This window comes from Homo sapiens, chromosome 5, assembly GCF_000001405.40.
Source record: "Homo sapiens chromosome 5, GRCh38.p14 Primary Assembly".
NCBI lineage: Eukaryota > Metazoa > Chordata > Mammalia > Primates > Hominidae > Homo > Homo sapiens.
Window position 1 is genome coordinate 139,731,635 of NC_000005.10, and position 565,324 is coordinate 140,296,958.

A 565,324-nucleotide genomic window follows, 5' to 3' on the forward strand; every position below is an offset into this window, starting at 1 on the left:
AAAACGACTCTCTCTTTTTGGTTCATGGTGCCTGAGAATCTCAAGAGACCCTTTGCCTGGAGGGACATGGAGACCTGGGAGCAGCTGGGCCTTCAGGTGTCCCTGTGGGCCTGGTAGTCTCTCCTTTTCTGCCTCCCCAGCTTCCCATAGCCCCAGGTACCCAGGGACAGCAGAGGCCTTGCAGCAAGTGGCAGAGCAGATGGTGTGTGGTGTGGGGAGGGGAGAGAGCTCCTTAGGCCTTTCTGGGCACCCCCTATCCCCTCCCACCTTGAGTAGTGGGAGTCCAGCCATCCTTCTTATGTTTTTGGTTATTCGGTCAATAACCCATGAGCCAGGTGTTCTGCTAGAGGCTGTACTCCTGGGACCCAGAAAAAATATATCCCTATGGGAACCCTCAAGCAGGTCACCATCAGAAGAAGGGAGCCAAACCAGTGACACCTGATGGATTTAGGACTGGGGATGCTCACAACAAAGGCTCCTGATCTGGTTTGAGAGGCTGGGGAAGGCTGCCTGAAAGAAATGACTTGCTGGGTTCCAATGATAGCCCTGTGACCTTGGAAGAGTTATTTAACCTTGCTGTGCTTGACTTTCCTCATCTTTAAAATGGGCATAATAAGGCCAGATACAGTGGCTCACACCTCTAATCTCAGCATTTTGGGAAGGCGAGATAGGAGGATTGCTTGAGGCCAGGAGTTCAAGACTAGTCTGGGCAACATAGGGAGAGCTCCCTCTCTAAATTAAAATTAAAATTTATTTTATTTATTTATTTTTTTGAGACGGAGTCTCACTCTGTCACCCAGGCTGGAGTGCAGTGGCGCGATCTCGGCTCACCGCAACTTCCGCCTCCTGGGTTAAATCGATTCTCCTGCCTCAGCCTCTCGAGTAGCCGGGATTACAGGCATGGGCCACCACATCTGGCTAATTTTTGTATTTTTAGTAGAGGTGGGGTTTCTCCATGTTGGTCAGGCTGGTCTCTAACTCCTGATCTCAGGTGATCCACACACCTCGGCCTCCCAAAGTGCTGGGATTACAGGCGTGAGCCACCGCGCCCGGCTAAAAAAATTTTTTTTAAATAGGCATCATAATAGTACTATTTCAAAGGTTGTTGTGAGGATTCAGTGAGTTAATATGTACATGTAAATCCACTAGAACAGTGCCTGGCACATAGTAAATGCTCTGTAAGCGTTAAATAAAATATAAAAACAGCTACCGGCGAGGCACAGTGGCTCACACTTGTAATCCCAGCACTTTGGGAGGCCAAGGCAGGTGGATCACTTGAGGTCAGGAGTTCGAGACCAGCCTGGCCAACATGGTGAAACCCCGTCTCTACTAAAAATACAAAAATTAGCTGGCCGTGGTGGCGCATGCCTGTAATCTCAGCTACTCGGGAGGGTGAGGCAGGAGAATCACTTGAACCTGGGAGGTGGAGGTTGCAGTGAGCTGAGATTGCGCCACTGCACTCCAGTCTGGGTGACGGAGCGAGACTCTGTCTTAATAAATAAATAAATAAATAAAAACAGCTACCACTTGGATGAGTCGGACTTGGCAATGGGTGAGAAAGCAGGTCCGAGGCAAGGAGGACGGCCTGCATGTTTGATGGCAGGCTTCTCCAGGGAACTCCCCTGTGTCCTTCCGTGTCACTGGATGGGGTGGCTGGTGACTTTCCTGGTCTAAGACTTGGCCTGGTAACTCTGCCCCCTTCCCTCCGCTGCCTCAGCGTGGTCTTGGGGTTGCTCAGGCCTCAACCTGAGATGTGACTGTGTCCATGGCCCAGCCTTGCCCACTTACCCCTTCCTCTGATGGTGCTGCGGCTCCCTGTGAGCCCACCCCAGGCTGGGCAGGGCGGTGTGGTGCTGGGGACCTCCCTGTGAGCATCTGGAACTCCCTGTTTGGTGGGGCAGCACAGAGGAGCAACTGGCTCAGCCCAGGGATCAGGAGGGCTTCTTGGGGAAGGTGCTCTCTGAACAATGTCCTAAAGGAAAATGAAAAGTTCTCCAGAGAAGGGGAGGGGAGGGAGGTCCCAGGCAGAGGGAACAAGCTGTGCAAATATTGGGAGGGAGAGAGATCCTGACTCAGGAGAAATAAGACCCCGGTAGAGTTCAAACTCTGGGCTTGGGAGCCTTCTTCCGGCAGGTTTTATCCTGAGGCCTGAGTTTCTCCCCGCTTGCCCTCTGGCCCAAGCACTGGTAGTGGCCTAAGAGGTTTAAGTCCAGTCTTGCTCTGGGGCCAGCCCAGGAGCTGGGGGTAGGGGCGCCAGTTGCCCAGGTCCCTCCCTCCCACTTCAGAGCTGGGAGTGTTTGGCAAAGCAACAATGCCGCCTTTGTGTCCCTCTGTGGGTCCAGGCACGTCTAGCCCAGCCTAGGCGGCTGCTGGTTTCAGTGCCCTATGATCCCAGCCTGGCGGTGCAGGGCAGTGCAGGCAGGGTGCACTTCCTCAGGGCCCTGTGGCTGCCTCATGTCCCTTGCACCCCCATGGGGTTCCCCAGGTGGGAAAGCCTGTGCCACGGAGTACATGGGCATGTGTGGGGCTGGCGGTGTGGGCCCAGAGCGGGTAGTGGTGAGTGGGGGTTTGCACAGAGGCTGGAGGGGGACATCCAAAGGCTCCTGTGTGCCACAGCATGCACCCGAGGGGTATCCCGGGGTGAGTCCGTGAGTGTGCATTTGGGTGAGGACGTGATTCTGGGTGTGAGGGGTCTTGCTTGAGCGCTTGAGCACATGAGCAGCCCCTAGCCTGCTCAGAACAGAGCACTGCTGTCTCTGCTGCGCCAACAACGAGGCCTCTCTGTCTCAGCGCATAATGTCCCCTCTGTATTGTCTGCTGCATCGCTGTGGTGACGATAATTTTAAGGCCCAAATCCTTTTCGTGGGTGAGGGTGAGGGTTGGGTTGGGGGTAGGGCAGGGTGGAAGCCTTCTGGGGAGGGTGGGAGCTCGGGGGCTGGGTTTCAGCTCTACGTGTGTGGTGGTCTGTTGTGTGTTTGGGGCCTTCCCCTACATACAACCCCTACAGGGGCAGCAGAGAGAAGTCAGGGACTCCCAGAAGCCTCTGCCAGAACCCCTTGCCCTGAAGTCATGTGGTCCCTGCCCTGCTCCAAGTCCTTCTCCCTCACCCTTGCCCACCCCAGACTTCAAAGGCACTCTCTCTCTGGGAGCCCCTTTTGGTCCCTGCCTGCCTCTGCTGATCCAGGCTTTCTGCAGGCCTATCCCTGTCTTTCCCACCCTGGAACCACTAGACCAGCGGCTGTCAGCCTTTTTGTTCCTGGGACTCCTTTACATGCTTAATAATTACTAAGGATCCCAAAGAACTTTTGTTTACATGGGTTATATCCATCAAGATTTACCATATTAGAAATTCAGACTGGGAAAATTTAAAAAACAGATATTTATTTATTCATTCATTTTATTTATTTATTTATTTTGGGATGGAGTTTTGCTCTGTCACCCAGGCTGGAGTGCAATGGCATGATCTCAGCTCACTGCAATCTCCTTCTCCCTGGTTCAAGTGATTCTCCTGCCTCAGCCTCCCGAGTAGCTAGGACTATAGGCTCACATCACCATGCCCTGCTAATTTTTTTTCTTTTAAGACAGAGTCTCACTCTGTCGTTCAGGGTGGAGTGCAGTGGTGTGATCTTGGCTCACTGCAACCCTTGTCTCCCGGGTTCAAGCGATTCTCATGCCTTGGTCTCCTGGAATTACAGGCATGCACCACCACGCCTGGCTAATTTTTGTATTAGTAGAGACGAGGTTTCACCATGTTGGCCAGGGTGGTCTCAAACTCATGACCTCAAGTGATCCTCCTGCCTTGGCCTCCCAAAGTGCTGGGTTTACAGATGTGAGCCACTATGCTTGGCCAATAATAATTCATTTTAAAATAACAGTAATAATACCATTACCTGTTATCATAGATAATATATTTTTATGAAAAATAACAACCTTGGCTGGGCTCAGTGGCTCATGCCTGTAATCCCAGCACTTTGGGAGGCCGAGGTGGGCAGATCACTTGAAGTCAGGAGTTCGAGACCAGCCTGGCCAACATGGTGAAACCCCGTCTATACTAAAAATACAAAAATTAGCCGGGTGTGGTGGCATGCACCTGTAGTCCCAGCTACTCGGGAAACTGAGGCATGAGAATCGTTTGAGTCCAGGAGGCAGAGGTTGCAGTGAGCCGAAATTGCACCACTGCATTCCAGCCTGGGTGACAGAGTGAGACTCTGTCTCAATTAAAAAAAAAGAAAAAGAAAAACAACAACCTTATTTTCTAGAATAAAACAAAATGAGCAAGAAGAGTGGCATTGTTTTTACATTTTTGCAAATCTCATTAATATCTGGCTTAATAGAGCAAACAGGCCTCGTGGGGCTGGGCTGGATTCTCATATCTGCTTTTACTTTGAATCGGTGGTGATTATAGATAGGCACATAATTTTGTTGTTGTTGTGGTTAAAGTATATGAGGAAAACCTGGCCTCACACAGATTTATAGTTGGAAGAGTGAGTAGTGCTTTATTAGCCTTTTGGGATAATTTGATACTACACCAAAACTTGACAAGTGGTAGTTTCCTAAAGGTTAATATCATTTGGAGCCTGAAACCATATCAATGAGCTTTTCATATCTGTTACTATTAAAGTCCACTTGTCTAACTCACATTTTGAATGGATCTTTTATCCACACATGATTTTATAACAGCATGCATGTCATTTAAAATATTTTTCTGAAGGCCAGGCGCAGTGGCTCACGCTTGTAATCCCAGCACTTTGGGAGGCCGAGGCGAGCGGATCATGAGGTCAGGAGTTCGAGACCAGCCTGGCCAACATGGTGAAACCCCACCTCTATTAAAAATACAAAAAAAAAAAAAACAACTAGCTGGGTTTGGTGGCGGGTGCCTGTAATCCCAGCTACTCGGAAGGCTGAGGCAGGAGAATCGCTTGAACCTGGGAGGCAGAGGTTGCAGTGAGCCGAGATCGCGCCACTGCACTCCAGCCCGGGTGACAGTGCGAAACTCCATCTCAGAAAAAAAAAAAGAAAATTTTTCTGGGCACAATGCCTGGAATCCCAGCTACGTGGAAGGCTGAGGCAGGAGGATTTCTTGAGTCTAGGAGTTCGAAGCTAGTCTGGGCAACATAGCAAGACCCTGTCTCTAAAAAATGAACAATAAATAAATAATTTTTTAAAATAAAAAATATTTGTTCACTGAGTTATAAAGATCTCTCAATTATTAACACATTTCATTATGCCATATTAAAAAATCACATCCATGGATATCACCAACAGTTTCATTAGAAATGTACCAGGAAACTGTGAAGCTTATGGTGTTATGGTGTTGTATACCTGTCTTTCAAAATTTAAATTTCACTTAAAAATATAATTTTATACATAAGCAGAATATGCAAAATGAAAATAGAATTTTAGCTGGGCATAGCAGTGTGTACCTGTAGACCCAGCTACTCAGGAAGCTGAGGCGAGAAGATCCTTTGAGCCCAGGAGTTTGCATCCAGCCTGGGTAACATAGTGAGACCTGTCCCCAAACAACAACAACAACAAAACAAAACAAAAAGATTGTTATCATTGGCAACAAATACTGTGTGTTGTTTTCCTTGAAGTGACTGGCTTACTTCATTATTTGTGAGAGAATAACTGCCAAATATCCAAGACTGCCTGTCAGTCTTTCTGTCAAGTAAAAATGACGTGCCATAAAAAAACCAGCTAGTTCAGCTCGCAACTCAAACAATAGCATAAATGCTTTTCTTGAGGCAGCCAACACACTTTGATTGATATATATATATATATATATATATATATATATATAGTTTTTGAGACGGAGTCCTGCTCTGTTGCCCAGGCTGGAGTGCAGTGGTGGGATCTCGGCTCACCACAACCTCTGCCTCCCGGGTTCAAGCGATTCCCCTGCCTCAGCCTCCCAAGTAGCTGGGACTACAGGTGCGTGCCACCACACCCAGCTAATTTTTGTATTTTTAGTAGAGACGGGGTTTCACTATGTTGGCCAGGCTGGTCTCGAACTCCTGACCTCGTGATCCGCTTCGGCCTCCCAAAGTGCTGGGATTACAGGCATGAGCCACCACGTCTGGCCAACTCTGGTATGTTATAGAAGCGTTTTATGTGAATTCTGCATACATGTGCCGAATATGACTCCTAGTACAGTTTGATTTGTGCTAAGCCAGCAACAGTTTTACCTAGTATGGCTTAGACATAATAAAGAAGTCAAATAATGTCTTAGTATTATTAGTAAAATAATTTTGACCTCATCTACCCCTGAAAAGGTCTGGGAGACTCCCAGGGGTCTGTGAACCCTACTTTGGGATCACTGCACTTGTTGTTCTGTCTCTTCTGCTCTCAGTGGTGATGGGCCGTGTCTTTCATATTTTGCTGATTAGGACACTGGGGTCCAGCAGAGCCCCACATGGGTCCTCATCTCTCATTCCAGGACTGAAGTGAGAATTTTTTTCCTGGCAGTGACTGGGGAGGTTTCTTGTGGGGGGAGGGGTGGCATTGATTTTGATGGATGGAGAGGCCACCAAAAGTGGAGGCTGGGAATGCACCATTGGTGGAGGAAACAGCATTGGTGAAGGCCTGGAGAAAAAAGCTCTGAATGGGGTCAGATAACTAGGGCCCTTGAATGCCAGTGCCAGGGCAGTGGGCACCGCAGAGCAGTGACCAGAGATGGGAAGCAATGGATGAGATGTGCCAGGAACAGGGAGCGCCAGAGAGGAGGGCCTTTGTCCTTCACCAGGAGGCCTTCCCAAGCCGGCTGGCCTCAGGGCTGTGTTCTCAGGGCTGGGTTGATGTGTGGCCACTGAGATGAACTTACCCTTCCTGACTGACCATGATTGGCAGAGGGTGGTCTGCTGCCCAGAACTCCCTGCTGAAAAGTGTCTCCGCACCTGCACTGACTGACACTCAGCCTCTCTTTCCCTTTGTATTGGCTTTTATGGTGACAGTGAGTAGCCTCATCCAGTTTCTTATGCCATGCGTGAGTGTGAGGGTGACCTGGGCAGAGGTGGCTGCTGAGGGGAGAGATTGGTAGTGACATGTCAATGTGATTAGAGGTGAGGGTCCTGACCTTTTTACCACAAAAAAACCTGCTTGTTGCAGGCACTGATGCCTCGGCCAAGTCCTGTAAAAGTGGGGGTTGCAGAGCTGACCCCGACACACCCCCACCCTGGGCCCGGCCTGCCCTCTTCCTCTTCCGATGGCCCTGTGTCCCTACCCCAACCTGTCCCTGAGCTGCTGGTCTGGTATGGGGAGACAGACCTCAGCTTCGGTGCAAGACTGGCCTCATACCTCCTGCTGTGCACATCTGTGCTCCTGAGCTATGTACCTGGGCTGGGTTGTGCCACACACGTGTTAGCAGCCATGCTGTGTGACTATATGGATACACCCTGCGCTGGGTGCACATGGTGCGCTCTGCATCACAGACATTGTGAGCTTGTGTACCTTGCCGTGCACACTAAATTGCGTCTGTTTGTTTCTGTGCCTTCAGTTGGGTGGTGTATGTTTGTGTGTATATGCTTTGTATATCTTTACAGGGTGTGAGTGTCACTGTGGTGGGTGGTGTTTTTGTGTGCTGGTTTGTCAGTGTGTATCTTGGCCCAGCCCCAGAAGGCCAGCTGAGGTGTGGTGGGGGGTGGGGTGTCGGACTGTGCTGGGGTAGGGAGCCCACAGCCAGGAGGCCTGACTGGGAATAGACATGTCCTCACCTGCCCAGAAAGTGTCCCAAGCCCTCAAAGAGCCCTTGTCCAGCTTCACCACCCCTGGCCAGTCAGGGTGGGTGGCTGGAGAAGGGGGCATGAGGGAACCAAAACAACCTCAGCCCAACTCCCACACTTGGCTGGCACCCAGGCCTATTATGGGGTCCCCGTGCCCATGGCCCGCCCCCTAAGGCCCCAAGCACTTTGCATTGTGGGGCTTGGGGAGGGGCCTAGAGACAAGACTCTGTTTGGCTCTTGTGACCAACTTCAGCTCCTAGTGGGCCACCAAGGCAGAGCTGGCCCCAGGCCTTTTTGAGGGTGGGGCTGCTGGGAGGACTAGCTCCATGGAGCCAGGGCTGATGCTCATCTTATTACCTGTGTCATTCATTTAGCAAATACACATTGAGCACCCACTGTGTTCCAGGCCCTGCTTTAGGTGCTGGGAATATAGCAGTCACTCATTGAATTAGGGGTAAGGAGAGGTTATACTGCTGCTGTGCATTTACAGATGAAGAAACAGGTCCTGGGAGGTGAAGTGATTTGCCCAAAGTCATAACAAAGCTGGGATTTGAAACCAGGCCTGTCTCATGCAAGAGGTCTCCTCCTCCTGCATTTGTCCATCCTGACTTCGGTAGTCACAATTATAGCCGAATGCCCACTGAGCTAGGACCAGCTAGCTGGCTAGCCCCGTGCCCTGGGCTACAGGTTGATGCAGGAGAGTGGGCACAATGAAATAGCTCCTAGAAAGGCAAGTTGCCTGGAGTAGGCACAGGGGTGGTAAGGTGGAGGATTGAGGGGTGGGGAAGGAGCAGAGGGAGGCTGTGTCTGTCTCCAGGGTGCACTGGGACCCAAGGGAACGCCTTCTCTCCTGCTGTGTGATCTGGGATGGCCCCTGCTTCACTCTGAGCCTTAGCTTCCTCATCTGTAAAGTGGGCACAGTAACTGCCCTCTCCCAGTGGTACCATGCTCATGGCATGATGCCTGGCACACAGTAGGGCAGCTGGGAGGATGGGGCAGAGCTGCAAGTGGGCAGGGCCTCCCCAGGGCTCTGCTCAGCCTCAGGAAATGGGTAGGGGGTAGGGAGGAGGAGGCGCAGATGTGCGCTTGTCTCACACGAGCAGCCGCATTTAGCCACCGAGTCGGGACTGAAATATTCCTGAGGGAGAAGAACCCTGAGGCTTCAGGGCGGCAACGGCTCGTCAGTGGGGAGCGGGGAAGGGATGTTGTCACCATCTGCCTCGTGTCTGTCTGCGACTAAAATAATACTGGGGTGAGACTCGCCGCAGGCACGGGCCCAGCCGCAAGGTTCCCCAGAAGAGGGAGGGGCTGGGGGTGCTGGAAACCTTGTGGGGAGCAGTGGCAGAGAGAGGTCTGCTGGGGGCAGCTCTTGGCCAAGGCTGGGCCCTGGTCCTGCCCCCTTCCTGAGGGGCCACAAGAACCCATGGGGGTGGTGTGTGCATAGGCATGGATACCTTCCTGGGGGGATCAGCCCTGGGAGTGCAGGACTGGACACCCCCCAGACCCGGCTGGGGTCTGCTTCAGAGGGGAGACCAAGCGTGTGCTGAGATCCCTGCAAAGCAGGGGCAACAGCAGAAACAAAGCAAGAGACAGACAAATTGCCTGATTCAGCTTCCATGAGTTTATCCAGAATATTGAAACCAGAAAACGTAGCAAGAAGCTATTTTAATTTCAGCCGACGTATAAGTTTTGGGTCTATGGTTTACTGTGGTTTTTATTTTGAATCAAATATGGAGGATGTTCCATAATTCCCTCGGGGCTCTGGGCTCTGGGGACTGAGTGTCTGCCTTTCTCTACTGGGCACAGTAGTCACATGCCAGCTGCCTCTAGGAGTTGGCACCCCTGGGCCTGGGCAGGTGCCCCTTCAGGTCAGGGACATGGTTTGGAACCTCATGCTTTGCTTCTGGATGAAGCCATTACATTCTGATCTTTTGCTATGGTTCTCATCAGATATGGCTAGTGGGGTATTTTTGTTTTTGCAGAGAGAACAGACCCATGACCTCAGTGGTTTATTTTAACTGCAGATGCACCCAAAATGCTGGTTGCTTTGTGCTGACATGGTTACAGGGCTGTCAGTTTAGCAGGCAACATGCAAGCACCTACTATGTGCAGACCCTGAGCTGGGGCAGGCTGGGCCCGCCCTCAGCATACAAGGTAGAGAAGCCAGCAAGACCATAGGAGATCAGCCACCTGGGTGCCAAGGAGGGCGGTGGGGAGCAGCAAGGGGGTGTTGGATGTGGCAGGAGTCCACAGCTGTCATCCTGGAGAAAGTGGCAGAAGCACTCACCCTTGAAAAGCAGACAACAGCAAAGGACAGTAAGGAGTATGCCCTAGGCAGAGAGTACGTGTGTGTGCAGACCACCACTTTGTGGCTCTCTCTCTTTGTGGCAAGGGTATTCGCATCACAATTTAGGTGCAATGTGGAGCCCTTCTTACAGACCAGACCCAAGCTAACTGGCTTAGGTGTGTTTTCCCGGTTAGTCCTCACCAACATCCCATAAGGCCAGTACACTTAGTGCCCATCTTATAGATAAGGAAACTGAGGCTCAGAGAGGTTTAGCAACTTGGGTAAGAGGCAGAGGTATGGCCCCAGGCTACTCCGTGCTGCCTCTGCACAATGCCCTCATTTGGCAGGCAGCAACTGAGCACCTACTATGTGCAGGCCCTAAGCCAGGTGCTTCCTGGATTCAGGCCCTGGCATCACATTCCAGAGTGTCCTCAGATGGCTGGCATCTCTCATTGTCATCTGGGCACGATGATCAGAGGAAGCTCTCTCCAGGGTATATGTGGGTATGGGGGAGAGGAGTGTGGGTGGGAGCCTGGAGGCCCCTGCTTGATAGCTGTGAGTTCTCCCTCATGAAAGCCTCAGTTTCTTCACCTGTAAAACGGGGCCGTGATGCCTGCTGTGCAGGCCCATGTGACAACGTGCCTTGAAAGCGTGTGGGAAAAGTGCTTTGTGTGTTCAGTGAGCCCTCAAACTGGGCTGACTCTCCTCAAACCACCAGGAGCGAGCTTCCCGGAACAATCTAGCCACCAGCCTTTCCCTGCAGCTGACAGGCTGCGGTCACCACCGCCACCACCACCCTGAATTATTCAAGACCCTCCAGGCCTCAGTGGCAGCCCTTCCCCTCTCCCTGTGCAACCAGGCTGTCAACACCAGACTCTAGGCCTCTGCCAGTGATCTATGGACCTCAGGGCCCCCGAGCTTCAGCCTGCTCAGGTAGGGCCATGAGTGTGATAGGGCGAGGTGTGACTGAGCATGAGAGTGACAGTGAGCATGTGAGAGCAGGAGGGGGTGACAGTGTGAGTGCGTGTGTGAGTGTGGCTGTGAACGTGCATGAGGATGTGTGCAGGTGAGCATCTACATGAGTGCAGGTGTGAGTGTGCCACATTGTGTGTGAATGAGTGTGTGAGTGTATCTGGAGCCTGGGCTCTCCTTAGCTGCGGGGGAGCCGGGCTCAGGGAGGAGCTCCCTCTGGCTCAAGAGAATACAGTGATCTGAGAGCCAAATTCCAGCCTGGAGTGGGAGGGGGTCAGCTCACCTTTGCTTCTACAGTCCCTTAAGGGCTGGTTGGAGTGGGGAAAAAGCAGAGAAGCAGCAGTTTAGGAAAAAAGGTATGTAGTGGTTGGATCATGAAGAGGACTTGGAGTCTGTGGCCCTGTGGGGGCTCAGAACACTGTCAGATTATTTCGGTATGTGTCATTTCCCGGCAAGCTGAGACCCTCAGAAGAGAAGCAGTTGCCTCCCCTTGGTCCCTTTCCTCCTCCTGGGCCTAGGAGAGCTGCGAGCCCCTGTGGGCAAGAGGTGAGGACTGTTCTCTTGGATCTGTGGCCAGGTGGAAGCTCTCCAAAGTCTTGGGGGATGGGGAGGGTATGGAGGCTCACCAGCACCTTGCTGGAGGGCCCTCACCCATAGGCAGGAAGGACAGAGCAGACGTCTCTCTGGTACCCACTCCTACCAACGCACTGACCCTGGAGGGTTACTGCTTCGTGTGGGGTAAGATGGAGAACCTGGGAGGTTGGAAGCTGGTGAGATTTAGGAACTGGGAGCCTGCAGTGTGTGGAGGTTGTGGGGGTGGAATGTGTGTTTGGTGTGAGTGCTGGGGTCTGCGTGTTGGTGTGAGGAGGTGAGAGGCTGTCTGAGTTTGCCTTTGTATCTGTAAGATTGTATGTTTCAATCCCTGTAGGTGTGACTGTTTATGTCTTTTTGTGAGTGAGGACCTGTCTGTGTGATCACATGAGTGTGTACGATCTGTATTTGAGAGTGCATGTGTGTGGAAGCATGCTAATTGTGTGGGAGAGGTGAAAGATGATTGACAGGGAAGGGGCGGAGGGTGGGAGCCCACACTGAGTGCACAGTTTCATCCTTCCTCAGGCTCTGCTTGTCATGGCTGAAATCCCCTGGACTGCATTGGGACCATACTGCTGAGAGTCTGGTTGCTGGGCTTCAGCTGACAGAACATCAGAGCCCCAGGATGGGATAGCCACAAGTTGGGAAGGTGAGGCAGGGTGAGGGGCTTGATGATGGGGAGCAGGCAGAAAGAACAGGCTGCAGAGCTAGGGCTGCTGGAGCCTGATGTCTGGTCCAAGTTCCAGCTCCTCCACTCATGGGGTGAGCTGGGGCAAGTCACTTCACTCTCTGAGCCTCAGTTTCCTCATCAGAACAATGGGCCTGTACACTAAGCATTATCCACCCCAAATCCTAGAAGCCTGCCTTCTCCTCCTGGCTCTGGGAAGTTGACCATTGGAGGCCTGGGACACTGGCCTGTCTGGAGGCTGGGGAAGTATGAGACGACCCCTTCTTCCCTTCCCTGCGCCCAGAAGGCCTGACTTGTCCTACTGCACCCCTCCCATCACAGTGATCTGTGTGGGCTCATAACAACATAAGCTAGACGGTGATCCTGTATCACCTTCCTGCATTCTGGGAGGCTCGGCCTCCAACTCCCAGACCAGGGAATGGTCTCCACTCCTCCAATCCTTCCCAGGTTCAGAAGCAGGAATGGGGGAAGTCCTGCCTGTCCCCTCTCTGACTTTACTTTCCCTTTCTAGAGCAGGGGTATTCTGGGATGGGAGGACTGAGTGTCCCTGCTGCCTGGTCCTCAGAGTTGGCTAGCTCCCCCCATGCCCCTCATTCCCCCGCCTGCTCGCCTGTAGAGCTGTGGCCCGGGCAGCTGTCCGGCTGAGTGGGTTAGCAACACAAGACAGATGGCGAGGGATTATCTCAGCTTCTCAGAGCACGATGGTGGCAGCGGCGGGGGTGGGGGGAAGGCTCTCACACCCTCCCCATGTGTGTGTACACACACACACACAAATGCACACATGCAGCTCCCCGCTCCTGCCCCAGACCCAGCCCAGCCTCCTGCTATTTATGAGGCGGGCAGGAAGACAAGAGGAGAGATGAGATTATGAGAATTGGTGAGAACCGTGGGACTTGGCAATCTTGTCCCTGCCCCACTTGGCTCCCAGACCACAGGCTGAACCAGCTTCTCAGGCCCTTCTTGGACCCTGCCCCTGCTATTGTGATTTCTCTGCAGCTGCCACCACTGGGAATGGTACATTCAGGAGGGCATGGTTTTACAGAGAAGTTTGAGGCCCAGAGATGTGCGAGCTGCACTCAAAGTCACACAGCAAGTTTGGTTCATTAGCAGGGTAAGTTCTGGGGGGTGGCAGGTGGTGGAGTCTCTTAGCTGTCCTGGCACTGGCTGTGGGGTCCTTGGGTCTTCTGCAAACAAGGTGTTTGCCCTAGCACTTGATGCTGCAGCCCAAGGTCCCACAGGGGCATGTCACAAGGCCAGCTGCTGGCACGCAAGTACTCACAGGCACAGCCTCTTGTTCATATACACTGTCAGGCTCTGGGTGAAGGCTATGTAGAGTTGAGTGACAGAGCTGGGTCTCCAGGCTGTGTCACTGTGAAAGAATTGGGGCAGGGTTAGAACCCCACTAGAGTGAATTCTCCTACCTGTCCCTCAATTTGCCACAGGCAGATGGTGGAGGGACTTTCCAGCCTCGGCCACACACTCAGGCCCCCCTACCACCACATTTGCCCATTAACAGCCCCACTCCAAGTCCTGAGTCATCTATGCTGAGTCGCCTGGGGAGGAGTGTGGGCCAGGAGACTGGGCAGGATTTGCGAATGGCAACCCCAGGGGGCCCTTTTCCCAGCATGGGTGGGCGGGGCCGACGCAGTGGGGAAGGCAGGGTGGAGGCCTTCTGAGAGAACTTCTCTGCTCCTAGCTGCCAATGTCCTGACTTCGCCCCCGTCCCCAAGAGTGACTCAGTGTCTGCTGGATGCGGTAGTGCGGGTGCGGGGCAGTGCGGAGCTGCTGCGGGTTGCCCAGTGCCACTCCCTTCAGAGCAAACCCACTTCTTGAGGCCCCGAGGCCCCCGCCTGGGGGTCTCCTGTGTTCACGTGTGCCTGCCCAGGCTGTCAAGTGAAACATGACCTCAGGGTCAGCCTGGCCTGCCTCTGGGGCTGCATTATTTGCGGGGTTTCCAACATGATGGTACCACCCACACTGTCCGGTCACAAACAAGACCGACACCGCCAGGTTTACCTGCTCCTGCCCCCTCAAACCATTGAATCAGCCCCTCTCTTGCTATTGGATGAGAGGGGTTGCCAGGACCAAGCCCCTCCTCCCCACCGCCAAGGTGACCACACGTCTAGGTATCAGGGGTGGTGGGCCCACTGCAGAGCGCTAGGCCGAACTCATCTCCTGGATCCAGGCCAAGCTCCACCTCTCTGTCTCTCCAGACTCAAGTTGGTCATTTGTATCGTGAAAGCTGGACAAAACTATATCTAAGCTCCCCATCTTCCCTCAAAGCTTGGCCTGGGGAGCCCTACATGAAACCTTGGAGCTTCTGAGCCTTCCCCCACCCCCAGCGGGGGGCTTTTCGTTCTGTGAAGGTCTCAAAGTAACATTCTAAAGAGGCACCGTGAGAGCCAATCAGAGAGCCCATGTAAATAACGGCCCGCTGATTGGCTGTCTCCTTCACGCCCTGAACGAAACTTCAACTTCATCAACTCAGCGAAGATTTTTTCCTCTGGCCTCGCGCGCCCTGCAGAAGGCGGGGCTGGGGGGTCACCCGAGCCTTCTCCCTGCCGCAGGCTACCTGGGCCCGCCGAATGGGATCGCGCTGGGACAGGCGGGGGCGAGTGTGCCGCCCTGACCCTGGCCCCGGGGGTGTTATTCTGGTACAGAATCCCCCGCGGGGGAGGCCCGAGAAGTGAGGCACCCCCGCTTCTTTGTAGGACCGCCACAGAACGGGCTGCAGGCCGCGAGTATAGAGCTTGGCTGGGCGGGATCGATATCTGCCCGCTGGACTGATGCGCGAGGGAGGCTGCTAGACAGGCTGGCTTTGCGGCAGTGTGATGGCCGCGCAGCACCCCCTGACCCCCACGGCTCCCCAACCCCGCCATTCCCTTCATCTAGCGCTCCCGGGGAAGCCGAGGCGGGCAAGTGGCGTAGCGATGGAGGGCGCACCCAGGGGCAGCGACGCTCCCTCGCTCTGGCTCCCAGCCCTGGTGGTGGGTGCAGGAGTGAGGGTAGCCCAGGGTCGCACCCTGCTCCCAACCTCGGCTCGTCCCCACCCTCCACGGTCGTCCGCAGCTCGAGGCAGCCTGCATTTCTGCCAGTATCCTGTCCCCTCGCCCGGTCCTTCGCCCTCCTCCCACTTTCATTGTGTGTCTCCTCTCTGGCTCTGAGGTTCCTCCTCCCTCCCTTCTCTCTCTGGGTGTCTCCGTGTCTATCTCCACATCTCCATCTCCATTTCTTTCTCTGCCTGTCTCTGTCTCTAGCTGTCTCTGTCCCTCAGTCTCTGCTCAGGTCTCCGCTCGCCTCTTGCTCATTTTCGTTCCTCTCTTTGTCTGTCTGACTCTCTCTTGTCTCCCCCCCTTCAGTTACCCCCAACCCCCCGCACACACACACACCTCACAGCCCTGTTTACGACATCCCCTGGGCTGGCAGGTGGGCGGGGCTGCAGCAGAGCGGGGGTGAGAGAGGGAGACGCAGCCTCCCCCCCAGCTGTTAACCTTCACGCTTCAGGCCTCTGCGGATGGCAGAGGAGGGGGAAAGCCCAGCTGCCAGCTTGGCGGAGGTGACCGGGCGGGGGCTGGGGGCTGTCCCTCCCTCTGGGCTCGTCTCTGGGGAGATCTGGGGCCGGAAGGAATGTGGTGGAGGGCGCCTTCGGCTGAGGAAGGCTGTTGCCGGATGGGTGGCCTCCTGAAGGCTTGTGCTGGCGAGGCGGGTGCCCAAAGGGGGCTCTGAGCGGTGTCGGCCCTGCCCGCAGCCCGGCCGGACGTGGGGGCCGGCGTGAGAATCCCGCCCATCTGTGAGCCGGCCTCACGCCGTCAGACCCAATTTATCTCGCCGCCAAAGTTTCACAGCCATCTGCTCGAGTGGAACGGCTTCCAGCGCTGGCCCCACCGGGCCCCCCAGCCAGCGCGGGGATGTTTTCCAATACGACAGCATCGCCCCGCCAAAGCAAGGAGGGGGTGTAGGGGGAGGCGGCAGAGCGCGGTGCGCGGGGCTGGCAGGCAGCCCTCTCCCGCGAGCGAGCCGACCCTGAATTTTAAGCGATTGATCAGGAAGCTCAGGCCGTTCCCATCACTTTGAGCAGCCAAATGCGACGGCGCAGGGATTTCAAGGGGCCTTTGCGGAGGCGGTAATGAGGTCACCGTCACTGCGCCAGCCCGCGGGCGGGAGGGGGCGAAGGTCTGCGGACACGTGTGAACACAGCCTGTGAACCGAGCCACATCTGTATTCACGTGACCCCCGGGGCCCCAGCACTGACCCAGGAAAACTCGGCATTTGGATCTGAGCTGATTCACACTCCCCCGCCCCCACCCCACCTACCCAGCCAGACACGGTTCGAGAGGCTGAGCTAGAACCCAGCCCTGCCACATCCATGATTCCATGATCACCTCAGACAGCTTCAGCACAAGAGCCCCAACTCTCTTCTCCTCCCCGCTATGTGCCTAAAATACACATATTTGGGCACCTGCCCATTGCACTTCTGAACAAGCCTGTGGAGACAGATGTACCCTAGGCCCCCGGTAATCACACAGGTGCACACATTCCAATTACACACCTGACCGCAATGCTCGTGCATTAGTACACTCCCAACCACCACCACTACCACCCCCAAACATGCACACAGGTACTCCATCATTTTCAAGCCAGCACCCAGCAACACACGAGCCCCCAAACTCCCCTCCCCCGGGCGAACTCATGTGCACACTCATTCCCAAGACCCCGAGCTTGCTGCCATGTCCGCGCGGGTGGGCGCCTCCACTGCCCGCCAGGCAGCGCGGGTGCAGACCTCGAAGAGAACAAAGGCCGGGCAGGTGGGAGGGAGGGGCGCTGAGCCCCCGGCCCGTCCTCCTAGGCAATGCTCGTCTGTCTCGGCTCCGCGGCCACCGCATCGAGCGGCTCTGATTGCCGAGTAAATCACCGCGATGATCTGAATAATTATCGTCTCCTGAAAAGGGAAAAAACAGAGAATAAATAAAGAGAGAAGGGAGCAGTCACCTGATTTCTAGGAGCCCTGGGGTATGTTGGGGGGGGTGAATACATAGGGGTGGGTGTCAGTGGCCCCCTGCGGATCCTCGGGACTTCTGTTGGGATGGAGTGCAGGTGGGATGGGCCTCAGGGCAGACAGTCCTTCCTTAAAGGTGGCAGTTAGCATCCAGTCTCCCCCTTCGTCTCCCCAGGGTAAGTCAGGCCCCCTGGAGCACCCAACCGACCCCAGCTGGCTTCTCTGCTTCTTACACACTCAGGCCCACCTGACCTGTAGGGCACCCTCCTGTTCCAGGGCTTTGCTCAGTCGGTTCCCCCCTAGCATGCCCTCTACCCACCACTCTGGCTGGCTTCACTCTCCCATCTCTGAAGTTCAGCCCCAGGTTACTTCCTCTGAGAACTTCTTCCTGACTGCCCAGCCCTCCAGGATCCTTCTCTCCCAGAGTTCCAGTGTCTGATTGCATTTTCTCTGACTGATTTGGGTGTGTTGTCCTGATCTTCTCAGCTGGATGGCAGCTTTGGTGGAAGCAGCTATGTTTTAAACAAAGCAGTAATAGTAGCAACAGCAGCAGCCACTGCCCCATTCTGAGCAGCTAGGATGTGCTGGCCCTGTGCCAAAACATCATCTCACCATGGATCCTCCCCAGAATCCTGTGTGGAAAGTAATGTCTCCATTTAAATAATGGGGAAACTGAGGCGTACCAAGAGTGAAGCTTGGATTCCTTTCCTCAGGGATGAAGATGCTGGTCATCTACGGTATCCTTTCTGCAGTTGTCCCCTGATCCCACATATTGGAGGAGTTGCTTCTCTTCCAGTGCTGGGCACCAAGACACAATTACCTCAACTGGCTGGGCACAGTGGCTCATGCCTGTAATCCTAACACTTTGGGAGGCCGAGGTGGGCAGATTGCTTGAGCCTAGGAGTTTGAGACCAGCTTGGGCAACATGACAGAACACCATCTCTACAAAACAAACAAACAAACAAAAACAAACAAACAAATGAAAAACACCAAAAATTAGCTGGTATGGTGGTGTGAGCATATAGTTCCAGCAACTTGGGAGGCTGAAGAAGAAGGATGGTTTGAACCCAGGAGGTTGAGGCAGTGAGCCGTGATTGTGCCACTATACTCAAGCCTGGGCAACAGATCGAGACCGTCTTAAAAAAAAAAAAAAACCAGGCTGGGTGTGGTGGCTCATGCCTGTAATCCCAGCACTTTGGGAGGCCGAGGTGGGTGGATCACGAGGTCAGGAAATAGAGACCATCCTGGCTAACACGGTGAAACCCCGTCTCTACTAAAAATACAAAAAAATTAGCCAGGTGTAGTGGCAGGCGCCTGTAGTCCCAGCTACTCAGAGGCTGAGGCAGGAGAATGGGGTGAACCCAGGAGGCTGAGCTTGCAGTGAGCTGAGATCATGCCACTGCACTCCAGCCTGGGCGACAGAGCAAGACTCCATCTCAAAAACAAAAAAACAAAACAAAAAAAAACCCAAAATATGAATATCTCAACTCCAAACTGCCCAGCCTCCACCAGCCCTGCCCATTCCTGTTGCTCCCTCTCCTCCCTTTTCCTAGCCTCAGGAGGGCTGCCCTCCATGCATTGTAACCCCCAACCTTCCAAAGGGCATGACCCTTCCCCATAGCCACATCATCAAAGGAGGGGCAGCTCAGCCTTATGCTTCTGCCTGAAATGGTTCCAGATGTGGGGCCTGCAGAAAAGGCAGGGTGAAGGTTCAGCACAAAGCTAGGTTTCCTCCTGGAGGTTGCCCTAGGGGAGGCCCAAGCCCCTCCCACCCCTGGCACCTGGTCAGTAAATGAGAGCAGAACAAGGCCACTGATGGGATGATGGTTCAGGGAAAGAGTCTGTCAAGAGCCTGGGGAAGAGGAACCCTTGTGGGGCCTGGGTGTCTGGGGCAAGAGGGAGGCTGAAGCCCATTCTGGGTTTGCATTCCTCACTCTATCCAGCCTTGCTGGATCTGAGGCCTGGGGCAACTTCCAGGGTGGGGTTCTCCAGGCTGAGCAAGGAGGCCCAGGACTGAGCGATTTAGATCCCTCCTACTACTCCTCAAAGAAATGCCATTATAGATGGGGGAAACTAAGCCCAGGGCTCCAAATTGGCTCCTGACTAATGGTTCCTGTGCAGGCCTCTCCCATGGGGATCCTTATTCAGGGCCCCAAATGTTCCTGGGGGCATGGCAGGGTCTGGATATCACTGTGGCTTGGGTAGAGGAGGGACAGGTGAGACATGATGCTGGTCTAGAGATACATCCAGGTGGTTCAGCTCTGGGTATGAATGAAGATGAGGCAGAGCCCAGCCTAGCTCTGGGAAAATCTCAGCTCCTACTCCACAGTCTTCTGGGACTCAAGACAGCACCTCCTGCCTGAGAGGGGGGCGGAGGTGGCCAGTATCCTTGGGATGGTTCACAAACTCCTCTCCCCACCCCAAGCTCCCTTCTGCCAGCTACTCTTGGTTCCCTACTTAGATATTTCTTTGGCATCTACTGTGTGCTGGCCCTAGGGGCACAGCAGCCTGGGGTTCAGAGAGTGCCCAGGCAGATGGGGAGGCATACCCACCCACCTACACATACTCACACAGACTCTCCTCCCACCCCCTTCAAGTGTGACCAACTGGGAACCCTGGGGAAACAGTAATGAATGTGGCAAGACCTTTGCAATTAGACAAACCCAGGTTCAGACCCTGGCTCTACTTTACTTGTTGAGAGCAAGTCAATGAGCCTCAGTTTTGGTATCTACAAAGTGGAAATTGTAATAGTGCGTGTTTCACAGTGTGCCTGTGAGCGTTCTGTGAGATAATTGAGATGTCGATGCTCATCACCGCCCATCATCAGGGAAGGAGAGATGACCTCCAAGGTTGCTCTTTGGCCACTCTAGGACAGTGTTTCCATGGCATGGCTAGGGTCCAGCCTTTTTTTTTTTTTTTTTTTTTGAGACAGGGTCTCGTTCTGTCACCCAGGCTGGAGTGCTGTAGCATGATCTCTGCTCACTGCAGCCTCAACCTTCTAGACTCAGCAATCCTCCCACCTCAGCTTCCCAAGTAGCTGGGACTATAGGCATGTGTCACCATGCCCGGCTAATGTTAAATTTTTTTGTAGAGACTGGGTCTTCCTATGTTGTCCAGGCAGGTCTGGAACTCCCGACCTCAGGTAATCTTCTCACCTTAGCCTCCAAAAGTGCTGGGATTACAGGTGTGAGCCACTGCACCCAGCCAGTCCAGCCTCTTGACTCAGTGGTGGAGGTGGTTGTCCTTGGCAGATCCTCGACACTGCCAAGCCCCTCACACTCCTCAAAGCTTAGTTCTCCTACTGGTCACGTCTCTCTCTACTAGGTTCCTCTGGCTCTCACTCTCTCTCTGCCGGCCCATAATTCCATCCATCCATGTCTCTTTTTCTGTTTCTGCCTCTCCCTAAAAACATATAACTCTCCCCCTACCATAAGAACACCCTTCCACTCCCACCCACACATCCAGCCCAGCTCAACTCATCACCAGCATGCACTGTCACCTGGGTGCACACAGGCAAGGAGACATACAGAGGCAAAGCGATGGAGAGACACAATCACGCACACACTCACACTCAAGTGCACATGGGCACGAGGACAGCCACCCATCCAACACACACACAAGTGCACACACAGCACAAATAGGCATGAACAGGTGCATACAGATGCACCTGGTGACAAACACACAAGGACATTGGAGCATATTGCATATGCAAGAGTCCACAGGCATGTATACTCTCCCCCCACCACAGGCACACATAGGTCAGGCACAGACAGGTACACACAGGCACAGAAACACACACAAGGGCACACAAGCACATCTGCACAGTAAGACACAGGCACACACATACACACACGTAGGCACACACAAGCTCTCGCCCCCAGCCCCCCTCAGAGAGCTGGCTGCCCGCCAAGCGCGGAGCTTTCTGCTGGGTGTGCACAACCTTTCACAGGCTCTAATTGAGTCGAGGGTGATTTATAACACGGCAGCGCCCCTGCCCGCGTGGGCTGCCCCTCCTGCTACAACCCTGGCCAGTCTTTGACCAACCCCTCCGCCCCCTACCCCCCATAAAGCATCACATGCACAGGCCCCTTTGAGGGAGAAAGGGGCATTTTCTTCCTTGCCACCAGCTCCTGTCTTCATTCTTGCCTTTCTCCTGGGCTAGACACTGGATTCCAAGAAGTTATGACTCAACCCACCCATCCCACCACCATCAGCAAACTCAGTGTTACTCAGCCCAGCCATTGGGAGACCAATCTAACTAACCTGCCTGATTAGAGACAGCCAGGACCCTGACTGCAGATCCCACGTGCTTCCTGAGCTGCAGCGCGAGAAACGGGATTTGGACACGAGAAGGGACTTGCCCAGTGAGCTGGGGCTGCAGGATGGGTGCTGATTAGCAGGGTATAGGAAAGCCTCCATTCAGGGCCATGGGGGAGGAGAAGGCCACCAATAACCTTGTTTCATGCCCCTCCATGCTTTTGGGTAACTGAGCTGTGACCCTCCCTCCCAGCTGTCCCCATGGCCAGTGTGGCTGGGCCTGTGATTAACTGCATTAATTAGGCTCTGAGGTTTGGCTCATAAAGTCCCCTTATCCACCTAAGAAGGAATGACAGTGAGGACTTTTGTCCTAGTGGGAGGGGTGTATGCATCCTGACCCCTCACTTTTGACCCTAACATGGACCATCAGCTCTAGCCATGGCCCATGAACTCAGCCTAAGAGCTATTTCATCCTCCCAGAAGCATCTTGTGTTGGATGCTGATGCTGTTAACCCATTTGACAGTGAAGGCAACCAAGGCCCAGAGAGGCCAAGCCCTAGAGACTGATCCCACAGGAGTCCCATCCTGCTCTCAGGACGCCTGCTGCATGTGGAGCTGCTTTTTGGAGCAGGAAAGGCTCCTTGGAAAGGCTATACCTCCCTGTTCCCAGAGTTGTTTTTTTTTTTGTTTGTTTGTTTTGTTTTGTTTTTGAGATGGAGTTTCGCTCTTGTTGCCCAGGCTGGAGTGCAATGGTGCAATCTTGGCTCACCGCAAACTCCGCCTCCCAGGTTCAAGCGATTCTCCTGCCTCAGCCTCCCAAATAGCTGGGATGACAGGCATGCGCCACCACACCGTGCTAATTTTGTATTTTTAGTAGAGATGGGGTTTCACCATGTTGGCCAGTCTAGTCTCGAACTCCTGACCTCAGGTGATCCACCCGTCTTGGCCTCCCAAAGTGCTGGGATTACAGGCATGAGCCACTGCGCCGGACCAGAGTTGGGTTTAGATTACAGAATGAGGAATTCAGATTAGATTTAAGAGGGGTTGGGCATGATGGCTCATGCCTATAATCCCAATACTTTGGGAGGCCAGCCTGGGCAACATGGGGAAACCCCATCTCTACAAAAAATTTTAAAAATTTAGCTGGGTGTGGTGTTGCATGTCTGTACTCCCAGCTACTTGGGAGGCTTAGATGGTAGGATCACTTGAGCCCAGGAGTTCAAGACCAGCCTGGGCAACATGGTGAAACCCTACCTCTAAAATTAAAAAATTAGCTGGGTGTGGTGGCTCACACCTGTAATCTCAGCACTTTGGGAGGCTGGACAGATCGCTTGAGCTCAGGAGTTCGAGCTCCAGCCTGGGCAACATGGTGAGACCTTGTCTCTACTAAAAATACAAAAAAAATAGCTGGGGCGTGGTGGTGCGTGTCTGTGGTCCTAGCTACTTAGGAGGCTGAGGTGGGAGGATTGCTTGATCCCAGGAGGTGGAGGCTGCAGTGAGCTGAGATCACACCACTGCACTCCAGCATGGGTGATAGAGTGACACCCTGCCTCAAATTAAAAAAAATAAAATAAGTTAAAAAAAATTAGCCAGTATGGTGGCACCCACCTGTAATCCCAGCTACTTGGGAGGCTGAGGTGGGAGGATCACTTGAACCTGGGAAGTTGAAGCTGCAGTGAGCTGTGATTGCATCACTGCATTCCAGCTTGAGTGACCCTGTCTCAAAAAAAAACAAAAACAAAAACAAAAACAGAGGGACCTCCTTAGCAGTAGAGTTTGATTGGGAGCCAAGGTGTGTATGTGTTTTTGTGTGTGTGTGCAGTGGAGAGGGTCCGGGCTGCCCCCAAGGGAATCCACATGATAATGGCAGCCAACATTTAGTGCTTGCTTATTGAGTCGCAGACAGTCCCGTAGGGGAGGAGTTGAACCCCATTTTATAGACGAACAAAACTGAAATTCTGACAGTTTAAGCCATCTGCCCCAGCCTCATGGATTTGAGGCAGCGCCACCCACGCCCCTTCCCACTGTCAGGTCCTGGGTAGGTAGATGGATCCTCTGGGGTCTGTGTTCCAGCGACGCCACCTCATCTCTGCTGTGGGTCAACCCAGTCTTGGGCTCTCGCTCGAATACACTTGAACATGTGTGAGTGTGGGTGTGAAATGGGTGGCTGAGAGGGTATATAGGGTGTGTTCCAGAGACGCTAGTGGGGAGGGGATTTGTGCTTTGATGTGTGCGTGTCCCAGCATGCCTGGGTGTTTGTGTGCGTGGGTATCTTTGGGACATGTTATGGGGTGCTGGTCTCTATATTGTTGCATGTTTGTGTTTGTAGCTCTGCCTGCGTCATTCTGTGTCCCTCTCTGCACAGCTTGTGTGATGTGTGTATGTCCCTGGGAGCCTCCTCCCTATTTGTCTCTGTGTGTGTGTATCTTTGATATGTCTGTGTCTGTCCTGCTTCTGGGTGTGTTTCCGTGTGAGCATCTCTGCGGCCCTGCTGTGTGTGTGTGTGTGTGTGTGTGTGTGTGTGCGCGCGCATGAGGCTCCGTGCCTGTTTCCGAAGTGACTCTAGGTGCCACAGTGTGTGATGCTGTGACTGTGTCTCTGTGTGTGACTGTGTGTGAGACTGTAACTGTTCTGTGTGTATGCGACACACCGTGTGCGTGACTAAATGGTGCTGTCTGTGTGACTGTTTCAGGACCTGGACTAGCGTCGGCACAAAATTTAAGGGGGCTCCAACAAATCTCAGTAATTAGGAAAAATATTTTCGTATACTTAAAAAAAGCACAATGCAAAAAATGATGAAAATAGACTATTAAAGACAGGTTCAGTGTATGTGCCTATCCGTGTGGCTCTGTCTGTGCCTCCGCTAGTGTCCCCGCGGCTGCCGTCCGCCCTCCCGCGCCCCGCCAGGTGAGCGCAGCCCCCACCCCCAGTCACGCTGCTCTGGGCTGAGCCTCGGTAATTTCCGAGTCGGCGGCGGCTTTGTGTGCACCGGCCGCGGTCTGGGGGCGGGGAGGGAAGGGAGGGTTATTTCTCCCCCCTCTTCCTTTTTATTGGGTCATTAACAACGGCTCGGACTGCCGCTGCGCCCCCCCTTTCATGTCTGCCGCGCCTCCCGCCATTATCTGCCTCCGCCGCGCGGCGTAATTCGATGCCAATCAGGTTGGGGCGCAGAGGCAGCCGGATCAAAGCCGGGGCCGCGGCGCTGGAGGGAGTGGGGTTGGGGAGCAGGCTGCGCTCCCCCGGGGTCGGGGCACCCACCAGGGTTCCCGCTCAAGCATCTAGGGTCAGACTGGGAAGTCCTTGCCCAACCCGTGCAGGGTTCAGAAGGTTGCTTGGGGTGACCAGGTGGTCAGTGGCTGGGCTGCGCGGTTCAGCCAGGCACCAGGGTCCCTTGGGGGTAGTTTCGTGGAGGGAGCGGACTTTAGGTGGAGATTCTAGGCGGAGGGACCAGCTTGGGCACAGGCGAGGAGGCAGGACTCAGCAGAGCGCCCTAGGAATAGGGAAGAACCCAGCTGGTGGGATTCTTCTGGCTGGGCGACTGTGTTGTCTTACAAGGGTTAGGAGCAATGGAGGGGCTTGAGAGGGGGCGGGCAAAATCAAAGTTGGCCTTCAGGATCCTTTATCTGGCGATGTCCTCTGTCTGCTAGAGGCTATGCCCTGACTCAGTTTCCTCCGCTGGGAAATAGGGAAGCTATTAGCTTCCCGCACTCTTCCACAAGGGATAGTGAGGTGATGAAGGTGATAAAACAACCCAAAACAAGCACAACTCAAATTTCTTGAGCACTTCCTAATTGCAGGTCAGGCCCGAGTCTCCATTCATCCACACAACAGCTCTACAAGGTTGGAACTCATGTTTTTACAGATGAGGAAACAGAGGCACAGAGAGGGAAAGTGACCTGCTCAAGGTCCAGGGTAGTGAGGGGCATGGCTGGGATTGGAATCAGGCCCATAGATTGCATGAAGCGGATTCTCTCCTGGGAGGTCCCCTAGCCAAGCCATCTGCTGTTCTCCCACCCCTCCTGGGCTCTGGGATGGGGGCAAAGGGTTTGGAGCTGCCTGTGTGAGAAGCCAGTGGAGTCACAGAGTGGGCTGGGTGGGCAGTGGGATGAGAATCATCCTCCTCACACTCACAGCCATCTCCACTGCTTACAGCCCTTGGGCAAATCACCTGCCACCACCACCCCAACCCTGTCCTTCGCCTGCATCTGTGAAAGGGGGTTCACAAGCTTCTTCAGCTTTTCCCTTAAGAGTCAGTAAGTGAACGTAGCAAAGGGTGTTTTGAGCATCAGATGTAGTGTGGATGGGTGTTTTTATCACCATCAACCAAAGACTCAAGGGGGGTAGTGTCTGCCAGGCAGTCCCTGAAGGGAATGGAAAACCCCCTTCTTCCCCCAAAGAAAATGCTGGTGTTAGTCCCAATGATTTGGGAAAGAGTTGTTCCCCCGTCCCCACCCTTGAGAGGGAGAGAAAGAGATTTTTTCTTCCAAATAGTGCTGGGTCTTCACAACTCTAAATATCTCCAACCCTAGAATGTTCTGAGCAAACCAACGTATACATAATATATGCTTCTGTTCTTAACTAAAAGCAGGCCTCCAGACCTTGAGGACACCAGCCGGCAAGGACTTTCACCTCTGTCCTCTCCCCAGCATACCCTAGTTCTGGGGCCTGTCAAGTTGGGGTTGTGGACTGAGGAGAATGGAGGAGTACAGGTCCCTCAGCAGCCCCTGGTGTCTTACAAATGGTTTCTTGAGGCTGGGCACGGTGACTCATGCCTGTAGTCCCAGCGCTTTGGGAGGCCAAGGTGGGAGGATAGATTAAGCCCAGGAGGTAGAGGTTGCAGTGAGCTAGGATTGTGCCACTGCACTTGAGCCAGGGCAAGTGAGTGAGGACCCTATTTCAAAAACAAAACGAAACGAAACAAAAAAACCAAATGGTTTCTTAGTACCAACTTGGGTTGGGTTAGTCTGCCCTGCACTGGGGAGACAGGTGTAGGAGGCCACAGATAGATGTAGGGGTGCCTTGTCTGGTGGGAGAGGCCGGTGGAGCGTGCTTTCTGCATGGGGTGGTGATCTGTGCTCACAAGGGTGGGGTTTCTAGTGGGCCTGGGAGCACCCTTTCTTTCTGGAGAGACAAGTGAGCTGGATACAGCAGGATAAATAGAAGTTTGCTTGTTGAGGGCTGGGGACAGGAAGTACATTTCAGGAATGTTTGAAGCCCAGAGGCCTGAAAGAATAGTGCACAGTGAGTGTTTCTGGAGGTGGGGAGAAGGGCAGGGGGTTAGGCTGTAAAGTGCTGCGGACCGTGCGGGCAGAAAGGGCAGGGCCTCGAAGGATCTTGAAAGTAATCCTGAGGGTGCTGGAGAGCCAGGGCAGCTTCAGGGCAGGAAGTCACCTTGCTTCAGCCTCCTCCCCTGTGCAGTGTGGGCACAAACCATCCTCCCTGCAGGGCTGACTGGAAGGTAAATGAGAGACTGGAAGGGGACGCACTTATGCCTTTTACTACCCTGCTCCCTGCGTCCGGGAACTAGAGGTTGGGGAGTGAGGCCAGAGTGAGGAGGCAGGGTTTGGGGGCTTTGTATCCACTGTTCTCCACGCACAGGGAGACAGGCCAGGGATTCCATGCTTCCTCCAAGACCTGGCCTGGGCTGCTAGACAGAGGTGGCCATGATTAGCAGCTCCAGTTGACCTGGGCATGTGACTTGGGCAGTGTCTCCCATTGGGGAAATGGGATCTTGGTTCTGGCTCCACGGTCAGGAAAGCTGCCTTCGCCCAGGGTCCCCTTCTTGCCGCTGGGAGGTTCTGCTGGGCCCAGCCTCAGTCCTCACCATGTTCTTCTTGCTGGATTGGCAGGGGCCTTCTTAATGGATTCTCCTCCAGCTCACATTCCATGCTCCAGGTAGTACTGAAGGGGAGATCTAGGGGTGGTGCAGGCCACAGAGCTGGGGGCTGAAATCTCTGCCCTGGTCTGGTTCTACATTTCCTATCTTCCTGAAGGAGGCCCATGGCCTCCCCCATTCTCCGTCTCTCCTGGGGAGTTCCTGCCTGTCTGGAGCTGGGTGCCTGTGTGTGTTGGAAAGGCTGCACCGCACACCGCAGATCCCAGCTGCCTCTGGACGCTGAAAAATCCAATTTTCTTCCTAATTGCCACCGCCCGCGCGCGCTCTCTCTCCACTCACAGCCTACTTCTGCTTGGCGGCGCCTCGTTTCCCCCACATTCTCCCTGCTCCTGCCTCCTGCTGCCCACCCCATGGGCGGATGCTGCCCCCGATCGCGGTCACCCGTGTCGGGACGCACCGTATATCATGTCTGCAGCCGGGAGGGGCCTGGGAGCTGGCTGTCCCCCGCCCTGGGCTCCCTGACGAAATCGTCCTTTTCTGCGGCGGATGACAGGTTGTGGGAACAACAGCTTGAATTACGGAAAGAAGTTTCCCCACTGAGTTAATCTGCAGTGGCTGGAGGTGACCTTCTGGAGACGGCGATTAATCACGGGCCGTGGCGGGCGCCGCGCCACGCCGGGCCCTTTGGGGGAATACTAATTCCACTACAAGATAAATCATAATTTGACAATAATCATCTGCCCTAATCACTCCAATTCTTCCGTTTAATTATTTGTATACACTGTGTTTCTTCCACGAAGACCCTGTGTGCCCATGGGTGGGGAGAGGATGGCCGCCTGGGCACAGACCCCTCTCTGGCCCCTCAAGCCTGTCAGCCCTGCTGGCATGCCTGGGGAGGCCTGACTCAGAACTGATAGGGAGAGTGTTGGAGCTCAGAGTTTTGATAGGGTAACTGAGGAAACTGAGGCTCAGAGAAAGGCCAGGCCTTGCCCAAGGTCACATGGCAAGTTTGGGGTGAGCCAGGCTGAGGACAAAGGCCTTCGCTGTTCAGGCCCAGGTTGTAGCCCACTGTCCAGAATGCCTCACTTCTGCTCTACTCCCTGACCTTCGGTCCTCAATCTCCTGTGATGCCTGGTCCCACCCTCCATCTGCCAGTATGGACAGGGTTGCTGACTGCTTCCATTCCCCCTACCCCAGTCCTGGGCCTGGCTGTGCACTCAGGACATGAGGATCAGGGATTGCAGGCATCTGAGCAAGCATTGCCTGAAGCTTCTTACCAGGTGCTGTGTGACCTCTGGTAGTTGATGGAACCTCTCTGAGTCTGTAGCCTTTACCTATAATTGGATTGAGCTCTCTGTCTTCCAGGGTGGTGGAAACTTGACCTGGTGCCAGATCCACAGGTGTGCTCACGGGGGACCCACAGGTGTGCTCACAGATGCCTGCCATTGCCCCTTCCTGTTCTGTCAGGGTCCAGCCACTGGAGCCCTGCATTTCCTGTCTCCACTTCCCCTCCCAAACCTGGCTCCTGGTGCCACCATGCTCAGCCCCTGGGTTGTGCCGCCAGGAGAGTCCCAGGATTCCAGCTCTGCCCCTGATCCTCCCTTGGATGCGCTGGCTGGCTCTGCTGCTGATTCTGGCTCACTGAGCAGGAATCAGAATGACTCAGTGGCTTTCTTCTTCCAGGCAGGCTCCTGGCACCCTATGGAGGAGGGTAGTGGCAAATGGGGTATAATGAGAGCTGCTAGATCCAGGGTGCACCCCACATAGGGCTTGTGGTCTGCCTTTGTGGCAATGTGAGGGGGAATGGCTCTCCCAAACAAGAGCCACAAGCCTGCTGGGTGTGTGCTGATGGTGCTACAGCCAATAGAGAATGATGTACTGATGATAATGAAAATAATGATAACAACAATGAATGCTCTTTCCCAACAGCAGCCTGCCCCGGGGATCTCCTGGTCCCAAGGTCAATGTTAGGCTGATAGAGGAAACGTAGCCCTTCCCTGGTGGTCTAGTGGTTAGGATAATAAAAATAAATACACAAATAAATAAAAGGGAAATACAGTCCTTATCCCCAAGATGCCATAGTCTCAGGGAAGATGTGTGAGAGAAGAAAGACTCAGGGGCAAATACAAACCACAGCATTGCCCATCAACATCTCGGAGTCCCTGCTGCGTGCCAGGCCTGGTGCTCAGTTTTTTGCCTGATCCACTTCACTGAGTCCTCATGACCACTTGTGAGTAAGATGTGATGTCAGCCCATTTTACAGATGGGAAAATCAAGTCACAGAGAGGCGAAGTCACTTGCTCAATGTCACTATGCTTGTGAGCACAAGGTTGGGATTTGAACTCAGCCTTCTCCTCCATTCTTTCCTGTCTCCCAGAAATCATTTCATCAGTGTTGTAGAATTTCTGGCCAGAGGATCTGGGCAAAGCTGAGTCAGTCTGTTCACCTGTCAGGGTCTCCATGCTTCTGGCTGTAAAAGGGGCTTCGCACAGTTGTGAAGTGGGGATGTGAAAGAGCAGCCAGTCCCTGCCTCAGCCCTATAAGCCTGTAAGTCCCTCACAGGGTCTTCTTTCCGTCCTTTCTGCTGTAGTTCCCCTTCACTCCTCCTCCGTGGACACCAGTTTCCCTTATTTCCTGTTTCCCTTATTCCTTGGCTTAGATCAGCACCCCCTAACCTCTGCTTTCCATGACCCTTGCTTGGAGGAGGAGATGTGTGTGCGACAGGCAGTGTTAAATAGCCCACCGGCCTCCATCTGGTGCTGTTTCCTGACTGCTCAGGGAGATCATCCATGGCTTAGGACCAGTGGGGACACTGTTGACTTTGTGATATATGTTTTGGTCAGGAACCCCTGGCTGTCTGCAGCCCTCACCCTGCCTGCCTTTTAAGGTGAGTTCCCAATACCAGGCAGGGCTCTGGAAGGCAGCTGTCCAGGAGTACCTCATCCCAACCATGAGGACCTGAGGAGGGTCATTTAGCCTTTCTGAGCCTCCGTTTCCATAGCTGTAAATCAAGGATAATAATAATGCCTGACAGATAGTAAGCATTCAATAATTTTTATTTTTATTTATTTATCTTTTTTTTGAGACGGAGTCTTGCTCTGTTGCCAGGCTGGAGTGCAGTGGCGTAATCTCGGCTCACTGTAACCTCCGCCTCCTGGGTTCAAGCAAGTCTCCTGCCTCAACCTCCCAAGTAGCTAGGACTATAGGTGTGCACCACCATGCCTGGCTAATTTTTGTATTTTTAGTAAAGACAGGGTTTCACCATGTTGGTCAGGCTGGTCTTGAACTCCTAACCTCAGGTGATCCACCTGCCTTGGCCTCCCGAAGTGTTGGGATTACAGGCATGAACCACCACGCCCAGTCCTTCATTCGTTTTTTCTTAAGACAGGGTCTTGCTCTGTTGCCCAGGCTGGAGTGCAGTGGCGCAATCATAGCTCACTGCAGCCTCAAACTGGGGCTCAAACGATCCTCCCACCTCAGCCTCTTGACTAGCTAGGACTACAGGTGTGCACCACAATGCCTATCTAAGTAAAGAAATGTTATGTATAGACCCAGGTATCCCCTGTATTGCCCATGCTGAGCGCTCAATAATTGTTGCCTATTGTTAGTTGAAGTACCAGGTTGCTTGTTGAGGTCACAGAGGGGTCAACCAATTGTCACCCTCTTCTAGCTTGGCCCTAGATGGCCTTTTTTAGCGTGTCCAAGAGAGGAGGGTCATCTACCCTGCAGACAGTACTCCACTCAGAAAGGCTACAGACCCCTCCCGGCAGACCCCTCCCGGCAGAGCCAGCCCCCTTTCCTGCCAGGGGGATGGCAGGACAGGAGGCCTGGCTGGGGAGGTGGTGGGGCTGTGGCAGCAGAGAGGGGAGGCAAAGGTTGGCAGAGTGGGGAGAGATGGCCTGGGGGGAGAGCAGCGGAGTCGCTGGGGAGAGAGGGAGGCTGTTGCGCTATAAATACCTTCCAGGTAACAGGACCCATAAATGAAGGGAGGGAATTAGTCACATTCTGCAGCGCCTCAGAGAGAGGACAGGGAGCAATGACCTGAATCCACGGAAGGAAAAAAATTAGGCTAACCTTGTTGGGTGAGGGGGAGGTTAGGGGCCGGATGCTGTGCCTCCTCAGTGGGGTGCCTGAACAGGCTCTGCTGGGCGGGCCCAGGGAGGAATAACCCTGGCAGGAGGGGTCTGGAAGAAACATCTTGTCTATTCCCTCCAGATGTGTGAGGTGTGTGGGACTCTTCCTTTTCTTCTCAAGGATCTCCTGGCCTCTCTCTGAACCTCACACCCATTCCTCCTGGGAAGTCCTTCCAGGAGTCTAGCCCAGTTGTTCTTCACGTCACTCTGAAGCATGTTTTCATTCACTGCGCTCACTGTCTTTAAGCCCTGGCTCCCCCTGGGGTGCCCACCTTGTCAGGCATCTAGCTCTGGGGTCATTCCCTGGGTTCCCAATCAGGCAGAAGGATCTTTGCCGGGGAAGGCAAGAAGGCCGTGTCCTACTTCCACTCTGGACTCAAGCCGAGTGGGCCCACTTGTCCCTTGCTGGGATGATGACCATGGCCTGTGCTCTAGTCTCCTAGCTCCAGCTTCACCTGCCCTGGGCCAGCCCCTCACCCCCAGGGTTGCCAGAGCAATAGTCAGGCATGCCCTCCCTTGCTCACACCTTCCCTGCTCCTCTCGGAATGGAGGCCAGTCCCCTCGGCCTGGCACAGCGAGCCTCCAGGATTGGCCTCCAAGCAGCTTCCTAACCACATCTTCTGCCTTTGCTCTCACACCCAGCCTGCCAGTCTACATTCTCCAGGTCTTTGCACCAGCTGTTCTTTCAGCCTAGTGTTCCTGCCTCTTGCTATGCCTGGTCGACTTGCGTTTTCTCCCAAGACCCGAGCTTGAGTCTGAAATTCTCTCTGCTGCCTCCCCAGCTGAGTTGGGTCCTCCCTCATCTGTGCTTCGGAAATTCTCCAGCAAAGGTAGTCTGGGGAAGTCACCAAGATCCAATTGGGAAGTCCAGCTCTGCCTCACCCTGACTACATGGCCTCTGGTGAATAGATGAGCTCTCCTGTGCCTCAGTTTCCCCATCTGTGAAAAGGAGTTCTCACAGTGCTTCCCAAGGGTTTTACAGTTTAGGCAAGATCCTGCATGAGGAGGGCTGAGCACACAGTCAGCGGGTGGCTGTTGTTGGGGTCACAGTATTGATCACACTGTTTCTGTGTCTGCCTCCCCTGCGGGCTGCGAGATGGGGAGGGAGGGGGGCAGTGCAGCGTCCCCGTGTGACTTGTCGCCGCCACAACCGCAGTGGCCAGCTCGCGCCTGGCACTGAGACCGTAAGCAAATGTTTGCTGAATTAATGAGTGGGGGCTGCAGGGAGGGCTTGGGCTGCAGTTCCGCCTGGGCTGCTGCAGCTGGGGCGCGTACGTACATCCGTGTGCCCCTGGGAGTGTGAGTGAGGGGCGCCTGTGGGTGGGGGAGCCATATCCGTGTCCCGGGGGTCTGGCGGCGCCGTGGGCAGCCTGGCGCGCCCGCTCCCTGGGGTCCCCGCCGAGCGCCTGCCTGGCTGCGGGACCCCGTTGCCAGGAGCAGTCAGGATGCGGCAGCGTCTCCATGGCAACGCGGCATCTCGAGCCGCGCGCCGCCCTCCCCCGGCGCCCCGCAGTGGGCAGGAGGCCGAGCCTGGCAGCCCCTCCCGGCCCAGCAGCCAGCAAGCTGGGCCAGGAGGCCGAAACCTGATGGGAGGGGCTGAGCAGGGGGCTCCTTATTTTCTAGGGATAAGGGGCTGACCTGCCTTTACTTCCCACCTCATCTGGGGGAGGTAGATAATAGAGCCTGTCCTCTGTCTATGAGCAGCACCCTCCACACCCGCCAGGAAAGCAGGAATAGGTTCTGGTCAGGGCAGGATACCCTCACTGGCGAAGGGACATTTCTGATCTAAGTCCTGGCTGTGAAAGTGGCGCTGTTGTGAGGGGCACTGAGGCACAGCCAGGGAAGTGCCATACTGTTCCAGGGCTTCAGTGTGACCCCAGTGACTTCCATGACCCACCCGATGTCCACCCATGTCCCCACTTCTCATAGATAATGCCCAGTACCTGCCACGAACCCTTCCAACGCCCCCTCACCCTCTCAGTTGTGCCATATCCCCAGACCCACTCAGTACTTCCCACTGCGGGTTCCGTGACCCTCCCACCCCTGGTTCCCACTCAGTGCCCCTTCTGCTCGCTATCTTCACACTGCCTTCCAGTTCTTCCCAGCACACAATGTCTCCAGTTGTTATTCAGTACCCCCAGTGCCTACGCAGTGGTACTTCCAACATGCACTCAGGGCCCCCGTTACCACCAGGAAACCACCCAGCGCCCTCTTTCCAGTTTAGGCTTGGTACCACTTAAATAGCCCCCAGGGACCACCCACTGCCCCCAGTACCTGCCCGGTGGCCCCCAGTGCCCTCCTATTAATCGGCCCAGTACCCTGCACATCCACTGTAGTTCCCCACCTCTTCGTACTTCTGTTCACCTAGTGCTAACCACTACAATCTCGTTCTGCCCAGTATATTCCCACCATGCAGCCCCTTGCCACATTATTTCCAGATAAATCCCCATTCGCCCCCTTGCCCACCTCCCACCCTCCAAGCCCAAGCTCCGCCGGGCCGCAGTGCTCGCAGCGGCCAGGAGGGGGAGAGAGCGAGTAGTCAGCAGGAGACCGAAGCGCGGGGCGCGGCTGGGGAGAGGGTCGAGGGGCAGCATCCAAGGCCGTCTTCTTACAAGGGCTGAATCCGAGCCCAGGGTGCGGCTGCGTTCCGGGGGGGTTCCTCCCGGAGTGACCGCACCCCTGCCCCGCATCTTCTGCAAACCCCTCCGGGTCCGCCGCCACCGCCGCCGTCGTGGCTTTGGCTCTGAGAAGGGGCGCGCGCCCTCTGGTGGCTGCTGAGCAGTACAGCTTCCTAGGCCGATGAGAGGACGCCGCTCTGGCCCGGGGTGGTGCGTTCGTTCCCTCTCTCTTTCCCTGTCCTCCTTTTTTGGGCCTGTCCTCAAGCTGGCGGCGATGGGGTGACGGCAAGCCAGGCCCCTCTGTGGTGGCTGGGTAGAGAGCCTGGGGTCTGGATGAAGGGAGAACATTGGGTAGGGAGGTGTGGAACCAGGGCCTGGGGAGAGGGACCGCGGAGCAGAATGGTGGTGGGGGTGGATCGCTGAGTCCACAGATGAAGGACTAACAGATGGATCTGAACTCAGGAAGTCTACAATCTGAGCTGTGATTCGATGTGCTGTTTGTAGAAGGGGGCGATACAGGATTGGTGGCAGTAGGGTGAGGCCTCCCTTCCAGGCCTGGCAGTTCTATCTGGCCCTAAGCCTTTCATGGGATACTTGTTGATGGACCTACCCTTCGATGACTCTGTTTCTGCCTCTGCCCGTCTACCAGCGCCTAGCCTTCTTTTCACCTGCCTGGGCCTGTTTCTCAGTCTTCAGCAGTCCTGGAATGGTGGGGGGCACCCTCTCCCTGTCCCACAATATGGGGTTTTCTCTCCTCTGTGTATGGGGGAAATGGATGGAGCTAGAGCAGAAGGGACCCAGGTTAGACTCTTGCAGTCTGTCCTGAGTTTAGGTGACCTTGGCCTGTAGGACCCTCCATGGTTAGATCTGTGATTTTGTGCCCATTCCAGCAGCCCCACCTCGATGGATTAATAAGTTCCCTTAGACTTAAAGGTCCTTAGAGATGCCTCCTCCATCCTCGCCATTGCCTGGCTGGGGAAACTGAGACACCCAGCAGGTTAAGAATTGCTCTAGGGCGAATAGAGGGGTAGGCATCAGGATAGTAAGGTGATAAAGAGCACTGACTGGCCTGGGTTTGAGTCTGGGCAAGTCCCTTCCTTCTTTCTTTCTTTCTTTCTTTCTTTCTTTCTTTCTTTCTTTCTTTCTTTCTTTCTTTCCTTCTTTCCCTCTTTCCCTCCCTTCCTTCCTTCCTTCCTTCCCTTCTTTCTTTCTTTCTTTCTTTCTTTCTTTCTTTCTTTCTTTCTTTCTTTCTTTCTTTCTTTCTTTCCTTCTTTCTTTCTTTCTCAGAGTCTCGCTCTGTCACCCAGGCTGGAGTGCAGTGGCACAATCTCGGCTCACTGCAAGCTCTGCCTCCCAGGTTCACACCATTCTACTGCCTCAGCCTCCCGAGTAGCTGGGACTACAGGCACCCGCCACCTTGCCCAGCTAATTTTTTTTGTATTTTTAGTAGAGACAGATTTCACCGTGTTAGCCAGGATGGTCTCGATCTCCTGACCTCGTGATCCGCCTGCCTCGGCCTCCCAAAGTGCTGGGATTACAGGCGTGAGCCACCGCACCCAGCCACCATCTTTCTTTCTTTCTTCCTTTTATTTTTATTTTTTAAAGACAGAATCCCACTCTATTGCCCAGGCTGGAGTGCAATGTCACGATCTCAGATCACTGCAACCTCCACCTCCCGGATTCAAGGGATTCTTATGCCTCAGTCTCCCAAGTAGCTGGGATTACAGGCATGCACCACCATGCCCAGCTAATTTTTGTATTTTTAGTAGAGACGGGGTTTCCCCATGTTGGCCAGGCTGGTCTCGAACTCCTGATCTCAAGTGATCTGCCCACCTCGGCCTCCCAGAGTGCTGGGATTACAGATGTGAGACACGGCATCTGGCCCCTCCTGTCTTTGTAAGCATCAGTTTTCTTATTTATAAAATGAGGATCAAAACTCTACCTACTTCCCAGGAGAGCTGTAAAGATTCAGTCAGATGAGGATGATATTGGAGAGAATAATAACAATGATTGGAGCTGTTAATAATGTTAACTGAGCACTCACTTTGTGCCAGGTGCTGTGCAAAGTGATTCAGCACATGCAATCCAAGAGGTTATATACCAGCTTGACAGAGGTAAGGCTCTTGCTCAGAGGCTCTCAGTGATGACCAGCTCACAGGCAGAGTGACAAAGCCCCTACCAGGTCTAGTGCCTGACCCCAGGGCACCAGGATGAGTTCCAGAGTCCTCTGCCTCAGCTAGGGCTGGAGGCAGAGAGAGGGACAAGAAGACCTTGAGCTGTCCCCTGTGCAGTGCTCCCCTGTCCCCTGGGCCTGGCTCAGATATCTGGCCCCCCGCCAGGGAGGGCAAAGGGGCTGGTTGATGGAGGTAGCACGTGTCCCAGCCTGGGCAGCTGAACCTGGGGGCCTTGCCCCGGAACCTGGAACCTTTCCTGCAAAGGGAATATCCTACAGCAGGAAGGAAGGAAGTGGGGAGGGGGAGGAAGAGGAGGGAGAAAGGATAGGACAGGCCCCAGCTGGGAGAGAGTTCTCTCCCAGACAGGCCAAGAAAAGAGGACCTCTGGACTCCAGGCTGAGAGGCCAGTGGGCTGGTCACCCTGGCTGCGGTTTAGATGTGTGTAGTGGGGGAGAGGAGGGCATAAAAAGAGAATGTGACCCACTCACTGCCCTCTGTTTCCTCATTTGTGTAACAGGTATAAAAACACCTTCCTTGGCCAGGCATGGTGGCTCAAGTCTGTAATCCCAGCACTTTGGGAGGCCGAGGTGGGTGGATCGCCTGAGGAAGGGAGTTCGAGACTAGCCTGACCAACATGGAGAAACCCCCGTCTCTACTAAAAATACAAAATTAGCTGGGCTTGGTGGCGCATGCCTGTAATCCCAGCTATTTGGGAGGCTGAGGCAGGAGAATTGCTTGAACCTGGGAGGCAGAGGTTGCTGTGAGCCGAGATCAAGCCATTGCACTCCAGCCTGGGCAACAAGAGCAAAACTCCATCTAAAAAAAAAAAAAAAACAACACCTCCCTCCCTCCTGGGCTGGATGGGAGTAAAAAAGTGAGGTCAGGAATGTAAAGAGCCAATCGGGCCTGCAACATGGTGGGTGCATCATGCCTCTCAGTCCCTCCACCCTGGACTAACTGTCTGATCTGTAAGACAAGACAGTAGCTCATGCAGAGTCCAGACTCCCACAGCCTGTGAACTCATGCGTTCAGTCAACAACATTATTGAGCACCTACTACGTGTTGGGGTCTGGGGCTATTGCCCTGAACAGGAGCCAGTCCCTGCCCTCATGGAATTCTGTCATTGGTGGAGGGTAGGGGAAGATGAGTCACCAGGCAGTGATGTTGGAGAAGCACAGGGCCTGTGACCCAGCCTGGTGGGTTGGGGAAGACTTCCTGAAGGAGGTGATATTCATGCCAGGACCCAGAGGGAGTGTGCATAGTCTGAAGAAGGAGCATGGTGGGAAGAGGGCTCCAGGCAAAGGGAAGAACAGGCACAGAGCCTAAGACCCAGGGCAAGCAGGGCTACGGCTGCAGCAGAGCAGGTGGCGGCGGGGGTTGGGGGAGAGGAGGACGGGCCTCAGGCCTCAGGGATAGGGCTGTGGGTATTTTCCTGACAGCAAAAATCCAGAGAAGCTTCTAGACAGGGGTGGCATGGTCAGAGTGCGATAAGTCCCAATGGAGGGCACTCAGGGCCTCCATGTGACCTGCTACCTCTATGCCCTCATCTCTCCCAGCTCCTCTGTGGGGGGCAGCCAGGCTGTAGCACTTGTGGCTCCTCAGGCTTCCCACCTTCCTTCATTATAAAGACTTCTCCCCTGCCTGAACTGCCCTCCTGTACTGAACCTCACCTATGGGCAGGGGACTGTGGTGGCTTGAGTTCTCATCTGTCCAGCACTTGCCCAGCCCTTCAGGGACACACCTTTGTTCCCTAAAGGTGAAGTGAGTCATAGATGCCCCACCTTCACCTCCTACCTGGCCATGGGTGGCCTTGTGACCCAGGCTGGGTCAGTCATTGCACTTCGGACTCAAGACACTGATGGTGGCAGTGGGGGGCAGTGCCCTGAGTTGGGCCAGCCACAGTCCTCCTTGGAAGTTTCCATCTGGCTTGCGGTGAGGGTGGAGGTGGGGCAGCTTCATTGACGTGGGGTCACACAGGGCCCCATGCTCACCAGGGCCTGCTTACCTTAATGCTCTGCTGTAGCTGTCTTGAAATGTCTCATAATTTCATCTTTGAACTTGTGTTTTGTAAGTGGGGTCCAGTGGGACAGTGGAGCATGCGGTACACAGAGAGGTAGAACCTGGGTGTCATGCGGGCCGGCTGGGGCTCCTGTGTGCATGCAGTGCTGGTGATGCCCGTGAGCACAGGATTCTGATGACCCCACCACATGTGGGGGCTCAGCAAGACTCAAAGTGAGTGTAAGGTAAGCTTGTTATGTCTACAACTGAGTAAGAGGAACGCTGACAGCCCTGAGGGACCTCACCATCCATTTCAACCAGAACTTGCCAGATGCAAGAAGAAGGCAATTGTGTGCTAAGAAACATGAACAGGGCCTGTCTTGGTGACTCACGCCTGTAATCCCAGCACTTTGGGGAGCTGAGGCAGGTGGATCTCCTGAGGTCAGGAGCTCGAGACCAGCCTGGCCAACATGGTGAAACCCCATCTCTACTAAAATACAAAAATTAGCTGGTCGTGGTGGCAGGCGGACTATAATCCCAGCTGCTCAGGAGGCTGAGGCAGGAGAATTAGGAGAATTGCTTGAACTGGGGAGTCGGAGGTTGCAGAGAGCTGAGATCGCGGCACTACACTCCAGCCTGGGCAACAGAGCGAGACTCCGTGTCAAAAAAACAAACAAACAAACAAAAAAACATGAATGGCCCAGGAACCCTGCTATAGCCTTCTTCCTCATGTTATTTCGCTGGATAAGCCAACCGCTGACACTAATCATGATGAGCTAGGACAGGGACAGATCAGGCAACCTGTAGTTCCTTTCCTTTCAGCCCCTCCTCACACATCATAAGCTAAAAGCAGAGCATGTTGAGAGAATGTGCATAAGTCAAGAAAAGAAATGAAAACAGTTGAGTAAGTTTTGTGCCCTTTCCCACCATTTCAGGTAAGATGAAATACACATGTGTGCACAAGGTACTGAATACAAATTATACGATTTTGATGATTCTGCATATGAGTTAAACACCCTTATATTTGCATTTAAAACTGACATTGCACAATAGAAAGATGAATAGTAAAATTCATGCTAGTCATTTAGATTTTTCATTTTTCTTTACTTAAAATGATATTTAACAAATACAAACTCATGACAAATCTAGAGGCAGACCAACAGAAAAGAAGCGAAGCTTTATATATCTCTAGGTACAGATACATAGATACTTTTATATTTTAGCGCCTTTATTATTAGGCATTTCCCTCCTGCTTTTTGAACAAGAAGCTCCACATTTTCATTTTGTGCTGGGTCCCATGTTGTGACTGGCCCGGGTGGCGGAGTCTCTATTTTAGGGTGAGGAATTGCGGGCCTGGGGACCCGGGGCTGCCCCACCCCTGGGCACTCCCTCTGTGGTGGAGCCGCCGTGGTGGGTAAGGCCCTGAATAGCCTGAGCGCAGGAGTGCAGGCAGGAAGCAGGCCTGCTTTCTTTTCTTTTCTTTTCTTTTTTTTTGAGATGGAGTCTCACTCTGTCGCCCAGGCTGGAGTGCAGTGGCACAATCTCGGCTCACTGCAAGCTCCGCCTCCTGGGTTCACGCCATTCTCCTGCCTCAGCCTCCCGAGTAGCTGGGACTACAGGCGCCCGCCACCACGCCCGGCTAATTTTTTGTATTTTTAGTAGAGATGGGGTTTCACCGTGTTAACTAGGATGGTCTCGATTTCCTGACCTCGTGATCCGCCCACCTCGGCCTCCCAAAGTGCTGGGATTACAGTCTTGAGCCACCGCGCCCCGCAGCCTGCTTTCCTTTCTATAACATTCTTCCCAGCTGGTGCAAGGTCTGGCTGTCCCTGGAGTCTGGCTCTCTCCCTGGTGTGCCACAGGCTATTTAGGGTCTGGGGCAGTGTAGCGCATATGGGGAAGTAAGTTCTCTCAGACTTCAAGATGCTGTTGCCCCTGGCCTTGGGGGGCATCTTCACTGACCACTGGGCTGCCATCCAAGGACCACGGTCCAACCCCTTCCAAGGGCAGGGCCTGCAGAGGGGCCTCAGAAACGGTGTTGCGGGACTGGAGATGGGCTTCTGTCTCCTCGCTCCCAGCACCCTTCCCCAGCCAGGTGAGGGAGAGGTAGTGGGTTCTCTCCTTGGCTTGCTCTTAGGGGACAATGAGAGGAGGAACGGAAAGCCCTTGGCAGGGATCAGTTAGCAGCCAGGCCTCCTGTGCGAGGCCCTCTCCCTAGAGGCAGAGGGAGTGGGAGTGGGAGTGGAAGGGCAGCTGGGTGGGAGGAAAAAGCGTCCCCAGACTGGGTCCTTGAAGGCAGCACAGGGGGCATTAGATCCCTCCTCCCGCTCTATGACTTTGACTCTAGTCCCAGACCCAGCAGCTCAGCCAAGTTCTCTGAGCCTGTTTCCTTCTTTATATTGTGGCTAATGACTATACCTGCCCCAAGGACTGTTGAGAGCATTCTCCGAGCCGATCTGTAAAAAGCATTTGGTGCAGAGCTGGGCACTTAGAGGTCTCGGTTCATGGAGCCCCTCCTCCCCTGCTGTGAAGAGGAGGTTGGTGATCCAGTGAGGCCTCCCTGCTCTGCGACCAGGAACACCTTCTGTCCCCTCTCCTTCTCCCTGTCCCAGGGCCTCCTTCTTTCATCTCTCCTCCTCGTCCCCTCCTTTTCTCTCTGCTGTTCCTCTAGCATGCCACACTCATGCCCAGCACAGGGCCTTTGCACTTGCTGTTTCTTCTGTCTGCAGCTCAGGTCTCCTGGATGCTTGATGACTGACTCTTGATCATTCCTTGGGTCTTTGCACAAATGTCACCTCCTCTGGGATGGTATGCCTGACTGCTCCAGTTGAAACTCCTCCTCATGCAGCCACTCTGTTACATTTCACTTTTTAATTTTCTGCACAGCAGGTAATAGGTGATAATATTCTTGTTTATTTGTTTGTTCAGTATCTTTTTCCCCTCCCCGCAGGCTGTGAGCTCCAGGTGAGTGGGCACCTTGTCTGTCTTGGTCCCCAAGTCTTCAGTGACTAGCAACACACAGTAGGTGCACCAGGCAGATACAGGTACTGTTCTTATGGAGGTCACAGTTTAATGAATGAGGCAGGATTGAAAAAGCAAAGAAATGTTTTGATACATATTTTTTTATTTACGGTAAAATATACATAACAAAATTTATCATCTTAACCTTTTTTAAGTATACAGTTCAGTGACATTAAATACATTCACATTATTGTGCAACCGTCACCACCATCCATCTTTGGAAGTCATTCATCTCGCAAAACTGAAACTCTGAACTCATTAAAACAGTAACTCCCCCACCTCCTTTCCCAGCACCCTCCACCCCTGCAACCACCTACCTTCCTTTCTTCCTACCTTCCTTCCTTTCTTCCTTTTTTTAGATTGGGTCTCGCTTTTGTCACCCGGGCTGGAGTGCAGTGGCACAATCATAGCTCACTGCAGCCTTGAATTCCTGGGCTCAAGGAATCCTCCTGCCTCAGCCTCTTGATAGCTGGGACTACAGGCACACACCACCACACCCTGCTTTTTTTCATTTTTTTCTAGAGACAGAGTCTTGCTATGTTGCCCAGGCTGGTCTTGAACTCCTGACCTCAAGCAGTTCTCCCATCTTGGCCTCCCATTTTACTTTCTGTCTCTATGAATTTGACTACCCTAGGTACATCATATAAATGGAATCATACCATATTTGTCCTTCTGTGACTGGCTTATTTCATCAGCATAGTGCCTTTGAGGCTCACTCATATTGTCTATGTCATAATTCTTTCCTTTTTAAGGCTGAGTAGTACTCCACTGTGTGGATAGACCACCATTCACCTGCTGATGGGTTCTTGGGTGGCTGCCACCGCTTGGCTGTTGTGAATGATGCTGTTATGAATGTAGGGGTATAAGCATATCTTCGAGTTCTTGTTTCAATGCTTTTGGGAATATATCCAGATGGGGGAATTGGTGGATCATATAATTTTATTTTTAATTGTTTGAGGAACCACCATACTATTTTGCATACTGGCTGAACCCTTTTATATTCCTACCAACAGTGCACAAGGGACAAGGGTTTCAATGTCCCTTGATGTAATGTCCCAATGACATTGAGGGACATTGTCCCTCAATGTCCCAAGGGTTTACATCATAGCTCACTGCAGCCTTGAACTTCTAGACTCAGGTGATCCTCCCACCTCAGCCTCCTAAAGTGTGGGATTAGAGGCGTGAGCCGCAGCACTCGGTCTCGTTTTTTTTTTGATGTGCATTGTCCTAATGATTAGATTACACATTAGGCAGGAAGCATGTTTTTCAGGAATGGAGGGTGGGGAGCCTCTTAGCTTCAGTGGTCTCAAAGGACTCTTTGGGGAGGTGGTATTTGAACTGAAGCCTAAAAGAAGGGAAGAAAGCAGCCAGTGGTGGATCTGGGATAAGGAGTGGAGGTTCAGGGAGAGGGAACAGTAAGTGCACAGGACCTGAAGTGTGGAGTGAGCACTGCGTATTTTTGCTGGAAAATAGTGAATAATGGGCAGGGGGAATGGGGGAAGAGGTGGTTTAAGAGGTGGGCAGGGCTGGCCGATGCAGGGCTGTGGGCCCTGGAAAGGCTTTCTTGCTTTTCTTTTCTTTTCTGGAGATGGAGTCTTGCTCTGTCACCCAGGCTGGAGTGCAGTGGCACGATCTCGGCTCACTGCAACGTCTGCCTCCTGAGTTCAAGCGATTCTCCTGCCTTAACCTCCTGAGTAGCTGGGATTACAGGAGCCCACCACCACGCCCGGCTAATTTTTGTATTTTTTAGTAGAGACGGGGTTTCACCATGTTGGTCAGGCTGGTCTGGAACTCCTGACCTCGTGATCCGCCCACCTCGGCCTCCCAAAGTGCCAGGATTACAGGCGTGAGCCACTGCGCCCGGCCCCGGGAAAGGCTTTCTATTTGCAATTTAGAGTAAGCACCGCTTTCCTCGGGGTCCGCAGGGCACAGGGGAGGGACGGGGCCTGATTGGGTAGTGATGTTGCTGTGTCCACCATGGGAGTGTGGTGCTTGTGGATGTGTGCACATGGAGGCGTGGAGTGTGTTCCTGGACATCACCAGGAGCCCAGATCATGATTTGACCTCTATCGAGACCGTACTGTGCCGCCGCCCTCCTGCCTGCAGTGCCATTGGCCGCCCCAGCCAAGGTTGCTTCTGGCGCCCACCACCAGTCTGGGATCAGCAAGATGGATCTGGAACCCATACCCAGGAGGTGAGGCTAGACTCCAAGAAGAACAGCCAACACTTCGAAGGTTTGGAGACAAGGCCTTGAGGCACTGAGGTCAGATTACTCCACACCCTATCTTTGCAAGGCAGCAGGGGACGCAGGAGTGTTGGGGCACTGTCTCCGGGAGTGGCGGGGGCTGCTGCAGTACCTGGGAGGGCCGCGCGGGGGCGGGCGAGGACGCCGAGCTATGAGAGGAGGGAGGGCGCGCGAGGCCGAGTGGGGAGCTTGGAGCAGCGGGAAGGTCAGGGGCGCCCATCTGCGGCACTCTCGGTTTGGCTCAGTTTCTGCCTACAAGTGTCTGTGCGTGTGAGGAGAAAATAAAGTCATGAGCTCATCACCATCCCAGTGGCGTCTCATTTAATCGTCATACCAACATCCTCACAGGCCCAGAGACGTAGAGCCACTTACCCAAGATCACTCAGCAGGGGAATTCAGACCAGGCCCGCCTGACCCCCCAGCCTGTGCGCTACCCAGTGCCCCACCCTAAATGAACTCATCTGCAGGGGAGGGAGTTTCTTCGCCTGTCTTCTCCTTCTCCTTTCTTCTTCCTTTTTTTGTGAGAGAGAGCTCTTATCGCCCAGGCTGGAGTGCAATGGCACGATCTCAGCTCACTGCAACCTCCGTCTCCGAGGTTCAAGCGATTCTCCTGCCTCAGCCTCCCAAGTCGCTGGAATTATAGGCATGCGCCACCACGCCCTGCTAATTTTTGTATTTTTAGTAGAGACGGAGTTTCGCTATGTTGGTCAGGCTGGTCTCAAACTCCTGACTTCAGGTGATCCACCTGCCTCGATCTCCCAAAATGCTGGGATTACAGGCGTGAGCCACTGAGTCCAGCCTCTTCACCTGTCTTCTGACCTCAGTTTGCCCCCACCACACTCTGCCTCATCCCCCTCCAAGACGCCTCCCCAAGGTCCCTGAGGAGGGGTTCAGGGGCCCTGGGGAGAGCTCAGATATATACCCCATCACCATGGTAACGACACCGGCAGGATAACATCCAGTCTCCTTCCTGACCTCCTGCCGCTGAGGGCTGGGGAGGGGTATCCAGGGAGCCTGGCTGAGCCCCTGGCCTGCTTCTGGGACCCCTGCCACCTCTGCTGAATCTCCTCTGGGCATCGGGCCCAAGTCCCAAGGGCTGTAAGCTGGGATACAACCAGGGTCCCCCTAAAAAACCCAGCAGCCTCCCTCCCCCAAGTGCATGACTGGCAGTTTGGCCTGCCCTGGAGGAAAAATCATGGGTAATTTCAGCTGAGAACATTGAGCAGAAGGGCATCCTGAGGCCCAGAGAGGAGCAGGGAATTATCTAGGATCCTGCAGCAAGGCAGGGGCTGAGGCTTTGTTTGTTTTTGTCCAGAAACGGCTGGATGACCCCAGAAAAAGAGGTCAATAAGATATGTACCCAGAGGCTGGAGATTGAGGGGCCATAAAGTCAGTTTTCTGAACTCCTCCAGGAAGTCCTCCCTGACCATCCCCTCTATTCACCAATGTTAGACATGGTCGCAGAGCTCCCTTGACACTTTGCTCAGGTCATTCTGAGCTGCTTTTTTTTTTTTTTTCCAGATAGGGTCTTGTTCTGTCACCCAGGCTGGAGTGCAGTGGCATGATCAAGGCTCACTGTAGCCTCAACTTCCTGGGCTCAAGTGATCCTCCTTCCTCAGCCTCCTGAGTAGCTGGTGAGCTTCATTAAGGCACCTCAAAGAACCACAGTCCATTCTCCTGGCCAGCCTATAAATCCCCTCTCTAACCCTCCCGACAATGGGCTGCCCATCTTGCTTGCACACCTTATGTGATGGGGAGATAGCTGCCTTAAAAGGCATGTAGTTTCCACTGTAGGACAGTTTCTTCTAGTGAGACCAAGCTGGCCTTCTTGTGCTGTCCAGCTGTTGGAACTAGCTCACTCTGTGGAGCACAGAACAAGTGACTCCATCTGCTGCACACAGGCCCCAGATGGCTGCAGAGAGGTCTGTGTCCTCCCATCCCCATTCCAGCCTTTTCTCCAGCTTAAGTGGTGCCAGTTCCCTATAAACAACCTTTTCAGCCCTTCATCTCCTGGGCAACCCTCCACTGGGTATACCCTAATTGGCAATGGCCCCTTCTGTAGTGGCTTTTTCTCAATACACAAAAAAATATGTGTTTGTTATAGGGAAAGTAAAAAATATGCACAAGGGAAAAATATCCCCAATCCTACCACCCAGAGATGACCTCTTTTAGCTCCTTGGGGCCTCTTGTTGCAAACAGATGCCAATGTGTGCATTAAAGTGAGAGGCAAAAGCAAGACTATTTCAAAGCTGGTGGGAGGGAGGCCTTGTAGGGGAGAAAGGCAACGTCTGTCTAACTTAGTAGCTTGAAGGTCATTTGGTTGTAAGACAGGTTTGCTCAGGAAGACTGAGGATTGGGGCAAAGAGAATAAAATAATTTTGATGATAAAGAAAAATTTAGTTTCCAAAGGCCATGCTAGAAATGTGGGGAGCAGCCTGGGTGCTGTGGCTCATGCCCTTAATCCCAGCACTTTGGGAGGCCGACGTGGGTGGAGTGCTTGAGCTCTGGAGTTCGAGATGAGCCTGTGCAACATGGCCAGACCTCATCTCTACAAAAATACAAAAATTAGCTGCGTGTGGTGGCACACACCTGTGTTCCCAGCTACCTGGGAGGCTGAGGTGGGAGGATTGCTTGAGCTCAGGAGGTTGAGGCTACAGTGAGCCATGATAGCCCCACTGTATTCCAGCCTGGGTGACAGAGGGAGATCCTGTCTCAAAAACAGACAAATAAAAAAAGAAATGTAGGAGCATTTTGCTGAAGCATTGCCCTCCAGACAGGCTCCCAACAACCATTCCCTCTCAGTCTCCACCACCTTCCTCCTAGAGCCTGGGAACAAGGCAAACCCAGGCCCCCATGGGCAGGGCCTCTTTCAGAATGAAGAAGCGAGGGCTTCAGTGCTGGCCCCCTAGGAAAGTCCTACACAAGGTCCAGTTATGCCTTCACTGCAAATGTCAGTCAAAGTTGTATGCCCAATTAGTGGCACTCGAGGTGTGAAGGAATAAGTGTGGTTCCCAAGGGACAGTGCAGGGGGAAATGGGACAGTGCACACAAGATGTACAAGGCAGGTGGGAAGTGGAGAATGTCATGAAAATAGGAAGACAGCTAGTCACAATAAGGAGACATTAAGGCCCCCCAAGAACTGTAAGCCTTGGGACAGGCAGTGGTACACTGAGTAGCCCATGTCATGGGATGGGGTCTCTAGTCAAGAGAAGAGTGACTCCAGAGGCTCTGCTTCCTCCTTAACTGTATAGATAAAGAATATCTTTCCATTTCAGCAAATATTTGTGATGCATCATTTTAATGACATAATACTCCAGTGCATAAAGACACCACAATTTCTTTAACCAATACCCTATTTTAGGACATTTAAGTTATTTACAACTTTTTGCCATTATAATCAATATTGTAATGAACATCCTTGTAGCTATATCTTTGCCCACATCCATCTTTATTTTCTTAGGATAAATCCCTAGCAATGAGGGTCAGGCGTGGTGGCTTACGCCTGTAATACTAGCACTTTGGGAGGCCAAGGATCGCTTGAGCCCAGGAGGTTGAGATCAGCCTGGCAACTTGACAGAAACCCATCTCTCCAAAAAAAAAAGTGCAAAAAATTAGCTGGGTGTGGTGGCACGTGCCTATAGTCGCAGCTACTCAGGGGGCTGAGGTGGGAGGGTTGCTTGAACCCAGGATGTCGAGGCTGCAGTGAGCCATGATAGTGCCCTTGCACTCCAGCCTGGGTGACAGAGCGAGCCAATGTCTCAAAAAAAGAAAAAAAACAAAAAAAAAAAAAAAAAGAAAGAAAAAATTTGGTTAAAGGACAGAAACTTTTTTAAGGCTTTTGGTGCATGTTGACAAATTGCTTCCCAAAAGGTGCGCTGCATTTGCCTCCTAAATGCTGACAGCTGTGGGCCTGTGCTGATTTCCCCAGGACTTAGCCATCAGTTGTTTTTTAATTTATTTATTAATTTTTTTTATTTCCATAGGTTATTGGGGAACAAGTGGTGTTTGGTTACATGAGTCAGTTCTTTAGTGGTGATTGTGAGATTTTGGTGCAGCCATCACCTAAGCAGTATACACTGCACCCAATTTGTGGTCTTTTGGCTGTCTTCTTCTCCACATTTTATTGTTAAAATTTCAGACATACAAAAAAGTTGAACAAATTTTACAGTGAACACCTACGTAGCCACCCCCCGGGTTTTCTAATTTATTTTAGTGCCATCTTTGTCTTGTCATTATCTATGCATCCCTCCTTTACCCATCAAGTCATCTTTTTTGAGTGTATATTAGAGCAAATTACAGCTATCAGTACACTTTGACCCCCAAACACTTCAACATGTTTATCATGAACTAGAGGTCAATGCTTGTGTATGGTTCTTTGTTCTATGAAGGCAAAATTTTTTATACAATGAAATGCACAAATCTTAAGTATACCATTTATTGAGTTTTAACAAATGCATATATTTGTATAAGCCCAACTCTATCAAGATATGGAATATTTCCATCACTCCAAAAAGTTTCCTAGTTTCCCGGTTGCCCCCATTGTTCTGATTTCTTTCCACCATAGCTTAGTTTTGCTCATTCTAGAATGTCATAATCATCGAATCATGCAGTATCTACTCTTTTTACCTGGCTGGTTTCATTCAGCATAATGTTCTGGAGCTTCGTCCTGTTGTTGCATGTATCAGTAGTTTGTTCCTTTTTATTGTTGAGTAGGAATCCATTGTATGGATGTGTAATAGTTTGTTAATCCATTTGCTTCTTGACAGACACCTGGGCTGTTTCTAGTTTGGAACCATTGTAAACAAAACTGCTATGAAATTGTTGTACAATCTTTGTGTGAATATATGTTTTCATTTTTTCTTGGGGACTCGAGTGGAAATGCTGCATCATAGGGTGGGCATATGTTTAGTTGTCTAAGAAACTGCTTGACCTATTTACAAAGCAGTTCTACCATTTTATACTCCCACCAACATTTTACACTCTACCCTTGAGTTCTCAGCTCAGAACACAATGGGTTCTCAGCTCAGAACACAATGGGGTTGTCACCTCCTCAGTGTCAGATGCTGCACCTTGGTGGATACCAGTGAAGGTTACAATGACAGGGTTGGCTGCAGTTGACCTGGCAATCAGCTGTACACCCCAGGCTGTTTCTCATGGACAGATGAATGGATGGATGCTCAACCAGCTCTCCGTGACCCTGAACTTGTATAATTGCTTTGTTGGAACCTGAATGTTGTCTTTTTTCATTTGTCCTCATTAAATTTCTTTTTTTTGTTGTTGTTGTTCTTTTTTTGAGACATTGTCTCGCTCTATTGCCCAGGCTGGAGTGCAGTGGCGTGATCTTGGCTCACTGCAACCACTGCCTCCTGGGTTCAAGTGATTCTCCTGCCTCAGCCTCCCAAGTAGCTTGGATTACAGGCACGCAGCACCATGCCCGACTAATTTTTGTATTTTTAGTAAAGACGGGGTTTCACCATGTTGGCCAGACTGGTCTTGAACTCCTGGTCTCAAATGATCCACCAGCCTCGGCCTCCCAAAGCGCTGGGATTACAGGTGTGAGCCACCATGCCTGCTGTCCTCATTAAATTCCATCTTGTTGGTTTTGAATTCGGCCTCCAGCCAGTCCTGTTAATGATGAGAGTAGCAAACTCTCATACATGCGCCATGTCCAGACCCTTGGTTAACTCATTCAGACTTTGGGAGAATCCTGTGAGGGAGCTACCATTATCCCCATTTTAGAGATGAGGAAATTGAGGCACAAAGAAGAGGTTAAGTAACTTGCCCAAGTTGACTCAGTCATAAATGGTGAGATTAGAACCCAGGTAGTTCAGATTCAGATGTTGTGGTCTTAACTATTCACTCTGTTGCCTCTTTTCAGCTTCTGATGCCATCCCCTTTCATCTTCCAGTCTCCAAAAACACATTGAGCATGCCTCTAATTCTTCATTCAAATTATTGTTTAAAAAAACAAAACAAAACAAAAACCCTATGGACCAGAGAAGTCCAGGGCCAAGGGTGGAGCCTCTAGAGATCTCCTTTTGCACGGGCCTTATTCTATTTGTCCAGAATTCTTGACAGTGATTACTTGACCAGCTGCAAGGTTATAAAACTGGGATCCAGCTGTGGCTGTTCACCATAGTCTCAGGACAGCATTCATCACATATCTCTCTCTTTTTTTTTTTTTCTGAGACGGAGTCTTGCTCTGTTGCCCAGGCTGGAGTGCAGTGGTGCAATCTTGGCCCACTGCAAGCTCCACCTCCTGGGTTCACGCCATTCTCCTGCCTCAGCCTCCCGAGTAGCTGGGACTACAGGTGTCCGCCACCACGCCCGGCTAATTTTTTGTATTTTTAGTAGAGATGGGGTTTCACTGTGTTAGCCAGAGTGGTCTTGATCTTCTGACCTCGTGATCCACCTGTCTTGGCTTCCCAAAGTGCTGGGATTACAGGTGTGAGCCACGGCGCCTGGCCTTTTTTTTTTTTATTTTGAGATGGACTCTCACTCTGTTGCCCAGGCTGGAGTGCAATGGCGCAATCTCGGCTCACTGCAACCTCCGCCTCCTGGGTTCAAGCGATTCTCCTGCGTCAGCCTCCTGAGTAACTGGGATTACAGGCACATGCCACGACACCTGGCTAATTTTTGTATTTTTAGCAGAGATGGGGTTTCACCATGTTGGGCAGGCTGGTCTCGAACTCCTGACCTCAGGTGATCCGCCCACCTCGGCCTCCCAAAATGCTGGGATTACAAGTGTGAGCCATTGTGCCTGGCCTCATCACATATCTCTCTGAAATCGCACACACACACAGCATTTCATATCATAATTGCCTGCCTGGATTTACCTGCCCAGGGGCCCGAGAAAACAAAGGGATCAGAAGGTGGGGCGGGGGCAGTACTTATTTGAGCCCATGTGGGCTCCCAGTGGCCCTTCACAGGGCCTTTCATAGGCCCTAGGTTTCAGCCCAGTATCTGGCCTGTATTAGGTGCTCAATAAATGCTTGTTATCTAGTTTTTTTTGTTTGTTTATTTGTTTGTCTGTGAGACGGAGTTTCACTCTTGTTGCCCAGGCTGGAGTGCAGTGGCACAATCTCGGCTCACTATAACCTCCGCCTCCTGGGTTCAAGTGATTCTCCTGCCTCAGCCTCCCAAGTAGCTGGAATTACAGGTGCCCACTACCATGCCCAGCTAATTTTTGTATTTTTAGTAGAGATGACGTTTTGCCATGTTGGCCAGGCTGGTCTCAAACTCCTGACCTCAGGTGATCCGCCCATTTTGGCCTCCCAGAGTGCTGGGATTACAGATGTGAGCCACTGTGCTGGGCCTGACTAGTTTTTTTTTTTTTTTTTTTTGAGACACAGTCTCACTCCATAGCCCAGGCTGGAGTGCAGTGGCGTGATCTGCGCTCACTGCAACCTCTGCCTCCCGGGTTCAAGCAATTCTCCTGCCTCAGCCTCCCAAGTAGCTGGGACTACAGGCGCATGCCACTACGCCCGGCTCATTTTTTGTATTTTAGTATAGACAGGGTTTCACCGTGTTGCCCAGGCTGGTCTCGAACTCCTGAGCTCAGGCAATCCTCCCACCTCGGCCTCCCAAAGTGCTGGGATTACAGGCATGAGCCACTGTGCCCAGCCCTGACTAGTTTTTGAAGGTCACTTGGCTTTATTTTATTTTTTACTGTGGTAGAATAGCATAAGATTTACCACTTTAACCATTTTTAAGTGTGCAATTCAGTGATATTAGGTACCCTCAAAATGTCATATAATCATCACTAGTATGTAGTATATTTCCAGAACTTTTTCATCGTCACAAACAAAAACTCCATCCATTAGATGAGAACTCACCACTGCTCTCCCTCCAGCCTCTGGTCATGTCTATCCTACTTTCTGTCTTTATGATTTGCCTTGTCTAGATATTTCATATAAATTGGAATCACACAGCATTTGTCCTTTTGTGTCTGAGTTATTTCACTTAGCCTAACATTTTCAAGATTAATCTGGCTGGGCACGGTCACACCTGTAATCCCAGCACTTTGGGAGGCGGAGGTGGGAGGATCGCTTGAGCCCAGGAGTTCAAGGTCAGCTTGGTCAACATAGTAAGACCCTCGTCTCTACAAAAATAAAAATAAAAAAAATTAGCTGGGCAGGGTGGTGCGTACCTGTGGTCTCAGCCACTTGCGAGGCTGAGGCAGAAGGATCGCTTGAGCCCAGAAGTTGAAGGCTACAATGAGCTATGATTGCACCACTGGACTCCAGCCTGGATGACAGAACAAGACCCTGTCTCACAACAGATGCGTCCATATTGTAGCAGGTGTCAGTGCTTCCTGTCTTTTTAAGGCTGATGTTCCATTGTATGGATGTAGCACATATTGTTAATCCATTCACCTGTCGATGGACACCAGGTTGTTTCCACCTCTTGGCCGTCATGAGTAGTGCTGCTCTGAAGTTTATGAATTGTAGACAGGGTCTTGCTGTGTTGCCCAGGCTGCTTGTTAACTGTTATTTCATAACCCTGCTGTTGGGTTCTCCCCAGTCTTTTCCACGAAAACGGCTCTTGTCAAGGTCCCCAGTGGCCTCCATGCTGCTAAAGCCAAGGGAGATTTTCAGCTCTTGTTTCACTTGATTTCATCGGCAGCTTCTGACTCACTCAGTCTCATTTCTCCTCGATATTGTCTCTTTGTTTGGCTTACAGGATTTCTTTCTTTTCCTCTGCCTCTCTGCACAGATGCTTTTTCTCAGTCCCTCTTCTTGTTTCTCCCCTTTCCCCTTTCTCCTTCTGCTAGCTCTTTTTTTTTTTTTTTTTTTTAGACAGGGTCTTGTTCTGTCGCCCATGCTGGAGTGCAGTGGCATGATCTCGGCTCACTGCAGCAACCTCCTGGGTTCAAGTGATCCTCCCACCCTAGCCTCCCAAGTAGCTGGAACTACAGGCACGCACCACCACACTGGCTAATTTTTGTATTTTTTGCAGAGAGGGGTTTTGCCATGTTGCCCAGGCTGGTCTTGAACTCCTGACCTCAAGCGATCCACCCGCCTCTGCCTCCCAAAGTGGTGGGATTACAGGTGTGAGCCATTGCGCTGGCCTCCCCCAGCTCTTAATGTGGGAGGGCCTCAGGGGTCCATTCTTGGTCCTGTGACACGGCCCTCCCCGACTCCTGTGGTGACCTCACCCACTCATCCCCAATGTGTATCTCCACCCAGACTTTTCTGTCTGCCACTCTGACATCTCTGCTTAGATCACTAATTGACATCTCGATGGCCTCCTAACTGGGTTTGGCTCTGATGTCTCCAATCTATCTCTAACACAGCAGCCAGAGGGAGCCTTTAAAAATATAAGTCAGATCAAATCAATTCTCTGGCCCAAAACTTTGGTGGCTCCTGATGTCACTTAGAGTCAAAGCCAAAGTCCTCATCATGGCCTACAACGCCCTCCATCATCTGGCCCCTGCTGCCTCCCTGCTCTCACCTCCCACATCCTTCCCTGTTCCCTTTGCTCCTTGCTGGTCCATGAACATGCCCAGCATATTCCCACCCCAGGGCCTTTGCACTGGCTTTTCTTCCTTCCTGGAAATCTCTCCTGCCATATGTCTACATGACAAATTCCCCCCCTTTTTTTTTTGAGACGGAGTCTTGCTCTGTTGCCCAGGCTGCAGTGCAATGGCATGATCTGGCTCACTGCAACCTCCGCCTCCTGGGTTCAAATGATTTTCCTGTCTCAGCCTCCTGAGTAGCTGGGATAACAGGTGTGCACCACCACGCCTGGCTAATTTTTTTTTGTATTTTTAGTAGAGACAGGGTTTTAGCATGTTGGCCAGGCTGGTCTCAAACTCCTGACCTCAGGTGATCTGCTCACTTCAGTCTCCCAAAGTGCTGGGATTACAGGCGTGAGCCACCTCGCCCAGCCTACCTCTTTCTTGTCTTTTGTTCAACTTCATCCTTTCAAAGTGCCCACTGATAATACTCTATTTAAAGTTGGAACACCTCTCACTCTGTCTACCCTTCTCATCCCCTTTCTTTGTCTTCTCTTCTCCTCTCCTCTCCTCTCCTTTCCTCTTCTCCCTTCTTCCCTCCCTTCCTTCCTTTTTTTTTTTTCAGGGTCTGCTCTGTTGCCCAGGCTGGAGTGCAGTGGTGCTATCTCGGCTTACTGCAACCTCTGCCTCCTGGGTTTAAGCAATCCTCCTGCCTCAGCCTCCCTAGGAGCTGGGACTATAGGCATGCACCACCATGCCTGGCTAATTTTTGTATTTTTAATAGAGATGGGGTGTCACTATGTTGGCCAGGCTGGTCTTGAACTTCTGACCTCAGGCAATCTGCCTGCCTTGGCATCCCAAAGTGCTGGGATTACAGGTGTGGGCCACCGTGCCCGGCCCTCATTGCCTTCCTGATGGCCTGTTTTCCCTGTGATGCTCGTCACTGTCTATAATATTATATACTTCACTTACTTATTATGTTTGTTTCTTCTCTCCTCCCACCTCCATTGGAAGCATGATTCAGGAGGGCAAGGATTTTTGTGTTTTTTTGTTTACTGATATGGCTCACCTAGAATAGTGCTTGGTACATGTAGGGACTCAATATATATTTGTTGAATGAATCAGTGAAGGAAGGAAGTATGATAATGTGGGAAGGGGTCTCCAATCTAAAAATGGGTTAGATGCTGGGTGCAGTGGCTCGCGCCTATAATCCCAGCACTCTGGAAGGCTGAGGTGGGAAGATCGCTTGAGGTCAGAAGTTTGAGACCAGCCTGGGCAATGCAGGGAGACCTTGTCTCTACAAAAAATTTAAAAATTAGCCAGGAGTGGTGGCATACACCCGCGGTCCCAGCTACTTGAGAGGCTGAGGCAGGAGGATCCCTTGAACCCAGGAGTTTGAGGTTACAGTGAGCTGTGATCACACCACTGCACTGTAGCCTGGGTGACAGAGTGAGACCCTGTCTCAAAATAAATAAATAGCCTGGGCGCTGTGGCTCACACCTGTCGTCCCAGCTCTTTTGGAGGCTGAGGCAGGAGGATCTCTTGAGCCCAGGAGTTTGAGATCGGCCTGAGCAACATAGTGAAACCCTGTCTCTACAAAAAATTCAAAAATTAGCCAGGTGTGGTGGCGGGTGCCTGTAGTTCCAGCTACACAGGAGGCAGAGAGGTGGGGGGATCACCTGAGCCCAGGAGGTTGAGACCGGAGCGAACAAAGATCGCTGCCACTGCACTCCAGCCTGGGGGACAGAGCAAGACCCTGCTTCGCTTTATTAAAAATAAATAAATAGATAAATAAATACATTTTTAAAATGAGTTAGGGTCAAGAAAAGGTGGCTTTCTGGTATGCCCAGGTGTCATGGACATTAGAGCTGTTTGCTGTGCAGCAGCTGTCCCCATTCTCCTGAAACATTCCCCCATTTTCCTTTGGGACAAATCCCCACCCACCATCAGTCAGTCCATGTGGTGGATCACCTGCGGCTGACTCCAGGCTTCACTTCAAAGGGGCAGTGACTCTTGGTGACTCAGTGATTGGTTCAGGGCTGGGAGCATTTCACATTTCACCATGTTGCCCAGGCTGGGCCGATGAGACTGAGTCCTGAGACTTCTGCTTGTACTGCACTGTTGGAATGGGGACGGCTTCTTCCCTCAAAGCTGGACGTAAGCTCAGACCTGCCTTAGCCAACTTGACGCGTTTTTGGAAGAGCCTGCCTGGAAATGAAGGCAGTGCAGAAGAGCACTGGGCTACAGATGTGGAGAAAGATCACATTTGAAAGCCTCTTCTGTACTGCCTGACCTACTCCTAAACTTGACTTTCCATTTAGAGAAACCCCTTTTCACTGATCAGTTTGAGTTGGGATTCTGTCACTCGCACAACCACTTACAGTACACCTCCACGAGCATCCGAACCGGGGAGTGAGGAGGGACGGGTTGGGGCCTGGGGGGTGTGTGGGATGTGTGGCCCCAGTGGTCTTCCCAAGTGAGAGAGGCTGAGCACATGGAGGGCACTCACTTAGCAGTGCTAGATGGAGGTGGCATGAAAACAGATTGCCTTGGCCTTGTCCTAGAAGCGCTCTCAAGCTGTCAGCGGAGAAGGTCATGGGCATGAACGGGGCAAACAAGACCAAGGGCTCCTACCATGCCTGAGCTGCAGGCTAAGCTGAGATGGATTCTGCCCCTCCACTCCACCCCCACGCCCCAGTGCAACAGAAAGCCCAGTTCCAGCACAGACGAAGGGGGGCCTGGGCTCTGCCACTTACTAGGGGTGCTCTGGGGTAAGTCACTGAACTTTCTGAGCTCGTGTCCTCATAGGTAAAATGGCAATCATGTCCACTTCATAGGAGTGCTGTAAGGGTGAAATGAGGTCATGCGTGGCAAGAACTCAGCATGAGCCTGGCTCACAGAACACTCTCAGCAGCAGTCAGCTGCCACAACCAGCGTTTGTTGGTGTTCTCTCCCAGCTAAGGAGTCCGCCTGGTGCCGCGGGTGCAGTTTCCAAAAACACCAGCAGGTGGCGCCCCGACCCCAAAAGAGCCCCCGTCGCTGGCCTTCCCAGGGCCGGGAGGGGCTGGGCTGGGCGGCCTGTTGAATCTCGGCCAGTTAGACCCGCGATCTTTCCCGCTGCACGGGGACCCGTGCGTGAACTCCTCTCAATTCTCTGTGGTCTCTGGCACAAGGAAGAGGGGGTCTGGGTCACCATGGGATAGTTGGGGAGCCTGTTTTCCATCCGTGTTGTGTAACGGCACGGCCTTCGGAGACAGCCTGGGCAAAGTTGAGGAAATACCCGGGTTGGAGCGGATAGGAGACTTTGAGAACGGGCGGGATCCCGACGCGCAGGCTGATTTTTGAGTGCCTGCGGCTGAACTCGGGGCGCCGCTGGGCCTGGTGCTGCGGTAGGAGGATGACCCATATGACCTGTATTCGCTTCCTTTCAGAGTGCGGGCGAGCGGGGCTGCGCTTCGCGGAAGACTCCGCGCAGTGCTGGGCACTGGGACGCGGGGAGTCTGGAAATTCTGCGTCTGGCCAGCAGAGGGAGGCGGAGAGCCCGCCCCCCCCGCGCCCCCCCCCGAACCCGTGCCCAGGCCTGGCCCGGCTCCCCCAGCCCGAGCTCCCCCTGCGGGAACCTTCCCGGCTTGGCCGCTCCTCCCTGGGCAGGACTCGACATGTCCCGTGTCCCTTCATTTTGGAAAAAGTCTTGCCCTCCTCTCCCCGCCCAGCTTCTTGGAGGAGCGCGTGGGTTAAGGGGAGGGTCAGTTTCAACCCGAACTCAACCCTAACCGCGCCGCGCGCCCCGCTCCCTGGGCCTCAGTGCGGGTGATGGCACGGACTGGCCACTCTAATTCTAGCAGCTGCGAATTCCTGGGACAGGGTGGGGTGACCTCCACTAGGGTAGAGACTGGGGGGGGCACAAGGGGCTTCTCCCCCTAACCCCCATCAACCCAGGCCTGGACGGCCAGCTGGACCTCCGGAAGCGCGGGCTGCCCACCCCATACCACCCCGGCCAGTTCCCGGGACTCTCCTGGACAGGCTCCCGGAGGCCCACAAAGGCCCTTAGATGCCGTTCTGGGCCAGGCTCTGCCGGGGCCCTGGGCCGGCGGCCGGCTGCCGGCTGGCTCTCGGCACTGCAAGTCCCTGGCACTCCTGTGGGGCTTTGTCCACCAGCCCTGGCCCCATGCTGGCCGGGCCTCGTCGCTGGGGGAGGGATTGCACAGGCAGGTCGTAGAGCTTGGGCAGTCTCCCTTTCTCCAGCCCGTGGCCTTGCTCTCCTCCAGGTGACTGGCCCCTTACCTCAGCCTTGCTGGCCCCCACAGCCAGGGCTGTCCAGTGAGCAAAGAGTGTGAGTCCTCCCCACGCTCCCTCCTGGCTAACATGGGAGTGGTGGGTCACGTTGTCCTCGTTTGCAGACCAGACCGGGGGCTCCAGGGATCTTCCCCAGGCCTCCGTGGCTCCCTGCCCCGGCTCCTGACTGCACGGTTTCCCTACTGTGGGCCTGTCAGGGTTGCGGCCCAGGCATGCGTTTGTCCCTGGCCACTCACTCTTTCATTCATTCTTCGGTTCATCACTCTTTGGATACCAACTTCATCCAGGCCCTGGGCTCAGGGAGGAGCTGGGGACTGAGAGGGAGTGTGCAGGGTCCTTGCGCTCATGGAGTGTCCAGTCCAGACAGTCACGACACAGTATGACATGTGCTGTGATAGAGGCAGACCTGCCCGGCCTGGGGGCACCTCCTCAGAGAGGCCTTCGCTGAACACCTGACTGAAGTAGCCCTACCCACCAGCCAGCTGCAGTCACACACCAGGTTTTGTTTGTTTGTGTGTTTCGAAGCCCTTCTAATATTTACAGCTGACTTCTTCCTTTATTAAGGAAGGATCGCTAGAGCCTGGGAGGTCAAGGCTGTAGTGAGCCGAGATCATGCCCCTGCATTCCAGCCTGGGTATTCCTGTCTCTAAAAGAAAAACAAAAAACAAAACAAAACAAAAACAAAAAGAAACTCACTCAACAAACTAGGAATAGTGGGCACTCATTATATGAGTGCTTCAGTAAATGCCCACTGGGTGCCAGGCACTGTTCCAGCCCCCTGGGAATCTACAAGGGAGAGAGGAAAATTCTTACCCTCATGGAGCCTATGGCCTAGTGATGGCAGCGGTGGTGGGGACACAGACCATTCCCAGAAAGGACAAGCATATGGTATATACATATGTGTTATGGAGGAAAAGAAGGCGGGGAAATGGGAGATGTGGATGAAGGAGGGGGTAGAATTTTAGTAGAGTGGTCAGAAAAGGTGACATTGGAAGAGAGCGCTGAAGGAAGTGAGGGGTGGGCGGTGCGGATACCTGGGGGAGGAGTGTTTTAGGCAGAGAGCAGCACGGGGCCGGGCGGGCGCTGAGGTGGGAGTGTCCCTGGTGCTTTGGAGGAACAGGGAGGGGACCGGTGTGTCTGCAGGAGAATGAGGTCAGAGGAGTGGTGGGGGCCAGATCTTATGGGATTTTGTGGCCTGCGTAAAGACTTGGTTTGAGTCTGGGCACGGGAGCTCGCGCCTGTAATCCCAGCACTTTGGGAGGCTGTGGCAGGAGGATCACTTGAGCCCAGGAATTCGAGACCAGGCTGGCCTTGTGGTCGTGATGTTTACGGCAAAGAGGAAGAGGAGGTCAGTGTGGGTTGGGTTAAGATGGAACTGCTCTTTGGATATCCTAGTGGCAACTTCAGGTCAGCACTTGGGTGTTGGGGTCTGACCTCAGGTGGAAAGGTCCAGGTTGGAGAATCACACACCGAGAAGCTTCAGGGTTTAGCTGGGCTTTGAAGCTGGGCTGGGGTCATCATGGGAAAGAGTGAGATGGAGAAGACCGAGGACTGAGCCCTGGGAGCTCTGGCATTGGAGGTCAGAGAGGGGCGGAGAAACTAGCAAAGGAAGATGAGAAGGTGCAGCCAGAGAGGCAGGAGGAAAAACATGACAGTGAGGAGTCCTGGAAGTCAAGGGAAGAAAGTATGTCAAGGAGGAAGCGGGGATGAACGGTGTCAGATGCTGTCAGGAAGCTAAGACCAGGCCTGTGAATGGACTTTTGGATTTAGCATTGTGGCAGTCACTGAGGACTAGGCCACAGTCTAGCACCATGTACAAACTTTAGAAAATGGTGGCCATGGCCGGGTGCTGTGGTTCATGCTTGTAATCCCAGCTCTTTGGGAGGCTGAGGTGGGTGTCCTGAGGTCAGTTGTTCAAGACCAGCCTGGCCAACATGATGAAACCCTGTCTCTACTAAAAATACAAAAAATTAGCTGGGTGTGGTGGTTGGGTGGGGGGGAGCGCCTATAATCCCAGCTACTCGGGAGACCGAAGCAGGAAAATCGCTTGAACCCAGGAGGTGGGGGGTGCAGTGAACCGAGATTGCACCATTGCACTACAGCCTGGGCAACAAAAGTGAAACTTCATCTCAAAAAAATAAAAAAAGAAAAGAAAATGGTGGCCATTCCAGGTGGACCTGGCTACACAGGCAAACAGAAGGTGGATACCTTGCTGTAAAGAAAAAGGCACTCTGCACAGTGGCTCACACCTGTAATCCTAGCACTTTGGGAAGCCAAGGCAGGAGGATCACTTGAGCCCAGGAAGTCAAGACCAGCCTGGGCAACATGGCGAAACTCCATCTCTACAAAAAATATAAAAATTAGCTGGGTATAGTGGTGCATGCCTGTAGTCCTAGCTACTGGGGAGGCTGAGATGGGAGGATCGCTTGAGCCTGGGAAGTCAAGGCTGCACTGATCTGAGATCATGCCACTGCACTCCAGCCTGGGTATTCCTGTCTCTAAAAGAAAAACAAAAAACAAAACAAAACAAAACCAAAAACAAAAAGAAACCCACTCAACAAACTAGGAATAGAAGGGAATGAACTCAACATGATAAAGGGCATTTATGAAAAACCCACAGCTAACACTGTACTCAGGTTGCAGCGAGCCATGATTGTGCCACTGCACTATGCTGGCCTGAGACCCTCTCTCAGAAAACAAAAAACAAAAAACAAAAAAAAAAGAGAAAGAAAAAGGCATCTCTTCCCCTGACAGATACAACCTTGCATCAGGACACACAGCATGGTGAAAGGAGAACAGGTTGGGTTTTAGCTACCTCTCCATCCTTCATGTAACCCAGCACCCTTGTGCAGTGCCCAGCCTGCACATCTGTACTCAGCAACTGTGTTGGTGACTTTGATGAGTGGTGTCAGTGGACTGTACAGGGAGATAAGAGCTAGACTGGAGTTCCTTTGAGAGACAGGAATTAGAGACAGCCAGCATGGACAACTTTTTCAAGGAGCTTTGCTGTAATAGGTAAAGAGAAATGGGATGGTAGCTGGGGAGTGGAGAGGAATTAGCCAAATGAGAGTGCGTGAAGGGGAAGGCATCCCAGGCAGAGAGCCTGCCTAAGCAAAGGGAGGTCACTAGAAATGGTTGAGGGGGAATGAGTGTGGGAGGGGTCCTAGGACATCAAATTTGAGGTGGGAAGTGTCAGGAGAGGGGACATAGAATAGGTGAATTGGGGCCTTCATCTTGGGGTCGTGGGGGTGCTGGGGACAGGGGCAGGTTACAACAAAGCTGTGAACACAGTAGGTGCTTATTGAGCTCTCTGGGATTGGCCTGGGGAATCCCTACCCAGGCACCCCACCTGGGCCTCAGGCTTCCAGCTGGAAGATGGGAGAATTGGGTGTTTTAGGGGTCCTCTGAGTCAAGCCTCTTCTGGGTTGGACCCAAATGAGTCCTCCCAATTGGTGGGTCCCTCTGTCCCTGCCCAAGGTGCTGACCATGCCCAATGCAGCTGGCCCCCCCTCCCCCCATAACTTTCATGCTCTCCTGGGGACCAGTCAAGGGCCAGGCGGTAAACCATGGGAAAAGGCCCCTCCATGTGCAAGGGTCTTTGGTTCAGCCTTGGCACCTGCTTCTTATGAGACCCCCTCAGGTGAGGAGGCGGGGTGGGGGAGGAAAGGGAGGTCACTTGGAGGAACAGGGAGAAGCTGCGCATTCTTCTTTCCCTTGAGGAATGGGGGAAATATCGTCTATTCTGGCTCCTGGGTAGGGGGATGTTGACCCTGCTGTCTTTCTTTCTCTTTCTTTCTTTTCTTTTCTTTCTCTCTTTCTTTTTTCTTTCTTTCTTTCTCTTTCTCCCTTCCTTCCTTCCTCCCTCCCTCCCTCTCTTTCTCTCTCTCTTTTCCTTCCTTCCCTTCCTTCCTTCCTTTCTTTCTTTTTTTCTTTCTGTCTTTCCTTCCTTCCTTCCTTCCTTCCTTCCTTCCTTCCTTCCTTCCTTCCTTCTTTCTTTCTTTTTTCTTTCTTTCTTTCTGTCTTTCTTTCTTCTTTCCTTCTTCTTTTGACTGAGTCTTGCTCTGTTGCCCAGGCTGGAATGTAGTGGCACGATCTTGGCTCACTGCAACCTCTGCATCCTGGGTTCCAGTGATTCTCTTGCCTCCGGAGTAGCTGGGATTACAGGTGTGCATCACCACACCCGGCTAATTTTTGTATTTTTAGTAGAGAGGGGGGTTTCACTGTGTTGGCCAGGCTGGTCTCGAGCTCTTGACCTCAAGTGATCCAACCCACTTTGGCCTCCCAAAGTGTTGGGATTACAGGCGTGAGCCACCATTCCCAGCCTGACCCTGCTGTCTTTCAGGAGGCGAAGGTAGCCACAAGGAACAGTAACAATACTCCCCTCTCCAGTGTCCATGGCACCCAGAACACTCACACAGAGCTCACCTGTGGCCTCCAGGCAGCCCTCTGAGCCCTAGGGAGCTAGTTCCACTTGACGGAGGGGAAAGGAAGGTTCAGGAAAGGGTACAGCTGCCCATAGCCACACAGCTAGGAAGTGTGGGTTGGGGGGACTGGACTAGAACCCGGGTCTCCTTGCCCCTGCCACAGGCTCCCAGAGCTACAAAGGACAGGGGGCAGATCCAGGGGGCAGAGACTAGGTTCTGTGTGCCAGCCCAGCGCAAGTTAGCTGGAGAGACAGCTATGTCTACCTTTCCCCTTTCCCTGTTCTTTCCTTCCACATAATTTATTAAGCCATGCTGAGTGTTAGGTGCTGAGGATACACTGTGAACCCTTTCAAGGGGCTCAGAGTCCATCCAGTGGACAACAATTAAATAGTGCATTCCATGAGTAAGTAATCATTACAGCTGGAACAGCCATGGCCCATTGAGTGCATCTGTGTGCCAGGTCTTGAGCACATCAGCTCTTTCGGTCCCCATCCTAGCCTCACAAAGAGGGGGACTGCTACCATCCTCATTGGGCAGATGAGGAAGTAGGAGCCCAGAAAGGTGGTCCAGCTGTGACTTGAGGGCATGGGTGCCAAGGGTGGGGAATGTGGTATCTAAGCCCTGCCATGAGCACTTCCCTCCACAGCCCCTGCTGGTCGCCACCCTTCTCTGCCTACAGGTAGCAGAGGGCAGGGGGGTAGAATGCAGGACAGCAGGGAAGCCAAGCTCCCTCTGTGCCCTTTAAGATCCTGGGCACCTGCACAGAGAGTGGCTCCCTTGTTTCTGGGCTCTGCGGTAATGTCCTAGGGTTTGATGGGCAGTGAAGGATGTGGTCTGAGTGCCCTCTTAATTGACCAGCTGTGCTCACAGATTCAGATCTCCTGGGATCATGAGCAAGTGACTTATGCTCTCCAAGTCTCAGTTTTCTCATCTGTAAAACGGGTTGTAGGATTGTTTTGAGAATTAAATATGACACATGAAGAGCACTTGGTAGATGCTTGGTTGTCAGAGGTGTCACCATGGTTGATGAAGTCCCAGCTCCTGCTGTTGCCCAGCTTGAAGGGAGGGAGACTACGCACAGCTCAGATTCCACACCTCCAATTACTGCCACCCTAAGAGGTCAGCAAATCCTCTTCCTGCTCCCTAAGAAGAGTCCATGTTTGTGTGTTCATGGGTGGAAAGAAGGTCAGAGAAGACTTCATGAAGGAAGGGGCATTTAAGGAGGAATTTGAGGGTTCAGTAGGAGTTCACTGAGCACAGCAGGATCAAGGCCCCACCGGGCAGAGTGTGGATCATCTGCTGAGGTCTGGAGATGGAAGCAACTGGGTGTGGTGAACCCCCCAGGGGCTGGAGTAGGGGAGAGGGGTAGAAAGTGGCCTCCAGTGGCAGGGCCTGACTCTATCCTGATTTCCCTTCTCCCAGGCACTGGGCCTGCTCCCCACGCCCTCCTTAGATCCCTGTGGGTGGGGGCCCTTTAATGCCTCTCTGAGAGGCGGACTCTTACTCTGCAGGTGCCTCACAGCCAGGAAGTTCTTAATGTCTAGCCCAGGTACAGCCAGTCAACCCTCTTCTTCAGTTAGAGTCCTGGGCTGAGGGGGGCGGCTTCAGGGCCTTGACTTGCCCTTGGGGAGACACCGTGGGACAGGTGCCTTGGGAGATGGTTTCCTCTGCCCAGGGCACCCTCTGTCTCTCTCTGTCTCCTTATATCTGCCCAGGGAGGCTTCCCCTTGACCTGGCACAGGGATGTGGATTCTTGGTTGGACCCACCCCTCACCTCCCGCCTCCCTCAGGTTCTTTCTCCTTTGTCTCTTTCTCCTCTCTCCTGCCTCCTCCCATCCCACTCTGTCCCGAGGCTCCTTCTCACCCCACAGCCCAGGTCTCCGTCCCGTCCCGTGTGACTCTAGGTCTCAGGGGCTCAGTCTCCCTCTCTGAGATTCTTCACCTTGGCCCCCCGCACTCCCTGCTCCTCCCTTGGCGGCGTCTCCCGGGGGCTGGCGTGTGTGTCGGGGGGCTGGGGGCAGGGGTCACTCCCTGAACAGACCGCGGGAGGAGGGCCAGGACCCGCCCCCTCCTTCACCTCCAGGGCCTGGCGGGTCCCGAGAGCTCAGGTTCTAGACCGGTGGGTCCTGCCTGGAGGGCGGAGGTGGTTGGGTCTGCCCGAGGGTTCGAGGACGGCAGGGGCCCAGCGTGGCTAGGAGGGGGCAGAACCCCGGGCGCTCCCCTCCCCCCCTTTCTTAAAGGGCCCGCGCGGGGCAGAGGGGGACAAGGTGGGCCGCGCTCTCCCCGGCACGCTCGGGGTCCCGGGGCGAGCGCTGCGCTGCAAGCGGACAGGGCTGGGGGCCGCGCTTCCCTCCGGGCTCCGCGCCCGCCGCTCGCGCGCCCGCAGTGCCCCCGCCCTTCCCCGCCCTTCCCGCTCCTCCCTCCTCCTCCTCCTCCAGCTCACGGCTCCGCTCCCTCCCTCCTGCCGTCCGTCCCCCTCGCTCAGCCTCTCCACATCGCGGCTCCGGCACCTGAAGGGACGCGGGCGGGCGCGGGCAGCTCCGACCGGCGGCGGCGGGGCGGGACAGGCAGCCCGGCGGCCTCCGATGGCCCCGCCGTGAGAGGCCGGACCCGCGGCGGGGACCAGCAGCGGTGAGTGGGGCCGCGGGGCTCCGGGACCCGCCCCTCCCCGCTGGCGGCCAGGCCGGGGCGGGACGGGCCGGGGAGAGGGCCGCGTGCGGGTGGGGGGCGTCGCCCTCGCCCTCGGTGCCCACCCGGGTCCGCTAACAAAGCTACATTTCCAGATCAATTCCGCGGCGTCTGGAGCATCCGAAGGATACGGTTGTCATGGAGATGGGGCCGAGAGAGGAAGCCCGGGCTGGCCGGGTCTGGGCCGGGGAGAGGGGGCGCCGCGGGAAAGCCCGAGCCCAGCCTGAGGGACGGTGGGGGCTGCCGGGCCGATTGTCTCCCGGCTCCGCCACCCACTACCCTCTCCCCGCTTTTGTATAATCTGGGGGTACGCGTGTGCGTGGGGGGTGCCAGTGGCAGCCTGGTGGTCGGGGATCGGGGCATTGGGTACCGGGGCCTGCCGGCAGCCACCTTCACGAGGCTGCAGCTTTGAGGATTTATTTCTGTTTCCAGTTTCCCAACTTTGACAGCCCTGCTTGGCGGCCAGGCCTCCCCGGCTCTGCAGCTAGAGCGGGGGCTCGCACGGGGGCGTGGCAGTCAGGGCTGAGGAGGCACATAATGGCCGAGGCGGCAGCGGGAGGGAGGGGTCCCAGGAGCGGGCTGCTGGGGCTGGGTGCAGAGGGAGTCCAGACTGGGGACAACCCTGCCCAGCGGGCCCCCTCGGAGGAGGAGGTATTCAGCTGTTCCTAGAGGATGCAGGGACTCCCCGGAATGATCACTGGGGGCATTGTTTTTGCATAGGCCCAGGGGGCCACTGTCTCAAGCCCACCCCTTTGTCTTGGGGCCATCTTGGGGGGGCCAGGAAGAGAACAGGGAGCAGAAGCAGCAGTCACAATGGAAGAGGGCCTAAGACTCCTGGCAGCCTGGGGATAAGCCAGGCTGAATTTGATGGGGATCAGCGAGAGGGCTCAGGATTTGGCCAGGGCAGGTGGGCAGCCTGGGTTTGGACTTTCCTGGGTTCCCCAGTTCCTTTTTCTAGATCCTACAAACAAGAGCTGCTTAATAGTGGTTGGGGGTGGGGGGGTTCACTGGGCTGGGACTGCCTCCAAACCCAACCCGTGGCCCAGGGCAGTTGCAGTCGTTCTTTCATTCTTCCACCCTCTCCCCAGGACTTTAGGAACCTGTCTCCCAGGGAAGCTACAAGTTCTGGGGCCTGGGATCTCCGAATCAGTAAAATGTGCCTGCTGTCCTCCCAGCAGCCCCTTTCCCCAATATATGCGGGAAGCAGGGAACAGGGGCTTTTGAGTGGGGCTACTGCAAAGTTTGGTCCTGGTGGAAACATAGCAGGTCCCTAGGGTTTGGCCAGAGCCCCCAAAAGATTCCCACGCAGTGGGGTGAGTAGGTGGGTGTGGCCCAGCTAAAGGAGGATGACTGGGTTGTCCTTGGAAGGCCTCCCTCACTGGTGCCTCTTGCAAGGTTGAAGTCTCAATGCTTGGGTGAATTGCACCCTGCAGCCCAGGGATGCCCCCAGAGGCCTCCCCGCTGCAGCTTGTCCTGGTCTGACAACTATGGGGTGCACGCTCCACAAGCAGACCTGACAAATAGTGCCTCCCAGGGTCTTCCCTGAAGGGAGAGAGCAAAGATAGCTGGAAGGAATGACTTCCTGCTCTAGACAGGACTGAGAGAGAGAGTGTGGCTGGGGGGTATTACCTCACCTAGCTTCCACATATGGAGCATATGTGCTAAGTACCCTCATAACAGTCTTTAGAGGGAGGCACTACCCTTATTCCCATTTTGTGGTAGAGCTGTTTGTTCAAAGTCTCCTGGTTAGTAAGTGGCAGAGTGAGGATTTGCACTTGGCCAGAACTGTCTGATACTCAGACCTGTGTCCCCATCCTCTCCTCTTCTTCCCTGGAGACACAATTTAGGAGAGAGGTGGGAGGTGGGATAGAGTGTCTCTCCATCTGGGCAAGAGGGTGACCTTGGGAAAAACAAGCACTAAGCTGTAGTTTCCTAGGGAGGTGGGATCAAGGCATTCCCATTCCGGACGTTGGCTTGCAGGAGATCAACACTGCCTCTCACAACAGACGATGCTCTAGACCTCCTTTGCCAGATGGTCTTTTCCAGGAAAATCTGTTTTGAGCGGCATCTTATGTCTGAGGCTCCGTATTTAGACTGGCTCTCCAAACAGGAGGATACACTTAGGCTGTCGCCCCTTGAGGGGTGTTTGGGGGAGTTGGGTGGGCTTGGGGCCAGACCTGGCTCCTTGCCACAGCTCAATGGAGGGGGAGGGGCCCATGTTCCTGCCCTGGTCTCCCTGGGACCAGCTTGTTTTCCTTGTCCCTCTAAGCCGGCTTGCCCACAGGTGAGTCCGTTTCCTCAGGGTCTGGCCCCCTTTTCAGGTGGTAAGCCACTCCAGCGCTGTGCCTGCCTGGCCTGGGCTGGCCTGTGGGCTGGCCCACAGCTCTGCATGCTCAGGTTTGTGGACTGCCCTGGGGAAGGAATGTCCTCTCCTCTGACTCCTGCCCCAAAATTCCAACCCCTGAGCTCCCCTCTTTGGAACGTCTCCCTCCACTCCCTTCCTTCTCCCACCTTACTTTTTATCTTGTCAAAGCTGATAGTATAGTGAACACCCACCTACATACCCTTCACCTAGAGACCTAGATTTGCCAGTTGTTAACATTTTGCCACATTTGTTTCTCTCTCTCTCTCTTTCTCTCTCTCTCTCAATCTTTTGAAAGTAAGTTGCCAACATTATAACACTTCACCTCTAAATACTTCAGCATGAATTTCCTGAGACAGGGACATTTTTCTACAAAAATAATGCATTGTTATCATACCCAAGAAGTTTAGTAATCATCCAGTTTAACCTAACATGTAGTCCATATTTAAATTTCTCTAGTTGTCTCAGTAAAGTCCTTTATAGCTGTTTTTTTTAATTTGATCATGGAACATACATTGCATTTAGTTATTATGGCTCTTTAGTGTTTCAATCTGGATGAATCCCTGGCTTTTTTGAGATTTTTTTTAATGACATTGTCAATTTGGAAGGCTTGTGATACGTCTCACATCCTGGATTTGTCTTCTTGCTTGCTTGTGATTAGAGTCAAGTTAACCATTTTGGGGCAAGAATATCTCATAGATGATGTCATGTCCTTCTCAGTGCATGATATTGGCAGGCACCTGTTATTAGTTTGTCCTGTAGTAGGTGGTGGTAAGTTAGGTCACTTGGCTCAGGGGTCCCTGTATTTCAATTCTGTTCCTCCCCCTTCCCTACCTCCAGAAGCTTCATCTACCTGGTAATCTGCGCACCAGGTCAGCAAATCTGACTGAACCCCTACATCAGACCAGATGCTGGAGAATAGAGAAGCAGACAGAAACTTTCAGGGAGCTCAAAACTTCAGGGTTGGGAGTGGGGGAGCCACAACTCAGACAGGTGCTGTTGGTGGGGGAGAGGGGAAGCCCAGAGAAAGTAGTGAGAGGCACAGCAAGGGGAGAGGGCATGGGGGCCAGACAGGAAGGGAGGCCCAGGCCACAGCTAGCCTGGAATGTGGGCTGAGGGGTTGGCCTTTTCCCCAAGGGCACTTCAAAACCACTGAAGGGTTTTGAAGAGGGGATGATGAGGCAGTTTGGAGTGTTGGAAAGGCACTCTGAGGAGGATGGAGTGGGGCTGACTGGGCCAGCACATGGGAAAGAGACCAGCCAGGAGGCTGTGGCAGCACCCAGCACAAGACAGGGGGGACAGCATTGGGGCTGCTGCTTGTGGCATATAGAGAGAGTGGAGTTGTGTGGTTTGGGGGCCCTGCTGGGAGGGTGTTGCTGGGGGGTATCGGAGAAGGGGATGGAGCTGGGAGAGATTTAGGAAGCAGAACGGACAGGCCCTTGTGTCTGACTAGAGATAGGGAGAGTGGGAAGGATGAGCTTGTGCAATGGCTTGGGAAGGGAGATGGAGGTTTTGAGTGTATGAGGTCTGAGGTGTTTTCCAGGCCAGAGGAATGGTGTGTGGGAAGCTCATTTGGTGGCCCCAACTGTGGCCCCCTTGCAGAAGCTCATTTTGAGATGCAGGCAGAAAGAAGAGCCACACATAGCCCACTGCAGGGGATGGATGGTGGGCTTCAGGCACCAGCAGGGGAGGGCCCTGAGCAGGGCTAGGCCAGCTCAGATGGCAGCTGCCCCTGTGGAAGCCAGGATAATCCTGCCACTAACTTGCAGACCCCAATTCCCTTACCTCATTTTGCTTCTTCACACTTTCTTGGCAAAACCCCAACCCTGGTTAAATCCAATGCCTGGCCTACCCCACTCCTGCACATGCAGCTGAATGGGGCTGAGCAAAACAACTGCCCTGACTGTTCTCACTTTCAGTCCAAGCCCATGAACTCTGAACTTCAGGTGGGTCCTTAGTGCAGTCCACCAGGCACAGCACAGGTTCTGAAGTTGTCGCCTCTCCCACATGCTAGATGATTCTTTCACACTTGCTCTTTGTGTGTGTGTGTAGAGATGGGGTCTCACTATGTTGCCAGAGCTGGTCTTGAACTCCTGACCTCAAGTGATCCGCCCTCCTCGGCTGCCCTCCTTGGCTTCCCAAAGTGCTGGGATTATGGGCATAAGCCCCTGTGCCCGGCCCTCACTTGCTCTTCTACCCTCACCCTCCGGCCTCTCCCACCCTTCCTTTCAGCGGATAATCTTTGAGAAAATATAAGCAGTCAGAGCGTCCTGAGGCTCCCAGTGCCACACTCACTGTCTGCCAGCGTCTGCACTCACTGCTCTGCTTTCTTCTGTATCTGTGGGTGAAGTGTTCCTGCTCCTGGTTAAGGCCACCCCTCCACTTTTGCAGAGATCCTGGCCTCTTGTGTCTGCTTGAGAACATCACTCCAGCAGGGCCCCCGCCTGCATCATTGGGTCCCCCTCTCTGCTAGAGCATCCCATGAACAGATATCTTGCTGTTATTTCTTTTATCTTAAAAATGGTTCTGGCTGGGCACGGCGGCTCACACCTGAAATCCCATCACTTTGGGAGGCTGAGATAGGTGGATCACCTGAGGTCAGGAGTTCAAGACCAGCCTGGCCAACATGACGAAATTCCGTCTCTACTAAAAATACAAAAATTAACCAGGCATGGTGGTGGGCACTTGTACTCCCAGGTACTCGGGAGGCTGAGGCAGGAGAATTGCTTGAACCTAGGAGGCAGAGGTTGCAGTGAGCTGAGATTGCGCCACTGCACTCCAGCCTGGATGACAGAGAGAGACTCCATCTCAAAAAAAAAAAAAAAGATCTCTCCTTCCCTTAGCAGAGAAACTTCTGGAAGGGTTGTCTAGACTCATTGTCTCCACATCCTCTCCTCCTGCTCTCTCTTGACTCTACTCTTATGGGGCTCCACTCCGCTGACCTCTCCTCTCAAGGTCATCAGTAATGTTCCTGTCGCTGCACCCAGTGGTCAATTCTCAGTCTTATTGGCAGCATTTGACACATCCAGTCTTCCTCTTCCTTGAAATACCTTCCTTGGCTTCCAGGACACCCATTCTTCTGTTTTCCTCCTACCTTGTGGGTTGCTCCTTCTCAGCCTCCTTTGCTGGTTCCTCTTCTCCCCCTCCCACCTCTTGATATCAGGGTGCCCCAGCACTTGCCCTGCACAGGCTCTCTCCCCCATCTCCACTCCTCCATACAGATCCCATCCAGTCTTGTGGCTTTAAGTATCACCTATGTACTGCCAGCCCCCAAATTTAAATCCCAAGTCTCAACCTCTCACCCGACTCCAGTAGCCTACACAGCATCTCAACTTTCATCTCAACTTTCCTGTCTGTCAGACAACCCCCCTCAACTTGCCCTGATCTTCCTCCCCAAACCTGCTCCACCCAGTTTCTCTTCTTGAGCGGCAACTCCATCCTTCTAGTTGTTCAGGGCACAAATGTTGGCGTCACTCTTGGGTCCCCTCTCTCTCTCCTGCCCCATGTACAGCACATGGATGGGTGGGTGAGGCTTTAGAGTGCCTGACTTCCCTTCAGCGGGCCATGGGCAAGAGAGGAGGTGACAGTGAAATGGCCCAGCACAGCCCCTTTCACACCTGCTTACTTCGTACCACATGCTGTTGTATTTTCATCAAGGAGGCCACAACCTGCAGACCCTGAGCCGAAGTCCTAAAGAGGAGACAAGACTGGACAGGGAAGAGGAGGGAGAGGAAGGGAGGACTCGCCTGGGGAGAGATGAAGAGACGCTACATAACACAGAGATTGGGGAGGGGGTGGGGAGGAAGGCCACAGTTGGGGAGGCAGAGAAGGAGAGGAGTTGGGGGGCCTGGACAGAGAATGTGAGGACTTAGAGGGTTTGGGGTGTGTGAAAACTGGGCAGACAGAAGGGAGGAGGAAGCTTCTTGGTTTCTGTCTCTTGGCTGTTGAAGCAGACTGTGGGGAGCTACTCAGAGGTGGAGCTCTCTCAGGTCTGCCTCTGCCCAGGTGTTGTATCCGAGGCTGGGCTGGTTGGGAGGATTTGCACTTGGTCAGTCCATTGTAGCTCTCAGGATTCAACTCTCAACCCACAGGCTCATGTTAGCCTGTGGGCTCCATGAGCCTGTGGGTTGAAGCAGTGTGAGTCCAGTGCCCTCCGAAGTTGGAGGAAGGTGGCCCAGTGGTCAGTCTGGCTGTGAACTCTCTTGACCAAGACAGCTTAGTCCTTTGTGGTTCCTGATAACTGAGGGTTCACCCCGTAGGGAAGTCAGTTGGGCATAGAGTCACCAGCTGTAAACATGATTTGAAATTTGACAGCAGACTTTGTGGATTTCATTAGTGTTAAGGGCTCTTCAACCAGCATGCAGATGTACGCAAATGCTAAGCAAATGAGGGTGCCAATTGGCTGGGGGGTTGGGGAGAGAAGCAAGCTGGGAGATGTCTAGGAATGACCTTTGTGGAGCAAGCTCCAAGGGCCCCTGAGAATCCCAGCAGAGCACATGCAGGATAAGATGCAAATGTGCATGCAGCCCCGGGGACTTCTGCCTGCCTGACCATGAGAACATGAGCCCAAGGCAAGGGCTGGTTCCCTGATGGCCACACTGAGAGAAGGAAAGCAGGTGGGGGCTGGTTATCACTCCAAACAGGCATTACCTGAAAGGGATGGGCATCTTTAAAGAGGGCGTAGGTTCTTGGCCCTTGCCCTACACTTGTGTGCCCTGAGATGGAAAGATAGGAGTGAGCCTGGCCTTGGGTGAGGGTGTTGGGAGGGCAGGACAGTAGGGACCTCAGCTGCCTTGGGAAAGGGAGGGGATGCCCTCTCTGGCCCCCCTCCTGGCCCCACGGGAGTCTTTGATTTGCCTCTACCCTCTAGCTGGGCTTCTGAAGCCCCTGCCTCAGAACTTGCTCTGACAGCTGCCAAGGACGCATATCCAATGGGTGCTGGCTGAGTGGCCTGTGCTGTGTGCTGCTGTCCTGGGCATGGCACCCCTGGGGGTAGCCAGCTTGGTTCCTTGCAGCCCCCAGAAGGTTTTGGGAGGCAGCAGCCCTCCCTTGAGCACTGAACACATGCCATCTCCTTTAGTCCTCACAGGTGCCTTGAGAAGACAAATGCTCTTGGCACCCCCCATTTATGGAGGAGGACACCGAGCTCAGATAGACAGGCAGTTTTCCTGAAGTCACACAGCTTGTGGCTAGCAGAGCTTGGATTTGGAGCCAGGTCTTTCTGAGCACACAGGAAAGGGCACTGACCCACTCTCCCGGACTGTCCCAGTCTGAGGCCCTTGCAGCACAAGGCGGTCCAAGCTGGGAAGACCAAGTGGGTTAAGAGGGTTTAGGGTCACTTTGGGATGTGGAATCCGGGAAGTTCCCTAGGCTCCTGGGTGGGCGTCCCTTCCAAATTATCCTGGGCATCTCCCTGGGCAGTTGGGATGTGGAGGAGGCTGGCCTGGGCTTAGGGAGGGGGCCTGGAGCTCTTGGAGGTGGGAAGATCCTTAACTCCAGGCCCCTTGGTTGGCAGAGGCTACAAGGGAGCATGGTTAGGGGGGCCCAACTGAGGGCTTCCTGGCAGCACCCTACTGCCCATGCTGCCAGTGGCCTAGCAGGTCCTGTGGAGCCCTGGAGCACTCCAGGCCTGGCCATCCTAGGCCCCATTGCGGTGTGGGCATCGCTGTTCAGGGTCTGTTTTGACACTCCCTACATGCCACATGTTTGCATTGATCATCTCTTTTAAGTGTCTGTGTGTGTCTTGTGTGTTCATGTGTGTTCACATGTGTTTGTGTGTCTGAAGATCCTAGCCCATGTGCTAAAATCTGGGTGATCTAGGGAATCTTGGGTTGGGATTTTGGGGAAGAGTAGTGAACCAGTGGGGGTGTTCAGGGTGGGTTTCCAGGGGGCAGAGAATAGGTCCAAGAAAGATTTCTTTGCCAAGTAACCCTCATGGAGCTCTCTCCAAGTATCCAATGTTGGTTGGCAGGTCCTTGGAGACTGTCCAGATTAGGGTATGGAATCAAGGATGGATAGAGGGCTTTGAGCCTTTCCAGATATACTCTAAATGTTGCACACATTTGTGAGATTTCCAGGGCAGGATCTTCCATCAAGTGCACAAAGAGGTCCAGGACTTGGAACTGGTTAGGTATCAATGGTGCACGTGGGGACATGAGGTCAGAGAGGGGTTTTTTTGTGCCCAACTTCCCCTAGCCCACTGGAAGCAAAACGTGAGGGTCCTGGTGCTCCTAGATTTGCTTCCCTGGGTCAGCTGTGGTCTCAGCCTTGCCACCACACTGACATTCCAGAACAATTTTCTCTGATCCCAGTCCCTTCTGCATACCCAGGATGGTTTTGACCCTGGATGCCCGATGATGTAGATCTCGCTGCCCTTAACCTTGCCCATAGGCCTGCCAGTGCCTTGTCCACCTTACCAGGCAAATTAGGGGGATTGCCTCATGAGCGGCTGCCCAGTTCCCTCTGTGTGTGTGCGTGTGTGTGTGTCTGTGTGCATGTGTGTGTGCGTGCGTGTGTGCATGTCTGTGAACGTGTGTGTGCATGTGTCTGCACGTGTGCGTGTGTATGTGTGCGTGTGTGCGTGCGTGTGTGCATGTGTGTGTCTCTGTGTGTGTGTGAGTGTGTGCGTGTGTGTGTATTGTGCATGTGTGTGCGCATGTGTGTGTGCACGTGCGCGTGTGTCTGGGCATGTGTACATGTGTGCATGTGCCTACCCATACCTGTATTGTATGTCTGCTGTCAGGTCCTGCACCCATGCACTTGCCCCTGTGTCTTATAGAGCATGCTGGCCTCTGGAGCCCTCCCTGGTGGGCCCCACCTCCAGCCCTGCCCTTGGGTTTCCCACAGTCCCTGGCTTGGATCCCACCATAAAAGGGACCGTAAGATTATTTCTTTGACAATCTAGCATTCCATCAGAATCTCAGCCTTGCTGCTTTCCAGCTTTGTGACTCCGAGCAGTTCCTCAATCTCTCTTAGCCTCTGCCACAAATAGGCATGATGATAATCCCTGTTATTCATCTAACAAATACTTCTAAAGGCCTGCTGTGTGCCAAGCATTGCACTGGACTCTGGGGACACAGCCGTGAACATGACATAGTCCCCACCCTCACTGAACTTACATCCTAGTACAGAGATAGGCAGGGAATCAGTAAACACATAGAAAAGGGAGCTTCAGTTCTACTGAGTGCTATGGTGCTCCATCACTCCATGATGCAGTGCCAGGGGTCAGAGAGGGCCTTTCTCAGGAGGCAGTGTTGGAGTTGAGCCCTGAGTGGCAGAAGAAGCTCTTTTAAAGATCTAGGGAAAGAGCATTCTAGGCCACGGGTATAGCTGGTGCAAAGGCCCTGAGGTGGGAATGAACTCAGGGAGCGGAAAGAAGGCCACTGTGGCTGATGTGGGAGAGCATGGGGACATGGGGTAGAGGGCAGCAGAACCAGCTCCTGCAGGACCTTTTCAGGCCATGCTGGGGAGACTGGATTCTAATCTAGGGGAGATGGTTAGAGGATTATGAGGAGGGAGGAAGGATTGTGCTTTTGCAACTCCCTCCAGCTGCCACAGGGAGAGTGAGGAGGGGGACAGAGTTGCTCAGGAGAGCTGAGACCCAGGAAGTGCTTGACTCTGCACTCAGCCCTGGCAGTTGGCTGAGCCAGGGTTCCACTATCATTATAGGACCTACCTTAGCTGGTGTTGAAAAGAGGCTGCCGAGCCCAAGGTCATTCCAAGGGCTGAGGCTAGTGGGAGACCCTGCCTGGAGAGGGGCTTGGATCAGGCCAAGAGAGGCTGCAGGGGATCTTGGCCAATGCCAGCCTGTCATTTGCAGGCGTCTCCTTGGGATGGGTGCCCAGTGGCCCAGCTGCACCCGCTCCCCTGCTCTTGCCAGCAGGGCTGGAGGTGGGAAGGGCCACTGCTTTGGGCCAACTCTCTTGGTTGAGGGTTTGGGCCCTTGATCTCCTGGGAGAGTTTGGCAGGGGTCCTGGGAAACTGGGGGCTCATTCTGCGTCTCCAGCCCATCTAGCTGCAGAGGGAGGCTACTCCTGGGTTCTAGAGACAGCTACGCTGTGGGGCCTCAGGCAAAGCCTTTCTGGGTTCTGTGCCTCAGCCTTCCTCATTTGTCAAATATGGCGGTAGAAAGGGTGGAGCACAGCTGCCTTTCATCCTTAACCTTGCAGGGAGTTTGCCCTTCCTTGGACCTTAGCTCTCTCAGCTTTCATGACGTTTAGTTTCCCACTGGCCCTGGGGGAGAACAGAGGTGATGCTCCCACTCTGTAGATGGGCTCACAAAGGCAAGAGGGAGCAATGATGAGTCCCAGGACACATAGCAGTTCAGAGTGAGCATGTGGGGCATCGTTTTACACCTCTACCCTAAAGCCTCCCCTTTATGCAGCCCTTGCTTGGGCTCAGCAAGAGAGGGGGTTCTGGCTCAGCTACTTCTGGGCTCAGCTGGTCTGCAGCCCAGGCAGGGACTCTGGGCCCCCCGCCCAGAGTAGAACTCAATGCTGCCCCTTGTCTGCCCACCCCCAGAAACAAAGGATGTGGCCCAGTGCCTGGTGTTGGCAGGCTCCCGCTCCCAGCTAAAGGAGGACATAGCAGGGCAGGTAGGGCTGGAGCTAGCCTGAGGCAGCTGCTGGAACTTGGGGGTAGGGCGGAGGGGCTCCCAAGAGGTCCTCAATCTGTCCACAATTCTAGCTTTGGTGCTGGTGTAGGCTGAGCATCAAGTGAAGCTGCTGATACTCTTAAACCTCAGGTTTCATGAAGGCTTAGGCAGAGCCCTGACTCAAAATGGTGGGCTCAGCCCCTAGGTATGTGTAGGGGAGCTTGAGTCATCCTGGTGAAATCGGGTTGAAACCCTGTGCCCCAGAGCCAATGCTCATCCAGGCCCCTGGGCTAGAAAGCAGGTCAGAGGACTGGAACTCAGGCAGCAGGCCAAAAGCCCCCACTTCTTTTTCCTTTCTAAATGCCCCCCCTCCCCCCGCTCAGGAGTCTCAGTTGAGAAAGTGACTTCTTGTTTCTCCTCCTCTGAGTATACAACCAGAGGGAACCGATTGAAATAGCAACTACAGCAGCAGGGATTTAGGGCAGACCAGAAAGAATTCCTCACTCAGTGCTCAACCTCTAGAGGTCTCCGATGTCCTAGGATCAGGGCCCAGATATTTTAGAGCCTGGCTTTTGAGATGTTTAAGTCTGTGGGCTTTTTTTTTAAAGTAAAAGTCTCCCTTATGAAGTTATCAAAATTCTAGGAGGTGAGGGTCAGTGTAAACGGGCGGCGTCCCAGGTCTGCTGTTCTACTCTCCTCTTTTCCACTCCATGTTTGAAAACCCAGGTTAAATAATCTTAACTGGACAGTGGTGGTTGAGCTTCCCTCAAGGGCCCAGAATTCCTGAGAAGTGGACCCGCCTCCCTCCCCAGGCTCTTGTTCTCTAAGTGAGACTTTTCTTCTGGAGCCTACCCCAGTGTTCCCACACTTGCCTCGTTATAAGAATCACAGAGGAGCATACCCCTTCCCTGTAGCTTCTGGTTCGGGAGGTCTGGGGTAGGGCCTGGTAATCTGCATTGTACCAAGTCCCTCAGGTGGTGTTTATGACCAGGCAAGTATAGGAAGTTTGAGCCTCACTTATATCCCTGTTGTTGCCCCTGCAGCTCATTCTGCTGTAGCCTAGAAGGGCAGCCAGTGCCTCTCTTGAACCCCCAGCATCCCTCTCCAGAGCAGAGTGGTAGCCAAGGCCCAACAAGGGGAGGAAGGAAGTGGCCCAGCCAGAACTGGGAGAAATGGCCCAGATTCCTGTTTCTGTCCAGGGCATTTGGAGGGGCTGATCTGTGTCCCCACTGGCAGAGGCCACTTGCGGAGGGGGTTAGCCTAGCCTAGGTGGGGCCAGGGGCAGACAGGGGAGGAGGGGAGAGCCAGAACACAGCCTGTTACACATTACATCTGCCCTCTACATCTGGGATTAGGTTGGGCAGGAAGCCTCTGGGAAATGTGGGCTGGTCCCAACCCATTTGAAACAGTGGCGGTGAAGATGATGGGTAAATGGGTCTCCTCATTTTACAGAAGAGAAACAGACCCAGAGGGGAGTGGGGCTGGCCTGGGCAGGCCAGTGAGGAGGCCTGACCTGGACTCACACGAGGTCATGCAGGGAGTTGGGCAGAGCAGGGCCTGACTCCCCTTCCAGTGCTCTCCCCAGAGTGCCCCTTGGCGGCCTCCTCATGAGTCCCTCCTCGCAGCTGGGTGAGCTCTGATGGGGGCCCGGGAGTGGAGGGGAACCCCAGGCCTCCTCCTTCCTCCCAGACAGCTGGGGCTCTGGGCGCTGTGTGTGGTGGAGGCAGCCCGGGCTCTCTGAGAGGCTCCCGGGTGGCACCGCCCACCCAGCACCCTGGACAGCGCCCCACGCTGGGCTATCCCTGTCTGTCTCCAGGCTTCACTTTGGCTTCTGGGGTGGGCCCTGCTCCAATTAGGCTGCGTCTGTTGACTTCCTTGCCTCCTCTCTTAACTCCTCCTTGAAGATAGCCTCCCAGCCTAGTTATCTCCATTAATCACAAAGGTAAGTTTCGCTCATCTTTGGCTCCTGGAGCCAGGGTAAGAACACGGGAAGAGGCTAGGGGACCGGCTGCTGACAGCCTGTGGTTTGTCACCATCACTCACCAGCGGGAATGGGAGGGGGCCCTACTGGACCCTTCTCCACTTCCTCCCCACCTGGATCTTCCTCAGAGGGCTTTGGTGAACTCTGGCGGGCACAGCAGAGACACAAGAGGTAACACGAAGGGCAGGGACTGGGGCATAGTGGGCTGGCCAGGGTCAAGGGTGAGGTGAGGTGGCTGCTTGGGCAGGCAGTGAGGGCAGCATGGCCCGAACCCACACTCCAGCTGGAAGGGCCCCGAGGAGGTCATCTTGGCCATCTCCCACTCTCAGGCAGGCTGCTCTGCCACTGGTTCTGCTGGACTTTAGGTGCCCCCCAGCCCCAGTCCTGTCTGACCAGTTCTTCCTCTCTCCACCCACTGCCAGGTCTAGAGGAGTCCCAGGAGCAGCCAGGACAGGCGGAAGCAGTGGCTGCCATGGAGGAGGACAAGCTCTTATCTGCAGTGCCTGAGGAAGGCGATGCCACCCGTGACCCCGGTCCAGAGCCTGAAGAGGAGCCAGGGGTCCGGAATGGGATGGCCAGTGAGGGCCTGAACAGCAGCCTCTGCAGCCCAGGGCACGAGCGAAGGGGCACCCCAGCGGACACTGAGGAACCCACGAAGGACCCAGATGTGGCCTTCCATGGCCTCAGCCTTGGCCTCTCTCTCACCAATGGCCTAGCCCTGGGGCCAGACTTGAACATTCTGGAAGATTCAGCGGAGTCCAGGCCCTGGAGGGCTGGCGTGCTGGCAGAGGGGGACAATGCTTCCAGGAGCCTCTACCCAGATGCTGAGGACCCTCAGCTGGGGTGAGTGGATGTCTTGGGATGGGAGCTCACCACATTTGGCTGTTCTGTTGTTGTGTGGCCTGGGCTTAGCCACTTAGTTTCTCCGGTTCTTGTTTTTCTCACACATAAAATGGGGATTTCATATCCCTCTTTTGCCCAGATTCTGGGTGTTTTGAAAGGACAGAGCCTTGACGGAGAATTCAAAGGCCAGCAGATTGGGGGGCTGAAAGTTGTGCCATCGTGAGCTGCTTCTATGTGGATTGCAGGGGGTGGGGGGTGCTGCCCTCCCTCCATCCCAAGCTGGGCATTCGATTTCCAAGTCCTTTTAAAATGCCCAATGTGAAAATTCATGTGGTTCATTTCTCTGCTTCCTGGAAATGAGACTCTCCCAAATCCTTCAACTGACTCCAGGAAAGCCGGCTTTAGGCTTTAATCCCTCCTAGCTACTCTCACCTGCAGTAATCGTCAGGAAGTTCTACCAGGGATCTCACTTCAGTCCTGCTTACTGGAGTTACAGCCCAATTTCTGTTGTCCTCAGCAGGCAATGGAGAGACCTGGAGTTTTGGGGGTGTGTTGGACAAGCAGGGCAGGGAAGGGACAGAGAAATGTCTAGAAGGCACCAGGGTGGACTGAGAAAAGAAAGCATTTAGAAGTCTTAGTGTGCATAGCTGCAGGCTCTGGCCTGAAAGGGCAGTGTACGGGTAGTGTGTGAGTGTGCGTGGGGGCATGAGTGTGTGCCTGCCCTGCATGTCATGTGTACACACGGATGTGTGAACGTGTTGGTATGCATGGGGTTGGTGGCTGTGGGTGGGGGGTGTTGGTGCCCCTGGCCTGGGCATTTGTGGCTGCACATTTGGGCACATGTTCGTGTTATGTAGGGATAAGTGTCTCTAAGTCTCCATGGGCAGGAGTATGTGAGTATGTGTCTGTGGCACTGGGTGTGCCATGGCCCTAAGAGTGTTTCCATCCAGGCAGGGCCTAGGGCAGCCCCATAGCTGGCAGTGGGGAAGGGGCAGGGGACTGGGGCTTCTTAGAGCACACCGTATTGAGGTGGCATCTTTACTTGGGATGGCGAGGCTGGGGGCAGTTGGAGGCTTGCAGATTGGACTGATGGTCTTCAAGCTCCCATCAGGGCCACCCCTCAGCCTTGCTCAGTTGCATGAGGGGGTGGGAGATGGGGGGTCCATTGGTGGCTCTGACCCTGGGCTGAGAGCTCCCCACAAGCAGGGCTCTGTCTTGTTTGGATGTCTCTAGTGCCCAGCACAGGCCTGGCAGAGGTGTCTTTACTGGGCTGACTTTGGGTATTTGCCCTGGTGGCCAGGGCAACGAACCTTCTTTCCTCTCCTTTCCTTCCAGAGGTCAGTAGAGGAAACTTCCACCCCAGCCCCTGCCAGGCATTCTGTGCCTTTTAGATTTCTGTCCCCCTCCCCACTTTGTTCCTTGGCAAGAGAGAGCCTAATGAGGCTGCAGTCTCAGGTCCTGCTGGGGCTGGAGTGGGAGTGCCTTCTCCAGGAAGCACACTGGGACAGAATCTTAGGCACTGGGGGGCCAAGGAGATGTTCGAGGGGAAGGGGCACTTCCCAGTCCTCCAAATACAACTCAGTCTCTGCTAGGCAGCAGGGGCTGGGGGAACGTAGGGTGGGGCCAGAGCCTCAGGGGAGGCTGATGCAGAGGGAGGGGAGTGCTTCTTTGCACATCATGGGCCTCAGCTGATCTGAAATGGGCTGGGCTCAGCCTGCTGTGTTCTTTCCTTGTGTCTCTTCCTGTTGCTGGCTCTATCTTCCATCTCTATCCTTGTCTGTCTAGCTCTTTTTTTTTATTTGAGACGGAGTCTTACTCTGTTACCCAGGCTGGAGTGCTGTGGCACAATCTCAACTCACTGCAAGCTCCACCTCCCGGGTTCACGCTATTCTTCTGCCTCAGCCTCCCAAGTAGCTGGGACTACAGGTGCCCGCCACTACGCCCGGCTAATTTTTGTATTTTTAGTAGAGATGGGGTTTCATCGTGTTAGCCAGGATGGTCTAGATCTCCTGACCTCGTGATCCACCTGTCTCGGCCTCCCAAAGTGCTGGGATTACAGCCGTGAGCCACCGCGCCTGGCCGTCTGTCTAGCTCTTTCTTTCTCTCACTTTCTGTCTCTGTTGTCCTCTCGTATCCCTTTCCTCTGTCTCTTTCTTGTCCCCTTCTAGTGGTCTTACTCTCTCAGTCTCTCTCTCCTTCCTTCCCTGTGTACCTGCTCATGTCCCTGGTGGATAAGAATCTTCCCAGGCTCCTCAGGTCATCTATGTGCGATGCTCTCTTCCAGGTGCTGGAGATGAACAAAACATACAAACCCCTTGCTCTCATGGAGCTTACGGTCTAGTGGGGAGACCGACGATAAATATTAAAACAATAAATACTTATATAGTGTGTTGGAAGGAGATAAGTGCTTTGGGGAAGAAAAAGTAGGAAAAAAGGGGCTGGGGTGTTTGGAGGCAGGTCATGGTTTAGATCGGGAGGTCGGGGCAGTCCTCACTGAGAAGGGGATGTGGAAGGAGGGCTTTAGCTGGGGAAGAACACTTTGGGCAGAGGGAACAGCCAGTGCAAAGGCCTCTTTTGGGGGACAGCACAGGGTCCTGCAAGGGCTTGGGAAGCGTGGTTGGGGCCATGGGGCTGACAAGCATATGTTCATTCACCCAGCACATCATTCAGCCAGATGTTCCAAGCACCTACTATGTGCGGGGTGCTCCCTGGCTTTGCAAAGCTTTTGTTCTGGGGCTGGGGATCATACAGTAAACAGGGGAACAGACAGAATCTTACATGCCTGGAAGGTCTGAGGAGTAAATGAACAGATCCCGGAGCAGGAGGCCAGTGTGCTGTGGGCCTGCCTCCCCTGCTCTCTCTGAGGAGGTGGCAATGAGGCCAGACCTGACAGCTGAGGTGCGTTTGGCCGAGCTAAGAACCTCCCAGGTTGTGGGAAGAGCAAAATTATGACCCAGTGTGACACTGGTTGTGATAAGATGTTCACACTGCTTTGGGAGCCTGGAGGAAGCAGCCCTCTAGGCCGGGCTGGGGGACGAGGCCTTACATTCATTCATTTAGACACATATCTGATGCCCACTAGTTCTCCGTGGGCAGGAGTGTGAGTATGTGGGGTTAGGTGTCTGTGGCACTGGGTGTTCCATGGCCATAAGAGTGTTTCCATCCAAGCAGGGCCTAGGGCAGCCCCATAGCTGGCAGCGGGGCAGGGGCAGGGGACTGGGGCTTCTTAGAGCACACCATATTGAGGTGGCATCTTTACTTGAGATGGCGAGGCTGGGGGCCCCGGCCCCAGGTCTGCTCTTTTCCCTGCAGTATTCCCAGTACCCAGCCTGGTGTCTGGCACCTTGTGCTCAGTTAGTATTGGCTGAAGGGATAAGTGAATAGGATGGGGGAGTGGTGTGCCCCCAGGGGGCTCCCAGACACAGATGAGTGTAGTCACCAGCACCTGTATGGGGGACAGCTTGGCAGGATGGTGACTGGCTCCTTGCATCCCACAGGTTGGATGGTCCCGGGGAGCCAGATGTGCGGGATGGCTTCAGCGCCACGTTTGAGAAGATTCTGGAGTCAGAGCTGCTGCGGGGCACCCAGTACAGCAGCCTCGACTCCCTAGACGGGCTGAGCCTCACGGATGAGAGCGACAGCTGCGTCAGCTTCGAGGCCCCCCTCACACCCCTCATCCAGCAGCGGGCCCGTGACAGCCCTGAGCCAGGGGCTGGGTTGGGCATTGGGGACATGGCGTTTGAGGGGGACATGGGGGCAGCTGGTGGTGATGGGGAGCTGGGCAGCCCCCTGCGGCGCTCCATCTCCAGCAGCCGCTCTGAGAATGTCCTGAGCCGCCTGTCTCTCATGGCCATGCCCAATGGATTCCATGAAGATGGCCCTCAGGGCCCAGGGGGGGATGAGGATGATGATGAGGAGGACACGGACAAGTTGCTGAACTCAGCCAGGTGAGGCAGGGCCCAGGCTGGGAGAACCACCGAGCAGATGGGGAAACTGAGACCCAGAGGGGGCAAAGCAGGTTAGGGTGACTCAGTGTCCAGAGTCAGCATGCCCTCTTCAAGGTCACCTGGTCTACCCTCTGCATCCAGGCTTCCCACCCTGTGTCCTGAGGTTTCATTCTGCTCTTCCAGGCCTTCTCAGCCCCGGTAGAAGTCGGGGGAGTCAGGGAACTATGCTGTGAGTTCACTTGAGAGGTTCTTCTGAAAGTCTGATTTCATTCCCTCCGGCTGCAGTGGAGCTTCTTTCCCTGTTCTGGCCCCTACATGGTTTGCAGTGGCCTGGGGAAACCTCCCAGCCTCCTCTGGGGCCTTTGACCCTGGGCCTCTGACGCTACTCTTCCACCCACCTTCCATCTGCAGTGACCCCAGCCTGAAGGATGGCCTGTCAGACTCAGACTCTGAGCTCAGCAGCTCGGAGGGGTTGGAGCCTGGTAGTGCAGACCCTCTGGCCAACGGGTGCCAGGGGGTCAGTGAAGCTGCTCATCGGCTGGCACGCCGTCTCTACCACCTCGAGGGCTTCCAGCGCTGTGATGTGGCCCGGCAGCTGGGCAAGAAGTGAGTGTGAGCTCCCCTGCCCCCAACCCTGGGCAAACCTCGTGTCTTCCTCAACCTGAAGAGGGTGTGGGTGACCTTCTTCAGGGGTGCCAGGTGCTGGGGGGGCACTCCCAACAGTTCCCCAAGGACACCTCCTCCCGCCACTGTCCTCATTCCTGGCCTCGCCCTAAATCTGTTTCCTTTCTGGGCTGCTTGGGCGAAGCTGATGCTCTCGGGGAGGGGTGGTGGCGGGCAGCCCCTCAGGGCTGGGGGTGCGGGATGTGGGATGTGGTTATGGGGCCACGATGGATGTGAGGACAGAGAAGCCAGCAGGAGCTGGGCCCAGCTAATGGGGCCAGGGAGAAAGGAGAACCCGGGCCTCGGGGGACACCTCTGGGACCCAGAGCTCAGGAAAGGGCTCCTGGCCTTCATTAAGCCCTACTATCTATTGGGACAAGCTGAAGGGGCTGAAGCCCCCAAAGCACACACCCTGGCCTTCAGACCAGGTGCAAAGGGAACTGGCTAGATGAGGGCCCCAAAGGGGACCAGGGGACAGGCGGGATTGCAGGACCGAGGAAGTCTGCCGGCACATTCTGCTCACATCTGACCACCAGTGTGACCACCCACCACCTGCCCCTGGCCCTTTCATCCAGATTGCCTCCCAACGTCCGCATTAAGGCTCTGAGCTGTGCAGGAGCAGGCCTGGCCCTGCAGCACTGCTCACAGGGCTGGGAGACAGTCCAGACCCTTGTCCATGAGTGGGAGATGACATGCAGGCTAGGCCTCAGGATGCCCTGAGGGCGGCTCAGGTCCTGGATCCTCCTCTTCTCTCACTTCTTCTCCCTCCCTCCACTTCTCCCTCCACCCTCCTCAGTCTCCACGCTGCTCCTGCACCAGGTCCCCAACAACTGCGCCAGCCCAGAAATCACAACTCGGATGCCCTCACCTGTTCTGCTAGGCTGGACCCCCAAACCTAACGCCATCCTTTCAGGAGCCTTCTTTGTGGCCTGCCCCTGCCCTCTCCCATCTTTTCAACCACTCCCTCCAGCAGCTAATTGTCCTCAAGTCTCTCCCATCTGAAAAACAAAAAGTGTTTCTCAACCCCACTTCCTCCTCTAGCCAAAATTCTTGGATTTTCTGCCCAGGGTGGCCTCTATCCCCTTTCTTTCTCCACACTCAGCCCCTCCACACTGGTTTCCTCTCCCCACACCAACTTCAGAAACCTCTTGTGTCAAGGTCATTGGTGGCCTTGTGTCTTTGAATCTGGTGGTTGCTCCCCAGGCCTCACCTTAGCCCCTTCAGCAGCTTCCACGAGACTGGCCATTTCTTTCTTTTTCTTTAATTAAACTTTTTATTATGAAAATTTCAGGCCGGGCATAGTGGCTCATGCCTGTAATCCCAGCACTTTGGGAGGCCGAGGTGGGCGGATCACCTGAGGTCAGGAGTTTGAGACCAGCCTGGCCAATATGGGGAAACCCTGTCTCTAACAAAAATACAAAAATTAGCTGGGCGCTGTGGTGGTTGCCTGTAATCCCAGCTACTCGGGAGGCTGAGGCAGGAGAATCGCTTGATCCTGGGAGGCGGAGGTTGCAGTGAGCCAAGACCGTGCCACTGCACTCCAGCCTGGGCAACAGAGCAACACTCCATATATTAAAAAAAAAAAAAAAAAAAAAGAAAATTTCAAACAAACACGAAAGCAGAGGAAAAAAATATCAAACCTCTATATGCCCATTACTGAGTTTCAAAGTTACTATTTGCTTCATTCTCATTTCATCTATGACCCACAGCCTTTTTTTCATGTGCTGGAAGATTGTAACGCATATTTCAGACACTCTATCATTTGATTTATAAATACTTTAGTATGTATCTCCAACTGATAAGGATCTTTTTTTACATAATCATGATTCTATTATAATTTCTAACAAAATGAACAAAAAGTTCTTAATCTCTCCAACATTCAGTCTGTGTTTAATTTTCTCTGATTGTCTAAAAAATGTTGGTTTATTGAAATCAAGATTCAAACAGGGTCCACACATTGCACTTGGCCGATTGGTCTGTTAAGTCTCTTTTAACCAACAACAGTTCTGCAGTTTGGCGGTCCTCCTCCCTTCTTAAGTGCCGTGTATTTGTTGAAGAAACCAAGCCATTTGTCCTAAAGAATGTTCCACGGTTTGGATATGGTATCCTGATGGTGTTATTTAACATGTTTCTCTATTTCCCATGAGTCCTGCAAATGGGCAGCGAGCTCCAGGCTTAATTAGAATCAGGTGGAAATTTGTTCTAGTTTTTGACAAGAATTCCTCATGCCAGTCTTCTTGAAATACAGTCTTCGTTGGCCTGCAGGACAACACACCCCACCTCTGGCTGCTGCTTCTCAGCCTCCTTCGCTGGCTCGCTCCTGGGTTCCCACCCCGATTCGGGGCTCTGGGCCGGCCAGCTTGTCTGTGCCCTCTCCTGTTGCATGGGCTCAGCCCCACCCTGAGCTGTTACTGACCAGCTGTGAATTGATGACTCTCACACGGATGCCTCGTCCTGAAGTCTCACATCTCCCGCAGGGGACCACCTTCTTGGTCATGCCGCACGTCCATTCCATCTCCTTGTCTTGTGGATTCTGCCCCCTAAATTTCTCTTTTCCCCATCCCTTCTATCTCTATCTGGACAACTATGGCAGTCCCCCTGTGGGTCTCCACTCAGCAGGTAGCGCATTCCAAAATACAGACTGACCATCCCTGCTTTAACCTTTCTGAATCAAGTCCTGGTCCTTCCCCTGGTCCCGGCCTCATCACTTGCTGCCCCATTCTTGCTCTTTAGGTTCTGGCCACATGGCCCTGCTAGTAGCTTCTTGGACATGCCATGCAGTTTCCTCCCTGGGGACACTGCATCATCCCACCCCTACTCCCTTCGCCTGGTTAGCTCGTAATTCCCTGTGTTGACTGAGACATCACCTCCTCCAGAAAGCCTTCCTGACACCCCAAGACCAAGGTTGAATGTTATGGCCCAACTAGCCAGCAGCCTAGGGGTTGAGCAGGTCTAGGGGGTGGGTGGGTCCGGGTACCCTGGGCCCAAGTAATGCCTGTGATTCTGTCATCCTTGGGCTGGACCCTGCTTCTAACAGACATCCCATACTCTCCTGGCAGCAACGAGTTTAGCAGGCTGGTGGCCGGGGAGTACCTCAGTTTCTTCGACTTCTCGGGCTTGACTCTGGACGGAGCACTCAGGTCAGTGGGGCTGGGACAGGCAGTGCCCACAAGTGGTACAGGCTGCACTTCTGGATTCTCATGTCAACTCTACCATAAACTTGCTGTACAACCTTGGGCAAGTCTTTTGACCCCTGGTGAGGCTGTGGGGAAGGGGCCACAGGAGCAGCAGCGGCCCAACAGTTAGGCGAGTGCCCACTTTGTAGTAGCTGTTAGGATGTGAGGGTGGAAATGTAATTGTGACTCTAGGAGAGGAAGGGAGGCTCAGGACTTGCCTGTATTGAGCACTTCCTGCCTGCCAGATGCTCTAGGTCTTTACTCACCTTGCTTACTGCATCCTCTGTACCCAGTAAGGTAGGCACTATCATTCCTATTTTTCACATGAAGAAACTATGGGCCAGAGGGATAAAGAGACTTCCCCACAGTCATCGAAGGAGGAGATGGTAAAATGGGATTTTATCTCAACTCTATTGGTGTTTGGACCTAGGGAGTAGACCTCAGGAGGGCCAATTGCAGGTTCCCAGGAGCAGGAGGGTAGAATGGATGGGTGCAGCCCTGTAGTATCTAGCAGGCTCTGGTGGCAGGGGCCAGCTGGGCAGATACTGGCCAGGTCCTAGGAGAGATGGATGCATCTCAGAGCTAAGGGGTAGGGTGACTCATGCACGTTAGACATCTTGACTGTGTTCCACATGTCTCTTACACTTTAAAAAAATGTAATTTCTGGTCAGGCACAGTGGCTCATACCTGTAATCCCAGCACTTTGGGAGGCCGAGGCTGGAAGATTACCTGAGGCCAGGAGTTCCAGACCAGCCTGGGCAACATAGGGAGGCCCAGTCTCTACAAAAAAGTAGAAAAATTAGCCAGGTATGGTGGTGCAGGCCTGTAGTCCCAGTTCCTCAGGAGGCTTAGGTTGGAGGATCACCTGAGCCTGGGAGGTTGAGGCTACAGTAAGCCATGACTGCACCACTGCACTCCAGCCTGGGTGACAGAGTGAAACCCTATCTCAAAGAAACAAACAAACAAACAAAAACCACATACAAAAAAAGTAATTTCCATTCTTTTTTCTCTGCTTCTGTTGGGATATTTTCGGTTGACCTGTTTTCACTTCACTTCACTTACCCTTTTCTGTTTGTAATATGTCATTAACCCATTTATGCCTGAGGTTGCAATTTTCTGAATTGCAAAATCAGACCTTGGCGATCACCTTGAGCAGTAGGATATAAATAACTCCCACATGCTTAGCGTTCCAATAATGGAACCATAGGCATAAATGGGTTTTGAACTCATTTATTGAGTTTTGAATTTATGTTATATTTTCCATTTCTAGAATTTCCATTTTATTAAAAAATTTAAAAAATAGATTCTAATTCTCTGGGTGAATTATCCATCTTTTCCATTATTTTCTCCACCTTTCCCTCTCTTTTTTTGAACATATTAGTTGTAAAGCCCTTGCTGCTAACTCCAGTATCTATCATCTGAATCATCTGTATCTGTTTCTATTGTCTCTTTTTTCTCTTGGTTTTCCATCATATATCCTGTCTCTTTGCATGCTTAATAACTTAAAAAAATTGGATGCTGTATACTTTGTATAGAATTGTAGTGGTTCTAGATTATTCTGTGTTCCTCCAGAGAGGGTTTACGTTGTCCTTTGCTAGGCAGTTAGAAGGTTTGTGGGGATGCAGTGCTAATCCAATTAAGGTTGCACTGAAGTTTGGTATGGCTCAGGGTTTGCTCTGATAATAGGGTCCAGGCCCTCGGAGTTTTCTACTGGGAGCCTCATGTGTTCAGTTGGGCAAACCCCCTTGTTGGCTCAGAAGCCTAGTTTTGTCTTCTCAGTGCAGCAACACTGCCCCCTCTTCAACAAAATATCCCTCTACTTCTCAGAGGTTTTCTGCTTAGCCTTTTAGCCTCCTGCCTTTTACATCTTTTATATCTCTGAAATTCAGCAACTATCTCAAAGGGAAAAGTGGCCATGTGTTTACAGCCCCTGAAGTCTCCAGCCTCTTGAAGCCACCCAATGCCCTGCCTCTTGCCTGTGCCCATAATCAGCAATGCCCCCAGGGAAAAAGCAGCTGCAGAAGGTCAAACTACCTTCCCGCAGTTCTCTCCTCTCCAGAATCTTGGCCCTTTTTGTCTTTGTTGCCTCAGCAATTTTCCAATATCTTAAGAAAACCCATGGTTTTTATTGTTTTCAGTGGAAGTGTTGGTGTGCTGCAGGCTACTGTATCCTGAGCTGAGTTGTAAAGATTGCGCTAGAATGAGGAAGATTGGTCTGGCAAGGTGTTCAGCGGGGTCAGCTCATGATCAGAGGTGTGGGTGCTAGACTGAGTGCCTTGTATGCCAGCCCAATGCTGAGGCTCAACTGTGCAGGCACTGGAGAGCCGCAGAAGGTACTGGCTGCAAAGCAACATTTTGGAAGCAAATACTGGCCCCAATGTACTGGTGGCCTTTGATCTAGAGGCATGTAGCCTTCTGAAGAGGGTCAGGTGGGAGAGAACAAGCATGAGGTTGGGCAGAGGGGAAAGGTCGGTGTGAGAGGCTCCACAGAGGGAAGAGTAAAAGGGCTGCTGGTGCCAAGATGTGGGGAGGGTGGACAGTGGTGAGGCTACCCCTAGGGACAGCCCAAGAGTTTGGTGGTGGCGGCACGGGGTTGCGGCTTGGGGCAGAGTGTCCAGGGAAGGGGAGTTTGGGCTGGGGAGTAGGAGTTGGGATGGATGGCTCATAGGTAAGACAGGCTACGGTTTGAATGGGGGAGGTTTTGAGAAAGTCCTGGAGGAATGTGAGAAGAGGGAGGGGCCAGGCTGGGGGACAGATGGGAGAAGAGAACGGGAGCAAGAGAGACAGGGAGAGGAGGACAGCGAGCTGTCAGACAGGGCAGTGCTATTATGCAGCAGTTGGTTGCTTGGGATTGGATTTCGAGAGTACTCTGCAGTTTTGGATGCCTTGAGGCACCTCAGAGTGTAAGGGCTGGCCAAGTCATGGCTTGCAGGTCCCAGGGTGCCTTAGGAGGTGGCATGAGAGAGGGTAAAGCAAAGTGGGCATTGCAGCATTCTGGGCCAAAACGAAATGAACTATAGCAAAAATTAGGAAAAAACCATCTTCTGAACTCAAGACTGATGGAGACACCAATGGCCTCAGCCTGTAATCTCCCTTCCCAAGGGAATGACCTTTATATTGGGCCTTGAGGGAGATTCAGAGCTGCCCAGCAGAGGAAGGACGGGTGTCCTGAAGGCCTGGCCTGCTCTGAGGCACTGAATAGTGAAATGCCTGTTCTGTCCAAGGTGTAGCAGGCGGGTATGAGGTTGGAGGCAGAGGAGGGTAGTCTGGGCAGTGAACATGGCCATGATATGAGGAGCCTTGGTGCTATTCTGAGGGTGCCAAGGGGCCAGAGGTTGTTTTTTTTTTTTCTTGAGATGGAATCTTCTTCTGTCGCCCAGGCTGGAGTGCAATGGTGCGACCTTGGCTCACCGCAACCTCTGCCTCCTGGGTTCAAGTGATTCTCTTGCCTCAACCTCCTGAGTAGCTTGGATTACAGGCATGCGCCACCACACCTGGCTAATTTTTGTATTTTTAGTAGAGATGGGGTTTCACCATGTTGGCCAGGCTGGTCTTGAACTCCTGACCTTGGGTGATCTGCCCAACTCGGCCTCCCAAAATGCTGGGATTATAGGCGTGAGCCACCGCGCCTGGCCCAGTGATGGATTTTAAGCAGTGGTAAGTCCTGCCTATGTGTGTATTTAGAAAGACAACTTAGTGTCAGCAGGGAGGAGGATTGGGTGCAGGGGTGGCCCCGTTGTCCTGGGCACATGATGAAGGTGGTGGCAGCAGAGGAGGATTAAGGTTGAGGTTGAAGAACAAACCATCAGGATTTGGTGGCAACTCAAACTTGGGGTAGGGGAGGAGTTGAGGGGCCAGAGTTGGGCCTGGGGCTCAGCTGGTGGCACATGAAAGAGAGGGGATGACTGAGGAGGAGCATTCTGAAGGGCAGGCAGGGACAGGGTCCGGCTGTAGGGGAAGGAGCAAGGAGTGGGCATCCACCCTGAAGAAGAGCAGGTGCTGAGGTGCTCTTCTGTCTTTGTTCTTCACCATCTGTCCTCTGCCTAATTTCAGAAGGTCCCTGGAGGGCAATGAGGACTGAAACTCTAAAGCTTACCAGGTCCCCTGGCCTCAGCACTCCAGAGTGGCCATCCTGGGGGCCAGGGCCTCCTGGGCGTGGAGAGAGCATCCAGACCCAGAGAGTGGGGCACTGGAGCCCTGGCCCCCTAGAGTGGGTGTGTGCTGTGTGTGTGGGGGGTGGTCTTACCCTGGGTGAGGACTCAGACTGCCCTCAGCAGCTTTGAATTGCCTTCCAGAACATTCTTGAAGGCCTTCCCGCTGATGGGGGAGACACAAGAGCGTGAGCGGGTCCTCACACACTTCTCCCGCCGGTACTGCCAGTGCAACCCTGATGACAGCACTTCGGAAGGTATGGCCCCTTGCCCACTCTGCCTGACCCTCCCCACCCACTCAGCCAGGCCCTGGTCCCCTCCCATCCTGGTCCACCTGGCACTTCGGTCCTGTTGCCAGGCCCAGATGGTTTGTCCTCTCTGGCATGCAGTAGGTGCTCAATGAATGCTAATTGAATAAGCTATGGCACACGGTCTGCCTGCTGAGCAAGGCGCAGTCTTGCCTGTTCTCCTCCCCACTGCCTGGAAGTCCCTCCAGCCTCGGGATTCAGCTCTGGGGCTCTCCCTTCTCTGGGGTCCCTGTCATGGTGCTGGCTGTTGGTGTGGTGGGGGTCTAGGTCGGGGTCCTCTTAGGGACAGGACTTGCCCAATAGATGGGCCTAAGTCCCAGGAACTAGGGGACAAGGCCCATTATTGGGAGAGACACAGGTCAATGCAGGGGCAGGGCTGGGAGCTCAGAGCTATTTCTGGGTCTGAGGTTCAAGGTGAGTTTGGCCACAGGAGGCAGGAGTCTGGGCCAGAGTGGGTCCAGGGTGGTCAGGCTCCTGGGGCAGGCAAGTGACTTGGGTCCTGCAGTTGGGGCAGACCTGGAGCGTCACACAGGCCCTGTCCCCTGAGGTGAGTTTGGCAGGCGGCCGGCCTCCCTCTGTGTCCAAGGTCTCCTGACGGGTTCCGTCAGGAGACAGGGAGTGGGAAGAGGTTGGATCCTCGCACTGAGAGTGCCACCATCTCTGACTCAGATGGGATCCACACGCTCACCTGTGCCCTGATGCTGCTCAACACGGACCTGCACGGCCACGTGAGTTGGGGAGGTGACGGGGGGTGTCGCATGTCCTCTCAGGGACCCACCTTGTGTTGATCCCGGCCCCTTCCTGAGATCTCTTACTCAGTGGCCGGGCTTCTTTTTGAAGCGGTGGGGGTTGGGCAGCTTGGCTTCTAGATTTGGCCCCGCCCTAGTTTCATCCACCTGTGATCCACCTGAGTCCCCACCCCCAAGTATGCCAGTGAGAGCAGCTGGGCCACGGGAGTTTAAGATGAGCCACAAATGTGTGCCTCTCGTCCATGCTAAGAGATCATGTGCCCTTTGTGCCCCTGTCCTGCAAGTCTGAATGCAGCTGCATTGAAATACCGTGCTCGGGGCAGCCCCTCCCAAATCCCCGGCCCCTACCAGGCCAAGCAGTGAAGTGACTGGTGTGGGACGCCCAGGCTGTGAGGCTGTGTCTGGTCCAGGCCCCAGGCTGTCTCAGCACTTCTCATGGCTCAATAACTCCTTCTTCTTTCCTCTATCTGCTCCGGGACCCCTCTCTGGGCTCTCTTGCCCTCGCAGGTGGTAAGTGTAGCTAGTGGTGTGCATGCCCTGTGTGCCGAGGCCCCCATCACCATGTTGCCCTTCTGTGTCCCCCATCACCATCTGGCTCCACCCCATCTCTGCCCCATCATTGCTCACCCATGGTGGTTGGAGCCCCCTGCTAGGTAGGGAATATCTCAGTGACTCATGGGGACAACAGGCCAGCAAGTTAACCAGGAAATCCAGGGCATATGGGGGTGAAAGAAAGAGCTGGGATAGACCAAACTTCAGATTCTACTCTTGCCTCCACGTGGTAGCTGTGTGATCCCGGGCAAGCACTGGCCCTCTCTGGGCCTCAGGTTCCACATCTGTGAGGTGGGAATAATGATCTCCCTGCGGTGTCATGGGCAGGACTGAGAGAGGTAATATACATGGCACCAAGGGGCAGGGTCTGGCACCTAGTAAGGATTTCATTATGAAGAAAATTGTTACGTAAAAAGAACAATAGTATTCCTCATTACTGTGAAAATCGAACCAAGGGCAAGCTGGAAGACCCAGCCTGCAGGCCCCTGTAGGGCAAGATTGTGAAGGCCCAGTCTGCTGGCAGCCTGGGCTCATGGGTGCACTGGGGCACCTGGCCTGGGGAGGGCTAGAGCCTCAGTGCCTGCGTCAGGAAGAGCAAATATGCGACAGCTTTTGCCAAGTCCACCTGGGCATGCAACCTGAGTGTGGAACAAGAGAGAAGACGCATTCCATATGAATGTCACTCACCACCAAAGCCCATGAGCCTGCTGCTGTTCCCCTAGACTGTGCCCTCTGTTTATTGACAGACAGCAGTGTTGCTGGCCTGCTTTGAAAGGAGCACTCAACAGGCCCCTCACTCCCTGTCCCCACCCCTGGCTGGGCCTCCCTATGGCTAAGAACTGCTAAGGAGGGCGGCAGCCACTGTGTAGTGAACCCTGGGCCAAGAGCACCCCGCAGCTTGGTGGGCCTTAGCTGGCATGGTCTCACATTGATGCCACAGCTGAAGAGAAATGTCAGCACTTCATAGATTAGAAGTGGGTTGGGATGAGTGTTCATGTTTGCAGCAGACAGACACTGAGGCTTTCGTCTCTCTCTTGTTTTTTTTTTTTTTTTTTTTGAGACGGAGTCTCACTCTGTCGCCTAGGCTGGAGTGCAGTGGCGAGATCTCGGTTCACCACAAGCCTCGCCTCCCAGGTTCATGCCATTCTCCTGCCTCAGCCTCCCGAGTAGCTGGGACTACAGGCACCTGCCACCACGCCCGGCTAATTTTTTGTATTTTTAGTAGAGATGTCTCTCTCTTTACGTGGTACTGCTCAGAGATTAGGAGCGCAGGCTCTGAGGCTGTGTTCTCTGTTGCTCCACACGAAGGCTGTGTGGCCTGAGACAAGTTATTTACTTCACTATGCCTCAGTTTCCCCATGATAAAGTGCCAGTGTGTAAAGAATGTGAAGTAAAGCTCGTACCCAAGGCCTGGCGGTTGCAGTTACTGGGAGCTCTTCAGAGCACCTGATGCTTTGCACTTTTCCCCTTGCCTCCTCCCCTCCCACGTCACTCATCAAGCAGGGACTGAGGCCTGGTGGGTTGTGGGGATCTCGGGAACAGGGGCCCTGCGAGTCCCCACAAAAAGAGCTCTGTTCAGAGCAGGAGGCAGTAAGGGGCTATCGGGCTATAGGCATGCTCCTGAGATGGGTGCAGTCTGGTTGAGGAACTGGGGAGGATTTGTGTAGAAGAGGCGCTGGGACCCTTGAGGTTGGAGGCTCAACAACAACCCTGCTTTTGTGTTCCATGAACAAGACAAGAAAGGGAGCCCCACCAGTTACAAGAGGTGGACAACACAGAAGTGAACAAGCGATTACAAGTTGTGCAGCTCCATGAAGGGCACACACAGGAAGGTGTGATGGGTCCGGTCTAAGGGTCAGGGAAAGCCTGCAAGGTTTGGGCAGAGACCTGGATCAGCGGGAGCCGGCCATGGAAAGATCTAGGACCACGCATTTCAGGCAATGGGGCCAGCAGGGCTGGTTTTCACCTTGTGGCTGTTGGGAATAGCGCTGCTGTGAACATTCGTGCACAAGTTTTCGTTTGAACACCTGTTTTCAGTTATTTGGGGTTCCTACCTTGGAGTGGACTTGCTGGTTCATATATCTGGTTGTTCTGTGTTTAATTTTTTGAGGAGCTGCAGAACTGTTTCCATAGTGGTGTTTGTTTACATCCAGGTGGGAGATGATGGTAGCGTGGGTAGAAGGGACTGACAAGGGAGACCTTTCAGGACTGAGTCTAACAGGACTTGCTGATGGGGTTGGTCAGTGAAAGAGAGGAGCAAGGGTGGCTTTGGCATGTGGCTAGCTGGGGGTGCCATTTCCTGAGAGGGGGAAGAAACTTCTGTGTGGGGGTGGTGGTGAGTGGGAGAGGGGGACTTGAGTCCCGATTTTGACCTGTGTTTCTGATGCCTCTAGACATCAGTGCGGGGAGGCCAAGGAGGCAGTAACATGGATTAGTCTGGGCCCGGTGCAGACACTTGGGCTGAAGACAGAGATGGGGTGGGGTGGAATTCAAAGCTATGGGACTGGCTGATTGCCATGTCCCTGCAGAGAGAACACACTGATGGCCAAGTCCTGGGGCTCAGCGTTATGTAGAGGCCAGGCAGAGGAGTAGGAGAGACTGCAACGCATCCAGGGATGTCGGAGGAAACTCATGAGTGTGTGGCATCTCTGAAGCCCAGACAAGACAGCATTTCGAGGAGAAGGGAGTGAGTGGCCAACTGTATAAAAGGCTGCCATGAGGTCAAGTAAAGTGATGGCGCAAGAGTGACCACTGGGGTTGGAGTGGTCATGGGTGGGATGGTCAAGGTCATTGGAGACCTTTATAAGAGCACCTTAGGTGGAGTGGAGAGGACAGATGCCAGGTTGAAGTGGGTGAGATGAGCTCAAGAGGCGAGGGTGTGGTGGCCATAGACAGCTCTTAAGATGTTTGGCCTTGCCTGGGGGCCTGACAGGAGCCAGCGGTCAAGTCTGATGTTAAAACAGCCCAACCTTGTGCATGTGCCACCAGGATCAACCCAACAGACAAGATGCTGCCACTGCAGGAGAGAGAAGGGACAGTGGAAGCTTCCCTTGAGATGAGAAGCAGAGCACAGGTGGGAAGTGGCCTTTAGTGTGAGTGGGGAATGTTGACCCATCTCCCACGTTCATAAGAAAGTGAGGCAGAAAGTGGAGGTGCTGCAGTGGGCTTGGTAGCTCTGGCAATGAGAAGATGAGGGGCTTCTGATGGCTTCTACTTCTACCACGAAGATGAGATGAGGTCCTGAGCTGAGAGTGAAGATGGGAAGGGGACTGACCAGTCAGGATGGGTTTAGTTAAGGTCACAAAAAACGTAACACCCACTAGCTTTAAAAATGACAGCTACTTACTGTTTGAAAAGTGTAGAGTCAGGCAGGGTCCAGGGTGGATTTGAATCAGCCTTACCTCCAGTTAAGAGGTGATCTAATTTCTTGTCATTTTCTTCTGACAGTGATGTCAGCCTCATCCCAAGCCTGGCTTCCCCTACATGGGCCCGATAGATGCAGCAATTCCAGGCCTCACAGCCACACTTCACTGCTTGCTGGAGAGAGCTGGTACCCGAAGTGTCTTCTTAGGAGCTGGAGTCAGGAAGGCTTCTACCACAGAAGCTCCCAGAAAATGGCTTTCAAATACCGTTGGCCCCAGATGGGTCATATGCCATTTTCTGAACTGGTCTCTTTGGCCCAGAGAATACCATGGGACAGTTGGAAAAAGCCTAGGTTACCCGAATCAATCTCTGTGGCAAGAGGAATGAGGTGATCCAGGGCCTAGCCCTGGGCTAGAGGTGGGGTCATTCTTCCCCACCCACACCTCATTGCTGATACATAATGGGAAAAGGGTTTTGGAGAGAGAGAGCCACAGTGTCTACTACAGGGACTTTGAGGCTTAAGGGAAAGGAAAAGCCATGCCATGTTCATGGAGGATGAGAGCAAACACAGGAACTGTGGCAGTCAGGAGTCTCCATGCCCATGTGGCTGTGGTTATAGACATAAAATCGGACCAATTAGCACAGCTGTGTGTCCTACAAGTGTATTTGGTTGGACTTGGATACAGGTACAGTATAGGAAATCAGTTGGGTTTAGTCAGTGCTGGGCTTTTTCTAGGCACATATGACAGAAGCACAAAGGGGCAAGAGAGATGTCTGCAGGGAAGTGGTTACTGATGGGGCCTGGGATCTAAACTGGATAAAAAAGAAAGAGAGGACCTTTGAATCTTGTATTAGTCCATTTTCACATTGCTATAAAGAACTTCCCTGAGACTGGGTAATTTGTAAAGGAAAGAGGCTTCATTGACTCACAGTTCCACATGGCTTGGGAGGCCTCAGGAAACTTACAATCATGGCGGAAGGGGAAGCAGGCATCTTCTTCACGAGGTGGCAGGAGAGAGAAGAATGTAGGAGGAACTTCCAAACACTTATAAAACCATCAGATCTGCTGAGAACTCATTCACTATCATGAGAACAGCGTGGGGGAACCACCCCCATGATCCAATCACCTTCCTCCCTTGACATGTGGGGATTACAATTCGAGATGAGATTTGGGTGGGGACACAGGGCGAAACTGTATCAGATCTCAACAGAGGATCAAAGGGTTGTTGGAGTGAGGGTTCTAAAGAATGGGGGAGGTGGAAGAGCAGGAGATGGGGGTCAGGAGTTGTATTTGAAATGGGGGTTTTGGAGATGATGCCAATGCTGGTGATGATGGGTGATGACGGGTCAGCAAATGAGCCTGGGATGCACTGAGTGGGGGATGTCAGAGAACGGTGATTCGCAAGCTCCAGCCATGAGAAAATGGCAGTGTGGGTTAGAATTGGAGACGGAGACCAGGAGAGAAATTCCAGAGGTATTTTTGTTGCACAGCCTATGGCACTGGTCAATGGACTGAAGGCTGGGGTAAGCGGGGGAGAACCACCAGGGTTGAGGCAAACAGAGAAGGAGGGGTGGGTGGGAGAAGTCATTCCAGGAGAGCTCAAGCTGAAACAAAGATTAATTGTTTTTCAGGAACAGCTTAATTTCTCTCCAACCTTGTGTTGCCTGAAGGGTGGCAACAGCGGGAGTTTCTGGCGAAGCGCATTGGGGCTGGATGGTGGAGGGCTGGAGGGACAGGCCAGGGGTTTGGATGCTATCCTGAGGTCTGCAGAGGTCTGCCCATTCTCAGATGGTGACAGAGCCTCACACAATAACCTTAAGGGAATACCAAGTATAATTAAGGTTTAGCCTAGATTTGCAAATAGTGGCAAGGGTTTTTCTGCCATAGGACCTTTGATCAGCCCCTCCCCTCCTCCCGAAGGATGACGTCTGCTTGGCCTGCCTCATCCTGCTTCTGAAATGACCCTTAAAGACAGGCTAGCATTGTTCTGATCTCAGGGCTGTGCATGGAAATCAGACTTGTGGGAAAAGGCCTGGCTCCTGTGGGGCAAAGGCAGTGACACAGTTTTACTATGTGGATGATGGCCTGGGCATCACCCTGTACCCGTCTAGCCTCTACTCTGGGCAAGGAGATGAGTTTGAGGAGATGGTCACCCTGGCCCTAACGTGCCAGGGTCCAGGCCTTGGGATGGGGCAGTGGTTGGACCCGCTGTGACTTTCCTCTGCTCGGAGACAGAGGCTGTGGGAAGAAGTCCAAGGGCTCAGGAAAGACTGGGAGGCCCTGTAGATCCAAATGGGGTGGGAGGGAGGGGAGGAACTGGGAATTCAGAGGCCCCAAATCGTGGACCTCCCTTGGGCTTTGGGATGATCTGGGTGCATGTCTTTTTGCCTGGTTGTCATTATAAGTATTATATTTTAAAGCAGATAACTTACCCAGTATAATTTCACTTCTTTGCATGAGTCTTGCTTTTTCGCCCTGAGAAAGATCAATTCTAGTGAATGTTTCATGTGGACTTGAAAAGAATATATTCTGTGTGTTGGTTACAATGTTCTATATGTGCCAGTAAGGTGCCTATATGTGTTGTAAAAATCATGTATATTCTTAGTGATTTATTTTCTTGTTATGAAACTTACCATTTTAACTATTTTAAAGCTTACAATTTAGTGGCACTAAGTACATTCACAATGGTGTGCAATCGTTGCCACTGTCTAGTTTCTGAACATCTTCATCACAACAAAAGGAAACCCCATACCCATCAGCAGTCATACCCCATTTCCTCCTCCACCTGGCCCCTGGCTAATGCTATTTTGCTTTCTGTCTCTGTGAATTTGTCTACCGTAGATATTTCATGTGAGTGGGATCACACAATATGTGGCCTGTTGTGACTGGCGTCTTTCATTTAGCATGTTTTCAAGATTCATTCATGTTGTCGCATGTATTAGTAGTTCATTTTTTATGGCTGAATAATATTCCATTGTATGGATATGCCACATTTTATTTATCTGTTCATCTCTTGATGGATATTTGGGTCGTTTCCATCTTTTGGTGATTGTGAATAGCGCTGCTATGAGCATTCGTGTACAAGTTTTTGTCTGAATATCTGTTTTCATATTTTGGGGGTATATACCTAGGATTGACTTGCTGGGTCATAGGATAATTCTACATTTAACTTTTTGAGGAAGTGCCCAACTGTTTTCCATAGTGGCTGAACCATTTTACATTTCCACCACCAACATGCAAGGGTGTTCTAATTTCTTTACATCCTCACCAACCCTTTTCTTTTTTTTTGAAAAAAAAAAAAAAAGATAGCCATCCTAGTGTAGTGTGATCTGGTATGTGTGATCTGTAATGTGAAGTGGTATCTCATTGTGGTTTGGATTTGTGTTTCTCTAATGATTAGTGATGTTGAGCATTTTTTTCATGTACTTTTTGGCCATTTGTATATTTTCTTTGGAGAAATGTCTATTCAGGTCCTTCATTCATTTTAAAATTAGGTTGTTTGTCTTTTGTTGTTGTATTCTTAGAGTTCTTTATATATCCTTGATACTAGACCCTTAGTAGATACTTGATTTACAAATTTTTTTTCTCACTCTGTGGGTTGTTTTTCATCTCTTGATAGTGTTCTTTTTTTTTTTTTTTTTTTCCTTTTGAGACAGCGTCTCTCTGTTGCCCAGGCTGGAGTGTAGTGGTGTGATCCTGGCTCACTGCAGCCTCAACCGCCTGGGCTCAAGCAATCCTCTCACCTCAGTCTCCTGAGTAGCTGGAACCACAAGCATGTGCCATCATGCCCAGCTAATTTTCTTCCTTCCTTCCTTCCTTCCTTCCTTCCTTCCTTCCTTCCTTCCTTTCTTTCTTTCTTTCTTTCTTTCTTTTTCTTTCTTTCTTTCTCTTTCTTTCTTTCTTTCTCTTTCTTTCTTTCTTTCTTTCTTTCTTTCTCTTTCTTTCTTTATTTCTCTTTCTTTCTTTTCTTTTTTTTTTTTTAGAGACAAGGTCTCCCTATGTTGCCCAGACTGGCCTCAAACTCCTGTGCTCAAGTGATCCTTCCACCTTGGCTTCCCAAAGTGCTGGGATTACAGGTGTGAGCCACCACACCTGGACTTGCTTTTTTTTTTTTTTTTTTTTTTATTGATTCAATCTCTTTACTTGTTATAGGTCTATTCAGATTTTCTATTTCTTCTTGAGCCAGTTTTAGTAGCTTGTGTATTTCTAAGAATTTGTCCATTTCATCTGGGTTATCTAATTTTTTGGCATAGAATTCTTGCCAACTTTTTGTCTGCTTGTTCTTCCTGTTACTAAGAGAGCAGTGTTAAAATCTCCAGCCAAGATTGTGAATATGTCTTCTTTTGGTTTTGTCAATTTTTGTCTTGTATATTTTGAAGCTATGTTACTAGATGTATACAGATTTAGGATGATTATATCTTCTGGCAGATTGACCCTTTTATCACTATGAACATGTCCGTCTTTATGTCTAGTAATGCTTCTTGCCTTCGAATCTATTTTGTCAGACATTAGTGTAGCTATACTGGAGTTCTTTTGTTAGTGTTTATGTGGTATATCTTTTTCTGACTTTTTCTTTCAAAGATTTCTGTTCTTTTATATTTAAGGCATATATCTTGTATCATATACTTAAAAATAAAATTTGGTAATAATGTTAATTTGAACATTTAATGAATTATGATATATTTGAGTTTAAGTATATCAAGTGACTGTTTTCTCTTTGACTCCTCTGTTCTGTTTCTTTTTTTTTCTTCTTTTGCCTACTTTTGGATTAAGTATGTTTTAGAATTCAATTTCCCTGCTCTGTTAGCTTGTTTGTTGTGCATTCTTTCGGAATTCCTTCTATGGTTGGCAATTTGCATTCTTGACTTATAAAGTACTTGTACCACTTCCTGGGCAATGAAATACCTTGAAACACTTTAGTTCCATTTACTGCTCTCTTAACTTACATACTCCTGTTATCATGCTTTTAACTATTATATCTCTCTATATTTTATTCCCTGGGAAACTTTATTGTTGCTCTACATAGTCGATTTCCATTTAGAGTTACCAATTCTTTTTGTTATTTCATTCATTTCTGCTTCTCCACATTTCCATCTGGGATACTTTTTCTTCTTTTAGTATTTTCTTTCTTAATTTCAACTTTTATGTTGAAGTGTGACTGGGGTGTTTCCCAGGACCCTTGTCCTTGGTGGACCCTGAACTCCAATCTCTTTTCTCCAATCCTAAGAGGCCACTTAGCCGCTCAGCCCCTGGCCACTGCTGGGAAGGAGCAGGTGCTTCGGGGAGGAATGCTGCTCTTTCTGGGGTCACCTCTCCACACTCCCCTGCAGGATCCTCACCCTTGAAGCCTTCACTGCTTTTGTAAAGCCTCCAATGCTGCTGGGAAGGTTCACCCACAAGAAGATAGTCTGATATTGCTCAGATTAGAAATCTTGCCGTGTTATTTTTTGATTTTGTGCTCCTGACCGATGGCTGGGGAATGTTCAGTTTGTGTGGAACTCAAAGACAGTCTTACCAACATTGCCCTCATAATCCTGTATTGCAAATGTACACACACAGCTATATACTTATATATCTATACACACATATATATGTAAATCTACACAGAAAAATACAAAACACACTTGTATCAAGGCATACATAGGATCTTTTCTCCTGAACTAGTTGGAAAAGGCATAGAAAGTTCTTGCTTGTCAGCTACTTATAAAGCCTTGCATCATTGTTTTCTGAATGATTTCTGTGGTGTGTGAATGTCCCACATGATGCTAATAGAGTGTCTTTGCTAAAATAGTGCCAATGTCAGTAAACTTGGGAAATGACATGGAATCCTCTCCTTGGAGACACCAGCACAAATCAGCATGGTAAAGACTCTGAAACATGTAAATAAAGTTGTTCTATTATGAAATCTTTTTTTGAGAGAATACCTATTTCCATCTCCTGGAATACCAGAGTTCTGTAGGTAAACCTTGGAAAACACTGCTTTAGAGCAAACCCCAATCCACAAAATCCTTCAGTGATAAGTATCTGGTATTCAAGAGTCTTCATCCTCACAAAGATGAAGTGCTGTTCAATGTTTTCTCAAACGTGGGGACTCCAAGGAGAGTCTGGAAGTATGAATATTAGGTGTTGGGTTTGCAGGGTTTGAGCCCCTCTGCTACTCATTGGTTAAAACAAGAAGGCAGAACTTGGGGATTTAGTCATTTCCAGCTCTTTGCCTGTTTCTACCTCTGAGTGTGAAACCATCTGCTTGGGTTCTCTTTGTCCCAGCTCAGCTCAGCTTAGCATGGGGCACTTGTGTGTCCATGGCAATTGATTTTTGACTCCCATAAACTTTCCCTCACTTCACCTATGTCTTGGAAGGCTTGCTGCCCCTCTGTGCAGGTGAGAGGGCGAGACAGTTGTGGCAGAATATGCAGAGCTTCTGCTCAGAAGCCAAGAGGCCTGGGTTCAAGTCCTGGTGTTGAGTGACTTTGGGAGAGTTAACCGTGGAGTAGCGGTGAGAGCACGGGATTTGGTTTCAGACACACTTGGCCTTTTCACTTCCTTGCCTTGTGATCGTGGGCATGTCACTTCACCTTCCTGTATCTCAGTTTCCTTACCTGTCAAATGGGGATAATAAAAACAGGCACCTCACCTCCTCCTTGGGGTGAGAAAGAAATAAGATAATGCATGTCAAGCACAAGACCTGGAACATAGTAGGCACCTGGCAAATGTCAGCTCTTACAACTCTTCATCCAGCCCAACTCCTTCACCTGGGCTGCAGAAGAAGCCCAACCTCTCAAGATGCTTGAGAATCAAGTACAGTTCTGACTGTGAGAAAGAGTTTTGTAAACTCTTGGAGACAAAAGAAAATTCACGCAATTTAATTTTCATTATTGCCCTTAATGCTGCCTCATCCCTCTGGCTGGGCAGGGCAGGGTGTGTGGGGAACACACCAGCCTCCTTCCCTACTCTTAGGCAGAACCATTTCTCCATTACAGAACATTGGCAAAAAGATGTCCTGTCAGCAATTCATTGCCAACTTGGACCAGCTGAATGATGGCCAAGACTTTGCCAAAGACCTGCTGAAGGTACTGTCTGCTGAGTGTCCCCATCCCACTAGCTGTGCCCTGAATGGATAGAGAGGAGAGAGGTCTGTGCCTCGTGAAATCCTGGCATTCCAGGCCGTTAACACAGGGTGCAGGGCCATGATGACAAAGTTAGAAACCACTGAGCTCAACATTTGGCTGTTCTGTGTTCCCTGAGTTAGGCAGAGGGTAAGGCTTTGTGAGATTTGTTTTTAGTACTCCATTACCACCATTACTGTCACAGTAATAATCAACACTGCTATGAACTGTCACAGCTGCCACCCACCACAACCGCCACCACCACCTTCACCACAAACATCATTATCATCACCACAAGGAAAAGCCCCCCTCATTCCTTCAACATTACCAGGAATTAAGAGAATCCAGTTTTCTTTTGAGGCTGAAGTGAAGGGTGGAACTCTAGCCTTTCTAGTCTGGTCATTTCTCCACTGAGGAAAAGGAGCAGGTTTTTGGTGGCTCGGTGATGGGCTCATTTTTATTATTTTTATATTTTTGAGACAAGGTCTCATTCTGTCACCCACCCTGGAGTGCAGTGATGCAATCATGGCTCACTGCAGCCTGGAACTTTTGGCCTCAAAGGATCCTCCTGCCTCAGCCTCCCAAGTAGCTGGGACTATAGGTGCATGCCACTGTGCCTGGCGATTTTTATTTTTATGCTTTTTTTTTTTTTTATAGAGCTGGGGATCTCACTATGTTGCCCAGGCTGGTCACAAACTCCTGGGCTCAAGCAATCCTCACACCTCAGCCTCCCAAAATGCTGAAATTACAGGCGTAAGCCACCACACCCAGCCAGCTTCATTTTTAAATAGTGGGTTTGAAGAATCTGATGATACTACAGGCGTAGTTGAATAATGAGTTCGGAGGTCTCCATCCAAACCCCAATGTTCCATAGAACATTGTCTCCATCACTCTTCTTACTATATTATATTCTTCACCATTGAGAAGCGTTTGTTAAGAACATATTTGTGAGATCAAACAATCCCAGTCCCACTATCCACCTATCCATTTCTCCCAAACTACCCATTCACCTATCTAACCACTTCTGCACCCATCCACTCATCCTCCCATGCATCCACCCAGCCACTCAATCATTCACCTACCCATATACCCACCCATTCACCCATCACCCATATATATATATATCTCCCCAAACCCTCCCTTCCCACTCCTCGCATAGCAACCACTCACCCATTCACCCGTCACCCACACAGACACCCTGTACTCCTCAAACACTCCCCATCTACTCACCTCAACAAACTTCTCCACATCTACTCACCCATCCCCCATCACCCATTTCCCCACCCATTCACTTACCCGCCAACCCACCCACCCATTCATCCTCAAATCTATCAACCCAATCATTTACTCAATCATCCACCCAACACCCTGCCATTCATTTGCCCACCCATATCCTCATGCATACACCCCTAAATCTTCCTCATATACCCTCTGTCTACCCACCCATCTTCTATTCATTCACCCATCCACCTGCTTGTTTCCCCACCCATCCTTCCATCTTCCACCTGTCCACTTCCCCATCCATCCATTCACTCACCCATCCTCCCATTCATCCTCCCATCCATTCATTTACCCTGTCGAGCACTTGCTGTATGTCAAGTTCTGGATTATGCACTGGAAATTCAGTAGTGAACAAATGGACAGCCTCTGACCTTGTGAAGCTTACAGTCTCCTACGGGAGATTGACATTAAGTGATCACATAATTAAATACCACCCATCCGTACATCCACCCACCCACTCACTTACCCATCCAGCAAATAAGTATGAATCAAACACCCACTTTGCCCCATTGGCTGAAAAGGTGCTCCCTCACTGTACCCATGTTATTGGTGGTAGATGAGGGTTTCTTTGACCCTTCACCTGAATTCCCCCCTCTCTCTTTTCCCTCTCCCAGACCCTTTACAACTCCATCAAGAATGAAAAGCTGGAATGGGCCATGTGAGTAGTGACGATGGGCACAGGTATGGGGAGCATACATCCCTGGGTGGGGGAGTGTGGGGGTGCAGGTCCGACATTCTGACCACTCTCCATGGTGCTGATCCCTCCCAATCCAGGGCCTGATACCTGTGTCTAGCTGGCGCACACCTGGTGTTGAATTCCCCTTTGGATTCATTTTCTGTATTGAGAAAAAGAGTGCAATGTTTGCATTGTTACAGAATAGATTGAACTGTGACTTTAGTTCTATGATGTCCACAGCTGGTTTTCTATATGGGGATAGTGTTCCAATTCCCATTGATGACCGCTCCTTTCCCTTTGGGAAGTAGGCAGACAGGAGGCATGAGGCCTCTATAACCTGGAGAATATGACCACGTTTAGGTGGTGACTGTTATTGACAGTGGGAAGGGGAGAGTGCCCTCTAACTTCTTCCCCTGCAAAGGCAGTGAGACCTGTAGGTCTCATCAGGAAAGAGGGGTGTTGACCTTGCTGTTTGGGGAGACCGTGAAAGGCTCTGCTGTGTTCCCCAGGGCAGGCAGGTCCATGTAGAGGCCTCAGGCAGGGATTAGCAGGAACTCCAACCCCACAGGGAAGAGCTGGCACTCTTCTTCCAGGGCTCTCATGGGGGCCCAGGCTTCAGGGCCTTACCTGCTGGCCTCCCGCTGCCAGCATGTCGGTGGGGTTTGTGCAGCAGCTTCAGTCTGGCCACGGTTAGTGCTCCCTGGGATGGAGAGAGGAGAAGGAAGACTAGGAAGGAGACCTGGTGACAGTTAAGTCTCCACGTTTGTGATCAAGGGTGACAATTTGGGCTTGGAGGACAAAAATCAAAGATCAGAGGTCAGAGGTCAGAGGTCAGAAGTGGAGATGAGAGGAGGGGTCAGAGATCTGGATCTGTGGTCTGGAATTGGAATCTCTTCATCTCTGCCTCCTGGGGCTGCTCTTCCTCCATGACCCTGGCTCCTGGAGAGGAGGCTGGTGGGGAAAGGCCATGACGATGCGGGGCCGAGGCCTCCCTGGAGGTGGTGCTCAGGCCTAGTACTTCCCTAGTGATGAGGATGAGCTGAGGAAATCCCTGTCTGAGCTGGTGGATGACAAGTTCGGGACAGGCACGAAGAAGGTGACGCGAATCCTGGATGGTGGCAACCCCTTCCTGGATGTCCCACAGGCGCTCAGTGCCACCACCTACAAGCACGGCGTCCTGACCCGGAAGACTCACGCTGACATGGATGGCAAGAGGAGTGGGTGTCAGGCTGGGAGAGGGGCATGGGAGGGAGGCTGGCACAGAGGGGGGCGCCACGGGCCACTCTTTGGGGACGAACATACAGGTGGACACGTAGTGGGAGGTGGGGTTGGAGAGACTGCAGAGGGTGGCTGCAGCCACACTACCAGTGCCCTCCTCCCCAGCGCCCCGTGGGAGGCGTGGCTGGAAGAAATTCTACGCAGTGCTCAAAGGGACCATCCTGTACCTGCAGAAGGTGAGAGACTGCCCCAGAGACCTTACTCAGAAAGGGCCAGCTCAGTCCCATCCCGCCCTGGCCTTGTGGCACCCCGAAGCCCCAGGCAGGACCTGGGGCTCAGGCACATGCTGGGTCCTTCCCCAGACTTGGGCCCTCTCAGGGCTTTGGAGGTTTTTGGGAGAACTTGGTGCCCAGTGGCTCAGTGGACTCTCAGCATGAGGCCTGTTCAGGCCTCTGGGACAAACTGGGGTAAGGGGAGGAGTACCTGGATTCTTGTTGGGGTGGGTGAGGCAGCAGGAACAGAAAATTAAGGGAGCCGTAGGGTTAGACAGAGAGCAGTGAGGGGAGGGGAGAGTGGAAGGTGTGGGTCAGTGACCCTAGCTCGCCCATCCTGCCCCACCCAGGATGAGTACAGGCCTGACAAAGCTCTATCGGAGGGTGACCTGAAGAACGCCATTCGCGTGCATCACGCTCTGGCCACCAGGGCCTCTGACTACAGCAAGAAGTCCAACGTGCTGAAGCTTAAGACAGCCGACTGGAGGGTATTCCTCTTCCAGGCACCGTGAGTAGGAGCTGGAGCCCTTCACTCCCACCTGGGGCCCAGGGCCACAGTGACCCGGCACACAACCCCTCTCCTTCCCGTGAGTCAGCAACAGAGCATGTGTATCCACATGACACAGACCGACAGCTGGGTCCCTCCAAAGCAGTGGTTCCCAATGTGTGGTTCCCCTCAGCATCATTTGCAGTCTCTCTGGCCCCACCTTAGACCTACTGAACCCAAAACTCTGGGATGGCTCCAGCAACTGTGTTTAACAAGCCCTGCAGGGGCTGCTGAGTGCGCTGGAGTCTGCAATGTGGGGCAGGTGGCATCTTTACGAATCATCCTTCACTTTAAGTGTGGGAAAGATGCACCCTCCAGGTAACCTGTAAGGCTGTCCTACCACCTCTCGTCCTCCTGTGACTTGAGATTGGGGTGCACATGTCACATGAGCTTGCAAGGAGGCAGGCTAGTGGGTGAGGCCTCAGGATCACAGTGCCAGTGCTGGGCAGGCAGCGGGGGAGGGCAGGAGGGCTGTGGGGGTCACCCAGTTGCTATTGCCTCTGATGATCCCCAGTCCACAGTCACTCCCACCTATTCACTCCAGGGCCACTAGCTGTGGACCTGGGAAGTTTGATCTTCACATGAGAATTCGGGTGTGCCTGGAAGCTGGGACAGAAAGGGAGCTCCGTGCATAGCTCTGGCCAGGCCCATCCAGCCCCCATGTGTCCTCCCTCTCCCCTTTATCCACCCATCTAGAGGTACTGGTGCCTTCTCAGTGCCAGGCCCAGTGCTGGGTACGGGATGCTGAGTAGGGGACAGGGAGTCCTGTGTGAGAGGCCGGCACCCTCTCCCCCTCCTGTCCCCAGGAGCAAGGAAGAAATGCTGTCCTGGATCCTCAGGATCAACCTGGTGGCAGCCATCTTCTCTGCCCCGGCCTTCCCAGCCGCTGTCAGCTCCATGAAGAAGTTCTGTCGGCCCCTGCTGCCCTCCTGCACCACCCGCCTCTGCCAGGTACATGTTCCTGGGTCAACATTTTGCCTCCCCAGGCTGCCATCCTCAGCCCAGGCCCCCATCCAGCAGCCCCACCCCAGCTCTGTCTCTAGGCTGGGTGATCCTGGGCTGAAGGACACCAGAGAAGGACACCTGTTCCCTCCATCCCAAGCACCCCACCCCCACATCAACAGGGAGACCGAGGCATGGCACACAGGGGCCACAGCTGTGGCAGGTGGCATGGAGCTGCCTCTATGCCAGTGCATCCCTGTGGATGTGACCGAGAGTTGGTGGCCTTGTGTGCACCTGGGCACAAATGCAAGAGACCGTGTGTCACAGGGAGCTTGCACAGGTGACACCTGGCTGACGCTTCATCCAGTGCTCTTTTGCTGCTCTCACCTATTCTTAAATGTTTTATTTGTAATCCTAGAAAACCCAACACACCCATGCTGCAGGTTCTCAGGGCTTCTTTGGAGAGGACAGGAGAAATGGTGGCCCGGAGCTTGAGAGGTAGAGGGCAGCGGAAGCCCCACACTTCCTCTTTGCCAGCGGCCTTTCCCACTAGGCCTTGTCCCGGGTCACCCCACTGAGCTCCTGGGCTCCTGCTTCTGCCCAGAACCTTTGTGCAATGCACGTACACCATGTATGTGCACAAACCATACACATTCACATGTGTAAACACACAGGTGGTGACTCATACACACATGCATGCATGTGCACACAGCACCAGGGGGCCTGGCTGGCCTGTAGTGGGTGGGATGTGTGCGTTTGCCCATCAGCGACAGTGTCTCCGCCTGTCTTTGGGTGTGATCCTGGGTCTGCAACCATTACGTGTATCTGCGCATGAATGTAAGAGAACGCGTGTATCATATGGAGCAGGGGATAGCGGGGCCAGGCTGGCCTTGGTCCGGGGTGTTTGTGTGTGCACATGGGAGTGCATATGAGCTGGGTTTTGTGTGGGGGTCATTGTGTGTCTGTGTCAGGGACTGTCTATGTGCACATATAAGTGTGAGCATCTCTTGTCTCCCAAGCCTGCGGTGGGGTGGCTGGGGGGCATCGAGGAAAGCTGATGCTGATGGGACCTGGGGGAGGAGGAAGGGAGGTGGGAGGAAGAGCATGCCCTCAGGTCCAGAGTCTGGCTCTGTCCCCACATTTTGGTGATGCTGGCTAGGCCTTCATTTCCCTTTGGTGGAGCAGCTCCTGGTAGAACAGGATTTGAGCCACTCCGTGACATCCTGAGAGTAAGGCCTCACAGTCCAGGATTTGTCTTTGCAGGAGGAGCAACTGCGGTCTCATGAGAATAAGTTGAGGCAGCTGACTGCGGAGCTGGCCGAACACAGGTGTCACCCAGTCGAGAGGGGCATCAAGTCCAAGGAGGCCGAGGAGTACCGGTTGAAGGAGCACTATCTCACCTTCGAGGTGAGCCTTGGGGGACTGGATTGCAAAGCCCAGTGCCCTGCTCTTTCTCCTTCCTGCCTGGCCTGATGTGGGACTGGGGAGGTGAAGCCTAGTGATAAAGGGGCTCATTGATGTGGGAGCTGGGAGGGAACAGGGTCCCCTGACCTTTAGTCCCCAGTCCTTCCAGAGTGCCAGCCTTCCCTGACAGCAGTGAGGGGCAGAAGCTCAGATGAAGGCCCTCAGATGCTGCCAAACCTTCCTCTTAAATGTTTGTGCCAATTTCTAACCCCTTTAATAATTTGTGAATGTACTTATTTCTCCATGCCCTCACCAGCACTGGGCATTGCAAAACGTTTTAATCTTCACTAACCTGATAGGTTTAACAATTAGTATCTCATTACTATTTTTTTTTTTTTTTTGAGATGGAATCTCACTCTGTCGCCCAGGCTGGAGTACAGTGGCACGATCTTGGCTCACTATAATCTCTGCCTCCTGGGTTCAAGCAATTCTCCTGCCTCAGCCTCCCGAACAACTGGGATTACAGGCACATGCCACCATGCCTGGCTAATTTTTGTATTTTTAGTAGATATGGGGGTTTCACCATGTTGGCCAGGATGGTCTCGAACTCCTGACTTCAGGTGATCCACCTGCCTCGGCCTCCCAAAGTGCTGGGATTACAGGTGTGAGCCACCACGCCCGGCCTCATTACTATTTTAATTTGGATTTTAAAACATTTTAATTGCAGTAAGACATGTAATATAAAATTTACCATCTTCACCATTTTTAAGTGTATAGTTCAGTAGTGTTAAGTCTATTCACATTGTTGTGTAACCAATCTCCACAATTCTTTCCTCTTCCCAAACTGAAACTCTGTACACATTAAATAATAACTTCCCATTCTCCCCTCCCTCCAGCCCCTGACAATCACCATTCTACTCTCTGCCTCTATGATTTTGACTACTCTAAGTGGAATCCTACAGAATTCATCTTTTTGTGATTGAATTATTTTACTTAGCATAATGTCCTTAAGGTTCATCCATGTTGTAGCGTGTGTCAGAATTTCCTTTCTTTTTAACCCATTTATGTCAGAGTTTGCAAATTTTTTTTTGGTGAAAAATCAGACCTTGGAGATGACCTTGAGCAGTATGATATAAATAACTCCCATGAACTTAATGTCCCAATAATGGAACACTAGGCATAAATGGGATAAGGCTGAATAATATTCCATTGTATGTACACACCACATTTTGTTTATCCGTTTATCCATCAATGAACACTTGGCTTACTTCCATCTTTTGGCTATTATGAAAAATGCTGTTATGAAAATGGGTATACAAATATCCCTTCAAGACCCTGCTTTCAACTCTTTTGGGTTTATAGTTAGAAATGGTCTTGCTGGATCATGTGGTAATTTTATTTTTAACTTTTCGATAAACCACCAGCTTTCCATAACAGCTGCTCCATTTACATTCCCACCAGCAGGGCACAAGGGTTCTGTCTATTTCTCCATATCCTCACCAACATGTATTTTCTGCTCTTTCGATAGTAGTAAGAGTGTGAATTGATATCTCATTGTGACTTGCATTTCTCTAATGACTAATGATGTTGAGCATCTTTTCATGTGCTTGTTGGCCGTTTGTATGCTTTCTTTGGAGAAATGTAAATTCAAGTCGTTTGCCCATTTAAAAATTTTGGGTTGTCTTCTGTTGTTGCATTCTGAGAGTTCTTTATATATTCTGGATACAAGACCCTTATCAGATATATGACTTGCAAATATTTTTCTCCCATTCTGTAGGTTGCCTTTTCATTCTGTTGATTGTATCCTGTGATGTACAGAAGTTTTCAATTTTGATATAGTCCCATTTGTGTATTTTTACTTTTGTTGCCTGGGTTTTTGGTGTCATATACAAGAAATCATTGCCAATTATTTGGATTTTTCAAATTATGAATGAAGTTTATGTGCATGTCCCTTGTTTATTTTTTAATTGGACTGTTCATCTTCTTTTTAATGATTTGTGAAAGCTCTCTGCATATTAAGGAAATTAGTCTTTTGTCATATAAGGTGCACATACTTTTTTCCTATTTTGTTGTCTTTTGACCTTGTGTTTGGCCTTTCCCCAGAAAAGCCGTTATGAGACCTATATCCACCTCCTGGCTATGAAAATCAAAGTGGGCTCAGATGATCTGGAGCGGATTGAGGCCCGGCTGGCCACTCTGGAAGGGGATGACCCTTCTCTCCGGAAGACACATTCAAGCCCTGCCCTCAGCCAGGGCCATGTGACTGGCAGCAAAACCACAAAGGATGCCACTGGGCCTGATACTTAGCTGACATGGATTTGCAGACCCCAGGGTGGGCAGATGTCTCCAGTGGGGTCAGTGAGCACAATTCCAGCCAGGGGCCACTTGGACCAAGCTCCAGTCAGTTGATGGGCAGCTAGAGGGGTGCAGAAAGCCTGTGGGCCCAGGAGATGGAGATGCCGTTTGTGGCGTTGATCTCCTTGCGTCCTTGGGCATCTCCGGGCATCAGACCCTCTCCCTGGCCCTTGTTTTCCTCTCCACCATGGAGCCTCATTTTGTAGGCCAGTTGTGTGCATGCTCTAGACACCACCTCGCTGGAGAAGCTGGAAGGGCTGTTGTCTTCCCAGGTCTTTCTCTTCTCATCAAGCTCCTCTCCTCATCTTTTTTGTGTGTGAGGGCAGGTCTTGACTCTAGGTCTCAGCTGGAACCCCACCCTTTCTCCTCCTCCTTCCTCTGAGTTGACCAGCAGCAGGTCTGCCGACCACCAGCACCATCCTCTCCTCCCAGCAGCCTCCAGAACCATGCCCAGGTCTCCTGCCTCACATCACAATAATCTGGGACCCAGGCTTGTGCCCTTTCAGTGTAAAGCTGACTCCATCACATGTGCATCCACTTCTTTTCATCCATTGAGATCACACTGCCTCCTTTTTATACAGACACAAATATACATCTATAAGAATAATATATACATAAGGAACCCCTGAAAGATGGTTTTGGAACTGGAATCAGTTAGAGGATGAAATCAGATAAAGGAAAAGCCTATTTTGGAGCTTCCCCTGTTAGGAAGGATGGCTGCACCTGGCCCCCTGGCATTCCTGACGCTCTAGGAGGGAAGGGGGAGGCAGTGCTGGCCTCCCTTGCCCTGTTTTTCCCTCTTCCAGCTGACCTGTGACTTATACTGCTCTTACCGATGATACTTTTGGAAAAAATAGAGCGTGTATGCACCGCCCCGTTTGTCCCATGGATATCCTGGGGTGTGAGTCGGATGGGACCACGGCCCTGTTTATATTTGGGTCTTTATGTTGGTGCTGCCAGGTCTCTGAGCTCCAGAGGTGGCCTCTTGGACAGATCTACTGCTATAGGAATAAAAGACACTCTGTCTCGCAAATGGCTGCTTGTCAACAAGCCCAAAGATGCTTGTCGGAGGACGGTTATGGAAGCCCTTAATTCTTGGTTGTGGGAAAAGGTGGAATGACAAGTTATTGATTGTTTTTCTGTCGCTATTTCTTTCATTTGTCTAGTGAATCAGAAAGGCTTAGCCAAGGCCACATCTGGGAAGAGTGGAGAAATTTGCCACTTGACGATCACGGATTAGCTAGCACCTTTAAGCCCTGCATTTCTCCAACTGACAAGTGGGTGGGGGTGATGGCACATTCAGTGTGGCTATGAAGAGCGAATCCTCTCTATTGTTTAAATAGATTACTGTAGTTTGGCCAGGAATTTGGCGTCAGTGGTAACACACTTAGTTAATAAAATAAGCCAGGCTTGCAACTAAGTATCTAACTTTACAGGCCCACTCACATTTGAGGCAAGGGGCTATTGAGTATGTGGAGAGATGTAGTGATTTAAATTCAGATTATTTAAGTTGGATCAGCTGAAGTGTGTTTTAGACCCAAACCATCTGGCCCCTTCGTTTTGCTCAGAGGAAGTAAATGTTCACTTAAATGAAATTGAAAACGCCATGTGGCACCACAAAAGAGCTCTCTGTACTTTCCCCATGCTGCCTCAAAAGTTCTGTGAGTTTCGGGGTCAGTGTCCCACCCTTCACTTCCCGAGGGCGGGTGAGTGGAGAGCAGAGCCAGGAGCTCTGGCAGCTGTGGACAGATGTGCTTCCTGAGCATGGGTTGTGCCTCCCATCAGTAAAAAAATGTTTAGTTCACTTCCTTAATTGTATAATTATTTATTTGTAAATTATATACATGTACTACTGTACTAAAATATTATGTACATTATAAAACATACACAAAAATAGAAATTTAAAAAAGATGAGATGAAAATAAATCTAAGTCAAAGTTCTAATAGTTCTTCCTGCATTCGAATGGATCCTCACCACCCACAACTGCTGCCTCCAACATGCCCATTTTCTAGGACTGTTCAAATTCAGGACTGGTGACATGCAATAAGTGGTTTGCGCCACCTGGTGGTCCTGGGAAGTGGCCTCGGGCTCAGGGACTTCTGGGGGTTGCCCCTTGAGGACGGTGTCTCTTGCGCCTTCATCCTCTCATTCAATGAGGGCCAACTGTGTGCTGCACGCTGGGCGGGGTGATGGGGATACGGTGGTGGGAGGAAGTTTGGCTGCCTGTCCTCGTGGGGCTCACAGTTTCGTGAGGAGAAGAACAGGCAGTTACCATTACCACTTGGGCCTCTGGGAGGGGCTGGAAAGAGAAGCCAAAAAATGACCTGGAAGAGAAAAGAAAGAACTGGGAAAGTGGGGATGAAGCCTCTGACTTGCGAAGCTGCCTGAATGTCGTCCTACGTGTTCCAGCGACGGGGCGGTGGTAGGGAAGTAGCTTGACAGGACTGCGACTCTTCCTGAAAGGCCACTGGGAAGGCTTCCCCAGGCAGAGGTTTGAGAGGCAGAGTGGAGAAGGGGCCTCTCTGGCCACATGTGTTCCCGGGTCCTAATCATACCTGTGAAATGAATGGGTGGATGACAGGTGAGGAAAGAACTCTGTTAGGTTCTGGCCTTGGACTCTCCGCACATATGGCAGGTACTGTAGGATTCAAAGCATATAATGAAGGTACCCGATGCTCATGCAAAGATCGGTGAGTTCACCAAGAGGTCATTCAGAATCAACCGAGGGCCACATAGAGATTGGTGGGTTCATTGGGTGGCTTCTGACTCTAAAATTTAGAAAGCAACAGCAACCTAGAGCCCCCAGAAAGGTCACACGAGGACAATAAGCTGGACCACACAAAGGTCAATGGGTTCCCCAAGAGTTCATATGGAGTTAATTTGGGATCCTACAGAAGCCACAAGTCACAGAGAAGAATAACTGGCTCTCAGAGAATTTTAAAGTCAACTACGAAACCAGAGACAGCAGAGGGGCCTGGATGAGATCAACAGAAGGGGGCCGGGAGGGGCCAGTGAGTTGCAGGTTTATGCAGGATTGAGTTCATTATTTTCCTTTTTAAAATTTTTTGTAGCAGATACTTTTTCCCAGCACCCCCACAATAAATACAATAACTTTAATTTGTTCTTTATTTTTTTCCATCGACTCCCTCTCATCTAGTTTTTGTCACTCTGGCTGTGTGATACAAGGATGCAAGGCACAGGATATTGTCATCACCACCATCAAATCAGCCATGTAATAGGCATCTATCACGTGCCAGCATCAGCACTGGGTACTTTATAATCTCCACAGCAACCTTTTGGAATAGGTATTTACATCACCCATTTCCCAGCAAGGAAACTGTGGCCTAGAGACGTCACACAGCTAGGCGGCACAGAGCTGGAATTTGAACTTACGCCCTGTTGATGCCAAAGCCCTCTCAACCCGCAGCCTCTCTGTCCCTCCCACCTATAGGTCTCTGACTACACACATCCTAGTGGGATTCACACACACACACACACACACACACACACGTGTAGCCGAGTGTGCATGCCAACCACCTCAGCTGTTTGGGTGGAAGACGTCCGTGTGTCTGGCTGGAACCGAATAGTTCCGGGTGCTGGGCACTGGTTTACTAAATTAGTTGATGAGGGGAAAGGCTTTTGAACCTGGGCCTCCATCTGCCTTCTCCATACTGAAATCATGTACTCTCTCTCAGGTCTGCGGGTTTAGACAGGTCCTGGCTCTGAGGGGGTATAAAGTTGGGGAAAGAGCAACACCCTGTGGGCTTATGAACTGCAGCAGCTGTGGTCCTGGCAGCTGAGGGTACCACTGTTATGCCACTTTGCATGTTCAGACTTTGCCTGTGACGTGCCTCAGGGTCCAAGGGTCATCCTGCCTTGGCTGTGCTATTACCAACCCCACAACCCATCCCTCCTCAACCACCTAGGCCGGCAACTGTTGCCTCAGTCCGGCCCATAGATCCAGGGCAGGAACTGGGCCAGAGTTCCAACGCTGAGTTTGAAGCAGAGCAATTTGTGTCAGTCCCTTGGCCAGGTTCCCCAGCAGCCAGTGGGGACACCTTGTAAATATTCTTGGAAGCGGGAGGAGGGCTGGAGTCTGTCCTGTGAGCTGGGGCCGGAGAGACCGGAGACAGGGTCACTTCCTTCCAGGGACTGCCCTGGCCCCCTCCAACCTCCAGGCCAGCATCATCCACATCCACCATGGGACTTCGTGCTCTGAGTTCCCTCCTCATCTGAGGCTAGGCACACACAGTCAAACAGGAGTTATTTCTGATTTTATTTATAATATAAAAATGTTCAAGTGTCAACAGTCAGGTGTTCAGACATTTCAGGACAGGATTCCCATCTGTTTCTGTTTGGGATTTTTTTTTTTTTTAAACAATTACCTTTTTGACAAATTAGCAGTGGACCCAGTTTTTGGGGGTGGGAGGGCAGGACTGGAGACGAGTGGATGTCATAGGTGGGTTGGGGGCTAGGAGGCAGCCTGTGAGAAGGAAATGGTGTTACTTTATTGCTAAAAGGGGAATACACTGTCGAGTGGCTCTTCTCGGTCCCAGCGTGACCATGCATCCAATCTAAAGAATCTGAAATGCAAAGGACATGCAGGTGTAAAATAGAAAAGACGACCTGTAAACGAAGGTGCTGCAGAGGACGGAGGGGCGTCCTGGAGGCTGTGGGGGACAGGAGCCGCCAACATTGGGCCCCTGGCAGAGCTGCCACCTCCCTGGGCTCAGGCTCTTGGGGAAACGTTTCTCTGCCCCCCCTCCTTTAACAGCTGTGAGTAGCCAGGGCTTCCCCATTCGGGTAGCTGTGTCTTTATCTCCCCCTGGAAGTTACCCCAGCTCCAGCTCCAAGCCTAGGGTCCTGGCCCTCTCCTCCCAGGGGTCGGGAACTTCAGCTCTTGCCTGGGAGCAAAGCTACTTCCGTCCTCAGTTCTTCCTTAGGGCCAACCCCCCACCGCCCCCCACCCTCGCCCCCAACAGAACCCGCACCTCTTCTCTCCCAGCTGTCACTCTCAGCACCCCACAACCCAGACCTGTCCCCCGGAGCCCCAGATGAGCATACAGCAAAAGGCACCACAAAATAGGTTTCTATTAAAGAGTCAAAAAATTGGCCCATCTCTCTTTTTTTTTTGTTGTTTCTTTTTTTTTTCCGAAGCTGTAAATCAGGATGTTACATATAAATAGTTTCCCTATAAAAACGCCTTTGCCGTTAGCTAGTATTATAAGACAATTTTTGCTAAAATGAAAATAAAACATTTTGTTATACTTTTTTCCTTTTATAGAAAATAAAAATATTTTTATTTCTTTTTTCCTCCTTTCTCTCCAGTAGGCGGTCTCTGGTCTCCTTAAAGATAGTGGGGCGGGCGGGGCGGAGGGGCGCGCGGCGGGGCCCTAGAGTGGCGCCGAGTCCTGCTTGGCCCGCGGGGGCGGCCCGCGGCTGTGTCTGCTGCTGGCCCGCGTGCTGTGGCTGTCCAGTGAGTAGTAAGTCCTGCTGTCGGCCGCCGGGCACAGTGGCGGCGAGTCCGAGCGCAGCGCGTCGTGCGCCCCACGCAGGCCCAGGAAAGGTGTGCTCTCGGCCGCCAGCGCCCCGTCCGCGTCGTCCGCGTCGTCGTCCGACGCCGAGGCTGAGCCGCCGCCCGAGCCGCTGCTCAGCGACAGCGAGTCCCTCGCCGCCCGTGCGCGCTGCGCCGCCAGCCCGTTGAGGCGCGAGCGGCGCCAGCGCCGGGGCCCCGCCGACGTCCTGCGGGACGCACCGCGCGCGCGCGGCCGCGGCGGCGGCGGGGGCGCGCACTCCTGCGTGGTCTCGTACTCGTCGTCCTCGGGGATGCGGAAGGGGCTGGCAGGCAGGCTGCCCAGGCTGCCGCCGAGCGCGCAGGTCCCGCGCCGCGGTCCGGGCCCCGCCGCGGGGTAATAGTAGCTGTCATAGCTGCGCTGCATGTCTGCGCCGGGCCCGGGCCCGGGCCCGGGTCCGGGTCCCGGGCCGGGGGGCGCCGGGTGCCGCAGTAACGGCTGCTGCTCGGCCAGGCGGTAACTGATGGGCGCCGCCGGCGGCAGCGACACGGCGTGCGCCGAGTTGGGGGACGTGATCTCGAAAGTTGGCACCTGCGTGGCCAGCGAGTAGTGGAAGTCCACGGGCGAGAGGCGCGCGGGCGTGGTCAGGGCCGACACGTACCTGCGGGGAGAGGCAGAGGCATGGGCCAGGGCCAGGCCGGGCCGGCGCGGGGGAGGGGGGGTTGGGGGTGGGGTAGGGTGGGAGGGGCGGACCCAGACTTGCCTTAACCTTGCCCGAGACCCCGCCTGCAAGAATGACGGCAGCAACCCTCAGTGGCCTTATGCAATTTCCTAAACCTCTCCGAGCCTCGGTTTCCTTATCTGTTACGCGGGCATAACCATGGTGTTGATTCCATAGCTCTGTTGGGATGATTCCAGATTGTATCAGTGGGATGTGTTAGCCCTGTGCCTGACCCTGGTAAGCTTTCATGAATGGTCACTTGCTGTGGGAATGCTCACCGTCAGGGGGTCAGGCTCACGCTGGGGTACATGTTCCATCTGGTTTAATACCGCAGCTCTGTAAGACCCTTCCGCCAGTCCCATTCTACACGCAGGAAAGTAACACTCAGAACGTTTAATTCTACACGCAGGAAAGTAACACTCAGAACGTTTAAGTGACTTATTCAGGATTTACACAGCCAAGAAGTGGCAGAGCTGGGATGTGACTTGAGGCTAGTCAGGAACCAGGACTCATACTGCCCAATTCCAGAAGCCATTAGTCTCCATTCAGATACCCCTGTGACCTGGCCTCACTGCCCCACAGGGACAATTCCTCCCATGCCCTGATGGCTTCAGTGAGGGAAATATTCCTCCTTACAGTGAAGTCAAAACCTGCTTCAGGGGAGTACCAAGATCCCATGAGGTGTCTCTGCTTGTGGCTACAGACCCATCCCCACACCACCAGCTCCTTCAGAAGTCTGGCCTTGCTAATATCTCCCAGGCTGGATCCCGGGTACCTGTCCCCTTTTGTGCTCCACATCCCCCTTGTAAGCCCATCAGTCTTCTGCCCCACCGTTGTCACCTCAGGACAGGGGCCACCCACCTCCACGCTTCCCTTCCAAACTGCACAGCTGGGCATCTCACTGCTCTCTGGAACCAGCCTGGAGTCCCCATTATCATTTTTTCTGAATCGCCTGACTCCTCCCTCTTCCCTTTCCCACCGGCACATCTGATTAACCACCAAGTCCTACCCATTCCCTTCTCCGGAAGCACACTCTCCACCCCATCCTGGGCCCGACTGTTCACATGTGGTCATCTGGGTCCACCCCAGGGTCTCTCCTCCTTCACTCTATGCAGTTCCCAGAGCAATCTTGTAAAGTCACAGCTCTGCTGAAGCCGGTCTTCCTGTTTACCCACCCAGGGTCAGTCTGTCTGGCCTCAGCTTGCCTGTTCAGGCCCAGCTCCTCTGCTCCCTACAGCCCACTCTGTTCCAGGCACCTCACTCATCAGCCCTGTTCTTAAGTGCCTCTGTTGGAACAGCTCAAGTTGTTCCCCGTGCCTAGAATGCTTTTCTTCCTGCTCTCCTGCCTCTCCCCTTCCTACCACCCATTAAGGAGTCTCATTGCTGTGGTTACGATTCATAAATAGCTACACCTAGTGAGCATCAGCTCCATGCCAGGGATGAGACAAAGAGCTCTGTGCACATGATCTCAGGTGGCCTTCACTTGAACCATGCATAGTAGCTTTTGTTCTCCCTGTTCTACAGCTGAGGGAACAAGGTACAGAGGTGATCAGTCTGCCCCAAATCACACAGGTGGTGGAGCTGGGCTTAGAAAATCTGGCTACTTCCCAGAGCCTACAGTCAGACTGGGTCTCTCTGCCCTGGTGTGGTGTCATGTTTAGCACCTTCCATAGGCTGCTGTAAGCTTCCTTGGTTTGTTTCTGTGGCTAGGAGCTCCTCAGGAGCAGGAACCTGGCAGGCCACTTCTGGATTCCCAGCCAGGCCTGCCCAGCACAGGGCCTGGCATGGAGTAGGCTGAGTTGAGAGCAAGGGAATATCTGCTCCTCTCCCTGCTCCCTGGTGTGGAGTTTTTAGTACCACTCATCTTTCCCTGCTCACCTCCTACAGACCCCACTTGCTGAGGGCCACTCAGGGCTGAGCAAGGTGGCAGGGGTGCTGGCCCTTGACTTCTGGCTTGGAGTCAGGGAAGAAAGGGCGTTTCCTGGTTCTTACTACATCCACTGCTTAGGAAGCCAACAAGGCCTTGAACCCTGGGGTCTTGTTGCTGCTACTGCCAAGGCCTGCCATCATTCTTGGCTCACGTCCATCTTGTGCTGGTCAGTGTCCTCAAAGGCAACCTCCCCTCCCACTCTGCAGTTTACTCCTTCTTCGTGTCTCCTTCTGTTCCTGCTGGGACATGGAACTTCTAGCATGTATCCTGGTTTGTCCAGAACAGCCCCTGTTTGTTCTTTTTTTTTTTTTCTTTTTGTAAAGGGAGTCTTGCTCTGTTGCTGAGGTTGGAGTGCAGTGGCGCCATCTCAGCTCACTGCAACCTCCGCCTCCCAGGTGAAGGGATGCTCTTGCCTCAGCCTCCCAAGTAGCTGTGATTACAGGCATGTGCCACCATGCCTGGCTAATTTTTGTATTTTTAGTAAAGATGGGGGTTTCACCATGTTGGCCAGACTAGTCTCAAACTCCTGACCTCAGGTGATCCATCCGCCTTGGCCTCCCAAGTGCTGGGATTACAGGTGTGAGCCACCGCGCCCGGCTGCCTGTTTGTTCTTGATGTTCCAGTGTAACTATTAATAATGTCCTTTTTCTAGTGTGAAAAGTGTCCTGGGAGGACAATTAAATTAGATGGTCACTGTCCACCAGGGTCCACTGGCCCAACTCTAGTCCCAGTCTGTCATTAACATGCCGATGGCTCTGAGCAGGCCATTTCACCTTTTCTAGGACCTTGTTTTCCCATATGAAAAATGGAGATGAGGCTCTTTGGAGTGTTTCTGAGGGGCCCTAAGGGTCAGCCTTGGGCCAGTGGTGCCAGCCCTCTGGCTAAGCGGGGAATAGGTCAGGGGGTAGGAACTGACCTCTCGCTGTGTGGGGAGTCGCGAAGGGAGTCCACGGAATCGTGATAGGGTGGCGCGGTGGCCCTGCGCCGCTCCTCCAGGTTGTAGGCTGCTGCCCGCCTTGCCCGGGCCTCCACACATGCTGGGCTGTTGCATTTGCTGGTACCCACTGATGATAGCATGATCCCCGACTGGGAGTCAGAAGTCAGGCTCTCAGAACGTTCCAGGCTCCACGTGTGGCTCTCGTGTCTGGGAAGGCCAGATGGGGTGAGACGAGGGGTCAGGAAGGGGCAGGGCGGCCCAGCAGGTGTGGTCCCATGGACCTCCCTGGCTCTTCTTCCACCTCGAGCTCCCTTAGCTCAATGCCCTTCTCCACTCTGGGGTGATGTGTATTGTTGCAAATGCCCAACCCCAATATTGGAAGAAGGAGGGCTGGGGTCCCATAGATGGGTGAGCTGTAATGTGCAGAGACCCATTTCTTTCCTTCCTGCAACCAGCCTCCCCCCAGCCTTACCTTAGACCCCCTGTCTGGGACCTTTCCACCACCGTGGTCCTTAGCTACCTATCTCAGAAGCCCAGCCCCAGGGGCCAGTATGTGAGGGCCCTGACTATTTCCTGGTGCTCCCGAGGGAAGAAGGGAGCCAGCCATGTTATTTTTGAGTTGTCTGAGCCTTTGTGCTGTGTGGACTGGCCTCTGCAGTTCTGGAGAGGAGGCTAAGGTGTGCTGTGATTCCTGTGGCAAGCTCAGGGGAGGGTATTGAATAGCTCTGGATGTCGGAGTAAGTGGGCACTTTGCGCCAGATGAAGTATGTGAGTCTACAAGTTTCCATGGGCCTTGGTGGTGCCTACCTGTGGCTGGAGGTGGGTGTGGCTGTGGAGCAGTGGTGAGAAGGAGAACAGGAGTGGCTCCCAGAGAAGGTGGTCTCAGTTTCTCTCCTGATGACATGGTCTGTGGCTGGCACGTTCTTGGAAATATACTGGAACAGACAGAGTTGGGCGAGAGTTAGTGACTGGGGCCCAAATGAACTCTTTCTTGTTGGGGACAGGGAAGTGATGAGCACTGACTGAGCTCCTGGTTGGGGAGACCCACTGTGTGAGAGTGACTTGATGTTGGGGCAGCGATGGCTCCAGCAAATCAACCCCCACCCCTTCCTCATGGAAGTGAGCAAACCAAGGCCAGCCATCCTGGTGAGGCAGTGCCTAGCAGGCAAGGCTGGCCATGGGATAGGCTGGCTGCTGCCCTGGCCCATCCTTGCAGGGGGCATGAGAAGGCTGGCTGTCCACTGAGGGCTCAGAAGGGGGCCCCAGGAAAGCCACTCACATCTGCCATCTGGATCTCCTCTGGGTCCAGCCGGGGGTGGCTGGGCCCATTGGCCAAGCTCCGGTTCTGATGGGCCGGGCACATGTTCTGCCGGAGGTGGTTGTGCATCTGCTTCCGCTGTTTTCTGCACAAGGGAAGGGAAGGTGAGGCTGGCATTCCCCCCACTCGCCAACGATGAACTTCCCTAGCTATCTCTCTAGGGAAACAGCTTTTCCTCCTGCCCAGGGTGGCCATGGCTACTGCTCGTCCCTGTACTCAAGCTGCCCTACAGCATCACTACCACCTGAATCCAATAGGACCTGAGCGTCGTGGCAGTGAGCTCTGGCTCTGCCCAGAGAGTAGAACTTCACTGCTTTCTAGCTATGCAACCCCGGGCAAGTTACTTAAGCTCTTCACGTTTCACTTTCCTCATCTATAAGACAGGGTGATCATTTATCCATTCCAAAGACTATTGAGGATTAAAAGTATATGAAACATTCAAGCACAGTGCTGACTCCCTCTCTCTCTCCCTCATTCATTAATTTGGTATGTATTGAGTTATCACTATGTGCCAGACACTGTTTTGGAGCAGAGACAATAGATAGGTAGATAGGGAATCCACCCTCCTGAAGCCTGCAGGCCAGTAGAGGAAGCAGATGGTAAACACATAAACAAAGCAATGAACTAGATACTTTCAATAAAGTTCCATGAAGAAAATAAAACAGGTGCTGTGGCTAGGGAGTCAGGGCCTGTGGGACTACTTCAGATTGGCACATATTAAATGCTCGATTTATTTGATATTAAATCTAATCATGTCCCTCCCCTGTTTAAGACCCTTCATTGTGAACTCACGGAGATAGAGAGTAGAAGGATGGTTACCAGAGGCTGGGAAAGGAAGTGGGGGGTTGGGAGGGAGGTGGGGATGGTTCATGGGTACAAAAACTAGTTAGAAGGAAAAAGACCTAGTATTCAATAGCATATGGGGTGACTATAGTCAATAATAATTTAATTATACATTTAAAAGAGTATAACTGGATTGCTTGTAACACAAAGGTCCACGAGGACCCATCAGTTTGCTCAAGGTCACAAAGGATAAATGCCTGGGGGGATGAATAGAATACATGATATGATTATTATGCATTGCATGTCTGTATCAAAATATCTCATGTACCCCATAAATATATACACCTACTAAGTACCCGCAAAAATGAAAATAAAACCCCTTTATTGGGCCTTAGTGTCCTGTTTCTCTCCCAGCCCTGTCTCTCTCTGCCCACCCAGCACCCCAGCTAGCTGCCTCCATGGTGAGCTTGTTTCTGATCCCCCACTATGCCCAGCCCTCTCTGGCCTCCCGGCCTTTGCGCATGCCAGGCCATTCACCTGGAATACTTTCTCTCCTCTTCACCTGCTAACTCTTGTTCACCTCTCAGGCCCTGGCCTAAATGCTGCTTCCTCAGGGAAACCCTTCCTGCTCCTCAGCCAAGGTTAGGTGACTCTAAAAGGTGTCCCGTGACACTGGACCACTTGTTCAGAGCACCGGCCGTATGCCTGAGGCAGGACCTGGTGTCCAGCAGGCACTGAATGTTTGTTGAAGAAATGAGTAAATGCAGTGGGGGCAGGACAGGCGGCTTGCTTTTTCTCCAATTCTTGGACTTAGTTTTCCCTCTTGGGCCCAGTCTCCTCTGGGCTCACTGGGCCCCAACTCCCTCCTGACTCTCCTCCAGACTTTCTGGTCCTGGATTCATTCAAGACAAGGCCAGCAGGACTTCAGATGCCACAGATGGGGCAGCATGAGTCCAGACCAGGGGCTCAGTCCCCAGAATGGTGGCTCTGTCCAGTCCAGACCCTTGCTTTCCAGATAAGAACAGTTGTTACAAACCCGTCATCTTTCAGCACATCAGAAGGTCATAGGGCCTTGGATGCCGAGCTAGGGAGCCTGGGTTTATCCAACAAAGGCACATCTATAGCCTTCACTGGATAAACCCAAACTTGCTAGCTCGGCATCCAAGGCCCTATGGTACCATCTGGGTCCCAGCTATTCTTTTAGACTCATGCCCGCTTTTTTCCTGTCCCTGGCCCTTTGCTCCAGCTAGTCTGGGCTGCCCATGCTCCGGGAGTACAGTTGACCCTCATCTGTGCTGTCTTTTAGCTTAGACTGCCCGGCTCCCTCTCTGTTCACTTATTCTCCTTGCCCCAAGGTTCTGCCCCTACCTCTTCTCTGTCCAGAGGGGGACCAGCCCTGCCTTCTCTGTCCTTTTGTCTCAATTGCTCCCAAGGCGGGGTCAGGCAGTGCTTTGAGGCATCTGTCTTTCTTTGGGAATGAAGCTGTCCTCTCTGTGTTCCTCCCCAACACTACCTAGTACCTGCCCACTTGACGGGGCACCTGCTCCAGGAGCCTGTGGGGTCAGCTGCACGCTACTGCTCAGGTCCTCACAGTGTCCTTTGAGGTACATACCAGGATCATTCCCATGAGGAACCATCAATTTGCTCAAGGTTACATGGGAAATAGCAGAGCTGGATTTGAACCCAGATTCGTCTTCTTCCAAAGCCTGTGCTCACAACCATTCTTCGTCAGTGCCCTGGGGCCTGTCTCCCTGACCCTCTGCCTCTACTTCTTGGTCCAGATCTTTGGCTCGACACCCACCCAGCTACAGAGGCCCCCGAGGGGTAGTTGGGGCCTAGGAGGGTATAGAGGGCTCCAGTGGGGTGGGGGAGGAAAGTCTTCTTCACACACATTCTTGGAGGCCCATCCCTTGGCTTGGCCTGTCCCCAGCTTGAGTGACTGACACTCACTTGGTCTTGCAGTAGGCCACCACACAGACGATGCCCACGACCAGCAGAGCCACGCAGATGCCCGTGATGGTCAGGACCCTCTTCTGGTACAGCTCCTCGGCTTCTGCAGAGGTAGGGTAGATGTGAGGGGTGGGGCAGGAGGCAAACCCCATAGGGATAGTGGTGCAGAGACCCCTTTGCCCCCAAAGCCATAGGCTCTCCCCAGCTCAGGTCCTGCCCAGCTCCTTTCCATCCCTTTTCTCCAGCCAGTTCCTTCCCTCCTACATGCTCTGTTTTGCCTTCCACTTCCCTGCAGCTCCCACCCACCCATGGATCTGGTCACACACAACTCCTCCTGAGTTCCCCTCCCCAAGCCCCATGCCTGCCCAGAGCACATGAGTGGAAAATGCAGGGGAATGGGAAGGGATGGAGTGGAGGCAAAGCTCCCGAGGCTGTAGAGCAGGGGAGGACAGCTCAGTCTGGCCGGTGACCCTGCCCTGCTCCACAGTGGCCTGGTAGCTGCAAAGAACCTTGGTGGGCCAAGAGGAGTTGTTCTTCCTGGCAGTGATCATGGGAATGCCTTTGTTTACCCCTGCAGCCTGGTCAGGGAGTGGCCCTGGCCCCCTCCAGGCCTGCTATCTCTGCTTGTGAGAAGCCCGCCAGTGGCACCATGGACCCCTGGCATCTAGGAAAGTGCTGGTGTGCAAGGAACAGCCCCCACCGTTGCTGAGGAGCTGAGCTAGGCTGGGCCTCAAAGCCCTCCCAAAGGCCGACTGTCCTCTTTACCCTCTGCTGCTGCTGCTGGGGCAACCCCCATCCTTCTAAAACAGAGAAAGCCAGGAGGAAGAAAAAGTAAAAGGTGACAGCGCTAGCTGTAGTCAAGGCTACAGCCCGGAGACCCCACCCGTGCCCACCACACCTGCTGGCTGGCCCCTCCTCCCAGCTCAGGGTAAAGTGGAGGCTGGACCTCAATGCCTTGGCAGAGCCCTGGGAAATGTCCCTAACCTCTTGGGCTTGCAGCATATCCTGTGGCAAAGGTGTACACACCAGGAAACACCCAGGGCTACAAACCCTCCAGACACACAGAGATTTCTAACTATGCCTATCTGATTCACAGGCAGACCCCTTCATTCACGCACACACACCTGCACACACAACATATGCACACACACAGAGTTAACCACACACTCCAGCAACAGGTGCACACACACGCCCATGCCCACTGACACACAGTTGGATGGAGTTGTAAACAACCAGACCTCCACCCTAGGTCCCCATCTCTTGGCTCTGTGCCCACAGCCCTGGCTCCAGCTCTCACGCCCCCTTCACATGCCTCATCCAGTTCAGCCAGGCATGTGTCTCCATCACTCCTCTGAGACTACCCTGGTTACAGGCACCAACAACCTCCAGGCCGCCAAGTCCTGAGGTCACTTGCTTCCTTCCCAGCTGCTCTCCTCCTTCTGGGGCCCACTCCCCCTGGGCTTTGGAATGGTTCTTCTCTCTGTCCTACTTCATTGGCTGACCTGTCTCTGTCTTAGCCATGCTTTCTTCTTTTCTACCGACTGGGAAGATAGACGGGCCTGGGCTCAGGTTTCTTTCTTTCCTGCACCTGCCCTCTCTCCCTTAGTGATTTAACTCAGACTCAGACTTTGTATACCGTCTATTTGCAGACTCTCAAATTTTTATGTCCTGCCCTGACTGCTCCCTGAAGTATGATCGTGCCAGATGGCCCTCCATCGAGTCTGCACCTATTGGCAGCCTCTGTCCCATCAGACATGGATGAGAGGACTGGTTCCCCTCACTCCATGGTGTTATCAGACTTGTTGAGTTTACCAGTCCAGGGGGTGAACTGTGCTTGTCTCAGTGTCGTTTTTATTTCCATTTTACTCATGAGTGAGGTTGAGCATTTTTCCTATTGCAGTCATCTGTGATCCCTTTCTGCTTGCTATTCATGTCCTTTTCTCTGCAGGCATTTAATCAGTTGCATCCTACTTGGGCTGTGTTGGGCACCAGACTCATGCATCCAAGGGCCACGACCAAAGAGAATCCCTGCTTCCTTACCCTCTTTTCAAACTCCTACTCGACTCTTCCCAGCTCATGGATGCAGCACCACTTTTCCTGTTGCTCAGGCCCCATACCTTGGGCTCATTCTTGATTACTCCCTTTCTTCCCACCTACCCTAATGCCGGATCCAGCCGCAAGTCCTCGCAGCTCTGCTTCCCAAGTAGATCCTGGGTCTGATCTAGCCTTACCATTTCCATTGCTTCCAACTTAGTCCAGGATGGTGTCACCTCTCATCTGGAGATGGTCACCTTCTGACGGGTCTTTCTGCTTCCACTCCTCCCCACCCTGCCCCCAGCCCAGGCTGTTGTCCATCCAAAGCTACATTTATTTACAACCATAAAGCAGATCATTTTACTCCCCTGTTTAGAAACTCAAAATGGCTTCACACTGTGACTCAAATGCAACCCAAAGCCTTACCATGGCCTCTGAGGCCCCCGGCTGCTTGGTCCCAGCCTTCCTTTTGGATCTCATCTGTGGTCCTCTCCCTGCGTTCACTGTGCTTCAGAGATGCTGGAAGTCTCTCCATCCACTGAATAAGGCAAGCCCACTCCAACCACATGATCTCTATACCTGCTGTGCCGCCCTCTGCAGGACTCCCCCCTGGTTGTTTGCAGGGTTGGCCACTTTTCATCAGGTCTTAAAACAGATGTCACCTCCTCAGATAAATCTTCCCTGACCACTTCGCTACACTAGCACCCCACTCCAGCCAGGCACTATCCCATTACCTCATTTTATTTTCTGTGCAGCACTGAACACCACCTGATGTCTTTCCTGTTTGCTTGTTGTCACCTGTGAATGTGAGCCCAGGAGGGCAGGGACTGTGTGTCTGGTAAATTCTGTTCCATAGATGTTTGTTGCATTGGTGAGTGAGTGAATATACAGACCAGCCTTATAGACATTGACATATCTGCACACTCACACTCATCTCCACGCCCTCACAGTTCCACCTGCACAGTGCTCAAACCTTAACACAAAGGCATTCACAGCCCCTCCACCTGCTGACATCTTGCCCTGACAGACCTCACAAGGTGTATACTCTCAACAACACACACGTACCTGCAGATTCACGCCTGTGCACCCTGCCACCATCACAGACCCCACACGGACTCAATGCCTCTCCCACAACCCCATCACAGCCAGTAGCTATAGACAGATGCACTCTTACACACAAACTTTGCAATCTATCTTCTACTGAGAACAGCTGATAGAGGATAGGTGGTGGGGCTAGGAGGCCTCCCCAAATCAGCCACGAGAGCAGCCTTTCTGTAACTGTAGGCTCTGCACCATGTCTGAGATCCCACCCCACTGGAGCCCCCACCCTCTGAGCCCCTGCCTCTCTCCTCATGTCATATGCCTGGACACTTGAGCTATGGAGGAGCCTCCCGGTGCAAAGCCAGAGAGCCAGAAACACTAACCCCATAAAGTCCCTTCTAGCCCAAGGAGTCTTCCGGGGGCCAGAGGGTGGTAGTAGCAGGTGGCAGGAGGACATATGTAAGATTCTGAGCTGGGAGACAAGGGGCAGGTACTAGAGGCCAGCCCCACCCAGACCCTGGCTGGTCTTGCCAATGTGGGGTCAGATCATGGAGGGAGTGACAGCCTCAAGCAGATGGCAAAGCCAGGCAGACAGACACAGGGCAGGGACAGAGATAAATAGAGAGTTATCAGCTGCTGGCCTGGTGCAGGATGAAAAGCAATGAACATGGAAATGGGGAATGGAAAGAAGACTAAAGTCAAATGGAAAGGGATGCCTCTCTGCACAACTCTCCAAACCAGGCTTCTGTGGTTCCTGGACACCAGCCCTTCAAGGGGCCATGTTCACACATGGGGCCTATCTCTTGTCCAGCCAGCCTGCGGGTCTGCACTCAGCTCAGGAGGGGGCCCTCCCCTCTGAGCTCTCCTAGCAATAAATCTCCCCTATGTGAGGGATGCTACGGTACACTGAGGGCAACGGTCCGAACCCCTGAGTGCCCTTCTGTTCATGAGCTTCTTTCGTCTCCTGCTAAATCAACGTAGTTTATGATAGGACATCTCGATGGGGCCAGGAGAGATTTTTGGAATCATCCCTTTTCCATTTTTTGGAAAGGAAACCAAACATTCAGCACACATGGCATCGGAGGCTGTGGAGAGGGGCCACGCAGATGGTGCTGAGTGACACACAGAGGTTTCATACCCTTTAATTCAAATCCAAGGTGCTCTGGCAGTGCAGAAGAGCGAGGGTCACAAAGGGAGGGGTGGAGGGAGAGAGACAGGTGGGTGGGGACAGGGGGAGAGAGAGAGACAGAAACGTTGGTCAGGACTCCTCAGACACCGGGCAGCCATCCTGCGAGGTGAAAGCAGGTTAGTAGTGTCCCCTCCCAGCCTCCTGAGCTCCTTCCCTGACACCCAGTCCCCAAGAGCCCCAAGGAGGGTAGAGAGAGATGTTAGAAACAGCAGGCAGGGCAGGCTCTTTAGAGATGAGCTGTGGGGTTAGTACCTGGTGGCGAGGCAGAGGCGCAAGAGTCAGTTGGCAAATGTCCCTGGGAGGAAAGGTAAGTGGGGGTGGGGGTCTCAGGAGCCCCCCTGCTCCTCCCAGCATCAGTGCCAGGCCTTCAGCACTCTCAACTCTCAAGCCTTCCTGCAGACAGCTTGCCCAGCTCCCTCATTGGGGGCCCAATTTTTTTTTTTTTGTTCAGAGTGCAGGCATGAGGTCCCCAGACTGGCCCCATGTCCCTGCTGTGCCCCACAGGCCTAGCTGGCCTGTCCACGTACTGGGAGCCCGGGTGGGGAGCCTCAGAGTCTGTGGGAGGGAGTGGGAAGAGGAAGAGGATGAGGCTCCAGATAGCAGGTCACTTCTCTACTTGACACCGCAACACCCTAGAAGCCTACAGGGCTGGGCCATGGTGCCTGAGCCTGATTTCACTACCCAGAAGAGCAAACTGCAACTCACAGGAAGAGACAAGTGGGTTCACTTGTAGAATGTCTGAGCTCCTCAACTGGTGGACAAATTACAGTCTTGGAAGTGGGATCCTGTTTTGAATGTGTGATTTCAGGACCCTGTGACGGAGACCCCCACATCATTGAAGGGTTAGATAAAAGGACCCTGACTCAAGAGTCAGTTCTGCACTGACCTGCTGCTGTGCCACCCTGAGTGATTCCAATCTAGTTAAGTCTCAGGCTCTTCTCTGTTACGTGGGGATCAGCCTGGGGCATAGGATCCTAGGAGGTTTGCAAACCTGGCTGAGCTTCTGAATTGTCCAGACTGAGGAAATCTGGCTCTGAGGTGGGAGCCCAGAAATCTCAACAGTGTTTTTAAAAAGCTCACCTACCATTCTAATGTAGCAGCCAGCATCGGTCTACAAGCCTAGAGTCTCCGTTTCATCCCTAATTCACTATGTGGATGTGGGTAAGCCATAATCCCTGTTTCCTTGTCTGTCCAAAGTGCTTGCACACAGCTACAGGAAGATGTGAACAAGCCTGGACGGCATGAGCTCAGCATGCGTGCAGGGCCCCGCTCCTCCTAGCCTGGATTGGCTCACTCTCTGGCTTCCCCAGGTGTATAGTCAGCACCACTAGATCCAGGGAAGGTGTGACACTGTGTCTGATATTCTCATCTGCCTTGGAGGAAGGCGAGCACGTGGCAATCCGCAGGAAGTCCTGCGCATTATCCATCCCTGGACCTCTCATCTACTTCCTGATAGGGATTCCAGAAGGTTCTGCATTTGGAAAAGGGCGGGAGAGCAGCATGGCTCCGAGCCAGGGACTGTGATGGCTCTGACTAAAGAGGCTTGAGGAAGATCCTGGGGCTTCAACCCCCCAGTTCCATGCAGAGACCACACCAATGAAGCATTCATTACTCCCAGCTTTTCCAGACACAAGCCATTCTTGTACTGCTATTAAATCCCAGGTTGGGGAGTGACCTTGACGTTTTGGTTTCTTTGCATTCCCACTCTGACTGCTTGGAGGCAGGAAAAAGTTGCCGTAAGTACAGTTTGTCCACTCCTCTCCAGGGTGTCCCAGGGCTGGTCAGGCGTGCTGAGTAGACAGTACAAACTTGACAATTCTCAAAGAACCCTGGCGCACCTCTCACTGAGTAGTTAATGCTGTGGCCCAGGGACCCTTCAGGCAGCTGGAGAGCTCACATTGTTTGGCTATCCAGCCATGCTGCCCTGAGAGAACAGCCCAGCTTGACCACAACACCTGGGACGCAAAGAGGATTGGGTTCATAGAGCTGGTCTGGGCCCCACTTTCCGACGAGGTGGTTGTATTAGATGAGGCAGCTGGGGCCCAGTGATGCTAGGACACTTTCCCAAGGTCACACAGCAAATTAGGAGGCAGAAGGGAGACTGGAGGCCAGACCCTTTGGTCCCTTGGTGCTAAGCCATGGCTTTCCTGCCCACTGAGTTTCTGGGCAGGCCTGGCTGGGTATTCCTGAGGACAATGACCAGCTGGAGAAGTGAGCAGGGCTCCCAAAGCCCTTTAAGCGTTTTCTTCTGCATCACTCCTCTGGGAACCGAATAGTAGCAGCTGCAGCTTCTAGGGCTCCTAACTGGCCTCCTCTTTGAGTCAAAGGCCAGTACTGTTTAGAGTGGTGGCTGGCATGATTGGTGGGGTCACTGAGGGCCTGGCCAGTCACTGGGTAGGCAGCTTTCTCACTGGGAAGCATGGGTTGGAACATGAGGGGCCTATGGCTGTGTCCGCCCCAGCAAAGACAAGACCTTCCCACTCATTATGTTCATTGGCTGCCACTCAGCCAGGGTGGAGTGGCACCACTGAGTCACCGGAAGGTCCTATTAACCAGAAATTTGCATGTTGACCAGTAACCATGGCAACCTGATGCTGGACTCCCAACAGGGCTGTGCTTACCAGACAATATGCAAATTCTTCATCCTGGACATGTCCCATGCCATACAGTCATAGGCTGCCTGGACAAGGAGGCAGTGATGTGTACAGATGTGAGCATGAGCTCCTGTGTTTGCACTTGTGTGTGCAGGTGTGAGCACATGCTCATGGGTTTGCTCATGTGTGCAGGTATGTAAGAACATGATTGTGTGTTTGTGCATGTATGAGCCCATGCTCATGCGTTTGTGCTTGTGTGTACAAGTATGTGTGCTCTTTTACATGGGGACATAAAGATGGACAAGCTTTGACCCGTGGGGAATGGAGGGGCTGTTTGTGGAAGAAAGAAAAGCTTCAATGTGCTATTGCAGTCACAGGCTCTTTCTTTGATCTCTGCAAAAGATAACCTGGTCTAGATGCTATCTGGGCAGGTTGGACACTTTGCTCAGGATGTGCTGGGAGTCAGCCTCTAGGGGGCTGATGCTGCCCTGCCCCCGCATACCAGTTGTAGCTGGGAGAGGTACTAAATTGTGCTCCAATCACAATGGCAGGCTCTCTGCTAAGCCCTTCTTATGCAGCACTTCATTTCATCCTCACAGTAACCCCACAGGCATAAATGTCATCATCCCCATTTTACAGATGAGAAAACAAATTGAGAAGTTAAAGAGGCCCCAGAGCTAGTAAGCTCAGCAGCTGGCATTTTTACTGAGGTCTCTTTGAATCCGAAGCCTGAACACTTAAGCCAGCACTTTACACTACCTTTTCAGTAATTATCTGCTAGAGCAGTACATGAAGTGCTCTCTGGGAAAGTGCTTGAAGAGCATAAATCCTTTACGAAAAGGTAACAGTCAAGCTACTGAAGACACTAGGCAGAAGGGCCTGGACTGCCTTTGCAGGCTCTTTTCTGGGCTCCCGGGGCCCTGCTGACCTTCCTAGCAGATCTAGGCTGAAAGCTGAAGCAGCCCAGCTGGCAGAGAGGCCTTGGATAGCGGCCCGGTTCCGGAGGCTCTGCTGCTCTGATTCAGGACAGGCTGGGACTCGCCATCCAGGACAGTCTCACAAGCCCGGGAGGCTCTCTGCCGAGAGGAATATTGCCCCACTGTCTCTTGCCCCTGGCCCCCAGCTCTGCCTAGGCTCTGCCTTCTCTTGAGGTCCCTCCTGCTCTACAGTCCTGCACTCAGGGCTGGATATGACTCTGAAATGATTGCAGAGCCTGCGTTCTAGAGAATTCTGTTGGGCCACATGTCCTGCCCACAGGCTCTGCCCTTCCTCCTTGGCCTCCCACACTCTATTAAGATAGTTGACCATCTGGGCCAAGCAGCTCCCATCCCCCAGGGGTCTCTATGCCCCTGTGGGGTTGGGGTGGGGAGTAACTTGCTGGACTTTTGTGCTGTGGTCTGAGGAGTACTGGGAAGGATCATTTCTCCACCCTGAGACCTAAATCCCCAAACCCCTTTTCTCCAAGGCTACCTACATGGTCCCCTGGATCCCACCTTTAGCACCTCCCAGAGTTCTACCTCCCAGTATCCAGTGCCATGTGGACACTTGGTTCCACACTCCTCATGGGGCCCAGCTGTCCTCCCTGGAGAAGAGGAGGTCGGGGGGCACGCAGGGGCCTAGCCTGCTCTGCAGGATGGGATGGGTAACTGGGGACAGGCCTTGCAAGCCAGCGGACCCCTGGTCCTCAAGCAGAATCAATGGCCGGCCAGAGGCTTTTTGTTCTGCTCCACCTCCACCTGGTGGTGCTGGAAGGAACTGCTCTCAGGCCCCAAATAAAAGCACTCCATAATTATGGCTGGGTCCTTGGGCCTCGGGGCTCACTTTTCTTTCTTTCTTCTCCTTCTTCTTCTTCTTTTTTTTTTTTTTTTGCAAACTGTGCAAAAGGGAAAGCTCCAACCTCATAAGTTGAAGAAAGGAAGGGAATAAAATCCTAGATGGGAGGATTCAGACCACAGAGGTGCTGAGAGAGTCACCAGTTACCCCTCAATTCCTCATTTCCTCAACTTTTTAGCATCTCCAGCACCAACCCCCGCCCCCTCTCCCACCATCCTGTAGCCACATAAATATCTCTGGTATTCATGGAAATCATTGCCCTGGGTCCTGCTCTCCCTTAATTCCCCTTCCTTCCCTCTACCCCATTTCCAAACCCTCAAAACAAACAAACTCTGGCCAGACTGGAAAATGGGCTTTCTGAGAACTTTTTTTCTCTCTCAAACACGTCGGCACACACACACACACACACACACTCACTGCCAGACCCTTTGGTACCCTCAGGCAGCCTTCGGAGCAGGGGAGGGCTCTGCAAATGCTTCCTCCCATTCTGGCCAGGCTGCCCGACCCCAGAAGTTGGGAGGAGGCCTGGGTGTGGCCCTGGCTGCTGCAGAGAGAACTTGGCATTACTGTGCCCAGGAGGTACAGCCCACATGTGGAGGTGGGGGTGCCGGGGGTGTTTCCGTCTCCTCTAAGGAGCGCAGGACACCCTCTACATCTCCCCCTAGTCTTGCTAAGCAAGGCCCCATCCCTCCCCAGGGGGAGACTGTCAGTCACCAGGGAAGAGAAGAAATAGAAGAAAGAGACATACTGGAGAAGTTGACCATTGCGAACTGCTGACACCTGTCCCCGGTGTATCCCACAGGACACCTACCAAAAGAAAGAAAACCAGAAAGAGAGAGCCAGGATAGCAAGACACAGGCATTGCAACACCCCGGCACGGGCTCCTGCCAATGCCAGCTGGGTTCCTTGCCACCGTTACCATTTGTATTGGCCTTGCCACTCTGCCCCTTACCTGCAGCCCTGAACTTTAAACCCAAGGATTAGGCCAAAAATGAAAACAAAGCAAAACAAAACAAAACAAAAAGAACTAACAAACCAAAATACAAAAAAGAAAAGAGAAACAAAACAAAACAGCCAAAGATCAAAACAACCAACACCCCTGGCCCTATGCCCTACATTGGGGGGACTGCACCCAGAAGCTTTCTAAGGAGCAGGGACTTGTGTTTGTATCTTCAAACATACTTTGCTTAGGATCTGGCATGTACAATCGCAAAGGCAGTTTCTCCAAACATCTCTGTCCGAAGAATCCATTTGGACATCTGGAGAAGGAAAAGGGGAAAAATCACAGAACAAACTGGCATCATCCGCGAGGCTAAGGTTAGAAATCAAAGTGCACAGTGATGAATGAGAAAAACCAAGTCAGGCACTTGGGGTCATACTTGTAGCTGAAGGGACTGGAGTCAGGGCTGGGTGGAGGGCTCTGAAATCTCCTTAAAAATCTGTCTCATAGATGTGGCTCCATGGGTGGTGGGGAAGGTGGGGTGGGTCAGGGGGAGGATGATTTAGGTAAGTGGGGTGAGGGAAGATGGGAAATTGTCCTACTGGTCATTGAGACTTTCCTTCTTACCTGCCTGGTGCCCCATGAAGCAAGCACTGTGGCCTCTTGGTGCCAGGCAGTCAGTCAGCTGGCAGGGATCTGGGAGCCTTAAGGAATACCAAGTTCTTGGGAGCTACTCCTCCCAGGACCGACTGAAGGATTCTCTCCTGGGCCCTGGGCAGGTTTTCTCATCCAAGAAACAGCCCCCAGGAAACTCAGATAACTCGGGAATGCTGTTCCCAGACTGTGTATGTCTTTGACAAAAGTGACCTAAGAGATGTTTTATCTGTTCTTTCAAAGAGGGTTCTGTGGCCAAATCAATGTAGGAAATACATTCTCAGGGTGCCTTGTAGAGTTGCAGTGTACCTTCACCTATGAAAGACTATGAAAGTTTCATAGGAGGAAATAGCTGAACTTTCCATGTAAGTTCTCAAATTTATTTGTGTTTCAAATTTACTTCACCATGGATGTTGTTTTTTGAGGAACCCTTGTGGTAGAACATGGTTTGGAATAGGCTGCCCCAGTGTGATGTACATGGGAAAAGCTTAGTAGGGAAATGGGAAGTTGGAGAGGAGCTGGAATTATCAGCATCCCAAAGTGGGCCTTCCTGATACCAGGTGCAGGGAATCTGGCCTCAGGTAGCAAGGACCACAAAAGGGATTGGAGCAGGCTCGCTGGGGGACCCTGGAAGCCTGGTCCACATCAAGGTCCTAGTGGCAGCCAGCCTGCGAAACTCTTCCATTTCCCCATGACCTGTTTCTCCATCACTGCCTGGACCTGCCCTGGATCTCATTCTCTGATCTTGCCTTGCTTACAGCTCTAAAGCACCCCCCACTCAATCTCCCTGACCTTGTCTCTACCCACAGGGTACACGTTCTTCTGCTCTCTGGCTGCCAGCCCTCTCCTCAAGCGAATCTCAGATTTCTTGCAGAAGTCTTGCAAATTTCTGGAGGACATGCCCAGCCCTGTACTCTCTTCTGAACCCCGGCAAGGCTGGATACCTAAGGAGAAGCTTACAGGGAGGGCTAGACCCCTTCCCCACATCTCCCTACTCAGAGATGGGTCTATATTGCCTCTGCATCTTCTTCCTTAGGAAATTAGCTAAGTTCATCACCAGTGTCCCCCTCAATAATAGGCTACTGTTCAAAATTAATCAATGTAAACTTCCTCAAGAGGCAAGTGTACTCTATTTCTTAGCATTGCAGTATATAGCAACTGTCAGGAAGCCACTTAGGCTTACAGTAAGTGGCAGCCATTGGTTGTGACAGATACTCATGAACACCCTGTGACCTCAAATCTGGAGGAGTGGGGAATGGGAGTGGTAGTTGAGCAGAGGGCTAGAGTTTCTCTGGGCCTTGATGGCATCTCCCCCAGGGGAGGCAGGAGGTTTGTCCTGTAGTGGTAGGAGTGTGTGTGTGGGTATGCCTGGCTAATTGGGGGGTGGTGGAGGGCTGGGAAGTGTATCAGGGAAGTGGCATGGGTGGGAAGAGGGTACATGGTCGTCTTACTGAACAGGGTGGTTTGGAGGAGGAGACTGCCATCAGCCCCCTTGTCAACACATCCTTCTCTGATCCCTGGCCCTCGTCCCTATTCATCCCAGCTCAGGTAAATGGAGGTAGTGGCTAAGGCTTCCCAACCAGCTCAAGCTCTTCTTCCTTAGCTCTTGGAAACTGATGTCCACTTGTGATGGGGACTAGAGAGGGAGAAGTGATTTTCAAACATAAGTGCCTTTGGGAGTGGAGGATGAAGACCCAGGAAGTTGCCAAATGACTCTTGGATTCCACAAAGGAACAAGAAAGAGACAGATGTGTCTGTGTCCAATGTCTGAGATCAGCCCAGCTCTTGGAGGAAGGGAAACCTGTGTGTGTGTGTGTGTGTGTGTGTGTGTGTGTGTATGAGTGTGTGTGTGTGTGTGTGTGTGTGTGTGTGTGTGACAGAGAGAGAGAGAAAATGGGGGAGTACAGGGGCAGGAGGGGCAAGGGGAAATTTATTTCCATTGCTGACAAGCAGGGCTGCTGTCCCAAGACCCTTGGAGAACAATGATAACAATGATAACTCCATACATCCCTGTGGCCCTTATCTCACACCCAGCCTGGACTATCCTGACTACAGACTTACATCTTTCATGGCCGCTGAGTTGCACAACATTATGGTCCTAACCTTCCTTCCTTGAGAAAATGTGCTCCCCGCTGGCTGAACAAAACAAAAGGCACTGGGGAGGGGCACAGTGGGGGTGGTGGAAGGCTGACAGCTACTGCTGTTCTTTGGGGTGCTAGCTCCTTCAGGGACCTCCTGGACACTCCTATGTCTCTCCTTAGTCCTGTTTGCTGAGGATGAGTCACATTCAGGAGACTGGGGCTTCCCTAGAGAAGGCTTTGGGGGTGAGCTGGGCCTATAGCCTCTCTAACCTGCACCTAATACCAGGGTAAGAGAGTATGGGGTACATTAGCCTATCAACCAGGTTGGGAGTCTGAACTCAGCATTGGGGGCTGGGTGGTGGTTGGTGGTTTCCACTGAAACTGGGATTGACCCTCTGATTTTCAGGGGGCACAGAGGACAGATTAGAAGGAGCAGCGGGTAACAGCCTTCCCAGCCTTTCCCACCAGGTCATCAGTTATGACTCTGGGGAAGGTCTGTCCCCAGGGCTGGAGAAGAGCAGGGTGAGAGAGGGGCAGAGAGGAGAGCCCACGGGCTGCATCTGGGGTGACAGAGAGGTCAGGACCTCTGCCTTCCCCTTTTCCCACCCCACCTCCCGGGCCTCAGTTTCTCCTTTTGGTAGCCTGGGGATAATGCCATGTGTGCTGCCCTCACCCGGGGGAGGGGGTGGATGAAGGATGGCGGTGTGCCCCGGGCACTGGAGGGAGTGAAGGGCCTCTGAGTTCATGAGAGGGGTGAAGATGTGGCGAGGATGAGCAGGCAGATGGAGGTGGGATGGGGAATCACCTGGACATGGGTGGGGTAGGGGCAGAGGGATGAGGGGGATGAGCTGATGGGAAGGGGAGGCATGCCACTGGTATGTGCACAGGGCTGGAAAGAGTCTTGTTCTGTCATCATCCCCTGAACCAGTCCCCAAGAGTCACGCACCAACCGTGCTCTACAAACACACGGAGAGAAGAGGAGAAAGCAGCAAGAGGGAGTGCAGAGGCCCCTGTCTGGCCCAGACAGGGGACAGTCACCTTGATTTGGACTCCCATTTTCAAATCCCCCTACGTTGTCTTTTTTTAAAACAAAATTCAGTATCAGTGACACTGTTTCTTTTGGCACTGAATTCCAGAAAAACAGGAGGGACGGAGTGTGCCTGCTTTCCAACACTCCCTGCAGGGCTCTGAACCAATACACAACAACAAGTGTAAGAAAACCAGGAAGGAAAACTGATTTTTATAGAAACTGGAATGAAACTGACCAGTGTAGTTTCATTATCCAAGCTAAGCGGAAATGCAAAAAAATCAAAATAAAAAGTAAACAAACAGCACAAATGGTAAGACGTGAGTTCCGTTTCCTAAGTTCTTTCCTTTTTATTCCATTCAGGTGTCATCAGGAACCCCAAGAGGCCTGCCCACCTTCCCTCCCAGCTCGTCCACCCGCAGAATGGCCTCTGGGCTCTGCCCTGCCCCCCACCCCCCTGCCCTTCTCCAGCACAGCTCTGAGGACCTGGTGTTCTGACCGCATCTCCACCAGGGCTGCCCTCTCCCCCGAGGGCTGACAAAGGGTGTTGGGGAAGTTGGTTCCAGGAACCTTGGCTGGAACCAGGGGAGGCTGAGATGGGGAAGTGGTGGCTCTGGGTACCAAGTTCTAAGCAGTGCAGCCCAGGTGCCCTGGTGGGAAAGGGAACAGGGCACCATCTTCACAATGGCTCAGGCTCCTGCCTCTGCTCCTCTCAGATTTAGCTGGGCAGGACTCAGAGGTCCTAGGGGTGCAACCTTGCTGGCAGGGCCCTCCTGGAGCCCACATATCTCACCACTCCCTTGCCCACACCGAACTCTAGCACTGGAGCCCTGGCCCCCATGGCCCTCCTCAGCCCTGGCACCTGTCCTGAGGGGCCAGAACCTTCCCTGCCCGGACGAGGGCTGACTTCAGTGACAGTGCTGGATCCCTTCAAAGTCTGGGGTCCAAGGGGCTAGGGAAGAGGAGAGACCTACCTAGTGTGTATGTCACAGGGAGGAGGAGGGTGCAGGAGACAAGGAAATGGGGATGCAGGGCTGGGTCATCCCTGTGAGGTATTCCAGGACCCTGATGAATTTCTAGTAGATCTGTTCCAAAGAACTCTGAGCAAGTTTCACAGCTAGAATGTTCCCTAGGGTCTGTCATACTAACATGGCAGCCTCCTAGAGGCAGGAGGCGGGGAAGGATGAGGGGCTGAGTTTGGGTTGAGAACTTCCCTAGAGGGCCTGTTGTTGCTACTGGGACTCTCCTCTAAGGTTCAGGGAGGGGGAGAAGGAGGTGGCAGCAGGGGCAGGGTGGGGCCAGGGAGGAAGCCAGCTGAGGAGGCCAGCCGGGGCAAGAGCCCCTCGTTACCATGTTGTTAGGTGGAGGGGTCTTGAAAAGTCCTGGCCTTCTCAGACCAGGCTCACATTCCCGGGCAAGGGTGTGCCCAGGAAGGGGGCTGTGGATCTAGAGCGGGAGATCAGAGGCAGGGGAGCTGAGAAGTGTTGAGTCTGACCTTGCCTGGGGGAAGGTCAAACATCTCTCTCTGAATCCCCATCAATGTTTTGGTGGCCTTTGCCCAGATGCCATGGGAATGGGGCAGCTTTAGCAACTTGCCAGGGCTCTAGGCTTGGGCTGCTTTGAAACACTGAAGTTATTAACTAGGCCCCCCTCCCACTCCTCTCCTAGATCTGTCTGGAGCCTATGCTGCCCTCACCAAGCTCCCCTCCCCTCCTCACACACTCACCAGAGAATCTGTCCAGGGGGCACTGTAGGCCCAGCTGCCCAGAAGATCTGGCTGGGCCTGAACGAGCCCTCCCTGACAGCCTCTCTCCCACCTGCCTTGTTTGCTATGGGGAGTGGGTGGTTCTGAGCTCCTTGGAGTTCCTGCTGGGGCCACCCTGCCTGGCTGGTGAGCAGGCTCTGGCCCCTGGGGAGGCTGAGAGGCCCCAGCCTGAGCCTCTCCTCCACCCTGACCTCCCCCATTGGGCCATACCTAGAGTAGTGTCCTTGCTGGTATCCCCTCATCCCATGGAGTGGGGGCTAGGGGCTGAAGGGACACAGGCAGCACCCAGGGATGGCATCTTTGTACAATGGGGTCCTGTAGGGCAGAAGGGCAGCCAGATCCTGAGGTCAGTACTGGGTTCTGGGCAGACCCCTCTTCTCCCCTCAAGACTACAGGAGCAAAGGGCTCTGGAACCTGTGCTCTGCCTGGCCCTGCCAGGCTCCTCGCTATTGGGGAAGATGCAGCCTGGGAAATGTTCATTAAGAACAAAGTTTGGAGAGTTGCTGAGAGATGGGGAGGAAAAGAGGGGGGGAAAGAGAGACTGAGGGAGGCAGAGAGAGAGAGAAAGAGAAACCCAGTGCCCAGTGCCTAGGGCATAGACTAGCATCCCCATCTCCCTAAAGGGTGTTGGTGAAAGGGTAGACATCAGGAGATGGGGTGGGTAGGGGCCTGGGAAATGGGGACTGCACAAGCCCCTGTGCCCCTTAGAGCTTATATCTCCTTATATTCCAGGAAAGGGCTAGGAAGTAGGGCAAAGCTTCCTGTCTACACCCCTTGGGGACCTCTTGTCAGTGGCTTGGAACCCTCTTTTCCTAGAGCCCTCCACTTCTGACCCAGCATCTCCTACCCTGTTCTTGCTCCCATGCCCACCCCTACTGGTCACTTACTTGCAGGAGAGCTGGTTGATGCCCTCGATGTAGTAGCAGACGCCTCCATTGACGCAATAGGACTTGGCTGTCTCGTTGCACTTCCGGGCGTGCCCCGACCAGGATGACAGGGTGGTGCTCACTGAGGGTATGAGAGACATGTGCCAGTGACGCACTGAGACTATCCCTAGGCCCCAGGAATCATCTCCTTCATGCCCCACGTCAAAACTGGAAGATGACCAGAGGCTGCAGGAATGACTGGGGAGGGGAGGTCTGGTGGTCCCTTCTAGTCACAAATAAGGCAAAGGAGAGGCCACCATGAGCTCTGCCCGTTTACCCAGTGCAACCTTGCACCCAAGCTCTAGGCAAACTTCCAAAGGCCAGGAAGATTTTCATTCTTTTGTGGGGGGAGCAGGGTGAGAAGACAGCAGGAACTGCTTCCTCTGCTGAATAAGGGCCCACCTCTCCCCTTCCCTGCCTGGCTTTCCGGGGGCTCCCCTGCAAGTGGTTGAAATGCTGATGTCTCATGTGGGGAACAAACGCAGGAGGCGGTGCAGGAAAGAGACACCTACACCCGCCTGCATGGCTTGGGCTCTCATGGTGGACCAGGGAGTGGCTGGAAGGGAGCTGGGCCTTCAGGGGATGGCACCTTTAGGACACGGTCATTTTCTAAGATCTGGAGAGATGTTGGGGGTAGGAGGAACCCTAGCTTCTGCTCTCTTCCCCCATTCTCCAAGGTCTGGGCTAGCTCCAGGAATGCTTCAAAGGCTACTATGCCCCATCTCCATAAGCATCTGGGGTCTTCTCCATATCTCCCCACCCCAGACAGCCCCCTCCTCCCTGACCTTATCAGCTGTTGCCCCTAGAGGGAGCCTCCAGGTCTCGGACAGCCCCAGCCATAAATCACGGGTTTCAAGTTGTTGGGGAGGAGACAGGGCCAGGGAAAGGGAAGGGGGCAGCTGGGGTGCAAAACTGGGGGAGAGCAAGGCTGGGCCTTAAGGCTTCTAGCACAGACTGCACGTCCGATTGACTGGACTCATTTGAGAAATGAACATCACTGAAGCTCTGCTCCTCATCAGGGAATGGCATCCAGAAAGCTAGCTTCAAGTGAACATTCTCGCCCCAAACATCAGTTTTAGATAATGCCCCATCCAATCCGGACTGGACAGCCAGAAGCAGGTCCTGCTCCCCTCAGCTCCCAGGGCCTCTGAGGGCCTCTCGTTCCCACCCAGCCCAGCAGTGGCCTCCTGAATGAGGTGGCCCAAGCTACCCCAGCTGGCCCTGTCTCCTCAGGGGTACTGGGTCTCTCCACTCCCCTCAGTAATAGGGGTGGAAGTGAGAGGAGGAGGAGGAGGGCAGGCAGTCGGCACCCTCAGTGTTTAGACATGTGGGGAGACGGATGGAGCACAGGGGGCTGGGAGTGTATACACAGCTCTGCTTCTGTATATGTCTGAGGAGCATGCTGATAAAATCCAGCGGGCAGGGCCGGCTTCACCATCCCCTCCACATCATGCCTGCTGCTGAGCTGGCATCCCGGAGCCCCACCCCTGCTGAGGTCTCCCTCCTCGGCTCAACCCCAGACCCAGCTGGAACCCACGTGCTGGCTGGAACTAGAGACCTCCTGCTGATCTTTGCCCCACTTCTGGGTCAGTGAGACCCAGGGAACTAAGAAAGGGACAGAGAAGAGAAGCAGCTGAGGTACCACGCCTGCCACTTGTAAAATCCCCTTGCTGGGAGAACCCTCGAGGTTGTCCTGCCCTTCATTTACATCACACAGGAGAGTGGAGAGAGAGAAGGCAGCGAAGTGTCTGGCCAGAGTGCAGTGTGTGTTGCAACAGAGCCTCAGGGCTCCTAGCCCCTGGCTGTACATCCTCCCCATCAGCACCCAGGCTTGACAAAAGCAGACGAATGCAAGCGCAGTGAGGACTGCAGGCCTGGGCCCTCCTGTGGGTGTTGGCTAAGCCAGAGAAATCTCAGCCTGGATCTGCCAGGCCCAGCCTGGTGTCCTCTGCAGTTGCGGGTGGCACAGACTGCCCACTGCTGTGCCCATTGTTTCACCCCAGTCGAGTGAGCAGTGGACAGCAGGGAGGATGCTGGGTTGGCCGGGGCCACAGTTGCACACTTGGGCTTCTCACATATATGTCTGTGCTCATCGAGGCTTTGGGAGGCTAAGGACAACTCCTGAGGAAAGATGGGGCCTCCCCAGCCGAATGCATTGAGCCTGCGCTGCCAGTATCATGTTGTCATGGGGACGAGGCTGGGACCCCGGGAAGGTAAAAAGGGAAGACATTTGGGGAGCCAGTCACAGAGGGTGTGGGGAAAGAGTGACCACGGGTGTTTCCATCTCAGAAAGGCCACTCCTCTGTAATGGCAGGGCCTTCCCAAGATACTGCAGCCCAACTCTGCCAGTGGCAAAGCCATACTCCAGGGAGATTTCCACACGGAAGAGCTGCGCTCACGCTGTAGCGCAGTTACACTGTTCTAGCACGCGTGGGCTCCTGAGGCAACGTGTCTATACACCCCTGTCAGCGTATCCATATCTCTCACTATGGTTGCCCGTGTTTGGAGAAGTGAAGGTGACGTGGACTCTCCCTTTACACCTCCACGAGGATGGCTCACAGCACCCCAAACTCAACAAGTCCAAAACTGTGCTCTGCACCATCTGCCCTACCCACCTTCTTCCCCAGTCTTTCCTATCTCCGTGACCAAATGGCACAAACCAAAGTCCTAGAGGGCATCTTTGATTTCATCCTCCTTTATTCCCCTATAGCCATCTGTCACCAAGGGTTGCCATTTCCACTTCCTCAAGAGACTCCATCCATGTCTTGCTACCTCCTCCCCTAGTCCAGGCCACCATTGTCTCTTTCTTTGATGGCCACAATAGCTTCCTCTCTGGTCTTTCTGCCTTCACTCTTGCCTTCATCTCCTTTACTTTGCAGCAGCCACAGTGGTCTTTAAAATATGTAAATTGTATCAATCTTTTCTATTACCAAAGCTCTCCAGTGGCTTCCATTTGCACTCAGAATAAAGCCCCCAACTTCTTCCCAGGTCTTATCTGGGCTTCACCACCTCTCCCACTTCATCTCCCATCTTTCTCCTTCAGTATATTTCAGACTATGCTGGTCATAGTTCTGCTCCTTTAATAAGCCAAGTAGTCTCCTGCCCAGGATGTTCAAAATACAACAAGTGTCTCAGGGAGGCCTCACCTGACTTCTTAAGCTGGTCAGGCTCCTCCCTTATTCCCTCGCTTAGCTTCATATACTTCTACTTATAGCTATTCTAGCATAATTACATGACTAAGTGTGCAACTGTTTGCTTTCTTTTTTCCCCAAGACAGAGTCTTGCTCTGTTGCCCAGGCTGGAGTGCAATGGTAAGATCTCAGCTCACTGCAACCTCTGCCTCCCGGGTTCAAGCAATTCTCCTGCCTCAGCCTCCCAAGTAGCTGGGATTACAGGCATGTGCCACCATGCCCAGCTAATTTTTGTATTTTTTAGTAGAGATGGGGTTTCACCATGTTGGCCAGGATGGTCTCGATCTCCTGACCTCATGATCTGCCTGCCTCAGCCTCACAAAATGCTAGGATTACAGGCTTGTGCCACCGTGCCCAGCCAACTGTTTGCTGTTTAATGCTTAGTTTCTTCACTAGAATGTAAGCTCCATTAGGGCAGGAGCCATGTCTGACATGTTTACCCTGAACCCCAATGTCCAGCATGGTGCCTGGCACATAACAGGTGCTTAACAAATATTTACTGAATGAATGAATGAGAAAATAAATATCTTATTCTTTGGGGGAAAAAAGTGCCCTGTGCTACCATCCCAGGGACTAGTCTGGTATCCTTGGCTGATAATATCATCTTTTTGGTAGATTAAAGGACTGTCTCCTTTAAATGCAAACATTCCAAAAAGGTCATTAGGGGAATGAAAATCAAAGCCACAATGAGACCAAGCCAATGGCTGGCTCACCCCCGTAATCCTAGCACTTTTGGGAGACCAAGGCAGGAAGATCACTTGAGACCAGGAGTTCAAGACCAGCCTGGGCAATGTAGCAAGACCCCATCTCTATAAAACATACACATACGCACACACTCTGAGATACCACTTTCACTAGGATGGCCAGAATCAAAAAGAAGGATAATAACATGTGGTGGTGAGGATGTGGAGAAATTGGAAGCCGTATGCATTGCTGGTGGGAATGTAAAATAGTGTAGCTGCTTTGGAAAGCAGTCTGGGAGTTCCTTTAAAAATTAAATATGGTCATGATGTGCTCCAGAAATTCCACTCCTAGGTGTATCCCCAAGAGATTGAAAACCTATGCTCACACAAAAACTTGTGCCCAGATGTCCACAGCAGCATTATTAATAACAGCCAAAATGTGGAAACAATCCAAATGACCCAAGAATCCAAATGACCCAAGAATCCAAACTTATGAGTGGATAAATAAAATGTGGTATGTCTATACAGTGAAATAGTATTTAGCCATAAAAAGGAATGGAGTACTGATCCATGCTACAACACGGATGAACCTTGAAAACATTATGTTAAGTATAAGAAGACAGTCACAAAAGGCCACATATTGTATGATTCTATTTGTATGAAATGTCCAGAATTAGTGGTTGCCGGGGCTGGAGAGGGGGAGAAATGGGAGTGGCTGCTAAAGGGCATGGGGTTTCTTTTTGGGGTGACAAAAATGTCCTAAAATTAGTGGTGATAGTTATATAACCTTGTGAATATACTAAAAACCACTGAATTGTATACTTTAAAAGGGTGAATTTTATGGTATATAAATTATATCTCAAAAATTAATTTAAAAAAGCACCCGGGAGGAGTAAGCCCAGGAAGTTTTGATGAACCGTTAGTGTCTTGGTGTGAGTTTATCAGGGCCCCTGAAGAGTGACAGTGGCGGGGTGGGAGCCGCTGCTGTGGAGCTGCGTCCCCGACTGCCCACAAGTGCAGCTGCTTTTCACCTTTGCTCATGGAGAAAACTTCTGCTTGTCCTTCAAGACTCAGGTCGAGTGCTCCTTTATCCATCGAGGCCCCTTTCCCTTTGATAAATTGCCTACCTTCCTCTCAGTTTGTTAGAAAAGGCAGACCTTTTAGAGTTCGGGTTTTAGTTTCCTGCCATTTGAGGGACTTTCTTGGGGGCCAAGACTGCGACTTCCCAGAGCTCAGAGCAAGATCTTGTTGAATAAGCGCTTCTGAATGCGTGACTGACATGAATGTGCATCTGTGTGTGTGTGTGTGTGTGTGTGTGTGTGTGTGTGTGTTTAAACAGCCAGCTTTTGCAAGACTCCAGGTAAGAGACTGGCCCAGAGGCCTCTCCAGGGCTTCCATGGTCCTATGACACCCCAGGTCAAACCTGCCTGTCCTCTGGGGCAAAGCCTGACATCAGGGGCTGGTACAGCCACCTCAGGACATTCCCAAACTCCCTTTCACCTGGGATGAGACATCTGTTTCTCTAACTCAGAAGTGGGTTGGACCAAGCTATTGTGTTAGCACCGCAAACTTCCTGCCGACTCCTCCTGCCCGCCAGTTCAGGAAGGCAGGAGCCTCTTGTGAGCTGGCAGAGCTCTGACTATAAGGAAGGCCTACTCTAATTTGTGGAAGGAGCCCTGGGCTCCACCTGAACAGAGCAGTAGCCACTCAAGAGCCAAAGTGATGCCACCCGAGCAGCCTGCTGCTCCCCAATGACCTCCCTGTACCCTCTTCTAGCTGCCCTATCCCTGTAGCCCTGGTTTCCCTTCGGCCTGGGCGGGCCAAACCAACCCACCTTGGGATGAGTCAGAGGGGGCAGACCACAGGGTGTGGTTGCTGCAGGTCTCATGGGTTCTGTGGATAAACAAGGAGCCTGGGCATCTCTGCCTGGGAAAACATCCCCAGCAGGGGCCTCCTGGTCCCCAGCAGTGGCCCTGTTCACCTGTTCAAGGGTAGGCTCTTGCCTGCCATGGACTGCACATGGTAGCAGAAGTGGTGTGGTATGTGTTTGTGTGTGTGCGTACTGGTTAGGTGCACAGGATGTCAGCCTCAGCATCAAACTCAGAATCCCCGAATTTTAGAGGGAAGGGGGCTTAAAGATCATCTAGTTCAGCCCCACAACGGGAAAACCAAAGACTGGTGGGGTGAAGTGACTTACTCAGGGTTGCATGATGTAAAGCTTGGACGAGACCAAATCTCCAAACTCTTTCCCCTGCTCTGCCCTGCCGCTGCCCTGGAGGGTCAAGAGGCAAGAAGGCTGCAGGAAGCTGGGATTCCAGATATGCCCTCAGTGCCCTGCCCAAAGGTGCCACGGTCTGGTTCCTAAACTGATCACAGCATGGCCTACGGAGGGCTGACAGTAATCCGTGTGTGGGAGGGGACTGCAGCTTATCTGAGGGGTCTCACCACCTCTGGCCACAGGCCCCAAGCCCTGTGCAAGAGAGAGGGCACTCCTGTGGTTTTCTGCACAGCAGCCGCTCCCACTTTCTCTGCTAACAGCACCCCTTCGGGGAAGTGCTTTTCCATGGAGTTCTGACCAGGCCTTCACTCACAGTGCCCTGCCTCTCAGTAGCCCCTGTGCACACACAGACAGGCCAGGCAAAGATGGCCCCACCCTCCAAGCACAGTGACTGGTCAAGTGGGTCACATGACCTGGCAGGGTCATTCAGAATCCATCCTTGTGACTGTACTTATGGACACAGAGACAAAGCCATCTCTTTTCTCCGGGTGGTGGGCTGGGATGGGGTAGATCTGGACCTGTCTGAGACCATGGCCTCCTCTTCCCACCCCACTCCCCAAACATGAGAGAGGCCCATTTTACAGTAGGAAAGAATGAGGCCAACACATAGTGAGAGAAACTGTCTTGAGCCATCCTATGAGTTCTTGGACTCTTCCTCTGAGTTCTTAGATTCTGTCATGCCTGGGGCCAGTTCCACCTCTGAACTTACCAGTTTTATAAGCCAATAAATAAATCCCTTAAGATAGGCTTAAGTTAATTCTAGTCAAGAAAGTCTTGACTAATAAAATAGGAAGGCCCCAAATCCAAAGTGGATCTGAGAATGTCTGACCACTACAGCAGAGGTGGCAGGTGCTAGACCCCAGACACAGCCCACCTTCCCAAACTTGGGATAGGATGAGAGAAGTAGGAGCTCAGACACCCTCCCTGCTGTCATGCCCAGGCTGGGCCATAGAGGAGGCAGTAAAGACCTTGGAGCAGGTTATAAGTTCTCTTATATAATATTTACCAGGCACCCACTGTGAGCCAGGTGCTGTGCTAGACCCTGAGGCTAGGGTGGTAGACAGACTAGACATAGCCCCACAGAGCTCAAAGACTAAGTGTTTGCCAACTACTTTTACATCGTACAGCTCTATCATTAACTAGGTGTTTGACTTCAGGTGAAATATTTAATCTCCCTGAGCTTCTTATTGTTTATAAAATATATCCTGGCTTTGAGTATGGGTTCATGGGATAATGTGGAGCTTGGCTCAATAAATACTGGCTATGATTGTAACTTCCAGGAGAAAGCATCCTCCCTGTTCTCCCCTCTCCTGAGGCTCACAGATTCACTGGGATGGCCACGCCCACAGAGAAAGTTCAGCAATAGCATGAGAGTTGAAGGCTAATCAAAGGCTAGAATTCAAGAGATGCCATCAGAGCATGGTTGGCCAAGGAGTGGCCCAGGAGTGGAGCCCTAGCTGGGAGAGACGCTGCAGTGGGTTGGGATGGTCAAGGAGGAAGAGATGAAGCCATGGCCTCCTCTTCCCACCCCACTCTCCGAACATGGGAGAGGCCCATTTTACAGTAGGAAAGAATGAGGCCAACACATAGTGAGAGAAACTGTCTTGACCCATCCTATGAGTCAGGATGGCACAGGAGCAAGAGTAAGAATGGAATGGACAAGGGACTGATGGAAGTTAGGCTGGAAAGATCATTTAGGCCAGGGTGTTGAGAACAAAGTCCCTGTTCTGTAGTTCTATGGGGTGGGGAACATGACAGGATAAAAGCACCTTAGGAGGCTGCTGCTCTGGTTCAGGTGACTAGGGATGAAACCCAAGCCAGGGTTACCCTTGAGGTATAGTTAGAGCAGAAGAGGCAGGTGTGAGAAAGATCCAGAAAGAAGACTGGCAAGGACATGGAGACTCAGACTTATTAGACACAGTGGCAAGGGAGACCAAGGAGCACAAGGGGCTGGGAGGACGGGGTGTCCCTCACCAGGACAGGAAGACAGGGTCTGAACTAGGTTTTTGTCTGAGGGTCATAGGGCAGAGAGTGTTCCAAGTAGTCTTTTAGACCATGCTAGGTTTAGGGCATATTGGGAGGCTGTCTGGTGGAAATAGAGGCAGGTAATGACAGATACAGGATTATATTCTGTGATGAGCAGGACTGGAAGTGAACCCCAATAAATAGGTAGCCACATGCACACTCAGTCTGTGTGTGTTGGGGGGAGGAGAGTGATCTGTGGGATTTAAGGTACTCAAGCTAGAGTGGAGAGGGCACTGCCTGAGGACAGGTAGTTTTGGCGGAGAGGCAATCTCCCAGTCAAGGGAAAGAACCAGGGCCTGAGAGGGCAGTGCAGCAGGAAGGCAGCCTCTACCCTGAGGCTGGGTCTGCCACTGTAGAGACGAGAAGGTAAGAGGTGCCGTGAGGTCCTGACCTTGCAAGACTTCAAGGAGTGAGGATGGCCTGTCGGGGAGGAGTTTGCCCTCCCTGAACAGAGGCTGCCACCAGGGGCCCCAGGCATCCAAGCTGCCCACCCATGGCCCAGTGGAGATGGCTGCCTGTGCTCAGGTGCCCAGCAAAGCAACAGGCAATAGGCAGTCAGCTTGTACATGCCCCAGGCCTGCCTCTCCCTGCAGCCCCACTCCTGGCAGCCCAGCCTCCTATAATTGCCTTCTAAAAATATCCTTTCCCCACCCCCACCTCTTGATTTCAAAATATTTAGTTTTCAGGGTATTTAAAATGAGAGCTGGCGGCTCTTCCAGGCCCAGATAACAAAGCTAAACATTTATGCTTCGACTGCATTTCTCTGAATCGGCTGAGATCTAGGGCTTGATATGGCAGCAGCAGGAGGGAGGGGAGTTGAGTGCGAGATGGATCACATGCAGGCCCCAAGGGCTGGGGGGCCACTGGCCCGCCCTGCCAAACCCCTCTAGGACCCTTCCCTCTGTCTGGGCCCACCTACCGCTGTTGACGTAAAGCCGGCCCCGGACGGTGTCCTTCCCCAGGATGTTCTCGGCCTCGCAGACATACTCCCCAGCGTCCTCCACCTTCACCTTGTTGAACTGTAGTCGTGAGTTCTTTCTGGTTAGGGAGGGGATAAAAGGGGGAGAGGCGTGAGCCAGGGCCGGCTGTGGCTCCCCAGCAGTCACCCAGCGGTTGCCTCTCTCCACAGAGCCACAGTGGCCCTGCAGCTTAGATGGGAAGGAGATTCCCTCCCCCCAGCAATTTCTGGAGTCCAGGTGGGGCACGGAGTCCCTGCAGCTGCAGGGAGCCTTGGGCCCTTAGGACAACACAGGGCAGGACTAGTGGCTGCTCACATGTCCTAAATCTATGATCCCTCACATCCGCTCTTCTAGGGCTGGACCATTGTAACATTCTTCTGGGGGAGTAAAGCCAGGCCCTGTAGGAAGTCACATGGCCACCTCCCTCATTCCCAGCTGCCTCTGCCTCTCCTGGGAAGTGGCAACCTGTCATTCTGGGTATGCAAGACCTGTTCCCAGATACCCGGGAGGGCAGCTGTCCTGACGGATTCCCATGGTGATGGTGCCCAGACTCCTAGTCCAAACCTGGGGCTCTCCCTTGTTCTCAAAATCAGCGCTGCCACTAAGGGGCACTCTGTGGCTTCTCCAAGGGGTTTTTGTTTCATTCATTCATTCAACAAATGTTTACTGAGCACTTCCTGTGTGCCAGGAGCTTGTACACCTTGGGGAACAAAAAGATCCTGGACTTGATCCTCAGGGCCAAACTGGGTGTTCTCTGCTTACAGAAGGGAAAACTGAGTCCTAGAGGGACTTCCTGACTTGCCCAAGGGCACTCGGCAAGGCAAAGGCAGAGGTATGCCAGGAGCTGCAGTTCATGAGGACGTGGGCTATCTCTGAGAAAAGCTGGGGCTAGCCCTGAAGCTTTGCACCTAGTCCCTGCATGCTGAGAACTGTGTAGGGCACCTGGCCTTGGTCCCCCTCTTCTTTCTGAAGCCCCAGCCAAACCTCTCCTTCCTTCTCAGAGTTTCCCTGCACCTACCCCAGGGTGCTTAGGCTCTGCAAGGGCCTGTTCACAGCCCTCACCCCTTCCTCTGCCTCCAAGGGCCAGCATGAGCTCTGGATAAAGCCTGGGATCCCAGGCTGGCCCCCAGGAGGAAGCAAGAAGTAACACGGTAATTTCTGCACATGGTATGATCACCTCCTCTTTTTAGTGCTGAATTAAAAAGCCAGATTTCCAGCCTATGTGTAGTGGGCTGGAGAGATGGGGGAATACGAGGGAGGGCAGTAGAGCCATCATTGCCCTGAGCCTAGGGGATGTAAAACTGAGCTATGGAGCTGATGGGGTAAGGAGGCTGAGGAGAGGCAAGCAGATAGGCTGGGCCAGGGTCAAGGAGACGCAAACTGGCCCACAATCCCTACCTGGGCTGTCTCCACCTCTGATGGGGAGCCTCTTCCCAGGCATCCTGGCATCCTTACCCCAAGGTCCTCCCAACAAGGGTGCTACAAGATGGTCTTGTCTATAGACCCTATTGCTATGGTAATGTCCTTGCTGATGCTGTGGTGACAGCTGCTTAACTATACCATATTCTTCCTGGCTCAAGCTGGTCTCTGTCTCCTTGGCCTGGTGCCGGCCCACAACCCTCTTCTGTCAATTATAATTTGTTCCCTTCATTAAAGAGAGCCCTGGAGGCCCCTCTGACTAAGACAGCATCTCTTTCCCTGCTCCAGCCAAATTAGATGCCACAAACTCCAGCTTGCCCAGGGTATGGCTTCTCTCACTTCCCTGTGCACACACCAGATTAGCAGGGAAGGGGGATCGCCTGAGGGTCCGGGGGTGGGGGTGTTGATGCACAGGGGACTCAGAGCCAGATTCTCCTTGTCACCCCCCTGGAATTCAGAGGCGCTTCCCTTATACAGCATCATATGTAGCAGGACGTGGCAGAATGTTAAGGAAGGATTCCCCACATGCAGGCATGTGAGACCTGGAGAAGGCAGGCACAGGTCTCTAGGAGTGCCCCTTCCTTCTGAGGAACAAGAAAGAGGCAGGGGACAGAGATAATGACCCTGAGGCTTGCTGCAGATGTCCTAGGTTAGCAGCTGTCTGATGATTTCATAGAAGCCGGCCCCAGAGATGCACACGGGGCTCTGGGTCCTGGCTAAGGGGCAGGGCTCTGAGGGTTTCTCAGCCCCTGCAGGAACTGGAGTCACCACCTTCTCCCTCCTCACTCCCAGCTCCAGGTGGAAGCCTGAGGATCCAGGACTCTCCTGTCTCCCTGGCAGGCCGCGTGCTGTGCTCTGCTCCTGGTGTCCCATCACATGCTGACCCAAGTTTGCCCTGAGATGGTGACCACGCCCTCCCCCCTCCCCCCTACCTCCCCAGCTGGTTCTCTGCTGGCAGGGACAGGATCTGGGCAGCTGTGTCCTCCACATTTTCCTCAGCGCCTACCCCCGCCCCCCGCCCCCTGCCTGCTCAAGGGGCCTGTTCCAGCCTGCCCCTCATAAACAAGGGAACATGCGATTCTGCAGGGAAGGCCCCGTGCCCAGGATTTGGGGGGGCAGTTTGCTCCTGGCACAGGAAGGCTTGGGTGAGATGTTTCAGTGCAGTGGGCACAAAGACAGACAGCACCCTCTGAGGAGGGGTCTCTACAGGTCAACAGAGATGCCCAGACAGAGTGCGGCCCGGGCAGGGAGAGTGCTAGGAGGTAGGGGAGCCAGCTGTTGTGTGGGCAGACAAGACAGAGAACATTTTGCCAGAAAGCAGACTCCTGCCACTGCCCCTGGCCCCTCTACTAGGTGAGATGTGTAGTGTAGGATGGGTAGGTGTGCAGGTGGCCGTTCTCTCTAAGTCACTCCGAGGGCGCCTTGGTCGCAGGGAGTCAGAAGTTCTCTATGATGGCCCACTCCTCCACCACTGACAACTCACTGCTGAGAGCCCAGGGGCAGAACAGGGAGAACAGGGAAGTTTCCAGATGCAGCAAATGGGGCAGGGCCCTGAAAGGTAGGGAGCAGGGGGCACACTTTAGACTCTTAGGGGTCCATAATACCCAGGAGGAGAAGACCAGTCCCTGTTTCTGGATTCTTTAGATGAAACTGAGGCTTAACCAGGACAGTAACTGGTTCAGAAGGCTAGAACCATCCAAAAGGTCTCATGCCCAGTCTCAGTGGGACTCTACACCCAGGAGAGGAGGGCTAGTCCTGCAAGATTCTCGTCAGTTCAGCCCTCAGTGTAGAGCTCTCTGTCAGGTTCTATAGCGGAGAAGGGGGTATCTGGGTACAGGGATCCAGGCTTTGAGGCTCTCTCATGCTGGAAGGAGAGACAGATCCCTCTACAAAGCAATGAAGCCATGTCTAAGGCACCATGGGAGGAGACAATGAGAGCTGCCTAGAGGGCTTAGGAAGGTGTCCCAGAGAGAAGACAGTTAAGCTGGGCCTTGGAGAGCCTTGCCAGGGACAAGTGAGGGGAGGAGGGCTGCCAGCATAGGGAACAGCCTGGGCCCAAGTCCAGAGCCATGAAAGGAAAGACCAGCGGCCGAGAGTGTGGCAGTGTGAGGAAACTGCATGGCAGTGACTTGTAGGCCAGGAAGAGGAGTCGGAAGAGCCCCAAGGCTGTACCTGGCATGCAGTAGGCTCTCAAGCTCTGTCTTGAATGGATGATTGAATACATGTTCCTGTTAGAAAGATCATTTCCCGTCAGACACTCATGGGGGTCAGTGACTCTGTGGACCTCTAGAATTACAAACAAACTGGGTACATAAGCCACATTTTTTTTTCCTGAAGAAAAGGACAAGGTGTCTACCAGATTCTATAGTAGAAGCTAGACTAGAGACTCATGAAGGTAAGTTTTGTTTTGTTCACTGACATATCTTGAGCCTCTAGCAGAGTGCCTGGCACATAGTTGATACTCAATACAGATATTTTAGATTCAGAAATGAATTCTCAGAGGGGCCTGTGGTCCAGAAAAGGTGGGGAGTGGCCAAGAGTGGGACAGAGGAGGAAGGCTCGAGGCAGGGAGGCCAGATAAGAAATGTGCAGGAGGAGGGAAAGAGGCACGACCCCCTGGGCAGACGACAAAGGGTCAGGGGTTGAGCAGCAGAGAGTCTGGTTGAGCCACAGTTGAGAGGGGAACACATGAGGGAGAGAAAGGACTACAGCAGGCAGGGGAGAGGCCAGATTGGGCCTTCAGAATCAGAAATGTCTGTGAGGCATCTCAGGTGTGGTATCTAGTGTCTCTCTGGCAGCATGGGTCTGGAGCTCAGGTAAAAAAGCCATTGTGTCTGGATATGGAGACTTGGGGTCTCAGATTCTTAAAGCAACAGGAGAAGGTGAAATCACCCACAGGCGGAAAGGGAGGAAAGAAAATAGTGAGGCCCAAAGCTCAGGAAAGTTCCAGCATTGATGGCAACTAAGAGACAGTGTCCAGACTCACAGCAAGACTAGGAGGAGCACCACAGGGCCCGGGGAGCAGGTATTCCCAGGCCGAGGCCGCTGAGAGGCCTGGAGGCCTGAGCCAGGAAGTGCAAAGATAACTGCGGTTTCTCCAGGACCACAGCCATCGAGAGGTTGGGATGTAACTGAAGGGCAGATTCCAGCAGGTCAAAGAGTGAGTGGAGGACGAGAGTGCGCAGTCAGTGGGCATGAGGCTAGCTCCCTCAGTGACTTCATATGGTGGTGGAGGGCGGAAGTGAGATGGGGCAACCGCTGGAGGGCCAGGGGAGCAGCAGCGTGGAGGGACAGCATTTGAGAAAAAAAGTCACGGGCGTGGGTTTGTTGGTAGGGAGAGAAAGCTGAAGTTACCAGAGAAAGGAGTGAGTTGGTGGTACCAGGGCTCTGTGGGTGTGTGTGTGTGGTGGGGGGGAATGTGCGGGAGGGAGGGTGAGTATGAGTGTGTGGCACCAGGTAGGGTGGGATGATGATAGGCAGGTTGTAGACATGTTTGGGAGCCATGAGGAGGGAAAGGGGGGCTCTCCTGACTTTCGTCACTGCAGTGAAGTAGGGGAGAAACCATCTTCTAGAAAGAAAGGATAGGAGGGAGACGGGACCCAACTGCCCCAGCTCCAAGAAGCCTGCCCATTCTCTCCAGCTTGGAAGCAGCCTTGGTAGGGCAGTGAGAAGGGGTGGGGTGGTCTCGGAAGGTGGGCTGGGTGGGCAGCCAGAGCTTCTTGCCAATGCTGTAGACAAGGGACATATAGAACCCCCCACTCGCCACTGGCCATGGCAAGTTCCTTAGGAAGCGGCATTCTTTCAGCCACAAACCTTTGATCTAAGCCAAACTCTTCCTTAATTACATTCTGTTTTCTGCCAGGATCATTTTCTTGAGTGATCAGTTTTACTTCTGCTCCCCATTCTTGGAAGGAGAATCAGAGAACTGGAAGTAACTCCCAGTCCCCTGACTCCTTTAACCTCTTTTACAGGTTCCAGAGTCTGAGGGCCAGAGGCAGGGCATGGACATCCAGCCCCACATGGCAAACCCAAGCAGCCTGCCCAGCCCTGGCCTTCTACCACTTTTTGTTGTGGGCAGGCTGGTGTGCTCTAAAACCATCCTAATTTGCATTTTGTGTGTGTGGTGGGGCGGTGAGGAGGAAAATGACAGCCAGGAAAGGAGTGGTTGTAAGCTACTCTGGGAGGGAGGGTAGAAAAGGTTTGGGAGCTCCTCAGTCAGAGAGGGAAGGCCACTAGGTCCCCGGAGCCAACAGAGCAGACATCAGGTAGAATGCCTGTTTAGCTGGCAGGCAGGGGTTTTCCCCCTTGCTTCTCCTTGAGAGGCAGCAGAGAGGTGGTGGGCTGCCTTGGACTAGCGGCTTCTCTGGTGCCAGAAGCCCCCTGCCTGACCCAGCCAAGATGGAAGACAGGCCATCTCCCATAGCCTAGAGACTCAGGGAACTTCTCTGATTCACTTCCCTGGAGCACTGATTCAGGATTAAAGACAATTCTCAACTTTTAGGGGGAAACCGTCTGAGGAACAGAGTTCTCCAACACCAATCAAAGTGTTGCTCCCTTTTCCCTTACCTAGCTCTCTGACAACTGACAGCTTGCTAAGCTGAGAAACCAGCCCATCATGTGTGACCTCCCAGAGGCATTCTGGAGTCAGGGTCTTTCACCAAAGATTGCCAAATGTTGGGGCTTTCAGACGCTACAGCAGGTTTTTCAAGAAGTTTTAGAGATGAGCAGGGTCTTCCACTGATCAAGCTGACTGTGACAGTCAAATTGCCTTCAACTATCCAGAGAAGTTAAAGGCTTAATTCTTGTCTGTGGTCTGCAAGACCCTGGGCCACCATGACCAGAGGGTCCCCGAGCTGCAGGAAGAAGGCTGGGAGTGGCAAGGAAGGGGAGTATGGAGAGGGGCTGGGACTGGTTCCATGGGTGAGTCTGGGGGCACAGCCCTGGCCTCTGCCCAGTTCAGGCCACTCCTTCTCGAGAGGAGGGAGGGCAGCTGCTTGGATGGAGGACAGGCTGGATATTGCTTACCTGCCGTTGCCATATTTGATGCGAATGTCTCGGCTGCGGTTGAGCTCCTTGCCATCCTTGAACCAACGGTAGGAAGGCTGGGGATTACCGGCTGCTGCCTCACACTTCAGCGATTGCTTCTCACCCACCTGTCCCGTCTGGCTCTTCATCTTCTTCAACTTGGGCCGGGTGGCTGTGGGTTACAAGGCAGGTAGGTGAGCACGGTGGTGGTAGGGGCAGTGCCAAGCATGAGTAGTGGAGAGTAAGGGCCACTGTCTTTGGGCTGGAACTGGGGAAGGGAAGGGTGATCCTGAGAGCCACCCCTCCTAGTGTCATTTCCTAGTTCAATTCAATAAGCATTTATAATGAGTCTGTGATGACATCAATGTAGTTATAACTTATGGAGAGTTTCCTTCATGCCTTGAATGGTATGAAGCTTTACATTAGCTTATGAAACCTTCACAGTAACCCCATGAGCTCACAGCAATGGTTAAACCCACTTACAGATGGGGAAACAGAGGCTCGGAATGGTGAAGTCACTTCCCTAAGGGCAGATGATGGAACTGGGATTCAAACACAGATCTCCTTGACATCAGTGCTCAGGATCTAAAATCATGGGTAACAAGCCATGGGGCTGTACTGGTGGGCTCAGGCCCAATCACGGATGCAAAGCTGCAAATGCCAAGCTGAGAGGCTGTCCCCATTTTTCTTAAACGCCATTCTATTTCCGCATGCCCCAGTCTCCCATGCTTCACTTCCTTGCTCCTCTCCCCACCACCAAAATACAAAACAAAACAACACACACACACACACACACACACCCTGAAAGAGAAAGTACTCTCTTCTCAGGAAGATGAGGCTAAGCCAGTGCTCGTGCTGAGGTGTATAACAATTTCCAGTGGGATAGTCCCTTACAGGATACACAAAGCCTTCATGCAGGCTCTCGTTTGGTCCCTGACCTCTGTGAGGCAGTGTCATACTGACACTGATGGTGCAGATGAGACTCAGAGAGGTGAAGAAACTTGCCTGAAGCCACATAGCCAGGCAGCCACAGAGCTGGGACCAAAGCTCAGGTATCAAGATTTGCCACGTGTTAGGCTGGTAGCAGGATGGTGTCTGATTTTGTGGTCTTATTTCTCTCTGTGAGATGGTTAAAAGCCTTCCAGTAGCAGAAGGGAGGGTCTGTTGGAGCCAGGGAGTTGTCTGGGAACTGATTGGCCCTGTCTCGGCCATTGGTCCTTTCCCTAGCAACTCAGAGTGCTGACAATGGGCCAGAGCTGGCTCTGGAGAAAGGCAGGCAAGAGGGCCTGGCTAGAACAGGGGTCCCCTCATTGAACTTCACCCTGAGCTGCTGCATATACGCAGGGAGTAGATGAGAGGGGCACAGGGCACAGAGGAAGCACAGAAAGGAAGACTTTAAAAATGTATGACGTAGGCTTACACAATGATTCTCGTAAAATAATTTTGTTCATTTTAGAAAATGAAAAAATACAGAGGAGTGAAAAAAGAAGAAAACAAAACCTTCCTTTGTCTCCATACTCATAAATAACACCTCCCCCCATTTTTAAACAAAATGGAATCAATGCCATTTGTGGATAATAATAACAATAATAGCTAACCTTTGTTAAATGCTCTCTATGTGCCAGGCTCTATGTATTCTTTCATTTAATGAAACAGTGTAACCCTTTCGCCTGGGTGTTAAATATTAATAATAGCATTTCCCAAAGTGTATTCTATAAGCAGGAGTATCTGGAGAGATGAAAACAGATATTACTTGACAAGAGGGTTCCATGGGAAAATGGGTTTGGAGAGCATGTGGGTTAAGCATAGTTAAAGAAGTATCTATCAACTTCAGTATCGTTCTCTAAGTGGGGGCCTTGAAACCTTTTTTCTTGGAACTCTTGGTAGCATTTCAAGGAAATGAAAGTTATGTGGAACAAATTCTATGACTTATATGTGTATTTGTTTGTGTATATATATATTTCAACAATGATTCCATTGAATATATATATATAAACATATATTTTGACAGATATTAACATGATTCAAAATTCAAGAAGTGAAAAGAGGTATATGGATTAAAAAACAAGTCTCTCTCTAACTTCTGGCCACAACCACACAGTTGTCTTTCTAGGAGATAATCAATCTTATGGGTTCCTTTGACCTCCTTTCAGAAATATTTTATGCATATACAAATCCCGCACCCCCGAGTATTCACACACTCAGTTTTTCTTACAGCATCATTTTTCATGGTTGCATAATGTTCCTGTATGGGTGTATCATAACTTATGTAACTGATTCCTGTGTGGAACATTTAGCATGCCCCCTCCCCCTTCCCATTACAAACAACCCCAAAAGAACATCCTTGCAGCTTTATCTTTGCACACACCCCATGTATACTGCTGTATGGGGGAGGATGGCTCTAGACTCAGGCTGTCTGGCTTTCAATCCAGACTTTGCTACTTGTTAGATTTGTGTCCAAGAATTAACTTCATTCGTTTGCGCCTCAACTTCCACAGCTGTAAAATACAGGAGATAAATAATAGCTCTTACCTCTTGGGATGATGGCTGTGAGGATTATATGAGACAATGCATGTAGAGCCTGGCACATAGAGAGCATTTAACAAAGGTTAGCTATTATTATTATTATTCACAATTATTTCCTAAGGCGATCTTCCTAAAAGTGGAATTGCTGCGTCAGAAGGTATGCAATCTTTCTCAGCTTTGTACATTGCCAAATTGCCCTTTGGAAAGGTTGCACCAATTTGCGCTCCCCCCAGTGAATGACAGTGCCTGTTTTTTCCACACACTCACCAACACGAGGTATTATCATGTCTTTAATCTTTGCCAATTAGCTAGGCAAAAGATAACGTCTCTTTGTCATTTTAATTTGCATTTATTTGATTACTGATGAGGCTGAACATTTTTCATGAGTGTATTGGCCCATTGTATTTCTTCTTTTTGAATTGCCTGTTCATGCATGCAGTCTGTTTTCCTATCGAGTGCTCATCCTAGTGATTTGTAAGAACTTTTTATAAATATTAAGGCTATTAACCTTTTGCTACAAAGTTTTTTCCCCTCAGTTACCTGCTTTTTTTATATTGCTGGTTCTTCTTCTTCGTCTTTTTCTTTTCTTTTCTTTCTTTCTTTCTTTCTTTTTTTTTTTTTTTTTGGCACCCAGAGATTCTATGTGCATCAATCTAACAATCTGTTGGACTTTTTGGAACTTCATTATTCTAAGTGTGACTGAAATCCTGCTTTATCTTCCTTCCCTTACCCACCTCCCTCCCTCCTGCATCTGCTCTGGAGTCCCCAGTCATTGCTTATGTTAGGTCTTAACCCTGGATGCTAATCGGAATCACATGGGAAGCTTTACAAGTCAGGTACCTGGGACATATCCTAGGCATTCTGAAGCAGAAGCTGTGAGTGTGGGTTCGGGTTGTGGGTTCTAAAGGGCTCTTCAGGTGTGTTCCTTTATTTTTGGAAATGTAACATACATTCAGGAAAGTGCACATATTATAAGTGTATATAGCTCAATGACTGGTTACAAACTGAACACATATGCACAGGTGGCTTTGTGCTAAGATTGGGTTGACACCTGGTGATGATCTAACCTCTTGGTCAAGTGATGACCTCCAACTAGTCCCTTCTCCTTTCTTATGAACTGGGGACACAACACAGAGAGCTCTTATCAGGTGCTAAAGTTTCCCCTTACCTCACTTGGAGTGTGTTGACTTTTCTTGCAACTCAGAGACAAGGGAACTGCCTGTCTCCACCATCATGAGCCACTTCCCTCCCAACAAGATGGTGGGGGATGGCGGTGGCCGCTGGTGGGAGGAAGCAGGGGTTACTCTACCACCTTGGTTCCTGACATGAGTTCCAGTGCTGTATTATGCACTGAGCCTGTGGCCACTGCTTAGTGGTGATGGTGATGGGCTAGGGGGATGTGTTGCATAGAGACTGCTCCCAGAAACAGTAGGCATGGCCCTAATTCAGAGGGCCTGAGGAACTGAGAGCTCCAAAGTAATCGCCGGCCACCAATGGAAAACACAGGACCGCATTTCAGATCACAGGGAGCCCACTCCATCTAGTGAGAACCTTGTGTGACTCAGTAGCCATTTCTGGATAGTCCACTCACTTCAGAACAACCCTATCTAGTTCACCTGTTCCTTATTCATTTATTCAGTTCATTCCAAATGAATTCATTCATTCATTCAACCATACCAAGAAATAAGCATCCTACTGTTAGGGAGCCTGAATTTTAGTGAGGGGGACAATAAACAAAACATCAACAGGAAATATGAGACAGTTAAAAAAAAAAAGCAGCTGGATAAAGACCCTAAGGTGGGAATGAGCTTGATGAGTTCATGGGGCCAAAAGAGGCCTATATGGCTGGAAGATAGTAGAAGATGGGCAGGGTCTGAGGGGAGCCTGGAGAGGTAGGTAGGGCCCAGGTTGACATGGGGCTGTGCAAGCCAGGATGAGAAGTCTGGATTTATTTTGTACATTAAAAAAAAACTATTTATGTGCCTACTAGAAATTTTTAAATTACATATGTGGATTGCATTATATTTCTATTGGACAGCCCTGGTTTAAAGGATGACAAAATAAAAATAACCATACATTTGAATCATGCCACGTTCTTTACAGAGTTTTCTTTTATAGCTCTTAACGGTTCCTCGGAATCATCTGTGATGCTAAAAGCCATGCCTCCTGCTCTAGCAGCTGCAAGTCCTGGTCTTTGCTCACAGGCAATCCTAGTTTGCAGTGATTTGAAAGTTGAAAGCCAGGGTTGGGCAAACCTTGTAGGAAAGTTCCTTGGGGTCAGGGGGCAGTGGCAGCAGCTCAGGTGGCAGGAAAGAGAAGAATGTACACCAGATGGCCTCGGAACAATGTCCTCCACATCCGCACTCCTGGGCCTAGAGCCCTGCCAGGTTTTCTGTGGCAAAGATTGAGGTGACCTCCCCAAGATGGCCCTGGATTGGTTTTGTAGGTGTGCTGGGAAGGCATTAGAGGCTATAAGTTGGGGGATGACCTGATCTTACTTTCTGCATGTTAAGCTCATTCTTATCCTGAGCCACCATCCTTTCTCTATGCATCCTCTAGCCATTGGATCTAGTACCAGGCCCTGGGGTCATGTGGGATAAGGCTGAGGGGCTGTTCACATAGCAGACATTTATGCATCCAGAGACAGCTCTAACGGGACCTCAGACATGACTGGGCTAGATCGGCCCCTCACCTAGACACCCTCTCTGAGCTAGGTCTGGTATTGCCTGTTTCTCTTTTACAGCCCAGGGCCCACACTACAATGCTAGTGTATGGGTATAGAGATCATCGCACCATGTCTCAAGAATGTCTTGGGGCCAGAGCTGAACCAAGCAGAGGAACAGGCTTCCTGGGATGCATGGGATCTGTCAGGGAAAGAACTGAAGCAATGCAGTGGGCAGGCATTTATCCCCCATTCAGTCGACACTCTGATCCCTACCGCTGCTCCTTCCCCACAGATGGAGGGGTAGGCAGCAAGCTGATGGACTACTTGGGCCCTTGAGTATTGAGCACCTCTCCTTTCCCCTGTTTATTGAATGCCTGCTATGAGCCAGGTTCTGTGTTTGGCCCCAGACAGAAATGATCCGCTGTATATGGAGTAACCACCCCTACTCCGCAAAGAGTTTAGCTTGTCCCCTTCTGTTGTTGTTTTGTTACATAAGAAATTTTTGTTGTGAAAAAATTACACAAGTAAGGAAAAAGAAAAACACATTTAAATCAATTCAATTACCAACAGAGAGAAAGCCACTGTAGGCATTTTCAAATGTCTGCCAAAAGACTTTTCTCTCCAAAATGCTTTATATCCCATTTTTCTCAGTCAATATACATTCAAAACATTTTTCCAAGTCTAGAATCATTTCAGTAGCTGCATAATATTTCATTGTTCAGATGAGCATATTAGGTTGTCTCCAACGTTCTGCTAATAATAACAATATTGCAATGAATTTCTCCATAAATTCAGCTTTGTGGCTGAAGGGAGGAGCAGCAGTCCTGGGGGTTCATGCATATTTTCTCATGCAGAAAGGGGACCCTCAAAGGTCCAGCACACAGAAGAGTGGACAGATGAGAGGCATCTAGCAAAAGCAAGAGGAAGTTCTGTGTGCACAAGAAAGGGGAGAAAGTTCCCAGCACTCTGCACCCATGGCCATTACTGACACCCTGATCCCTGCAGCAGCTCCTTCCCCAGAGACGAAAGGGGCAGGTGGCAAGCTGATGGCCTACACAGGTTTTTGGGTATTGGGCAGCTCTTCCTTCCCCTAAGGTTTCCTCCTCAGACCAAGCACCCTCTGCTGAGCTCCCATACTCCTTGGGTTTTGGGGGAAGCCCAGAGGCTACTTCATCCATTCTCTTCCTCCTGGGACAAGGGTTCACTGGAGTTGAGGTGTGGGGATGTGGGGAGGTCTCCCTTGGCAGCTTTATAAGAACAAGAAGCTCTCTCAAGGATGGCCCAGGCCTCCACAAAAAGATTTTCCTCCAGGACGGGCTCCATAAAACTTTAGGACACCTCCCCATGGTTGCCATGAGTTGGGCCACAGGGTATCCGGTGGCTTCTGCTTCCTATCTCCTGGTGCCAAGCCAGGGCTTCTGGCCTGTATCTGTTTGACAGGCCATCCCCAGGAAGCTCCTCATTAAAGATAGCGACAACAGCAACAACAACCAGGACTGCTCTCTTCCCACATCCCAGCCCTGAGACCAGGGGGTGCCGCTGCTGCCAGCAGCTTAACCTCATTCCTCTCGGCAGTGGGCGGTGGGTGCGGAGCCTACTCAGATCTGAGAGCAAGACAGACGCTCAGGACATGGCTGGGCAACCCAGCCAGGGAGGACCTGGCTCTGCCTCCCTCCCGGCACCCAGCGGGCAGGGGCAGCAGGCTCTTAAAAGGGTTAATGATCCTCACCTCATGACTAAGGCTGAGCAGTTCCCTTTGCAGGGCAACACCTGGAGACAATGTGGCCAGCCTGCCTGGCATCAAAGTTTCCCACTGTCCTGCTGCTGGCCAGCTGCAGGCCAGCCCCCTTCCCACCCCTGTCCCACCCACAAAGTGACTGCAACCTATTGGAGGTTAATTACAGACTCCAAGTTCAAATGAGAAAGAAAAAAAAAAAACCCACTAAGCTAAAAACACAGCTGGTTTAAGTAGGCACAGACGGCCTAGGCAGCCAGGCATCCTACCCATGGCCTGCAGAAGAGCAATTTCACACTCACAGGACAGACTCCCAAAGGGAGTGTATGCCCAGCTGGGCTGCTTAGCTTTCCCTGAGCCACATTTCCTCAGTCACCTAAGCCCAGCCCAATGCCTGGGCTTGCTTTGCCCTCTTCTTACATCCATCCAACAAATACCCACATGCAACAGTCCCTATGATGTACGAGGCACTTACCAGTCACCAGGGATTTGGTGCCAAATAAGACATGGCCCTGGTGTCGGGTTGGTCTCTGCCTCCTGTTTAGGGCTCCCACAGAGGCTGATCCTCAAAGAGGACCACCTTCCCTGCACCAGTGAAAACCAGCCTAGACCTGATGGGCTTTCAGCTCAGCAGCCCAGGTGCCTGGCATCTCAGCTGCAAGGTAGAGAAGAGGGGCCAGGCCAGCTGGGATGAGAACTAAAGAGGGGAGGCAGAAGCTGCACCAGGAGGGCAGATAAAGAAGAAGGGGAAGGGAGGAGGAGGAGACAAAACTTGGCAGCATGAAGACCAACAGAAATGATTCCTGCCTTAAAGCTTCACCTGCCCATCCAGAAGCACCCATCCACTGACACCCAACTTGCAATGTGAGGGCAGGTATGCACAGGCCCAGGCCTGACCACCAGGGACAACACTATTCCCACCCACAGCCCCCTCTGCCAGGAGCCAAGCATCCTGAGAGAAACACTGGCCTCCTCAGGGCTCTGCAAGGCCAGGGAGAGATACCTCATCCCCAGAGTCACGCAGGTCCACGCCGCAGTGCTCCACCCAGCGCAGGGCTGGGATACAGGCACACGAGTAGCAGAGATGGGGGATGAGGAGGTTGTCACCTATGTCTGGGAGAGATGGCACAGGTTCACAGAGCAGGGCAGCAGTTGCTGGGGTAGGCATAGGGATACCCAGTACAGATGCCTCAGTCTCCCTGGGTTCTTAGCAGTGCTTGTGGCACAGGCTGTAGACACCTAGGGCTGGCACGGATGAGGCACAGAGGAAGCAGAGCAGGAACAGGGGAAAGAGAGGCAGCTGAAGACACAGCAATCCAGGTCTTTGTCCCAGTCTCCCAATTTCTCAACTGTCTGCCCTTAGATAAGTAGTTTAGCCTCTCTGGGCCTCAGTTGACTCATTTATAAACCACACTCTGTCTATTTTAGAGGAATAGAGCAAGAGAAAGCTCTCTATGGAGGGATGGAAGGCCTCTGACCACTATCATCTCTTCAGCTGCTGAGGGCAGAGGTCGGGGACAAAGCAGAGATGGCAGTTCTGGAAAACTGTTACCATTTACCCAAACTCTGTTTAATCTCCCTACTGGGGAAAGCTGGGCTCTGGGCCAAAGTCTTGGGCCCTGGCCCAGGAGAACCTTCTGTGGAAAGGGCCAGCTGTGGGTGGACTAGGCCGTCTCTTGCTCAGGGAATTCAGAAAGGGCCAAGAAGGGGATCCCAGAGCCCCATCCTCTTTGGGGTGGGCCTGTGCTTCCTGCCTCCTTGGCCTGGCTGGAGAAAGTTGTTTCTGAAGCTCTGAGTCTTGGGGAAATGTAGCAGGGGTTGGGGAAAGGGGGAGGCACCCTGTACATGCAGAAAAGACTGGCTTCTCAAACTGGGATACATGCAAAGCCATAGGATGATCTCAGGGCCTCTTTCTGAGGGTCTGCCAAGCTTATTAATAAGGAAAAGCAGCACCTTTGTATCAGAACAAACAGACATATGGTGGAGAAAAGTGTTAAGTTCATGTGGATTTTTAAGATAAAATAAAAGTATAAGGTTTTGAAAAAATGCTGGGTTTCAGGAGAAAGGTCTTAGCAGGCCTGATGCAGAGCAGGAACAGGCTCATGTGCTCACCATGGGTGCAGGGTGCCCAGGCTGCCAGAGGCCCTGTCTCCTTCCTTCAAATTCAACTGCAAGCATGAAAGTCCCAGCTTAGGCACCCTGGGAGCTTGGGAGGGCTGAAATGTGGTCCTTGTGGTCCTGGCTAGTGAGGGCAAGGGGACTGGAAAGAACTCACCCCAGAATGAACACCTTCCTCCCTGGGTATTTAGTCATTAGGTTAAATATAACATGCGGAAAACCAGTTTCTCCATCTTCTCTTCCAAGATTGCTCCTTCTCCTGGATTTCCTCTTTCAGTCACTTTATCTGTGACAACCCTGTGTCTCTCTTGACTTTCCCCAAAGGCTGAGTCCATTTGGCTTCTACCATGCCTCTTATCCTCATAACTCTCCATCATCTGCCAGGCCCTGGCTCAGGTCATACTGCTCCCCACCCCCCAGTACCATGACATGAACAGTGTACACTTGGCAGTTCCACCTCAATGTGCCTCACGGCCATTCAGAAACCTTCCTTGGCTCTGTGATGTCTGTAGAGAAAGGCCGCCCACCTTCCTTACCTGGCAGCCAGGGCCCTCAGGGGATGTTTGCTGGGTCAGTGAATGGGCTTCCTTCCCAAACTTGCCTCTCTACATTCCCCTACCACTTCCCTTCAGGAATCGTATATTCCAGGCAAACCAAATCACCGATTGCTCCCCAAACTTGCCCATGCCTATTCTGCCCTGCCTCCATGCCCTCTGCTCCTGCTTCCCCTAAATGCCATCCCTCACACAGGAAGCCGAGTTGAGAGGGTCAGACATGCAAGCTGTGGGGTCAGACGGATGCCACTGTGCATTCTGGCTCTGCCCAGCACTTGTATAACTAGGCAAGTTACTTAAACTCTCTGAGCCTTCATTCCTTGTCTGTGAAACAGGGACAGTCTCATCCACTTTTAAGATTGTGGAGAGAATTAAATGAGGGTAATGTATGTCAAGAAGTTTGCACAGTGCCTGAAACAGAGATAGCTTAATAACCGGCAGCTCTTATTAATCTAAATCCCTCAAGATCTCAGATGCCACCACCTTCACTAATCCACCCAGCTAGAAGCAGTCTCTGCCTCACAGACTTCCTGAGACTTTCACACGCTCTTCTCGGGGCTTCTCACCTTGGAGAAAATCAGGTTCTTATCTTTCTAGACTGTGAGGAGCTGGTGGGGGCATGTGCTGCAGAATCGCCGTGTTTCCTGGTGTCTGTCACTGGGTAGGTGTTCACTGATCACAGGCCAAGTAAATGAATTAATGCTGTAAGGCTGGACTGTGACTGATGGGTGCCTCAGAGCAGCCCAGATCAAGACTGCTGTGAGCACTCGCTGGAGGGTGGGATCCATTGACAGGTAATCCCAGAGCCCCTTCCCACCCAACACTCCTCCCCAACTCATCCCTCTCCCTCCCTGCCAGCCCAAACAGGCATCTGCCCTAGAATGGCAGAGCAGATAATGAAGTCGGGGCCCTGACTGAAAGATGACTCTTGATCAGCCTACCATTGCCCAACCATTAAGGGGCTCCAGCCTGGGCAGGAAGCTCAACTGGGGCAGCCTCCTTCCATGAGACTGACCCTCTTCAAACAGGAGTGGCCAGCTAGGTCTCCACATACAGGGGTGAAATAGCTTGAGAATGTCCTTATTCATGTGTTCGTTCAAGAATGGATTGAGCACTGAGCACATTTCGAGTGCTGAGGGTCAAGTTGATGTGGCCTTCGCCCTGGTGGAGATTCTGGCTGAGCAATGTGCTCCTCACCTTGGGGACCAGGGAGGCCCTGTGGAGGAAACAAAGCCTATGCTGGACCTGAAGGATGAGCAAGAGTTTGCTAAGAGAGAACATGTGCCAGGCAAAGTGAACAGCAGGTTCACAGGAACAAGGCCGGAAGGAACCACGAGGTACTCATGGAACTGAGAGGAATCCATCTGCACCGCAGGCATGAGAGGTGAGACCCATGCTGCAGTGGCTGGTTTAGGGGAGCAGGTTGCTGCCCTCATTCTTGCCCTATAGGGCCAAGTCCTTTGCCTTGGTGTGTGGACTTCCCTCTCTGGGCCTCAGTTTCTCCATCTTTACAGTGAAGGGAGTGAACTATGAGTTCAGATCCAGACCTCACCTGACTGCACCAGAAGTCACAGCCCGTTTGCCAGGTCCAAACCCCCAGAATCCTCCCAAAGTGTTTGCAGCTGGCGAGCTATCCCGAGGCAAAGCCTGTGACCTCCTCTACCCAGCCATCACCACATGCACATTCTGATGGTTCAGCTGGGGCTACTGCAGGAGCTCCTGACTGTGCCGTCCCTTTTCCCATCCTTTCACAAAGAGCTATGTGGCTATGATGCCTAAAGTGCAGCTTGGACTAGGTCACCCTCCTGCTCAGAACCCTTCATTCCCTGCTGACTCAGAAAAGTCCAAACTCAGTAGCCTGGCACTCAGAAAATCCACTGTTTGGCAGCATACCTTCTGGATTGTGCCTTATTTCCCCAAATATCCTGTTTCCAAGCCTCCACACCTCCTTAAGTGACTTCTTCAATCTGGGCACATAGCCCCTTTGCCAAAGTCCTTCTCATGCTCCAAAGTCTGCCTCAACCCCATCTCCTCCTCCACGAAGCCTCCTCAGATTCCTCTGGTTAGAGTTAGTCTCTTCTATCTGTTCTGGGCCATCTCTTGCCAGGGTCAGCCTTGTAATTGAAATTAGGTCTGTTCGTGTCTATCTCGTCCTGCCAGGTGACAGGATCTCAGCCAGCACTGCAGACCCCAAGCCTCATGCCTGACACTGAGGAGCTGGGTTAACACCTATGGAACTGACAGGCCCTCTACAGGGCTCTGCTCCAGGAGGCTGGGCCACCCAGCTCAATCAGTGATTCTTAAACATGAGCATGCATCATAATAAATGGTGGGTGGGAGGGGGGCTTGATAAAATGTACATTACTGGCCCCCATCCCCATAGTTACTGATTCAGTAGGTCAGGGGTAGGTCCCAAGAAATTGTACTTCTAACAAGTCCCCAGTTGGTGCTTTAAATCAGGTTCCCAATAATTTAAATGTCCATCTTTTTCACAAGGGGCTCCATAGGACCAGATATCTATTCATTCTGATGCTAGATCTAGCCGGACTCTAGACCTCTAGCTTGGTTTCTGGCTAGGCCATTTGACCATAACAAACCACTGTCTTCTCAGGAGCTCCTGCCTATTTGTGCAGGCTCAAGGCCTCAGTGCTACCCTCCTCTGTCAGTGTTCATGGCTCCTGTTCACACCTTACTGCCACAGTCACACTGCAAGCTCCTTGTGAGGGCAGGGACTCGACCCACTTATCTTTGTATCCTCTCAACTCCACCCAAGAGCCCAGGAAGTAGATATCTGACCAGTTGATCTGATGGGGAGGGCCTGCTCCAAGTGGACCAACAGAGATCCTCTGCCTCTCCCTGGTTTTTGTTGAGGGGCATGGAAGAGCCCAGAGCCAGGTGGACTGTGCATGACTGAGGCTGGGCAGGGGGCAGACTTGAACTTAAGATCTCATCCTGCCACTAATTCATGGTTAATCGTGGGACTTTCTCTGCCCCAGTTTTCTCATCTGTAAAGTGAGGATGATAAAATAATACCTATACTTTATAGTATCAGTACTGGCCTGTAGTGAGTCCTTAGTAAATGAGAGCTGTCTCCCTGTCTCCCATGCAAGTTGGTCATGGACATGTTTCTACTTCTAAGAAGTCCCTTTTCTTTCCCTGGTAAGTTCCTATTCACCATCCAGGCTCAGCTCCAATGTCATCTCCTCTGTGAAGTCCTCCCTACACCACCCTAGGAGAACAAATCATTCCTCTCCTCACCAGATGTTGCACATTTATCTCTGGTCTTACCCTCGGTTCTGATCATAGGTAGTTGTATAAGGATCTGTCTCTCTGAGCTTCCTGAAGACAGGGCCTGTTGTTTATTCACATAATAGAAGCTCAGTTAATGCCTGCAGAATTGAATACACAAAGATGAGTGAACGTACATGTAGTTTATGCAGTTTATGTAGTTACCATGTGGCCAGAGCCTGGAAGTCTTGATGAGAGGATGGCTAGGCTGGAGGAAGACTGGGAAAATGGGCTGCTACTTGCTTCCCACCAAGTTACAAAGGGTGTGCTACTGGCTCAGAAATGGTGGGAAAACACAATGAGAACATGGTTCCAATGGGGCCCAGGTCTCATGCTTTGGCAATGCTTTGCCAGAGGGTTTTTTTGTTTTGTTTTGTTTTTTCCTAAGCCCCTCTTCCATATAGTAACAGTCCCTCAGGCCAGCCTGGTGGGCTGGAGAACAGAGGAGGGCTAGTGGAGTAAGTGGGACTGACCAGGTATGGGTAGCAACTGGGAAACCAACCCCGAGGCCAGGGCTAGGGCCTGCCCAGGCTGGGCCAGCACCTTTTCCTCCATGTGTCTTCATTTTGGTGCTGCCCTAATGTCAGAGCTTTCCTGACTTGGCCCTGAAGCTCCCAGCACCAAGGGGAAGAAGGCAGCAACAGGCAGCACCTTGGGATTCCTGCAAAAATCTGACTCCAAGGGACTTTGCTTCCAAAAAGCTGCTGCTTCTTCCTCCAGCAACTCAATGAGCCCACACAGGCCAGAGGGCCTAGGTCTCCACCTAGGAGAAGGAATGGCCCAGCTCATACTCTTTTAAGGGGGACTATACCCTCTGTTTGCAACCTAAAGCCAGTAGTCCAATTTTACTTCTATCCCAGACCTACTGGCCATCCGATTCCCCCAACCCAGATGACTCACTGCCCTACCCCAGCTGTACCGCTGTGCCAATCTGGAAAGACTAGAGCTCTTGGTCCCCTCTTCACCCCTGCCAAATGCCTGGGACCTGGGATGAAGACTGATGAGTCCTGGTCTGTAAATTGCTTTGAGCTCTCAGGATGAAAGACTGTTGGGAAGTACAAAGTTACTCTGCTTGTTGTTATTGTTTGTAATGAACCTCGAGGTGCCAGGGAGCCAGAGCAGAGCATGAGGCATAGGCTGAGCTCCAGAGTGGCAGGAGGACAGCTCAAGGTGCCTGGCTCAGCAGGGTCAGCCAGGGGCCAAGACCAGAGGTGGAGGCTGCCAGAAGCAACCCCCAGATGTGGCTCCGATACATGCACATGAGCATATCCCACCTCTGACCTGGTCCTGGACAGCCTAAAGAAGGGAGTTTGTTTTAGAAGTCAGGGCAGCATCTTTATCAGAGGCAGGAGATAGCAAAGATGGGAAAGAAAGGCTTTGCAAAGATTTATCTGTGTCCAGGGAATTGAAATGAGATGTGTCCAGAGCCCTCAGCTAGTGATGCTAATCTGCCTTCACACTCCAGGACACTCTGGTGAAGACCAAAGTCTGCTCCATGTCTGCCTGTGGGCAGCTTCAGACTCTCAGTTCACAGGGACCTCCAGCAGAGGAGACTTTTTTTAAATGAAACCCTGACCAACTGGGGCACACAGAAAAGGCTGGTAACTTAGAATCCCCTTCCAAAGTCATTCTTTAAAACAACACAGCAACTACAGGGATTCTGATTTTCTTTAAGGCCAATTTTCCCCACTCCTCCAATCTCATGGCTCTCCTCTAGGGGTTCTCAGAGATGCTGGGTATGCAGGCTTACGCTCTGCCCTTCTCATATAGAAGGTGAGGGCTGAGCGTAGACTGCATATCCAGAGACCCACAGAAAGGGAGGACAGTGTCTGAGGTCACACAGAGGTCCAACAGGGATGAACCCCAGGTGCCTGGCTTCCAGCTGTGCCATTCCACTATACCATGAGTGGGCTTATTACCCAACACCCCCAGCACCGCTGCCAAGGCTGGCAAGACTATGAGCTGGGGAGAAGGGGAAATGGGGGATGGGGGAGACCCAGTTCCCGGTTAGGGATACCAAGCCTCAGACCCACAAACTCTCAGTGAGTCATGGAGCAGAGCTCACACCTGCAGTTCAGCCCCAGCCAGCACTCCTGCACTGAGGCAGAGGAAAAGCCCATTTCCCCACACTGGCCTGGGTTTGTGTGGAGAGAGGTACCTCTTCCTGCTATTTGCTAAGGAGTTGTTGGAGGGTGCTGAGTGTGTGGTCAAGGACCAGGGGGAGCCCATTAATTAGTGTCCCCTTCTCTCTCCCCTCCTTTCTCCCTCCCACTTTCCAGATTCCCACCCCACATCTAAGCTAAAGGTTTTAGTGAATTACTTGCTCATGCTTTCCATGTGCATTTCCCTGGCACTAGTGATTCCCACCAGCTGAAGCCCACCGAGTGCTTGCTACCAGCTCAGCTCCTGCCTCCTTGACATTGAGAGAGTGCTCTTACCTAGCTACCCTTCCAAAATGCCCAAGGTAGGATGTGTATGTAGGGGGAATGGGAGTGGGGTGGGTAATGGAGGTGGCTCACTGAACCAAATCCATAAATTTTCGATCATAAAAAGAGGCACCCTGCATTCTTTCAGATCTCAGTTTGGGAGCTCATCCCACACTGCAGGAGCCCAGCTTGAGCTGACCCACAGGCTCCTCATAGCAGACCACCTGTCCTTGGGAAGAGCTATAAGACACACTTGTCTGGCAGAAATGGGCAAAGAGCTTTTCTCTTAAAAAGAAGGAGAACACAGTTCTGGCCTTTAAGTTTCCTTAACTGCTTCTCTCTACCCTGCTGGAAATAGTGTTTGACGCCTAGGCTCTTCCCAATAGAGACCTCAGAGCCTTGCTACCCCTTCCCTATCATTACACAGAAATTCAGGAAAGGAAAGGGATTTGGCCAAATTCTCAAGCACCATCGAAGCCTCCCAGCTTCCCGTCAAACGCTCTTTTGAAGGCATTTTTATGTTGCTGATCTGGTGGGCACTCCAGTGAGGGGATAGAGACCCAGCAAGTCTCAGGACCTTTGTCCTGAGAATGCTACTTTGAAGCCCAGTCTTATCTCTGGAACGTACTTCGTTACTTTAACTTCAGTAAGCCTCTGTTACTCCCTCTGTAAAATGGAGATAGGACCACCTGCTCCCAGGATTGTTATGAGGATTAAATGGAGATAAAGCATTTGAACATGGCTTGCCTGTGACTCGTACAAAACACATAAAATTAGCACAAAATTAACAAAACGCTTGCCTGAAGAAAAGAACCGAGAATCCAGGGTTTCCCCAATTGGGCCCCAGTGCAAGCCTGGTTCTACGGAGAGGATGTGCATGCCCCGGGCCGCCTCTGAGAAGCCCGAGACCAGTGCACTCCTCTTTGACTCTGCAACCGCCCAGGGAGGGCACGAAAGTGGGTCGCAAATCATGGCTCTGCTCCTCCAGGCAGGGACAGAATCCAAGGGCCCAAGAGAGTCACTCCCGAAGACCAGAGAGAGACAACTGCCCAATGTCTAGTCCAGTTCCCAGGGAACTGTCACAGAAGCAGCGGCTCCCCTTCTCTCTGGGGTTCGCGAGCGGGGCAGGGCATCCCCTCCGAGTCTCCGGAGTTGGCGGGCGCTGTTGCCCACGCTCCAGTGGCCGAGCAGAACGGAGGGAGGTGTGGCACATGGGTAGGGGCAAGCCCGAGGGCTCCGATCTCTCCGAGGAAGGGAAGGCAGTGACAGCTCCCGGAGCGCTCGGCGGCCAGGCCGGGCCCAGCGTCTGATCAGCCGCCGCCTTTCTGTCGGTATCCGCGGCTCCATCCCCGCTCGCTCAGGGCTGCTCGCCTGCAGGCCGGTACCGGCGTGCAGCGCCTCTTGCCCGCCCCTGCGTGGGGACGCGGCCGCCCGGGGAGAGGCGCGCACAGCCACTGTCGGGCTCCTGGCACGCAGCCCCTTGCTCTCCCGGCCGCGACGACCCGCTCGCACGCAGGCACGCGCGCCCTCGGTGCCTGTCACCGCGGCGGCCGCTAGCGCAGCCTAGACTCACCCGCGCTGCGCTGGGGGCGGGTGAGCGGGCGGCAGGTTTCTCCCAGGGAAACCGGGTTTCTGGGCGCGCGGAGGTGCCCTACCTTTCTCCCCGGGATCGGGCTCCCTCTCCCGCTTCCTCCCCTCTGGGTGCTTCTTGCCGCGGCCGCGGCCCCTCCTCCTGGACTCCGACATTCTGCACGGGGTCCCAGGCGGTGGGACGGCCTCAGCTCTCCGCTGCCGCGCTGCGCCCCCGCCGCCTGCAGCCTCAGTGCCCGAGCGCGGCGCCTTTCTTATAGGCGGTCACACCCTCCGGGGGAGGGGAGCAGCGAGCCTTAACTCTTCCCCTCCCGCGCCCTCCACCCTCGCCCCCCCTCCACCGGCTCGGGCCGCGGGGGCGTGTGGGCGGCCGGTCTGGGCCCTAGGCCCCCTCCCTGGGCCCACCGAGGTAGGCAAGACCGGCGCCTAAACAGGGCGCCACAGACCTCCTCGCCGAAGAGGGGGCTTGAGCTGGGCTGGGGGCCTGAGCATGATTGGGGAGGGCGGAGTAGAGATCCCCCAGCGAGGGCCAGGCTAAGGACAGCATGGGGGTGGGGAGACAGCGAGGAAAGGGCCCAGGAAGGGACCAAAATGAAGCCCGCTAGCCAGCCCAGCGGGGTAGCGAGCACCCTTGGCTCTTGCGGTGGGTCTCCACAACCTCGAGGCACCCCCGGCCGTACAGGCGGGTTGCCTGTGCCTCTCATGCCTGCAGGTCTGGCCTCAGCCCCGTGGGATACCGCCATCTGGGGAACACCTTTAATGCAACCACCATTTGTGCCTGGCAGCAAGGGGTCTGTGGCCCAAAAGCCCCTCCCAGCCAGGGCGGGCTGCACTCTGCAGGGAACCTGGGTGCCCCAGGTGGCTTGTAGCCCCCCTCCCACACACTCTGGCTGCAACTCCGACAGCCCAGGCTGCCGGCACCAGCTGGCTCCTCTCTGCAAGGCCTGCGGAGGTGAACTCAGACACTGACTCCCCACCCCCGCCCCGGTCCCACAAACCATTGGGTAGGGGCTGCTGGAGAGGACAGAGTCCTCCCTCCTGCCTGGGTGTGGTGCTGAAAGGGTTACATAGCAAAGGCTCTCCCTCTTCTGGCTCCCAGAAAGCCTGAGCCTGCGGTTTGCCTGCCTAGCTCTGCCTGAGGTGTCCCCTTACAGCCATCCCAACCAGAATCCAAGTCAAAGATCATCTCACCCAGTCCTCTGTCTCCTCAGGAAGGGTCCGAAGGCCTCTCTGGACAGGATTCTCCTTAGGAGAGCCTGAAGCAGGCTTAGGACTCTGGGTCAAGGCCAGGGACTCGAGCTCCAGGGCTGTCTGGGGATGCGGCCAGAACTTGAGGCCAAACTTGTGGGGTGGGAACACAGAAAGGGGGAAGCTGGAGGTGATGGCCCCGCAAAGGGCTGATCTTGGGGCGCAAGTCTGTCTCATCAGGGGCCAGCTCTGGTGGGGGGGGGGCAGGTGTAAGAGACAACCCTTGTACCCCACCCCAACTGAGGGAGAGCGAGTACCCACCCCACTTCACACAGTATCACTTTCTGTGAGGTGGGCAGCAAGGGGCCCTGGGCAGAACCAGAGCCAGGGGCCAGGTCTCACTTCTGCTTCAACCCCTGCTCTTCAGTTTCCAAAATGGCATTCATATCCATCCCTCCTCAGCCTTTGGGGTACTGCCTTGGTTCATTCCCTCTTCCTATCCCATAGACAATGGTCTCCTTGCTTGAAGTCTTGCCTCTCAGTTCTGACCTCTCCAAGGCCATCAGAGTGAGCTTTCTTTCTTTCTTTCTTTTTTTGAGATGTAGTCTCACTCTGTCGCCCAGGCTGGAGTGCAGTGGCGCCATCTTGACTCACTGCAACCTCCTCCTCTCGGGTTCAAGCGATTCTCCTGCCTTAGCCTCCTGAGTAGCTGGGATTACAGGCCTGCACCACCATGCCCAGCTACTTTTTGTATTTTTAGTAGAGACGGTGTTTCACCATGTTGGTCAGGCTGGTCTCGAACTCCTGACCTCCTGATCCGCCTGCCTCAGCCTCTCAAAGTGTTGGGATTACAGGTGTGAGCCACCGCGCCCGGCCCAGACTGAGCTTTCTAAAACACAAACTAGATCACTTCACTCATTGTAACCCATGGGTTAAACCTAAACTCCTCATGGGTGTCCAAAGCCCTATTCTACCTGGCCCTAGCTCACAGCCTTCTAGCCCCCAAAGCCTATACCTCAGCCACTTTACTTACAAGTCACACACACTTACTCTATCTCCTCTCATACCTTTGCACATACTATACTAATCTCTCTGCCCAGGATCTCTCTCCCTTTTTGGCCTACCTGATCTCTGTATTCATTTGTTTGGTAAATAGGTAGTCAGGCTTACTGTGTTTCGGGCACAGTGCTAGGTGCTGGAGATACGGCAGTGAGCAAGACAGACATGGGCCCTCCTTACGTAAAGGCTGGTGGGGATGGAAAAATACCTAATTACACAAATAATGGATTGATTAAAATTTGTGTGAAATATTAAGGAGACATGCATTCAACAAACCTTTATATATGTTGACACACAGCTTGACAGAGGGAACAAACTGTAGTGAAGGAAGGCTTTCCCCAGGAAACACTTAAACTGGGATTTGAAGTATGAGTAGGAGTTGGCCATATTAAGAGGTACTGGGGGAAGAGTATTCCTGGCAGAAGTATCAGCACATCCAATATCCCTGAAGCAAGAAGGAGCTTTTTTACCTTTGAAAAAGAGTATGCTGAGGGCTGTGTGTGTGCGTGTGTGTGCATGTGCACATGTGTGTATGGGATGTGGGTATATGAGTGTGAGTGTGCACATGGGTGTGTATGTGCATGAGGTGTGTGTACATATGAGTGTATGCCTGTGTCTAAGGTGTGTGTGTGTACACGTGGGGTTTGTGGGAGGTCTGTGGACTGATGGTATAAATGTTGTAAAAGGAGCCTGGAGAGGAGGCAGGCAGTGGTCAGATCAAGCAGGACAGTTGTAGGTCCAATGAAGACATTGGGGTTTAATCTTAAGAGCAATGGTCTGCTATGGAAAGCTCTTCAGCAGGTATGTGAGGGGTGGGAGAGGGCAACGATGAGATCCTCTGCTTCCTGAATTCTTTTGATGTATCCCTCTAAGAACACTTGACTGTTGTTTTTCATTTCCACCTCCGTCTCTTCCACTACAGTAAAAGCCCCTTTGGGATTGTGACCCCAGTTTCTGGTACAAGGTAGGTAGTAGGTACCTCCTTGTGGGACAGATAAGTGACCCTCCTTCCACTAGTAAAGAATGGCCAAGGGTATCAGCAAGAAAAAAATGGCTCAAACTGGGGGATTGCAGCCAGATGAAGACAATTCTCCTGGGGGTAGCTCTCCCAGCAGTCCAGAGCAGCTCATGACTTGGTATCAAATGAATGATACGAGTCAGAAATGGCATGGAAATTCAAAGGGGGCACGAGCACTCTCCCTGGACTGGAGTATCCAGATCTAGTGCTGAGGGAGGTTGGGCTTGAAGAAGAGCTTGAAGGATGGGTAGGATTTTGATGGGGGTCAGGTGAGAGATTCCAGATGAGTGGGATACGACAAAGATCTAGGGGGAGCATTCCCTGGGCACCTGCCCAGGAGACAATGAGCAGACCAGGTTTATGTTAGGAAACTATGGGAGCTGCAAATACACACGGAAAACACTTACGGGACACGTACTATCTGCCTCAGCCTAGTGCTAAGCACTTTACACATTTTCTCTCTTGTTATCCTCACGACAATCCTGTGAGGGAGGTCAACTCTTATTCCCATTTTACAGATGAGGAAACAAAGGCTAGGAGTAACGAGTCTTCTCATTCACAGTCATGTACCCAGGAAGCTGCAATGCAAGGACTCCGGCCTTCGCCATTTTTCACTAGGACCCATGCTCTTTACTCTGAGACTAGACTGCTTGTGAGCAGGTGAGAGATACACTTGGACTGCCAGCTGAGGCTTTTGGGCCTTATTTAGTAAATAATGGGAAGTTGAGGATGGTTTTTTGAGGAAGGGAGTGACTTGTGTATTAGAGAAATTAATCTGACTGGAATGTGCAGGATGGATGGGAAGGAGAAGATAGTGGAGACGAGGGAGTCAGCAAAGCAGGTCAGCCATCAAATATTTCCTTAGAGCCCTTTATGCGCCAGGCTCTGAACATCTTGAGGGTCAGGTGAGGAGTACCTGAACCAGCAGTGAAGACAGTGAAAATGGTAGCAGGAAGAGTCACTAATATGATAGTATTAACTCACTTAATTCTTCACAACACCACTATGGAGTAGGTCTACTATTATTCCCATTTTGCAGTTGAAGAAACTGAAGTGCAGAGAGGTGAGGTAATTTTTGTCTAAGTCAATACCTAGTAAGTGGCAGAGCAAGGTTAGGAACCCTTGCAGTTGGGTATCCAGAGCTCACTCTTAAGCACAGCTCTATGGTGTTGCTCAAGAAGATAGGAGATGAGAGAGAGTAGAGAAAGCCCTCACCCCTCAAGCCTAACCACTGGTCGCAAGACCTGCACAGTCTCCACAGCCCTATGACTGATGCTTAGTTCCTGGGTCATGGGCAGGTGGAGAGAGTCACGAGGCACCCTGGGGCATGCCAGCTGGGCTCCCACTTCCCCAGCCTCCCAGTTTCCAGAGCAAAGGTTTCTCAGGGGAGGGAGGACAGCCAGGCATCTGGAGCACCTCTGGCCTGGACCAGGGCTCTTGCCAGGAGCTTGAAAATGACCCTGTGAGCCAGGCCTGTTGCCATGGGAACTCTTTCCTCTTACCACAGGTTGTGCAATGCCCTGTACAACCTCATGCAGAGTGAGCAGGGCTTGGGGATGGGCCCAGAGACCACATCACCCCAAAAAGACCCACCCTATTTTCACAATGGGACGCTAATAGTAACATAACAAGTTAATTCAATTCCTTTAAGAAGAAAAAACACAATATTTAACTGGCTTACAAACTTTTTTCCTTTTTAACATTTTCCCTTCCACTTTGAGGCTGTGCCATGGCAAACTTTGAAGTTTAGGAAAGTTTAGACTTGTTTGAGTCATGTGCAAAAATGCCTTTCAGTGAAAGGGGAAAAAACCCCATACTACCTCTTCCCCTACCTGAGACTTTGGGACTCCGAGTCTTACCTATACAATTCTCCTGCAAGGGGGTCTTGGGAACCATGCTGAAGTTTTCCCACTCCCCTTGGACTCACTATGTCATGGGAATTATTGGGGGAGAGCTTCAGTGGCCTCAGATTAGGGAGAGCCTTAAGCAGTTCCTTGAACCCACTCTCTCCATCCCAGTTGAAGACATCCCTGAGCCATCTCCAAGCCCACGGTATGTTTGCCCGTGAGTTAAAAGTCCTTGGAGGATATGAGGCTACTGCTACCCTTAGCCCTTCTCATTTTAGTGCCTGAAAGTCATGAGGCACACTCCTCACTCAGTGAGGCTGCCAGAGGAGGAAATAGATCAAAATGCCACTCCCTGCAGGACCAGAGAAATTCCCAGTTATCCAGAAGGATTATGCAAAGCCTGGAAGCCCATTCCCCACATGACTCTAGGATGCAGTGGGGGCCTGGATGCAGCCAGTCAGTTCCTGAGGAGTGCATGGGGGCCAGACCCAGTTGCCTAGGCCTGGAGAGCCCCCTAATGCATCAGAGCTGAGAGATAGGGCCTCTTGCCAAATCTGCATCATGGCCTGTAGCTTCAGCATCCCTGTAAGCCGCAATGGGTTTCTTCTCTTAAAAAAGTTTATTCGTGCCTCTGCCTCCCTCAGTCAGTGCAGAGAACTAGGTGGCCAGAAAGAAGGGGGCTGTATCGGCTGGATAAAAAGGGCAAGCTTGGATACTGGAACACTTTTGTTTGGGCCCAGTTTTGCTCCTGAGATTAGGTTAATCTGAAAAAGTCATTTTCCACACCAGGCACTCAGGCTATGAAACAGGGAGATACACTTCCAGATTCCTCTGTCAGCCAACCCGGAAAGCCTGTCTACCAAGAATCTGGATGGCTGAAGGAGTAAGGGCTACAGATTGCTGCAGAAAAGCTTTTGATTGCCAGGTGAGAATGCTTCTAGAGACATACACAGCCCTGTGAACCCTGGCTGTTCCCCTCAGAATTGTGCCTGGCTGCTCAACACATGCACACACACATTCCTCGTTAAGTGAATGAACTTCACTGATTCCTGGAACAGCTGAGAAATTGATATCCACCTACCCAGACTCCAAACCCTGTCCTCCACAGACTGTGACGTTCTGAGCAAGACTTAGTTTCCCCTTCAAAACAAAAACAAACAAACAAAAAATGGGCCCACAGGCCTTTCTCACGGGATTTCAGAGTGGATGAGGAAATTCATCTCTCATCTCCCTGAAATGAGGACGCTTGAAAAGGGCCCAGTCTTAGGCAGCTCCTTATGTTCGGAGGCCCTTTCCAATAGTGATTAGCCGCACCACCTTGCCATGCCCTTTTGACCCTGTCCCCTTTTCCTTTGCTCCTATGGGACACAAGTTCAGATGTTGCAGTGCCTGAGCTGGGACTCTGGTTGTAGGAGCTGCCATGGTGGGCACCTCTGTCCCCACTCCCACATTAGGAGGCTCTTCTTGCTTCAGCCCACCCAATCCCAAACCCAGAAGAGAATTCATCCTCCCTGCTTCATTTTCAGACCCTCTTTGGAGAGAGCAGAAGGTGGAAGGGAAGAGGCAGACCCATCCCAGGAGAAGCCTCAGGAGCAAACTGGGAGGGACCAGAAGAGAGAAGAAAGCATTGGCCGAAGAGAAGGTGGGGAGCCTCCCCTGGCTCCAGGGGCCGGGAGAAGAAAGCCAAGCAGCAATGGGAGAGCAAACGAGGGGAGAGGTGAGGCAACAGGCAGGCCTGGACAGGGCTGGGAGCAGGACGGGGAGAGGAAGTGAGAAGCTGGAGCAGCCCCAACAATGGGGTGGGGGGACAGCATGTGAACAAGAGGACAAAGGAGGACAGCAGAGCAGGCTCTAATTCCAGTGTCCCCGGGGCCTGCTGTGTGCCCTTGGGTAAGTACTTTTCTCTCTCTGGCCTGCCTCCCCATCTAGAAAATGTGAGGTTGGACTAAATGATGTTGAGAGATCCTCACACCTGAGGAACCTAAGGTTCTAAACCTCCCAGTGAGAGGGGAAGGACTGGGAGTAGAGGAGCGGATGACCCCCAGGCCCAAGAGGAAGAAGAGATGTTACTCTGTCCACCAGCTCTTCTCCCAGCCCCATGATCTCTCTCAGCCCCCACCTTCTGGGGCTTCTTGTCCTGGATGAAGCCCATGGTTGTTGTTTGCAAGCCCCTCTGTTAGGCTGGGAGAGGCAGTCAGGAGCTGGCAGAAAGCCTGCGGCATGGTACCAGGCCCTGCTGCAGGTGAGTAAGCTGCCTGGATTCCTGCTGCCAGCCTCTTCCAGGGCATGCCTTGGGGTAAATAGCCCCATCTGCAGGGAGACACCTGGGAGACTCCTGCACTTTATCTTGGGTGACCCTGAGCCACAGTTCTCACTGAGGTGAGAGGTGGGAGCCTGTCTACCTTCCCCAGGATGGGGGGTGATTCAACCCTTCTGCCTGCCCCCCTCATCAAGCTAACTACATAATTGCACAGCAATAATAACAACCGGCACTTACACACCAAGGCCTATGTAAGTACCTAATTTATTTATATAATGACATAATGACTTGTTTGCTGGCCTGGGGGCTCTGGGGACCATGAGCAAGGCCTTAGCTACTATCTATACCACCCTGGGGTACAGTGACTGCATGGATCAGCAACCCAAGGGAGCCGTGGTTCCCAGAAACAGTTGTCCCCCGCTGTGGCTCCCATCCTAGCCTAGCAGAGGTAATGAGTGGCCCACCCTCTTGGATGGAATTTGCTCACATCTCTCTATCCATTCTGGGAGGTCAGGCTGCAGGGGTCAGCATCCATTCTTATTCCCTTGAGGACTGAGGGGGATCCTCTAGAAGGATGCAATCTCTTTCCAGGCAGAGAGACAATTCAACCCAGGCTGGCAAATTTGGAGAGACTCCTGGTCACCGCCCAAGGAAACGAGAGGCCTTGCCCAATATAGCATTTATGAGCCCAGAGGCAAAAAATTCTCTTCTCTCTCTCAGCTCTGCCCAGCCTAGCCCAACCCAGCCCAGCCCTGCCCACCCCAGGCTTGGCTGCTCCTGGGACAACAGCCCAACTTCCCTGGCCTGGTCTGGGTACTGGTTCCCAAGCCAGACTTAGCCCTTCTGGGAATTTCCTCAATGGACGATGTCACAGACACTAACTTCACAGTGGTTATGGCAGGTCTCAGGGACCCTAGAGACCCAGCTCTGGCCCTGCCCTCCTTCCCACTGCCCCAAATCATCCATTCTTTCTCCTCAGAGCACCCATTTAGAGCTTATGAAAGTTCCAGCACTAACCACAAAGCAAAGAACCACTAGACCAAGACTGCTGGCTCTTGGGGTACACTGGAACTGCAAATACCATAATTTACCCAGGAGAAGGATATGCAAATTCCAAGCAGATATGATATGGAGATAGGGTCAGGAAACCTGAATTATCCTTTTAGCTCAATCAGTTTTCTTCTGGTGGTTCCTGGGGAAGTCATATTTTCCCTTTGCGCCTCAACGTGTACTTACCTGTGAACCAAGGGAAAACCGAAATGCTTTCCAGGGCCCTTTCTAGCAGTAAATCTTCAAAGAGGAGCCCTGAGTCTCCACATATGTTTCCAGCTCTAGGACCTTTGTTCCTTGCCATCAGCTGCTGCTCTACAGCTGGCCCTCTGCCAGCCTCCCTCCCACCTTTGAAGGTCAACTACTGGTTCTCTGGAAACCTCTACCCTTCCAAGCCCAGTCTGTGGATGTATGTGGGGCTGCTCATGGGAAGTGGCATGCACACACAGGACCTCAGGAGCTCTGAGCACCTGCGCCTGGTTACTGGATGCTTCAGAATTCCTTGCAGGCTTCTTAGGGCTGCAGGCAACAGCATTTAATCAGCACCCTGCTCATCATGCAACATGTTGACCTTAATGGCCTTGTGAATCTGCACTCACCCCTGTATCCGTTTCTTATACCCTGCCCCAGTCACTGAGGCTTCTGATGAGTCTGGTGGCCTCTCCACCCACTCTGAAGCAGTGGGTCCTGAAACTTATGGTCACTGAGGTGCCCACCACAAGCCTTTGTCTAATTGCTTGCATTGTTTTGGGTTTCCGACTGATGTCCAGTGGAGTACTTCCTTTACATGATTTTATCCACAATTTCCCCCTAAATTATTCTGTAGCTTCAACACTACTAACCCACCCTCTAGACTCAGGGGCTCCCCCGGCAGCCAGAGGATTCATAGCTGAATGGCCTGAGGGGTCCCTATGAGAGCCTTTGTGCCCTCTCCCCTGCTTTGCCCTCCCCTGCTCCTTGAGCTGTCAGGCTCAGTGCCAGACAATGCTTGCTCCACACCTGCTTAATGACAGGCACAGTGCTGGCCATTGCAGTATACAAAGACCCTGTCCTCAAGGAGCTTACAATCTAGAGGGAGGACAACACTTACACAGATGGATAAAAATCACAGCTTAAGACAGCAGCAGCAACTTATGGACAATTTCCTTTGAGAGATCAGAGTAAGTATCCTGGAACTTCCTTGGAGGGATAGTTAAATGTAACCTGGGGTCAGGTGCAGTGGCTCAAGGCCATAATCCCAGCACTTTGGGAGGCTGAGGAGGGTGAATCGTTTGAGCCCAGGAGTTTGAGATCAGCCTGGGCAGCATGGTGAAACTCTGTCTCTACAAAAAAATACAAAAATTAGCCAGGCATGGTGGCACACACCTGTAGTCCCAGCTACATGGGAGGCTGAGAGGTGGGAGAATTGCTTGAGCCCAGGAGGTTGAGGCTGCTGTGAACAACCAAGATCGCTACCACTGCACTCCAGCTTGGGTGACAGACCCTGTCTCAGAAAAAGAAATAATAATAAAAATGACCTGGGGTGGTCTGTCATGGTGGATTTCCTGTAAAAGGAAGGGGAAGATTCCAATTAGCAGAAAGGTCTGGAGGTGGGATGCGAGCAAGCTAGGAGTGGGAGTATGGCGGTCAGAAGGAGGTACACTAACTTATAAGGGAAACAGTGGTGCTCCAAACCCCACACCTGTGCCCTCAGGTCTTTCTCTGTCCCTACCACCTCAAGAATTAGGAGTGCACACATCTGGAGTGGCCTTAAGGCCACCCCAGGCGTGGAACTCAGCCTCGTTCAGAGCTACCTTCCTCTCGCTGCTTTCCAGGGTTCCCAGTATGTGTATATACACACATGCACACCCACCTCCAAGCAACAGCTTCATAAGCTCCTCTGCCAAATTCCCCAGGACACTCCCACTCCATTCTCAACCTCTCTCATTCACTCATGCCTGTATACATACCTCATAGCCTCATTCCTCCTATCATATACCACCTGCCCATTACATAACTCTGTTTGGGATTATTTTTGCCCAGAGGTATGAGCTGCATTTCTGCATATTTAAGCTGTCTTTGATTCATTCCTGCCCGTTTCTTAGTTCTGTTTGCCCAGGTGCCCGCCCCACCCACTAGCTCTGAGGCCCCTGAAAACATGCCCATGTTGGGCTCAGCTTGCCCTACAGCTCCCAGTTCCTTCACTCCAGGTCTAAAGAAGTGGACACACAGCACCACTGGCTCCACTTAGGTGGGGGCCATTGTAGGCCCCCCAGCTGGTTACAGGGGCCACCACAACCTTGTACCTTCCATTGCTCTCTATTCTTCCCTCCCAGTGAGCCTTGGCCTTTGTCACCTCATCTTTCCCATCCTCAAGGTTGCGATCCCTGCACTCCCATACATGGCCCCAGGGTGTGGCTCCAGTAATTCAAGGGGGAAGGGGCTGTGGGAGAAAAGACCAAATTATAATTAATGGTTTGTTTCCCATTAAGCTTCTTTCAGACAAACCGGCTTAATGTAATTACGGAAATGGTTGCAAGGGGGCTCTTGTTGTGCTGTAAAATCATTATCTGACAATCATAATTTTATTTTTAAGAGCTTATTACCAAATAGGCTGTAAATGGCTTTCCAGCCTTCTCTTTTCCTACTGAGATGGGGTGATTTCGTGGACACAGTACAGAGGACAATGGGATTGGGAGAGCATTTCTGCTTGGGGTCACCAGTTGAAATGAGGATTCAATTCAGCAGTTTCCAGCCTCTGTAAGGAAGTGGCGCCAGCTAAGCTGCCAAGACTTGACAGGTTGGGTGGTGGCCAGGGTCCCCCAGGTCCTGCTTACATTCCACTGGTGCCTGATGCAGGCCCCTGATCTCTGGATTACCAGGAAGGATGCTGAATTCCTCAGAGGAGATTGCTACCAGGATTTTATTCCCAGTACTGCACTCTGACCAGGTGTCAGGCTGCACTGCCTGATCTACAGGTGTTTTCTCCGTATATTGTCTGTATATTCAGACAACTCTGAATATTGTCATTCAATTTACAAGTAGCAGAACTGTATAGCTTAAAAGATTATGAAAGGCTGTGTGGTAAATTCTAGACGATCAGCTAGTTAAAATGAAAGGAAGGATCATGGTGACATTTGTATCGCAAAAGATGAGCTGAGAGTACAGGAGATGCTTTCCTGGAATATGGGACAGCCTGGCAATGACACTGAGTGGGAATCCACAAAACAGGTTCAGAGAATGATGAATATTACATTTTGACTGACATGTAGGAAGTCATGGAGATAAGGCTAAAAAGACTGGGTGGGAACCAGGCTGCCCAGAGCACCTGGAGCTCATGCTAAGGGAATGAAAGGATATTGAAGGGTTCTGAGCAGGAAGGTGACCCAACCCAAACTATACTCTTGGAGGCTCATCCAGCAGCGTCATGCAGGGCAGAATGGAGCAGAGTCTGGAGGCAGCAAGATTGATCAGCAAAATGTTTAACAATGGGGTGTAGCCTGCAGCCTCTGTGGGGTGCTTGCTACAAATGCAAGTACCGATCCCACGAAAAACATTCTGAATTACAGTCTCTGGGGTGCAGCCAGGACTTGGTATTTGTAACTATTGTGAGGCAGACGGTATATGAAGCACACTTCGAGAAAACTGGTCCCAGAGAATCCAGTCCTCACTGCTCAACTTGGCATTTAAAGCTTTCTGTAAAATATCCCCACCATCAATTTTCCCCTTATAACTGCATTTTTAAGGTTAATTGGGATATAATTCACATGCCATGCAAATGACCCATTTAAAGTATATAATTCACTTTTGTGGTCTATTCACAGAACTGTGCAGCCATCACTGCAATAAGTTTTGGAACATTTTCATCATCCCCAAAAGAAACCTCGTACTCTTTAGCACCCCCTCCCCCTGCCATCCCCTTCATCCCCTGGCAACCACTGATTGACTTTCTGTCACCACAGATTTGCCTGTTCTGGAAACTTCATATAAATGGAATCATACAATCTGTGGCCTTTCTTGACTGCCTTCTTTCACTAGGTATAATGTTTTCCAGGTTCATCCATGTTGTAGCATGGATCAGTATTCATACCTTTTTTGTGGCCGAATAGTATTCCATTATATGTATATATACCAGATATTATTTATATGTTCATCAGTTGATGGACATTTGGATTGTTTCTACTTTTCGGCTATTACAAATAATACTTCTATGAACATTTGTGTATAAGCTTTTGTGTGGACATGTGCTTTCATTTATCTTGGGTATATATATTATCTGAAATCCCACTTGGAAGTAAGATTGCTCAGTCATATTGTAACTCTACGTTTAATCATTTGAGGAACTGCCAGATCGTTTTCCAAAGCAGCTGCACCATTTTGCATTCCCACCAGCAGTGTATGAGGGTTCCAGTCTCTCCACATTCTCATCAACACCTGTTATTATCTGACTTTTTGATTCTAGCTATCCCAATGGATGTGAAATGGTATCTTGTGATTTTTTTAAAAGCAGCTTTATTGAGGTATAATTCACATACCATACAATTCACCCATTTAAAGTGTACAATTCAATGGTTTTTGGAAAGTACATTACTTTATTGTCATTTTGTTTCATTTTTTTTGTTTTTTTGAGACAAGGTCTCACTCTGTCACCCAGGCTGGAGCACAGTGGTGTGATCACGGTTCACTGCAGCCTTGACCTCCCGGGCTCAAACGATCCTTCCACCTCAGCCTCTTGAGTAGCTGGGACTACAGGCATGCACCGCTGTGCCTGGCTAATTTTTGTATTTTTTGTAGAGACAGGGTTTTGCCACATTGCTCAGGCTGGTCTAGAACTCCTGGGCTCTAGTAATCTGCCCACCTCAGCCTCCCAAAGTGCTGGGATTACAGGTGTAAGCCACTGTCCCCAGCCTTATTATTGTTTTGATCTGTATTTCCCTGATAACTAATGATGTTGAGCATCTTTTTTTGTACATATTGGCCATTTGTATGTCTTCTTTGGGGAAATGTTTATTCAGATCCTTGACTCATTTTTTCCCCAGTTTTATTGAGGTATAATTGACAAATAAATTGAATATGTTCATTTTTAGTTGGGTCATTTATCTTTTTATAATTGAATTGTAAGAGCTCTTTATATATTATGGATACAACTCTCTTATCTGATAAAATTTTTGCAAAATTTTTCTCCCAATCTGTGGGTCGTCTTTTCACTTTCTTGATGGTATCCTTTGAAATGCAACATTTTTTAAAATTTTGATTAACTCTACTTTAACTATTTTGCTGTTGTTGCTCATGCTTATGGTGTCATATCTTAGAAACTATTACCTAATTGAATGTCACAAAGATTTATGCCTATTTTTTCTTCTAAGAGTTTTGTGTTTTAAGTTCTTACTGTTAAGTCTTTGACCCATGTTGGGTTAATTTTTGTATACGGTATGAGGTATTCTTTTGCGCGTGGATATTCCATTGTCCCAGCACAATTGTGAAAGAGACTACAATTGCATTTTTTAAAAAATAAATTCCTCCTAGTAATTCTTATGTGGATGGATTGCAGTCTGGGAACCACTGAGTTAGAGGATATAACTAGGCTCGGATAGAACTAGTCTAGGCAATGGATGACAGAGTTTAAACTCTGGTGGTCATATCAAGAATTGAGATAAAAGGATGGATGAGAAGTACAGGGATAAAGGAAATGGTAACATAAGGTGATGGGGTGAATGTGTGGCTAAAGATGATAGTAGCTTTTAGCTTTTTTAGCTAAAAAAAACTAAAGATGACAGCACAATTATTACATCTCTTCTTTGTGTACCCTTTTACAGCTTAAAACATGCTTCCAGATAGCTTGTCTCGTTCAGTGCTCTTTAGTGAGATAGGGAGCGCATTACCATCTTCACATAGCAGATGAGGAAACTGAGGGTCCAAGATGTGGTTAGTAAACAGCCCAGACAAGCCCCAAGGTTCTTAACATCAGTCACTAGAACACTGAGAGAAGTTGGGAAAACAGGGGGAAAGAGCCGCGTGAGCTATTTAGACAGGTTGGATTTGGATTGCCAGCAGGAAATGCCTAGCAGACATCCGGAAATGTAGGCCTAGAGTTGGCTCAAGAGGTCAGGGTTGAAGATGGGGTTTGAGGAGTCACTGCTGAGGGATATCAATTTAGTCATCATGGCAAGCAAGACTGCTAGAGAGAAAGTGTAGACAGAGGAAGGCAGAAGCAGAGAGATTCATGGGGAGATGCTCACACGTAGAAGCCAGGAAGAAATCAGTGGTGGAGAGGCCAGGAGGGAGCAAAACAGTCGATGGGGAAAAGTAAGAGGAGAATTTTCTTAGAAGAATAGGGTGAGTCAACAAGTAGCAAACACTGAATAAAGAAGTAAAAAAGTTTTGCTTAAATCTAGCCATGCCTGACTGCAGAAGTGAGCACAATATGCTTCTGAAATGATTACCCTCCCAAAGGTAGAGGAGCCAGGCCAGGTTTCTGCAATCTCAGCACAGATTAAGCAGGCAACGCTGGGAGTTCTGAGCTTCCACTCAAAGTCAGGGAAATGGCAAGTATGGGATCGCTAACCCACTCCACCCCACGACTCCTGGGGCCCCATACAGCCTTGTATCACTAGAAGCAAGAAGCACTTGCCAGGGAACTGGTCCTTATGTTTAGCTTGTATGCATCAGCTGCTTGAGAAAATGATCTTCAAGGTTTCCTGAATCCTTGTAGCTAAATGATACTCTAGAGAGAGGAGGTGGCAAGATGAGAGAAGTGATGTTAGAGTGATCAAGCATTTGGAGAAAGTTACTGGATCCTCTCTGGTTACACATCTTAGCCCTCATGGGATTCGTTTTTATCAGGGTAGAGGTGGGTGTTAAGTAATGTGGCTAAATTCCTGGCGTTATGATAGTGTGAGTCAATTGAACAGGGTTCTCTGAGCATCTAGTACATGCAAGCTAAAGATAGTAGAGGATACAGCAATGTTGAAGACAGTCTCTGTCTTGAGGAGCTCACAATTGCCAGACTAATGACAAGAGATGGGTTTCTTGTATATACTTGGCATGCAAATAATTGAGAAAACAAAACTGAATTACAATATTAATACAGGACTCTAAAAGAGAAGCAATGAATGTACACCATGCAACACTAAGCAACCACTTCAATGACAAATATGTTGGCTATGTCAATGCACAAAGATTGTAAATAAAACACAGCAATTGGATTAGGCAGAGATCACACCAGAAACAGCTATGCAAGTCTCGCAACAAAAATCCAAAAGACTGTGGAGGGCAGTAAGAGTTGTCCTGTTTGGCATCCCATAAGTTTTGTTCCTGTAAACTTGCTTAGGTTCATAACAAAAATGAATGGTCCAGAAAATAAGTGCAATAGAAATGTGGAGGATGGAATGGTCATGGAGGAATGAGACCACAGGGAACATCTCAAACAGGGAGAATAGCATATGCAAGCATTCAGAGGTAAAGACGTATAGACTATATCAAGACATAGTGAGTAAACCAGCTTAGTTTGGAAATACAGCTTTAGATCCTGATGTGAAGGCATATAGGCCAATCTAAACTGTCTGGATTCAATTTTATAGGTTAAGGAGAGTTTCTGAGGGTTTTGGAGAGCAGTTCTCATTAATCTTCCTGTGAGAATTAAATGAGTTAAAAGTAAAAGTAAAGTTCTTAGAACAGAGATAAGTGTTTATTATTACTTTCACCTTTGCAGTATGTCGCCCAAATAAGCCATTAGTTTCTTGAGAGTAGGGATTACATCTTCCAGAGAAGAAAGGAAGTACTGGGGATCTGGTAACCCAGACTCATAGGGTCAGAGAAGACTTCCCAGTATAAACCAGAGAAGGCTTCCCAGTATAAATAATAAACCTTGTTTATTATTACTTTCACCTCTGTGTATTGTCTCCCAAATAAGCCATTAGTTTCTTGAGAGTAGGGATTACACCTTCCAGAGAAGAAATGAAGTAGGGGGGATCAGGTAACCCAGACTCATAGAGTCAGAGAAGGCTTCCCAGTATAAACCATGCTTCTCTGAGACCTCAAAGATTAATCAGGTTTAAAGAAGGGGGCATCTGGAGTGGAGACTGAGGGTAGGGAAGGCAGAATACTCCAGACAAAACAAAACAAAACAAAACAAAACAAATCACAGCATATAGGAAAGCCCAAAGTGGAGAAAAAGTGTGGGAACTAACAAAAGCTTAACTACCATCTTCTGAGGAGGTATCTGTTTCAAAATCAAACAACAAAGTGATTACAGCAAGGCTGTAGGATACAAGGTTAATAATACAAAAGTCAATCACTTTCCTATATATTAGCAATGAGTGAGTGAAATTTGAAATGTAAAACACATTATCATTTACATTAGCACTATCTAAAATGAAATATTTCAGTATAAATCTAAAAGAATATACAAGATCTATATTAGGAAAACTACAAAACTCTGATAAACAAAATCAAAGAACTAAGTAAATGGAGAGATATTCCATGTTCATAGACGCAAAGACTCCATGTTGTCAAGATGTCAGTTCTTCCCAACTTGATCTATCGATTCAATGCAATTCCAACTAAAATCCAGCAAGTTATTACTATTTTGTGGATATCAATAAACGTATTCTAAAGTTTATGTGGAGTAGCAAAAGATCAAGAATAGCCAACTCAATATTGAGGGAGAACAAAGAAGACTTACACTGCCTGACTTTGAGGCTTTCTGTAAAGGTACAGTAATCAGGACAGTGGGGTATTGGTGAAAGAAAAGAGCAATAGATCAGTAGAACAGAACGGAGAGCCCAGAAATAGACCCACATAAATATAGTCAACTGATCTTTGACAAAGGAGCAAAGGCAATACAATGGAGCAAAGATAATCTTTACACCCAGCGGTGCTGGAATACTACAGGTAACTTAACAGCTACCTGTAAAAAAAAAAAGAATCTAGACACAGGCATTTCACCACTCACAAATATCAACTCAAAATGGATCACAGACCTAAATATAAAATCCAAAACTATAACACTACTAGAAGATGACATAGGAGAAAATCTAGATGACCTTGGGTTTGGCAATGACTTTCTATACAACACCAATGGCATAATATATGAAAGAAATAATTGATAAGCTGAACTTCATTGAAATTAAAAACTTGGCCAGGCGTGGTGGCTCACACCTATAATTCCAGCACTTTGACAGGTCAAGGTCGGTGGATCACTTGAGCTCAGGAGTTTGAGACCAGCCTGGGCAACAGAGCGAAACACCAAAACACTCTACAAAAAATAAAAATAAAAAATTAGCCGGGCATGGTGGTGTGTGCCTGTAGTCCCAGCTACTCAGGAGACAGAGATGGGAGGAACATTTGAGCCCAGAAGGTTGAGGCTGCAGGGAGCAAAGATCATGCCACTGCACTCCAGCCTGGGTGACAGAGCGAGATTCTGTCTCAAAAAAAAAAAAAAAAAAAAATTAAAAACTTCTCCTCTACAAAAGATAATGTCAAGACACTAAGAAGACAAGCAATAAACAGATAAAATATTTGCAAAGGACACATCTAATAAATTTTTATCCAAAACATACACACCTAATGAATTTTTATCCAAAACATACAAAGAACTCTTAGAACTCAACAATGAAACAAAGACCCAGTTAAAAAATGATCAAAAGACCTAAAGAGGTGCCTTACCAAAGAAAATATACAGATGGCAAATAAGCATATGAGAAGATGCTCCACATCATATATCATCAGGAAATTGCAAATTAAAACAACAACAAGATACCATGATACACCTATTAGAATGCCCCGAATCCAAAACACTAACAGCACCAAATTCTGGTGAGGATGTGGAACAACAGGATCTCTCAATCATTGCTGGTGGTAATGTCAAACAATATAGTCACTTTGTAAGACAGTTTAGCCATTTCTTATAAAACTAAAAATACTCTTACCATATGATCCAGCAATTGTACTCCTTGGTATTTACCCAAATGAGCTGAAAACTTATATCCACAGAAAAACCTGCACAAGGATGTTTATAGCAGCTTCATACATCATTGCCCAAACTTGGAAGCTACCAAGATGTCCTTCAGTAGATGAATGAATAAATAAACTGTGGTACAACCTGACAATGGAATATTATTCAGCATTAAAAAAGAAATGAGCTATCAAGCCATGAAAAGACATGGAGGAAACTTAAATGTATATTACTAAGTGAAGGAAGCCAATCGGAAAAGGCTACATACTGTATGATTCCAACTATAAGACATTCTGGAAAAGGCAAAACTATGGAAACAGTAAAAAGATCAGTGATTGCCAGAGGTTGAGGGGAGGGAGGAATGAAGAGGTGAAGCACAGCGGATTTTTAGGGCAGTGAAAAATACTCTGTTTGATACTATAATGAATACATGTCCTTATACACTTGTCCAAACCCATAGAATGTACAACATCAAGAGTGAACTCTAGTGTAAACTATGGATTTTGGGTGATAATGATGTGTTAATCTAGGTTCGTCAATTGTAACAAACGTACCACCATGGCGGGGAATGTCGATAGTGGGTTTGATTGTGCGTGTGTGGGACAGGGAGGGTGTGGGATCTTTCTGTGCTTCTGCCTAGTTTTGCTGTGAACCTTAAAACTGCTCTAAAAAAAAGTACATCAATTAAAAAAAGCAATTGACAATTATGAAGCAGTGTTTGTGCCACATGCTCTTACCCTTATTAAAATGTATCTTGCGCTCTCTAGGAGTCTCCTAGGCACTCTGTTGGGGATAGCCCTGAAGTGCAGGGATAGAGCATGAGGGTCACAGGGCAGAAGTAGGTTACCAGGACTTGCTAAGAAACCCTGGTTCCTGTCCTGCTCAGCCACGAGTTAGCTCTGTAGCCTCAGATCTGTCTCAGACATTTCCTCTCTCACTCTGGAGCCTAGTTTCCTTCTCTCCAACAAAAGGTTTCGATGGACTATACCCTTAGCAAGGCCCCTTCCAGCTCTCATGTCCTATACCTGTGTTCAAGGGCCAAAGAACTTGGGGGCTCTGGCCCTCTGGTACGTTAACTTGAGAAATAGCCCTTAAGATCAACCTCCAAGGTCTCACCCAAACCCAGAGTCCTAATTTTAATTCATAAGGCCTGACAAATGAGAGATGAAGAAAATCCCAAGGGCTGATGGGACCCATTTGGCCTGCTCGGGACTGTCATACTTGGGACCTCTAGGCCTCCTGAAGGGAGCAGCAACTCAGCCAGCTATATGAGCACTACCCAAACAATACCAGGTGGGTTGATGCTGCAAACAGCAGTCTTGTTGGTCATCTCCCTTGTGCTAGATGCCAACAAAGCTAGGTAGAAAGACTGGCTCTGACAGCTCTAAGGAGCAGTACTATGCCAAGGAGTTTCCAGCTTCAGGATGGCAAGAGGAAGCAGTGGAGAAGATAGCAGGCAAACCTGGCCTGGTCCAGCCCTCCCCAGGATCACTAGGATGGATGAGTAAGGCCTGGTCCCATGTTCAGTTGCCACCTGCCACAATCCTGCAAGCTAGGCAATGGAGGAATCTTTGAGGGGCCCATGATCCTAGATGGGGGAGAGCCCCTGGCTGTCTGGGCTCAAGAATCTCCGGGGGGATTGCCATCTCTTTTGGTCAGAACTGAACTCTCTCACAAGAGTGCTAAATCAATTCAGCGTTGATAAGAATAAATCTTTTTGGTTTGTGAGACAATATCAAAAGTACAGAATTTCTGGTAAAGGAGAAAAAGCAAAATACCCTGAGTATTTTTCTTAAGGGCAATGAATTATGCCTTCCTTGTTGGGTTCTACAGATGGAATTACTCAACCGGCTTGTTCTGTTTTAATTAACCCAGCTAATAACTTCCCTGCTGGATTCCCTTGTTCATAACTTCTTGGTTTCACATAATAATGTGTTTGTTTCTTCCTTTGTGTTCTAATGAAATGATAATAACCTTCCCTGGCATTCATTTCATCCTTAATATCCGGAGATTTCATTAATATAAACCCTCTTTCCATCTGCTCTTGCTCCCTTTTAAAGGAAATATTTCTGTGTCCTCTTTACTTGTCTTTTTTGGGGAGGCTCAGCTAATCTCTTCTTTCCTCTAGAAAGAATCTTTCTGTAAGGCTTTCCTGGGCTGATGGGGCTTGGCACAGGCTCCCTCAGCCGCCTCCCTTTCCGGGGCCTCGCTGAGGTCTCTTCGCTGCTACTTCTGGGACAAAGACCACTGCTCACTTGGAGCCTGGATCTGAGGAACGCAAAGGCATTAAGTTGCTAATACATTTTTGGAATGGGGTCAAGGTAGAAGAGTGAAAATGACACAGGTGTGGGGATCTCGAGAAGAGATGGGGATTGCTGCCAAGGGCCGGCCCGAGTCTCAGGACAGTAGGACACACGAAGCCTGGGAGTAGCCTGCAGGGAGGGCATGGGGAGGAGGAACAGGAGGATAGCCCAGGACTCAAGGAAGATGTGAGGCTAATAAACATATTCAGATGAAGTAGGGGTGGTGGAGTGTGTCAGTTCATCCATAAGTTCTATTGTATGGTTTCCTTTTTGTTGTTTTCTTGGTCAGGAGCAAAATCCTGACTACCAGGGTAGAAAATTCCCTATGAAGCTAATGTCCTGTGTTCTGACTGAGGCTGCACTGTACAGCCATCTGCATCCCACAAATTCCGCACTCAGCTCTCTGCTGTCTTCCGCTGCTCCTCAGCTTCGTCAGTGTTTACTGGACACTCATGAGGCCTGAAAACGCGGTGCTGGGGGGACCTTCCTCTACATTCAAGGAACTTCCACACTGGTAAGAAACTGAGATGGTGATCCCTAAAGCACTAACAATCCCAGATCTCGAGGGCTGGTGCCCACTGTGTACCCTGAAAGGCTCAGAAGGGGAAGCTTGCAGCTAAGTGGCTGGGTTCAGTTCTTTCCTGGTAAATATTATCTTTGGTTTCTACTACAGTCTAGACTAAAAGCTCCCTCCAGAGGTCCTTCTATCTGTAGATAAGCTAGCCCCCAGGAGTAAAACAGTTCAGGCTCTTGAGCCAACTGAGAGAGGGGAAAAGCAGAGGCCCTGCAGCCGAACCAGGCCCTGGGATGTACAACCGTGCTGGCAGAGGCCACGGGCAGTAGCCTGCAGCGCAGGCTCCTGAGGTCTGGTAGAGGACCCCTGCAGGGATGGGGAGCTTGAAGGAAGATGTTGGCACTCTTTTGGTCCATCCTCCTTCACCTGCCTGGCCAGCACAGACCTCCAGGCCCCACCTCTCTACCCACTCCACAGGGTCTCCCAAGCAGCTCATCCATGGATGCACTGAGGCAGCTCCTGACAGCTGGCCAGCTCCACTCTGGCTGCCCAGGCAACTTTATCTTATTTCCTTCCAACTCAGCCCCCTGCCACATGCACCCAGTAGATGCAGCCAATGTGGCTGTTGCAGCCTCTGAGTCACCCCATTGCCCCTAACACAGCAACAGGGTGTGGAGAGAGCCTAGGGCCTTCCTCTGACACAGGAAGAGAGCAGAAGTACCTTTAACACCCACAAGATGAACACGCGAAGATTTGCTTCTTTGGGTCTCCAAGAGGTGATGTGTCATGCCACACATGCTGTGGCTGCTCTGCCAGGGTCAGCATGGCATGGGCATGAGCCTCTTTGCTCCCTGCACTTGATATTTGTCTCTGTACTTTCTGAGCTTGGTGTGGATGCTGACCAGGGAAGGATGGCCCCACAGAGGCAGCAGAGGAGGAAGTGCTGGTGTGTGAGCCCTCTGCAGGGAGCAGTGCACACACAGTACACATGGTCGTGCTCAGTGGCATCTGGTCATATAAGCCTGGCTCTCTGTGGTCTGCCAAGGTAGCCACCCCTTTCTGATTCGCCCTGCTTATCAGACCTCAGGCTGGCTTCCGTGAGTGATGATGCTATGCTTATGGCCTCAGTATGGCTTGCATCAAGTGTGCTGCTGAGTAAGAATGAGCAGGGCCCCTGTGCATAGACCTCTGGGCAGGAAAACAGTCTACCTCTGCTTTTTCTGCTTCCTTACATCCTTAGGCTAGAAGTGTTCAGCCTCCAACCTCCAGGCTCAGGCAAGGCTGCCTCTAACCCAAAGGTGATGCATGAATGTTCATCTATCAGTTCATCCATAACTTCCACTGTCTGGTTTTCTTCTTTCCTGTTGTCTTGTTTGGGTGCAAGTAAATCTGTCCAGCGATTGAACCCCTACTCCCTCCATGGATTGAATCTCCATTCGCCCTCCTTTGGGAAGTCTGATATTACTACTTACAACGTTCTTTCCATTCCAAAGTGGATGTGATGGGCCCCATCTGTGAAGTGTATCACCTGAGCTCACCTTCCAAGCACATTCCAACCAGACCTTCTGCCAGGCAGTTGAGCACAGCACCTTCTGTGACCATGGAAGGAAGAAAGGCTGCCTGGCTCCTACAGGGAAGGAGTCCAGGGCCTTGTGCCAGCCACCCACCCCCAGGACTCCACATTGGGCTGTCTCTAATTTACCTAACCTTAGTTTCTTGTGCAGTCAGGATTCTCATACAGTCCTGCTCTAAGAGGCCAAGAAGAACCTAATACAAGGATGTGGTACCTGGCAAGGGTCACAGCTGTCTCTCCAGGAGACCATACTGGGAGTGTGTGCAAGTGGGAGTAGCAGCCTTTCCTCCCTCCCTTCCCTGCTGTGCTTATTCTTGGCTCACTCTGGGCTCAGATGCCTCACACCTGCCCTATTGCCCTGTTGCATTTGAAACCCTCATTGCAGTGAGCTCCAGGCAACTCTTCTCTCCCTCCCTTCCCCCACTGCACTTAATCTTGCTCCTGGTCCCAAAGTCCTCTAGTTCCCTGTTCAGAAACTGTGGGATAGCTCCTTAAAGAATGAATCAGACCAGAGAAATAAAATTATAAAAAAGTAATCTGCTGAGGTGGGCGGATCACCTGAGGTTAGGAGTTTGAGACCAGCCTGACCAACATGGAGAAACCCCGTCTCTACTAAAAATACAAAAATTAGGTGGGCATGGTGGTGCATGCCTATAATCCCAGCTACTCAGGAGGCTGAGGCAGGAGAATCACTTGAACCCGGAAGGCGGAGGTTGCGGTGAGCCAAGATCGCACTGTTGCACTCCAGCCTGGGCGACAAGAGTGAAACCTTGTCTCAAAAAAAAAAAAAAAAAAAAAAGTAATCTGGTAAAGTCTACAGGACAAGTTTTGAGCACTCTCTGGTCCCCTCTACCCTTGTCTCACTTCCAAAAGGAAACTATCCCCAGGATTATTTCACTGGCTTTGGATGAGATGGCCACCAGTTCACAACTTTATCTACCTCCCCTCTGGGAGGTCAAGATGTGGTCTTTACAGAGATGGGTGCTAGGCCCTTACTCTGCCTCTTACTCTAGAAAAAGCCCCATTTGTCTTAGAAAGCATGAGCCATCCCAATCCTCACACAATCACCCCACAGCACACCCCACAGTCCCCAACCAACAGCCAAAGGCAAGATACAAAAAGGAGCTCCCTTACTATCAGTCAGCCCTTTCTGACCAGGACTCTTAGAATCAGAGCTGCCATTGTGACAACGAGAACAAGTGAGCATGAATGCCCAGGGCCTAAGTCCCATCACTGAGGCAAACTCTGTGTCTTGCCCCATAAGAGCAATGAGCCCAGGCATCCTGATAGCCTTCTCAGGAGGTCCATTTTTTTCTGCAGCAATGAATATAGTGTGTCACCTTCTTCCTGAAATTCCTGCCCTCCCTTGTCCTCTTCTCCCAGGGTTCTCTCCTGGCTTTTCCAGTTTTCTGAAGGTTGCTTCTCTTTCTTCTTCACTGATGCACACTCTACACGTAAGTGCTTCTCCAGATGTTGTCCTTGTCTCATTCTTCCACTAATTTATTCCTCTTTTCTAGAAGCATATGAACCCCGGACCTGGGCCAAGTGTTGGGCAGGCATTGGCCATCTATTTCCTACTCTCCACTCAAGGATTTCTACAACCCCCAGAGCAACAGCTACCACTTCCCCTAGAACAACCAAATTGTGTCTCTGATGCTGGTCTTTCCTGATGGTCAACTCTGTGCTCTTAACTCCAGCTGGAAACTTGCCCCTGGAAGATGAAGCTCAGCCACTACAAATGGAACTTACCATCTTCTCCCTGAGCCTGCTCCTCTGGCTCTTGACTTTCTGACATCTGTTACCTGCCTCAGCTTTTCCTCAGTCACTTGAGCTGAAAATCCAGAGTTGTCTCTGACTGACAGTGTGGCATCACATCCTGTCACTAGCTGTGCCTGGCTAATTCTGCCTGCCCAATGTTCGTCTAACACATTTGCCTCTTCCCCTCTACTCATTCTCATCATGGCCATCAAAAGCAAGCCTTCCAGCATCTCCCAACTTTCCCCCTTTATCCTGGTTCTCTATTCTAGCACCCCATGAAAGGTCCCAGACATAGTTGCTCTATTAGTCTTCCCCCAAAAGCTTTTATCTTGTCACTTCTCTGCTCAAAAGTCCTTCTGAGCTCTTGGTCAACTCTCAAAGAGTGTCCAGCCCCATGGCCTGCCACTCAAGGCACTCCGTCTTGTGTCCTTTGTCATTGTTCTGCCTCACACAGTCTGTCATCTGGCCACATGCTTCCCAAACATACCTTACTTCCCAACATTTCTTATTCTGGCTCCTAGGCACCTCATGCCATATCTGCTATTTCTAAACCTACCCATTCCTAAAGAACAGAATATGATGTTGCTTCCCTCCAATGACATTAAGCGTGTTATACCTTCTACTACAATGAATCCTGTGGCCTCAGTGCCCTGACAAGACCATAATCTTTGATGTATGGGACGTTTTCTCATTCCTTATTGTACTCTCAGCACTTAACAATGGCTGTTCATAGGGCTTATCAGATGAATGAAAATATAATTCCTGCTTCCTAGGGGATGCAAGAGAATAGAAGAGATCAGGTATAGGCTATGCATTCCTCAGAAGCCAGGTAGGAAGAGTGGTCACAGTTGTACAGAAATACCTGCCCAGAAGAGAAGCCACACTTCCATATGGGTGCCAAGAAACAGTATGCCCAAAAGGCTATCTGTAGGTCTCTTTTCTCAAATGTTTTTAACCACAGGATTGCTTCCCCCCTTGGTCAAAAGATTGGATGCCGTGACTTCTCGGCAGGCCCTCCAACAGTCTGACTCCTTCCTCTGGCTGGGGCTTGACGCTCCACAAATTCCTCACAGGTCAACCCTCCCATCGGCTGCTGTGTCACTTTGTCAGTGAGAAAGTGACTGATATTTCAATCGATTCTGACTTTACCTTGGAGAAAAAGCAAGAAAATCACCAAATAGGATAGCATCCCCCAAAGTGGGACAGTCACACCTCATTTGTCTGAATTCGTGATGTCACATAGGGTAAGCCATTGTGACAACATTCTTAACCCAAGACATTCATTTCAGCTTCAGAGGGGGCTTCTGTACCAAGATTTTAACATGATTGTTTGTGGGACAAACGAGGATTAGTGGTTTTCCATGGCACCCTTGCTTTTTCCTAAGTTTCTCCTACTCCAAGTGAGGACCAGGTTTATTGTCTTTCAGACCCAAGTAAACAACCAGCCTAATGCAGAACTTGTCTCTTTCAACAAATGTGCTGTTTCCTACTTTCCCTGGGGCAAGAAGGTGAGTGAGTTAAAAGAGAAGTCTTCTCTTCCAGTCTGCAGATGCTGGAGTAAACCAAAGGACTTGGCTAAGCAGCAAGGAGATGATCATGTCTATAAGGCACGGAAAACAAGATGTATCCTAAAGAATCCCTGCAAAGAGATGATTTACATTTTACCTGTTTTAGGCAGGTGTAAGGTATGCTTGGAAAAGGATTCAACAAAGAGGACCACACTCCTCCACGCCTCAGAGACAGAAAAGGAACAGAGTTCTGTTCAAACTTTCGGGAAGGTTCCCTTTGGTTTGTGTTTCCTCTGCTGGTAGGAGGTCTGCTTTCCATCTCTGCAGAACACACTTCTGCTTCTGACAATAAAGTGCATGCCTCATTGGCTTCTAGATACTTACCACCTGTTGCTATTCCAACTCATGGCTCCACTTGGCAAAAATGGCTGAGGAAAATCCACCAGCCACCAGGAGAAAACAAAGGCTATTTTGGGCTACCAAGCAGGGGTTCTGAGTGCAGCAGCCCATGGGTGGATCCTGATGAAGAGCACAGCCAGGGCTAAAGCAGACAGGCAGGCCATGGGATGCTGTCTGAAGTAACAAGACGCTGTGCAGGGAACATTGGGCCACCAGACCCCATTCAAAGAATCCACAGATTTATCTGGGTCTGTTTCACACGGTAACAGTCAGACTAGTGGCCAGAAAGAATAAGAGGTTACAAGTCCAACTAGAATAAAAAGCCATGGCCACATGAGCTTTGAGTGAGATAGATCTGAGTTTGAATGCTCGCCTAGTCATTCTCTCTCACTAACTTTGGCACTAACTTTGGCTTCATCATTTAACCTTTCTGGGTCTTAGTTTCCTCATATGGAAAATGAGGATAATGATACCTATCATACAAGGGTGTTCTGAAGACTAAATGAAAGGTAGTATAAAGTGCTCAGGCCAAGACCTGTCATACAGAGGGAACTCAATGTACTGATATTCTAGAGGAAAAGACATATTCCCAATCCTGAAAGAGTTTATAATCTAGTTAGGAATACAAAGTACATAAACATTAGCAAACAACAGGACATGGTCCAGCACTGGATTATGGGATATAAATTTAAACATAGTAGTTCAGAGAGTAACAAGATCTCTGAGGGTCCCAATCATCAGGGAAGTCAACATAGAGCAGGTGGGATGACAGTAGGTTCCTGAGAGTAGGGTAGGAAGAGATGAAACAGAAAGGAGGCCCTTCCCCTGGTCCGAGGCTACAAGGAAAATGCTGGGGCCAAGGTTAAAGAGTGAAGCCCAAAGGCCAAGTACAACCAAGTTAATTTTGAAGGAACTCCAACTGGATCCAGATATTGGATTTAGAAGATAAAGAATTCAAAGGATTTATTATAAATATGTTCAAATAATTATAGGAAAATATGCCATCAAGAAACAAACAAGTAGGGAATCTCAACAAGGAAATGGAAACACATTTTAAAATGGATTACAGAGCTAAGGTGTACAAATTAAATGTAAAATTAAAAAATCACTAGATGGGCTCAACTGAGGATTTAAGATGGCAGAAGAAATAATCAGTTAACTTGAAGACAAATGAAAAGAAACTGGCTTATTTAATGAACTACCAGGGAAATGCAAATTAAAACCACAACGAGCTATCACTTCACATTTGTATGGACAGCTATTATCAAAAAGACAAGAAATAACAAATGTTGACAAGGGTATGGAATGAAGGGAACCATTGTACAAAGCTAGTGGAAATGTAGATTGGTACGGCCATTATGGAAAACAATATGGAGATTCCTAAAATAATTTAAAATAGAACTACCATATGACCCAGAAATCCCCCTTTTCGGTATATCCCCAAAGAAGACAAAATCACCACTTCATAAAGATCTGCACTCCCATGTTCATGGAAGCATTAGTCACATTAGCCAAGATATGGAAACAATCTAAATGCCCATAGATGGATGAATGGATAAAGAAAATGTAGTGTGTGTGTGTGTGTGTGTGTGTGTGTGTGTGTGTGTGTATACACAGTGAACTATTTTTCAGGCTTTAAAAAGGAAATTCTGCCATTTGCCACATCATGATGGACCAGGAGGACAGGAAGATGTTATGCTAAGGGAAATAAGCCAGACACAGAAAGAAAAATATTGCATGATCTCACTTATTAGTAGATTTTTTTTTTTAAAAAAAGCTCAAATACATGAGACAGAGAATGAAGCATTAGTTACCATGAGAGTGGCAAGGTAGGAAATTGGGAGATGGAGGTCAAAGGATAAAAATAGCAGATATGTAGGATGAACAGATCTAGAGGCCTAAGGTACAACATGAGAACTACAGTTAATAGAATTGTATTTGGGATTTTGGTTCATTAAGTAGATTTTATCTGTCCTTATCACACAAAAAATACTGTGAAATAACAGATATGCTAATCTACTTTATTATAGTAAGTATTTTACTATCTATATGTATCCCATAATAGCATGTTGTAAAATCTCAAGTATACACAATAAAATTTATTCAGGAAAGAGGAAAGAGAAAGAGAATAGAGAAAGAAATCTCCTAGAAGTGTCAAGAAGAAAAAGAACTGAAGTAAACAGACATATTGGATGGTTAAACCATAAATGAAAAAGGCTCAAATAAACTAGTATTTATTTAAAAATTTTAAAAAATCATATTAATAATTATATTAAATGTAAGTGGTCTGACTCCAATTAAAAGGCAGAGATTGACAGACTATATTAAAAAGTGAGAACAGGCCGCACGCGGTGGCTCACGCCTGTAAGCCCAGCACTTTGGGAGGCCAAGGTGGGCGGATCACTTGAGGTCAGGAGTTTGAGACCAGCCTGGCCAACATGGTGAAACCCTGTCTCTACTAAAAATACAAAAAATAGCCGAGCATGGTGGCACCTGCCTGTAATCCCAGCTATTTAGGAGGCTGAGGCAGGAGAATGGCTTGAATCCAGGAGGTGGAGGTTGCAGTGAGCTGAGATCATACCATTGCACTCCAGCCTGGCTGACAGAGTGAGACTCCGTCTCAAAAAAAAAAAGCAAGAACAAATTATGTGCTTTCCTCAAAAGGGACACTTTAAATACTAAGATACAAATAGACTAGAAGTAAAATACTGTAAAACCATGCAAATAACAAAAGTAAAAACTAAAAGCAGAAGGCTGGAAATTACACAAACCTTAAAGGTAAGGAAACTGGAATAGCTCTCTTAATACAAGACAAAATAGGCTTCAAGAAAAGGAATATACTAGAATCAAAGAAATTTAATAATAGAAGAGTCAATTCATGAGAGATACAGAACAGTTTAAAATATATATGCCTCTAAAAAGAGATCTTCAAATTATATGAAGCAAAAAGTGACAGAACTAAGGAAAAAATAGAAAAACCCACAATCAAAGCTGGAAATCTTAATACTTTTCTATGAGTAATTGATAGGTTAGTTAGACAAAATCTCAATAAGGATATGAAAGAAATGAGTGAACTATTAACTACCTTACCTAATTTACATTTATAGCAAATTATACCCCCAAAATGCAAAATGCATATTCAAGAACACATAGAACGTTTAGCAAGATTAATAATATGCTTGGCCGTAAAAGCAAATCTCAGTAGATTTTAAGAGATACGTTTTTTGACCATGACAAAATTAAAGTTAAAAATGAATTAAGAGAGACTGGGTGTGGTGGCTCACGCCTGTAATCCCAGCACTTTGTGAGGCCAAGGTGGGCCAATTGCTTGAGCTCAGGAGTTTGAGATCAGCCTGGAAAACATGGAGAAACCTCGTCTCTTCAAAAAGTACAAAAATTAGCTGGGCATGGTGGCACATGCCTGTGGTCCCAGCTACTAGGGAGGCTGAGGTGGGAGGATTGCTTGAGTCCGGGAGGTTCAGGCTGCAGTGAGCTGTGATTGTGCCACTGCACTCCAGGCTGGGAGTGAGACTCTGTCTCAATAAAATAAAATAATTAAAAGAAAACATTTAGAAAATCCTCAAATATATTTTTTCTTATGTTTAAAATCTCTTTAAAAGATAATGATTTAAGGCAAAAATAACAATGTATTGTGGAGTTTATAACATACAGAAGTAAAATGTATGACAACAATAGCGAAAAGACTAAGCAATGGGAAATGGAAGTATATGGTTGTAGAGTTTTTATACTATACATAAAATGGTACCATGTTACTTGAAGATAGACTGGTAAGTTGAACATGTATGCCATAGGTCCTAAAGCAACCACTAAAAACAAATCAAAACAAAGCAAAAATGTAAAACTAACGAGCCAGTAAAAAGGTAAAATGAAATCACGAAAAAGAAAAAAACAAAGAACAGATGAGACAAATAGAAAACATAGTCAAATGGTAGATTGAAGCCCAACCACATCAGTAATCACATTAAATGCAAATGGTGTAAACATCCCAATTTTAAAGGAAGAGATTGTCAAATTGTATAAAAAAGAAAGACCAAACAATGTAGGTTAAAGTAAAAGCATGGAAAAAGATGTCAACGCTAGCCAAAAGAAGGCTTAAGTGACTGTACTAATACAAGACAAGGTATATGTCAGAGCAAATCTTACCAGGGATAAGGTGGGTCATTTTATAATGAAAAAGGGATTCATTCATTCATAAGAAATAACAATCCTGGCCGGGCGCGGTGGCTCATGCCTGTAATCCCAGCACTTTGGGAGGCTGAGCCTGGCAGATCACCTGAGGTCAGGAGTTCGAAACCAGCCTGGCCAAAATGGCGAAACCCCGTCTCTACTAAAAATACAAAACAATTAGCTGGGAGTGGTGGTGCGTGCCTGTAGTCCCAGCTACTCGAGAGGCTGAGGCATGAGAACTGCTTGAACCCAGGAGGCAGAAGTTGGCAGTGAGCCGAGATCATGCCACTGTACTCCAGCCTGGGCGACAGAGCGAGGCTTTGTCTCAGTTAAAAAAAAAGAAAAAAGAAATAATCCTAATATTTGGCACCTGATGATACAGCTTTAGAAATAGAGAAATTTAGAAATAGAGAAATAGACAAACTCACTACTATAACGAGATTTCAACACCTTCTCTGAATAGTTGATACAATAAGTGGACAAAATCAATAGGATATAGAAAACTTGAACAGTACTATTAACCAACTTGACCTAATTAACATTCATAGGATACTCCACTGAAAAACGATATATTTGTTTCAAGTGCATAGAGAACATTTACCAAATTAGACCACATTCTGGGCCATACTACAAATCTCAATAAATTCTAAAAGATTCAAATCATACAAACCATGCTCTCTAATCATAATAGAATTAAATTAGAAATCAATAACAAAAAGATATATGGAAAAGCACCCAAATACTTACATATTAAACAATAAATTTCTAAATAATATATGGGTCAAAGAAGAAATCACAACAGAAACTAGAATATATTTTGAATCAAATGAAAATAAAGGCTGGGTGTGGTGGTTCATGTCTGTAATCCCAGCACTTTGGGAGGCCGAGGTGGGTGGATCACTTGAGGCTGGCAGTTGGAGACCAGCCTGGCCAACATGGCAAAACCCCATCTCTAGTAAAAATACAAAAATTAGCCAGCGTGGTGGTGCACACCTGTAATCCCAGCTACTCTGGAGGCCGAGGCACAAGAATCGCTTGAACCTGGGAGGTGGAGATTGCAGTGAGCCAAGACTGCACCACTGCACTTCAGCCTGGGTGACAGAGCAAGACTCTGTCTTAAAAAAAAAAAAAAAAAGAAAGAAAAAGAAAAGAAAAACATGACAAATCAAAATTTGTGGCATGCAGCTTAAGCATCACTTAGAGGGAAATTTATAGAATTAAACTCTTATATGAGAAAAGAAGAAAGGTTTCAATCAGTGAAATAAGCTCCCACCTTAAGCAACTAGAAAAACAGAGCAAGTTAAACCCAAAGTAAATAGAAAAAAGAAATAATGAAATAAGCAAGAAAATAAATGAAATAGAGACACAAAAATAATAGAAAAAATCAATGAAGCTAAAAGCTGGTTCATAAAATTGCTAAACCTCTAGTAAGATAAATCAGGAAAAAATGAGAGAAGATATAAATTAGCAGTATCAACAATGAGAAAAGAGTCATCACTACCAACTCCACATACACTAAAAGGATGATAATGGCATCTCATGAGCAATGTTATGCTAATAATTATATTAAATTCTTTAAAAATTGTTGAAAGGAACTACTAATACTCACTCAAAAAGCAGTGGATAATCTAAATAGCCCTATATCTATTAAACCAATTGAGTTTGTAGTTAGAACCCTTCTCACAGTCAAAACTCCGGGCCCAGAAGGCTTCATGGTGAATTCTACTAAATATATTTAAGAAAGAAGGAATACCAAATTCTATGCAAACTACTGCAGAAAATAGAGGTCAAGGGAACACTTCTCAACTCATTCTATGAGGCTGGTATTGCTCTGATACCAAAACTGGACAAAGACATTATAAGAAAAGAAAACTATATTCCAATATTCCTCATGAATTCCTCATGAAAAAAATTGTAAATTAATTTCAGGAAATAAAGATTTTTAAAAATTTTTTAAATTTTCATTACTATTATTTTTTGAGATGGCATCTTGCTCTGTTGCCCAGGCTGGAGTGCAGTGATGTGATCTCAGCTCACTGTAACCTCCGCCTTCTAGGTTCATGTGATTCTCCTGTCTCAGCCTCCTGAGTAGCTGGGATTACAGGTGTGCACCACCACACCCGGCTAATTTTTGTATTTTTAGTAGAGACAGGGTTTCGCCATGTTGGCCAGGCTGGTCTCGAACTCCTGACCTCAGGTGATCCGCCTGCCTTGGCCTCCCAAACTGTTGGGATTGCAGGCGTGAGCCACCGTGCCTGGCCAGGAAATAAAGTTTAACAACATTTTGAAGGATAATACATTATGATCAGATGGAGTTTATCTCAGGACTGCAAGATTAATTTAACATTCAAAAATCAATGTAATTCACTCTATTAACAAACAAACAAAAAGAGATGATCTTCATAGGTGTAGAAATGCATTTGATAAAATCTAACATCTATTCATGACAAAACTCTCAAGAACAAAAGGGGATTCCCTCGATCTGATAAAAGGCATCTACAAAAGACCTACAGCTATATCATACTTAACGGCAAAAAATTAAATGCTTTTCCCTTAAGATCAGGAATAAGGCTAGGAATCAATTCTACTCAACATTGTACTGGAGGTATCAGCCTGTGCAAAAATGTAAGTGGAAAAAAAAAGACATACAGATTGGAAAAGAAGTAAAAGTGTCTTGATTCACAGATGACATGGTTGTCTATGCAGAAAATCCTAAGGAATCTACAAAAATGCTACTAGAACTAGTAAGTGAGTTTAGCAAGGTTGTAGGATATATGGTCATTATATAAAAATCAAATGTATTTCTGTATATTAACAGTGATTACCCAGGGCATAGGGGAACTTTTGGGAGTAATGGAAATATTCTATGACATAACTGAAATGTAAACCATATCATTTGCAATAGCATCAAAAATACAAAAAATCTAGAGAAAAAATTAACAAAAGATATATAAAACTACACACTGAAACTACACAATGAAAACTATGAACACATATATATATTCTGTGAACACACAGAATATATTTTTTAAAAACTCTTACACATACATTATTTTCAGTGTGAAACTACACACCGAAAACTATGAAACAACCCGGACAAGGTGGTGTGCACCTGTAATCCCAGCTACTCAGGGAGGATAAGGCAGGAGGATTGCTTGAGCCCAGGAGTTTGAGGCTACAGTGAGCTATGATTGTGCCTCTGCACTCCAGGCTAGAGGACAGAGTGACACCTTGTCTACGAAAAAATAATAATAACAAAACTATGAAATATTGGTGAGAAAAAGTAAGATCTAAATAAATGGAAATACGTGTTCATGGATGAGAAGACTCAATACTAAGCTGTAACTTTTCTCTAAATTCATCTGTGGGTTCAATGAAATCTAATCAAATCCCAGCAGGCTTTTTAGTAGAAATTGATAAGCTAATTATAAAATGTATGTGGAAATGCAATGGACCCAGAATAGCCAAAAGCAATTTTGTAAAAGAAAAAGTTGGAGACCTTACACTACCTGATTTCAATACTTTTTTTTTTTTGAGACAGGGTCTTGTTCTGTCTCCCAGGCTGGAGTGCAGTGGCTTGATCATAGCTCACTGCAGCCTTTATCTCCCGGGCTCAAACAGTCCTCCCACTTCAGCTTCCTGAGCAGCTAGGACTACAGACCCAGGCCACCATGCCCCGCTAATTTTTTTCTTTTTTAAATTTTTGGTAGAGATGAAGTCTCGCTGTGTTCCCAGGCTGGTCTTGAACTCCTGAGCCCAAGTGATTCTCTCACCTTGGCTGCCCAGAATTACAGGCTCAAGCCACCATGTACAGCCTCAAGATATATTATAAAGTTAAAATAATCAAGAATGTAGATCAATAGAACACAATAGACTATCCAGAAATATACCCACACAAATTGATTGTTGACAAAGGTTTTAAGGCAATTCAAGGGGATTCTTGGGGGGAAAAGGATAATCTTTTTAACAAACAGTGCTGAAACAATTGGACAGTCATATACAGAAAGGGAAGAGAGAGAGAGAGAGAGAGAGAGAGAGAGAAGGAAAGAAAGAAAGAAAGAAAGAAAAGAAAGAAAGAAAGAAAGAAAGAAAGAAAGAAAGAAAGAAAGAAAGAAAGAAAAAAGAAGGAAGGAAGGGAAGGAAGGAAAGGAAGGAAGCAAGGAAGGAAAGGAAGGAAGGAAGCAAGGAAAGAAGGAAGGAAGGAAGGGAAAGGAAGGAAGGAAGGGAGAACCTTGACCCTTAGATCACACCATACACAAAAATTAACTCAAAATGGATCACAGACCTAAATGTAAAAGCTAAAAAAGTCTGAGAAATAAACATAGCAGAAATTCTTAATGACCTTGGGTTTGGCAAAGATTTCTTTCCTTCCTTCCTTCCTTCCTTCCTTCCTTCCTTCCTTCCTTTCTTTCTTTCTTTCTTTTTCTTTCTTTCTTTCTTTCCTTTCTTTTTTTAAATGGAGTCTTGCTCTGTTGCCCAGGCTGGAGGGTAGTGCATGATCTCAGCTCACTGCAACCTCTGCCTCCTGGGTTCAAGCGATTCTCATGCCTCAGTCTCCTGCATAGCTGGGATTACAGGCATGAGCCACAGTGCTCAGCTAATTTTTGTATTTTCAGTAGAGACAGGGTTTCACCGTGTTGCCCAGGCTGGTCTTGAACTCCTGGCCTCAAGTGATCTGCCCGCCTTGGCCTCCCAAAGTGCTGGGATTACAGGTATGAGTCACCACATCTGGCCAGATTTCTTAAATAGGAGTCAAAATGTAGGAAACAAAAGAAAAATATAACTAGGACTTCAAAATTTAAAACTTCTGCTCTTCAAGTGACAGTTTTATGAAAATGAAAAGGCAAAGGAGAAATTGGAAAACAATCTGCAAAACGTATCTGACAAAGGAATTATGTCTAGAATATATGTTTTAAAAACTCTTACAACTAAGTAATATAAAAAGAAAAAAGTCCATTCAAAAAAATGGGCAAAAAATTGAACAGACACTTGACCAAAAAAAATATATAGCAATGGCAAAAAAAGTACATGGAAAGATACTTACCACACATCATCAGTGACATGCAAATCAAACCAGTGAGATACTACTATACACCCACTAGAATGGCCAACATTAGAACAAATGATAAATACAAAAGGTTGGGAAAGACATGGAGCAACTGGAACTCCTTAGTAACTGCTGCTGGGAAGGTCAAATGGTACAGTTTGGTAGTTTCTGAAAATATTAAACATAGATCTTCCTTCAACCCTGCCATGCTAGGTATTCATCCAAGAGAAATAAGAACATGTCCACACAAAGATTTGTCCACAAATGTTCATAGAAGTTTTAATTGCCCCAAACTGGAAACAATCCAAATGTCCAAGATGGGAATGGATAGACACATTGTGATATATAAAAACAATGGAATACTACTGAGCAATAAAGAGGAGGGAATTACTGATACATGCAACAGCATAGATAAATCTCAGAAACATTATTCTTGCCAAAAGGAACCAGACACAAAAGAATACATACTATGTGATTCCATTTTATCTGTACTGACAGAAAGCAAATCAATTATTGCTTGGGGCATGAGAAATTTTTTTGTGAGTAATGGAAACATCCTCTAACATGATTGTAGTGATGTTTACCTGACTGCATACATTTGCTAAAACTCATCAAGTTGTACTCTTAAAATTGGTGAAATTTATTGTCTTAATTCTGTCTCAATTTTTAAAAATGAGGCAGCTCTACAAGGTACATATGGAATAGACTCCAAAGTTCATAGTTAAGTGGAAAAAACTAGGTGCAGAAATATGTATACAGTATACTATCATTTGTGAGGGCAAAAAAGAAAACACATAGGTATGTGCCATGTAGGCAGAGAATATCTCTAGAAGGATACCCAAGAAAATATAACAGTGGTAGCCTCTAGGAATAAGAATTCAGTGTCTGGAGTCTGAGATATGTGGGAGACTTTATTTTCCATCATGCATTCTTGGATTTTTTGCCATGTACATTTAAAAAAAAAGATGCTGATACAGGGAAGTACAGGATGCTGTGGAAGTTCATCAGGAAGGGTATCTGTCTCACAGTGGTGGACAGCGTCAGTAAATACTTCTTTGAAGAAGTTATATTTAAGCTAAGACCTGAAGGACAGTAAGGAATTAGCCAACAGAAGTAGGGAAGGAAAAAAAGATCATTCTAGACAGAGAGAATAGCATATACAAAGATCACAAGGAAAGAAAGAAAATGTGAGATTGGGCAACTGCAGGGTAGCTCTGTGAAGCTGGAATATTGAAGGACAAATATGAGACTGATGGGGGCTGGGTTTTCATCTTGTGAGCTAAAGCTCAGCAGACTTTTTCTGTTAAGAGCCAGGTATTAAAGATTTTCGACTTCATGGGCCAAAAGGCAAAAAATCAAACATTTTTTGTGGGTATTTGCACAAGACAAACACAAAAATTTTATAATTTTGAATTGACAAAATTCAACATATAATCATTGAATACTTTTTTTGTAATACAGGCCTATTAATGAGAATAATAGAATTTTTGGGGGGTGGGGGATAACATTTCATTTAATTATGATGCAAATCTAGTGTGTCTTACTGTCAAAATTGATTGCATATATTCACCTGTTAATGCTGATCTGTAATGAGATCTGATGTATTTCATCTTTGAAAATGTCTTTTTCATACAGAAAAGTAATGCCAAATATTGATATCAATCCATAAGCATATGATTTTAATTGAGCATATTCATCACTTGGAAGGCATTTATAGAATTCTGATAGAGTCTTCTCTTGATATTTGCCTTTAGCTTGTCATTACATTGCAGGTTAATTACTTCCAGTTGAAGGTTAGGTGGAAGTCCCTCAATTGCAGAGTTAAGTGAATTTTGAAGTGTAGAAATTTCATTTGCACTTGCATCAACATTGGAATAAAACACTGCTGGAACTATAGTTTGAGCTCAGAAAATATGTCCATTGCAAACTTGTGTGGAACGGAGAGCTTGCTTCTTGTTTCAACTTCCCATAGCATGGGAAGAGTGTAAAGCAGCTTGACATGATTTGTGATTCAAACAACATTAGTTATAGTCAAAATTATTTTACCGCCATATAAATTTCACAAATAAGCATTGTTTTACCTTGTAATTTTAGGTTAAATTCATTAAGAAATACCAAATCCGTAGCAAAAGCTATTATCCAAAATCATTTAGTATTTGATAACACTGGTTAAGGGTAGTTTTTTCATCCAGAAAAATATCAATGTCAGCTCTGAGCTAAAAGAAAAATCACAACAAAATTTTACTACTGTTAAATCATCAAAATGTATGATAGGACAAGTTAACATCTTTAGCTCTTATTTCAGTCAAAAAATGCACAGAACTGTCAATGGTTAAGTTCCTAAGAGTGAATGGTGTTCACTGTTGACACCACTGGTTCAATAATACATGACAGATTAAAATATTTCCTTCAAAGTACCTGTAGATAAATAATACAATGAATGACCACAAGCTTTAAACATTTTATGTTTTCATAAGTTTTGTAAATTTCCCCAATTAAGCCTTTTTTCTGCTGCATACATATTTTTGTGATCATTAGTTATAACACATCTTAGCAGATTCCACTTCAGGTTGTACTGAGTTAGTGTTTTCCCAACTATTCTCATCCGTAGTTATTCTACACTATTCTTAGAGGCAAATTCTTCAGTGACTTCAAACTTGGCATCCATTCCTCAAATAAACAATAATAAATGGTCATTATTGTTAACATCTGTCAACTCATCCAGAGCCTAGGAAAACCACTCAAAATTGTTTGCCTTGTCTTTAACTTTACTATTTATGTTTCTCCCAATGTCCACAGCTCTTTGAACAACTATTTTTGCAGAAAGACTAATACTCTTTAGTGAATTTATTTTCTCTGTACACAGTTTAATTAACTCACCATTTGTAAACAACTTTCCTTGCTTTGCTAACAAATGAGCCACTTGGAAAATTAGTTTGATGTAGCCTGATTTCCACTATTTATTTATTTATTGAAACAGTCTCACTGTGTCATCCAGGCTAGAGTGCAGTGGTGGCATCTCGGCTTACTGCAACCTCCACCTTCTAGTTTCAAGCAATTCTCCCACCTCAGACTACTGAGTAGCTGAGACTACAGTTGCATGTCACCACGCCTGGCTAGTTTTTGTATTTTTAGTAGAGACGGGGCTTCACCATGTTGGCCAGGCTGGTCTTGAGCTCCTGACTTCAGATTATCCATCCGTCTCAGCCTCCCAAAGTGCTGCAATTATAGGTGCGAGCCACCGTGTCTGGCCTCACTTTTTATTTTTATTTCTTTTGAGACGGAGTCTTGCTCTGTCACCCAGGCTGGAGTGCAATGGCGCGATCTCGGCTCACTGCAACCTCTGCCTCCCAGGTTCAAGTGATTCTTCTGCCTCAGCCTCCCGAGTAGCTGAGATTACAGGCGCGTACCACCATGCCTGGCTAATTTTTTTTGTATTTTTAGTAGAGATGGGGTTTCACTGTATTAGCCAGGCTGGTCTCTATCTCCTGACCTCATGATCCACCTGCCTCAGCCTCCCACAGTGCTGGGATTACAGGCATGAGCCACCATGCCCGGCCCCACTTTTGATTTTTGTGAAGAAATTGTGCTGTAATGAGATCTTTGATTTTAAATTTTCTAATTTTTCTGACTGTTTCTTGTCTGTGAGCTGGGAATATTGTGATAAATGTTAAGTGTTTGGTAATATTGACATATATTATGCTCTTTTAGCATGTCTATAATGCCATTGTGTAATAAAGCTAATTATCATCTAATTTAATAACAAAATAATCTACAGTACATTGTGTTTCAAAAGCAAGACATTCAAAGTCCACTTTTCTTTTCTTGTTTTGACATAATGAGGATGCACCAGTAATAAAAATAAAATGAAATACCACAGTATAGTGATACACATGTCACTTATTAACATTGTTAGGTTATAACTATCACTGCAGCAGTGCAGTGAGGGGAGTGTCATATACAATTTTTATGGCAACTTCTCACTGGCAATGCAAACAAACAAACAAACCCATAAACAATATGCAAACAAATGGCATGGCTATGCATTCTAATAAAACTTTATTTATGGACACAGTTTTGAATTTCATACAATTTTCACATCACAAATATTATTCTTTGTACTGAATTAATGTTTTCTCAACTATACTCATTTGTAGTTATTTGATTTTTTTCAACCCCTAAAAAATATGTGGGCAAAAAAAATTAAATAAAAGGTGTCCAGATTGGAATGGAAGAAGCAAAAGTATCTCAATTCACTCTCAGATGATACGATCTTTAAAAAAAAAATGTTTCAACACATACAAGGTATGGTGATTAGATCAGGGCAATTAGCATATCCATCATCTCAAACATTTATCATTTCTTTGTGATAGGAACATTGGATATCCTCCTTCTAGGTTTTTGAAACTATATATTATTATTAACTATAGTCATCCTACTGGACTATAGAACACTAGAACTTATTCCTCCTATCTAGCTGTAATTTTGTATCCTTTTAAAAATCTCTGTCTATCCTTCCTTCCCTATACTCTTCCCAGCCTCTAGTATCCTCTGTTCTACTTTTTTACTTATTTGAGATCAACTTTTTTTTAGGTTCCACATATGAGTGAGAATGCGAACTGTTTAACTTTCTGTTCCTGGCTTATTTCATTTAACACAATGTCCTCCAGTTCCATTCATGTTGCCATGAATGACAGGATTTCATTCCGTTTTATGGCTGAATAGTATTCCATTGTGTGTATGTACCCCATTTTCTTTGTTCACTCATCTATTGCTCGACCCCTAGGTTGATTCCATGTCTTCACTATTGTGAACAGTGCTGTAATCAGCATAGGGATGCAAATGTCTCTCACATGTAATAATTTCCCTTTGGATAAACTCCCAGTAGTGATATTGCTGAATGATAGGGTAGTTCTATTTGTATTGTTCTGAGAGACCCCCATACTGTTTTCCATAGTGGCTGTACTAGTTTGCATTTCCACCAACAGCATATAAGAGTTCCCTTCTCTCTGCATCTTTACCAGCATTTATTTTTTGTCTTTTTGATTATAGCCATCCTAACTGGGGTGAGATGATACCTCATTGTGGTTTTGATTTGCATTTCCCTGATGATTAGTGATGCTGAGGATTTTTCATATATTGTGTGGCCTTTTGTATGTCTTCTTTTGAGAAATATCTGTTCAGACCATTTTTGCCCATTTTTTAATCGAACTGTATGTTTTCCTGCTGTTGAGGTGTTTGAGTTTCTCATATATTCTGGATAGTAATTCCCTATTAGATCAGTAGTTTGCAAATATTTTCTTCCATTCTATAGGTTTTCTTTTCACTCTATTGATTGTTTCCTTTGATATGCAGCAGCTTTTTTAGTTTGATATAATCCCATTTGTTTATTTTTGCTTTTGTCGCCTGTCTTATTCATAAAATATTTTCCCAGACCAATGTCCTGAAGCATTTCTCCTATATTTTCTTCTAGTAGTTTTATAATTTCTGGTCTTACATTTAGGTCTTTATTGAAAAGATGTCTTTTCCCCAAAGAATGTTCCTGGCACTTTTGTCAAATATCAGTTGGCTGTAAATATGTGGGTTTATTTCTGGTTCTCTGTTCTGTTCCATTGGTCTATGTGTCTGTTTTTATGGCAGTACCATGCTGTTTTGGTTACTACAGATTTGAGGAAAGAGAACAAAACTGGAGGTATTGCTTTGACTATTTGGGGTCTTTTGTGGTTCCATACAAATTTTAGGATTTTTTTTCCTGTTTCTGTGAAAAATGTCATTGGCATTTTGATAGGTAGATGAAATAATCTTATATATAGAAATACTCCTTAGTATTAAGGAGTCTACTAAAAAAAGCCATTAGAATGAATAAATGAATTCAACAAAGTTGCAGGATATAAGATCTACATAAATAAATTATATTCTTATACACTTGCAATGAACAATTTGCAAATGAAATTAAGAAAACAATTCCATTTATAATAGCATCAAAAAGAGTAATGTAACTAGGAATAAATCTAACAAATGAAGTGCAAAATGTAAACTCTGAAAACTACAAAATACACTGTTGAAAGAAATTAAAGAAGCTCTCAATAAATATAAAGGCATCATATGTTCATGAATCAGGAGATTCAATATTGTTAAGATGGCAATATTCCCCAGATCGATCTACAGATTCAGTGCCATCCCAATCAAATTCCTGGCTTGCTTTTTTTGCAAAAATTGACAAGCTGATCTTAAAATTCAAGCTGACAAGGTGCCCAAAATAGTCAAAGCAATTTTGAAAAAGAAGAACAAAGTTGCAAGACTCACACTTCCCACTTTCAAAACTTACTATAAGCCACAATAAATTAAGACAGTGCGGTATCAGAATAAGGACAGAAACAGATCAATAGAATAAAATTGAGAATCCGGAAATAAACTCTCACACTTATGGTTAATTGGTTTTCAACAAGGATATAAAAGTAATGTAATCAGGAAAGAATTACAAATTGTTAGTTTTTTCTAACAAATTGTTCTGAGACAACTAGATATCCACAGCAAAATAGTGAAGTTGGATACCTACCTCACACTGTATACAAAAACTAACTCAAAATGGATCAAAGACCTAAATGGAAGAGCTCAAACTATAAAATTCTCAAAAAACATAGATGTATTTCTTTGTGACACTGGATTGGGCAGTGATTTGTTGGATATGACACTTAAAGTATGAACAAGAAAAGAAAAAATAGATAAATTGGACTTCCTCAAAATTAGAAACTTCTGTATTTCAAAGGACATCATTAAGAAAGTGAAACGACAACCCACTGAATTGTAGGAAGTATCTGTAAATCATACATCTGATAAGGAACTTATATCTATAATATATACAGAATGCTTACAACTCAACAACAATAAAACAATCTGGTTAAAAATGGGTTTAATTTTTTCTTTGGAGAAATGTCTTTAATTTCTTCTTTGGAGAAATGTCTATTCAAAGGGTATGAATACATATTTCTCCAAAGAATATATACAAATGGTCAACAAGCATATGAAAAGATGCTTAACATCACTAATCGTTAGGGAAACACAAGTCAAGACTATAGTGAGATACCACCTCACACCTATTAGGATGGCTACTATTAAAAAAAAAAACAGAAGATAACAAGCGTTGGTGAGGATGTGGAGAAATTTGAACGCTTGTGCATTGCTGGCAAAACAGTTTTATTGAGGTATGTTCGCATACCATACAATTCACACATTTAAAGTGTGCAATTCAATGATTTTTAAATATATTCAAAGAGTGGTACAACCATGACTACAATCAATTTTAGAACATTTTATCAACCTGAGAAGTAAACCCATACTCTTTGGCCTCCTACAACTCCCCAGTTTGAAGAAACTGCTAATCAGCCTTCTGTATCTAAAGATCTGCCTATTCTGGACATTTCATATAAATCAAATTATACAATGTTTGGTCATTTGTGACTGGCTTCTTTCACTTAGAATAAAGTTTTCAAAGTTCATCCACATTGTAGCATGTTTCAGTACTTTTTTCCTTTCTGTTGCCAAATAATATTCTATTGTGGATATACCACATTTTATTAATCCAACCAACAGTTGATGGCCATTTAGGTGGTTTCTACTTTTTGTTTATTACGAATAATGCTTCTGTGAACATTTGTGTACAAGTTTTTGTAAAGACATACGTTTTCATTTCTCTTGGGTATATGTACACCTGGGAGTGCACTGCTGGTTCACCAGACTTTTCCAAACCAACTGCATGCACCATCTTATATTCCTATTAGTAGTGTATGAGGGTTCCCATTTCTCCACATCCTTGCCAACATTTATTATTATGCATCTTTTTTAGTCTGGCTATCCTAATAGGTGTGAAGTGGTATATCATTGTGGTTCTGATTTGCATTTCCCTAATGACTAATGATGTTGAACATACTTTCACATGCTTATTGGCCATTTGTATAGCTCCTCTGGAGAAGTGCCTGTTTAGATCCTTTACCAGTTCTTTCCAATTCTTTTTATTGTGGTAAAATGCACATAATGTAAAATTTACCATTCTAACCACTTTAAAGTGTATCAGTGGAACCAAGTACATGAACATTGTTGTGCAACCATCACCATTCTCCATCTCCAGAGCTTTTTTCATCTTTGAAAAGGAAACTGTATGCATAAACAATTACTCCCTATTTTCTCCTCCCCCACCCAACCCCTGGCAGCCACCATTCTACTTTCTGTCTCTATGAATCTGACTACTCTAGGCACCTCATATCAATAGAATTAATGTGGCATTTGTCTTTTTGTGACTAGATAATTTCATTTAGCATAATGTCAATGAACTATACCAAAAGAGGCAGAAGGCTTCTTTCCTGAGACGAATACTCTTCGTAGTCAGAACGGAACCAGTCTCATTGCACTTGACATCTGGTCATATCCAACCTCTTGGCTCCCACATACCAACCTTTCTAGTGGTGGGAAAGAAGTTCAGCTCTGGACTTCCCGAGAGACCTAACCTGAGCCACTCTTTCTCCCACACAGAGGTCCGCTTCACATATAATTGTTACCATCACTTTGATTATCACTGCCACCATTCCAGCCCATCACTCAGCCCTTCTCCTGACCGCCATCCTAGCTGCATCTCAACTACTAGCCCAGTCAATATCCTGGCCACTGCTGCCAATAACAGCTCCCATTTACTGAGCATCTGCAATGTTGTATCTAATCCTCATTGCAAAACTGAATACCAGGAGGTCTGGACTTTATCTTGAGTGCTATGGGAAGTTGTTGAATGGTTTTAAGCAGTATAATCATAAGATAATATCCATATATTAAAATATTTATTCTGACTGCAGCACACAAAATAGAAGTGACTGGAGTTAGCCCAGTTAGCAGGTTGTTGCAGGAGTTCTGGGTGAGACAAGGGTAGTGGTAGTGAGGATGAAGAGAACTGGTAGAATCTGAGAAGTGTTTAGGAGGTACAATGTATAGGACTTGATTTCAGATTGGACATGAGGGTAAGACAGAGGCTAGAGTCAAGATTCCCTCGGCATAGGCAAGCTCCGCAGCCACAGGCAGCCATGTTCAATTAACAAAGCCTCTGAGTCTCGGTGACCCTGAGGCTTCTAGGATTCTCAGTGACCCTGAGGCTTCAATTCCCTACCAATAGGCTTCTCCAAAAATCTGTAGTGTAGACACTTCAGTGAGGAATGAAACTGATAAGACTAATTTGACCACTATAAAAATAATCTCCTGTTTCCTCTCTCCCTTTAAGGGAGAAAGAAGCTGCATATTAAGGAGGTTTGAGGAGCCCCCATCTTTCCTCTCTCAAATTTTCATCATTTCCACCACTCCAACAGCCCTTAAAAAATCAATCAATACATTATTCCACAGACATATAATGGTCATGCTATGTACAAACTATGATATCACTATTTTAGGGTTAAGGATTCAGAGATGATCTCCCTCTCTCTAGCAAATCCTGCTCTTAGGAAAAGACCCAGAACTAATTTTTACTGAAGAACAGATGAGTAATGGAGTGTGACCTTCCTTTAAGGGAATTTTTAACTAATACTTTTTTTTTTCTTATTTCAAAAGTAATTCTCAATAAGTACAAGTAAGGCATAAAAGTCACTAGAACACCCACTACCTGAAGATAATAATTAGAAACATTTTGATGTACGTCTTGTCAGACTTCTGTACATATATATTTTTTTCCTTCTAGGCTTCTATTCTATTTTAGCTAAGGAACTTATATTTTACTTAAGAAGAATATCTTACTCTAAGGAATGACCCCAGCATAACTGCTATTTGGTGCAGAGAACTTTCCTTTAGTCTTCAAAAGTCACGTTTCTAAGGTTCACACATAAATGGTTACTTCTAAAGAAGGCTTTGCTGGGTGTCTGGCCATGGCTAGGTGTTCATATTTACCAGCTGCCCCTAGACAAGTCCTGCTCACCTTGGTTTTGGAGCATGAGAAAAGGGAAGTAATAGACACCCTCAAAGCTTGGCAGGGGGCCTGGTCATGGGAAGAGGCCTCCCAAAGGGCAACTAGTACTGCTACATTCTTTGCATGGCTCCTTCCTCTGTCTAAATAGCAAAAGGCTGCTGGGAATGGCATGTGTGTGACAAAGACACAAGGGAAAATTTGTTAAGAGCAGTGCCCCAGACTCTTCCTAGGGGGAAACCTGATTAAAAGGATTATTTCAAAGGATCATTAGTAGAAAGAGAATTGTAGGCTCCCTTGGGTAGAGCAGCCTTTGAACCAAGCTCTGTTTCAACATTTCTTCTTCGTTCCTCAGAAGGTCAGCTAGAGTGAGCCACACACCACAGACCAAACTCCCAATGCCAGGGACACAGACGATTAATGCTGGCCCCCTCCATGATTGGCGGTACCATCTCAACCTACTTCAGGGGAGAGCTGGAGGGTTTGCCTGTCCCTTGGGAGCTGGCATACAGTGCTGGAAATTCCAGTAGTTCCCTCACACCCAGGAGTATGATACACCTTCTGTAGAACATTTAGCTTCTTTCAAAGTAGAAAATTCCCTGATGTTAAGAGAGCTAAGGTCTCCCCTTTCACTGAAACCTAAAGAGCTTCCCATTTCCACTTCTTTAGGAAGGTTCTGGTCCCAAAGCTGGACTGTGACTTGCAGTTTCCTGGAGAACCAGAGTAGGAGGAGGGTAAAGGTGGCTTTGGACATCCCCAAGCTGACCATGCCTCCTGCAGGTGCTTTTGCAATCACAGCTGCCGCCTTTCCTGGGGCAAATACTTTCCACACGCCAGAATTAAACTAATCCCATTGCAACTGACATCTGGTCATATCCAACCACAAGGCTCCCACATATTGAGCCTTCTAGTGGTGGGAAAGAAATTCAGGTCTGAACTTCCTGAGGGACCTAACCTGAATGGACCACTCCTTTCCCACAAACAAAGATCCACTTCACATAATTGTTACCATCACTTTGATGATCACTGCCGCCATTTCAACCCACCACTCAGCCCCTCTCCCAGCCACCATCCTAGCTGCATCGTGACTACTAGCCCAGTCAGTATCCTGGCCACTGCTGCCAATAACAGCTCCCATATATTGATCATCTTCTATGTTGTCTCTAATCCTCAGTGCAAATCTGCAAGTTTAATGAAGAGGAAACTGGCTCCAAGTGTTGTCACACTGCAGAGAAGAGGCAGAACTGGGCTTTCAACCTAGGCCTAGATGACCCCAAGTCTGTGCTTTTTCCACTGCCCCATGCTACCTCCCTAATGTGGGCCAAGCCCTGGATGCAGACTGAGAAGGTACACATTTGCTGGATATGTGACCTTGCCAAGTCCCTCACTTTCTGTGCTTCAGTTTCATCTCTAAAATGACAGTTTTGTTTGAGGCAGAAAGATACAGAGCAGTGTTTGTGTGTGTGTCTTGGGTGTCTATGTCTCTCTTTGGCTACTTATCGAGAGGTAGGAGTGAGGCCTTTCATTGTTCCTGCTCTTCAAGCCCAGGGCAGTCAAATGCTGGTGCTGTCATGGGGACATAGTGGATCACAGCCAGGCTGGAGGGTGCCTGCTCACCCCCTGCTGCCTCTCTGGGGTGCCACATGCTGTAGTCAGGAAGAGGGGACCCTGGAAGGCCCTTGGAATATTCCATCTGCTGGGGGCCCTTTGGAAGTCTGATGGAACGATGAGCTAACAATAGCAGCCTGAGCTCCGTGGCTCCTCTAATGAGGTTTCTCTGTCCCACAGCCATGGAAAGCTCCCAAGTTCCCCAGAGATGCCTCCTTGGCCCATCCGCCTGCCTTTCATCCTACACCACCCAGCTTTCTCAACTCCTAATTGTGTTTCTGAGAGCTCAGTCCCCAGGCTCTTGACCAACCATGCAGAAAACCCAACTGGTTACAACACTGCAACCTAAGCCTTGCACCCTCCTATGGCACGCCCTCCCCCTGGCTCACCCAGGCAGCCTGGCCTGGCCTGGCAGGAAGGACAAGGCTCGCAGCCTCAGGGTCTTAGCCCTGGAAGATCCAGGTCATGCAGTGGCCAGCCAGGAGGACTTACAGATGGGTAGAGGCATTTACCAACTACATCGCCAGGAAGAAAGCATGGCATAAGGGCATTTAGTTTGTAGTGAAGCTTTGGAATTCTGGCTCTGCCTCTTCCTAGCCATGTGACCATGGGCAAGGGATTTAACCTTTCTGAGACATACTTTCCTTGTGTGTAAAATAAAGATAATAATATCTACTTTGCAGAATGGTTGCAGGGATTAACCAATATAATATATTTAAAGCATCTTGCTCAGTGCCTGACACATAGTTGGCACCCAATAAATGCAGTTTCCTTTTCCTACCCTGCTCCTCTGCCCAGCCTCTGCCAACACCAATGGGGAAACAAATTTGGCAGATCACGTCTCAATTATTTGAGGGTCCAGGGCCCAGCCTCTGTACCTTTTGTCCTTTAAACTACACAATCCATGAACTACTGAAGGTGGGAAGAGGAAAAGAGGAAAATGAGGCAAGGGTGGGAAACAGGTGGGTGGGCAGAAACAAGGTGCAGAGGGCGGCCTCAGCCTGAGACAGGAGAGCTTCCGTGGCTTAGACCCCCAGAGCACCCCAAAACCAGTGCACAAGGAATCTGCTAAGAGCAGCTGGCCCCTGGATGGGGTGGGAGAAGGCTCCAGATTCATAACCTGGTTTCAAGTGGGTCCTTCCCACTAGCCTGTCTGGGCTGGAAGCAGGGAACCTGATATTTACATACCTCCGCAGATGTGTCCCCACAGCCTGCTCGCCCTACCACGGTGGAGGAGGAATAATTGCACTAAGGCCGAGCTCTCCCCTCCTCCCCCTTGAAGAGTCAGATGACCTCAGTGCTTCAATGCTCCAAATGGAGTGGGGCGGTGCGTGTGTGTGTGCGTGTGTGTGCATGCGTGTATGTGCGCACGTGTGTATGTGTGCAGCTCCAGCCTCTAGCAGAGGAGGCTGCAGGCCTGGGTTCAGAGGGAGGCAACATCTGGCCAGCTGTGAGCCTGAGCCAGATGTGCGCCGGCCAGATGGAGGGCAAGCTCCCCTGGGTGGGGGTTGCACAGGAGGAAGTCATAACCTCATTGTGCGGCCTAATCCTGAACATATTACTCTGGAATATGTGCACTATCAACAACATTGCCATAAAAAAGAGGCCTCAATAAAGAGAGAAGAAGAAAGAGCAAGGCCTCAAGAATTGTCAGTGGGCCTCTGACACACTTTCTGGGATTGGGGGTGACGTGGGGAGGGAGTATGGACTAGCACTTAACCATGGGCTGTGGCCGCCCTTGTGCTTGTGAAGAGAGGGGGTTGAGCTGGGAGGTGGGTCTCCTGCCCTGCAGAGAGAGCTACTGAAAGCTCAAAGCCGTGGACATAGCCAAAAAGGGCCTTTGTGACTGGGGCTGAAGGGTTAACGGACCTGGGGAAGGGGGTCCTGAGTCTGGCAAGAGCTGGAAGAAACAGGTCAGCCAGAGAAACACTCTAGGCCCCTCTCCTCTGCCTTCATGAAGCCAGGCATTCTGGATGCTTCTGGCAGGGAAGGCACTAGAATATCTATCTACGCCTCTTGTCCCCACTCCTATCCTCACTGCACTCCATCCTCCAACCCCTTCCCACCGCTCTCATCCTGAGAGAACCAGCCAGATGACCCACAAAGACTCAACGCAAGGCTATCAGGGCTAGGTGGTCTGACTACCTGGGGCACTGCACTAGGGCCCAGCCAGCGTTTTCTGGAACACTGACAAGGTACAGTGGTCACAACAGGCTTCCTGGAGGCTATGGGGTCTCAAAAGATAAGAAGGATTTGACCAGATGATGATAAGAGGAAAGGACATATTCTGTTCATCGTAGGAGGGCCCCAGCCCGGGAGATGCTGAGAGGGAGAAGGAAAGACAGAGTAAGCAAGACTGAAAGCAAAAAACCACATGAGAACCAGAAGCACCTCAGAGCTCAGGTGATCCAAGCCCCCCATCTGACAATAGGGAGAAAATGTAGAAAGAGGTGAATACAGCAGGAGGAAGCAGTGAAGGGTCCCCCAACGCAGGATTTACAGGCCCTCATGAAACCCCTCCCCCATCCCTGGCAGTTTCTCTGCACTGGAAACCCGAAGAGAACCTGAAAAAGTGGGCCAGAGTTGAGGGCAGGTAGCCTGCTCACTGGGAGGCAAGGGGCAGGGTGTGGGGGTGGCTGGAAGCTGAAAAAAAGAGACCCAGGGAGGGGTGGGGGACACAGAGCAAGCATGAGGCCAGGCTGGCGGTTCTCTCCCCTTGCCTCCTGCACGATCGTGGCAAGACAACTGCTTCTCATTAGCAAAAGTGACCGTGGAGGAGAAATCCAGCCCAACCCAGGTCACGGTCACAGCCCTGAGCAGCCAGCAGCAGCCAAGCCAGAGAGGAGCAGCCTGGGGCCCCAGGAGACCTGCAGCGGCTGTCTAGCCCCAGGTCCCAAGGTCGCCCATGTCAGCACCTATAGTGGACAATGATGAAAAGGAAGAATGAAATGACTGGAGGGGCAGGAAGGGAGGGAAATTGTGCCAGCACTCTCCTGGCTGTCCTGCCTGTTTTCTCCCTTCCAATTCATCCATCACACCATGGCCAAATTCATCCCACCACCCACTCTCCTGCTGAGGAAGTGGCAATGGCTTCTCAACGCCTTAGTCAAGATAAATAAACTTCTAAGCCCCAACTTAAAGGTTCTCTGTGATTTAGCAACCCTGGACGTCATCAATCCTCACTCCCATGGCTCTCCAGGCCAAGCCCTCCACCCCAGCGACTCTCCGCAGAGGCCCCTGCGCGTATCCCGCCAAGTTCCTCTCTCTTTGCTCATGCACTTTTCTTAACCTAAAATGCCTTTTTGTCTCTATCAAATCATTGTTATTCCCCTTTTACATTCCACTCACCTGTGAAATTGGGAGAGTAATAATGCCTACATCGTAGGGTTTTTGTAAGGATAAATTAGAAAATGCTTGGAACAGAGCCTGGCACACAGTAAACATTAGCTATTGGTGTTGTTATTATTGTTCTATTCATGATCCTTCCAGTCTGACCCCAAGTTCTACCTTCTCTGTAGGGCACTGTGTCCCTGACCTGCCCACTCACGATTGTCATCACCCTTCTTCTTGCATTTGCCAACTCAATTCATGTATGTTTAAACAATATTTGTCAGGCATCCTCTGCTATGCTAGGTATCATGCTAGACAGCATGGAGAAAATGGAGAATGAGAGGGTTATCCCCGGCCCTTGAAGAGCTTACAGTCTTGAGAAAGTCAAACAGTAAAAGGCAGTTACAGGGTGTGCAAGTGCTGAGCTTAGGGTACGTACACTTCAACGCCATCAAGGAACAGGGGCAGGGTCAGTATTGAGGGACAGGAGGGCTTCTCAGAGGAGGTGACGGACAAGTGGGGACCTGAAAGCCAAATAGGAGTTAGCAGAGTGGAGGGAGGGAGAGGTGTTGCAGAGAGGAGGAGCAGCAGCGGCAGAGGCCCAGAGGGGAGAGGGAGGGTGATGCATATGGAAACTACAATGAGCTCAGGAAGGTTAAGAATGGACTGTGGGGAGGAATAGTGAAAGCTGAGGCTAGAGAGGTTTGGCAGCAGCCAGAAGGTGAAAGGCTACATAAACTGGGCTAGGACACTGGGGCCCAGTCCTGTAGGCAGTGGGTAATCATGGGAGGGGCTGTGGTGCTCACTCTGCCCTTAACATGTGCCTTGGACTGTTGTTAACTCTCTCATGGCTGCCAGACTTGTCTCCTCAGGAGATTAGAACCCAGTGTCTTCCCACGTCTCTTTTATCAGTGAGGTGGGATATCAGTAAGTAGATATCTATTGGGTGCTCTTTTGAGGGCAGACCATGGACTGCACAGAGCAGGACTTCCATGCAAGCCCAGTGAGTTGAGGGAGGAGGAGGAGAAACGTGACAAAGTGGGAGGGCCATGAAGTGTAACAGGAGCCTGGAGCATGCTCTGCACTCCAGGGGGAGTCCCAGGCCAGAATCAGCCCCATGGAGCCTGAGATAAGCCACTGAAACGTCCTCACCCTCAGCTTCTTCCTCTGTAAGGTGAGCATCGGGCCATCTGTCTACCTGCCTACCACACATGAGAATGTAGGTGAAAGCCCTGCAAAGGTGAGCTCTCTCCATAGGAGCAGGCAGATGCTGAGACAGGCAGAGGAAGGTGGGACCCCCTGTGGGGCAGGCTCTGGAGGCTGGTGAAGGAAGCTCAAACCAAGAAAGAAAATAAACAAATGTGTGCCTCAGGTCAGCAACTCCCCCACCCCATTCACATGTGCTCCCTCTGTCCATTTCTCCCTCCCTAGCTTGTAGGAATCACTGTCAACAATCCGTGGCATCCAGTCACCTTTCCCAACACACTGCACAATATGGGCACCTGGATAGTCAGGTCAGGAGGCTCCGAGCTGTCCCTGTCCTGACCAGCTAGCACCTCCCCCAGAAACCTTCCCTGACCCCCAACTCACAGTAATCTCCCCCCTCTCTGACTTTTGCAATTCCAGGCCCTACCTACATGAAGTACATGACTTTGACTTCTCTCTAAGGGCTCTCAGATGACCCTTCCTAGCCCCAAGACTCTAAGGTCCTTGAGGGAAGGATCAAGCTGTTGCCTCTCCAGCATCCTCCAGGGTCCCCAGCGCAGGCTTCTCGAAGGCTTGGGGTGGTTGGTTCTCATCCCTTCCTTTCTGAAGATGTGAAGAGGACATGATAGTCTGAATGGGCCAGAACTGGGACCCAGGGATGGAGACGGATTCACCAGGCAAAGGTCATAAGGTGGAAGCAATGGCCACGTAGCCATTAGATGGAAAGGCTAAATCAGCAGGGCAGCTAGTGTCCCAATGTCAACAGGCAGGATGTGGAAATTCCAGGAAGCCAACGGCTGCTCAGAAAGAAATGGAAAGGCACTGTAGGTTTCAGTGCCCGACAAAGGGTCTGAGGCCAGGCCTCACCCCAAGCAGCTGCCCTCAACCCCTCCCCAGCTTCGTGGTACAGTGGGTGTGCCCAAGGACACAAAGCTGAAAAATGGGCTACCATCTGGAGAAGATGACAGGGCCTGAAGGACAGTGTCACCAAATGGCTTTCCCCCTGAGGCAATCAGGGCAGGGCTCATCAGCACTTTGAAAGGAACATCTGGCTGATTCCAGATGTGGAACCAGATGTGAGAAAATGATATGCTGGCATGAGCTGGTAGGCAAGTTCAGAGTCCATCCTCAACTCTCCCAGCTGGCCAGGCCCTCTCAAGATCCTTCTGCCCATGCTCCTGCCTGCACACCTCTCTTGGTTACATAGCTTTGGGCTGCAAGACTCTCATGGTTGGCCAAGTAGCTTCTCATGTCCAGCTTTGGTCCACCCCAGAATCTATGCATTCTCTTCTTCAGTAGAGATGGGAACTAGCTGGTCACCATCCCCCCACTCAAGAATCTCTGTGTGTGTGTGTGTGTGTGTGTGTGTGTGTGTGTGTGTGTGTGTGCACATTCATATAAAGAATCCTGAGAACAAGAGGCCAAGTCAGATCCCTTGCCCTGAAAAGGGCCCCAGAGAGGATGTAGCCCCACCCACTTGCTATACAGGTAAGGCAGCTGGGAAGGAGAGAAGGAGAGGTCTGCAGAGGCTGGGAGGAAGTCAGCCATGGGTCTAGTAGACTAGATCTCAGGCACTGGGAGTCCAGTGTTCTTTCCACACTGCCACCTCTTCCCCACTCTGTTCCACCTGCCAACCCACCAGGTCCAATCTCTGCCTGATATGCAGAGTAGGGGGAGCCTCTTTCCTGGGGTGAGGCACTCACTGTCAAGAGCTGCAGGTGGTGACGTGCAGGTATCAGATCGAGGAAGAGCAATTGAAAGATGGCAATTTCTCTTCCATGTTAGCACTAGCATTCCTCCTGGAGTAAGCAAGATAAAAGTCTCCAAAAGAAGAAGCCAAGAGAGATTTGAGAGTGGGTAGATGGTGGAAGAGAAGCCCCAAGCACTGGTCTCTGAGGATGTGGTCTGATAAGGAGAAGGTTCCTTGCTCACCCAGAGGAGAGCCTTTCCACTTCCTATGGGCGCTTAAGCCATCATTGCTTCATTCTGCAAGGGCCAGCACTTCTGGATTCTCACTCTGGTGGGTCCTAGACTCCAGAACCAGTGACTTCCCTGGACACGTTGGCTAGGACTGGAAGGTACCTCCTGGAAGTTTCCTGGGACAAGGACCCCAAATATAAGCTTTCACAAGCCCATTCAATTCATCTTACAAAGCAATGCAAGGCCTGACTACAACTTTGCTCAGCCTCAGTCTTACAGCCTGTGAAATAGGCAAAGACCACTAGCGTAGGAAAGAAAACAACCAGTATCTTCAAGCAGAAGATGTGTTCACCTTGCTCTCAGTTCATTCTCACATGAGCTATAGCTTGAGACTCTGGGTTTCCTGGGAATGGGCTGCTGTGTGGGAGCTAGGGCCAGCAAACAGGAAAAAATGGCGAGCTTTTTCAAGCATCAATACTTTTTGATTTGAAATCTCTCTTTTCCAAACTTTGCAGAGCACATACTGTCCAGTCCCCTTTGTTAAGGATTAATTACCAGCCAAGTTTGAAGTCTTTGGAGTTGTTTGGGAGTTATTTGAGCTGAAAAGGAAAACATAACTATGTTGTTATTTCTTCTAAATGGAAAAAGGATATTTTTTGTGGGTGTTTGCAATGCTTACAAACAGCTGAAGGGGTTTTTTACTCTATCTTTCCAAAAATCACTGCTCTAGGCCATGACCAAATATGGAAAAAATGACCAAATAAAAAAAATCCCCAAACCATAAACTTTTCAGAAAGTCACAAATAGTTGAACTGGAAGCATGTAATAGAAATGGCCGGCGACCTTGCTTAGCACAATTTCCCACTATTTCCTGCCACCCCTGTCCACCACTCACGTCTGTGATTCACCCAGGCATCTCTCAAGAGACTTTACCTTCTAGACATCCAAGAACCAGGAGCCAAGTACAGAACAGAGTGTTTGGGGAGACCTCAGCACTGGATTAACTTCCTCATTCCACAGATGAGGAAACCGAGGGCCATTGGTGGCATGAGTGACTTGCCCCAGGCCCCACAGCAAGCTTTGGCACAATCAGATTCCCAGTGTGGCTTTTACCAGGCTATAACCTCCAACCCCAAAAATGCTGCAGGGCAGACTGGGGCAGGGCCTGTGGACCTCTCTGAGAAGCCAGAATAGGTAGCCATCTGTGGCTGTGCTTTGATATGGCCACCACTGAGAAGGTGAGCATTGTACAGGAGAGGGTGTTGGCCTTGAGACAGAGAATAAGACTTCCTTGTGTTTTGTTTGTTTGTTTGTTTGTTTTTGTTTTTCTTTGATACGGAGTCTTGCTCTGTCGCCCAGGCTGGAGTGCAATGGCACGATCTCAGCTCACTGCAACCTCCGCCTCCCAGTCTCAAGCGATTCTCCTGCCTCAGCCTCCCGAGTAGCTGGGACTACAGACATGTGCCACCACACCTGGCTAATTTTGTTTGTTTGTTTGTTTGTTTTTTGAGATGGAGTTTTATTCTTCCCGCCCAGGCTGGAGTGCAATGGCGTGATCTTGGCTCACCACAACCTCTGCCTCCTAGGTTCAAGCGATTCTCCTGCCTCAGCCTCCTGAGTAGCTGGGATTAAAGGCATGCGCCACCACGCCCAGCTAATTTTGTATTTTTAGTAGAAACTGGGTTTCACCACGTTGGTCAGGCTGGTCTCGAACTCCCGACCTCAGATCATCCACCCGCCTCGGCCTCCCAAAGTGCTGGGATTACAGGCATGGGCCACCGCGCCTGGCTTTTTTTTTTGGATTTTTAGTAGAGACAGGGTTTCGCCACATTGGCCAGGCTGGTCTCAAACACCTGACCTCAGATGATCTGCCCACCTCAGCCTCCTAAAGTGTTGGGATTACAGGCGTGAGCCACCGCGCCCAGCCGATTTCCCTGTCTTGGAAGATGAGTGTGGCAGCGTCCTGTCAAAGAGCATACTCACTGTGCTAGCCACTACCAAGTAGCCTGGGACACCCTTCTCTCCCCAGTTCTTAGACAACTGGCATTGAGGAAAAGGTGAGTAGGGGTTGGTGATGCTGCACCTCTATCCCTGGGTCCTGGGCTCTGATAGATCAGAAACTTTGTCAAATAGGAATCTCCTCCACAACATCCCTATAACCAAGATCCAGGGCAAGGTTCCTGGGAATTCATTCCACACATCAATTGCCACTAAATGAGGAAGAAAGGGAAGACTGGAGCCTTCCTCTCTTCAGAGCTGAGGTTGGGGTTCTGCTTTGACACAAGGAGTCTGATGTAGGTATGGTCCAGAATGGTAATATAATATTATGGTTAAAATTATGGCATCGGGCCAGGCCCAGTGGCTCATGCCTGTAATCCTAGCAGTTTGGGAGGTCGAGGCGGGCAGGTCACCTGAGGTCGGGAGTTCGAGACCAGCCCAGCCAACGTGGTGAAACCCAGTTTCTACTAAAAATATAAAAATTAGCTGGGCACAGTGGCACATGCCCGTAGTCCCAGCTACTCGGGAGGCTGAGGCAGGAGAATCGCTGAAACCCAGGAGGTGGAGGCTGCAGTGAGCCAAGGTTGCGCCACTGGACTCCAGCCTGGGCAACAGCGAGACTCCATCTCAAAAAACAAACAAACAAAAAAAATTATGGCATCAGACTTTTGGGCCTGAATCCTAACTCTATTACTTACTGGATATATGACCTGAAAGTTATTTAACTTATCTGTGATTCAGTTTCCTCATCTGTAAATGGAAGTAATATAGCACCTGCATCCTCTGGCTCACAGTAAACGCCATGTAAGTTGTAGCAATTATTAGTGTTGTTAATTGCTCAACATTGACAACTTAGGGAAGAAAGAATAAACAGGTAGATGCCTAAGAACTCAGAACCTACTTCCTATGTTGGACAGAACCTCCCAACATCAGTTCAAGGGGACAAGTTAACCCCACCACCTTCTAGCACATGTCAGCATAGTCACGGATGCAGGAGGAGAGGCCAAAAAGCCCAAGACCTGGAGACCTGCCCATTCCCAGCCTCCTGCCAGCTCCTCCATGAACTCTGAAGAAGCTGCCAGGCTCGTTGGGGCCTTCATTTCTCCACTAGTAATATGAAGATAATAGAACCCTTTGCTGTCTGTCAAGTTCTTTGAGAGGCTTGGATGAAAGGCATAGGCAGCCAGGTGAGATGCTGCTATTACAGCTAATGACAGAACCAACACGCTTGTACGCTGCCGCCCAGCTCTGACTCAGGCTGTTTACGGTTCTTGCCTTGGTAGTGGGGGTTTCGGGAGGGTTGATTGGGTCTGTGGTCTGAGGAGAAGGGGGAGCCCCAGCCGGTGCCCTTGCCTGCCCTGCTACTGCACATAAGTGCATCTGCCATGATCTAGGTTTCGGCAGGGCCTTCTCTCCCTGACTTGAGCCTCTACTGTCCTGTCTCTCTGAGAATTTCAGTGCCCCTCACCCCCATCCCTGCCCCCCTCCTCCCCTCCTGCCAGGACTCAGGCTCCAGCCCTGCATGTGACACATCACTCTAGAGGACAATCAAGCTTGTTTAGAAACATGTGGGAGCCATGGTCTTTGGCTGCTGCAGCCAGAAGAATAAAACATTCTTCAAGGCCAGGCCCTCCCTCTCCCACCATCCCAGCGACAGCAACCCCGTAGGGGCTGATCAGCATGGGGCTGGACTCCTTCTGTGACCTCCACATCTGGTCAGATGCTGCAGGTCCCTCCCTCCTCCTGGGGAACTTCTCATGGGAGGCTGACCAGAGAACAGGGCCATTCCCACTATGTGTCACCAGCTCAGTCTCTAGATTGTGGTTGGCCCCCTGCTCCCTGCTGAGAGCTGGAGGTGAAAGCAGGGCTGGCAAAGCAAAAGCAGCTGCTATCAGGCCATCCTCAGGCTCCTAAAGGAAGAGGTCTCTCCTTGGCAGCTCAATCCAGTTTCAGGAATCGTCTGCAATAGCCACTGTCCTGACTTGGCATTAGCTTGGGGACATGCAAACTCATCCAGCCTCAATCCCAGTATAATGTGGGGGCCGAGGCAGCCCCATGCAAATGCCCCCCAGCCTCCCAAGGTGTCTCCTCTCCACTGAGGCTCTTGCTTTCCTGACCAGCACAGAGAGCTGGTCATTGGGATTTAGATAGCCGGGTGGCAGGAGGCACACACAGTGGTCACCTGATTGCCTCTTCTACTCTATCTGTCTCCCTGGCCCCAGGAACTAGCCCTTGACTGCCCCAGCATATTTTCCCCTCTCCTCTTTCCCTCAAGCTCCCCCTGCTCATCAAGTTCAGCCCCTGACAGTCCTCCTTCTACCAATGCTGCAAAGCCCCTGGAGCAGATCACATGGCAGACACCGAGTGCCAGAACGGGGGATAGCTAAAGAGAGCATAGAAAGAGGGAGGCTGTGTTGGAGACAAACTATGGAGGATGAAGAGAGAAAGACAAACCTCCAGTGGGAGAAGGGTGATCAGAGCCAGCTTGGCTCAAAACTATCGGGACAGAACAAGATTTGCTTGGAGAAGACTGAGGAGAACATTCTAGGCAGGGGGAATAGTACAAGGCAGAAGTGGAAGAGGGAAATGGTTTGGCATCTCTAGGAGAATCAGGTCTGACAAGGTTTACAAGGCTGGGGTAAATGAAGAGTGGCCCCAGACTGCACTTTGGGAATCCTGTGCTCAGGGTAGGAGTGCAGGGGCAGCCAGGGCATTTGCTCAGACCGTCTTCACAGGAAGTCCTGTGAAGTTACACAGGGGGCTTCTTCATCCTTCCCAAGCCCCAGAAGGCAGGGAGGAACTGAAAGAAAACATTCTCATCACTATTTAACAGAGAGGAAAACTGAGGCTTATTAGTGCTTACTCATATGCTCAAGGTCCTGCAGTAAGTCAGCAACCAAGCCAGTGGAATATTCTAGATGCCTGGGCCTGGAGGGGTCCTCAAGAGGTTGCCTACTCTGCCTCTTGCCCCAGGCAGACCAGATACCAACAAATCAGGCCTCTGACTATGCCTAACCATGTTGCAGTTAAACATATAACTTCTCTGGTTCATAGGCAATATGGAGCCATATAAAAGCCCTCTCTAGACCTGAAGGTCATTTTTCAAGATTGACCTTCTCCAGGTTAGGTTTCTCTTCTCCAGGTTCAATCTCAACAGGTTTCTTCTCTACTAGCCTAAGCCTCCCATGATTGACATGGAACATATACTAGTGAATTAAAGGAATGAATAAATAGTGAATAAATGAACAAAGAGACAAATGGTTTCCAGACAAGCACAACACTTTGACCTCCATAAAGCAGATCTCAAATAGAAGTCCTCAACATCCCTAAATTCACTGAACAACCTGACATGATATATTTATAACCACCATCCACGGTGATCTGGAGATAACCTTAGGCCATATCCTTCCTTTAAAAGGATGAATATCTCCCCTCCTTATCTATCCTGACACACACTCACATACACATGTATTTGCACGTTCAAATAAAGTATAGGCATCAGGCCCTGGGGGAAAACCCGTCCCTATCTCAACCAGGTTGGCATCTGTGCTGGAGTCTTTTGATAAAGAGGGTTTCTTCTGCAGACAGCTAAGACATATCTCCCTGAGATTCCTCCCTCATCTTCACACCCATGATCCTCATATAAGGAAAGAACTGAGCCCTATACATATAGGTACCATTTATTCTTACCATGTGCCAGCCACCATGCCAAACACTTTATATGCATTTTCTTATTTGGTCTTCACAAGCACCCTGTAGGTTATAGAAGAGGAAACTGAGACTTGGAGAGGTGAAGTCTGGCCAGTAAAGAAAGAGGCAGGCTTAGACTCTCGTCTGCCTGACTCTAGAGTCCACCTTCCTGCCCACTCTTGCTGTCTTTCCTCTTTCTAGGCCTGGTGGCCTTGAATGTCCTCACTGCTCCCTGTCTAACCCCAAGCCCCACCCCAGCATGCAGAACCTCATCTAGGTAAGAATACTCAATCACAAGAGTTGGGGTTGTTCACATCCAGTAACTTGTCTTTGTTCAAACTGGTTCCTTTCTGGTTTTTTCCTTTTCTTCTAATCTCAGATTGAAGACCTATTATTTCCAAGCCAGGAAAAAAGAACAAGAGAAAAAAAAGGGGGCTCTGTTCCATGAACTGTAACATCTCTCTCTGTGCTGCCCAGTTCCTCAATTTCCTGACTCTTGGACAAGCCCAGCCATGCCTGGCCCCCAAATTTGGCAGGACCATTGGTCACAAAACCTTTTTAGGGTCTTCTCTTCCTTTAGAGCCAAGGCTGGGGTGAGAGAACAAAGAATTGATGGGAAGAAAAGCAGATCAAAGAAAGGTGCTGGAAAATGGTAATAACTCGAATTCCCAGCCTGGCCCTCCAATGTCTACCCTACTGTCTTGGGACTTTATGTATCTCCTTTCCGGCCTAAAGAACTAGCTCCAGAGAGAATGTATGGTTAGTCATACACAGAAATACAGATACACACACACACACACACACACACACACACACACGGATGCCCATTCTAGAATCACAGCCTGTCAATAACCACACATCCCAGGCCAGTCTTATTCTCAGAGGTACCCAAAACCTCAAGGGACCCAAAACCCCCTAAAGCTAAGAAGCTAATCATGAGCACATGCACCCAATCACATGTTCCCAAACATTGCCATAAACATGCCCTTTCTACTAGGCACAAACATTGTCACATGCATGCTTGGGGAGTGTGTCCCAGATCTCTGGACACAGGCATTTGCAGACAGGCTCAAAGAACAAAGGATTCTGGAGTTAGACTCCTCCGTCAGAGAGGTTCTCAAAGCTGACAGGGCCTCTACTTCTTGGCTTCTTGCTCCACCTAACCCCTGAAGTTACTGAATTGGTTGGGTCCTATCAAGTCCAGAGAGAGGGAGGGCCCTTCCCAACTTTCCCCATGACCCTCACTCAAACCATACCTATCTAGCCCTGAGCCATCAGTGGCCAAGCGATGCCAGGAGAGATGGTTTTTGTCTGACTGTCAGGAGATGCCACTGTGTCACCCTGGAGAGGAGAGTGGAGTTTTTGGCCTCAGGCCACTAAGAGCCTCTAACCTGGGGCTGGCTTTCACTCTCCCAGCTTAAGGGGAAACAAAGGTGTCTTGATGCACGGGCACTAGGATTTTTTGTTGGTGGCAGTAGACACATCAGCACTGCCCCAGGGCAAGAACCCTACCACCACCTTGTTAACCCCTCATGGTCAGGCTAGCTCTCCAGCTTCCCACCTGGCTCCACGACAGCAACCTCCTCCCACCCTAGGCACAGTTGTCACATGCTCTAAGACTTCTAAGAGCCTGCGTGAATGGTCCAGAGTGGAACTACGTGGGGGAGATGGGTGGAGCCAGACAGCTCACTATGTTCCAGGGTGGGTCAGGGGACAGTACCCCAGAGGGACACCCCGACTCTCTCAACTCCTCCCAAACCAAAGCCTCAGGTTTTCCAAGAAGGCAAACAGCTGCTCAGAGAAAGCAGCCCAAACCAGCACAATTGCCAACAGAGCTTGAGGCAAGGCATTCCCCAGCCCCAGACCAGGCCAAACAGCAGAGCGACGCAGTCCTCCTGAACAGGGATGGCAGCAGCAGCCCCAGCTGCCAGCAGGAGGCCGTGGCTTTCATGCCACCACACAGCAGTGCTGCTGATGCTCCAATGTATAACAGGGCCTGAATATTCACCCAATCAGGCCCCTGGACAGAGGGACTCTGACACTTCTGCTGATGAATCCTGGCCCTCCTGAAGGCCTTCCTATGAGCAGCAAAGCACAGGGCTATACTTTCTGCCAAGATATATCTCCTTCCCAGTCTGGTAGAGACCGTCACCCCAATTGCAGACAGTGCTAAAAGGAAGAGCTGTCAGGAGTGCTCACTAGTACAACTCTTGCCAAGGTCAGGATGTGACTGTGAGGTAAAGCCAGCAGAGGTATGGATGTGGGGCTCACAGCCTTTGCAGAGGGAGAGGTGTGCTAGCCAGGGGGAGAGGGGATTGTGGGCAAGGTCCCTCCTACCAGTCTCTCATATTGCCCTATATCAGCCTATTCATTTTCTTCCTAGGACTTTTCACAATTTCTAATTTTTTTTTTATATTTGCTTACTTATTATTTGTTTCCTCCACTAGGCTATAAGCCCCATGAGTTTAGGGACCATGTCTCGCTTATTTACTATGGTATCCCCAGTGTCAGTGTGGTGCCTGGCACATAGCAGGGACTCAGTAATATTTACTGAACCAATGAATGGTCTCTGTCCAGAGAACCTCGGTGCACTATGCTCCATTGCCAACGAAACACAGGAGTGATGCACCTAAACACCCAGAGAATCCAGATCAGAGATGGCAGGAAGTTCTTCAAGGAAGGCCCACCAGCTCTCCCACCCATGCATTCATACCACATTGTACAAGTCTAATCTGAGCACTTACGCGACAGGTACTGCACTGGAATGTGAGGATCCCTCCACGAAACAAATAAACAAAACCACTGGCCCCTTCCCTTACGGAGGTATGACTTTGGTAAGGAAGGGATATTAAGAAACAAATGACTACAATTCAGTCTGACAAGCACCATCAGAGGTAAGATCAGAGGACCCACCCTACTCTTGGGAGCTGGGAAGCTTTCCCAGAGGAGGGACATTCTAAGATGAGCTCTTAGGGGTGGTGTGAACTAGCAGCAAAGACTGGAGGAGGAAAGAGGGAAGAAAAGAAGATTTCACAAAAAGAGGTTAGTATATGCAAGAGTTTAGAAATGAGAGCATATGCGACTTAAAAAAGGAGAAAAGGGAAGTTTGGCATGGTCAGGGGTGATGAGGAGAGGCTGAGAGAGAGAGTTGGAAATGCAAGCAGGAGGACCTGGAGGGCCTGGGAAACTGTGTGGTGAGCTGCTGATGGGCTACAAACAGAAAGGTAAAAGAATCTAAGCTTGTGATTTAGAAGCTTCCCTAAGTGCACAGAAAAGCAAGCTCAGAGCATACCTGCTCATGCAGAAGGCTAGTGAGGCTTCTCCTATCTCTAATGGATGGGAAGGAGCTTACAGGAACTGCTCAAAAAAAGGCCTGGGAGGAAACAGGGGTCATGCAGGCCCCCAGCCTCCCCCAGTGGCTCCACATCAATAGAACTTATTTGCCCCTTGCTCCGAGATATAACACCCAGGGGATTGCAGGAGACCTGAGATGCCAGTCATGTGGGAATCACATGTGAGGAGTCTCCACACTGCATAGCCCACGGGGATAGGGTCAACGGGAGTGGCTGGAAAGGAAGAGGAGGCAATGGCCGGTGCTGGGGCCAGGGATCATGGGATTCAAGAAAGCTATTTAGAGTCAACCTCATGCCTAGATTATAAGGACCTTCACTCCAGGGACTATTACCTTGTATCCCACTCAGCCCTGGGTACAAGGTAGATGTCCAACAAGTACTCCTCTTGGGCAGAGGAATAGAAAACCCACTCAGACATTCTCAGGACACACATACCTCCTCCGCAACAGAGTCTCCGTACTGAAGGACAAGTGTCCTTTTCCTCTTTCCTCATCCTGCAGCCCAACAAAGGCCACAGGTGGCCAAATGTACCAGACAACAAAAGCTGATGAAGACGCTGCTGCCGTGCACAAGGTGGGCCCACGAGAGGGCAGTTGGTGGCCAGGTGGGAAGAAAAGCAGAGACACTTCTAAGGAGAGGCTGGTAACTGAAGATCCCTCAGATGCAAGGCCTCATCAGAGATGTAGAATGCCTGGGCTCTAGTCAGAGCCCTCAAGACTCCTTTAACCTTGGGTCTTGATTTTCTTACCTATGAAAGGAGAACAGGGCCGGGCACAATGGCTCTTGCCTGTAATCCTAGCACTCTGGGAGGCCGAGGCGGGTGGGAGATCGAGACCATTCTGGCCAACATGGTGAAACCCCATCTCTATTGAAAATACAAAAATTAGCCAGGCGTGGTGGCGGGCGCCTGTAGTCCCAGCTACTCAGGAGGCTGAGGCAGGAGAATCCCTTGAATCTGGGAGGCAGAGGTTGCAGTGAGCTGAGATCGCACCACTGCACTCCAGCCTGGGCAACAGAGCTAGACTCTGTCCCAAAAAATAAAACATAAAAATAAATAAATAAATAAATAAATAAATAAATAAATAAATGGAGAACAGGACTGCATGCTTACTCAAGCCCCTTCCAGAGTTTCATTCCAGGGGGAGGAGGCCATGCTGACCCCCAAGGCCTCTGAGGGAAACAGCTTCTGCTTTCCTAGCAGGCACTGGCAGCTCAAGTCAGGCCTTCCCACTCTCCGATAGTCCCGTCCCAATGAAATACCGAGGCTGGGCCCAGAATCACCATGCCTGCCCGCCCGGCTGAGAAGGGGTGAGAAGGGAAGATGTGGAAGTGACAAGCCGGAGGCAGCTGATGAGGCCGACCACAGAAAGAACGGGCCTCCGTGGTGGGCCCGGAGCTGAGAGGGCCTGCGTGAGGGTAGGGCGCAGAAGGCCAGAACCCGGAGCCTCAAGGGGGCCTAGTTTAGGAGCAGGGCAGGATTGGAACATCCTCCCTATAGAGAAGAGGCCTGTAGACCAGAATTTTTTCTGACTCTGCAAGCCTGGACTTCATCTTGTTTGTGTGAGGCGAGGAACCTGGTCGATCCTCGCCAAAGGGGATGGGTCAGAGAGACAGCAGCACCTTCCTCCACGCCTGCAGGGGACTGGAAGGAGGAAGGAGGGCTGGGAAGGGCAGAGGGGTAGCTCCTGAGCGGCAGCGCCAGCTGTCCACACTGGGAGCTCTCCGTTCGGCGGCCTTTCACTGAGGGCTGGCTCCCAACAGGCTGTGTTCTGGACACTACTCCAACAAGCAACGGCATATTATTGGACAGGCTGCCCAGGACTCAGCAAGCCCAGCAAGAACCCAGCTCCATCACCCGCACAGGGCAGCAGAGGCATCCGCTGGTCCTCACTGGGGAAGGCAGCAGACCTTTCCAAAGCCCCTACAGCTTTCCTCCCAGCCTCAGCCCAGGAGGAGAGGGCACTCCGAGGCCGGTGCAGGAGCTGAGACGCAGCCTGCCCTGCCACCTGGTGGAGAGATGAGGAAGGTGCGCGGGTCCGCGTTCAGGCAGGTAATGCCCCGCCACCTGGTGGAAAGCTGCCGGCAGAGGGTTCCGGCGCTTGCAATCAGCCCAGCCGCGTGGCAGCCCACAGTCCTAGCCTAGAACATGAAGGATATAGTGTTCTAGGGCTCAGAGGCCTTGCCATATTCTTCTGACCCAAGAAGCAGACTCTGGCCCTGAGCCAGTGCTAGGAAAGGGCCATTCTAATTTAACCCGCCAAGATTAAGGCCAACATATCTGGCTTTTAATAACTTGTTATGACTCTGACACAGTTTCCTGAAGCTTTTCTGAAGCAAGTTCTAGATTTGGCAAAAGGAAATAAGAAATAATAGCTATCTTGAAATATCTATAGGGCTGTTATCTGGAAGAAAGACTAAATTTATTTTGTGTAGCTCAGAGGGACAGACATAAGGCTAACAGGTAAAAGTCAAGGCAAAGCAGATTCTGCCTCCATGAAAGGAGCGTTTCTACCAATTAGAGCTGACCTCACTGGCAGCCTTCAAAAGGAGTGAGTTATCAGGCAACAGGTGCGTTCAAGCAAGGCAGGATCTCTAGTTTGGCAGACATGTTAGAGGGACAGTTTTTGTACAGGGATCTTAGTGTCTCCTGCAATGCTGAGATGCCACACCAGCTTATCCCTGTCTCCTTACCTTCCTTTACCAATGTTTATTGAATCAACTCTATGCTCAGCTCCAGAGATTTCAGAGACAAATAAGACACAACTCTTGCCCTCAAGTATTTTAGAGTTTAGTGGAGTAGTGAGCCCTCTAGCTTCTAGTTCCACCCCAAATAATAGATGATGACCTTTGGCTTACACTGCATTCACCTCTCAAACAGGAAGGGCAAGGGAAACACTATGTGCCTTTCCCGTCCTTACTGGAACAATTCCATGCCTCCCATTGACATATGAACTTAAATAATATTGCAAATGGAGTGTGCTATCATCGCCTAAGAATAATATAAATAAAGCAATAAAAACAATGAATGTCATTTTACTATGTGCCAGGCATTGTGCCCCTCACTTTACAAGTATTATTTTTACTTCATTGTGCTGGCAAAAGTTCAAAGACAAACCGAATAACCTTTAGAAGTCCCTAAAGGGCTATACAGAAAAAAGATGTCTGACTATTCTCCACATTCTCCAATTCATGCCACAGGATAATGGTTTTGTATTACAAGAAGGCCTAAGATAGCTATAAAATAGAACATTCTGGGAACAAGATGGTCCAAAACACTGGAGTAAAACATCAACCAAGATGGTGGTGTTTCCTTCTTTAGAGCACTTGAACAACAACCTGGATATTCATTTGGTTCTAAGGATAAAAGGAAAGGAGTAGAGAAAATGAACTGGTCTGGCCAATGGATAAGGTCTGGGTACAGGATCAGAGCTTTCAAGTCAGGTTGATAAAACCTCACATGATAAGGAGGTAGGCTTCATAGGACCACCAAGACTAGAGCAACATCCCCACCTCCACTGGAGGGGCCCTCAAGAGTGAGCCACTAGAAGATGCAGGCAAGGCTAATTTGGGCTGACTACTTGGCTTCTAAGTTCTACCCTGCACTCTGACCCTCTGTGTCCACCACTCCCACCAACATCCTTTATCCCTCCATGTTTCTCTCTAACTATTCCAGCCCTGCTATCCCCTGATGAGCTTATCTCCTTTTTCAGGGTACCTCTGGGACCATCTTCTCCTCTAGCATGCAACCTGTGCATGAAAGACCAGAGAGCAAAGAAGAGAAGAAGTGGCCTGTGGTAGGAAGCAGTGGGAAGGCAGGAAAGCTGAGAGAGTGCTCATGACTGGGATATAACCCCAAGTGCTAAAAATCAGACAGAAAAGGCAGTGCTAATCTTTACATTCCACCAAAGTAGAATGTGTAAAACCTGCTGGGAATCCTTAGTTAGCACTATCCATGAAACCTTTCCAAACATGCGTTTGCTTCAGACTTGAAAATGAGGCCAGTCTCCATAACCAGTTTTTCTTTTTTTTTTATTTTTTCCCCTTGAGCTTTGAAAGTTAATGAATCTCCATCCTTCTTAGAAGGGAACACAGTGACAACACCACCATCCTGGAGACTATCCTGTTTGCTCAACCTCAGTTTCCCCAACATGGGGAGAAAAGAAGCAGATCTAGCTCTGCCTCTGGGCCATAGTAAAGGACTACCTCAGTCAGATGCATTCAGCCAGCCCAGAGACCAAGCTGATGACACATGTAGGCCCTTAAAGTTTCCCTGAGAGCCCCCAGGGTTGGCATCAATTTCATTTTAACACCCTAGCTCCTCCACGATCACTCTGCCTGTGTCAGCTTTGATTCATGGGCCTATTTTCCACTAGACGGTAAGTCATCTTCCTGGCATCCAAACAGCTGGGGTTGGAGTAGGGAAAGAACTAGGTAGGCATTTGCTTTGCAACACATCTGTCCTTAGGGGGCAGCCAACAAGGAGTTGATTGTGCCCACCATTCTTCACCCAAACTCCTTTCACAATGGCAAGGAATTGCGGGGAGGAGCTGTGGCCCAGACCCAGAAGGAAATTAAATGGCCTCAAAATAGGTCAAACATGCCTTTGGCCCAAACCCACAAAAGGAAAAACCAGAAGACAGCATGCTTGCCTTCCAGTTACAAAACAAATGTAAAAAAAATCAAGCATTCTCAAGTGCATGAGCAATATGCAATTAGAAAATATAATGAAAATACCATCCCATTAGTAATATCAATAAAACATACAATGATAGGACTAAAGTTAGTAAGAAACGTGCAGGATCTATCAATAGAAAATTATGCTCTAGCTCTATTAAAGGAAACAAACAAACAAAAAGGAATAAATGAAAGTAAAAATGTAGTACTTTACAACATATCTCCCCAAGGTAACCTCTACATTTAACAGCATTCCAAACTAAAAAACCCAAGGGCATAATTGATTCTCAAATTTATCTAGAAGAATAAACGTAGAATAGCCAAGAAAAATACTGATAAAGAAGAACAAAAAAAGAGAACGTGCACTGCCAGATACGAAAATGTATTATAAAGCTACAATAATTTTAAAAATGATGTTCAGGTACCAGAATAGATCAATCAGTGGAACATAATATAAAGCCAAGAAACAATTGCAGGTGTTGAACAAAGGCTTTATTAACAGGACCAGTGCGTATATAAAATGTAATATTATAGATACATGTAGAATGTTAAGTGACATTTTGTATTAAAACAAAAAGAATGGACTGTCCAACAATGATACTGGAATAACAAGTTAACTAAAATTTTAAAACACTAGGCCTATAATACACAAAAATAAATTATAGATGGTTAAGAGACCTAAATGTTAAATAAAACACTAGGACATTTAGGTAGATGTTTATGTCACACAGGAGGAATAGAAGAGTCTTTCTAAGAATGAATCAAGAAGTAGACCAAAAAGAAATACTGATAATGTTTACCATATTAAAAAATATAAATCCTCTGTATTAAAGAATGTCATAAACTGGGCACGGTGGCTCACACCTGTAATCCCAGCACTTTGGGAGGCCGAGGTGGGCGGATCACTTGAGGTCAGGAGTCCAAGACCAGCCTGGCCAACATAGTGAAACCCCGTTTCTACTAAAAATACAAAAATTAGCTGGGTATGTGGCGTACGCCTGTAATCCCAGCTACTCGGGAGGCTGAGGCAGGAAAATCGCTCGAACCCAGGAGGCAGAGGTCACAGTGAGCCGAGATTGCACTACTGCACTTCAGCCTGGGTGACAGAGCGAGACTCTGTCTCCAAAAAAGAATGGCACAAAACTACTAAAGGCAAACAATAAGCTGAAAAACTCTATACAGCATTTATCAAAATAAAGATTAATACCCTAGATATATAAGGAACCTTGTAACAATATGAAAAAGATAAATACCTCAACAGAAAAATGGGCAAAGACATAAAAGAAACATAAGATGCTAATAAGCTTATTAAAATGTTAACCTAAATCATAATCAAAGTAAATTAAAATGAAATAACGTTTTGCATATCAGATATGTAAAAGTGAAAAGAACATTGGTGAGTGTGTGCAGAAATTAGTAGTCACATACTGGTAGTGAAGCATAAATTGACACAATCTTTCTGAACTTGGCAATAAGTATCAAAAGCCTTATAACATACATATCTTTAGTCTCTTTAGTTCCATCTGGGAATGCATCCTAAAGAAGTAAGAATATGCAAAAAAAAAAAAAAAAAAAAGCCCTTTATCTGGAAGTGCAACTGGCATAATAAAAAATTAAAAATAAACTAAATTTCTAATAATAAATAATTGATAAAATAAATTATGGTTGTATTTATATAATGAAATACCATGTGACCTTTAAAAATGATAGCATAAAAACACAGCTGTTATCACAGAAAGATGTTCCTTCCTTATATCCTCATATACTTTTTTTTTGAGACGAGGTCTCACTCCGTTGCCTGGGCTGGAGTACAGTGGCACGATCACAGCTCACTGCAGCTCAGCTGCACCTCTTGGGCTCAGGTGATCCTCCCACCTCAGCCTCCCAAGTAGCCGGGACTACAGGCATGTGCCTACACCCCTGGCTAATTTTTGTGTTTTTTGTAGAGATGGGGTTTCTCCATGTTGCCCACACTGGTCTCAAACTCCTGAGCTCAAACAATCCTCCTGCCTCTGCCTCCCAAAATGCTAGGATTACAGGTGTGAGCCACCGCGTCTTGCTAATGTTCCTCATATACTTGTATTTTATTTTGGCTTAAGCAGCAAGTATTTATTTATCACAATTCTGGAAGCCAAAAGTTCAAGATAAAGATTCTGACAGATTCAGTGTCTGGTGAGGGCCCATTTCCTGGTTCGTAGACAGCTGTCGTGATTGCCCTCACAACGCGGCCTCACATACTTTTAAATGAAACATGGGGCAGGTTATGAAAGAGTAGGTATAGTATGATCCCATTTTTAAAAGAGTTTTTCTACACAGTGACAGTTCTGGAAGAATTTACTCCAGAATCTTTAGTTTTGTTGCTGGGTAGTGAGATTATGAGTGTTCTTATTTTCTTCTTTTTGATTACCCATATCGTCTAACTGTTCAAAATTCAATAGTTCTTGTGTAATTTAAAAATGTTTTTTAAAAGCAAAACTAGGAGCCACTTACAATTCCTACATACCCAGTCCTCCCTGGCCCTTTTTGCTCTGGAGATAAAAATGTTTCATTCAGGTAAAATAATCCAATAGCTTAGAAATATATACTCCCCAACCCCAAATAGTTTCATTCCAATTCCTCACTAGGGTTTTCCTCCTCACCGAGAAAATGAAAAACTACCACAAAAGGCTATGATGTGACAAGGATCCAAGATTTCCCCCTTTTCCTCTTCCCCTCCCTCCATTCTCAAGGGGAGTACCTCTGTCCTTGGCAAAATGGGGAAGGGCTATGCCTTGGAGGCAGCAGGGTACCCCAAAAGGCACAAGCCACACCAGTCACTTTGAGCCAGGGGAAGGGGAGAAGGCTGTGGTCTGGCAAACAGGGGAGCTTGGGCTAAGTTGACAACACGTGATTGTGAGGATGATGAGCTGCCACCTAGACCATCGAACAGCAAGGTGTCAGGTAAGACATGAGGCAATCGCACACTCAACCAGTCATAATTTTTTAAAAAATATAATTTACCAATAGTTTTTTTTCTACCAGTGAGAGCCTACATCATTAAAAATGTAAGATTCCAGCCTCCTCTTCCTCCTTGGCTGTTACCAGCCCCTATTTCTCTTCTCCCCGTAGATCAGAGGCCTCAGAAATGGCCTGGTCCTCCACCCAGCCTCGGGACCAACTGTTCTCAGCACCAAGGTTGAGGACAGCAACTCTGCAACGTGGCACATGCCTATGGGGTGCTCCTACCTTTAGGGGGCCTCTGCTTCTGGTCCACAGCTTTAGACTACTTCCTTTCTAAACCCAGAGGGGGACAGGCCCACAGAATGGCTGCTTAGATGCAGTAAATGTTCTCTGGATGTGGAAAACCCATTTCCTGGTCTGTATGTAGGCCATGCGCCCCCTGTGTGGGCTAGCAGCCAATGTGCCTCTGGAGAAGAGGTTTCTTGAATGCTGATACACAAGCGCCTCATATGTGTGTCGTACATGTCTACTTGTCATGTGTACTACATGTGCACGAATGTGCAGGCCACCCCCAATAATATCGCGATGTCCCTGTACCTCTCCATTCTTACATATCTTGGAATCACTCAGCCAATTCTAATCGCAGTCAGCAAAGGACTTAGAATCAAAATCAAGTCCAGCTTCTCTGGTGCAGTGCTTTCTGGTGAAAAGGGAAAAAAAAGACTGGGTCTAAACACCTTTCCCAGCACTTCATGGTCAGACCCTTTTGCCTGTTCTGCATGCCCCAGGGCCTCCGAGGCACAGACAGCAGCCTCCTGCTACAGGAACCGGCCCCGCAGTGTGGCCAGTCTGACCTAGTCTGCCACCCTTACCCCAGTCCTACTTTCAAGGAAGGAGTAGCCTCAGTACCCCTCCCTGAGCTTGGTGTCCAGGACCCCAGCCTGACTGGTATGTGGAGAGCCAGAGAGGGCAGACACAAAGCCAGGTGCCAGGTCTGGGATGAGCCCTGCAGGAGTAACCCTATGGGCAGTCCTGCTCACTTCCTTAGACAAGAGAGGAGGCCCTCCAGAGCCCTAGGGCCATCTGGGGAATATCAGATAGCAGCAAGGCAGGCTGGCTGGGGCAGCTGGGCTGGGCTGAGACTGTCTTGCCAAGGCCACAGGCTTCCTTTGCAGATGGTAGTGAAGGAAATAGTTGGTGAAGCTCAATAGATCACCTCCCCTACCTCTGCCTCAGTCCACCAGAAGAAAACTGTCTGTATCCTGGGGCTGAACATGCTTTTCAGCAATTGGTGCTTTCTAGATACTTGGGACTCCAATAGGGTAATAGAATAAAAGAAAATATAACTTTTAGAGCTGGAATTAAAATTAAAAATAATACATTATTCCAACAAGTCCTAAAAATGCTAACATTTATTAAGCATTTATTGTGGGCTCAACTAAGCATTTTACCTAAATTATTACATTTAATCTAAGAACAACTCCATGAGGTAGCTAACCTTATACTTTCCTTATGTTATAGATGTTGAAAAGGTGACACAGAGAGGCTGAGAGACTTGTCCAAGGTCACCAACTTGTAAGAGGCAGGCTGGGTCTATGTGACTCTCAAGTCCACACCCTTCAGTACTCTGGGACACTCTCGACAATCCTGCTTTGGAATTCCTGACAAGTCAGGGTTGTCAGAGCCTCCCACCACTTTAAATGAGGAGACAAATTCTTTGTATAAGGCTTGTGCTCCTCAAAGAATGGGTTTCATTTGTGTTGCAGAAAAAAATATTGCTCACAATGCCTTCCCCAGAGGCTTTATTCCTGAAGTCTTTGAACCAGTTAAAGGTAATAACCTCAAATGCAGAGCCAACAGTCTTAGGGTCTTAACTTGATGGGCAGCCACATGATTCAATCCTATATAATGAGTGATCTATTGCAGTGATTTGCAAAAGAAGCCAGTGAGGCCAAACAGTGGGCTCATTCCCTGAGGTGCCAATGACTCACTGGGCTTGGGGGAAGCAGAACCCACCTCCTCCCCAATTTTCCCACTGGTAGCCCCTAAATCCTCTGGGACAGACTCACTGGGTTTCAGAAAGTCAGAGCCAGAAGAGACCCCAGGGTCATTAATATAATCCTATCAGTTCTCAGAGAGAAAGTTGAGGCTGAAGGAGAAGGTACTAAAACACCACCAGTTTCCTGACAGGTTCTTATCTTTTCCAAAAGCTTAGACCCTAGGGGTAGGACCAGCTGTTAGGTTATTACTTATGTACATAATTCCCTCCTTCTGAGCAGGAGTCAGAGGATGAGAGAGAGGAAGAAAAGCATAAATGGTTAAGAGCACTGCATGGGAGTGAGAGAGCCCATAGTTAAAGTGCTGACATTGCTTCTGCACAGCTCTGTGATCTGCCAAGTTACTTAATCTCTTTGTGTCTTACTTTCCTCTTCAGTAAAATATAGATAATAATGGTGCCAACTTGAAGGACTAGACTAGGAATTAATCAAATGAATGGATCGCCCAGTGCCTGCCTCAATTACAAAGGAATAGTGAGGAAATCTGAATAAAGTATAAACTTTAGTTCATAATACTACATTAATATTGGTTCATTAATTATAACAAAGGTACCACACTAATGTAAGATGTTAATACTATAGAACACTGGGTTGGGATATATGGAACTCTCTGGCTTATCTTCACAATTTTTCTGTAAACCTAAAAGTTCTAAAATAAAAAGTTTATTAAAAAATATAAAAAGAAGTATGGTAGGTAGAAGTTGTCCTTGCTATAGAGGGGAATGATTATGAACCATGTCCCTAAGAATCCAGAAACAGCCAGAAAGAATCAAGTGGCAAGTCAGCCAGCATCAAGCTCTTAATGTTCAATCAACTCAAGTCTGCTCCAAATTCTAACCAGAGGTATCAGTAGACAATGGGATTGGCAGGCGTCAAGGTATGGGTAGGAAGAATCAATATCGTGAAAATGGCCATACTGCCCAAGGTAATTTATAGATTCAATGCCATCCCCATCAAGCTACCAGTGACTTTCTTCACAGAATTGGAAAAAACTACTTTAAAGTTCATATGGAACCAAAAAAGAGCCTGCATTGCCAAGTCAATCCTAAGACAAAAGAACAAAGCTGGAGGCATCACACTACCTGACTTCAAATGATACTACAAGGCTACAGTAACCAAAACAGCATGGTACTGGTACCAAAACAGAGATATAGACCAACGGAACAGAACAGAGCCCTCAGAAATAATGCCGCGTATCTACAACTATCTGATCTTTGACAAACCTGACAAAAACAAGAAATGGGGAAAGGATTCCCTATTTAATAAATGGTGCTGGGAAAACTGGCTAGCCAAATGTAGAAAGCTGAAACTGGATCCCTTCCTTACACCTTACACAAAAATTAATTCAGGATGGATTAAAGACTTAAATGTCAGACCTAAAACCATAAAAACCCTAGAAGAAAACCTAGGCAATACCATTCAGGACATAGACATGGGCAAGGACTTCATGTCTAAAACACCAAAAGCAATGGCAACAAAAGCCAAAATTGACAAATAGGATCTAATTAAACTAAAGAGCTTCTGCACAGCAAAAGAAACTACCATCAGAGGGAACAGGCAACCTACAGAATGGGAGAAAATTTTTGCAATCTACTCATCTGACAAAGGGCTAATATCCAGCATCTACAATGAACTCCAACAAATTTACAAGAAAAAATCAAACAACCCCATCAAAAAGTGGGCAAAAGATATGAACAGACACTTCTCAAAAGAAGACATTTATGCAGCCAAAAGACACATGAAAAAATGCTCATAATCACTGGCCATCAGAGAAATGCAAATCAAAACCACAATGAGATACTATTTCACACCAGTTAGAATGGCGATCATTAAAAAGTCAGGAAACAACAGGTGCTGGAGAGGATGTGGAGAAATAGGAACACTTTTACACTGTTGGTGGGACTGTAAACTAGTTCAACCATTGTGGAAGTCAGTGTGGCGATTCCTCAGGGATCTAGAACTAGAAATACCATTTGACCCCGCCATCCCATTACTGGGTATATACCCAAAGGATTATAAAACATGCTGCTATAACATGCTTGTATATTATAAACATATAAAACATGCTGCTATATTATAAACATGCACATGTATGTTTATTGTGGCACTATTCACAATATTGTGAGACTCTTTTTATATTGCGGCACTATGTTTACTGTGGCACTATCGCAGCCACAATATTGCAGCACTATGTTTATTGCGGCACTATTCACAATAGCAAAGACTTGGAACCAACCCAAATGTCCATCAATGATAGACTGGATTAAGAAAATGTGGCACATATACACCATGGAATACTATGCAGCCATAAAAAATGATGAGTTCATGTCCTTTGTAGGGACATGGATGAAGCTGGAAACCATCATTCTCAGCAAACTATCACAAGGACAAAAAAACCAAACACCGCGTGTTCTCACTCATAGGTGGGAATTGAACAATGAGAATACAAGGACACAGGAAGGGAGCATCACACACCGGGGCCTGTTGTGGGGTGGGGGGAGGGGGGAGGGATAGTATTAGGAGATATACCTAATGTTAAATGAAGAGTTAATAGGTGCAGCACACCAACATGGCACATATACATATGTAACAAACCTGCACATTGTGCACATGTACCCTAAAACTTAAAGTATAATTTAAAAAAAAAGAGAAAGACTACTAAGTCTGAAGTCAGATGGACGCCTACGTTCAAATTCTAAATCTACCACTTCACAACTCTTTGATCACGAGTAGAGCCCCTCACCTCCCTAGAGCTCCTTTTCCTTTTCCTCCTTACCTGCAGACGATTTCTCCCTGGCTAGAGCACAGAGTTGCTATGAGGCCAAAATGAGAGACGTGGTCGGCAGCCTCTAGGTCAGCCTCCCGAAAATCTCCATCTCCTGGGATTCTCGTTCTTGTGTAATCTTCTCCCTTGAGTGTGGGTTGGACTTATTGATGTGCTGCTAACACATAGAATGTGGGGAATGATGGGATGTCATGTTGCAGATTAGGGCATAAAAAGACTGGCTTCCATTTTGGATTGCTTGTCCCTGGGAAGCTAGCTGTCATGTTATAAGGGAGCCCTGTGGAGAGCCTCATGTGAGTGTGCTTGGAAGCAGATCTTCCAAATCCTGCCAACGACACATGAGTGAGCTTCAAAGCTGATCCTGCAACGCTGGCTGAGCCTTAAGATGACCGCAGTCCTGGAGGACAGCTTGACTGCAATGGCATGAGAGACTTTGAACCAGAAGCACCCAGCTAAGTCATACCTGCATTCCTGATACACAGAAACTGTGAGATAACAAATGCTTGTTGCTGTAAGTCTAAATTTTGAAATGATTTTGTATGCAGTAATATATAACTAATATAAGAGGCCATGTGTGAAAATACTCTGTTGGAAACTAAGAAATTTGGTAACACCAGAAACAAAACAAAACAAAACAAAGCAAAACCCTCAGGCCCATCAGATCCCATGGAAGGTCCCTCCAGTTTGTCACATCCCATGCTATTTCTGCTTATCACTGCCTCTTTCTTCCTCTTACTCCCAGGACATCCGGAGGCAGATGGGTTTGGTGATGACAGCCCATGAAATTCTCTCCCCACACTGGAAACAGCTCAGCAGTCCTGGGGGCCAGGGACACACAGGTGAGGCAGCCCAGCTCTCTCCTGACTCTTGAAAACGGAGGGGCCCTGCTTCAGGTGAAGCCAAACATCCAGCCCCAGCTCTTTGGGAGATTTGTCTTTCTAATTCACAGGATGTTCACAGCATCACCAAAAAAAAAAAAAAATCTTCACTGTACCTGGTTTTGTTCCTTCCAAGGCTGTCCTCAGGATATAGAGAACCTCTTGAAGTCAGAGTCCAAGCCTTAGATCCATAGGAATGTGCAGATAAATAAGCTCTGCTCTTAGCCCAAGTCTGCTTTCAGCGTGTACCCTCCAAGACAGACACACCATCCTCATGCCCACCATTCCCCTGGCAGATATCCTTGAAGGCTGGGGGCAGGAAAATACCTTCCAAGAAGAGTCTAAAAGTCACCGACTGCCATTCAACACTTTCAACCCCAATGAGCTCTGTGGGGAAAGGATGGAGAGAATTGTCTGTTCAGACAGAATGGGCTCCACCTGAACACCAGCACTAATCTCTACAATCAGTTGGCTTCAATACAGAATTTTCCACCCAGTTTCCTTCCCTTCCCTGTCTCTTCTTCCTACCACTAATTCTCCCCACAATTTTTTCTGAGCTTGTCAGGCAACTCCCTTTCCCTGGGGAATCTCCCTCCTACTTTCCTGTCCCAAATGGTGAAATCTATGCATCTCTTGACTTGATTACCCCCTACTAGGAGCTTGGTTGTGCAGAGAAGTGGTTTCTGTAAATGTGTCTCAGGGGGCAGGCAGAAGGATGGAGACACTAAGCCTTAGCTCCTGGGGTGCAGCGTGGCTGTGAAGAGTTGGGAAAAGCATCAACAGTGGCAGCAGCTTCCTAAGAAGGACTCCCTGTGGTGTGACTGATACAGAGATGAGGACCCAGAATAGAGCCAGCAGCATCTATGCTGGGCTTGCTGTACACGCTCTGAGGTCAGGCAGACGAGAGCTGTTGCTGAGTGCAGAGCGATTGCTCACACCCAGCACCAGCCTGAGCAAGCTGCTCATTTGGGACTGGGTGCTGCTCCCCTACCACCTGTGCCCCTCCGACATCCCCTTCCTCCAGAGGTGGCTTGGAGCACTGTTCCCACTCCTAGGGTTGGAGTTCACAGGCAGGAAAATGTAGCCCACTCACCCCACATGGCCATGGTGGGAAGGGCCGGCCTCCCAGCAGCCATGGCCCTGGCCTGGGTCTCCCTCATATGGGACTCTTACGGATCCTTAACCCGCCATGCTGGCAGTGTTCAAGTCCTGCCTCTGGAAGGCATTCCCTGTGGCCGTTTCCCTTCTCTTAACACAGGGAAGCTAATCCAGAGAGAGTCCAAGTGGCTGTGCAGAGCCAGGCTGAGGCTCTGGTTCTATCCCAGGCACCAAAGCCCAGGGATTCCCTCAGGAATAGGGGAGTGATCAGGGGACAGGTCCCAGAACTCCTAGAACTCCATCTAGGGTTCCATGGTTCCAGGAGCACCATGAGGAAGACCCAGTTCAGCATTAGAGGCTCCAGGCTGCCAGCAAAAAAAGACTCTTGTCATGCTTTGCATGTCCATTTAGTCTGGCTCTACCAGGCTGTGGGCTTTGTAGACAGAGGCTGGATCCTGTTTAAGGCTGTGCCCCAGCACAGAGCAAGCTCCCAGTATCTGCCCTCCTCCCTGGAGCCTGCTAACCTAGAGGGGATGCTGGAGAGGAGGCATGGGAAGAAAAATGAAGAATGACAGTGGTCTCTAGGGGTGGCGCTGGAGAAAGAAGAGCTTGACAGCAATCTCCAAGGCTGTGCCAGCATAGAGCACGTTTGGAGCAGTACCATTTAGCTCTTAGAAGAGACCTTACATGGTTCAGGGGTTGAGGTGGCCTCACTGAGGGCAGAAAGAAATTAATTTGGTGGAAGTAAACAGCAAAGCATGGCTTCCCACACCTCCTCACTCTAGGGGTTCTTTCTACTCCCTGTTTTCTGTAAAGTGAAGCCTAAACTCCTCTGCCTAGAATTCAAAGCAATCTACAATCTGTCTTCCTCCCCCGATCTGCTCCTGCACTCCCAACCACTCATCCTACAGCTGCCCAGCATGATCCCGGGGCACTCCTGAGCCTCAGCACTGTCCAAGCACATTCCCCTCACTCCTAAAGCTGCTCCTTTCCACCTCCCTGCCCTCTTTACGGTGGATCCAAACCGCCAGGACTGTGTCCTGGCCCCCGTTCTCTGGGAAACCTGTTCTAATCACTTCAGCCCACACCAATCTCTGCCTTTTCTAAACTCCTACAGCACTCTTGGCCTGTACCACGTGACCTGGCACATTTCCAGCAGCTCACATTGTTCATTAGTTAGTTGCTTTTCTTCAAGTCGTAGTCAATTAGAAGGGAAGAGCTATAAGAAAGCCAGCAGAGCGCGTCAGTCCTAGACAGCGAGTTTCCGGTTCTTTGAGAGTTGGAACCATGTTGGAATTGTTCTTCTCTCTCTTCTGCCTCAGGGCAGCTCAGAAAATGCCAGGAATTATTTCTTTACAACTTTCGGGTGTTATCCTCTTCCCATTCCCCCGCAAGGCGCCTTGCTTTCCCCTGGTCCAGTGAGCAGGGGACAGATCTTTTGTGTCGTACTCTTAGCTGGCTGAGGAGTAGTCTTGCCCAGGGGCAGCAGAATGAATGGGGGAAATTTTATGACTTGCCTCCATCAGAAACTGCCTTCATGGGGGTCCATCCCACACTCCTGCAGTTCCTCTCCCCTTGCTGCTTCCCTTTATCAGGCTTTATCAGCCCAGCTCCCAACTCTGCCAGGCCAGGCCCTGATGTCTGGGGGATTAACCTCTCTGACAGCTCAGGACCACAGCTTCTGTTTATAACACTAGGTCTTTGGCTATGGGAGCCTGGGAAGTGTTGCACATTCCTGTGGACAGTGGGGAGTCATTCATAGGATTCTCCTTGATTCTCAGAGTCACTCCCCTGGAGGTGAGCAGATGGCTCAGAGGGACCCCCCTTCCCTTCCTCATTTCCACAGAGCAGGATCCAGCCTATCTGAAGATTTGGAGGAGAAGGTGGCTGTGAGTTTGATTAGCCACTAAAAACTGCCTCCAAGAGAGTGAGTCCCAAGGCACCCAGGGTCACATGAGAAAGGTCTCTGTTTCTGGGGAAGTTTCAGTGCCCTGCGTCTGAGAGTGGTCCTCAGGACACAGCTGGCCCAAGGCAAGGCCCAGCCTAAAGGGAAGGCGGGCCCATCTGGATCTGCTCCTCTTCCAGGGCTTTTCCAGGTCAGAGCTCTACCAAACTCCATGTGCTATTTCTTGGCCTTATTTCTCTTTCAGTCCCTCAGACGCTTCCCTCCATTGCCCCTGGTTCTCCATTGTTTCCTTCCACTCCCAGCAGCCCTCAATCTCGTGATAAAGAGAAGGCAAAAGAACCTTTGCTTATACTGTTATACTTTCACAGACACGCAATTTCATTAAATTTTCACAATATTCCTTTATGTCAGATGGGTTAAGGATTAGTCTCCCTATTTTAATAGGTGGGACTACAGAAGTCCGAGAAATAATGGGACTTGCTCATGCTATTAAGATATATAGGGTATTGACTGGAACTGAGAGTTTCAAACACTTTGACAAGAGCTTGTTTGTTGATCCTTTTAAAAGGATACCTTGCCAAAACTCCCTGCTCTCTCATACTGAAAGCTTTCTTACCATAAATGATTTGTTTTCCTGGCATAGCACAATTCCAAAAGAGAGAAATAGACACTAATTCAACTGCACTACCCTGCGCCAGGATCATAGAAACATTCACCTCCCATTCACAGAAATGTCTCAACTGCAATGGGCATGCAAGAATTTACATTAATAATGAATGAACAGGTATTTGCCATCAGTCTCATCAATGCCTTGTATTTTATATATATTAAAATATTTAATTATATCAGCTTTACATTCTGGCACAGTAATCTCAGTTCTAAGAATTTCTTTTAAGGCAAGAGAGACAAACATAAAGATTTATACACAAGGCTGTTCAACATAGCATTATTTATAATATATGAAATATTTGGAAGCAACTTATAAATGGCCTACACTTGGGAATTTGTTAAATAAATTTTGGTGCCTTCCAGTGATGGAACATCAGCCATTAAAAATGAGATTGCTGAAGAACGACTAATGATATAGATAAATGGTCACTATACAATAGTAGGTAAGAAAAGCAGTATATAAAATTACATGAACATTAAGATCAAGTAAGGAGAAAAAATATATGCATGGAAAAATGACTTGTAAGGAAAATTTCCGAGACTTTATTGTTCCAATTTTAGTATATGTGCTGCCAAAGCGAGCATAATTTCCAAGATTTTATAAGATGTACTTCAGAATGGAGAGGTTGCAAATAATTCTTCCTTTTTTCACATATTTCTGGGTTTTTCATATTCCTACAATGAGCATTTATTAACTTTTAAAATAAGAAAACATAACAAATGCTAATTTTTGTTAAATTCCTTTTTATTTCTCACAACAGCCACTGTCAGTATTTAGGTCAGGGGAAGTTAGCCCATTTTATAGATGGCACAATAAGCACAGAGAAGCTAAGTGACCGCTAAGGTCACAAAGTGATTTAGGATCAACGTAAGAATCAGGGCCCAAGTGTCCTCAGTCCCATTCTAACACCCCTTTTGCTTTGTGATATGGCCTCCACAGATGACTGCTTTTCTATTCCTTATTCATGGTTTACTTTCAGCCCAGATACTTGCATAGCATACCATACTCATGCATATGTTCTTCAACCTTGTCTTCCAGGGTGTGCCCATGCAGATACTGACCTCACTTAGGGCCAAACACCTGGGAAGAGCAGACTTCAGAGTAGGGGATGGGAGATGTAGATGAGTCAAAAAGTATTTCATTTCCTGTAATCCCAGCACTTTGGGAGGCTGAGGTAGATGGATCACTTGAAACCAGGAGTTTGAGACCAGCCTGGCCAACATTGTGAAACCCCGTCTCTACTATAAATATAAAAATTAGCCAGGTGTGGTGGCACACACCTGTAATCCCAGCTACTCGAGAGGCTGAGGCAGGAGAATCACTCGAATCCTGGAGGTGGAGGCTGCAGTGAGCCGAGACTGCACCACTGCACTCTAGCCTGGGTGACAGAGCAAGACTCGGTCTCAAAAAAAAAAAAAAAAAGTATTTCATTTCTATCTCAAGGGCCCAAAAGAGTGCCTGGCCTTTCTCCATGGGCTGTTCTAAGCACTGTACCTAGCACAGCTGGCTTCTGACTTCCTGGGGAAGCCCAACCTTTGCTGCCCCTCCCGAAACAGGAACAGCACCTCCTCTCCTCAGAACCCAAGTCAAACTTCCTAAGGCAGTGATTCAGAACCGTTTGGGGTTATTTAACTTCTGAGAATCTGATGAAAGCTATAGACCTTCCCCATAAAAATGCATGCAGGCTTACATCCACGTATCCCTGTTCATAATTCAAAGAGGTTTACGGACCTTTTGAAGCTAACCATAGGTCCCAGGCTTCCCAATCTCAGGGGACAGCTTGCCCAAGCAGTGTGAAAGCCAAGCCCCCTCTCCTCGAGCTCTATCCAGAGTTGCTTCTTCCCTTGCCCTTTCAGCTTACACCTTTCGCTTCATTGAGCCCTAATCAGCTCCTCTCTGAGAGGTGACTCAGGGCAATTATCCACACTCCCCCCAACTCCCAATGACCCACTGGGAGGAGAGGGGAAGTGACTTTCACAGAGTCATACAGTGAGTCAGTGTGCAAGCCAAGACTAGATAGAATGTGGCATGTGGGGCTCCCAGGGCTATATTTAGGCCACTGGGAAGAGCTGCTTCTCACAGCAGGGTCTGGACATAGGCAGGCTATAAACATAGTCACATGTTTACCCCAGCTCCAGGATTAGCAGAATGAACACAGAATCTGGAGCTTCGTCACTCCAAGCAATCCCTTCTTGCATCTCCAAAATGCTCAGGAGAAACTCCATCTTCATACTGCACAAGAAGAAACTGAGGTAATGGGAAGGAATGAAAAATTCTGAATTTCTGGCGTTAGCCTAACATTTGTCCTTAGGTCCACTGCAAACACAGGCAAAACTTCAGCCTGTCTATGTGTCAGGCGTGGCCCCTGGGATATCCTCCCACACCCCAGGACCTTGCACTAGAGGAAAGGGGCTTTGGCGTAGGTCAGTCAATGATATAAATTGGTGATCAGACTTCTCTTATAAAGCACACATACACACAGTCTTTAAGATATAACTGTGACACAACTGGAGACCCTTACTCAAGACCGGAGAGAAAGAAGCAAAAAGAACCTAGACATAAATGAGAACTATTTTTTAGATGAGCAGGGAGAAATCCGGCAAGTCATATTAATTGGTAACAATAACTCCTACCCACCCTTACTGACCATCTCAACTGCACACCTAAAAGGGCCCCTGGGAATATTTCTGGAGTAAACCAACCTCTGCAGTGATGTTCTGTAAAACATTCTGTATGATGGAAATGTTCCATATCTGGGTTGTCCAATATGGTAGCCACTAGCACATGTGGCTCTTGAGCACTTGAAATGTGATTAGTGGAACTGGAGAATGGAATTTTTCCATCTTATTTATTTTGACTAATTTAAATTCCAATTTAAATTGCTTCCTGTGGCTAGTGGCTACTGTATTGGACAGCACAGCTTTAGAGGCTCTGAGGGGACATAAACTTCGGTAATTAATTAATTCTTTTATATGCTTGCTTAACCTTTCCAAATTGACTCAGAAAAAAATCCCAGGTTTGTTAGAAATCCCCAAAGGCTCTTTAGGGGTTGGAGGCAGCCAGAGTCTGAGTGGAAGACTCTGGTAAGGAAAAAAGGGAAGAGATCTCTTTGATCCATATGCTAAGGAGCCTTTCCTAGGAAAAAGAATATTATGGGCTAGGCACGGTGGCTCACGCCCGTAATCCTAGCACTTTGGGAGGCCGAGGCGGGCAGATTGCCTGAGCTCAGGAGTTCAAGGCCAGCCTGGGCAACACAATGAAAGCCCATCTCTACTAAAATACAAAAAAAAAAAAAATTAGCCGAGCGTGGCGGTGAGCGCCTGTAGTCCCTGATGAGGCAGGAGAATCTCTTGAACCCGGGAGGCGGAAGTTGCAGTGAGCTGAGATCGCGCCACTGCGCTCCAGCCTGGGTGACAGAGCAAGACTCTGTCTCAAAAAAAAAAAAAAAAAAAAAAAAAGGATATTATGCCACCTCACATCCTGACTCATGCTCCAGGAAAGGACCCAAGGCAGGGGTCCAGTGCTCTAAGGATGCCCACTGCAGGAAGCAGGGAAGTAAATGCTCTAACTGGGACGATCCCAGCCAGAGACTGCTGAGTAACCACACATCTGTCCAGGAGAAATTCACTAGACAGATCTACCTATCTTCCACTGCCAATGAGACTGTCCCTGAATACAGAGCTTTGAATGTAGAAAAGGACAGGTGGATGTTGCCTCATACCAGTGGGAGCTAAAGTGGTGCCATCTTTCATTTCAGGAAGCTAACTTGGTAATATGTATCAAAAGCCTTATTAAATGCACATATCCTTTGATATAAGAATTTCATTTCTGCAGGTTGTTTTTTTTTTTTTTTTTTTGAGACGAGAGTCTCACTCTGTTGCCCAGGCTGGAGTGCAGTAGTGCGATCTCGGCTCACTGCAAGCTCCACCTCCCGGGTTCACGCCATCCTCCTGCCTCAGCCTCCCGAGTAGCTGGGACTATAGGCGCACACCGCCATGCCTGGCTAATTTTTTGTATTTTCAGTAGAGATGGGGTTTCACCGTGTTAGACAGGATGGTCTTGATCTCCTGACCTTGTGATCCGCCTGCCTCGGCCTCCCAAAGTGCTGGGATTACAGGCGTGAGCCACCACGCCCAGCCTCTGCAGGTTGATTTTCAGAAACTAATTCAAGATACATATCTATTAGAATGGCCAAAGTCCAGAACATGACAACACCAAATGCTGGTGAGGATGTGGAGCAACAGGAATTCTGGTTCATTGCTGGTGGGAATGCAAAAGGGCACAGCCACTTTGGAAGATAGTTTGACAGTTTCTTACAAAACTAAACATACTCTTACCATATAATCCAGCAATTGAGCTCTCTGGTATTTACCCAAAGGAGTTGAAAACTTACGTCCATACAAAAACATGCACACAGATGTTCATATCATCTTCTATAATTGCCAAAACTTGAAAGCAACCGAGTTGGCCTTCATTAGAGGAATGAATAAACTGTGGTAAACCAGTAAATGAAATATTCAGTGCTAAAAAGAAAAAAGCTATCAAGCCATGAAAAGATCTGGAGGAACCTTAAATCCATATTGCTAAAGGAAAGAAGCCAATTGAAAAGGTTACGTATTATATGATTCCAACTGTATCACATTCTGGAAAAGGCAAAACTATGGAGAGAGTAAAAGGATCAGTAGTTGCCAGAGGTTGGGGCAAGGGAAGGATGAATAGATGGAGCACAGAGGATTTTCAGGGCAGTGAAAATACTATATGATACTATAGCGAATGTATGTCCTTATACACATGTCCAAACCCATAGAATGTACACCACCAAGAGTGAACCCTAATGTAAGGTATAGACTTTGGGTGATAATGATGTGTCAATGTAGGTTTATCTGTTGTAATGTATGTACCACTCTCGTGGGGGATATTGTAATTGGGAGCCTGAACATGTATGAGGGCAGAGGCCATATGGGAAATCTCTGTACCTTCCTTTCAATTTGACTGTGAGCCTAACACTGCTCTAAAACAAACAGTCTTAAATATAATAAAATTGGCCCCGGTCTCACACCATAAAAAAGAAAGACATTAATTGAATTTGTTTGAAGATTAAGGTACAAGGATGTTCATTTTAGACCTTTACTGGAGCAAAAAATATTGTAAACAACTTAGATGTACCATAAGAGCAGACTGTTAAATTATGGAAGATTTGTACAATAGAATATTCCTTGCCTCCCACATCTAAGTCATCAGAGCAAGTTCTCCATTATCTCCGGAATAGATTCTGATTCTGTTCATTACTCTCCATCTCAATGGCCACCACTGGAGAACAATGCCTCACCCTCCTTCATCTGGATACTAAACATCTTCCTAACTGGTCATCCTGCTCCAGCTTCTACTCCTTTGATCCATTCTTCACATAGCAGTCAGAGCTGTCTACTTTGCTGCCTGGCTAGCTAGCTAACCATTTGTTTAAAGTATTAAAAGCACCCATAAACCTACCACATTTGGCCCCTACCCATGCCATGTCCTAACACCTCCCATGCCAGGCAGCCATCAACCTGAATCCTCACTCCCTTGCTTTCCTTTTTATATAGTGTTATTGCATCTATAAGAGTTCCTAAATACACATATTTTTAAAGTTTTTAATTTAATAAAAAATATCCCGTGGCACGCAATAATTTTTGCACTTAGTGGTATTTGTTAAGATTCACGCATGTTGTTGCATGTCACCACAGTTCATTCATTCAAACAGCTGTGTAATATTCCACTGTAGTTATGGATTTAGTTTATTCAGTCTCTTGTTGATGGGCATTGAAGATTTTTTGCTAGGTTTTTATTATTATTATTATTATTTATTTTATTTTATTTTTTTATTTTTTTTTGAGACAGAGTCTTGCCTTTTGCCCAGGCCGGACTGCAGTGGCGTGATCTCGGCTCACTGCAAGCTCCGCCTCCTGGGTTCATGCCATTCTCCTGCCTCAGCCTCCCGAGTAGCTGGGACTACAGGTGCCCACCACCACGCCCAGCTAATTTTTTGTATTTTTAGTAGAGACGGGGTTTCACCATGTTAGCCAGGATGGTCTTGATCTCCTGACCTTGTGATCCGCCCACCTCGGCCTCCCAAAGTGCTGGGATTACAGGCGTGAGCCACTGTGCCTGGCCTTATTATTATTATTTTATTATTATGAATGCTGTTATGAACATTGTGATCCATGTCTCTTATTGTGTATGTGCAAGAATTTCTGTTGGATATATATCTAGGCATGTAATTTCTGCATTTTGTGGTATGTAAATGTCAAACTTTAATTGTTTGCCAAACTGTTCACCAGTTTACATTCCCACTAGCAATATTTTATTTTATTTTATTTTATTTTATTTTATTTTATTTTATTTTGAGATGGAGTTTTGCTCTTATCATCCAGGCTGGAGGGCAGTGGCATGATCTTGGCTTACTACCACAACCTCCACCTCCTGGGCTCAGGTGATTCTCCCACCTCAGCCTCCCAAGTAGCTGGGACTATAGGTGCACACCACTACATCAAGCTAATTTTTGTATTTTTAGTAGAGATTGGGTTTCGCCATGTTGCCCAGGGTGGTCTCAAACTCCTGGGCTCAAGTGATCCACCTGACTTGGCCTCCCAAAGTGCTGGGATTACAGGCTTGAGCCATGGTGCCCAGCACCCACTAGCAATTTTGAAGAGATCCTATGATTCTAACTTCTTTTTCCAACACTGGCATTATCAAACTGTTAAAGTTTGCCAAGCAAATGGGTGCTAAAAGTTATTGAATTGTATTCTTAATTTGCATCTCCCTGATCACTAATGATGTTAAACATCTCTCCATGTTTTTATTGATCTTAAGTGTTTCCTATTCTATGAAATGCTTGTTATTTGCCCATTTTTTAAAAACTGGGTTGTTTGTGCTTTTCTTATTAATTTGTAAGAGTTGTTTTTTGCGTATCCTTAACACTAATCCTTTGCTGGTTTTGTGTGTTGCAAAGACCTTTTTCCAGTCTGTAAATTGTCTTTTCACTTTCTTTAAGCGGTCTTTTGGTATATAATAATTCTCAGCAGGGCGCGGTGGCTCATGCCTGTAATCCCAGCACTTTGAGAGGCCAAGGCAGGTGGATCACGAGGTCAGGAGTTCAAGACCAACCTGGCCAAGATGGTGAAACCCCATCTCTACTAGAAATACAAAAATTAACCTGGCATGGTGTGGGGGGGTGCCTGTAATCCCAGCTACTCAGGAGGCTGAGGCAGAGAATCGCTTGAATCCCGGAGGCAGAGGTTTCAGTGAGCCAAGATCGCACCACTGCACTCCAGCCTGGGCGACAGAACAAGACTCCATCTCAAAAAAAAACAAAATTCTCAATATTAATATGGTCAAATGTATCCGTTTTTCTTTTGCAGTCAATATTTTTGTGTCTTGTTTAAAAATATTTCCCTACTCAATTTATGAAAGACAATCACCTATATTTTCTACTAAGAATTTTTAAGTTATGGGGTGTTTTTTACATTTCATATTATTATTATTATTAATATAACTATTATCTGAGACAAAGTTTCACTCGGTCGCCCAGGCTGGAGTGCAGTGGCACCATCTCAGCTCACTGAGTGTGCACCACCCAGCCTGGCTGATTTTTGTATTTTTTAGTAGAGAAGAGGTTTCACCATTTTGGCCAGGCTAGTCTCAAACTCCTGACCTCTGGTGATCTGCCCACCTCAGCCTCCCAAAGTGCTGGGATTACAGGCGTGAGCCACTGGGCTGACCTACATTTCCATTCTTAAACCATCTGGAGTTGACTTTTTGTATAGGGTATGAGCAGGGTTCCAGTTTCGCTTTTTTGCATATGAATTTTTTTCCAGTTCCAAGTACTATATCATTCTTTATTTCCCTACTGATTTGACATTCTACTTCTATCATTTACAGAAGTTCCATATCTATGTGAGGCAGTTTCTGAGCTTTCTAATATATTTTATTGGTCAGTTTGTTTTTCCTTGTGCCAAAACCACATTGTCTCAATTACTATAAGTTCATAATAAGTCCTGATATTTGGTGAGGCAAATCTTCTCTCCCTACTTTTCTTTTTTCAGTATTTTAAATCCTTACCAGGTAACATAAAAAACGCTGTAGGTCAAATAGGGTAGAATTGGAGAATTGTCATCTTTATGATATTAAATTATCCTATCTATGAAAGTGTTATCTCCCTTAATTTATTAAGTACTCCCTTAATATCTCTTAATGAAATTGCACATTTTTAAAGTAGAAGGCATGTAACGTTTGTTAGATTTATTTTTAAGTATTTTATTTTCTCTGGTACTATTTTAAATGCGTCTGCTCTTTAATTATGTGTTTTAGTTTGCTGTTGGTATATAGAATGTAAATTACTTTTACATATTCATCTTATATCAAGCTAACTGACTAAATTCTCCTATTACTGCTAATAGTTTATCTATGTATTGTTTTGAGTTTTTTATGCAAATAATGACAAATAATGCCAAAATGACCATTTAATTTCCTCCCTTCTCATTCTTTTGTCTCTCATTTCTTTTTCTTGTCTTTTTGCACTGATGATAGGGGGACCTTTGTTTCATTCCTTGTTTTAAAGTGACTGCTTCTAACACTAACACGTCCTTATGTAGAAAGATGTTTGCTCTAGTGTTTTTATAGTTGGTTAGAAGTTCCCCTTCATTTCATTTATCATGAATAATTGTCGATTAGAAAAAACCTTTTTCATAGCTAAAATAACAAAAATAAAGAAAACAGCCTAAAAATAGAACTTAATTATTCTAAGCCAAACACCTTTGTACCACTACCCATGAAAGGAGACAAATCAACCATCCCAAAAGCCTCACGTGTGTCCCTTCCCAGCTATGAGCCCCTCCTTCCTTCTGCCCAAGAGTAACTGCTCTGTTGACTTTTTGGTAATCACCTCCTTACTGTTTTCTCATAGTTCGCTCACCCAGCCATGAATCTTAAACACCATGGTTTGGTTTTGCCTAATTTTTAGTATGTCTTTTGGGTCTCTTTCGATCTATATAGGTTGTTCCTCCATCTTTTTTTTTTTCTTCTTGCAATCCATTTGGTAAAGACACCAGATTATTTGTTGTGTGGTGTTTTCCTCTGTTGTGTGTTGATTTTTATCCAAGGTTTCTTTGAATATAATGTGATGATTGCATTTGTGTGTGGTGTGTGTGTGGTGGGGAGGGGGAGGTTCTCTCTTTTGTTAATAATGTAAATTACCTTTAGGGAGAACAGTCCTCCTCAAACAAATCAGATCATATCATTTCCCTCTAATGGCTTCTCATTGACATTAGGATAAAATCCAAAATTTTGACCATGGGCTATGAGGCCCACAAGAGCCCCACAAAAATTCTCATCTACATCTACCTCTCTGATTTAATACCCAATTTCCCTCTTCCTCACTGCGTTTTAGCCACAGTGGCTTTCTTATGATTTCTCAAACATGCCAAGTTCATTCTTAAGCTTTGGCCATTAGCTATTCTCTCTTCCTGGAATGCTTTTTCCTAATCTTTACATGGGAGCTCGCTAGTATCGTTAAAGCCTCAACTCAAAATTTCCTTCCTCAAAAGACCTTTATGGACCATCCAATCTAAAATAGTCTCACATCATTGTTTTAATAACCCTTATCAGTATCTGGAATTATCCTGTCCACTTATTTGTTTGATTTTCATCTTGCTCCAGCCCATAGTGTAAGCTTCATGCAAGTCTTGTTCATTGCTTTATTTGTAATCCCTAAATTAGTTCCTGGGACAGCATAGGTCCTCAATAAAGATTTGTTATATCAAAATTATATTACAGGAAATTATTTATGGACAGGCAAAGATATTCAAACTATGTTACGCTGATAAAGGAGTATGTATCAGTGATATGATTTTATTTTTGTTAAAAAATACACAAAATGTGTGTGTGTCTGAATCCATATAGTCAAATATATGAAAGGACGCAAGCCAAAGGTTCACAGCAGTCATCACTATTACTGGTATTTATGTTATTTTGCTTGTCTGTCTTTTCTGTCTTTTTACTTCTTTGACAGGCACATATTGTGTTTACTATATAAAAAAGTAATCTTATTATAATGAAAGAACAATTTCTTTCTTTTTTAAAAATGTATGATTTATTTGAGAGAACACAGACTCCCCAAATAGCCCAGGAACTCATTTACATTAGCATGTGTAATTATCAAACAACACATAGTAAGTATATGCCCATTTCTATCCTGGGTGTCATAAGAACGATACCTGCATTTATTTAGTCACTTTATTCTGCTTTGTTCCAAAAAAAAGAAATTGTTGTGGCTCATAAGAAGTTTGTTCTCATTTCATCTATTTAGGGACATGAGACACATGAATACAAGAGCAAACTCTTATTTGAGAACAATTGCAAACTCTTCACATTTGGTAGCTGTGTCTTATTCAGCTTTGTATTCCTCTAGAATCTACCAGTGGCTTACCTGGAACACTGGTGCTTAGTGAAGGCTAGTGGAATTAAACAGTTCAGCATATGTGATATCACAGCATGGTTCTGGATAAAATGCCAACTAAAGTGAAATAGGGAGTTGTTGTTTAACGGGTATAGAGTTTCAGTTTTACAAGATAAAAAAGTTCTGAAGATCTGTTACACAACAATATAAACACATAATACTACTGAATTGTATACTTAGAAATAGTTAAGATGGCAAATTTTGTGTTGTGTTCTTCACTATCACTTTTTTTAATGCCAAATGAAGTGGTATAGACTTGTATAGAAGATAGTGCTAAAAGAGTTGAGCTCAAGAGAAATCACTGTGCACTCAAGAGGTCTGGGTAGACTTCAAGAGGAAGGACTGAGCTGGCCTAGGAAAGAAGAGTAGAATTGGGTTCCACAAAAGGAAGGAGGGTGATTCAGAGAGGGGTATGCAGAAGCCAGCCTGTAAATGTATTTGGGGCCAATGAAAGGATGGATTGGCTCTGATGAACTACAAGGGTTTTAAGAAGATGAGGAGATGGAAGGAGGTTGTGAAGGGAGGTTGGGTCAAAATGTGAAAGGCCTTGGAGGCCAGGCTGAGGAGTCTGAACTTCAGCCTAGAGGCAATGAGGAGAGATAAAAGGTTTTAGATTTGGGAAATGTGTGATAAAAGGGGTACTTTTAAAACATACTAATTAGCATTCGAATTGTAATATAGTACTGCTGAAAGAGAAGGAAAAGGAAGCACCCAAACCTTCTAAAGTGACATTCAGATGACAGCTATTGCTGAGACAGACAGAGTCTAGACCAAATAGGTCATCTGAATAAGCTTTTCAGGGAACAGAGACCCTGCCCCCCATCACTAACGCAAGAAGATGAATTCTATCACTCTTGTCTCATAACCTTTTCCCAGAGAGGCTCAGAATGGCAAAAGCACCTTTTTCTTCCTGGCACTCTAATTAGATAGACAGTGGGCAGCAGTGATTTCCTGACTAAAATGCAAAGTATGAAGAAAGTGGATTTAAAAAAAAATAGAGCCGCCACAGACGCAGACGGGCAGTTCAGCCCCAGATGCTGCATGCCTGAGAAATATGCAGGTTCCCACAACTAGAAGGAAGAAGCACTTAGAGGCTTCCTCCCAGGCATTGCTCTTTAGACCAGGAGCGGGCAGGCTCCCCAGTACCTCCTGTCTCAAGCAAGCCAACTTGTCTTCAGAAACTGAGGACCAGAGTGAGCTGTGGGCAATATTCCCCACAAAATAAGGGACATGTGACTCCACTGGACCTGTCCACCTACAGGTATTATGGGGCATTCCAACTCTCTTATTGAAAAAAAGGAGGGCTGGGCATGGTGGCTTACACCTGTAAGCCCAGTGCTTCGGGAGGCTGAGGAGGGAGGATCTACAGAGGCCAAGAGTTCAAGACCAACCTGGGCAATAGAGCAAGACTCTATTTCTACAAAATAAAAATAAAAATTAGCCATGCATGGTGGCATGTGCTTGTAGTCCTAGGTACTCAGGAGGCTGAAATAGGAGAATGGCTTGAGCCGAGAAATTTGAGGCTACCATGAGCTATGATCACACAACTGCACTCCAGCCTGGGTGACAGAGAAAGACCCTGTCTCTAAAAAAAGAAAAAAGAAAGAAAAGAAGGGAAAACATCAGAAAGTTATTTATTTATTTCATCCTCAAATGAATAAGCACAGAAGGTTATTTTATTTACAAGTTAATGCACATGTAGCAAAAATCAGAAAATGAGTAAGCAAAAAGATTTTAAGAAGCCATGTTTTGTTTGTTACTGTTAACAAATATAAATGGACTCATACTGTACATAGTACTTTGGAACCTGATTTTTTTCAATGAACAACCTATTGTGAATATTCTTTGATGTCAATAAATAAACTTCTGCAAAAATGATGTATGATGGCTACAAAATATTCCACAACATGGGGAATACGGGAGACCACAGTCTAGTTAACCGATGCCTCATCACTGGATACTTAAGTTGTTTCCAATCTTTGGCTATTATGAACAATACTATAATGAACATCTAGGAACAAAATAACCTTGTCCCCAGGATCCTTAAATTGTTGTCATTGTTGAATGTGCAATAAAGTCTTACCACAAAGAGAGATACCCATAAACCTGTTGTAAAGAAAACACGTATCTTCAGGGACCTGACTGAAATCTCATTTCTTCCAAGAAGGCTTCTCTTAACCAGATCCATCCAAAGTGCTTTCTCTCTCTCTCCCAAGTACTCTGATGCCCTGCTTAGCAGGCCTGCCCTTCACACCTGTCTAGTGTGGTCTTTGCCACATATGCCGCTTGTCTCTCCAAGTATACCGTAAGACCCTTGAAGGCAGAGATCCCATCAATTACCTCTTTTAGTCCCAAAATGATGGCACATGTAATTAGCTCTCAAATATTTGTTAAATTATTTCATTTAAAAGATTGAGGGGGTGGCCAGACGTGGTGGCTCACGCCTATAATCCCAGCACTCTGGGAAGCCGATGGGGGTGGGGGGCAGATTGCTTGAGTCCAGGAGTTCAAGACCAGCCTGGGCAACACAGTGAAACCCTGTCTCTACTAAAAATACAAAAAATTAGCAGGGCATGGTGGCACATGCCTGTAGTCCCAGCTACTCAGGAGGCTGAGGTGGGGGGATCACCTGAGCTTGGGAGGTCGAGGCCGTGGTGAGCCAAGATCGCACCACTGCACACCAGCCTGGGCAACCAGAATGAGATCCTGTGTCACCACAAAATAAATAAATAAAAAATGGAAATAAAAATAAAAGAAAAGCTTGAGGGGAACATGGAGGAGAACTCCTCCAATTTTAATTAAGATTTATGGGTAGTCACTGGGAATGAGGAACTAGAAAAAAACCCACCCTTCCTTTACCCACCCAGAGGCACTACTAAAGCTCAGCACTCTGCCTTTGACCCAGACTCATCTCTTTGGCCCTAAACAATCAAAATTCTGACTATAACTCAAAGAGCAGCAGAAATAACTGGAATAATCTTACGAAGACCATTTGATACATGGACTGCCAGTGCTGGCTCTAAGGGGTTAACTAGTAAGCTGCCTTTATCTTCAAACAGTACTTTACATGCTCTTTAGTGAAAGAGGGAAGAGCAAAGGTCAACAATACAGGTCTGCCCCCAAAGGTTAAGGGAAGACACCACTGTCTAATCCTAGACTGAGGACAGACATGGCAGAGCTGACTCTGCTGTATGGGGCATCATCTGGCAAATAGCAGAAATAGATAGAAACCAGCCCCCAGGGCCAAGGGCTCAGGAGTCAGTGAGGACACCCTCACTCAGCCCTCAATGGGCCCTAGAATGAAGCAAATTCCTGAGAACAGCCAGCATGTGAATCCTGCTTATCAAGAAGGTAGAACTTCCAAGCCTGCTGCCTACAAGCTGAGGTCTATCACAGATGGACATGGTTCCCCTCTCCATGGAGCCTGGAACTAAGAGAGGGCCATGGGCCGGGTTTCCCGCTGGGGAGGAGCCAGCTGCCCTGAGGATTGCCCCTCTAGGTAAATTAGGAAGCTTTTGTTAAACACTTGCTCTGGCTAGACCTGGGCTCAGAGGAGTGGGGTACGTGGGGCCTGGGTCCTCCCTTCACAGAGTTATAATCTGGCTAGGAGTCCAAAGTGAGAGATAGAACAAGGAACAAAAATACCCTGTTTCTACATTGGTGGCAAGGGGTGGGAGTGGAGGTGTGGAGTCAAAAGTCAAAGACTCTAGATTGGAAGTCAGGAGGCCTTGGTTCTAGCTCTCTCTGTTACCAGTGAAAAATGACACCACCTTGGGTAAACCACTTAACTTCTTTGGGCCTCTAGTTTCTACTCTGGAAAGATGAAAGACCAATGCCAATACTCCCCACAGAAGAGCAGGTCAGAATATTGTTCTGAACAAAACCCCAGAGGGCTGGAAAAGTGCTTCTATTATGTTCAACATTTGTATATCCAGACCAACCCAAGGCCAAGAAAGTCCTGGAGGGCCGGCCACGTGACCATCTCAGGTATACTCAGGAAGCCTGTGTTCCCATCTACTGGCAATCAACCCCAGACCAAAGCCACACAAGATCTGCTCCAGTTCCAAACTGGGACCCAATCTAGCCATGGGACTGCAGGTGAAGATAGCCTGCCTCACGCCTTCTACTGTTCTCATTCCCTCAAATTCTCCAAGTTTGGTCTCTACTAGTGATGTGGAAAGAAGTACAGAACTCTAGTCACCAAAAGTAGAGAATCTCAATGCTCAAGAGGCCCAATGCTTGCTCCTGACGAGTCTGAAAAAATTATGAGCTTAGAATTATGAGTCAGAATGTTGTAATTGGCTAAAAACAAACAAACAAACACTATCTACCATCCAAGGGCAAAGAACCATACTGTTACTTGAAATATGGGTAAGACTAGAGAATTATAGGAATAGGGGAAGATAGGAAGAGGAGTTAAGACAAGAGAAAAAACTTGCTCAAATCAGTGAAACCAAGAAGCCTTCTAAATTTCCTAGATTATAGCAGAAGACTCTGAATCCTACATCACAAGCCCCTTGCCCCACCACCTCTTTCAGCACAGCTGTCCTATGCGAGTTCAGATCCACTTCCTGCTTGAAAGTCACACCTCAAACACACAACCCTCTAGGGACTTCACTGTCCTAAGGACGAGGCTCAGCCAGTGGGGGACAGAAGCTAGCTGGAGTTCCTCATCCTTCAAGCAGACAACTCCATGAGGCATTCTGTGTCGTTCTCCTGAAGTTCTGGTGGAATTAAGTCCCCACTGCACACAGTAGGAACCTTAATAATACACCCTAATAACAGTTTATCCTCTATTCCTGCCTCATTCCCCTTATGCCGTTTCCTCATTCCTGCTTCTTGCAATTACCTCTCAAACTATCTGCACCCAATTCTTGTATTAGATTCTGCTTTCTGGTGAATCTGACCCAAAATATCAGTAGAGAATCTGGTGTTTACAAACTGGTTGGAGGTTCTATGGTGACTTAGCATATTTTTTCAAGGGATGCCAAGTTGCTCTGAAAAGTTTTCTCTGTAATGCACCAGGCTCCTCAATAATCCACCAGGTCCAGTTATTCAACTCAGTGGCAAACCTGGCCTGCATTGCCCTATCCAGCAAGCCTCATGGAATGAGAGAAGGGACCAGACGTTCTCTGTTCGTACCTGGTAGCACTTTGGAATCATTGTTCAAGAAGAATGATTATAGTACAGCTTCAGTCTCATTTTCCCCACTGTGCAGTGTCCCATGCTGAGCTCCTCCAAACATCGGTCCCTCCTGGAAGAACAGTCTTTACAAGGAGCATCCTTTCACTTTTGAAAGAGGAGAATCACAGGAGAGAAATCCAAGGAGAATGACAGGAGGGAAATTATCCAGACTACATGGGAAATATACTCTGGGTGAGAACATTTCAGTGCTGAGGGTGGGTGCCCCAATCTATACCCACCCAGAGGGAACCTGGGGATATCTGACATGCATATGTGCCACACACAAACAGACACATGCCCAGGGGAAAACAAGCAGGAAGAAACATCAAACTATTAGCCAGAGCTCTCGCTAAGTGATGGGATGATGGGTTATTTTTATTCTTTTCTTTATACGCTCATGCATTTTCTACAATGAATGTGTAATACTCTTAGGTTTTTAATTATAAAAAAACAACATTTGTCTCTTCTACACTATGATATCCACAGAGCCCTAAAAATGACCTATAAACGCCCACAGATTCAGTTAATGAGGTAATCTGGGACAACAGCAGAATCTAGATCTTGAGTCTGGAGGTTCTCAGACAAGATATGTGGAAACACAAAATATTATTATCAGGCATTCTCTCCCTTATAATTTGGTCTTTCAGAGGAAGTGAAGCACAGAACTGCGAGTCAATTGCCTACACACCTCTGTGCTTGAACTCTGGCATTTAGCAGTACCACCCCTCCCTTCCTCGAGCTTTTGCACTACCCTTCCAGCTTCCCCTGCCGCAGAGGCATGGAGGACCAGGCTTAGCACTCTAGCCACTCCAAGGACTTAGGCATCCTGCCAAAGAGGGAGAGGACTGAAGGGCAGCAGTCGGTGAGCCAGGGAGCCCCTGAACCAAGCCAGTTGTTAAGTAGGCGTGAGAACCCATCAGCTGGAAACACCGAAGGCGGGCAGGCAGGCGGAATGATTCTGGGTGAAGGAACATTGTAAATGTTGTCACCCAAAATAGAGCTGAGCTGAACTTGGCTCTCAGGCATTGCATGCCTCCTTCCTGCACTCTGTCGGCTCTCTTCGGAGCTCTCGAAAATGTTCCCCAGGCACCACACCTCCTCCTGCTGCAGCCAGGATTGGCTTGGTCTGCACTATTGCTCTGGAAGCTGAAGGCAGTGGGCAGAGGAGCGGCCATAGATTCCTATAGGAACTTCCTAACTGCTCTCCCTAGCTTCAATCCATTCTAATCCATCTCTGTCAACGTCAGATGTGATGGTTTCAATCCCCTCTTCAAAAACGTCAGTGGCTTCTTACCACCTACAGAATGACATCAAACTGTAACATAGGACTCAACGTCCTTCTCGATCTCTCTGTGACCTACTTTGATAGCCTCGTCTTCTGCCTTTTCTCCACCCTCACGCCCCATGTTCTAGCTACATCAGACCTCTCAGAGTTCCCTGGATTTTCCAGACCCAGTTCAGAAGAGACCTGTGACACGAAGCCTGCTGCTGCAGGCCCTGCTACTGGACTCCTCTCCCTCTGATCTCCCATCGGTATCCATACCATTTATTAGCACTTGGCTCATCCAGTCGGGTAGAGCTTGTTTTCCTTTGTGTCCTCATAACTAGCCTAAAAAAGCTTGAAAGAAGAAATCGTGTATGGCATATTTGTTTGTCCCTAGTACCTACCACGGTGCCCCATACTTAAGCGTATTTAATACATACCTACAGCTTATGGTAGTGATACCATTAGTTTTTTCACACATGGTTATCTCATTACCCTAACCAAATTATAAGCAATTTGAAAATACAGATCATGTCTTAATTTATTTTTTATCCTCCAAAACATATAGCATTGTACCTTATATGCCTCAGGAAGCAATTGATAAATATATAGCCCAATTATAAAAGCAGATATAATTCATTCTACAAATAATTATTGAGTACCTGCTATTTGCCAAGCACTATTCTAAATACTAGAGATGTGAGCTGGGCTTGGTGGCTCATGTGTGTAATCCTAACACTTTGGCAGGGCAAGGTGGGAGGATCGCTTGAGGCCAGGAGTTCAAGACCAGCCTGGGAAAAATAGCAAGACCCTATCTCCACCAAAAAAAAAAAAAAATGGCCAGACATAGTGCCATGTACCTGCAGTCCTAGCTACTTGGGAGGCTGAGGCTGTAGGATCGTGTAAGCCCAAGAGTTTGAGGCTGCAATGAGCTATGATCCCACCACTGCACTCCAACCTTGGTGACAGAGTAAGACCCTGTCTCTAAAATAAGTAAATTTTAAAAATTAAAATAATTAAGGAGGCCAGGCATAGTGGCTCATGCCTGTAATCCCAGCACTTTGGAAGGCTAAGGTGGGAGGGTTCCTTGAGCCCACGAGTTTGAGACCAGCCTGGGCAACATAGGGAGACCCCTGTCTCTACAAAAAATAAAAATATTCGCCGGGCATGGTGGCATGAGCCTGTGGTCCCAGCTACTCAGGAGGCTGAGGCAGGAGGGTCACTTGAGCCTGGGAGGTCAAGGCTACAGTGAGCCATGATCATGCCACTGTACTCCAGCCTGGGTGGCAGAGAAAGAACCTGTCTCAAAAAATAATAAAGTAAATAAATAAATATTAGAGCTGTGACAGGGGAAAAAAAGACAAAATTTTTTGTCCTCTTGAAGTCTCCAATTCTAGTGGAAAGAGGTAAACATCATTTATAAGAAAAGTTGGTAAAATATGATGTCAGATAATGATAAGAGCTGAGGTGAAAAATAAAACAGAGTAGGGTTGGGAGGGTTATGGGGTTGCAATTTTAGATAGGATAGCTGGGAAATCCTCCTTGAAAAGGCAGAATTTGAAGGGGTGAAAGAAGTAAGGAAATGAGCCACACGGATTTTTAGGTTAAGCATATTCCAAGTAGAGTGAACAATAAATACCAAAAGCTGGAGACAGGAACATGTCTGACAGGTTCAGAAAATAACAGTAAGGGCCAAGTCGGAGAAAGCAGGAGAACTGAAGGGAGAACGTAGGAGCCGGAGTCAGAGAGGTCACAGACCAAAACATGCAAGTGAGCCTTCAGTCATCAACTCTGGGTGAGAAAGAAAGCTCTCTGAGGTTTACAGCAGGAGAATCACACGAGTTTTTTTTATTTGTCAGTCAGACTGCTGTGTTCAGAATAGACCGAAGAGGGGCAAGGGTGGAAGCAGAGAGACCAATTTGAAGGCTATTAAAACAACTAGGCAAGAGATAATGGTGTCTTGGACCAAGTGGATAATTGGGGAGGTGATGAGAACTAGTTGGATTCTGGATGTATTCTGAAGGTAGAATGTACAGGATTTGTAAAAGGATTAGATGTGGAGTGAAAGAAGAGGAGAATCCCAGATGGCTCCAAGATTTTTGACCTGAATAACTGGTCTTAACATTTTTTGAACTGGGGAAGATTACAAGAGACATCCAGGCAACTTTTTTTCCCATCAACTGACAAATTCTCCTTTTCAGCTACAGTGCCTGGCAACACAAGAGGTACTAAATGTGCTTCTTCATAAATTGACCAATATAGATCACTGATCAGAAAAACCATGCTCAAGACAAGCTGCTACTTCATCAGTGGGAGTCCTGACTAAAGAAATGCAAATAAAACAAGATGTAATTATACAGAGATAGAAAGAGATGAAGAGTGTGGTAGTCAGAACAGTGCCCCCCTCCCCCAATATGTTCATATCCTAATTTCTGGAACCTGTAAGTATTTTACCTAACAGGGCAAAAAGGAAATTGCAGATGTGATTAAATTAAGGATACTGGATTATGTGAGTGGCCCACTGTAATCACAAGTTTCCTTGTAAGAGGGAGGTAGGAGGATTAGAGTCAGAGAGACAGGGGTTGGAAGACACTACACTGCTGGTTTTGAAGGTGGAAAATGGAGCCAAGGAATGCAGGTGACCTCTAAGAGTTGGAAAAGGCAAGAAAACAAATTCTCCCATAGAGCCTCCAGAAGGAACACGGTCTTGCCAGCACCTTGATTTGAGCCCACTAAGACTGATTTTGGATTTCTGACCTCCAGAATTGTAAGATAATGAATCTGGGTTGCTTTAAGCCACTAAATTGTAGCCATTTGTTGTGGTAATTTTTTCAGCACTGTGGTTAAAAAGGGGAGTTTGTCACTAGAGTAAAAAATTCCCTGGATGCCATCTGTAGTCTTCTCCTAATTCAAAAAACAGCAAGACCAGTTGTTCAAGTCAAAAATCTTGAAACCATCCTGGATTCCTCCTTTCTTCTCTTACTCCACATCCAATTCTTTCACAAATCCTGTAAGTCCTACCTTCAACATACATCCAGAATCAACTTCACATCACCTCCCCAATTAGCTACTTGCCCAAGCCACCATTATCTCTTGCCTAGTTGTTTTAATGGCCTTTAAATAAACTAAGTAATTTTCTATGTTTGATAATTATACTGTGGTTCTGTAACATGTTAATATTAGGGAAAGTTGGGTGAGGAGTGTACAGGAACCTTCTGTATCATTTTTGCAAATTTTCTGTGAGTGCCAGTAGGAAACTAATACACACAAGTATGAAATAAACAGATCATATTTTAGAAAGAGCTATTGCTCTTGAGTAAAGACTTCATCAAGGAATGATATGTCTTATTAAGATTATTCTCTACTCTACCAATACAGTATTCTACAATTAATCAATGTAGAAGGTACTTGGGCAGAGGAAAACCACCGTCAGGCAAACACCACAAACAACTTTTGCAGATAAGACTTACCAATGGGTGCTAAAATTAGTGGCCAAAGTTGGAAGAGAAAAAGGATCTGCACAGTCTCAAAGTATGTCCTCCAAGATATTTTTTAAACTATAAAGGGTAAGATAGTAACTTTACAGTGGAGAAATTCAGCAGATCAACAAGGTTATTGTCACCAGTAAGATGCCCTCGGAAAGACACAGCATCATTTCTGAATTAATCTCACCAAAAAGGCATAAGTTCACTTCAATAATGAGAAAATATTAGACAAACTCAAGCTGAGGTACAGTACATTCTCCAAAATAACTAATCAACACTCTTCAAAAGTGTCAAGATCATGGAAGGCAGGGAAAGACTGAAAAATTATTACAAATTAGAAGAGACAAAGGAGGAATAATGACTATATGCAACGTGGGATCCTAGGTAGGCTCATGGAACAGAAAGGACACAAATAGAAAACTTGTGAAATTCAAATAAGGCTTATAGTTTAGTTAATAGTATTGTACCAGTGTTAATTCCTAGCTTTGATCATTGTACTATGGTTATGTAAGGTGATAATATTAGGGAAATTGGGTGAGGTTTGTACAGAAACTCTCTGTACTATTTTTTGCAACTTTTCTGTGAATCTAAAATTAATTCCAAAAAATGTTTAAAAAGAAAGATTAAGTCTTTAAATCTACCATTGATTAAACACCATTCTGTAACTTAACATCTTTCCCTTGGTTTTACCTGTAAAACAAAATGAACCTGACATCTTCTCAGGGGATGTAGAATTGGGTGGATTCCCCCACCTCCCCTAAAAAATGTCTATTAGGTCTTGAACTCCCTGGGGCCAAAAGCGAGGATTTGAAAGGGAAAGCCCCAAAGCTTGAAGTATCTGTCTTCCCATATATAAGAACTCCTCCTGTGAACATCAAAGGACCTGATAATAGGTCTGACATTGCCATTAATGACACCTATCAGTTCACCAGAGACCTCTACTCTCAGTTCCACTGCCAGAGAAAGGTGGTCACGGACTAGAAGCTGGTGCTTCCCCATACTCTCACGCCTCAGCAGCGTGGCAAAACCAACACTGATCCTCCTCCCCAGCACTATGAACATAGACTGGTCATGCTTCTACTCACAGCACTATGCTTCTGTCTGACAGTGTCTGCCTCCACAAGAAGGAAGCAAGCTTTTGGTCTCACAACCTGTCTCTCTAGCTGCATCACTGCCAGCCTCTGTATACTTTCCAATCCCCACAGTGAATATATTCTTGGACAGAGACAGCCATGGCAAGAGTGCTCGTGGTCGTCAAATTTTCTGCAGGGCCGTCAAAATCATGTCCAGAACTGCATGGAGCCAATACCTCAGCTACCACATGTCCACTTTGTTGCCCAGTCTAGCCCCAGCTCCTCAGGCATCTCAAGCTCATGTCTAAGCTCATGTCAAGATGAGAGATTACACTTTCAGCATGGCTCTTTTGCCAAGAGTGCCTAGAATGCATCCTGGAGCTTGGGGAAATGCATAGGAGGGGGTAGGGTTCAGGGGAGGGTGCAGGGAGGGATGCACTGGCACTAGCAATAGCTCCTTCTAGCTAACTCCACCTCACGTGTGATCCTCTAAGCCTTCTACAAAGGCCACTGGATTCCTACTCTAGAAAACTAGATACCAAAGACGTCTAGGTCAAAGGCTCTGAAAATCAGTGCTTCTGTCAGAAGACCAGTTAGAAAGGGGCCATTAGCACATGTTGCCCCATTCCTGGGGCAAAAGAAAGCATTAACTCATGGCTTGACCTGCTGAGGGTCTTCCAGTCTTGGGTCTCATTTCTGTCAATAATACTAAAATGTGCTGTCTGTCACTCACTGTGATCAGTACATGTTCTGCCCAGCTGTAACATGAAAGCAGACCACCACTGTGCTTTGTAGGGCTCTTGTGCAGTATTATAAACAAAATGGAGATTGTTCAGCTTCGGTAGAAGCCTGAGCTATCAAAGAAAGCTTTTAAGTACAGATTGCCCCAATTTGGCTCTCTCCTACACTGCTGATGTCAAATGGCGTAACCATTCTGGAGGGCAACTTGATAACATGTATCAAAAGCCTTAAAAATGTTCTTATCCTTTCACCCCAAAATTCCACTTCGAGGAATTAACCTAAGGATATCAGAGATGCACACAAAGATTAATGTACAAAGTTGTCATTCAGTATTATCTCTAGTAGTCTGAAAATTGGTTATAATAATGTTCTACAACTGGAAGTTATTAAATAAATATGGAGCATTCATAAGATTGTCTAATATGCATCCATTAAAAATCATATTTTCTAAGAACGGTTTGCCGTGTATTAAGATATGATCCTGATTTGGTGTGTGAGTATGGTGGAAGAGAAGAGAGACATGCCAGGAAAAGATGCAAGAAGAAAATACACCTTAAAACTTATTATCTCTAGGTGGTTGAGATGCCAACAGATCCTTTAAATTTTTCTTCTTTTATACTTCTCTGTTTCTTCTATATTTTCTCCAACAAACATGTTACTTTTCAAACAAGGAAAATTCATAGTCCCCATTATAGAGAGGCTCATTAACCTGCCCTAGGGTCTTCCGTGAGTCAGAAGTGAAATCAAAAATAAAGACCATGGTTCTCAAAAGCCTAGTTCATCACACAAGCTGCCTACATGTGTGCTGTGGTAACTCTAGAATAGTGGTCCTTAACTGGGGTGATTTTGCCCCACAGGGACGATTTCCATGTTTAGAGACATTTTTGTTTGTGGTAACGGGGGAAGGTGGATGCTACTGGCATCTAGTGGAGGGGCCAAGGATGCTACTAAATATCCTACAATGCCCAAGATAGTACCCCATAACAAAGAATCATTTGGCTCAAAATGCTAATAGTGCCATTGTTGAGTAACTCTGCTCTAGGAGAAGGAAACTGGACTTTGAAAAAGCTCAGGTGGCTCAAAGATACAGGAACCTCCAATCTGCTTCACATCCTGTGCGAGCTGTAGTGCCTTCTGCTTCAAACAGGCAGTTAACAGACCCCAGGGGATAAAGCATTGAGGACTTTATTACTTATATTAAGCAGCCTTCAGCTTCCAATTGGAGAAAAAGAAATTGCTCATTTCACTCCAGAGCCATAACAGACACAAGCAGAACACAGCTTAGGATCAAGAGCTCAGAAAGAGGAGATCAGCCAGGAGCTGGAGGTGGCAGGTGGGGAGTGTGTACCGACAGGCAACACCAGCTGGACTCAGGAGCCGGAGGCCTGTCTGTACATTCTCCTTCTGCATCTTCACCTCCAGCACCCTACTAGTCCTGGGTGACAATTTTAGACTTCACTTCCAAGTATCTTTAGGGTAGGAGAAAAAGGAAGAGCTCCACCCAACCCCTGAGAAAGATTCTTTCTGCTTTTGGAAACTCTCTTCCATCAAAGAGGGTCACTTGCTTGGACTTATCCAGGGGTTTCAAGGGAAGACAGATATTATGCCAGCATTTCATTTTCCCTGTGACCTTGGGCCCAATTTAGCAACTCATAGGACTCAAGTGCTGGAAAGAACCTTGGCCCAAACCTTGTCCCTTAACAGATCAGGAAACCAAGTCCCAGGGAAGCCAAGGATCAGGCCCAACTCACACAGCTATGGCGAAGCCGATACCTGAACCCGGATCTTCCATTCTCTCTATTCCTTACAGCATCTCAGTCACCAGGAAGTCTGATACTGTGAGACCCACAGCCGCCAGTCCTATAGTAGGAAGCTGTCACTCTCTAGTGTCATTTCACATGAGAACAGATGTGGGGAGCACCACACAGGAATGTGTTCCCATGGGCAGCCTGACATCTACATGTCCCATTTTGCTGCAGCCACTGAGGGTAAGTGCAGAGTCTATGCAGAAGATGCATGGGGAAATCAAAGATCTATTCCACAGCAGATGTGAAGCTCTAGTGTTGCTACTACCACATCCTTCGAGTAGCCTAGTAAACCTTATTTCAGCCAAACAAAAGGGCTCTTGTTCCACTAGGGCTATCGCTGGCCCCTTTTACTGGATAGCTGACCACACAACTGTTTGCTGCATTTATTCAACAAATATTTATTGAGCACCTATTATGTGCCAGAAACTGAACTAGGTAATGGTCATTTGGGTCTGACCTACTCTCTCTAAGGTCTAGTCCTATTATAGGCCCACTTCTGGGATTGCTTAGAGATCCCTTACTCCTTACTAAACCAAGTTTCCCTACAGTGAGCTCATCTTTACCTGAGCTAGCTTGGGAGATTCTAACTTTGGCTTGTGACCAAAAGAGAAAAACTAAAACCAAATGAAATGTATATACACTACAGTGAATTCCAGACGGGTCAGCATTAAATGCCAACTTAAAACCTAGAATATAAGAGAATGCTTATTTATCCCTCTCAGTCGGGGAGAAATAACTGACAAATGATATGACCAGAGACTCAACTGGTGAGTTCAAAAAAATAAATGCATGAAACAAGGAGGTATAGTACTATGGTTAGGATATAGGCTCAGAAATCAGACAGGCATGTCTCTGCTACTTACTGTGTGGTCTTGAGCAAGTTACTTAACCTCTCTGTGTCTCAGTTCCCCATATGAAAAATGGGATAATAGCAATAGAACCAACCTCCCAGGGTTGTTGCAAGGACTGAGTGAGAGACAAAACAATTACACAGCAAAACAATGACATAGCACTAGTGCATATTCAGTAACCATTATTTCTGGCACTTAGGAGTCATTTAGCACTCATCCTCCAATCTGATCCTATGCTTTCCCTAAAAGATCCTGGCAAAATGGCACCACAAACTTCCCTGAGCTGCATCATCAATAAAGTAGAAGCTCAGCATACTGTGAAGATTCATTGCTTTTCAAAGCCCCACAGAAGAAATCAGCAGCATCTCAGATTGTGGCTGCCTCTGCTGCTGCTGCAGAGCTGGACACATGGAATCTCTCACTGTCTTGCCTCCAGTTGAAAGAGGCCTCAGAGTCAGTGTCCTAAATCTAAGAACCAGATCTCTTCTTACCCAGAGCTAAGCAGACAGCTTTTCAAGAGTGGGCCTTTATACTCTATGTTACCCATAATATTCTAAATGGGATTCTACATACAGGAGGCACTTTAAAAAATGCTTTGACAATTATGAATAAAGCTTCTATAAACATCCTTCTGCAGGTTTTTATGTAAACATAAGTTTCCAACTCCTTTGGGAAAATACCAAAGAATGAAATTGCTCGATCTTACGGTAAGAGTAGTTTAATTTTGTAAGAAACTGCCAAACGCTCTTCCAAAGTGGCTGTACCATTTTGCATTCCCACCAACAATGAATGAGAGGATGTCCCACATCCTTGCCAGCTTTTGGTGTTGTCAGTGTTTATTCATACCTGCCAAAATTTGGAAGTAACCAAGATGTCCTTCAGTAGGTAAATGAATAAATAAACTGTGGTACATCCAGATAATGGAATATTATTCAGCACTAAAAATAAATGAGCTATCAACCCATGAAAAGACGTAGAGGAAACTTAAATGCATATTACTAAATGAAGGACGCCAATCGGAAAAGCTTACATATTACATCATTCCAACTATATGACATTCTGGAAAAGGCCAAACTATGAAAACTATAAAAAGATCAGTGGTTGCCAGGGGCTGAGGGGAGAGAGGAGTGAATGGGTGGAGCATAGAGGATTTTTAGAGCAGTCAAAAATTTCTGTATGAGGCCGGGCACAGTGGCTCACACCTGTAATCCCAACACTCTGAGAGGCCAAGGTGGGTGGATCATTTGAGGTGAGCAGTTCAAGACCAGTCTGGCCAACGTGGTGAAACCCTGTCTCTACTAAAAATACAAAAATTAGATGGGCATGGTGGCAGGTGCCTGTAATCCCAGCTACTTGGGAAACTGAGACATGAGAATTGCTTGAACCCAGGAGGTGGAGGTTGCAGTGAGCTGAGATTGTACCACTGCACTCCAGCCTGAGTGACACAGCGAGACTGTCTCAAAAAAAAAATAAATAAAATTCTGTATGATAGTATAATGAATACATGTTCTCATACACTTGTCCAAACCCATAGAATGTACAACACTGAGAGTGAAGCCTAATGTATAGACTTTGGGTGATAATGGCGTGTCAATGTAGGCTTATCAATTGTAACAACAGTAATTGTAACTTATCAATTGTAGGCTTATCAATTTTAACAACAACAATTGATAATTGGGACACTGTACATGTGGGGGGCAGGGAGTATATGGGATATCTCTGTGCTTCATCTCAATTTTGCTGTGAACCTAAAATTTCTGTTAGAAAAATAAAGTCTTAAAAAAAAAAACAGGACAGAAAATATGCTTTGAACTAAATACTTCTTTATTGTCCGTGAATAGAACTAGGAATGTGTACCTTAAGGTCACAGGTGAAGGTGACATATGCCAGGACTGAGTCCCCCTCCCATCCACAAGGGACAGTGTCTTCCTCATGCTGTATTGGGTACTTTAGTTATAGCCAGAACCCTCAGTGATCCAGGTGAAGAACTTGGAAAGCATCGGACACATCCGTGCTCCCCCACAGGCTCTCTAAGACTTGTTAACAGTTGTTTAAACATTCTTTGAATCTGGCCCCCCTTCATAAGGCCTACTGCCTTGCCTTGGTGCAGGCCCTGGTCATCTCTCCACTGGCAGTTTTTAGATTCCAGCTATAGAGGGTTCTCCTGGCTCCCTCCCACTACTGTTTGTCCTGCATACAGCTGTCAGAGACCAAAAACTAAACAGGTCGCTTTCTTATATAAGCCTTCAGGTGATCTTATCTTGTTACAAAGAGTAAAGACTAAACTTCTCAGCATAGCCTACAAGACTTTTAACAATCTGGCCACAGCCTATCTTATATCTTGCAATAGCATCTTTTGCCACTTTGGACACATAGTACATTTGGTGCCCTCAGGTTACTTCCTATGTTATAGCCTCTTCCTTAAAACTCTGTGTCAACTTTCTCTAAGTGGTTCCTCATCCCTGCCTGATAACTCCTTAATCTTCCTTCGGGATTATGGTAGGCAGCCTCTGAGATGGACTCCAGTGATCTTATCGCCTAGTACTCCTGCCCCTGTGCAATACTTTCCCTGAGTGTGGGCTGGACCTACTGACTCACTTAGAATAAATAGAATATGACAAAAGTGATGGGAGGTCAGTTCTGTGGTTGGGTTACTACAAATAGACTGTGACCTCCCTCCTCCCACCCTTTCTCTCTCTCTCTCCCTCACCTGCTCTGAGAGAAGTCAGCTGCCATATCATGAACTGCCCTACAGTGAGATCCATGTGGCAGGGAACTGATGCCTCTGGCCAACAGCCATCGAGGACCTGAAGCCTGCCAATGGCCACATGAATGAGTCTGAAAGACCACTGTTGAGCCTGAGATGACTGCATCCCTGGCTGACACCTTATTTGTAGCCTTGTGAAAGTCCCTAGACTGGAGGACTCACATCTGGATTTCTGACTGATAGAAACTATGAGAAAATAAATGTTTGTTGTTTTAACCCACTACATTTTGGGGTAATTTGTTGTGCAGCCACAAATAACTAATAAGAGGACCCAACTCAAAAATCATTAATCTATTAAACATTTCTTAATACTTTCTTCTCCCCTAGTCCATCTATACCTCTCCCATTGCACATGGGATGAATTCATACTACTTAATACAGCCCCCAAGGCCCTACATGATGATCCAATTCAGCTCACCTTCCCAAACTTCTCTTGCACCACTGCCCATGGCACCTGGGGCAATGAATCTCCTTTCAGTTACTTCAGTGTGCCCCAGTCTCATCTTTATCCCTTTGCACATACCGTTCCCCCTTTCTAAAGTACTTTTCCCTGTCTTTTTACCTCATTAACTTTGACTTGTTCTTCAAAATCCCAACTCAAATCTCTTTCCTCCAGAAAGATTCTTCAATCCCAAGGCGGGGTTTAGGTATCCTTCACTTGTGCTCCCCCTTACCTTGTACTTTTCCAATCACAGCAATTATGCCATCATGCCAAATGCTTCTGACTTGCTTATCTTCTGGGCTGGATTGTAAGCTCTTTGAGGGCAGGGCACACATCTGTCATTCACTATATACACAAAGTAATCCTGTCTTAACTTTCAGAAATTTCATTGTACTCATAAGTGGTCATTCCAATACCCTGGCTTCTCAGTTCCTTGAACTCTTCTTCTCTAGTCGTCTTGTGCTCCACCTCATTCTACCCACTGACTCTCATGCTCATTCATACTTGAGAGTCATCTCTACCCATCACCTTGTTATTACCAAGAAATGCAACCCTTCCATGATATCAAATGCATGCATCCTACTCTCCACCTACCAACTCCTACCTTCCAGCTTACACCCTCTACTGTTTGGACTCCAGCAATTCTTCTATCTTAACAGGATTTAAATTCATTGATACTACCACCTTTTTACTGATTCTCACAGTGAATATGATGTTCTTTCTTCCCTTCTCTTTCTTTCTTCCATTCATTCATGATCAATTTTTATAATAATTCTATTTCTTCATTTGGCAAAACCACAATTCTAGTCAAATCCAACCCAGTACCTGTGCCCATGCAATTGAATGTAGCTGGAGAAATGCACACAATCACCTAGACTGGTCTCACTTTAAATTCATATCCATGAGCCAAAGATGAGCCCTTAATGTGCCTGACAATCATACTGTACCTCCCTAGTTTATTCTATTCACCCACCTACTCTTCTAGATGACTACTTCACACCCTCTTTCTCCTCAAACTTCGAACATCTCCTCCCTCATACTCTCAGCTGTTGACCTTGTTTCCTACTTTACTGAGAAAATTGAAACGATCAGAAGAGAATTTCCACTGACTCCCACCACAACATATATGCATCTGTCGGCATCCATATACATAACTCTGCCTCTCTCCTGTTACTGTAGATGAATTATCCATGATCCCAGAGCCAATCCCTCTACTTGTGTGCCAGATCCCACTCTTCTACTCTAAGAAAGCATTTAGACAATCTCCTCTCACCTTCCCACACCATTAATTGCCTCCTCTCAACTGGCTCATTCCTACCAGCATATAAGCATGCGTTACTTCTATATTAAAAAATAATAACAGAGTTTCAGTTCAGAAAGACAAAAAAGTTCTGGAGATGAATGGTGGTGATGGTTGCATAACAATGTGAATGCACTTAATGCCACTGAACTGCACACTTAAAATGGTTAAAATGGTAAACTTTATATTATGTGTATTTTACCACAGTAAAAAATAATGAAATTAAAACCCCTCCAGATTCAATTTCCCCTAACAGCTACCACCCTACTCCTTTGTTCACCTTTGTAGCAAACTTGCAATAAATTCCTTCTCTTCTCTTCCATTCTCTGGTAAATCTACTTACATGAAGCTTTAACCCCCACTACTGCACTGAAACTGTTCTTGTCAAAATCCCCAATGGCATCCACATTGCCAAACCCATTGATAATGAGGTTAGTACTCATCTAACTTGACCCCTCAGCAGCACTGGAACCAGTCAACCTCTCCCTTCTAATTGGTGAACATTCTTCACTCATCTTCCAGGTCACCACATTCTCTTGGTTTTCTTCCTACCTCACTAGTCACTTTTTCTCAGTCGTCTTTTCTGGCTTCTTCTCTTCTCTCTAACCCTTTAATATTGTAGTGTCTAGGGCTCGAGTCCTTGCTCTTCTTTTCTGCTCTACCTATGTTCATTCCTTTGGTGATCTCAACTACTTTCATAGCTTTTAATACCACCTATATGCTGTTGATTTCCATATTTATACCTCCAGCCCCTATCTTACTCTCCACTTAACACATCCACACTATCCAAAACCAAACCCCTTAATTGTCCCCAAAATTTGATCCACTCAGACTCTTCCCATCTCAATGGCGATATCATGTCTCCAGTCGCTCAGGTAAAAAAGCTTGGATTTTTTTTTCCTTTTTTTCTGAGACAGAGTCTCGCTCTGTTGCCCAGGCTACAGTGTAGTGGTGAAATCTCGGTTCACAGCAACTTCTGCCTCCTGGGTTCAAGCATTTCTCGTGCCTCAGTCTCTCAAGTAGCTATAACTACAGGCATGCACCACCATGCCCAGATAATTTTTGTATGTTTTGTAGAGATGGGGTTTTGCCATGTTGCCCAGGCTGGTCTCAAACTCCTGAGCTCAAGCAATTCGCCCGTCTCAGCCTCCCAAAGTGCCGGGATTACAGGCATGAGCCACAGTGCCCCGCCTGGATTCATTTTTTTACTCCTCCTTTTCTGTCTCACTCTATATTTTATCTATCAGGAAGTCTTTTGGGCCTTATCTGTTAAAAATATCTACAATCCAGCCTCTTCTCATCCCCTCTTTCACAACTACAATACACCAAGCCACCACCATGTCTCACCAGATTTCTTCAGTGGCTACCTAACTGGTTTCCCTGCTTTCACTCTTGCTCCTAAATGTCTATTCTCAACATAGCACACTTTGTGATCCCTTTCAAATAAGTAAAATTATATTACTCCTCTGCTCAAACCCTCCAGCAGATCCTTTTTACACTGAAATAAAAGGCCAAGTCTTCACAAAGGCCCACAAGGCCCTATTTGATCTGGCACCACTGCTGCTCTAAACTCCGCTCATTCTACTGTAGCCATATGGGCCTTTTTGCTGTTCCCCAAACATGCCAGGCATGCTTCCACCTTAGGGAGAACTCCCTCTGCCTGAAATTCCTTTCACCATGATATCTACCTGCCTAGCTCCCTTACCTCCTTCCAGTTCTCTGCTCTAATGTCACGTTGTAATTTAGGTCTACCATAACCACTCTATTTAAAATTGCAATCCACCCCTCTGCACTCCCATTACCTCCCTCCATTTTTTTTTCTTATAATATTTATAACTTTCTAAATATTATCTAATTTGCTTATTTATTATGTATATTATTGGTCGCTTACTACCAGAAAGTAAATTCCATGAGGGCAGAGATTTCTGTCTTCTCAATATTCCAAGCACCTGGAAGAAGTTTTAATATATAGGAGGAACTCAAATATTACTCAATGAATGGATAAGCCCAATGTAATGCCTAGCACATGATAGATGCCTACAAAATATCTTATATATGAATGAATGGAGAAATAAATGGTCTATTTATCACTAGACTGTGAGTGTCCCATGGGCAGGGATGTGACATATTCATCTTTGTGTCCCCAGTACCCAAGACATTAACGGAGATTCCATAAGTGTTGGTTAATTAAAAGAAAAAAACCTGAAAATGAATGAGGTAGGACTGGATCTGTGCGGTACCAGCATTCTAGGGTCCACGTCTAAGTATCCTGTTTCCTGCATGGCCACTCCCAGCCTGGAGCTTTCCATTTCTGGATCTTTCAGGATATAATTCTCAATTACTAGAAAGAAGTGGTCCAGTAAACACAATGGAGGAAGGGATGCCTCACTCAGGGAGGGCTTCCCTGCAGGCTTTAACCAAGGCTTCAGCATCTGACTGCACAGGTAGAGTTTCCAGGTGGGCACACGGTGATCTCAAAAGTAACAGATGCAAAACAGGCTCCCAGATGCTTTAGCTGTTACGTCAGGTTTCCAGGCCCCAAATTCTAGTAACCCAGAAACTGGAAAATCAAGTTACTTCAACAAACACATCCCTTGTGTTTTTCTTTCAAGGCGCCACATCTCAATAGGTATGGCTGGCATTGGCTCAGACACCTTTGTAGCCCATCATTCATTCTACACTGGGGAGGAAGGGAGTAAAATGGCTCCTTATGCCGAAGTTATGGGATAGGCTGGCTCCTACTTGCCACGTCCTCAAGTTAGGGAGGAAGCAACAGGCCTTCCTGACTCCAGAGCCCTGCTTTCAACTGGAGAACATAGAGGTTGTCACTTGTAGGAGAGGCAGAAGGGGTGGTGGTGCAGGAGAGCTTGTGTGAATCTGGAAGTCAGGGAGAGGAGTTGTAACTCTGCTACTGTCCAATTCTATAACCTTGGGGCAAATGATTTCACTCTCAGGGCCTTAGTTTTCTCAATTTGAAACTAAAATTTTGGACCAGATAATTTAACTATACGATTCTAATAAAACTGAATTATTATTGACCTCTCTAAATCAATAGTTTGGGAACATAGCATTGTCTGCAATACACTTGCCTGAACATTCATCTTGACTCTCTCCTCAGTTCAGCTGTCATTCATTCATAAAATTAAACATATCCTAGTGTCAACTACGTGCCAGGCATTGTGCTAGGGCTGGTATACAGCACTGAATATGACAGAACAGTCTCTGCCCTCAGGAGCTTATAGGGAGACATCAAACGATTTTTTAGTTACTACCATAAATAAGAGTTTGAAAGACGTGGAAGTGATAGTGGCACTATGTGAACAGATGTAGCACATCTATGGCTTCGTCTGGGATTCTAGAAAAACCTCCTTAAGGAAGTAACATCTGAGCTGAGCTCGGAAGGGCAGAGAGCAGTGAACTAGGTGAGGAGGAGGAAGAGCATCTCGGAGAGAGGGGACAACACGTACAACTGGCCTGCAGCGTGGTCATCTCATGGCAAGGCTGCTGTGGCCAAGGGTGGAGTGTGGAGCAGGGGGCAGAGATGTTGCTGATGAAGTCAGCACAGGTGAGATCACACAGGGCCTTGGAGGCCACGTGAGGGTTTTGTTGTAATATATGCTAAAGAGATTGGAGCAGAGTAGGAGTGGCAGACTTAAATGTGATTGGTCTTGGGTTTTTAAAAGCTCACTATGTGGAGAATGAACTCCAAGAGCCACAAGTCAATATAAAAAGACCAGCTATGAAGCAAATACAGTAAAACAGATGAAAGATGATCAGTATTGACATGGGTGATGTTAGTAAAAAGCAGATAGACTCCAGAAAGATTTAGGAAGTAAAAGTGATAAGATGTGGGGAGTGGGTAAGAAAGAAGGGAACACAAAGTGCAACTTAAGTGGTTAGATGAGGGAACACTGTTAGAGGACCAAGTTTGGAAAGGGGGTGAGAGTTTCACTGGGGCATGTCCAGTTTGTGATATCTATGAGATATCAGGTAGAGAAGATGAGTTAGAAGGTGAATATATGAATCTGAAGTGAAAAGGTCTCCAACTACAGACCTCTCCAACAACTCCGTAGTTGGAGACCATATTTTAAAATTCTGTAGACAGGAAAGAGCTAAAAAACAGAGAATGGAAGAAAACCTCAGAGAGAAAGGAGGACAACTAAGGAGGTAACATAATGGAAGCCAAGGGAACAGTACATTTCAAAAAGTCAGGATTAGCCAACAGTGTCAAAATGCTGACAGGTGAAATAATATGGGCAATGAAACATGTACATTAGGGTCAGGAACTAGAAGTTCACTTAGAGCAGTTTCGATGGAGTCGGAGATGGTAGAGCAGACAAATGCATATGAGAAGAGAAGAGGTCATGATATAGAGACAAGAGGTACGGGCTGTTCTTTCAAGGAGATTGGTTGCGAAAGAGAAGAGAAAGATAGGTAGTAATTTAAGATGGGAGAGACGTGAGTATGATGAAAGATGAATAGAAAGGACTCAGTAGAGACGAAGAGACAGAACGTGCAGTAGAGAGAAGGAAAAGTCAGTGGTGTTAGGCTCCTGAGAAGGTGAGAAGGGATGGACCACAGGACATAGTGGGAGGACTGGCCTCAGACTAGGGACATCTGTTGCATCAGAGGGGAGGAAGAGAGGACCGATAAGTATAAAGGTCAGTTTGCATTCATCCCTCCAAACATGCAAAGTCATAAAGTTAGCTCTTCCAATTTTCCCAAGAAAAACCTCAAAATCTACAGGCCCATGTGTTCTTGGTGGGCAATGTAGATCCCAGGAAGCAAACAACCTCTACAGGCCCTATCTTGACCCCTGGTAGAAAACTACACTCCGTTCTCTGCAAAGCTCCTGAGTCAGAACAAGATAAAATGGGAGCTGCTGCAAGCTGAGCTATCCACAGGTCATGTGATAGGATCTCTGGGAGATGGCCCGGCATAACCAGGTCAAATGTGGGGACGTGATTGAAAACAGCAATGAAGTAGAAGAGAGGTCTCAAAGTGCCAGCCTGCAGACGAGGGATGGGTGTGTTAGCAGGGAAAAGCTGCCTCACCACTCCTTCGTATGGTAACTTTAGAAGAGGAAAACGGAGGCACAGCATCGCTGCCTGACACAACGGTATCTGATTTAATGCTGTAGTCCATAGTGAAATGCCACCCACATCATTGCCCAGCCACCTAACTGATAGCTTCCAAAGCCTGGAATCGAGGGCAGTTTCTCCAATTTACTATCTCATAGCCGTGGCACTTGACTCTAGGATGAGAATTCATCAGCATCTCTTAGCCCAACTGCAAAAACAGCACTAATACATAGAGATTTAAGAGGACAACAAGCGCATGCCAAGGTGCCAAGGACGCAGACGACCAACAGATGCTGCCAAATCATAGGTCAGCGCTTGACTCCTGCAGATCCAGACCAACACCACCATCCCCAATCCAGATCCTGCTCCTGAGCATGCTCTCTTTTCAAACCTTTGAGGCACTCCTTTCTCGGACCACAGAGGAAATACTCATTTACAGTGCCAGTGTTTCTAACAAAAGCTCATCCTCAAGGGAAAATCAGCAGAAAAGCTGAATTCTGAATGCAGAAGAAATGTAGAGGGACCCTACTTAGAATGCTGCCTCCTAGGTCCATATTATCCAAAGTTCCCAAAGCACAGGGTAAGACAGAAGGAGAAGAAAAGGCAGGGAATCACGGGGAGGTGATAACTAACACTTAGCAGGCTGCCTATAATAAGCAAATGACATAAGAAAAATAAACACAGCTCTGGGGAGAGGTGCTGCCAGTGCTGCCCTAGCAGGCCCAAGGACTCAAGGGAGTCATGCTGGGCTAGAAACCCGGTTATTTCTAGGGCACCAAGCAGCATTGACCTGAATCAGAAGCCACTGGAAGCAGGGGCCACAGAAGGGCCAATCAGAGCCTGAAAAACACAGCCCAGTTCCAACAAGGGGGCCTTGGTCACTCCATAACCCCAGAGTTGGGGACAGGGAAAGAAACCACAGAACCCTTCAAAGAACCAAGTTCAATCATCTCTTGAGCCTCCACATTAGACAGGAGGGAACAACTGGGTAATTCGTAAGAGCAAATAATCCCCTTATCAGTCCTGTTTGTTTTCAGACTGGCTCTTCCTAGAAAGCATGGGTTCAGGCTGCTCCGAGTGCAGTGGTGTTTACAACTAATGCATCACAACCAGTTACAGAATTCTTTATCCCTTCTCCATGCCACTGCTTTCCTTGGCCAGCCTTAAAAATAATTTTTTTTAAGAAAGTATAAGTTCAAATTAGCTCCATTATAACTCCTGTGACAAGCCTGGAACTCTCCTAATTGTTTTGAGCCTCAGGTTCTTAGATGCAAAATTGGAAAGGGAGGGCCCACCTCCCTAGGTTGTTGTGAGACTCAAATAAGTAATGTCTATAGAAGTACATGCTCAATAAATGTGAGTGTCTCTTTCTTACCCCTCTTTGGGGCACAATTTTGGCTCACTGCAACCTCAGCCTCCTGGATTAAAACAATTCTCCTGCCTCATCTCCCAAGTAGCTGGGATTACAGGCACCTACCTCCACGCCCGGCTAATTTTTGGCATTTTTTAGTAGAGACAGGGTTTCACCATGTTGGCCAGGCTGGTCTCAAACTCCTGATCTCAGATGTCCATCCGCCTCAGCCTCCCAAAGTGCTGGGATTACAGGCATGAGCCACCATGCCCAGCTGGGATTTATATTCTTAATTTTAAATTTTTCATCTGTATACTCTGAACGTACAGCAAGAGGACAGAGGATTAGTGGCTCAGAAGTCTCCTTGCTATTCAACTCAAAAGGTGGAAAGTCCACACCCAGAGAATCAATAAAAGACTGAAACAATAAGAATTGGTACTAAGTAAGCAGCTCTGGATTTGTAGTAGTCAAATCTGAAGCACGTTCAAAAAGTGAAAAGAAACAAGTACACACTTCTTTGGTTAATTCATCCTAAAGAAAAGCTTTGTGAATAGCTGATTTCTTGTCCTGCCACTTGGAGGGTTTATGTTATGGATTTCCAGGACAGAGGTATGAGACCCAGCTCCTCAACTTCTAACACCTCAAAGCCCAATGCAGTCAAACCCAGCATAACATAAACTGTTAACCAAAATGCATCTCACCTTCCACTTTTAAAAGGAAAAGGAATGATGCCAAAATGTCATTAGGGATTTTCTAATCAATAGAAAAGATATGTCCCAAGATCCGGACACATATGTTCAAGCTAACCTTTTGCTTCCAGAGATCTGTGCAATGAGAAAGAATGACCAGAACACACTGAATGATGCTTAAAGACAGACTGAGTCTTACACTTACTGAAGCAGCAAAAGCACCACTGCATTTTAGCAAGATCGTCTCCTAGCAAAGGTTGAGAAAGAAATAGCTTTTCATGTAGAAAAAAGAAGAAAAGAAAGTTTGCATACGTAGCCCACCTGCCTCAGAAAAGAGTTAGTTTATGTCATCACATCCTCTATGCCATCATTTATAAAGCACAGACAAATTTCAGAGATGTTCATGTGTGGGGGTGGAGAGTAGGGTGAGTACATCTCGGAGCCAATGAAGTAGGACATGCCTGCCAGAAGAAATACTCTATCCCGTGTCTCAAACTCCTACTCTGTGGCCTTGCCCTTTAAGTCCTTGGCAGAAAGACTGTGAGTAGGTTATGCAAAAGGCACTCTCAGAGCATTAATCTTTGAGTGAGCAAACTGGTTCACAGTTGTAATAATAACAACAGCATATTTTCATACAGCCCTTGGCAGTCTTAAAGCACTTCCACAGACATCATCTCCTCTGATCCTCACAATATCCCTGGTAGGTAAGAAAAGCAAATATCATTAGCTCTATTTTATTGTTAACAAAACAGGCTCAAAAAGGTCAGTTGTCCCAAGGTCACAGAGCCAGTAAGTGACAAATGGAGTTTAAACTGACATCTCTGTCTCTCTCTGCTAGGTCTGTGCTTTCTGTTTTATGAGACAAAGTCTGAGGTTAGGACTATTTCAGCAGGTCCAATGAAAAATTCCATAAGTAATGCCTGACCTCTGAATTTTGAAGTTCTGCTTCTACTCCCCACTGTTTTGCTAGGAATGGTCCTTTAAGGCCTAAGGTGGGTATGGAACACTGGAATGGACCATACTTTTCCTATGCCCTGGAAGTCACTGTCCATGACCTAAGAGAGAGCAATCTCAGCACGTTCATGTCATACTACACAAAGCACTCAGGATTCAATAAAATATCACCTCTGCAACAACAACATGAGCATGCCCTACTATTTTATTAATGCCTTCTTGAGTTCAGACAGAAGGGCCATGGGATTCCTGAATACACAGGCAACAAGGACAATGAGAACTTGATTCACCTCTGGTGGCAGGGAGACCTCTGAAGAGCAAAGGTAGAGAGTCAGAAATGGTCTCCCAGCCTCAGCGAGGAACACAACGCATGAAACAAGCTAATAAGCCTTTCTGTAGGGAATATTAAGTTCATCCTGAAGAATAGCTTAGATATCTGCATGCACAAAAGAAGGCTCCATCCCCAGCCCTCGGTTCTTTCCTTCCTACAGTCAGACCTCCAGGAGTCCTCTGCCCTTACAGAATCAACAATCCCTTCCTTATTTGTTTGCCTGGACTTCTAATTCTACATCTCCAGTCCAATCCTCTCACTTAGGCTCCTGCTTTCTCTCAAGGCAGTCCCAGCCTTCTCTCTTACTGCTTCTCCAACTCATACTTTATGCTGCAGCCTAACTAGAACCACCTGTCATCCTAGTTCAGGTTTGCAGAACTAGGTACTGAACTAGGCATTGTACAGTGTGCTGGTCCCAAAACATGTTTGAGCTTTCTTTCTTCGTGATTTTATTCAAGCTTTTATGTCTACCAAGAATGACCTGCCCCTACTACCCACTACCAAAATCCAACTTGACCCATCTTTCAGGGTCTAGCAATAATTCCATCTCCTCCTGGAAGTCTTTTCTGATATCCCTAAATACATATTTGTCCTCCCTCTCTCCTTCCTTATGTGCTACTGTTTCTTATAGTACATGATTTAGTACCCTTATGATTTCACCATTTGCCATTTCCTCATTAGCCCTTTACAAGCTTTTTAATGCTATGTCCATGTTGTACTCATCTTTACCTTTCATGCAAAGGGCTCTGCACAAAGAAAGCATCCAATAAACATTTGATCTACTATCTACCATATTTCTGCTCAGTCTTCTATCAACAAGAGGAAGTCTAGCATAGATGGCCTGGGTTCAGAATCCTGGCTCTCCTATTACAGCTTTGTGATCTTGGGAAAATTATTAACCTCTTTATACTTGAGTTTTCCCCTTTGTAATAAAGATGATACTAACAGTATTTATTTTTATATGATTATTATGGGAACTAAAATGAGTCAACATTTATAAAGTGTTTAGAACAGTGCCAAGTACGTATTAAGTGTCACATAAGTATTTGTTAAGTAAATAAAATAATTGACAAATGCATCATTTTCCTTCTTAAAATTGCTTTTCCTCATAATTTCTCCATTTTTGTTAATGGTGCTACTATTCTTCCCAGCTTTCCAAGATCAAAACCTTGACCCTTTTTTCTCCTTCATGCCTGCTACTCAGCTCATCACCAAGTCTCACAGATTCATGAAAGACACTGCCTAGTTTACCTGCCTCTTCCCCCAGTTTCCCTGGCTTCTAGGACTTTATAACCCCCTCATTGATCTCCAGAACATGCACCTCTACCCAACTCCAGTCCAGTATGAATTGTGTATACAAAGTATTTGCAAACATTCCTCTCTTTCTATCATATCCCTGCTCCAATACCTACAATGGCAACCTATCACCTCCAGAACCAAGTCCAAATTCCTTTGTCTGTCTCTACAGATCCTCTTTAATCTGGTCCTGCCCTCCTTTCCTAATCTTATCTCCCCTATATCTCTACCCCAACCATGCTAATCTCCTTGTGGTCCTGTAAAGACATCTGCTTGTTTCTACCTCTGCTGACATTGTCCTTTTGGCCTAGCACCCTATCCCCTATCTGCCTAAATCCTCCAAATCTATTCATTCAAGGCTAACCTCCAGTCCTAACTCTGTACTAGAAAATGTCCAGCCCTAATTAATCTTCTCGTTCTCTGAATCCTATAGTCTATTTTACCTTTTTGCAATTATTATATTTTGCTTTATGTCACTTGCTACTGATTCATGTGAGTTTAATATCCCCAAATGGACTGTAAACCTCTCAAGATCAAGATATATGATTACTAGACCTCCTTAGCATCCTTCAAAGAAAATAACCAATCAAGGAGCTTAAAAGAATCTCTTAACCAATATTTGATTTTGAACTTGCCTCTTACTTCCTTTTGGAGTCAGGAAGTGGAAAGAATGGGACTGCACACCCATCTAGCTGATCCTATATGCTGTGATCACAGATGGTGTGGAAACCCTACCTGGGGGATTTGCTATAGCCAAAAAGCCTGTTCTTTCTGTTGACAAACGCCAACAATCTCTGTAATCTAGGTTGCCATATGGTTCGCCCAGCCCTGTAGCAAAATTGGTTTCTCGGGAATATCAAAGAGACCAAGCAGGCCAAGTCTTCTATCTATGGAGTGCAGAGAGGTCACCTTGAGCTGACCCTACCAAAAACAGGAAGGCGCAGGACCTCCAAGGACAAGCCAAAGGTCAAACAGACGTAAAACTGACATCCCCTGAGAGACCTGTCAACTGAATGTACCCCTTCTCTGGAATCCAGAAACAGGCTCCCTCCCCCAAGACTCCTGAGACTACCCTAGAGGAACCCAGCTGGGCAGGGCAGAGGGACGAGGTTACCCTATCCTCACTGTATGGAGAGAGATGCCCAAAGTCATAGTTTTATTTTTGTTTTCATAGTATCTGGTCCTGAGGGTTACTAACAGAGTAAAACAATTTTTTTTTTTTTTTTGAGACGGAGTCTCGCTTTGTCGCCCAGGCTGGAGTGCAGTGGCGCGATCTCAGCTCACTACAAGCTCCGCCTCCCGGGTTCACGTCATTCTCCTGCCTCAGCCTCCAGAGTAGCTGGGACTACAGGCGCCCGCCACTAGACCCGGCTAAGTTTTTGTAATTTTTAGTAGAGACGGGGTTTCACTGTGTTAGCCAGGATGGTCTCGATCTCCTGACCTCGTGATCCGCCCGCCTCGGCCTCCCAGAGTGCTGGGATTACAGGCGTGAGCCACCGCCCCCGGCCAGAGTAAAGTGATTTTATCACCAAGCCAGTTGTCCTAATTTGGGAGGGACGATCCTCATTTTTTGATCAACTCTTCATCATTTCCCCACGCTCCCTCCTTTGTGGATTTCAAAGGCAGGAGGAGGTCAGTCCCCCATTATCTTCCTAAATTGCCCTAACCCCTCCCATCCAATTATCACAATCACAGACTTATGGAAGCGGCTCGGGTTTGAGACTCAGAAGGAAATACAGGGGAAGTCCAGCTTCAAGAAAGGAATTCAACATTTGAGACATCTAGATTGTCTCTCAACCCAGGATTTTGCTAAACTTTTCTAAGAAAAACTCTAAACCCATGCAGTCTCTATATTTTGAGGCTATTTTTATGCCACTTACCTAACAGGCTCAAACACTCTCTTCACAAGCTCTCACAGCTGAAGAAGAGACTACAATTTGCTGAAAACAAAAGCCCAGAATGTAAGTACAACCTGCTCAAGGCCATACAGAAAGCAGTGGACTGAGGCTGAACCCAGGGAGGCTGATTTCCAGGAAGGACTTTCATTATTTCAAAACGAAAAAAACCCCTGACAAGGCCTGATTAGTACCCTCTTCCTCAACTAAACACACATAGCCCAACACTCCTCTGGGCCACCTAAAAGCAGCTGCTGTCACTTCTGCTTGCTGGATTCAGACTGCAATTCTGCCATTCCTTTTCAACAGTCATGCTGTGCACATACCTGCCATCTCTGTAACACAGCAGAAGGCTCTAAGTATCAAGAGGGCCCTGGATAAATCACTTATGATAAATAAGCCTCGATTCTGAACCAGCTTTCCAGGCTATGTTCCTTGGGCATGGCACATGTAGGTACACTGCAGAGTCACACAGAAGAAACTGTTTCTTCACTCATTTTTCCCTCAGTTAATGTTTATTGAGCGCCTATTACGCACCAAGTACCATGAAGTTGATCGAGATACAGTAGTATAAAAAACAGCCATATTCTCCAATCTTGAATAATCTTTTCAAGGTGCTTCCCATAGAAGCTAATAAAGCACAGACTCAAATCCACATATCAGAGATTTGGCTTTTTTTCTAAAGTAACTGTCTCAATTTACTGCCTTCATATTTCTACCAATATATACATACCTAAGGTCAGTTTCCTTCCATGAGCCAGATGCTTATTCCCAATGGCCAGTTTTAATTCCAAGATAAAATCCTAAGGTCATTCTCTTCAAGTCACCCAGCAGTTGCTGGTTAACTTACATAAGGCACAAAAAGATAAAGAAGATACATCTTTTGCTGCAGCTCCATCTTGCACTCAGGAAGCTCACAGTCTGGAGGACCGCACACACACTTGCCCTCCTCCCCCATCCGACTATGCCAAGTGATAGACTAGGCCTTTATGTTTACAGAAGAGCAATGAACTGCTACAGAAACACAGGAGGCCATGATTCATTCCGACTGAGGGGATCAGAAAAAGCTTTGAGGAGAAGTGGAATCTCAGCTAAGCCCAGAAGGAAGAGGAGGCAAGAAACTGACTGAGAAGAGGAAATGGAAAGGCATACTAAGCCAAGGAAACAGAATGAGCAAAAGCACTAAAGGATACAAATGTAAAATTTGTTTGAAATTGTCAAGTAGATCATTTTAGCTATGGCAAAGAGTAAGTGTGAAAGAGTGGACTGAAGGATCACAGATAGGTAGGGGCCAAATTGTGGAAGGTCTTGCATGCCCTGTGAAGAAGTTGCTCTTTATGCCACAGGAAATAGGAAGCTATTGAAGATTTTGGGGTTGGGAAGAGATAATTACTCTGTTTTAGAAAGTGAATTCTAGCAATAGATAATAGAAGAGAACAGAGAGTCTGAAACTAGGGAATTCCATTTACAGCCGCTAAGGCAGGCTAGGTGAGATGTAAGTATCCAACTAGAAGCCAGGCACAGTGGCACATGACTGCAGGCCCAGCTACTTGGGAGGCTGAGGTGGGAGGATTGCTCAAGCCCACGAGGTCCAAGCTGTAGTATGCTATTATCACACCTGTGAACAGCCACCGTACTCCAGCCTAGGCAACACAGTAAGATCTCTTCTCCAGAAAAAAAAGAAAAGAAAAGAAAAGAAAGAAAGAAAATAAAAGTTCCAACTAGAGCATCATGAATGAAAAGAATTGGATTGGGGAGACTTTGCAGTAGTAAAAACTGTCATGACTCGTCAATGTCCTCTATACAGAGGATAAGAGTGAAAAAAGAGTCAAAGATGATTTTGACATTTCTAACAGCTTGGAAGACTAGATAAATGCTGTTATTTAGGATAGGAGTGTCCTAAACATAACAGGGTATGGCAAGAAGATATTGAGCTCAGTTTGAGAATTTTTGAATTATATCTTTTGTTAAGACCCCGGAAAGATCAAAGGCAATGCCTCGAAGAATGTTTGAGACAAACAAAAGTCCTTCCGTGGGTCTTTTTTGTTTTTGTTTTTGAGACAGGGTTTCACTCTGTCCCCCAGGCTAGAGTGCAGTGGTGCAATCACAGCTCACTGCAGCCTCAACCTCCCAGACTCAAGTGAGCCTCCTGCCTCAGCCTCTAGAGTAGCTGAGACCACAGGCATGCTCCACTATGCCTGGCTAATTTCAAAAAAAAAAATTGTAGAGATGAGGTCTCCATATGTTGCCCAAGCTGGTCTCAAACTCCTGGGTTCAAGCAATCCACCTGCCCTGGCCTCCCAAAGTACTGGGACTACAGGCATGAGCCACTGCACCAGGCCTCTCCATAGATCTTAAGAATGTGCCCCACAGATCCTTTCTATTAAATAATAGGAATTCTACAAATCTTAAAGAGCATTATCCCACTGCAGCTTCAGAGGGAACTCAAAGTAGAGAAGAGCTTATGTTAAGAAGATTCGTGGGCGTGGCTTTTGTCTAAGGCAGTAAACCCCAATAGGATTCACCGGAAAAACCATACACTTTTTAAAAGAAGTATATAGTAGTCCCCCCTTATCTATGGTTTCACTTTCCACGGTTTAATACAATAGGATATTTTGAGAGAGAGACCACATTCACATAACTTTTATTACAGTATATATTGTTATAATTGTTCTGTTATTATTATGTGTTGTTAATCTCTTACTGTGCCTAATTTATAAATTAAACTTTATCATATGTATGTATGTGTAGGAAAAACATAGTACATATAAGGCCTAGTACTATCTGTGGTTTCGCACATCCACTGGGGGTGGAACATATCCCGCATGGATTGGGGGGACTACTATACTAGCAGGAACATCACCAGCTTGGATGAAAAGGGACATCTACAAGTAGGAAGCAGGCTGAGAAAACTGCTTAGCTGCAAACACAGGCTACATGTTATGGGAAAAAAAGAGTAATTCAGAGGACAGAACCAGGAGCCACAGGGTAGAACAACAAACAGTGAAGAATCATTCCCAGGCAATAGGACTGAGCCCTACTCACATGCCAGGCTGGATTTCAAAACTGCTAGGGACTAGCGACTAATGTTGCCCTCCTTTCTAAATGGAATCATCTACTGTAGATAGAAAATTAAAGAGACATGACAACTAAATGTGATGTAGGATTCTAGATTGGGTCCTGGACCAGGAAAAGGCCATTAGTAAGACAACTGGCAAAATTTCAATAAGGTCTATAGATTAGCTAATAGTATTGCATCCGTACTATTAATGTCCTGGTTTTAATCATTTTACGTGTTGTGTCATTTGAGGAAGCTAGGCAAAGAGTATTTAGGAACTCTGTACTATTTTTGCAACTTTCTTGTATTATAATAAGTCTGAAATTATTTCAAAATCTGAAGAAAAAAATAAAAATAGTCATTTTAAAATGTAAGTGTTACCAATTTTTTAAAACAGGCATCTGTAGTAGTTATCCCAAATCTATCCCAGTGTTGTATTTGGTGTGGAGGACAGATAACTTGTCTCTTGAGTTCACAGTCTTCAGATCAAGAGGAGCAGTACTCGAGTTGCTATACCCACGGAACTGCATTGAGGAGTCTCAACTACACATAGACCTGATTGAGACGATGAGACCCTGGCTCCTGAACCTGAGCCTGATGCCATAATAGATGACACATTGGCCAGGGGGCCAGGGGGAGGTTTTGGGTGGAGATGAGTATATTTTTCATGTGTGAGGAATATAAATAATTTGTGCCAGAGGTCAAACTGTAATGTCCACAAATTCTTTGACCGTCCTTCCACCAAAAGGTGGTGTGTAATTCTCCTCCCCTTGAATCTGGTCAGGTCTTAGTAACTCTCTTCTAACAAGCAGAGTGTGGTGGATGTGATGCTATGTGACTTCTGAAGCTAGACCCTAAGAGACAATAGAGCTTTTATCTGGCCCTCTCTTGGGATGCTTATTCCTGGGCCTAGCCATGGTACTGTGAGGAAACCCAGGCAAGGTCCTTGGTCCTCAGACCCGGCTACACTCCCAGATGAAATTCCAGCCAGAATTATATGCTTGACATGTCAGAGAAGAAACTTTGAAATGACCTTGTCGCAACTAGTGTCTGACTGTTCAGCCACCATCTGACTAAAATACATGAAAGATACTAAACCTCCTAGCTGAGCCCCTCAATTCCCAGGACTGTGAGAGATTATAACAAATAACTGTTGCTGTGTTAAGCTATTCCATTTTGGGGTGTTTTGCCATACCACAATCGATAACTGCCATAGGCAGGTAGAAACTGGGACTCAAAAAAATTAAGGGACTTTTCCCAAGTTCACACAGCGAGTAAGAAACACAGTCAGGAACAGAGTCACATACCCATCCGAATCAAAAGCCATTCTCTTTCCACTAATGACAGACATGACAGTAATTGCAGCTAGCCTGCATTGAATGTTTTCTATAAGAAGGCACTGTTCTCTAAGCACTTCATGTGGAGTAACTCACCAAATGTTCATCACAATGCTATAAGGTAGGTATTACTGTGAGCCCCATAATATAGTTGGGAAACCTGAGGCACAAAGAGGTTCATTAATTTTCCCCAGGTTATCCAGCTAGTAAGTCACAGAGTAAGGACTCGCCTTTAAAAGTCAGCTCCAGGCTGAGGCAGGAGAATTGCTTGAATCTGGAAGGCGGAGGTTGCAGTGAGCTGAGATCGTACCACTGCACTCCAGCCTGGGTGACAGAGCAAGACTCTGTCTCAAAAAAAAAAAAAAAAGCTCCAGCGTGCAGCTGTAACCATTCTGCTATGAACAGATGAAATCTTCAAATCAGATTTCATAAATTGAGAGGAGAACCAAGGACAACCCCTAAGGGACTGTACCCTCTACAAAGTGGTCAAAAGAAGACATGGTGATTGAATGACCTGAGAAAGAAGGGAGAGGGGAAAGAGGTGTGTCAGAAAACCAAACACTATGACAGCATTCCTGGAGGAACCCATGGCAGGATCCACAAACCAGCTTCAAATTTTAAGGCTGACTGGGTCAACTGCAAGCCAACCATAAGGCTCCCCTCCCAAAGCCACATTGCTAGTAGCAAACTCCTCCACAGAAAGTAATCTTTGAACCCTAGAATGGAGAGTTATGTCATTGGATTACTCCCTGAGTCATGTGGACAGAGCAGCACTATTGATCGCCCTTTTCTCCCTCTTACAATGACAACACTCACTCCTACTCTGGAAGGATTAGGCTGTTATTTAACTTCAGACATGAGAAAAGTAAACTCTTATACTTATAAAAATATATATGGTTCATGACCTTGACCCAAGGAAGCCCATCAAACCCACTGGGACTCTTTACCAACTCAATGTTTTCTTTTAGACAGAGCTCCCTAGGATGCACTAGTTTTAGGTGATCCCTTTACAGAACTAATCAAAACCAATGCCTTTAACTTTTTTACCTCTGTACGACAAGCTCTGGATGTAAGGCAGACCATTCACCAGAGGCCCTGAGGCTGTAACACCACACAGGAGAAGCGCAAAGCCCACATTGTCTGTGGGCATAGGTGAAGCAGGGGCAAGCCTGGCAGAGGTGAAAACAGCACTTCCAAGGGAACCAGTCTCAGCTCCAGCTCCCGCTTGCCCTTTCAGTTGACTGAGTGTAAACCATACACAGTGGAAACCTACTCAGATAATTTACACAGTAAGAAACAAATACGGAAAGCTCACTTCCAATCTGGGAGCCACCCATGTGCCTCCCTTCAACTTACAAATTAGATTCTTTCCAGCAGAAAGACCTTTCTCCTTTCTCTCAGAGGTGGTGGTGTCTGGCTCTGCCCAGATGGTAATACTACTTGGCTCTACATGGTGGGATTTTCTTAGCATTGGCCTGAATCACCTGGGCTGAGCTCTGGAGGTGCCATCTGAAAGGAATCTCTGTCAGTACTTGGCCAAGACAACTTAATGTATATGTTACTAAGAGACCAGTGAATGTTACTAGCCTTTTTGGAGAAAGGATTCCTTTTGAAAATGAGACCTAGAATTATGGAAGATGACTTCTGGAAAAAAAAACTCCATGTTATGTCCAAAAGAATCCAACCTAAGGGAAACTCAGCCAGATTTACTGGATTTGGTCCCACCCTCATCCTATCCCAGGATTATGCCTACCTCCCCATTAGGCCTGTCAGACCTGAGGTCTAAGGAAGAGTTGGGAATTTTATACCAAAAATTTCTGGAAATTTTCCTGATTCTTGACAATGGGGGCTGAAGAACGGATGTTACATTCAGAGAAGAGCAATTCTATCAGCAGGCCTAAGCAGAAAGGAAGGAAGCCAGGTGGGATGAAGTGGGAGAGGTGAAGCCTCAGGTAAGAGAGGGTCAGAAGTAAAACCCATACAAACAGACTGTGAAAAAGAAACCAACCAACAGTAAGCAGTCTGACAGGCTGTCTTTGGAAGTCCCAGAGTCCTTTAAAAGAAACTCTTCACTTATGGGCCTTGGATTCAGCCTGTAACAACCGGATCCTGTAATGGTCTGAGACTCCTTTCTTTCTTTTAAAAAAATTTTTATTTTCACTATTTTTCCCCTAAAATCAAATCAACCAATAACAATGCTAGAAAAGTTGCCCTGGATGCAGCCTTGCTGTTTTCTCTCATCCAGAGACAGGGATTCAGACATGACAGATCATCTGCTTAATCACTACCTGTTCGATCCTGACTGGTAAATAAACCCTCCTCTCTAAAGCCATACAAAGTAACTCCAGAAAAGAGGCATCAGTGGGGCAGTGCTTAAGAAATCTATTGCTGGTCTAAGCAAGTGCGGCAAGGTGCTGTATTAAGATCATACCTATGGCCAAAGGCACCAGTGGAAGGGACTCAGACTTAAGGATGCTGAGTGCCAGAGCCTTCTGAAAGGTGGTGTCTAACAGTCCTTGGGAACTTGGAGCTGGAGGAGAAGCCCACACCCTACCCAATACTTCAGCCAAGCAGACATGGCAGAAAATGCCTCATTTCAAGGGAATGGTGTAAGAATGAACATGCCAAAGGAGAAACATTAGGAGAAAGGATTGAGCTCCCACCACCCCCTTTCAAAACAAAAACCAGTGATCAAAGGACCAGCACTGGCCTCCAGAAGCCCCCAAATTGTCTACTAGGCAAAAAGGTGCTACTCCTAATTCGTGATCTCAGCTTACTACAGAAAAGGAACCTGGTCATACCTCTTACCTCTGAAGGTATTCAGCCTGAAGCATGAACAGGCCAGATTAAGAGTGTAGCTAGGCATTCCAGTGAGAGACCAGAATAAGGAATATCCAAAAAGCTCAGGTGGCAAGTGAAACTGGTAAATTTTGCAGAATGCCAACTAACCAAAACACAGAAAAAGAACACAAGCCAAAATATTGACATACATGAGGAAAAGTACCTAGAAATCATTCTAAAACTCAATAAAAGAGGACAATTACTTGCAAGAAAATAAAGAAACTATGGACTATTGAGAGAAAAAAAAAATAGAACTGAAACATGACCAAGAAGCAAAATTCCGCCCTCATCAAAATGTCCAAAGGTACTTTCCATGGTTGTCCCTTAGCCTGGGCTGTCATTTGATGAATCTTGAAATGTGTCTAGGAAAAAAGTGGGCAGTAGAGAAAGCAAATGCTCCCACTGCTCCCTTTTTACTTGGCAATACCAGCAATCAAATATTAACTTCACCATATTTTAAATTACTGCCCCTAAAGATCTTACCACCAGGTAAACGAGATAAGATACTGGCCCATCAAAAGATAATTAGCAATGTGTGGCATTAAATGATAAGTGTTATATACATAATATAGGCCACAAATACTAGGACTTTAAGAATAAGAAAAAATAAACACTACTTCTTGAGGTCAGGGGATTGATGGCCAGCCAAGGACCTGAGGGGTAATAATAAACAACAAATATTTAAAGGAAGAACCCCCAAATATATTACTTTCTGTGTTTTCATTTTCTGTAAAACGAAGATAGTGATAGCACTTAATATAATTGTATGGGTATTAAATGAGATCATGCATGTAAAATAATTAGCAGTCTTTGTCCTACAAACACTTAAAGAGTAAGTTTCATACTTTCATCAGGTTTCACATATCAATTAATTATTTAAAATAAAAATAAAATCACACAAACTCAAAAAATGTCACCTGTTACATGATCACATCTCTATTCCTCTGACCTTGGGAAGCCACCAGATATATTACAACTCACTACAGAAACAAGAAAAGGATGAATGATTCAGTGTGAACCCACTCCCAACCCTGGAAACCCCCAAATCAAAGCAGGATGAGTCAAGGACCCTATCTGAAAATAAGGAAGCTTTCAGCCATTTTCCAGGGACTTTCAGCAACTTCTCCTGACAACAGTAAAAATGTAAGATAAGACCTACCGAAGTCAAAGAGCAATCCTGGCAGGACTCCAGAACTTGGTTCACCCCACCAGTATGATGGGAGTTTGAAAGAGACACTGTGAGTATGGGTCTTAGTCCTCCCATTTGTGAAACAGAGAAAAACAGTATCTATCTTCAGTCTTCTCGAAAAATTGACCAGCACGTACCCATGAGCACATCAAGATCTGTGGGCTACTTGGGATCTCCACAGAATGAGCATTCATATCCTGGGACTCACAAGGGTGTCTCCACAATGTGACCACACACATAACCCATTCTCTTCTCACCACCACCTCCACCAGATCCAGCCCAATAACTCTCAAGTTGAAACAAATGGGAATATCTGGGTGAAAAACATAGTTGTTCATAAAACTGTTTCCTCTTGCCTCCCCCTGGTCTGCTTCTGGAACTTAATATTTTCATTTACCTAGTCTTCCTGCTCACATTGGTTAATAATTAACATTTTTCAATCAAGTGATATGTTAATTATTTTACATGCATTATTACATTTAATACTCATAGCAATTCTATAAAGTGCCATCACTATCTTCATTTTACAGGAAACTAAGATGCAGAAAGTAACTTGCCCAATATCACCCAGCTGGAAAATGCAAAAGACGGTTTCCTTTTTTTTTTTTTTGACATGGAGTCTCGCTCTATCACCCAGGCTGCAGTGCAGTGGCGCGATCTTGGCTCACTGCAACCTCTGCCTCCCAAGTTCAAGTGATTCTCCTGCCTCAGCCTCCCCAGTAGCTGGGACTACAGGCCTGTGGCACACCACACCCAGCTAATTTTTTGTATTTTTAATACAGATAGGATTTAACCATGTTAGCCAGGATGGTCTCGATCTCCTGACCTCATGATCCACCTGCCTTGGCCTGCCCAAGTGCTGGGATTACAGGCGTGAGCCACCATGCCCGGCCACAAAAGATGGTTTCTAAACCCGGGTCCATCCAGAGCTCAAGCTCTTAGTCATTACACAGTTTTGGGTCGACTTTTTTTTTTTTTCTGAAGGAAGGGCAGCTATGAAAAACTTTTAGCTAAAATCATACTTAATCATGAAAGTCTGAATGTTTTTCTGCATGAATAGAAAAAGAATGTCTGCTCTTACCACTTCTATTCAACATTGCACTTTGGCAGTCCTAGCCAGTGTAATAAGGCAAGAAAAAGAAACAAATGAGAAACAGATTAGAAAGGAAAATATAAATGTCTTTTTTTCATTGACCACACAATTATGTACATAGAAAATCCCGATTAATATACAAAAAGAAAGTTAATAGAACAAATAAGTGAATGTATTCAGGTCACAACATACAAAGTCAATATATGAAACAAAACAAAACAATGATATTTCTACACACTACAATGAGTAACTGAAAAATGAAATTAAATGAATAATACCATTTATAATAACATGAATAGAATACCATAGCAAAAAAAACCACGAAACTTCCAGCTAAATTTAACGAAATATGTGCAAGACCCATTCACTGAACTACAAAATGTTACTGAGTTACTTTTAACCTAAGCCTTCAAATACTACTTACATAATTAAGAATAATTAATCAGTCTAGCATTCAAGACTGATTAAAATATCACCCTAGGCTGGACGCAGTGGCTCACACCTGTAATCCCAGGACTTTGGGAGGTCAAAGTGGGAAGATCACTTGAGCTCAGGAGTTCAAGACCAGCCTGAGCAACATGACGAAACCCTATCTCTGCAAAGAAAGGAAGACAATATCACCCTAATCTACCTCTCCAGGCTCCTCATTTTCATTCCCCTTTCATTTTGTTTTTTGTTTTTTATTATTCCATAAACATCCCCCCTCTGCTACTGAGAATGCTGCTCTTGCTGCATGAAATAATCAATTGATTCATCTCTATCCCCAAACTACTCTCACCTCAACTATCTCTGATTATTGGAAACCCTTCTCAAACTACTTCTCCAAGAAACTTTCTTTAATCTTCTAACCAGATATTATCTTTCTTTCCTTTTTGACTCTTCTCCTCCTCCCAAAAGCACTATGTTGGCATATTTTACAGTGTTTATCATATTCTAAGTTAAATTACTGTTATATGATTGTAAGCTCATCAATGATGGTGACTGTATCTGATGCAGCTCCTCTAAAGTAACTTGTTCTTTACACAGAATATATATTTAAATATTTGTTGAAGCAAACATTGAAAAGATTGAATTAAAAGAAAGTTATTTTTGTAATAAAACTTTTGGGATACCAAATTGCATCACTGTCACAATAGAATTCATGATGTCCTGACTTTTGCATGGGCTGGACCAGATGTTTAGCCATTTTGTGACCTTCCTCTCATTCAATTCTGAGGAATGTCAATTCAGCTTGGCTTCTGTTAGTTGGATCAATATCAAGATCAAGACCAAGTAAAACATCCCAGCATAAAGGACAAAGACAGATCCTCAGTCTTTATATAACAGATCAGGGAAAGAAGGTGTAAGGGAGCCAGTGTCCTCAGCACAGGGCAGGAAACTGTGAATGATAAACAGAACCACTGTGGATTCTGTTTCTGGGGAGAGAAAAAAAAAAGTAATCTGATCATCACATCTTGGAGGTCTGCGTTGCTTGCAGAATACAGAAACTTTCTACAGTACCTGTGCCTCTGCTGCTCTAGAAACATCTGCAAGGGTAAATGAAATGTTAACCACCAGTCCTGCCCCACACTCAGGAGGCTAGCAGCACAATCAGGTCCTGAACAGAGGCATAGAGCAGAGCTGACAGGCTCCGGAAGTGTCAGGCCTCTGTCCCAGAGAAGGTCCCTGGAGAGGCCATTTGGATCTTCCTGCATATACAAAGTGGGAAGGGAATGTTACTGTAGAATGGAGCTCATATGCCACACTCTCCCAACTAGCCAGAGAAGGAAGGCTCCTTAATTTAACTTCATTTCATAATTATCAAAAACATTATAGCTGATTAGCAGCAATTAATCACACTCCATAAGTGCAAATTTGTCTTTTGACCCCAGACTGGCAAAAGCTTCCTAGCTCTTTGCCTGGGTACAGAATGTCCTTTCATGTCATCCTAATACCTTTTAATCGTCCTCTATGTGTGCTTCAGTTCTTACAACCTGACATGGAGCTCTAGTTCAGCAAGATTCATCTGCGTGTATTACTGTTTTTAAAGAAGTCTACTTTAATTAAATATAAAAGTCATTGTTCAAACTTGTCATAATTTAGCACTTCTACCGATTAATTCATCTACTTTCCCTAGTTTCCTAAAGAGTTGCCTGTATCATCTCTTGAAATTCATAAACTGGACTTATTTCTATGTACAAATTCGAAAAAGTAAGTGGGAGGAGAGGGTTAATTTGCTAGCAACAAGTAAGACAGAAATCCCCACACCATATACACCCATCCATCCAAACACAAAATTTGGGGGAAATTTCTTTTACTTTTAGTGCAAATTATACTAACAGCACTTCAGATCTTGCAAAGAAAGATCTAAGAACAAGTTGTTGAAAACTGCACTGGGGAAACTTCAATGATACTGATATCACCATTCCTTTCACAAATTTTCAAAATTGCCAAATGCCACTAAGCAAACAGCGCTTAGAGGGTTAAGACTTCTGCTGCTTTGATATTTGCATATTTACTTTTTTCCTATGTATCCAAATGGCAATTCCCTGATCCTCTGAAATTTTAACACTATGTTCCAATCAGTTACTTTAAACGTACTTCAGAACAGTATTCAGGTAGCTAAATTCCCTGGGATTGTACCAGCTGTGCATGAATATGGTCAAAATCAAACTCTTCATTGACAACTGCGGTCTCTGTCTTCTGAATGAAAATCAAAGCAATCATGCACTGTGGAGTTTTCTCTTTTTGTCTGTGAAATCATGTGATCTCCCACATGGACTCTACTGTGAGATCACCAAGCGTGTGAAACAATAAGAATTGCTGTATGGGTTGAGATGCAGCCCTAAATCTCAGTGATAAACCTTTGGATCTCTCCTTTGAGCATCCCAGTTAAGACTTATACAATGTATTGTCAGGGAAAACTTAACGGCAAAGTATCTGAAAAATAAGTTGGTATTTTCATTCCTGAGTCCAGAATTATATTTGTGAGGTAAGGTATTGAGGAGAAAAGAGGATCCTTTAATAGATACTTGAGATAGAGGACTCAGAGATCACTGGAACTAGGTAGATAAGATCTTGGGCCAGGTTAAGAAAATATGTATTACCTGGGAAGAATTTACCACAAAATTGGCTTAATGGCAAAATTAACATTCTCCCTCTGTTGAAAGAAAATTTAAGACTACTTTGGGCCGGGCGCGGTGGCTCACGCCTGTAATCCAAGCACTTTGGGGGGCCAAGGCGGGTGGATCACGAGGTCAGGAGTTCGAGGCCAGCCAGGCCAAGATGGTGAAAACCCGTCTCTACTAAAAATACAAAAATTAATCGGGCGCGGTGGCGGGTGCCTGTAATCCCAGCTACTCAGGAGGCTGAGGCAGGAGAATTGCTTGAACCAGGGAGACGGAGGTTGCAGTGAGCTGAGAATGTGCCACTGCACTCTAGCCTGGGCGACAGAGCAAGACTCCATCTCAAAAAAAAAAAAAAAAAAAAGACTGCTTTGAAAAACATTGTGTTTTTAGAGAAACACACACTTCAAGAATAAATTATTCCTGAATATTTTACCACAGAGCCTTAAAGCGGGGTAGCTGAGAACAGGGATTAAGAAGGAAACTTTTCATCATATATTTTTATGTATTTTCTGAATTTTGAGCCATATAAATGTGCTACAGCTCCAAAAATATAAATATAATTTTATAAAGAAAAAACTAATTGATATTAGGAAATAAAATTAAAATGCCCTAGATAAAACAGGATAGTAAAGGGGAAGCACACTTGCTTTGATTAGGGGCCGAGAGGAAGTTAGTCACCTAGATTGTTAATATACCACCATCCCTAGCTCTCAAACTGTTTGTTAATTCAAACCGACGGTTGTTTTATTTTTGTTTAAATTTGGGGGTGGGCAAGTAGTAATCTACCTTCCAAAAGAAAAAAAAATAAGAGGGTCTTTTCCAGCAAGATCTTTATTCTCCAGTGCTCAAATCCCATTAACACTAATCAGCACAATGATTAAGCACATTGTGGTTAAGTACTCTAGTTGATAATGATTCTTTCGGAAGAAAGGTTCCCATAGCGACAGGTAAAGGCTATCATCAAACTCAGCTTTTCAGCACAGGACTTGATGTCACAGGTCAGAGAGTTAAGATTGTTTTAGTTTTAATCTGGAGGCTTTCTTTAACTTCACTTGACTTTATCCATTCAAATGACACTGATGGAGAGTCCTTCTATAAACCAGGCAAAGTACGAAACGCGGCAGGGCAGGAGAACTAGGAGAAAGAAGACCTCAAAGATAAGCTATTGTTCCTACCCCAAGAATGCAGTCTGCCGAGGAAAGCAGCCACTACAAGAAATAATGACATTAGGGTGGTAATTCAATCGTTAAATCTACAACCATGCCTTGTCCTCATCACTAGGACTGGTCAGTTTCTAATCTAGTTTCACTTTCCCATCTTCAAGCTGCAGCACAGCTGGGTTTCCAGCTGGCTGGGGAAGAAAAGATTCTTTAAATAAACAGCATTTAAAAAATATGTAGTCGCTTTTGCTATACTGAATTTTGTGAACCACCTTTCTCTAATATGTGAATCTGGGTGCCACATTAATTTAAAACTATCCTAAAGAATGTAAAAATCCTTAGGAATACACCTTTCCTTGTAGCAACAAAGTACACTATACACTGGAAAACTGCTAATCAGGAAATCCCAAAGAAAGAAATGATCTTCATTTTTTATGCTATTTACTGCATCTATTCAATAAGGAAACTGCTTAAAAACATGAATATAAGAAAACAACAAGATAGGGTGTAATTATACCAAAATATATGCAACCATCTTTTAAAATGCAGGACTATTTGCAGAACATGATGTTTTTATAACATTGTACAGAATTGCTAATCCCTGCAAGGCCTTTCTAACTCTTTTTCCTCGCCTTTCCACAGAAGGCACAGAAAACACCTCCCTCCATACAATGCAATCTTCTAAGAAATGCAAAGATTTTACTCAACTCTATCACCAGATGTACTCTTTCTGGATAAATGATACACATTAGATATGTAAAAATATCACTCTGGCAGGTCTTGCTCTTCCAGAAAGACCCCTGTCTACCTTTCCCCACCTTAGATCACAGACTTCAAGTCAACATTTCATGGTGGAAACGAGCCATTTATGAGGACTGATAAGAAGAGGTCCAGTGTGACCTCCTGCATTGATGCTCCTGAGGCCAATTTTTAAACACAATATTATCCCTCCATATTTTGCCCCCCTCCAAAAAAAAACCCACGGGCTTTCTAGGTGACTTCCCAGAGAACCACACCTCTCAGAACCTACACACACTCAGACCTGAAACTAGCTAAACAAAGCAACAATGCAACCTCAGTTGCTCAATGTAACGGCCATGACGACAGTTTCCAAGTGCCAGTTTCCCTATTTTGCAATGGGCAAATCTGCTCCAAGGAGAAAATGTTCCCAATGACCCTGTGGCCCAGAGGGCTTTCTTTAGAATAGAAAACAGAAAATGAATTTGTTAGTTATTTCCTGCTAAGCACAAGGACAGTGTTGTGGTTAGTTAGGATGATTTTGTTTCCTTATTTAATATAGCATTACCAGTACATGTTTTCTTTAACCACATAGTAGAAAACAAGAAAATGCAGTTTATGCTCTTCTGTTATATTATCACCAATTCCACAAGTCTCACAAATATGTCCTTTAATTTCTAATCCCCTTATATAAGGCTCCCCAAAATGGTACCTATTTATATACTTCCCTTTGAATATCAATTCAAAGCAATTTTTTTTTGCATTCTAAAATGTTTACTGCCATACACATTCCTGATCCTTGATAATTTGTGATATGTGAGGGCCCTTCCTTTACCAGTGATTGCAGTTCTAAATGTATCTTTTTAAGAACTATACTACACATGCTATTTTGATAATATGAGATGATCATAACCTAGAAACAGACCATATTTCTGCCCCTCAAATCTTTCATGATTTCTGCATTCAACTGTTAAGCTACTGAATACCCACTAGAACAAACAATGTGTAATTGATAAGGTGTATTGTGTTGGGGGAAGGAGAAAGTAGGAGGAGGGAGACAAGGGAGCAGAGAAGCCAGTTACTCTATGGGGTTATCTGACAAAGACCATCAAGTCCTCAGCGGCCCAGACTAGGGATTATGTGGAGATGTACACTGTGCAAATGCAGGAGCAACTCACCAACAACCAAACAGAAGCTGTCCTTGGACAAGATTCAATAAATATTTTTACTATCTATTTTCCACTGTACAATACTGTTTCACAGCTCCCCAAGGCATCTCAGAGTATTTTAATACTCCCCAAGTATCAAAATACTTAATAGAATAAAAAATTAGAAATTCTTAGCTGGTCTCTACTTGTCTTTATAAAACATTTCAGAACATAAAACCAATAATAAAAAGCAGTCAACAATATTCCTAAGGATAATGTCAGAGCGATAAACTGCTGTTATCCCCCAAAGTTTTCCCCTCCTTATTAAGACATTGCCAAGATTCTTCTCATTAAAGTGATCACAGTTTAACATAGTTAGTGTCTAGATATACTCCCATCACTAAACTCCTAAAATTTGCCTCCTGAAGGGGGTGGGGGAGGAAAGCTTCCAAAAATCATAGGTATCGATCTAGAAAGATGAAGGCAGCAAAACTTACTATAAGCTGTTACACATATTTTGCTACTCAAACAAAGCCTGTCTACACTACCCAGAATCAGTTGGTAAAACTGGTAAACATACCAACTTCTATGAGAGTACAGGACATCTATCATAATTCAGCGATTACACAGTCCAGCAAGTCATACCGCATGCCAACAAATTCAGCTTTAGTTGGGACAAAACGAAACCTCAATTTGAATAAGCACGAGACAGGCTTACACCAAATACTCCAGTGTGGGACAATTTGATTTGAAATATCTTACTAAGAAGTAAGTACTGGATTCAGGGACAAGAAGAAAAAGCTCTTAGACTGACATTTCTTTGACTTTTGACATGGGAGACTTCCATTCCCAGCTGCAGAGATCTACAGATTTCAGTGTTTTGTTTCTAATCACCTGCATTCCTGTGCAGCATCCAACATCATGAAGATGAGAGATGCAGTCAAATACATCCGGCGAGTAAGACGTTAGAGCTGAACTTAAAGCATTCAGCAGAAGTTACTCTCTTTCATCATCATCACAATCAACAGACCTTGTAATTCCCCCAGAAACAGCTAAAAAAAAAAAAAAAAAAAGGTGTCTGCTTGCTAGTCTTAAGAGAAGGATGTGCTACCTGCTTAGCAAAGACAGGCAATCACGATGAAGAAAAAAACTGGAGCCACATGGAGGACGGAAAACAGTAGCAGAAAAAGTCCAACTCTGCCTGCGCCAGCGGTGTGGATGAGCAGAGCAACGAGCCCAGGAGAGGAAGGAGGGGGCGGGGGCGACCATTCCCTAGGAGAACTTGTAAGCGGAGGCCTTCACAGCCTGGGAGTCTGCCCAGCTGCTCCCGCAGACCCTGCCAGCCTGGGCACGGCAGGCCCGCGGCAGCAGGGCAGGCAAGGCCTCCGAGGGTCACTCCTGACTCACTGAGCCTCAGGCCAGCACCGCCAGGACCTCTCCGTTTTTCCTTCCGCTACTGGGCTATGATGGCAGCTTTCCAGCCCCACATGCCATACATCAGCCGCAGATCCCCGCTGGCACAGGCCAGCGCCTCCCTCCGCCCCCCACCCCTGGCACACTTTGAGCCTGATCCTTCTTCTCTCCAACCCCAACCCCCTCACCCACCCGTGCCAGGCGCCCTGCCCAGGGGCGGCCCCACCCCCCCAGCGCCCGGACGCTGCCAGGCCCGGGCACCTGCAGCACCTCCCCGCCCCACCCCCATTCTCCACCACCTCGCCCCTCCCCCCTTTCTCCAGCAAAGGGAGGGGGCGACTCACCGCAGTCAGTGCACAGGATCTTGCCCACCTCTTTCTTGAGATTTTTGCCGTTGGTATCGAGGGGGGCAAAGGCCGTCTTAAAGACTAAGGGCTGTTCCGTGGGCTCCAGGAAAAAGATGTAGCGCTGGTTCCTTTCGAGCGGCACACAGGAGCCCACGCTGATCACCTGCTCGCGCTGCAGCCCCCCGCTCCGGAGCGGCCACTTGTCCAGCACCTTTACCAACGCCACCCGACCCGAGGCGGGCGGCTCTCGGGTGCTGTTGGAGCTGGAGCCGCCGGCTGGGACCAGCCCCTGTACCTTGCCCTCCACCACCACGGGTGCCTTGTACGCCTGGTCCTGCACTGACTTGAGGCTGGGCGAGTAGCAGGCGAGCGACACACCGAAGAGCAGCATGGAGAAGCCGGGGGCCGGGTCGCGCCTCATGCCGCCGGCGGCTGCGGCTCGCGAACGGGCGGCGGCTCTCCGGGCTGCGGGGCTGCGGGGCTGCGGCTGTTGCTGCGGCCGCGGCTCTGGGGGCGCAGCGGGACGAGAGATGCTGCTGTTGTTGCTGCTGCTCCTGCTGCTGCTGCCGCTCTCGCTGCTGCTGCTGCTGCTGCTGCTGCTCCTCTCGCTGCTGCTGCTGCTGCTGTCGCTGTAGCTGCTGCACCGACCCTTCTCCAGTGGCGGCGGCGGCAGCGCTGAGCAGCAAACCTGCCGCATCTGGCCAGGCCATTTGGGGGGCTCCGCCGCTCAGCCGCCGCCGCCTTGGGAGGGGAAACAGAGCCCGCTGGAAAACCGGAAACAGCGTAACGTTAGCGCCTCTTAGCCCTCCACCGGCAGCCCGGGGAGGTGGCCCAGCTAGGGCAGGGGGCAGGCGGCAAGCGGGCCGCGATGCGCAGCGCGGCGCAGCGCAGCGCTCCCACCCTGTGCGCCAGGACCTGGAGGAGGATGCGGAGGATGGGACGCCCGCCCACTTGCTCTCTCGCGCCCCCTCTGCCCCCGGACCGAGTAGGGAGCGCGGCTTCTGCAGGGGAAGCTTGGGACTGCACTGCTTTAGTGCCCGCCTTCAGCCCGCAGGGGCGCGGGAGGAATCGTGCCACCCTTTGCTCCCGGGATTTATCGGCATGACAGTGGGGGTGGTGCGTGAGGAGAAGGCGAAGAAGAGATAACGGGCTCCTGGCACCATCCTATGAACGTGGTAATGGGACGCAGGGCGTGCCCCCTGCCTTTGGCCAGCAGCTGTAGGAGCCAGAGAGGTTGCCATGGCCAGGGTGGCCGGCCAGCCTCTCGCCTCTTGGGCTGTCCTCTTTCCTAGGAGGACCCTGGAGCCCAGCCCCTAAATGATACCACGTGCTCGGTCCTGCCACCGCCTGGTGAACGCTGGATATTCGACTTGAGGTGGGGGAGAATCCCAGCCCCGTCATTTTGGAAAGAGTTGGGCCACAAGGTGTCTTGTCTTAGCATTGAGGACACCCAAGCAGAGGTGGTAGCTGAGAAAGGGCCCAGTCCCCAACACTCTGGGCTTTCTTCAGCGGCCACGTGGGGATCTGGCTGAGCACTGTACAACCTCATCTTTTAAAAATCTGATCTCTAAGAAAGGTGGGGGGCTTCTTGGGAGCCAACAGAGAGCCAGAGCCTGTCAGGGCCAGAGGCTGCTCCATAAAAAAGGTTTTTTTTGTTTTGTTTTGTTTTGTTTCCAAGGCTGATGCTTGCAAGAGGCAGAAGAGTTTGCTGCACTGGAGCCAGCATCTGATTTAAAACACACACACACACACACACACACACACACAGGTCCATAATCCATTAGCCTATCAATGAGGGTCCAGGGAGTTTTCAACACCCAGCTTTTAACCTTGAAGGATGTGGAGCTCAGGAATGCCAGTGAGCTCTTGGGGAATTTTATACCGCACTGGGCTCCACAGGAAACTGGTCCAAGGATGAGTGACTTAGGCTAGGACTGCTATTCTGGAAAGGAAGTAGAGAGAGCTACACCTTTCCTCCTAGCTAAGAGACATCTTAAACTCAATACATCCAAAGCCAACATCATTATTTCTTCCACTTCACTCCAAATCCCCTATAATTATTAATGCCACTGTTTTATTCTTTTAGACTACATCAATCCATTACAATAAGTCCCTTCATCTCATCTTTTATTCTTCCTCATCCAATTAATCACCAAGGCCTTTGGGTCTCTCTTTTAAAATAATCTCCAATTTATCTACTTCCACTCCAACTCTGCTGCAAATACCTTAAGTCCAAGCCCTCATCATCTCTCACCTGGACAACTTCTAAGCCTTCTAACTGGTCTCCACTCCTTTCACCTCATCACCTATCTCCAGTCCTACCAATGCCAGAGTGATCCTTCTAAAAATAAAATGTAAGTACAATTTGGCCATGCTACTGCTCTCAGAAGTTAAGTTCAAACTCCTCAGCAAGGCTCTTCATGGGCTCCCTTTGCCTAGCCAGCTTCATATCCTGAGAGCCAACCCCCCACTCTAGCAATCCTCAGCACTTCATGCTCTTTCTTGGTGTGCTTCTGCACATGATGTCTCTTGTGTCCAGAAAGCCTCACCTCCACCTTGACCACATGGAAAACTTATTTTCCCAAGGCCCAGCTCAGCATTATACCGCATCCCCCTTCCTACATATCCACCTCTACTCCCACCAACACATACATGATGGAATTAATCCCTTCCTCCTCTGTATTGCCATGAGCTTCACACATAGTATTACTGTTGGGATACTGGCCCATACCGTATTTCAAGCAGCCATTTAATGGGTCTGCATCTCCCATCAGGCCAGGCACGTTAATGTCAGGGACTATATATATCCTATTCATCTTTGGATTCCTATTACCTCCAACACAATGCCTGGCATAAAATAAGGATTAGCAAATCTCCAGTGAAAGAAGGAGAGAAGGAAGAAAATAACTGAAAATCGGCACGCTTAAAGGCATCAAGCCAATCTTCTTGGCTCCTTCAGTGTCCCCCATTTCATTTTCATAGATCACAGACCTCATAAATCACAAAACATCACCATAAGGAAGATAGCGACATCCACTCTTTCATTTTACAATGAAAGAAAAAGTCCCAGAGGGGATAGGGGACTTACTCAACATTTCACACAGCCAGGACTGAACTCAGTCTTCTGTTCCTGAGACCAGGGTCATAGTGAAGAGCTTGTGCTCTGGAGCCCAGCAGAGCTGGGTTTTAAAGCAACTCTGTGACTTACCAACTTTGGGATGAGTCTATTTCACTCTCTAGGCCTTAGTTTCCTTATCAGTATGAAGGAGAAAATAATAGGGTCTACTTCGTAAAGCTGTTTTTTGCTCAGTATGTACTTTCAATAAATATTCAATTGAATGGCTCCTCTGTGCCAAGCACTGAGGCACTGTATGTTACTGGATGTACTGTGGTGAACCAAACTGTTCAATAGTACATGTCTGTGCTCTCAAAGCTCATACTCTGACTGGGAAGACAACAGTAAATAAGTACACAAATGGGTAACTAATTACTTGTATTGCTGAGTGTCCTGAAGGAAATAAACAGGATGAAATGCTAGAGAATAATGGAAAGGGGAGAGGATAGGTCTACTTGGATAAGGGAAGGCTTCTCTGAGGAGATAACATTTAAGCTGAGACTAGAAGGATGATGAGGATGTGGATTATGTGAGATAATATGTAAAGTGCTTAGAACAATGTCTGGTGCACAGTAAGGGCCAAAATTAAAGTTGAAGATTACTAATATTTTACTTATACTGGTGGTTCCCAATCTAAGAGCTGAGAATCTCTAAGTGGTATTTATTTTCTGTATATTAAAAATATTCACTAGGATTTTCTGTATATTAAAAAATGCGGCTGGGTGCAGTGGCTCATGCCTGTAATCTTAGCACTTTGGTAGGCTGAGTGGGGTGGATCACTTGAGGTCAGGAGTTCAAGACTAACCTGGCCAACATGGTGAAACCCCATCTTTACTACTACCAAAAAAAAAATTAGCCAGGCGTGGTGGCGCTCCCCTATAATCCCAGCTACTTGGGAGGCTGACACAGGAGAAATGCTAGAACCCAGGAGGCAGAGGTTGCAGTGAGCCTCATGACACTACACTCCAGCCTGGGCAACAGAGCACTGTCTCAAAAAAAAAAAAAAAAAAAAGGCGATACAATTTTTCAACAGCACATGTCATGAAGAATAAAAATATTATTTTCCCCTCTCTCTCTTATTTTTTTTTTTTTGAGACAGAGTTTTGGTCTTGTTGCCCATGCTGGAGTGCAATGGTGTGATCTTGGCTCACTGCAACCTCCACCTCCCGGGTTCAAGTGATTATCCTGCCTCAGCCTCCCAAGTAGCTGGGATTACAGGTGCCTGCCACCACGCCTGGCTAATTTTTTGTATTTTTAGTAGAGACGGGGTTTCTCCATGTTGGTCAGGCTGGTCTTGAACTCCCGACCTCAGGTGATCTGCCTGCCTTGGCCTCCCAAAGTGCTGGGATTATAGGTGTGAGCCATTGAGCCCGGCCTCTTTTTTTTTTTTTTTTTTTTCTTTGAGACAGAGTCTCCGTCCCCTAGGCTGGAGTGCGGTGGTGTGATCTCAGCTCACTGCAACTTCTGCCTCCCAGGTTTAAGCAATTCTCCTGCCTCAGCCTCCCGAGTAGCTGGGACTACAGGCACGCACTACCACGCCTGGCTAATTTTTGTATTTTTAGTAGAGACTGGGTTTCGCCACGTTGGCCAGAGCAGCCTCGAACTCCTGACTTCAGGTGATCTGCCTGCCTCAGCCTCCCAAAGTGCCGGGATTACAGGCGTGAGCCACGACGCCCGGACTCTCTTTTTCTTTTGAGACACGATCTGGCTCTGTTGCCCAGGCTGGAGTGCAGTGGGGCCATCATGGCTCACTGCAGCCTCGACCTCCTGGGTTCAAGTGATCCTCCTAAGTAGCTGGGACTACGGGCACATGCCACCACACCCAGCTAGTTTTCTTTTCTTTTCTTTTCTTTTCTTTATTATTACTTTTTTTTTTTTTGGTAGAGATAGGGCCTTGCCCAGACTGGTCTCCAACTCCTGGGCTCAAGCAATCCTCCTGCCTTGGCCTCCCAAAGTGCTGGGATTACAGGTGTGAACCACCACACCTGCTCCCCACCTTTTTTTTTCAACATATCCATGTTAAAGTACAACAAAATATAACAAGATATTGCTAAGTGAAAAAAAGCAAGATGAAGAAGAGTGGTAAGATGCTACCATTTTGTCTTTTTTTAAGATGAAATATGTAAATGTTTGTAGTGCAAATTTACCTTTGAAAAGATACAGCAGAAGTTGAAACAATAGGAGGCTCTGGAGAAGGGCAGTGTGTGAATGAGGGATGGGGTGAAAGAAGGATATTTTCATGGTATTTCCTTTTGTACCTCGTGAATTTTATATCAAGTTCATGTACTAGCTATTCAAAAAAATTTTAAGAGGGGATCCTCTAATTTGTTAATGTTGCTGAATTTTTATCATGTGTTTTTCTCAAAGTCTACTTAAAGTAGAACTACTATTATATAGGATTCTATAAACAGAAAGAATATTCTATATAATGGGAACTACTATTATATGGGGTAAAACTCTTTTTACCTTAAAATGGGATTCTTATGCTAAAAAGCATAGGGAATTATTTTGCTATAATTATATCCTGTTCAGATAAACTTAGAATGCCGAGGTAAATTTTGAGACTCCAGCAGATTACCAGAATTCCTGCAGCCATAGAAAGTGGAGAGTTAGGCAGAGTTTTCTAAAGGGAAGAAAGGGCCAGGTGCAGTGGCTCATGCCTGTAATCCCAACTCTTAGGGAGACAGAGGTGGGAGGGTAGCTTGACCCCAGGAGTTCAAGACCTGCCTGGACAATATAGCGAGACCCCATTCTCCACAAAAAGGAAAAAAAAAAAAAGATAAAGGGGAGGAAGGTGCCTGTCCAGATTTCCTCAAGGTGTGATGTATGTGAGGATAAGCTTCCGAAATTGGCCTCAGCCATTTAGGGTATTTGGTTTCCTAGAAGGACAGCCCAATTTTATACTGGCTTTTTCCTGAAGTTCACAGTGAATTAGTATGTATGACTTAGAAAATAAGACCTAGTATTCCAAACCTGCTAACTCTGCACTGTAATTCAATAACTGACAATAAAAATAATAATAGGCATCATCTATTAATGGCTTGTTGTTGGAAGCTTTGTGTTTATTATTTCTGTGTCTTATCTACTTTGAATTTTTCAAATTGAAAATTCATAGTGGTTTAATAACTTGCCCAAATGACAGACACAGTTGAGACTGTAATCCAAGCTTGCTCATTGCCAAAGCACTTCCTCACGCACAGCACCGTCACAGCTCTCTGTAAGAGACAGTCTTCTCTTAGCATCACTTTCTTTCTTCCTTTTTTTTTTTTTAACAGAGTCTCACTTCTTCAGTCTCGGCTCACTGCAACCTCTGCTTCCCAGGTTCAAGCAATTCTGCCTCAGCCTCCCAAGTAGCTGGGACTACAGGGGCCCACCACCACTCCTAGCTAATTTTTGTATTTTTTGTAGAAACGGGGTTCCATCATGTTGGCCAGGCTGGTTTCGAACTCCCGACCTCAAGTGATCCACCCGCCTCGTCCTCCCAAAGTGCTGGAATTACAGGCGTGGGCCACCGCGCCCAGCCAGCATCACTTTCATTGTCATCTAAGAGGTCTCTAATTTCCTCAGACTACTTCCACATATACACTATTTGAAATTCATAACACCGAAGAGCACGTGGGATAAGCATTATTTTACAAAAACATGAGGAAAATCGACAGACGGAGAATTTAAGTGACTTTCCCAAGATCACAAAGCTATGGATATCTTTTTGCCAAGATTTATCACAAACTCAAGCTCACACTTTTGAATAGAACCACATAGAGAAATGGAAGCCAGACCTGTTCACTATACCGTGGCTTACCACAAGGTTGTGAAAAAAACTGGTTCATGGTAGCAGTGGGCTGTGTCACTATATAATAATCACTAAGAACAAAAACAGAAGTAGACAGAATGGTATAGACATTCTGAATTCAAGATAGAACACCCACATGAAAAGCTTGGCTTCTTTTCTCAGATCCCTCCCACACAGGATGGGCTTCTTCCAGCTTTAGCCAGGATAGCAGGCCAGAAAGAGCCACTGAACCAGGTTACATGGCTTACTGCAGCTAGGAGAACTGGCTAGTCAAGGAGATCTGTATGGCCTTTATCTGGTCACTGAGTCTCACAAATCAAGCCAAACACTTTGCAGGGCAGTCTCGCTTCCTAAATAAAGAAATTTTGAAAACTTATTTTTTCTCCTTTTGAGATCTGTTTTCTAAATTTGGCTTCCAGAGTCACTTTCAGGTTCTGTGGTTAATTTCTTTTCCTCCAAGGATTTTCAAACAAGGGACTAAACAGAAAACAGATATTGAGAGTCAGAATGTTAGCACTGGGAAAGGTTTTAGTATCAATGTAGCCTGATGTCCTTCTTTTACAGAGGAAGGCACAGAGACCATGGAGATTATTTGATTTGCTCAAGGTCACACAGCCTAGTTGGCGGCAGGAACAGCCCTCATTTCCTGACCCCTGGCCCAGTTCTCTTTTGTCTACTTTTCAAAAGCCTGACTCCACCTCTACTGGAACGTGAGCTTGGATAAGTTACTTCACTTTTTTGTTTGTTTGTTTGTTTGTTTTTTGAGACAGAGTCTCGCTCAGTCACCCAGGCTGGAGTGCAGTGGCGCGATCTCAGCTCAGTGCAACCTCTGCCTCCCAGGTACAACCGATTCTCCTGCCTCAGCCTCCTGAGTAGCTGGAATTACAGGCACGTGCCACCACGCCCGGCTAATTTTTGTGTTTTTAGTAGAGACAGGGTTTCACCATTTTGTTCGGGCTGGTCTTGAACTCCTGACCTCATGATCCCCCCACCTCAGCCTCCCAAAGTGCTGGGATTACAGGCGTGAGCCACCATGTCTGGCCACTTCACCTTTTTAAGTCTTTTCATTTCTGAGCCTTAACTACTTTGTATTTTACAAATGGAAAATGTATAGAGGTTTAATAACTTGTCCAAATGACAGACACAGCTGGGACTCTAATCCAAGCTTGTCCATTGCCAAAGCACGTCCTCATGCACAGCACCGTCACAGCTCTCTGGGTAAGAGGCAGTCTCTTAGTGTCACTTTCATTATCATCTAAGAGGTCTCTAATTTCTCTGATTTCCTTTATTGGGAGGGGCCCCCAATAAAATATCTACTTCTTAGAAGTTGTGTAAGGATTAAGTGAGATAATTCATGTGAAATGTTTCACACAGTACCTGGACACAGAGTAACTTGCTAAGAGTGAAGGCTCTGGAGTCAAACTACCTACGTCTGAATTCCAGCTCTGCCAGTTTGCTTGACTGACATTTTGGCCTAGCTACTTAAGTTCTCTGTCTCAGTTTCCTCAACTGTAAAATGAGTAAAATGATATATCTTCCTACATCATTAAAATTGTTATGAGTCTTAAATAAAATAATATATATAACCCACTTAGAATAATGTTCAGCACGTTAGCCATTATTAGTTTGACTGTAATAACCACTTTTCTTATTTTAAGCAGCCATACTTTGCCCAAAATTCATCCGTTTTAAAAGCATTCACTTTCATATGTTTTGAACACATGCTGAAATTCTTAAGATTGGAGCCTGATGTTCTGCTTTATTTAAAAAAAAAAGGCTTCTAATTGATAGTTCCAGTTCCCAATCAAGAGAGGCCAGGATTCAATAGTTTATAGCCTATGGCTGTGTTTGGAGTCGAGGGGCTTCCACTCCCCAATTTGCTGAAAAGGGCAGCAGCCCCTCTGTCTGAGTTGTTCCATCTGGGATAATAATAATTATTTCTTTGTAAAGTGCTTTGAGACCTTTGGATGAAGAGTGCTATGTGAACACAAATTATTATCTCTTTTCCAGATATCACTTTTAGATTAAAATCCAGAAGCTCCCTAAAATAGACCATAGCAGAAGTATAGTCTGGACACAGATATATCTGTCCAGTATTGTCACAACCAGATAATACATTCATGATCAACACCATCATTCATTTTCTTTTACGTGTCATAGCAGATCTAACTTGGATTGGGAAAAAATGAGATGTCCTCAAGATGGATGTTTTTGCTGTTTAACTTTCAAAGATTTCCCCCACTCTGTTTTCCTGATTTGTGTTTTTGGAATCCTCTCCTGAGGTCAACAGGAACTCCGAGGTTGATTCAACTCTGGGGGCGTGAAGCAGGACAAGAAAAAGGAATTATTTTCTTAGTCCCAAATCCTCATGCTAGTGTACCTTCGAGTGTTCAATTCATCTGTTTCTACTTTACAGTTTTTAGTTCATGTGCATTCTTTTTCATGTGGTTTCTAGACACTTCAATATCATCCGAGGTCAGTAATTTTAAGACTTTACTTTCCCTGAGTTTTTGTTATAATTCCTAAATGTATTTATTCATTCTACCAGAAACATTTATTGAAAAATCTGCTAGGCATAGCACTGCCCCAGATGCTAAAGAAATAATAGCCATGGTTCCTGCTAGAGCAAAATCTAGGCAAAATTGGAGTCAGGTGGGCTGTTATCTGTTGAGTGGGCACCCGTTCTTGATTCTTACACACACACACACACACACACACACACAAACACACACACACACACCTTCTCCTTTAATGTCATCCTTCCCCTTTGTATCTCAGAGGCTCAGTGCCCCACTGCTCTCTTGGCTTTCTCAATTCTAAGGGCAGAGACAGTGTGTTTTGCAAATGCTAGGCCCTCAATATTTGCTGATATGACAAACTCAGTCACACTAAAGGATTAACATCTGTTAAAGCATAATGCAAAACTCCTTATGCCTTCATTTCTAAGACATCCCATATTATTCATTTCAAAATGAACTTATTCATCCCAATAATATTTTTATTTCATTCTTTCTTTTAAAACATCCATTTGATTAATACTTATTTTAGAACTTATCATTCAAAAGTGTCTTTAGCGCCTACTCTGTTCCAAACTTTCTATCAGATGCTAAGAACGTAGAGGCAAATAAGACATATAAGGCCCCTGCCCTTGAACAGTTTACACTTGTAAAGGGAGACAGACACCAAAAGGAAAGAAAGAAACAAAAAAAAATTTCAGTGAGAGAAAGAAAAGATGGAGAAATAAAGAGCGAGGTGTATGAGTATGATTGGATTGAAAATGACCAGGACAGGACAGGTGCAGTGGCTCACACCTGTAATCCCAGCACTCTGGGAGGCCAATGTGGGCAGATCACCTAAGGTCAAGAGTTTGAGAACAGCCTGGCCAACATGGTAAAACCCCGTCTCTACCAAAAATACAAAAAAAGAAAAAAGCTGGGCGTGGTGGCTGGCACCTGTAGTCCCAGCTACTTGGAAGGCTGAGGCAGGAGAATTGCTTGAACCCAGGAGGCAGAGGTTGCAGTGAGCTGAGATGACGCCTCTGCACTCCAGCCTGGGTGACAGAGAGAGACTCCATGAAAAAAAAAAATGACCAGGACAGGACAGTGCTTACAGGCATGGTTTCTCTAAGAAGACAGAATGTGATCTGAGACATGAAGAATGAAGAGGAGTCAGCCACACAATACACTGGGAGAAGAGCATTTGAAGCAAAGGGAAGAATCCCACACAAAAGGCCTGAGGAAATAATAAGCTGGACACGATCAAAGTAGGGAAGGAAGGCCAGTGGGGTTAGAGATTGTTATAACAAGGAAGAAGAGTGGTATGGGATGAGGTCAGGGAGATAAGTAGTGATCAGACTCATGCTGGGCCTTGCAAACTAAAGTAAGTTTGGGTTATTTTCTAAGCACAATGGGAAGTCACTGGAGGGTTGAAGTAGACACCATGTGATTTATAATTAAAAGAGATCACTCTGAGGTATGGGGCAGAGACTGTCATGGTACAAGAGTGGAACCAGCGAGATCAGTTAGGAAGCTGGCAGTGTCCTGTCCTGGTCATTTTTTTTTTTTTTTTGCAGTAGACTAGGAGAGATGACAGTGGTTTCAACTTGTGTAGTAGCCATGGAGATAAAGAAAAATTGACAGAATTTAAGATATAATTTGAAGATGGAACCAACAAGACTTGCTAGATTGGATGAAGTGGGCAAGGAAAATAGAGTAATCACAGATGACTCAAGTTTTGGCTTGGACAGAGGATGGTACCATTGGTTGAGATGAGAAATTCAGTAGTTGAAAGAAATAGAAAATTCCATTTTTGTCATATTAATACCAAGATGCCTGTTAGACATGCAAATGGAAATTCAAGTACAAGTGGGTAGGTAAGTCTCGGCTTAAAATAAGAGGTTAGAGTTAAAGGTCTACATTTGGGAGTCAACATATAGTTGGTATTTAAAGCTGTAGAACTACATAAGATGATGAAATAAAAAGGGTGATAGGGAAGAGTTTCTAGAACAGCACTGTCCAGTAGAAATGTGTGAGCCACACATATGAGCTACGTGTGTAATTTTACATTTTCTAGTAGCCATATTAAAAAGTAAAAAGAAACAGATTAATTTTAATAACTTAATATATCTAAAATATTAGTATTTCAACATGTACCCATATAAAAAATTATTCATGAGACATTTTTTAAATACTGAGTCTTTGAAACCCAGAGTCAATGTTATGCTTTATGGCATATCTCATTTCTCACTAGCCACATTTCAAGTGCTCAGCAACGAAAGTTTAGAGGTTGAATAGAGGAGGAGGAATCAGGAAAAGAAAACTGTAAGAATGGTGCCATGGAAGCCAAGTGAAGAAAGTATCTTAAAAAGGGATTGGTCAGCTGTGTCCAGTGTTTATAAGAGGCTGAGTAAGATGAGAAGTGGCAATAGAATTCAGCAACATGGAGGTCACTAATGACCTTGACTAAAGCTGCTTCAGTGGAGTGATGGCTTCCTGGAAGGAAGCCAGAATGGAGTCAATGAAAGGTAAGGAAGTGGTGCCAGCCAGTATAAACAACTGTTTCAAAAACTTTGGCTGTGCAGAGGAACAGAGAAATGAGCACTAGTTGGAGGGGGATATGGAGTCAAGGAAGGGTTTTTACTAAAATAGGAGATGTCAGAGCATGCTCAAATGGCAATGGGAATGTTCTAAGAAGAAGAAAGAAACTGTTGTGGGAGAAAGTGGATAGTAAGTGAGGAATGGAAATCCTTGAGAAAACAAGAGAGATGAGCGTAAGAGCACAAAGAGAGGAGCTGGTCTTTGACAAGAAAAATTATTCTTTTATCAAAACAGGAAGGAAGACAGACCATGGGCACAGTATAGAAGAATGGATACAGATTAGTTTATAGAGCTGAGTAATGGAATCTTCATTTTAACACAGGGCTGAAGCCATAAGCGAAAACAAAAACCAAAAAGAGAGAGAAAAGAGGAATGCAAGCTGGAAAGGAAAAAGGTGGTATGCATGTGGAAGGGGAAGAAGGGACACTGTATTCTTCCTTTTTTTCTTTAAAGAAATCCATTTGACTAATATAAGAGAGGATTAAACTTTTCCACGATCTGAACTGTTGGTGTCCACCCTACAAGATACCCCTTTCTCTGGATCACAATACCTAGGAAACCAATTTAGTAATCACAAGATTGCTCGATGATCAGAGTTTCTGGGCAAAGGGAATGAATAATCTTGAGTTCATTTCATTCAAGGTGTTAAAAAAAAAAAAAGCCTGATGAGCTATCTCTGATACATGTAACAGGGTACACATGCTTGCTACATTCAGCTTATCTCTCCCCTGAACAATGTTGGAAACGAAGCGACACAATCTCAAAATCCAGTTTGTGGAACAATCTACCTGAGACCTATTTAATCTTATATCTATTTGGAAGTACATCTTCCAGCCATTAAGAAAATTGAAAACCACTAGAGGCAAAATGTATCAGGCAGAGTCCCAAGCAGGAAATACTATTCTATTCAAAACAGTTTACTGAAAATAACTTATTAAAGGGACTATCTACAAAGATGTGGGCCAAGTTAAGGGAAACAAGACTCAGTAGAGACACCCAGGGGCCTGCAAGAGTGGTAAAACATTCCCTTCCCTCGACATACAGGGGTGAGGTGAAGAAGAAGTGTCACCAGATCCCAGTAAGTACTGGAGCCACATCGAAGGGGCCGTCAGGCAGCTCCTGCAAGAATGTGGCACTAAAGTAGGGAGAAAGAAGGGGGAAGAAACAATCTAGTCTCTCCTTTCTGCTCTTCCTCCTACCCCCATGCCAAGCTTCTGCTGAATGAACCACAGTCAGAAGCCAGAGGATGAGGGAACCCACAGAGGTCAATGTACAGGGTTCCAGGCAGGACAGGGAAGGGCAAAGAGTGAATCTGATGGGTGGGAGTCTGGGGGCAAACAGTATAACTAGCGCAGGAAGATAAGCTATTCTTACATGAAACAAAGAAGCACCTAAATAGGAATGCCAACCTTGGACTATTTATGGAGCACTAAATTTATGATAGAGAGGAGGGAAGGGGAGAGGGAAAGCGAAGTAAAACTCTCATTCATACGAAGATAACAGTAACTCTTAGCTTTCATTCATCTCTCTTACTAGACCAGAGATTTGGAAAAGGGGGAGATATTATTTTGCATTTTGTTTTATTCAAGAGAAGCCTTTATTTTCCCCTTATTATTAGAAGGCAAAAAATCCTAGATATAAAAATATTTGTTTGACTCTTTGAGAAAAAAGAATCCAGTACAGATTTTCATATCCTATTATCCTTATACTACTATTCCCACCTCCCCTCCACGTGCACCACTGGAAAGAGGCTAAACCTCCAGGAGATACTGGCTTACCGAAGCTTAAATTTAGACAAAAGAACTGATGCAGACATTTGAGGTCACTAAGCTTCTGTCACCATATGGACATAATCAAACAGAAGGCAATACAGCATTGTGGTTAAGAAGGTAGGCTCTGAACCCAGACTGCCTGGGTTTAAATGCATGTTCTACTACTTACTAGCTGTGTGACCTCCAGCAAATTACTCCTGTCATCCTCCATATCATCTGTAAAATGGGGATAATAATAGTACGTATTCTACAGTGTTAGCTTATGAGGATTACATGAGATACTTCATGTAAAGTACTTAGGGTACAGTCTGCCATATAGTAAATGCTTAATAAGAGTCTTACTATTAATAAAGCCAATTTTCTGATTCTGAAGTATTATGCAATCAATTATATTTCTCTTTAATAACCTGGTCTTTGTCTCCTCTCCATATGTTTAGATTCTTCTCCAGAATCAATCTCTCTCTCATTCTGTCTCTCTCTCTCTCTCTCTCTCTCACACACACACACACACACACAGCAGATAGTGGAGTCCTCATTTCTCATTTATATCAAAGATGTTTGGATACTCTTTAATTCATTCATTTACTCATATCTTTATTGAGCACCTACTATGTTCCAGATACTGTACTAGGTGCCGGGCATAATATAAAAGTGAGGAAAAAGCAGACAAAGTCCTTACTCCTAAGAAGCCTGCGATCCAGTGAGGGATACAACATTAATCAAATTACTACAAATAAATATTATATGATATTTACTATCTTATAGTACACTACTAAGTACTATCATATAGTATTTATTTGTAGTAATTACATTAATGAAAAACCTGAGCTGCAATATCACAATACACTTACGGGCATTGTCCATCAGCTCAGGTTTTTCATCATCTAGAGAAAAAGAGGAGCAGAATTCCATGAGCTACAAGTGAGACACCAGGCTTTGCTGTCCAATGTGGTAGTCACCAACCACATGTGGCTATTTATATTTTAGTTGTAAGTAACTAAAATTAACTATAAAGTTTTAAATTATGTTTCTCATTTGCACTAGCCACTTTTCAAGCATTCAGTCATCATATGTAACTAATGGGTACTGTATTGAACAGTGAAAATACAGAAGATTTCTATCATTGTAGAAAGTTTATTGCACAGCCCTCAGATATGAAAGAACCCTTCAGTTGTGAAAGAACCTCATATATAAAAGAAATTTCCATGGTTTGGAAAGGGGAGGTGGTGACAAAAGTAGGGAAAATGCTGTAAGATACAGAAAACATGGCAAAGATAAGGTTTTTCAGCTTAACCATAATTTCAATTTCTAATAGACATGAGGGTCCAAGGGTGATACAAGGCTAAAATATTGCACGGACTAGTTCCCTTCCCTACCACTTCCTCACCAAAAATACATTTTTCTAATGGAATTTTATATTCAATTTCAGGTATTTTTTGTTTGCATTTTTTGTGATGTAACTTCAAGGGAAAACAAAATTCACTTTATAATGAATTATCATGTTTACGTTCCAACTTTTTTGCAATGAAAAGCTATAGGGGATATCTGTATGGGCCAAGTGGCTTTTCCCAGAAGCGACATGATTTCGGGATTTGTCAGTTAGCTCTCTTCCATATTCTGGACGCCACCATTTCTTACTCATGAACATGCCACTTTTTCAGATTTCCTTTTCTCATTATCTCGGGGACACAAAGCTTTAAGTATAGTTTCACATTGACTGTGTTTACATCCAGGGGGTCAGAAGCAAGGGTTCTTCGTTTTCCTGTGTGTGATCACGGAGCCAATGCTCCCTTTTCATTGGTACTTGACAGTGCCTCAGGAAAATGCTGTAACTAGTGTGTGTGTGGCGGGGGAAACGGGACTTTTAAATTTTGCACCCAGGATAAATCTGCCATGTGCACAGAAAAATAAGAGGAGTCCTGGTGACAGGTGGCAGTTTTCTACCTGGGAAAAGAAATTCAAGTCACCAAAGGGGAAAAGAAGCTTTACTTATTTTCTAGGTCTGAGAAAAATCACAGCTGTTGTTGTTAAGAATTCTTATCAGACAGTCTTAATTAGTAAGTCAAAATATGGATATTGTTTCTCAGTTATGGATTGTATGAGTAGATAAATTATAAAATGTGGTCCCCAAAGCTGAAACTAACCTAATACTGAATCCCTCCCAAACAATCCAGCTGACCAACATGTAGGAAGTCCTCCCCTGAGACTGCCATGGGGTGAGGAAACCCAACCACCTGTGTGAAAAGGCTCACATAGAGGAAAACCAAGGACTCTGGCTGGCAGCCCCGGCTGAGCTTCCAGCTGGCTGCCAACACAAACTGCCAGCCATGAGAGTGAGGCCATTCTGGACACTTCACCATTCTCAAGACCCCGGCCAACTCTTGTGAAGCAGAAGGACCACTTAGTCAATCTACCAAAAAGTGAGAAGTAATAAATTGTTGTTTTAAGCCACTAAGTTTGGAAGTATGGTTGACCCTTGAACAACACAGTGTTGAATTGCACGGGGCCACATATACACAGATTTTTTTCCAATAAAAGTTTCACAGAATGTGCTTGCCTCTCCTGCCTGCCTTTCCACCTCCTCCACCTCTTCCACCTCTGCCACCCCTGAGATAGCAAGACCCACCCTTCCTCTTCCTCCTTTTCCTCCTCCTCCTCAGCCTACCCAAAATGAAGACCATGCGAATGAAGACCTTTCTGATGACCCACTTCCACTCGGTGAATAGTAAATATATTTTTTCTTCCTTTTACTTTTCTTAATAACATTTCTTTTCTCTAGCTTACTTTATTTTAAGAATACAGTGTATAACACATATAACATACATATCTGTTAATTGACTGTTTATGTTATCGACGAGTCTTCCCAGTCAACAGTAGGCTACTAACTTGTTAAGTTTTGGGGGAGTCAAAAATTATACGTGGATTTTCAACTGCACATGCAGAGAGGATGTCCGTGTCCCTAACCCCATGTTGCTTAAGGATCAACTGTGGTTTGTTAGAGAGAAATGGATACTGAAACAATATCTTAGGTAAGACTATCTAGAGACTATCTAGCATACTTCCTTTGTACATAATGGTAGGCATATTATTTTGTTTTGATAAATTAAACTATGTCATGGAAGAAAGAAAAAATCAGACAGGCTTTCTCCCTTCTTCCTACTACCAAATATGCTAACCTTTCCATGCCTGTACTCACACTATCTACCTTTCTTTTGTTACATTGAAAGAACTGTCCCTGTTCCTGTCAAAAACCAGCACTTGCAGTTGTTTTCCAGATCCTATCTTTTCTTGCCTTTTCAAGGACTCCACTCAATTCTCTCTTCCTTCTGCTACATCATAAGTTTTTGTCTGTCTGTTGACTCATTCCCATCAGCAAATAAACCTGCCTTAACATCATTCATTAAAATAAAACATTGAATTCATATCACCTCCACCCATTGTCCCATTTTTCTTCTTCCATTCATAGCAAAAAATCCTGAATTAGGTGTCCATGTTCTCTGTCTCCACTTTCCCACCTACTGATTCCTCAACACATCCCAACTTGTCACCAAATTCAACAGTCATCTCCTTTCCTCATCTTCCTCCATCTCTCAGCAATGTTTGACACAATTCATCACTCCTTTCTTCAAACACTTTCTTCTTTTGGTTTCTGTTACATCTCACACTTCTGGTTTTTACTCTATCTCACTGGCTACTCTCTTAAAGTTGTTTCTGGATATTCCTCCTCCGATCAGCCTCAAATTGTTAGTAATCCCCCAGCATCAGTACAGGGACCTCCTTCTTTTCTCCATCTACCCTCATTCCATAGGTATAATTTCATCCACTTTCATGGCTTTAAATACATCTAAGAGCTGATGACTCCCCCCAAATTTGTGTTTTTCTTTTCTTTTTCTTTTCTTTTCTTTTCTTTTCTTTCTTTTTTTTTTTTTTTTTTTTTTTTTTTTTTTGAGACGGAGTTTCACTCTTGTTGCCCAGACTGGAGTGTAATGGCATGATCTCTGCTCACCACAACCTCCGCCTCCCAGGTTCTGCCTCAGCCTCCCAAGTAGCTGGGATTACAGGCATGTGCCACCACACCGAGCTAATTTTGTATTTTTAGTAGAGACAGAGTTTCTCCATTTTCGTCAGGCTGGTCTCAAACTCCCGACCTCAGGTGATCCGCCTGCCTCGGCCTCCCAAAGTGCTGGGATTACAGGCGTGAGCCACTGCTCTCAGCTACCACATTTGTATTTCTATACAAGTACTTCTTTCATGAAGTCCAGAACTACATATCCTCTTGCCATCTCTACTTAGAAGTCTAACAGGCAACTCAAATTTAACATTCTCAAAAAAGAACATGAATTTCCAATCCCATCTTCAAACTTATTCCTCCCTATTTTGGTAAATTGCATGACCCTCTACATAGATGTTTAAGTCAAAAATCCTACAAGACATTGAAACCTCTCTTTCCTTAACCAACCACATTTAATCCCAGTCTTGTCAACTCTACCTCCAAAATATATCACAAATCCTTTCATTTATTCCTATCTCCACTGCTACCAGCTACTACCATCACTTAGACAAGTCACCATCATTTCCACCCTGGACTACCATAATCACCTCCTAACTATGAATTTCCTACAAAGAGCTTTTTAAAATGTAAATTGGATATCATTCCTCTGCTCAAAATTCTCCAAAATTTGCCACTGTATTTAGAATAAAATTAAAATTCTTTACCCTAACCTAGAAGGTCTTACATTACCTGGCCTCTGCCTACTTTTCCAACCCTATGTCCTGTCACTTTCTTGTTAGTTTAGTGCAGTTCCAGCCACACACACCAACCTGCTGTTCCTTAAACACACCAACTGTGTACCAGCCCCAGGGCCTTTGCATTTGCTATTTTCTATGCCTAAAAATCTTTTCAGATCTTTGCAAGGCTGGCTCCCTCTTGTCATTCAGGTATCAGTTTGGATGTCGCTTCCTCAGAGGGATCTTAAATGATTGCCACCTAAGGAGTAGCCCCCAGTCAGTCTCTAGAACATGTCATTTTCATTATAGCAATTCTTACTTGCTGATAATAGTTTGCTTATTTGGTTTTTGTGTGTTTGTTTGCTGTCTGTTTTTCCCCACTAGAATATAAGCTCCATGTGAAAAGAGCCCATGTTGTTTTGTTCAATACTGTATTCCCAGAAGAGTGCCTGGCACTCAAAAGTGCCTACTGGCCGGGCACGGTGGCTCACTCCTGTAATCCCAGCACTTTGGGAGGCCGAGGCGGGTGGATCACGAGATCAGGAGATCGAGACCATCCGGGCCAACATGGTGAAACCCTGTCTCTACTAAAAATACAAAAAGAAATTAGCTGGGCGTGGTGGCAGGTGCCGGTAGTCCCAGCTACTCAGGAGGCTGAGGCAGGAGAATGGCGTGAACCCAGGAGGTGGAGGTTGCAGTGAGCCGAGATCATGCCACTGCACTCCAGCCTGGGTGACAGAGCGAGACTCCGTCTCAAAAAAAAAAAAAAAAAAGTGCCTGCTAGGTGCTTTTCACATGGAGCTTACATTCTAGGGGGGAAAAATAGACAACAAACAAACATACAAAACACAAATAAATAAGCAAACTATTATCAGCGAGTTAGAATTGCTATAATGAAAATGACATGTTCTAGAGACTAATTGGGGGCTACTCCTTAGCACCCAGTAGGCACTCAAAAGTGTATGTTAAATGAACAAATGCCAGGATAATAATTATAATTATGTCATTCCTCCAGCCTGGCAAACATGGTGAAACTCCATCTCTACTAAAAATACAAAAAAATTAGCCAGGTGTGGTGGCACACGCCTGTAATCCCAGTTACTTGGGAGGCTGAGGCAGGAGAATAGCTTGAACCAAGGAGGCGGAGGTTGCAGTGAGCCCAGATGGCACCACTGCACTCCAGCCTGGGTGACAGAGTGAGACTCCATCTCAAATGATAATAATAATAATTAATAATAATAATTATTATTATTATTATGTCATTCTTTAACCTTGGTTCAGTTCAAGAACTTTATATGGGTAGTAATATAAATATTTCCTATGCAACTCACATTCGTCTCTATGAATGATTTCTGTATAGTATGTATACTTGGTACTTTAGTTATGACTCCTCGATTACAACTTTTGTAAAGGCAGGGATTACACCTTACTCAATTTTGTATACTGACAGCCTATATAGTATCTGAACTATTATAGGCTCTAAAAATACTTTGTTGGCTTGAATAATATCAGTCAAGAATCTGAATACTTGCTTTGAGCTTAAGTGGTAAAGTTGATATAAAAATGCATTATGACAGTGATCCCTCTCTACAAGGCATTTAAAACCTAAAATCAGGAGGGGTTATTGCGTAAAATTAAAATACAGGAAACAATAAAACACTTTATAGAAGCAATCCAACATTTTAAGAATAAATACCTCCAGAAACAGGGAAAAATGAAAATAGCTGATGATTTGATAGTGACACTGTGGGTATGTTTTCTCATTTAAATTCTCTTAATTGTTGTTTATGTAAAAAATACAACTCGTGACCAGGCGCGGTGGCTCATGCCTGTAATCCCAACACTTTGGGAGGCTGAGGTAGGTGGATCCTGAGGTCAGGAGTTCGAGACCAGACTAGCCAAGATGGTGAAACCCCATCTCTACTAAAAATTCAAAAAATTATCTGGGCATGGTGGCGCACACCTGTAATCCCAGCTATTCGGGAGGCTGAGGCAGAGAATTGCTTGAACCCAGGAGGCGGAGGTTGCAGTGAGCCAAAATCGTGCCACTGCACTCCAGCCTGGGCGACAGAGCAAGATTCCATCTCAAAAAAATAAATAAATAAAAATAAAACTTGTAAGAAGAATTCTAGGTCCTACAAATATCAGTGCTTTCTCCCATTAGAACCTTCACAGAGTAGAAAGAAGATTTAAGAAATTCCTTTTCCCAGAGAGCCACAATAATGTTGTGCACCACCAACTCTCAACATTTTCCACCAGGCTGATGCCCCTGGACAGCCATTCATGTTACTCCTCTATCACTACCCAGTCAGTTAAGTAATCAAATACTGAGCACATGGCTCTACCCTCAAGAAGTTAACATACTGGTAGGGGAAACACCTGTAAACATAGAAATGCCCTGCAGTATGATAAATACAGCAAAAGAAGTATGTACAAGGCACAGATGCACTAACAAGGACTGCTTAATTCTGTCAAGAAACATATCACAAAGGAGGTGATGATGAAGTTAGGTTTCTAAAATTTAAGTTGGAATTCACCAGGAGGAAAAGGAGAAGAAAGGTATATAAGACAAAGACATAAACCATAAAGTGACATTCCTAAAGGGGTACAGATCCCTGGATAAATCACAGTGTGTCCGTCTCCCCAAAATATTTTATGGGTAATATCAACTTTGTAGAAATAGCAACAAAAGCCTTGGAGAAAAAGTATAAACAAAACCTAAACTTTAGGTTAGTCTGCAGAAGAACAAGAGACAGTCCACCTAATCTTGGTGATAGATTGTGTGTATGTGTTTGAGGTTTTATATATGAATACATGTATGCGATTTTTATTTATCATCATTCAGCCAGCATTGAAATCATGATAAAATTAACTAAAAATTACCTACAGAAACTTTTCTAGGATTCACTCTCACATAAAGCAAAGTGTAATAAATAAAATTTTTAATTTCTTTTACAATGAAATAGGGCTCAAAAATTTTAAAAACCGTTAAAACTGTTTCCTTCACTTTCTAAGTCTCTATGTTCTCATCTGTAAAGATATGTTAATTAATGTATAATCTCCCTTAAGACTGGGATATATATATATGTGTACTAAAAGTGTTTGGAGCCTAGACAAAGGAGATAAAGAAATAGAATTAAATCTACTACCACTTTCTCTGACCCAACCCGGAATACTTAAATTAACTAATATCAGTATTTTTCTGTTACTGTTAGATACACAATGAACTATTCAAGGGTATGTAAAAGTAGTTACAATATGTACTCAAGTAAAAATCAGAAAAAAAGTTGCCTATCATGTCTATGTGCACTTATGGGATATACATTCACAATCTAATTGAGAAGAAAATACATTTATGAAACAGTTAGAAATAATACGGGCAAGTGTAAATGAAGTCCTAAGCTACACAGTAAAGACTGTAGATGCTATCAGTTCTGAGGATGGAAGCAATATTAATGACACTCATGACCTCTAGAATGCGAATGTCCTTGTCATAGTTCTCTATCTCTTTTCGAAAATCTTTTCTCCCACGGGGGGAAAAAAAAAGTTCACTAAAGAAAGATTGGGGCCAGGCATGGTGGCTCACGTCTGTAATCCCTGCACTTTGGGAGGCAGACGTGGGAGGATCGCTTGAGCCCAGGAGTTTGAGACCAGCCTGGGCAATATGGTGAAACCTGTCTCTACAAAAAAATTAGCCAGGTATGTTGGCGTATGCCTAGAGTACCAGCTACTCAGGGGGCTAAGGCAGGAGGATCCTTCAGCCTGGGAGGTTGAGGCTGCAGTGAGCCCAGATTGCACCACCATACTCCAGCCTAGGCAAGAGTGAAAAAGAGCAAAAACTAAGTCAACTATAGTTCAAGAATCCAAAGCCAATTATTACTAGCAATTCAGAGAATTACCTTCTAGGCTTTAGAAAACATATTAGAGCTATTGGGTGGGGGGGAAGTTAGATTCACCCTTCATACCACACACAAGAATAAACTCAAAATGGATCAAGAGCTTTATTGGAAAAAAAAAAAAAACTATACAAGTTCTAGAAGAAAACTTGGGTGAATTCCTTTTTAACCTCTGTGTAGGGAAAGGCTTTGTAACTATAATTTGAAATACAGAGGCAAAACAAATAAAATATTGATAAATGTAACGATATAAAAATAAAAATGTTTTACATGACAAAACATAAGAAAAGGAAATGACAAACTGGGATACAATATTCACAATATGTATCACAGATAAAGAGCTGACGTCTTAAATTTATTTTTTCTTTCTTTCTTTCTTTCTTTCTTCCTTCTTCTTCTTTTTTTGTCTGAGACAGGGTCTCACTCTGTCACCCTAGGCTGGAGTGCAGTGGCACAATCATAGCTCACTGTAACTTTGAGCTCCTGGAATAAAATGATCCTCCTGCCTCAGCCTCCTGAGTAGCTGGGACTACAAGTGTGCACCACTATGCCTGGTTAATTTTTTATTTTTTAATTTTTTTGTAGAGACAGGGTCTCACTATGTTGCCAGGGCTGGTCTTGAACTCCTTGCCTCCAGTCATCCTCCTGCCTTGGCCTCCCAAAGTGCTGGGATTACAGACATGAGCCACCACACCCAGCCAAATTTACTTCTTAAAAACTATTTAAAATATAACAAAAATGACCACAAATTCTAGAGAAAAATAGGCAAAAATACATAAACAGACAATCCACTAAGAGCTATATAAACACAGTCTTAAACATATATAAAAAGATGTTCAACTTTATTCATAGTAAGATAAATGCAAATTATTAAAATGATGTTAAGATATCATTTCTCACTCATCAGATTGGCAAAAAAAAGTCAAAAGCAACCATCCTGGCTAACACAATGAAACCCCATCTCTACCAAAAATAAAAAAAATTAGCAGGGCATGGTGGCACGTGCCTGTAGTACCAGCTACTCAGGAGGCTGAGGCAGGAGAATCATTTGAACCCAGGAGGCGGAGGTTGCAATGAGCCGAGATCGTGCCACTGCACTCCAGCCTCAAAAAAAAAAAAAAAAAAAAAAAGGTCAAAAGCTTGATACAGTGGACCAAATGTTTATATCCCCCCCAAATTAATATCCTAACCCCAAAGGTGATGGTATTAGGAGGTGGGGCCTTTGGGAGGTGACTAGGTTATGAGGACAGAACCCTTAATGGGATTAGAAAGATCATTCTCTCCTTCTGCCATGTGAGGACACACTGAAAAGACCCTCTAAGGAGAAGTGGGCCCTCATTAGACACCAAATCTGCCAGTGCCTTGATCTTGAACTTCCAGGCCTCCAGAACTGTTAGAAATACATTTCTGTTGTTTATAAGCCAGTCATGCATCATTTTACAACAATGTTATGAGAAATGGGTCATTAGGCAATTTCCTTGTTGTGTGAACATCATAGAATGTACTTACACAAACCTAAATGGTACATCCTACTACACAGCTAGACCATATGGTATAGCCTATTTCTCCTAGGCTACAAACCTTTAGGACCCATTGCTATACCGAATACTGTAGGCAATTGTAACACAATGGTAAACATATGTAAACATGGAAAAGGTAATGTGTTGCACTACTATGTTATGATGGCTACAATCTCACTTAAGCCATAGCAATTTTTCAGTTCTATCAGAATATCATGGGACCGCCATCATATATGTGGTCCATTGTTGACTGAAGTGTCACTATGCAGCACATGACTGTATTTTGTTATAGCAGTCCAAAAGGACTCAGGACACCTGACAATACACTCTGTTGGTGAGGATGCAAGAAAACATCTCATCCTCAATATAAGATGCAATGTATGAGAGTACATTGAGAGGTATTCTCATACGTTGCTGATGGGAATATGGCAGTATATAACAAAACTACATACAAATTTACTCTTCAACACAGCAATCCCACTTGTAGAAATGTATCCTTAAGTTATACCCCCAATGATTCAAAAACACATATGTACAAAGTAATATATCCACTGTACCAAGCTTTTGACTTTTTTTTGCCAATCTGATGAGAAATGATATCTTAACATCATTTTATTAATTTGCATTTCTCTTACTATGAATAAAGTTGAATGTCTTTTTATATATGTTTAAGACTCTTTTTTTTTTTTTTTTTTTGACAGAGTCTTCCTCTGTCGCCCATGTTGGAGTGCAGTGGCGCAATCTCGGCTCACTGCAACCTCCGCCTCCCGGGTTCACGCCATTCTCCTGCCTCAGCCTCCCGAGTAGCTGGGACTACAGGTGCCCGCCACCATGCCCAGCTAAGTTTTTTTGTATTTTTAGTAGAGACAGGGTTTCACCGTGTTAGCCAGGATGGTCTCGATCTCCTGACCTTGTGATCCACCTGCCTCGGCCTCTCAAAATGCTGGGATTACAGGCGTGAGCCACCGTGCCCAGCCAAGACTATCTTTGTATAGCTCTTAGTGGATTGTCTGTTTATGTATTTTGCCTATTTTTCTCTAGAATTTTTGGTCATTTTTGTTATATTATAAATAGTTTTTTAAGAAGTAAATTTGGCCAAGTGTGGTGGCTCACGCCTGTAATCACAGCACTTTATTACTTTAATAATGCAATAATATATTGCATTAGTTGTAATATCAAAATATTAGAAACTACCTAATATCTAAGTGGGCAGGTTGATTGAATAAACTATAATACATCTGTACAATGGAGTATTATGCAGCAATAAAGAAGAACTAGAAAGATCTCTAGGAACGATACAGAATGATTTCCAGGAGATATTAAATTTTAAAAAGCAAAGCGCAAAAGACCATATAATATGTTATATTTTGTGGAAGAAAGAGGAGAAATAAGAAAATATACATTATCATTACAAAAAGAGACACAGGCAGGATAAACCAGAAAACCATGAAATTTGTTTTCTGCAAGGAGTAAGGGTGAGGGGATGAGTGGAAGGGACACAGGAGAGAATGGCTGTTCTCTGAGTATAACTCTTCGTATAGTTTTGACTTTTGAAAGCATGTTAATATCTTACATATTCAAAAGATAAATCAATTAAGAATGAGGAGGGGGAACCCATAAGCAAATGCCAATTGAATAAATAAGTGTAATGTATATCAAATGAATAACATGACCACAATGAATGGAAAAAAGTTTAAAAGAAAAAACTAATCCAAGAAATGTATGAAAACAGTGTGGCCTCAGTTTTGGAGGGGATGAGGAAAGAAAAGTGCAAACGAGTCATGAACTCTTTTTAGTAGGGTTGTTAATGGTAGCAGTATGGGCAAAGCAATTTCAAAATTATTTTAGATGTAATTAGGATTGAGCAAATGGGTAAATGTGTTGGTGTTATTGGGAGTCAGGGTTCTCACCGTGGAAAAAGGAATATGTAAGTATGAAATGGGGAAAGGCAAAAAAAGAATCTTGTGGAGATGCACTGGAATTGGAGAAACTGGTATGAAGTCATGATTTCTAAAATGTGAATATGTATATACATGTTTATGTATGTGCACATGTATATGTGTATGTGTATGTGTATGCACATTTGTGTATACATGGCTTTACTTCCCATCTCTGTTTGTTCAAAAGTCCAAGAAGCAAATAAAACCTGGTAGCAATGAGTATGCCTCGTGCCTAGATCTTGGTTTCTAGTACCATTCCCCTCTAAAAGGAATCTGTCCTCCTTCAAGAAATGGCTGATTCCAGGGCTGGGGCAGCATAGATACATTGGAGCCTAGGACACCCTGTTATGCCATCCTGTTAAGGAAGTGCTAAAAGAAAAAAAAAGTGACAGCATATTGCAAGGACATGAGGACTAGCTTGAAGGGGCCCCACTGGCCAAATCGGAGACAATTAAGCACCAAACTAGTACATATAATAATGAATTATAAACCATTGGTAAAACAGTGAGGGCCCAGAGCCAACTGATCCATTAGGCACAGTGTCTGAGACCCATGATACTTTCAAAGGCGCATGAAAATGTTTTAACTTCTTTTAAAAGAAATCAGAAGAAAAATAAATGCACTGGCAATAACATCCTGGATTATATTTATCTTCATAGCAACAAAGTCATCAAATATAATTTTTTAAAATCATATGGAGGAACAATAAAGACAAAAGTGCCGAGGGCCCAAGAAAGTCATAAGGCTGCCCTTCTAGGGACAACTGGCCAATGGGGACCATGTGCTAAACTGGAAAATTATCATTTTGCAACTTTCATAGTACAGATTAATTCAAGCAAGAATCATCAATAGAAGTTAAATCTAAAGGAAATTTTTGGTAAGGAATAAGATATTGGCACCATCTTAAAATGTGTCACCCACAGACTTATTAGTCGCAGGAAAGAAAGAACAAAAGATGATTATACAGTGGAAAACTAAGGCATCACTTTGATTGGATGATCAAAATTAATATTATCTTTGAGAGATAGATGGACATCGTGTGCCTCCAGATCCTGAGAAGGTCACAACATCACCTATGCAATATTCGTGCTGAGAGTGTATAAATGCAATCTAATCATGAGGAAACATCAGACAAACAAAACGAAGTGTTCTATTAAAAAAAAGAAAGGTGGGAGAGTTGTATTCTTCAAAAATGTCAATGTCAAAAAAGACAAAGACTGTGGAAATGTTCCAGATTTAAGGTGGCTAAAAAGACATGGCAATTAAATGCAATATTTGACCCTAAAATTGAAGCTGTACTGGAAGGGGAAAAAACCTGTGAAGGACATGATTAGATCAGCTAAAACTTTTGGAATGTGAACAGTAAATTAGATGATAGCATTCTATCAAGGTAAACTTATGAAGTCAGTAACTAGAGCAAACCCCTTTCCTTCAGAAATACATGCTGAGCTGAGCCCTATGACAAACTCCTGTGGTCCCAGCTACTGAAGGTTGAGGTAGGAGGATCACTTCAGGCCAGGAGTTCAAGGCTAGCCTGGGTAATATATTGAGACCCTATATCTCAATTAATCAATCAATCAATGCCGGATGATTTGAGGATAAAAAGCCATGAGCCATGATATATACAGCCTGGCATGGTGGCATACACCTGTGGTCCCAGCTACTTGGGGGCACTGAGGCATGAGGATCACTTGAACCCAGGAGGTTGAGCCAAGATCATGCCACTGAACTCCAGCCTAGGTGACAAAGTGAGACCTTGCCTTAAAAAAAAAAAGATATATGTAACCTACATCAAATGGTTTAAGGAAAAAATATGTGTGTGTGTGTGTGTGTGTGTGTGTCTGTGTAAACAGAAAGAGAATGTTAGCAATGGCTGAATCTTTGTAAAGGATATTCAAATGTTCCTTGTATGATTTTTACTTTTGCAACTCCTTATAAGTTTGATATTATTTTTAAATAAGTTTTTGAAAACTTAAGAAATAATAAATATATTAGAGTGTCACATACACTGTATGATGACATTGGCTGGAGTTTTCATGTTATAAACAGTTTCTCATCTTATCATATAATCTTTGAGTCTATTATTTTAAATGTCTACATAGCATTCTATCAAACTGATATGCTAGAGTTTGCTGAGCTATTGCTTTACTGTTAAAATTTTAAATTACCTTCAATTTTTTTTCTGTTTCAAACAGTGTTCACAGTTGTTAAGCTTCAGCACTCTAGAACCGTATTACCTATATTCAAAATCCCAGCTCTGTTATTTATTAGTTGTATGGCTTTGAGTAAATTATTTATCCTTCTATGCCTCACTTTCAAGTTAGGCATAAATAGTACTTATAGGGTTGTTGTGAGTATTAAATGAGATATTCATGTAAAGAACTGGCCGGGAGCAGTGGCTCACACCTATAATCATAGCACTTTGGGAGGCCAAGGCAGTAGGATTGCTTGAGCCCAGCAGTTCAAGACCAGCCTGGGCAACATGGCAAAACCGTCTCTACTAAAAATAGAAAAATTAGCTTGGTGTAGTGGTGCGCACCTGTATTCCCAGCTACTTGGGAGGTTGAGATGGGAGAATCACCTGAGCCCAGGAGGCAGAGGTTGTTGTAGTGAGCCAAAATGATGCCACTGCACTCCAGCCTGGGTATCAGAGTGAGACCCTGTCTCAAAACAAAATAAAATGAAATAAAAAAATTGCTAGTTGGAAAGTAAATTGATGAACAGTTTGGCAAACAATTAAAGTTTAACATTTATGTACCCTAAAATGCAAAAATTCCACTCCTAGATATATATCCAAAAGAAATTCTTGCACATATACAATAAGAGACATGGACCATGATGCTCATGACAGGATCATTCACAATAATAAAAACCTAGGAAAAAATCTTCAAAATGCCCATCAACAAGAGACTGAATAAACTAAATCCATAACCACAGTGGAATATTACACAGCTGTTTAAATGAACGAACTGTGGTGACATGCAACAACATGCATGAATCTTAACAAATACCACTAAGTGCAAAAATTATTGTGTGCCACATGATATTTTTTATTAAATTAAAAACATTTAAATATGCATATTTAGGAATGCTTATAAATACAATAACACTATATAAAAAGGAAAGCAAGGGAGTGGGGATTCAGGTTGATGGCTGCCTGGCATGGGAGGAGTTAGGGCATGGTACGGGTAGGGGCCTAATGTGGTAGGTTTATGGGTGCTTTTAATACTTTAAACAAATGGTTAGCTAGCTAGCCAGGCAGCAAAGTAGACAGCTCTGACTGCTATGTGAAGAATGGATCAAAGGAGTAGAAGCTGGAGCAGGATGACCAGTTAGGAAGATGTTTAGTATCCAGATGAAGGAGGGTGAGGCATTGTTCTCGAATGGTGGCCATTGAGATGGAGAGTATTGAACAGAATCAGAATCTATTCTGGAGGTAATGGAGAACTTGCTCTGATGACTTAGATGTGGGAGGCAAGGAATATTCTATTGTACAAATATTCCATAATTAAACTCTGCTCTTATGGTATATCTAAGTTGTTTACAATATTTTTTGCTCCAATAAAGGTCTAAAATGAACATCCTTGTACCTTAATCTTCATACAAATTCAATTAATGTCTTTCTTTTTTATGGTGTGTGATGTGATCCAATTTTATTATATTTAAGATTGTATTTTTTTTTTAGAGCAGTGTTAGGCACACAGCCAAATTGAAAGGAAGGTACAGAGATTTCCCTTATGGCCTCTGCCGTCATACATGTTCAGGCTCCCAATTACAATATCCCCCACCAGAGCGGTACATACATTACAACAGATAAACCTACATTGATACACCACTATCATCCAAAGTCTATACCTTACATTAGGGTTCACTCTTGGTGGTGTACATTCTATGGGTTTGGACATACATTCATTATAGTATCATATAGTATTTTCACTGCCCTGAAAATCCTCTGTGCTCCATCTATTCATCCTTCCCTCGCCCCATACTCTGGCAACTACTGATCCTTTTACTCTCTCCATAGTTTTGCCTTTTCCAGAATGTGATACAGTTTGGAATCATATAATACGTAACTTTTTCAATTGGCTTCTTTCACTTAGCAATATGGATTTAAGGTTCCTGCACGTCTTTTCATGGCTTGATAGCTTTTTTCTTTTTAGCAATGAATATTTCATTTACTGGGTATACCACAGTTTATTCATTCCTCTAATGAAGGCCAACTCAGTTGCTTTCAAGTTTTGGTAATTATAAAAGATGCTATAAACATCCATGTGCACGTCTTTGTATGGACATAAGTTTTCAACTCCTTTTGGTAAACACCAGAGAGTTCAAATGTTGGATTATATAGTAAGATGTATGTTTAGTTTTGTAAGAAGCTGTCAAACTATCTTCCAAAGTGGCTGTGCCCTTTTGCATTCCCACCAGCAATGAACCAGAGTTCCTGTTGCTCCACATCCTCACCAGCATTTGGTGTTGTCATGTTCTGGACTTTGGCCATTCTAATAGATATGTATCTTGAATTAATTTTTAAAAATCAACCTGCAGAAATAAAATTGCTATACCAAAGGATATGTGCATTAAATAAGGCTTTTGATACATATTACCAAGTTAGCTTCCTGAAGTGAAAGATTGTACCATTTTAGCTCCCACTAGCTTGGACAACATGACGAAATTTCATCTCTACAAAACATACAAAAATTCTCTGAGTGTGGTTGCCCGCGCCTAGTAGTCCCAGCTACTCCAGCGGCTGAGGCAGGAGAATCACTCGAGCTGGGGAAGTGGAGGTTGCAGTGAGCCAAGATCGCGCCGCTGCACTTCAGCCTGGACGACAGAAGGAGACACTGTCTTAAAGAAAAAAAAAAGAACAAGAAGAACTTACAGTACTGCCTGGAACATACTAAGCATACAACAAATATTAGCTATTTGAATAACTTTTGTACGTTAAGCTTTTTCCATTGGGGGGATCTAAACTTTTGCAATATTAATAGTTGAATATAAAGGCAATACTACTGATATTTTGGGATACATAAAATAATGTATAATGTAGAGATAGGAATGGCAATATTTCGAACAATGAAATAGATTATTTTATAATCTTTGCTTTCTTTAATTAAAAAAATAGGAATTCACCTAAAAAAGATATATCTGCTATTCTAAAATCTACCACTGAGTGGCAGCATAACCAATTAATATGGCAATATAACTCGTAATTTTCAAACTCAAATTTACAAAAATCTCAAAATAGAAAAAGGGTTCCTAGAAAAGAAGTGTGGTTATAGCAGACACATTAAATCTATTGGCTGATGAATTATTTGAGGTAAATCTATCCCAATACCTTGCTAGGTGTTGGTTGGCCAGACATCTCTAAACTGATTTATCTTTTCTGTGACCCCATTTCCACTCTCCCTTAAAATGGTTTTTCTTCCGTCTTTTCCATCTCAATAAATGACATACGTACCATCTACCTAATTGCTTAAGCCAGAAACTAAAAGTCACTCTATTGTGGGGTACAGGGCTTTTTATTGTTGATTCATAGTTGTATTATATTATGGTAAAAAAAAAATGTGGTCTGTATAATATCAACTTTCTCAGTATTACTTGAGACTGGCTTCGTAGTCAAATTTTCAAGTTTTTCACATTTACTTAGAGAACATGTACTTAGAAAACATGTACTCTCCACTACGTGAAGGATTCTGGCTGTATCCATTAAATCAAGCTTGTGAACCATGTTTTTCAGATCTTCTGTATCCTTATTAATATTATGTCAGCTTCTTCTGTTTCTGTAGGAAATATGGTAAAGAAAAATTTGCCACTGTAATTGTGGATTTGTTAATTTCTTGCAATTCTGTCAATGACATTTTTGCTTTACATGTACTGAAGAGGTATTGTAAATTACATATAGAGTCAGAATTGCTACATCTTTTTGGTACCAACATGGAGAAACCCCGTCTCTACTAAAAATACAAAGTTAGCCAGGCGTAGTGGCGCATGCCTGTAATCCCAGCTATGCGGAAGGCTGAAGCAGGAGAATCGCTTGAACCTGGGAGGTGGAGGTTGCGGTGAGCCGAGAATGCACCACTGCACTCCAGCCTGGGCAAAAAGAGCAAAGCTCCGTCTCAAAAAAAAAAAAATTCCTTTATCGTTTACTTAAAAAAATCTTAGGCCGGCCGGGCGCGGTGGCTCACGCCTGTAATTCCAGTATTTTGGGAGGCCGAGGCGGGTGGATCACCAGAAATCAGGAGTTCGAGACCAGCCTGATCAACACGGAGAAACCCCATCTTTATTAAAAATACAAAATTAGACAGGCGTGGTGGCGCATGACTGTAATCCCAGCTACTCGGGAGGCTGAGGCAGGAGGATGGCGTGAACCCGGGAGACGGAGCTTGCAGTGAGCTGAGATCGCGCCACTGCACTCCAGCCTGGGCGACAGAGCGAGACTCCGTCTCAGAAAAAAAAAAAAAAAAAAGGAAACAAAAATCCTTCAGTGGCTTCGTATGAGAAAGAATAATATCCAAACATTTTACCACAACACTTAGAATGACTTGGCCCATGCCTGCTTCGCCAATCTCCTCTCATAAACTTAAATACTTATGTTTAACTTTATAGGAAATTACCAAACTGTTCCCTGAAATGGTTGTACGATTTTGCATTCCCACCAGCAATGTATGAAAGTTCCAGTTATTCTGCAACCTCACTAGCACCTGACATTGTCTTTTTATTTAATTTAAACTATTTGAGCAGGCATGAGGTGGTGTCTCATTGTCGTTTTAATTTGTAAATGACTAATGAAGTTGAGAATCTTTTCGTGTACTAATTTGCCATCTGTATATCTTTTTTATAAAGTATCTGTTCAAATCTTTTGCCCTTTTCTTTACTGGGTTGTTAGCTTTCTTATTATTGAGGTTAGAGAGTCTTTTATATATTCAGGTTACAAATATTTTATTAGACATATGTTTTGCAAATGTTTCTTCCCAGTATGTGGCTTGTCTTCTCATTTTCTCTATCTTTCAAAGAGCAGAACTTTTTTGTTTCGTAAAATCCAGTTTATTAATTTTTCCTTTTCTACCCAGCCTTTTAATCCCATTTCTTCCCATCCTATTCTATCAGTCTTCTTTCTCTGTCTTCAGTCATGTATAATTCTCCCACTTTTTGCAAAAATCTTCACCTTTCCTCATTATCACTGTTCTTTTTCCCCTTTATTTCCCTGCCAAATATTTGAAATGAATGTCTACAAAAGCCTCCAATTCTTTACTATTTAGACATTCCTTAAAGTCCTAAAATTTTTGCTTTCATTTATACCACACTACCAAAACTAACCTCTTGATGTCACCAAAAAGCCTCTTACATGTCCACTCTAATAATATTTTCTAACCCTAATTATCCCCTATTTCCTTTTGGCATTGAAATAGCTGATGAATCCTTTCTTCTATTTTTTTTTTTTGTTTGTTTAGACAGAGTCATACCCAGGTTGGAGTGCCGTGGCGCCATCTCAGCTCACTGCAACCTCCACCACTCAGGTTCAAGTGATTCTTGTGCCTCAGCCTCCCGAGTAACTGGGACTACAGGTACATACCACCACACCTGGCTAATTTTTGTATTTTTACTACAGATGGGGTTTTGCCATGTTGGCCAAGCTGGTCTCGAACTCCTGGCCTCAAGATATCTGCCCGCTTTGGCCTCCCAAAGTACTGGGATTATAGGCGTGAGCCACCACACCCAGCCCTAAAAATTATTTTTTAACCTCTCATTTTTGACATTCCTCAAAAGCTGATCTAACCCCTATGATATTCCCTTGGGAATTAATTCAAATATTATTTAATATCATGTAAATAAGGGGTTTTGGTCTTTGGTTTATTTTACAGATCAGGGTCTCATTGTGTTGTCCAGGCTGGTCTTGAACTCCTGAGCTAGCTCATGATCCTCCTACCTCAACCTCCCCGGTAACTGAGTCTACAGGTGTGCACCACCAAGTCAGGCTTAAGGGTTTTTTTGGTGAATAAATTTAAGGTTTTGTGTTGTTCTGAAGTCAGACTGAAGTAGCAAATATGAAATAGGTGTTAAATTACTTACAGGAAATTAGTTCCCTTAAATGAGTTGAATATCATCATTTATTTTTTAAATGACATCATTGTTTTTTTTAAAACCTGAATTCCCAATGAGAGAAATTTCAGCAGAACACATAACTGATTTTTATTATAAACTCTAAATTACTGGAGTCCAAATGAACAAAATTTACTCATTTTTTTCATTAATTATAAAATATGTATTATATATTAGGAAGAAATACAATCCAGGAACAATTTCCTAGGAGAGGGAGTATAGTTATTAGGATCACAAAGGGTTTTTTCTAATATTTATTAGGTAGAGAAACTGAAATATAGTAAAATAGATTTTTCCCCTACCTAAAGTAAAATTATAAAAAAGACATTTCAGTTTTGATTTTGCCTCATTGGAACCATAATTAGCAGTGGTTTCATCCTTCTCAGGTACTCCCCCATCTACCATCCTTTCCTTCTCATTCACCTTCTCTTTCTTTTTCCCCTTTTTATTTCCTCTAATTAGTAAAATGACCAGAAATATGACTAAATTAAGTTATTGAGCTTCTCCCTATTCTAGGTCAAAGTAATTACTTCTCGTTATTCCAGCTGGTTCTTCTGCTGGCTTCCATTTATCTGCTGAAAAGTCTGTTTTCAGATGGACAGCTCCTGCTTTCTTCTTCTTGGGCAGAGCAAAAGAGAGCAATGGCTGAGATTTCCTGATTCATTAGTGTCACAAAGTCAGGCTAGGAAAATCTGTGCTCTGGAATCCTCCATGTCTCCATTGTGGGGATATCAGTGCATTCTGAGCACATTGAGAGGGAGCAGAATATAGGAGAAAGAGCTTTGGAGTTAAAAAGACCCGAGTTCAAATCAATCCTGACTACCACTTAATAGCCACATGACCAGAAAGGCAATACATTCTTCGAGCATGTCTCCTCATCTGTGAAAGAGAGATAGATGATAATGTCTATTTTAACAGGAACCATGAGTAAGGAATCTGACACTTAGTACATACTTAGTACGGTTTAGTCTCTTCCTCTACTCTCCCACAATAATTCCTTTAGTTGAGAATGGCTCTTTAAAATGTCATCCCTGGCTGGGCGTGGTGGCTCATGCCTGTAATCCCAGCACTTTGGGAGGCCAGGAGTTCAAGACCAGCCTGGCCAACATGGCAAAACTCCAACTCTACTAAAAATACAAAAATTAGCCGAGCATGGTGGCACACACCTGTAGTCCCAGCTACTCAGGAGGCTGAGGCCCGAGAATTACATGAACCCAGGCAGTGGAGGTTTCAGTGAGCCAAGATTGTGCCACTGCACTTCACCCTGGGCGATAGAACGAGACTCCATCTCAAAAAAAAAAAAAAGTCATCCCTTCTTGGTGTACTGACACAAAGCCAATCCCTTGGCACTTCCCATGGGATACACTGATGTGATAGTGAGATAAGGAGATATACTGTCCCTTGAATATATTTGTGTTTTTAAAAACTTTTGGGGTAGGAATTTTTGATATGGCAAGGAAAGTGCTAGTCGTGGTTTCTACATTGTGTTATGCAGACTCTAAAAGTTCTATGAAGCATCTCAAGAAGTTTCCAAAAGCATATAGTAATGGAAAACATATTTCATTTCTGCCTGCTTTATGACTTCCAGACCCCACTCTGACAATAGATATATTGGTCATCAACACTCAATTGTACTACTTTTTGTAGAAAGAGCATACAGGGTCCTATGAAGATCATACAGCAAGTGTTAAGTCTATAAACAAAATTCAAGGCACCTGGTTAATTATTTTCTTTTGTCCTGAAGTATTATAATATGTTATGTGAAATAAGTGGAACTTTAATTTAAATCTGAAACTCTTTTGTCAAAGTAAGAATACACATAATCTTGATTTGTTTTGCTTTGGGGTTTTTAATTTGTTTGTTTTTGAGAAGGGGTCTCCCATGTTGCCCAGGGCTCAAGTCATTGTCCCGAGTAGCTGAGACTACAGGTGCATACCACCAAACCCAGCATATACATAACCTCAACCCAGCAATTATAGTTCTGGGAATCTCTCCTAGAATATACTCACACATGCATACAAATATCTATCTACCTATATCTATTTATCTATCTATCTATGTAAAAGCATACTTATTGCAGCCTGTTTGCACTAACAGAAGACCAGAATAATTGGTTAAATATCATAGAATATGATTGGTTAAATATCATAGAATATCCTTCCCATATAACAAAATACTATAAACCAATTAAATAATAAATAATTATTAAATAAATAGCAATTATATGCCCAGAACCTTCTTAAGTGCTGAATAAGAATAAAAATAAGTATAAGCCATGGTTCTTGTCCTGAAGGAGTTTACACCCTGTTTAGGTAGAGTCAAAGATGCCCAGTATATATCTAGCTTTGAATCATATGTCTTCTATGTGAGTCAACTTCTTGATTGGTGTTCTTGTAAAAAGATCTCCTGGACCTGGGATCAGCAAACTACAGCCTGTGGGCCAAATCTAACTCCCCTTCTATTTTGTAAATAAATTTTTATTAGAATACAGCCACACCCTATTGTGTGGCTGTATCATTTACCTATTGTGTGGCTAATATCATTTACCTATTGTCTATAGCTACTTTCCTGATACAGAGTTGAGTACTTGCAACAGACACCATATGGCCCACAAAGCCAAATATACTTCCTAACTGGCCCTTTATAGAAAAATTTTTGCTGGGCGAGGTGGCTCAACCCTGTAATCCCAGCATTTTAGAAGGCCGAGGCAGGTGGATCATGTCAGCCCAGGAGTTCAAGACCAGCCTCTGAAACACAGTGAAACTCCATCTCTACTAAAAATACAAAAAATTACCCATGTATGGTGGTGCACAACTGTAGTCCCAGCTATTCGGGAGACTGAGATGGGAGAATCACCTGAGCCTGGGAAGTCGAGGCTGCAGTGAGCCGTGATTGTGTCATTACACTCCAGCCTGGGCAACAGAGTGAGACCCTGTCTCAAAAAACAGAAAATAAAAGAGAGTTTGCCAACCCTAAAAAACGAACGAACAAACAAACACTTAAGACTCATTTGGAATTAAGCACAGTAGTTTTAAAATACGTCCATATTAACTTGCTATTTTGACAACTGTTATGTGCCAGGCACTTTTCTTGACACTACATGATTTGGGGGAAGCTAATGGTTTGGGCTTCCTCATATGTTGGGTTTGAACTATCTGTAGATTTCCAGATAAAGATTAATTTGCTCTTTTAGCAAACATTGATTGAGAACCTAATATGAGCCAGGCACTATCATACACATTGGAGAAGCAGAGGTGAAAAAATATGTAGCGTACTATGAGAGACATATCGTGGCTATAGGATTAATAATAGCCATAAGGTCCACTCAAACATCTTGCAAGGTCCTATGCTATATAAGCTACACTACAAAAATAATAATAATGTCACTCTAATTACTCAGCCCTTACTCTAAGATAGACATTTTGTATAAATAAGCTCATTAAATACCATTAACAACTCTATAAGGTACACATTCATATCCCCAATTTACAGTTGGGGAAACTGAGGCTTATATAAGATAGGTGACTTGATAAAAATCTCACAACTAGTAACAAATAGTAACTTGCTTTGAACGTCCATAAATTATCTGATGCTCCTTCCTTTAAAAGGTGGAGCTTGGCTGGGCATCATGGTTCACACCTGTAATCCCAGCACTTTGGGAGGCCCAGGTGGGAGGATTGCTTGAGCCCAGGAGTTCAAAACCAGCCTGGGTAACATGGCAAAATCCTGTCTCTACAAAAAACACAAAAAATTAGTCAGGCATGGCCAGGCGCGGTGGCTCACGCCTGTAATCCCAGCACTTTGGAGGCCAAAGCGGGCGGATCACGAGGTCAGGAGATCGAGACCATCCTGGCTAACACGGTGAAACCCTGTCTCTACTAAAAATACAAAAAAAATTAGCCAGGCGTGGTGGCGGGCGCCTGTAGTCCCAGCTACTCAGGAGGCTGAGGCAGGAGAATGGCATGAACCTGGGAGATGGAGGTTGCAGTAAGCCAAGATTGCACCACTGCACTCCAATCTGGGCAACAGAGTGAGACTCTGTCTCAAAAAAAAATTAGTCAGGCATGGTGGTGCATGCCTATCGTCCCAGCTACTTGGTAGGCTGAGGCAGGAGAATTACCAGAGCCCAGGAGGTGGAGACTGTAGTGAGCTGTAATCACATCACTGCACTCCAGCATGGGCAACATGGGCAACAGAGTGAGATCCTGTCTCATTAAAAAAAAAAAAAAAAAAAAAAGATGGTGGAGCTTAATTTTCCTTTCTTTGAGTGTGTGCGGTACTTGGCAATTTTCTTCTAACAAAGTACAATGTAAACAAGTATGCCTTCTGATACTAGATCATAAAAGGTGGTAAAGTCTTCTCGTTGTTCTCTCTCAGATCACTTGTGCTAGGGAAAAACAACTGCTATGTGGTAAGAACATTCAGGTAGCCCTGTGGAGAGGTCCATGTGGCAAAGAACTGAGACCTCTTGCCCACTGCCAGCAAGGAACTAAGGCCTTCTACTAACAGCCATGTGAGTAAGCCTTCTTGGAAGTGGATCCTTCAACTCCAGTCAAGCCTTCATATAACTGGAGTCCTGGCCAACATCTTGACTGCAACTTTATGAGCGAGTGTGAGCCAGAACCGCCCAGCTAAACTACTGAATTCTTGACCCATACAAACATTTATTATCTCACATTATTATTTTGGGGTAATTTTTTTATTCAGCAATAGATAGCTAATACAAAGCTGAAAGATATACACATTCTAGAACAAGGGGTCCATAAACTTTTTCTTGAAGACCCAGATAGTAAATATTTTAAGCTTGTGGGCTATATGGTCTCTGTTGGAGCTACTCAACTCTGCCATTGTAGCAGGAAAGCAGCCATAGACAATAGGTAAGCAAATTGGCATGGCTGTGTTCCAATAAAACTTTATTTGCAAAAACAGGTGGCAGGCATGTGAATTGTTGTTTGCCAATCCCTGCTCTAGAGAAAACAATTATAATAATATTAAGCAATTATTAGAATGGAATAAAGGAAGCTGTGGGATTTCTCAGCTTAAGGCTGCAAAGGAAGCCCTTGATTAGGAAAGGGTATGTCCAGTTGGACATGGTAGCTCACGCCTTGAATCCCAACACTTTGTGAGGCCAAGGCGGGAGGATCACCTGAGGTCAGAAGGTTGAGACCAGTCTGGCCAATATGGTGAAACCCCATCTCTACTAAAAATACAAAAATTAGCCAGACATGGTGGCACATGCCTATGATCCCAGCTACTTGGGAAGCTGAGGCAGGAGAATTGCTTGAACCTGGAAGGTGGAGGTTGCCATGAGCTGAGATCACACCATTGCACTCCAGCCTGGGCAACAGAGCAAGACTCTGTCTCAAAAAAAAAAAAAAGTTGGGGGTATGTGCACAACATAGTCACAATTCTCTTTTTATCTTTTCCTGTAAGAAGAGAAATGAAATAATTCTTCTCAAGAAATCTGATGAAATGAGGACTGAGCACCAACCAGATAAGAGAATGAGCAAACTGCTTGTATGATCTTTTTTTTTTTGCCAAGCTGCTAAAATCTTTCAGCACCATTGCCAAAGCTGTGTTTTAAACAAGCAAAGCAATTTGGTTAAGGGCGGAAAGAAGATTATTTCCTATTAACACCTGGAAATACAACCAGGAACTAAAAAGCAGTTGATAACTGTAGTAGAAATTAAAAATTGACCCAAACTTTACTTAAGTCTATTTCTTAACATTATGGTCTAAGTGTGTCACATCTTCTTTGTGTTCAAATCTGCAAATTTACCAAACCATTATTATGGAAAAAACTCATAACAAACTGGAATTACATGCTACTAGATATCTGTTAGAAAGAAGCCTGACTGTTTGGACCTTACCATCATAGCCCAGGATCACTATTTGTAGTGGCAAGTTCTCAAACTGCAGATTTGCCATGCAGCAGGCAACCCCAGACCTAATATAATAACAGCTAATATTTATTGAATACTTACTAAACATGAGGCACTGGCTAAGTACATCACATGTATTATTTCACTTAATCTTCCCAATAATCCTATAAGGTCGGTGTTATTATTATCCCCATTTTACAGATGAGAAAAACTGGGGCTCAGTAAGTAATTTGTCCAGGGTCACTCAACTAATAAGTGGCCGAGTTAGAATTTGAACCCAGGCGGTCTACTCCTGAAGCCCATGGTCTTAACTGGTGCCCTCTGCAAGCCCTGAGAAGACAAGGTTAAGTATAACATTGTACGATCGCTATGACCTCACATTTTCCTTCACACAAGATCAATTTAGTTGGGTGAAGATAATTCAAATCCACTAAACAATTGAAAAACACTCTTAAAACACAATAGCAACAATCATACATTACTATACAGTGGAGTAGTATCTAACAGAGGGTTGTTTCCTAAATCAACATGAAAGGAAAAAAACTAAATATAGGCTAATTATCCCCAAAATTCCTTAAATTGCTCATAAAGTGCAGTTCTGTAGACTCAGATTTGTAAGGAAACAACAGATTCACATCTCCCTTCTTATGCTCACTCTAGGATATATCCTCATTTAGGGGGATGGATGAAGATTTATCTTCAAAATTTAAATTCTCCCTCCTCTCCTTTCCTCCCTCTTTCTCACTGAGTATATATAGTTGAATGTAAATAATTTTAAAATAGTACTTATGACGTTACTCTGCTGTAATACAAATCTAGAACAGAACATAAATGCTAAGGTGCCCCAAAGTAAAGAATATTAATAAATCCTCATAAATGCTAAGGTACCCCGAAGTAAAGAATATTAATAAATCATCATACATGCTAAGGTACCCCAAAGTAAAGAATATTAATAAATCCTCTATTATCAAATGCAGCACAGGAATAAGTACTTCAGGGGTATTTTGACACATCTTTGTCATGGCATATCCACAAAGTCCATTCTTTTAAGCAGGCCATCTTAGCCTACCCTGTGCATGAACCTTATCCAGGCAACAGAACCTGTGTCACAAGCAGAGCAAAGTTCTCTTTCCTCCTCATTGTCTACAATTGGTACAGCAGTTGATAGGGCTTTTTGAAATGACAGATAAAGCTGTCGGGTTCTGAACTCAAATAGCTGGGACCAAGAAGTTTAGAAGACACTGCTTGGAAAAAGAGAAGTGAGGCAACAAGAGGGCAGAAAAAGACAATTAAGGAGGATCTGCCAGGGAACTGGTTTCAGAGGAAGAAGGCAAAGAAAGGTGGAAAATGAGAAAAACCTCTCTGCAAAAACCGTATGTCCTACATATTCCCTCGTTATATTAAGCCAAGTTCAAGTGCTTGTTCATAAACAGAATCATCATAAGGTTAAAAAAGAAAAAAAGGAGGGGTCGAAACAAGGCCAGGACTAGAGGGAGGCAAGTGAGCACTCACTTGGGGCATTAAATTGAAGAGGGCTCCAAAATACTCAGTAATCAAGATAAATAATATTTTAATGCAACAGCTTATAAAATCAGATAGGCAAACTACAGCTAGATACCTGCTTTACCAATAAAGTTTTATTGGAACCAGGATCAGGGTTAAGGAGAGGCAACTGGAGAGAGGCTCTTACAAGTGCAGGATAGAATTCTGTCTTTATTTAAAATGTTGATATTTTGTTCATCATGGATTTTTTCACTAATTTTGATATTTTGTTTGTTTGCTTGTTTTTGTTTTTTGTTTTGAGACAGGGTCTCACTCTGTTGCCCAGGCTGGAGTGCAATGGCAAGATCATAGTTCACTGCAGCCTCAAATTCCTGGGCTCAGGAGATCCTCCTACCTCAGCCTCCCAAGTAGATGGGACCTCAGGCATGGGCCACCATGCCTGGCTAATTTTATTTTGTTCTTTTTTTTGTAGAGATGGGAGTCTCACTGTGTTGCCCAGGCTGCTCTCAAATTCCTGACCTCAAGTCATCCTCCTGCCTCAGCTTCCCAAAGTGCCTGGATTACAGGTATGAGCCACCAAGCCCAGCCTAATTTTGATTGTTTTAAAATTAAGGCACCAAAACATTATTTATCTCAACTACTGATAGTAGAAATTTAAAAGTTACTGATAGTAGAAATTAGGGGGAGTTTTTCACTCCCCTTAAATTTTGGGCTTCGCTCATGTCACCCTAGTCCTGGCCTGGATTGTAAAAGAGAGAGCGGGGAGGTAGGAAGACAATCGGCGATTTAAAGATTTATGCAGAGACTTGGGGTCAAGACCTAAAGCAGGAAAGTTGGAGATTCCATTTTATCCTGCTGTATTGCATTCTGTGCCCTGGGCGCCCTCATGCCAGTGAAGGCCGTGCTTTCATTGAGCTCCTTCACTTGCCTTGGCAGCTGCACTCACTTTTATATGCAGGTTCTGGAATGCTGGGAGCTGTATGGCAGCCAACATCTCTCCTCTCCGTTCTCAAACATGACGTTCTCTGCAATTCAGTTACAGACACCTCTTTCCTTAGCCTTCTCACCCAGGGAGGCTGATCAAGGAACCTAACTAAGAACTAAGCCTCATTTGCCTTCTCTGGATATGCAAGTGAATTTGCATATATCTTGTGTCCATTTGCATTCCCCTCACATGGGGCATTTAGAATAAAAACAACATTCATGAATCAAAATGAAGCTAGTTCCATTCTTTCTCTGTCAAAGTATAGAGTAAGTAAAAGGATACTGCAGTGTGAGAAAAGAACCGAAATTATATTTGCCAGGGTTATGTGTAGTTTTAAAAGCAATCCAATTTGGTGGCATTTACCACCATGAAATTGGCATTTAATATTTATAGGTTTAGCCTTGGAGAACATAATCACTCATGACTGAAACAGCCACCCCTTTCCTTACCATTCTTGTAGAAATTTGAGCCAAGAGCCCTTAAAAGCTGAAGCTGTCCTCTTTTCCTCCTCCAGGTTGCCACTTAAAGTGTGGAAAGCCTAAGGGTTCCTGATGACTGATTCCTCCATTTGAGACAAAGTGGCTGAGGAACAGATTAAAAAGTATGAAAAAAAAGGAGTATTGCTCCTCATGCCCCCTGAGCCCCTTTGGGAGCTGAAAGAATTAAGGAAAAGAAAAGAGTAGGCTGGTATGAATGCTGCACAGAATTTCCTCTAAAGAAACCAGCCAGTGGACAGTGGACTACTAGTCTCAAAAGGAGATGGAGCTCAATATGACAAAAACTGATATTGTAAATAACAAGGGCAAGTTCATTATAGAGTTGTTTTTTAAAAATAGAACTGATAGGTAAGACTATGTCAGTATGTTTCCAGTCCTGTTCAAGCAAAATGGTACCTGACCAGAGGGTATGAACATTGCAGTCTGTGTGACAGGGAGATAATACAGTGAAAGATGACTCAGCCGGGTATGGTGGCTAACGCCTGTAATCCCAGAACTTTGGGAGGCCGAGGTGGGCAGATCACCTGAGGTCAGGAGTTCAAGACCAGCCTGGCCAACATAGTGAAACCCCGTCTCTACTAAAAATACAAAAATTAGCTGGGTGCGGTGCCGGGCACCTGTAATCTCAGCTACTCGGGAGGCTTAGGCAGGAGAATCACTTGAGCCCAGGAGGTGGAGGTTGCAGTGAGCCTAGATCACGCCACTGCACTCCAGCCTGGGTGACAGAGACTCTGTCTCAAAAGAAAAAGAAAAAAGAAGGATGACTCAATCCTTCACACCTTGAAAAAAGTCCTTTCAGTGCATTTAACCTCCTTATTTAAAAATACCTGGTTATTAGATAACTTTCTGGTTACTGGTTAATTGGTAACCAAGAAAGCAGTGCACTGAACAGTGGATTTCCATTTTCAAATAAGCTTATACCTGCTACTGTAATTTAATGAAGTGGCATCCTGGTTTTTGATGAAGAGTTTTATAAATTTGATTCATATAAACTGATGCCCAATTCAACTCTTGATTGAATTGACAAAAATCAAGCCCCTGAGCATGTTACTGAGCCTCATCATCTCTTCCTTTAAAATGTTATATGCATCTAGAGAAATATTATGACAAGCATGCAGAGATATATGAACAGAGAGGTTGCTTAATCATTGTTCTAATAGTCAAAAAAGGAAAAAGTCTTGGAAGTTATTTAAATGTCCATTAGTAGGAGATGAACTAAATATATTATGGGAAACTTATACCATGTAAAACTCTAACACTATTAAAAATAATAATATAGATTTGTATTTGATAATACAGAAAAAATTTTGAAGATATATTATTAAATACATAATGTACATCAGAACAAATAGTATGATTCAACTTAGGTAAAACTAAATATATATTCATGTGTGTATGACATTTGTTTGTGATCAAAGTTTTGTGGAACAATAGCAGTATCAATATTAATAGTTGCCTGTTTAGAGTGGGATTGAAAAAGTATTAGGGGAACAGGGGACTTGTACTTTATAAAGTACTTCTGTAACACTTTAAATATTTACAATGGCCATGTGGTTCCTTTTATAATGAGTATTAACTTGCAGTAACTAACATATAATAATTGAAGTAATTAATATACTACATATTTATATGAATTTACTAGTTGATATGTATACATATATTATACACACACACACACACACAAAGTGAGTGCAAGAGTAAGCACTAATTGGACCAGGTGTGACGGCTCATGCCTGTAATCCCGGCACTTTGGGAGGCTGAGATGGGAGAATTGCTTGAGGCCAGGAGTTCAAGACCAGTCTGGGCAACTTAGCGAGACCCCACCTCTGTTTAAAAAAAAAGAGAGAGCACTAATGTATGTGAAAGAAAATATGCAGAAGACAGACTGTGAGAAGAAGAGAGGGAATAAGTCCCAGTGACACTATCCAGCCCCTAGCTCAAGGCATAACTAAGACAAATTACCCCTAGATTTTTCCATCATGTTAGTCAATAAGTTTCCATTGGTACTTAAGCTATTGTAAGTTAGATTTTCTGTCACATGCAACAAAAGAATCCTAAATGACTTGGGTCAGTTATTAAGGATTCCATGTGGCAAGGTTAGAAATTAGGGCTTTATCTTATGAGATGCCACTTGCTTAAAAGTTAACAATAAAGCAAAGTTTTAAAGCAGATATAAGGTATAATAAAAGTTATTTGGTGAATATCATACTTTTTGTTATCAAGGGAGGAAATTACCACCAAGAGTAATTTGTTTTGACGGGATAGCATAACAAGAGTAGAAATAAGATTAAGTCCCAAACTTGGCTGGGCTCTGGAACTAGAATACTTGCCCTCCATGTCATTCTATTGTAGCTAGATCTTAGTGCTTCTCAAATGTTCGATCCTATCTTTTACTTAGCCCAACTTTGATAGAGAAATTATTAGGCTTTGAGCAATTGAACTTCTTCTTCTTTTTTTTGTTTGAGAGGGAGTTTCACTCTTGTCACCCAGGCTGGAGTGCAATGGCACGATCTCAGTTCACTGCAACCTCTGCCTCCCAAGTACAAGTGATTCTCCTGCCTCAGCCTCCCAAGTAGCTGGGACTGAGTAGCTGCGGTGGTGCCCACCACCATGCCTGGCTAATTTTGTATTTTTACTAGAGACAGGGTTTCACCATGTTGGCCAGGCTAGTATCAGACTCCTGACCTCAGGTGTTCTGCCCGCTTTGGCCTCCCAAAGTGTTGTGATTACAGGTGTGAGCCACCACGCCCAGCCTGGGAGCAATTGAACTTCCTAGAGTATGGTTTATCTTCATAATATTTTCAAGATAATATAGGTTTTCAATGAATATGGTAGTGATAATGCTGCCTATTTTAACAGCCAATTAAATGTAACAGAAAATATAATGCCATATGAATGGTGCATCTAAAGCCACTGGATGTGAAATTCATATTTTCAATGTATAGTAATAATCATGTGATAGCAATAATTATTGATTTGTGAAAAAAGTTTAAAAGGAAAAATTAAGAAAGTTGGGTATTACTCATGGTTCTTTAATAGTTTTGTGTGATTGAGGATGGGCATGGTGACCCACGCCTATAATCCTAGCACTTTGAGAGGCCAAGGAGGAGGATCACCTGAGGTCAAGAGTTCGAGACCAGCCTGGCCAACATGGTGAAACCCCATCTCTACTAAAAATACAAAATTAGCCAGGCGTAGTGGTGCATGCCTGTAGTCCCAGCTACTCAGGAGGCTGAGGCAGGAGAATCGCTTGAACCTGGGAGGCAGAGGTTGCAGTGAGCCAAGATCATGCCATTGCACTCCAGCCTGGGCGACAAGAGTGAAACTCAGTCTCAAAAAAAAAAAAAGTTTTGTATGACTGAGTAAATCACTTTCCTTTTCTAACTCAATTTCCCTACTTAAAAAATCGGAAAATAGGCCAGGCACAGTGGCTCACACCTGTAATCCCAGCACTTTGGGAGGCCGAGGTGGGTGGATCACGAAGTCAGGAGATCGAGACCATCCTGGACAACACGGTGAAACCCCGTCTCTACTAAAAATACAAAAATTAGCCGGATGTGGTGGCACACGCCCGTAGTCCCAGCTACTCAGGAGGCTGAGGCAGGAGAATCGCTTGAACCGGGAGGTGGAGGTTGCAGTAAGCTGAGATCACACCACTGCACTCCAGCCTGGGTGACAGAGCAAGACTTGGTCTCAAAATAAAAAAAAATTAAAAAAAAAGGAAAATAATAATACTGCACTCATACTCCTGATACAAGGAGATTTAAACATGGCTTTGACCGTCTTCATCTATATTTATCAGGCACTTGAAGAACATCAGGGAAAGCTATTCTAGGAATAGAATAATAATAATGAAAGATAAAATGTATTGACTACCTACTATATTCTGGGTACTATTCCAAATGTTTTACATGTATTAAATCATGTATGCCCTACAACAACCCTATGAAATAAATCTAATTATCATCCCTATGTTACTGAGGCTCAGAAAATTTGTGATTCTTGCCCAAAAGCCAGAGCTAGCCATGATTTGAACCCAGGCATCTATAATGTCTCTGCACTTAGCTAATCATATGGTAAATAATCTAGAGTAAAATAATAAGCATGAAGAAACAACTCTGAGGAGTCAAAAGAGATGTCAAAAGTTTTTAAATGTTTTTTTGTTTTGCCATAAGGGATTCTCTTGGGCTAAAGAACTATTGACTTTTTATTTCAGGCACAATTTTAACAAGTTTGTCAATGTTTTTCAAATCCGTGGGAGAAGATAAGGACAAATAAAAATGCTGATTTCAAAGAGAAAAGAAGAAAGGGACAGCAAAATGAAAACACTGACAAAAATAACAAGATGCACAGTAAGTATGGGCCTCTTTAAGATAATGCAAACATACTTACCTACTACAACAGCCAATGAGGATATCACTGTGGTACAGCATAAATAACTGCCACTCCCAGTAACTACACTGAAGCCATCGATTAGAAGTTAAATGATGTATTTTAAAAGTCATCACTCTGTTTAAGAGAGGGTCAAGGTCCAGACAGAAGTCCCTCTCCCAGAGAAAGATTCCAATTAAAAGAAACCTGAGGATCCTAGAAACATCCTAGAAAGGATTCTAACCAAGCAAATGGGAAGTCCAGAACTCCCAAGGGAGATAAACATCTTCTCAGATAATTTTTTACTATCTTTGATGGACAAGATTAAGAGGACATGAGTTAAGAGGAACCTAGCCTCACACATTGTAGAAAAATAAGGACTGAAATAATCCTGGTCCTTTTTTTTTTTTTTGAGATGGGTTCTTGCTATGTTGCCCAGGCTTGTCTCAAACTCCTGGGCTCAAGCCATCCCCACAAAATGCTAGGATTGCAGGTATAAGCCACTGTGCCCAGCCAATCCTGGTTCTTTAAGTTAGAGCAAACTCCTCTCTTCTTCCAGGAAGATAATATTGGCTGCCTTGAGAAGAAAAACAAAAGATGCTTCTTTGCTTTAATCCAACATAGATGTAAGAACAAAATCTGATAAAGGTATCACAACTAAATAAATGCTACTGAGAAATCTTACTTAAGAATAATGATGGAAAATAGTAACTAAAATACTAGCAAACAAAATTCAGTGACATCTTAAGAGAATTAAACACCAGACCAAGTGAGATCATATCAGGAATGCAAGGATAGTTCAACATTAGGAAACTTATTGTGATAATCATATTAACAATCAAAAGAGAAAAGTATATTACCTTCTCTTTTGAGTGATTTATTGATTCATTCATCCCGACAATTATTTATTAAGCACCTACTATGTGCCAGGTGCTATACTAGATGCTTGGGATATGGCAGTGAGCCAAAATGGAAAAAATCTCTGCCCTCAAAAGCTTACATTTTCATCAAGGGAGATATACAACAAATGATTAAGCAAATAAATAATAACACCTGGTAGTGATAAGTGCTATGAAGAAAATAAAGCAGGCTAAAAGAGAATGATGGGAAGGATGCTATTTAATATAGGTGACTGGGGAAGGCCTCTCTGTTAAGATTATACTTGAGCAAGATCTAAAGGAGGTAAGAAAGCTAGCCAAGGGAATATCTGGGGGAAACTCATTCCAAGTAGAGAGAAAAGCAAATGCAAAGGCCCAGAACTGGGAGAGTGCTTAGCATTCTCCTAAGGTCACTGAAATGGCTGGACTAGAGTAAGCAAATTGGAGACTAGAAGAACACAAGATCAGAGAGGAGGAGGGCAGAGGAAACAAATCATATATGACCCGTAGGCCATAGTAAGGACATTGGCTTTTATTCTGATTGAGACCTATTATCACTAGAAGGTTTTGAATAGAAGCATGACATGATCTGGGCTCTGTAATAAAAAGACTGTTCTGACTGCTAGGTTGAGAACAGACTCCAGGGATAAAGGTAGAAGCAAGTGACGAGATAGGAGAATGCTGCAGCAGTACAAGTAAGAAATTATGGTGGCTGGTATTCAGGATGGCAGTAGTGAATGTGGTGAGAGGTGGTTACATTCTAAATATGTAACGAATTCTATTATACTATGAAGCTGCTGATGTACATGAAAATATTTAATCTGTATCAATTCAGTTTCTCCAGAGAAGGATCCTCTTATCTCCTCCCTAGGGATAGCAACAGTCTGGCTGCTAGCTTTCTGAAGCTGGGTCAGGAAAAATGCATAACATTCTGCTTTAGAGTTCAGTTTTATGTTTTTATACCATATCCTTGTTTTCATACCCATTCCTTAGAGCCTGATATACCCAAGTCCACATCCTTTCTAGTTCAATTTTTCCAAAGAAGATACCTTCTGTCTCCTGTATGGGGAAAGAGAGGAAAGTGTCTATTTGGGGTGGAAGTAGGAGTAAGGATCTGGGTCCTATCTGATCCTTATATAGACCTTCCAATAATCCAGCCCCTTTCAGCCCCTTCCCTCCTTGCACATATACTTCACCTGCTGTGGCTTTCTGAGGTTCCATAAGACAAATTAGTGTGCTTCTTGCTGGTGTTCTCTTCCTCTGCAGTACCTAGGTTTGAATTTCCTCTGCCTTGCTAAGTCATTTTTCATTTCTCCATCCACTTTTAGCCTTCATATACTATGCCTTCGGGTTAAAGATGTTTCCTAATGTCATTGAATATGGAGTCTGTGTTTTTATTTCTTGTCTTCCTCATACAAATATCTTTAAACATGTTAAAATATGCCTAATATCACTTAAATTAGAAAACAGCATGTTAAAACTTTAATAAGTTACTACTTTCCACCAACAGATTAGCAAACATCATTTACAAGGTTATTGGCAAGCTTCAGTTGCTTGCTGGCTGTTGGCTGGAAATCTCAGTCCTCTGCCATGAAAGCCTTTCCATAGGCAAGTTGCCTGAGTGTCCCCAAGACCAGGAGGCTGACTTCCCTCAGAACAAGTGAGAGAAGAGAGAGCTCAAGACAAAGGCTGCAGTGTTTTTTAAAATAGCTTTTTAAAGATATAATTCATATACCATACAATTCATTTATTTTCAGTGTACAATCCAATGGCTTTAGTATATTTAGTTTTGCATCCACCACCACAATCAATGTTAGAATATTTTCATTACTTCCAAAAGAAACCCCACACCCAGCCATCACCCCCAACCCTACCTTAACCCTAGAGCCCTAGGGAACTACCAATCTACTTTCTGTCTCTCTATATTTGTCTATTCTGGACATCGCACATAAATGGAATCATACAATATCTGGTCTTTTGTGACTGACTTATTTTACATAGTATGTTTTTAAGGTCTAACCATGTTGTAGCATGTGTATTTCATTTATTTTTATTAGGCGCTCTTTTCTTTTGCTGTCTTCTAGTGAAATTCCTTTTTATTTCTACTTATATATTCAGATTTTTTTTTTTGAGACGGAGTTTCACTCTTGTCGCCCAAGCTGGAGTGCAGTGGCACAATCTCGGCTCACTGCAACCTCTGCCTCCCGGGTTCAAGCGATTCTCCTGTCTCAGCCTCCCAAGTAGCTGGGATTACCGGCGCCCACCACCACGCCTGGCTAATTTTTTGTATTTTTAGTAGAGTCAGGGTTTCGCCATGTTGGGCAAGCTGGTCTCGAACTCCTGACCTCAGGTGATCCACCCGCCTTGGCCTCCCAAAGTGCTGGGATTACAGGCTGAGCCACCATGCCCGGCCCAGATATTTCTTTCTCTCACTTTTCTAGATCCAAGAAAGTCCTGGACCTTCTTGGCTCAGGCTCCAGGTTAATACTTCCTAGCTTCAGAAACAGTTCCCTTTGGAAATAACTGAGGTTCTAACTTGGTGTGTGATCCCTGGGTCCTTGCAGTCTTTTATAACCTGATCTTGCAAGTGACATACCACTACTACTGCCATGTTCTGTTGGTGATATAGGTGGGAGAGAACTACACGAGGGTGCATAGGAATCGTTGGGGGCCATGATGGAAGCTGCTACTGTAATGAGGATGTGGTCATGTTGCAATCCATGTTAGAAGTAAAGGCTTAAGCTCTAGCTTTGCCCCATCTTTTAGATCACCACTTACAGAATAACAAAAACAAAGCAAAACTCACAAACTCACACTGCTTGATATAAAAGAAGAGTCCCCACTTACAGGGAGCTCTGGCTGGAGTCAGTTTTTCAGCAGCACCTGATGTCCCTTAATGAATATACAAGTGAATATCCACCTTTATAGGAATGAGGAAATGGGGTTTAACACCTGCCTTTAAAAGAGAACATTGAAAGAAACCAATGGCTGATAGCAACTTGACTAATTACAGAGTTAGTTATATAAATAAAGTTGAAAAATACTCACCTGGCATAAACGTATTCACCTGGTGAATTATTACTTCCAAGAATAGTACCATACAGGAGAAAGTAACTACAACTTTCTTATGGTTTGTTCATGCATATTCACTCAGTATTTTTGTCAGTCAACAAATATTAATAGTTCAGAAGGGACTTTTGGACTCAATTAATAGTCTCCAAGTGCCCCTTTGGGATATGACACTATACTTAACAATATAATAAAGAAACAGAAACATAAAACCAACCCACAGTCACTTCCTTCAAAAATCTTTCATTCAAAGGCAGGAAAAAATAGACAAATTACAAAATGGTATTTGTTCATTTTTAAGGAAAATAAACACAAGTAGCCATAAAAGTTCATCTTAAAAATAAACATAGTGCCATTTGTCTTGAATCTCTTTTTCCATCTCCATGTGTTTTTATTGATAAAATTGTTTATATACAAAATGGCCTTTTCAAGTAAAAACACATATTTTAGGGTACAACGTAGCAGCACCATCTGTTTGGGCTTATTTTTCTTGTTAATGTGTGTGGGTCAGTTCAGCAGATAACAGTGATGAGTATTTGGGGTTTTGAAATTTCATTGACAGATTAATTGGTGTTGCATCATGTAACCATGTCAAAAGAGGGTAAGTTGAATCTCTTTGGTTCAATTAAAATATAGAGGAATGCAGGCCCAGGCACAGTGGCCCATGCCTGTAATCCTAGCACTTTGGGAGGTGAGGTAGGTGGATCACTTGGGGCCAGGAATTCAAGATCAGCCTGGCCAACATGGCGAAAACCCATCTCTACTAAAAATACAAAATTTAGCTGGGCATGGTGGCGCATGCCTGTAATCCCAGCTACCTGGGAGGTTGAAGCACGAGAATTGCTTGAACCTGGGAGGGGGAGGTTGCAGTGAGCCCTGATTGTGCCACTGCACTCCAGCCTAGCAGCCCTAGGAAACTACCAATCTACTTTCTGTCTCTATATATTTGCCATATATATATGAAAATACACAAAGATATCTTTACTAAACTTAGTTTAGTGGAAACATTCTAGATCATCAGATTGAAGGAAGCTTTATTTTAAAAAGTTTTGCAGATAGGTATATAAGCTCAAGACCAGATTAATTTGTGATAGTATAGGATAGTAAAGAATGTAATTTTACATATTTCCATTTTTGTAGACTATTAAGAAATTTTAGAGTGTGTATAATTTGGCGTTTATTTGCAAGATCAACTTAAAAGCAGCATTCAAACAACCCAGTTAGCAGCTTCCAGCCCATCTCAGTTTTTATGTCCCAGGCAGAAACTATCACACAAATAAATGGTTTTCACTCAAGGGAATTCCCAGGCACAGTAACGTCAAATCAAGCTGTAAGCTCTTAATATATAAAGGAAGAGGAAATTTACTTTAAGTAAGGATGACTCTTTCTTCCACTATATAAAAAAATAGACAAATACCATTTTACCCCACTAGATTAGCAAAAATTAAGAAGTATAACAATACCAAGCATTAAAGAGTACATAGAATTCTTATACACTGTGAGACAGAAAAAACTAGTTGGCATTAATTATCTCACAAGGTTGAATATTTGCATACTCTACAGTGCAGCAACTCTACTTCTAGGTGGAAACACTTGCATACATTACCATGAGGCCTGTATAAGACTATTTATAGCAGCAGTGTTTAGAATAATAATTTTCAAAAGCCTGGAAACAATCCCCCCAAGTATGTATCAACAGAACAATAAATTGCAGTATATTCACACAATAGAATGTTATATAGTGTTGAAAATGAAAGAACTATCATTGTATAGAATAACATGGATGAATCTTAGAAATGAATTCCAGAAAACTATACATTGGATGATAGCATTTTTATAAAGCTTAATAGCATGCAAATTAAACAACATGCTATTTTAACATTTTTGTGATGAAACTAAATTTTAAAAGGAAAACTGCAAAGAAATAATAAACATAAAATTTAGGATCCTAGTTTTCCATGACGGCAGAGGGGAAGAGATAGAGGAGAAACACAAAGGAGATACACGTTACTAGGAAATGTCCTAATTCTTGGTGTGGGTAGAGGTTCATGAGTATTCATTATGTTATTAAGTGTTATACTTAATATATGTGTTGCGTATATCTTTTGTATGTATTAAAAAGTAAATTTTTGGCTGGGCGCAGTGGCTCACGCCTGTAATCCCAGCACTTTGGGAGGCCGAGACAGGTGGATCACCTGGGGTCAGGAGTTCAAGACCAGCCCGGCCAACATGGTGAACCCCTGTGTCTACTAAAAATACAAAAAATTAGCCAGACATGATGGTGTGTGCCTGTAGTCCCAGCTACTCAGGGGGCTGAGGCAGGGGAATTCCTTGAACCTGGGAGGCAGAGGTTGCAATGAGTCGATATAGCACCATGTACTCCAGCCTGGGTGTTGCCGTGAGACTCAAAAAAAAAAAAAGCAAAATTTTAAGAGATTTAAGAGATTGGTCAAATTCATCCTCACCTCCTCCAAGTGAAAAATAAGAAAGCTGATTTTCACTCTGCATGTAAAGAAATTAAGGGTGGCATGGCCCTATCCTCAAATAGGAATGAAATAAAGAGTATTTTTTTAAATTATACTTTAAGTTCTAGGGTACATGTGCACAACGTGCAAGTTTGTTACATATGCAGAAATAAAGAGTATTTTTAAGGGACTAATCAGTCAGCTGGAGCCAAGAGAATGTAAGTGAAATTAAATCCACGTGAACTAAATGGGATTTTTTCCTCCCTAACATGCGAATGGAATGTGCAGTAAACTGAAACTCTTACCTGCCAGTAAGGAAATAAATTGAACTCCAGCCTGGATGACAGAGCGAGACTCCGTCTCAAAAAAAAAAAAAGAAAAAGGAAATAAATTGGGATGATGCAGAATGGAATCTCGGCATCACTAGGTGAAGTTAAGATTTACAGAGCTAAAAGGAGCAGGAGGGCCGGGGCGCAGTGGCTCACACCTGTAATCCCAGGACTTTAGGAAACCGAGGTGGGTGGATCACCTGAGGTCAGGAGTTCAAGACCGGCCTGGCCAACATGGTGAAACCTCATCTCTACTAAAAATACAAAAAATTAGCCGGGCATGGCGGTGGGCACTTGTAACCCCAGCTACTCAGGAGGCTGAGGCAAGAGAATTGCTTGAACCCAGGAGGCGGAGGTTGCAGTGAGCCGAAATCGAGCCACTGCACTCCAGCCTGGGCAACAAGAGTGAAACTCCGTCTCAAAAAAAAAAAAAAAAAAAAAACAATTTTAAAAAAGGAGCAGGAAAATTTCTAGAAAAACTGGAGTCCGAATAGAATACCTAGGAGAAAATGAAGGAAAACACACAAAGGCTAAATGAATTAATTCATTTATTCAACAAATCTTTTTTTTGCATAGACTCTGCGCCAGGGAGAGGGAAAGGGACTGGAGTCATCAAGATAATTAAGTCACAGTCCCCACACTCAAGGAACTCACACTCTAGTAATCAGGATGCCCAAGACTGAGAAAAGGGAAGAATACTTGGAGGTTTTCAAGAACAATGCAGTTGGTGAGGAAGAGAACAGTTTTAATCTTAGGCCAGAGGATAGTAATATATGGGAGCCTAGACACCACAGTCTCTTAGTGCTTTAACCTCTGTGAGCCTGCAATATAAGAAGGGGAGGGAGAGCTTGTGCTTGGCTTGGACCTGGAGAGAAGGGCAGAAATAAGTGATGCCACAGGCAGTGGGAGTCTACATTTATTGAGTTCTTACTATGTGTCAGATACTCTTCTAAATGCATCTTATGAATTAACTAATTTAATCCTCACAATATACCTATGTGCTAGTTACTATTATCATCCTTATTTGATAAGTGAGGAAACTGGGGCCTATAGAGGTTAAGTAATTTAATTTGCCCAAAGTTGCATAGGAATCTGAAAGCAGAGTTTTGAATCCAGGTGATTAGATTACACAGACCCATGTTCTCGACCACCACACCGAATAGAGGAGGGATGTTCTAAATAAAAGTTAGAAAAAACAGAAGATTTTCAAAAGTTGTTAATCTCACAAATTCATTAATGTGTGCTCTTATACAATCGAGGTATATTGTAACTATTAAATTTGCACACCCAAAACATAGTTACACCTTGTGAATATCACTGGGTGTGTCTCAAAAGTTTAGTACTGGACCCTATAGGAAGGTAGAATGTTGCAGAGGAACTAGTGGAGAACAGCTGTGTCTCTGGGTTGGTCCTATGAGAAAATCTCCTTTTTTTGATTCCTCATGAGATGGAGGCAGAAAGTTACCCAAGATAAGTCTTAGCAAAGCCTCCAATTTGTCATATAATAAATGGATATACTTTATAGCCAGTCTTAACACATGTACATATTTATTCAGTTTCTTTTTTTGGTTTCTCAGCAATTTAATAATGGACTTGTTGGCTAATTTCGTTCAGCATTGTGCTAATAAAGTAAAATTGATGGGTTGGGTTTAATTCCCTTTTAGCTCTGGTGGCCATGTATTGCACCCCAACCTTAGCAAACATGAGCTGTTGAGTGACCTCAGAGAAACTGTGTTTGGCTCAGAACAAGTCTATCAACGTTATACAAAAGGTAATGCTTTACATAAAGTGTGTCAGAACTTTTATCTTTGTATTCCGGGACAACACATTAATTTTCACAGAGAACAACACACGTGATTTGTTTAATGTCTACAATAGATCTTTGAGACAATCAGGAATAGATACTTGGAAACTTCAATATCCTATACTTATTCAAATTGACCCTACTATTTATATTACACAGGCATAGTAGTCTTTGACAAACCTCATGATCCAATATATACTCAATTCATCTTGCTTTTATATAGCCAGAAATAACTAAATTAAAAATAAAAATAGGCCAGGATCAGTGGCTCACGCCTGTAATCCTAGCACTTTGGGAGGCCGAGATGGGTGGATCACCTGAGGTCGGGAGTTCGAGACCAGCCTGACCAACATGGAGAAACACCATTTCTGCTAAAAATACAAAAATTAGCCAGGCGTGGTCGCACATGCCTGTAATCCCAGCTACTAGAGAGACTGAGGCAGGAGAATCTCTTGAACCTGGGAGGCAGAGGTTGCAGTGAGCCGAGATCACGCCATTGCACTCCAGCCTGGGCAATAACAGTGAAACTCCATCTCAAAAATACATACATACATACATACATACATACATACATACATACATACATACATAAGTAAATAAATAAAAATAAAAATAGGCCGGCTGTGGTGGCTCACACCTGTAATCCCAGCACTTTGGGAGGCCGAGGCAGGTGAATCACGAAGTCAGGAGATCAAGACCATCCTGGCCAACATGGCGAAACCCCATCTCTACTAAAAATACAAAAATTAGCTGGGTGTGGTGGCATGCACCTGTAGTCCCAGCTACTCAGGAGGCTGAGGTAGGACAATCACTTGAACCCGGGAGGCGGAGGTTGCAGTGAGCCGAGATCATGCCACTATACTCCAGCCTGGGCAACAGAGCGAGACTCTGTCTCAAAATAAACAAACAAACAAAAAATAATAGAATCTTTCATTTTTAAAATTTGTTTGTTTAGAGGCAGGGTCTTGCTCTGTCACCCGGGCTGGAATGCAGTGGTACTATCACAGCTAACCCTAACGTAGAACTCCTGGGCTCAAGCAATCCTCCTACCTAGCCTCCCAAGTAGCTAGGACAAAAGGCATGCACTACCACACCCAGCTAATTCTTTTAAAAAAAACTTTTTTTGCCAGGCGAGGTGCTCATACCTGTAATCCCAGAACTTTGGGAGGCCGAGGCGGGCAGATCACGAGATCAGGAGATTGAGACCATCCTGTCTAACACAGTGAAACCCCGTCTCTACTAAGAATACAAAAAATTAGCCAGGCATGGTGGTGGGCGCCTGTAGTCCCAGCTACTCGGGAGGCTGAGGCAGGAGAATGGTGTGAACCAGGGAGGTGGAGCTTGCAGTGAGCCGAGATTGCGCCACTGCACTCCAACTTGGGCGACAGAGCAGACTCCGTCTCAAAAAAAAACAAAAAAACAAAAAACCTTTTTTTAGGGATAGGGTCTCGCTAGCTTGCTCAAGTTGGTCTCAAACTCCTGGGCTCCAAATATCCTCCCACCGCAGCCTCCCAAAGTGTTGAGATTACAGGCGTGAGCCACCAAGTCCAGCTTACCTCAGTTTCTGATTGCTTATGGAAGAACCCTTACCTAAGGGCAAACTAATGAAAAAAAAAATCAATTCCAACTCAAAAACACATATTTAATATGCCTAAAACAAAGTGATCTGAAACAATGCAATTCATTAAGTGAGAGAAACCTACAGGGTTTCACTTAACAGGTGCTTCTGCTCAGCAAACTAGATCTAAATTTTTAAAATTTTATTTTTTAATTGACACATAATTTTATATATTTATAGGTATATAGTGATGTTTTGATGCAGACAAGGTATAATGATCAGATTAGGGTAATTAACATATTTATCATCTCAAACATTTGTCTTTTTTTCTGTTGGCAACATTCAATGTCCTCCTTCTAGCTATCTGAAACTATGTATTACTGTTAACTATAGTCACCCTACAGTGCTGTAGGACACTAGAAGTTATTCCTCCTATCTAGCTGTAATTTTGTATCCTTTAACAAATCTTTCCCTATTCTCCCTTTCCCCTACCCTTCCCAGCCTCTAGTATCCTCTGTTCTACTTTTTACTTCTGTGAGACGAACTTTTTTTAGCTTCCACATATGAGTGAGAACATGCAGTGTTTAACTTTCTGTTCCTGGCTTATTTCACTTAACATAATGTCCTCTACTTCCATCCATGTTGCTGCAAATGACAGGATATCATTCTTTTTTATGGCTGAATAGTATTCCATTGTGTATATATATATATATACATTACGTTTTCTTTATTCATTCACCTGTTGTTGGACTTGTGGGTTGATTCCATATTTTGGCTATTGTGAATAGTGCTGCAATAAATACGGGGATGCAGATGTCTCTTCGATATACTTTCTTTTGGATAAATGCCCAGTAGTGAGGTTGCTGGATCATATGGTAGTTCTATTTCTAGTTTTTTGAGAAACCTCCATACTGTTCTCCATGGTAGCTCTACTAGTTTACATTCCTGCCAGGATAGAAGAGTTCCCTTTTCTCTGCATCCTCATCAGCATTTGTTATTTTTTTGTCTCTTCATCCTAACTGGGGTGAGATGATACCTCATTGTGGTTTTGACTTGCATTTCCCTGATGCTTAGTGATGTTGAGCATTTTTTCATATATTTCTTGGCCATTTATATGTCTTCTTTTGAGAAATGTCTGTTCAGATAATTTGCCCATTTTTAAACTGGATTGTTTGCTGTTGAGATGTTTGAGTTCCTTGTACATCCTGGTAGATCCAAATTTCTGATGTGATCTGACATCTGACAAAGCCACAACAGTAAAGGAAATGCCTCATAATTATCCAAAGATATTCAGAGGAAAGGAAAAGGATGGTGAAAGTTAATGTTAGCGTGAAAACTTAACAGACCAAGAATGAGGATAAGTAAATCTCCAACTTCAACTGGAAACAGAAATGGCTGAAATTAGGGCAGGAACAAATACAATTTTTAAAAATATTGAGAGACACCAATTTGTAAAGAAAATGTAAAATGTTGATGTCTGGTATTTCAAAGTAGATGTAAAAATCATGCTCTTGGAAAGGGCTGATACTCAAAACTTCTTCAAAGTAAGTTAAATATAAATACTACAGGCATGGGGTGGGGGAAAGGAGAGGAGAAGGAAAAGGCAGAGTTAGTTTAAATTGTGCAAGCTATGGAGGAAGACTGAGTTCTAGCTCTGCTATTTAGTAACTGTGATTTGGGCAGGTGTCTTAATCTCTGCGTCTCAGTGTTCTCATCCATAAAATGGGAATAATAGAATTTACTCATAAAGTTGTTGTTAGCATTTTATTAGCTAATATATAGAGTGCTTATGCAATGCCAGTATATAATAAGGGCACTATATAGCATTATACTTCTAAAAACAATGTATCTAAAGATTAACAACAATGGTAACATTTAATCAGAAAATCAAGAAGAAATCTGACACAGATCTACAATCCCTTATCCAAAATTCTTGGGAACACGTGTTTCTGGATTTAATTTTTTTTATATTTTAGGGTACAATACATTGTATTATCTATATTTTACTTAATGTGTAGCAACCCTTCATCAAACACACTAATGTTTCTACAATGAAATGTATCAGTAGTCACACTAAATGGAATAAATACTTTTTTTTTTTTTGAGACAAGAGTTTCGCTCTGTCACCCAGGCTGGAGTGCAGTGGCAAGATCTCGGCAACCTCCACCTCCCAGGTTCAAGTGATTCTCGTGCCTCAGCCTCCCAAGTAGGTGGGACCACAAGCATGTGCCACCACACCCAGCTAATTTTTGTATTTTTAGGAGAAATGGGATTTCACCATGTTGGCCAGGCTGGTCTCAAACTCCTGGCCTCAAGTGATCCTCCTGCCTTGGCCTCCCAAAGTGCTGGGATTATAGGCGTAAGCCACTGCACCTGGCCCATAAAGGATAATTTTAAATAGATTCATGTCAGTTCAGATTTTGCCACTAAATGAATTAAGAAATTTTTTTGTATTTTGGAATTACAGATAAGGGATTGTGAAGCTGTATCTGTAGAGCCATAAATCTTATGTATTAAATAATAGAATAATCATTAAGGGAAATATACAGCAATAATGATATTAAATGAAAAACTTTTCTGAAAACCTAATGAGTACCCAGAAAACCTAATAAGTTTGTTTTTCACTTAAGAAAAAACAAAAAAATGTATATATAGTTATCATACAGGATGTTACTTGACTTAACACTTGGGTGACTTTTTTGTGACATAAATTGTCCACAATGCCTGCCTGGAACATCTCCCTAAATGTTCCCGTGACTGACTATTTCAGATCTCTGTTCAAATGTTACTTCTTCAGACAGGCTTCCTTGATCACTCTATTTAAAATACTGGGTGAGCGGCATGCATGGACACTTTCACATACAATCACACAGAAACTCTCTTTCCCCTTTCCTATTTTCTTCTTCTTTTTAGCACTTATCACTATCTAGCATTATATTATACATTTGTTTACTGTCTTACATAGACTGGAAACTCTATGACAGCAGACATTTCATTTTGTTCAAGCATCTGGAACAACGTCTGGTAAACAGACATTTGATAAATATTGTTCAAAACATGACCCAAGAAAATAAGGCTGACTGAAAAACAACAAAGAATTCCAAGAACTAGTCCTGACATAGCAGGCCATACCTACTTTCCAGAAATTCAAGGCCAGAAAAAAAAGAGCCATCTAAACACCAACTGTAATATGTTTATGTAAGGTGTCTATTTTTATAGTAATATAAAAAAACTCTTCATCATAAACATACTTAAGTAAATATTTATTTCCGATCTAGGAAATATAAGCTAATCATTACATTTACTTTATCTTAAATTTTATTTTTTATTGATACAAAATACTTGTACATATTTTGGGGATACATGTAATAATTTAATACATTCATATAATTTGTAAAGATCAAATCAGTGTAATTGGGATATCTATCATCTTAAATTTTTGTCTTACGTTATTTCAATTATTCTCTTTTAGCTATTTTGAACCATACAATAGGTTATTATAAACTATAGTCACCCTACTGATTTATCATTATCAAACTGTATATTTCTATCCATCAATCAACCTCTCTTCATCCCTCCTCTCCTCTCCCCTTCTCAACCTCTGGTAACCACCAATCTACTCTCTGTCTTCATGAGGTCAGTGCTGGGATTACTTGCATGAGCCACTGTGCCCCGCCAGGATTTCATTCTTTTTTATGGCTGAATAATATTCCATTGCATATCAATCACATTTTCTTTAACCATTCATCCACTGATGGGCACTTAGGTTGATTCCATATTTTGGCTATTTCAACAGGACTTCAATAAACATGAGAATGCAGCTATCTCTTTAATATGTTGATTTCCTTTCTTTTGAATATATACCCACTAGTGTAATTGCTGGATCACATGGTAGTTCTACTTTGTTTTCGGAGGCACTTCCATACAGTTTTCCATAGTGGCTGTACTAATTTACATTCTCATTGACAGTGTACGAGGGTTCCCCATTCTCCACATCCTTCCACCAGTATTCATTATTCCCTATCTTTTTGATAAAAGCCATTTTAACTGGGATGAGATGGTATCTCATTGTGCTTACATTTACATTTTATAATTAATTTTGAGTATTTAAGTAGACAAGAAAAAGTATGCTCAAAATATAAAAATGATTACTATAACACAAAATATTAAAGAAATAACTGACTTTATATTTTTCACTTGGAGTATTGTCTTGATTTCTTCCCCTGACACATTTTAATCACCACAGAAAGAAATCCCACCGATCTTCTTCATCTAATTGCAAAGTGCTACTGCATTAGGTTATAAAAATGGCCTGGATTAGCTTCAGAAGGCACTGGTGTCTGGTTGTATGTAAGCAAGCAGAGGAGTTTTAGAGCTACCACAAAATATGCAACAAAGTTCAATAGTGCTATCCAGTTCAGATAGATCCACTCTTTGGAAAAGCCCAGCTTTCTTCTCCATCTCTAAGTTCATCCACATGTTAGTTCTGACATCTGAATTACGTTTAAAAACAAGGAAAGAAAATAAAGGTGCAAATAAGAATTTAGGTCACACTCTTTGTAAAAGTATCAAGAATAACTACCATTTTCAAATTGTCATACTTGTAGCCTACAAATTTACATTTTGCTGATTATGGTAAATGTAAGACAACAGTATCATTTCAACATCTGTTACTTTTACTTTGGTATTTTATTCTTGCCATTACTCTTAAATGATAAAGAAAAATATGCTTCAATAGTACTTAATCAATGACTTTCAAACTGTTATCCCACATTCTATAAGGATTTTCTGTAAGAATTACTTGAAAAAAATAATGGAAATTGAGATTGTATACATTTTCTATTGGAAGAGGAACCCTTGGAATAAAACAAATTAGCACACACATCTGGCTCAGGTGCTGTTAACCAATGATTCCAGAATGGGAGGAGATGGGTTAAAAAGATGAAGCCAGACAACTGATACTAAAAAAGATCAGAGACTCATAGTTACATAAAATTTGACAAATGAGATCAAGTTTAAATAATTACTGGTCCCTTTGCTCTCAAGTTATTGTTTAGTGAGTTTCATCTGGATAAACACATTTTGGTGGTGGTGTAGTTAGGAGGATGAGGAATGATTTTCCCCAGCTTTATACCCTCAACAGAGAGGGTTCTGCTTACCTGCTTATGAAAACCAATTCGATACCATGTTAGCCTTTAAGGAGTAAACTAAAGGATTCACTTTAATAACTCCAGTATCAACAAAGAAAAAGCTGTCCTTGCTTAAACCAAAAATTCAAGATTGCTACTATATAGTATGTTTCAGTGCACATATCAAGTCTACAAGTCTCACACTTCTGACCCTTGTCTTCAAGTCCCTAAACTGGAATAAAACTAGATAAATGCCTGAGGAACCACTTCACACCCTAAACACGTGCAAACTTTGTTCAACAGAACATTTTACTGCCAAAATGGAGTTGGCAGAAGTTTGGAGCAAAGGCCCCCAGGCTGCATGATTTGTTGGCACCAGACAGCTTAAAAATCTTAACATAATACTGCAGAGTTTGAGTACTACCAATTTGCTTGAGACTCCTCCTCCAAGTTTGACTTGAGATAGATGGAAGACGCCATAAAGAAAGACTATTAACACTTCATCCTCTATCCAGAAATGCTTTTATTTCTCACTCCTGATTGTCATACCTCTATATTCCTTGGTGGTTGTATTTACACGGTAAATCAAATGGAGTCTATTTTGAAATGCATATAAATTCAATTGTATTGTGTTGCTTGGATAAAGGGACACAGGGAGAACTACTATAAATACATAAAATTAATTATGACAAAGTTCTACTTAGAAAACACTTGATCCAAATAACCCCCATATATCACAATTTTTTACCCTAAAAATGTGGGAGAAATTAAGATACAGAATTACCTGTAAATTGCTACCATTTTACATTTGGTTCAGCTTGTCTTCTCACTTCTGTAAGTCTGAATGACGGTAGTTTATCTTGTATGTGAACAATTTAGGAAAGCCAGGAAAGAAGCCAAGTAGAGTTCTCTTCAACAAGGGTCAACAATAAAGTCTTGGAAATCTTCATAAGCTTGATGCTGTTAATTAGGAAAAACTGCATCGGAATTTTTAAATTACAGTTGAGTACAAGCAACTATATAACTAGCAACTTCGAACCTGTAAATGCTTGATAAATATGCAGTACTGAGAAAGGATGGTTTGCTTTGGAAGGTTATCTTGTCCTATGTTTCAATAAAAGACAAGGTTTAAAGAGATGCTACTTGCTCCTCATACACCTAAAAAACTTTTTTCTTGAAACTTTCTAATGTTTTCCCTCCGTAGCTCCATGTATTTTATTAATGTGTCTGATAGCCTTTGTTTTTCCTCCTCTAGAACCTCCAAGTTTTCTAATTCTCAGCTATGATTTTAGATCATTAAATCACCAGTTTCTAATCTCCACAATACAGTTGGAAACATTTAGGACAGAATATCCTTTAGGATATTAAGATGCAGAAGACTGTACTTCGAAGGATATTTATATAGTAGTGCTGCCACCTAAAGATGAGGTGAATATAAAGAAGCAATTCAAAGGAAATGACCCATCACCCTTAAGCCAGTCTCATTTTCTCACCTCCAGCTAGGAATTAATAAGCGTGTTGCTGTTGTTGTTGTCATTAACAGGGAAGTTGAACTGTTTCGCAATCACTTATTTCTGAGCTTTAATCCTCTGTGCCAGATAATTTCAGACTCAAACCTTTTCTAGTCCTCTGCGATTCTTCTCAGCCATCAGGCACTGCCTACAATACGTAAGAGGCAGCAAAAGATACTTGGAAAAAAACAATTGAGAGATTTCTGGTTTAGTGAATAAAGCAGGCAATAATAGACCTTAGAGTTTTCCCTTTATCAGTGATAGACTCCTCACAATGCTGAACAACTGACTTACATTTTGATAACTAAATTTTCATCTGTAAAATGGGAGTAATTATACCTTAGTCCTACTTGCCTCGCAGGCTCAACTAGATATGCTTCTGGGAAAGATTCTCTAACAAGTGAGTTTAAAAGTCTACCACTGCCTAACAAAGAGGGATTTTGTGGTATATTTGCAAAGTAACTTCAAAACAAAATAGTTAAATAGGTTGAGGCAATGATTAAGTTTTCCTAAATCACAGTTTGACTTCTCGGAGGTCTATTTAAATAATGATAAAGATGATAAATGCAGTTTTTATTTTGCTGCAGTTATTAGCTGATCCACGTTCCATCTACGTATTCAGTGTTGCAGGATGGAGACGTGACAGCGTAGAAAGCGAGCAAAAGCGTTACCGTGCACCAAAAATCTTGTCAAACTTGATACGATTTCAAGAAGACTGTCTTAAAGGACATTTTATAATTTCACATTTAGCCCTTGCATAGCATTTTATGAAAATTAACTTTTACCCTTTCCCCCTCGGCCCAAGGAAGTCGCATTCCCTCAAAGGGGCCCGGCTTCAACATATTACACTGCGTGGGAGGCTGGGCAGCAACCCCACGCTTCCTGTCAAGGATTCCTGGGGCCAGAGCCTGAAAAGTGCTCTAGCCACTCTTCTCTATGCTAATTCTGTCCTTCCGACCCCTCTTGGCGGGTGTCTGAGGGCCAAGGTGAGACTTTCCCCGGAGATGAAAGGCCTATTGCCTCTTCAGAGACCCGGGCGGAGTTGGGGCGGGGGTGCCGCGTGATAGGGTGGTAGCAGAAGTCGCAACGACGCACAGGGCCCTAAGTTGGAGCTGGCGCAGGCCCTTCAGGGTTCTATCCCCGCCAGAGCCTGGCTTCGGCCTTCAGAAGCCAAACGAGTAATAGGTCCTTCTGGGGCGCTGTGGGCGGTGGGTGGAGGAAGTGTGGGCGGAGAGGCCACAGACATCCCCCTCCTCAGACGCGCCCCAAGGCCTGGCCCGCGGAATGTTGACGCGCCAGGAGCCGATAGGGCGCGCTCACGCGCGAGAAGGGGGCGGAAAGAGCGCGCTCGGCGGCCGCCGCGGCGGCAGCTAAAACGGAGGGACGCGAGAGCGAAGGGCGCGAGCCACGGAGTTGGGAGGAGGGGTGGGGAACGCGGAGCGCGCGCTGACGTCGCCTGGAGTCACGCACGGAGCGCCGGGTTACGCGCCGACGTCTGGCTGCCACGACTTGCCGTCTGCGGCGGCGGCGGCGGCGGCGAGCGGATCCCGCAGGGGAAGGAGGAGGAGGAGGGAGAGCCAAGGGGGCTGTGAGTGAGCGGGAGAAGCAGGGTGTGAGCCGGACTTGCCCATGGGAGGGAGAGCGAGCGAGAGCCGAGCCAGCCATCCGAGCCGCCTCCTCCTCCTCCCCTCGGCGTCCCGCCCCCGCCCGCCAGCCCGCCCTCCTTCCTCCTCAGCCCGCAGAGCCTAAGTGAGGCGCAGCTCGGCTAGCGCCGCTGTCCAGGACAGGTGTGCGCGCGCGCGCCCTCCTCCCCTCCCCCCTTCCTCGCGCCTGTCTCGCGCGCGCCCTCCCTCCCGCCAGCCTGCGCCCTCCCTCACCTGCGGCAGGACAGCGCCCGCCCGCCCGGGTAAGCCCCTCGCGACCTTCCCTGCTGCCACTGCCACAGCTCCAGGTGACGCTCGCCCCGTCCCCTTTACTTGCTCTCTCAGCCCAGGAATAATTATAGTACCATTGCAGACATCCCCGCACCCTCCCTCTTGGAGACCCAGGCGGTGCAGCAACGTTCTCTCCCACCCCCCGCAGCGAGAAACGAATGAACCCCCTCCTACTTTCAAAAGAGAACAAAATAACACGCCCCTTAAGAAAAGAGGCGATCCTACCTCCGCAGGCGCTGGAGACCACCAGTGATGCGTTTGCTTAGCAATCCCTGAGCCCCATTTCCCCTGGCCGCCTTCGCCCTGGGGCCTGGGACTGTGCGCTAGACGTGGCTGACACTCCCTGCACGGCAACCCTGGAAGGAGGGAGAGGAAGGAGAGTTCTATAACCCAGGCTTCACTGCCAACCCCTCCTCTGTTCGGTTCCCCCCACCCCACTACCACCAAATGCATACACCCGCCCAGGATGCGTTGTAAAAACAAAACAAAACCAGGAAAAAAAAAAAAAAAACCTTTGGTGCTGACATCGCAGATGAAGCCGGGCCCAAAGATGGGTGGCCCGAACAAGGCATTTTTACTGCCCCACAGCGCTGGGTCAGCTCCACAGCTCCTCTGCCTTTGTCCGAGGGCAAAAGGAACGGATGTGAAGCTGAGGGGTCTTCTCTGTGAGCGGCGGTGGGCCCCGGAGGCGGGCTGTGATGTTTGTAGGGGAAGGCACCCAACCAATATATCTGCCATAAACCTGAACTTGGGTTGGAGAGCCCCCAGAGACTGGCTGGGGTAACTGGTTCGTAGCTGTCTACCCCGGAATAAATGCCACCTTCTTTTCCGCGGTGTCTGCGGGACCCTCTGTTGGGGGTTCTAATTCGTTTTGGCCTGGGCTCCTTACATTTCTGTCCGGCCAGGCGCTTTTGGACAGCTTTTCGCAGCGGTGTCTAAGCTTGTGTTCGGTGTCCTTGGAAGGGAGGTCCCAGAGCTTTACAATAGGCTGGATTTGGTTTGACATCTTTTGGTGGACTGTCAAAGGGGAAAGGAAATTTTTGGATTACTTCAAGATCCCCCACCGCCCCCGCCCAACTGACGTTTGCGAATTGCGGCTTTGGAAATTGGAGTGTTGACTAGAGTGTGGAGAGAGAGTTGCTGATTTCATTGCTTTGAGTACTAGTAAAACCATTTAAGTATCAGCCGGAAGGGAGACAGCTATTGACATTTACATCGGTTCTGTTTGGACCTTTGGGGTACATAAAATGTCGGGTTCTCTGAATTTTTTATCGAATTTAGAATGTCTGCTACATTTATTTAACTTCTGCAAATGCTTAAAATGAAAACATTTTGGAAATGCGAGGATTTTTATCAAGTGGATTGTTCTCTTCATATATTAAATGTTTACTTCATATCTTTAATCCGAAACATTAAAATAGCATTGAAGAGGCATGATTTTCAAGATTAAGTGAGCTATGGAAAAGGAATACGCTTTTAAAGAACGATCTGGGAAATGCTGTTACTATTAGTCATTGTTGTTGTTAAATGTTAAGATTTATTTGAGAGTTTCTCAATTTTTTTGGTAGACAGTCATGAGAAGAAATGGCTAATTCCTCCACTTTGAACATTTACAGTACAACATCCCAGTTAGTTTTAATGATTTGGGTATTGAAGATAGTTGTCTGGTTTAAGACTGGTATTTAATCTAAGTATCACTTGAAAACACAAGCTCTAATGTTCTTTATTTTGGAAATTTGTGATTTTGTAAAATATTAATCAACATATTGTTTCTATTAGGAACTCTATAATCAGAAGGGTTTACTACCCAGAGGTAGACAACCTCTTTCCAAGTCTATTTTATAAATGTGTGTTGATTTTTACTTTATAAAACCAAAACTGAATTAGATTATTTCAGAATCACCTGTAGTCAGGCTGAAGAAAATTAAAGCTTTTTTCTTTTTTGTTCTGCCTAATGTGTATTTCTTTGCGCACAATTTTTTGTTGGTAAGAGTTTGTTAAATACATAGAGACAGTGGGATTAAAAATAAAGCAGTCTCTATTCTCTTTAAAATGTGTCTGTTGTATTAATAATAAAAGGGCTCAAGAAATCTAGAGACATTATGTCTTTGTAAGCATATTGTGAGGAGAAAGGAAATGTTTACTTTTTGATGTTTTTCATTAACATGGATTTTTGCTGCATATTAATTTGCTGTATATTTCGTTTTCCCTTTGTCTTTCCTACATTCTAATGAAATTATACATTTAGTTTTACAACTATTTGTTTTACATTAACAAATTCAAACAGCTGGATACTAGAACAGACTTCATTCACCAAGTTAGTATATTGTTTAGATTATTAACAAATGGTTAGAAGTCTTAAAATCCACTTATTTTCTAATGACTTTTCAGTGTTACAATGCAAATATAACTGTGAAGTTTTATTTAAAGTTTAAACTTTTTGTTTTAAGACTTCTGGAAGTTTATATTCATTTCTCCCAGATTGCCTTTTAAGGCTACTGTACACTATAGCCCAAAGAAAGCTGCCTTTCACCTCCTTAGTCTGAGAAAAAGCCCACACTTAAAGGCTTATTCTGAAATTAACTCTCGTTTCAGTAGTGAAAATATGCTAAAAATCCTATTTATCATTGAATTATTTTGGAAAGGCATTGTTAATCTTGTTTGCTTTTTAGATACACATATAAAGTAGAGAAGCTGGCAAATAAGGGCAAAAGTTTTATACATATATAATGAATAGCATAAAACAAGTACATATTTATGTGGAGAGATCTAGGTCCCAGTAATTTGCTGATTTGACCTTAAAATTCCCAGTTTAAGTGTACAAATGAGATTCAACTTGTGTTCTGTCTGGAAACTTCATCAGTTGCCTCTGCGCTGGGTAACTAAGAAGTCAGTTCTTGGTGGCAGTCACTTTTTCAGAAAAACAGGGCACTTCCAAACTCAAATCATTCGGAATCCCTGTATATAGACGTCTAGGACGGAGGGCAAGAAAATTTAGACTGCAAGTCGGGATAGGAAGGCGGGAAGTTGGGATACGAAGGCGGGAAGTTGGGATAGGAAGGCGGGGCAGTTTCGAGTCTTAGTCTTCTGTCCTGGGGGCAGCAATCAGCACGGAAGAAAGGCAGGGACTGGCAGGGGGGGTGGGTGGGGCCCTCATCGTATTCTCATTGGCCTTGTTGCTGCCTTGAGTTTTCATTAGGGAGCAGGGGCTTGGTTTGACGCAAGGTAAACTCTTGAGGAAGAGCAGCAGCCCTTCTAGATCGGATTGTACCAGATCTTAGCCTCAGTTTACAAGTGAAACATAATGTCCCACTCCATTCTCTGTGGAGAGCCTGCTACTGAGCCTTTTTGTCCCTGGAGGCGCTGGGGTCTATCCAGAGTCCTGATTGCTACTGTTCGAGCCTGGAGGAGTTACTGCTTCTTCACACGTGTATTTCTGTGCAGTTCAAAGTGCTTCAAAAGTTCCTGTGTCCCCTTCTCAATAGACTTTGGGACAGGGGAAGGAGTGCAGAAAAAATCAACACGGAAAGAGTACTACAGGGTACTAGAGGTTGCCTCCCAAATAAGGGGAAGTTCTTTATGGGGCCCAAAGTCTGGGTTTTTATCTCTTGGTGTGGAGCCTTCCCTTCAGAGAGCCATTTCAGGGACCACTGGACATAGGTGGGTGGTTCTGAGACGGGTGCACAGGACAGCGCCTGTTTGCTCCTTGGTGGCCAGGTGCTTCTTGTTTCTTTTCAGTAGGAAGTCGCAAACTTCAGCCCAGGGCTGAAGTAGCTAATGCTGAGTAGAATGGGGCTCTTTCTAAGAGAAAAAGGAAGCTGTGAATACCTAGCAGGCAAGTTTGTTCAGGAGGTGAAGAGATATGGTAAGGGGGGCTTTGAGGGTTCAGGAATCAGCAAGGCTTATTCCCTAGCCTGCTCTTGGTTTCTTGATCGTTAGTCCACTCTTTTCTAGGAAGCTGGGCAATCATATTCCCAGTTGTCCCTCGGGCTAAGAGTGAGGGAGGCAAGTCTCCTTACTTTTGGGGGAAGCGGGAGATGCTCAATGGGAATAGAACCCACAAATGGAATAGGTATACTTTTCTCAGGATAGAGGCAACGATCTGTGCTTGAGAAAGCCAGGGGCAGAGCTGTGTGATCTGTGTCTCTCAGCTGCCTGTAGAAGGTGATGGGGGAGAGAGTGGGCGCATTGGCAGGGGGGGGTCCCCTGGAGATAGGCCTTAGCTTTCCCCAGAGTGCCAGGGCTGCAGACTGCAGTGAGAGAGTACAAGCACTCAATACCTATCTGGAAATAAGCCCTAGGTTATACGTCAGGTCTAGTAAAAGAGAAATCAGGTATCTCTGAGCTCCTCTACTCCTGAGCCCCTAATACCAGAGAAGATCCTTTTTAGCTATCACCGTCCAAAGACTCACTGGTTAATTAATGGTCAGCAACTTAGCTGTCTGCATAAAAACCAGCGACCACTTAATATGTTACTTTTGGGAGTGGGATCTCTCCTTGACACAAGTTTCTGGGAAGAGTAAAAGGGGCAAGCGAACCTGCTTTAATGAATCCCGTAAGGAACTGCGTTTCCCAGGAAATTCCTGACATTTTTAGCTCATGAATTTCCGAAAGCCTGCTTGGTTTTCTCCTCCATTCTGGGTCCTTCCAGAAAGGAAGAAGAGTGGGCTAGGGTCTGAATGCTCACAGGGCCTGGTTCATCCGCAGAGCTGGCCAGCAACTCAGGCTGGGCTCAGCCCTGAGCAGGGTGCCCCCCTTCCCCAAATCTCAGAAGGAGGAGGGGGAGGCGGGCGGGCAGGCAGTCAGTCGTGGTCCCAAGGGGGACTGGCTGCAGGTTTTTGGGTGAGTGTGGAGTTTCTTTTTGATTGTTGCATGTGGGGAAGGGCAGAGTCGACGGGAACAGTCACTGCGGGCACCCTAGCCCTGGTGCGTCTACTGTCCTCTGCTCGGCTCCCCCCATCGGTGAGTGCGCCCGCCCGCCCGACTGTGCGGGGCTGCGGTTGGGGGGAGGGGGGAGCGGGATCATCTGAGGCCAGAGCCACTGCCGTGTGTGCGGGGAGGGGGAGCGGCGGGAGAGAGAGGGGAGGGACAGGCTAGGTGTCTGCTGCTCCACGCCACTGCTGCCGGCGCCCCGACCTCATCCCCAGCAGCCCCCTCTGCAGCTAAGGGTTACCACCGCACCACCTCTCTTCTTTGCCTGCCTCAGCGGCCAAGGCTCTGCGGTAGGAGACAACCCAGCCGGGTGGCGGGTGGGCCTGTCTAGGTTTGGGTTTGGGTCTTGCTGAGGCCCGCATGAGAGGGGGTGGCCGTGACTCGGTGTCCCCTCTTTGCAGGGGGCTCTGCTGCGCCGCGCAGGCCCCTCCTCCTACATCCTCTTTGGGGGGTCACTGGAAAGCAGAGCTTAGGCCCACTCTCTGTGCTTAGTATGGCAGACTCCTTCTCACCCCTAGTCCCCTAACTCCCCAGGCCGAGGCCGCCTAGGGTCTGCCCAACAGCGACAGCCACGGTGGTGGTGGTGGTGGTGGTGGTGGTAGCAGTGGTGGCGGCAGCAGCGGCAGCAGCAGCTGCGACGCTGCGCGTCCTGCTCCCTCTCCCCCACCCAGCCAGGGTTGTAGGGTGAGGGCCGGTGGGTGGGCGCCGCCTGGCGGGCGGGCGGACGGGGGGCTGGCAGCGGGGAGGGGGCGCAGGTCACGTGCCGGCGGGCGGGTGGGCGCGTACAGTAGGGCGCCCTGCTACTGTACTGGGGAGTCAGTGCCCTGTTACCGGGTCTCGTCTGTCTCGTCTCTCCCGCAGATCTCGCGAGAGTGGCTGACTGGCTGTGGGGGTTGCGGCGGCAGCAGGCGGAGCCGGGGAGGGAAAGCAGCGGCGGCTGAGGCGACTGAGGCGGCGGGCGGAGCGGCAGGCGGCGGCGGCGCGGCAGCGGAGCGCAGCATCATGGCGGACCGAGACAGCGGCAGCGAGCAGGGTGGTGCGGCGCTGGGTTCGGGCGGCTCCCTGGGGCACCCCGGCTCGGGCTCAGGCTCCGGCGGGGGCGGTGGTGGCGGCGGGGGCGGCGGCGGCAGTGGCGGCGGCGGCGGCGGGGCCCCAGGGGGGCTGCAGCACGAGACGCAGGAGCTGGCCTCCAAGCGGGTGGACATCCAGAACAAGCGCTTCTACCTGGACGTGAAGCAGAACGCCAAGGGCCGCTTCCTGAAGATCGCCGAGGTGGGCGCGGGCGGCAACAAGAGCCGCCTTACTCTCTCCATGTCAGTGGCCGTGGAGTTCCGCGACTACCTGGGCGACTTCATCGAGCACTACGCGCAGCTGGGCCCCAGCCAGCCGCCGGACCTGGCCCAGGCGCAGGACGAGCCGCGCCGGGCGCTCAAAAGCGAGTTCCTGGTGCGCGAGAACCGCAAGTACTACATGGATCTCAAGGAGAACCAGCGCGGCCGCTTCCTGCGCATCCGCCAGACGGTCAACCGGGGGCCTGGCCTGGGCTCCACGCAGGGCCAGACCATTGCGCTGCCCGCGCAGGGGCTCATCGAGTTCCGTGACGCTCTGGCCAAGCTCATCGACGACTACGGAGTGGAGGAGGAGCCGGCCGAGCTGCCCGAGGGCACCTCCTTGACTGTGGACAACAAGCGCTTCTTCTTCGATGTGGGCTCCAACAAGTACGGCGTGTTTATGCGAGTGAGCGAGGTGAAGCCCACCTATCGCAACTCCATCACCGTGCCCTACAAGGTGTGGGCCAAGTTCGGACACACCTTCTGCAAGTACTCGGAGGAGATGAAGAAGATTCAAGAGAAGCAGAGGGAGAAGCGGGCTGCCTGTGAGCAGCTTCACCAGCAGCAACAGCAGCAGCAGGAGGAGACCGCCGCTGCCACCCTGCTACTGCAGGGTGAGGAAGAAGGGGAAGAAGATTGATCAAACTGAATGAAACCCCCACACACACACACATGCATACACACACACACACAGCCACACACACAGAAAATATACTGTAAAGAAAGAGAGAAAATAAAAAGTTAAAAAGTTAAAAAAAAAAAAAAACCTGTTAACTCCAAGGGAGCACCACCCACAGAACCTCCACCAACTGACAGTTTCTCTTCTTGACTTGCCACCCATCGCTGGATGTTGTCCACTTTATCCACCATATAAAACAGTAAGCAGCTGCTAAAAACAAAAAAAATACAAAAAGTAATAACATTATATGAACTGTGTTTCCTACTTGATTAAAAAATATAAAGAACTGAGTGTTTATTTCCCTAATTAACCAAGAACTTTTGTACACGTTTAAGCTATTATTATTAAAAAGTGTTTGCAAAATGGTCAAGATTATAATATTGCTGAATTATATAAAAGTCCTTTTCATGTTGAGCTAACATTTGACTTTAGCACAAAAAAGAGATATTTTAGAACACGTAAAATAATATTTTTAGTTTTTCTCATTTTGTTACCAAATTTCAAACCTTACATGGAGGTTATTATAGTATATTTGACACCCTATATACCTGTGATTAGAGATGTGTATATATATGAGGGCTAGGCATGCTGTGTGTCTGAGCTTTGTCTAAATGTTATGCAGAAGTTTGTAGAGTTAAAGGTACGTAGGTTTAATTCATGCAAGGTAAACAATAAGTGCTCTCTTTTATACAATATGCATTGCATCTGGACCTTAAACTTATAAAAATGGTCAGTGAAACTTCTGTGAACATGAAGAAATTATTAAAAAAGGCATTTAAATGAAATTTGCTAAGTTGTGATTTTTATGGTTGGAACCAAAGTTATTCAAATAGTAAAAGGAAAAAGAAAGAAAAAGGAGATCTCCCATAATATTTTTCTGCATCTGTTTGCTTTGACTGAGTAGGCGTTTTGTCATTATTGTGTATATGAGATGTACTTGTATCGTTCATAATATATTTTTTTTATTATGTGTAGAAAGATTTTAAAAAACTAACGTGCAGCAATTTCCAGTGAACCTGTACTTGGACATCAGGTAGTGAGTCTATTTGTGGTCACTAGCACTGTCTCCTAAACTTGTAAGAGGTCTGAAGCTATTCTTTGATTTTTGCTAGTGCTATTAACTTATGTAGACCTGTTAAAAAGCAGAGCAACACAATTATAGTTATCCTACTGAGCCATGGATTCTGAGTTTTGTTTTAAAAGTGAAAGCCAAGTTGGTGTATGTAAAGGATTTCCATGTAGCTGTGGTGCTAGTTATTACTGGCTACATTATATGCTAAGTGTATTTGTGTTCCCCAAGTGTACAAGCCTTCTATCAAAAGTATGTTCTATAACTCATATATTCAAGGTGTAGGGTATGAAAATGCAAAGTTTAGGAGAGCACTTTACCAAGCTGGTGTCCTCCAAACTGAAATTGTTTGTAACGATAGTCTTTTACAGGTTTTCCTTTAAAGATGTTTGTGTGCTTTTAATTGACAACTAACTTCTTGCTGCTGTATAGTAAAATATTAATATATTTTTATCATTAAACTGCTGCATGACTATCATCTTTGAGTGAAGAGAAAATGTTATAAAAAAGATGCCTTAAACAGTACATTTTGGTTTGGAATTCTGTAGAAAGTATTTTGGTAAAAAAAAAAAAAAAAAAAAAGGGTCTTGTCTGACAGAGAGTTCTGGGGATGGAATTGTTTCTTGGCAAATCCAGCCATATAGATCTAACTGCTGTATGTATAAGACACCACCTGTAGGAGCGGGAAGGTATCAGTGCTTCTTATATTGTAAAGCATTGGCCTAGGAAGGCAAACAGTTGTCTTTTTGAAGGATTTTTTTCTGCTGGTCCTTTGGGTTTTGATTTGATATTTTTATGCTCCCTGGTTGAGTGTGTTGTCTTCGTTTTTGAGATCTACTGTATGTGTTGAATAACAAGCTATTTTCATTGTACTGTGCATTTTCCCATTAAATTGTTTGCTTTTAATATTCAATGTTAAATATGAGGTGACCGTACAGTAGTTAGGAGTTTCTTTACTTACAAAATCACTGGAAATGATTAAATTGCTTTTCCCCCTCCCCAGAGGTGCATTTTTCTTATTTCCATATAGTAAAGTTGAGCTTTTACAGTGCATAATGTGACATTTGGAATGCTTATCAACTGCATGTAAACATTAATAACCTGCACTTTTTTGTCTTAAGGTTTGTTGAGCTGTTTTGTTCACTGTACTTTAACTGTGATATGGAAAAGACTGCATTCTCTGTGCTGTTACTAATTAGGAAAGAGAATTGCTTTGATTTTGTCTCTTGTTTACTATAGCTTCTTAAAGTTAAGCCTTGTACTACAGGTTGTTGGAGTACTCCTAGATCACTGTTTCATAGTAGCCAGCAATAAGTAGTGCAAGTCAACAAAAACACAGCAAACTTAGGCAAAGTGTCCTTTCTTTGAGATGCGAGTTCTTTCATGAGGTTTTCTTTAGGGCCAGAGTTACCTAAAGTGAAGCCTTTCTTATCTATAGACTTCAGATTCTGCTTGGAATCCCACCGGCTCAAGAAGCACATGTATTGTGCAATTAATTGTCTTTACACTAAAACAGTTTAATACAATCTAACTACGATTTTGAAACCAGTGTCTGATTTATGGTCAGTGGGTTTAAAAAGAAATCCACATGCAGATCTTTTAAGACTTAAAAAGTGATCATAGAAAAGACTAAGTGACTGTAAAGATGCTCTTTTTTTAAGCATCTCACTTTACCTCCCCAAGCACCCTCCCAAACCTTGTCTTCCCTCTTCTGTTGCATCCTTTCCCTACCCTTCCCTCCCAGGTGCTCGGTACTTTACCTAGTTTCTATATATCAGTGTTTTATGTTGGAATTTTTCCTTGTTTTTATTTTACTAGTTGGTAAACCCTGTTTATGCTGAAACAAATAAGGAAATGGTATATTTGACCATATGTGTTATTCATAGAAGACAGTATGATCAAATGTGCCAAAAACAAGCAAACAAAACTTAATTCCTGAGAAGTATGCCTTATTTTTATTGATCTGCTTTGTCTTACAATTAAGGTCCAAGAGCTTGGTTAAACTGTATTATTTGCCTAAGTATAAAAGAAAACTTGAACTGCATTGCAATATTGACGTTCTTTAAAATGAGAGACACTGTCAAGTAATTTAATCCAGAGATCAGCCACCAGATTTGAAATGCTTATGTATGTGTGTGTGTTTGGAGTTGTTTTTTTCTTTTAAATCACCAAATTTTTTTTAAGCTACTTTTTATTTGTGCCTCCTATTTATCATGCTGATGTTAGAAGCAGCAGTCATCCAGCCACAGAGGGAGCTAAAGTTAACTAACCAGAACTGTAGAAATCATTATACATGCCTTTGACAACAAAGGAAGTTCATAAGAAAAGCCATGTCGGCTTTTCCTCTACTAGATACAGATTGGAGGTAGATGAATATTTGCCAAATGGAAAAAAAGACAATGCTAGTCAGAAAAGACAAACTGTTTTCCAGCTTCTCAAAAAGCCATGGAGAGTAGAAACCAAAACCAACAGGGAAATAAAAAACCTTGAAAGTCTCACTTTCTAGTTGTCCCATGCAGGGGTTGAAATTTGATTCCAAGCGGAAAGTATATTATGTTTTTTCAGGCCTTCACATCTAGAGAGATGGATAACTTCCAATTTGATTTTTCAGGTAATAGAGAAAGCTGCTAGTAATTTTAACCCCTGCCTAAAGAAGACATATACTTCATTTGGGAGCAAATACTTATTGCCTTGAAAAGTAGCACTGTAATAGCCTATGATAATTAGTTGTAGAATAACCTTTATCCCTTTCAAACTATGCAAATTATTAAATAAGTGTAAATTAGGATTCAATTAAAGATAGTTGATTATATTGCAATCAGATGGCATTCACAAACTTAACTGGAGCATATACAAATATATTAGTCTAAGTTTTGTATGCTAACAGAAAGATATAATTTAGCTACCTATTCTAAAAATGGTGAATATTATTAATATTGTATAATAGGAGTGGGAAGACTGCCTCCTTTTTTGAAGAGAGAGATTAAGGATTTTTATAATTGTTTTTCATCAAATTTTAATATTTTTGTCAAATTTTTAGGTATTTAATTTGTAAAACAGTTTGCTTTGTACTGGCATACAGAAAATAGGGTATTGATTTTAAACTTTTTGAAGCCAAGTGATCAAGTACATTTGTAATAAAAGTCAATGGATCTATATCAGTTGTACTCACTGTTTTCATTTCTTATTAATATAGGGATGCTGTACTTTTTCTTAAGGAAAACTGAATTAAATTTGGGTGGAAGGGAGGGGGAAAAGATAAATCCGTTGATAATGAGAATCTGGGTGGGTATCATGGCCCAAGCACTTTATATCATTTTTTAAGTCAGTTAAGATTTGATATATTTTAAAAGATACTATGTCAACTTTTTTCTTCCTATTTTCTTATGTAACTTGACGTTTGGGGGGATTATCTCATTCATTTTTGTTTGTGTGCTTTTAACATTTTGTGTTTTGGCCCTGTTCAAACTTTCTAAACACATTTTTCTTTTATGACATTTTGGGTTATCTGCTAGACCTGGTGACCCCACCATATGGGCATGATTATTTTTATCTTCCACACATGGTTCACCTTCTTGTCTACAATATTCCCACTCATTTTTTCAGGTTATATATACACACACATTTCCAGATAATTTTAGAATGGGGCTATCTGAAATTGATGGTCTAGTAGCTTTCATAGCTCCACAATTCATTTTATTTTACATGTGAACATAATTTTAAGATTTTCTTCACCATAAAAAGTGAGATACCAAGTCTAATGACTTTTTTCCCTTTTTAAAATCTTTTGAGTATCAGAATGAGACCTTGCTATCTATGTAAAAGGATGCTAAAACAAGGGCATCTGTAGCAACTTAGGTTTGGAATAGTTGGTGATGACTCTGAGTATAACATTTATAGTTTATTATCCCTAAATTTGAATATCTTCATAATTTGGAGAGAGATGTATACACACACATACACATATATATGTATATATACATTGTGTGTGTGTATATGTATATAGATACACACATCTCCTTGAGAGTGGAATAAGTAGGAGAGATAATTTATTGGAATTGCTTACATAGATAAATTCACCAAAGTTATTTGTGTAGATTTGTTAAAGTGTATCAATTTTTAAATCACAATATTTCTGTTTTCTTCATTGCATATTAACCAAATTTTGGCCATTCATAAGTATGCTATAAAACTAAAGTGATCACTGCTATTCACGAATTATTATAGAATCTTCTTTGCAGATTTTGTGATATATTAAGAAAAGCTGATTTTAATATTAATATTTAAGAAGTTATTTGATCCTGAAAACCTAAATTTAAGGTATAGGCCATTTGACACGTCCTTTTTGAACAGAAATTTCATTACAGGCTAAGTGAAAATAAGCCAGAATTAGCATGAGTCAGGTAGAATTTCATGATAAAAGAACAACCAGATGAAATAAGAAATAATGATTGGTTTCAAGCCAATGAATCTGCTAAGCTAACTACCAAGTTTTGATGTTGAATGGTCCAGGCAATTTATGTCTTTAGGAAAGCTGAGTGTGGCAAAGGTCACTTGTTAACATTTTTCTTAACAAGAATGTCATAACTACTCATTCATTTTTATTTTGTCCCCACGTTTGGTATTTGTTTTGTTTTGTGTTTTTCCTTCCTGATGTCCTTTGCTTTTGTGGAAGATTGTCCTGTTGATAGGCAGAAACATGGTGGTGATCCTCTATGTAAAATATAGTTGCTTCTTACACATCAGAAGTATTTCACTCATTTTGGAATCACAGGATTTTCATGTTTTCATAAATACACACATTGTTTTGATAATTATTAGCAATTAGCTTATTTTGTAGCATTAGATGGAAAAATGTTTAAGCTAAAGAGTTTAATTTTCTTGATTTTGGTTCCACTTTAATAATTCAAGAGGCCTCCAAGTTCAAGGACCAAGTCCTTCTATTTTAGAATTGTGAAAAACATGGAAATACTCTTGTTAGTGTGTGTTTTGGTCTAAGGTAGATTATTAACACAGAAGGATCCTAGGAGGATTTAAGAAAATATGTCCTTATCGTGAAGTGGCAGTTAAAGTTATGGGACAGGTGAATTACCTATTCATCTTGACTAGCTCAAACAATGATAGCCATCAGCTAATGACTTATCAGACACATGTTGAGTTTGGGTCAAACTCCCATTCAGCTGGAGTGGATTGGCAATTTTAAATGCAGGTAGTTGGTGGTGGTACTTGACCTACCTCCTTACCATGTACATCTGGCATCTTCTCTCTCCTATCCTTTTTCTTTGTTTCTCTCTCCACTTTTACTCTTGCTGTAGGCCTACCAGTGGCACTCAAGCTTACTTCTTCAGAGAGAAGTAAAGAAATTTCTGACTCCTGCCTTAGAACATAGCTAACTGATGATCCAGAACAATTTCAGTATTATGAGGTAACTGGGCAGTTTTTTTCTGATTGCTATTTTCCCCATAGTCTTAAGCTGGCAGTTTGAAGGTATCTAAATTAATGTTAAGAAACTTGTGAACTGAAGAGAGTAAGAAGTATGTGTATTTTAGGTAAGTTACTGGGAACTGAGACTTACTGGTTTGGAAATTGGAGAGTAGGACGAGGAGAGCTGTTTAATGTGTTTGTGGATGGGGGTTTGAGAGGTATATAGAGAATGGTTTGGAAATAAAGTGAGAGGAATTTTTACTAGAGGTAGGAAAAGGTACTATGATGGAGTCCGAATGAGAGTTATTTGCTAAGGAAATGAAGTTGATCTTCACTAAGGAAGTTTCAATAAAGCCAGAGAAAATGGGTCCCTCATTGATTATGAGAAAGCTGTTAGTTACTATAGCTAGAGTTATGATAATGATCATGCATTATACAAGTCTGTTTTCATGTATAGGATGTCTGCTTTTCTGGGACAAATTAGCACAATTGTGGAATGACAGCTTTTCTGGTCAAGGCAAGTGGATGCTGGGGAGTTATTATTTTGAGGAAAAGAAAATTTCAAGCTTTTCACCATTATTCTTTTTAAACTATCAGAAATATTTATCACACATACTATCTATTTTCTTGGGCTCTTGTTACAATGTAGTTTACCTTTACTTTTCAAATGGTCCTTAGATCAAATTATTTGATTTTGTACTCCACAAAGACACATATTATTCCTTGCTTTTATAGAATTTTGAGACTTTGGCCCACACAAATTTCTTAGAAGACAATAAACCAGGTAAAAACACTAACTTGCAATTTTAGGTGTCTTTTTTATTTCTTTTACATTTGCATCCGTAGCAACCATTTAACCTTGTAGACCTTATGAGGCCCTCAATAATACTGTATTTCTAAAATTAGACAACATACCCCCCAAACTCATGTTTCTGTTTCCCTACTTTCTCTCTTACTTTAAAATTGTAGTATTCCCAAGAGTTCAGTGGTGGCAAATGTTAATAAAATAAGTTAGTACATTTTGGAGGTTCTTATATCCTTTGTAGGGTAAGCTGATAGTGTTTAGATTTCTGTTCCCATTATTCCAGTAGTGTTTTAAATTATTTAAGATAAATAATTACTGTAATGTTTGTTTTTAAGTTACATAATTCAAGTATGTTTGGATTAACTCTTTGTTGTCAAATTTAGTATGGATTTATTCCTGGTGATTTGGACAGATTACTTTGAAGTTTCATTTTACTCACATCTCTATATATTAGTGATAAAAATCTCTTTTAAAAATAGCAAAAAAGTGGTTCTGATTTTGTACTTTGAAGGTAATTTTTCTTTTTTACGAATGTCAGGTTCATTAACAATAGCAGGATTATTTTTACTATAGCTTATTTTGTAGAGTTGGCACTTTAGTATAATTTTCACATTTTATTGTGTCAGATTTTAAATTATAATAGTTATATACTATAACTCATTTAAGTCAATGCAAAGCCTTCTTAAATAGCCCCTCCCTTAGAAATTTGTTTAAAAAGAAGTGAATTCCCAAACCTGTGTCAAGAACTTGTGATTTAAATGACTGTGAGACAAGTCCTTGAAAGGCTTAAGTCTAGTCAGTGGAGATAAATGATAGCCCATTTCCATGCTGCATATAGTTGTTAGGGTTTATAAAGTTGTCAATGTGTAAAAGTGCAAAAGCAGGAAAGACTAAAGTTGCCTGTAAAATTTCTAGTTTTCATTATTTGCACTATTTATCTTTGCACTTGATTTTTTGAAAGTTAAGGCTAGTCACTTTCACTTTTGTTTCTAGTCTTTTCTAATTTCTTGCAGAATTGTGTTTTCAATATTCCACCCAAAGCAAAAATTATATGCAATTAAAAATATTTTATAAGGCCAAGAAAATATTTCTTAATGTTAGCTGTATAAAACAAAAATTTGTTCTGATAAAATTTTTAATATGGGCCTTTATTTGCCAATAAAATCCTTTGTAAATGTGAGCTTTATTAAACTGTTTAAATAGACAAAGTTAAAGCTTAGGATAGGGAATATATATGTATGTGTATATGAAATGATGTCTTCGAGTTTTAACTTCCAGCCTGAGATGGCCTAGATTTGGTGTGTTAGTTTGTTTCACTGAAGTCAGTGAGATAGGAGTCTAGCTGGGTACATGCTTAAAAAGCTGGAAGTGAAGTGGGTGGCAAGTGGCAGCTCCCTCTTTCATGTAGTTTTCCATAATGTTCATATAGTTTCCTTATGGTCTAAGTGTTACAACTGGTTTTCAAGTTGTTATATTGAATATTCCTTTTTGGAATTCAGGGTTGAATCACTTTGAGGGGGAAGGGAAGCAAGGGCAAGAGACTTTATTTTAACCAGATGCGGTCTTATGACCTCAAAGATGTGCTCTAGAAAGAAAATAACAAAAAGTGTACCTGTGAACATATTTTTTGTCTTGGTGATATTATGCAACACAGTGTTCAGAATTGCAAAAAAATTTAAAAATTGATAGTTTTATCAATGGAACAGAGAGATGTGTTTTTGGCTAAAATTATTTTTTGTAAGTTATTTGGTTATTTCATTTTATATTCCCTTTCCCATAGCTTTGTACACACCTCATACTTAAAACCAAGTGAGAGGCCTCTTTTCAGATCTGGTTTATTTTTGGAATGCCTGAGTGTGTTTCCAGATTGGGGGGGGAGAGGTGGTGTTTTACTTTTTGACATGCTCTTAGCATGTTTTGCTAGTCATTCTGGATCTTATGTTTGCAAATTCTGTTGAACATTCAGTGATGTATTTGAAATGAGAAAGTCCTTTATAACATAGTGTGAATGTTTGTGGCCAATTCAATTGTGGAATCTTATGGCTTTGTTTTTACTTTGGGTAGAAGTTTAACTTCCATTGTTCAGATTTTAGGTTTATCTAGTGAAATTGTGCCAGGTAGTTGTCTAAATATGGACCAATTTTGGGAAATGAAGATTAATAAGTGTATATTTGATTCTAGATAATCCTTTACTCAAAATCATAAGTTAAAGATTCACATCATTAAGAGTTATCTAACTTTTATGTTGTCAAATCTTTAAATGTGGATGATATTCAGCATTCTATCTATGAATTTCCTTTAGGAAAAGAGAAAAATTCAGTCTCCAAACCTTTTCTTGGAGACAAAATTTACCACATATCGAAAATGAAAAAAATTTAGAAAGCGATTTGATTATTTTTTAATGGAGTTTAACCAGCTTAATTAATGATTTTTCCAGTTTGAAGCACTTATTTTCCCAATGTGAATAAAGGGAAAAGATCAGCAATTTGTCCCTGGCCTTTTTCGAGGCCATTTTTAGTTTTCTGCCCCCATTTCCCAGTCCTGGTATAAAATGAATTACGGGTATCCCTCTAAGTCCCTATAACCCTTTTTGGGGGTCACAGATATCTTTGATAATCTGATGACAGTGTGATGGATCCTCTACCCAAGAAAAAAAAAATGCCCATCCCTGGATAATTTTGCATACAACTTCAGGGGCATCACACATCTTCTGAAACCCAAGTTAAAGATCTCTGCTCTAAGTAAATTGTAGAGAATTTTAGTGCAAATCGTTGATAAAATTAGGAACCAACTATTGGCTTAAAACCTTTCATATTGGAATTATTGTTAGATGGTGGCCCCTACTAGCAAAATGTGACATTGCAACCAGCTTCGTTAGACATTATAACAACCAGAGAGAAGGGAAAAAAGCAAAGTTCTGAAAGCTATTTATAAGGAGTCAGGGCATCTCTAGACATGGGAGCCTTCCTGGTTCAAGGCAGGGGTCAGGGTGCCTGACAATTTCTAGCAGGGTAGAGTTTGATAAACCACAATGCTCAGGATGCCAAGGGGTTAGCCATTATCTTAACCCCTTCCTCACCAAAAGATTTTAGTTTTGTCTGTTGGGAAACAAGATGTCACTAGGGAAAAAAAGATTTGCCTTACAACTTTGCTGGAACACATCAGTTTGGTGACGTTGGGACACTAGTGTTATTTTTGAGAAGGCGCATAAAACCAAAGTAAATTATTCTCTATGTAGAACATTTATTTACTAGTAACATTTGTTTGCGTGTATTCGCTTTGACAATTTTTACCAGTAAATATTGGTTTTATTTAAAACTGGGAATCCAGTTGATATATAGGATAGTTGATACATCTGTTCTTTCCCCCATGTAAAGCATAGTTAAAAGATTTATGCATACTTTTTACTTTTCTCTCTTAATGCCATGGGGTGGGGAGGGTGGGTGGGGGAAAGATTTTTGAGTCTACAACTGACAAAATGTCTTCTTCAAATTAAAAAAAATTGAGAAGCAGCACTTTAAGTCTAACTCTACACCATTTTATTGCATGTATTAGTTTTATTAATGATTTTTGGTGCATGCCTTTGGGCTTATTCAAAAGTGTACAATAGGAAAGTATATTTCCTTTCTTAGAAAGGAGATGTTTTCTACTTTGCAACATGTGATTACAAAAATCTTCCTCTGTGGGAAGATTAACCATGTATTGAACTACTGAAAAGTATATATTTTTAGATATACAGAAGGAATCTACATGGAGCAGCATTCAGACCTATATAGAAGTCATAGCATTCTGTATAGGACCAAAAAGGAAATAACATTAAACACTTAAACAGACGTTGTTGGGTAGAAATACCTTTAGATCTTGCATTTACTTCCAAAAAGAAAAAATGCCACAGAAGTTTGCTGAAAACTTTTGTCGTTTGAATTTTCTCTGTCAGTGTATTTAGCCCAAATACAACAGCTTTGGGTTAGCACACACATAAGAATCAAAAAAACAAAGCTCACTAAATAAATCAGTCTGGTTTGCCAATCCAGCTTGACTGAAATAAGTAAACCAATCACTTGCAACATGAAAAACTGTCCAACTCCTCTAAGGTTCTGACAAAATAACCTTGGCTGATGTGGGAAGACTCCCACTTTGATTACTGACCTGACAGTGAAGATTCATGCTTGACATGATTTCAGACTTGACAATGTCTGTTTAAGGAGCTATGGTACAGTTTGCTAATTCAATCCCAGATACCTGTTGATTACCTGTGAGATCTAGAGTCCAAAGTAGCCAGCAGCCATATCCCTGAGTGCTCTGTGCCCATCAGATATCTTAAAGTAAGCAGGGTTGGGACAGGTCACAGCTTGGATGATTGACCTCAGGTGCCGTAGACAGCCCCAGATTCAAGAATTGTATCTGCTTTCTTGGCAGTCGTCACTGAACTAATGTCCCATACTGTGTTACTTACTGTAGATGCTCTCTTTTAGAGGAGGCCCAGAGCACACATCCTAATCGCTAGCGGTACTCAGAGAGGGGGTGCTAACTCTGATGCCCTGGCCAAATTCCAGTTTAGGGATGTGGGTCTTCTTCTTGTCATTCTAATTGGAAATGTGCATCACTTCCCATTTTTCTTACTGATCTCAGTGCAAACTACACTAGTCTGTTTCTTTGCCCTGGTCTCAAGTCTCTAAGACGCTGGTGTGTATTATGTGGGCTAAGTTCATGTGTTATCCTAAGGCACAAGAGTTGAGGAATGGGTGAGCTTGGTGTCAGAGCACTGTGTGGTTGGAGGGTGGACTCTTGTGATGCTGTGGGGATGAAATTGGCCCTCTTTTAGCATAAGTTGGGGAGTGTGCACTGGCTGGAGGCTTCCAGAGGCTTCCAGCCATGAGGTGTGAGCTGAAACCAATTTTTCCTCTTTCCTTATAGCATGTTGAGAAAATCTGTTGGGTTTTCAGCAGTCAGGGAAGGCCGGAGTTCTGCTTTAATCTGGGTAACTGAGGCTAATATGAGCAAGACTTTGGTTAATTAACTGGGTTCTCAGATGCCACAGACTCCGTGAGAAGTCACCATTATTTTCAATGGTTGTGATAGAATTTCCCCCAGTAGCCATTATTTTAAGATTATATTGCAGAGTTGCTTTATTTTGAGCTTTTTGTGTATACACAATCCCAAACTGGAAGAAATTTTAAAAAAAGGAATCCTGCTGTGAAAGGTATATATTACTCTAGATTTTTCTTACTGTAAATATTGTAAGATTGTAATACTGTCGATATTTTATTAACCAACAAATGTTAATCTATGTGAAATCAGACTTATTTTAAATGTGCTTCTTATTTACTGTGTGTGGTCCCTGTTGCTGACAGTATTAAGTTATATTCTGATGTAAGATTAACTTTATTAAAGAATGTAAACATTAATGTTTCCTTATGGGAAAACAAATAAAGTATAAAGAAGACAATTCTTTTCATTGAAATATACTGTGTATTTACACTTGCTAGACCCAGCACCACTTATAAATTTAGTACACTGTTCAGAATTTTAGTTAACACAGCTGACATGGTTGTGCTCTGTTTGAAAGTCTAAGAATAGGTATTGTTGGAATATACAGTTTGTATTTGTCTGCTGTGAATCATAATCTTGAAATTTCTAATCAAGTTTGTAAAATTTTTATAGTGAAACATTTTAATGACAATTTAAAAATTTATCTTCTCTAAAGAATGGTCAAAACAATATCCTTTCAGAAATAGAATTGTTCTTTAATATCTTTCCAAAATGACTTTGGTTAAATGGACCAGATGTATATTAGTTAAAATTTAGGACTAAGTTGTTGATATTCTTTGAGTTTACAAGTTAATCCTTATTGGAGATGTGCCAATATACAGTTAGAATATCATTAATTTGCACTGTTTGGGGACCCCATTTAAGAATGCTGAATTTTGCCAACTAAGAAGTAAGCAAATGCAATTTAAAAAGTAAATTTGAGCATTCTGTATTAAATATGTGCAGTTATTATCACATGAAGAAACGCAGTGTGTCGGGCTGTAATATTACCATATTTGCTGTCATGTTCTCCCATCTCAGTGCTGGGAAATCACCATGTGGAAACCAAGCAAACGTGTTGTGCATCAGCCGGCTTGAGTTTGTTCAATATCAAAGCTGAAAACTAGCGAGGTCTGCTGTACTGCTTATTGAAGTATTGTGATTATTTTAGGCATTGATTCTTACAAAATATATACTGTAACAGTATACTTTGTACAGATTTAAATTTTATTTGAAAAAATGAAATAAAGTAGGCAAAAAAATAAAGATGTTTATTTTTCATGTGACTGTATAATCAGATCAGTCTTTTGTTTCAGTGCTTTTTGGGGGAAGGGGTCTGGTTGCGATCTTGGATTTTTTTTTTTTTTGATAGGTGGAAACTTTTTAGGACTCAGTAGCAGGTATACTTATGCTTATGAATTGGCTGCAAGCATTAAGTGTGCTCTCATACTAGAGAACTCTATCTTCTATTTTATTTTAAGGTAGGTTTGCTTATTTTTAAAAATGTTATGTGAATGGCCTCCCTATCCTGGCATACTGGGTCATTTAAAAAATTCTCTGGTGGTATGACAGTGAACCTAGCCATCATGTTGAAGAGAAGGGAAACCTTTTCCCAAAGATCATGCTCCATTCTCATGGAAGGTTTTTTGTTTTCTGTCAGTTACAATAAAAAAAATGTAATTATCATGGATACATACTAGTTATACATACTTATGGGGTACATGTAACATTTTGAAACAAGCGTACAATGTACTGATTAAATCAGGATGATTGGGGTATCCATCACCTGAAGTATGTATAATTTCTTCGTTTTAGGAACATTCTAATTCCACTCTTAGTTATTTGAAATATATAATAAATTATTTTTAATAGTTGCCCTATTGTGCTGTTGAACACTTAGAAAATAGAGGTTGCGGTTTAAAATCTCTTTCAAAACTGTTTTTCTAGTGAGTGGAATGGCAGACAGTGAATGAAGCTACCAATAAAAACAAGACACAGGAGCCATCCCTCAGGATAGTTTCAATGGGGCCTTCTAGAAAAGTAGATTATCTGACCAACAAGAACCACCCATTTTGACCTCTAACTTAAAAACCAACAAAGGCCTCAGAAGCCTCAGGTATATATTTTCCTCAACCTTTTTAAGTAGAGTTTGAAGTTTTATTTGTAGCTTTCTCCTTTTATTTTATCTTTTTTTTATGTTTTCACTTACCTTCAGGCTGGATATGAGGAATGCCTGGAGCAAGTAGTTCTCCAAGATACCTGGCAAAAATCACACTATGAAAAATCTCTCAATTTACTTAAGTATATACGACAGCAGTTATATTCTAAAACTTGATGCATGTCCATAGGCCATCTCAAGTTCACATTACTGCAGTTCCAGGCTTCTCTGGGGGAATCCCAAGAGAGTTCATTATGAGTATTGTTTTGTTGTTTTCTTGCTAAAAAGGCCCTCCTTGGCTGGGCATGGTGGCTGAGACCTGTAATACCAGCACTTTGGGAGGCCTAGGTGGGCGGATCACTGGAGGTCAGGAGTTGACCAGCTTGGCCAACATGGTGAAACCCCGTCTCTACTAAAAAATACAAAAATTAGCTGGACGGTAGTGCACACCTCTAGTCCCAGCTACTTGGGAGGGTGAGGCATGAGAATTGCTTGAACCTGGGAGTTAGACATTGCAGTGAGCCGAGATTGCACCACTGCACTCCAGCCTGGGTGACAGAGCGAAACTCTGTCTCAAAAAAGAAAAAATAAGTAAATAAAATAAAAAGGCGCTACTTTGGAGTGAACAGAAGGATGAACTAGCTTCCACATATGACAACCACCAACTTCAATAAAAATAATGGAGAAACTTTGCTTTCTGAAAACTGAAAGCTGAGAGTGCCACTGTTGTAGAGAGGTAGGTGGGATGCCTAAGAAACTTCAGTTTCCCTAAGTTCTAGGGTGCCTCTGATTTGGGGGGTACACACAGAAGACAGGTGGCTACTTCCTGAAGAAGAGACCAGATTCTGCTCTCTTCTCTGCAGAGATCAGATAAATCCTTGGGTCCCTGTCCGAGAGAAGGACTCAAGCACAGGAGGTTGTGGTGGAAATTCCAGCCATGATTTACTCCCAGCAAGTATAAGGGAGTGAAAAGTCAGGAGTCAGGCCCTTCATCTTTTAAAGACTCCGAAAGGACCATGATTAAATATGCCCAATGGTCAGTTGGACAGCAAGAGGCCCCGAGGTGAGGTCCTACTGAAGGGCTACAGGAGGAGCATCCCAGACAGCCAGGTCGGAACTACACGGCAATGCTGGTAGGGCCATGGGGAGCCCCTCAAGAAAGGAACCCAGCATGCTCAAACAGAACTATTTGTCATTTTTCTTCAGTCTTTCTTTTCTAAGATGTAATTGGTGGTCTCTTCCTACATCCACCTCCAATGGATGTTAACTTTCATTTAACCATGTGGTATATCATTTATTTTGGTATTTTGCATGGCTTTTAGAAATCCTTTGTTCCTAGTCTCAGTAACAATTTATTTCTAAGCAGTCAGGACTGTTTTATCTTGGGTACTGAGTTTTGGAAGAGGTCCTGCTCTTTCAGGACGAGAGGAAAGAGAGTTCTCTTTTCAGTGTTTGCCTCCTAGGTCACCTCAGGGCCGGCACACACCTCCACTGTTCTCACTTCAGCAACCCCACCCCACCCCCGCCCTGCCTTCTAGAACTTCAGGAGGAGGAGCCACAGTTTTTCCCCTGAAACTGGGGATTCTACCTAAATATTGCAAATCTTCAGAGTGTTTCCAATGACATTGATACAATTTTCCTACCAATATTGATTTTCATTCACTTCGATTTCCTCACATCAGGCTATTTGGCACTTAGGTTGGCAGTGAGAAAATGTCACAAAACAGACTCACTGAATGTTGCAAGGCTTAAAAGAATAGGATATCATTACCTTACAGCCAGCAGGGGTGTCTAGTTAACCCCACCATCGTAGGCATCCTGGCTCTCCCTGCATGCTCATCTCACACCTCAGACCTCTGTCAGCCTTCTGTGGAGACTAGCAGTAGCTGTAACATAGCTCCACTTTCTGTTTCTGGCAGTGTCACTTAGAGTGGGTCTGTACTGCCACTATCCCAAATTTCTTCATGCTCACCACACTTTATTTTTTAAACATTGAGTGCTTAAATATTCAAGGCACCAAACTAAGCATTTTACCTGTGTTATTTTACTTCATTCTTACTATAACTCTATGAAATAGGCACTATTATTACCCTCAATTTATAGATGAGGATACTAAGGCACAGAACGATTAAATGACATGCATAGAACTCCACAGTCAGGATTCAGGTCCAGGTAGGATGATGGCAAAGCACATCCACAGTCTCAATCACTCTAATATGTTGCCTTCTCTATGAAGTTGCCTCCTCATCCCTTAATTTGTAGGGTCTCCCTGACTTTGACTTTGCCCCACCTAAGGATATATGTAGCTGAGTGTCAAAGCTAACGTTACGTGGAGCAAAGGAGGATTCTTCTGCATAGCTCAAAAGCCACACTTCCTGTTTCAGAGGTTGATTCATGAATGAATCCACATTTTCATTTCCCCCTCCCCTTTCATGGGGAATGACTTACTCAGAGCAGGTCTGAAGGAAGCTGGCAGATGGCCCTACCAGGCCTCTCTCCACTGCTCTTGCTTAAAGTAAGCACAGCCCTGAGTACTATTCCTGCCTCTTCCCGCCCTTACCACAATGACCTGATCAAAGGGTTCTGTGAATGAGGCTCTTGAATTCTGTCTAGTTGAGTTGATTTCCTTCCTATGCCCAGCTTCTATCCCTTAGCAGACACCCTTTCTTCCTTAGAGCAGGCCTCCTAACTGAGCCCATGTGGCTTCAGACACAAGTTCAACAAGTATCAGGAGATAGTCTCTAGGAGAGGATCTGGGTCTGCCCAGATTCTCAAAACCTCACTGTTCACCAACAATTGGTGCAGCAATTGGATCAGCCAGAGAAAGCCATGTAGTTTTCAGCTCAGTTTTGCTTGGGCTTTTAAGTTTCTGGAGGCATTTTCCTGCACCCTATAAAATGCTATTTCCCAGATGTTTCCTGACCTCAAGGAGAGGTCCAGAGTCTGTAATTCTCCAGGGGCTTCTTCCAAAAATAAAATCTCAAGTTCCTTGGGACTTAGGGGTAGTTTCAAGGGCTATGGCATCTGTTGGAACTCCTGTCTGAAAAGGAAAGATCATAATTTGAACTTGAACTCTTCGTGGTTTTTGGTATCCTCTAAAGCAGTGGTTCTCAAAGTGTAGCCCCTGGGCCAAGCATCCCCTTACATTCTTGGGTCCCACTCCAAACCTACTGAATTAGAACCTCTAGGGCTGGGCCTCAGCATCCATATTGTAACAAGCCCTCCACGTGATTCTGAAGCACACTAAAGTGTGAGCACCACTGCTCTCTAAAGCAAAGGTTCTTTATCTCTTTTGGAGTTTTAGGCTTGAGAATCTGATGAAAGCTTGAGGCTCTCTCAACTGCATCACAGATTCCCCAAAGGTCCAAGTTAAGAATCCTTGCTCTGGAACTTAGAGCTTGTCTATCCGTCTCTGGCTTCCACCTGCTCTAGCACCACTACAAGGAGGGGTGGCCACATACTCCCTGTTTCTCCTTTCATCTGTGCACTGTTGGATGTCACTGATGGTGTGCATTCCCTGCACCAGACAGCACAGGGATAAGGGCTTGCTACTCCCTCTATGTGCTGCAACTGTAGCCCATGTACTCTAAACAAAAACGAAATGCTCAGGCATGGGGTGCCAGGTTAGGAGTCCAGGACCAAATAGAAAAGTGATTTCTCCTGGACCTAGGAGCTGTGTGTTGGAGCACAACTGCTAAAACTGCTGAACTTCCTGTGACAGTCCTGGCTGGGTTATGTTCATGATAGCCAGAGCTTTGTCATCGGCAAGCTTTGGTCTCCAAGAGAACTCCCAAGACAAGTCCTAGATTTTTATTTTCTAGATAAAAGCATCTCAACTTGTACCTTCTTAAGCTGTTTTCACCCGAGTAGTCAGTTATTTGGCTCTGAGGGCAGTGCTCTACTTTTTCTCCACAGTCATTCTTGGGCCATAACTTGAAGTGGTACTCAGAGCAACTTCATTGGGAAAAGTTCCCTACTCTAAATTCAGGGACTCATAAGAAGGAGGTTGACTCTGAAAAGAGTGCCTAAAGCTGCAGAGCTTGGCTGCCCTCTGGCTGGTAGAATGCTTCCTTATTCTGAGAGGTGACCCAGGGAAGAAAGGCCTATGTCTTCACTCTCACTTTATACATCTGAAACAAAAGCTTAATCCCCTTACAAAACCCATCCTCTCCCCATCTTAGTCCTTCCCGTTGCAGTAAAGGGCACCACCATATACACATCGCTCAAACAAAAAACAAAGAGCTGGTTCCACATTCTAGTTTCTTTCACCCCTCATATTCAGACTATATCCTGTGTCTGGCCACACCTCATCACCTATACCACTGGCACTAGCTCAAGTGATTCTCAAACTTTAGCCTGCATCACCTAAAGGGATCGTTAAAACATATACCACTGGGCTCATCCCAAGTTGCTGATTCAAAGGTCTGGGGCAGGAGCCTGAGAATTTGCATTTCTAACAAGTTCTCAGGTGATGCTGATGCTATTGATCTAGGAACAACACCTTGAAAACTACTGCCCTAATCTATCATATCCAGAGTGTCCCTATGTCCCACTTTGCCAGAGACCATCTGGTTATGCCTGTTGTCCCTGCTTAATTATTTGTAGCACCCCTGTTTACCTGCACAACTATCTTGGTCTGGATGACAAATGATGTGGGCACCAATTTTCTCACCTAACAGCCTCCTCACTGGTCCCCCTATTGCCATGATTGCCCTATGTAATCCATTCACACAGTAGCTAGAGTGATCTTCTAAAAAGTACTAATTGGATGATGTCACTCCCTGCTTCCCATTACACTTAGAATAGAAGTCTGACTCTACTATGGTTACAAGGCCTCTATGATCTGGCCCTACTTAACTCTCCAGCTTTCTCTCCTTCCTCTCACCCACTTGTTCATTTCTCTCAAGCAATAGTGGTTGCCTTTCTGTTTTTTAAATGCACAGAGCCCACCGCCACCTAAGGGCCTTTGGCGTTGCTTTTCTTTCTTCCTTGAATGCACTTCCCCCAGATCTTCAGATGGCTAGCTAGCCCTTTTTCATAATCAAGCCTCAGATCTCATGTTCTTTCTTCAAAGAGGCTTCCCCTGACAACCAAACTGAAATGGTCCCTTCCAGTCACTCCCTTACCAGTCTGTTTCAGTTTTCTTCCTAGTGCTTATCACTGTCCAGATTGTCTTTCTCATGTATTGTTTTTTTCTGTTGATGGCCTAACACTGAGGGCAGGATTCACCATTGCATCTCCAATGCCCAGATGAGTCTGGCACATAGCAGACATTCTGCAAATATCTGATGACAAAATCATTGGACTCCAGTGAGTCCAGACCATTTTTGGGAGTCACCTGTGCCTCTGGGGCTGACTTCCTCATCCACTTTGAAGGTGGGTACTGTCGTTACTGCTTTATCTCTCCTCTGTCCTACAGGTGGTATAAAACAGAGATCCTAAAGATGAGATGATCTTCTCACCTGCAGTCAGTTAGCTTCCTGCATCTCCCACCTCTGTGTAGGCCCAACATCTCCTCTCCCTATTTAATCTCAGAGATGAGGCTCTGGGGCAAGGACAAGCAACCCTGGACTCAGCAGATAGCTTAATGCCCACTCTGCCCCCAACTGCCTCCCAAAACATGGTTGAGGCTCTAGCCATTCAGCAGGTACTTGGGGCCCCCTTGGCCACTGGGCATACAATGGGCAACATCCTTCTGTACCTTTCTCTTGGTTTGCTGGGCACTCACTCTCCCTGGAATCCACTAACTGAGGAAAGGGAGGAGACTAGCTATTTGAGAATTGATGTGCCCTGTTTCCAAATGCTGAGGGGTAGGAGGTGTCTAGAGAATCCTGGCCCCCATAAGGCACCAGCACCATTGGTGACACTTTACCAAACTTGGGCTACTCTACTCTCTGTTTCTCAGCACTCCACACACACACACACACCCCAAATATTTAAAATGGGACTGATGACAACTAATCCCCCACCAACAACGTTCCAGTGGTCAAATAGAAATGAGTCTTTCTCCTTGATTCCAAACCTGAAGGGAAATAAGGTTCCTGGGCTGAGCTGAGTTTAAAATAAATTTAGGCTCCCAGATAAATTTAGGGCTATAGAGTATGGATTCAAATAGCAAAGTCAGACAGAGATAGGAGAGAGAGTTTGAGAATTTCCAATCAACTCTCCATAAAGTGAGTCCCTTTTGAGAACCAGGCTGCCACATGGTGGGCAGCGGATGGGGAGGCAGAAGCAAGAACTAGAGCTCTCACTCTGGAGATTATCACTCTGGACGATTTCCTAGGCCTTTGTCTGAGTATTGGTCTTTTGGGGAGGAGCATGAGAGTGGAGGTTAAAAGTATTGGTTTGAAATCAGGCCTAAATGCAAATTCAGGCTCACTCTCTCACTAGTTCTGTGGCCTTAAGCAACTCTACTAAGCCTCTCCTAGTCTTATTTCTTGATCTTGTAAATGAGATAACAAGAGTGCTTTACTTCATTTGATTTTGGGGAAGATGAAATAATTTATGCCAAGAGCTTATAGCATAGTGCTTGGCACAGAGTACTGTTCAATACTGATGTTTAATCAATGCTGCTGCTATCATTATTATTTTTGGAAAAAAGGGAAACAAATATGGAACTTAAATAGTTCATAAGGGCATAGCCTCTAGCAGCCTCTACATTCCAGGTAGGGGGCAGTGAAAAAGAGCAGGTGGAGGTCAGGAGTTCAAGACCAGCCTGGCCAATATGGTGATACCCTGTCTCTACTAAAAATACAAAAATTAGTTGGGCGTGGTGGTGGGTGCCTATAATCCCAGCTACTTGGGAGGCTGAGACAGGAGAATCGCTTGAACCTGGGAGGAGGAGGTTCCAGTGAGCCCAGATCACGCCACTGCACTGTAGCCTGGGCGACAGAGACTCCATCTCAAAAAAAAAAAAAAAAAGGGCAGGTGCCTCTCTGGAACGATCAGCTAGTGTGCATTTAGCTAAAGGAGGACCCATCTGACTCTCCATTTCAGCTTTGGCCTGCCAGCCCAAGAAGAGCCCAGTCTATGGCTGTCTTCACAGATGTAGTTGTATACTGCACCAGATTTATTTCTGTCTTGTCACTTTGTGTCTGTGTTCCAGGCCTGGGGTGTCTGAGGTTTTCTGGTGGGGGTGGAGTAGAGTGCTCCTTTGAAAAACAAAATGTGGTCTCGGTCTAGGGGCTTTGCTTCCTTCTGGCTTCAGGCAACAGCAGAGACCCAGCCATCTGCCAATGGCATGGGATGACTAGAGTTCAGTGCTGAATATTCACTCACCTGTTGGACATCTAAGATGGTAGTTAATCAGCCCTGGAAAACAGCTCTTGAGTAAGAAAAGGAGTGATTTGTCTTCAGCAAGAATTCTTAAGCTGGGGCTTTTGGGGGTCTAAAGCTCCTGAAGTTTTACAGATTATATCCGTATGTGCAATGTACATTTTTCTGAGAAGAGGAGCCATAGTTTTCATAAAAACTCTCAAGAGGAGCCACAGCCCAAATAGGTTCAGAATCACTGGTCCTGATCTGAGAGTAAAGACAGCATCTTCCTCCATGGGGTCTCTAAAAGACTGTAGCCTTCAACCTGGCTGATCATCAGGACTGTTAGTGAAAAAGCGCCTGGAAGCGGTGTTGTTTAGGCATTGAGAGAGAAGACAGCTACTCTCCTTATTGGAACTGTGTTGGCTGATTGGAGCCTCCCATATCCATTTGGGAAGTTGGAGTTTTTGAGCTCACTAAATATCCCCTATTTTCCCTGAAATTTGGTTGCATGTTAGAAGGTATTCAAACTAACATATGTTGTGCCAAATGAATGGACTGGTCTGGTCTCATCTCAGAGATGGGGGCAGGGCTGGGTGACTTCACTAGGTGTGTGTTGCTGGTAGTAATGGTAGGAGGCACAGAGGTTGTTTTATGTTGCCCTCACTTGAATGCTTGGTATGTAGTTTGGTACTTAGCCATTGTTTGTGCATTTATATAAAGGAATTGTTTCCTTTCCTTTTAGAGACATTGAATCTAAGCTCCACAGTCCATTTTTTTAAAAAATTTCTCAGGGGTCAATGGTTTCTCGTCACCCCGTGGCATCCTTTCCTGAGGGGTCAGGTACCTTGATCTTATCCTCAGCTGTGCTTATTTATTCCTTAATCCTCACTCTCCAAATCCTGAATCATATCTCTGAAAGTCAAATTGGGGCCTGTGAGATTGTTTGATGCTTCTTGGAATGTGATTCCATCACTGAGGCTATGCTTCAATTCTGGCCAGTCCTGATACTGCCTCCTGCTTTTCTCAGTATCCATCATTCTTTGTTACATCCCCTTGCTCATATTAGAAAATGGCATCGACATCCCTTGCTGCAAAATTTTCCCTTTCTCTTAACCCCAGGTCCATGTGTTCAATGCAGTTTACCAAATGGCATCAGAATGCCACAGAGGTTTCATAAGACTTGAATGTGGCTGCCGTACTACCTGAATCAGGCAAACACCCTCTGAGCTCAGTCAGCTCACAAGTGGGAAGTATGAGCTGAGAGTAGCTGAGTACAGTAATTCCCTGGCTTCTCTAGGAAACAGCCTGATCCCCATAGGGTAAGCTGGCTGGTAAAGCCTCCACGGGACAACAGTTTCACTTTGCTTCGGGGGCCTTGTATCAGAGTGTTCTCCAGACATGAAACAGAGTCATGTCAGGCTGGGCACAGTGGCTCACACCTGTAATTCCAGCACTTTGGGAGGATGAGGTGGGTGGATTACAAGGTCAGGAGTTCAAGACCAGCCTGGCCAACATGGTGAAACCCCGTCTCTACTAAAAATACAAAAAATTAGCCAGGAGTGGTGGTGGGCGCCTGTAATCCCAGTTACTCGGGAGGCTGAGGCAGAGAACTGCTTGAACCCAGGAGACGGAGGTTTCAGTGAGCCGGGATCGCACCACTGCGCTCCAGCCTGGGCGACAGAGCAAGACTCTGTCTAAAAGAAAATAAAAAAGAAACAGTCCTGTCTCCAAGACATAAGCCTCTGACTTGGAGCTATCAGACCATGCAAGCCCACCCAAGAATATGGGCATATCTATCATCACTGCCACTGGGGGTCTGGGCAGAGGCCATTATTCCAAGACAGCCCTGATCCCCACAGAGCTCAGGGGGTCTCATGGAGATTATTAAAGCCCATACAGGGTGACATTTTCCCCATATGCTCTTCCCCAGAAGCTCCCTACTCAGGGAAAGTGAAGTCTTGGGAGCAGTTGCCTATACCACATCCACTCAGAAAGATGGGCCCAAGGACTGGAGACTGTGATTTCTGACAGAGGCAGCCCTTCCTCCTGCTCCTACCCTGAGGCCAGCAAAATTGTTTCTACTCCTTCCATCTCGCTTACTGTCTCTTGTACCCTGCTCCACTTATCAACTCATTTTGAGCTGGCTCTTGATAACTATGACTTATCTCTTGATTATAGGGCTCTATGGATGATGGACAATGGGGAATGGCCACCCTCTGGCATTTATTTGCTTCCTCTCAAACCGTGACTTCTTTTGAGGGAATTGTGAGGGAGCAGATAGGCCTCCAAGGCCATCTCATCTCACAGTCTGCTTCCTAGCAGAATGGGCCACCCCTCAGTCCAGGCCAACTCATTCTTTTAACCTTATTAATGGTGCCTTGGGTTATACAGAGGCTTTTTATTTTGGTGTAATCAAATGTATTACTCCTTTACTTTATGGCTTTGTATTTTATGGTTCTTAAAGAAGGCTTCCCTATCTCCAGATAATAAACATACTCTCCTATATTTTCTTTATACTCATTTTATAGTTGTGTTTCTATGTTAGTCCCATCTGGAATTTATTTTCATAAATGGTGTGAGTTAGGGATTTTTTTTTTTTTTTTTTCTGAGAGTCGCATGCTGCCCAGATTCTATAGGCCATCTTTTTCCCCAGTGTCTTGAAGTACTACTCTTCTTGTAATCAAAACTCCTATACATACATGAGGCTATTTCTGGATTCTCCGTTGCATTGAACTTTTTTATATTCTTCTACCAACCATGCTATTTTAATTTATGTAGCTTTTAGGTATGGTTTGATACCGTATGTTTTTCTCCTTTGTTTTTTTCCTCCCAAAATCATTTTGCTGTTCTCACATGTTTTTTCCTTCCAGATGTACTTTCCAATCAGCTTGTTAAGTTTCATTTAACAAGTCCTATTAGGACTGCAGTTGAGATTTTATTGATTACATAGGAAAGTTGGGGAAGAGTTGATAATCTTCACAATATCGAGTCTTCTCATCCAGAAACAGAATGTCTCGGCTATGTTCTTAAAGGCCCCCAGGGAAGATATCTTCTCTTTTCCTGACTCCTACAGTCCCTCAGTTTCCCTTGGCTGGTTCCCTGAGCCACCAGACCCTTGTATTGTAATGTCCTATGATCCTAGCTTACTCATTCTCTCCTCCCATTTAGAAATGGATTAAACAGCTGAGCATTTGCTTTTGCTCAGGAATTCTGAGCTTTATCTTTCTAAGACCTAAAAGAACTCCTGGGGGATTGTCCCATCTCTTTTCTCCCCTGCCTTCACATCCCATTCTCAGGATCTCCCTTCTCTTATTCCCCCAGGAATTCTAATATTTCTATTCTAGAATCATACAGCCTAATGTTTCCCTTTATCTAGACTCCCCTGATAACCTGGTTGACCTAAAACAAAACTCCTCATGCTGACCTTCTCTCTCCCTCACATTGTTTTATGTAATTTCTAAGCTTTGTCCAGACACAGTGATATCCTGGGAGAAGAGTCGAGAGGGGGGAAGAGGAATGGCAGTGTTGGTGATCTGCCATCTCCCAATCCTAAAGGCAAGCGCTTATCACCCCAGATTTGCCAACAGGCTGAACTCCACAGAGCATCTAGGAAGTCCTAGCCATTTTTGTTCCCTGATTTCTGTCATGTGTACCAGCCTCAAGAGGCAGGCTTCTAGGTTAGGCTGACTGCCAAAAGCCTAGGGGTGAAGCAAGAAGGCCCTAGCCTCTTCACTCAAATCCCTTTCAGGGACAGCAGTATCCGTTGTGTTATTGCCAGTGTGAAAGCCAAAAGGGTCAGAACTAAAGTTGTGTGGCTGTCAGACCAGGTGTCGCAGAAGCCAGAAAGTAGGAAACAGGAGCCCAACACAGGGTTGAAGTTCTCCCAAAGGGCTGAATGTGCTTTAAGGCCAGGTACAATAGCAAAGGAAAGACACAGGAAGTTTGCCCAAAACCTTTTGCATATACACCTCCGTACCCATAAAGGCCATAGAGTCCCTACACCCAGACACACTTTGCTCAGCCATGTTCCTCTCTCACTTCTGCATCTACTTGACTTTCTATGCATCACCTCCTCCTGCTTCCAGGCTCCTCTGAGGCCAGGTCAGCACACTTTACCATTAAAATATTCCGCCTAGCCTTGACTCTTCTTCATCTGCTACTTATCCAGGGGATAAGATACCAGGGTAAAGACTGTGGAATTTGATACAATGATTGAAAAGTTATTCTAACATAAGACTATCACAGAAAATAATTTCTAGACATTTGTGTTTCAAAAGACAAAATGAGCCACTCCCCAGCAGAGCGACCAACTTCCAGAGACAGAAAATCTGCCACAGTGGCTGAAAAGTTCTAGTAACACAAACAGAGCTACAGCATCTGATTCCTCAAGATCTCTCTTCTACACACAATGTGCTGCAAAGAATTTTCCCCAGTCCCCACCCCACCCACCAAGTTGCTTAAGACCTAGCCAGCCACCCAGTTTTACATGTCTAAATCTGAAATCAAAGTCCCAGGCAGGGAGAGGGATTGTCACAAGTAATTGCAACATCCCACAAGAATTTGTTTGGGAGTTAAAGGGAGCCAAACCTGGGCCTTCTCCAAAGCTTGCAAGTCTGAGCTTTTTGAGAACCACATTTGATCTGTTCCAATGTGTTGAATGTAAATGTTTGTCTTGTGCCTGCTTGCTAGCTCTTGGGAACTCTGCAGGACTTCTGCTGGTCCACAGTGGTGACAGGTGCATCTTTCCATAGGAGAGGACATAGTGGGGAACGGCCTACCGTGAGCTACAGGCCCCCAGAATTGGCCCTTACCCTAAGCCATGCTCCAAACATTAGCCCAGGGGAGGGGGAGGGATGGGGACTCTGAGAGGCATGGGATCCAGGTGGCTGCAGGGAGGGACATGGATGGGAGGGGAAGGGACACAGGCATCCTGATGTACCCTGTGTCCTTTCTCAGCAACTCACATTCTCACTCTCCCCTTGCCTTCACCCTTACCTTACTTATCTCATTTTATTTTTACATGTTACCTTCATAGACATTATTTTAAGGTAGTGTTCTCTCTTTTTACATATAGAAAAAGGCTACTTTCAAAGTGACAGCTTAGGGCTTAATCACAGTAGCTACTCCAGGTATGTCTCAAGACAGCCCAGCATTACTGGGAGGTATAGTTGGTTGTTATGAACCACATACAATCTTCATCATCATCGTAATCATAGAATAGCCACCACTGACTGAGCCCTTACTTTGTGCAAAGCAGTGGGCAGCAGTTTACATATTTTGTGACTCTTCTCTGCCCTCTTGTGAGGCTGACATTGCAATTTCTTTGTTTTACCAAGAAGGGACAAGGCCTGATCAGGTTAAGTGGCCTGCCCCAGGTCTCCCCGTTGGTCAGAGAGACAGCCTCACCTTCAGAAGACCTGGGACATTGCCATAGCTCATTTTCTTCAGGGAGGACCAGAAGGGAGGCAGAGCACGAGGAGGCATCTGCCAGCCCCAGCAGTTCAAAACTGCCAGGCATGGCTGGAAGGGACGTTCACACCATGTCTTTTCCGTGGGCCTCAGGCCTCCCCCAGCTGACTCAGGACCATCAGGACATGATGCCTCAGGGATGGGGATGGTGTGAGGGGAGAGAGGGAAGGCCAAGCAGTTCTGTCTTGGTTCCTTAGAGAACCCTTATGTCATCATGGGCCCGTGGTACCCAAGGGGCATCCAAACCCTGATTCCCTCCTCTCAGTTCTTCAGGGCTTCAGGAGCAAGGCTTTCTCTGAGATGCAAGGTTATTCCTCATTGATACTACTCTGGCCCTAGCTTCGGAGAACTTGAAGAGAGCCAGAGCAGGCCAAGGTAGATTTTCTACTTGGAGGTCAACAGTCTTACCCCTGAGAGCCCAATATCCATTCAGCACAGCCTAATGTCTCTCTATTCCCTCTGCTGATTTACATGCCAGGTTTATTTAATTAGCCAGAGGTGAGTCAAAGTGCAGCTTGTCCTCAGAGTTAATTAATATTAACTGAGCCACCACACAGTGAGTGACGCCAAGACTGAACTGTGTCCTCTGTATCAGCTTGGGGAACAAACTTCAACCCCTTGCTCCCGGCTGGGGTTGGGAACCGAAGCCAGCCAAGGAGTCAGGCTGATGGGCCTCTGAGCTATTGTGAGGAGTGAATGAGGTCATGCATCTGACATGCGTGAACACAGTGGTCATGTTTACCACCGTGTCTGACACGTAGCCGGGACTTAGAAATTGATAGCTGTGTTTATAAATTTTGAAAAGGAATGGCAGAGAAAGGTCCCTGGGAGACCATGTTTCCCTTTGGGGCCTTTTCCAAGGGAGAGAGGAGTGATGGTAGCAGAGGCCATGGGACACAGACCCTCAGGCTCCTGCACATGAGCATCATACTTGAGTAAGTGAGGCATGCTTCTCTCTATGTTAACCTAGGCCCCTTGTAGAAGAGGGAGAAGGTGGTAGTGGCTGACTCCAGAGGAATTCAAGCAAAGCACAAGTAAATGTAGTCTTTCCTTTAGCTGTAATTTAACTGCAAAGAAAAGGAAACCTGGCCTGGGCAAAGGAGTATGGGCCTATAGGGTCCCCTGCTAGGCCAGGACCCTCTTCTCCTCCTTCCCTCACCCCTGTTCCTGTGCACACCAGAACCCCACCTCAGACTTATCCCAGAAGAGTTTTGGCCCTGTCCTTCTTCCACATGGTGCTTCCTTGAGCCCCGAGGCAGTGCTAGCGCTGTCCTGTGAAGTGCCCAAAGCCGTCACTTTGTGGAGAAATTTGGTGACAGTGCTTTCCCTCTATCCTCTCCCTCCTCCAGGGCCACCATGCCTGATAAGCACCTCACAGCTTGTCCTGCTGGTGTGGTTGCAGGGGAGTCCCATTGCTCAAAGCCCTCTTTGTGGTTGCTGGCTCTAAACAGTCAGCCCCTAACTTTCTCAACTCATCATCTCAGCAGCCCCAGTCCTCCCTATGGAAGTGCCCACATAGCCAGTGCTTGAGTGGGCTTTTCAGTCTGTCTTCCAGGCTTGACCCTATCAAAGGTTGCCTCAGAGTCAGGTTGGGAGGTTACCATAAAGCAGCCCAGCCTCAGAAATGGACAAGCCTTTCTGGAAGCCAAGACCAAGTGGAGAGACATGCCACTGAGACAGGACCCAATGGTCTGTCACCAGCTGCCAGAAAGATGGCTCTCCTACATCAAACACTAGGGCAAGATAAACAGCATCCCTAAGACCTTCCCTGGACAGATTTGGGCTGGAGGGCACAATGAGGCCTGACAGTTTCATTCTGGGTTTGCCATGGGTTCTATACAAAGCCAGAAGCTGGGTGGGAAGGGAATCTCCCCAATTACCTGAGACGACTTTGGTAGGCAAAGTAAAATGGGAAATGGGGCAGAAATAGACAGCCAGACTGTCAGCTAAAGCCAGCTCTGGTGAGCCTGAAGTTCGGAGACCCCTGCGCCCCCTGCTGGTCCCTCAGACAGGCTGCTGCCTTTTGGGCTTCCTTCTCCTCAGGGGGCTTTCTGGTCCTTTCTATTTGCCTCTGTATCTGGAATGACTGCTTCACCTCTCCCCATCTCCCCTCACTCGTTTTAATCTTTTCAGTTTCGGACATAGCCTGGAGCTGCTCCCTCTACCCTGCCATGACCCGGCTTCTTCCTTTTTTTTTTTTTTCTTTTTTTGAGACAGTGTCTCACTCTGTCACCCAGGCTGGAGTGCAGTGGCGTGATCTGGGCTCACTGCAACCTCCACCTCCTGGGTTCAAGCAATTCTCCTGCCTCAGCCTCCCAAGTAGCTGGGACTACAGGTGCGCACCACCACGCCTGGCTAATTTTTGTATTTTTAGTTGAGATGAGGTTTTACTATGTTGGGCAGGCAGGTCTTGAACTCCTGACCTCAGGTGATCTGTCCGCCTTGGCCTCCCAGAGTGTTAGGATTACAGGCGTGAGCCACCGCACCTGGCCCCAGCTTCTTCCTTTCTAACAAAAACCTGAGTCTGACCAAATCTCTCTCTCTCTCTTTTTTTTTTTTTTTTTTTTTTTGGTAGTATATGAGCCATCCTCTTCAAGAAGCCTGGAAACCCTGCTTCCCCACCTACAGGCATGCCCCTCAGGACTGTGAAAGTGGCAGCTTTCCTCTCCCTGCCTCAGCCATCACTTCAGAGCAGGCTACTGCTGCTGCCTCCCAGAGGGGCTTGCAGCCTCCAGCTCTTGCTCCTCCCCTCTGTCTCTAGCGCTGCAGAAACAGATCTTTTATAGGGCCTTTGAGGTTGGCCCCACTAGCTTTCTCATGACAGCCCTCCACTATGCTCCAGATTGGTCCAGGAATACTCTCTTTCTCTTTCCAAATCCTGTCCACTTAGCACGTTCTGATAACTCCAGTGTTCACACTCCAGCCCATCTCCGCCATGCCCTCCCCTGAGGCTCCTGCTGCCAGGCCACTGCTATGCCATTGTCTCTTGAGTGTGTTTGTCTTCTGAGATTGGAAGCACCAGGAGGTCAACATCTTCCACCTCCCATAAGGCCAAGGGCAATGCCAGGCTCCCAATGTGCACTCAAAGGATCATTTTGAATGCTGCTCCTCTCCTAATGACCTCCTGGCCCCACCTCAGAGTTCTTTGGGGTGTGGCAGGGCCGGGATGTGGCTGGGTCTCCCAAGGCTGTCATTGTCAGGTCACTGCAGAAGGAGGAGAGATATGGGGACATTTTCTAGAAAGGGTGAGAACAAGAGGGAGATTGGGTGAGGGAGGGAAGACCACTCAGGGATGAGATCCCTGGGTGTTAGTCACCACACTAGTGGGGAAGCCCATGCGGGACTTGGAGGATGTGGATCCAGGGGAAGCCCCCAAATCTCATAGTTGCTTTGTTCTATCGTCTCTCCCCATGCCTTCAAAGGCGGCCTGCCTTCCCAGTTCCCAGCCTCCCGCCAGATTCTTGCGTGACCTCGGGCGGCACCCAGTGCTGCTGTGGACAGCTCATTCCGCCGCGGCGGCGGCTGCGGCTGCGGCGGCTACAACGGCTCCCGGCGTGTCCCCGGCGCCGCCAGGGGGCGAATGGGGTGCCCGCCGGCTCCTCGGACTCCGGGCGCGCCGGCACTGCGCTCCGGAGAGGCCCGGCCAGGGAAGAAGCAACTTCCCTCCGCCGCCGCAGACCAGCCGGGCAGAGACTTCCAGCCCCACCCTCAAGCCCTCTCGGTGGCTCTGTGCGCCCAGGCCTAGGGGTGGGGGGCCGTAGGTGCTGCGCGCCCGCACAGGTGGTCAGGCCGTCAGCATGCCTGGCTCGTCGCGCACAGAACACTGCCCAGGGGTTCACCCAGCTCCCCTCCCTCCCCTCCGCTGCCCTCCTGGCAGCTCCAGCTCTGCTCTCGCGGCTTTCCAGGTTTTGGGGTGGGTGATTGAGTAGGCCGCACCTGGGACACTGTGACTGGAGGACGCCGGAATTTAAGGAGGGGACGAGGGAGACGCAGCTCTGTTTCTCGCTGTACCCCCTCACCCCTCCGAAGCAGCCGCGGGCGGTGCGCAGGCCGTTCTCTGCGTCCTCGGGCTCTGGGTGAGGCTGGGTGCAGCGGGAGAGACCCGGGGCGAGCTGCTGGGGGCTGTGTGGCCGGCCCCAAGCTGGCCGCGCGCACACGCTGCGCACCTGTTGGAGCGGGCCTCTGCCTGTTCGGACCCGAGCCGGGCCTCCACGACACAGTCCCCTTGGGCGGCGAAACGGCCACATCTAGCTTTAGGTTTGAAAGGAAAACAAAATAGGGGGAAAAAAGTGGGTTTACAGTTGCATACATGGACTCTCTGGGTCAGCTCTTGATGAGGACCAAATATCAGTAGGTCTTTTGGGGCTGCAGCCAACAAGCTGGCAGCTGAGGACAGAGACCTGCTCCCTGGCCTTGGCACTGCTGGAGATCTTTCAGCTTGATGAGATGCAGTTTTCACAGAAAAATTCTGTTCCTTAGAACCCAAGTGAGTCTTTCTCAAAACTGCCAGAGTTGGTGATAAACCTGTGTTAAAAAAAAAAAAAAAAAATTCCCCTGTGTGTCCACATACTAGCCAGTATCCACTCCAGGTAAAAGTTTCTACCATTGAGTAAAAGGAAGTTATGTTTAGGAAGTTTTTGAAACAGCCCCTCTCTACTTGTCTGCTAGTTAATCACCCACATTTTGTTTTGGTTTGGTTTGGTTAGATTTGGTGGGGTTTTTTTTATTTGTTTTCGTTTTTTGCAACTTAAAGCAAGAATTAAAAGTTAATTCTGAAGCTTCACATATGCTTTGGCTTCAAATCCTAACATTCAGCACAGGTTTCCACATGGGGAGTGCCAGGTCTGACATCTGTGTCAGTCCTTATTTTGATTCAGGGTTGGTTAGATAGATGCTCAAATCATTGAGGGAGGGAAGTCCTGGATGAGGGCACTGCACTGCCCACCAGGGTGTCCATGAGACACTTTATAACCTAAGTGTCTTTCAGACTCTGAGGTGTGGGACTGGGTTGCAAACTCCAGACATTAACTTTCTTTAGCATCTGGAACCTGGGTCCTAGGAGACTATTTCCTCCTTACTTCATCCAGACATCAAAAATAGACCCAGCAATTGATCCCATGTTTAGAGGCCCTCAGTGACTCTGCATCCCCAAGGGGAGCCTCATCTCCCAGGACACAGCACTGACACTCTGCAGACAGTACAGGGGATCTACTCCAAGCCCAGGGCAAGACCCCACACCCACTCCCTCTGTCCTTCAGTTCCCGTATGTGTCTTAGACTCCCTGGCCCTGCAAAGGCAAGGAGTGACCTGAAGTCCAGAGCCTCACATGACCACAAGACCCTCAGGTCTAAAGAGTGGCACTTGTTGGAGCCCTGCTCCTGTCCCCACCCTTAGGAGGCTCTGGGAATGGGGTGGGGGAATAGCCTGTGTGGCCATGGCCTCTGGCTCTGGCTTAGACTACTACCTTGCTGCAGTATTGTGTCTTCCTCAAATTTTCTCATAGGTGAGTGCTTACCAGGAGTGGCTCCCACAGAGCTTCCCCATTCACCCAAACCTGTCTGGAAGAGCACCCCAGTTCAGCCACCCAAACCTCACCTCTCACCCTCTTCCAGTTAGCACTGCCTTTTCTCCTTATCCCTGCCAGGGACCCCTTTCTTCCCAGGAGAGATACCCAAATTGTGAGTATCCCACACAATTTAATGGGAACCTACTTTGTGCCAGGCACCAGGCCACGGGTTGTGGATGCAAAAACAAACAAGAAGCAATTACTGCCCTCCTAGAGCTCATGGTGGTTGATGGGGAAATTTATTCCTTTATTCATTCATTCACTAAAATGTACACTGAGCACCTACTGTGTGCTACGCCCTGGGGAGTGCTAAGTTCTTAGGTAGACAGCGATGAAGACAAGTATAGGATTCTGGGGATTCTGCCATCCTTAGAATGCCACCGTGTAGAGTCATGGTTTATAGGGGACACAGACATTAATCAAACCACTTGGCAAGCAGAGAATTATAAGCCATGATAAAGAGAATCACAGGATGCTTTGAGCACCTATAGAAAGGCCAGGAGACAGGAAGCCCGGCTGAATGGGAAGGACCATGGGAGGTGCAGGAGCCAGGCATATACCTGGTAGAACTTGGCTTGGTGCTTATCTTCCTCCTGAAACATGACCCTAGACCCTTGAGAACGTCCCTTCCTGTGCCCTATCCCTCATTCCCCACACCGAGAAAATCTGCCAGCCCCTCTGCATGGCCCCTCCCTCTCTGAGGATACCCGGGCATCTCTCCTTGCTTCCTGTTGATTGGTGGCAGGAGGTTCTAGTGCCCCGCATGGTCACTGACTGAAGTTTTCAGGCCAGCTAAGGGGTGGGGCTTCAGGCTTGTGCGGCCGCTGAGTCCCAGCCTTCTGTGTTCCATGGACCATGGGAGGAGGAGCTGGGATTGGGGCATTTAATGAAAGAACTCCTAGGAGAGGAGTGATGAGGTTTGGCACATTGACATTCACACACCCCACCCACCCCCAGCCTCCACTCCACTGGTTCTCTGGCCTTCTCATTTTTTTTTTTTTTTTGTTTTTTTTTTTTTTTTGGAGACAGAGTCTCTCTCCATCACCCAGGCTGGAGTGCAATGGCACAATCTCGGCTCACTGAAAGCTCTGCCTTCCGGGTTCATGCCATTCTCCTGCCTCAGCCTCCCGAGTAGCTGGGACTACAAGCGCCCACCAGCACACCCGGCTAATTTTTTGTATTTTTAGTAGAGACAGGGTTTCACCGCGTTAGCCAGTATGGTCTCGATCTCCTGACCTCGTGATCCGCCTGCCTCGGCCTCCTAAATTGCTGGGATTACAGGCTGGCCTTCTCATTTTTAAGGCCTGGCTAGGATAAGTTCCCCACCCCTGTCCCTCAGAAGAATGGCAGGGCCTGGGCAGCAGAGCCCTGGGCCTGGGACCCATCCAACAAAATGGCTATTCCAGACGCCTGGTCCTGCCTGGCTTTGACTTCTCATCCACTCTACACTGTGACATGGATCTGGGTGGGGCAGGCTGCTCTGCTTCCAGGTAAGGACTGTGCCACCCACGCAGCCAAAGACCACCTTGGGAATACCAGTACCTGGGCAAGAGATAGCCCCTGCAAGGCCCACCCACCATAGGCTGGCTCAGAGAAGGCTGAGGATCCCTGTGTTCTCCCTGAACAGGGGTACAGGGCCCCTCAGCAGGGCCAGCTCCTCACCAGGGTGCCAACCCATGGCTGGTGGCTGGGAGGAGGGTGCTATGCAATGCTGGGAGCTTGACCCAGGCCTCAGCCTTAAGGAGCAAATGTGTCCAGGGCCACCAACTGGCCTAAGTCCTTGGGCATAGCCTCTGTCTCATGCCTCTTGATCTCACCAGGGGGGATCTCCAGGGTGGCCCGCCTGGGAATGCCTGTCCCTCAGCTGGCACACAAGTACCCATGGCAGTGCCGCAGGTTATCCAGCAGCAGCCACAACAGATAAGGCAGCCTGCCACCTCAGGCAGCCGTGGTCTCTGTTTTGCTTCCTTTTCTCTTTAGGATGAGACTGATGAGGGTGGGGTGGGGATTAACCCTTGAGTTGCTATACGTAGTTTGGCCCAAGCCTAGGACTTTGGGAAGTGCTTTATATCACTGCTTTCTTCCTGTGGCCCTGGCCTTTGCAGATGTGGGTCTCTCGGCCTCCCCTTCTGCCAGAAGCCTTCCCTTCTGCCAGACACTCCATATTCAGGGTGGCCACAACACTGGTCTGGTTGGTGCTGAGACCCCAGCACAGAAAAAGGGGCCTCCTCTGCTCCTGGTGTCATTGCCCATGAGCCATTTCTGTGGAGAGAAAAGTTTGAGAATCCTCTTTGGAAAGCCTGAAGTGTGGCACCGAGCAAAGGTATGATCCTTGTTCTCACCTTCCTGGCCCTGCATTCATCCCATTCCATCCCTGCTCTCTAGTTACAGGAACACCCTATGGCCTCCAGGCCAGTGCATTTGGTCCCTGGTAGGCAGGGCTGCCTGCCTGCCTGAGTTTCCCACATGGGAAGATGCAGCAAGACCTCCCCAAGCTTTTGGAAGAGGCAAGGACAGCAGCTGGGCCATCTGGCACTCTGGGCAGGGGGTGGGGTCCAGAAAGGGGTGGCAGACCCTGCTCAGAACCCAGTGGCTACCTTTCTCGTCTCATTTGAGCTCACTGAGCTCCTCTCTAAGGTACTGTAAATGTTAAACAAATTCAGACTCTGTTAGGTTGGACAACATTAAAGTATCCTGGATAGATGCTTGAAACGCAGCAAGGGACAGATAATAAGAGTAATACTACCATTTACTGTTCACTGTGTACATGCATGAATTTTATTATATAATCCTTTAAAATTAATTCGTTATTTAATCCCATTTAATTGTTTAATCCTTACAACTCTCTAAAAGATATGTGCTGTTGTTATCCCCATTTTATAGCTTATGAAATGAGGCTCAGAAAAATGGAGTCACTTGCCCAAGGTCACACAATACAGCTAGTTAGGATTAAAATTGAGGCCGGTCTGCTTCTAGGGTTCATACCCTCCATCCCCGCTGCATACCACACTCCTAAGCCCCTGAGCTGGGAGAGGGAGGGGCATTGGAGGAAAAGGGTGGGTGCCATGCTGGTCTCTGCCCTCACCCAAATTCCTTCTGTCTTCACACAAATATCTGCCAGGCCTTGGGGATGATGACCTGAGGGTGGGGCAGTAAGGCCTCCAGATGTCAGGGCAAAGTGGTGGCCACTCTCCTGCTGTCAGGTTCCATGTTTCTGATGGCTAATAACCCCAGACACCTGGGTTATCGGTCTCTGCTCCCCACCTTGGGCCTAGGTAGTGATTCCAGGGATGTGGACCCCTGGAACCTGGCAGGCAGCCAGCATAAGACCAAGGACAGACCCATAAAACCAGAGGTGCCCTCTGAGTCCAAAACCAAACACAACCACGTGCACAGCCGCTCATTTGTTCCAGGAGTTTCCCCTACACACCACGGACATAAATCCCAGAGTACCCCATGGCTTCCGCATTGTGGAGAGGTGTGGCCCTAGGGAGGGAGTGGGGTGGGGACAAGGGATATGGAATGGTTGCAAATAGAAAGCCAAGCCAGACTCCAGAGCTGCCCTCCAGCCTCCGGAGGCAACCACAGACCTTCAGGAAAGAATAGAGCCCCTTGTTGAGTGTGGACAGGGGGAGGGAAGGGGCTTGTTATGTCCTTATAGCCACTCTAAGAAGGTGCTGTTATTGTCTGTTTTCCAGAAAAGGAAACTTGGGTCAAGGGTTCTTAGCTGGCAAGTGGCCCCACACTTAACTCATCTCCTGTACCACCTCCCTCAGCCCTCATCAGGTTATGACAAGGGGGGGTGAGCTTGGGTAGAAGGGGAAGGAGGCCTAAAATCCAGGACTTAGAGAGGAGAGAGGCAGTCTCAAGTGTGGGAAAAGCACTTGCTAACAGGAAGTCTCCCCACTCCACCCGCAGGTAAACAGTGTAACCACCACTCATTGGTCCATTCAATGTGAGCATCTGCCCCATGCAGGTCTTATGAATCAAGGCTCAGAGATGACACCATCCCTATCCATAGGCAGCTGAAGTGATGAGAGGGGACAGACACTTTGCAACACAAGTACTCTGGAGACAGCATAATGCGTGCCAGATCCAGGAGCACAGGGAACTTGGAGAGTGCAGCGGAGGGGCAGCCAATGCAGCTTGAGTCGTGGAGGGGTCAGCAAGGCTCCCTGGAGGGGTCTGAAAGACAGAATAGAAATAAGTGAGGCAAGAGGGATGACGGGTGTAGGGGAGGGCTTTCAGGCAGAGGGGACAAATGAGCAAGGCCCCGGGGGGCCTAAGGCATGTGAGGGCTGCTAAGAAAGGTGGGTGCGGTAGGCAGAGGCAAGAGGGGAGTCCTGTGGGTGGGCTGGCCAGAAATCACAGGCCCTTAAGGCAGGAGGAACCTGGCACAGCCAGACCCTCGGACAATCTCCCTAGGCCAGCACAACCACATCGCTGCGAACTGGACCGGGAACATTCCAACCTAATCGCAGCTCAGATCAGCGAGCTCCGGAGGCTCCACACATTGGGGCCGAACTCCACCCAGGGTGCCTGCCACTTTTGGGTAGGGGGGCGGGTGGGGGGCAGCCTGCTCTCTCACCAGGCCAGGCAGCAGCGGGGACTTCCAGATCCTCAAGGATTCTCCAGACCGTTGTCTGGAGACCCAGAGTTTTTTCCTCTCCAGCTTCTGGGGCAACTTGGTGGGGCAGAGGGGTGGCCCCACCTGTGGGAGGGACTGAAAAGATCCTGCCTCAGGACCAGGACTTTGGTGATCCCAGTTCTCAAGGACCCCCTGCTCAGGCTGCTATTATCCAAAAGGGCCGAGGGTCAGGATTTCAGCCCCAGCCCGGGCCCAAGCCTGCACTGTTGCCTCTACCAGGTCCAGCCCTGTCCTGCGCCCCACAGAGCGGAAGGACACAGGCCAGGATATGGGCACAACAGCCCCCAGTCCGGAAGTGAGTGGTCAGGTGGCCAATGGGACCGCAGACTCTGTTGTTGTGTAATAGTTTTTATTTATTAAGCTTCTTTTATTTAATAAAACTTTTATTAAAGCTTCTATTCTTCTATTACGCAAACAGAGAGCAGCTCTTTTCCTAAGGGAGTGGCAGGGCATGGGGACAGATGTCTTAAATATACTACCCAATGTCACCAATTTCAACTTGACAATGAAAAGACAGAGAGCGGAAGGAAGCCCCTTCCTCTTTATGCACTGGAGCGCTTCCTCCATCTCCTCACCCCTCCCCCAGCCCCCTCCCTCCTCCTCTCTCTCTCTCCTTGGCATAAGAAAGCAGGTCTCTGGCATTGGCAAAGAGAAAAGTTAAAGGCAGAGAAGCAGTGAGAGGAAGGGAGGAGAAATCAGGCAGCCTGTAGCTAAAGGGTCCCCATCCCACCTTGCAGGCTAGCCAGGACACCTTGCATTCTGGTAAGGTGGGGGTGGGGTGCCGGGGATGAGGTAGGAGATGGTGACTCTCCCTTGCAGGACATCTGATCTTCTTGCATCAGGCCCAAGGACCTGGTGTCATCATTAGTGGGACCAGGCAGGGAGGAAGGTTCCCCAGCGGACCTAGCTGACCGTCCCCTGGAGGCCAGCCAAAGTGTGCGTGGCCACGGCTCAGAATTTGCATCAGTAACAGCACCAGCAGCCCCTGCAGCGGCAAGGGAGATCATTTATCCAGTGCTTGCTATGTGTCCGGCCCTGTGCTTAAGTATTTTTCATTCATTATCTTTTTTAATCCAACCAAACCTCAGGAGAGTTTATTAATTCCATTTAACAAATGAGGCAACTGAGGCTCAGAGAATTTAAGAGGCCTCTAATTAGGGCAGTCCTTTTTGCACTCTGCAACCCATCTGACCTCTTCCTTCTCAAGCCCTGGTCTGCAGCCCATCCTTCCAGAGCTGGAGAGGAGGCAGGACAGGCTCAGGAAGGTTCTACTTTTTCCCTACTCTCACAGCCCCCTACTTCCACCTGTCCCATAGCTGTTTAATTCCATTGTCTCAAAAATGAGGGCTGCTTGGGTTTTCATGGGGAGGGAGCAGACAGCAGGGCCAGTGCACCCTGGCACGTGGGAAGGGGCCTGAGCCCAGCTTGGCATACTGACCTGGCACGGCCTGGCTAGCATCGTCGTCCCACACGTCAGAGTAGCCATGGTCGCTTTTGTTAGCTGGGATTACTGCATTCAGGAGGGAGGAGGAGAGAAAGGAGGGGTCCCAGGCTGAGGTGGGAAAGGGAGGGGGCGCCACAAACTCCTAGGGGTGAGAGTGAGCAGAGATTTGTGGCTCAGGCTGGCAAGAAAGACTTGCCAGGGCTCCGTTAGTGGCCTCAGCCCAACTCCAAGCCCCTGGGACTCAGTTACTCCCTGCCCCGAGTGGCTTTCTCTTCCTCCCCACTCCTGCTTGCTCTGCCTCCATCATGGCTGGGGCAACTGGGACCAGCGGGAGCCCTGCCTGACTCCCACATTTAGAAAAAGAGGATGTGTACTCCACCCTCAGCCCCAGAAAGATTTACACCCATCTGTTGAATCCATGAAAATATGACTGAACAGGAGCCCAGCTTCTTCCCAGGCAGCCACTGATCTCTTCCCTCCCTCACCTCCTAGGAGCACAGGCTTTGCAGTCAAAGAAACTTGGCTTCAAATCCCGACTCCTCTGCTTTTTAACTGTGGGACCCTAAGCAAGTTAGTTCACCTCTCTGGGTCTCAGGTTCCTTATCTCCAAACTGGCAGAATCCTGTGACAAAGGAGCTATAAAAGATAAAGGCCTATATAAAAGAATATATAGTCCGGGCACGGTAGCTCCCGCCTGTAATCCCAGCAGTTTGGGAGGCTGAGGCGGGTGGATAACCTGAGGTTGGGAGTTCGAGACCAGCCTGACCAACGTGGAGAAACCCCGTCTGTACTAAAAATACAAAATTAGCTGGGCGTGGTGGCACATGCCTGTAATTAGCTGGGCGTGGTGGCACATGCCTGTAATCCCAGCTACTCGAGAGGCTGAGGCAGGAGAATTGCTTGAACCCAGGAGGCGGTGGTTGCGGTGAGCCGAGATTGCACCACTGCACTTCAGCCTGGGCAACAAGAGCAAAACTTTGTCTCAAAAAAAGAAAGAATACATAATAACACTAATGTTTGTCAAGTGCCCATTATGTGCCAGGACGTTTCGTGTATTATCTCACTAAGTCCCCCAAAACACTCGATGAGGTTGGTGTTATTATTATTGCTCCCATTTTATAGGCAAGCAAACTGAGGCTTAGGTGAAGAAATTTGCCAAAGCTGCCAAGCCTTAGAGCTGCGATACGTGCCCAGGACCCAGATAACATAGCTTATGCTCTCAGCTCCCCTGACGTGCTGGTGGCTGGTGCGTCTGGTTGCCTGGAACCACGGGTTTGCACCCTATCCCACCCAGAATGCTGACCCCAGGGAGTCATCCCAGGATCCCTTCATCCCAGGCCTTTTTGAACCCATGGCAACTTCTCCTGGCCACCTCCCTAAGACTTTTCCTCTTCCCCCAGGGCTGGGGCCAGGGTTAGGGGCTGCGACTTGACATTGTGTGTATATGTGTCCAGGTAACGCTAGTGGGGGCAGTAGACCCCAGGAGGAGCCTGTGTACTTAGGGTGTGTTGGTTTTTAATCTTCTCCCATCTGACCATTTGACTGGGCCAGGAAGAGCCTGAGGACCGGTTGGGTCATCACAGCATTCCCCAGGGCTGGTTGCTTTAAGGGAGGGATTTTCTTGGATAGCTCCTCTTCCTCCTCCTTCAGCTCCCAGTCCAGAAGTCACTTCCTCAGGGAATGTCGTAGACCAGGCCCTGTCCCCTATCACAGTTAAAAAAAAATGCCCTTTTCCCCCATTTTGCTTTGATTAACATCTCCCCCTGTGCTCCAACCCCATGTGCTTCTTGTGAACAGGGAGAAGATGACTCTATTCACCACCATCCCCAGGACCTGGTAAAGCACCATGCCTGTTAAACAAAGGAATTAACTAATGGGCTTGCCTGGGCCCACAGTGTCCCAGGAAGGCTAAGAGGATGTCCCCCCAGCAGCGATTGCAGCAGAGACAGATCTGACCTCTGCCACCAGGAGAGAGGAACAGGCCCTACCAGCCTCAGCTTCCTGGACCAGTTGATAAGAGAAATCAAACCCAGAGAACTGCCAAGGGGCAGGTACCAATGGAATATCCTCTCAGCCCCAGACCCCTCACCTCAGCTGGTACCTGCCTGGAGCACTTGGGCTATACAGCCTCAGTGAAGGTTCTTTCTCCAACAGCAGCAGCAGCAGCAGTAGTAGTAGTAGCAGCAACAGCAGCAGCAATAATAGTAATAATAGTAATGACGAATATTCCCGGAGTGCTTACTGGGTCCCCAGCCCTGGGCTAAGCATCTTCCATGAATTCTCTCTCAGAACCCTCACAGTGGCCTTAGAAGATAAATGCCATGTTTGTCCCCATTTTGCAAATGAGGAGACAAGCTCGGAAAGGTTGATGCGTGCAAAGTCGCCCACCACATGAGGGGACAATGAGATCGTGAAGCCAGGTGGCTAGAGCCCAGACCAGATGTCTTAACCTCAAAGCTTTTCTGCCTCTGGGGCCTGCCTCTCTAATGTGATAGTTTGGGCCAGGTGCAGCCTGCTAAGTGGGCCTACCTGAATTCACACATGCTGAATTCTCAGGGACCAGAAGCCCACCTCCACCCGCATTGCTCAATTGGGCACTCCTTCATTTATTATGTTTATAATATTATCAGTATTAGGTATTACTGAATACCTACTATGTGCCAGATACTCTACTGTATTGTCCTTAGTGGACAAATTAATGCAACAAAACTAGACCCAGTCCCTGCTCTCGCAGAGTATATTCTAGTGGAAAATAATCAAACAAATGTGTCCAGTTACAAACGGATACATGCAAAGAAGGAAAACTAAAGCTGGCTCTGAGGGAGAACAGGGAAGGCATAATTTAGACTGGGGGACCAGGGAAGTCCTTTCAGACGTGACGTTTATACACTAACACAACCCATCAATCAGCCAATTGATTAATGCAGGCTAGAGAGGCAGTCAGGGTTCCACTTGCTGTGACTTCCGGAGTAAATAGGTTTCCCCTTGGTTTTCCACCCCCATTCAAGGAAAAAAAATAGGGCTGCAACCCACGGCCATTTTGCCGTTTGCTAAGGGAAGAGTCCCTAAGATTCCAGATTCCTGTGACCTCAGAGTAAAGGGTGAGGGAAAGTATAATCTGACTTGGTTTTTTGTTTCTCTTGGATAAAACAGGAAGGGCAGGGTTCCCCCACGCCCTGATCAGTGATTGAGCCGCCAGCCCCGGGCCTCCCTCCCTGCACTCAGAAATGTGGTGCTCTGTCGCCACCTGGTGGACCTAATAGACGATGCCGCAGCAGCCCAGCCTCCAGCGTCTGGGGTAGGATCCAGAAAGCGGCTTCCTTCAGGCAGAGTCTAATACGGAGGCAATAGGTTTGGGTGACTTCCTGACAGGGGGCGGGGGGTGGGGGTGGGAGAAAGAGTGAAGGGTGGATGGGGAACGGCTGCTTGAAAGTCAACTGACTGGAGAACGACAATGGCCCCATTGTGACCAGGGCCTTGACCTTGATTTCCTGCCACTCTCATCTCCGGAGTGGCATCACCCGGGTCTGATTGGACGGGAGTCCGCTCCGTGACAGTGGGCGGGCTCCGGGGCTGGACACTTGCCCAGCTCCGGGACTCCCGGCTGGCCCAATCCCCCAGGAGACCCAGGGAAGACGGATAGGGCAAGGGGCCGACGCCTCTGAGAAGTCGTTTCCTCCTTCCTCTCTACCATCCAAGTGTGGGGGCAGGCCGGGCGCGGGGGCTCACGCCTGTAATCCCAGCACTTTGGGAGGCCGAGGCGGGCGAATCACTTGAGGCCAGGAGTTGGAGACAGGACTGGCCAACATGGTGAAACCTCGTCTCTACTAAAAATACAAAAAAAAAAAAAAATTAGCCGGGCATAGTGGCGCGTGCCTGTAATCCCAGCTACTTGGGAGGCTGAGGCAAGAGAATCGCTTGAACCCGGGAGGCAGAGGTTGCAGTGAGCCTAGATCGCGCCACTGCACTCCAGCCTGGGCGACAGAGCAAGACTCCGTCTCAAAAAAAAAAAAAAAAAAAAAACTCGGGTGTGGTGGCGCATGCCTGTAATCCCAGCTACTCGGGAGGCTGAGGCAGGAGAATCGCTTGAACCCGGGAGGTGGAGGCTGCAGGGAGCTGGGATAGCGCCGCTGCACTCCAGCTTGGGCGACAGAGTGAGACTCCGTCTCAAAAAAAAAAAAAAGCCAGGCGCGGTGGCTCACGCCTGTAATCCCAGCACTTTGGGAGGCCGAGGCGGGCGGATCACGAGGTCAGGAGATCAAGATCATCCTGGCTAACACGGTGAAACCCTGTCTCTACTAAAAATACAAAAAATTAGCCAGGCGTGGTGGCGGGCGCCTGTAGTCCCAGCTACTCGGGAGGCTGAGGCAGGAGAATGGCGTGAACCCAGGAGGTGGAGCTTTCAGTGAGCCTATATCGCGCCACTGCACTCCAGCCTGGGCAACACTGCAAGACTCCGTCTCAAAAAAAAAAAAAAAAATGAGGCAGGCACGGGTCTCCCTTTGAAAGGCTGTGCAGCCTCGTGGTCAAGGCCTGGGATGTGCAGTGTGTGAGGTGTGGCCCCAAATTAGTTCTGGGATCCTTGGACACAGTCTTCAGCATCACCCACTTTTTAAAAGAAATGTCACAGGCATGGTTACACATTCCCACTGTAAAAAAAATCGCGCAATACAATGAAAAGCTGAAGCTCCCCCCTTGACCACACTCACCCTTCCTCAGGTACCTACTGTTGTTAGTTTGTGTTGTTGTGTAGTTAGTGTCAATGTGTACACTGACCTCATTCAATTGTATTTATATTCGAGTGTGTACATATGAAAATGTGTAAGCTCACGCCTATAATCCCAGCACTTTGGGAGGCTGAGGCCGGCAGATCACCTGAGGTCAGGAGTTCAAGACCAGCCTGACCAACATGGAGAAACCCCCCATCTCTACTAAAAATACAATATTAGCCGGGCGTGGTGGCGCATGCCTGTAATCCCAGCTACTCAGGAGGCTGAGGCAGGAGAATCACTTGAACCCGGGAGACGGAGGTTACGGAGAGCTGAGATTGCACCATTGCACTCCAGCCTGGGCAACAAGAGTGCAACTCTGTCTCAAAAAAAGGAAAAGAAAATGTATAATTTGGTATTACTTTGTGGGCCTCAGTTTTCTAATCTGAAAATTGGGATGACAAAGATAGTAAACTGTAGAGTTCCTGAGAAGGCTGCCTGAGATAATTAGTGTGCTGTGTTTAGCACTGCACTTGGCACACAGTGTCTGCTATTATTGTTGTCATCATTACCATCTTTATTGTCATTATCACTGGGCCCCAGACCTAATTCTGACATCTGAATAGACATCCTTCACAACCTCTACTCCCCCTTCTCCCTCCTTCCTCCTAACAGACTGATAAAAACCTGTGTTCCCTAATGCCTTTGTTTTTTGAAGAAGCTATAAAGAGCATCCGGTGTTTTCTGCATGTTCTCCCTCTTCCCTCCAGGTCCCTCACTCCATCCCCTTCTTTTCCCTCCCATATTTGACCTAGATGCAACCACTCACCCCACTGCAGAGACAGAGAACCTTCCCATTCTCAGCCAGAGAAAGACATCCATGGCCTGAATGGTGCTGCTGGACCCACAGTGACTCTACATAAAGGCTGTCCCTAGGTAGGGGTAGAGCTAGTGGCTGAAGGGGAGGAGGAGGACTCTGAAAGAGGCCTCCTGTGGAGCAGGTAAGCATCAGAGCACCCTAGGGTGCAGCCAAGGGCAAGTCATCCCACCTTTCTGAGCCTCAGCTTCCTCACTTGTACAATGGGGCTACTAAAAATAGCTACTGCATTCAATTGCTATAAGGATGGCATAGTGCCTGAAAAGGGACCTGGCGTTGAGAAAGCCCCTAATAAATAATAGTTATTATTATATTGTAAAACAAAGTGTCATGTTTATTTAGCATTTTAAGTTTGCAAAGGAAATTACCAACATCTTTCTTTTTTCAAAAAGAAACAAAAGGAGCTAGTCTTTCCACCATGGGGAAGAAAGTTTGGTTTTGATTTATAAGTCTCAGAAGAAAGGTAGATGACTTTACCTGGGCCTCTGTGGAAGCATCCAGATGCCACTTCCTGGAGCTGTTGCTGGTCCCTCTGTATTGCCTGTGTTTTGCCATATTTTAAAATTATGTATATACATAGGCATATATTTGCTGAACAATTTGCAGATAAGTTGTAGACACTTTGACACTTTACCTCTAAAACTTTAACATATACCACCTAAGAATGTATGGACATGTGATAAGCATATATTATCACACCTAAGAAAGTTGACAATAATTCCCAAATGTCATCTAATGCTCATCCATTTGCAAACTATCCCAGTTAAAAAAAAAAAGCCTTTTATAGTTTTTTTATCCATTAGTTGTATTTCTAAACTTTTGATTTTGAAATAATTATAGATTCATACGAAGTTGCAAAAATAATAGTCTCCTGTACCCTTCTTCCAGTGTCCCCCCGTGGTGACATCTTATTACTTAAAAGTAATTTTAGTTTTTGCCATTGAAGGTAGTGGTAAAAACCGCAATTACTTTTGCACCAACCTACTATCAACTAGGCTACAGACATTATTTCGTTTTCACCTGCATTCATTTACGTGTGTGTGTGTATCTGTGCTCTTTTATCCCATGTGTAGATTCATGTAACTACCACCACAACCAAGACAGATAGCTGTTACATCACCACAGAATAACTCACTAGTGACACTTCTTTGCATTCACATCCACTCCCACTTCATTCCTCCTTGTCTCTCTTTCTATCCCCTGGCAACCATGAATGTGTTCTCCATCTCTGTCGTTTTGTCATTTTGAGATCGTTATATACAGGAAATCACATAGTTATCTAACATTTTTTCTTTTTTCTTTTTTTTTTTTTTTTTTTTTGAGACGGAGTCTTGCTCTGTCTCCAGGCTGGAGTGCAGTGGTGCAATCTTGGCTCACTGCAACCCCCGCCTCCCGGGTTCAAGCAGTTCTCCTGCCTCAGCCTCCCAAGTAGCTGGGATTACAGGTGCGCACCACCACGCCCAGCTATTTTTTGTATTTGTAGTAGAGATGGGGTTTCACTGTGTTGGCCAGGATGGTCTCAATCTCTTGACCTTGTGATCCGCCTGCCTTGGTCTGTATCTAACATTTTTATATTGAATTTTTCCACCAAGAATAACACCCTCAAGGTCCCTTGAAGTTGTTGCACACATTACCAATAGTTCATTCCTTTTTATATGGCTGTACCACAGTTTATACAGTTTATACATTTACCAGTTGAAACACATTTGAATTGTTTCCAGTTGTTGGACAATTATAAAGTCACTATAAACATTTGTGTACAGGTTTTTGTGTGAACAGAAGTATCATTTCACTGTGGGAAAATACCTACAAGTGGGATTGCTGGGTTGTATGGTAAGGGCATATTTATGAGAAATAGCCAAACTCTTGCAAACTGACTATACAAATTTTGCATTCCCACCAGCAGTGTGAAAGCTGCAGTTTCTTTGGATCCCTGCCAGCACTGGATATTACCGCTTCTTTTGTTTTTGTGTTTAGGATTTTAGCCCTGCCCCACTATAGGTGTGTAATGGTACCCCACATAATTTTTTTCTTTTTGGCAGCGTTTCACTCTGTCGCACAGGCTGGAGTGCAGTGGCGCAATCTTGGCTCACTGCAACCTCCACCTCCTGGGTTCAAGCGATTTTCCTGCCTCAGCCTCTTAAATAGCTGGGACTACAGGTGTGTGCCACCATGCCTGGCTAATTTTTGTATTTTTAGTAGACTGGGTTTTACCATGTTGGCCAGGCCGGTCTCACCCACATGACTTTTAAAACATAAATAAGACCAGGTCATAACCCTCTTTTTTTTTTTTTTTTTTTTTTTTTTGAGACAGGGTTTTGCTCTGTTGCCCAGGCTGGAGTGCAGTGGTGTGATCATAGCTCACTGCAGCCTCAACCTCCTGGGCTCAAGTAATCCTCCCACCTCAGCCTCTCAGCCTCACAAGTAGCTGGGACTACAGGTGCACACTGCCACACCCAGCTAATTTTGGGGTTTTGGGGTTGTATTTTTTTAGAGATGGGGTTTCACCATGCTGCCCAGGTGTGTCTCAATCTCCTGAGCTCAAGCAATTTGCCCACCTCAGCCTCCCAAAGTGCTGGGACTACAGGCATGAGCCACTGTGCCCGGCCTATAACCTTTCTTAAATACTTCGAGTGGCTTCCCATCACACTCAGAATAAAATTCAAACTCAAAGGGCCTGCCAGGCTGCCTCTCCTGATCTCTTATGCCTCTTCCCCTCACTCTGCTCCAGCCACAGTGACTTCCTTGTTTCTCTAATGCCCTAAGCTTGTTCCTCCCTCAAGTCTTTCACCTGCGGTTCCCTCCACCTGGAATGTTCTTGCCCTGGGTATACACATGGCTCAGTTCCTCATTTGGTTCTGTCTAATGTCAGCTCCTCAGAGGCCTTCCCTGGTGGTCAAAATGAGCCCCATCCCTGCGCTCACCCTCGGTTCCCTTATCCTGTTTTATTTTCTTCATAGCACTTATTTCTCCTTGATATAATATTATATCAATTGTTGACTTGCGTCCTGTCTGTCTCCCTATAAGGACAGGGCTTGGCTTTTTGATGGCTATCTCCAGTGCTTAACACAGTGCTTGGCATATAGAAGGAAATAATATTTGTGGAATGAATGTGTATGGGAAACCTCTTGTAACCCTCCTGTCATCCTTTTGGCCCACGTTTTACTCAGCCATCACTGTGGCAACCAGCTTGGAGCAGGTAAACGCACCGAGGCTCAGCTGCTCCACACGGCTCTGCTCTTGCCTTCTGCTGGGGCTTCTCCCTGGACTCCAGTACTGCAAACTGGATGTCTGAGGATGTTAACCCCTTGGGAGTAACCCTGGGCCCTTGGCGGCTGGGGTTGGTGGCTATGTGCTTTCTTCTCTGACACTCAGTGGACAACTAGGAGGTGCACTCTACACTGCTCCTCATCACATCCCAGCTGGGTCAAGCCCCAGCTGCCCACAGTGGTGACCAGCTCTATAACACACCATGGCACTGGCTTTCCCTTGTTCCTACTTCATGAGTCTCCCCAGTCCCCTATTCCTGCTCCCTGGGATCATGTCCTGAATTAACTTGCAAGCATGCTCTTTCTCTGCTTTCTCTACCTGTAAGAAGGTAGCAGGGATAGAGAAGAGCCCAGGTTACATTAGAACAATATATGAAACTTATAGACTAGTAGGAGAGACCAATACAACAAAATTTAAATAACTACAGGTAAAGAGATGGACTTTTCAACAGATGGTGTTGGAATAACTGAATATCCATATGGAATGCAATGCATTTCAATCCTTACTTCATACCATACTCAAAATAAATCAAAGAACTATTAAAAAAAAAACTATAAAACTTCTGGAAGAAAGAAATTCTGCCAGGCACGGTGGCTCATGCCTGTAATCCCAGCACTTTGGGAAGCCGAGGTGGGTGGATCACGAGGTCAGCAGTTCGAGAACAGCCTGACCAACATGGTGAAACCCCGTCTCTACTAAAAATACAAAAACAATTAGCTGGGCATGGTGGCAGGCGCCTGTAATCCCAGTGACTTGGGAGGCTAAGGCAGGAGAATTGCTTGAAACCGGAAGGCAGAGGTTGCAGTGAGCCGAGATTGTGCCACTGCACTCTAGCCTGGGCAATAAGAGCAAAACTCCATCTCAAAAAAAAAAAAAAGAAAGAAAGAAAGAAGAAATTCTTCATGATGGTGGGGTAGGCAGAGATCATAGAAAGAACTTACTATAAAAGGAGGAAAAAGACAGCATTAAAAAGATAAATAGGTAAGTCATACACTAGGAGAAGGTTTTGTAATACATACTTTTGACAAAAGATTTCTATCTGGAACATATAAAGAAATCTAATAACTCAATAGTAAGACCCCAACCAAAATAAAATATGGGCAAAAAAAATTTAACAAATACCTCAAAAAGAAGATATACAAACATCCAATAAACACACATGAAAAGTTGTTCAACATTATTAGCCATTAGGGAAATGTAAATTAAAATCACAATGAGATAACATCACACACTCACTAGAATGGCTAAACTTTAGGAGAATCGGTAATAACGTGTTGGTGACGATGTGGAACAACTGGAACTCTTATATATTGCTGGCAGGAGTGTGAACTGGAACAGTCACTTGGAAAAAAGTTTGGTGGTGTCTTATAAAGTTAAACATATACTTACCAATGCCCAGCAATCTCCATTATAGGTATGGTTGGGATGTGATTTGTCTGTGTCAAAACTCATGTTGAAGTTTGCTTGCCAGTTCTGTCCACTGGGGAGGTAAGGCCTAGTGGGAGGTGCTTGGATCATAGGGGTGAATCCCTTATGAAAATAGGTTGGTGCTGTTGTCCTAGTAGAGTGTTTTCTTGTTGTTGTTGTTGTTCTCAAGAGACTGGATCAATTCTCAAGGAATGTATTAGTTCCTGAGCAAGGGGTTGTAATAAAGTGAAGTTTCTCCTCCTGTTTGATCTCTCTTTGCATACGTCTGCTTCCCCTTTAACCTTTTCTGCCATGTTTTGACCCAGGACAAAAGCCCTCACCAGAAGCCGAGTGGATGCCACTGCCACTTGAACTTCCCAGTCTGCAGAACTGTGAGCTACACCTTTTTATAAATGACCCATCTCAAGTATTCTGTTACAACACCACCAAATGGACTAAGACAAGTATTTATCCAAAGGAAATAAAAATGTATGTCTGCACAAAGATTAGTACATGAAAAATGTCAGAGCAGCTGTATTCATAATAACCAAAAACTGGAAATATCCCAAGTATCCATCAACAGGTGAACAGATAAATTGTGGTATATTCATACAATGGCTTACTACTCAGTAATAAAAAGGAACAAAGTAGTGGTAAGTGCTACAACATGAATACAACTCGAAAACTTTATACTGAAAGATGCCAGATAGAAGCATACATAGCATATTATTACATTTAAATGAAGTTCTAGAACAAACAAAACTATTTTGATTGGCTGGCCTTGAAAAGGTGACATTTGAGCAAGATCTGGATGTCAAGAGGGAGCCAGCTATGGCAAGATCGATGGGGAGCATTCCAGGCAAACAGCACTACAGGAACAGGATCAGGAAAGAGCTTGTTGAGCTTGGAAACAGTCAGCAGGCCACAGTGACTGCGTGAAGTAGGTGGGGCAGAGAATGGTGGGGGACAGGGTGGAGAGGTGGATGGGAGCCAGATCATGCCAAGCCTTATCAGCCCTGATAAAGTTGTGGAATTTGATATGAATAAAATGCAAATCCCTCATAGTTTTGTGGGGCGGAAACACATAAGCAAATAAAGGCAATTCAGGGTCATGGGTGATATATTTGGGGAGTGTACAGGGAAAGAGGAGTAGTAGGCATTAGGGACATCTGAGAAGGCTTCCCAGAGGAGGTGACATTTCGGCTGAGACTGGAAGAGTAGTAGAAGAGGGGAAAGGTCATTCTGGTGGAGGGTACTGTGCCTACAGAAGCTCAGAGACATGTAGCCTCAGGGAACATTCAGAGACCTCAGCATAATATAAGCCTAGTTGGAGTGTTCCCAACTAGGAGAGGGAGTGGCAGGAGATCTGAGGCTGAAGAGAGTGGCTTTGAATGCTTTGTCAGACTTGATCCTGCAGGGAATGGGAAACCCCTGCAGAATTTATAGTCAGGAAGTATCAGGGCCAGGTTGACACTTCAGATCAAGATCTCCAGATTGGCAGGCAGAGAGCAAGGCCACTGGTTCTAGTGTGAGATAATGGGGGACTGGGCCTGGGACTGAGCAGGGGTGGGCGGGGCAGGGAGTAGAGCCAAACTCTGCTAAGCAGTGACTAGGACTCTCCCGATTGAGGCAAAGCTCTCCAGATCTTGAGGCCCCAGAGGGCCATAAATACTTTCATGCGCATCTGTTCTCTTGGAGGGCTTGTCACACCTGAAGGCTCCTAGGCCCTGGCTCCCAGGGATTCAGAAGTGATAGGTCTAGGATGAAGCCCAGGAATCTGCATACATAAAAAGTGACACTCTCCACTCTGATGCGGGTGGACTCCATACCTTCCAGGCTGGGGAGGGGAGGGGGCAGGACAAGCACACTCTCATCTGGACTGTGGCTGAAGCAGCTCAGAGAATCGAAGGTAGCATCTAAAATAAGGACCTGGATGCACTGGGAACAAAGGTAGTGTGTGTCTCCACTGCTGCAGCTAAAGAATTGCAGTGGAGTGGCCCTGGTCATCATGCAGAAAAATGACTCCTGATCACCAGTCCAAGGAGCCACAGAAATAAGAGATGGGGCCATGATCGGACCATAGATCTGTCTTTTAACCTGTACCTTCTCCTAGGGTGCAGACAGGGAGGCAGGAAGGGGATTACTGGAGGCTGCAGTAAACTAGAGAACAAGCTCTGTGCAAAGGAAGCCTCTCTTACCATTCAGCATCTCAATGAATTAACCCTCACAACAGCTCTATGTGGTTGGTCCTATTATTATTCCCATTTCTTAGATGGGGAAACTGAGACTCAAAAAGGTGGAGTAAGTAGTGCTGGGTCCCAAGGTGAGGACATAGGGGAACCATGGCTGGAACACAGGCCTCTGGACACTCCGAATCATAGCATTGCCCTGTGTCCCCTTCAGTGGGAAAAGTCACTTCATCTCTTAATCTTAAATGATCTTCCAAGCAAGAGGAGGGGAGAGGAGGAGTATAAGCTTTCTTTGTCCCATCTTTTTCAGAAGGTATCTAAGTCCTTCCTGTGTGTGTCTTCCAAAGATACAGTACCAGGACCTAGAGAGGCTGAGATTTAGAGCCTCATGGTGCAAACTCAATTGTAGGGTCCTAGCCAGGACTACTTGCCTGTATCTTCTAAGAATCTCACAACAGTGCCACATGCCTCAGCTTTATCCAAGCAACAGAAGGAGGTGGTGGAGGTGGTGATGGCAGCAGCAGCAGCAGCAGCAGCAGTGGCAGCAAATCTGTCCCCAGTGCACTACAGTACTGTTTTGCTATGATGAAATACACATGGCATATGGCTACAAAGTTACTATCTTGAGAGTGGATAGAAATGGGATTTTTCATGTGCCAGATTTCACTTCCCTTTCTGAAACAATTCTTGTAGTAAACAGAGGTTTTCTGATCTTGCTAAGATCAAGAGGATGGGAATTCCTTTACACTTTTAAAGTAAGACCACTGTCTTGTAGAGTTTCAGTCTGTTGATGGTGCAAATGTTTTTTAAACATGGACGCTATTCTGTGTTCCTCCCTCTTTCCTTCCAAAGGCTACGACACAAAGAGGAGCTGCTAACACCAGATGACCAACTCCTTTCCAGTTACGGACCATCCCGGTGATGAGACCTCCATATGTTGTCTGATGGCCGCAGTTCCTTGGCAAGTGGGTGGGGAAAAGGAAAGTTGTGTTGAGTGTGGGAGGCCACAGGGTGGAGGAGGTTAGGAAGGACCAGAAAGCACATAGAATGTGACTTTAAGGAGGAGAATTTTTTTGAACCATGTCTTGTGTGCTGACAGCATAATGATCATTATTAGGGCCTCAGATGTAACATGAAGCCCACCCTGAAGTTAAATTTTCCTTTTCAGAGAAGCGTGGCCTGTCAGCCCAGCATCAGATGGTTCCATGCCAACCTCCTCCATGGCTAGGTGTTGGAGCGCCCCAGCTGCTGCCTCCCTGGTAGCTTTCATTAAAGGACTTTGCTTTTTTGGTAAATAAGGGCCCCATTTTTCTACCTTAGTCTTTGAAAATCAACCTGAGAAACACTTTGTGTAAGTACCACAGATGTATTTGCAGTTTTCTACACACATTTAGTTTCTGGGGTTTTTCGTTGTTTTTTGTTTGTTTGTTTTTTGAGATAGAGTTGCCCAGGCTGGAGTGCAGTGGCATGATCTTGGCTCACTGCAGCCTCCACCTCCCAGGTTCAAGTGATTCTCCTGCCTCAGCCTCCCGAGTAGCTGGCATTACAGTTGTGTACCACCACGTCCACCTAATTTTTTGTATTTTCAGTAGAGATGGTGTTTCACCATGTTGGCCAGGCTGGTCTTGAACTCCTGACCTCAAATGATCAACTGCCTTGGACTCCCAAAGTGCTGGGATTACAGGCATGAGCCACTGTGCCCGGCTGGCCAACTAGTTTCAAGGTTGCTATCTGGAATCCTACCTCCCCAGGCACCCTCCTGGTCACAGCATGACCTCTAACAGAGGGGCAGATCTGTAGCCTTAGTTGTACCCAGACAAATTTGGTTTGGCTTTCATGGTATTTTGAAATTGGTTTTCATGTCAAAATCCTGTTTGCTGGCTTCTCTTGAAAAATCAGAAAACTTGGCCACATTGAGTTATATTCCTGAATGTCAAGTGGCTGGATCTGAATGAGTAGTGCTCCCTTTGCACAGAGCATGTTATCTGATATGCCTCAGTCCCTACCACTTCCCACCATCCCCCGCAACCACACCCCAAGAGAAAATATGAGCTAAAAGGCAGATATAGATATAGGTGTTCTGGTCTTGACCCTACCACTCATTTCCTGTGGCTCCTTGAACAGGTGTCTACATCTCTTAGGAAGAAGAGAATAATGAGATGATGTATGCAGAGCACTGGCAGAAAGCCTAGCATAGAGGAATCTGAGGATTCGCCATGCATGCTTCCTGGTATATAGTACTAGTTCTTGTCAATGGCACAGAGACTTGAAGACTGTATATAAATGGACACACCTACTAGAATGTAAGCTTCATATGCACAAGGACTTTAAAAAATCTGTTTTGCTTATTTCTACATCCCCAGGGCCTAGAGCAGTCCCTGGCACATGGTAGGCCATAGGCCCTCAGTAAATGTGTTGAATGAATATGTGGATTTAATATTTCCCTGACTTATTTTCTTATGTCATGTGCTAAGTCATCGGTCCATTTTAAAAATATAAATGCAAATAGACTTATAAGCTGATTATTTCTAATTTATATGTGTTGAATTTATTTTCTTAATTACTGAAAAGATTAAAAAGCAGAAGGATGCTTCATAGTTGACGGAACTTCATTGCCATAGTCATTTGACTCACAGCCTGGGAGAAAAATGTATTCTTCTTCTAGGTTGATTTTCTAAGATCACTATCAGAAGGCCAGGCTACTTCAGGAATCAAGTCAAAATTAAAAACACATGCATTTATGTGATACCTCTTGAGAACGCAAGTTGCTGTACAAACACATTTAAAGCATTAAGTGCTCCCTGATGCCCTTTCCTCAGAAGTAGTACTTCCAGAAAGGAGAGTGCATTTAGGTAAAACCAATGGCAGGTTCTATGCAATGATATCAACATGGCTCAACCTCTGAGTGCCAGAATTTGCTTCTCATTAGATACAACTTTTCTGGAAATACAAGAGAAGGTAAGTTGATTTCCAAGTGAATTCAAGCCTATGAATTCACAGGTTCATAGCTGTATTACATTACAGAACCTTTCAATAGGAGGAGCTTTCAGGAAGCTTGTGGTTTCAGTATTGGTGGCCTGTAGGGGTCAGTTGTGTTTTTTGTTTGCTCAGCATCCATTCCTCCTACTTCTGGTAACTAAACTTGAATTTTCCTTGGGAAGCCATTCTTCCACACTTTCAACTGTGGGATTTGGGGGAGGCTGTGTTCACCCCCAGCTCCAGAAGAGAACATGGAACCAGCCAATGTGTTACATGCCCTGGCTACGGCCACACATTCAGGAGAAAAGCAAGTTACCCAACTAAGCTCCTGACAGGGCGCGGTAACTCATGCCTGTAATCCCACCACTTTGGGAGGCCGAGACAGGTGGATCACTTGAGGTCGGGAGTTCAAGTCTAGCCTGGCTAACATGGTGAAACCCTGTCTTTAATAAAAATACAAAAAAATTAGCTGGGCGTGGTGGGGTATACCTGTAATCCCAGCTACTCGGGAGGCTGAGGCAGGAGAATTGCTTGAACCCAGGAGGCAGAGGTTGCAGTGAGCCAATATCATGCCACTGCACTCCAGCCTCGGTTACAGAACGAGACTCTGCCTCAAATAAATAAACAAATAAATAAATAAATAAATAAATAAAAACTTAAAAAATAAAAACTAAGCTCCATTCTAGAGCTTTTCTTAGTATTATTAGGAAAGAGAAAGCCTTTTGTCTGCTGAGACTTTTCACTGTGAGAATGAAATTCTGATACCATCAGAAGGATTATCTGAGAATGAAGACATGCAAAGAAAAGAGCTGAGAAAGAGAAAGGGGAGAATCCTGGTGACAGTGTTTGAGTGCCTGGATCCAGCTATACCTGAAAATCAGACTCATCCCTGGATTTTTGGCTTCATGAGCCAATACATTATCTCTCCCTCTTTAAGCTGATTTGAATAGTGCTTCAGCACTTGCAGTGGAGAAATTCCTGACAAGCAAATTGGAATTTGAAAACATAGATCAGAAAAAGAGCCAGAAGGGCCGGGTGCAGTGGCTTATGCTTGTAATCCCAGCACTTTGAGAGGCTGAGGTGGGTAGATCACTTGAGCCCAGAGTTCAAGACCAGCCTGGGCAACATGGTGAAACCTGTCTCTACAAAAAAAACAAAACAAAACACACACACACACACACACACACACACACACACACACACACACACACACACACAAATTAGCTGGCTGCGGTGGTGTGCACCTGTAGTCCCAGCTACTCGGGGGAGAAATTGAAATGAACCAGAGGCCAAGTCTCAGTGAACTTCTCCAGTGCTTTAAACCTCTCTATACTTGACTGAGGGAGAATTCTGATAGTATTTGCGATTGAGCCTGGGAGCTCCACAATTATATTGTTCAATTGGTGCAGACTTTCATTCAGTAGAGTTACTGAGTGCCTGTGCATGCCATGTACCAGCAAGTGGACAGGCTTTCTCATTTTCAGGAGGGGTTGCTTCTAGTCCCTGGTCAGCCCTTCTTCACCCTTTGGGGCTACACCATTGCCTTCTGACCCAGCCTGAATACTTCTGCCAAGTGATTCTTCCCAAACACTGCATTCCATTCTCATTTCCCACTTCAAGGAACTTCAGTGGTTCCCTAAGTTTTCATATTGAATCTATTCTCATCTGCTCAGTCCTTAATAAAACTAATAATAAAAACTAAGTTTAAGGCACTTACAATGGGCCAGGCATCATGCTTACATTTCATAGGTTGCTCAGTTCATCTTCAAAGTGACACTATAAAGCAGATATCAATCTTATTCCTATATTTTTTGGACGAGGAAACCAATGCACAGAAAGATTAAGTAACTCACTCAAAGTCACATGGTCAATATGTGGTGATGGAGTCCAAATGCAATCCTGTCCCTCTGGATCCAGACTCCATGCTCCTCCCAGAAGATTCTACTGTCTCAAAAGCTCTCCCACAGTCTGCTCCATCTCTATCTTATTTCCCACAACTCCCCAGTTTCCACGGTTCAGTTAGGCTGGTCTTACAGCTATGCCCACCATTACCTAATTTCATTGTCTTTGCTTTTTTTGTTTAATCATGCATCCATTCATTCAACAAAGCGTGGCTGATCTTACACTATGCTGATAATTTCATTATTATCTTTGCTCATTCATTCATTCATCTAGCCAGTGAATATTTACTGAGCCCCTGCCCCGGCTGCTCAGATCACCGCCCTGACCCAGAATGTTCTCCTCACCTACCACCTCTCCAAATCCTATCTTTTTTTTGTTTTTGTCTTTGTTTTTTGTTTTGTTTTGTTTCTCTGTGATGGAGTCTCGCTCTGTTGCCCAGGCTGGAGCGCAGTGGCACAATCTTGGCTCATGGCAACCTCCACCTCCTAGGTTCAGGCGATTCTTCTGCCTCAGCCTCCTGAGCAGCTGGGATTACAGGCATGCGCCATGACGCCTGGCTACTTTTTGTACTTTTAATAGAGATGGGGTTTCACCATGTTGGCTAGGCTGGTCTTGAACTCCTGACCTCAAGTGATCCACCCACCTTGGCCTCCCAAAGTGCTGGGATTACAGGCGTGAGCCACTGTGCCTGGCCAATCCTATCTTTCAAGGCTCTGCTACAGACCCTTCCTTTCATGTATCCCACCTTAGCCAATGCAGCTGGCATGGCCCCTCTTTCCATGAACGCTGCGGGCATGGAAGGACATGACATAGTTTAGCATTCAATTTCACAGCAGCCTGGCAAGGTCTCACACTGTCTTATCTTCCCATCAGAAATTGGATGCCTGACCAAGCCAGGGCACATGCTCCTTCTGTATCCATCAGTCTTGAGTGTACATTAGGCATCCAAGAAACATTCTTTCATCCAGTTGTTCAGAGAACAAATGTGGTCCAATAAAAATACAATGGTTTAAAAAATGGCCCTTTAAAAAATATTACGAATCTGGGTTCTCTTTCTTTGCCCTGGAATTCACCTAAAGTTTATGATAGTCTTGTGAGGTAGGTATTATTATCTCTATTTTACAGATAAGGCAGAGACTCAAAGAAGGTGAGTAACTTGGCCAAGTTCACAAAATGGATAAATCTCAGAACACAGGCTCCCAACGACTGCACCATGTTGCCTCCACAGTCCTTGGACAGTTCTCCCGAATGAACAAATATTGAAAATTCATTGTTACTTCTGTGACTAATGGACTTTCACAGCAAATATGCTTGGCCAGGACCTTGTACCCTGACATTTTTCTTTTATTTCCAGGAATGGAAACCCACACTGCTGTTGTGAAGACACCTGATGAAACTCCAGCAACTTCTACATCTGGCCTGCTGCTTAGTCCTGGGACCTGAGGTCAAAATCTTAGAAAAGAGCCATGTGAGATGCATTCCCTGGCCTCATCTCTGTTCTTGGATGCTGTCAGCAACACTCCTTGAGTTTTTACCCACATAATAACACTTTCCTCAGCATGGATGTGGAGGTGGGGGTGAGGAATGTTCTATTTTTCCTTCGATGGTTACGCCCTCACCCTACCAACTCAGTAAAAGGGGAGTGGTCAGGGAGCGTACTGAGAATGTGTCCTAGCATCTTTTCTTCCCTAGCACAGCCTTCATATGACCCAGCTGCCATGAGAAGCTTGCCTCCCTTCTAAGGGAATTACCCCTGCCTTCCACTCCATCCTCACCTTGCCCTGCCCAGATTAGAGGCACGGAGGCATGTACCACAGGCCTGAAAAACTGTCCAGCCAAAAAGCCTGACTGCCTTGAGTACTATCAGGGTGTAGTTATGGACGTGCCTGTTTCTGCTCTTCCCTCTGCATTAGTGCTCTGCAAAGGGTGGCTCTTACCCTCAGATGGTCCAGAGGTAGTTTGGGGTGTGCATGGATCACCTTCACTCTTCAGAGGCAAACAGACAATGCTGCTCTTCTCCAACAGCCTCTGAAGGACACCACCTACTGACTGGTTCTGAGATGTTTGCTGCCCCAGAGTCTCCCACCTGCTTCTTCCTCCCCCTCAGTCCTTTTTTGTAGCCTCTCAGCCTCCCTTCTCTTAATGCTCTTAGCACCCTTTCCTGGGTCTCTATTTACCCTGCCCTCCCTTTCAGCAACTCCTTCCCAAACCACTGCATACTTCTCCTTTCTTTCCAATCCCTCCTCCCTTCCCAGCACTTTCGCCCTCCATTGAATCCCTCAAGCCTCATTCTGGCCCCACTCCTCCCCTCACCCTCTATCCCTGCCCTCCTCAGATCTGCCAAACACCTCAGGCCTGGCTGCCTCTGTCCTGTTCCTACCAACCTTCTGACCATGCCTCTGTGCTCCTTGGGACCTGGGCTCACATTTTCAATCTCTTCTCTCCTATTAGTACAGCTCTGTCTAGAGCCATGGTTCTTCTCTACCTTTCACAGCTGTCTTCTTTCCCACTTATATGAGTTTCTTTAAGTGTGAAAATTAAAAAGTGCCACTTAAATACAATGATTAAGTCATAATAAACAGTACAAGTTGTACTTATGTGAGACATACCACCCATACACGTTTGATCTTCGAGAACCACATCTCAATCTGCCCATGGCCCATTGCCTGACACTAAAAGATGCTCACAAGAAGTTGACTATAAACTAACTTCTTGGTCTAAGATCCTAAACTCTTGAGAGGGAAGGTTTCAATACATATGAAACCTTCTTGGCAGTGCAGGGATGAGGAGAGTAAAACTGAAATGAAAGTCAGCAAATAGTGAAGGTGTGAAATAGGCAGTGACTCTCACACTGAGACCTCCAGGGGATGTTAAATTTTCATTTCGAAGCTGATAGTCTTATCTGGGAAGCCTAGAGAGTAACAAAAGTTGTAGGCATATACTTATATTAGAGTGGTGCAAAAGTAATTGCTGTTTTTGCCATTTAAAAAAAAAATGCAAAAACCACAATTACTTTTGCACCAACCTAATAGCAAGCAAGGGGAGGAATATGGAGAGAAAATCAATTTCTAAAATGAAAAATAAAAAATTTTTTGCAAGTAGGACTTGCAAGCTCATTCTAGGCCTTGCTCTGGGAGCTTTTCGGTAACTTCTCTTCCTGTTGGAACAGAAGAAGGAAACCTTCAGGACAGAAGATTCTGTCCCCCTTCCCCCTCCTGATGTGAATGAAGTCTCATTACACTCTAAAGTACTGGCGGGACTACTTGTTGCAAGGTTTATGGGGAAAAGTAGCCAGAGAGCAATCCAGTTATCAGCCTCAGCCCCATTCCGCTCAGGTACAGCTCGGGAAGTAAGCCCCCAACCCTAGTTGGGTCTGGACCAACAAGACACGAGGAGGCAGCAGCCCACAGCCGACCCCTCATGCCACGCACTGAGCAGGGTTCCGCATGGACGCTGGTCTTGCCTCCCAGGCGCCTGAACTAGCGGAGTTGGGGTATCGGGTGGAGTCTCGGAGAACCAATCCAATCTGAGGGGGACGCCTGTGGGAGTCCTAAGTATCCAGCGCAGCTGGGAGGCCCACGTTGGGAAGTCGGAGACCGACCCCGCCTCCCGACTGCGCCGACTGCAAGAGAGCGCTTCCGGCGGCGCTTGGAGGCCGAGCAGTTGGGGGCGGGGCTCGTGCTGTGACGCAAGCCTCGCCTCGCCCCGCGCCGCGCGCGTTGCCAGGGTGATCAGGTGACTCCCGGTTCGCGGCGCTGGGAGCGGCCGTGACGTCAGGCGCCCGGCTGCTCCTCACTTGCTCTGAGACAGGTGCGGCAAGTCTACTGCGGGCTGGTCCGGGCTCCTCAGGTTCAGACCCGACCGTTATCCAGTCGGTTCGTGGAGAGGAGAGGTGAGGTGCAGCGGACCTGGCCCGACCCAGCTGGGACCAGGGCGGGGATCAGGCACGGACAGGGCGCGTCCCCGGGCTCCCTGGGGAGCGCCCTGAGAACTGGGGGGCACCCGGGCTGGCCTGGCTCAGGCAGGGGTTCGCGCAGCCCCTGGGGAGGGGCAGGGAGGCAGGGAAGCTGCTGCCGCCAGCTGGATCCCTCCCGGCGCCCCGCGGCTACTCTGGGGCTCCTGGTCGCCGCGCCGCGCGTCTCGGCGGTGGACTCACAGGGTCTCCGCGTCGCTGCGGTTCTCGTCTCACGAGGAGTCGGCGGGCTCGGAGCGGGGCTCGCCACACCCCGTCCCGGGGGACGTCCGCGGGAGGCTTCTGGATTTCTTCGCCTTGGGCTGCGATTTCTGAGGCGCTGCTCTGCCTATTCCGAGCTGGGCCAGCCGGGGGCAGGGGGCAGGTCGCGAGTCCCGCGGGTGGGAGCGGAGCGGAAGTAACTAGTGACTGGAAGTAACTAGGGAACGCAAAGCCGGCGCTCGGAGGCCGGGGTGTTCAGAGAAGGCGTTGCGGGGGAAAGGAATCCCGGCTGCTGTTGAGAGCCGTGGATTGGGATCTGAGCGGACCTGTTGGAGGAAGTGAAATCTGAGCGGGGTCCTGACGGGTGGGAACTAATCTCCCGGTAGCAGTGGAGGTTGCAGGGGGGAGAGAAGGAGGGGAGGACCCCTGGGGAAGGAGACCATGAGGAAAAACGATTTGGGGACTGACTGGACCGTCTGCTGGGCTGTTTTGGGGGAAAAAAAGTTTGGAGAATTAGGTTAGGGAGGATTAGGAAAGGACCCTTGAGTGCCCACCTGAGAGGCACTGTGTGCTGTGGGGAGCCATTGAAACGTTGGCTAGATTGGGGTAGGGGGAACACTGAGGAAGTTGGTGTGAGGGGAACACTGAGGAAGTTGGTGTGACATTCCGGCAAAAAGGTGACAACACTCTTCTCTGATGGGATTCCTCAAACCCTGCTTATGAAATACTTGTAACCGACAAGGGTAGGGGCTCAGGCAGCCAGGTGCCTTTTTCAGCCATTGTTGGCAAATTTTTAGAAATTAAACAAAAAATAATTGTACATATTTATAGATTTATACAATATGATACATGTAAACTTTGTGGAGTAACCATGTTAGCAGATTTTTAAAAATTCCTTTTTATGAAAGGACCCACCCAAGGGCAGCTCATTTTCGAGTATCTCATTTGACGGGATTTAATGACTGGTTGGGAGCTATGCCCCCCTCAGTATGCAGGGAGATTATAGCGTCCACAACACTTTGCCCTTCAGAGGTTTCAGAGTGACTTACAAACACCTTGTATCCCTAGGGTGAAACCCAAACCCCAAATGACTGGTAAGAGATTTAATAGGGGGAAGTTATTAAAGGAGAACCAGCATCCAAACATTCATGTGGGGCATTGGATTCGCTGAAAGGAGTCCCATACTATTTGTTGATTGTAGATCAAAGATCTCTAGACCTGGCCTGGTGCGGTGGCTCACACCTGTAATCCCAGCACTTTGGGAGGCCGAGGCGGACGGATCACGAGGTCAGGAGATCGAGACCATCCTGACTAACACGGTGAAACCCCGTCTCTACTAAAAATATAAAAAATAAGCCGGGCGTGGTGGCGGGCGCCTGTAATCCCAGCTACACGGGAGGCTGAGGCAGGAGAATGGCGTGAACCCGGGAGGTGGAGCTTGCAGTGAGCCGAGGCTGCGCCACTGCACTCCAGCCTGGGCGACAGAGCGAGACTCTGTCTCAAAAAAAAAAAAAAAAAAATCTCTAGTCCTTTCCTGCCAGCTTTGAGTTTCTCCGTGTAAGGCTGCGTAAGTGTTAGTTGGCTATTTTGTCTTAATTTCCTGAGCAACAGGAAAAATATATTTTGGTTATATGAAGAGGAATGCTTTGGTAATTTATGATTTTTCCCAGCCCTGAAATTTATTGGTGCTAGGACCAAAAATACACAGCTGTCTATTTTATTTTATTTATTTGTTTATTTTTGAGGCGGAGTCTTGCTCTGTCGCCCAGGCTGGAGTGCAGTGTCGAGATCTTGGCTCATTGCAACCTTTGCCTCCTGGGTTCAAGAGCTGTCTATTTTATATTGAAACTTACCAAAGTCTGTTTTCTGGGAGGTAGTGAAATTATTTTGTATTTCTTTGACTCCAGAAAACAGAATTGGACCTCCAGGGATCCTGTACAGTGAAAGGCAGGTTTGGGAATTGCGAAGGAAGGTGGCCGCAGCTGGTTTGTGCGTAAATATAGAAACCGGTGCAGCACTCAAAGGAGTGCAAATCCAGGGTGAGACCTGGGGAAACGGGACTTCCAGTCAGATCAGTGAAGTCATTCTCTGTAAAAGAAGCCCCGAAGTGTGTAAAAGGCCAGAGTAGTTTTTTCCCCGTGTGTTCCTGTTGAGTGGTAGAGATTATGATAGTGATTTTTAAGGGGCTTTGCAGGAGCTTGTTAATATTAAGAATCGCTGGAAATCAGATGTCTTGGCCTCATTAAAAAATTTAGAAAAGTAACTGTTTTCCAAATCTCTTTGATACTATTTGAAGTGGCCAACTAATTATGGTTCCTTTGGAAAGAAACAGTCCACCCCCTCCTTTCCCAAACAAAATAACTATGTGCTGTCAGGGCAGTTAAGTAGGCCAAAAGTTTTTGGAAATTTTCTGCTTTCATTCACCCAAGCCACCCCCACAAGTTTTCTCATTGGTAGAGAACTTAAGACTTTACTGTCAGGAAAAAAATGTTAGTGTGTTTCCCTAAATACAAACTATAATAAACAACAGGGCTGGCCTTTAATAGAAATGCTCTTTCTTAAGGGGGACTGGGCTGAGGTGAAAGGCAGGGCTGGGGTATGGGCTGGAGCATTTTGAGCTCACATTTGTCAACTAAGGCCTTGAGCAGGGCACTCCTTTCTTGGCATGGAAACTTTCTTTGACCTTGAATGCGGGTCAGTACCTCCTCACAGAGGTACCAAGGAGAATTAATGAGAGGCTTATATGAAATTTGAGCTCCTCCAAAGCAGAATATTTTAATTCTTGGATGAATGGTATATTTTGAGATGTGATAAAAGTTTTTTAAAAGAGTTTGAAGTTCTAAGTTTTTGGAAAAGCCCTATTCAAGTCCTTCCTTTTTTTTTTTTTTTTTTTTTTTTTCAGAAACAGGGCTTGCTATGTTGCCCAGGTTGGTCTCTAACTCCTGGGTTCAAGTGATCCTCCCACCTCAACCCTGTGAGTAGCTGGGACTACAGGCGACCATGCCTGGCTATCTAAGACCTTTTTGCTGATTTGGTTTTTTTAATTTTTTTGAGACAGGTTCTGGCTCTGTTGCCTGGGCTGGAGTGCAGTGGTGTAATCGCAGCTCACTGCAACCTCCACCTCCTGGGCTCAAGCCATCCTCCCGACTCAGTCTCCTGAGTAGCTGGGACTACAGGCCTGCACCACCACACCTAGCTAATTTTTTGTGTTTTTTGTGGAGATGGAGTTTTGACATGTTGCCCAGGCTCCCCTCAAACTCCTAGGCTCAAGCAATCTGCCTGCCTCAGCCTCCCAAAGTGCTGGGATTACAGGCATGAGCTACCATGCCTGGACTTTTTGCTGGTTTTTTGTTTTGTTTGGCTTTGTTTTTTCCTGGGGTTTTATGGGCTTGGTTACTAATCAGCCTGTAATCAAGATCTGAGGCCCGGTGCGGTAATCCTAGCACTTTGGGAGGCTGAGGCAAGAGGATCGCTTGAGCCCAGGAGTTCAAGACCAGCCTGAGCAACACAGGGAGACCCCATAGCTACAAAAAATTTTTAAAAATTAGCTGGGCATGTGGTATGTGCCTGTAATCCTAGCTACTCAGGAGGCTGAGGTGGGAGGATCGCTGGAGCCCAGGAGTTTGAGGCTGCAATGAACCATGATCACGCCACCGCACTCCAGCCTGGAAGACAGAATGACATCTTGTCGCTTAAAAAAAAAAAAAATGGCTGGGCACGGTGGCCCACACCTGTAATCTCAGCACTTTGGGAGGCCGAGGTGGGTGGATTGCTTGAGGCCAGGAGTTCGAGACCAGCCTGGCCAACATGGCGAAACCCTGTCTCTACTAAAATTACAAAAACTAGCTGAGCATGGTGGCATACGCCTGTAATCCCAGCTAAGTCGGGAGGCTGAGGCACAAGAATTGCTTGAACCCAGGAGGCGGAGGTTGCAATGAGCCAAGATTGTGCCACTGCACTCCAGCCTGGGAGACAGAGGAAGACTCTGTCTGAAAAATAAAAATAAAAATTTGGAAGCCTGAGGCTAACTAAATTCCTGTTTATATTTCATATATAAATAGTAAAGCTCAGATTGTTCACTCTCTTTTTTTTCTTTCTTTTCTTTTCTTTTGAGACAGAGTCTTGCTCTGTCTCCCAGGCCGGAGTGCAATGGCACGATCTCAGCTCACTGCAACCTCTGCCTCCCAGGTTCAAACGATTCTCCTGCCTCAGCCTCCCGAGTAGCTGGGACTACAGGCATGCACTACCATGCCTGGCTAATTTTTTGTATTTTTTAGTAGAGACGGGGTTTCACCACGTTGGCCAGGCTGGTCTCGAACTCCTGACCTCAGGTGATCCACCCGCCTCAGCCTCCCAAAGTGCTGGGATTACAGACGTGAGTCACCGCGCCCAGCCTCACTCTCTTTTTTCTTTTATTCTCTGTTAACCTGGTCTTGGCTTTTTTTGGAGTGCCTGGAGTAAACCAGTAACAGAAGGCTGTGGAACTGGCAGCCTATGACCCAGCATCTTTTTTAACAGCAAGAGTATTATCAGAAAGTGTCACAGCCCTCAAAGGAGTAAGTTATTAAGCTGGTCAGAGACAAAAGGGAGTAAGATTGTTCAGTAAATTGGATGAGGAGTGAAATAGTCATCTTTTAAAATTTCCCTCACCTGTGTCAGGCCACCAGTCCTGTCACTCAATCTAGTAGGATTCGAGTGCTTGCTGATGTGCCCAGGGACACTACGTACTGAACTACAACATCCATCTTTTAGACTTCTGACATTTGTTGGCCAGGTCAAGCTCTCTCTCATGAGGGAAATTCTGACAGAAAAGGCTTTCTGTTATCTGTAGGCTTAGCTGAGTGCCATGTTTCAGGCTTCCAAGCTCCTCACGCTTGGCCAAGGCTACTAATTGGCTTGGCTATAAAATGGGAGTCAGCAATTAAACAGCAGTAGTATAAAGCAAGGGAATTGAACATAAACTGACCCTCCCACTTTACAACCAAAAATGTTCACACCATTTTGGGCACTACACAAAGGAGTCTTCAAAAGGAAGTGAGCTTGGAATGATTCCTTTATAGCTTTTAGGAGATGTATGTGGAATATTATTATTGATTTAGGCCTCCAAGTCAGATCTTGGAAACTGGGTAGGTCCTCACATCTAAAGCAAAGGAGACAAATGGTTTGAATCCAGTCTCTGTGGGCAGCAAGCTTGTGGTATGACTTTGCCAAAACAACAGATGATTTATATTTTTCTAAACTCTTTTCATTAAATGGTTTAAGGGAGAATATTGATGGTCATGGTGGGAGGAGGGTTTGATCTACCTGAATTTACTCACTGAAGAGTAAATGCCTTATTCAGAGGTTCCTATCACTAGTTTCCTGATTATTTGTACTAAAGAATCATTAGCCAGTCTCAAGAGCATTGGCTCAGAAAACATCGTAACTGAAAACTATCTAGGCATGCTTCTTATTCAGAGAAAAGTAGGGATGGGAAACAGTTGAACTACAAAGACATTTGGGGAGAGGAAGACCTGGGAAATGGTGCTAGACTTCTGCCACGTTAAACGTTTAATGCTGCACGCAGTACTTTACTGGTCAGCTTTCAGTTTCAGAATCTTAGGCAGAGTCAGTTGGGGAGAAAGTGTGTGAAGAGGGGGACATTTGTAAGAATGTGGCTATTCTGTGAGCCCTTATTGTTAAGTCGAATACTTAGTGCTTTCCTGCTGCCACTAGCTTCCTGGACACTCCAGACTTTGCCCTTCTGCCTCTTCCCCACTAACAGCCTTTCCTCCCCAACACCACCCTCTCTAAAGCCAATCTAATCTTTGATCGCAGTTTCTGCACCCTTCTGGCTCTGCTAACTTTGTTGAACTAATTTTTGGTGGCCTTTAATGTCTGGTGGTGGCTGTGTGAGAAACTAATGAGGGATAATTGTATTTACTTACTGATTATTATTTTGCTTTAGGGACAATCTGCCAGACTGGAGTGCATGGCATGATCATAGCTCAGTGCAGGCTCAAACTCCTGGGCTCAAAAGATCTTCCCACCTCAGTCTCCTGAGTAGCTAGGACTACAGGCACATATCACTGTGCCTGGTTAATTTTTTATTTATATTTCATAGAGATGGGGGTCTCACTATGTTGCCCAGGCTGGTCTCAAACTCCTGAGCTCAGGCAATCCTGCTGCATGAGCCACTGCACCTGCAAGAGCCACGGGGGCCACTGCCACTGCAAGATAGCAGGACCCCCGTCTGTATTTTTTGCTATGTTGACTAGGTCTTGCTATGTTGACTAGGCCATTCTTAAAGTCCTAGCCTCAAGGGATCCTCCTGCCTCAGCTTCCCAAAGTGCTGGGATCACAGGCGTGTGACACCACCTTCGGCCGGGTAGTTGTATTTAAAGGGAGGGTCTTGAAAGTAAACCCTAGTGTTTTTCACACTTCATTTGTGTTCCCCTGCATGATTTTTGTCTTATCTTTATGTCATCTGTACTGTTGTTTAACATTCTTCTTAAAGTTGACCCATTTTTTAAAACCCTAAAATTTGTTTAAAAGGGAAACGATATCATTGCCTTAAACTGATAACTACTACATCACCTGTCACAAATAGAAGGTATAAATTATTGAAGTTGTTTGTCCATGTTCCCCAAGTTCCACATATCCCACCTGGGGCAATACAGCCTTTACCCAAAGATATGACTCACTAATAGTGAGTTTTTCAGGCAGCAGTAGATGGGTGGTAGGATGGTTTGGAGTAGGCAGGCCTTCAGAGAGGGCCCCTTCAATCCTATCTTTTCCTAAAACTTGTGTGGTTCTATGATACTAGGAAGGCCACAGAATGAAGAATCTAGGAGGTAACAAGAGGTAAATGCAATGTGAAACCACTTCTGTTTTGATCTGAAGTTTGCCAAAAAGAGGCCTGAGTGGTGGTGAGGCTGTATACTATATTAAATTCTAGGCCCTCTGCCAGGGGTGTGGCTTCATTGATGCTGTGTTACATTGTTCTTTCTGTGCCAGCGTGCTCTTAGAAAACTCAGATTCTCCTGGGAAACTCAGATCTTTCTTGGGGGGCAGGAGGGATGCTTTTTTTTTTTTTAACTCATCAATAACCCAAACTACTTTGAGTTCCTTTCACATATAGAGAACTGTTTGTGGATGTTGCTAATGATAGAAACTGAAGTTATCATCTAGAATTTTTTTCCCCCAATCTTCATTGTCCGTAAAGCCTATTCCTTTAAGAATCCTATGAAAACAGAAGAAAGGGGGAGGGTGAGCTGCCCTGGGTTGTATGGTCTCTTAGGGTGCAGCACATGATAGGCATGAGTGGTACTTCCTGGTTTGATGTGAAATTCACTGTTGTCCATTAAGAGCCACCCCGCAGTGCTGACTGAGCTGCTGCTCCCTCAGAGGGTCAGGAGAGCGTGCTTTCATGATGGAGCAAAGCCAGGCTGGCTTGGTATTCATCAGGAACCAGGAGCGCTTAGTTAAATTGCCAGCACGTTAAGCTGTAGGGGCCTCTTTCTAAATCATCAAGATTTCAACTTTCCCACAAAGCCTAATCTAATGCTCTGGGAGGAGGCAGGCAGAGCCTGTCTTTCAGGGGCTGGGCTGGCAGGGGACCTGGCCTGGGAAGTGGCCTTATCAGGCTTGTTGGGAGGGATGGACCTGTCCCTTTCTAGTGTGTCCTCTCAACTTGGCAGGGGGCAGAGTTCTTCCCTTTTCTCTCTCTCCATGCCCTAACCGCTCCTTTCAATTCCCCAACTCACTTTCTGTGTTCACAGCTTTCTTCCCTTTTCCTTTCCCTTCTGTTCAATACTGCCCTCTCTTTTGAGCCTCTCTCTTGCTGGGCCCCATTTTCTCTCCATTCTCACTTTGAGGGTTGACTATTTGAAGTTCCAATTATAATGCTGTCCTATATGTCCCAGTGACTAGATGTAATTCAGAGATCCCTACCCTATTTTTCTGAGGAGAAGCCAACCTTCATTTCTCTACTGGCTTTCAGATAGCAGTGTTGGTGGGGTACTGACCAGAGTCCCTGAACTGAGTGGTTGGGTGAGGCTGGATGTGCTCCTCCCCGATATGGGGGTCCCAGCAGTATGGGGAAGGTATTATAATCAGGGTTTGCTGACAATGCCAGGATCCATTAGACAAGGGGCTGAGGCTTACCTGTGGGGACCCTTCCATAAGCTGAATGCAGAGGGGAATACTGCATCCAGGCAGTCCTCTAGCTTTTGCAGAGGACCATACATGATGAATGAAGGCTGGAGAAGGAGCCCTTGGGTGAGGTTAGCCTGGAACCCACAGGACTATTTGCAGCTGTGGATCCTGCCCTGAAGCTAGGTTTTCCCAGGTAGCAACTGGACCAAATTGTCTTCCCATGTGGTTAGATGGATTGTTGGAAGCATCTAGGAGCATGGCTTTCCTGCTTAATGAGTTAAAAAATTGATTATTTTCTTGTAAAAGCCATGTGGCTACTTTACCTAAAGATGATTAGCAAGGGTTTTAACTTTCATTGTTAAATATAACATATGTATAAAAAAGTATGTATAATGTACAGTTTAATCAATAATTGTATTCATTAGTGTAACTGTGTGATCTATTCAGGTTTAGAAATAGAAGTTTATTTTTAAACCCAAATGGGGTAATAGAATGCACTGTGTTGCAATTTGTTTTTTTCCCACCATGTTGGTGCTTTTTCATATCAGCACAGGTAGTTCTAACTTATTCTTCTGAAGCGTCATATAGCAGCAGTTCCATGGATTGGAAATACCATGGTTTATTTAACCATTCTCATATTGATGAACATTATATTTAATATATATGCATGTGTATAAAGTTGGGTTTTTTTTTTTTGGCATACCGGCTGGCACTAGTATATATCTGTAAGATAAATTCCTAAAGGTAGAATTGCTCGTTCAAAGGATAGGGTGTTTTTATGTATTTATTTGGGGTTTTACTTAAAAATATGTCTTTATTGAAGAGTTTATAAGAAAAAAGGATAGACCCGCTATAAAAAGAAAGGCTGTCTGCTCTAAACATTAGGGAGGAATGGGACACCAATACCTGGTGGCTAAGGATAGGTCATTTTAGTTGTTGATATTTTCAGGTAGTAATGTCTTTTTTCCCAGGAATGTTTATAAATGTTATATCTTACAGAGCACCAAGCCCTGGATCCAACTAGAGGTTCTTTACAGAAAGCTTTATGGAGAAAGGTTTTAGCAGATGATATGTTATCCTCTGTTGAAGGGAACTTCTCTGAATTCCCTCAGAAAGTCTCTAAGTCTGGAAGAATGCTAAAATGTACCTACCAAGTTTAGTATTGGAGGGAGACAAGATTGACTGTAGTCACATTTTCAAATAATTCTGAACTATGGATAATTAATGTAGGTATGGTATGACTTTTCAGAATTTGCTGTTCCTAATCTATCAGGACAAGTTGAGAATACTTACATCTTTGTGTTATCTTAATGTTGGGGATAGCGGCTTAAAGCAATTATCTGAATGGCATTAGCAAACTATGTTACTAAATAGTTTGTAGATTTTTAGCTTCATATGAACTCAGTTATAAAAGCAGTGTGTGGTTTTTGTATCAGATATTTTTTGTGAGAAAGGAAAATAAGACAGTCTCTGAACCTCTTCATCACTCTGGGCCAGGGCCTTCAGAGGTAGATGATCCATTGTTAGTTTTTGCCTTCCATGTGCACTTTGATGCCCTTGTTCAGCGAAAGGTCCCATATCTGAGCTGTGTATCATTTTGTACTCCATAGAGGGGCTATTGTGAAGCCACAGCCAAAATGTTGATACAAAAGATACGTTCTAATACTTATTCATTCATTGACTATATGAGAATAGCTCAGGGCCTGGTAAAACTCTGGCAAACAAGAGATATTGAATGAAGTAGGGGATGGCTAATGATATTTGGGAGGTTGAGACCAGAATCAGTATTTGGACAATAATGGAGTAATACTGCAGGTTGTCTTCCTCCAGTCTGTCCCTAAAAGAAGAGCAATTTAGAAAATGGCAATACCCAGCAATGTGTTTAAAATGCTGAGCAAGTCGTAAAAAGAAATATCTTGTCCACGTTATGCTGACTATCAGAGGTCTCCTGGTGTTGCACTGTTACTGGGAGCACTGCTACCATCTTTAAAAATGTAAATCCCTGCTATTGCTATCCCCCTGGGGCTCCTGTGTTAAAGTGTCCATATCAGGAGCAAGTTCTTCCTAGGAGAAGGCCTACAGTTCTGGAATGCCTATTGTTGTGACTTTGGCCTTGGGTTTAAGATTTGAGACCATCATTTCTTACCTCTGCTCACTGTACATTCACAAGTATGGTATGACTCTTCCGATTGGGGAGTCATTTGGGCTTCTACTTATACTTCAGTTTTAGTAACTTGTGTAACACTTTGAGGTAACTGCCTTTTGGACCTCCCAAAGTAAGTTTTGTCTATTCTGTCAAACTACCTTCACCATATCCTTAAAATTTGGAAAACTTCCAGCATATTCCATCTGATGCAATAGCAGACAAATGGAAGTGATAATTTTATTTATATTAATAGCAATACTGAAGGGGAGGAGCAAGCCAGCTATATAGTTCTTTACCTCTTATCTCCAGCTCTAGGCCTGATATGTAGTAGGTACTTAATACATATGAAATAAGTGAATTATTAAGTTTGTCAATAGTATTCAACAAACAAACATAAAGTTACATGAATCCTTTTAAAAGAAATAAAGAATAACGATAGAAAAGGAAGATGCAGCAAACCTAGAAGTCTGCTCTTAGCAAGGCTGTTTATGAGCTGACCCTTTGGCCTCATCCCGTGAAGTGTGCTTCAGCCATTAGAACCTAGTCAGTTCCTCAAATGTGCTTTGCTTTTTCTCTGAAACATCTCACAGATTCTTGCCTCTGCAGAGTATGAAATTTGGAGTAATACGAATTTCTGTTTATGCTTAGTCATGTGATCATCACTTCTATTAGAATCTTTCTCTGACTTCCCTGAGTAATTAGTTATCTCTACTTTGAGCTTACAGTACGCTCTGCTTCCTCTATCTTCGCTTGGTTTTGTGATTGCTGGTGTTATTGTCTGTCTCTCTCATACCCTGAATAGGAACTGTCTCTTGCTTACCATTATCTCAGCAGCACCTGGAACCCAGTAGTACTGGGTTATAGTTGATGCTCCTATAAGTATTTATGGATGAACAAATGACTGTGTGAATGGAATAAACTAATATGTCAATGCCAAAATTTGATGAAAACTCTAAACCAGAGATGATATGGCAGTATAAAACTCAGTAATTCTAGGCCAGGTGTGGTGGGTTACACTGTAATCCCAGCACTTTGGGAGGCTGAGGCGGGCAGATTGCCTGAGGTCAGGAGCTCAAGACCAGCCTGGCCAACATGGTGAAACCCCATCTCTACTAAAAATACAAAAATTAGCCAGCCATGGTGGTGCACGCCTGTAATCCCAGCTGCCCTGGAGGCTGAGGCAGGAGAATCGCTTGAACCCGGAAGGCAGAGGTTGTAGTGAGCCGAGATCGCACCACTGCCCTCCAGCCTGGGCGACAAAGTGAAACTCTATCTCAAAAAACAAACAAACAAATAAACAAACACCTCAGTAATTCTAAAACTTTTTTTTTTTTTTACCTGAACAAACTGCACCCAAAATTATAGATGTGAGAGTCAAGACATATTGAGGGACTTAGAATGTAAAGTGGTCTATTTACAAAGGTTTTGTTAAAAAAACAGCTAATGGGGAGTTAAAAAAAAAAAAAAGACACCGAGGTCTCTAGGGTAAGATCTGCTCTCATAGTTTTTGTTTGTTTGTTTTGTTTTGTTTTTGAGATAAGGTCTTGCACGGTCTCCCAGGCTTGAGTGCCGTGGTGTGATCACGGCTCACCTCAGCCTCAATCTCCCAGGCTCAAGTGATTCTCCCACCTCAGTCTCCCCCAGGTAGCTGGGACTACAGATGTATGCCACCACACCCAGCTCAATTTTCCTATTTTTTATAGAGACAAGGTCTCACTATGTTGCCCACACTGGTCTCAAACTCCTAGGCTCAAACAATCCACCTGCCTTGGTCTCCCAAAGGGCCGGGATTACAGGTGTGAACCATGGTGCCTGGCCCTGCTCTTATGTTTTTAAACTTTAATTTTATAAGTTACCAAGAAAGATAAATTGAAGGACATAAGGATAAGCATGACTTTAGGCTTTGATAATAAGAAGGGTTCCAAGATAGAGAAGTCTGTATGTAACCAAAAGAATTTGGTTTTTTACCCCAAGTCTGGTACCCAACCAAGTGACTTTTTGGTTTGAAGCAGAAAGAAAACATTTGAAGACCTTAGAGAACCAAAGTGTCTTGTGAAAAAAAAAAATTGCAACTACAAAAATCACCTTAAAAAGCAGTGAAGAGCAGATTTTGACTAGATCATTAACAAGAGGAAAATAAGTAATGAGAAGGCAAATTGGTATATCAGAAGTGAATAGGAGGTTTAAAGTGGCATTTTAAAAAATATTTGTTAATTTTAACTTTTTTTTTTTTTTTTTTAGAGACAGGGTCTTTCTTGTTCTGTTGCCCAGACTAGAGTGTAGTGTCATGATCATAGCTCACTGCAGCTCAAACTCCTGGGCTGAAGTGATCCTCCCACCTCAGCCTCACAAGCAGCTAGGACTATGTATAACACCACAGCTTGCTAATTTTTTTGCGGGGGGAAGGGGGGAGGGTAGACACAAGGTTTCACTATGTTACCCTAACCAGGCTGGTCTTGAACTCCTGGCCTCAAGTGATTCCCCTGTCTCAGCCTCCCAAGTCACTGACATTATAAGCATGAGCCCTGAGCCCAGCTAAAGTGGCATTCTAGCTATTAAAAATGGCAGGCAGCATGGATATATATCTGAAAGCACTAGGAAAACTTAATCTTTTTCTGACTGTATAGGTTCTCTTGAAATTTTCAGAAATACAGACGAGTGGCTGGGCGCGGTGGCTCACGCCTGTAATCCCAGCACTTTGGGAGGCCGAGGCGGGCGGATCACGAGGTCAGGAGATCGAGACCACGGTGAAACCCCGTCTCTACTAAAAATACAAAACATTAGCTGGGCGCAGTGGCGGGCGCCTGTAGTCTCAGCTACTCGGGAGGCTGAATCAGGAGACTGGCGTGAACCCGGAAGGCGGAGCTTGCAGTGAGCCGAGATCACGCCACTGCAGTCCCACCTGGGTGGAAGAGCGAGACTCCGTCTCAAAAAAAAAAAAAAAAAAGAAATACAGATGAGTATAATAAAAATTGCCCACAATTCCAGCACCCAAGGAAAACCACAATAAATATATTTTTTCTAGCAAAATATCTGCTGTTACTGTACAATTTACAATAAAGTTTGAAAATCTTAATGTACAACTCAATACATTTATATGTATTCATGTAAACATGACTCAGCTCAAGATACAGAATGTTTCCATCATTCCTGAAGGTTCCCTTCTATCTTCCCCTCAGTATTCATAAATTTGTTTTGGTATCTTTCTTTTCAGTATCCACAGATTTGTTTTGGCTGTTCTTGTACCTCATATAAATGGAATCACAGAATGATATAGTTTGGATATTTGTCCTCTCCAGATCTCATCTTGGGATGTGATCCCCAATTATGGAGGTGGGTTGGTGGGAGGTGTTTGGGTCATAGGGGTGTATCCTTCATGAATGGCTTGGTGTCCTCTTTATGGTAATGAATGAGTTCTCACTCTATTAGTCAAGTGAGATCTGGTTGTTTAAAAGAGTCTGAGATCTCCCCCCACTCTCTTGCCCCCTCTCTCATCATGTGATGTGCCTGCTTCACCCTTTGTCTTCCACCATGATTGTAAGCTACCTGAGAGCTTCACCAGACACAGATGCCAGCACTATGCTTCTTGTACAGTCAGCAGAACCATGAGCCAAAATAAACCTCTTTTATTTATAAATTGCCCAGCCTCAGTTAGTCCTTTATAGCAACACAAAACAGACTAAGTAGAGTATTATTGAAGTCTGTTGAGTCTGCCTTCTTTTGCTCACACGTTGTGGCTGGGATTCATCCATGTTGTTTCACGTAATAATAGTTATTTTATTTATTGTTTTGGGGTCATTTTCTACTGTGAAAATATATAATAATTGTTCTGCTGTTGATGAACATTTGGATAGCTTTCAGTTTGGGACTATTATAAATAAAACTGCTTTGAACATTCTTGTAAAAGTCTTTTGGTGGACTTACACACTTGTTTCACTTCTATATATATATATCTAAGAGCTTCTGGGTCATAATGTAAATACTGCAAAAGTCATGAATATTTGGTATACTTTCTTCTAAAAGCTTGATTGGTTTAGCTTTTGCATAGGTCTGTGATATGTTGTGATTTTTTTTCTGTGATATATTGTGGATTTTTTTAATGTATGAGCATGGAGATCAAGGGTCATTTCTCCCAACACAAGGATAACCAATTAATCCAGTGCTATTTATTGGAAAGACTACCTTTTCTTTTGTGAATTACGTGGTGCCTGTCTGTTAAATTAGGAGACTGTACTGTATGGATGTGGTTTAGGACTCTTTATTCTGCTCTATTGATCTGTTTTTCAGTATTTATTTTAAAGAAAGTTGAGACATGCTGAATACAGAACTTTTAAATTTTTCTTACACAGTATTACATCATACCTCAAAAGCATAAATTTAAAACAACTGCAAAAAAAACCCTTATTTTTTTTCTTGGATATTTTCTTTCCTTGGATATTTAGGTTGTTTTTTTCCTTCCTCTGTTTTGTTTTGATCTGTTTTTTATGTTGGAGGCCTTCCTCCAATGTCTGATAATCTTTGTCCATTCATTTATGTATGAGGCAGTAAATAGTCCATTAGAAGTTCAGTGTGCATAGGCTTTACTGTGGAGTGACTGGGTGAGTCATTTCTTTGGTGTCTCCCCAATTATTAGTATCTGTCATTTTTTTTCCACTGGGACTGTTCAGTTTTCCAGAGGAAAATTTTCCACTTTACTGTCTGCAGAGTCAGTGCCAGTCCATCTAGCAGGTGTCTTGTAATTTAAAAAAAACAACATTGAAATATATTGCTTTTTTTCCTCCATCTCTACTTTGATGAGGTCTTATCTCCACTGACCACTTTCCCAAAGAATAGTTTCTGCCCTTCTCATTGTGTGGTTGAATGACTGCTAATCCCGTGACTCTGAGTATGTCTTGAATGAGATCGTGGGATAGCAGTGTTCAGTGCAGTCTATTAATGGATCTTGACTGCAGCACTATTTTAGCTGTCCCTTTTAGAGTTCTGATTTGTCTTTAATGCTACAATTTACACTGTTTGCATTTGATCTGTAGTAAAACACTTCACTAGAGTAGGGTTTATATTTTACCTGACCAAATTTATAAGGGAAAGCAGTCATGTTACAAAGTTCAGTATCATACCTTAAATTTAAAGCTCTTTTGAGTTTTGGTTATGTAAAGTGGTTTGTACTATACTGTGTCAGTGTTAGGTAATCTTTTTTGCTTTGCTTTTCTTCTTTACCAGCTTGGGAACAATGGATTCCCACTGGATGAAGTCCTGTTTTTCAAATGCCAGCTCTAGGATCTCTCATCCTGCACACGTGCTCTTTCTGTGACTTTTGCTGTTCTCTCACTGGGATTTTTTTCTTGTTTAGAGGAAACTGAAAATAGATCCAGATTTTTATTCCTCCAAGATAACTGTCTATATTGGGAACAAAGGGAAAGAGTGTATGTGTGGAAGGAGGTCATGGTAGCTGGAGCACCTTTGTAGTTTATGCTTTGTATAAATGCCTCTGTGAATAACTCATGGGATTTTTCCCTTCTAGACCTTACATGCTTTTTTCCTCAGGCAGTTGGAGAAAGATACATACCAAAAATGAGAGGGAAACATGATGAGGGGTAAGTGGGGAGGACGCATACACTTGGAAGAGAGCTTTGAGGTTCTCAGGGAGAGAACTGCACAGGATAATGAGGAATAAATGCAAACAAATGGATCAATAAAAGTCATGAAACATTGAGGTCTGAAGTTGTAGTTCAATACTCTGTTCTTTTTTCTCCTCACTGCCCATTGTTTTTAGATGAACAATGTCTTCAAAGAAATACAGGTCCAGACTTTGCTAGAGTGAGAATGATCTACGTGGTCTTGTTGAACTGATCAGGTTAAACTACAGTTTTAATGAAGTTAGGTTACACACACTGAATTTCAGGACAGAAATAGTTATGATAACTGTATTGTACTTCTGTGATTTAAAAATAAATAATGGAATGGCCATATGGGGATTAATGAGACTGATTTCTGTGTTAACCAGGGCTCACTAGGCTTTCTACAGCCTTCCTGGTAGGAGAGAGGAAATAAAATGCATTTGCTTTTGTCCAAATTCATATGATAATTGTAGTGTTAATCACCATGAGCCTTTGCATTAGGGTTCCTAGGTCAGGGTGTGTTGCCAGTTGCAGACCAGAGCGCAGAGAAGGGAAAGAACTCTACTTTTTTCCTGAGTCCCTTTCAGGCCCTGGAAAAATAAGATGGTGTCAAAAATGGGAGGCAATACAGATGTGGTTGAAATAGAGACCCTCAAGCCATTTGATCCCATAACATAGAGTTTCAATTTATAATCAACTCCTTCAAATGACACTCTCTTGATCAGCACCTCCTTCTACTAGGTTTAAGCGCCTACTCCTACCCAGCAGTCTGTTTACCACATTTTCTAAAAATCATTTTCCTTATGTTTGTTTCAGCCAGTTGCACAAGGGTAGGGTTTGAGGCATATTGATCTCTATACCCCACTACTTAGCCCAGTGTCAAGAAAGCACTTAATAAATGTATGTTTGTGAATGTCACCCAGAAGGGTTCATTACCTTACCTTACCATTGGTTTCCAGGACTGGAAATTCGATAGAGGTAGTTTAGGTTAGGCCAGGCTTTAGTCTTTGATTTAGGAGCTGTTATAAAGTCATCTGGAATCCCATTTCTTTCCTTTTTTCTGCTCTGCCTTTCTGAATGGCCCACTTAATCTTAAAACTGGCTCCTTCTCAGGGCTGCAGATTGGCTGTCAGCAATTTTGTAGGCCAATCTTTCCTAGACTTTGTGTATACCTTTGTACAGGGGAAGGGAAGGTTCGGTGGGAGTGTGTTAAGAGAGTCTGAGCTTTTTACTGATTGAACCACTTCAGAACCAGTCCCAGTGGCCAGGGAGTGCCATTTGCATCTGGGTAAAGTCCTGAATTCCTTGAATCAATCATGATAAAAAAGTGGAGAGAGTGACCCCGATTGGCTTAGATAGACTGGGTTCACCCTGGAGCTGGATGGGATGAGCTTTCCCTGAAGCACATGAACTACAGGAAGAATGAGCAGAGATCTACCTGGAAACCTGACTCCTGTTAGGAAGGGAGAATATGGATGTTGTGTGGGCAACCATCAAAGTCCACTGCTACTGTAATCCAGATTTTCTAGGGAACCTAGACTATTTATAACTATTCTGTCCTTTATATAATAAAGTCACTTAGGAATTTGTTGATTGCCTGTTATGGAAAAGAATTAATAGTGAAATTATTACATTTTGAATCTGAGACTCTTCCCTACTATTTGGTTGGGGATAGAAGACACTCAAATAGGTAAAAAGTTAACTATTGATGTAAGATATGGGTAACAGTACAAGGCAGCAGTATGACAGATGATATGTTAAGTGAGTCATCCTTAGAGTTTATACTTTGCATTCCCCAGTAATTGTTTGTTTGTTTGTTTGTTTGTTTGTTTTTGAGACGGAGTCTCACTTTGTTGCCCAGGCTGGAGTGCAGTGGCACGATCTCAGCTCATTGCAACCTCTACCTCCCAAGTTCAAGCGATTCTCCTGCCTCAGCCTCCTGAGTAGCGGGACTACAAGCACATGCCACCATGCCCGGCTAATTTTTTGTATTTTTAGTAGAGACGGGGTTTCACCATGTTAGCCAGGATGGTCTCAATCTCAACGTGATCCGCCCGCCTCGGCCTCCCAAAGTGCTGGGATTACAGGCATGAGCCACCACACCTGGCCATTTGTTTGTTTTTAATCTGAAAGTCACCGTGCCAGGCACTGTGGAACTTAAAGAGATAATAGAAACAAGACGCTGGCCCTGAAAACTTCAAGCCCAATCAAGAGAATGATTAACAGGCTTGGGGGCTGGGAAGCGTGGCTTCCCTCACAGAAGCAAACCATGGAGGACAGGGTCCTGTAAACACAAATAAATGTTCCTGGTGAGCCCTCCAGAGTCTCAGGGGCCTGGATGGGCAGAGGAGACGCTTGGCATTCTCTATAAACAGCGCTGTCCAACTGCTCAGAGCAGCGGGTCTGGGGAGAACAACCAGATCACCCCAATCCCCAGAGCAATGGTGATGGTTACAAACTTTGGTTGGTCATTGCTGCCAGTGCTGCTCGTTAGAAGGCCCCACTGTGGCCCAGCCCTGTTGATTGGAGGGTTTCTAGTAGTGGATCAGCGTCCACTGATGAGACTCATAGTGCTGTTAGAACACTTTCTTAAAGCTATCCAATCACATTTATGGACACTTCAGAGGAATTAAAAAACAAAATATCTTGCTATTCATTTAACACATTTATTTAGGGGACTGCCTTGTACCAGGCACTCTGCAGTGCTCTAGGGACATGGTGGTGATCCAAAACTTACTTGATATCTACTGTCACAGCCTACAGTCTAGTGGAGGAAATAGACAAAAGGCAAATAAATATATAAGATAATTGCCAATTATAGTGATGGTGAGAAGGAAACAAAATGGGCAGAGCTAGAGATTTGCACAAGGCTTGATACACCTTGAAGGTATTTTGTAAATGATCTTATGGGTTAGGATTTTATTCCTGATGATTTCCACAGTTAAATGCAAATAATTTTCATTCTTTTTGTCTCTTAGGTGCACTTTACAGGTCCCCGATGAACCAAGAGAACCCTCCACCATATCCAGGCCCTGGTCCAACGGCCCCATACCCACCTTATCCACCACAACCAATGGGTCCAGGACCTATGGGGGGACCCTACCCACCTCCTCAAGGGTACCCCTACCAAGGATACCCACAGTACGGCTGGCAGGGTGGACCTCAGGAGCCTCCTAAAACCACAGGTGTGTGTCTCTGAATATGTGGGTGTGCAGTCCCGTGTCACTAAAGGAAATGTTTGCATGTTTTCTTTGGCAGAGAAGAAATTCTTTCCAGCCTTTGCAACTTGTGCTTGATGTCCCCAAAGCTTGATGATGGCTTAGGGTGGATTCTCACTCCTGAGAAGAGGCCCAAGTCAGCTCTGCCTGCTACATTCACACCTCTTGTCCCCTCTGGGGCTGATGACTTCCTGGCCAACGTGTTTTCTGAGGGCTACCCTCTAGAGCACTTGGGGGTGGGGAAGGAATTAGCAGTTGAGTCTTTGCTCTGTAGCCAGCTTTGTATTTTAGGTTTAGTAATTAGCCTCTTGAGTTTATTTTATCTGTCAGCTTGTTGACCCTCAAGTCATCCTCTTGCCCCTGCTACTGGGGTTTTTCTTTTTTTTCTTACTAAATGTTTTCATAATTCTATTTAACCTGCCAGTTGAGTTTTCAGGAGGCTCTTGAGTCCTTCTTGTGTGCTATAGAACAGTGTTACTCAAAGTTCAGTCTGTAGACAAATGCCAGTCAATGAACAGTGAACAGTTATGGACTATATTATATGTACAGAAAGTGAGAGTAAACATTTAGAAACTTTTAGAGCAATTTGGTTTTGCTGTGACATCCAAGTATGTAATCTTGCATTTTACAGAAAGTATCAGTCTGAAAGATTAAAAGTAAAACATCTTGAGGAGCACTGTGCTAGATGTCTTGGTCACTATTTTGTAGCCCTTTGGTTGGCAGAATAGCTGCTCTCTTAATTAGCCCTTTCAGCTTTTTTTTTTTTTTTTTTTTGAGACGGAGTCTCACTCTGTTGCCCAGGCTGAAGTGCAGTGGCGCGATCTCGGCTCACTGCAAGCTCCGCCTCCTGGGTTCACGCCGTTCTCCTGCCTCAGCCTCCTGAGTAACTAGGACTACAGGCGCCTGCCACCACGCCCGGCTAATTTTTTGTATTTTTAGCAGAGACTGTGTTAGCCAGGATGGTCTCAATCTCCTGACCTCGTGATCCGCCCCCCTTGGCCTTCCAAAGTGCTGGGATTACAGGCGTGAGCCACTGTGCCTGGCCAAGATAGCTAATTCTTAAAAAGTGCTTATTATGGCCAGGCACAGTGGCTCATGCCTGTAATCCCAGCACTTTGGGAGGCCAAGGCGGGCAGATCACCTGAGGTCAGGAGTTCAAGACCAGCCTGGCCAACATGGTGAAACCCCGTCTCTACTAAAAATACAAAAACTAGCCAGGCGTGGTGGTACGCGTCTATAGTCCCAGCTACTCAGGAGGCTGAGGCAGGAGAATGGCTTGAACCTGGGAGGCAGAGGTTGCTGTGAGCCAAGGTCACACCATGCACTCTAGCCTGGCGACAGTGAGACTCCATCTCAAAAAAAAAAAAAGTGCTTATTGTGTGTCACATGGTCTCCTAAGTGCTTTATATACATTAACATTTAATCCTTGCAACAATCCTATGAAGTTATTCCCATTTTATAGTGATGTAATAGAGGTACAAAGTTAGAGTAATGACTTGCCCAAGGTCACCTAGCTAGAAGGGGCACTTTCTAGATTAGAATCCTGATAGCTTGGCCTCAAAATCTGTACCTATAATTTATTGCTGTACTGTTGTTCCTCTCCTGCCTTTTCTGAGCTGACTCACATTCATCTGAATTTAGTGACTTATGCTTCCTCTTAGAGATTTTCCTGTCATTTAGTTCTTTACTAATCAAAAGTAATAACAGAATTGATGGCTAATTTTATTCTAGGACTTGATGATTCTCTAGAATAAGAATTTTGCATTCATGGAAAAGATTATACTTTTATAGTGGCAAAGCTTATACTCTGTTAAGATTGAATAGAATATTTGAATACCTTTAAAGAATTTAATTTATCTGGAAGGAAGCTTTTGCAATCCAAGATTGTGTTCTGTTGTAACAGTTTTTATCATGCATGCTCGGAAGAGGGCAGGAAGTATAACCAGTATAATCGGAGTAGTTGGTATTCAGGCCTGTGACATCAGAGAAACATTTTCTGAAAATAAACCTCAGCTTCTGGGTTTTCTGCTTCAAAATAAGGTAACCCTGTGATGAATAAAAGAAAGCAGAAAAGACTACATATGGTATGATTCCATTTATGTGAAATTCAAAAACAGACAAAAACTATGTATGATGCCAGAGATCAAAATAATGGTTACTCCTGGCTGTGGAGTTGGGAAACTAGGGTGGGACTGGTTATTCATTGGGTTAGGAACAAAGGAACTTTCTGGGGTGTTAGGAATATTCTGTATCTTAATCTTGATATAAACATTCTTCAAGATAGATAGTTATGACTTGTGTACTTTGCTGTACGTTTTATGTCAGCAGAGAAAGATAGCCCAGCATTTGAGTTATCCGGTAGACTCAACCCAATGCCTGCCTGGTGTTAGGTCTTTCACCTATAGCCCTCATGGTCTTCCTGTCCATTTCTAGGCCAATATTGTTTATACTGACTCTCTAACTAGCATTTGATGAGTTTAGAACTTTATTGAGTTTGTTTAGAATAAGTGCTTCCTAGGTTCAGTGGACTTTGTCCACTGTTCATGCAGAAAATACAGATTTGGTCATCTTTCTTACCTTTCATGTAATTTAAGTATTGATGTCAGCCTTTTTGATGAAAAATAATTTCTTAATTCTTTTTAGGGTTAAAAGGCTCCTTAGTTCAGTGTTACCAATCACGATTGATTTCACAAATGCAGTTGAAAGCTGTTTAATATCCTTTCCTATGGATATACCCAGGAATTTATTTCTCTGTCATTAGCTTGTGAATTATTAACTGCCCAGATCCTTTCTGCACCCAAACATAGCAGGTAGTGCCAAATGGTCAAATTTTGTCACCTGGGGTCCATGTTCTGTGAATGGGACTCTTGGAAGAATGTAGCCTCACTGAGTGATGAACCCTTTAGGGACCCATTTTATTCCTTGCTTTGGTATTGCTTGTGGGATTCTCAGTCAGAATTATGTGTTCTCATGCTGTGTATCTGAGCTCTATATGGAAATTTAAGCTTTTTCTTTCCAGCTGAATGATTTTAGATTTATCTACTACTGTAGATACTCTCTCCACTCAAGTTCAAGTGTGTGGCATATTATGTTAATGGATACATAGGTAGAAATGGTTTCTTTTTCAAAGGAGGGAGGATCTCCTTTATCCTTAATTGGCGTCTGGTAATTAGTTAGGGCTTAATAAAGGTGTGATGAATGGATGAGCAGGGTCGGGTAGATGGCTAACCTAAGCAGAACCTTCCTTGGTCATCTGTTTATGTTTTAGAATTCATGTGTCAGAGATTGTAGCAAAAAAACCCACCTTTTGTTTTTTTAAGAAGCCAACCTTTTGGAAGCCATGTGATTGGAAGCAGCAAGTGCTTGTAGGAATAAGGTCTCCCAGAAGAGCATACCTGCAGATTATGTCAAGGATCTCCTGGGTGGTTTTTAAGAATAACAACTAGTATTTGTTGAGCACCATGCTTGGTGTTAGCTTTATGTAATCTTCACAACAACCCCATAGTATCAGTCCCATGTTATAGGAGTGGAATCTGAGACTCAGAAAGGTTGTTTCAGTTATCTGTTGTATAACATATCACCCCCAACTCACTGGCTTAAAACAACAATGATTTATTATTTCTCATGATTCTCTGAGTTGGCTGGGAGGCTCTTCTTGCTTCGTGTGATCTTTCGTGGGGTCACTCTTGTTACTTAATTCAGCTGTCAGCCTGTCTGGGTGTAGGCTATCCAAGATGACCTCACTGACATGAGTAGGGTCTTGGTTTGCCTCCACGAGGCCTCTCTCAGCACATAGTCTGTCATCATTAGGTGGTCTAGCTTAAGCTGCTTTACATGACAACTAGCTTCCAATAGAGTGAAAGTGGAAGCTGCCAGGATTTTGGGCTAGGCCCAGAACTGGCACAGCATCACTTACCCCTTATTCCAGTATTCAAAACAAGTCTCAAGGCCAGTCACTTTCAACAGGAGGGGGAACAGATATCACCTTCCTCCTCCCCCTCTTTTTTTGGTATATTCGACATACAATTCATGTACCATACAATTTACCCATTTAAAGTTGTACAATCCAATGGTTTTCAGTATATCAACAGAGTTTTTCAACCATCACCACTATCATAATTCCAGAACATTTTCTTTTATTATTATACTTTAAGTTCTAGGATACATGTGCAGAATGTGCAGGTTTGTTACATAGGTATGCATGTGCCATGGTGGTTTGCTGCACCCGTCATCTACATTGGGTATTTCTCCTAATGCTATCCCTCCCCTAGCCCCCCAACTCCCCGACAGGCCCCAGTGTGTGGTGTTCCCCTCCCTGTGTCCATGTGTTCTCTTTGTTCAGCTCCCACTTATGAGTAAGAACATGTGGTGTTTGGTTTTCTGTTCCTGTGTTGGTTTGTTGAGAATGATGGTTTCCAGCTTCATCCATGTCCCTGCAAAGGACATGAACTCATCCTTTTTTATGGCTGCATAGTATTCCATGGTGTATATGTGCCACATTTTCTTTATCCAGTCTATCATTGATGGGCATTTGGGTTGGTTCCAAGTTTTTGCTATTGTGAATAATGCTGCAATAAACATACCTGTGCATGTGTCTTTATAGTAGAATGACTTATAATCCTTTGGGTATATACCCAGTAATGGGATTGCTGGGTCAAATGGTATTTCTGGTTCTAGATCCTTGAGGAATTACCACACTGTCTTCCACAATGGTTAAACTAATTTACGCTCCCACCAGCAGTGTAAAAGTGTTCCTATTTCTCCACATCCTCTCCAGCATCTATTGTTTCCTGACTTTTTATTGTTTTTGTTTTGTGTTTTTTGAGATGGAGTCTCACACTGTCGCCCAGGCTGGAGTGCAGTGGCGCGATCTTGACTTACTGCAACCTCCACCTCCGGGGTTCAAGCGATTCTCCTGCCTCAGCCCCCTGAGTAGCTGGGATTACAGGCATGCGCCACCATGGCTGTAATTTTTGTATTTTTAGTAGAGATGAGGTTTCACCATATTGGTCAGGCTGGTGTTGAATTCCTGACCTAGTGTTCTGCCCACCTTGGCCTCCCAAAGTGCTGGGATTACATGCGTGAGCCACGGTGCCCAGCCGTTTCCTGACTTTTTAATGATCACCATTCTAACTGGCGTGAGATGGTATCTCATTGTGGTTTTGATTTGCATTTCTCTAATGACCAGTGATGATGAACTTTTTTTCATATGTTTTTGGACGCATAAATGTCTTCTTTTGAGAAGTGTCTGTTCATATTCTTTGCCCACTTTTTGATGGGGTTGTTTTTTTCTCATAAATTTGTTTAAGTTCCTTGTAGATTGTGGATATTGGCCCTTTGTCAGATGGATAGATTGCAAAAATTTTCTCCCATATTGTAGGTTGCCTACATATGGGATGATGATAGTTTCTTTTGCTGTGCAGAAGCTCTTTAGTTTAATTAGATCCCATTTGTCAGTGTTGGCTTTTGTTGCCATTGCTTTTGGTGTTTTAGCCATGAAGTCTTTGCCTATGCCTATGTCCTGAATGGTATTGCCTAGGTTTTCTTCTAGGGTTTTTATGGTTTTAGGTCTTACGTTTAAGTCTTTAATCCATATTGAGTTAATTTTTGTATAAGGTATAAGGAAGGGGTCCAGTTTCAGTTTTCTGCACATGGCTAGCTAGTTTTCCCAATACCATTTATTAAATAGGGAATCCTTTCCCCATTGCTTGTTTTCGTCAGGTTTGTCAAAGATCAAGTGGTTATAGATGTGTGGTGTTATTTCTGAGGCCTCTGTTCTGTTCCATTGGTCTATATACAGAACACTTTCATCACCCCAAAAAGAAACCCTTTAGCAATCTCTCCCCATTTCCTTCCACTCTTCCCCCCGGCCTTTTTTTTTTTTTTTTTTTTTGAGGCAGAGTCTCACTCTGTCGCCCAGGCTGGAGTGCAGTGGCACAATCTCGGCTCACTGCAAACTCTGCCTCCCGGGTTCACGCCATTCTCCTGCCTCAGCTTCCCGAGTAGCTGGGACTACAGATGCCTGCCACCATGCTCAGCTAATTTTTTTATTTTTAGTGGAGACGGGGTTTCACCGTGTTAGCCAGGATGGTCTTGATCTCCTGACCTGATGATCCGCCCACCTCAGCCTCTCAGAGTGCTGGGATTACAGGCGTGAGCCATCGCGCCCGGCCTCTTCCCCACCATTAATCTACTCTGTCTCTATAGATTTGTCTGTTCTGGACATTTTGTATAAATGGAACCATACAATATTTGGTCTTTTGTTACATGCTTCTTTCACTTAGCTTGATATTTCCAGGGTTCATCTATGTTGTAGCATGTATCAATACTTTATTCCTTCCTATTGCCAAATAATATTCCATTGTGGATATACCACGTTTTAGTTATCCTTTCATTGGTTGATGGGCATTTAGGTTGTTTCTACTTTATGGCTATTAGGAATAATGAATAATGGCTGTTATAAACATTTGTATAAAATAGACTCCATCCTGGAGGAATGGCATGTGAATACAGGGTGAGAGGAATTGGTGACCGTCTGTGCAAACAGTCCACCACATTCTGCCCTTTGCTCTCAACAATTTACATCCCCCTCATATGCAAAATATATCCACCCCCTTCCACCACCACTAGATGTCTCATCCAATAATTACATCAGCTTGAAATCCAGAATATTATCATCTAGGTAGTCTATATGTAGGTAAGGCCTCTAACCTGCCATACTGGTCCATATACCCTAACTTTGTTCATGCTGCTTCCTTTACTTCCCACCTCTCATTCCCACTCTGCCACAACCTACCCTACACATCTCTGGCGATCAAAAGAAAATATCTCTTCTTCCTTGAAGCTTTTGCTTACCTATACTATACCTCCAGTAGAATTTACCACTCCTATTTGCTTCAACTGCACCCTATACAGACTTCTTTCAGAGCCCTTCTTCTTGCTCCAGATTCAATAGTGTCTACCTTATGTACAGTCCATTTTAGCTTTTTTATGTCTGAATTCAATCAACCTTGCTCTTAGTGTTTAGGCTTTCACTGTTTGTTTTGGTCAAGACTCTTAAGGCTACAAGTGATAGAACCTTAGCCTTAGATATTAACCAGCAACGGAGGTTCACCAGACATCTGAGTAAAGAAAGCCTCCAAGATAAAAGATGATGATCCAAACAGAAAAAAGGGATTCTGAGGGAACAAACATTGCAGGGAGAAGAAAACCCTCCTACCAGAAAGTGGGGGAATCCTCTAATACTCTTTTTTTTTTTTTTTTTTTTTTTGACGGAGTCTTGCTCTGTCATCCAGGCTGGAGTGCAGTGGCGCAATCTCGGGTCACTGCAACCTCCGCCTCCCAGGTTCAAGTGATTCTCCTGTCTCAGCCTCCCGAGTAGCTGGGATTACAGGCATACGCCACCAAGCCCAGCTAATTTTTGTATTTTTAGTAGAAATGGGATTTCACTGTATTGGCCAGGCTGGTCTCAAACTCCTGACCTCAGGTGATTCACCCTCCTCGGCCTCCTAAAGTGCAGGGATTACAAGCATGAGTCACTGCGCCTGGCCTGCTAATATTCTTAAGTTATACTGAAGATAAATCTTATTGAAATAAGAGCAGTGGTACTGTATAAAATGAACTCTGGAAACAAAAGCACTTAGCAAAGAACAATGTGAAACTGATCTCACCCTAAGGATTAGATCCAAAAGGTCCATTTGGCAGCCAGATCTTGCCAGAGCAGAATTTAAGGCATTTGCCATAGGTGGAAGGTTGATGTATGTTTTGGTTATCTATTGTTACGTCACAAACCACCCCCAATCTTAGAGGTTCCATAATTTGGACAGGGCTTGAGCAGAAAGATTGATTCATCTCTGCTCCTTGTTGGCACCTACTGAGGCTGGAACGTAGATAATGATAAGCAATTTGCTGGGTTGGATTTGTACACTTTCTACCGTCCAATATGATCCATCAACTTTCTTCTTGGCTTTGTATTATGTCCAAAAGGGTACTCTTGGATTGACTTACACTTGCAATACAGAGAAAGAAGCCATTTGGTTTGGCCAGTGCTTTAGAAGGGAGAAAGGGGTGGGAGCATGATGTCCAACTGCTGGGAGGGGTCAGGAGGCACCTACATGCTAGTATTTCTGTGTGCATTCCAAACCAGTGTTGGGTTTCTCCACTTCTACTGGCTTTGTTTGATCTTATTGTCCTTGAAGATTTGATTAACTTCAACCCTATTCTGTCAGCTGTTTCAGTTCCAATGGAACCTTGTAATTCTGGCTCATTATAACAAGAAATTATCTCAAATCCAAAAAGAAAAAAAAATCACGTCTGGTATTTCAGCTGACATGATTGAAACAGCGTAGGGTTGGTTGTCTCTGTCCCTCTGCATGGTCTCTCAGTGCTGCTGTCACAGCATGAGAGTTTCAGAGTAGGTGGGTTTTTTCCATGTTACAATGCAAGAATGGAATCTGCCAGGCCTTCCTGCACATGTACCCCTGAACATAAAATAAAAGCCTTAAAAAAGAAATGAAACAAAAAACTTTCGATTTAACTTCTAATTTTGAAACAATTTCAGACTTAGAAAAACATTGCAAAGATAATACAAATGGTTCTGTATACCTTTCATCCCGATTTCCCCAAACCTTACATAGCCACAATACAATGATCCATCAGGCTTTTTCACCCCCTTGGCTCAGAAGTCACACAATGTCACATCCATCACACTCTTGGTCAAAGCAACATGAAGTCTATCTAGCCTAGTTTCAAGGGGAGGAAAATAGACTTCATTCCTTGTTGGGAGAGTGGTAAGTCACATTGCAAAAAGGCATATGGGATGGGAGATCTTTGGAAACATTACCACAAGTTTCAGTGGTGACAGGTGAATTCCTGTTGACTGAAACATTCTAAATAACAAAACTATTTCTAGATTCTAATAAATATGCCATAGTATCATAACTGTTTAAAGTGAAAAATTAAACACTATAACTAGGCTTATATCAGAATATAGGTGATCTGTCATTTTAAGGATACTCCTGTGAATTGGTTAGAAAGTCATGGAAGAAGGGGGTTTTTTATTTTATCACCAAATTGAAATGACTTCCACTCAGATACCTTGAATCATCAGAAGTAGAAGAGTCCTCACATGATCATCTGGGTTAGTTATTACCCTCTGACCTTATAGCAAACATCACTAGGCAATTACAGCTCCTTTCACTAAGCGTGAATACAGCTTCAGCATACCCCAGCATTCTAGACAGGAACCGTGAATAGATTTGAATTGTTAGGAGTAAGACGAACCCATTTACCATTCCTTGCTAGGTTAACCCCCTCTTTTTAGAGACATTTAAACTGAAGCCCAGAGAAGTTTAGTGACTTTCCAGGGTCAGTAAGTTTTAACTAGAATATAAGTTTCCTGCCAGGTGCAGGAAACTCATGCCTGTAGTCCCAGCACTTTGGGAGGCTGAGACAGGAGCATCGCTTGAGGCCAGGAGTTCGACACCAGCCTAGGCACCGTACTAAGACACCACACATCTCTACAAATAATAAAAGAAAATTATCCAGGTGTGGTAGTGCGTGCCTGTAGTCCGATCTGCTCAGGAGGCTGAGGCAGGAGGATCACCTGAGTCCAGGAGTTCCAGGCTACAGTGAACTAGGATTGAGCCACTGCACTCCAGCTTGTGCGACAGAGCAAGACCCTGTCTCTCAACAACAACAAAACGTCTCCTGATCCCAGGCTAAGTGCATTTCTTCATTATGCCCTGCTGCTGTGATACAGCACAGATTCCACAGAAATTCTCAAACACCACCAAAGGAAAATATTTCCAGCCTTTTCCCTTCCTTATCTGCACCCCCCCACCCCTAAAACATACAAAAACAAAACAAAAAACCACCAAAAAATTATAACAGAACACCAGTTTCCTGGTAGACAGAGGTAAAGTGGAGTGCAATAAAGCTGGATTCAAATCTCATTAACACTAGGACCTGAGCAAATTATTTTACCTCCCTGATCTTTGAGTGTGCCCTGCCTCCCCTTGTATGCTTCTCAAAGACGTTTTTTTCTTCTTTCACCTCTGCTTCCACTGCATCTTCAACAGTGCTGAGCGCGTGTGTGTGTGTATGTGTATGTGTATATGCTCAGTAAATACGTGTTAGATGAATGCAAGTATTACCATTTCAAAGGGTGGTTGTGAGTTCATGTTCAGTGTCTGGTGCCCTTGTCACTTTCCCTTAGAGACCCTTCCCTTGCTATTTTAACTCCCATAAGTCCAGATATTGGGGTTTTATTTATGTTCTTCTGGGGTAGGACTGTGATATCTGGCAACATACGGATTTAAAATGAAATAAGTTCTACTTTAGCACAGTCCATTGGGATGCCCCCATGGAGCTCAAAAGCCTCATGGGCCTTTGAACCAGATTTCTAAGCCTGTATGTTGGGAACTACCCAGTGACCCTGGTTCTTTGTGATTTGAAGACATGAAAAGGGAGTGCATCTTCAGGGGTACCCTTTTGGGCCCACCGGGCCATTGGCCAGCCAGCAGAATGTTATGGGAGGCCTCTATATTCCACGGTCAGAGATTGTGGGGGAGGTGATAGAATGGCATATTTCTCCTGCACACTCTTCTTGGTGTCTTATGCTGCTTTCATTAGTCAGTGTGAGGAAAGAAGAGGAAGGAAATTTAACGGTCTGGCATCTCTGACTAATTGGCTCTAAGTATGGAATTACTGCCTGGCTTGTTTGAGCCTTTTATACTTTCTTTCATCAGAAACTCCAATCAGGCATTTTCATTGCCCTGGAAAGCCTTTCCAGCATAGACCAGTCCAGTGCCTTCTTTCTTTGCCAGGTATCAGATGACAGAATGTCCCAACAAGGACACTGCTTAGTGCCACCAAGAGCCACATTGGCTTAGAATCTAGGTAGAGTTTTTCCAGTTCCCTGAGCTTCTGCCTTCTTGTCTGTAGAGCTGGGATTACGGGATTGTGATAAAGAATAAATAAAGTAATGCATCTTTACAGTTTATGGCACCTTGATGAGCAGTGAGGAAGTTAGTACCCTCCCCTGGCCCACACAAATTTTCTGAATTTTTGCTTAGGGATGGATAGGGGTGGGGAAGACAAAGCTCTCTGGAAAGCAGGGAAAGCCAGTTGCTGAGGGTCACTCCTGATCTATCCCCACTGGCCTGAGGAAACTGGGACAGCTCCAAAGTCATCTCTCATCTGCAATCATGGCCATATAATTGATCCCCTCCTCCTGCTCATGCCCTCTGCTGTCTTATTCTCAAGACCGCCTAATAGCTTTCCATTTCACTGGAGTGAAAGCTAGAATCCTTGCAGCAACTAGCAAGTCCCTTTGTGAGCGGGCTGCTGCCACCTCTCTGACTCCTGCCACTTTGCCCCTGCGCCCTCTGCTCCACCTTCCCTCCCTTCCTCACCAGGCACATTCCAACTCTAGGGCTTTTGCCCTTGCCATGCCTTTCCCTCAGACATCCACAGCTTACAGTCTCACTTTCTTTTGAGCCTTGTTCAGCTGCCACCTAGTCAGAAAGGCCTTCCAGTCACCTCCCCCTCCCCCACCCCATATAATTGTAGCGCCCCCACTGGCACTCTCTGTCCCTGTTCTTCTGCCTGTTTTCCTTGCCTGACATACTGTGTTTACTTGTTCATTGGCTGCCTTTCTCTTCCCACTGGAGTATAAGCTCCTTGAAGGCAGAGATTTTTGAATGTTATATTCACTACTGAATTTTAAATATTTCTTGAATAGTTGAATGTCCCCCTCTCCCAATCTCCTCGGGCTGCTCAGGGTATCCTGTGAGGTATTTCTCCTTCTGGCCTTACCTTGGGTTCCTTTTCCTCCTCCTCTCATCTGTACAGAATCCTGGGAGTATTGAGCTGCTGCTTCCTGAATTGCTGACATGTGTCAGGGCCTTGTGCTGAGCACTGTTGTTTGTTTGTTTGTTTGTTTGTTTGTTTGTTTCTTTTTTGAGACAGGATCTTGCTCTGTCACCCAGGCTGGAGTATAGTGGCATAAACAAGGTTCACTGCAGCCTTGACTTCCTGGGCTCAAGTGATTCTCCCATCTCAGCCTCCCAAGTAGCTGGGACCACAGGCATGTGCCATTGTACCTAGCTAATTTTTAAAAAATTTTTTGTAGAGAGGGGTCTCACCAAACACTGCCCCGGTTGGTCTTGAGCTCCTGGACTCAAGTGATCTGCCCGCCTCAGACTCCCCAAAGTGCTGGGATTACAGGCGTGTGCCACCAAGGCTGTCTCAGTTTATCTTCTAAACTGAGGATAATCCATTTAACTTTCCCCCTTCCTTTCACATCTCTGAGCACATATCCTGGGACATCCATTTGAATCTTCCAGTGCCCAAATGGTGTTTTCATGGAATGCCTCGGAAAAGTTTCACATAGACAGGGCCAGCATCTTTTAAGACTTTAGCTGGGTCTGTCAGAGGCTTGAGAAGCTTGTGGTTTCTGACCCAGCAAGTGGGTCTGGACACATATATACCTTTTGCTATGAGAAGAGAGAGAGAGAGCTCTGGTGGCCACAGAACCGTCTTCTCTGGCCCCTCAACTAGAAGACAGGCTGCTTATGGGGTCCTTCTGAAATTCCTGGCTCTTGAAAAGAGCTCAAACATCAGCTATCTCGAGGGCTTCCCTTTCCCCTACCCCAGAGAGGGCACTGGACTTACAACTTGCTGATCCTCAGCTTGGAGGGAAACTACCCCTCCTTACTTATTGCAGTGTTCTGTTGGCCTACATTTGGTGTAGACGATTTGCCACTGTACTAGGCTTTCCTGTGATAGGTCAAAGGTTTCAGATTACTTGAGGGTAAAGAGGTCCTAGTGGGAGTAATTGCCTCACCTGACCCTTGGATGTGCCAAAGTAGGAACTTAATGTACAACTCAAAGATTTAAATATTTTTTCTCCCTGCTTAATGATTTTCTGTTTTTCTTAAAGACCAGCATTCCAAAAAACTTAGGGGCCTTTCATGGTCTGGCCCTGCTACTAGGTTCAGTTTCAGTTTCTCAGCATCATCAGGCTCCCTCCTTCCACATGGCTTTTGCAAATGCCACTTCCTCTGTGTGGCTTGGGAAATTCTTTGCTCCTCTCTTGGCTTAGTATAGGTAACCCCTATTAATCATTCACATCTGAGTGGTACTCCTCACCTCCCAGTCTGGATCAGATTTCTGTCCTTCATAGTACTATCTTGATTTGTAATTTTATAGTCTTGACTCTACTTAAAGAATTAAGGTCTTCTCCAGGCAATAACAAATGCTGGAGAGGTTGTGAAGAAAAGGGAACCCTTGTACACTGTTGGGGGGAATGTAAATTAGTACAACTACTATAGGGAACAGTTTGGAGGTTCCTCAAAAAACTAAAAATAGAGGTACTCTATGATCCAGCAATCCCACTGCTGAGTATTTACCCAAAAGGAAGGAAATCAATATATCAAAGAGATACCTGCACTCTCATGTTTGTTGCAGCTTTGTTCACAATAGCTAAAATCTGGAAACAACCTACATGCCCATCAGCAGATGACTGGATTTTAAAAAAATGTGGTATTTATTCACAGTGGAGTACTATTCAGTCATAAAAAAGAATGAGATCATTTGCAACAACATGGATGGAACTGGAGGCCATTATGCTAAGTGAAATAAGCTAGGCACAAAGACAAACATTGTGTGTTCTCACTTATTTGTGGGATCTAAAAATCAGAACAATTGAACTCATGGAGATAGAGAGTAGGATGGTAACCAGAGGCTGGCAAGGGTAGTAGGGGGAGGTGGGAATAGTTAGTGGATACAAAAGAATAGTTAGAAAGAATGAATGAGTCTGGTATTTGCTAGCACAACAGAGTGACTATAGTCAGTAATAATTTTATTGTACATTTAAAAATAACTAAAAGAGTATAATTTGATTGTTTGTAACACAAAGGATAAATACTTGAGGGAAAGGATACCCCATTCTCTATGATGCATTACATGCCTGTATCAAAACATCTCATGTACCCCATAAATATATACACCTACTATGTACCCACAAAAATTAAAATAAAAAAATATTTTTAAAGAATTAAGGTCTTCTTGGCTGGGTGTGGTGGCTCACGCCTATAATCCCAGCACTTTGGGAGGCCGAGGCAGGCGGATCACGAGGTCAGGAGATTGAGACCATCCTGGCTAACATGGTGAAACCCTGTCTCTACTAAAAATACAAAAAATTAGCCAGGTGTGGTGGCAGGCGCCTGTAGTCCCAGCTACTCGGGAAGCTGAGGCAGGAGAATGATGTGAACCCAGGAGGCAGAGGTTGCAGTGAGCCGAGATCACGCCACTGCACTCCAGCCTGGGTGACAGAGCGAGACTCCATCTCAAAAAAAAAAAAAAAGAATTAAGGTCTTCTCTACTATCTGAAAGGTCCATGATGGGAAACCTTGCCTAATTTAACCATTCACCAGTAACTACTTGTCACGTGATTCAAGATGAAGAAGAGTTTAAAGATATGCAGGAGAGAGGACAGAAGGGGACTGGAATAAGCTTTTTTAAGTGGTTAAACTCTGGGCTTGATTTTGTAGAAAAGACTGCTCGTACTTTCTTTCTTTTCTTTTTTTTTTTTTTTGAGATGGAGTCTTGCTCTGTTGCCCAGGCTGGAGTGCAATGGTGTGATCTCAGCTCACTGCAACCTCCGCCTCCTGGGTTCAAGTGATTATCCTGCCTGAGCCTTCCGAGTAGCTGGGATTACAGGCACACAACACCATGCCTGGCTAATTTTTTTTTTTTTTGAGATGGAGTCTTGCTCTGTTGCCCAGGCTAGGGTGCAGTGGCGTGATCTCAGCTCACTGCAACCTCCGCCTCCCGGGTTCAAGCGATTCTCCTGCCTCAGCCTCCTGAATAGCTGGGACTACAGGTGCCTGCCACCATGCCCAGCTAATTTTTGTATTTTTAGTAAAGGCGGGGTTTCACCATATTGACCAGACTGGTCTCGAACTCCTGACCTTGTGATTCACCTGCCTTGCCCTCCCAAAGTGCTGGGATTACAGGCGTGAGCCACCGTGCCCAGTAATTTTGTATTTTTGTAGAGACAGGGTTTCACCATGTTGGCCAGGCTGGTCTCAAACTCCTGACCTCAGGTGATCTGCCCACCTCAGCCTCCCAAAGTACTGGGATTACAGGCGTGAGCCACCGCGCCTGGCTGTTTGCACTTTTTTTTTCCTTTCTCACCTTACTCATTTGTTGGGACCTGAGTAGAATATTCATTATGTAGCAGGGGGTTGGAGCACTGTTATAATACCAGCAGTCACAAATGTCTTAATAATCAGAATGGAGAGATGTAGTTTTGGGGCATTCTTGCCTCCACTGAGTTCTGGCCTTCACTCTTTTTCTGGTCCTTAAACATAGTAATAATGCTCATAAAAATTTTTTTAATTATCATAATTCACACACCCTACTTTCTCAAATCATTTTCATTGTCTTATTTCCTAGTCAGTTCTTGTTTATACGCACATGTCATTTATACCTGGCTACCACTATAATGTAGATACCATTGTGTATTTTGGTCCCCCACCCCACCCACTTTTGTCATACGCAACTTTTCTATAGGTTAAAATTTCTCAGCCTCAGTGCTATTGACACTTGGGCCAGATGATTTTTTGTTGTGGGGGCTGTCCTGTGTATTGTAGGATGCTCAGCAGCATCCCTAGCCTCTACCATTAAATACCAGTAGTAGCAATCACCTCAGTTATAACAACTGAAAATGTCTCTAGACATTACCAAATGTCCCCTAGGGGCCAACATCACCCCTCCTTTGAGAACCACTGCCATAGAGTCTTAATTTAAGAAAATTTATTTTTCTTCTTTTTTTTTTTTGAAATAGGGTCTTGCTCTGTTGCCCAGGTTGGAGTGCAGTGGTGCAACTTTGGCTCACTCCAACCTCTGCCTCCCAAGGCTCAAATAATCCCACCTTAGCCACCTGAGTAGCCAGGACCACAGGTATGCACCACGATGCCCAGCTAATTTTTGTATTTTTTGTAGAGACAGGGTCTCGCTCTGTTACACAGGCTGGTCTTGAGTTCCTGGGCTCAAACCATCTGCCCGCCTCGGCCTCCCAAAGTACTGGGATTACAGGTGTGAGCCACTGCACCTGGCCTTAATTAAAATTTTAAGTGAGCCATTGCTTTTGAACCCAGTGAAGGAAAAGGTCTTCCTAATAAGCTTCATGAGCAGCTGAAAAATACATGACTTTTTCTGATGGCCTGCTGAGGGAGAAGGTTTTGGAAATTTGGAACTATAAAGAACTCTCTCCTGACTGGACAGGCTGTGTTTCTGAGCCTCTCTGCAGTCTGGGGCTAGAGAATCTGGATGTTTGGTAACAATTTCTAGATTAAAACCACCAGAACCAGAAGAGTTTGGGGCCAGTGGTTTAAGTTTTTAAGTATTAATTATTAAATAATAAATACTAGCCAAATAATAGAACCAGTATTTGTCTAGTAGTTATTATGTGTCAAGCACTTTTGTATATTAGCTCATCTAGTCCTAAGAACAATCCTGCAAGGTAGGTCTTCTTATCTCCATCATATAGATGAAGAAACTGAAGCATGGAAAGGCTAACTTGTTCATGGTCACAGAGCTAAGAAGTGATGGAGCTGAGATTCAAACCTAGCAATCTGATTCCAGAGGCTATGCTTGTCAGCAACTACCACCATTTTCTGAGCACCTACTGAAATCCCTGATACTTGGCTGAGAGCATTGTAAACACGGCTTCCAAGTTTTACAACAGCTCTTCAGGGTAGTGGTATCTCAAATTTTACATCTGTGGAACCAGGGTCTTAGAGAAGCTATAATAACATCTTGTCTATGATCCCCCAGATCTCTGACCCAGAGCCTGACATACTTCCATGTATCATGTGGCCTTCCATGCATGAGTAAAAATTGTTTTATAACCTACTCTTCCCTTTTCCCCTGGAACCTCGTACAGCAAATACCTGTTAAATCCCTTCAGTGGCCAGGTGCAGTGGCTCACGCCTGTAATCCCAGCACTTTGGGAGGCCAAGGTGGGTGGATCACTTCAGGTCAGGAATTCAAGACCAGCCTGGCCAACATAGTGAAACCCTGTTTCTACCAAAAATACAAAAATTAGCCAGGCATGGTGGCGCACACCTGTAATCCCAGCTACTGGGGAGACTGAGGCAGGAGAATTGCTTAGACCTGGGAGGCAGAGGTTGCAGTGAGCCAAGATGTCGCCACTGCACTCCAGCCTGTGTGAGAGAGTGATACCCTGCCACACACACACACGCAAAAATAAGTCCCTTCAGTAATTCAGTGCCAGTCACTAAATAAATATTACCATTTCTAATTAGATTTTATTTAGGTGCTTTGTATACATTATCATATTGAATCCATATAGCAGTCCTAGTGATATCCCATTTTAGAGATGAGGAGACTGAGATTCAGAGGGATGACATAACTAAGCTCTGTTTAAATAGTAACTAGCTGAGCTATGAATTGAACCCAGGTCTGTCTAGTTTCAAATTTGTATTCTTAACTACAGTCATGCACCGCCGCATAAGGATGTCTTGGTCAACAACAGGCCACGTAAATGACGGTGATCCCATAAGATTATAATGGAGCTGGAAAATTTCTATCCCTAGTGATGTCTTGGCCATCATGATATCGTCATAAAGTGATGTGTTACTCACATGTTTGTGGTGATGCTGGTGTAAACGAACCTACTGCGCTGCCAGCTGTATAAAAGCATGGCACATACAATTATGTACGGTACATAATACTTGATAATAAATGACTGTGTTACTGGCTTATGTGGTTTGGCGTGCAGTGGCAGGATCACAGCTCACTGCAGCCCTGACTTCTCTGGGCTCAGGTGATCCTCCCACCTCAGCCTCCCAAGTAGCTAGGACTACAGGTGCATGCCACCACACTCAGCTAATTTTTGTGAGCCACCATGCCCGGTCAGGAGTACACTCCAAAATATCAATTTAAAGTATAGTAAATATATAAACTAAGGTCAGGCACAATGGCTCACACCTGTAATCCCAGCACTTTGGGAGGCCAGAGTGAGTGGACTGCTTGAGCCCAGGAGTTTGAGACCAGCCTGGGCAATATGGCCAAACTCCATCTCTACAAAAAAATAGAAAAACAACCAGGCGTGGTGATACACGCCTGTAATCCCAGCTACTAGAGAGGCTGAGGTGAGAGAATCACTTGAGCCCAGGGAGGTCAAGGCTGCAGTGAGCCATGATCATGCTAATGCACTCCAGCCTGGACAACAGAGTGAGACTCTGTCTCAAAAACAAAACAAAAGTATATATATATATATATATATATATATGAGAGAGAGAGACAGAGAGAGAGAGAACTCCTATTTTTTTTTTTTAAGTTAACCATAAAACAGCCTCAGGCAGGTCCTTCAGGAGACATTCCAGAAGAAGTCATTAGAGATGAGCTCCATGTATGTTATTACCCCTGAAGACCTCCAGTGGGACAAGATGTGGAAGTGGAAGACAGTAATGTTAATGATACTGACCTTCTGTAGACGTAGGCTAATGTGTGGGTTTGTGTCTCAGTTTTTAACAAAAATGTTTAAAAAGTAAAAAATAAATAAATTTTAAAAATAGAAAAAGCTTATAGAATAAGGGTATAAAGAAAAAACAGTTTTGTTTAGCTGTATAATATATTTATGTTTTAAGCAAAGTGTTGGTAAAGAGTCAAAAAGTTTAAAATTTTTTTCAAAGTTACAGTAAGCTAAGGTTAGTTATTGAAGAAAGAAATTTGTTTTATAAATTTAGTATAGCCTAAGTGTATGGCAGATAGTGTAAGTGTTCAGTATATATGAAGTCTGCAGTAGGGTATTGTAATGTCCTAGGCTTTCACATTCACTCACTTACTGACTCATCTAGAGCAACTTCCAGGCCTGTAGGCTCCATTCATGGTAAGTGCTCTATATATGTATACCAGTTTTTATCTTTTATACCACATTTTTACTGTACCTTTTCTATGTTTAGACACATAGATGCTTACCATTGTTTAAAATTGCCTACAGTATTCAATATAGCAACATGCTGTACGCATTTGTAGCCTAGGAGCAATAGGTGATAGTATATATCCTAGGTGTACAGTAGGCTATACCACCTAGGTTTGTGTAAGTACACTATGATGTTCACACAATGACAAAAATGCCTAACAATGCATTTCTCAGAACATATCTCCATCATTGAGAGATGCATGACTGTATTGTACTGTTTTGTATTTTGTCAGGGAATATCCTTAAAATACTTCAAACTTAACTATAGCACAATGTGTTAGCAGTGGTAAAGGAGGAGGAGTCTGCGGGTAAGATGGTTTTTCTCTGGTGGTACTCAATTGCAACTCTCTTCACAAAAGCAGATGAGAATGGTTTTTAGTGAGTGTACTGGGGACTCAGCACCATCTTAGGCTCTCATTCCTTCTGACTTAGGTCCTTAACTTGACAGACCTACTCAGTCAGGTCCAGCACTTCAATGATGGTCTCCCTAATGACTGCACCAGCAGTGGATCTGAGTGTCATGTGATGACAGTGTGGTCATGACACTAAGGGACTGTAGACTCAAAGATGCCCTTGGATTTTTCCATCTTCTTGGGGATAGAGACAATCTGTTTTGGTCAGGTACTTTATGTAGAACATTCTATTTTGCCTTTTTAAAAGCCTCGGTTTGCCTAGCACTCAGAGGTAATGGAGTGAGGAAAGACAACTGCTCTTTGCAGATCCAATTTATTCAGCTGGCTGATGGGATGTGATCTGTGCTTGAGGGCTGAGAGCAGGCTGGGTTGGCCAGACCTGGCTGGCCTGGGGAAACAAGGTATTTTGAAGTCTGCTGCTTCCAGACCAGATGGCCTTGCTTCATTGTTCTTAGGCCCCTTTCACCCAGGAGCAGCCTGGTTTTCTGCTTTGATACTACTTTTACCCAGTCTTAAAAAACATGACACACATATGCCTATTATCTCTTGCATAGCTTTCTTCAGTTAGCTTGTTATAAACAATGAGGACATTGGTTTTGTGGGCAAGGAAAAGAAGACTACTTTGGGTAGTAAGGGAAATTGGAAGGCACAGGTGGGATAGAGTAGGGCAGTCTTAGAAGGATTGGAGCTAACCAGGCATTGTCGGGACCTCCCTATGTCAGCTGCACTCTGCAGAGCAAGTCCAGTGCTGTAGGTCATTGGTGTGGGGACCATCCGAGGTGACACGGATCTTCCCCTAGGATATATTCTTCCCAGTAGTAATGAGCCATTCCTGTACAGAAAGGGCCCAGGCTCCAGGGCCTGTGCATAGGGTGGTATGTCTCTTACCACACCAGCTGCCTGTGTGGCACAGTGCCCGTAGGCACCTAGTGCAATCTTCCCAGTGGTCAGTGTGGTTAGCCACAGGGGAAACTTGAGAAGGAACGTCTTGAAAACTGACAGCTTTTTTTCATTCTCTAAAGATTCTCATAGATTTTCATGGAAGTCACTCTCAGGAGAACTGTCTATACTAGTAGAATTTGGTGCCTTTTAAAAAATCAATTATATTCTGCTTATATTGTGGCTCCTTGGAGCCACAGAGTTGAGATGCTCTAAAAATCAGGACATGACATAGAATTATTATAATTAAAATGCTGAAAATGAAGATAGCAAGGATTGGTATCTTTATCACTGGATGAGAACTTAGCACAGCAGACAGTAACACAAGTGTGAGGACCAAGTCCAGAGCGATCAGTGGTCCAGAAGAGCTGGTTTCTTCCAAACCCCTACTTAGTTCAGCCCTGATAATAGGCTGCAGTTCCTGTTCCTGGGTTATACCCTGGCTCTCACACAGAGAAACCTGGCCACTTTTTAGAAAATCACTTTTTAAATTACAGAAATACTTTTCCTTTGACAAAGTAAATAATATGCATAATTTATTTGCATATTATTTACTTTGCATTATTAATGCATAACTGCTGCCCAGAGATAGCAGTTAACATTTTGGTATAAATGTTGTGATATAGCCCTTTTTGAAATTCATCTTGTGTGTTAGTCTCTGTCCAGAGGATGTATTTGCAGCTAATATAATGCTACATAAAAGTGTTGTTAGTATGTTGGTGTAGGGTGGGAAATAAAAAAAATAGTGTTGTTGAGTGTGTTGTTTTGTGTGTGTATATTTTTAACTTTAAAAAGTCTGTATAGGCGGGGCACAATGACTCACACCTGTAATCCCAACACTTTGGGAGGTCAAGGTGGGTGGATCACTTGAGCCCAGGAGTTTGAGACTAGCCTGGGCAATGTAGGAAAACCCTGTCCCTACAAAAAATACAAAAAATTATCTGGGCATGGTGGCACGTGCCTGTAGTCCCAGATATTTGGGAGACTGAGGCCAGAGAATCACTTGAGCCCAGGAGGTCAAGGCTGCAGTGAGCTGAGATCACTCCACTGCACTCCAGCTTGGGTAACAAAATGAGACCCTGTCTCAAAAAAAAAAAGTTTGTGTAACTTTATATAGTCTGTATATCCTCAGCTGTATCTCAGTCTCTTAGAATATGCAAGTCTTAAGGAGTGATTATCAGCTTTCACCGATGTCTCCATTTCAAATGTTAGTATCACACAGTTGATGTCATGCTGGGTTTTTTACCCACAGAGAGGTTAAGGGACTTAAATTTTACATAAATTGATTAAGCCAGGTATGTTACGCATACTCTCTGAATCCAGTGAACCTGTATCTGTAAGAGCTAGACCTTTGGGGATACAGAGCTGAAGAGGACCCAGCTTCTCCCCTGTGAGCTGAACTGGCAGTTTGGCAGGGGATGGGGGTCCGTGGAGACAGACCCATTGAGCAGATCATCGCAGTGTTTGAGTAACCTGCCCTGGTTTTCTGCTGTTCCAGGCTTACCCTGGCTCTCTGAGGGAGTGGGTTCCTTCTCCAGGAAATATTTACTTTCCTATCAACTCCCTTGGAAAATCTTATCAGCTTGTACCAGGAAGCTTGCTGCCTGTATGCTATCAGGGCTGCAATGCTTTTGGTCTCGAGAGGCTAATACTGCTCCCTTCCTTTTCTCTCCCTGCTGGGCTCAGTGGCCTTTTCCTCATTTGATCAAGGGTGCCTTGTGTAGCCAGGCTGGGATCCTGATTGGAAAAGGTAGCATACTCCTAAGGTTGCCCTGACCCATCCTCAGGGCTTTCTGAAGTAAGGGGAGGAAGTAGAGCCCTCTCCCTCTATGACACACACACACACACAAAGAGCATACGCATTCTCGTTCTGGGGGTTGTACCTGAGCTTTCTCTTGAGGTTCTAGTCATCAGGCCCTTTCTCCAGGAACACACTTGCTTAAAGACTATAACTTGGGAACAGCTTAGAAAAGATTTTGATGATTTTCAATTGCATTTTCCTTAGGGAAAAAAAAATCTCCATTAGGCTTTTTTCTTTCTTTTTTAAGTAGCGCCTTGGTTTCCTCTGAGCTTTTCCATTTACCCTTGAAATGAGTCCATTTGCTAGCCTGGGATACCTTTTCAGCCTGGAGAATTTTAGAGACAGAGACAGCGCAAGATTATATTGTGAGTTCTTAATGGGTAAAAGTGACTTTTTGCTTTTGGAGAGAATGTATATCATGGGTAATTTGTTTGTGAAGGATTAATATTTCTCTCTCCTCCTCCTGAGCCTCCAAAAAAGCCCTTTCCAAGTACCTCAGGCAGCTAGTGGGTAACCATGAACTCCCCAGGGCTGTGGGCAAGATGTCCTGGGGCTGCAGATTTGAAGCCTCTGTGAAAAAGGTGTATCCTGTGGCTACTAGGCCCACTCTCCCTGGCCTAGCTGGACTCAGGACCCTAAGCTCCCTCTGCTTGCTTGATTCTCTTCCAAGATCTTCTCCAGGCAGATTATTCCCTTTGGAATAAAGTGATGGCCCTGATATCAAGGACTACCCTCAGCCCCTTTCTAGAAAATTCAGAGTACGCCAAGATCTCTTCTGAAGGGGTTGACCTGACAGAAGTGGAGTGACTCCCTTTCTTAAGAACTTGAGAGCAGTTGGGTCTCATATTTTTCCTTATCAGTGCTTTGCAGTTGCTTCAGAGTGTCACCAGCTAAGCCCATATCTGCAGTTTCTTAATAAGACAGGCTTTTCCAACTGAGGTAAGGAGTACAAGACAGGTTATTTGTCCATCCACTCATTCATTTAGTGTGCCAGGCCTACTGAGTGCCCTGTGGTAGGCTGTGAGCATACAGTGATAAGTGGCATTGCAGTCCTCAACATTTTCATCCAGATAAAATTAGGAGCTGAGGGTCCCCAGAGTTTATCTTGGAGGTCAAAAGGAATTGCTAAATAGGACCATTTCCATTTCCCTGTTCAATCATGGGAGAAAAGTGGTGACTGTGAGAGTTGGTAGAAAGGTTCTTGGTGATAGCCCGCTCCAGCTAGCCGATATGGTCGGTGTGGTAATAAGGATGGCTGTGGTTGTGAATATCATTAGGAGGCAGTACCCCTGGCCCTCCTGGATTATCACTTTAGAGCCTAGCATCCACAGGGAGTTGGACTAAGGCAGTACCTTAGATAAACAGACATCTCTTTTTTTTCCCATTTCCATGTCTCTTGTTCATTTTTCAAAAAGACTCCAGTTCATTGTGTAAAATGCAACTGTCTGTAGGGTGTACCAGTTCTATGCAATGCCCATGTTGCTTCCAGGTGTCTTAGCGATTGGGAAGCCCTGCCTTCTGTCCTTCAGGTCTCTGTCTTGGGAGCAATAGTAGCAGCTAGAGTATACAGAATACCCGCTGTATACTAGGCACTGGCCTATGTGGATTAACTCATCAAGTTCTTGAAGAACCCAATAAGGGAATAGGTACTAATCTCATCCCTATTTTACAGGTAAGGAAACTAAAGCTGGAAGAGGCTGTCACACCCTCAAAGTGGCACTGAGGTTGGACCCTAGGGTGTCCCAACTGTAGCACTGCCTTTCTTTGCTTTTGCCCTATGTTCCTTGGTGGGCTGCCAGGCCCAAGGGATTTGGTCTGCTTGTGCTGTGATATGGACAGATGATGACAGCAGCATTGCAAACATACTATCCAGGAGGGTGGTACCCTAAGTCAAGTGTGCTATATACGGGGCTTTTGGAGTTTGCTGAGAGTCCTTCTGCTCTATCTCTTAGTTCTCCAAATTGGTAGTGCTGTAAATAAAATCACCGCTTTGGCAGCTGAACTCTACCGGATGGGGTGAAATCAGATGCCCTCTGGCCCTCCCAGCATATTTTTGGAGGGTCCCTACATACCTGCTCCATCTACAAGGCCAACCTTACTTAGTTTTCCACCTTACAGTTTTCATGGCAAGAGGCTGGTCATGATTGTGGAGACTTTTTAAATCTGGCTTCAGTGACAAGCTGGCCAAGCCTGATAGAGTTCACCATGGAAGGGAGTTGTTTCCCTAAACTCTGGCCCTGTCTTCCAGGGCCAGAGTCCTAGTTACAGTCGTACAAGCCAGGCCACCACTTCTGTCTCCTTTTCTCTGCTGGTGAAGTCTCTAGCCTCACATTTGCCAAATAATCACATCTCAGTGGGTAAAGTGGGGATTTTCAGGACCATTTGCCCTTGATTCTAGGTGGATGTCAGCTTGTGTTACAAAACAGTGTTACGAAACAGCAGGAATTGCGGTGGATAATTTGGCATAGCCCAGGCACCCTGCACAGTTCTTTGCAAATCTACAAGGAATGGCCTTTGTTTCTCTGAAATCGTGGGCAGTGTGCTGCAGGTAGTAGAGGGGAGGGGTGGGAGACAGTCCTTACAAGTGAGGGTTGCCCCCGAATCACCTTCTCACCACATTCATTGAGAATGGTCATCCTGTCCCATCCCTGACCTTGGAACTCACTGTGTACCAGCCTCTAAACTGAGGTGCGTTCAGGAGAAAACACTACTGTTTTTACTGTCATAAAATTAAGCCTGGCAGTAGAAAAAGAAAACAACCTGCGGTGCTTTGCATAAATATATCTCCTGGAGCTGTTAATCAGTAACACAGGAATCTGGTACCTTTTGAAGCCAGTTATGGTCTGTATACCTAAGATAAAACACGTTTTATGTTCATTAAAAATGATATGGCAGTGTTTACCTTCTTAGAAAATGCAGCAAGTACTATTTGAATGAGACTCCTGGGCCAGCACTCAATGTGAATCAGGCTAACATTGACGATAACAGAGTAGTCTGTGCCTGCCTGTGCCTGGACACTAATTGGAAAAACCCAACAGCTACCTCCTTGGTGATCTCTGCCCATTTGGGCAAGTTCCAAAGAGCCAGCTCCACTCAAAGTAACTTCTCTCTTTTTTTTTTCTGTAACCCAGTGCCTGAAAACCAGGAGGAAATCATTTCCCTGATTTCTGTTTAGCCTTCTAAAATCATGGCAGTAGTTGTCTTATATTCAAGGGCCACTGACATTGGGGGTTTTTGGTTTCTAAGTCATTTCCTATCTCTGTTTCACTCTTACCTTTTCTCTCCTTGCTTTATTTCTATGCTTCCCTGGTTTCAAGCATCATTCTTGCTGCTCAGCAGGGTATGAAATAACAGTTCATGCATTAATCACCCTAACCACGGTTCCATCCTGAGGGCAAGGGACTGTCAGGCCATGGTGGCCCTATCAGTCAGAAGCCAGGGCTATTAGGGCTGGCTGTGGCAGCCAGGGCCCATCTAAGATGATGCCCATTTCTTGGTGAGCCACTCACTAGCCATCGTTTATTGAATTTTCTTCTAGCAGTGCAAGAAGAGAGAAATGAGGAGAGGGCGGTAATAAGATTAACATTCCTCTCACCTTAACTCATTGAAAGGATCTGTCATGATTTTGTTCCAATTGTGTTTATAATTGGTCTTGCCCAGTTTGGCATGTGGCTGTGAGCTTCCTGAGATGGGTCTTTGTCTTCTTTTCAAGTGGTCTGTGAGCTGCCTGAGTCAGGGATGATGTCTCTTGTTTCTGGACTCCTCTGCAGGGTTGGCTGTGTCAGGAAAATGCAAAGTGAGCATGTGAGGTGGGAAGGAGACTGAGCTAAGTGTCAGCAACAGCAGCTTCTTTCTCCTTCAGCACATTTGCTGGATGTGAGATATAGTTGGAGCAGTCTAGAAGAGTCTTCAAGCAGGAGGGCAGGTGGGCACACAGGCAGGCAGAGTGGACTTACTGTTTTGTGACCATGAGGTGTCTCTGGCTGGCTGGAGTCCAGGCTGGCTCCAGGGGCCTGCAGGATTGATTCATGCTACCAAACCAAAGAGAACTGAAGCTGCTGCTGGGACAGAACATCCTGAGCCACCAACGTACAGAGTTTTGCCTGCTGTGAAGCTCAGCTCTGGTGTCTTTTTCCCCAAGTGTTGAAGTGTCCTGGAATTCTCATGTATAAACAGAGGATTAAAGAATGCAAGTTTCTTAGCTATTTAGGAGGCTGAAGCAGAAGGATCACTTCAGTCTAGGAGTTCGAGGTTACCGTGAGCTATGATTGCACCACTGCACTCCAGACTGGGTGACACAGCAAGACCCTGTCTCTTGAGAAAAGAAAAAAATAATGCAGGTTTTTATGTATGTGATAAAATTCTCATAAAATTTGCCATTTTAACCATTTTTAATGTACAATTCATTGGCATTAAGTACATTCACATTGTTGTGAAACCGTCACCACCACTCATCTCCAAAACTCTTTTCATCTTCCCAAACTGAAACTGTGTCCCTGTTGAACAACAACTCACCATTTTCTCCTACCTCCAGCCCCTAGCAACCACCATTCTACTTTCCATGTCTATGAATTTGACTACACTGAGTACCTCATATAAGTGGAATCATATAGTATTTGTCCTTCTGGACTGGCTTATTTCACTTAGCACAATGTCCTCAAGATTCATCCATGCTGTAGCGTGTGTCAGGATTTCCTTCCTTTTTTAGACTGAATAATATTCATTGCATATTTATACCACATTTCGTTTATCCATTGACACTTGGGTTGCTTCCACCTTTTGACTATGTTTCTAAATACTGCTGCTGCAAACATGGGTGTACAAATATCTGTTCAAGTCCCTACTTTCAATTCATTTGGGTAAGGGTTTAAAGCACAAGGAGCAGGATGTCTTTGAAGATCAGTTTCTGATGAATCACCGTTCTCTGCTGAGCAAAAGTCAGCTTTACTCACCATCTAATTTTAGACTCCAGCATAACTATCACTGGACACTCATAATATCAGACTTCATTTTGATATTTGATAGGCTTTCACAACATTTTATAATTCCAGTTTGATATATCCCCGATATATCCCCTTTCATTGACCACATTTCAGCTGGCCACTTCCTTATGATTGTGGAGGCACCCTTGTCACTTATTGGTGGGCACTGGACTAGGCAGTGCGCCTTACTACCGCCAGCTTGCTCTAGTGGCGTGGGCTCTTAATGACTTTGACCCTTCTCTTTCCTGACCCTAGTTGAGCTGGGCTTTTGGCCTTGTCCCCAGACCTGGCTCTTAGGACTTGAAACCATGAGCCTGCTGATGACTAAGACTGTTGAAGCCACTTGTCTTCCCCTCATGGCAGCTTTGTGCAAGCATGGTATTATCCCCCATGTCTTCCAGTTTTTGTAATCTGCTTTTGTTTCATCCAATTCTTATACAACATTTAGAATTATTGGAATTACATATGTGTAACTTCCTAGGAAAGTATATTTCTGAAATGCCTTGGCACAGGACCGGTTTTTCCCCATACCAGCTAAGGACACACTTGGGTGATAATTGGCTTCCTTGAGCCAGTGTCCATCTGTATTTGCCAGGCCACTTAGGAAGTAGAGATGGCTGGTTGTGAAACTCTTGTCTTAATGGGCATGTGATTATTCTCTGTGTTAATTTCTTCCTAGCAATTCTCTAGATTCACAAATGAGCCAACTCAAACTACTGCATAACTAAAAATACTGAGATCAGTTCCAGTGTACTGGTAGACTTTGAACTCATGACGTGGTAAGGACCTAGACTGTGGGCCATGTGGCTCTTGTGAGTGAGGCAGGGACTGCCCACTGTAGCCATCTGCCCCTGCCTAGAAGGATGTTGGTGCTGCTCATAGTTCCCAGCCAGCCTTCCCTCCCTGTGTCTCAGGCCCTGTAGGGGCAGCATGTGGAGAAAGCCTGTACCCTGCACTTTAGGAACTTAGAGTCTAGTTAGGGAATATGGGAACACTGACAATAAGCCAGCCACTTCTGAGACAGTCCTATTTTCTTTGTTCTATTCTAATAGCAGAAGTAAAAAGGAAAACATCACGGGCATACAGAATAAAAGTCTCCTATTCTTACCCCCAAAACTCTGTTCTTCTGGACACTGTACATATCCTGGCCTGTAGTCTGCCTTTTTCATCTAGATACTCACCTTGAGCCCATCTCTGCCTCAGTGCTGTATTCTTAAGGACTGCTTGATATTTCTAAGGCTGTTTTTGAATGATTGCAATTACAGTGTGCTGGCAGGAATTCAGAGTCAGAAAGACCCTTAATGGGGTAGGTCAGGAAGATCTCTTGGAGGAACCACCTAGAGATCCCAGGTTCTGGGTAGGATCCAGTGAGATGTTGCAAAGGAGAAGGAGGAGGAGGAGGACATCCTCTGCTACTTTTCTCTTCTGCTCTTCTCAGGGCTGATGGTGCCTTCTCCTGCTCTGGCACATGGCCCCTGGGGCAGGGAGTGGGAAGGATCAAACAATATTTTGTTGTCAAGGCATTTTCATCTTTGGGACCTTACTGTAGACACCACTGTCAACCCTGCTTTTTACAGATGTTGATACTGAGGTTTGGAAAGGTGAAGGGGACAGCCCAAGTCATGGGCAAAACCAGGAAGAGGAGGGAATGTCAGCTGGGTCTGAGCTGGGATGAGCTGACAAAAAGGATCAGTACATGCTTAGTACTGCGGCTACCATTTCATTACCCTGATGGTTACCTTATTTTCCGGATGCTGGAGGACAAAGGCGGGAGTTTGCCAGACAGTAGATCAGATCCTTCCCAGAAGAACAGAGATCTATGTGGGGTGTGGAATAAGAGCTCTTCACACAGTAACCCAGCTTTCAGCTGGGTCCCTGGCCTACACCCTGGGAGGGGCCTGCTCATGAATCAGGCAGCTATTTCTGGAGCTGATATGAGGCAAGGGGGCACTTTGCTGCACTGGGGTAGGCAAGCCATTCCTCTGGCAGGGAGAGAAGATCAAAGAGGTTGTTCAAAGGGTATGCAGCCAGTTCCTGGAGGGTGGCTGGTGTCTATGCTCACAAGTTATTCCAGGGTGAGCCAGCTATATACAGATCGACCCCCAAAGGCTGAGGGAGCTGAGAGGCTGACACATCCAGTTTCTCAGAAAGAAACATTTAATAGGGACTTAAGAACAGAAGCAATGTCTCAGGTGGAGGCAGGGTGGATCCCTGTACGTACTCTCCAGAAAGTATTATTTAAATAGCAAGCTTTTAGGGTAAACACATGTATAGCTGGTCATGCCTCAGAGTTTATTTTTTTGTTTGTTTGTTTTTTTGAGACGGAGTTTCGTTCTTGTTGCCCAGGCTGGAGTGCAGTGGCGAAATCTCGGCTCACCGCAACCTCTGCCTCCCGGGTTCAAGCGATTCTCCTGCCTCAGCCTCTCGAGTAGCTGGGATTACAGGCATGCGCCACCACACCCAGCTAATTTTGTATTTTTAGTAGAGATGGGGTTTCTCCATGTTGGTCAGGCTGGTCTCGAACTCCTGACCTCAGGTGATCCGCCCGCCTCGGCCTCCCAAAGTGCTGGGATTACATACGTGAGCCACCATGCCCAGCTGCCGCAGACTTTCTTACAAAACTCTAGGAAGATTAGACAAATATCTTCACTAGAGGTTATTTATGCAATAGGCATTGTTTCTTTTTTTCTTTTATTTTTGGAGACAGGGTCTTTCTCTGTCACTTGGGCTGGAATGTGGTGGTGTGATCATGACTCACTGCAGCCTCAAACTCCTGGGCTCAAGCAATCCTCCTGCTTCAGCCTCCTGAATAGCTGGGACTACAGGCATGAGCCACCACACTCAGCTACTTAAAAATTTTTTTGTAGAGATGGAGTCTCACTTTATTGCCCAGGCCAGTCTTGAACTCGTTAATTCAAGGGATCCTCCCGCCTCAGCCTCCCAAAGCACTGGGATTACAGGTGTGAGCCATCATGCCCAGCCTGGCATTGTGTTTTTATAAGGAGTTGTCTATGCTATGGGAATACATCAGTCATCGTGGTTTCACTTCAAGATGGTGTCATACCAGGCACAGTGGCTCATGCCTGTAATCCCAGTACTTTGGGAAACCAAGCAGGAGGATGGCTTGAGGCCAGGAGTTGAAGACCAGCATGGACAACATAGCAAGACCCTGTCTCTACAAAAAATTTTAAAAATTAGCCAGGTGTGGTGACATGCACCTGTTGTCCTAGCTACTTGGGAAGCAGAGGTTAAAGGATTGCTTGAGCCCAGAAGTTTGACGCTGAGGTGAGTTATGATCATGCCACTGCACTTCAGCCTGGGTAATAGAGCAAGACCCTCTCTCTAAAAAATAAAAATAAAAAAGATGGTGTCATTCTTGCCATGCAACAAACTGTTTTCCTACATAGGTGTCACTGCCCATTCAGGATCAGTGGAACGCTAGGACTGGCAGGTGGTGTAGGCAGATACAGGTGAATCCCACTGTGGGGATTCCTGCTGGGGTGACCACAGTACCTGGGTTGTTTAGGCCTTCAATCAGTGGGAGGGAGTTGGGGAAGGGGTTGTTACCAGGCATGGGCCTGGGCCTGGCAGTCAGGATACAGGAGGTGTCTGTGGCCCCTGGACTCCAGCCTCTGGCTGCCATCCTGATTGTTCCCATGTCCCATATGTTTCTCTTCTGTCCCAGGCTCAGTATACAAACTCCACATCCTCTGACTTGGAAGCTGCCCAGCCCTGAGCTCTGCCTGGGCTTCCTAGTCATACTTCCCAAAGATGTGACCGGTTTCCCTGACTTTGAACCTTGGCTCTGATGTCATGTAGTTAGTTGAGGCCAAAGGAAAACTGATGGGGACTGTTCATGTCTGTGTGTGAGCTGGAGTGAAGGAAGGTGTGCCTAGGCAGGGCCTTCGGTTCCTGGCAGTCCCCTCCCCAGCATTCTTGTATTTTCCTGCCGTGAATCTACTGGAGATAGAGATCTGGCTCTGTTCTGCTCTTCCTCTTCTCTCTGAGTGGCTTTGGGCATATCCATCCCTTGCACTGGAACTCCGTTACCTCCTCTCTACAGCGAGGGGCTAACTGATCTTGCAGGCCCCTTGCTCCTAGAATAGCCTGTGACTCTGACTCCCAGCCTCCTGTTTATTTCTGAGGCTTCTTCCCAGAGTGGGTAAACACCTCCTCTTCTTTCTCCCTGTCTACAAGAGGCCTGCTTTTGGTCAGGGGAGGGGTCTGCCTGAAAGGTCATAGGCATTTGAATAATAGTAATAACATCAGTGAGCATTTACTGAATGCTTTCCAATGTGCGAAGCACTGTGCCCAGCATTTTACATGCATAATCTCTTCATTTTCCCAGCAACCCTATGATGGGGTATAGATTACTAATATTATTCCTGTTTTATAGCAGAAGAAACTGAGGGTTGGAGAGGTTATTACCTGTCCAAGGTTACATGGCCAGTGAGTAGATGACCCTATATTTAAATTCAGCTTGATATTTTATTAAAATTCCTATTCTGGGCTGGGCGCGGTGGCTCACATCTATAATCCCAGCACTTTGGGAGGCCAAGGTAGGCGGATCACTTGAGGTCAGGAGTTCGAGACCAGCCTGGCAAACATGGTGAAAACCCGTCTCTATAAAAAATATATATATATTTATATATATATAATATATATAAATATATATTAATAATATATAATATATTTATATATATTAATAATATAATATATAATATAAATATATATTATATACTAAATATTATATATATATATATATATATATATAAAAATTAGCCAGATGTGATGGCGCATGCCTGTAATCCCAGCTACTTGGGAGGCTGAGGCAGGATAATCACTTGAACCTGGGAGGCAGAGGTTGCAGTGAGCCGAGATCGCACCCTTGTACTCCAGCCTGGGCAACAAGAGTGATACTCTGTCTCAAAAAAAAAAAAAATGTGGAGGGGATATTTCCAGGACACAGGAAAGGATGAGCCCAGTGACAGTACTGCTGATGCTGAGAGAAGGCCAAGGGGTGGGGTGGGCACTACCAAGGGTCAGCTGAGTAGACGCTGAAGTTCCTGACAAGGGTCCTGGTGCTGCTGAGGTCGCTGACTGGCAGAGGTGGAGAGCAGCAGTGTGGGAGTCAAGAATGGAGGGGCTCTGCTGAGGAAGTGAGAGGAGAAAGCGGAGTATGATGGATGTTCACACTCACTGGGGTGAGGGGAGCCAGAGGGCTGGTTAGGGACCTGGAGGTGGCCCCTGGAGCATCATGGAATCCTCAAGGCTGTGCATAGGCAGAGACCAATGGCGCCTGCTCCCTTGATGCCGTCTTCCCCAGAACCTGGCTCAGGTGGGCTCCTGAGTACCTTCCCAAACCCCAAGAGAAGAGGCTGGGGTTGATTTGGTAAATTCTGAAGTACTGCCACCTGGTGTGAAGGGCCAGGGGTTGCAAAAGAAGCCTTAATGAGCTGTTTGGGATCTTGCATGGGCAGGGGGGAGAGGGTTAATAGGGGCTCAGCCCTAGGAATTGCAGCAGTATAGGGGTCCTCTCTGGTTTGAGCTCCTTGGAGGGAGAGTTGTGATTTGATAGCATCCCCTACTTGCCAGGTTTGCCCAGCAGAAGTCCTGGTGCTAGCCTAGAACTCAGAGGCTGCAGGGCCTGAGAGGAGACAGAATTGGATTTAAGGCATATTTGATAGGTGGAACTATGGGTTAGGAGGTGCCAGGTCAGGCTATAAGAGGAGCATGGTTGTGGGGAGTTGGACCATGTGAGGTGTCTAGGTAACAGTGACTTAGGGAGGCAGCCCAGGACTGAGGATGGGGCCACTGGGGCTAGGAGCCCAGATTGGTCAGTGCCCACTGCCCCTAAAGCCCCCGGAACTATCTTAGAGCAGTTGAAATAGACGCTTGAAGAGATCCAAGGCATTCTAAAACTAGCTAGGCCCCACCCTTCTGCCATGAGGACCCCCAGGAGCAGCTTTGAGTGTGGCATTGGAATCAGACGAGCCTGGATTTGAGAAAAATGTAAAAGCAAAGTGAAAACCTCCACCTCTCTCCACACCCTGACCTTTAAGTTCTTGTATATTTCAGAAATGTGTGTGTGTGTATTTGTGTGTATATCCTTCTTATTGTACAAATAAAATAGATGCACTGCTCCAGACCTTGCTTTCATCCCTTAAATTATTGGTCACGTGGAAGAACCACCTGGTTCTTTTAGTAGTAGTCTATTATGTGGTGTGCTTTAATTTACCCAACTGGACTCACCTGATAGACATTAAGGCTAGTTTGGGGTTATTTTGATGCAGCAACAACCATACTTTACATAGATCCCTGAACGCTGGGACAATTATTTCTGCAGGATAAATTCCAGATACAAATTTTCTGGGTTGCAGTTGTTGTCTCTCCCCTTCTCCCTAAATTCTCCTTCAAAGAGATTCTGTCCATTCCCACTCCTGCTAACAGTGTATGAGAGTTATAAAATGATGATAATAATACAGAGCTGTTGGGAGGATTAAATGAAATCATATGTAAAGATTTCCGCCGGTGCCTGCCATATCAGGGCAGGCTTCAGGGGTGGGGCTCAGGGCAAGGGTTGCATTGAGAATTGGATCACTTTGGACAAGCAACAAATAAAGTACTGGGTTGGGTTTCCTGGTCAGCTTGGAGGAGAGGTGGCAGGAACAGTGGTCTGATAGCTGCTGAGTACCTGATGTGTGCCAGACACTGAAACAGGGAAAGCGCAGTGAACCAGATCAGCTTGGCCCCTGCCCTGCCCTTGTGGAGCTAACAATCTAGACAGAACCAGTCTGCAGAGTGTGGTAAGTTCTACCAGCATGCTGCCACTCCAAGTCCCCTCTGACTGGGTCTCTCTCTCCTCTGCCCGCCCTGCACCCCCTTCAACAGTGTACGTGATAGAACGGGAAAGGAAGATGGACAGCGGGTGTCAGGCAGTCCTGGCTGCTTGCTGGGCTGCTCTCTGCTGCTGCTGCCTCCTGGACAACTTGAACTGAGCAGCTAAGATCCGAGTATTTCCCTACAGCCCTGCTACCTCCTGTTACAGGAATAAACAACTACTGTTGCACAATTTCCATTTTCTTCTTTCTTTGACAATAACTCACAGATTTTTAAATTTTAGCACCTTTCATAGGTGTGAAATGGTATCTCACTAATTTGCTTTCCCTGATTACTAGTGACCTTGAACATAAACATATAAGTTTTGGGCAGTTTGTACATATCTTGTGAATTGATTATACATATTCTTAGCCTGTCTTTTCTGTTGGTTTGTCTTACTGATTTGTAGAGAATTTCTATATATTCTATCCACTAATATTTGTCTGTTTTATAGGTGTGCAAATATCTTCTTCCTATCTGACTCTCTTTTTTTTTGGAATGGAGTCTTGCTCTGTTACCCAGGCTGGAGTGCAGTGGCGTGATCTCATCTCACTGCAACCTTTACCTCCTGGGTTCAAGCAATTCTTGTGCCTCAGCCTCCCAAGTAGCTGGGATTACAGGCACGCGCCACCATACCCTGCTAATTTTTGTATCTTTTTAATAGAGACAGGGTTTTGCCATGTTTTCCAGGCTGGTCTTGAACTCCTGAATTTAAGCGATCCACCTGAGATCCAAAGTGCTGGGATTGCAGGTGTGAGCCACCATACTTGGCCTCTCTTAATCTTTTTATGGTGTATTTTCTAGTATGAGAAATTTTAGAAGTCATGTTTATCATCTTTCCCTCGTGCTTTGTATGGTTTAGTCTTTGAAAACTCATTTTCTATTCCAAGCTCATAAAAATAAGTCTATATTTTCTTTTAAAAATGTTTAAGATATAGTCGTTAGTCCACCTGATTTATTTATTTATCTATTTATTTATGTATTTATTTATTTTTTTGAGACCTAGTTTTGCTCTTGTTGCCCAGGCTGGAGTGCAATGGCATGATCTTGGCTCACTGCAACCTCCGCCTCCCTGGTTCAAGCGATTCTCCTGCCTCAGCCTCCCAAGTAGCTGGGATTACAGGCATGTGCCACCACACCCAGCTAATTTTGCATTTTTATTTTATTTTTTGAAATGAGGTATTGCTCTGTCACCCAAGCTGGAGTGCAGTGTCACGATCTCGGCTCACTGCAGCCTCTGCCTCCTGGGTTCAAGGGATTCTCTTGCCTCAGCCTCCCAAGTAGCTGGAACTACAGGCATGCACCACCATGCCCAGCTAATTTTTGTATTTTTAGTAGAGACAGGGGTTTCACCATGTTGGTCAGTATGGTCTCGAACTCCTGACCTCAGGTGATCCATCCATCTCAGCCTCCCAAAGTGCTGGGATTACAGGCGTAAGCCACCGCGCACCTGGCCCTGAATTTATTTTTTATCATGGGTGTAGGATAAGATTCTAGTTTTCTTTTTCCATCTTGGTAGTTCCAGCTGCATGTATTAATTAGATCATCCTGTTACCAAGCAAAAGGGGCTCACTGCCTGATGTGCTAGAAGCCAATTCCATGACACTGGGTTTTTGAGAAAAGAAATGCTTTTATTATAAGTTAACAATTAGACAGGATTCCAGCTCAAATCTGTCTCCCTGTCCTGGCTTTAAGGCAGTAATTTTATTAGAAAAGGTTAGAGGGGTGGATTCCAGGATGAGAGATGGTTGATGGAAGGAAAGAAGAGGTTTGGAAAGTCCTGGGGCATGTACAATAATCTCTTCATGCTACCTCTTGGATCCCATGTGCAAATTCAGGGGAGGGGTTAGCATGAAACATGCAGTGAAAATTCAGGCTGTGACATCATCAGCAGGCTCATTCTGTCCAAACTCCAGCTGGCCATATTGGTTCTAACAGATTTCACTCAGTTCTTTTGCCTCATAAGCAGAGGCGTTTCAGTGTTTCAGCAAGTTGTTTCTTGACTGCCATCTTGTAAACTCTGTTAGGGATTGGTGTCTTTAATCTTTGGGGCACAGTTTCAGTCCTTTCCCTATTAATCTGAGATGAGATTTGTCATATACCACGTTCCCATATACGAATTAGAATATGAGCTAGAATCAGGAATCTGGTGTGATGTGTACCCTCCTTCCACCAGCACGTGCATAAACACATACCTCTTATTCTTTTTCGTAATTTTCTTGGCTTTCTCGGCCTTTTACTGTTTCATCTACATTTTAGAATGTGTGTTAGTTTCTACAGAAAACCATGTTTGGCTTTGATTGGAACAGCATGTAATTTATCAAGTAATTGGTGAAAGAGTTGACATATTTACAATATTGTCTTCCCACCATGAACAAGTAATCTCTCAATTTATTTTTGTCTTCTTTTTATGTCCTTTAAGTCTTAAAATTTTCTTCACATAGTTCTCACATATTTTTATTGGTTTTTAAAATTAGATTTTTCTCCAGGTATAATTTTAATGTTACTGTGAATAGATTACTTTTTTAAAATGTTACATTTATTACTTGGTGGAAATAATTTATTCATTCCATTGGGATCACACATTAGAAAATTTTAGCCCATCTTTGTCACACCATTCCCTTGGGGGCAGTTCAGCTGTGAGGGGAGCAGTTCTTCAGTCTGTCCTATGCATGCTCCAGGGAAACCACCAGGGTTCTACAGAGACAATCATGGATTCCGTAAACGTAGCTCCAGAGTGTCAGGTGACAGACCACACAGAACAAACCCCCAATCCCTGCTTTTGCAGGGCTTATACTCTAGGGAGGGAACCAGACATTAAATAAACCCACAGGTAATAATTGACATCATACTTCCCTGTGAAGAGAAGAGACATAATGCCATGAAAACCTACAAAAGGGGAACAATCTGGCACAGTCCAAGAAGGCTTCCCCAAGGCAGTGAAGTGAGCTAAGATCTGAAAGATGTATAGATGTCAGTAGGCAAAAGTGTAGGAACAGCAGGTGCCAAGGCCCAATGGCAGGAAAGATGGTGGCTCATTTGATAAAGTGGAAAAGGAAATTGGTGTCATAGGCCGCAAGGGGACATTAGGAGCAGTTGAGAAACAGGCAGGAACAAGATGGAGGCTCATAGCCCAAGTTAAGGATTTTGGTATTTGTCTTGTGAGTAATGGGAAGCTGTTGAAGGATATTAAGCAAAGGGATGATATCACATTTGCATTTTTAAGAAATCCCTTTGGCTTCTGTGTGGAGAGTGGTTTGGAAGGGGGCACAGGTACACATGGTGATTATGGAGAGAAATGAATGCATTTGAGATATTGGGAAGTAAAATCAACCAGACTTGGTGATGGATTGGATATGGACATTGAGGAAGAAGGTAAGAGTCAGGGATGACTTCTGGGTTTCTGACTGGAACTGGGTGCCTGGTGGTGGTGTTTACAGAGGTTGGGAACAAGAGAAAGGAATCATGATTGGTTGAGAGAGAGAACAAACTGAGTTAGTTTGAGGTTTCAAAGTATCTATGAGACATTCAAGTGGAGCTGTCAGGTAAGCAATTGTATATAAACCTGAAGCTTGGAGGAGAGGTTGGGCTAGAGATGTCAATGTGGAGAGCCTTGGCATGTTGATGATCATTGAAACTGTGGCCGTGAGTAAGATCAACTTGGATGGAAATATGGAGGGAAAAGGAAAGATGGCAGTGTAGGGCTGAGCTTTAAGGAATTCTGGATGGATCTGCAAAGGAGTCAGAGAGAGAAAGCTAGGAGAATGGGATGTCCTGAGAGCTGAGTGAAGATGTATTGGGAAGAGAGGATTGATTAGTAACATCAAATGTTGCTGAGAGATTAGGTAAAGTGAGAACGCAAAAGTGTCTACACTGTTTTCACTGAGGAGGTGGACTTTTCTCCAGTTCTTGTTCTGTGAAGGAAATCAACAGAAGGAAAGACAAGACTGCTTGGAACTAGAAGACAGGGCTCCTCAGGCCTGGAGAAAGGCAGACATGTGTGTAAGCATGGAACAGGCAAGCTCACAGGTGCAAAGAACTAGCTGAGGCAGGAAGGCTAGGAACCTCCACTAAACTGGACAGAAGCATGCTAACAAAACATTGAGTTCCAAAAAGGTTAGACATCAAGTAAGGGAGTCAGGCTAATGTCACTCAGCTTTGAGCCTGAACAGAGGAGACATTGTTCCTCAAGAAGACTATGTCCTCTGCGGTAGCTGCTGGAGGGTCCAGCACATAGATAACCAAACAGATGACCATCCATGCCCTGGGGAGGTCCTTCTGAACAGTAGCAACAGTCTAGATCTTTCATGACCACCATTACAGATTTTGCTAATATACATCTTTTGAAAGGAAACTCTACATGCAACTCCAGTCTGGAAAATAGATACTATAGAATTGCTGTGGTTGAGGCAAAGAGGAACCACCCCCTACTTTTTATGAAAGCTTAGGGGCCTGAGGAATACATTTGAAAGCCCCTGGTCTTTGGGATTTTGCAGTGCATTTGGCCACAGGAGATTTGGGATGGTAGGTTTTGCCCTGGAATGTCATTCCAGGATACTGCCTTGCGAGCACAATCATCAGTGTGTTAACTGCTGGTGTATTCTATGAGGATCTGTGGATACTTTATTGCTGAGAAGTATTCCATTGTATTAGAGGTACCCCAGTTATTCATTCACCTGTTGAAGGACCATTTGGGTTGTTTCTACCTCTGAGTGATTATGAATCCATCTGCTATAAACATTGACGTTCAGGTTTTTGTGTGAACCTAAGTTTTCATTTCTCTAAGCTGAATACCCAGGAGTGGAATTTCTGGATCATATGGTAGGCTTAAGAAACTGCTACTCTTTTCCAAAGTGGCTTTGGCATCGTGCGTTCCTATCAGTAATGAATGAGAGTTCCGGTGGCTCTGCATCTTTGCCAGTACTTGATATTGTCAGCAATTTTTATTTTAGCCATTCTGATTGTATGTAGTGGCATCTCATTGTGGTTTTAATTTGTGTTTTCCTAATAGTTAGTGATGAAGTCATGTGCATATTTGCTCTCCGTATATCCTCTTTGGTGAAGTGTTTTTTCAAGTCTTTTATCCACTTTCAAATTGGGTTGTTTTCTTACTGTGGACTTTTGAGAGTTGTTATATATTTTAGATACAAGTCCTCTGTTGGCTGTGATTTGCACATATTTTCTCTGCGTCTGTAGCCTATCTTTTCATCCCCTTAACCGTGTCTTCCATGGAGCAAAAGTTTTCATTGTGATTAAGTCCAGTTTATCAATTTTTTATTTTATCACGTTTTTGGTGTCAGTCTAAGGACTCTTTGTCTAACCCCAGGTCATGAAGATGCTTTTCCATGTTTTCTTTAAAATATTTTACAGTTTTATGTTTTTCATTGAGATCTATAATCCACTTGGGGTTAGTTTTTGTATAAAATGTGAGGTTTAAAATAGCTGAGGGGTTTTGTGAGGTGTTCTGCATGCCATACCAATATTTTTCAAAATGCTTTCTCCAATGAATTGCCTTTGCTTATGTGTCAAACCAGTTAGCCATGTTCATGTGGGTCTATTATTGTCTTCTTCATTCCATTCCTTTGATCTATGTGTCTGTTTGCCAATACCATTAACCGGTTATCTTGACTACTGTAGCTTTATGTTAAATCTTCATTTTAGTCATTTTAGTTCTCTTTCCTTTCCATAAATTTTAGAATTTGTTTATCTTTATCTATTAAAAACTCCTGTTGGGATTTTTATTGAAATTGCATTAAATCTATAGATCATCATGGGGCCTAATGGGTATTTAAGTGGGATTGGTTGCTCACCCTTACATGCCATAACCTTTAATGATGGCAGGCAGCCTGCCCATTCATTTGCTGGGTTGTAATTATTCCACAGTTAAAGCCCCTAGTGTATGATTACATTGGTGTCTTTGGAAGTTGGCAGTAAATGAGGTATACTATTCATTAAATTGGGTAGGAACAGCCATTACAAGATGGCCAGTATGTTGAGGGACTTGTGGGCCGGGTTATGCTCTGAGTCAGGTCAGCCACCATCATTCACAACCGTGGTCTTCCTGTGCCTCACTTCTGAGCAGGTCATGAGCAAGATCATACACTGTTTGCTGCCATTGGAAAATCCTCCCTCCCTCGAGGTCTTTACACCGTCATCACAGGGTCATAGAACTGTCATGTACTAGGCATGATTAGGTTTTTTCTCTAGATTTTCCTTAATTTCTTCTGCCTGGTATATCAGCCTCATTCATAATTTTTTTTTTTTTTTTTGAGATGGAGTCTCACCCTTGCCCAGGCAGGAGTTCAGTGGCGCGATCTCGGCTTACTGCAACCTCCACCTCCAGGGTTCAAGCGATTCTCCTGCCTCAGCCTCCTAAGTAGCTGGGATTACAGGCGCCCGCCACCACGCCTGGCTAATTTTTATACTTTTTAGTAGAGATGGGGTTTCGCCATGTTGGCCAGGCTGGTCTTGAACTCCTGACCTCAGGTTATCTGTCTGCCTCAGCCTCCCAAAGTGCTGGGATTACAGGTTTGAGCCACCAAGCCCAGCCAGCCTCATTCATAATTATTCCTCCAAAAGCTGCATTAGGGATATGTTCATGATATATGTCATGATATAATGAACTGCTTCCTCCTCCTACTGTAGTAATGTCACCCATGACATTGGGTCTTCAGCACCAGAAAAACTTTCCTTTTTTTTTTTTTTTGAGATGGAGTCTCGCTCTGTCGCCCAGGCTGGAGTGCAGTGGTGCGATCTTGGCTCACTGCAAGCTCTGCCTCCTGGATTCACGCCATTCTCCTGCCTCAGCCTCCTGAGTAGCTGGGACTACAGGCGCCCGCCACCATGTCTGGCTAATTTTTTGTATTTTCAGTAGAGACGAGGCTTCACGGTGTTAGCCAGGATGGTCTCGATCTTCTGACCTCATGATCCGCCCACCTCAGCCTCCCAAAGTGCTGGGATTACAGGCGTGAGCCACCGCACCCAGCCCAGAAAAACATTTTGTCCTCTTCTCAAGTGTATTTTGGGGCTTCTCATACTTGTCAGCCCCTTCCTACGCTTTGATCTTGACAGTGACATCTTCCCCAGCTCACACCGTGGTCCTTTGGTCTATCTGAGGCAGTGGCATTACAAGACTCTAGCAGAAGAGTGGGTGCTGAGGAACTGCTTATGCACTCATCCTGTCCCGAGTACTCTTCCCCATTACTGCCCTTCAGTCCCCCACCAAATCTGGCTGGTGTCAAGATCAAAGTAAAACTGCTGTCTACTCTAAGCCAAATACAAAACAGTTTGTTTCTAAGGCTTGTCTTCCCCTCAGGGTGTGGAAGATTGCTTGCTAAAGTCTTGTGTAACAGAAAAGAGGACATTGCCCCCATAAACTATTTGAGATTCCCTTTTTTATTTCCGTCTCTCACCACTATGAGAAGCTCTTGGTTTTCTCCTCAGGTTTACAAAAATAAAGTGAATTATTTAAGTCTGACTTAAATTATTATCTGTACGTCTTTCATCTTTTATAAACTCATCTGGATAGAACCCATCCTGTCCACAACAAGCTATTGAGCCCCACAGTTACCTTGTGGCATTTCTGTGGATGTGCGCGTCCCTGCAGTCTTGTGGCTTGGATTGCTCACTGTATGATGTTTTGCAAGACCAAGCTTTGTACATGCACCTGGACCAGCAAACAGGAATGTACACGCTGCACCAGCACGGCAGGCACCTCGGTTCTTTAGCAGTGCTGTAAACATAGACAATGGCCTAGAAAATTATGAAAAATAGCATTTGAAATGTACTATATGATCTCACTATTTAAGAAACGCCACGATGAAACTTTCCTCTCTGTAAATTGAGAGCTTGTATTTTTGACCTGTCTTAAATGATATTAACTTTGTTCTCATTACAACATTTTCCTGTGTTATCTAAGGCAGTAGCTGTACAACTCTGTCTTCCTTCCCATCCTGTAGGAGAGGAAGCAGAGGCTCAGAGAGGTCAAGTGTCTTACTTGAAATCATCCAGCTCTGGAAGAACAGAGCCAGGACCTCGGCTCAGGTCTGCCCAACTCCCAAGTTGGTGGCAGGGACATGGGGAAAGTGGGCCCTGGTTTTAACCTCTTCTTTTGTTGGTCATAGTTTTTTAAAAGCTCTCATTTTCTCTATTTTATTTAAATGGGGTGATAACCTTCTTGTAGAGTAACATGGTCTTTACTGGAAAATGCCAAGCACTTCTGGATCTCCAGCCACTTGCCCAGGAATTGTCAGCATCCAGCACTGGAGCTGAGTTACACACGAGGGAGGATGACATGCACCCAGGAGTTCCCTCACACATGCCTTGCTCAGGCTCCTCAGCAGCCACTCCTTCTCCCGCACCCTCATGTGGAAAGTGGAAGTGTGGCGGGTGGTGGCTGAGGGGCATTCACTCGGATGTTGTGACTGTGGACAGAGTTCACTCCATATCTCAATTGACTGTTGGACCAGGTCATTCTGAGGCGATGGGCCCTGACTCTCCTTGGGACACTCTGAACAAGGAGAAACCTAGATCTGGACCTAACACACAGATCTTGGATTTAGAAGGAGAACTGGGGCACAGAGAATAGGGAGGCCTTTCATTCCCTTGATGCATAGCCACATTTCAGGTCACATGCAGCCAAGATGCTGTCTGATTTGAGGCGAGCCTGATCTTGTGCAGTGAGCACTGGGCCAGAAGGCAGGAGGGTGTGGTGACAGGCCAGGACCTGCCTCTAATTCACTATGTGACCTCAGTCAACTTCTTTCCCTTCTTTGAACTCAGCATCCTCTTACCAAAAAAGGACTGGCCAAGGTGGTCCCCAAGGCAGTTCAGACTGTAGTCCTGGCATCTGGGAAGTTCTCAATTGTCTCTATCTACAGTCAACCCTGTCCTGGTAGCCTAGCAGGTCTTGCCCAAGGATGAGACCACAGGCAGTGCTGGTGGTGCAGCCTTGTCAGGCTGGTCCAGCATGTCCATATCTACTAGATAGATTTTGTTGTTTTTCCAAAAATTGTGTTATTGGGTCTACTGTTCACAGGACTGATTGGGGGTGAATGAGATGACTCATTCACCTGGGGTTCCCTGGGCTTCATCAGTTTCTCAGAAGGCTTGGTCTTGGCCCTGGGATAGCTGCTTGGTTTTGTCCAGGGGCAGCCTCCCTCCCAGGATGCCACTTCAGGATGGTGGCAAATGCACTTCTGAAGACCTACAAGCAAGGACCCATCCACAGCTCGGCAAGCCCTCACCCTTTCCAGACCAATCCATGTAAACGCCCGCACCTGTCTGGAGAGCAATGGCAACCTGAATGCTTGTTGGGTTGGGTTGCAGTCAGGTGAGACACAGGTTGGTGGGTGAGTTGGTTGGCCAGCTCCTGGTCTACTTCACCTTGGAGTGGGTATCTTGGGACTAAGCTTCACAGAAAAGCCAGGCCAGAGCTGAAGCTGCAGGAAAAGGAGGCAGGAGGAGTAGGGCAGGAAGAGAGGCTCGGGAGGCCCAGGGAAGGCTCTGAGCTTAGTAGGCAAAGGCAGCTGCTGTTGTGGAGCCTGGGCCAAGGCTGTGCTGATTCTGTCAGCTCCATATCCATCTCCCTGTATAAGAAGGGGAAAATGGAAGAGGTTCCTACCTTCTCCTATCTTACCCTTCAAACAGTCTGATGAAAACTACAGACCCTTGATTGCCTCTGCCCAGATATTCCCTGGAAGGACAGAAGCTGGGCTGGTCCCTCTGCTGTTCCTGGTCATCCTTCGCCCTATCACTCTCCCACTCAGCACACGGACCTGGTACTTACTCACTGGCCTTGAACAGAGGCACAGTGGCATTGCCTTTAGGACATTTTGTTCTCATCAGTGTAGCCCCTTTGCGCTGGGTAGTAAACGATGCCACTGCACTTGCACATCCAAGGAAAGCTGAACTGAAACCATAGCAAGTTGAGTCTTCTCTCTCTCTGCCCCTGCAGGAGCCGTCTCATGGCTGTCTTGACGTTTTTACTTATTGGGAAAATGCTTAAAGATTTTCCCTTCCCTTCCTACCTCTGCATCTGAGCAGTAAAGGGCTATTGTGGATCCTCTGAAACCTCCCGGAAGGCTGGTTGGCCTCCTTCTGTCGGTCTAGATGCCCAATGCGGGGCAAGGGCAGTTGAGCAGACTACAGGTCCTCCTGCCCCTGGCAAAGCCATCATCTCCCCTGGTGGCACTTTTTGGAAGGTGTGGTGATTGTAGTTGTCTTAGCAGTTGAGGGCCAGCCCTGGGTGCCCATCGCTGGTCTGGGTGATAAGGGGCCACGGTGCTGCTTCCTCACTCCTGGAGCAAGAAGGCTGCAGGCATCAGAACCCTCTGGGAGGCTCTGGTCTTTCTGTTTGCCTTTCCCGCCTAGCTCTCTTGGGTTGGGACTGGTACAGACACTTGCAAAAACAAGAAGGACCTAATAAGGCTCAATTACCACATCAAGGCACTCGATTCATCATTTACAAAGTCCCAGCCATGCAGATGAAGGTTTCAGATGCCAGAATGGGGCTGAGAATTGGAGCCTTCACCTGAGAAGGCCTATACTCACACTTCCTGCAGGTCATCCCTGCCCTGACCTCTATGGAAACTGGAGCCCCACTTGCCCATTGCCTACCCAGAACCAGGTTTCTGAGTAGCCCATGTGAATGTCATCTCTGGGAATGTACAATACAGTAGTCCTAGATCCTGGGACCAAGGGGACTACTGGTTGGTGTGTCTGGTGGCCAAAGTGGCAGTGGGCACTGGTGGCCCTGGAGAAGACCCCAGGGCTTGTTGGACAGGCCTGGCATCGTCCATCTATCTTTTCTGCTTCCAGCTTGAAGGCAAGAAGGTGGGAGGTGCCCCTGCCAGAAACTGCTCAGCTCTTCCCAAAGCTGCTGCGCACCTGAGACCCAGGGCTTCCTGGGCCTTTCTGACCTAGCCTGGGCTCCTGGGCCACATCTGTGTGCTCACGCACCTCTCCCTGCACGTTCCCCACCCCACACTTGTGTTTGCATCCATGTGGCAAAGCTCTGGGTGCCTGCCCCTCTGCAGGCCCCACATCAGACTGGGGCTGAGAATACTGAGGGTTGATTCAAAGGGCTGACTGCGGGCAAGAGAGGCAAGCCAGTGCAGGGTCCCCTGGACCTGACCCCCACTCCACCTGTAGTCCCCTAGGAATAGTCCCTTCTTCTCTGGGGCCGGTTGAATAGGGTGGTCTGAGACACTAGATAGCGAATGAGGGATGAGCCTTTTGGCGCTGATGCTTATGGAAGGAAACCAGTCCTTAAGACCCTGCCCGCGTCAGGAGCTGGAACCCAGCTCCGGTCCCTAGACTGGCCACAGGGGGGCACTTGATCTCCAAGAAGCAGCTCAATCTGAGCAGCCACAGCAGGCACCAGAACCTCTTCCCAGGTTGGGCACTGACTGCTACCAACGTGCCCAGAAAGGTGGTGCCTGTTACCATCCCAGCACCCCCCCACTGCTCTTTTAACCCCTCTCCCTTTTTTCCGTCTTTTTAAAAAGGTTTATATTTTTAAATAGCATTCCAATTACAGAAATTGAGAGAAGAGTTGCCGAGATGGTAGTTTCTGTAAACAGTTTAACATCTTATGTAACCATAGTTCTGCCTGCTTTTTGTCTTCTGCTTGGCTGTAGAGGAGGCAGTTGCCAGGATGGCCCATCTCTGGTTGTGGAACACCTGGGTTGGGGCCACCTCTGCCACAGCTCCTGCTGGGTGACTCGCACTGCCAGCTAAGCCTCAGTGCACAGAGGGCCCCGGGCTTCAAGTACTGAGTGGCCCAGGACCCAGGTAGCATGGGGTGCCAGCCAGGATAGTGCACGAGTTCTCAGGCAGAGTCCCCCATTGGGAAGTGGGGAGTGACGGGGATGGTAGCAGAGCAGAATGCCAGGAATGGTGAGGCCCTGGGGTGGGTGGGGATCCTGGGGCAGAGACTAGGCTGTGCAGCTCAGTGCACCCTCTGGAGATGCAGTACCCTGAACCCTGCACCTAGAAGATGCAGTTGTAAAATTTCTGGGCCCCACCGCAGGTGCTCTGAAGAACTGTGAGGGCTGCCTTGGGGGTTTCTCCTGCGCTAGTCATCCCTGCTTTGGGCGACTGAAGCAAGGAAAACGCAGGTCACTCCCACCTCCAGACCCACGCTACTCCCCATTGCCCATCCTCCCAACAGCCCAGGAGCAGAGATTCTGTCCTCAGCTAAAGGTGAAAAGGTCCTAAGGCTTTTGGGAAACTTGGTGCTCCAGGAAATAAGTGACTCGGGTTTCTAAGTTATGTGTGGGCACTCAACGCCCCTGTCATGGCTGTCACAGCCCTCTGGTTTGAAGTCCTCCATTTTGTAGCTGCTGTTTCTAACCTCTGTCAGCACTGCCTGGGAGTAATGAGTTCAAAGTCCCTAGTTCCCCACGTTTCCAAGTATGTTATGTGAAAGCCCTGGCAAGAACGAACCTGATTAAACTGGAGGAAAAAGGTGGAGCAAGCAAGACTAGGACGTTTTTGTTTCCCCAGTTAAGCTGCCTGAGGTTCAGGGGCTCTGACAGGTGAGAAAGGCATGGCCACCGCCTCAGCCCTGTCTCTGGAGGCTGGGGAGAAGGGGAAGCAGTGAGGAGACTGACTGATGTCCTGATGCCCATGCCCCACACGGCGGTCATGAAGACTGAGTGGCCCCATGTCCAGAAAGCCCTCAGCACAGGGCCTGGCACTTGTGAATACCTCAATAAATGGTAACTTAAGAGAGCCTGTGAGGCCCCTCCCACTGCAGCCAGCCTCCAGCTGAGTCTCTGGCCTGAAGCCCAGGGATGGCCTGCACATGAATCAAGCAGGCTATTTCCAGAGCTGGCAGGGGAGGGGCTTTCTGTCCCAGGGGCAGGCGAGCCAATCCTGTGACAGGGAGAGCACAGGGAAGGGGTTATTCAAGGGGATCTGCATGCCATTGTATTCTGGTTTCCCTGTCCAGAGCTGCCCATGCAGGATCCCGGGGTGGGCAGGCCATCCAGGCAGATGGAAGGGACACTCTGCCTGGGGCTTTCCTGCTGCAGTGACCCCAGGGCCTGGGGTGGCCAGGCTTCAGTGGGTAGGGTAGGCTCTGGCTGGATGTGAGAGATGACTTTGCTGTAGCCCCAGTCACCTCTGTTCTCTTTCTGATCCCTTTTCTATCCCAGTTGGGTATGAGCAAGCCTGGCTTGCCAGAGGCTTTAGAGCCATAAAGGCCTGGGTTCGGATTCTGCCCTTGCCTCTGCCTCGTCACATGTGCTTGAACGAGAGACTTGAGCTCTCTAAGCCTCGAATTCCTTGCCTGTGAAGTGGGAATGATGGTAGTATCTACCTCAGGGTTGCTGTGAAGACGAAATCAGGTACTTGACCTTAGGAGGCCTCAGAATAAATGAGCCATTCATCCTCTCCCTCTGAGCAGGCTTTCCTGGTGAAGGGCATCTAGACCCAGACCTGTGCTGCTGAGTGGAGCCAAATGCAAGTGGACTAGGATTAAACCTGTGCCATAGGAGAAGGAAAAGGAACATGTCCGTGCAGTAGAGGGCAGCTGATACAACGGGAGGACCTGGAAAATCTCCCTACTAACCCACTCAGCGTGCCCTGTAATAGCAATGACACCAGGCTCCAGAGAGAGGCGCTGCCGAGAGAGGTCTAAAAACAGATACAAAACACAAGAAAACTGAAAGAAAACCCCTAAAGGACTGGCTTAATTGATAACATTCATGCATTCATGAACTTTGGAAAAGTGAAATGCTTACTGCTTATGAGTTTGATGACAGTGGTTGTTTTGAGATTTTCAGTGGCCACAGATTGACTAGCAGCCATTTAAAATATGTCCTTATGGGAAGAGAAGCTAATGCCGCAAATCAGCTAACAAGTAGTGGGTAGTTGGGGTCCTTCTTGACCTATGGATTTGTTTAGCACTCAGATCTCTCGATAGAGCACTTGGCCATGACAGGGCTCAGGTTTCCAGCTCCATTTGGAGGAAAAGTGAGCATGCTAGGCTCAGGAAGACACCACACAGGCTCCAGCCGCCCCATCCCACTCAGCCAGGTTTTCATCCCTGCCTTCCTTCATCGTTTATGTCAAGGTATAGAGGTTGGGGGCACATTCTGAAATTGTGTATTGCCCAGGAATGAAAAACCAGGGCTCTTGATTATTCTTTAAGGGTTTAAAGCCCCCCTTTAAAAGGAGATTTTAATTCCCTTTCCTCTGTTATTCTTGGGTGATGGGTCAGCTGTATCCCAAGAAATGACCCCCAGTTCCCCTCCAGGGGGGAAGACATGCTACCTGGTTTACAAACCAAGTAGGGTTGGCCAACTCTGGTTGCCTTGGCATGGGGCCATTCTGCAAGTTCTCTAGTACTTGTCCCTGTGAGGGTGAGGGCGTCCTGAGTCTGGAGTGGCAGGAGGGAGAAAGCAGCTGAGCTGAGCCACCCTCCTTCCATTCAGCAGCAGCAATGGCAGGAACACGGTTTCACCAGTCTGCTCAATAGTTTTCCCCTGGTGTAGCCTTCCTGTGGTCCTGGGAGGCTAACTTTGCAGGGCCTGGGGTTTGCACCAGTCCATTCTCACCCTCTTCCCTCTTCTCCCTCCAGTGTATGTGGTAGAAGACCAAAGAAGAGATGAGCTAGGACCATCCACCTGCCTCACAGCCTGCTGGACGGCTCTCTGTTGCTGCTGTCTCTGGGACATGCTCACCTGACCAGACCAGCCCAGCCGTCCTGTCCTGCCAGCTCTGCTGCCACCTCTGACAGGTGTGCCTGCCCCCATCTCTTCTGATTGCTGTTAACAAATGACTAGCTTTGCACAGACACCTCTACCTTCAGCACTATGGGATTCTAGATTAATGGGGGTTGCTACTGTTTAATTCAGTGACTTGATCTTTTTAATGTCCAAAATCCATTTCTTATTGATCTTTAAAGATGTGCTAAATGACTTTTTTGGCCAAAGGCTTAGTTGTGAAAAATATAATTTTTAAATTATACATTCAAGGTAGTGGCCAAATGTAACACATCAATCATGGAATGATTTCTCTGCTAACAGCCGCCTGTATGTTTCAATAAATTTGTCCAAAGCTCAACTGTCTGTCTAAATGATTCCAGGCCTAAGCTAAGCTACCTGGAGTCTGTGCTTGTCTCCTGGACTGTTACCATGTCTAACTAACTACTCATCTGCTCACTGAGGCTTATAAAATGTGGGTATCTATCTCAGCTAGTGGCCACCATCCAATGTATGACCAGCAGCCAATCTACCTTTTTATTCTGGTGGTGATGCAAACAGTGAGGGTGCTACAAAGGCGGCCAGTTCTGAGGGCCAGGTGTTCTCCAGCTGGGTCATGGGCTCCCGGCCAAGCTACTCTCCCCGTAGTCCCACTCAGAGATAGGCTCAGGGAGGAGCATTTGCCACATCTTGCACCTGCCTTTACCCAGAGCCTAGGAAAGGGCCTTTTGGTAACCAGGGGCTGCCCCTGGAGTGGCTTCCAGGCCTGCTCCCTGGAAACCCAGGAACCTACAATTACATGGGGCCAGCCAAGAGGTTTTCCTTTTTTTTTTTTTTTTTTTTTTTTTTGAGATGATGGAGTTTCACTCTTGTTGCCCAGGCTGGAGGACAATGGCGTGATCTCGGCTCACCACAACCTCCCCCTCCTGGGTTCAAGCAATTCTCCTGCCTCAGCCTCCTGAGTAGCTGGGATTACAGGCATGTACCACCAGGCCGGGCTAATTTTGTATTTTTAGTAGAGACAGGGTTTCTCCATGTTGGTCAGTCTGGTTGCGAACTCCCAACCTCAGTTGATCTGCCCGCCTCGGCCTCCCAAAATGCTGGGATTACAGGCGTGAGCCACCGCTCCTGGCTGAAGTTTTCCCTTCTGGATGTCCCCTCACCCCTCACCCCAGCTCGTCAGCCGTGCCACTCATCTCATATTTGGCCACAGGGTGGCGCCAGGCTGCCATAGCAGCAAGTCCGATTTTCCTCCATCAGCTGGCCCGCCCAGCCCAGCCAGCCCGAGAAGCCGCAGCTGACAGCTAGCTCCCTGCCGACTCTGCCTTCCCTCCGAAGCAGTGGACGTGCTGATAAATGTTTACCGGTGCTCTCTTTAAAAAAAAAAAAAAAGCCATGTTTTGTTGCATGTCCTGTGTCTTATTTCTGATGTCCTGTGTCTTATTTCTGTGGTGTACGTGTTCTCACCATGCCATGGCTGATTTCAAGTTACCAATGTGATGTCACTGACTGGAGCTGGGAAGGGCAGCACAGGACCTGACATCATGTGGGATTTCTACCACCCAGACACAACAGAGCCAACCTCACAGATCACAGTCAGTGCACAGATAGAGCACAGATCGTGGTCAAATGTAGTAATTAGGGATGCATTTTGAATATTTATTGTCCTTGTTTTTAACATAATTTGCAAATTTACATAATTATAATGGCTGTGTTTGACAACTGGCTTGCAACAAAATTCTTGAAAATTGAATAATTGGCCCACCTGGGCTGGGATGAGCCAGCTGGATCACACCGTTGCCCCCTCAGCCTCTAGGAGGCCTCAGGATTATGGCGTCCATCTTATGATATTGGCCAAAAGGAGACAGTCTTGGAGGTGCTGCTTACTGTTGAACTTCCTTTTGGAATGTATGGGAGAAGGCAGGGAAAGGAATCTTTAGGCAGACTGCCATCCAGGGACTGCTATTCTGTTCACTGAGATTCAGCTGTGAACATCTGTTCTTTCTTCCTCTTCTGTCTACTGCATGCAGGCCCGGAAGCTGAGCGTTAGTCAAAGGTACAGGAAGGGAAAAGAGAAGAGGGCAAGGCCCATCCCCCAAGAAAGGAAGGGCTCTGATGCAGAGGGAGCAGGAGCTGAGGTGGAGACGGCCACTGCCTCTCTCACCCTCTGTTCCATCCCTCTGCTCAAGAAAACCAGGCTTAGCAGAGTGGGACAGACGCTTTTTATTGGTCTGGCTGGCGTGCCTAGTGGAAAGCTCAGGCAGAGCTTCCTATCTTGCCCTGGCTCCCATCTTCCCTCTCCTGGGAGTTCATCACACATCCCGAGAGGGAAGAGTGTCCTGGGCAGAGGTGGCAGGCAAAGCCGGGTAAAAACTCCAGGGCTGGGAAGCAAATGGGGCTCAGGGTGATGCAGAAAATGTGATGTTGCCAGGCCATCCAAATAAAGCATCCATCGGGGCAGAGGAGAAGCTGTTTCCCTGCAGACACTCCTCTGCCCCCACCAGGAATGGGAGGGGCAGGAGGAAGAGCTTCCCAGAGAGGCTCCCTACTGGGCCCTTCGTGCCATCAGCATCTCCCGGATGTTGTCCTCAGCTTCCTTAACGCTTCGCTCCAGGTAGGACTTTTTCTGCTGCAATATGAGAGACAGACAAAGGTTAGGACCAGAGTGAATGGGCCGGGCTGGAAGACACAGCTTTGATGTCCAATGGTTATGGCTTTTCCTTTGTGACAGGCAACTTTCAGGAGTATACTGCAAGCCAGGTACACACACCTGCCCACAGTGCTCCCCTCACCTCCGAACCATGGGTGATCACGGGCAGGCAGCAGGGAGAAGATGGCTTTGGTAGAAGCAAAAGTGCTCTGTGGAGGACAGGCAGTAGCACTCTTCCCCCAGAAGGAAGAAGACTCTAAAAAACAGGCGTCTCAGTACATGAAGTTATCCCAGACAGACAAAGGCCAGGAAATTCCAGGACAAAGCTCCTGTCCGTAACAGACTATCTCCTCTCAAGGTTTTCCATGGCCTGGGCCAGGCGTCTGTAGCCACTGCAGCTATAAAATGGATGGTGCACGCTCTGCCCTGTCCAGCAGGAATATGGGCTGCTGTGAGGGCTGTGGGGCTGTCTCGCATCGCACTGAGTGGGTGAGTCAGAAGGCAATCTGCTTTTCTAATGAGACTGCTGCCTGCCAGGAATCTGGGACACTAAAACACTGAGGAAAGCAGACCTTTTGGAGGCTTACCTTCTACTCCATCTGGGTCCTAAATTAAAAATCTCGGCTTAGACAAAGAACTTTCACTACTTTCAGGAGCCAAGATTTCAAAGATTAGTCAAAGGAAATGATGTCTGTACATTATTTGCCCTGTGCTCACCCCAGAAGTATGGTGGTTTTACCAGTGGTCCTTGCCCCGAGGACATAGTTGTGGCTGTATTCCCAGTTAACAGACATGAAATGAAGCCTCCGTTTTAGAGGAATACTATTCATGTCCTGAGGGAATACTCAAAATTATCACCTCCCAGGGCATATGTGACTGAGCCACACTGGAACCAGTAATACAGTCACCAGGCAGCCCAGGCCCTTCTCTCACCTCCACCCCCTTCACCCAAGCACCTGTTGATTCTGTTCCACCCATTAAAGTGCCCACAGGACTCAGGGAAGCAGGGAGAGTTTAGGGCAGAGGACAAGTGAGCTCTCTGTCCAATTAATTAGTTGTTTGTATGTTTTATTTATTTTTGAGACAAGGTCTCAGCTCAGAGTGCAATGGTGCAATCACGGTTCACTGTAGCCTCTACCTCCCACCTCAGCCCAAGTAGCTGGGACTCTAGGTGCACTGGGACTATAGATGTGTACCACCATGCCCGGCTAATTTTTTTTTTTTTTTTGTAGAAATGAGAAACTTCAATTTTTTATTTTTTGTATTGCCCAGGCTGATCTCAAACTCCTGGACCCAAGCGATCCTCCCTCCTCGGTCTCCCAAAGTGCTGGCATTACAGGCGTGAGCCACCGCGCTTAGCTATTTATTAAATGATACATATAGAGGCTTTTTCCTACAGAAGCCAAATGTGGCATACACAAATCTTTATCAGTTCTTCCGTGAACCTCTGATTCCTGTCTGTCCTCTCCTTGCTTCAAATTTCCTTAAGGCTAGAAAGAACCCTCTTTACTCATCTCCCATCTGTCCTAAGTTGCAGAGAATTCCTTGGAACACAACAGGAGCTCCATAAAAACTCATGGCCAGACACAGTGGCTCATGCCTATAATCCCAACACTTTGGGAGGCCAAGGCGGGCAGATCACCTGAGGCCAGGAGTTTAAGACCAGCCTGGCCAACATGGCAAAACCCTGTCTCTACAAAAAAATTAGACAGGTGTGGTGGGGGCACCTGTAATCCCAGCTACTTAGGGGCTGAGGCAGGAGAATCACTTGAACCCAGGAGGCGGAGGCTGCAGTGAGCCAAGGCCATGCCATCGCACTCCAGCCTGGGCAACAAGAGCAAAACTCCAACTCATGGTGACCATGATAACCATTCAATCCAATGCCTGCAAATGCATACTGCTGCTAAGGAATTTTAATTACATTGCTAAACCAAATACAGTCCTATCACTGTGATATCAGAGTGGGAATTTAAACTTCCTTTGATAAACAACTCTTTTTTTTTTTTTTGAGACGGAATCTCGCACTGTTGCCCAGGCTGGAGTGCAATGGCGCCATCTCGGCTCACTGCAACCTCCGCCTCCCGGGTTCACACGATTCTCCCGCCTCAGCCTCCCAAGTAGTTGGGATTACAGGCACACACCACCACGCTGGCTAATTTTTTCTATTTTTAGTAGAGATGGGGTTTCACTGTGTTAGCCAAGCTGGTCTCAAACTCCTGACCTCGTGATCTGCCCGCCTCGGCCTCCCAAAGTGTTGGGATTACAGGGGTGAGCCACCGTGCCAGGCCGATAAACAACTCTTAGACTTTAACTGTGGTGAGCTGAAAAAAGGCAAATACTAGTAAGCCCTGACACACACTAAAGAATGTATGTCCACTGGGTGTCACAAAGAGGGGAGCAATAGCTCGGTGCCATACACCACCTGGGCACCCTGTGGACCCCATGTGAATGCAGGGGAAAGGCGAATGGAATAAGCCCACTTCTCCTCCTACAAAAGTCCGCCAGGGCCCAGGGACTCTGGTCTGTTGCATTCAATCTCTGCCAACTTGCTGCCACAGCTGGCAAAACCATCAACTTGGAACATCAGCAAGAGCTCTTCTGCCCTCCCACCCAGACTCCCCAGCCAAACTCAGGCTATACCTCTCAGCTTTAAAAATTCCTTCTTCTGTAAAATCTCTGCTTTCTAACACTTTGATGAATTTTACCACTGCATATCCTAAAGTCTTCAGGTTTCCAAACAATGATGCAAATTAACATATCTATCTATATTTTTGTTTTGTTTCTAGAAATGGGGTCTTGTTATATTGCCCAGGCTGGCCTCAAACTCCTGGGCTCCAGCAATCCTCTTGCCTTAGAGGCATGTGCCACGATACTGCCTTCATCTTTAAATTTTTAATTAGTTTAAATAAACGTAGTAGACATTTCTTAAAAGAAAAAATTCCAACAGGACAGGACATCCCTAACATAGTGGACCTTTCTAACTGTATTTCAATAATTCCTGTCTCAGTCCCCAAGCATATTTAAGCCCAGAAGACTCTCATCATAATCAAACCCAGAACAAGGCACCTGTTGTGGGTTGAACTGAATTTGACAAAAAGATATGCTGAAGTTCTAATCTCTGGTAATTTGGAAAGAGGATCTTTGCAGATGTAACTAAGTTAAGATGAGATCATATTATATTAGGGTGGGCCCTGAATCCAATCATTAGTGTCCAAACAAGATGCTGTGAAGACCAATTCGTGGTAGCTTCAAATACAAGTAGAAAACCAAGTAGAAAACCAACACAATACCTGAAATGAGGGATGCCCCCAGACACCAATTCTACCACAATTATTTGGGGATAAGTATGATCCTAGCTTATAAAGTTTTAAGGGCAGTTACCCAGGCCTCTGCAATTCAGTATGGTCAGAGGCGTGGCAGGATTGGTCCTGTGAGTGCAGAAGAACCTTGGGAGGCCTCTGTCTCCACGGGTGTCTTAGTCTGTTTGTGTTGCTCTAAAGGAATACCTGAGGCTGGGTAATTTATGAAGAAAAGAGGTTTGTTTGGCCCACAGGTCTGCAGGCTATACAAGCATGGTGCAGCATCTGCTTCTGGAGAGGGTTTCTGGCTGCTTGCATTCGTGGTGGAAGGCGAAGGGGAGCCACCTGTACAGAAATCATGTGGCCAGAGAGGAAATGAGAGAGGAGGTGCCAGGCTCTTTTCAACAGCCAGTCAGTGAAGAAACAAAGCATGAGAACTCACTCCCATGAGAATGGTACCAAGCCATACACAAGAAACCCGCCCCCATAATCCAAACATCTCCCACCAGGCCCCACCTTCAACACTGGGGATCAAATTTTTTTGCGGGGGTTGGGGGGGTCTGGGGGTACCAAATTTCAACATGAGACCTGCCAGGGGGCAAAGAAACCCTATGCACACCACAGCAGGGGCATCCTTCATTTCCAGTGCGGTGCTGTGCTCTTGGGTAAGGGCACTAACCCCATTTAAAGGGCTCTGCCCTCATGACCTACTCATCTCCCAAATGGCCACACCTCCTAACACCATCATCTCAGGAGTTAGGATTTCAACAAAGACTTTAGGGAGAAACAACTATTCACACCACAGTACTTTTCAACTTCCAAGAAGCCATGCATGCATGGTCTTGGTTTCAGCTAAATCTCCGACCTCACCTCCAACAACTCTTCCCCGTCACTCCTTCAGCTCCAGTCACACAGGCCTCCCATGCTGCTCCTCCAATCCACCAGGTATGTTCCTGCCTGGCCTTTGCCCTTCGCTGTGCTCTCCATGTAGAAGTTCTCTTCCCCAGATATTCACATTACTCATCCCCTCACTTCCTTCAGGGCTTTCTCAAATGTTACCTTATCTGCGAGGCCTTCTTGAGTACATGCTGCCCAATACTCCCTATTCTCCTCACCTTGACTCTTCTCCAGAGCTCTTTCCACCACAGGAAGGAGAAACTGTCTGGCTTCCCTTATGAGACGGAAAGGTCCACAAGGGCAGGACTTTGTTCTGTCACCTGATACGGTCCTACCGTCTAGAAGAATGGCTGGCACATAATAGGAATTTAATGTTTGTTGAATAAAGTGCTTTAGTGTGGGAAATGACGCCTTACTGATGTACACACACTTTTTAGTTTTCCCTCCCAACTTGAATAATCAAGGAACGCCCAACAGAAGAAGCAAAGGCAGAAAATGACCATTTTCCTTCAAGGTGGTTTTCAGCTTTCGGCATTGCCCTCTCACCCCCTGCCCCTGGATATACACAGATTTAAAACTCCAACCTATCACTACAAACAATGTCAAGTATTTGAGGTAATGAATATGTTAACTAGCTTGATTTAATTATTCTACATTATATTCTTTTTATTTTTTTTTGAAACAGGGTCTTGCTCTGTTGCCTAAGGTAGAGTGCAATGGCATGATCTAGGCTCACTGCAAACTCTGCCTCCCAGGTTTAAGCAATTCTCCCATCTCAGCCTCCCGAGTAGCTGAGGATTACAGGTGAGTACCACCACACCCAGCTAATTTTTCTATCTTTAGTAGAGACGGGGTTTCACCATGTTGGCCAGGCTGGTCTCGAACTCCTGGCCTCAAATGATCCACCTGCCTCAGCCTCCCAAAGTGCTGGGATTACAGATGTGAACTACTGCACCCAGCCCACATTATATTTATAAATCATAATACTTTTACCCCATAAATCTATACAATTATGAATTACTGATTTATAATAAAATAAATAAATAATAAAACTCAAACGTTACAGATCCCAGTGGGGGCTTTGGATCTGGCCTTGCTTCCACAAACAGAACACGCCCTAACAGGCCTTAATGCTTTATCAGGTCAACTTGCAAAACTAAAAAACAAACCACCCCAATTTCCCATGTCCTGGACTCTGAAATCCTTGAGGAACTGCTCTATCCGATGTCAGCCTCAGGGCTGCTAGGAGTGACATTTGAAATCCACACTTACTACCAGCAGTCCTGGGAGGGCATCTGCTGATCTCACTGTAGCATCTTTCTGTCTTGCCGAGCAATTTCCCTCAGAATGCTTTCACAAGGGAAGTCTCTAGTGGCATCAAACCACAAAGCTCTGGGTGCAGCGACATTCTTGTGGGCCCTTGCCGTGATGACAAACTCTGAGATTTCCTGTGGGGCTCAGCATGGCCAGGGAAATGACATTGTTGGAGTTATTGCTCATCGGCCTGAGGTTCTTTTTTCCAGGAGTCAGACTGAGGGGCTGGTGTTTCATTCTCATCCTCTTACCAAGGAAAGAGGCTCCAGTCCCTAGAACTTTTCTGACATGACACAATCTCTCAAATAGACTCCTGAGGTAATACATCTTGTGACGCTATCACTACAGACTTTTTTCTTTTCTTAGGAACTTTGTCTCCAGCTCTCCTTCTCTAAATTAGTTTTTTTTTTCTTTCTTTCTTTCTTTCCTGTTTATCCTGCCTTGGGGTATTGAAAAGAGTTTTCTCCTCTCTGTCCCTCTATTTTCCCATTTGTAAGATGAGGATTTGGGCAATACCAGTGCATCCCTCCACCCCCACCCCACTCCCATTTCTACTTTAGCCACACGACACTTTCTTCACATGAACTCTTGCCTTAAAGACTAAACAAACAAAACAGGTTAAATGGAGCTCAGAGGAGAGGGGAGACATACTATGGATGTATACGGATATGTACTTTTATCTGAATAAAAATAGCCCTGCTGGCTCATCTCCTGCCCTCCAATCCAGGCATCGGAGGCAACACACAAGGCAGACTTAGGTTCCCTTCTGTTCCTGATATTCTGTGAGAGCTAAGTCCTCAGAGACCCTCTGCTGGGAGTCACGGTTTCTGACCCTGAGTGTGACCTGCCTTGGTCACATACTTCTCTCTTGTGTAAAATCCACAGCTTCCAGCTCCTGGACACCACCACCAACTTCAAGCTCTACTATTAATCAAAAAAACTGAAGGCAATGGCCATCTTTTCGCTGTCTCTACCATGACTTCCAAATTAAAAACCCAAAGCCTCACTAATTCTCGTGTTCGCTCACTGGCAGATCTGTAAAATGGTCAGAGGGTACCAACTGCCCACAATGGGGATGTTTGGCAAGAGGCCAAGAACTCACTGAGGGCTGAAGAAGCATGTTTTGATGGGGGACAAGGTTGGTAGAAGGCAGGGGAAACAAGACAAAAACAGAAAAAAAGGCAACAAGAGGACACAATCAGAGAAGGCAGGATGGAAAATGGGACAGCATGGCCACGGCTGCAGCAGGCAGGGGCAGGGCAGAGCCCTGAGGGCACATGTGCCCTGAGCCGCCAGCCTGGATGGGTGAGGAGGGCCAACAGAGGCAGGCAAAACCCCACACCTGAGAGACAGGTCTAAGCGGTCCACGGATATGCCCACTTGTAAACTCATCTGGGTGCATCCACTTCACCAGAGGACACAGCTAGGCGATATGGTAACCACTGAGCTACACCGCTGGGAGACAAATCAAAGAAAGATAAAGCAATCTTAGGCATGGAGCAGGAGAATAAAGAGAAATCTCGGAAGGAGTTACTGTCCCTGCATCTTCTAGATACTACTTTAGAAATATCCTTCAGAAAAGAAAGACAGAAAAGACCCTTCAGAGGTCTTTCTGCTGAAGGACAGGGACAAAAGACTTGCTTCAGCTAAGCGCTGACCTGTTTTCCTCCCAGGTGTGCTTTTACCTGCCGACAGACTGACACTGCTACCATATGGGGTCAGACTCCCAAACCCCACCTATGATCACATGCTGGCTAGCACCCCCAATTCAGTCTGCCAAGACGAACCCGAACCCCTACACCACTCAAGCACTTTACAGCAGATATACACGAGGGGAAAAAATTCTTCTTCAAACAACAGTGTTTAGCTGCTCGGTCCCCCTGAGGTTTAGGTGAGTTCTACCTACTGCTGCCCTCCCTAACACATCAGCTTCATGTGAGTCCCAGAGAAAGCCCAGCCTACCAGATAACCTGGGAATGACCAGATAGAAAGCTCAGAGTGAAGCACAGAGCCAGGAGCGGCAACTGTCCTAATGCAATATGGTGCTGATCAAGCCTCAGCCAAAGAATCACTACCATCTGCAGGCACCAGGTGTAAAAGGGATGATGACAAGCCAGCAAATCACGTCAAGTGATGGGGTCAAGCGATGGGCAGCTGAAGTCGGTGGGGACTTTTGGTTCAGAGAAGATTAAGGGAAGAAGGAATCTATCACTACCTTAACTATAGAAAGCAATGGCTCTCCAAGTGCAGTCCTCTCCCAGCAGCATCGGGATCACCTGCGAACTTATTAGAAGGGCATATTCTTATGCCTCGACCCAGACCAACTGAACCAGAAACCCTGGGGATGGACTACAGCAATCTGTGTTTTCACAATCCCTCCCGGGTGGCTGTGACCCACACTGAAGTTTGAGACTCAAACTTTTTGTTCTAAATCAGGAGTCAGCAAACTTTTTCTATAAAGGGCCAGATAATAAATATTTCAGGCTTTCACTGTGGGGTTATCTCTGTTACAACTACTCAGCTCTGCCATTGTAGCACAAAAGCAGTCAGACAATGTGTAAACAAATGGGTGTGGTGCAGATGAATGGGCACGGCTATGTTTCGAAAGCACAGAAACAGGCAGTGGGCTGGACGGGGCAGGCGGTGGTTTGCCAGTGTCTGTTCCTTAAAAAGATGGGGCTTTAAAGGGTAGGACTGAGTCCAGCAGTTAGAGATTTTTAACTTTCACTGAAAGCTGCCTAATAAAAGCCTACATTTCCATCTGTCCATCCTTCCATCCACTCATTCAGCTCACTGCCAAACCATTTCCCCTCCTTTATCCTTCATAAACCCTGGTCCTTGAAGTTCATGGCATCATGCTTAGCCACCGGACTCCCCCCTCCTTGTTGCTTCAATCTTCCAGTATCCTGGGCACTATCCGTCATCATCAGTGGCTCCCTGTCTCCCTCTCCACCACAGCTGTACCATTCAAGGTGACTTCAACAAGAATGTAGATGACCCACCCAATACCACAGCCTCCTCTCTCCTCACAATTTTACAGTTATCCCACCTCAGCCACCTGGTCCATGGTCATGCCCTAGGTCTTGTCAACACTAGAAGCTGCACACCTCTGAAGTGTCCATTTCACCACCACTACCTCATATTCTTCCAGGTCACTTCTGATACTCTCGCTCCAGCATTTCTTCAACCTCGTCACGCAACAACTTGTTCATTTTCCATTATGCTTCCATGGGCTTTTCCCTTCCTACCCAGCTTTGCTTATATAGTCCATCATTTATATTTATTCTCCTTATATTTACCCTTTCACCTATGTCCCTCTCTCCCTCTGTTGCACTTACCTGGGAAAATGCCAACCCAGATTAAACTCAACCATCTACCCACTCCATGCCTCACCTGAGTGGCTGAATGTTGCTGGAGGAAAATGCTAAACTGTGCTGAATGGTCTCACTTTAAATTCAGAGCCATGAATCCCAAATGGGCACTATGGAAATTCTATTAAACCTCCTTTATATGTTCATTGTCTGCTCTCCAAAATAACTATTTCATGCTTTGTCTTGTCTCCTCAAATCGCCTATTCTCCCTCCTCTCAGCTGAGAAAATAAATCTCATAAGAACTCTATCTTCCCTCTACCAAATCTACTAATCGACCTACACCTGTATGTATAGTCTCTTCTTTCTCTACTGTTAAAATTGATAGCATCCCTGTACTGTGTTTTTAAAGGAATCAAAATACAACCCTGCACTTTGGAAGGCTGAGGTGGGAGGATCACTTGAGGGAAGGAGTTTGAGACCAGCTGGCCCTTGGGCTGTAATTTACAGAACCCTGGCCGAGAATATCACCCACCTATTAGTGAGACCCTATCTCTACAGCGAGACCCCCATCTCTACAAAAATAAAAAAATCAGCTGGGCATGGTGGTGCATGTCTGTAGCCCCAGCTACTCAGAAGGCTAAGGCAGGAGGATCACTTGAGTCCAGGAGGTTGAGACTGCATGCAGTGAGCCGTGATCATGCCACTGCACTCAAGCCTGGGTGACAGAGCAAGGCCCTGTCTCAAAACAAAACAAAAACACACACACAACCCTTCCACTTAGACAATGATTTCATCCCCACATACCTTCTCAGAAACTTCACTCTTACCATTAACCTTCCTTTCTTCTTAATCTTCTATTTCTTACTCTGCAAGATCCTTCTTGGTGAGGCAAACCATTAAAAAACCCTTTCTTTACCTCTCAGTCCCCTGAAAGTACTGCCTTTTTTCTGCAAAACTTCTTGAATCGGTTTTCTAAGGCAGCTGCCTCCCCTGTCTTCCCTCCTATCTGCTCCTCAGACCTCTCCAATCACACTTCTACCTCCTCTAATGAATTGGCTGTGATTCAAGTCCAATGATCTCTATGGGTGCTTCTCTGTCATCTTACTCAACCTCTCAACAGTGTTCAACACAGTTCTTGGAACACTTTCTCCTTCTAGCTTTCATGACACCACACTTCTATTCTCCTCCGACATAACTGGCTACTCTTTCTAAGTTCTCCTTTGCTGACTACCCCTCCTCTGCTCAGCTTCCGAATGCTGCATTTCCCAAGAAGCTGTCCTGGAACTCCTCCTCTTCTCCCCATCTGCACTCCCTCTTAGAAACTCTCATCTCGGCCAGGTGTGGTGGCTCACACCTGTAATCTCAGCACTTTGGGAAGCTGAGGCATGAGAATCGCTTGAACCCAGGAGGCAGATGTTGCAGTGAGCTGAGATCAAGCCACTGTACTCCAGCGTGGGTGACAGAGCAAGCCTCCATCTCAAACAACAACAACAACAACAAAACCAATACTCTCATCTCATAGCTTTAAACATTATATGACTCCTAATTTGTATCTCCAACCCTATATCCCCTTAATTCCAGATTTAACATATCCAATTATTTATAAAACATATCCTCTTTGATGTCAAACCCAGACTTTAATATGTTTAAAACAAACACAACTGATTTATGGTCACCCCCACCCCTACCCCTCCCTGACTTCCCCATCTCAGTGAATGGCACTCATCCAACTGCTCAATGTAAAAAACAAAAAATGACAAAAAAAAAAAAAAAAAAAAAAAAGCTATGTTTTTCAAGAATGACCCTACATGGCACATCCCTGATTTTTTTCTTTTCCTCAATCCCCACACCTTCCATCCAATCCATCGGCAAATCTTATTAGCTTACTTCCAAATATATTCCCAAACTCTACTCTTCTTTCTATCTAGCACCACTGCCCTCGTCCTAGTCCAAGCCTCCATCATCTCTTGCCTGGAGGTGTGTCGTGGACACTCTCACACTGAATCAAGTTAGCCTCTGCTCAAAAAACCTCTAATGGGCCAGGCGTGGTGGCTCACACCTGTAATCCCTGCACTTCGGGAGGTTGAGGCAGGTGGATCACCTGAGGTCAGGAGTTTTGAGACCAGCCTGGACAACATGATAAAAACCCTGTCTCTACTAAAAATAAAAAAAATTAGCTGGGCATGGTGGCACACGCCTGTAATCCCAGCTACTCAGGAGGCTGAGGCAGGAGAATCGCTTGAGCCCGGGAGGTGGAGGTTGCAGTGAGCCGAGATCACGCCACTGCACTCCAGCCTGGGCAACAAGAGCAAAACTCCATCTCAAAAAAAAAAAAAAAAGCCTCTAATGGTTTCACCTCACACTTAGAAAACAAGCCAGACTCTTTAACCAAGGTGCTCAGGCTCCACATGGCCTCACTCCTGCCAACCCCTCCACTTCATTACTACTCTGTCCCCCTTTCACTTGCTTAAACAGCTCCAGCAGACTTATTTCTGTCTTAAGACAGGAATATCTCTCTGTGTAATATTTCTCTGTGACCTCCACCTGGAATGTTCTTCCTTGAGATACTTTTAGGTGGCTGTCTGCTTCTTTTCATTCACATCTTAGCTGAAATTTCACTTTTTCAGAAAGCCCTTCCCCAATTATTCAACTAAAGAAGGTCTCCAGTAACTCTCTAAAACATCACCCTTACTACATGATGGTTTCTTGTTTATTTCTTTATTGTCTGTATCTCAGTGTAAGCTCCAAAGAGTAGGGATCATGTCTGATTTGATTAATGCTATAACCCTAGCACCAAGAACTGGCACATAATTCATCTAACCAACAGGTATTGGGCACTCAGCACTCCAAAGAGCACCAACAGTAGAGAAGCGAACAAAGCACACACTTATCCCTGGAGATTATACTGTTGCAGGCCACACAGACATTTAGCTACCATTGTAATAAGGGATCTGAGGGAAACCATGGTCTTCGATGGAGGAAACATCTGATGGAATCAAGGAACTCACAGAGGGACTTGAGAACTCAGCTCTGAAGGATGAGCAGGAATTAACAAGAGGAGAGGTGAGAGTGGGGAGAGAGTAATTCCAGATAAATGGAGTCCGGCAAGTTGGGAGAACTGAATGTCAACCAGGGAGACTGAAGCACAGAGACAGAAAGGGTGAGAATACAGAGATGAGGCTGGTGAGGCTGAGTCAGATCGTGTGGGGTCTTAAGCCATATTAAAGTTCTGGAATTTATCTTGAAGGCAATGGAATGCCACTGGGTTTTAAGCAGGAGAGCAAAAGTCAAATTTCCATTAAAAACAATCTCACTCAGCTGAAGCATACAGAATGAATGAGAACAGAGCTTCCCAAAAACGTCCTATGAGTCATGAATGGGTAACAGATGTGCCCAGGATATTGATCCCTCAGTCCCTGGAGTGGCTGGGTGGTCCAGGGCAGCCAAAACCCCCCTGAGCAGTTGCCTCCAGCTTTGAGCACCTTTGTCCGGTTACCCCAGTGAATTGTGCAAATACAATTTTCTGAGAGCTGTACTGTTAAAAAAAAAAAAAAAAAAAAGCCTGGGAAGCACTGGATTAGAGAATACACGCGTGAATGTTGGAAACCTATTAGGAGGCCACTGCAATCGTCTTGGAAAGAGATGACAGTATCTTAGTGGTGACAATGGAGATGAAGAAGAGCAGATAGATTTCTGAAATATTCAGGAGGAAAATCAACAAGAGGACTTCACCACTCCCTTCATCATAACCTTCATTAGACATCAGAAGCTGAGGAGGAAGATGTCAGGAATGACTCCCAGGATGCCCAGTTGGGGCTTGCATACTGGCTTGAGGGTGCTGCCTTTCACTGAGAGAAGAAATGCAGGAGGAGGACCTGGTTTGGAAGGGAAGATTCTGAGCTTCGTTTTGGGTTTAAGGTACCTGTGAGACATCCAAATGAGATGTGAAAAACTAGATTGGCTCTGGAGTTCATGGAAGAAATCTGGGCTAGAGATATAATTTTGCATAGACGTGGTACTTGAAGTCGTGAGAATGGATGAAATTCCTAGGTAAAGAACATACAATAAGAGGACTTAGCCTTCAAGAAATTCAACATTTTAAGTCTGGAATGAAGAGCAGGAACCAGTAAATAAAACTAAAAAGGAGGGAAATGTGTGTCATAGAAACCAAAAGGAGAGTAGTTCAGGAAAAAGAATGAGGTCACTAAAAATCATTGGATATGTTCAAATAGGAAGAGTGACAACACGTCAGAAATGGTTGGGGGCTAGAAAGGGGAGCGCTACATCAAGTGGCCTGTAGGATATCTTACAACTTTAAAAAGTTGAGACCTGACCCTAACTCCATGAAGGAAAGCTAGCAGACATTTTAACTGTTACAGATGAGCCTCAAGAACATGTAATGCAGTGTCAGGACAAATAACGTTAACTCCTATCTTCAATGAGACATTGGGTTTTGTGTAGGTCCAACACAAGGGTTGTAGAAGCATCAATATAATTATGCCCAAGGAAACGATTACAGTTTCCCAATATACATTACTTTTCTTCTGTTTTGCCAACATCAAAAAGTCAAGTGCTCTTCAATAAGACGGACTAGAGGAACTGTTAAAACCCTACAAGTCTTCCAAATGAGCAAAAACAACAACAAAAAACAGTAAGTGCCAATATTTCAGTTTGTCCTCAGTTTGTCCCATTCTTACAGGAGCAAGAGATCAAATCAACAGTGTTTACAGTGGAGTTTGGCCTGTAGGCATGGTAAAGGGGTAGGTGAATAAGGGTGTGCCTGCTGAGAGAGGAAGTAAGGGTGACACCTTGCATTCTTGGAAGTGGAGGTGTAACTGACGCAACTGTGGGGTAAGATTAACATGCAGGTGTGTGTGGCTAGAGCCTAAAGTCAATCCTGATCCTGCTGTCTGCTCCAAGCAATTCCTATTTTCTTTCAGCTCCAGAATTCCTATTTTCTTTCAAGTCAACAACAACAAAGACGAACCAATTTTAAAATAAGCAAAGGATTTGTACAGGTGTTTCTTCAAAGAAGACGTATTATTGGCCAAAAAGCACATGAAAAGCTGTTCAACATTATTATCATTACAAAAATGCAAATTTAAAAAATCACAATGATAGACTATACCAACTAGGATGGCTATAATCAAAAACCGGCCAGATGCAGTGTTGCACACCTGTAATCCCAGCACTTTGGAAGGCCAACATGGGAGGATCATTTGAGCTCAGGAATTTGAAACCAGCCTGGGCAACATAGCAAGACCTCCGTCTCTACTAAAAATATAAAAACAAAAAATAAAATAAAATAAAATAAAAAACAGAAAAAAACAAGTGCTGGCAAAGATGTGGAGAAACTGGAACCCTCATATATTGCTGGTGATTTAAAATGGGGCAGCTGCTACAGAAAAGTTTGGCAGGTACTTCAATTAAAACATAAAATTACCATATGAGCCAGCTAATCCACTGTGACATACAAACAAAAACTTGTAAATGTTCATAGCAGCATTATTTACAACAGCCAAAAAGGGGAAAACAACCTAAATGTCCATCAACTGATAAATGGATAAACAAAATGTGGTACATCCATACAATGGAATATTATTCAGACATAAAAACGAGAGAAGTACTGATACATGCTATAACATGAATGAACCTTGAGACATTAAGCTAAGTGAAAGAAGCCAGACACAGAAAGCTACATACTAGATGATCCATTTATAAACACCCAAAACAGGCAAATCTGCAGAGACAGATAGAAAACAGATTCATGGTTGCCAGGTACTGAGGGAATGGGCAGTCTCACTGCTTAATAGTTAAGTTTCTTTTGGGGGCAATAAAAATGTTCTAGAATTAGACAGTGGTGATGATTATACAACATTGTGTATTTTATGTTATGTGAATTTTACCTCACTTTAAAAAATATATATATCTCCTTTTATTCTCAAAATGCTGCACCACAAGGGGAGAAGACAGGACACGGGCCGGGCACAATGGCTCATGCCTGTAATTCCAGCACTTTGGGAGGCCGAGGCAGGTAGATCACTTGAGGTCAGGAGCTGGAGACCAGCCTGGCCAACATGGTGAAACCCCGTCTCTACTAAAAATACAAAAATTAGCTGGGCCTGATGGTGCACAACTGTAATCCCAGCTACTCAGGAGGCTAAGGCAGGTGAATCGCTTGAACTCAGGAGGCGGAAGTTACAATGAGCCGAGATCACACCACTGCACTCCAGCCTGGATGACACAGTAAGACTCCATCTCAAAAAAAAAAAAAAAAAAAAGAAAGGATATTTTAAAAAAAGACAGGACATTAAATCTCTGTGTCTGAAAACAGGCATGGAAAGTAATGATTTTCACCAGCAAATCAGTCTGTACTCCACCCAAAAATTTACACATACAAACGGGTTGGGGTAAAATAAACTGCCATATTAATTGTTAAAAATTAACTTTAATGCTGTAAGCAAAAGCACTAAGCATTTAATGAGTTAATAAGGTACTGTAGTAGAGCCAATGGACAAACAAGAGTAAACTTCTATGTGATCATATCACTACTTTCCAATCAAGTAACAAATGTACACAACTAAAAAAATAGAGATACGGCAACCGGAAACCCATAAAAGGACCGGGAGACAGTGAAAACAAGCAAGAGCTCAAAGCCACGGCAGGCACAGCTACATGACTCATAGGCACCTCCTCGGCTGATTTGTATGGGTCAGCAGAGGGCAGAACTGGAGGACTACAAATATACTACAATATCAAAGGGCTATTTATAAAGCTTTCCAAAAACCTTGGCTGTCTTTTCACTAAGGAAGAGAAAAGGAAATTCATAGTGACACCTGTCAATATCACCCAAGAAAATGCTGTCCTCCAACTCAAAGTTAAACTTCTAGGTAAGACAAGCAACCCAGGATCTTTGCTCATAGCTCTCGGTGTTCTGAGGGGTATTGAGAGGTCAGGTCCACATCACCCAGTGACACTTCTCCATCCAGGGTGATGCAGGGCTCAGATCATGATGAAATCACTCTACAGAACAAACGTCACAGCCGCCCAGCTGCCACTTGTCCCCAACTCCACACCCACTAAGTTACCATAGAACTGGGGTAAACAGAGAGAATTTAATATGCTAATAGCTCTGATCTAATAGCTGACATAACACCAATTAAATTTTTAATGACACTGGAGTAATAAAAGAGCCCTTGGCATACTTCTCTTTGCAAACATGACTCAAAGGGTGGTTTTCCTTTTGCCCTTGCTTCAATTTCCAGATGCCAGGCCACTTAGAAGCCACTTATCTCTTTACTCAGAGCTGGTATTCGGGGGTTATCATTTTATAAGAAAAGGACCACAAATTTTAGAATGCCTACCTACTCAGAGTATCCAACTACAGCATAAGGAATCCCCATTTCTTTCCGAGTAAAAGTGAATGGTAAAGGGTTTGGAGTCTAGAATCTGGAATCCCAGGTTACCACTCTGATGTCCCTCTCTTTCCCTGACTGATTCTGGTTCTGGCTCCATGAAGAACACGTGACCTCCATTTCTAAATCATGGGCAGAAGCCACCAAGTTCATGAGATGGCTTCACACAGAATCCATGGCTATTAGAAAATAAGAGCAGCAGATCAAACTGACCTGCTGGCACTCGACTGTTGAGTCCACTGACCAGCCCTACCAATGGCAATGTTTGTGCTTCATATGGAATGAAAAAAACAAGTTGTTGAAAGATATAAACAACACGGTGTTACCTATTGAATACAGGATGTATATCAAACACGGAATGAAAAGATACGGACCAAATCCTTGATAGCTGTTGCTTCTGGTGAATGGGAATGAGACTGGGGAAGGTGTGGGAGGGAACACAGATGACCTCAATTTCATTAGCATCATTTGTGTAAAAAAAAAAACCAAAAAGGTAAATATTACAAAATGCTAACATTTGTTAATTCTGAATGATAAATGCACAGGTGTTTGTTAAATTAGCTTTCATACATTATTTTCCAAATTAAAAAAAAAACACCTTTTATCTTATAAGTACTTGCTGGCAATATGCTCAATCAGTAAACAGCTGATAAGCATCCACCAGAGGCAAATAATAAAATCCCGCATTAAGTATTTACTGTGTCAGGCACAGTGCTAAGTGATCTGTATTATGTTACAAGGCAGGTACTTTTCATAAGGGATAAATGTTTATCCTCACCTCCAGCTTTAATTAGTTATAGTCCCGGCCTCCTCCATCTAGTCCAGGGAAGACTGGTGGCTTTTCTGATGGGCTTGTTTGGAAGAACAAAGGGGCTCGGCCCCTTCTGCTCTGCCAGAAGCTGCTTGCTTGCAGAAGGCTCTTGTAAGTTTAACAGACAGACTCTGCCTGCCTCTGCAGAGAAAGACCTGTGGTTGTCCCACACTTATAGAGATTTGCAGGGTAAGTTCATCTATCTGTATGCCTAAATCTGGATCAATATTAAAAACCCATGACTGCTGCATACCAAAGCCACATCCTTCAACCTAATCTTTACTAATATTAAAGGTAAAATATATAAAAAGATGGAATTTTTATATCCATCTGTCTTTCAATTGGTTCCACTCTTGGGCCAGAAATAAAAGTTACTTATTGTCTCCCTTCATCCTAACACTTGCTTTTGCCATTTTACGGACGAGTGTATTTAGGCTTAAAAACACCGTATCAGTCTATTTTTGCATTACTATAAAGGAATACCTGACACTGGGTAATTTATAAAGAAAAGAAGTTTAATTGGCTCACGGTTCCACAGGCTGTACAGGCATAGCACCAACATCTGCTCAGTGTCTGGTGAGGACCTCAGGAGGCTTACAATCATGGTAGAAGGAGCCGGGCGTGGTGGCTCATGCCTGTAATCCCAGCACTTTGGGAGGCTGAGGTGGGCAGATCACGAGGTCAGGAGATCGAGACCATCCTGACTAACACAGTGAAACCCCGTCTCTACTAAAAATACAAAAAATTAGCCCGGTGTGGTGGCGGGCGCCTGTAGTCCCAGCTACTCAGGAGGCTGAAGCAGGAGAATGGCGTGAACCCGGGAGGTGGAGCTTGCAGTGAGCCGAGATTGCGCCACTGCACTCCAGCCTGGGGGTCAGAGTGAGACTCCATCTCAAAAAAAAAAAAAAAAAAAAAAAAAAAAAAAAAAAAAAATCACGGTAGAAGGCAATGGGGAGCCAGCACGTCACATGGTGAAAGCGAGGCAAAAGAGAGTGAGTGGGAAGTTCCAGACATTTAAACAACCAGATTTTGAGTGAACTGAACTGAGAACTCACTCATCACCAAGGGGATTGTGCTATGCCATTCATGAGGGATCTGCCCTCATGATCCAATCACCTCCCACCAGACCCCACCTCCAACACTGGGGATCACATTTCAACATGAGATTTGGAGGAGACAAACATCCAAACCATACCAAACACTAAGTATGTCATTTATCCAAGATGATATTAAGTGGCAGTCAGGGTTCAAATTCATATTCATCTAATTCCAGAGTTCATATTCTTAATTACTATGCCAAGGCATTATGCTATGCATATCAGAGCAAAGACAAGCAGTATCTTTTACTTGCTAAGAATCTTAAAGATGAACTTAAAAAATATTCTAAGGGTTGAAGCTTTTCTTAGTATATATTTGAATCTCACAGAGGGGACTAGGCATGGTGGGTCATGCCTGTAATCCCAACACTTTGGGAGGCTGAAGTGGGAGGACTGCTCAAGGCCAAGTTTGAGACCAGCCTGGGCAACATAGGGAGACCCTGTCTTTACAAAAAAAAAAACACAGAATTAATTATCTGAGCATGGTAGCCTGTGCCTATAGTCTCAGCTACTGAGGAGACTGAAGTAGGAGGAACACCTGAGCCCAGGAGTTCCAGGCTGCACTGAGCTATGATCACGCCACTGCACTCCAGCCTGGGTGACAAAGCAAAAGCTCATCTCCAAAAAATAAAATAAAATTTAAAATTCATTTTAAAGAGGGTAGCAATGTGTGTGTACATAATATGTGAGTATATATAGGGAACAGTAAAGGTATTAACATAAAATCCTCTTAGGGACTTTTTAACCTTCAAAACTAGTTCAAAACTCGCAGGCATCTTTGCTTCTGCCCATGTTAGTACCCACCTCCCTCAAATTTTACTCAGGATTCCACAGATCCATGGCAGACCTTTTATCTGCTATACTTTAAAAGGACTGTGTTCGGGCATCCCCTCCCTGCAGTGTTGTCCACATACAGAGCACTTGCGACTCAGGTCTAACAGAACTGACCACTTCTGCTGCCAGCCTCTGCTTGGACAGCCCATGAAAAAGCAGTCCCCTTACCACCAAGGGAGTTGAGAGCAACCCTTCAGCCTGGCCCTGTATCAGCAGAGGGTTGCCCATGTGGGTATTCACTTGGTTATTTGGACTCAAAATGGACGCCGTCCACACCTCTGTGGTCCTGCTACAGTGACCCAGGGCTCAGTCCACAAACCCTGTCCCTTCTCCAGCTATACTTTTCCCTTAGTTGACCCAAGCTAGTTCTATGACTTGAAACGCCATCTATAAACTGGCAATTTGTAGACAATTCTCCATTTTATTTCGCTAGTCCAGAGTTCCAGATTCATATATCCAACTGTCTATTCAACATCTCTACTTGGGTGTCTAATAGTAATCTCAAAGGTAAAGGCCCAAACCAAACTTTCAGTTTCCTTTTAAAATTAGTTTTGGGGGAAAAAAAAATTTAGTTTCAAAACTTGAAAACTGACTAGGAAACATTGATCTATGAATAAGCAGTAGCACATTTGTTCCTATAAACCTGCAGCAGGACCTGGAATGTCTGCAGCAGGACGATCCCTCTGTGGAGCCCAGGACATACGGAATGCTGAGTAGAAACCACACTGAATGAATAGCATTGGGACTTAGAACAGCTACTTGCACAGAACAAGCAGTACTTAGAAAAAGTGAGTAGAAGCAATGCTAATTTCATTCACTTTAATTCCTTTCCCTTAGATCTTTCCAGCCTCACTTCCCACTCACTCACTTCCCAATGGAGGGTTACACCACTGCAACCACCACTCCACTTCCAGACTTTTGTCCACACTATTCCTTGATTTGAAATGCCCTCTCCTCTGCCCTAGCCCCACCTAGCAAACTTCTAGCTGACCTTCAAAGCCCAGGTGAAATGCCCGCCCCTCTCCCATGAACCCATTCCAGATCTCTTGTGGAGAATGAGTGACATATGGGGAAGGAAGAGGAAGAAGACAGGGAGGATTTGGGCCTTAATCACAGGCCCAAAACTTCAGTTTTTCCAACTCTCTTCTTTTACTCCTATACCCAGTCACCTTGGTTCTACCTTAAAATACATCCAGAGTCTGATCACCTCCACTGTCACCATCCTGGTCCAACCTACCATCATCTCTCACCTGGATAATGCAGCAGCCTATCATTAAACTAGGGAGTAACACTGGTTTGTGACTTGAGAAATATCTAAAAGCAGGCATTTCAAAGCCTGCAATGTCTAACTGCTCAGATCCCAAAGCTATGGGTAAATACGTCAATCTTCACTAATGTATGCTTTCCCAAGATATTTGCATGGCACCTCCCCACAACAAACCCCCAGGATCTCTAATAAAAACAATCCTTTTTTACCTGTGGTATTAAAGTAATCAGGTTTAGACACCCACCCCCTTCCCCAAAATAAGAACTGCAAAGGAAAGGGTTTTGGATGAGATTTCAGACTACGAAAATCAATAAACTTCAGAATACAAAAATCAATAAGCCCTCAGGTGAGTCAACACAGAATGTGGAACACACACACACACCTAAAAATTTGCTCCTAGTTTTCACACATTCCACCACTAGAAAACTGTACACAGCAAGGGATAGGAAAGGCATTTAAATCATTCCTTCAGTGATCATCAACAGCTTTACAAGCAAGTACTAGACTGCTGTCTCTATAGAGAGCTGCTTCTATTATTATGAAGAAGTTAAGGCACAGAGAGGACAAGAGTCAAATCAAAGCAGAGCTTTATGCTGCAGTGTGGGTTACAGTTACATGCAGGTGTACTGGAATCACACATGCTGCGGTGTGGGTTAAAGTTAAATGCAGGTGTACTGGAATCACACATGCTGCAGTGTGGGTTAAAGTTAAATGCAGGTGTACTGGAATCACACTTGCTGCGGTGCGGGTTACAGTTACATGCAGGTGTACTGGAATCACACATGCTGCGGTGTAGGTTACAGTTACATGCAGGTGCACTGGAATCACACATGCTGCGGTGTGGGTTACAGTTAAATGCAGGTGCACTGGAATCACACATGCGGTTATATTTTATCAAACCACCTGACTCTGAACACTGAGTTAGGGGAGAATAGTAAATAGAAAGATTCTTATTCACACACTAACTCCCCCACTTCTAACCACCACACTCACTCTCCCTCTCTTAAAAGCTAAATGCACATTTCCATTGTCAAAAGCCACATTTAAAGATCAGCAGAAGACCACAGTTGCCTGGTTAATCTCTAGCACAACCGCTGAATCCGAGCATGCTCTTTCAGCCCCCAGGCTCTGGCTCCACACTAAGGGAATGTGGGTACCTGAGCCCTGTGGGGTTTGAGAAAAGGGAGAGCTCAAACAATGCTCTCATGAGCACTTTAAACAAAAAATCCATTCAATGAGAATGGCACCATGTTCTTTTTGCCCTTTCTCCCCAGGAACTAAATTAAACAGATTACAGACAGTAGCCAGGGCTGGCCTTAGAACCACCTCCCGCTTATTTGTTATTTTTAGCAATTCAGTCCGACAACGCCCGACAACTAAACAGGCCTAGAATAGCTAAAGGGACGGGGGATTATCAAATACTACCAGCAAAAAAAAAACGCTAGTCATCACTTCCTCCAACCCTAAGAAAGAATCATTTTCCGTGTCTTTATAGCATCACAGAGTTTGAGCCTTTAGAGTTTCATATAAAAACAGACTATGTATAAAACATCAGTGGAAACTGATAACGTTTCCTGACCTGGAAGTATTGTTCCACCCCTACATGTGTTTTCTTAAAAACAAAAGCAGAGTCAAACGAACTAAATTGTTTTACACAAAGGTTAGGAATACAATGCATCTGTGTCCATTCTGGAAAAACTTCCTCACAAGATGACTATGTAACCAAAAGAATAGCTTCGTGAATAGTGATGGAATTCAAATATTTCGATTATGCTGGCAGCAGGTAAGAGACTGAAAGCAAGACAAAGTGAGCTGGGAGAAACCTCAAATTAGACATAATTAGCAAAACAGCATTGTCCCTAGTCATTCTATTTATAAATGAAGTAATATGCAAAAATCATTTGAAAAATGAATAAAACGGTAAGATAAAAATGGTAAAAGCCCTATGAAAATGGTGTAACTGTTTGCATCAGCAGATAAACTAAAATTCACAAAAAAAGTTATTAAAATAAATAAGATACAATTCATTAAAAAGTTCATAAACGGGATGGGCACAGTGGCTCACACCTGTAATCCCAGCACTTTGGGAGGCCAAGGTGGACCGCTTGAGGCCAGGAGTTCAAGATCAGCCTGGCCAACGTGGTGAAACCCCATCTCTACTAAAATACAAAAATTAGCCGGTTATGGTGGCGCACCCTGTAATCCCAGCTACTCGGGAGGCTGAGGCAGGAAATCTTTTGAATCTGGGAGTCAGAGGCTGCAGTGAGCCAAGAATGCACCACTGCACTCCAGCCTGGGTGACAGAGTAAGACTCCATCTCAACAACAACAACAAAAAAAAGTTCATAAATACTCAAGGAATCTAAACACAGGAACATGCATGCTACTATTCTAAGTATCATATATTTTATAAGACAGGATAAAGCACTATAAATGAATAAAGTGATGTCTTCCTGGGTATGTCAATTACATATGTGGAGTTAAACTATTCAGCTCTATCTGAAAATATATTTCTAAAACAAGGTGATGCCTAATGTAGTTTACCTTTAAGCCATTACATGGACATCTCTGTGATTTAAATGACTGCAAAGATATCAAAGGAGATGCCATCACCTTGAATTACATTTTAGATATAGGTAGACAACTAGCTTCATTTTAGCTTCAAAATAGGATTCCAATTAACTTTTTATTTTTTATGTATTTTTTGAGATGGGGGGCTCGCTCTGTCACCCAGGCTGGAGTACAGTGGTGCTATCAAGGCTCACTGCAGCCTCAATCACCTGGGCTCAAGCAATCCTCCCACCTCAGCCTCTGCAGTAGCTGGGACCACAGGCATGCACCACCATGCCCAGATAGTTTTTTAATTATTTGTAGAGATGAGGTCTCACTTTGTTGCCCAGGCTGGTCTCGAACTCCAGGGCTCAAAAGATCTGCCTGCCTCAGACTCCCAAAGTGCTGGGATTATAGGCATGAGCCACAGCACCCAGCCTTATAACTTTTTTTTTTTTTTTTGAGATGGAGCTTCGCTCTTATTGCCCAGGCTGGAGTGCAATGGCATGATCTCTGCTCACCGCAACCTCCATCTCCCGGGTTCAAGCGATTCTCCTGCCTCAGCCTCCCCAGTAGCTGGGATTACAGGCATGCGCCACCACGCCCGGCTAATTTTGTATTTTTAGTAGAGATGGGGGTCTCTCCATGTTGGTCAGGCTGGTCTCGAACTCCTGACCTCAGATCATCTGCCCGCCTTGGCCTCCCAAAATGCTGGGATTATAGGCGTGAGCCACCGTGACCCGCCTTTAACTTTTTAAATTAAGACAATGATCTGGACAAAGGAAATTGTTTTTGTTTTGTTTTGCTTTCCTCCATCTTTTCATTTTAAGGGGGCATTTTTGCTCCTAAAATGGAAACTCAGAAAAAGACCAAGGTTATAACAATAAACTTAATAGAAGTGACTGGAGTGACCCTAGAGATCTTCTAATCCAATATTCTCATTTTATGTGAGGAAACTGAGGCTTAGCGTACAGCAAGAGTTAGAATGAAGAACTCCTAAATTAACATAAGGCTTTTAAAATTAGGAATTTAGGGTAATGAACGCTCTGTTGTAAATCTAGTAGACTTGGAAATTTCTATTTATGGCTGAAATGTCAACCTTTCTTTGGATCTTTTTCTGAGCTGATGTGTAGCATGCTTATTAATAAAGGTGTGGCCTTCCCCACATGAAGTATTGAACTTGCTTTTTATGGCTAGTATCTATTACCTCAGGTTGGAGGACACCTGTGATGTAAGAACAGAAACTGATCAGAGTAAGAATCTAGGATAAGGATTCTTGGCAAGGAAGTATGTAATGACATGAAAGAAAATCCAAAGTCTAACTCATTAAAAGAAATCATTCTCTAGGCAGCCTGAAAATGATTTGAGGAATCCAGGCATGGGAGGGTGGAGACTAAGGACATATGGTTAGACAGAGAAGAGTATAGACCATATAAAGCATGTAACAATGAAGGCTGAGGTCAACAACTCCCTAAAGCATTCAAAGGGATAGTTGGGTATGGGGACAGATAAGTATTCCAAGGAGAGCAACAAGGCACCCAATGTATCCAAGAAGAAAATAATAACTGAAACAAGATGCAAAAAGCTGAACTCTGGGCTAATTGGAATGCAAATCCAATTATCTTAAGTCTCTTATCTTAATCATAAAATGAAGATGCGCCACCAGGAAACAGATCAAATCAAGGGTATATCAATGTGTGTGTTAAATATCTGTAATATATATTTCAAGATAAATAAGGAAGGCTATCCAATTAAAAGAACCAATCTATGGGCCAGGCACGATGGCTTATGCCTGTAATCCCAGCACTTTGGGAGGCCGAGGCGGGCGGATAACGGGGTCAGGAGATCAAGACCATCCTGGCTAACATGGTGAAACCCTGTCTCTTCTAAAAATACAAAAAAATTAGCCGGGCGTGGTGGCGGGCGCCTGTAGTCCCAGCTACTTGGGAGGCTGAGGTAGGAGAATGGTGTGAACCTGGGAGGTGGAGCTTGCAGTGAGCCAAGATTGCGCCACTGCACTCCAGCCTGGGTGACAGAGCAAGACTCCGTCTCAAAAAAAAAGAACCAATCTATTTGAACTGCTTACATCTAAGTTCTCATTGGATCTACAATACTTCTATGAAGGAAATAAAATGCATCACAGATGCTTTATATTTGGGCAAATTTTAGCACTTGGATCATAACATATACAATGAACAAGGCATTGACAATATTAATAAGAAAAAATGCTCAAACAGAAAAAGAGCATATATGGTGGGCTTTTTCAGACCTATACCAACTCTTCTCTGAAAGCCACAAAGGAGGATTCTGCAGCTACATTAAGCCCTAAGACATCAGGACATAGAGACTATATATATAGTTCATGATAAACTCTGGGGTTTCCAACCAGCAGGCTCTCTTAGACTGAAGTCCTAAATAACCGAAAACTATTTTAAAACAAACATACATTTTTATAAATGTTAAGAATGCAAATGAGCTCTATAAAGAGATAAGTACTCATGTTTGAAATCCCAATATATGCACAATAAGAGAAATCACTTCACCCAAGACTCTCCAAGTCAAAACAACGTAGGAAAGAGATTAATTTTACATCTTGCATTGATTTCTAAGATAAAAATTTTAAAAAGACATCCATAAGTGTCTAGCTATCTAGCTACTATGGAAAGTAGGAAATCATCAAGCTAATTTTAATCATCAGGAGTGTAAACGTTTTATACTTCTTCCCAGGATGCAAGCTCTCCTGGAGTGTGGGTGGAGGGTGGTTTCTGAAAATTATCTTAGCAAGATGCTAAGATAAACTGTAAAAATACTCCATGAGAATACCTTCACTTGTTAAGAATAAAAATGGACTGTCTAGATAGATAAATTGTGGTACTTCTATATGACGGGATACTATGCAGCAATGAAATGAACAACTCACAATCTCAAGAGATAACACAGATATACTTCACAAACACAACGTGGAGAGAAAGAAGTGAGGCAAAAAAATAGTGATTTTGTTCATGTAAAGTTCAGAAACAAGCTAAACTAAATTATATATATACACACACATATATATACATAAAATACATATATACATAATATATATATTTATATACATAAGATATATATTTATATACATAAGATATATTTATACACATAAAATATATTTGTTGTTGTCTTTTGAGATGGAGTCTCACTGTGACGCCCAGGCCGGAGTGCAATAGCGTAATCTTGGCTCACTGCAACCTCCACCACCAGGGTTCAAGCGATTCTCCTGCCCCAGCCTCCCGAGTAGCTGGGGCTACAGACGCGTGCCACCAGGCCCAGCTAATTTTTGTATTTTTAGTAGAGACAGGATTTCACCATATTGGCCAGGCTGGCCTTGAACTCCTGACCTCAGGTGATCTGCCCGCCTCAGCCTCCCAAAGTGCTGGGATTACAGGCGTGAGCCACCACGCCCAGCCTAAATTATATTATTTTAGAGATACATCCATAGGTGGTAAAACCATTTTTTTTTTTTTTTGAGACAGAGTCTTGCTCTGTCACCCAGGCTGGAGTGCAGTGGCATGATCTCGGCTCACTGCAACCTCCACCTCCCGGGTTCAAGCAATTCTCGGCCTCAGCCTCCCAAGTAGCTAGGATTACAGGCGCCCACCACCACGCCCGGCTAATTTTTGTAGTTTTAGTAGAGACGGGGTTTCACCATCTTGGCCAGGCTGGTCTTGAACTCCTGACCTCATGATCTACCCGCCTCAGCCTCCCAAAGTGCTGGGATTACAGGCATGAGCCACCATGCCCGGCTGTAAAACTGTATTTTTGAAAAAGGAAATAATTATCACAAAAGTTAGGGAAGTAGTTACTTGATGGGAGAGGCAGGCAGGGATGGCACATGATTAGGCAGTGATAAACAACAAGGAGGGTTCTGGTTTCCTGACAACATTTGATTTACTGGCCTGGATAACTGACGTGTTTGCTTTATAATGATTAAGCTATAAATGTTATTTAACACATTTCTTAAATGCTACATTTCAATAAAAAATTAATGACTAAATTTTTAATGGATTATAAACTTAGAGCTATGCAAGCAGATGAACTGCTGGGCATATGTCTTGTTTAATGTTTTAAAAACATTCTATCATTGGCTCTGCTATCCCCTGCCCTCCTTTCTTCATTGAAAAACAGAGGTAAGACCAAGTCTGGCCAATATGGTGAAACCCCATCTCTACTAATGATACAAAAATTAGCCGGGCATGGTGGCATGCACCTGTAGTCCCAGCTACTCAGGAGGTTGAGGCAGAAGAATCGCTTGAACCCAGGAGGCGGAGGTTGCAGTGAGCCGAGATCGTGCCACTGCACTCTAGCCTGGGCAACAGAGCAAGACTCCATCTCAAAAAAAAAAAAAAAAAGAGAAAAACAGAGGTAAGAATCAGTGACTATCATACAGTAGAGTCCACCTGACATCACCTCCAAATGGGGGCTCCTATTATATACACCAATAGTACCAGCTCAAAAATGCAGTACTTAGGGCAAAACTGGACATCCATCCAAGTGCCTACCAGTCACCACCCATGCGATGGAAAAAATGATTCTCAACAGGCAGAGTAAAATTTCCTCAATCATGGGAATCCCTCCAAAGCATGTTCTCATCAGAGTATCAAACCTAAGCCAACTGCAGAGTGTCACAGGCACCTCCTATCCTGTTCTCTCGCCGCCATTCTTCCTATTTATTTCAGGAACCACTGTCTGACCAAAACTGTCATTTTTGTGGAAGAGTTGGGACTTTAAACGTCAAGACTTTAACAGTTTTTTTTTTTTACATATGATATGGGCTGGGGAGTTATTTCAACAGCCCTGGGATTGCAACATTCTGCATCAGAAGTGGCGCTAAGCACGCCAGACTGTCCTAGGTTTCCTTATTCTTATTCTGTTATTGCTGAGCTAACCAGGGTGGTGAAAGGGGTGGTAACCATGTTGGAGACAGAGGGGAAGGAAGCTGGTGAACCTGTATATGCATGTGCCTAAAATATAACAGACTTTAGGTTGAAGGCTGACTTTAGGTTGAAGCAGTAACTGGCCTCCACCTGGAACAAAAAAAACATAAGGCAATGGTGGCAAAAATGTGTTCAAATGTATCATTGAAAGTTTACATTTACCTCAAGGATTCCTAATAGTTGAGATTCAGAAGGTCAGGAGCTCATCTCTAGATCATCTGAATGCTGACTTAAATTTTCCTAACTGCAAAAGAGGCCCATTAATTATTTCCTGCTTACCTCCAAAAAAGTTAGCAAAACCAGAGGATGAATTTCCCACTCTTTAGAAGATATAGATCTCAATCTATCAACAGTTTTAACTCAACTTTAAAACTGAATTTTGTCAAAAAAGACTTCTACTTTCTCTTAGTACCAATGTTATACATTATAAAAAGAAAATTATTTTACAAAGACAAATGAGACATGTCATAATTCCAAATCACAGTTGTAATCATGCTATTTTCTAAAATTATGCTTGGGTACTTTTCAAATAACAACAAATACTGTATTAGGTATTATGCACTCAGTACCTTCTTTAGAAAGTTATTATCAGTATTTTTTAAAAATAGAAAATTTCCTCAAAAAATGACAAAAATAACATGGTTACTCTATCATACTAAAGCCACGATTTTGTATTTTCTCGTGAATAGGATCAGCATCACTGGTCTACTAATCACAGTTAGGATGTATTCTCTTCCAGAATTTGATCTATCACCTTTATAACGAAAGATTAAATCTACATAAACCGTGAGTCTGTTATGAAAATACTTCCCAATTAATCCCATTACAGTGATGATGGCCTGAAGAACAGTCTAACATAGGGGTATTAAAATGTAAAAAGAGGCAGAGCACAGCGGCTCACGCTTGTAATCCTAGCACTTTAGGAGGCTGAGGCAGGTGGATCACCCAGGAGTTCAAGACCAGCCTGGCCAACATGGTGAAACACAGTCTCTACTAAAAATACAAAAATTAGCCCAGGCACCTGTAATCCCAGCTACTTGGGAGGCTGAGGCAGGGGAATCACTTAAACCTGGGACATGGAGATTGCAGTGAGCCGAGATTGTGATACTGCACCCCAGCCTGGGTAACAAAGCAAGACTTCATCTCAAAAAAAAAAAAAAAAAAGTAAAAGGAAGTTCTTTTGTTTTCTTTATTCTTTGTACAATTCATAGGTTCAACAAAGAAGTTCTAAGGAAAAAAAAGACAGTAAGACTATCTTCCCACCATTAAGACACTGCTTGTGCCAGGCGCGGTGGCTCACACCTGTAATCCCAGCACTTTGGGAGGCCAAGGCAGGCAGATCACGAGGTCAGAAGATTGAGACCATCCTGGCTAACACGGTGAAACCCTGTCTCACTAAAAATACAAAAAAAATTAGCTGGGCATGGCGGGGTGTGCCTGTAGTCCCAGCTACTCGGGAGGCTGAAGCAGGAGAATGGTGTGAACCTGGGAGGCGGAGCCTGCAGTGAGCCGAGATTGCGCCACTGCACTCCAGCCTGGGAGACAGAACGAGACTCTGTCTCAAAAAAAAAAAAAAAAGACAGTGCTTGTGTTTATTCTGCTAATAAGGAATATGACTCCCTATCAAGATTAACATGAGGGCAAGTAGTACCCCCACCCCTGCCTATAAGAGACAAGGGCCAGTAGATGAGGCCACTTGGCTGGCTGATGACATAGGGCACAACATGACAAAGCTACAAAAAGCTAAACAAAGTCTAGGTAAGCTTTGCACTCATAAATAAGATCAGAAAAAAGAAATCAGGAGAGGGCAAGTATAAAGAAACAGAAAGAACAAAGCTGGGTAAAAGGGAACCTAGCAAATACTAATGAAAATGGGGTATCAGGTTAGAGAACCTGAATCAGACCAGCACCTATGTCATGGAAAAGGTTTGTCCCTCCTGCCATCTACACAAACTGTGGGTAGAGGGTGGGGAAGCATACTCGGTGGGCCAAATCAGTAAAACAAGTTAACAGCTTTTATCAAAAACTGGAACTCTGACCCCAACCAATATGAACCTTACTCTTTCAGAGATGAAAACATGATAAATAGAAATAGCATGGCCTTTGTCTACAGAGTTGGGTATAAATTGTGCCTCCCCAACTTAATACAGGGTATCTCAGAAGAGAAATTGATGATGATGATGATGATGATGATGATGATGATGATGATGATGATAATTACAGAGGATTAAAATGAAGTAGATTAGACTGACAAGAAATACTAGGTCTAGAAGAAGAGACTGCAGATTTGAAAACAGGAGCAACACCAAGGACTTGGGGAAAATCATTTAGAGCTCTAAATCTGTATCAAGCTTCCAAAGTAATAGGAAACCATATTTATGATTTACTCAACTGGTGAGAGTTTATATTTCCAAATCCCTACAATGTGCTAAGAAACTAACAGAGTAACCAGAGAACACAAGAAAGAAGCAGCTAACTTAAGACTGAGGAATCAGAAAATGGTTCTCAGGAGAAGTAATTCTATGCTAAGATCTGAAGGATTAGTAGATGGAATTGATAAAGGCAGAGGGAGGAAGTTCCCAAGTGGAGATAACTACTTTTCGAAGATCTAGCAGAATGAAAAAAGAGCAAGCTCCAAAGACTGAGAGTATTGGCCAAGTGTGGTGGCTCATGCCTGTAATCCCAGCACTCTGGGAGGCAGAGGTGGGTGGATCATCTGAGGTCAGGAGTTCAAGACCAGTCTGGCCAACATGCAAAACCCTGTCTCTACTAAAAATACAAAAATTAGCTGGGCGTGGTGGCACACACCTGTAATCCCAGAAGGGATCTCCTGCTGAGGCAGGAGAATTGTTCCAACCCAGGAGGCAGAGGTTGCTGTGAGCCAAGATAGCGCCACTGCACTCCAACCTGGGTGACAGAGTGAGACACCGTCTCAAAAAAAAAAAAAAAAAAAAAAAAAGACTGAGAGTATTTTTGCATGGCTAAAGCATACAGTATAACAGAAGGCAGAGGAAATGAGAGGGATGAGAGAAATAAACAGAAATCATATCTTTAAAGGCCTTCAAGGTATGTTAAAAAGTTTGAACTGGTTGGGCACAGTGGCTCACTCACACCTATAATCCTAGCACTTTGGGAGGCCAAGGCGGGCAGATCACCCGAGGTCAGGAGTTCGAGACCAGGCTGGCCAAAATGTTGAAACCCCGTCTCTACTAAAAATACAAAAAAATTAGCTGGGCATAGTGGCACATGCCTGTAGTCCCAGCTACTCAGGAGGCTGAGGCAGGCAGGAGAATCACTTGTACCCAGGAGGTGGAGGTTGCAGTGAGCCAAGATCATGCCATTGCACTACAGCCTGGGCAACAAGATCAAAACTCCGTCTCAAAAAAAAAAAAAAAGTTTGAACTTAACCCTAAGAACAACTATTGGTTTTACATGAGAGAGTAATATGATCAGATTTAACATTTTAGAAAGGTCATTCTAACTTAAATATGTTATAAAAAGAACTGAACGAGAGAAGGCTGGATATGGTAAAATCAGTTAATATCCTACTGCAGATGGTGGTGGCAGCCAGTTCAAAGGTGGGGAAAAATTCCAAAAGGAAATATCATTAATAAACAAAATAAGGAAGAAGTAATCTTCAGAAATACAAATTTTCCAGAATTTATTAAAAAAAAAACACTAATCCTCAGATTCAGGAAACCCAACAAATTCTAACTAAGATAAAGAAAAAAATATTAGCCACGCGTGGTAGCATGCCTGTGGTCTCAGCTACTTGGGAGGCTGAGGTGGGAGGATTGCTTAAGCCTGGGAGGTGGAGGCTGCAGTGAGCTGAGATCACCCAACTACAAGCCAACCTGAGTGACAGAGTGAGACCCCATCTCAAATTAAAAAAAAAAAGAAAAGGAATAAATCGACACCTAAACACATCCCAGAGAAACTACAAAGCATGAAAGACATAGACAAGTAAAAACAGGTAAAGAGAAAAGACAAATTAACAACAATTAGACTAACAGATGACTTCTTAACAGCAACAGTGGAAGCCACAAGTCAGTAGAATGGTTATCTTTAAAAGAGCTGACAGGTCAGGTGCTGTGGCTCACACCTGTAATCCCAGCACTTTGGGAGGCTGAGGTGGGGAGATCACTGGAGGTCAGGAGTTCAAGACCAGCCTGGCCAACATGGTGAAACCCAAACCCCGTCTCTACTAAAGATACAAAAAGTAGCCAGGCATGGTGGCTGTAATCCCAGCTACTCAGGAGGCTGATGCAGAAGAATCGCTTGAACCCAGAAGGCGGAGGCTGCAGTGAGCCAAGATCATGCCACTGCACTCCAGCCTGGACAACAGAGCAAGATGCCATCTCAAAACAATAAAAAATAAATAAATATAAACAGAAGAGCTGAGAAATTCCTAACATAAAACAAAATAAGACATACGCCCCAGTCAGGCATGGTGGCTCACACCTGTAATCCCAGCACTTTGGGAGGCCAAGGTGGGTGGATCACAAGGTCAGGAGTTCGAGACCAGTCTGGGCAACATGGTGAAACCCCATCTCTACTAAAAATACAAAAATTAGCCAGGCATGGTGGGCCTGTAGTCCCAGGTACTCAGGAGGCTGAGGCAGAAGAATCGCTTGAACCTTTGGGGCAGAGGTGGCAGTGAGCCAAGACACACCACTGGACTCCAGCCTGGGACAGAATGAGACTCTGTCTCAAAAAAAAAAAAAAAAAAAAAAAAAAAAAACAAAAAACAAAACATAAGCTCCAAACTTCGTATACAGTAATAATGAGCACTTGCCCCCCCAACACTGTATTCTCTAAATATCACTGCCCACTAAACTGACAGATTAAGGAGAAATTGATAAACACTGTCATAGAGGAAGATTCATCACATCTCTCAGTAACTAAATGAATAAGCAGATGATAATTCAGTAAGATACACACAAAATTTGAACATCACAATTAACAGTGTATATGTGCATAAGTGCACATGTGGGGGTGTGCTGAAGTAATAAAACCATAAAGTTGTAGCAGTGGAAAAGTATAGGATTGTTTCAGAGAAGAGAGGGGAGTATACACTGGGTGATACTGTTAAAAGCACAGATTAGGGAAGTACTGGAGAACATATTAAATGCTGAAATAAGGCTCATGGTAAGGAGCCCATGATGATGGGAATCAAAAAAAGAAATTGTATATAAACTGGAGTTATATTACTAAAGTAGCAAGATAAACTGTCAAATGATGGAAAACAGTATATATAGCATAATTCCTATTTTAAAAAAAGGTTGTGTATATATATGCATGTATGAATGTCTTGATATAAATATAGAAGTTTGGAATGATACAGAAACCGTAGAGGTGACATTTGGATGTACCGAGGGTGGAAAAACAAAGTAATATTTTCATTGTTTAATCATTTGTTTTATATTTTATTTATGGTGTACTTCTATTGCTTTTATAATGTAAGTAACATGTAAAATGAAAAATTAAAAAAGAAAAAAGAACTTCCTAAAAGATAAAACATTCTACCAGTATTTGAGACACTCAACAAAAGGAAACTTGCAGAAAGTAAATTTCTTAATATTCACCAGAACTCAGCAGTACGGTATTGATAAAATCATCACCTGTGGCAATTTCACCTTGATAATTGGGGTTTTTGTGTTTTTTTTTTTCCCTAAAGAGACAAGGTCTTGTTATGTTGCGCAGGCTGGAATGCCTCAGGCAATCCTCCCGCTTCAGCCTCCCGTAGCTGGGACTACAAGCATTTGCCACTGTGCCCACTCTGCTAATTTTTTAATCATGAAAGTTAACAACAAAAAAAGTTAATGTATACTTGTTATAATTTATTATTACAGAGATTGTAAGAAAAAAATCAAGGCCAGGCGCAGTGGCCTATGATTCCCAGCACTTGGGAGGCCGAGGCAGGCAGATCATCTGAGGTCGGGAGTTCGAGACCAGCCTGACCAACAAGGAGAAATCCCATCTCTACTAAAAACACAAAATTAGCAGGGCGTGGTGGCGCATGCCTGTAATCCCAGCTACTTGGGAAGCTGAGACAGGAGAATCGCTTGAAGCCAGGAGGCGGAGGTAGCAGTGAGCCGAGATCACACCATTGCACTTCAGCCTGGGCAACAAGAGCGAAACTCCGTCTCAAAAAAAAAAAAAAAAAACAAAAAAAGAAAAGAAAAGAAAAGAAAGAAAGAAAAAGAAAAAATCATTTATCCCTACGTCCCATCTAATTTCTTTAGGGTAAACAGTATTAACAATTTAATATATATCCTTACATATCATCTTCAATATTCATACACAAATGTTTGTTTTTTGTTTTCATAAAGAGAATTATATACATATTACCTTGCTACTTATTATTCATTAGGATAATTTTAAATATATTTACCTACAGTTGCAAAAATGCATTTTGTTTTATCTACATGAAATGATTCTGTTTGGGTTTTTAAAGATACTTTTGTTTCTTATGAGTGAAAACACAGATATCAAACTGAACCTCTTAGAACAGTTGAGCTGATTAAAATGTTAAAATAGGACACAACAACAATCTGGTTATCACAGGCTGTTTTTTCTTTACTTGGTTTTTTTGCTTTTTTGTCTTGTTTTTACAATACACTTTTCTAAGCTGCAAATCTATTATCAAGTTTGTTTCAACTATCAGTAGTTAAAAATAAGCCTAAGTAACCTAAGATACTGCATACTCCCAGGCCAGGCCAATTCAGTGCCCCTAAGAAATCCTCAGGAGGCTACAAGTTGTAGCTCCCAAATTCAGCAGAGGGCTGAGTTAGATTCTGATCCTCTGCCTCAAATAGTACTTACAGAAATTAGATGAAATGACCTATGAAGTCAATGTATCCACCCACATGTTGGGAAATCTTGGTCCCTAAGAAATAACCAGCTTTTTGTCCAGTCTAACTTTTACTATACACAGGATGGGCCTTTCACCAAAGCCCAAGAAGAATATCTCACTAAAGGTCTTAATGTATAAATAAATTATAATAATAAAAATAATAAAGTAATATTTCCAAAGATTTGCTTACTGTTACCTATCATCTTTTTCCCTAGCTAAAAAGAAAAAATTGTTCTCATTGGAGCACCATCCTTCAGATAGTTAATTGGTTATAGCTTGCTACTTTGTCCTTATATAGAACCTAATTTAGGTTAAAGAAATTACAATGTGTAAAAAAGACCCTATACCAAGATCCTCTAAAATTTATCATTATTACCCACTCTCCTGCCCATCCACCACAATCCACTACACAAGTGTTGTTTAAATATACATTACATTTTGTTTATGGTTTTGTTTTTTTTAAAGAATAAACACATTCAAGGGCAATGAACAAAATACATTCAGGTTAAAACCATCTCATCAAAATTCTCTGCAGTTCCAAAGAAGAGACTATTCTTTTTTTTTTGTTTTGGTCTTATATGCGCTATGAATATGAATATGACAGCTTCACGGCTCCAACGTAATTATAGAAAATAAAAATAATATGACATTACTTTGGCAGGCAGGCATACATTTTCATTTAATATGACACAATAAGATTACTACTTTCTCCCAAAAGTTAACTCCTATTGCCAATAAAAACTTACTTCTAGTTCTTTAATTTTTTCTTCTGCTATTTTCTGCTTCTCTAACAGCTGACTGTGAATTGCTTCCTTGGACTGAAGAATAAACCTATGAAACACAAGAAAGTTGAAAATTAAGCCACATGACTATTGAATTCATCGAAATCAATAGCTACATACTACAAATATTAAACTGAGCAAATTAAAAGGACAAATGCATATTAACATAATACGTCAAGCTCAGGAAACCACCAGAAGTTTAAACCTTCTTGGCTGAGAAGGAATAAAGGCTTAAAAGTAGATTCTGCTTTCTTATTTAATATAGGAATCAGGCAGGGAACAGTGGTGTGGGCCTACAGTCCCAGATACTCAGGAGGCTGAGGTGGGAGGATTGTTTGAGCCCAGGTGTCTGAGTCTAGTCTGGGCAACATAGCAAGACCCTGTCTCATTAAAAAAAAAAGCGGGGGGGTTGCGGGAGTTGGGCACAGTGGCTCACACCTGTAATCCCAGCACTCTGAGAGGCCGAGGCAGGAGGACTGCTTGAGCCTGGGAGTTCAAGACTAGCCCAGGCAACATGATGAGACCCATCTCTACAAAAAATAAATTTAAAATATTAGTCAGGCACAGTGGCACACGCCTGTAGTCCCAGCTACTAGGGAGGCTGAGGTGGGAGGATCAATTGAGACTGAGATATCAAAGCTGTAGTGAGCCATGATTGTGCTACTGCACTCCAGCTTGGGTAACAGAGCAAGATCCTGTCTTAAAAACATTAAAAAAAAAAAAAAAAAGAAAAGAAAATCAGGCTTCAAGTAGATTCATATGTAAAAGAAAAAATAATAAAGGAATAAAAATATATCATACGCTAAGAGAAAAGTCAACATACAAACAAATACCCTATAAGTTTTGTTTTTTCAGTTATCTGTTTCAATTTTTATCTAGATATTTTTTAAACTATATTTGTAAAGTGGAGCGCCCCTCCATTTTTTTTTTTTTTTTGTAACAGCAGTAACTCATGACCTTTTAAAGTCACAATCAAGCACTGTGTTAGGATCAATGCATTAGTGTTTATATGAGTTCCTCAAACAAAAAGCACTGTATAAGCCTTAGTATCTTTTATTATTATTTCCAGAGTGTATATAGTACCTCTGAAAAGCTCAAAATGTACAAGTGGAAATTTTCAACTTTTTCCATTTTACATCAGGCACATTATTTACCACTGATGAGGGTGGAAATATGGAGAAGTTTTAAAAATTAACACTGAAACTGTTTTATGACTTTATGTTCACAATTCTTGCTTCAGGGAAAGGAAGAACAAACTTTTATAGCCCCAAGTAAGTGAACTGAAATATTTCCCCTCCACTGGAACCAAGGGAAGACCCCAGTTATGCAAATCTCTTTCAGGACTGTCTAAGGAAGCTAAAATATATTTCAATTTAATATTGCAATTAATTAAGCAAGATTTTTCTTCTCTTTGCACTAACAGAGTTCAGCAACAAAGAACTAAACATCATCTCTTAACAAAAAGTCAAACGAGAAAACACATCAAGGTAGCAACATGCAGTTTCCTCTGCCAACCCCACAAAAACATCATTGTGCCTAGGTGGGTTCTTATCAAGAGAGTCCGTTATTATAGATATAAGACAAGTAAAAACAGACCAAAAAGGGCAATTAGCTATGCCCCAACACCTGGAAGGAAACTGCCTTGTCCCCTCTTCTTCATAACTAAGCCTTACCACACATATTAATAAAATCTGAAGAACTTCTTTTACTCCACTAATTATTAAGCTTATATCCTAATGCGGCCAGCCCAGATAATTTTTTTTTTTGAGACGGAGTCTCGCTCTGTTGCCCAGGCTGGAGTGCAGTGGCATGATCTTGGCTCACTGCAAGCTCCACCTCCCGGGTTCATGCCATTCTCCTGCCTCAGCCTCCCGAGTAGCTGGGACTACAGGCGCCCACCACCACGCCTGGCTAATTTTTTCTATTTTTTAGTAGAGACAGGGTTTCACCATGTTAGCCAGGATGGTCTCGATTTCCTGACCTCGTGATCTGCCCGCCTCGGCCTCCCAAAGTGCTGGGATTACAGGCATGAGCCACCACGCCCAGCCCAGCCCAACTGATGATCTTAGTCTTCAGTAGTAACTTGATTCTTTGTAAAACCTTACTGTATATTTACAGGAAAGAGAGCCCACATTCATGCAAAACAAGGATTAATTCCAGGTCTTTTACTATAGAACCCTTCATGTCTAAAATATTCTTACTGGATCCAAGAGATGGGTGCTATTTCAGATAAGATTATGGTTTACAGAATATTTTTCTCAGAACTAACTCATATTTGTATTTGAAGAGAAGAGTTGTTTTGAACAGTACTAAGTCTCAGTAATGTTATGTAAAAACTATTCTAAAACAAGGTGCAAGAGTCACCAAATTATGTCATGACATGTGTGATTTTACTGAGAAAGTCTTTTAGCCATGGAAATAATTTTTTGAGTAAAATATACATTTTTAAGTAGCACTGATAGCTGGCCAATGAGTACTATTCTCAAATAAAAGGTCATCAGACATCATCTTTATTAGTGTCTGGGAAAATTTCAAAGCTAAGATTAGAGGTCAAGTCATTACTTATGTGGCCTTTAAAAATAAAGTATCTGAACAGATACTAAATCTCTTGAGCAGAAAATAAAATTACTAGAAAGCAAGAACACTCAACAACAAAAACACGTTTTTCCATGACCACATATCCTTTGAGGTAGCTATACTGGACTGTGCCAACTTCAAAGGCCAGAGAGATTCCACCGAAGCTGGCCAACTTACTACTACAAACCTAAGGACATCTCAGCCACGCAAGTTTTAACAAGGATGAATGTTGGGTAAATGCAAATGTCTACCTCAAAGAGTAGTTACACAGTAAAAATTCAAACACAAAAACTTATGGAAAGTTTGGTTTAGTCCTCAATTTAAAAAATGGCAAAGATATATTGTATGAAGACTGGAAAAGGCTCCAAGAAACATCTGATTTCTGAAAAAAAGTCTTTGGAAAACATCTTTCTTATTGTTTAAAAGGGCATTGGATTATCAGATACTATGTGAAGAGAAAGGATTTATCATGATAATATAAGTCTTATCATAAGCAAATATTATGTACACAGTTGCTCAATGTAGAGAATCTCATAGTCATTCTGCCTGATTGTTTATGGAAAGCCAAATAGTAAATAAAGAATTCTGGAGTTCAAAATGTACCAATAAGGAAAAATAAACCATGAAGAGGGAAAGTATTCTCTCATGACAAATAATATGCAGATAACATGCTTAAAATACTCAGGATTATATAACCTGAATTCGAGTTGATGCTTTGCAAAAGGCCTCTTCTTTGACCTGGAAATCAGTGCCACGTGCCTCTGCACTGTCCACTCTCAAGGACTTGTAACCTGCTATTTCACTTCCTCATTTATTTGTAATTATGCCATCTGAAAACATAATTCTGAGACTTTCGGTTTTGATTATTTGAGAAACATCAGACTCCGTTTTCTAAATCATCCTGCAGTTTGGTACAACTTCCACTTTCTTATAACTCAGTATGAATCAAAACCATTGTTCACCTGCCCAAAACACAATCCCAGATCACTTGCACTGCTGCATTTTGGACACAATTTCCAAAGTATGGTCACCTAGACATATGCTATTCAGAAACAACAAAATGCTTATGACGAGTTCACTTTGGGTGGGAAATTTTTAGAGGGTGTCTAAAAACGTATCCTATTAGCATTTAGGTTTCAGGGTATTCACAAATTAAGCAGCATAGAAAAGACATAAGAATGAGCCTATCTTCAGGAGAATGGCGTGAACCCGGGAGGTGGAGTTTGCAGTGAGCCGAGATCGCGCCACTGCACTCCAGCCTGGGCAACAGAGCGAGACTCCATCTCAAAAAAAAAAAAAAAAGAATGAGCCTATCTTGCTTCTTTGCCTAACTCCACTGGTGAGGAAAGTTACTGAATTTTTACGTCGTAATTTTTAGCGTGGAAGCAAGTAGAAATAAATTGAACTTCTTTTTTTAAAATTTTTTTAAATTGAATTTATTTCTTACTTTAATCACTTCCTTAGTAAGGAAGTGATTAAAACTTTATGGCACATCCACATTGTGGACTGCTCAGTGAGTTACAGACTTCTGTTATTGGCATAATGAAGAGTAGATACCCTGAACACTCCTGATTAGAAACAAAGGAAAAAAAAATTTTTTTTTAACATTTTGTTGAACTAACACAAAAGGAAGGATTCCACAAAGGTCCAAAGTGAAGTGAAACTGGGAATTCAGGAATGTAAGACAGCAGTAAATTGGCTTTCATCCTGAGAGTTTATGCTGAATCCTGGAGACCTTAAGTATCCACACTGGCACAGAAATAGGATACAAAACAGGAGATAAAACCAAGGGGGCAGCCAGGCATAATGGCATGCACCTGTAGTCCTAGCTACTCAGAAAGCTGAGGTGTGAGGATTGCTTAAATCCAAGAGTTCAAGTCCAGCCCAGGCAACATAGCAATGCCCCATGTCTAAAAAATAAATAAATTTTTTTAAAAAAGAATGACTAATTAAATAAAAAACCAAACCGAAATTTAAAAAAAAATATTTTTTTTATTGACATGTAAAGATGTCAATATAGTAAGTTAGTAAGTAAGTAAAAACTCAAGTTTAAAAAATTAGCACGTCAGCCAGGCGTGGTGGTTCACACCTGCAATCCCTGCACTTTAGGAGGCCGAGGTGGGTGGGTCACTTGAGTTCAGGAGTTAGAGACCCGCCTGGCCAACATGGTGAAACCCCATCTCTACTAAAAATACAAAAAAATTAGCCGGTGTGGTGGCGGGTGCCTGTAATCCCAGCTACTCGAGAGGCTGAGACAGGAAAATCACTTGAACCCATGAGACGGAGGTTGCAGTGAGCCAAGATCGTACCATTGCACTCCAGCCTGGGTGACAGAGTGAGACTCTGTCTCAAAAAAAAAAAAAAAAAAGAAAAGAAAAAAGAAAAATCAGCATGTCATTCCATTTTCAAGATGAAAAAATATGTAAAATAAAAAAGGATTTACACAAAGATGAAATGGGACTGGAAAAGAAAGAGAGAGCTTTTTAAAATTCATTGCTCGAAAAATGTTTCCTCTTGAATCCTCAATTTTTTTTGCGGGGGGGGGGGGGGGGGGGGGGGCGGGGGAGACAGTCTTGCTCTGTTGCCCAGGCTGGAGTACAGTGATGCCACCTCAGCTCACTGCAAACTACGCCTCCAGGGTTCAAGCAATTCTCGTGCCTCAGCCTCTGGAGTAGCTAGGATTATGGGTGCCTGCCACCACACCCAGTTAATTTTTGTATTTTAGTAGTGATAGGAGTTTACCATGTTGTCCAGGCTAGTCTCGAACTCCTGACCTCAGGGGATCCAACCGCCTCAGCCTCCCAAAGAGCTGGGATTATATATAGGAGTGAGCCACCATGCCCGGCCAAAGTTTTCTAAGTATGTAAAAAATTACCAAGTACAAAAATAAGACCTAGTCAGGTTAAATACCTTGCCCAGCTTGTATGTATTAGATTAGAACACTCGGTCTTTTTCGTACCATATTATAGTGGCTCTAATGTAAGTTATTATAAATATGTGTGTATGTGAATATATGTATACAAATAATCCAATCAACCTTGGATTAACTAGTTGGTTAAATTTGTTTCTCACAGGAGATACAGGCAAACAATTCTGAAATTGCTTTATATGTGTATGGGGATAAATAAATAAGTAAATGGACACTGGATGGTAGGAGCCGGGTTTCTCATATGAGAGAGAAGTTACAGATACGCAAGAAAGGAAGGCTAAAATGAACCCTGTGGTATCGAAGAGTCGGAGATATCAGTATAAACTCACAATCAGCTTAGTATGTGTACAGTGATGAACAGACACAGAAACAACTGTAGATATGTACATACACATGAATTAGTAGCATATATACACATATTATCTATTGCTAGTCACCAGAGGGCCTAGAAACGGTAACACCTCAGTAGTAACAAATAAACCCAGTGACCAGATATAGATTTCTAAATAACCACTCTCCAATAAAAGGAATCAGGAACCACAGCTTCTTGGAAAAATGACTAACTATAGGGCTCGGCAGGGAAAATACAAGATGAACCTGGAGCATACTGCAGTATGAGAAGGTCAGGAAGTACAGTAAAAACAAAAAGCTAAAGAAAAGACAAGCCACAGATGGAAGAAAATATTTGCAAAACACATATCTGATAAAGGATTTGCATCTAAATTATGCAAAGAACTCTTAAAATTCAACAATAAGAAAACAAACGACCATATTTAAAACAGGCAAAAGATCTGACAGACACCTCACCAAAGATAACACAGATGGCAAATAAGCAAGTGAAAAGATATTCAACATCATATGTTATTAGGGAACTATAAAATAAAATTATGAGATACTGCCACACACCTAGTATAATGGATAAAATCCCAAACACTGAGAACACCATATGCCGATGAAGCTGTGAAGCAACAGAAACTCTCATCCACTGATGGTGGGAATGCAAAAATGGTACAGCCCACTTTGGAAGACAGTTTGGCAGCTTCTTACAAAGCTTAACAGATGATCAATCAAATGCAGTCCATTATCCAAATGAGTTGAAAACTTCCATGCACATGTGCAAATGTTTACAGCTGCTTCATTTGTAACCGCCAAAACTTGGAACCAACCAAAATATTCTTCAATAAGTGAATGGATAAACTGTCAGTACATCCATACAATAGAATATTATTCGACGACAAAACGAAATGAGGTATCAAGTCACAAAGACACAGAGGAGCCTTAAATGCATATTGCTAAGTCGAAGAAACCAGTATAGTATGAAAGGCTATATATTGCATCATTCCAACTATATGAGATTTCAGAAAACGCAAAACTATATATAGAAACAGTAAAAAGGTCAGTGGTCACCAGGGAAGACAGTGGGGAAGGAAGGGGAAGAAGAGAAGAACAGGTGGAGCACAAGGAATTTGGGGGACAGTGAAACTATACTGTATGATAACACAAAGAGTGACCCCTAATGTAAACTATGGATCTTAGTTAACAATAATTTATCAATATGTTTTCATCAATTGTAACAAATGTACCACACTAATGCCAGATGTTAATAAGAGAAGAAACAGTGTGGGAGAGAGTGGAAAGGGAGTGAGAGCTTGCTGTTCTTTCTGCTCAATTTTTCCGTACTACTAAAACTACTATAAAAAAATAAAGTTGCTGGCCGTGCACGGTGGCTCATGCCTGTAATCCCAGCACTTGGGGAGGCCAAGGCGGGCAGATCACCTGAGGTCTGTAGTTCGACACCAGCCTGGACAACATGACAAAACTCCGTCTCTACTAAAAATAAAAAAAATGAGCCAGACATGGTGGCGGGTACCTGTAGTTCCAGGTACTCGGGAGGCTGAGGCAAAGAATTGCTTGAACCCAGAAGGCGGAGTTTGCAGTGAGCCGAGATCACACCACTGCACTCCAGCCTAGGCGACAGAGGGAGACTCTGTCTCAAAAAATAATAATAATAGTTGCCAGGCACAGTGGCTCACGCCTGTAATCCCAGCACTTTGGGAGGCTGAGGTGAGGGGATCACTTGAGTCCAGGAGTTCAAGACCAGCATGGGCAACATGACAAACTCCCATCTATACAAAAAAATTTTTAAATTAGCTGGGTTTGGTGGCACATGCCTGTAATCCCAACTATTTGGGAGGCTGAGGTAGAGAACTGCTTGAGCCCAGGAGGTCAAGGGTGCAGTAAGCCACAATCACACTACTGCATTTCTAGACTGGGAGAAGGAAAAAAAAAAAAAGGAGTAAATCTCAAAGAGCTCCCAATGGTCAAAGCAGAATTATTTGAGCAACAAAATAAATAATGTAGTACTAGATTATAACAGACATACAGCACCTAGACCCTGTCATACCTAGACAAAAGCAATCTACAGATCACTGTATGCTCAAATCTAACTCTGAGGGATGCTGCTGCTTCATCTCTGTACTATGCTATCCATGTTTCCCTCATTAACTACTGTATCCATAAATCCCTCCTTCCTCTTTCTTCTCCAGTGCCCATACTACAAGCACTATGCAAGGCTCTCTGCTAAACAATCTCTACCCAAAGTCCCTAGGAGAACTCATTTATTTTCAAGGCCTCAACTTAGCTAATAACCCTCAAAATAATATCAACCACTATCACCTGCACCATGCATGTTCAGCATCTATGATCACTTCTACTTGTATGTTCCATATCACCTCAAATTCAACATGGCCCAAATTAAACTCATTTTATCAACCCATACCAACATTCCCTATAAGTAGTTTCACCATCTCGACTTCAGCTTCCATCAATATCACCACATGCAAGTCCCAAAACGGCAGATATCCTCCTTATATTTCTAATTTATCACTTTCTCTCATACTGACCCTTCACCTCACTATTCCACTTCCACCACCTTAATTTATGCTCTTATTACTAACCTCCTGAATAGCTTCCTGCCTGCCTATGCTCCCAGACTAAACTCTGCCTAATTCATCCTAAATATATCAACGGTTTTCATATAGCTAGCCCTCAGTTATTGATCACTATAATGACTGTTGATGACTTTGGCAGACATTATTGTTTATCCCATATCCATTTCCTTTTCTTTGTTGATTGAGCCCCAATTTTGTTTCGGTACTCTCTATTTTCCCAAGTAAATCAGAGAATTGAGTTCTAGGCTGAATCTTGATTGGCCTTACCCAATCATTGCAGTTGCATCCCCCAAGATTTAAGCCTAAGCATGTGACTCAGTTTCTGTCATGAAATATAAGTGGGAGACCATTAGAAGACTTCTGGAAAGGTGCTCCCATGAAGGTGACACCAGAAAACATGGCACTTTCTCACTCTGGTTGTTGTCATGCCTCAATAAAATCCCTGGAATTCCTGTAGCCAAGCTGATGACAAAGCTAGCAAACACAGGGAGAAGGGCAGGGCCAGCGTACCGAAATAAGTCGAAATGAAGCCCAGCATACGGCCCCTGAGGAGGCCTGACCTATATGACATGAGTAAATCTCAGAAGCATTACACTCAGTGAAAGTACATACTATAATGACTCCATTTATATATTGCATCTATATAAAGTTCTAAAACAGAAAAAATTAATTTACGGTCATAGAAATCACATTAGCAGCAGCCTGGAGCCAGGATTAAGGAAGGAGAGGATTCAGTTGAAAGAAGCAAGAAAGAAATTATTTTAGAGTGATGAAAATGTTCTTTATCGTGACTGGGGTGGTGGTTACATTTGTCAAAATTCACCCAACTGTACTCCTAAAATGAATGCATTTTATTCTATATAAGTTATAACTCAATAATGCTGATTCTTTAAGAAAGACATCTGATACCATAGAGGGTAGAAGAAGGGAAAAAATGAAAGACAATTAGTATCATTGTCCCCAGATGGTGAGGTACGATGAAGAAAAATAAAGCCAACAAGGGGCAAATAAGTGTGGGTGCTGGTTAGGTGTATACTTTTAAATAGGATGGTCATGAAAGGCCTCATTGCCTCTTTAGAAACAACCTGTAGGAAGAGAAAGGGTAAGCCATGGAGACACCTGGAAGAAGGCTTCAGGCAGAGAAACTGGCAAGTGCAAAAGACTTTGTCTTTTTCACTGATGAAATGGGAGGCCATTTGACTACAGTGATCTTGACTTACATTTTCAAAGGATTACTCTGGCTGATCAGTTTAAAACAGACTATAAAGGGTTAAGGACAGAAGCAAGGAGCCTAGTTAGGAAGCAACTGCCATAAACCAATGGTAAATTAGACCAGGGTGGTGGTAAGTAGAAGTCTTCAGATTCTGAACAAAATTTAAAGATAGAGTCAACAGTATTTGCTAATGAGCTGAATATAAGATTGAAAGAGAGGGGCCAAGGGTGACTCCAAGATTTGGAAGAATTTGAAGTGTGGAAAAGCCACTTAGTAATACTGAGAGAGGAGATGGTTTGTTTATAAACAGCAAAAATTTTATCTTGGCCAAGCTAATTCTGAGATGCCTATTAGACCATCACATGAAGATGTAAAGTAGGCAGCTGAATATACAAGTCTGGAGTTCAGAGAAGGGGTCTAAGTTAAAGATAAAAAATCTGGGAGTTGTCAGTATATAAAAATGCATTTAGAGATACTCCTGGATGAGATTATTAAGAGACTGAGTACATATAGACAAAAAAAAAGAAAAAAAAAATCCAAGGGCTAAGGACAAAGTAAATTTAATATTTACAAATGCAAAAGAAATGAAGACAGTAAAGGAAGCTGAAAAGGAATGGACAGTGAGGTGGGAGGAATATCAAGAAGTGGTGTCCTGCAAGCCAAGGTAAGAACGTGCTTCAAGGAAGAAAGGTCAACAGGACCAAATGGTACTGATAGGTCAAATAAGATGAGGACTGAGAACTCACTGGAATTACTGGAGAATCACTGTCCCTTCCAGAACCCAATCCCATACAAGCGTTCCTTGTTCTAGTAGAGTAACACACACTGCTATGTTCAATTTTTACTAATTAAAAATTACTGCCTATTTTTAAATCAAAACTATTACTCCTGAAATGGAAGCAGTAGTATGTTAATCTATTTTAAACATGATGTTTATTTCGGGTTACTATTTGGTATTCTAAGTATTCTGGTAAGTAAGCACCTCTGATGTTTACCACTTTTACTCTGGCTTCATCAAACCCCAAACATTCCACGTATAGGCAGTGAGTTATTCCATAACTTTTTCCAAGATATGATCTTTATTTTACTAGTAAGTTAAAATATAGCAATAGATAAAATATTTTAAAATTACTATCCAATGAGTATTAGAAGACAGACAGAGAGCAGAGTACTCCTTGTACAAAAGCAGAATGTCATAGAGAAATATAAATATACTTTGGCACAAATGCCAAAGTCTCAGTCAGACACACACATACAGGATGCATATTGTGATCCAAATCTTTTTACTCTGAGCCAGTGTAAAGGTTGGGCTTAGGGCAGTCATGCTCTTATCTATTTAAAGATACATTTTTGATACTAGACTCCTGTTGCTGTACCAATTTTGGTATCAGAATACTTCAAGTCCTCTTCAAAGTGAAAAGCATAGTAGCTTCCAAGTAATGTAGTTCATTTCAAGACAACTGATCTACTGCAAAACAAGAGTTGGTAATAAGAGTTCCTGGCCAGGACAATGAAGTAACATTCTCCCAGACAGGTCCATTTGAACTTAAATTATATAAATGAAATAAGGATACACTCTTCACAAAAGCATGGGCACTAATGGTACATGTAACACACTAGTAATCCTAAGTATTTCATCAGAGTAAAGTATATTTGCAGTTAACAGCAATTTCTGATATTATAAATAAAAAAGAATGACAAAAGGCATTACCAAGTGCGTGTTCATATATATGAACTGACTCACCTTCTAAGTCAATATTTTTCTGAGCTCCTTCTTGGATATTTCATTAAGCAGATTATGTTCCTTGACATGAACATTTCAGTCCTCTCTCTCAGATTAGATAGTAAGTTATTCCTAACTTTGCACTATGAGATAAGTGGCAGCTAAAATCAGAAAATTCTTGGTATGGCTTAAAATTGACTGTTTTCAGAGAAATTCAGCTAATTAAGTCAGTTACAGCACACAATTCCTCAGTGACAAAGTTAACAGTTCAAGACTGCTGCTACCTTAATATTTTTACATAGGAACAGCAAGCAAATGGTACTTTTCACCTTTCGCTCAGTTGCTTATCATTGACTGGAAAACACTGTAGTATCCCGCAAATGACTGCTACTTTTCATACAACAAAGGCTGATTTTGTTTAATCCTTTGTCAGTTAAAAAAAAAAAAAAAGGCCAGGTCTTTTGATGTCAGGAAATGCAGAAGCAAGCAAAGTCCACCAAGTAGCTAAATGAATCAATTACATTTATGTTTTTAAAACAGGTCCAAAGCCTAAAATAAGTAACCCCATAGCAAGTTTATTTTAGTATGTTTGTACTCTCCAAGATAACAGACTTTTCCCTTTTTTAACAATAGACATCTAATTAGCATAACATTTTCAAAATTAATTTCCTGTGTTTTGGTGAGAATCTTTAGACTGGGGCATATGGGAGGGGAAGCAGGGAAATAATTATTAAAAAGTACTCGTCTGCAGAAGAAACAGGACTATGTAATTCTTACGCAAATGTTTGTTAACTCCCTCTGGCACAAAAACAGTGATGTCATTCTAGACAGCAGTAGAGCAGAGTTATAATGAACATCAAGTTTTTAAATCACTGACAACTTAAGGAAATTAAGAATATGACTTAAAAATCTCCTCTCCCCAGAGTACTAAATCTGTGCAAGAGGAATGTGTGCCCATCTGGGGTTATATACATATTCAGCGTCAACAAAACTTAAGTCATTTTTCCCTGCACAACAGGAAAAGATGTTGTTGTTTTCCCTTAGAACTCTGGGCAATGAAAGCCATGACTTTAAATGGCTCTGTATAAAAACACAAGAAGGGTGGGTCATGTTCTATTAGTAAAAGCAGCTGAACACCAAGAACTTCTCTTTCTTCAAGTAAAATCTAAAAAGTAATCTCATCTTACTTTTGACAACTATCTTTGCTTCACTTTCTCTAAAATACAGATTAATACCTTTAAAGAGGGTATAAAATGAATTTATAAATTGGCATTTGCAATGTGACTCTCACACCAAAAGTAATCTCACACATTATTTTTTCCCCTGTAGTATGCACTAAATAAAATATCCAAATTTGATTCTGCTGAGAGCAACAATATAAACTATTTTCACTGTAATATCAACAGTATTTATCAACAATATCAATAATATTTACTATACTAAGATTTTTTAAATTTCATTTCCTAATCTCTTAGCAATAAAATATAGTATGACCATTTCTTCAGTTTTAAAATTACCTGAAATTGACTGGAAGACCAACTCTATAGCTACATGAAATTGTAAAAGGGCTGCAAAACTTGAAGCAGTATGAGCATACCCCTTTCTATTAACATTTAACATAACTAAGGGAAGCTGCATATATTTCATCCCACCTTTACTAAATGCCACGATTCAAATTATAGGTCAACATCCAAACTAAGAAATACAATCACAACAAAACCAACATAACATTCTAAACAAAGGGCAGTTCAGCCAAGCTGTCATAAAGAGTTCAGATTTCTACAACCTAAACAGTTGAAAAACTGCTTAACTATTTAGATTTTTTTTAATTGTTACCTATCAGGAATACACCTACTGTTTCACTTTCTACTTATGCCACATTTATCTTAAGTTTTACACTTCTGGATCTTTCAACCGTTAGAGATCAACCATTAAATTACTTCAACAAGTAGAAATAGTAACACCGCTCCCAAACAGCAATTTTTGCATTGCTAGACACTTATCTAGTTGGCAGATTTATACCATTGTTCATTCTTAGTTCCTTAAATGTAAAAAATACCCACAGAATGGTAGCATACCTCTAAATTAGTTTAAATATGGTACAAAGTTATTTTTAGTTAGGTTCAAGTTTTAAAAAGGCACTAATTGTTCTTTTTAAAGGCTAATCTACTCAAGTTCCTCATATTAAAAAAAAAGTTAATTTGTCTCTTTTGGAAAAAAGAAATGTTATTTATGTAATGCTCAAGCAAAAAGGGTGTTCAAATAATAGATCTGACATCAAATCAGGGTTAGGATCATACTTATTGTTCATAAAAGTAAGTTTGACATTTATTCTAATGATGGTCCTTTCAAACACTAGTATGGTTAAATGTCATTTATATGCACTTTCAAATATAATTCTTATTTTAAAAATACTCCTATCCTCTACTATGCAAAGTAGAAAAGGAAGAAAACCCCCACAAGCAATTATAAACATTTTTATCCATGAAAAAATATATACAAGAAATATTCACATAACATTTAAGATTTGTCTATTCCCTCCTTGCATGCTAGAAAGATGCAAAGACAAACACTTCCAAATACTCAGACAGATCATTCCCCAGTTGTAACTTTCATCATAGTTCTCAAAGCAGTATGGTGAGGTCAGCTCACAAACAGCTTAAGTAGCAAAACTAGAAATTGGTGGTAGTAGTATCAGGCTACATAACAGCCTCTCTAAAGAAGATGAAGTAAGAGAACTAAAATGTGCTGGCAACACGCCAAAAGACTGGATGGAATATAGCTTTGAGCAACAAATACTCAGAGCTTACAGTATATAGCAATTCATCATCTCTTATCCTGTAGCTTGACTTTCCTTGTTTTAAACCAAAAATAGCCATGTATAAGAGGTATTTAACACTACAAAATGTGTCCATACTTATGAAATGAAAGATATCTGGGTCTGCAATGATTTGTTTAACTAAATACATACCCTAAAAAAAAAAAATCTGACTTACATTCTGTGTGAAGATGAGGAAGGTAAAATGGATAAAAATACATTGATATTATTATGCATAAAATAGCCTTTATTCTCTAAGGATTATACTACCCTCAAGCATAATCTTTAAGGTTTGGGTTTTCTATATTTTTAGTTCTGAGTGTCTCTTCAACTGGCTGGTATTTAGAATTAGACAACCTTCTCAATATATTTAATGAAGAATTAATCCTGTCAGATCAGAGGACGTGATTTTGGTCAGATATAATTTTTTTGACCTTAGTCAAAATATATGTTACTTTTATAATTTCATCTTACATGGATCATATATTAAAATAGGATAATAAACTCATTCTTAAGTCTCTAACACTTTCTAAAATACTTTTTTTTCTAAGAAACCAAAAGAAAAAAGTTATTTTAGGCCAGAAAAAAGAATCAGATTCAATTCAAATCAATACACATTTAATAGCTATTTTGTGCCAGACATTATACTGAGAATGAGGAAACAAAGATAATATATATACATGGTCTCCCAGAGCTGACAATCTGGCTGGGAAGACCGACCCATTTAAACACACCTACACACTCAATGTGCTTTACTAGCTGTAGGAACAAAAGCCCTACTATCGCCAAGGAAAGAGTGAATGAGTCTGCCCCAGGGGCTGAAAAAATCTTCAGAGGCAAAGTAAGAGTAGAGCTATGTCTTGAAGGATAAGAATTTCACAAGGAAAAGAGGAATATTGCCAGCCAAGGACAATGTTATTCGCCAAAGACTGAGCAAAAGCAAAAAAGCACAAAAACATAACATGTGTGAGGAAACCTATGTGGCAAGGGTAGGATAACAATTTCTAGTACATGTGCTACTACTCTTCTACCCTCACTGTGTAACAGACATCACTAATCAATTAAAGCATGTTTAAAACCCATTTGACATCTCAAAATTCTTCTCAACATATAACACAAACTAGTAGAAGGAGGTAGGTCCATGAGATGAAATATACATGCTATCCTAACCCTGGAAAAAGAAAGTGGTGGGACTTGAGGCAAAGGGTAAATTAAGAACAGATTATGAATAACCATGAATGCAAGGCCAACAAGTTTAGATTT

General features: G+C 46.1%; 7 protein-coding genes and 4 long non-coding RNA genes across 30 annotated transcripts in view, besides 63 other annotated features; 5 read left to right on the forward strand and 6 right to left on the reverse strand.

Annotated features, from left to right (window-relative positions):
• Positions 6,516–7,443: an enhancer, noted in NCBI's record as "H3K4me1 hESC enhancer chr5:139117735-139118662 (GRCh37/hg19 assembly coordinates)". NCBI's record gives its function as "activates a minimal SCP1, AML or CMV promoter by ChIP-STARR-seq in primed H9 embryonic stem cells {active_cell/tissue: H9 hESC(primed)}" and the evidence as "EXISTENCE:reporter gene assay evidence [ECO:0000049][PMID:30033119]".
• Positions 9,713–14,589, reverse strand: PSD2-AS1 (PSD2 antisense RNA 1). 2 transcript variants are annotated; one of them, NR_105053.2, is made up of 3 exons: positions 14,560–14,589; positions 13,536–13,625; positions 9,713–10,006 (listed from the first exon to the last, which is right to left on the reverse strand). It is a non-coding gene; the product is annotated as a PSD2 antisense RNA 1 (long non-coding RNA). The 2 variants fall into 2 exon arrangements; NR_105052.2 differs by having other exon boundaries at positions 14,273–14,589.
• Positions 10,325–10,874: an enhancer, noted in NCBI's record as "H3K4me1 hESC enhancer chr5:139121544-139122093 (GRCh37/hg19 assembly coordinates)". NCBI's record gives its function as "activates a minimal SCP1, AML or CMV promoter by ChIP-STARR-seq in primed H9 embryonic stem cells {active_cell/tissue: H9 hESC(primed)}" and the evidence as "EXISTENCE:reporter gene assay evidence [ECO:0000049][PMID:30033119]".
• On the forward strand, positions 10,841–112,832 carry PSD2 (pleckstrin and Sec7 domain containing 2). 4 transcript variants are annotated; one of them, XM_017009976.2, is made up of 16 exons: positions 10,841–12,217; positions 13,253–13,367; positions 77,757–78,177; positions 81,675–82,124; positions 82,536–82,730; positions 85,847–85,927; positions 90,259–90,371; positions 91,092–91,150; positions 102,068–102,157; positions 104,089–104,132; positions 105,177–105,367; positions 105,534–105,604; positions 105,991–106,148; positions 106,994–107,138; positions 108,393–108,536; positions 110,637–112,832. In XM_017009976.2, the coding sequence occupies exons 3-16, from the start codon at positions 77,807–77,809 to the stop codon at positions 110,838–110,840; spliced, it is 2,316 nt and encodes a 771-aa protein (XP_016865465.1). In that variant the 5' UTR covers positions 10,841–12,217; positions 13,253–13,367; positions 77,757–77,806; the 3' UTR covers positions 110,841–112,832. The 4 variants fall into 4 exon arrangements, with proteins under 4 accessions (XP_016865465.1, XP_016865466.1, XP_047273785.1 ...); XM_017009977.2 differs by having other exon boundaries at positions 10,841–10,938; positions 12,094–13,367; XM_047417829.1 differs by having other exon boundaries at positions 10,841–13,367.
• Positions 10,875–11,423: an enhancer, noted in NCBI's record as "H3K4me1 hESC enhancer chr5:139122094-139122642 (GRCh37/hg19 assembly coordinates)". NCBI's record gives its function as "activates a minimal SCP1, AML or CMV promoter by ChIP-STARR-seq in primed H9 embryonic stem cells {active_cell/tissue: H9 hESC(primed)}" and the evidence as "EXISTENCE:reporter gene assay evidence [ECO:0000049][PMID:30033119]".
• Positions 12,342–12,935: a silencer, noted in NCBI's record as "fragment chr5:139123561-139124154 (GRCh37/hg19 assembly coordinates)". NCBI's record gives its function as "represses an EF-1alpha promoter that drives an FKBP-Casp9 reporter gene in an ReSE screen in HepG2 liver carcinoma cells {active_cell/tissue: HepG2}" and the evidence as "EXISTENCE:reporter gene assay evidence [ECO:0000049][PMID:32094911]".
• Positions 14,459–15,106: an enhancer, noted in NCBI's record as "H3K4me1 hESC enhancer chr5:139125678-139126325 (GRCh37/hg19 assembly coordinates)". NCBI's record gives its function as "activates a minimal SCP1, AML or CMV promoter by ChIP-STARR-seq in naive H9 embryonic stem cells {active_cell/tissue: H9 hESC(naive)}" and the evidence as "EXISTENCE:reporter gene assay evidence [ECO:0000049][PMID:30033119]".
• Positions 16,245–16,354: an enhancer, noted in NCBI's record as "active region_23253". NCBI's record gives its function as "activates an Ori minimal core promoter by ATAC-STARR-seq in GM12878 lymphoblastoid cells {active_cell/tissue: GM12878}" and the evidence as "EXISTENCE:reporter gene assay evidence [ECO:0000049][PMID:35858748]".
• Positions 16,605–16,654: a silencer, noted in NCBI's record as "silent region_16429". NCBI's record gives its function as "represses an Ori minimal core promoter by ATAC-STARR-seq in GM12878 lymphoblastoid cells {active_cell/tissue: GM12878}" and the evidence as "EXISTENCE:reporter gene assay evidence [ECO:0000049][PMID:35858748]".
• Positions 17,052–17,699: an enhancer, noted in NCBI's record as "H3K27ac-H3K4me1 hESC enhancer chr5:139128271-139128918 (GRCh37/hg19 assembly coordinates)". NCBI's record gives its function as "activates a minimal SCP1, AML or CMV promoter by ChIP-STARR-seq in naive H9 embryonic stem cells {active_cell/tissue: H9 hESC(naive)}" and the evidence as "EXISTENCE:reporter gene assay evidence [ECO:0000049][PMID:30033119]".
• Positions 20,627–20,778: a silencer, noted in NCBI's record as "fragment chr5:139131846-139131997 (GRCh37/hg19 assembly coordinates)". NCBI's record gives its function as "represses an EF-1alpha promoter that drives an FKBP-Casp9 reporter gene in an ReSE screen in HepG2 liver carcinoma cells {active_cell/tissue: HepG2}" and the evidence as "EXISTENCE:reporter gene assay evidence [ECO:0000049][PMID:32094911]".
• Positions 24,404–24,483: a silencer, noted in NCBI's record as "silent region_16430". NCBI's record gives its function as "represses an Ori minimal core promoter by ATAC-STARR-seq in GM12878 lymphoblastoid cells {active_cell/tissue: GM12878}" and the evidence as "EXISTENCE:reporter gene assay evidence [ECO:0000049][PMID:35858748]".
• Positions 26,574–27,472: an enhancer, noted in NCBI's record as "H3K4me1 hESC enhancer chr5:139137793-139138691 (GRCh37/hg19 assembly coordinates)". NCBI's record gives its function as "activates a minimal SCP1, AML or CMV promoter by ChIP-STARR-seq in naive H9 embryonic stem cells {active_cell/tissue: H9 hESC(naive)}" and the evidence as "EXISTENCE:reporter gene assay evidence [ECO:0000049][PMID:30033119]".
• Positions 27,473–28,370: an enhancer, noted in NCBI's record as "H3K4me1 hESC enhancer chr5:139138692-139139589 (GRCh37/hg19 assembly coordinates)". NCBI's record gives its function as "activates a minimal SCP1, AML or CMV promoter by ChIP-STARR-seq in primed H9 embryonic stem cells {active_cell/tissue: H9 hESC(primed)}" and the evidence as "EXISTENCE:reporter gene assay evidence [ECO:0000049][PMID:30033119]".
• Positions 30,673–31,336: an enhancer, noted in NCBI's record as "H3K4me1 hESC enhancer chr5:139141892-139142555 (GRCh37/hg19 assembly coordinates)". NCBI's record gives its function as "activates a minimal SCP1, AML or CMV promoter by ChIP-STARR-seq in primed H9 embryonic stem cells {active_cell/tissue: H9 hESC(primed)}" and the evidence as "EXISTENCE:reporter gene assay evidence [ECO:0000049][PMID:30033119]".
• Positions 31,337–31,999: an enhancer, noted in NCBI's record as "H3K4me1 hESC enhancer chr5:139142556-139143218 (GRCh37/hg19 assembly coordinates)". NCBI's record gives its function as "activates a minimal SCP1, AML or CMV promoter by ChIP-STARR-seq in naive H9 embryonic stem cells {active_cell/tissue: H9 hESC(naive)}" and the evidence as "EXISTENCE:reporter gene assay evidence [ECO:0000049][PMID:30033119]".
• Positions 32,000–32,663: an enhancer, noted in NCBI's record as "H3K27ac-H3K4me1 hESC enhancer chr5:139143219-139143882 (GRCh37/hg19 assembly coordinates)". NCBI's record gives its function as "activates a minimal SCP1, AML or CMV promoter by ChIP-STARR-seq in naive H9 embryonic stem cells {active_cell/tissue: H9 hESC(naive)}" and the evidence as "EXISTENCE:reporter gene assay evidence [ECO:0000049][PMID:30033119]".
• Positions 55,904–56,093: a silencer, noted in NCBI's record as "silent region_16431". NCBI's record gives its function as "represses an Ori minimal core promoter by ATAC-STARR-seq in GM12878 lymphoblastoid cells {active_cell/tissue: GM12878}" and the evidence as "EXISTENCE:reporter gene assay evidence [ECO:0000049][PMID:35858748]".
• Positions 56,474–56,623: a silencer, noted in NCBI's record as "silent region_16432". NCBI's record gives its function as "represses an Ori minimal core promoter by ATAC-STARR-seq in GM12878 lymphoblastoid cells {active_cell/tissue: GM12878}" and the evidence as "EXISTENCE:reporter gene assay evidence [ECO:0000049][PMID:35858748]".
• Positions 58,408–58,908: an enhancer, noted in NCBI's record as "H3K4me1 hESC enhancer chr5:139169627-139170127 (GRCh37/hg19 assembly coordinates)". NCBI's record gives its function as "activates a minimal SCP1, AML or CMV promoter by ChIP-STARR-seq in naive and primed H9 embryonic stem cells {active_cell/tissue: H9 hESC(naive and primed)}" and the evidence as "EXISTENCE:reporter gene assay evidence [ECO:0000049][PMID:30033119]".
• Positions 63,693–63,892: a silencer, noted in NCBI's record as "fragment chr5:139174912-139175111 (GRCh37/hg19 assembly coordinates)". NCBI's record gives its function as "represses an EF-1alpha promoter that drives an FKBP-Casp9 reporter gene in an ReSE screen in K562 erythroleukemia cells {active_cell/tissue: K562}" and the evidence as "EXISTENCE:reporter gene assay evidence [ECO:0000049][PMID:32094911]".
• Positions 82,926–83,427: an enhancer, noted in NCBI's record as "H3K4me1 hESC enhancer chr5:139194145-139194646 (GRCh37/hg19 assembly coordinates)". NCBI's record gives its function as "activates a minimal SCP1, AML or CMV promoter by ChIP-STARR-seq in primed H9 embryonic stem cells {active_cell/tissue: H9 hESC(primed)}" and the evidence as "EXISTENCE:reporter gene assay evidence [ECO:0000049][PMID:30033119]".
• A 2,314-nt stretch (positions 112,833–115,146) lies between the features above and the next one.
• Positions 115,147–311,665, reverse strand: NRG2 (neuregulin 2). 10 transcript variants are annotated; one of them, NM_013983.3, is made up of 11 exons: positions 310,736–311,665; positions 155,706–155,877; positions 149,222–149,340; positions 140,087–140,207; positions 133,481–133,539; positions 128,255–128,278; positions 124,042–124,144; positions 121,270–121,393; positions 120,798–120,925; positions 119,970–120,197; positions 115,147–117,063 (listed from the first exon to the last, which is right to left on the reverse strand). In NM_013983.3, the coding sequence occupies exons 1-11, from the start codon at positions 311,433–311,435 to the stop codon at positions 116,283–116,285; spliced, it is 2,559 nt and encodes an 852-aa protein (NP_053586.1). In that variant the 5' UTR covers positions 311,436–311,665; the 3' UTR covers positions 115,147–116,282. The 10 variants fall into 10 exon arrangements, with proteins under 10 accessions (NP_053586.1, NP_053585.1, NP_053584.1 ...); NM_013982.3 differs by lacking the exon at positions 133,481–133,539 and adding an exon at positions 133,915–133,991; NM_013981.4 differs by lacking the exon at positions 128,255–128,278.
• Positions 116,295–116,484: a silencer, noted in NCBI's record as "silent region_16433". NCBI's record gives its function as "represses an Ori minimal core promoter by ATAC-STARR-seq in GM12878 lymphoblastoid cells {active_cell/tissue: GM12878}" and the evidence as "EXISTENCE:reporter gene assay evidence [ECO:0000049][PMID:35858748]".
• Positions 116,615–117,034: a silencer, noted in NCBI's record as "silent region_16434". NCBI's record gives its function as "represses an Ori minimal core promoter by ATAC-STARR-seq in GM12878 lymphoblastoid cells {active_cell/tissue: GM12878}" and the evidence as "EXISTENCE:reporter gene assay evidence [ECO:0000049][PMID:35858748]".
• Positions 117,085–117,144: a silencer, noted in NCBI's record as "silent region_16435". NCBI's record gives its function as "represses an Ori minimal core promoter by ATAC-STARR-seq in GM12878 lymphoblastoid cells {active_cell/tissue: GM12878}" and the evidence as "EXISTENCE:reporter gene assay evidence [ECO:0000049][PMID:35858748]".
• Positions 148,282–149,045: an enhancer, noted in NCBI's record as "H3K27ac-H3K4me1 hESC enhancer chr5:139259501-139260264 (GRCh37/hg19 assembly coordinates)". NCBI's record gives its function as "activates a minimal SCP1, AML or CMV promoter by ChIP-STARR-seq in primed H9 embryonic stem cells {active_cell/tissue: H9 hESC(primed)}" and the evidence as "EXISTENCE:reporter gene assay evidence [ECO:0000049][PMID:30033119]".
• Positions 172,554–172,633: a silencer, noted in NCBI's record as "silent region_16436". NCBI's record gives its function as "represses an Ori minimal core promoter by ATAC-STARR-seq in GM12878 lymphoblastoid cells {active_cell/tissue: GM12878}" and the evidence as "EXISTENCE:reporter gene assay evidence [ECO:0000049][PMID:35858748]".
• Positions 211,288–211,457: an enhancer, noted in NCBI's record as "active region_23254". NCBI's record gives its function as "activates an Ori minimal core promoter by ATAC-STARR-seq in GM12878 lymphoblastoid cells {active_cell/tissue: GM12878}" and the evidence as "EXISTENCE:reporter gene assay evidence [ECO:0000049][PMID:35858748]".
• Positions 229,502–229,651: a silencer, noted in NCBI's record as "silent region_16437". NCBI's record gives its function as "represses an Ori minimal core promoter by ATAC-STARR-seq in GM12878 lymphoblastoid cells {active_cell/tissue: GM12878}" and the evidence as "EXISTENCE:reporter gene assay evidence [ECO:0000049][PMID:35858748]".
• Positions 237,433–237,482: an enhancer, noted in NCBI's record as "active region_23255". NCBI's record gives its function as "activates an Ori minimal core promoter by ATAC-STARR-seq in GM12878 lymphoblastoid cells {active_cell/tissue: GM12878}" and the evidence as "EXISTENCE:reporter gene assay evidence [ECO:0000049][PMID:35858748]".
• Positions 253,662–254,861: an enhancer, noted in NCBI's record as "P300/CBP strongly-dependent group 1 enhancer chr5:139364881-139366080 (GRCh37/hg19 assembly coordinates)". NCBI's record gives its function as "activates an origin of replication core promoter dependent on BRD2, BRD4, P300/CBP, MED14 and CDK7 cofactors, with strong dependence on P300/CBP, by STARR-seq in HCT116 cells {active_cell/tissue: HCT116}" and the evidence as "EXISTENCE:reporter gene assay evidence [ECO:0000049][PMID:35650434]".
• Positions 273,955–274,024: an enhancer, noted in NCBI's record as "active region_23256". NCBI's record gives its function as "activates an Ori minimal core promoter by ATAC-STARR-seq in GM12878 lymphoblastoid cells {active_cell/tissue: GM12878}" and the evidence as "EXISTENCE:reporter gene assay evidence [ECO:0000049][PMID:35858748]".
• Positions 280,142–280,211: an enhancer, noted in NCBI's record as "active region_23257". NCBI's record gives its function as "activates an Ori minimal core promoter by ATAC-STARR-seq in GM12878 lymphoblastoid cells {active_cell/tissue: GM12878}" and the evidence as "EXISTENCE:reporter gene assay evidence [ECO:0000049][PMID:35858748]".
• Positions 309,568–309,757: an enhancer, noted in NCBI's record as "active region_23258". NCBI's record gives its function as "activates an Ori minimal core promoter by ATAC-STARR-seq in GM12878 lymphoblastoid cells {active_cell/tissue: GM12878}" and the evidence as "EXISTENCE:reporter gene assay evidence [ECO:0000049][PMID:35858748]".
• Positions 311,098–311,307: a silencer, noted in NCBI's record as "silent region_16438". NCBI's record gives its function as "represses an Ori minimal core promoter by ATAC-STARR-seq in GM12878 lymphoblastoid cells {active_cell/tissue: GM12878}" and the evidence as "EXISTENCE:reporter gene assay evidence [ECO:0000049][PMID:35858748]".
• Positions 311,098–311,807: a biological region, named in NCBI's record as "H3K4me1 hESC enhancer GRCh37_chr5:139422349-139423018".
• Positions 311,130–311,799: an enhancer, noted in NCBI's record as "H3K4me1 hESC enhancer chr5:139422349-139423018 (GRCh37/hg19 assembly coordinates)". NCBI's record gives its function as "activates a minimal SCP1, AML or CMV promoter by ChIP-STARR-seq in naive and primed H9 embryonic stem cells {active_cell/tissue: H9 hESC(naive and primed)}" and the evidence as "EXISTENCE:reporter gene assay evidence [ECO:0000049][PMID:30033119]".
• Positions 311,468–311,807: a silencer, noted in NCBI's record as "silent region_16439". NCBI's record gives its function as "represses an Ori minimal core promoter by ATAC-STARR-seq in GM12878 lymphoblastoid cells {active_cell/tissue: GM12878}" and the evidence as "EXISTENCE:reporter gene assay evidence [ECO:0000049][PMID:35858748]".
• MALINC1 (mitosis associated long intergenic non-coding RNA 1) lies at positions 371,288–376,378 on the reverse strand. 3 transcript variants are annotated; one of them, NR_102741.1, is made up of 4 exons: positions 375,775–376,378; positions 374,662–374,856; positions 373,953–374,128; positions 371,288–372,532 (listed from the first exon to the last, which is right to left on the reverse strand). It is a non-coding gene; the product is annotated as a mitosis associated long intergenic non-coding RNA 1 (long non-coding RNA). The 3 variants fall into 3 exon arrangements; NR_102740.1 differs by having other exon boundaries at positions 374,662–374,827; positions 375,465–376,378; NR_102739.1 differs by having other exon boundaries at positions 374,662–376,378.
• LOC124900193 (uncharacterized) lies at positions 371,288–377,635 on the reverse strand. Of its 2 annotated transcripts, none has more exons than XM_047417989.1 (4): positions 376,150–377,635; positions 374,662–374,827; positions 373,953–374,128; positions 371,288–372,532 (listed from the first exon to the last, which is right to left on the reverse strand). In XM_047417989.1, exon 1 carries the CDS (start codon positions 377,349–377,351, stop codon positions 376,425–376,427), a length of 927 nt encoding a protein of 308 aa, XP_047273945.1. In that variant the 5' UTR covers positions 377,352–377,635; the 3' UTR covers positions 371,288–372,532; positions 373,953–374,128; positions 374,662–374,827; positions 376,150–376,424. The 2 variants fall into 2 exon arrangements, with proteins under 2 accessions (XP_047273945.1, XP_047273946.1); XM_047417990.1 differs by having other exon boundaries at positions 373,953–374,145.
• Positions 375,478–375,577: an enhancer, noted in NCBI's record as "active region_23259". NCBI's record gives its function as "activates an Ori minimal core promoter by ATAC-STARR-seq in GM12878 lymphoblastoid cells {active_cell/tissue: GM12878}" and the evidence as "EXISTENCE:reporter gene assay evidence [ECO:0000049][PMID:35858748]".
• Positions 376,108–376,177: a silencer, noted in NCBI's record as "silent region_16440". NCBI's record gives its function as "represses an Ori minimal core promoter by ATAC-STARR-seq in GM12878 lymphoblastoid cells {active_cell/tissue: GM12878}" and the evidence as "EXISTENCE:reporter gene assay evidence [ECO:0000049][PMID:35858748]".
• Positions 376,208–376,267: a silencer, noted in NCBI's record as "silent region_16441". NCBI's record gives its function as "represses an Ori minimal core promoter by ATAC-STARR-seq in GM12878 lymphoblastoid cells {active_cell/tissue: GM12878}" and the evidence as "EXISTENCE:reporter gene assay evidence [ECO:0000049][PMID:35858748]".
• Positions 376,278–376,537: a silencer, noted in NCBI's record as "silent region_16442". NCBI's record gives its function as "represses an Ori minimal core promoter by ATAC-STARR-seq in GM12878 lymphoblastoid cells {active_cell/tissue: GM12878}" and the evidence as "EXISTENCE:reporter gene assay evidence [ECO:0000049][PMID:35858748]".
• Positions 376,688–377,189: an enhancer, noted in NCBI's record as "H3K4me1 hESC enhancer chr5:139487907-139488408 (GRCh37/hg19 assembly coordinates)". NCBI's record gives its function as "activates a minimal SCP1, AML or CMV promoter by ChIP-STARR-seq in primed H9 embryonic stem cells {active_cell/tissue: H9 hESC(primed)}" and the evidence as "EXISTENCE:reporter gene assay evidence [ECO:0000049][PMID:30033119]".
• Positions 381,653–381,732: a silencer, noted in NCBI's record as "silent region_16443". NCBI's record gives its function as "represses an Ori minimal core promoter by ATAC-STARR-seq in GM12878 lymphoblastoid cells {active_cell/tissue: GM12878}" and the evidence as "EXISTENCE:reporter gene assay evidence [ECO:0000049][PMID:35858748]".
• Positions 382,103–382,342: a silencer, noted in NCBI's record as "silent region_16444". NCBI's record gives its function as "represses an Ori minimal core promoter by ATAC-STARR-seq in GM12878 lymphoblastoid cells {active_cell/tissue: GM12878}" and the evidence as "EXISTENCE:reporter gene assay evidence [ECO:0000049][PMID:35858748]".
• PURA (purine rich element binding protein A) lies at positions 382,475–393,985 on the forward strand. The gene has a single exon (NM_005859.5). It carries the CDS (start codon positions 382,548–382,550, stop codon positions 383,514–383,516), a length of 969 nt encoding a protein of 322 aa, NP_005850.1. The 5' UTR covers positions 382,475–382,547; the 3' UTR covers positions 383,517–393,985.
• Positions 382,923–382,992: an enhancer, noted in NCBI's record as "active region_23260". NCBI's record gives its function as "activates an Ori minimal core promoter by ATAC-STARR-seq in GM12878 lymphoblastoid cells {active_cell/tissue: GM12878}" and the evidence as "EXISTENCE:reporter gene assay evidence [ECO:0000049][PMID:35858748]".
• Positions 383,005–383,642: an enhancer, noted in NCBI's record as "H3K27ac-H3K4me1 hESC enhancer chr5:139494224-139494861 (GRCh37/hg19 assembly coordinates)". NCBI's record gives its function as "activates a minimal SCP1, AML or CMV promoter by ChIP-STARR-seq in primed H9 embryonic stem cells {active_cell/tissue: H9 hESC(primed)}" and the evidence as "EXISTENCE:reporter gene assay evidence [ECO:0000049][PMID:30033119]".
• Positions 383,023–383,522: an enhancer, noted in NCBI's record as "active region_23261". NCBI's record gives its function as "activates an Ori minimal core promoter by ATAC-STARR-seq in GM12878 lymphoblastoid cells {active_cell/tissue: GM12878}" and the evidence as "EXISTENCE:reporter gene assay evidence [ECO:0000049][PMID:35858748]".
• Positions 393,986–394,302: 317 nt separating the features above from the next.
• On the forward strand, positions 394,303–397,758 carry IGIP (IgA inducing protein). The gene has a single exon (NM_001007189.2). It carries the CDS (start codon positions 396,843–396,845, stop codon positions 397,002–397,004), a length of 162 nt encoding a protein of 53 aa, NP_001007190.1. The 5' UTR covers positions 394,303–396,842; the 3' UTR covers positions 397,005–397,758.
• Positions 414,217–414,436: a silencer, noted in NCBI's record as "silent region_16445". NCBI's record gives its function as "represses an Ori minimal core promoter by ATAC-STARR-seq in GM12878 lymphoblastoid cells {active_cell/tissue: GM12878}" and the evidence as "EXISTENCE:reporter gene assay evidence [ECO:0000049][PMID:35858748]".
• Positions 414,217–414,801: a biological region, named in NCBI's record as "H3K27ac-H3K4me1 hESC enhancer GRCh37_chr5:139525474-139526020".
• Positions 414,255–414,801: an enhancer, noted in NCBI's record as "H3K27ac-H3K4me1 hESC enhancer chr5:139525474-139526020 (GRCh37/hg19 assembly coordinates)". NCBI's record gives its function as "activates a minimal SCP1, AML or CMV promoter by ChIP-STARR-seq in naive H9 embryonic stem cells {active_cell/tissue: H9 hESC(naive)}" and the evidence as "EXISTENCE:reporter gene assay evidence [ECO:0000049][PMID:30033119]".
• Positions 414,490–414,784: a silencer, noted in NCBI's record as "tiled region #8105; K562 Repressive non-DNase unmatched - State 4:PromP". NCBI's record gives its function as "represses a minimal TATA promoter and a strong SV40 promoter by Sharpr-MPRA in K562 cells {active_cell/tissue: K562}" and the evidence as "EXISTENCE:reporter gene assay evidence [ECO:0000049][PMID:27701403]".
• Positions 414,802–415,348: an enhancer, noted in NCBI's record as "H3K27ac-H3K4me1 hESC enhancer chr5:139526021-139526567 (GRCh37/hg19 assembly coordinates)". NCBI's record gives its function as "activates a minimal SCP1, AML or CMV promoter by ChIP-STARR-seq in naive H9 embryonic stem cells {active_cell/tissue: H9 hESC(naive)}" and the evidence as "EXISTENCE:reporter gene assay evidence [ECO:0000049][PMID:30033119]".
• Positions 420,441–425,826, reverse strand: LOC124901086 (uncharacterized). 3 transcript variants are annotated; one of them, XR_007058964.1, is made up of 4 exons: positions 425,674–425,826; positions 424,516–424,730; positions 422,421–422,492; positions 420,441–420,519 (listed from the first exon to the last, which is right to left on the reverse strand). It is a non-coding gene; the product is annotated as an uncharacterized LOC124901086 (long non-coding RNA). The 3 variants fall into 3 exon arrangements; XR_007058965.1 differs by lacking the exon at positions 420,441–420,519 and adding an exon at positions 420,993–421,057; XR_007058966.1 differs by lacking the exon at positions 420,441–420,519 and adding an exon at positions 421,897–421,967.
• Positions 422,377–423,036: an enhancer, noted in NCBI's record as "H3K27ac-H3K4me1 hESC enhancer chr5:139533596-139534255 (GRCh37/hg19 assembly coordinates)". NCBI's record gives its function as "activates a minimal SCP1, AML or CMV promoter by ChIP-STARR-seq in primed H9 embryonic stem cells {active_cell/tissue: H9 hESC(primed)}" and the evidence as "EXISTENCE:reporter gene assay evidence [ECO:0000049][PMID:30033119]".
• On the forward strand, positions 425,685–437,151 carry LOC101929719 (uncharacterized). The gene is made up of 5 exons (NR_130738.1): positions 425,685–425,724; positions 433,016–433,178; positions 435,731–435,839; positions 436,047–436,168; positions 437,003–437,151. It is a non-coding gene; the product is annotated as an uncharacterized LOC101929719 (long non-coding RNA).
• Positions 438,171–438,366: a silencer, noted in NCBI's record as "fragment chr5:139549390-139549585 (GRCh37/hg19 assembly coordinates)". NCBI's record gives its function as "represses an EF-1alpha promoter that drives an FKBP-Casp9 reporter gene in an ReSE screen in phorbol 12-myristate 13-acetate-treated (for megakaryocytic differentiation) K562 erythroleukemia cells {active_cell/tissue: K562(+PMA)}" and the evidence as "EXISTENCE:reporter gene assay evidence [ECO:0000049][PMID:32094911]".
• Positions 443,132–443,361: an enhancer, noted in NCBI's record as "active region_23262". NCBI's record gives its function as "activates an Ori minimal core promoter by ATAC-STARR-seq in GM12878 lymphoblastoid cells {active_cell/tissue: GM12878}" and the evidence as "EXISTENCE:reporter gene assay evidence [ECO:0000049][PMID:35858748]".
• CYSTM1 (cysteine rich transmembrane module containing 1) lies at positions 443,554–512,155 on the forward strand. Its single transcript, NM_032412.4, has 3 exons — positions 443,554–443,651; positions 462,812–463,018; positions 511,671–512,155. The coding sequence occupies exons 2-3, from the start codon at positions 462,832–462,834 to the stop codon at positions 511,775–511,777; spliced, it is 294 nt and encodes a 97-aa protein (NP_115788.1). The 5' UTR covers positions 443,554–443,651; positions 462,812–462,831; the 3' UTR covers positions 511,778–512,155.
• Positions 443,652–443,941: a silencer, noted in NCBI's record as "silent region_16446". NCBI's record gives its function as "represses an Ori minimal core promoter by ATAC-STARR-seq in GM12878 lymphoblastoid cells {active_cell/tissue: GM12878}" and the evidence as "EXISTENCE:reporter gene assay evidence [ECO:0000049][PMID:35858748]".
• Positions 475,976–476,025: an enhancer, noted in NCBI's record as "active region_23263". NCBI's record gives its function as "activates an Ori minimal core promoter by ATAC-STARR-seq in GM12878 lymphoblastoid cells {active_cell/tissue: GM12878}" and the evidence as "EXISTENCE:reporter gene assay evidence [ECO:0000049][PMID:35858748]".
• Positions 476,036–476,085: an enhancer, noted in NCBI's record as "active region_23264". NCBI's record gives its function as "activates an Ori minimal core promoter by ATAC-STARR-seq in GM12878 lymphoblastoid cells {active_cell/tissue: GM12878}" and the evidence as "EXISTENCE:reporter gene assay evidence [ECO:0000049][PMID:35858748]".
• Positions 507,592–508,430: an enhancer, noted in NCBI's record as "H3K4me1 hESC enhancer chr5:139618811-139619649 (GRCh37/hg19 assembly coordinates)". NCBI's record gives its function as "activates a minimal SCP1, AML or CMV promoter by ChIP-STARR-seq in naive H9 embryonic stem cells {active_cell/tissue: H9 hESC(naive)}" and the evidence as "EXISTENCE:reporter gene assay evidence [ECO:0000049][PMID:30033119]".
• Positions 509,269–510,107: an enhancer, noted in NCBI's record as "H3K27ac-H3K4me1 hESC enhancer chr5:139620488-139621326 (GRCh37/hg19 assembly coordinates)". NCBI's record gives its function as "activates a minimal SCP1, AML or CMV promoter by ChIP-STARR-seq in naive H9 embryonic stem cells {active_cell/tissue: H9 hESC(naive)}" and the evidence as "EXISTENCE:reporter gene assay evidence [ECO:0000049][PMID:30033119]".
• Positions 510,108–510,944: an enhancer, noted in NCBI's record as "H3K27ac-H3K4me1 hESC enhancer chr5:139621327-139622163 (GRCh37/hg19 assembly coordinates)". NCBI's record gives its function as "activates a minimal SCP1, AML or CMV promoter by ChIP-STARR-seq in primed H9 embryonic stem cells {active_cell/tissue: H9 hESC(primed)}" and the evidence as "EXISTENCE:reporter gene assay evidence [ECO:0000049][PMID:30033119]".
• Positions 512,156–513,400: 1,245 nt separating the features above from the next.
• PFDN1 (prefoldin subunit 1) overlaps positions 513,401–565,324 on the reverse strand; it is a 58,067-nt gene continuing 6,143 nt past the window's right edge. The window contains exons 3-4 of one of the 2 annotated variants that reach the window (NM_002622.5): positions 549,815–549,899; positions 513,401–514,423 (exon numbers count right to left, since the gene is read on the reverse strand). In NM_002622.5, coding sequence (NP_002613.2) covers positions 514,340–514,423; positions 549,815–549,899 — 169 coding nt within the window. In that variant the 3' untranslated portion in view covers positions 513,401–514,339. Of the gene's footprint in view, positions 514,424–538,035; positions 542,303–549,814; positions 549,900–565,324 lie in introns of those variants that run through there. The other variant, XM_005268465.5, reaches the window with a different exon arrangement.
• Positions 527,621–528,820: an enhancer, noted in NCBI's record as "MED14-independent group 3 enhancer chr5:139638840-139640039 (GRCh37/hg19 assembly coordinates)". NCBI's record gives its function as "activates an origin of replication core promoter dependent on BRD2, BRD4, P300/CBP and CDK7 cofactors, and independent of MED14, by STARR-seq in HCT116 cells {active_cell/tissue: HCT116}" and the evidence as "EXISTENCE:reporter gene assay evidence [ECO:0000049][PMID:35650434]".
• Positions 543,209–543,709: an enhancer, noted in NCBI's record as "H3K4me1 hESC enhancer chr5:139654428-139654928 (GRCh37/hg19 assembly coordinates)". NCBI's record gives its function as "activates a minimal SCP1, AML or CMV promoter by ChIP-STARR-seq in naive H9 embryonic stem cells {active_cell/tissue: H9 hESC(naive)}" and the evidence as "EXISTENCE:reporter gene assay evidence [ECO:0000049][PMID:30033119]".
• Positions 543,710–544,210: an enhancer, noted in NCBI's record as "H3K4me1 hESC enhancer chr5:139654929-139655429 (GRCh37/hg19 assembly coordinates)". NCBI's record gives its function as "activates a minimal SCP1, AML or CMV promoter by ChIP-STARR-seq in naive H9 embryonic stem cells {active_cell/tissue: H9 hESC(naive)}" and the evidence as "EXISTENCE:reporter gene assay evidence [ECO:0000049][PMID:30033119]".

Bases quoted from the DNA above. Each gene is read 5' to 3' on its own strand.
- PSD2 (XM_047417829.1), top strand. From the start codon at position 77,807: ATGGAGGAGGACAAGCTCTTATCTGCAGTGCCTGAGGAAGGCGATGCC. The intron at 82,731-85,846 runs GTGAGTGTGAGC...CTCTCCTGGCAG, and splicing joins GCCCGGCAGCTGGGCAAGAA to CAACGAGTTTAGCAGGCTGG. The intron at 105,368-105,533 runs GTGGGTGTCAGG...CCTCCTCCCCAG, and splicing joins TGACATGGATGGCAAGAGGA to CGCCCCGTGGGAGGCGTGGC.
- NRG2 (NM_013982.3), bottom strand. From the start codon at position 311,435: ATGCGGCAGGTTTGCTGCTCAGCGCTGCCGCCGCCGCCACTGGAGAAG. The intron at 155,878-310,735 runs GTGAGTCGCCCC...TGTAACCCACAG, and splicing joins GATCCTGTGCACTGACTGCG to CCACCCGGCCCAAGTTGAAG. The intron at 117,064-119,969 runs GTCAGTTCCTAC...CTCTCCCCGCAG, and splicing joins GACTCCCCACACAGCGAGAG to GTACGTGTCGGCCCTGACCA.
- LOC124900193 (XM_047417989.1), bottom strand. From the start codon at position 377,351: ATGGCAGATATATTGGTTGGGTGCCTTCCCCTACAAACATCACAGCCC.
- PURA (NM_005859.5), top strand. From the start codon at position 382,548: ATGGCGGACCGAGACAGCGGCAGCGAGCAGGGTGGTGCGGCGCTGGGT.
- CYSTM1 (NM_032412.4), top strand. From the start codon at position 462,832: ATGAACCAAGAGAACCCTCCACCATATCCAGGCCCTGGTCCAACGGCC. The intron at 463,019-511,670 runs GTGTGTGTCTCT...TTCTCCCTCCAG, and splicing joins GGAGCCTCCTAAAACCACAG to TGTATGTGGTAGAAGACCAA.
- IGIP (NM_001007189.2), top strand. From the start codon at position 396,843: ATGTGCAGTTATTATCACATGAAGAAACGCAGTGTGTCGGGCTGTAAT.